Genomic DNA, 576,716 nt, shown 5'->3' with positions numbered 1-576,716 from the left:
CCATTGGAGCCAACAGATGTGTTTAGTTTAACTTCAGTGGGAGCATGATTGGGTTCATAGCTTCATAGATTTTTAAGGCCAGAAGGGGCCACTGTGATAATTTAGTCTGATTTACTGTGTATCAGACGTTGTGTGACCCCAGGACTGCAAACATTTGTGCATGTCAATAACTATACTTGAACTCAGCCACATTACTCATGTGTGTACATTTTTTCATCTGTAAACATTTGCAGGACTGTCTTCTGCAATTGTAGAATTCTAGAAGTTTCCAGTGGATGGTTTCAAAAACTAAAATTAGGTTATTGTGTATGTACATATACTAATTTGGTTCTCTCTTCTTAATATATTTACTTGGCAGTGAACATGTAAAATTTGGTTTGGCAATTGCATTTAGCAAAACATTGGAAACTCGATGGGAAATAAAAATATTGTCTGAGTGGGAGGTTCAAACTACATGCTGAAAAATTGGCGCTTGATCTGAACCTTGAATTCAACCTAGTGTTGCAGACTTGTTTACCCAGTCTCCTTCCACTGTTCATGAACAGACATAGATTTTTTTTTCTTTTATTAGTGAATGAAAAGCATAGTCAGAAATAGACATCAAGTCAGAATCCTGTGCAAAAGTTTCTCTTGTACTTTTGTTTCCTAATTGCTCTTGGATGATTTTTCTGCCTGAACTGATGCAGTCATGTGTGTGAGTTTCTTGGCAAATAAAGAAGATGACTGTGTCTGAAAGATATTTCAGAGTGTGAATTCATAGCCTGTCCATGTCTAATCAAGGAACATAAACCGTTAGCCACATGTTCTCCATTTCTATCACATTTCTTCACACTTAAATGAAAACATGTCCTTCCCCACTCTCAGAAGTGTCACATTTTTAAATGCTCTCAAATAAAAACCATAGGGGTCCATTAAATGTGGTGGCCATTTCCAGCATACAAATCAATTTTCCTTGTGGTAGTGAAGTGGTGAATAATGCTTGGTTTGTTTAAGGAGGCATGACTGATTTTTGGATGAAGGATCCGGTCATTTTGGTTTTTCCATGGTTCTATTTATTGCGCACATACATATAAAACTTGGTACCAGTCTAAGTGTCAAGCTTAAGCGTGGAAAGAGCTGAAAGAACCACATAACTACCGATGCAGCAAAGAGGCTTCTCCTTCTAAAAGACATTTTCTGGACTCTTGAGAAGCTGTTATTTTGAGTAACATGGCAGTGAAGGATTTCATCACCTGGTATCTGCTGGCTTTATTTTTAATTCCATTTTGCCTGTGTCAAGATGAATTCATGGAGGTGAGCAGAAGATCTAATAAAGCGGTGGCCAAAGTATTGCAAAGTCACCACCAGACTGGCCATAAAGGTTCCAGCAGCAGGGAAATATTGAAACAGCGGAGTCAACTTATAGAGTCGACTATTGATGATAATAGCACTTCTACAGACCAAAAAGCCCAGAGACCAGAGGTAGATGATGTAGCACAGACTACCTCAGACAGAGTCCAGGTACTCTGAATTAATCTTCTAAGGATAACTTTGAAATCTGATTTTTCTAAGATTATTAGTGATACATTTGAGAAGAAGTTTATTAATGCTGCTTATTGGTCTGTATGCTACTGGGTTGCTTCACAGAATCTTTTAATGAACTGGTAGAGCCAACAGTGGTGTGCGGGCAATGAGAACATAGCCAGCAGCCCACTGTTCTGGTGAAACTTTGATCTTATGCAGTCAGATATGGTGAGATACAGATTCTCAATTACTGCAGAATATTTTTTCTAGCAGACTAAAGGGTTTATAATATATTTGTTACATTGTTTGCATGTGAAGAAAAATGATGAAATTGGTAAATAGATGATGTTCTGAAGGATACTGTTCAACTGGCAGAAAAAATCCCAGTTTACTTGAAATTTATATATAGAAAAATATATCCTTTTGAGCTTGAAAAAATCATTTAATGAACGAGTGAATATTTGTGACTGTTATCTTTTAAGTAGGGTTTTGGTTTTGTTCTGTTTTTAAATTCTGGCAGTAATATTGAGTTTGAGACCTAAATAGGTATGATATAACATGCTATATGTCTATTTGCTGCCCTTTTTATTTTGGTGAAAAAAACCCTGGAATTAATGCTTCTTAAATTGACTGTAGAGTCTGCTTGTTATTAGGGATCTCTTATTATGCATTTTACATATCATTTTATATATTCTAGTCATTAGCTCCCTGAAAACGGAAAATTACCTCATGTAGTCATATGTAAAATACTGCAATCCAGATTATTTTTTAAAGGGAAAATGTTGAAGGGGATAAATTGAAGTTTTATTGAGCAGTAAACAATATGGAAAGTTTTACATATGCTATGGGCTGAAGCTTTTGTTGTCTACTCTGTTTTACAGCCAGTAAAAATTAGTTTTATTTCCCCTACTGAATGCAAATGACTGAGTCTTTACATTTCAGGTGATAGTATTATATAATTTTTTTTTCAGTCTCAACCCTGGATCCTGAATTCCCAAAGCAGAAAGAGACAGATATGGGATGGATAATAATTATTTCATGACAAGTAGAGATGAGTTTTGATTTTTAGGTAATTGTGATGGGCTTAAGGAACTGAAGCAGATTGAGATATAACAAAACATGACACTAAGTTCAAATGCTGCAACAACATTTCCTACAGTTAAATAGTTACACTGCGTAGCATATACACTTTCTTTGTTACGGAACTGTTCTCCCAGCAAAATCAGGAAAACATATTTCATTTAATTTACATTAAATTGAACTTCTATACATAAACACTGTACCAGTGAGGGTATATTATAATGAGCCTGCTAGTGTTTGTGCGTTCCACTTCCTGCTACTGAATGTAATACTGTGCAACTGTATAGCCTAGACCCAATGCTGCTAATAATTAAAGAAGATTCTCCTTTAGCTCAAGAGCTAGTGGCCTGTGCTTTAAGAATTGCCTTTTAATTTATTTTTTGTGATACATACTTTAATGCAGTTTTGTTACAGTTAACACAAAAGGCCAAATTCAGCCATCTGACATCTAGTGCAATGGAAGTCAATGGTGACTGCCTGTATACCCAATGATAAAATTTGGCACCAAGTATTTAGATGATGTTTACACTTACACCAATGGGACTATTTACTGGGCGAGAGGGACTCAGCCAACTGACACACAGTTGACTTTAGGTCAGTTACACCCACCATTCCTGTGTCTGGAAAAATAATCTCCCAGGGGAAGTGTTGCAAACCCAATTCTTGGCTCACTTAAAATGAGATGGACAATGGGGGTATTCCAGCATGGAATGGCTGATTTCACAGGTCTTTTCCATCACTAGTGTATGTGGATTCTCAGGTAGAGGGGCGCAACGGTGGTTTTAAGATGCTTTTGGGTCCACCCAATTTTGGACTGCTCCAAGGATCCTTGGGGCCCTCAATGTAAAGCAGAGCAGTCAGCAGCTATGTTCCTTTGAGTTGCTTTGCCATTTGCAACAGCTGAGAATCTCTGTAGCTGCATATGCATTGGGGATGTCTTGCCCCGAGAATGTCCCCATTGTCTCCAGCTGTTTTATGCAATGACTGTGCCAGGAGAATTCTTCCCCCAGCTGTTTAAGGAGCTTGTGAGATGACAAAGATGAGCCATAGGGAATGGGCAAATCTCTCCCTATGCTGAATTTTCCACACATATGAGCTGAGTAGCATGATTTCCACAAGCACTGTAGCTGACAATATGTGTGGGACAGATACAGATGCAATCTTCTTCAGAGCAGGACCCATTGTGGAAGGTGTTTGTTTAACTTCTTGTTTTGGACAAAGAAAATTAAACCTTAAAGAAAGCCAGCAGGAAATGGAAAATGTCTGTGTCTCCAGTTATGGTTGGTCCACAGGTTCGAATTAGAAAATATTTGTTGTCTATCTAGTATTAAGAGCTGCCTCCTAAACTGACAGATTTCCTAGCTGTTAATCTAAGAAAATCCAAATGTATAATGTTCAGAAACCTAGCAAGTATCTTCATTCTAATCTCCTGTCTGTCCCAGAAAATGTGTGTGCCAGATGCTTTTCACAAGCTACTGAATTCAATTCATGTTCAGGAAAACAATTACAGGTTTGCCATGGAATAAACTTTATAAGGACTTTGACAAATGGGTCTAAATGAATCTTCAGATCTCATTTCAAAGGTCAGGGTCGCACATTTCCCTACAGAGCCCCTTGTCTGTAAGCAGGGTCTGAGCCCTGACCCGCATCAAAATTAAAGTGACCACTTGCATTTTTACCATTTTAAGTACCCCACATCTCTCACTCTTCCTTTTCCCTCAGCCTCTTCTCTCTACTTCTGGCCTAAGACATGAGGCACCCATAGAATGCTGGAAATGTGACAGAAATTAGTCACACCAGTCCCTTTTTTCCTCTAATCCTGCTCCCTTTATCCACTTTTCTACTTTGCCTTGTTCTTCTTGGTTAATTTGCATATTTAGTGCTATTGATTAAAATTCTATGAATTAGCAAATGAGTCCGTAGTTGGTTTGTAGAATGGAAACAGGAAAACATACACACATAATTCCAAATGGCTCAGGAAGTTATATTTATCATAGAGAAACCTTTCACACTACTGAAATGCAGCCACCTCTCGCATGGGACATAGCAGAGATTTAACACTGCACAGCTACACATAACTGTTGTTGACAGGAAGTGAAAAATATCATCTCCAGCTGAAACTGCAGAGAGAATTTACGTCAACAGATGACAGTTAATCAACCTGAATTTCAGATACTGGCTCTAACACGACTAGTCTTACAAAAATTGCCATGGAATCCTTAATGACCTCAGGAGGTCAGAAGGTCTTCAGAATCATGTATCAGATAGCAGCTTGTTCCCTGGCTCAGTGATAAGGATTGGTTCTGAACTGGGCCAGAGAAAAGAGTTCTACCTACCAAAGTATCACTTCCTGAAGTACTTATTTTATCCTTCATGATCTCCAATCCATACAGGAAAAACTAAGGATTCTGGTGACATAAATTAACTGAGCCAAATTTGTGTCATTTGTCAATTTTGTAACTAGATGGAATTTCTTTCTTACCTCATTGCACATTCATTATTTTTTCCAATATAGGATTAGTCTGTTCGAAGCTATTTTTCAAAAATTCTGATAGACTAGAATAGGATTTGTGTGTTGAGATTGCAAATGAGTTTTGCACTATTTGGAACATCAGCATCAAGTGATAAAGGGAATTGCCAGCTTTTTCTGCAGGTGCTTTGAAATTCATATAATGCACCAAAGTCACCTATTTAAGAACCTGACATGAGCAGGTTGCCCAGTCCACCTATTATATAAGTGGACTTGGGCTGCTATTCTTTAAGTTGTGGATTGAGGGTTTGAGGCTTATTTTCCAGAAAGAAAGAGGAGAAGTTTGACTTCAACTAACTCATCACAATCCTTGCAATTTTACTGAATCAATATGAATGATTATTAGAAAACCACTTGCAATTATGAAATCTACCAGTGCGTGAATGTGAAGCTACCTGAGTAGGCATAACATAAATTGGGATTCCTTTGTGATGAAAAGCTCTATATAAATGTAAGATGTTATCAAGCTTTATTACTACAATAAATGTTACTGTATGTAACTCATGCTAAATATATTTTTGCTGATACATTGTTGCATTCATCATGTGAATAACATATTGTGTAAGATTCCATCATAACACACACAGAGTATAACCAAATGCCCCAAATGTTATCTTTCCATATGAGGTTTAGATTTTCAAATGTGCCTGAGTATTCTTGCACATGCCTGACTCACATCCTCACAACTCCTTCTTTACCCATGCACATCCACTTTTTGTGCATGAATTAGAGTTTGCACGTGTGCTTTCGCACACACGGTTTTGAAAATCTGCTCTCACATTGCTTCAGATTTAGCAGAGTAAGTTCTCCACGTTGAAGCCCAAGGCCCTGATCCTGCAGCTTTTTGCCTGCAGATTAGCATGCCAGCAACCAAGTGCCACTGAAGACAATGAGAATCTATGCAGGCACTGCGGTTTGCCTGCATATAGCAAAATGCATTATTGGGACCCATGTTTAAAAGTTCTGCCATTTTTTAGTTACTTGATCTTATTTATTTAAAAATATCTTTTCAAATGGGGAAACTAATATAAAATGATGTTGTAACTCAAAAACAATGGAAACATTTCAAAACCAACCTCTTTAGGGAGAGACCAGGCATGGAAGATTTCAGCCCCAAAGGAGAGATGTTCAGAAAATTTGTGAGCATGTACAAACAGGGGGCTATAATGAAGACCTTGCTATCAGGATGCATATGTATATATAGCAAATACACTCTATGAATGGTTTATTTAAAACCTATGTTTTTGCACTCAGCCCCCTCAAAGTGGACCTCAACATCCAGATTGCAGTAGCTGCTGCCGTGGAGAATTTGGATTTCGAGGGTATCAGGGGACACCAGGACCTCCAGGGCCTGCTGGGATGCCAGGTAAAACTGAAATTCCAAAGGATTTCAGATCAGTCTAACTGCAGTTTGTGATCTGTTAAAATCAGAGATTGGCCCAAGCAACAGAGCTTGGATCTGGATCAGGATCTGGATCTGGATCCAGATCCAAACTTTCCCATAACCTGAGTGGGGATATTTGAGTCAGGTTTCTATCTAATAAAAACCAATTGCTAATAAAATTAATATCTAATGGATCCACCATTAATGAAAGTGATGTATTTCTTATAGTTTATAAGCTAAATTCTGTTTTTTGTTGTATGAGTGAAACTTCCACTGAAATTAAGGGGATGCACCCTGCGGTGAATATTTGTTTTTTGTTTTCTTTGTTTTGCAAATAATTTGTAAATTTCCAAGACAAAAGCCATTTCTTCCCCAGATGTGCTGCAAACATTTACAGAGGAGGCACACCTACACAGCACTCTCTCATGGAAAACTCACTTTTGTTCTTTCTTTCTTGCCTTTCTTAATGTAAAATAAAAACAGGTTTGACAGACAGAATATGATTTCTCTTGTGCATAGAAAAACACAGCACACTAGTAGGGAGCAGAATTTGGTGCTGTGTTTGTGTGTGTGTGGGAATGAAAAGAGAGGGAGATGTGGAAGGTGAAAGGATGGTGAGGCAGTGGTTTAGGTTTAATTTAGCAATTCTCTTTATTAATTTGAAAATGATGATTTATAACACAATTCTGATAATGTAGGAGTGTGTCACAGTCTGGGTAGTTTGCCTCAGCAGCCTGGCTTTTTTTTTTAATTACTCATTCACTACTTTCTTTCTTTCTGTCTCTTTCTACATGTTGCTGACAGTAACTCTGATTCTGGTATCCTCATTAAAGTAGATCAGAAAATCTTTCTTTGAGCTGGTTGTTGATATTCTGGTGGTAGCAGTTTCCAGTAATGGTGAGGTGTGTGACATACTGTGCTGTATAAAATGTTTAAATAAGCAGCTTTGGCTGGCAAAAATGTAAAAAAAAAAAAAAAACCCAGCATGTTACTTTGACATTTTTTGGCATGAGCCTGTTGTAAATAAGATTTATTATGTGAATCAGCCATCAATCCTTTACTCTACATAAATACTACATAACTCTACAGACATGTACAGGGGAAATGTCGTGGTGAGACTTGTCATACAAAAATGTAACTTTTTATTTAGGGAAAGTAAAGTTGTAAGTATTTGGCAGCTTAGAAAATGGTATCATGTTTTGCATTACACCCTCCACACCACCCCGCTTAACAGTGCAAGTCAGTATACGGGAAATACATGAGATTGTATTTTGCCATATGGGGACCTATTTCTTTCCTTGTCCAATGTGAAGCTACAACTTGGCCAAATTCAGTGCTGATTTACAGACTATTTACACCAGTTAAATCAGTGTGGTAGCATGATAATAGCACAGAATTTGACCATTTGGCTCCTGCGGGGGCTGAACCTATATGACTAAAGGAAGACCCTATGGGGTCAGATTCAGTGCTGATCTACAACACATCCTATGCAATCCTAACTGGAGTAAATGGGTCTGTGCTGGTGGTTCACACAGCCTTAGCCACTGTTAGCACAGAACTTCAAGTGCAAATATTTGATTCATACATTAATTAAATTAATTGGAAAAGGATGGTCCAGTTGTTCAGGTGCTATAGTGGGACTTGGGAGACATAGGTTCAAATCTCTGTTCCATCAGGCTTCCTTTGTGACCTTGGGCAAATCAGTTATTTGCTCTGTGTTTCAGTTCCCCATATGTAGAATGGAGATAATAATATGTCCCTGCCTCACAGAGGTATTATGAGGATAATTATACTAAAGATTGTGATTTGCTCAGATATTACAGCAATAAGGCCACATAAGTACCTTACTGACATTAAAGGACAGTGCTCTATGCAGTGTTGTTGTAGCCATGTTGGTCCCCAGATATAAGAGAGGCAAGGTGGGTGAGGTAATATCTTTTACTAGACCAACTTCTGTTGGTGAGAGAGCCAAGTTTTCAAGCTCTTCTTCAGGTCTGGGAAACAAGTGTCACAGCTAAATAGAAAGTGGAACAAATTGTTTAGCATAAGTAATTGTCATATATTTTAAGGGACCATTCAAAACACCTTTCCAGTCTTAGAGGGGAAAGGAGAGGGGGAAAAAGCTGGTGTGTGTGTGTGTGTGTTTGTGTGTGGGGGGTGTTAGTGGGTCATAGCTTGTTGCAATAAACCATAAATCCGGTGTCTCTATTCAGTCCATGATTTTAATATATAACAAAGTTATGAATTTAAGCTCCCAGGGTCATCATTTGAAGGTGATGTGCAGATGTCATGAACCCTGGTCTACAGGGCTCTCAGGATCTAGTAAATGCCAACCTGCCAGCCAGTGATGTACTAATAGATGTCAGAATAGAAGCTGAACTCGGTCAGAAGACTCCAGTCCTGGGATCTGATTGGTGGAACACTGGCGGGTCCTGGTTGGTGCCTAGTTTTTATTTAAACCAATCACAGGAACAGGAAGTTGTCTGTACAACTGGATTTCCCCTGCTTTAGGACTGCTTCTCCAGCAATACCTGCTCCTGCAACTGACCTCCTGGTAACCTGCCTGACACTAGACTGTTGGTTTTGCCCTCTGGCCTGTCTGATCTCCTGATCTCTGATCTGGCCTGACTCCTGCTCTTACCATTAGGTTAGATTGCTCAATGTCCTGGTTGTGACAGCAGGTTTCTTTTTAGGATAAAAGACTGAGAGGTCAAATATATAGTGATTGTTTTGTGAAAAGTGTTCATTTGCAGGTGATAGGGCGCTTTTTGTCTTGCAGTTCTTGTTCAGTTGCCACAGATGGTTGCTCAGTATACCAGCAATTTCTCAAGCAAATGCTGGGAAGTGTAAGTAATATGACAAATACCGCAGTAGCTGCTTATGTAAGGAGGACTGTTATAATTTTCAAATTGAACCAGCAAAATTTCATCATGGATCCTTTGCCTTTTCCTACCCTTATATAAAGTAATATAAGCAGCTTCTTCAAACCAAACTAGTCACCCATAGCCTGAAACATAGACAGAATTGGCTGCACTAGCTGGCCTGTGGAAAAGCTCCCCAAAGACTAAGTCATTCTTTGCCCAAATCAGTTCTGATTGTGCAGATGCATTTGAAGGCGGCTAGTAAGCTGCTTTTCAGGGTTGCTTAGAGGAAAAACCCAACTGTTCAAACAGCAAGTCTTTATTCAAAGGGAAAATCAAAACAAATCTAAACTATTCAGTGTACTCAACTACCAAACCACCTTTACTTTTGAGAGCCCTGAAATGCTCTGTTCACTAGCTGTCTCCAGATCCTCTACTATTAAGAGCTACCATTAAAATCAGGCAATGGTCTGAGAAGTCTGCAGTTTTATAAACCAGCACCTAGGTCACATGATCTTTATTCCTCAAAGGTATTTGCACTTTTTTTTATAACGTTCCCCCCCACCAAAATCCGAAACCCTCTTAAATCCACCATCTTAGCCCCATTCTTTATTCCCTGGCATCTCAATATGAGTCTTCGTGTATTGAAAAGAGGTTTTGTTTTATAGAGTGGGCATGGGAAGGGAAGCACCCTATCACAGAAATGATTTTTTATATATAAGAGAGAGAGAAATTATTTGAACTGACCAGAAAGCTTTGATTATTTAAAGGAAACCATGGAAACAATGGAAATAATGGAGCACCTGGCAGTGAAGGAGCCAAAGGTGACAAAGGAGACAAAGGAGACCTGGGACCAAGGGGAGATCGTGGTCATCATGGACCAAAAGGAGAGAAAGGTTACCCTGGGATTCCACCAGAGCTTCAGGTACAAAGGCTTTAGCATGTGTTTTACAATGTAGTTTTCCCCTCTCAAAGACAGCACCCAATTACCCTAATACAGTTATATATCAAACCCACATATAATTGAACAACAAAAAATATGGTGTAATACACACACTATTTGTCATTATTGAGAAACATGTCCTGCAAGTATTGCCAGAGTCATCCTGAAAAAGAGTGTTGTCAGGTCAGAATAAAGATATATCTTTATTGTTAAAAGCTAGCAGAGAAATGTTTTCTTGGACAGAGGATAAACCCCTCAAACTGGAATACCTATTTATTGCCTGTTTTCAGGTAATTTGCACATGATAAAAGAACAATAAATGATACAATCACATTTTGTATAAACATGCATCCATATCGGTGCACTTTCTGGTTCATGTTAAAAAACAAACGAACAAACAAAAAAAACCCAAGAGGCACGAGGGCCCAGATTTTACAGTTCTTTAGATGGCTGCTCCAGTCAGTGTGGCAAGGCGTAAGGGAGAGCTATTTAAAGGTATTTAAATGCCTAAAGATGCAGTGTTACCCCTAATGGGATTATCAAAAGCATCTAGGCACTTCTGAAAATCCCACTAATCAACCTATCTGCATCTTTAGGCTTCTAAATAGTCCTAAAAATTTGGTCCTAGGTGACTTAGATGACTCAGTCCATTTTCAAAAGTAATTAGGAGCCTGAGTTCTTGTCTGTATGGAAAATTAGCACATGGCAAATTGGAGTGTAAATCTGCAGTGCACAAGATTTAGGGCTTATCTAAATAGTGAGTTAGTGCCCAGCAAGCTGGGGTGTAAATCTAGAATGAGTAGCGTGCCGTCTGTGTGGACTCTGTTGCTGCACACTAAAAGTTCTCTAGCACACCGTCCTACTTCTGGAGTAGATCAAAGTGCACTAGGGACTTTTAGCATGCAGTAGCAGAATCCACACACATAGTTAGTGGACGGCACGCTAGTCATTCTAGATTTACACCCCAGCTTGCTGTGCACTGACTCACCATCTAGACAAGCCCCAAGTCTTGTTGAAAGTCAATGGGACTTAGGAGCCTAAGAACCTAAATCACTTTTGAAAATTGGGCATCACTATCTAAATCACCTAGGCCTTGCAGCACTCAATGGAGCAATGTCTAAATTCCTTTAAAAAGCTGGGCCTAGGTGCCTTAAGAGCATCCAACATCTTTATGATCCAGTATCACCAGCACTGGGTCCTGCAGCATGGCCAGCACAAGCGCTGTGCACTACTGAAGGAGCTAAGTAGAACGTACAAATGGACCCAAACACTTCTTAACTTTGGGAAAAAAATGAATTTAGACCCAAACTTTGTAATTTGGGCTGTCTTTATTTCAAAGTTATGGTTCTACAACAACCATAACTCAATTACATTTTTGCATACACATAAAAGACATGAAAATTAACTGCAAATACACCCATACAAATTGCTACATATGTGCAGTGTGGTGGCAATAACTTTGAATTTCCTGATATTCTGTATAATTAAATTCTCAATTATAATGTGGCACCAAGATAGAGTTCTTGTATTGAATAAAATGCAGCTTGAAAGAGTTTTTTCAGAACTAATTGATATTTGTAATGCAGCAAAGTATCTGGAGAATGCTTATAAAAATCATTAGTTGGGAGGAATTTTATGGCTTGAAAAACATGCTTGTTACAATTATTTCCCTTACGGATATTTTTCTAACTTTGAAGTTAGCTATCAGATCCATTCCTAATGTATATGTTTGGGTGATAATTAAAAAAATTGCTGAATAATACAGGGTCATATCATGCTATCAGTTTTTAAGTAGAATTTTCCCATTGTTTATAACATAGTTTTGCTTGAAAAGTATCAACCCAATATAGGCTAAAAGTTTCTAAAACTAGATTCTGCTTTGGAATGTTAGAGGAGGTCTGGCGAGAAAGGAAGAATGTTCCTATGTATAATGCTTTTAAAACCAGGACTATTTTAAAAAAGAATGGATCCATTCTGATCTGTTAAGTTGAAATGAGATGAGGTGGAAGAAGCATATTTTTTACTTTTCTGGTTAACTCCAGAAGAACAGATTGGAGCTGACTAGAATTTCAAATGGTATTTGGACAAAAATTAATCCATTGCATAAAATTATCACTGCAACTACTTCACATCAATGCATCAGCTTAACTAAGTTCAATTTTATCAGCTTTCCTCTCTAACAAATGCGTGCAGGAAAAGGGAGATCAGCCCAGACTGGAACCTCAAGTCTGAACCTATTTGAATTTCTGGTGGGTGTCTTAGGATTTCAGTCACAGGATCTGAACCTACTTCTATGGTTTTGATTCTGAAGGGATCTTTTTTCTGGTTCTAGTTCAGCCAAAATCTCATTAAAATAGCCATTCCCATGAAACTTAATGATAATAATAAATACTTAACACTTATCTATAAATCTCAAAGCACTTCACAGAAACTGAGACACAGAAAGTAAGTGTTTTGCCCAGTCATACAGCAAGTTTGTGACCTTCTAGAACCCAGGTCTCCTGACACTCAGTCCTATGCCCAGTCCACTGTACCGAGCTGCCTTGAGATTAGAAGCTAAGAGATGGCCCATTTCCCTGCCTAGGCAAACTGGTTTTCTACAGGACATTTTCTAGTATTTTGTTCAGTGTAGTTTTACATTTCCTAAATGAGGGGACATTCACCACTTAGCTTGGAACGTTCTTCCACAGCCTAATATAGCTCACTGTCAAGAAGTTTCTCCTGATGGTCAATCTAATTTTTCCCATTCTTAGTTTCATCCTATTATGTCCATCCCAGCAGCCTGAGCTGGCATGTCAAAGAAATTTGGAGCAGATGGTAGAGAATGGGAAAGTTGAATCTTGGACATTGCAGCTTGAGAGGCCCTAATCACATGGCCTCAGAATTGTTTAAGCCATCTCTGATAGTAGCTGGAAAGACACGATAATGTGTACGGGGTTTACTAAGCCTTATTTACTGCTAACATTGAGTTAAAAGCAGTAACTGAATTAAATGGAGTTGAGGAACCTACTCAAGCCACTGTTGTCATTTTTATGCTAAAATACCATACATTACATTATAGCTTTTCTATCACATTGCTCTAAGATTTTAAAATAAAAGTTAAATCTAAAACTAAGACCCTAACCTGCAAACACTTATCCACATGTGCTTAACTTCACACACACAAACATGAATAGTTCCATTGAAGTTAAGGAGCCTAGTCCTCCTGCAATTTAATTCAATAGGAGTTTTGTTACTGGGACTTAATGGCAGTTGGATCAGACCCTAAAAGAACATCTTTGTAAGGAAAATAAATATACTGCAAATGTCAGAAAAAAGCCTGTAGCTCATGTTTTTATATTTTTCCTTTTCCTGCTCATTAACACTGGTTCAATAAGGCCTATATTTTTATAGATTGCATTCATGGCTTCTATGGCAACTCATTTCAGCAACCAGAACAGTGGGATAATCTTCAGTAGTGTTGAAACCAATGTTGGAAACTTCTTTGATGTTATGACTGGTAGATTTGGTGCCCCAGTGAACGGTGAGTATTTATGAAGCAAAGTAGTAAATGGCAATCAAATGTTGATTAAAGGACAAACCTGGTCCCATTAAAATGAAAGGAAGTTTAGCTATTGACTTCAATAGGACTAGGATTTAGCTCCCAGTACTCCTGGCTTCGCCATACTTTGGAGAAGTTAGAATTGAAGACAAAGTTGAGGGAACATTAAGTAGTTCTTTCTCAAATAAGACCAACTGTTCTTTGTCTTCAAGATTAGAATAACAATGAGGTGAGTTTTTAAAACATGACTTTGGAGTTCATATACTGCGAAAGAGTATAGCCTTAGAGACTGGAGCCTCTTTTTATCTACAGAACAAGTATAGCATAGGTGGGTGGCAGTGCAAATTTTAACACACTGTACTGGCAAAGTGTTCGCACCTGACGTGGAAGGACCATTTTTTAAGGATAAGCAGGTCATTTGATCTCTGTGCCTGGTTCTTCTTTACACTGAGGCCTTGTCTAAACACAAAAGTTGTACTGCTTTAATTATACTTTAAAGTGGGCGCAAATCACATTTCCACTCACTGTATGACTCCTTTACACTGCCAGAGCAGCAAAAAGTAGCTGTAGTGTCCATGAGAATCAGGCTCTCTGCCTGTTTTGGCTCTGATCCCACAGACACTTAAGCACATGTGTAACTTTACTCATAACAGGGTCCCTTAGAGGTTAATGGAGCTAGTTGTGTGAGTAAAGTTATGCACCTACTTAAGTGTTTGCAGGATCAAGTCCTTAATCCTTAACTTCTTTTCTAAGACTGTACCGTGATGTCAGTCGTGATGGTTCCTGTAAATACCTGTCTCCCTCACAAATGGTAGGAGATCATACATGCAAATCACAAAAATATGGGAATGATGATTCATGACTGATGATAGTGATTCAGGAATTATTTCTGATGAAGATATGATGAAGAATTTGAAAGTTCTTTGGGTCATTTTGCAACTTCCTTCAAATTGCTGAATGAAAACAAAATGTACACTACAGGACAGATGGAATCTACCATCCACACAGGCAGATGATAGCCTTGATTTGTGTGTGATCTAACTTTTCCAGGTCAGGCCCATGATTCTGCAGCCATCTCTGCACAGGCTCAGAGGTCAGCCCAAACAGCACTCATTGCAAGATCAGAGCCATAGTCTGTAAAGTGCCACATATAGTAATTTATCTTCCAGGCCATGTAGCTTATTATTGTTGTTGCTTATTTATATCAAAATCGCATCCACAATATAGCTAGGTACTTTCAAACACAGAAAAAAGATACAATTTTTGCCCAGAAGAGCTAAAATCTAAAAAAGACAAAGGGTGAGATAAAAGGGACACAGCACACAAAGTGATCAGGGTGATTTTTGCCATGTGTCATGTTTGTCTATATGCTTAAAAAGGATATTGTGGAGACTGAGTTGAGCAGAGGGGAAGGCAATGAGTTGATAGAAGCAAGAAAGTAGGAAAAGGAAAGGGGATGGGGAGGTCACTGGAATTAGCAATTTCCTTCTCCATCTGGGAGGGAAGACTTTTCCATTTTCAAGTGAATTTATTTATTTGGAACTTGAATTCAACGATCCTCTGTTCCTCAGGGGAAAATAACTTGATTTAATCAAATTTAGGTCTGGCTGAAGTCAAAGGGAAATCTCCCATTGACTTCACTGAGGCCCGGATTTGGCAAAATCTACTCTTTTCTAACTAACAAACACATCTATGGAATGTATCCTACTACCTACCTATATAAAACGCACATGCATGTTGCACATGATATCTTTTTCAGGGGTATATTTCTTCACCTTCAGTATGATGAAACATGAGGATGTGGAGGAAGTGTATGTATATCTCATGCACAATGGTAATACTGTCTTCAGCTTATATAGGTAAGTTGAGAGGTGTGTGATCTTTACCACAATAGACTGTTACATTAAAGAAAGATGACATTTCAGCTACTGTGCTGTGGGTTAGTAAGAAGGCTAAGTGCTGAACTTAATGTCATTGTATCACAGGGTGGCCCAGTCACTACCTGGTATGCCGCACTGGCTGGCCTGTTTTTTGGTCTCTTACCCAAACACATATCAGGTTGCTACAATTTCATCACGTGTGTATTTATTCTTCCCTTGCAAAGTAGAATAGAGCATATTGCAGGCTTATAGCAGGAGGAGATTTCCAGCCTTCTCTTCTCAGCCTAGGCTGGCTCTCTGAACTTCCCTTGGTTGCCTGTCCTCCCACTTATATCCTCCCAATTTCTGAGCCCATTGCCTTATTAGCCCAGCAATTGCCACCCAAGTGTCAGTAATCCTCAACAGAAACTGATTAATTGGCTTCAATTAAACCTTCACTCTTCCCAGTGCTGCAGCAACCTCAGGGACAGATTTTGAATTCTTTATTTTACTCATGTGATCAGGAATTGGAAGCCCTTGGCTGTATCTGAAAGAACAGACTTTGAACCCAGTCACTTGCTCATCATAGGGTTAGGAATTTGTAGATAGTTGGATGGGTGAGAAATGGAGGGATCCTTCTGTGATGCTTCCCAGGGTTATCCAGGTTTGTGAGTCACTTTGTTTCCCCTCTTCCTCCAGTGATGGGAAGATTTGCTTGTGCTGAATTGAATCATAGAATTGTAGGACTGGAAGGGACCTCAAGAAGTCTTCTAGTTCAGTCCCCTGAACTTATGGCAAGATCAAGCATTATCTAAACCATTCCTGACAGGTGTCTGTATAACCTGCTCTTAAAAATCTGCAATGATGGAGATTCCACAACCTCCCTAAGAAACCTATTCCAGTGCTTAATTACCCTGACAGTTAGGAAGTTTTTCTTAATGTCCATCCTAAATTGCCGTTGCTGCAGTTTAAGCCCATTGCTTCTTGTCCTATCCTGAGCAGTTAAGGAGAACAATTTTTCTCCTCTTCCTTGTAACAACCTGTTATGTACTTGAACACTGTTATCATGTCCCCTCTCAGTCTTCTATTCTCCAGACTAAACCAACCCAATTTTTTTCAATCTTTATTATAGGTCATGTTTTCTAAGCCTTTAATCATTTTTTTTTTTTGCTCTTCTCTGGACTTTCTCCAATTTGCCTACATCTTTCCTCACACAATACTCCAGTTGAGGCCTAATCAGTGCGGAGTAGAGTGGAAGAATTATTTCTCATGTCTTGCTTGCAACATTCCTGCTAATGCATCCTAGAATGTTTGCTCTTTTTTGCAAAAGTGTTACACTGTTGATTCATGTTTAGCTTGTAATACACTATGATCCCTAGATCCCTTTCTATGGTACTCTTTCCTATGGAGTCATTTCCCATTTTGTATGTGTGCAGCCCTTACTTTGCCTTTCAGGTAACAATAAATGCACCCCAATCCCTGAGCACCCTTTAAGCATTCCTTTGTAGTATCCAGTCCTTAACCACAGGACACTCACAGAAATTACCAGGTAAGCTGTCCTCAAAGGACAGTGCACACGTCATCTTGTTTAATTCAACTGAGAATCAGCTCCAATATAACATCACAGCACTGAGATAGGCTTATAGTGAAAGCAATACATTGTTTGTCATACGTTTATTATCAAAGGCTAAGATTTAAGAGTAATGATAATTGAAACAGAGAAGGTTACATATAAAACAAAAACATAAAACAAAAATCTGGGCCTACACTTATCAATGATTACCTTTCCTATTTAATGAATCCTTTGAGGGAAATCTACTTCAGTCTTTTGCAGAGCTAGCTGGTTTTTAGTCAAACCAGGATCCAAGCATTCATGAACCTCCCCTTCTTTTCAATGGCTTTTTTTAGGGAATGGTTACCAAAATGTCACCTTGTTGCTGTTACAGAACAGTGAATGCTTTGCTAGCTAATAATACTTGTGGCCTGAAAAACACATAGAAACAGGACATAATGAGAAATCCATTGGGGATGAGAAATGAGTTGAGGAGGAATGAGTGGGTTTCTATTTAAAATGATAAACTCCCTTGTCATGGGTGTCATAGGAAAATCCATAAGGAAAACTTTCAGAATTAAAAAAAAAAAGTATGCAGTTAAATATGTGGCAAAATTTGACTAGTAAATCAAACATGACTTGAAAAATTACTATGATTTTCAAGTCAAATCAAAGGAAACCAATACTGAGGCAGCAGCCTGTGATGAGATTTTATTCTGAACAAAACAATGTGTTTTCTAGGCTTAGCGTTTTATTTTAGGTGACTTGCTTGATCACTTTTGACAAAAGAAAAGTAACTGTTTGTAAAATATTCATTCTTAGCTATGAATCAAAAGGAAAAGCCGACACATCAGGAAACAGTGCAGTGCTCAAACTTGCCAAGGGAGATGAAGTCTGGCTGCGAATGGGGAATGGAGCACTCCATGGAGATCATCAGCGCTTCTCCACCTTTGCTGGGTTTCTTCTTTTTGAAACAAAGTAAAAAAAAGAAAAAAGAAAGAAAAAAGGTGCACTTTTAGGCGGCTTTTTTTTTAGAACCGGTATTTATTTTCTGGTCTGTGGCATAACATTACAACGTGTTAAGATCAGGAAGACTTGTCCTGATGAGTTATGTTGGTATTCATGTATCAAAGGTGCTGAATGCATTGGATAGGTGATAAAGATGTAGTTTGTCTGAAGGTACATTGTCACCTGGTTGCACGAAATGGACCATTAAATGTTGCCATTGGGGGAGCAAGAAAAAGGGGGGAGGGAAGGGGAGAAAGGGTTTTAAAGAAATGATTTAGAAAGGGATTTGGGCAGTTTGACCCAAATTTGGTGTATAGATAGATTTTGTTGAGTACATCAGGAACTGTACATTCCTTGATTCATAGTCCTTTATTCATTCATTTATTCAGTCCTCTGTGGAAACTGGTTGTGAATAACTAAGTCAGCTCAGCTTCAGATGAGAGGGGACTTAGCGGAACAGGCTTATACTGGATTAGGAAAACTTTACAAATAGAAAAAAAATGTGAAAAATAAACATATTTGGGATTCAGGTGATTGCACCACCCTCTTGAACCTTTTTAAGGTGAGCTTGGTGACTTTAGCACAGTTTTCTAGTACAGATTTACCTCCTTCAGAAAAAAACAATGCAATGGTAGCATTTCTTGGCTTAAGAGCAGCTCAAGGCAGAGGTTCTTTGGCCTGTGATTTGCAGGAGGCCAGACAAGATGCTCATAATGGTCCTTTCTGGCCTTCCAATCTATGAAACCTGTACATATGGCCAGAGAGGTTTGAAATGTTCAAATACCACAACCAGCTAGTGAAGCAGGTACCTCACAGAGCTCTTAAAAGGATGTACGTTTTAATACCCTCATGTTTACTTATTAGAGAAGTGGTGCCGTTTTCCTCATGGTCTTTCCTGGAAGTTATGCTTCAAGGATCCAGTATTTCAGGAAAGGCATTGCAGTATGGCAAACTAGTGGCAATAGCAGTACAATATTTAGCTGATAAAATAAACTTTAGCTGGTTCAGTAGATCTGGGCCACACTAAGCCCAGCTCTGGCCATTTTTGTTATTCCACAGTCTTCATAAACATTAACATTTGCCCTCTGTTCTTCAAGTTTATGTTACCGGAAATCCTGTGTTGCCAATATCTTTATATTTAAAAACTAACTTAGCAGTTCCAAACAGGCTAAAGTAATACTGATGTCTGAACACATGGGTCTTCTGCATATTCCAGCTCTTCACACACATTGATAAAAGGGTAAGCATCTTCACTGGTGGTTTGCAACAGACATGAGGCACCGCTAATGTATAGCAAGCAGGTGGGATTAGCATTAGTGTAAATTCTGAATCCTAGCAATATTTATTAGAATGTCTTTTACACAGGATAGTGATTACCATTACCAGAACAATAGATTAATGAATTTAAAATCTGACCTCTGCAATGGGCAAAATGTTGATACTTGATGAATATGATCTTCATGATTTTTATTTTTGTGCATCAAACACTGACAAAATATGGATTTTAATTAATTGTCATCTAATACGTTTAGGTTTTGTCTATGTAGTTACGGCAGTGTTGCACCAAGAAGAGTTTTCATAATCTTAAACCATATCCTTTTAACATAGTATTTTAGTAGTATTTTGGCATGCCTTGACATTTTAAAAAATCATACCAGGAAATCATACTAATCTTATTCTTTTGGAATAAGTACATTAGGCACATGTGATATACGGTAACAGCCATTAATTTTCATGGTATGAAAATCCTTTGTGTGTGTGTTAAATTCTATTTTTTGTTGTGTTAAGAATGTTTGCTTACTTTGTTACACATACATTTATCTAATAAAGACTAATAGTCACAAAACTATAATGGGTTATTTAAAACTATATCTACTATGTTACATGTACATTAACCCTTGGGAGACTATAAAGATATATTCTCAGTACATTCTCCTAAGCATTCATTTAGCTTATGGAATGCAGAAAGCCAGTGTTAAGGGTCAAAACACATTTAAAATACTTAAGGCCTGATTCTCCATTGACCTGCATCCGATATAGTTGTATTCACCTGTGCAAAGCAAGTTTAAAACTATGGGTCTGATTCTTATTTATATCAAGACAACTGATATTGCACTAGCAGTGTATAAGGATCTTAAAATGGGCATAAATTACATTTACAACATTTTAAGTCCCATTTACCTTGCCAAAGAGGTGTAAAGTAGCATTAGTGTAAATGAGAATCAGGCCCTACCATTCAGATTTGATATCATTTTACACCAACTTTGCATTTACACCCATGCAAAATGAACAGTGAATACAAGGTGCAGGGCAGCAGAGAATCAGATCCCCAAAAGTCTCTGGCAAACTGAAATATGGAGGCACCACTTGCAGTTTCATAGTCAAGGTAGAGATACATTTTGCACTTCACGCACGATTCAACCTTTTTGTTATGTATGAAATTATACATCATAGAAATTAACCTCTGAAGGTGCCTTCCAGACCTTATCTAGTCTATCCCACTGAAATGAGGCAGGACCAAGTATACTTAGATCATCTCTGACAGCTGTTTGTCTAACCTGTTCTTAAGAACCTCCAATGATGGGGATTCCACAACTTCCCCAGTATCCTGTTCCACTGCTTAACTATCCTTATAGCTAGAAGTTTTTTCTAATCTCTCCTAAAGCTCCTTTGCTGCAGATTAAGCCCATTATGTCTTGTCCTACCTTCAGTGGACAGAGAGAATAATTGAGCACAGTTCTCTTTATAACAGCTCTTAACATATTTGAAGACTGTTATCAGGCCTCCCTCAGTCTTCTTTTCTCTAGACTAAACATGTCCAGTTTTTTTCACCATTCCTCATAGGTCAAATCTTCTAAACCTTTGATCATTTTTGTTGCTCTCCTCTGGACTCTCTCTCCATTTTGCTCACCCTTTTCTTAAAGTGTGGTGCCCAAAACTGGATACAATACTCCAGCTGATTCCTTATGAAAGCCATGTAGAGCAGGACAATTGCCTCCCATGTCTTATATATGACACTCCTGTTTAATACTCCCAGAATGATATTAACCTTTTCCACAACTGCATCACATTGTTGGCTCATATTCAGTGTGAGTAGTAGTACAAAGAGTACACTGTCACTCAAGGGGCCACGTGACCGGAAGGTCCGCCTTACCTGCCTCAGTTTACCAGAATTTCCGCCTCAATTGGGCTCCCGACTTCCGGCCCCGCCCCACTGAGACCACACCCCTTGACCTTTAGGCCACGCCCCCTGACCTTTGGGCCACGCCCCCTCCCCCCAAGGCCCCACCCCACCTGGTCACCTGACATCCAGGCCCTCCTTGGGTTATGACGTCCTGGTCAAGATGGACCAATGGGAGAGGGTTATCCTCCAAGAGCGGGATTGGTCCCAGAGGGGGACCTGACCGGAAGCGGGCATTGTGCATTACACGCCAAGAGCGGGGATTGGGGTGTTTGAATTTGTGCCAAGAGCAGGGATTGGCCCAGAAAGGGCTGGGGGAGGAGCGTGGCGTCCCCATCCCCAAGGGGAGTGGGCTTAAGCCATCCCAGAAGGGAAAGGTGCACCAATGGAGATGTTCGGACGGCGGCGGCGCAGCCCCCGGAAGTTTTGGGGCCTTTAAAGCGTCTCGTTTTCGAGACAGCGTGGTTCACAGCTCGTGGAAAAAAACTCCGAGAGGAGAACATGGACGCCTTCACCACTCCCGTGCGGCCTTCGAAAATTGTTTTGGCTCCTCAGTTCTTGGCCCCCAGGCTTAGAAACCGCCACCTTAGCGACAGTTCCGAGGAGGAGAGCCCTGTGGCCCAGCCTTTGTTCGACACGCCGGAGACACCCGACGGCCTCACGCTGTCCGTGCCCCTGGAGGAAGGCCGGTTGCGGGAGGAGGCCGAAGGAAGAAACAAGCCGCAGGTAAAGGACCGAGCAGGGCTGGTGGGGGGGTTAGTAGCCGAGCCGGGTACTGTAAATCTAAAAAGCCAAAGCCAAGCCGTAGAGACTTACAGCTATTTCTTTTTTTGAAAAATCTCTCGACAGGTCAACGATGCCTTTTTACAGGCCTTTGAGAAGCTACACATCGATAGTCCTGAGGGAGTAAATCAACCATGCGTCAGCTGTTTTTGCACATGTGTGTTACACCAATCTGAGAGGGAAGCAGCTGTAAAAAGGGGGTGTGTTAAACCCGGCTGTTAATAAAGATTGTCAGCATAACTGTGTCTTTTCATACTTGTGTTATGCGCGACAACCATGTCAACGCAGGCGGCTCTTTTAAAGCAAATATATTACACCCCTGGGGAAATTGGGAGCTTTGGAGGGGTGAACTCTCTTTTTCAAGCGGCCAAAAAGCATAGTAAAACTTTGAGCAGAGGTGCGGTAAAAGCCTGGCTTTCGGACCAGGATGCTTACGCTTTACAAAAACCGGCCCGAATACGTTTTAAAAGAAACAAGACGGTCGTTTCCGACGTGGTCGCGCAATGGCAGGCAGATTTGGTGGATATGCAAAGGTTTGCCAAACACAACAGCAGTTTTAAGTACATCTTAACAGTGATAGACATTTTATCCAAATACGCATGGGCTTTAGGCCTCAAAAAGAAGACTGGTGGCGAAGTGGCCGGGGCCTTTAAAGCTATTTTTAGCCAAGGGCGTGTGCCTCAGAAATTACAAACCGATCAGGGAAAAGAATTTTTAAACAAACCTTTAAGCGGTTTGTTAAAGCGGCACGGCGTTTGCCATTTTGTTACTAATAACGAAGTCAAAGCTGGGGTTGTGGAGCGATTTAACAGAACTTTAAAATCTAGGATGTGGAGATATTTTACCTCCCACAACACCTTTCGCTACATCGAAGCGTTACCCGAGTTTATAAAGAGTTACAACGGGAGCTTTCACAGAACCATATGTGCCAGACCCATCGACGTGAACCCCTCAAATTCTCTGAAAGTGTGGAAAACGGTATACGGAGACGGTTTAGAAGTAAAACCGGTTGTTGCCCTTTTTAGAAAGGGTGATCACTTGAGACTATCTAAAACCAAAGGTGCTTTTGAAAAAGGTTATGAACAAACGTTTACCGATGAGATATTCATAGTGACTGAAACCTTAACGAGGGGACAGAGGCCTGTATATCTATTAAAAAATTACGCGGGCGAGGCAGTTGTTGGATCTTTTTACCCTGAAGAATTACAAAAAGTGAACCCCAAACGGGACAGGGTTTACAGGATTGAAAAAGTTCTAGCGGAGAAAGGAAAAGGGAGAAAAAAGCAGCTGTTGGTGAAATGGTTGGGGTGGCCCGCAAAGTTTAACAGCTGGGTGGAAGCTTCTCAACTCTGCGACGTTTAGACGCCTGTAAAAGAAAATGAGCGATGGAGGCTTTTACATTACTTTACCTAGCAACGCCAGCTCTGGGGTTTTTCCCCAAAACACCAACTCGAACTTTATTGTACAACTAATTAAATCCTTGGATCTCCCGGGGCCTGGGAGGTCGGGTTAGTGGAAATACAGTACCCACACAGCTGGAACAACATCAGCGATGCCACGCCTTTCGAAATCACCTATGGAGATAAAAAATGGAATTTCGTCCTACGACGAGTTTATTACTCGTCCCTGCCCGAATTACTGGAACATATGAACAGCACTGTGGCTAGTCAACCAGGGGCACCCGAGATGGTGCTGAACTATGACCCCGTGCGTAGAAAAGTTAGACTTAAGGCCTCTGATGAAGATTATATGTTTTCCACGGTCGGAGAGTTGGCTCATATTCTTGGTTTGCACCCCAAGAGCCGTGTTAATAAAATCCTTTTCACGGCAGACATCACAGGGGGTTTTAACTCTTTATATTTGTACACGGACATCGTGGAACACCAGTTTGTGGGGGACTTTTCCGTTCCACTGTTACGCTGCGTGCCCGTCCAAGGAACAAACAACGAGTTTGTCACCATCACCTACGATAAACCACACTACATTCCTGTCAGTAAACACCACATCGACACCATCACCATTGAAATAAAGACAGACCAGAACAAATACGTCTCATTTCGCTCTGGTAAGGTGATCGTCAAACTGCACCTGCGCCCCCGGAGAGAACGAGGCTTCTAAAAAACAAAACAAAACATTATGGTAATCCTAAAAAATTATGGCGACCCGGTCGTCTACAGCAACTATTACAAAGCCCAGGCTGGATACGCCCTTCCCGGTTATCACGGGTCCCCCGTGATGTACGGTGCAGGAGTGGGTGGAATATTCTGTAGCCTCTTCAGAAAAGCCGTACCGCTTTTGAGGAGGGGGCTAGAGATCATTAAACCCCACGTCAAAACCGCCGCTAAAAACATAGCTAGAGACGTGGTAGGCAACGTCACCCGGGCTGTTCTGGAGAAGATGGGGAACCCTCCCGAGCAGGAGGGGTCGGGATTGTTGTACATTAAAAGGAGAAAGAGGAGCACTTCACACCAACGATGCACGGGACCACCGAAGCCCTTTAAAAGAAAGGCCGTGACGCACGGGGGCCGTCATAAGCGAAATACCAAGGGTAAGCGTAGGAGACGCCCAGCACCTGGTAAAAAAGACATATTTTAATCACCATGGCTTTCATTCACTGTGGGTCTGATGAATGTGCCAAATCCGAACTAGACTTGTTCCAAATAGCCCCCACCCAGACCAGCATCAAGAAAAGCATCTACATCGAGGTGCCACCACTATCGGCCATTACGGAGGCATCCCCCCTCGACTTCTTTATAGCTGGGAACGGCATAGATTATATGGATTTAAACAACACGCTTCTGTACCTCTGTTGCAAGATCGTAAAAGGAGATGGAACCGCCCTCGCCCGGGACGCCGCTGTGGGGCTGGTGAATTATCCCGTGGCGTCTATTTTCAGCCAGCTGGATGTCACACTGGGAGACTGCCTCATAAGTCAAAGCAACAACTGTTACCCTTACAGGGCCTTTATAGAAGCCGTGCTCAATTACAGCGACGACACTCTCGCCACGCAATTTTCCGCCGGTCTGTTTTTCAAAGATACCCCCGGACAACACGAAGACGTGGCACGGGGGCGAGAATCTAGGGTTTGTCAAGAGGTCAAATTTGACAGCCCAGAGCAGGACAATAGAGCTGTTGGGCCATCTGCACAGCGACCTGTTTTTTCAAGAAAAACTTTTGTTGAACGGCGTGGACGTGAAAATTAAACTGACACGCTGTAAAGATGCCTTTTGCTTGATGGGGGATGCGGCTGAAGGCTATAAGCTGCGCATCATCTCAGCGTCCCTTTTTGTGAAGAAAGTACGGGTGGCCCCAGGCGTCCATTTGGGGCACGCTGAGGCCCTGCTTACCGCTAATGCTAAATACCCTGTGGACCGTGTGGGAATGAAAGTGTTTAGCATCCCCACAGGCAGCAGGGTCAGTAACCAGGAGAACCTGTTTTTGGGACAGCTGCCCAAAACGCTTGTTCTGGGGTTTGTGGATAACGACGCCTTCAGTGGTAATTACGCTAAAAACCCCTTTCACTTTAAACATTACGATATTAATTTCGTGGCGTTGTACGTGGATGGTGAACAGATACCCACCAAGCCCTTGCAACCGGACTTTGAGGCCGGGCGCTGCGTGAGGGAGTACATGAATCTGGTACAGACGGCCGGTAAACACATGAAAGATCGCGTGCTGCTCATCGACCGTGTGGAATTTGCACAGGGCTACACGCTGTTTGCCTTCGACCTGTCTCCCGACCAGGAGTGCGCTGACCACTATTCCCTGATTAAAACCGGGAACCTGAGAGCAGAAATACGTTTTGCGAAGGCTTTGACGGCCACCGTCAATATGATCGTGTATGGGGTTTTTGACAACGTCATAGAGATAAATCAGAGAAGAAACGTTCTGTTTGACTACATGTGAACATGGACACCGTGCAGCTCTTGCATGTCTTATCAGCGGACCCTGACACGAAAGAGGGTTTCTTAGATGTGTTCCCTAGCGATTGGCTCCCCGGCGGCAGGCTGTCTCGGAGACCCCTGGGTTTGGTGGTCAACATGCATCTGCACAACCAACCGGGTGAACACTGGCTCGCCTTGTACCTGGCGGAGGGCGACCGTGGAGAGTTTTTTGACTCATACGGACACCCCCCGGACAGCGTGTTGTTTCCTAGAAGCATCATGAAATTTTTAAACAAAAATGCCGCCGACATCGCGTTTCACACTAGACAATTACAAGACCCCCGCTCCGTCGCCTGTGGCTACCACTGCGTGTTTTTTTTACACCACCGTAGCAAGGGTTTACCTTTTGACCAGATTTTAAAATTATATTCTAACGACGTAGTGCAAAACGACCGGATGGTGGTGAATTTTGTAAGAAATATAAAAAGTAAACTCTTGGGCAAGCCCGGGCATGCCCAAAACATGTTTCAACATGCCCAGACATGTGTATCTTGTAATGACTTTTATAGTCGTGTTTCTTAATAAAGCGCCCCTAGCGAGGGGTTTTTAAAAAAACAAAATGATATTTGGTTTTTTTTAAAAAAGCACACACAGATATTAAATCGTAAAAAATACAGCCTTTTTATTTAAAGCAAAAATACACCATTTAGAGCATGAAAAAAAACATTACACACTGAGCCTAAAGGTCAGGGGGCGTGGCCTAAAGGTCAAGGGGGCGTGGTCTCGGTGGGGCGGGGCCGGAAGTCGGGAGCCCGATTGAGGCGGAAATTCCGGTAAACTGAGGCAGGTAAGGCGGACCTTCCGGTCACGTGGCCCCTTGAGTGACAGTGTACCCTTTTTCATGCAACTTTCTCGCGCTGTCTAACAATTCTGCATCTGTAGGTTTTTGCGGGTCAGACATGACGGCCAAGAGCCCACCCGCAAAACACAAATTGGTACCGGTGTAAGCCAGGTCCACTAAACACTGTCTCTTTTTATGGATGATTTGACTGTTGAGGATAGAATTTAAAACCCTATGGGCGCCCCCGCCCATGTTTCTCACAACCGTCACAACGAGGCGTAGAGTCCCGTCGACGTGAACCTCCCTGTTGCTCTGCAACAGTTTAGAGGCCTGATTTAAGAAATCCTCAGCAGACAGGCCATCCCTATTTCTTCTGACCGAAAACAAAGGATTGTTTAAAGTACAACCGTCTAAACGTAACTGAACGTAATCGTCCGGGCCTATCCTGACGTTAATATCATCAAGAACCATCTGTATCCCCCTGTGCACGGCTTCAATGACCTGCTCGGCTGAATTGATTCGCTCAAGATTGACAAAACGAAATTCCTCATTATACACCGTACCCCTAAATCTAGGTGATTCCCTTTGCCAGCTTCTCACCCGCTCCATATACACATCGGGGTTTGGGTCATTTGGTGGTTCCTCTACAGGGTCATCTTCTACGTCAGGCTCCAAGGGAGCAGCTGGGGACCCCCCTAGAGAGCCGGTTTCCACCTCCCCGTTCTCAGACGCTCCAGTTTGAAAATCTTCGCTAGGGGGCATTTCTTTTTTTTTTTTTTCTTCTCATCACCTTTATAGCCTTTTTTAAAATTTTTGCAATAACCCTGGACTGTAACTTTTTGGCAGCCGTCCGTCTACCCCTCAAATGGTGTCCCCCTTTTTGGTTACACTTTAACAGTCGGGTACCCCTTATCGTGGCCACCCGTGCGGCTTCAGAACCACCCTCTGGAAAACTAAAATATTTTTCAGTGTATTTATTAAGAGCTTTTGCATCATTTACAGGGTTTCTGGAAAATACTGCGCCCATCATCTCTCTGAACGAAGTGTGATATTCGCCCATGTCCTCTCTCATTGAAGTCAATTGCGCTCTGAATGAAGTGTCATGGGCGTCCAATTGCGCTCTGAATGAAGCGTCACGGGCGTCCAATTGCGCTCTGAATGAAGCGTCACGGGCGTCCAACTGCGCTCTGAATGAAGCGTCACGGGTGCCCAAGTGCGCTCTGAATGAAGCGTCATATTTTCCCCATAGTTCTTTAGAATAACTAAGAACTGCATCAGACATATCGAGGCAGGGGCCTGGTTTGCAATATTTCTCGTAGGAGCTTTCAGCCCTTGGTTTTTGATTCACAACCCCTAGAGCAAGTGCTCCAGGTTTGTGAATGCGTGTGTTTTCGCTCACAGCTGTCTCAGGGCTTGGTGTGGTGTCGTCCGCTGAGAAACTGGAGGTGTGGTGGTGTTTTTTACCAGAGTCCTTGGGCTTGACATATCTGAGCTCGGGACTTTCCTGTTGCTTCATCTGGGCGCCTTTGCTGTTTTGAGCCGGCCTTGGAGAAGATTTCTGGTTCTTTGGAACTTCAGCTACAACAGCGTCAGGAAAGCGGGCCTTGCCTAATTAGGAAAACAAAATGTTCCAATTTAGCATCAAATATAACATTTTATTAGAAAATGTAACTGTACCACACCGGCTACATAAAATTTAAAATATATATATATATTTACTGGACTTCATCTCTCTGTCAGGCTCTGACAGTGGTGAATCTTCCTCTTTTCTTTTTCTTTTAAGGCCTAAAGTTTTTTCAGGTTTTGACCGTACTATAAAGAAAAAAAGAAAAAATTATTATAAAATAGTTTAACCCTTTCATACTATTACCCTCCAAAATACTTTATCTCTAAACCCACAACTCAAAATACCTTAAAAATCCACAAGTATCTCTACCCCCACCCTGTGGTAAGACTAATTCCTGCAAGCAGCTTTAACCCCCAAAATACTTTTTTTTTCAAGAACAAGCCCTTGCACAAAATAAACCAACTTTTTTTAAAACACATTCCCCCCCTTAAGGTAGCTCGGTGGTAAAACACATGCTTTGTATGCATGAGATCCTGCGTTCAATCTCCAGTTTGTCCTGCTCTGAGCAGAGGAGGAGGGGGGGGGCTACATAATCTCCACGTGTTCACACTAAAAACCCTCTCAAATACCTTTCAAAAACACACTGCTTAACTTAGCTCACAAAATACATCAACTTTTTAAAACACATGCCCCCTTAAGGTAGCTCAGTGGTAAAACACATGCTTTGCATGCGTGAGATCCTGCGTTCAATCTCCAGTTTGTCCTGCTCTGAGCAGGGGGCTACATAATCTCCTGGGGTTCACACTAAAAACCCTCCCAAATACTTTTCAAAAAAACCCACACTGCTTAACTTAGCTCACAAAATAAACCAGCTTTTTAAAACACATTGCCATGTGATCAGACTAAACAACCTTTAGTCAAGAAACATAAATAAACAGCTTTTTTTTAAAAAACATCTCAAACTTAATAAACCAACTTTTTTTAAAAACACCACCACAATACCACGTGTTTAGAGTAAAAATCCTCCAGTCAAGAACTAGCCCTCAAGAAACATAAAATCAACCAACTTTTTAAAAATAAAGGACAATTTACCTTCTACCACAGGATTCAAGCAAGCTGGAACATTTGTATCTGCATCTTTTAAATGAAAGACAGGCATAATTTGAGTTAGTATGATACCCTGCAAACTATTAAATCCTCCCCACCAATTATATAGTTAAAATAGAGGGCTTTACCTCCCTCTGATGAAAGGGTGCTTGAAGGGCTGGATTCCATAATCAATAGATCACACTGCAATAAAGATACCTATCATTCTTAGTAAGACTAGCATGAACAACAAAAAAGCAACATTATATAATATATGTTAGAATAATCAAACATGTTACCTTTATTGCCTGCTCTTTCCACCTCCACGCCTGGGGGGTTTGCAAGGAAAAGAGGGTGGGGTTACTTTACACAACTTTTTATCCATAGCAGTATGTAAATGTACACATTACCATTAGCAACCCAGAGACCCTTATTTGGTTACAAAACACCTATAAAATGAATATTAATAAGTACAAATGCATACAATTATACCATTCCACTGACATCATTGTTTTTAACAACAAGACCTTCCAGTGGTGGGAAAATAGATAATACTTCCCCCTCCCCTTCAGAAGTTATCTGGAAGGAAAAGATAACAAACTCGAAGGACGATTCACAATAGCCCTTCCTGTTATTTAGGCCTGGCTACTTGTCCAGCAGTTTCAATAGCGGGAACTTGCACAGGAATGTCATAACCTATCCCCTCAGAGGTTATCTGGAGAAATTCACAAAAACAAAGCTTCCTGTTATTTAGGCAGGGCTACTTGTCCAGCCGTTTACATAGTGTCTGTTAGAAAAATTATTTTAAAAATCTAAGGTTGGGTTTTTTTTAATCATTCTGAGTCTTTCAAAGTCCAGTTAGCAAGGTGATTTAATCACTATATCCCTTTTTTGTAACATGCCCTGCTGGGGTCATTTTTAATTTTCTTGTAGGGGCCTTCTTATAGTATTAAACAATAATGGCCATACATAAAAGCCCTCCCCCCTTAATGTGACTGTCTAACCGCAGGACCCTGCAAATAGCAATGAATGGCTTGGGGTGTTTTTTAAATTAAAATGGTTGTACCACAGTCATAGCTTTTAAAATGTTATTACAACAATTGTTAATATACTATTTTTAAATCTGTCATGACCCACCAATTCCTGAGGCTTTTATTTTAAAATGCTCACTATCGTATGGGGTGGGATGGTAAATCAAACCCGTGCCTCAAACATTCCTGGTTTCTTTGGTTTTTTTCCCCTCCCCACAGGCTTCTACTACAAACATTACAGCTTTTCGCTGTCAATAGACAAAGACACAATAGCTGGTTCTCACAAAAACATTTTTTTATTAATTTTTAAAAACATGCTGCCACTTTGAAACATTTATTATGTACATATAAGGCCCACAAAGGTCATCTTACAGAAACACAGATAGTCACAAACCCCTTTTCAATACTTTTATTTACAGCTAGCAAGCCTGCTATTGTGTATAGAGCCCGTCACCATTCTCTAACTTAATCCTTTTGGATTTATTACAAAAAACCTGCCTCCTAAGTAAGACTCTGTAACTTTTTGTGCGGACCAAACGGTTCATATAACGCTCTAAACAGGCATCCTCCGGTTTGGTCATTTCTTTAAGAACACCGCATGGGTCTTGAGCAAATTGTACAGCCTTTACCAACTGCACCCCCTTATCTAAATGTTCTGCAGTTAAGCACAGACACTCTAGAATATAACTTATGCCTATAATAGAATTCAACAGACTTTCAAAACATAGTTCAGCACACAGGTCCCGAAGCTTGCAGTTTATATCCTCTGAAGCCCAAGTCACGCAGTCGTGGGCCCTTTGGCCTGGAGCGTCTATGACACAACCCTCACAATCTTCAAAAAGTTTTTCACTAAGACAGTAATTCAGGGTAACAGAAACAGCAACACGTACAATAGCCCGCATGACTTTTTTATGCTGACGCTGTGGCACAGGCTCAGCCAGTTCCATGCCGAGACTCCTCTTAAACGCCGTATACCCATCATCCCCTGCAACGGTTTCTTTCGGTGTTGAGCAGAAACAGGGCTGCTTCATCTGCGCTGTCTGATGCAATGTTGTTTGTGCTCACCTGTCGAGAGATTTTTCAGAAAAAAGACATAGCTGTAAGTCTCTACGGCTTGGCTTTGGCTTTTTAGATTTACAGTACCCGGCTCGGCTACTAACCCCCCCCACCACCAGCCCTGCTCGGTCCTTTACCTCCGGCTCGTTTCTTCCTTCGGCCTCCTCCCGCAATTCGCCTTCCTCCAGGGGCACGGACAGCGTGAGGCCTTCAGGCTCGTCGGGCGTCTCCGGCGTGTCGAACAAAGGCTGGGGCACAGGGTGTCCTCCTCGGAACTGTCTCTAAGGTAGCGCTTTCTACGCCTGGGTGCCAAAACCAGAGGAGCCAAAACAAAATCCGGAGGCCTCACGGGGGTGGTGAAGGCATCCACGTCCCCCTCCTTCCAGGCATCGTCTGGAGGTGGGGTAAATAGTGGCAGTGTAAATGCCAGTTAGACAAGTTTCATTTATTACTGTATACTATTTTTATTAATTGATTTATTCAACTGCCCCTGTGGATTTAAAATAATAGTGATGTTTAATTTCAGTCTGTTATGCCATATTTCTTTAACTTGTTAAGTAAAGGTGTGTTAACTTTAATTTAAGTATACTGGATGTTTAGTTTGCATAATTGCAATTGTTAAGTTAGACCTATGTCTCAGATTATTATTATTGTTATTAGACTAGGTTTAGTCCTGGAAGCGCCCAAGGCCTGCTATTGAGCGTGTGCAGGGGCCAGCCAGGTGGAGGCACTGCCAATTTTACATTCCTTTTAAAGTAAAGGCACTGCAGCAGAAGGGTGAATAGAGGATTCCCACCTATCCTACATCATCACTGGGATACTCAGGATCTCCTTTGTTGTTAACAAACTTAGGCGCCCTTGCACACAGGTGAGTGTTGCTGGCTCCCAAGTAACCCAGAAATAGAAGGGGGTTACATAAAGATTCTTCATCAGCAGAAGCTGAAGAATAATATGGTGATTATGAGAAACTCGTGAAGAACTTCCTTCTCTTTCAAAATGGCTTCCACTTCCCATTGTTCTCAATGGAATTTGGGCCACAGGCAGCCCTTTCCAAAAATGGACAATATCTCCATTAATGTACTCCTCACAGTGATCTTTTTTGCTTCTAGATAGCACAGGGGTGCACCATCTTCCCTGAAAGCACTTGGCTACACATCCATTGTCGCCAATGGGGGAAGTGGCCATCTTTGCTAAGGGCATCCTATGACCTCACTCCCACAGAAAGCAATGGGAGATTTGACGTGAGGACAGCTTTTAGACTCAATCCCAATGAGAAAAATTGGGTGATGGTGGCTATTTTGAAGAAGGACAATTCTTGGTGAGTCTTGAAGGAGATTTTGTGCACCCCATCCTGCTTTTTCAAGAGTCTTTCAGTTTGCAAAAATGGCTATTAACCTTATATGTATCTTTATAACATCTAATCACTGTGCTAAATCTACTCAACAGAGATGGCAGGAGGGGGAATTTGGACAAGAGGAGTGTACAGAGGAATATAGAGGACTGGAGGGAGAGGGAAATTGGATTGTGAATGCAGGAGAAGGTAGGGGGAAGCAGAAGAGGGAAAAACTGGGCTGTGCGTGCCTTGTGCTGCTCTGGCAAAACAAAGCAGCTGTAAATTCAATGTAACTGGCCAGTCTGCTCTAACTGCTTTGAGCAGCTCCAGAATGCCATAAAACAGCCAGCAGAAACAGGTGAATTTGTCCCTAAATGTTAAAATAAAATTGGAAAAAAACTTAGTTGATACTACATGTCCTCAGATCATTAGGAATAGTACATAGTAACTTCCTCTTTGGATTTCTTGTTTATTGTTCATGTCTGAAAATTGTACTTAAAAAATAACACAAAGAAATTTGAAGACAAAATACATATGAAAATGAAATTAAGATTGAGAGTACATAGAGTGATGTACACAGAAAAAAGTACAGGGATAGGGTAATTATTGCCAGTCAAGCACATATAAACACAATAAATTCAGAGTTAAAATTAAATTTACAAGATATCCAAACCTGTTAAGATGTGGAAATACACAATTAAGGCACCCAACAGTCTTAAAACTATGCCTTGTAGTAACACTATCAAGAGAACAGTATGAAATAATCTGTCTTTTAAAAAATCAGTTCATTTTGAACTGGGACCAAAGAGCTAATATGCATAAACCAGAATTGTAAGATTACTGCAGTGGACATTTTTAAATTCAGCACTTCATTGATTCTACAGAAATATTTGAAAAGCTGTGGGATTTCTTAAAAAAACAAATTTATTCTAGTTTATTACATAGCTTCAGGTAAAACAGCTTTAAAATCAAATTGAGCCAGTATTTTGTACGTAATCTTTCCCAATATTCATCTTTCCTTGACATTTCCTAAGAGAACTTTCAGTTCCACTCACTTATTTTCCGAATCTCCTCAAGAGGATGCTTTTATTTCAAAATGGTCATTGAAGGAGTGTGAAAAGATGCTCAATTTTTATTGTAATGAATCAATACAACGGTTGTGCAGTTAATTCTGCTTCAGCAACCAAGAGGAACAAAAACCAGGCAATGCTTCAGGTCAGATTTTAAAATTTGCTGTAGCAGGAAATCTGCAAACCAGTTTCAGTCGATAGCATTCTGACAAAATGCTCCATGCTGGGCTGTAATGCTGTGATACAAGACAAGAGAGACAGACTAACCTATAATAACTAGCTACATCACACAGGGAATTTTACAGAGTGTGTGTCAGCTTAACTTTATTTGTATTTATTTGGCTTTTGCATTGCACTCTGAAACAACTTTGGGTTCTGCTCTGCTCTCTCTTGCACTGAGCCATTTATAGTTTCCTTATTCTTTGGGCCAATCTACCTACTCAATAGGGCTGCAACATTACACTAGATGGGTAGGAACCCTAATGAGCCACATGGCAGCTGAGACTCAGCAGAACACAGCGGTAGTCCACACTCAACCACCTTTCCACTCAACACCCCACTTATGCTGAGTTGGCACAAGCAGTGCATACAAGAGATAACTAAAATGGCTATATGCCATCTGAAAGCTATTCCCTCTTGGCTCCTGATTTTGGCTGGCCAGACACAGTCAGATTGCAATGTCTACTATTTGAGTGGTACCACGTAGCTAGGTCAGAGGAGGCAAGATTGTGAAGGAGACAATGGAATGGGGTGAGTATTGTGAAGTTGCATTTGAAACAATGCAGGGAACCTTCAATACTTAAATCTGATCAATTAAAGTGTGCATTGAATGAGGCAGACCATACTGCGCAGGAGAGAGCTTTCCTCTGTTGGCTAGCAAGTAGTTCCACAGGATGGAATGTCTTTATTTTATCATTTCCCTCTTTATTACAAAATAATAATTAAAAAAGAACTAAAAAAATTCCATACAAAACTCTACGTCAAAAGAATATTAAGGTTACAAAGTGAAGTGCTCAGAAATCTGGAAAGGCCAAGGTTAAAGCTGCCCATGCGACTTTAACTCTGTCTCCTGGAACATATGCATTACAATACAATCTTTGTTACATGACAACATACTATCTTTCGCCGAGATTTCACTCAGTTGGATGGCGCTAAGTGAATGATTTAGGGGCACACGCATTGGATGGTGAGGACAGCATATAAATATTGAACAGCTGTCTCCTTCAATGTGCTCCATCCAGCTTGCACAAGGAATGAGGCAGAGGTCCTACAGAAAAAAATAAGGTCTTATGATGTAATTAAAGACTGTATTGTAATGCTTGTGCACAAAACAGCAGAGTTAAGGTTCTCATAGTTAGCTTGATGTTAACATTTTAGGCTTCTGAGGATTTCATTTTTCATTCTTAATATTCTTTAGAATGGAATTTACTTCAGGCCCTCTCCTGCAATGTGTTGGATGTGATCAATCTCCATGGAAGTCCAGGAGAATCAAGAGTGATCTGCACTTTGCAGGACTGGGTCCTCAGTCCATGAAGTGAAAATTCAGAGCTTGTATCATTCTGCCATGTGAAAAGCAGTTTTAACAACTGGATGAACAATAAAATAATTGTTCAGTTTTCAAGCTAGTGTACCATACACTAAAGACTAGAAATGTCATGGTTTTGAATAAAGTCTTTCAGTGAATGTCCTAGTTTAGATCAATGTTTTCTTCCTGCTCAGATTAGACACGACTTCTCCAAAAAGGTCAGTGTTTGCGTTGAAATTCATCAATGAGCCACAGAATCAACAATAATATGAATTAGTTATGCCACTTCTACAGCTGAGTTTCAGATGGATGGCTGACTTCCTATGTGACAGAAATCTGTTGTGAAGCAAAGTTAGAGTGTCCAGTTGAACTAGTAGTACTGGAATAATTGCCTAAGACTAAGTTGCAAAGGCAACAGTACTCGGGCGAACTGCTTGCTGGTGATAGTCTATGATTTCAGGACCAGCAACAGGATGAATGGATGAGGTCATTAGCCAGAGACAAATTCCCTGGTCTTCTTCACTTATGTGAAGGGTTCAGAATAAAGCTTTCACTCAGGACAATGCACCCAGAGAAAAGCAAAAATAAATAATAATCTCAGCTCAGCTCCTAGGGGAAACTTTCCACAGCACAAATAAACCATCACAACTAGAAGTAATTTGCATTTTTTTTCTTTCCTTCTTACCAGAACAATTGGGGTAAAATCCTGGTATCAGGCTGTCCTGCAGTGACTCAAGAGTGTGAGTACCGACCTCAGGACAAACTTTTAAGAACCACTACATAATTAGTTGTGAGTTCTGTACTTAATTTCACCAATCAGTTAACAAGTGTAAATTCCTCAGTCAATATAACAACTTTAACATGGAATCACAGACAGTCCCCTGGGGTACTCTGATCTGTTTTGGCATCCAGGTCAGTTTGCCTTGTGACAGATGGTCCCTTATACCACGAATCACAGCAATATTCAGGTTACTCCCATTCCCAACAGACCAGTCATTTTCCACAAATCAATTTCATTTTAGATCTCATACCAAAGACGCTTGTAGCCAATCCTATAATAAACTATATAAAGTTTTATTCTATAGGAAAATAAAAAGATTTGTTCACAAGGTTAGAGCAGGAAAACACAAATTAGTTCCAAGATGCTTCTATAAAAAGCAAGCTCTATACATCCTTTAGGGCTAATCCAGACCAAGCACTGGGGATCTTTTGCATATGCCTAGTGTAGTAATCCTTGCCCTGCAGAGTGCAAGCGGCCGATAGGCACACAGTTCCTCTTCGTTAGGGGTTGTTATTCCATTCCCCTCTTCTGATTTGAGCTGCAAACTCAGCCAGTGGTAGGAATTCACTTGCAGTACTCATCTTCATTGGGAGGGGGGAAAAGTCAACAACGAAATCTTTTGTCCTCTTTAATGTTCCACCCTAGTCTGTCTGATGTCAGTGGGCCTTCCTTGTCAGGCACGACATAACATGTTTTACTGGAGACCAGCATTTCACACTAGTTAATATCTCTCTCTGGCTGATGAGAGAGTTACAGTTATGAAGGCTTATGGTGCAAATGCTCAAATATTGCCTTACATTATGGGATACAGATGATATAAGTGAGCAATAGCTTACAAGTATTCAATAAAGTCTTAATGCTTACCGTTCTTATCATTCTAATACCTGTTTAAATAACACTAACCCAGGTAAGCCAGACTGATCCCCACTATTTACTTGTACGGATTCAATTGGGGTATGGGGAACTTGGCCTGGGTATTGGGGGGGGGGGGGGAAGAAATACACTTACAGTAAGGGTGTGTATGAGAATCTGTGTGTGAGAGAGAAAGAGGAGAAACACTGAGAATACACCTGTAATCTTAAAAACATACTGGGATTAAAGAGATCAAACTGCTTCATCCAGTGGGATTCTGTACAAAGGACACAGCATGAAGCAGGATATGTTAAGTAAAATCTGTGGTGTCAATCTAGGTGTTAAGAAGGGTAAGGACAGAACTCAAGATCTCTTCTGACATGGCGTAAATGCTGCCATCAAAGATACAGCATCCAAGTGTGCAATCTGCAATAAATACAGGAAACAGAATGCAAAAGAACTATTGAAAACCACATGAGATTCTTGATTGCTGACAAAACAAAAACCCACCACCAAACACAGTACAGTACTTTGTTTAAATGTAAATCACTAAAAAAAAAAAAGGGGGGGGGGATTTTAAAAATAAAGATTTAACAAGGTAAGGAAACTATTTCTGCGCTTGTTTCATTTAAATTAAGATGGTTAAAATCAGCGTTTTTCTTCTGCATAGTAAAGTTTCAAAGCTGTATTAAGTCAATGTTCAGTTGTAAACTTTTGAAAGAACAACCATAACGTTTTGTTCAGAGTTATGAACATTTCAGGGTTACAAACAACCTCCATTCCGGCGGTGTTTGTAACTCTGTTGTTTTACTGTATTACAATTATCTTAATCATCTTGCATGAAAAAATAGTAGTATATTTATTATATGTAAGTGTATCTAATGTGGCATAAAATGCATGATAATATGTTGTATAATTTGAGAAATAGTGTGTGCCAATATGTCTCATGTGCACACACTAATGTCCATTGCTACAAGATACTACAGATCTGTAGCTAAGGCTTTATTGATAGAAATGTACTATATTATATGGCATTACTCATGAACAGTATGTGACTATGTCATGAGAATAAACCATGAATAATGTACATGCAAAAGAGGGCAGAATTCAGTTGAACCTACAACCTTAGCTTAATTTTCTGACTTTTGAGTGCTTCACTTTGCAGCCTTCCTGTTCTTTGAATGCAGTGTGTGATATTAACTGAAGTCTATAAGGTGTATATGTTCTACAAGTTAATATAGATAGAGTCATTGAGTTCCACTGACTAACTGAAGTAATTGCCTAACCTCCCAAAGGAAGTCTGATACTGTCCCAAATAGAACCAAATCTCCTGACACATGGGCCAGTGCCTTCTTCCTCCTCTATTAGCCAGCTCTCTGATGGTGAACTTTACACCAGCAAGCCCTTTGAGGCCATAAGTTTAATGCAGGGATTGGTTGAAAGCACATTAAATTAGAATCTCTATCTACTTATGAACACTGCACTATTCTTATTCCAAGCATATGACACTGGATAAGCCACAGTTTCCTTGCTTTCATCATCTGTCCTCTACTGGACACTTTTGCTGCCGCGGGAGAGTTTGCTGGATTCACGCAACAACACTCTTAGCCACTAAGGGTATGTCTACTCTGCAACGAAACACCGTTGGCTGGCCCATGTCAGTGATCTGGGCTCACAGCTTTTGGGCTGTGGGACCGTAAAATTGAAATGTAGACGTTCAGGCTCTGGTTGGAGCCCAGGTGAGGGGGGAGGATCCCAGAAACCAAAGCTCCAGCCCAAGTCTGAACATTTATACCAGTTTTAGAGCCTGCAGCCTGAGCCCCATAAGCCTTGCCCCCCTGACTGGACCAAATTTGTGTGAATGGACTTGTGACCTGGCTCAGGGGGTTGCAGTGCCACTCACTCAGATTTGGCCTACCCGGACTGCCGTCGTCATGACAGCTGGGCCAAATCTGCATGGTGCTGGGACCCCAGAGGTTGCAGTGCTTGTAGCAGGGAGGCGAGCCCAGCCAGCCCCATGGGACAGGAGCCACAGGAGTTGCATACGACTCTTCGAAACATTCTGGTGACCTAATTTTGGGTCAGCTCTCAACCATGGGTTGAGAAACCCTGAACTAGAATTCCTTTCAGGAGAGCAGCATGCTAAAGAAACCTACTTCTTGCTTAAGGTACTGAAGAGGTGTCCAGTGACTGACAGCACTGAAAGCCGTATAGAATAAAAGAAATGGAGCTATGGTGAGAGGGAGAAAGCAGGCCATTCATCCAGGTAGTGTTGCTATCACAAAAGAATTATTGTTTGTATTGCGTAGCATTTTGAGTCCTTGGTCAAGAATGAGGCTCCATTGTGCTGGGCACTGTACGCTTACTAAGAGCCAGTCTCTGCCTCCAGGAGCTCTAAATAAACAAGACAGACAAAGGTTAGAGGACAGAATGGATTTGCTTTACATGTAGATAAATATAAAATTGTGCTGTACAGGATGTGAATTCTTGATAGAGCTCTTTTATTAATTTCTTTGAAGAATGTTAGTCATTGTTAAGACGTGATTCATCTGAGCCCTTTTGTGTAGTGAAGTCTATGGGTTTTGCCCAGGGGCTATACTGTGCACAATGCAACAAGCAGCAAAAATATTCCGTACAATGCAAAGACTGTACCATAGTACAGGGCTTTCTGGCTAGGGCTGAAGATGGCTGAACAGGGTACATTGGAGAAATGAGCCATGACCTGAATTTTAATAAAAATGTTTTCAGACTTGCCGAGTCCTGTGCTTTTCTTCATGTGAAAAATCAGTTCTTCGTCAGTCTAGAGTCTAACATTTTGTTATCCTGTAGCTTTGTAAAATGCAGCCCTATTGCCTTGTTCTGTGATTTCATCAGATCTTGCAAGTTAAGTAGGCTGGGCTGGATCAGTACTTGGATGGCAGATCTCCAAGGAACACTGCTGTGGCGTGTATGATTCCCAAGCTGTGCCAGGCATACCGGCTATGTCTACACTGTGATAAAACACCTGGGGCTGGCCCATGTCAGCTGCTTTGGGCTCGTGGGGCTTAGGGAGCAAAGCAATCAAATTTCACTGCAAACATTCAGGCTTGGGCTGGAGCCCAGACCATGGGACTCTCTCCTCTCACATTTTCCCAGAGCCCAGGCTCCAGCTTGAGCCTGAATCTCTACACTGCAATTTTATAGCCCACTGCCTAAGCCCAGCAAGCCTGAGGCAAGTGACATGGGCCAGCCACAGGTGTATTGCAGTGTAGAGGTACCCTCAAGGGTTAACAGGGAAGACCACCTGCCTCCTTAGTTGGAGCTGATTGGTAGCCAGGCAGCTGTTGGGGAGATAAGGCTGTAGTTCGGAAGCAGAGGGTGGCTGCAGAGAGATTGAAGAGTCACTGAGAGCAAGGGCCTTCAGCAATAGTCTGGTGGGAAGCCACCTGGTAGCTGGATCTCCAGAAGAAGAGGCCTGCAGAGTGTGAGTCTGGGAAACAGCCTATTAGGGAGGCAGGAAGCACTGGAAACTTTATACAGAATTCCTGGATTGGAACCTGGAGAAGCGGTGGGGACTGGGTTCCCCTGCCAACCCTACCAGAGGGGTTATTATTCCCTGCAGAGCAAAGGGACATGAATCCAAAGAGATCAGAGTCCGTTGACCCTTTGCTAGGATTACTGGCCTGCTGACCCACTAGACTTCCCCGCCCTGAGAAAGGAGAGACTATTAGTTTTGGTTAGAAGGCTGGAGTCATAGCAAGGAACAATCAGATGGGGTTAAATGTTGATTGGCTGAACAAAAAGGGGACACTGAGGTAAACTCTCCATAACACCTGCTCAGTTGTGTGTGTGTGCCAGTGTTTGAAAGCTGCCCTGGACAAACACCAAATAATGGTGCTGCAGAAAATTGGGTGGATAACTTACTAGGTGGCCCTCATCTTTCTGAGTTGTTACTGAAATAGTGCCCCAATCTGATGCTGGCTTTGGATTAGTTGTAAAATCAAGGTCCTGAGCACATTTCTTCAAGATCCCAATGATACTTTTCACAAGAGTAGCATCATCAGTCTGGCCAAATAGCAAGTCATGTAATTATATTCTGCCCTCCTAAATTCCCTGTTTCAGTTTTATGCATGCTCACCACTTAGGAGATAGATTTACATGTTAGGCACCACGCTGGATTTCTCTCTCAGCACTGAATCCCAGTATGCGGGCTATTACTGCTTCCATGTTCTCCAGAAAGACTGATTTTTTTCCCCCTTGAACATGACACTGCCTCAGTCACTAATGTCTTTATCCCCCCATGGCTCGATTATTGTATTTCACTCTAAATAAGGATACTATTTGATCACAGAGGTCTTGGATTCCCTGACTTTAACAGACCTCCGTGACTTCTTTGGCTGCAGCTTCCACCAGAGCGGTGGGACTGGAGCAGCTTTCTCACTCTGCCACAGGAGCCGTGGCAAGGGCTGGCGCAATGACCAGCACTGAGCTCCCGACTGTTAGTCCCATTACCGTCCCAAGTACTTTTATTAAAAGTCAGGAACAGGTTGTGGGCTTCTGTGAATTCTTGTTAATTGCCTGCGACCTGTCCCTGACTTTTACTAAAAATACTGGCAACAAAATTTTAACCTTAACTATAAATTGTGTCCTTTGAAACTGACCAAAAAGATTCAGTAGATTCAGAACATGGTTTCACAGCTGCTTTTGGTATGGGAGCAAAGGTATTGGCAACCTCTTTTGGGACCTCTATCTAGGTCCTCAGATCCAAGCTACATCTAAAACATGCTGATTCTTTCTGGGTAACATCTCTAAGTTACAGCCTTTCCTATCCATCTGCACAGCTATCACTCTCCTACAACCTGTAATCATCGCTCAGCTAGATTACTGCAACATCCTTTTTTCTGACCTTGAAAAAGGCTATCTTGCCCCAATTGTATGAATTGAGAATGCTGCTGCAAAGATCACTTCCCTAAACTGTTGCTTTGACAATATCATCCTCTCTCTGAATCCCTCCACTGGCTCCTACTTTATTGCATCAAACATAAGCTGCTTGTATTCACTTTCAAGACCTTCTACCCTACCTATTAAATCTCACTCACTGTCGATGCTCACCTCTGACTGGTCCACGACGCCGGCATCCCCTGCCCACTTGCTAAATTTTCAAACAAGACCCTTGGTGCTTTCTCCCATACTGCTGCTCATGCTTGGGCGGAGCTTCCCACAAACCTGCACAAAGCTACCTCATTATCCACCTTCAGATTCCTCCTCAGAACTCTCCTTTTTGTTGATGCCCACAAAAAGCTTTACAATGTTTAGGCTTTTGGTGTGCAGAGACCACTGTCTATCATGCTGACCAATATTGTCTCACTGAGGTCTTGTACTCTCCTGTCTGAATTAATCTCACTCATGTTTTACATTGTGTTTAGATTGTAAGCTCCTTAGGACAGGGGCTATCTTTTTGTTCTGTTTGTACAGCGCCTAGCACAATGGGGTTCTGGTCCATGATTAGAGTGCATAGATGATACAATAAGACTGCTACTAATAACAGGACAAAGTGTTTCACTTCAATGTCAAGACCATGACTGCCCACGGATGGCCTTTCAGTATTTAATTTATAGATTTCAAATTCTTTTCACTGAGTGCATTTGTTTGTTAAAATTGAATTCTTTGCCTTAAAAAAGTACTATTTTATAGCTGCACAGACACAGAATTGGACTTCACTGCAAAATCATTTCTGATGGTCAGAAATTTTCCTGGAGAATATTATGTGCTGTTTAATAAGCACTCAGGTGTTAGATTTGTTGGGAAAGAATGCACAGCACTTTTATTCATTTCACAAGTACTCAGCTCAGTCTGACCCTGCTCAGACTTCTGCAAGCATCCAGTTCACACCAGACATGCTTAGCAGCTTAACACACCATTAGAATAGAAACCACCATTCTTAAAGACTATCAGTTCTACTACAGTTTACAAGGTCCTCAGTGTATTTCTCTCTGCTTTAGGGGCTTCATGCCACCAGGGCTTTAGGGAAGAGAGCAACCACAGCTATGAGCAATCATAGATGTGATCCCTTCATGGGAAAGCAATAGCTCCTGTTGGAGAGTTATAGACTCCGAAAGACATTCTTCAATAACTTTGAGGGGGAAAAATCAAATTCTGTGTAACATGATCCCTGTGCCCAACTCTCCCAGAAGGGTTGTTCCTTCAAACCAATACAAAGTTACTCTGAGATATATTGGCTTCTGGCATAGTACCAGGAAGAAACTGAAAATCATGTATGACCATAGCATTAGTCCACAGCCTGGTTAGTGACAACAAAAGAGCTAATATTTTTAATTTTACAAAGGTTGGTACAAAAAGAATACAAAGAAGAATAGCTGTCATACAGATACAGTGAGAAGTATAAATCTGCGGGGGCTTCAATGGGAACAAGATCTGGCCCCAAATCTCTGTATTTTGAATTCTGATTGTCCATCATTTGTAGATTCCTATACATAGTTTGCCTAACTCTTTTTTGTGCTGAAGCGCCATCTGAAAACATGTTTTCTCTCCTCCTTCGTCTCCCCAGTGCGTCCCCTGAAAAGGGGCTAGTGCTTCAGTGTTTTCTTCTTTAAAACATCTTTGGCAAGAACAAATTATTTCCGTTTTGCATGCATTCTTAGACTTAAACATGGGAAGAACAAAACCAGTATGTTCATAGAATTCCATAGATTCCAAAGCCAGAAGGGCCAACTGTCAGACTAGATGATCACCACCTGTGTTACACAGACCACAGAACTTTCCCAAAATAATTCCTACAGCACATCCAATCTTGATTTAAAGTTGTCAGTGATGGAGAATCCACCATGACACTTGGTTTATTGTTCCAATTTTTAATTGCCCTCACTGTCAAATTCCGACCTTGGTTCCAGTCTAGCTTCAATTTTCAGCCATTCGATCATGTTATACCTTTCTCTGCTAAATTTAACAGCTCATTATTAAATACATGTAGATACTTACAGACTGTAATCAAGATACCCCTGAATTTTATTTACTAAATTAAGTAGCTAGACTCAAAGAGCTCAATCGCTGTTTTCTAATCCTTTAATTCAGGGGTGGGGAACCTTTTTGTTGTCAAGGGCCTGATGGTGGCCCTGGCGGCGGGGGAGAATTCGGCGGCGGGGGAGAATTCGGCGGCGGCGCTGTTTCACGGCGGTGGCGGGGTTCCGTGGGGGGCGTGGGGCAGTGCCCGCCGCCGAAGTCCCCCTGCTGCCAAAAAGGGGCAAACGGCGGCAGGGTTTCGGCGGCGGGCACTGCCCCCCCCCCACGGAACCCCGTCACCGCCGTGAAACCGTGCTGCCACCAAATTCCCCGCCGCCGCCGAATTTCCCCCCGCAGCCTGGGCCAGACAAAATGATTTTGCGGGCCTTATATGGCCCGCTGCGGGCCGGACCAAATGATTTACGGCCCGCGGGCCGGACGTTCCCCACCCGTTTTAATTATTCTCATGGCTCTTGTTCAAACCCTCTCCAATTTATTAACCTCTTTCTTGAATTGTTGGCACCAAAACTGGCCACAATATTCCAGCAGAGATCACACCGGTGCAATACAGAGGTAAAATAACCTCACTGCTCCTACTTGAGATTCCCCTGTTCATGCATCAGAGGATCACATTAGCTCTTCTGGACACAGGGTCAACACTGGGAGTCCTATGCAGCTGATTATCCACCGCAACCTCCAAATCTCTTTCAGAGTTATTGCTTCCCAGGAAAGAGTCCCCCATCATGTAAATATGACCTACATATATACATTTAGCCATACTAAAATACACATTCTATGCTTGCATCCAGTTTACCAAAAAATTCAGATTATTCTGAATTAGTGAGCTGTCCTCTTAATTATTGATCACTCTCCCAATTTTTGTATCATCTGCATATTTTATCAGTGATTTTATTTTCTTCCAGGTCAATGATAAAAATCTTAAATAGTGTGGGGCCAAGAACCAGTCCTGGCAGGACTGCACTGGAAACACACCTGCTTGATGACAATTCCCCATTTACAGTTACATTTTGAGACCTAGCAATTAGCAAGTTTCTAATCCATTTTATGTGTGCCATGTTCATTTTATATCATTCTAGTTTTTTTTAATCAAAATGTGATGTGGTACCAAGTCAAATCCTTTACAAACCCCTTACAGAAGTCTGAGTATGTTGTATCAACAATATTACCTTTATCAACCAAATTTATAATCTCATTAAGAAACAAAAGTAGGGAACAAATATGGATGGGTGATTGCTAGCAGCCAGCATGGGTTTACTAAGAACAAATCATAACAAACCAACTTCTTTGACAGGGTAACTGGTTTGGTGGATAGGGGAAATGAGGTGAACATAATATACCTGGACTTCAGCCAGGCTTTTGACATAGTGCCACATGACATCCTAATAAATGAGCTGGAGAAATGCGGGCTCAACAGAACTACCATTAAGTGGACACCTATTTGACAAACAAAGAGTAACTATTAATGGAATGATGTTGGATTCGAGGGAGGACTCAAGGATCTGTTCTGGGACCGTTGTTGTTTAATATCTTTATTAATGACCTGGACGTAGGAATAGAGAACATACTGATCAACTTTGCAGATGACACAAAGTTAGGAGAGGAGGGGTTGCCAACACTTTGGAGGATAGAACTAAAATTCAGATCTTGATAAATTGGAGAACAGGGCTATAGACAACAAAATGAAATTCAGCAAAGACAAACGTAAGTTCTGTTATGAAAATGGTATGAATTCCGGATTAGTCTACCTTGCATTAAAAACCAACCAAATAAAAACCTTCTAATATTGGAGATTCCTGGTACTGGAGATGGTTAGCAAGTTGGAGTTGGGGTTGGTCCTGCTTTGAGCAGGGGATTGGATTAGATGACCTTCTGAGATCCCTTCCAACTCTAATCTTCTATGATTCCTGTCTAAATATATACTTATCACCATATATGTCAACTGACTTACACTTTTGTTTGCATGTAAATACTCACCATATTATGGAGGCACAGGTCATGACCCCATATACCTAAGTTTAAGGCGGAAGTACCCAGAAAAACTGGAGGCTTAAACCTTTATTTTGTAAGACCCTCACTGAAATGGGGGGGAGAGGAAGAAATTAAACAGAAAATGTAAATGGTGAGTACTATTTGAATCTTTCATGATAGTTTGATGGAAATTAAGTTGATACAGAGAGAATAAGATTTCTAAAATCACCCCTTTATGAAGTTTTTCAAAACTTATTTCACTTCTTAAGAATATCTGTTCTGGGATCTGTGCTCTGCTCCACATTTTGCTCCCCAGGTACTGATTAATATAATATTCATTATAAATAGATAGTGTTTGCTGTGGTCTGATTTGTTACACTTTTTCCACAAGGGAAAAGAAATGCACCAAGATTGATGTGACCTAGTTGGCAAGAAATGTAACATTTGTCTGATGGATGGGACGAGAGGGGGAGGAGAAGGAAAGAAAACAATACATATTGCTGCTTTGTAAAACTCGCACTCTATTGCAAAGCCTTAACAATAATCTCACCAATATTAAGACTAACTTCCCAAATGTGTGACAGTCAGATGTGCCAATCTGTTGATCCAGAGCAGCTAAGGTCACAGTTAAGGTTTTGCACTGGACTGAGAGTTGATGAAGCTGGGGTATGACTTGCTGTTTGGTATCTGAAAATGGAAACATGACTTTGATAACAAACACTCCAACATTTCAATGTTGTAGGCAAAGTAAAAGTGGCAAGAAATGCATGAGACTTCCCCTCAGCTTTTATTTCCAGGTTTTTAAAGTTTGAAGTTGCAGGTGTGTATTGTTGCAACCTTAATTGCCATTAAATACATATATGTTTATAATATACTGCACTTCATCTGCAGCTTTTCCCCTCTTACTAAGTGGGGGGGAGGGGAGAATATTGCCTGACAGGTTATCTGCTCCCAGGAGATCTCTCTTCTTGCTCAGGCTGAAGCAGTATAGAATATACCTGCTCCATTAGCAAAGCAGAATGAGTGGAAGAATAGGAGGAAGCCTGAAAGTACTGCTGGGGACAAAACGTCTCCAGCTTTCCTGTACAATTTTGACTGAATTTATTTTTAAAGACTTCTACTGAGGAAACTGGGTTTTTTTCTTTTCTAATTCCATGTAATTTCTCTATAATAAACTCTATAAGATTTCTCTATAATAAAATTAATAAGCACTTAATAAGCACTTAAAGAGAATACCTTTCTCCGCAGAAGCCTGTCACCGAAAAGCGTGAGACGCCCAGAATTTTTCGGTGGCGGACATCGCTGCTAGAAATCCCTTAAAGCGGCAATGCAGCCACGGCCCACAGCGAAATCCCGCCGCCGAAAAGAGGAAAGTGATCTGAATTTTTCTGTGGAGGGCACTGCGAAGTGGAGTTTATGTGAATTTGGCCTGTCACCATCATTGAGTTTGACACCCCTGGTCCATCCCATCTACTCTGCAAAATGGAACAGTATTTTACTCAAACTCTATGCTGTCATGTTATGACTGAGTGGATAAGGTACAAGCCTGGGATGCAGCATGCAGAGAGACCTGAATTTAATTCTCTGCTCTGCTCCATACTTCTGGAGTGATCTTGGGCACTTTGCTCAAGGCTTGTCTATACCTCAAATTAGTGCATGGCAAACCGGCGTGTGAATCCATGTGCACTGGCCTGCTGTGCAGTAACAGCTGGCGTGGATGCTGCAACAGCACATGTAGATTTGTCGTGCACTTGGAGATATTCCTGTACTCTGACTTTGAATGCATTGTAGCAGGGTCCCCATGGCACGTTACTGTGCAACAACCTAGTGCACAGTAAATTCATATCCTGGCTCACTATGCGATACCTTGCCATGTAGACAAGCCTTCTGTTTCTCTGTATAAAATGGGGATGATACAGTATTGCCAACTCTTGTGATTAGTGAAGGACTTGCACTATTTGGTATATTTAAAACCACAGGTCTCAGAGTCAAGGGATAACAAGAGAATGTTGGCTTTTTTGTGTGTGGTTTCTAGTCCTTCTTGTTGCTAACAAGGTTGTCCAGTGCCTACCACAAAAGCTCAAACTAAAAAGACAGACATAAAGAACCCAACATTTATTATCTCTTTAAAAATCTCATGGGTTTGGATACGTAGAGCCCTGCAGTGGGACTGGGATCCCACAGGTACCACAGGACCTGCTGTCATAATAGCAGGAGTGGGTAAAATGTACTTTGTTGCAGGTAGGACTGGGTGACCAAAAAAACCAAACTGTGGTAATTTGTGGGAAAACACTAAATCTCTCATCAGTTTACCAAGAGTAGCCTATTTGGGAAATTGCTAATTATTTTGTTTGCATTTCTCTTTCCTATAGGTGTTTATCTCCCTCGCTACAAATCCGGTGTAGTACACTTGCTCAAGTCAGGTCAGAGAATCTCACTCCCAGGTTTTGTTGATCTGTGATGTAACATCTGTGTAGATTGTCACTGTTGTATCAGCTCGCTGGCCGTGCTGTGAGCAGTTTTTTTTTTTTCATTAAATGTTTTTCAAAAAGCAATAATATTCCTAACATATATAAATAACTTGAATGGTATGTTTCAAAGTTCCAAAAACTGATTAAATACTTTTTAAAATTCCTATTTTTTTAAACAACTTCCTTATTATAAGATAAGATTTTGTCACGGAGTCATGGATTCTGTGACTTTCAAAGACCTCCGTGACATTTTCTTCAGCTTCAACTCGGGGCAGCAGGGCCGGAGCTGTCAGCCACCAGGGCCTCTGCAGCTCTGAGCCACTGTGAGTGGCGGGGGCCCTGCAGCTTTGAGCCACTGACCCCACAACTCCAAGCTGTCACTGGTGGCAGGGACTGGAGTTGTCATTTTCTTCTCCCCTCCTTTGTTATTTTTAGTAAAAGTCAGAAAACCTTCCATTAGGGCAATATACCTGGCCAAATGGAAGAGGTTTTCCTGTTTAGGCCTCAGGCCGGAACCTTTCTCCTCACTTATAAGCCTCAATACAGTCCATATTGGACTATCTGTTACATCTCAAGCACCAGGGCCAAGACGTTCACCTGGCAGCTATTTCGGCCTTCCATCCCCTGGTCCAAGGTAGGTCAGTGTTTTTTCCCATGGAATGATGATCAAGTTCCTGAAAGATCTGGAGAGACTTTACCTGCAAGTTAGGGATCCTATCTCTCCTTGGGACCTGACCCTAGTTCTGTCAAGGCTCATGCCTCCTATTTCCCCCTTCGAACCACTAGCTTCCTCCTCCCTGATGCTCCTCTCCTGGAAGGTCGCCTTCCCGGTGGTGATTGCTTTGGCACAAAGGATCTCCAAGATGAGAGAGCTCACCTCGGAACCAATATATGGTGTTTTTTACAAGGACGAGGTGCAGCTGCTACTCCACCCAGCCTTACTACCAAAGGTGGTGTCACAGTTTCAAAATAACCAGGGCATATTCCTACCAGTGTTCTTTCTGAAACCACATGGATCCAGTGAGGAGCGTATGTTGAACACCCTGGATGTCAGATGGACTTTGGCCTTCTACATAGAGAGGACTAAACTCTTCTGGAAGTCAATGCAGTTCTTCATTGCAGTGGCAGACAGGATGAGAAGTCTGCTCATTTCCTCCCAAAGGATCTCCTTGTGGATAACTACAAACATCAAGTTCTGTTATGAACAAGTAACAGTGCCTCCACCAGCGATTGTATGAGCCCACTCTACCAGGGCGCAAGTCTCATTGGCAGCCTTCCTGGTGCAGGTGCCATTTCAGGACATCTGCAGAGCTGCTACCTGGTCTTCAATCCATTCCTTCACATCCCATTACGCTTCAAGCCAGCAGGTCCGGGACGACATCCGCTTTGGCAGAACAGTGCTGCAAGCAGCACATCAATGAACTCTGAGCCCACTTCCGGGGGTACTGCTTGTGTGCCACCTAGCACGGAATCGACATGAGCAAGCACTCGAAAAAGAAAAACCGGTTACTGACCTTCCCTAACTGTTGCTGTTCTTCAAAATGTGTTGCTCATGTCCCACCCTCCATCCCCACCGTTGCAGTTGATGGCAAGAAGGACCTGACAGGGTGCAGGGCTGGCAGTGCCACAGCTATGGCAATGAGCGCAGGGCACTAGAGGATGCCAGAGCCAGCCCTACAGAAACCACCCAGGCAATAACAATGGTTTTCAAAAACAAATAAACAAACAAACAAAAAACCAGTCGGGGAAGGTCAGGAACCAGTTTTTGGTTCTGGCAGGTGCCAGTGGGATAAATATGCACGAAACAAGGCAGGAGCAGGTATTGCAGGATGGGAGTAGAATTAAAAATAGAGTCCTGGGCAGGGGCTCTCAGGCCTCTCTCACAGGCCTGTGCTGAGCGAGGCTAGAGACACCAGAGATCAAGGGTGCTCAGGTGCAGTCCTACAATAATGGGGGGCACCACAGAAGTAGTTTCAGTAGAGCGGGGCAGGGTCAAGGGCCCTAGTGCCCCGCCCCCCGCGGAGTTTTGCCACGCCCCCTTCTTCTGTGTGTTCCTGCTCCCCCCACCCCCGAGCCCCTCCTCCTCCAGTCCTGCTCTGTGCGCTCTCGCTCTCCCCCCTCCCCGCCCATACCCCGAGGCGGAGGGGAGGAGGCGGGGCAGGCTCGATGTCTCGGCAGGAGGCCGCGCGCGCGGCCCAGGCCGCACAACGGCAGCAGGGACCGAGCCCGGCCGCCATGCCCCTGCGCGGGGTGCGAGTGGTGGAGCTGGCGGGCCTGGCGCCCGCCCCGCTCTGCGGCATGATCCTGGCCGACTTCGGGGCGCGGGTGGTGCGGGTGGACCGCTGCCCCCGCTCGGCCATGAACACCGACGTGCAGGGCCGGGGCAAGCGCTCCCTGGCGCTGGACCTGAAGCGGCCGCAGGGGGCGGCGGCGCTGAGGCGGCTCTGCCTGCGGGCGGACGTGCTGGTGGAGCCCTTCCGCCACGGTGAGGGGCCGCCGGGTCTGGGGGCGAGGCCGCTGAGGGGAGGCCGGCGCAGGGTTGGGGGGAGAGCTGGGGGTGCTAGGGTGCAAGGCTGGCTCGGGTCTGAGTTTCGCTGTGAGCTGGGGGCGCTGGGCCAGGGGAGGGATCCTGGGGACGCTCTGCAGGGGAGAAGAGGCAGGACGGGGGCTTGGGGCCAGGGGTAAAGTTGGGGAAGGCAGGGGAGTAGAGGGCAGTAGTCAGCGGTGCCCCAGATGGGAGCTGTGGGGATGACAGCACCTCCTTGGCTGGGTGAGAAACAGGGTGTGGGGATGCAAATGCCGTGGGGCAAACCCAGGTTTAGGGAACGCAGCAGCCCACAGGAGAAAGTTTACGGCTAAAGGATCCTACGGAACCAGCTTCAAACAACTCTGACGATTGTCTATGGATGACCTCAATGGATATATAATGGGGCAAATCGTGGCATGCTTGGACCTCGCTCCTGCAAAGAACATGCTTATGTTTTTCAATGGCTTAAACACTTGCACTCCGAGTGTGTAAAGTTTATCAAGCATGTAAGGCTTTGCATGTCAGGGTCTGAGTTTTTAATACGGAGGTGCAATTCCTGTGGAGACAACAGGTCCTGCATGCTCTGTTCTTTCCCAAGCCACATAAGCCCACACTTAGTCGAGCCACAATATGACAAGTTTTAGCATGAGGCTCAGCTTCAACTTGCACATCACATGCTGATGCCTGTTGTTCTCTTGGGGCTGCATTTCTATATTAAAGATTAAGGATTCATTGAAGTGCTGTGTTCTGGCCACCCCAGATTTAGGACTAAAAGGTCACTAAATCATCTTAAACATCAATCATTGTAAACAGTCACATTTTTCAGAGTTACTAATAATACCTGTGATTGTTAAAACTGGGAACTTCACAAATCTAGTGTGCTTTTTTTCTCTGTGTATTCCTCGGTTTTGGCATGTTGTGTGGGTTGTTTCTCTCTCCCCCCCCCCCCCACACACACACACACACACAGGCTGTACAGTGCAAATCAATAAAACCCATTTCATTTTAATTTGTAGTTTCACATTTTCTGTGTTGAAATGACTTTGGGTTGCCATGGGATTGTTTGGTTAGAAGCAACAAATTCCATTGGGGTTTTACAATTAATATAATGGACATTTCTATTGCCCTTTGGTTTTGTAAAAACCTTTCCTTTACAAAAGTGTAAATATGGGTGCAAGTATGAGTGGATACAACTGTCCCATTAAGGATAAAATTCCATATGCAGTGTCTCATAATTCTGTAGCTATATAATACATCTCATGGACCTGGTCCTGAAATTAGTTCTACACTGGTTCAGAGATCTTCCTGCATAGAACCATTTGCTGGATTGGGGCCCAAATGATAGATGGGAAGATTTTCAATGGCACAAAGAGCAGTTAGGCCCCCAAATCCCACTGGCTTTCAGTTAGTTACTTTGACATCAGTGAGGCTCTTGAAAATCTGCCCTATGGTGGTAAAGAGCAGGCAAATACATTTTTGTGCCTAGTCTAGTAAATTTTCATGACAGTTTTGTGAGGCTGTATTAGAATTTCTGTGGCAGTAAAGAGTATATTGTTGACTTCATATTCGGTCTGTTCATTTTGAAAGTGCTTTACAATATTGAGTTAATAGTGACAAAGCTAAAATTGGTTATTTCCATATTAAGATTCTTAGACTTTAATCCTGCAACTGCATCTATGCATATACAAAGCTTCATCAATAGGATTTCATAGGGGCTGGTGCAGTTTGTATTTATAATATATAGTCATGAAATCTTAAAATTGAATTTTTGCAGGAAGAGGATGGATTTTTTTTTCTAATTTAAGAACTTGCTGTTATTCAATTGGGTTCACCTTTCAGGGCAGGTGGAAATTTGATGATCCAGATCTGTAGAATTATATACATTATTAAATAGATACATACATATCAGCAAATCTCTCTGCTTCTCTGCCTAGCCATTATCAGTTGATATTTTCTAGTCAGTGTCATACTAGAATTGTGTCTTGAAGAAGTTGAAGAATGATAGGGTTGTTATTTTAAAGACTAGTTTGGGGAAGATGTGTTCTGTTCATAAAATGTGATGTGGAAGAAGGTGAGAAAGCGATTTTAAGAATCCTGTATTTGTCCTTTTCCCTCCCTTTCAGATTGTGTTGCTCTGCAATGTCAGCACTGTTTATCAGATGTAATTCTGACCAAAGTTTAGCTGTAGTTTGCTAAACACAGATAAGAGTCCATTTTACAAACTATATACAGCTTGAACATTTAGTCTATAAAAAAAAAATAAAAACACAATCCCCTATTTTTTGGGGGTGCGGTGCTAAAAAGGAGAGAATTCAAAATTTGAGTCTACACAGTTTTTAATTTCTGTAAATTAAAACTGACTATAACATTTCTTTAATTTTGCAAAAGTTTCTTGAGCTTCAAGCTACAGAAGAAATTCATTTGTACAGTTTCTGCAAATTATTTGCTGAGTGTACAATTGCCTTAGTCTGTTTTTACCTTCCATAAAAACAAGAGCAATGTGATAGTAGTAGAAGGCTAGGCTAATATAAGGATGAACTTATGCCAAAACTGAAGGTAAGAGGGGAACTTATATCGGGAAGGTAAGCAAGAAAAGAGTCAGAGGTTCAGCCTTACACTCCCCAATCTTTGCATTAGCTAAAAGTTGGCCTCTTTCCTTTTACTATAGTGCCTTACTCCCTGGGAGCTGTCTCTTTGGTTCAGCTATGTTCAGTGATCCACAGCAGAGGAATTTGGTCAGGATGGTTTTGAGGAATCTGAAACAGGAGAAACGAAGTGCATTTAAATTACTTTTACATTAAATGTGTTTGGTGCATTCAACTTATAAAATACATTTAGTACATTATTCATTTGTAAAATATTGACAGTTCATGTTTTAATATGCTACTGTACAAGGCTTTAACTGAATATGCATGTTAGTTATAATTCAAGCAAAAGTGTGGATTGGGATTCAACATTTTATCTTGCTATTAAGGTGTCATGGAAAAACTTGGTCTTGGTCCAGAAGTCCTCCTACAAGAGAATCAAAAACTCATCTATGCTAGACTTACTGGATTTGGCCAATCAGGAAAATATGCCAGATCTGCAGGTCATGACATCAATTATTTGGCTTTGTCAGGTAAACTGTAAAAATTCCTATTAGATTATCTTTGGTTTTGGTTAAATTAAGAATTAAAGTTGTATTATAAGATTTTTGTGGACATAGCTTAAATTACTCAAGCGTCTCGTTCTTTAGGTTTTTCTTTCTATACTCTTTTTACCTGGATACAGAATTTTTTTAATATACAAATAATTTTCTTGATAATCTTCATTTTTATCTTTTCATTTTGGGCCTGATCCCTCAACCTGTACTCACCTGTTAATCTTTTCATGGATAGTCCCATGAAACTACAAAATCAATAGGTCTAGTTGTGTGAAACTGAATTACTGAGCTAAGTGAAAGCTGCAGACCCTTTGTGAGCTCTTCTTTGCCTTAGTGCTGTACGTATCCTTATGTTGAATGCCAGCCCAGAGGAAAGTAGCTAATGAAGTGATGTTATTGACTTCAGTTCTGATGGACCTTAGAACAAATTCCACAATTCCTGTAAAGTAATTTTCTTCTTCCTAAATCTGGTTTAATCAGTACCATTGTGTGTACTTCTTGGAAGCTTTTACTTTAACTGGTACAGCCTATTGCAAGAAAACCTCAGCCAGAAATATCTGTATTTTATGCACTTTTTGGGGGGTTCTTTAAATTAGAAAATGAAAACCTTATCGGTGCACGAGTATACTCTTTTTTCAACAAATCAGATTTTATCAGTGTGTTTATAAAAGGTTCACATGAGTATATGGAGTGTTTACAGATCCTGCAGTATGTTTCCCATGTGATCCTGAGTTAGTCTTTTTCAAACGGCTTTTGCCAGGACATCCCATAGTAAATAATAAATCTAATTTTTGGCAAACTCAATTTTATTTTAGCGAACTAATCTGCCTGAAATTTCGCAGGCATGCCAGGTAGAATTTTTGTGCCAAAGGAAAATTAAACAAGGCATTTGGGAAATGTGAGTACTCAAGACATGAAATCATCTCATATTTTTGGAAATTCTCTTTATAGTTTTTGGTTTGCTGTAACACAAATGTCCTGGAAAAGTCCAAATTAGATTTAATCTATTCTCCTACTGGTGCCTATGACACCAGTTGGACTGTTGAATGGCAGGTTTTAGTTATTGAAAATTTTTCTGCATGCATCCTGAGCTCTGGAGTTCTTAACCCATATGTCAGCTTGTGTGCCCTTTAGGAAACACACATTGGTGTGTGGGCTACCGAAACAAAACATCAGTGCCAGCCAGTGCTTAGGATGCATTGAACTTGTGTGCTGCTTCAGCTTCAGGGCTCATATCCTAGGCTGCAGACTTAGGAGGAATGTGCCTTAGCTGCAGACCTGATTAACTCAACATTACCCCAGTGGCAGGATGCGGGGAATGAGTGGTTATGGGGGAACTAGGGAGCAAAATGAAGCTAAGGGGGCTGGTCAGGGGAACAAAGAGGGCAAGTATTTAGAAGCCCCTTCCCAAATAAAAACAATAGCCAGATCCTGGTCTCTGCATCAATCCTTTTTTTGTCACTCCTGTAGTGTAAAGGGACCGTAATGTTATCTTAAATCTCTAGCTGAGGATTCTCTTGGCATGTAGGGAATTCTGTAGTTGGCATAAAACTGACTTAGCTAGTTCTGTGCCACCCTTCTTGCAGCCACCACCCTAAGAGGATTTGTGTCTCAGGGAAAAGATGTGCCCAGAGCACTACTGTACTTTGACAATCCCTGAGGGCCATTGCAGTTAGACACAATTTAGAGTAGCCCTGAAACTTCTTTAAGTTTCACATTGGGCCAAATCATGATTGGGGAAATGCAAAGGTGCAATAAAGCCATTTCTCAATTTCTTTCAGATCTTGTGCTGAGCATAGGCCACTAAATCCATTTTATGTACCCTACCCTTTGAACCACCATTTTTCTCTTTTCCTGTGTTGGAGGGAGCATGGTTCTTCTCAGAGTTGCTTGCATGCTCCATAGTGTAATTTGTAGACATTTAAAAAAATCAAAGGGAATTCTCTGGCAACAAAAACTTTCTTAAACTGGAGTTAAGTTTGCAACTTTGCAGCACCTTACATTAAAAGAGAAAATAGAAATTATGGAAATGCACAATTAAAATCACCCAGCCACCAAAACCCTTAATTCTATGCATGTATTATTTCCCACAGAGCAAATGAAAAGGAAAAACCAGTGCACATCTTCTCATCAATGACTTCAAAAAATGGGAAGGGATCTACTGAACTATATTACTTTTGCTAAGAGACTCTTTATACTCTACTGCTACATTTAAGGGCCCAATTTTCAAACTTGGGTATCCCAAGTTAGGTATTGACATCTGTGTTTTATATCAAAATCCCAGTTCATGCATCTGGATTGATATTTGTGTGCTTAAAATGCCTTACAGGTGCCTAAATCTGAGAGATTTATAATAGTTCTTCAAAATTCTCAACTAGTGCTTTTAAATTTTCAACTGTAACATTGAGCAAACAAAGAAGCATCGACCTAGTGGCTAAAGAATTTGACTGGGGTTGAGGAGCTCTGGTTTTATTCTGACTGCTGCCTTAGACTTGCTGTGTGACCTTTGGCAAGTTAACCAACCTTTCTGTTCCAGTTCTACCTGTAAAATGGGAATAGTATACTTCCCTATCTCACTTTCCTTTTTCCCCTCCTCATTTTTAAGGCTTTTGAGGAGAGTGTGTGCTAATGTGGGTATATTTATGCATAGGCCTTTGTTCGAACTTTGAATTTATGGGGTAGGTACTCAGAGCACTGGATGAGTGCCTATTGCTATGTTTTAAAAGTGAAAACAAATATCACAGGTGTTGTGAGGCTTAATTCACATGAGTAAAGTCTGTTGAGATCTTTATTTGGAAGGTGTGGTACAGATACAAAGTATTACGATAATTTGTCTAAGCCAGTGGCACGATCTGGCTGGGGTGTCGCGACCCTTCCTCTGGCCCAGGCTCTGAGGAAGGCCACAGCGCCTTCCTACAGTGTCATTAATGTAACTTTTTACATTTAACTTTTTCTCAATTCATTAATAGAGAAACCACTGATCTTTTGACTATCAGGCCTTTATTAATTGTTTAAATAATAAAGTGTTAATGATCATGAATTCAGATATTGTAACATTTATGAATGAAGGAGCACTTGTTTACTCAAAATGTAAACTGGAATGTAAGAAGTTTATTTTATCTTTGGTTAAGGTATATAAGTTGAAGACACTTTAGTTTTCATTTTTCTAACATTAATGTTCAGACACTTTATGATTAAACTTGTGTGGGGTTTTTTTGTGCTGGTGTTCAGGTGTGCTGTCGAAACTTGGTAGAAGAGATGAAAATCCTTATGCACCATTGAATCTTCTGTGTGATTTTGCTGGTGGAGGTGTCATGTGTGCAATGGGTATTATTGTGGCCCTTTATGAACGTACAAAATCTGGCAAAGGGCAACTCATTGATGCAAGTATGGTAAGCTTTTGTTTTTTTAATTTATTTGTTTATTTTTAATTTTTTGTTTTTAAACTCTAACTCTACAAAAGGAAAGAAGGATGAAGTCGGTGGTAAGGCACAGCACTGGGTCTTAGGGAAATGAAAAGTTAAGTCACCTAACAGGACACCTTCTTACTCCTTCACCCACAGGCAAACCTCTTATCACACCTTGCTGCTGCCCTAACTCCTTTATACCACAGAAAATGGCCCACAGTGTTATTTCTGCCCCCTCTGGATGCCAGTGTTTGTTACACCCTATAACAAACTACCTCCTCTCAACACGATTATTTGAAGGTGTGTGATGTGGTAGTTGGATGTGTTGGCAGGAGGTATGTGATGAGAAGATTGTATGCGTCACACACACACAAAATGATGCATAAGGGCAAAACATGACCCTTAATCTTGAAAATTACTTTTTTAAAAAGTCTGGCTGCTGTACCAGATCTATCAAAGTTTCATCTGGCTGCCAATTTTTGTTTAGATGGACAATGTCTTTTGAAAAGATATCAGTTAACCAAAAAAAAAAAAAAAGAAAAAGAAAGAAATCAGACTGCATGGATGAATTTCAACAAAAGATCTGTTTCAAACACTTTGTATTAAAAATTTATGAAAATAAATCAAACAAAAGCTACATAGAAAATTCAAAGGACTTAAAAATGAACATTGAAATTTTTCATTGAAAGGTCACCTGTATGTAGAGAAAAACAAAAATGTAAGTCCCGCTTTAAACCGATTACAGAAGGTAACTTAACAGTGCATCCACAGTCAGTGCCTCTATACTAGCGTTCTCAAAATTATTTTAGCTTTTTTTAAAGGAACACTGTATGTCTCGTATTTGAGAATATTACCTTATCATCACTGTCTGTGCTTTTGTTCCTTAAAAAGAATTTCTTGATGTTACAAGGAGAGCTTGTAAAATTCACTGATGTCCTAAAGAAGTCCACAGCTAGTTGGGAATAAAACATTAAAAACACAAGAAAAGCCATGAACCCTTTCTCTCTCACTCCAAGTTTTATCTTATTGGAGTATTAACCGTGGAGCCCAATTACAGCACTTCACTTCCTAATGATGTTCTGGTGATTCCCATCAAATGTGCTTGTCCAGTGTCACTGGATGTACTTTTACCTGGTATTTCATTATGTTCCATTCCCTTGAACAGGCGTTACATAGGAAGGTGCTGATGGAACACACACATGCATGATCATCAGCAAAGACAGTTAAATAATAAGCTGAGACAGATGAGTCTGGTTCCACGTCCAATTCTGACTCATGGAATTTTTCTTTTTTAAACCTAACTAATACCACCACATATCAATATTTGAACTGTCACTTCATTTTAATCTTCTATTTTGGATTAATGGGCACATTACTTATGTTATTATCAGACATCTGCATCACATTAAGAACTCTTTCAAGTGGGTGGGATTTTCTTAGGGGGGGAAGAGGAAATAGTTTTATAACCTCCTCCCATGTCCCCACAATGACTTTTTGTAGTGTTTCACAATCTTCCATAGATTAGTTTGCCCTTTGTCACAACTATGCCAAAATAGCATTTTGTTGATGTGCCTCATGTCCTCAAATCCCTTACAAATAATTTTTGTATTTATAAGTGAGACTTGTGATTTCAGATTCAGAGAGAGAAATATTTTCAGGAACTGGAAAAATGACCTTTAAACTTGCCGAATATACAGCTAAAGAAGACAAGTTGGGCTTGAATCTGACCTTAATAATATTAGTATATTGGGAGTAACTTCATTGAAGTCAGTGGAGCTGCACTATGGTAAAAAGAGTGAGGAGAAAATCAGATCTTATGTCTTTTACTTGAGCGTTATAATTTTATGTAACTGTGAACAGTGCAGGACAAAGTGATCATTAGTAAAAGTAACACTAGTTTGGTGTTCCTGCAGTCATTTTGCAAATGGTTGGATGAAGGTACAGAATCCTTTTGGACAGGATGGTACTCTAATTTAACATATGACAAGAAGAACAAATGTTTTCCTCTCTCTGTGAGGGAAACTTCTAGACAAGATGTTGTATGAAGAGAGTGACAAACAAAGCACATAAAAGAGGAAATAGCATCTGAAATAACCCTGAATTTTTCAATCCTCATGGCACAGTATACTTTAAAAAATCCTAAAATTTTTTATTCATGCTTTAGAAAGGGAGAAACAAATAGATATTTCAGTAATAAAACACTAATATTTTGTTTAGGACACTTTCCATACCATATTAGATTCATAACTAAAAGTTTTGAAAACAAAACAACATGTATAACTAGGTATGAACAAATATACTCCAATATTAGGCTTGAAGATAGTGCGTCCCACATAAACTGAAGTGTTTCAAGTGACATTTTTTTTTTTTAGGCTCCAAATTTTAATAAACAGGAAAGACAAAGATTCACATTATCTCAGTGCTGATGAGAGAATCTTCATGAGAGAGCATTACTATGAATAAGTTGGATGTCGTGTTCTTAAAGCTAAGACGTGTCAAAACACCTATCATGAAAGAAGATGGGAGGTTGTAGCATCTATGGCAGAAAACATTCTAGTGGCTAAGGAGAGACTTGAGCTGTGCAATATATTCATTCAGTTTCCAGATGTGTTAGAAGAGCAGTCTCAGCAATGAGTTCTAACCTCTCCCAAAAAAAGAACCCAAATGAAGTCAGGCTTAGATTGAAAGTTGATTATGTTGGAGTACAAGACTGGAGGATGCATATAAAACCATAGGATTTCCCTGGAGGATGGGTGTCAACATGTTAACTATTGAAAGGCTAAACTGTCTTGAGTTTTTACCTGGTTTTACTTCTAGAAGCCTGAAACTTTAATGAGTTGAGCTGCAACAGAGGCTATCCCTGTGTCCCATTGCTATGCTCATCAGGGTCACTAGGCTACTTGGCTGTCCCTCTGTTGGAATGGGTGTGTTTTGGTTTATTAATCAAGAGATCAAATAGCCAAGCTGAACTCATAGACTATTAGGTCAGAAGAGACAATTATGATCATCAGACCTCCTGCACAACGCAGGCCACAGAACTTCACCCACCCACTCCTGTATTAGATTGAGTTATTGAAGTTCTCAAATAATGATTTAAAGACTTCAAGGTACAGAGAATCCACCAGCAAGTGACCCGTGCCCCATGCTACAGAGGAAGGTGAAAACCCCCATAGGGCCTATGCCAATCTGCCCTTGGGAAAAATTCCTTCTTGATCCCAAATATGGCGATCAGTTAAATCCTGAGCATGTGGGCAAGACTTGCCAGCCAGACACCCAGAAAAAATAACTCAGAACCCACCCCATCTAACAACTCATCAGAGGCCATTGGGCATATTTACCGCTAGTAATCTAAGATCAATCAGTTGCCAAATTAGGCTGTCCCATCACACCATCCTTTCCATAAACTTATCAAGCTCAGTCTTGAAGCCAGCTATGTTTCTTGCCCCACTGCTCCCCTTGGAAGACTGTTCCAGAACTTCACTCCCCTGATGGTTACAAACCTTTGTCTAATTTCAAGTCTAAACTTCTTGATGGCCAGTTGATATCCATTTGTTCTTGTGTCCACATTGGTGCTGAATTTAAATAACTCCTCTCCCTCCCTGGTATTTATCCCTCTGATGTATTTATAGACAGCAATCATATCTCCCCTCAGCTTCTTTTGATTAGGCTAAACAAGCCAAGCTCTGTGAGTCTCTTTTCATAAGGCAGGTTTTCCATTCCTCGGATCATCCTAGTAGCCCTTCTCTGCATCTGTTCCCGTTTGAATTCATCTTTCTTAAACGTGGGAAACCAGAACTGCACACAGAATTCCAGATGAGGTCTGACCAATGCCTTGTATAATGGTACTAACACCTCTCTATCTCTTTTGGAAATACCTCTCCTGATGCATCCTAGGACTGCATTTACTTTTTTCACAGCCTCATCACATTGGTGACTCATAATCATCCTGTGATCAACCAGTACACCCAGGTCCTTCTCTTCATCTGTCACTTCCAACTGATGCATCCCCAGCTTATAGCAAAAGTTTTTGTTATTAGTGTTAAGTGCATGACCTTGCACTTTCTGCTATTAAATTTCATCCTATTTCTATTACTCCAGTTTACCAGGTCATCCATATCTTGTTGTATGATATCCCGGTCTTTCTCTGTATTAGCAGTGTCTCCCAACTTTGTATCATCTGCAAACTTTATTAGCACACTCCCACTTTTTGTGCTATAGTCAATAATAAGAAGGTTAAATAAGATCGGTCCCAAGACCAATCCCTGAGGAACTCCACTTGTAACCTCCCTCCAGCCTGATAGTTCACCTTTCAGTATGACTCGTTGCAGACTCCTCTTTAACCAGTTCCTTATCCACCTTCCAGTTTTCTACAGTCTCCAGACTGCAGATGATCTCACCTAGTGGTGGCATGTAGATCAGTTGTTGCCACGTCATACATGTCCTGAGGACACATCTCTAGTTGAACTGCCTGACCTCACCATTACAGGTGAGATATCATTTAGTCAGGAGTCACCCGTTCCTGACTCCCCTTCTCCATCCACCTCTGCAGCAGATACAGCCCCCTCTCCTGTTTGAGCAGATACAACATCCTCATCTGTTTGAGCTATGAGTCCTGAGCCCATCGTTAGACTTGCACCGATAACATCTTGCAGTGCAAGAAAACCAGAAGTCTGCTGTAATCCACCTAGAGAGAGAAGGCCTCCTCAATGGCTGGATCTTTAACGAGGGCAAACCCATGTTACAGAGCAGAATAATTCCTGGGGTTTAGCTGGGAAATGAGGCACTCTACCCTCATTCCCTAGTTTAGTGATTGTTCTGTTAAATGGACATTTTCAATAAGGGAGGAAGAATATGTTGTGTGTGGAAAGCAATTATGCCCATCATTGCATATGACTAGCAGCCAATGGTGGAATGCCTGTGCATGGTCCAAAAATCGATGTTAGAGGTCGATGGTCAGTCAGAAGTGTGGATTTCTGTCCAAACAGGTACTGGTGAAATTTCTGAATTCCGAAAACAATTTCCAGGGCTTCACATTTAATTTGGGCATAGTTAGTTTCTGCTTTGCTTAAGGCGCATGAAGTAAAGGCAATGGATCTCTCCTTTCCCGAAGGCATAATGTGTGAAACAAATGCTCTCACTCCATAAGGAAGGCATCACAGGCCAACTGTAGAGGTAAGGACGGATCAGAATGCATCAGAACCTCTGAATTTAGCAATGCATGTTTTGCCTTATTAAATGCAACATCACAGACTTCAGTCCACTTCCAGACCTTGTTCTGGCCGAGGAGTTCATGTAATGGTTTTAGTAGTGTTGCTAACTGTGGAATAAAGTTTCCATAGTAGTTCAATAGCTTTAAATAGAGCAAAGTTGGCTTATGCTTTGAGGAGGTGGAGCTTCCACAGGAGCTTTATGAAGGCCAATAGCATCTATGATATGTCCCAGATATTCAATAGAGGGCTGGAAGAATTCACATTTGTCTTTGCGCACTCGTAGGCCATACTCTTCCAGTCTTTGTAGGGCAGCCTCCAAGTTCTTAAGGTGATCCTCATTCTTGTCAGTGACCAGGATGTCGTCAAGATCAATCTTGACTCAGATCAATCTTGCCGAACTTTTGTCCCCCAACCAAACCAGCGAAGAGGTCATCAACGCGGGGAAGAGGGTATTGCTCTGCACACAACACCAGGTTAACAGTGACCTTAAAATCCCCAGAAATCCAAATGAAGCCATCTTTCTTCATTCTTGGAATGAGTGGGGTTGCCCATTGGCTTTGGGTAACTGGTACTAGGACTCCATTTTTGACCACGTGCTCCAGGTCCACTTCAACCTTTGGCTTGATGGCATATGCCACAGTTCTGGCTTTCAGACATTTTGGTTGGCTATCAGGCTTAATGTTCAATTTTACAGTGATTCCCTTTATACTTGCCAGGCCCTGTCCAAAAACAGTAGCATGTTTCTTTAATACACCTGTCAGACCTGTTCCTTCTTTAGCCATCCTGTGCACTTCTGCCTAGTTCAGCTGGATCTTCCCAAGCCAGGACCTTTTCATTAAGGTTGATTAATTACCTTCTACCACAAACAGTGGCAATTTAGCAGACTGTCCATTGAGTTCCACCTTAACATCAGTAGTGCCCAATATGGGTACATTTCTCCAGTGTACATCTTCAGAACAGTTTTTGTTGGCTTAAGCGAGAGATGCTTTAGCTTCTCCTTATACACAATATCTGAGACTAGTGAAACTGCTGTGCCAGTGTCCAGTTCCATGTGTACAAATTTACCTTCCAACATCAGGGTTACCCAGTATTCATGTGAGCCAATTGCCAGGGACAAGACATGGAGTGGCACTTCTTCTGACTGGGTGTCACTTTGATCATCCTGAGCCTGCTCTACCATGTGCAGATTTTCCTTTTTGGTCCACCAGACAGCAGGTTTCTTTTTCTCTGGTTTGCCTGTTCTGTTTGACTCTTCTTTCTTTTGTTTGCAGGCACACTCAACGTGTTCCTTTTTGCCACATTGTCGATACACTAGGTCTTTACACCAGCATTCTGATGCATGGTGACCAGGCTTTCCACAGCGGTAACATTCCTGGCTCCCCACTGTCTTGTGGGTAGGTTCTTGTGACACCTTATGCACTCTGGTCGATGCACTGAGCTGTTGGGCTTCCTTTGTGGCCAGCTCTATAGAGCTTGCAATTTCAATGGCCCTTCTGCCAAGTGAGCTGGGCCTCTATCAATAGGCGCTTCTGTATTGCTTCATTGTGCAAACACATCATTAAATTTACAGTGCTCAGCAAGCTTCTTCAGAGCTGCTACAAATTGCACAATTGTTTCACCTTCTTCTTGATTCCTTTTGTGGAACCTAAATCTCTCTGCAATTACCAGCAGTTTTGGAGAAAAATGTGCCTCCAGGATTTTAACAATGTCACTGTAAGATTTTTGTCTCTGGCTTATCAGGGTGCACTAAGCTGTGCAATAAAGCATAGGTTTTGGCTCCTACAACACTTAAGAAAATGGGCACCTTCTTTGCATCTGCAGTTTCATTTGCAATGACAAAAGCTGAAAACACTCAGCATATGAGTTCCAATTCTCTAGAGCAGCGGTTCTCAACCGGTGGTACGCGTACCACCGGTGGTACTTCGAAGAAGGCTGGGTGGTACGCGAGCCGTACCGCGCCGCCGAATCCACTGCCGAAAGTCCCCCGTCCTCCCCTGTGAAACCCCGCCGCCGCCGCAAGTTCCCACCCACCCCTGCGAAACCCTGCTGCCGACAAGGGTCAAACGGTGGCAGGGTTTCGGCAGAGGGCATTGTTCCCCTCATGTAACCCTGCTGCCGCCGAAAGACCCCCCCGCGGTCGCTGAAAGTCCCCCCCTTTCCCCTTTTTTTTCCCCGAGTGGTACTCGGGGAAAAAAAGGTTGAGAACCGCTGCTCTAGAGTCTCATTAAAAAGTCCCAGGGGCCCCGTACATGTAGCCATTTCTCCCCTCTTACCCCCCCCCCCTTCTTTCTCGGCTTCTAGTGTCTTTTATTCATGTGTGTTGGGGTCATTCACACACAGTTGTTGGTGATTTCCATTTACTAGCACTGCTTTGTTTCTGTCTACTTCACTTTGGTCAGAACAAAGCAGAGTCTGTTTTAGTTTCAGTTTGAACTATCAGTGTAAACAGCCCAGCCCCCAAAACTGCAAAAAGGTTTTTTTCTTACTTTGCCTTTTATTTTTTTGCTGGTGCATCACAGGTCGATCCCATCCTCCTCTCCACTTTTGTTATGTTGAATTCCTTTTAATTGCTTGTGTTCAGAGAGAGAGAGAGAGAGAGAGATGAGCACAGGATCACAGAGAGATGCAATACAGGGAGCCTCTTTATTGAACTAACACTAAAACCAGCCAGGACTGGCTGAGCTACCCCTTAATAATTTAATTCTAGGCAATTAGGCAAGACACAAAATACACAACAGACAAGGCCTTAGAAAGCATCACACACAACTTTAAAGGTAAGGTTGCTCTTGTGAATGATATAATCCTTAAACCAACTACTTAACAAGAATATGACAATTAAAAATCTTAAGCAAGAGTAACATTAATTGTAAGTTTATGAATACTTGTTTGTGTGGAATTGCCAGCAATTTCACTGGTAACTCTAAAGTTGTTGGGTTGTTTTTTTTTTAATAAATCTTTAAGGTAGAAGGAACAGCGTATCTAAGTTCTTTCCTGTGGAAGTCTCAAAATTTAGGCCTTTGGAACAGATGTCGGGGGGAGAACTTGCTGGACAGTGGAGCACCTTTCTATGAGACCTACAAGACCTTAGATGGGAAATTCATGGCAGTTGGGGCTATTGAGCCCCAATTCTATGAACAGCTTGTAAAGGGTAAGTAGCTTTTAGAAGTTGGTTCATATAAGTGCCTTTCCTCAGTCAAGTGTGGTTGAATGAAATGAAGTCTTTATCATTTGATATCTTTGTTTTATGAAATTCCTTATGTTTGTTTTTTTGTACATGAAAAACACCTTTTGAAACCAATTTGCATAAACTGTATATTTTTGTAACATTTGAATGGGTAGGATTTTTTTAAATATATTTTAATTACAGATTTTCTTCTGAAGATGTAGTGCTACTGTGTTGTTTTGTGGCTGAACTACTGAACAATTTCTTTGTAAACCATTATTTTCAAAGGCTTATTAATCTGCTTTAAAAACTCATTGTGGGTGGAAATCAAGGTTTTAGGCTAGACTGCAAATTAAAAAAAAATCTTTTTACAATTTTTCAAAAAAATTAAACTATTTTAAAATGCACTTCCAGTGTGGATAGTTCATAAAAGCATTTAACTTTTTAAGTTAAATTGGATATTTTTAATACAAATTGACTAATGTAAAGTAACTCTTACTGCAAAATTTCATAAAGCTTTACTAAGTATGTAGTATTGACATCCAGTTGTCATTCTGTCTTGCAAATACTATATGCAAGTTTTTCTAAAGTCGATGATAGGTAAAGTAACACATTATATAACAAATGAAACAGCAGTCTTCCTTAGTCTTTCCTCTTGAACTTAAAACCTGATATGCTCCTGGCTTTCCACATTTTGCCTTCATTCACAGTGGTTCCTACTATTGCAAGATGGACCTTTTCCATTCTCTCCAGTCAGAAGACTGGGACTCCTTTATAAGAGAATTTATGTTCACTTTTAAAAAATGTACACAAGACGATTTGGGATTTATGTTCTGTTTCCAATATTCAGGTTATGAACTGTGTAAGACACTGCTTTCAGATGAATTTCAGTTTTGTTTTACGAGTCAAAGAAACACCAAGCTAGGAGGTGCATAAGGCAAATGTCTAAATATCTGTTACCAAGAGTATAATAAAACTGTGCTGTGTTATGCATAATGATAAATATTGGCCTTCTACTTGGACAGGACAAGAGCCTTCAGAAAGTCTCTGAGACACTTTCTCTGCATTGCAGATAGGTCAAAAGGTACACTGATTTTCAGCTTAGACTTTCTAAGTAGGCTTCAGGGTGTATTTTAAACTCTGTAACCAATTATATAATGTAACACCCCGCACATTTTTCAAGGTCAGTCTCCTCATCCATTGCCTTCTCCAAGGATATCTCTATAGCAGAAATCTACAGCAGCTACCTGGGCATCTGCACATACCTTTGCAGAACACTATGCAACCCTGGGGGATTCGGCTGCAGATGCCAAATTTGGTGCTACAGTACTATCATCTGTATCAGACTCCGAAGTCCCAGCCACCAGTGATGGGAATTGCTTGGGAGTTATCTATAGTGGAGCACCCATAGAGACACTACTGGAAGAAGAAGTTACCTTGTGCAGTAACGATGGTTCTTCAAGATGTATCCCCCTGTGGGTGCTTCATGATCTACTCTTCTCCCCTGTACTTCAGAGTTCTCATAGTTGACTCTGTAGTAGAGAAGGAACTGAGGAGGGATTGCCTTCAACCGCTGACTAGTCTAGTCTCGTGGCAGGCAGGGAGCAGTGCATGCACAGTCTGGATGGACTGCTAGCAAAGTTCTCTGATCAGCAGCTCAGGGACGCAAATACATCTACAGTGGAGCACCCATAGGGGGACACATCTCAAAGAACCATTGTTACTGCACAAGGTGAGTAACTTCTTCTTCCCAGCTCTGTGGTGGCTTCTTTTGTATAATTTACAGGACCTATCATGGACTCCAAATGTTTTGTCTCCCAACTCACAATGATTTGAGCAGCAGGAATAAATGGGACAAAGCTCTGGTTGGGATGATATAGCTGAGGTTAGTCCTGCTTTGAGCAGGGGGTTGGACTAGATGACCTCCTGAGGTCCCTTCCAACTCTAATATTCTATGATTCTATGTGCAAGAGGTACTTTACCTGTAGTGCTCCAGTAACTTCCACAGGTTCTGTAGTTTCTGTAGACAAAAGAGACTGGACCTAGAACAGGGGGCAGGACAGTATGTGAGAAATTGGAAACTCATTCATGAGTAGGCTTGGTGATAATTTAGATTTATATATATATATATATATTTTTTTTTTTCTGAATTTTGATGGAAAATACCCATTTTTATTTTAAAGCATTTTTTTTCTGTTATATATTTGAATTTTCACAGTTGTGGGAAATTAAGGGAGAGTCAGATAATTATTACTGACAGTAGATGTTAAGATGCAAAAAGTTAAAGCTTTATTTTTATAATAAGACTAATTCAGAAGTCTAAATCACAGAACTTTGCCCATGGTCTTTAGTTCCCACAGTTAGGAGGTTTGAGCAAAAACAAATAAATAATTTTGAGCCATTTGTTAAAGGCACTGGAATTCATCATAATTTTTTTTGCTAGAGTCAGCAGACAATACCAGATTTTGAAAGCTCTGCAAATTTCAGCTCATCATTATTGTAGTAAATATTAAGCCATCGAAGTCGGTCTTTGGAGAGGCACATGCAAGTGTTTGTCTTGAACTTTTCTGAACAGACTGAATAATTTTTCCGTAGACACTGAAGTTATTGGCACTGCAAATGCATGTAACGCCACACTAGACATGATACGCAGTGACTGGCTTTCACTTCTTCGGTATTCAAGTACTGCTATGCTGTCATCCCAAGGCACTTCACATGCCATGCACAAGTCAGAATTGTGCTTGAACTCTTCTGCCTTGCAAGGGAAAATATGCAGAATATTTTCGTAGTTGCTAAAATTGTATAGCATCTGAGCCTTGACAAATGGATCAGACACTTCACAGATGGGAAGAAGAGGTCATAATCCAGATAGTTCATTGGGTAGGTGGTGAGATATGATTGCCTTCATTTTATTTTGAGATTTGCATTGCAGATGAAAAGAATTTCTTTTAGGGGCACATTGACTTGAGATCCACTTCTTTTAAGGTCTTATGTACAACAGCAGCAAGTTGCAAATTGTAGTAAAGCGGCATATCAATGCAATGTATCAGAGGTACATTTGTTTCCATTTGCAAATGAACCCTGTGGATTTTTCCCAAATATACACAAAGAAAAGAGAACTTGCAATACAGTTCTCGCTGGTTTCCATCATCCTCGACCATTCATAGTTCCATTGCCTTCTTTGAGATGACTGCATCTTCTTTAATGAGAGAGTTTGTCACGTGTCCCAGTGAACATGAATTTTGCTCCCTCAAGCCAGGAAAATCAGCATGATGGCACAACATGAGGGGGCACACGCAAACTTGATGGGCTCATGCTGTTGGTTGTACAGACTTTAAAAAACACTCGCTTTTGTCTCTCAACGTGTTTAAATATCTCTGAAAAACGTACCACAGATTTGTTGACATTTTGGAACAAATTAATTTTGATTGCATGGTTAGTGGTGATATGCAAAAGATGAGCAATACATGGAATGTGCAGCAGATATGGATACATTTCTTTCATGTTCTTTACTGAGAGCTGGATGTACATTGTGGAGTTGCTGTTGAGCGACAACAGAGTTCCCACATTTGGCTGTACTCTTGCAACACATCTTGGATCCTCATTGAAATGAGCTCCACATTGCACATTTTTGTCTCTGTAGTACATTGCAAGGACGTTCATTGCTGGCTTTCCGAAAAGCCCCGTGGTTTCATCCGTTTCTAAAGACCATTTCTCACCTCACAAAAGATCCTTATTTGCAGATTGTTGGTGAGTGAAAACATTAGGCAGGTGTTTTTCTTCCAGCTGATGACGTACTTGGGTGAGTGCATGTTGGTGCATACTTGTGAAGCAGGGCTAACATAAAGCTGGAACCATGGACAGTATTCATTGGAATTGCCTCCAAACACAGCACGCAATCCAGATCATGTAGAAAATTTGCAGCTGCTTCCATATTTTCGCTCCTTCTTCCCAAACACACTTCTATTGAAGCCTGGCCTACCATTGCTTGCCTTTCTTTTAATTTCAAATGAGACATACTGTTCAAATGTTCAGCATTATGATTTGACTTTCCAGAGATTTCTGGTCTACAAACTTTGCAGAGCAAAATGTCCTCACATCCCTTTCCAGATGTTTTCACCATTTTGAATTTGGCATCAGGATATCTACTGCAATGTTCTGCTAGGGTTTTTCTTTTGTGACCCATTATGGACATAAAACAACAAACTTGCCCCTCCTTACTGTGCACATACAGTTGAACCCCAACAACAAATGTAATTGCCTTCATACTCTTCCTGAAATTTGACCCCAAAGCACTATTGTGTTAATTAATAAGAGCTGCAGCTCCACCATTGCTTGGCGGCCACTATATATAGCCCTTTGCCACATAATCGTTTGCTCCTTCTCGAGTGATCCTTGTCCGACCCCATGGGCAATCTCATCGGGCAGGTGTGTGAGGACCACAACGAGGAAGACAAGCCCCCTGCTGTGGAGGAGGTCACCAAATTGCTGAACAGCTCTTCCCTGGGGACTGCTTTCCCACACTCCTGGGCAGAAAGTGAGTGAACGGGGGCTGCAGAGGGCTCCATTTGTTGCTGCAGGTCTGATGACACCTGATCCTGCAGGCACCAGGTGTGGGGAAAGCTGCCATCCTAGCGGGGCAGGGCAGAGACCCCCCCAGCCAGGACTGTGAGGAGGAGGATGAGCCCCGTCCATAGGAGAGGCTATCCCATTGCTGAATGGCTCCAGGATGGGGGTGGCCCCTGGCCCTCCTGGTTGGTGAGTGAGGGAGTGGATCCTTGACTGTAGGGCTGTTGAGGGCTCCTTGTGCAGCTGCATGGCCGCTGACACCAGATCCCTGCACAAACAAGGTACAGGGGAAGCTGCACTCACTTCATCTGTTACTGTTGAATATTTTTTCCATTGATTTCAGTGTGACAGCTGAAATTATTTACTGATGTCTTTGGATTTAAACCTAATCCTGCCAAGCCTATTTATAAGAGAGAATCCTCCAGTCCCTCTAGCTGTGCAACTTCCTACTACAGAGGTGTGAGCATGAATAGATTAGCTCACTGGGTAGCTGGCATATGTGACCTTTCAGGGCTTGCAAGCTCCAAGAAACTATGTGTATTTTTTGATTAGATAAAGGGCCTATGAATAGTACGACAGCTTTGAATTTCCGGTATTGCCTTTGTTCTGAGGATCTCAAAGCACTTTTCAGCCATGTAATTAATGCTCACTTCTACCCTCTGAGGTAAATATTATACCGATTTTGCAGATGGGGAATCTCGGGCACAGAGAGATCACTGACATCTGGGACTAGAACTCAGGTTTCTGACTCTGACATTAAGCTGATGACTTCTTCCATTAGCAGTGAAAGAAAATAATTCCTGATGTTTCTAATTTTTTTTTTTTTTTAAGGAATGTTTCTTTTAATTGGTTCTTGCAATATGCTTTAAGGCAGGGTGCTGAAATTCTAACTTTCCCTGACTTTCAGAACAGTGGCTGTAGTTTTTGTACATTTTTTGGAATTGTGCAGGGATTGCGGAGTACCTCTGAAAATTAGGCCACTTAGGTCATTAAATATTAATTGAGATGCTTAATTTTAGGCACCCAAGTTTTATTCCACTATTCCAACTTCACAATTAACCATTTTTAGTTTACTTTGAACAAAATTTAACAGAGAGACTAGAACAAACCCCCTACTTTTCTGTTGCTTCCAAGAATTGTATAGGCCATGTCTACAATACAGTCTTTGGTTGACACAGGTTTTATTGGTGTACAGCCACCAAAGTTTGATTATTGCTCAGGCACTTGCGTACTTAACTACTTGTGTTGGCGCTATGCATACTTACCAGGAGTGCTTGTGTCAGTGCAAAGTGCGGTGCATCACAGGAGGTATCCCAGTGTGCCATGTGCCTCTGTCCGGTGCATTGCCTTCTGGGGAAGTTTTTGCAATGTGTTGTGGGGTTGAAATAACGATTGCAGAAATCTCTGGGAGCTGGGGGTCAAATTTCCAGCATACAACTTTCTCCATCTCATAATGTCATCCAACACGTAATTTTTGTGTCTTTTAAAAAAAAAAAAAAATTCTACAAACCTATGTGGCACTTTTCTCAGACAGATGCATGGAGCCTGCAGAATACTACTATATTGTCATGAACATTCTAAATACAGGAAACATGCTTCTCCTGTATTTGCAGACCTTCAGGATGTACCACAACTGCGGAGGATATGATGATTTCTACAAGGACAGTTTGCTAAGAGACAGCGAAAAGCAATTCAGGGTTGTTGGAGGCATTCACAGAGCTGCAGATGATGAAGTGCTGGACTCAAGAAATGAGCACTGACGAGTGGGATCAAATTGTAATGCAGATTTGGGATGACAAGCAGTGGCTGCAGAAGGCCATATTCCTTGATCTCTGTGCGAAGCTTGTCCCACACTTCCAGCACATGGACACCAGAATGATTGAGGCATTGACAGTCGAGAAGTGAGTGGCAATCACACTCCGGAAGCTCGAATTGCTGAATTGCTATTAGTACAAAGTCATTTTGGAGTTGGAAAATCCACAGTGGGGGCCAGTTGTCATGCAAGGATGTAGGGGCATTAATTGTCTCCTGTTTTGCAGGACTGTGACTCTTAGCAAAGTGCAAGACATAGAGGATGGATTTGCAGCAGAAGGGTTCTCAAACTGCATGGGGCAATATAGGGCATATGCACTTCCCTGTTTTAGCACCAGCTCACATTGCACACAGAGTACATCAAAGAGAGGACTAATTTGCTATTGTTGTGCCAGGGTTGGGGGGGGTCACTGGGAATGCTTCACCTGATATCAATGTGTGAGTTAGGGAAGGTGCATGCTGCTTGCATCTTTAAGAATATGGAACTGTTCAGAAAGCAGCAAGTAAGAGAGATTCTTTCCTGATCGGCAGATTATAATTAGTGTTCTTGAAATGCCCATAATGATTCTGGGGGACTCGACCTACCTCTTGCTCATGAAGCTTATTGATACTTCAGCTTTGGAACATCTTTGTACAGTATCATGCCCCAGCCCAGCCATGGGGAGCATGGCCCGTTAGGGTGAGGAAGGATTTTCTGTTGCATGAAACAATAAAATTTCAGTCCCTATTCTATGGTGGGCAGCGGCACTAAATATTGGAACTATTTTCCACAAGCGGTGGTTAATTCAGGATCTCATTCTTGAGGGTAACAAAGGCACTGAGAGCTCAGCTCTTACTGGTACCCGAGAGCTGCCTGTGCCCATATGCTGCTAGTTTGGTACCAGCTGTCTTCATCATGGAGTGGTGTGGAAAAGCGTCCTACAGTGGTGGAAGAAATAAGGCAGCCATCCCTTGAAACCTTCTGAAGAGGACTGCGGAGTATCTCCATGAAAGTTTCATTGAGATCTATCAAGAGGATAATAGGAACTATGTACATAAAGTGCTCTGCATGATCCCTCCTTCTAACCCTACAGGGGAATGAAAAGCAGATGCCAGCTCTGCCTCTATTTGTTGAACTGCTACCTCTTTTTGTATGAGTAAAACAATGAGAAGTCGATGACTGTGCCTGGTAACTAGGGGATGGGCCAGGCACCATCTTTAAATTTAAACATTTTAAGGAAAAATGTATGTACACACTTACCTGCAGTCCCTTCCCCTTCATAGGGCTTGTCTGTGCTCAGCTGGCAAGACTGGATTGTGGTGGAATCTCAGCGAGGTCCTGGTCCAGGGTATAGCTGGAACCCCCTACCGCATCTTCCCTCTCATCCTCTGTGTTCACAGCAGAAATCTTTGTCTTGGGTTCCTCCCGGGTATCCATGGTGGTCTGCGGGTATTGGTGAGATCGTCACCAAGATCCATTGTTGGCCTCCATAGCCTTGTGGAATGCCTGGCGCAGTTCCTTTTCTTTCACATGGTATTGTTGCTGATCCCCGTCATGTCTCATTGTCTGAATCCCATGTGCAATTTGTTCATAGATGTCCACATTTCTGTGGCTGGTCCATAGCTGTGGTTGCACAACCTCTTCTCCCCACAGGCACCAGGAGATCCAATATCTCTTGTCTACTCCAGGCAAGGGCATGTCTATTGCATTGGGCTGACATGTTCGGTTGGGCAGTTTTACACAATAGAGGAGAACTTGCCAATTTGGACAATCAAGGAAAGGCACTTCAGAAACCTGATAAGATTGTTTTATTAGATTCATTTTTAGTCTCATAGTTGGTCATAAAAAGAAGGCAGAATGTCTTGCAGGTGACCTGCGGACTGTTTTTGCAGATTTGTCAATTTTTGGCAACATGTATAATGTTCTGCAAGCTCTTGTTAGTCTGACTACCAGATTGCTAAATTCATTTCAGATTTAAAGGGGAGGGGGAAGGAAGAGGAATGAAGGGCCTGATTCTACTCACCTGTCGATTTTACATTGGTGTAACTCCCAATGATTAAATTAGAATTACTCTAGATGAGAAAGTTCTGTGGCCTGTATTATACAGGAAATCAGATAGATCATCACAATGGTCCCTGCTGGCCTTGGAGTCTATGAATCTAGATCAGTGGTTTTCAACCTTTTTAAAATTTGTGCATCCCTAAAAATTTCAAATGGAAGTGGTGAACCCCTACGTTAGACATAGTCTGCAGATCCCAGGGATCTGCGGTCCAGGGGTTGAGGTCACTGGTGAGAGAAAGCAGAAACAGGCTCTAAAGTTTTAAACATATAACGTGCTGCATGCCCTTCTCTGACTGTTTGACATAAGCAGCCCACACTGTGCATGAATTTTATAAAAACAATTTAGAAGGCACTTTAAAAACTTTATATGTATTGAGGATATCTATAATTATGTCTCATTTGGGATAATGAAAGCTACAATAGATTTATACATGCAGTTTAAAAGTTTTGATATACAGCATTAGTTGCAGGTTTGCTATATTTAAAAAATCTAGAAGTTGAGCTAATGGTTTTCTGATTATACGTTATACAGCTGAATTATATAGTGTTTCAGCTTTTATTTGAAGTCAAATATAAGATTTAGATGACAAATTAATTTGCCTTTTGCTAATGAAATGACCTTCCTTGTGACACTTTGTTTATGCTGAAAGTCTGAAGAGTAAGCTATGAAATTGGGGAGAATTGTTTGGATGGAAGGAACAGTTATTGTGAATGCGTAGAGTTTGAATTTCTGTTTTAACATTTGCATAATAAAAACGTTCTTCTGCCTCCCTATTAGAACCCCAAGGAGTCACGCTTTCACATCACCCGTATTTTTTTGTTATATGTAAACTGCAATTATTTGCAGATAAGAAGTTGGATGTATAGTTGCTTACATTCATGTGTAATCATTATAATTGAGTATACAAATTATGCATTCATTTGGGTGTTAATAGTTTTCTAGTGCAGTGGCTCTCAACTTTTCCAGACTACTGTACCCCTTTCAGGAGTCTGATTTGTCTTGTGTACCCCCCAAGTTTCACCTCACTTGCTTACAAAATCAAAAAATACAAGTGTCAACAGTGCATGATTACTGAAAATTGCTTACTTTCTAATTTTTAACATACAATTATAAAATAAATCAATTGGAATATAAATGCTGTACTTAATTTCATTGCATAGCATATAGAGCAGTATAAACAAGTCATTGTACGAAGTTTTTGTTTGTACTGACTTTGTTAGTACTTTTCATGTAGCCTGTCGTAAAACTAGGCAAATATCTAGAAGAGTTGATGTACCCCCCCCCCCCCCCCCCGAAAATCTCTGCATATCCACAGGTAGAAATCTCTGCACACCCCTGGTTGAGAATCACTGTTCTAGTGTAACAGAGCAGTAATTGAGTGCTGACAAGTCCGTGGGTTTTCATTGATTTTATCTTTGCTCAGTATTTATATTTTCATATGACTTTAAGTGGACTCCACTTTCAGTGTTGCTTTTTTATGAATCTCTAGAAATATTGTTTTTTGTGATTTATTGCAGCAATTCATTTTATTACAATACATATCTTTACAGCAAAAGTATACAGTGGAAATTATTTTTCTTTCTCTGGAGTGGAAGAAAACGATTTTGTTTAATGCTATTCTCCTGTAAATTACTGACCTTTACTAAGCAAATACCAGTAGATTAAAATCATAATAAACCAAAAACAATTCCTAATTGCTATACCAGATATGCTAATTTTGGTTATGTTCTGGTGGAATTGGACATTCTGTGATATCCTGAAGAGTGCTATATTGTTTCCATGCTGACTCCATTCCCCTGGTTATGATCCTGCCTGTCTGAACCACAAATAGTTAGTCCAGACTGGAAAATGAAAAGCTGCAGTACTTAAAGGCTATGAGTTCATATTTATTTAAAAGTTGAAGTCTGCAATGGTTATTGGAAAATGAATGTGTAATACTTAATTTTAGGATGTGTGTGCTATTGTATTTCACTAGGGTAAATTCTGGTAAATTTCCTTTAAACGTCATCTTTAAGTATAACTAATCAGAATGATATAGCTCTGTTCAGAATGGATTGACTGCATTAATATAATTTAACACACACAACTAAATACCTTAATGATAAAACAAGATTTCAAGTTCAGATTTCCTGTATTGAAACAGAATGACATAATATGTTATCATTTGACTTGTTTTATGGTGATATAGAATTGAAATCCTCTGCTAGCTCTTATAGAATTGAGTATTCATATGGTACAATATGTTTTGGTTTTAGAAATGTGTTTTAAGTAAGAATTAATAATAGGATTAATTTTGTAAGGATTGTATTATGTGTGGCTGATAGGCAGCTAGAAATTTTAATTTGACTGAGGATGTTAAACTAGTAGTTGGTTTGATCTTTACTTGGGATTGATTTAGGTATTATGAAGAGTAGGTATTATTAGCCCAATGATGAATTCAGTCAGTGGTTACATGTAAGCTTACAGAACAAGCCAAATGAAAGCTGTATTTCTGAGTTTGTAGATAGACAGCTGCAGTATGTTTGCCAAGTAGCAGCAGAGTGATACTAAGAAGATTTTATTCACTTTCACAGTTGCTATCAGAACCTTATGAGCAGGCGTGAAACATAAATGTTTCTGGGGAAGCTGTGAGGCACAACAGAGGCAGGCACTGCAATTATTCACAGGGGAGGAGGATCCCAAAATCATGTGGAGGGGCAGGATGGTGGAGACCTCTTCTTTTCCCATCCCCTCTGCCTTGCAACAGCCAGGAGATGCTGCAAAAGGGTAGGGTAAAAAAGGCTCTTTCACCTTTGCAGCAGCAGGAAGCTGTGGAGAAGATACAGGAAGTTCTTTCTGCAGCTAGGGAAGGTGCTGTCCATATAATCAGTTATCCAATAGCCTAGATCTGGTCTGAGGCTCCGTGACCCTATTTTTCCCATCTCACTCTATTCGATTTCATCCCTGACTAATAGGTGCAAATTTTCAAGTCCTGCTTATTTTGGTTAATTTGTCACAAATACTTCAGTGGTATTTTACTATTATATATCTTTTAAAGTAAACTTCTTAGGGAATCTCTTGAAGTATACATCAACAGGTTAAATTGGGTTGGAATACTACTCTAGCTCATGCCTGCCTACTTATTGCAGTTTGCCTATGCAGGGAAATCCTGTAGCATAATCATTTAGCTGAATTGTGCCCTTGTTCCTGCAAGAAAACACTTTCCCAGTGGTAAGTGTAGCAGCAGCTGGAGTATAGCTTGATCCTCATCTATTTCATGTCCTAACTGTTGAACCTGATCTAGCTAAGATAGTGGGAGACTTGGAGCATCCAGCAGAATGAAATGCACAAGCAACGGGCACCTCCTGAGTGGCATCTCGAACCATCATCCTTTCGATTAACAGCCGACAGGGCTGACCTATTGCACCACAGAGACACCAGGCTAAGATCGTGGGAGTGTGCTGAAGCACAGGCACGATTAAACAATGAACGATCAGTTTCCACAGCAGTAGAAGGGGAGAGATTGAAGAAAGAGCTTAGGTTAGGGGGAAGGAAGAGAAAAGTACTACTGGTAATTGGGAATGGAAGCTGAAAAAAAATCATATTTTCCCTTCTTTCCCTGTTTGAAAGCATATGGAAAAGAGATTCCTTAGCAGACTCAAATAAAATTGAAACCTTATTTGTTATTTATGGAAGTACATCTTTTGAATGTATTTTCCATCAATATTTGAATATATGATCATTCTCATATTTATACCTTTCTTGCGAGTGTATGTATATATTACCATGTTTGCTTAGTAGCTATAGTTGAGTAGCAAATATAGTTTCATTTATAGTGTGGTGTCACACATAACTTTCAAAAGATTTCTCTCCTTGTTCTGTAATTTTCCAGGCTTGGTCTCAGCTGAAAGGATATTTTATTTTTGTTTCTGTATTTTAAAAGAAGACAGATTTTCCTTAAAAGATTTCCATTTTACACATACATCACATAAATGGCAGGAATTTGAGAATTGGTGTGTAAATTATGCTTGTTTTGGAGTACATCCATCTCCATGTTTTGAGTGGAGGAAGTAGAGTGTTTGGATTATGGTTATAAGTAGATCTGGCTGAAAATTTTTCATCAGAATAATGTCTCAATAAAATTTTTGTTTTCAGTTTTGCTGAAAATTGAAAAGACTGCTTTCTGGCTGCCCACCTGGAAGACTCTTGTCAATTTCACTTTCCACCTGTGAAATTTACAAAAGTTTTTCTTGAGGGCACCAGAGACTGAGAGGCAGGGTGCCTGGGTGCTCTTCTTGCCTCCTCCTTCTGGGGTTTGAGAGTCAAAGAGCCAAGGCCCATGTGAAATTGACATGAGTGTTCCTGGCAGGAGGCTTCTGGTAAAACAGAATTTTTCTTTAAATCCCTTTCTGTGAAAAAAATTGTGATTTTTGACAAATTTTGGATGAATTGTTTTTTTAAATGCAGGGTTTGTTGTGGAAAGAGATTTTTTGTTGTTGTTATTGCTAGCTTTAGTTATAAATGATGGATAAGTCCTTTCTGAGCATGCTTAGTAGGCAAAGACTTCTGGCAAATCTTGGTGGTGCTTCTCCTTTGTTTTGACTTTCTCCTGGCTCTGCCTAACAGGAACGGGGGTGGCTGCTTATAAGCAGCCTTTGGGATTATTCATTGCTATAACATTAGATGCAGGGAAACATTATGGGCAAAAAACGGTTGGTGTGATTTTGTTATTTACATGGTGCAATTACAATTGTATAGTATCTGGTGCTTTTCAGACATGCAAGAAGACATGGAGCCTAGTGCTTGCAATTTAATGCCAGGTCTGCACTGAAAAGTTAGATTGATCCAGCTAAGTCACTCAGAGGTGTGAAGAATCCATACCCCTGAGCAGTGTAGTTAAACTGACCCTAACCCCCACAGTAGACAGCGCAAGGTCAATGGAAGAATTCTTCCATCTGCAGGAATGCTGTAGCTGTGCTGTTGTAGTCTTTCAAGAGTAGACAAGCCCTTAGTTAGTAGAAAAAATGGAGGCAAAAAATGGGAGAAAAAGATCTAGCATCAAAGTAAAGCGATCAGGGAGCTCCACATTTTTGCTGCATTTTACAATAAGGTTTCATTTTTTTAAAAGTTGTTTCTATTTCTTTTTTATAAGGTCACAGTACAAATGATAGAATCATAGAAGCTAAGGATCGGGAAGATCTTACAGGCATGAAGGTCTTCCATCCTTACCTTTTCTACATTATTTTTTCCTCTGCTTCAGAGCTATTAAGTCATTAAGTATATAGCTCTTAACTCTGTACCCAGTGTATACTGTTTTTATGAGCCTATATCTGATGCAGTTTAATCTAATGGCAAGAACCAGGGATGGTGGTTTTTCCTTTCCTTTTTTCAAATTATGTGCCCTGTAATAAATTTTGAAAACACTTGTAACTGAAGCCTAATGAGCTATGACCCTTACGCTGTATTAGGCTGCCTGCAATAAATCTGCATGAGAAGTAGGGTGAGTTGTGGGTGGCAGGAAAAGCATTTACTCTATTTTTATTAGCATACCTAAAGTACAATATATTTAAACTTTGTTTTTATCCTTTTAGGACTGGGACTAGATTCAGATAAGCTTCCCAGTCAGTTGAGTTTCTCTGACTGGCCTGAAATGAAGAAAATGTTTGCAGCTATATTTTCTGAAAAGACACAGGCAGATTGGTGCAGGATCTTCGATGGCACAGATGCCTGTGTGACGCCTGTTTTATCCTTTGATGAAGTTGCCTTAAACCAGCATAACAAAGAACGTGGTTCTTTTATCAAGAATGATCAGGAAGAGATAAGTCCTAGACCGTCTCCTCTTCTTTCAAGGACTCCAGCTGTTCCATCTCCCAGAAGGGATCCTTTTATAGGAGAACACACACAAGAGATACTTCTAGAATTTGGATTTAGCAAGGAAGAGATTGCTAAACTTCACTCTGATAAAATAATTGAATTAAATAAGCCAAAAGCTAATTTATAGTATCTAGCCATGCAAATCAGAAAAGTTTCAGACTGTCACAATAAGATTTTATGCATTAAGATTGGAATTACATGAGGAAATGTTCATGTATAATCACTTTTTTTGGTTGAGATGGTCACTGTTAAATTAACGCATTAATTGAGGGCTAAATGTACAAAGTGTATTCCTAATTGGATTAGAATGCCTACAGAATGTTACCATTAAAATTTTGCTGTGGGGATGATTGTTTTGAAAAGATCTACAGTATTTGCTTGTTAAAGATTTACATCATTTTAAAATTTCCTTCAATAAATATATTACAGGAAATGTCTGATTGTTTTAATTGTTGTGTTTGTAATATATGCTATAATTAGTTGAAGGCAATGTTTTTTATAAATTCTTGTTATACTTCATAAACAGGTTGCTATGTTCATTTATAAATTTAAGATACCTCTTTTTTGTCTGCATTTTCACAGTACTGATATAAAATTCATTTGCATTATCATCCCAGAATATACATTAAAATAACATTATTTTGGCATGATCTGGTTATAAGGGTACATGGCAGAGCAGCTATATTTAAAGGCTGGCTACATTTCCATAGTACAGTTAGTCCACTGACTGTACTACATTTAAAGTCTTAATTTGGCTAGAAAAACTGCACTGGGCTGAAACTTGATACTTTAATATCTGCCAATAAGCAACTCTTTTACCTTCCCATTCTGAAAAAAATGGAAAATAAGCTTAACTATGAGTAATAAACAATAGTTATTGCATGCAAGTTTCTTTCAAAGTTAAAGTAGCCATTTGAAACCTTCTGACACTTGAAACATTCTGAGGTGTCTTATTCTAAGTATAAACAAATCAAATGGTCAAAACAATAGTGTATTGCTGTTACAACCTCTTTCAAAGTTAAATAGGTAACTTTATGTATTTTTTCCAAAAGCAATTAGCTCACATGATACACTCATTCTCTCACTTTAAAAAACCCTATTCAAAACTATTTGCATTCTAGGGGCAGAGACCTTGTTTCAGTGCCTCTGCTCCTAGAATGCAAATGGTTTTGAATGTTTATTTTGTTTTAGAGCCACAGCCAGTGCATCAAGTGGTCTAATTGCTTTAACTTTAAAAAAGGCTGTGGCATCTATGCTTATTGTAACCATTTTCTTTATTTATACTTGGAGTCAGACATGTCAGAATGTTTTAATGAGACCTTAAGTGCTCATTGAGAGTGTTTACCTCATTTAGGATTACATTCAGTATTTACTAAAACAACCAAAGCTGAGGTATACCGTTACTCATCTAGCCTATGTATAGTCAACATTTCTGCTGTGAAATAACTTTTTTCTTATGGTACTTCATGGCAGCATGGGCTTGAGAAGATTTTACAAGCAGTGTTATGCTCCTGCTGTTGTGCCACCTGGAGCTGTTGTTGTGAGGCGATGGAGCAGCTGGGTCTGGTGGTGTTGCTGCTGCCTCACCTGCTGCTGCTGGATCTCTAGTAGCCACTTCAAAATCTTCTCCGCCGGCCACCTTGTTCAGATCCTTTTAGCTGGTCCTGGTTGTTGTTTGCATTCTCTACCAGTTGTCTGGGGCTTGATACCTCCTGTCAGGGGGGTGTCAGGTTGTCAGGGAATTAAAGTAGAACTGGGGCGGCCCCAGTGATCTAGTCTCCCACATTGCCATGGCAGCCCTAGCTCCTAGGGCAGCATAGCTCAATGGCCAGTCGGGCTACTCTTCATTGCTGGTCACTATGGCCTAGTGGCCAGAGTCAATAGGACAACCCTTTGCTGCAGGGCACTGTGGCCTAGTGGCTACAGTCAATAAGACTACTCTTCTAGGCAGGGCAGTGCAGCCTAATGGCCGGGGGGTGGTGGGTGGCGGCTGGGGGAAGAGGGGTATATGGGCCCTCCCTACTCCACCAGGTTGCAGCCCCCTGTCTGCAGTGGGGTACCCGCCACAGGCTCAGCGGGGATCCTTCCGAAACACGCTGAGTCTGTCCCCGGTTCCACAACCAGATCAATGCTTAGTCCCCCTGGGTTACCTCCTACCCGTCCTTCTGATGCTGATAGTCCTGAGATTTCCTCTGTCTCTCCTCCATCTGTGGTGCTGGGTGGCTGGGGGTCAGCTGGAGTCGCAGCCTGGTTGATCTCTGTGTCCTGGAGCTCCAGCTATTTCTTCGCAGAAGCCTGCAACATGTCTGCTCCCTTTGGCAGCCAGCCTATACTGAGCTAAGCTTTTTTATACCCTTGTTCCAGCTGGAGCATAACCAGCAGGAGTGAGGGGGCATGGCCTCCTCAACCCACACACAGATTAACCCCTGCTGAACCAGTGCGGGGTAGGTGCACCCCATTTCAGTTTTATATTAAAATTTTCCTAGCAACAAGTTCTTTGAGTGCTTGCTCATGTCCACTCCATTCTAGGTGTGTGCATGCCTCCGTGCACGGTTACCGGAACTTTTTTCCCCTTAGCAGATCCCGTAGGGCCGGCTCCAGTGCCCCCTGGAGCCCCGCGCACACGCCGTGGTATATGAGGTGCTGCCGGCCCTACACCCCCTCAGTTCCTTTTTTCTGCCTGTGACGGTTGCTGGAACTGCCTTTGCTTGCATTGCAGGTGGGGTCAAGCACCGAACCGCAGCAGGGTCGGACCACGAAGACCCACTCACCAGAGCCAGCATCTCCAGTCAGGGAGCCACCCCCGACTCCTGGGAGGGGAGGAGCTCCCCTGCACCTACCGGCACCATCGACACCGGAGGCATTTCAGGTAACAAGAGTCTTTCTGGCCTTGCCTCTGCCACCTCTGCCCCTACCTCCACCGAGAGAGAAGGGGCCCGTATGGAAGGAGAAGCATGCGCTGGGACCCCCTGAATGACTCAGGAGATCCCTGGTGCAGGGAGGATGATCTCTGGCAGGTTGGTCACCTACGAAGTCGTTCCAGGTCATAGTCGTCAGACTGACCTGCATCAAGGCAGGAAACAAAGTCACCCTCCTGACGTCGGTCTTCATCCCTGGCACTGGGAGAAATCAACTCCAGGAGAGGGCACTGATCATGGTTGTCTGCAGGTGCCGCTCCCCAGACGGAACTCGCTGTTCCTGGTCATCGGAGACAGAGTTGGCACCAAGGAGTTCACGCGCACCGAGGTGGCGCCGAACCCAGTCACCAAAGTCTGATTCGGCACTGAGAGGCAAGCAGCGCCGCGAGTCCTCGGTACCAAGACAACACTGCGGAAGATCCAGCTCTTCGGAACACAATTCAGCGCGCCGGCACTGGTTGTGACACTGATATTGGACCTCATCGGCATCCAGGTCGTTGGCGTCAAGAGGACACTCTCCGGAACAACAGAGCACCCGCGGATCAGGGCACCACTCCCCCCGCCCCGGCTCAGTACTGCACAGCAGGAGTCTCCGAGACAGCCCCACCGTGGTCTTCTGATGGTGCCTCAGTGTCATCCCACGGGGTGTAGTTACTGGGCGAGTCACCATCAACAAAAGATGCCAGAGCCCCCGGTGCAGGTAGCCCCTGGATGGCCTCAAGGGCAGTGGTCACCACAATGGCCGTATTGGGGCCCCTGGGGTTTCCCAGTAGGGCTGGGACCACAGTGCCACTGGTACTGGGAAAAGGCCACCATTCGCCCTTGGACAACGATTCAGACCCACAGAAAGGGACTTCTGTGGGGACCGCTCGTCGACGGGAAGGGGTGCCACCTCCCACTGCGCCCCTCCAATCCTCCTCCTCCTCACCGGATGAAGCAGACTCCCAGGGTCACTCAGTGCCTTTGGATGAGGAGCTGCTCAAGAGGATGGCCTCCAACTTGGAGTTAGAGGTGGAGGAGCTAAAAGAGGTGGCGGACAGTCTCTTTAACGTCCTAGCAGCGGCTGCCCCAGCTCAGGTAGCCTTCCCCGTCCATGAAGGGGTGCTCAAGATAGTGAAGGCCTCCTTCCTCCGTAGCCCCGCACGGTTCGGAGGAGGAGAGAAGGTGGCACTTGCTAGATGTAAGATGGTCCCTGGCTTTCTACATCGAGCGCACGAGACCGCTCCAGAGATCGACGCAGCTCTTCATCACGGTAGCTGACTGGATGAAAGGCTCATCTGTCTCCCCCCAGCACATTTCCTCATGGATAACTTCCTGCATCAAGTTCTGCTACGAGCAGGTGAAGGTGCCACTTCTGGGAACCATCACAGCCCACTCGATCAGAGCTTAAGCCTCGTCTACAGCCTTCCTAGTGAGACTTCCCGTGCAGGACATCTGGAGAGCCACCACCTGGTCATCAGTGCATACCTTCACGTCCCACTACACCATTGTCTATAGCAGGCGCGAGAAGATGCGAGCTTCAGCAAAGTGGTGCTGCAGGCAGCTCATTGATAACTCCAGCCCACCTCCAAGGTATTGCTTGTTAGTCACCTATAATGGAATGGACATGAGCAAGCACTCGAAGAAGAAAAGACGGTTACTTATCAGTAACTGCTGTTCTTTGAGATGTGTTGCTCATGTCCATTCGATGACCCACTCCCGTCCCCGCTGCCGGAGTTGGCGGAAAGAAGGGACTGAGGGAGTGTAGGGCCGGCAGCGCCTCATATACCACAGCATGTACGCAGGGCTCCAGAGGGCGCCGGAGCCAGCCCTCCAGGAGCTGCTAAGGGGGAAAAAAGTTCTGGAAACTGTGCCCGGAGGCGTGCATATACCTATAATGGAATGGATATGAGCAACACATCTTGAAGAACAGCAGTTATTGGTAAATAACCCTCTTTTTCCAACTATAGGAGTAGTTAAACTCTGGAATAGGCTTCCAAGGGAGGTTGTGGAATCCCCATGACTGGAGGCTTTTAAAAACAGGTTGGACAAACACCTGTCAGGAATGGTCTAGGTTCACTTGATCCTGCCTCGGTGCAGGGGGCTGGACTTGAGGACCTCTTGAGATCCCTTCCAGGCCTATATTTCTGTGATTACTTTATCCTCTACTTGGTAGCTCAAGCAGCTCTTTCACTTCTAGTGATCTCACTTGTAACAACAGTAAGTCCAAAATATTCAGATGGAGGTGTGATTCCCCCCTCCCTCCCAAATTGACAGAGTTCCTTTAAATTATTGAAGTACCCATCATGTACTTGGTACAAGAAGTGTGGTCTTTGCCCTAAATGGTTTCATTTATTTAAATGGAAAATGTAAGCAAACATGAGTGGTGGAATATCCCTTCAGTTTAATAATCTCTGATCGGTAACAGGGAAGGACGCTTTTGAAATGAGTTTTTTCCTTTAGAGAGCATGGCCTTGTGGTTACAAGACAGGACTTGGAGTCAAGGGATCTGGCACTTTGGCCAAGTCACTTAAGGCTGTCAGTGACTGAGTTATGAGGCAATGATAATACTGCACAGGCACATTGGGAGGGTTCATTCATAAATCTTTGTAGAGTGCTTTGAAATCCTACCACAAAAGGTGATTTCTGGGGCAAATCTTCCCCCCTTCTCTGCTGCCTGGGGGACCTCGACACCCACAAAATCTGTGTGGATCATCTAAAGCCAGGGGAGTTCAAGCTTTGGGGAGGACTGTGCAGGACATGAGCAATCCCTGTATGGCACAGAGCTCTGTTCTCTATCAGAGGAACAGGAAGTGGCTGGTATTCTGTCGTGGATCCTCCGCTCCATGGATAACTGGAGGGGGGCGTGCTAGGGCCGTAGTAGAGTAAGTGACCTTGCAGCTATTCAGCAGCCAGGGGAAGGATTTTTGCTTCCCATCACCATGGAGAATCAGCACCCAACTCCGTATTCGGGCTGTTTGCTGAATGGAAGAGTGTGGGCCTACATGCTTATAGCAATAAGAGTAGTTTTGTTTTCAAGCCAAGCGGATGCCTCAGCCCATGAGACACGGGCACCCGTTATCTCTTCTTTCCCCCTGAAAGATAATCCTTCACTCATGGATAGTTGGGAGCTCTCCAGATAGCCAGGAGCTCAGTCCTGCTAATCTTCACATACGCTTCCCCACCCCCACCCTTCCTAACTTGTGATCCAAGAGGCAGGAAAGTATGTGAGCCCCTCCTCCACCCCAGACCTTTCCCTCTCTGCATATGAGCCAGGCTCCAGGTCATCCAGAGCCAGAAGAACAAACGTTTTCTGAGCCACTTACAGGAACTTCAGGCTTAGCTAGTCCAATGACTTTAACAAAAGAGGATTTCAGTGAGGGACTTCCCCCACCATCCGAGCTGGGCATTGCTGGCACAGACAGCAGCAGAGGGAAGGAAAAAGCTATGTTGGAATCTTTGGCAGGAGGAGAGTCCTTTGGATCAGTGGAACCTGTCAAAAAGCCCATGGGCAGGTTGATTATGCACAGCATGGCCATGCTCGGCCGGGAGTTCTGCTATGCAGTGGAGGCTGCCTTTGTCACCCCGGTGCTGCTCAGTGTGGGGTTGCCCGAGAGTCTTTACAGCCTGGTTTGGCTCATCAGCCCCATCCTGGGCTTTGTGCTGCAGCCTGTGGTGGGATCAGCCAGTGACCACTGCACCTCCGGCTGGGGCAAGCGGCGCCCTTACATCCTGGCTCTGGGCATCGTGATGTTGCTGGGCATGGCTTTGTACCTCAATGGGGACATGGTGGTCTCAGGTGAGTAAGCTGCAGAGGCTAAGCTAGTAAACAAAGTCCAAACTGCTTCTTGGACTGGAAAGAAAAGAGGGCGTTGTTGTCTGTAAATAAAGGTGAGAACAGGGGCATTATGTTACCGGGTTTCATTGAAATGTCTGAGGAACCACGTGATCTTCTCCAGGTTCCACCCTAATATGCTGCCTGTTAGTTGCCAGGTTGTTCTGTACTGTGTGTGCAAATATAATCCCTTGTGTGTTGGCGTGATTGCTTCAAAGTTCATCGAAGTTCAGTAACATCCAGGCCCAGACTGGTTTAAAGAGCTAACACATGTCTTATTTAATTTGACAGTAAATTTTATTTGTATGGTTCAAATCTGATACCTGCGAACTGAGTAAATATTGATCTTCCCCATGCTCCTATCCCAAAACCTCTAAGCTAGTGTTGGTGTCCATAGCAAATAATATAATTATTCATGCATATGTTTAATTCAGGAAAGTGTAATGCTGGTGAATAATAGATAAGAAACAACCCCCTGGGATTATTTTGCATTGGAAATCTTGAGCAAAACTGAGTAAGAATAAAACCCTACAGGCCATTATGTTGCTGTTCAGGATGTACATTATTGAAGTTCAGCAGCCCAGGTGGAAAGCTACCTTTGCTATTATAATGGGTTATTCAGGAGAAGAGTACTTTAATCGAAATCAATGTCTGCTGTATTGTTAGCTTTCCTTTGAGCTCCGTTAACTGGGATTTGCATGCCCATATGAAGATGTTGTTTGCAGGCCCTGGGGGAGAAATAAAATATCACTGTCAGAGGCACAGCTCTGTTGCGTTTAGTCTGTACAGCAAACTACTGCAAAGCAGGAGGTTGTTGTAAGAATCAGTTTATTTTTCTTTTTGCAGCTTTGATCCCTGAGCAAGGCAAGCAGCGGACCTGGGCCATAGTTATAACTATGCTGGGCGTGGTGCTCTTTGATTTTGCAGCTGACTTTATCGATGGTCCCATCAAAGCGTATTTATTTGATGTTTGCTCTCATCAGGATAAAGAGAAGGGTCTTCATTACCATGCTCTCCTGACAGGTATGCAGGCCCCTTCTCTCACTCACTGTCTCTGGGGGCAGGGAGAAAGCAGTAGGATTTTTTCCTTTTACGGCACTTCTAATCTTCTTGAATGAACTGATCATCTGATCCTGTGCCTCAGTCACGAGTGTTTTGTTGCTAGGCTTTTATTCTGGAAAAGGTCAGTTTGTGACTACAGCTGCAGGGATTCTGCTGCAGAAAACTCCAGAGAAGACTGAAAAGTGACATTTGCAAAAATTCCTACTAGGGTTAAGAGTAATTGAACAAGGTCACTCAAAATTTCCCCTTCCCCTTTTAAAAAGATAAATATTGAGTTTTGCAGCTTGTTTTGATTCTTTTGCCCCCAAGGCAAAAATTAGTGAATATAATCTGGATTCAGTGTCCAAAGAAGGTAAAAGTAGAGAACAGCTTTTTAACCTGCCTTTATTAAAGAAAGAGAGAGAGATGCCTGAACTGCATCGATTGGACTCAAACTTTAGTGGTGTTCGGATTTAGCCAAACACATTTACCTGTGCTATCGATAACACTGTACACTATTAAAAAATAAGAGAATTTTAAATATTCAAGGACACTCCTGACCCTGTTGAAGTCAGCAATAGTTTTGCCATTGACTTCAATGGAGAGAGGATTTCAGTCTCAGGGTACCTTGCATTGCTTATGGTATTTATTTACCTTTTGCCTTCCTTTCCTCTGGGACAATAAAAATCATTGATTTCACTTTTTGTTCTCAATGCTAACTTGTTTGGATTGTGAGGAATGCAAAAGAATGTTTATTTGTTTAAAAACTACAGATTCCTTTGGGTTGTTGTTTTTTTTTTTAAATCAAGGCAATATTCCTATTGATCTTAGGTTTTTGTGAAAGCTTGAGTTACAAAAATCTAAATGGCAGGCAGCAGTAATATAAATCAAATAGTTCCATTCTGTGAGGCTTCTAATCTTCAGAGCACATTACAAACATTAACTGATTAATGGAGAATCACTCATTACTAGGTATTGTCTCAGGAAAAAATGGTCTTTTGGTTGAAATTGTTTAGCAGAAAACTAGAGGAAAAGAAAATTCTATTTGGGATTTTAGCAGCCACTAAAAGAAATACACTCACACTCTCAACACTCTACTCTGCGACGGTTACATGTTAATGTCACAGTACATGAATTTAAATGTTTATTCTGTAATTTTACACAGTTTCCTTGCGCAGCTGGTCTTTCATTTTTGGTGAAATCTATTGATTATTTTTTCTAGCTGGAGTAGAGCAGGAGAAATCCCATATATTACAGGATCTAGCATGCAGGAACATTATAATGGTTAATGAGCTGATTCGTATTGGTGTTTTTTCTCTCTTTGGTTCAGATTAGTTAATATATTGTAGAACTCAGGGTTACCACCCTTTACTCATACAGGCAGTCCTTGCTTATGCAAGGAGGCCTTGGAAGTCAATGGGATAATTCATGTTAGTAAGAAGTACCCACAAGAATGAGCTCTGTAGGAGTCAATTTTAGTATGAGAGCCAGACAGATTTCTAAGTCCTTAGTGGTGATTGGTTTGAGATATTACAGTATAAGATATATCACTAATATGAATACAGCCTCCCTTCTCCTATCCAGGGGTAGGAGAAAAATCAGTTAAGTCAAGATGACATTTGTTCTTAGTAAAGGAAATATGATGTGCCTAACATTGACTCCTTTTAACCGTGCATGGAATTGCTAACTAAAAAATAAAGGAGTGTTAATTAACGAATGGAAAAGTAGATCAGAATATCAAACACCCCTGCTGGGAGAGATGGTCATTAACACCAGGGAGATTTTGAATTTAACCTTTTCTGTTTCATACTTTTCTGTGGGTATGGAATTAAAATATCTTCTACTTTCCCTGTATATATGGCAAAGATTAGTGTGAATAATCCATGGACCAGCATTTTTTCCTTTAATGTTACTGTATCTCTAGACACACCGTTACATGCACTGTAGCAGGGCTGAATCCTTTCAAGACAGGGCAGTGGTACAAAAAAATATGAAGGCCATAAGCCTGTATTGGAATCTGCTTCAATCTGACTCCAGCTATGTGGAATCCCAGTACGCTCAGTAGGACTCTCAGACAGGCACAGGAGCCTATGACTGGATCCTGATGAAGGATCAGGCCCAGATGCATTGCAAAGAGGGTTTTTTTTCAAAGTGGGAAGAACTAAATTAAAATCATGTAGTGCGTTTAAATATCAAAGAAATGTATATATGTGAAAAGGGAATAGCAGATTCTCCGCACCCCATCCTGAGAAAAACTGAAGACAAATAATGCAAGAACTTGAAATCCATTAGCCATGGAGGACTTGTTTCTTACCAACCATGGATGAAGAGTGAGCTAGAGATTAGAACTGGGGCTTGGGAGGCAGGCATTCGATTCCCGGCGCTGGCACATGTTCCTTGGGCACATGCCTGTGCCTCAATTTCTCCATGTTTACCGACCTTACTAAAAAGGGGTTGTAGAGGCTAAATTCACTGATGTTTACAAATGCATTGAAATTCCCAGAAGGAGGGTTGGGCGAGAAGTGACAGTGTAACTCCTCTGCTTGTGGGTTTGAAGCTGACACGTTCAATGCTTAACATAAACCTCTACTGCTTGAAGTCAGTTTAATTTCTTGTTATTCCTACATGGTAGGTGACATGTTGGCCTTACTGAAGCCGATGGCAAAACTCCCACTGACGTCAGCAGGGCTGGGATTTCATTCAATGTGTCCATCCCAGTTAGTGTTACCACGTTAGCTCTCGGAGAGGAGGTTCTTGCTTTTAACTCTGAAGATCTTGGTTTCAGACGCTGCTGCTGGCCCAATTAAGTCTTTTTATTTATTTAAATAAAAATCAAAGACTGAAAGGGAGACTAAACCCACAGGCAGATCCATGTGCCTGCATGCCACAGCAGGCAGGAGCAGCTGCCAATTGCAGCCTTTATTTTAATGGGTGGTCTTTGTCTTCCCCTTTGGTCTCTGTGTGGGGTGGCTGCCTGTGCGGTAGCAAAACGCGGTGCAAGGAAGCAGCTGCTGGAGCAACAACTGATTATTAAAAACGTATCCTTGCATTTCCGCAACTAACTCACCATTTAGAAATGTGATGGATACAATGCTTGTGGTGGTGGAATTAGATTAAGTTTAGATCCTGGCACTCTCAGTCTAGAGGCCAGGGACTGAGTGGACCATAGGGAATGAACTCCCATCTCAGCCTCTTGAAATGGTCCCTCCAAATCAGGCTTGAAGAACGTTGGGTTGGGTGGGGGGAGCCTGCACTGCTGTTGTCCATGCTGTACGGCTTGTGAAGGACTTTGTACCCCAGGGCTGTCAATCCAGCATCTATGAACCTTACATTAAATCATTTGGTCATTTAAAAACAATGACAAGCTATTGTGTTGGCTCTTGTTCGTCTGGAAGATAGAAACACTAGAATTTGGGAAGCTATTTTGTATCATGACTCAGTAACTATCTATGCCAGGGTGCAAATGGGTCCAGAGTCTGCCACCTAGTGGTTGCAGTCTCTGGCAGTAACCCTGCTGCGGTTGTGCTGGGGGAAGTAGGGGAATTTGGGCCCTCCCAGTCCACCAGATTCTGACCCAAGGCCCTGCGAGGCCTGTCTCACGCCTCTCACTCTGGGACACCTCCAATCTCTGGGTCACTTCCTGGCTCCCCCTTCTCTGCGGCAGACTGCTGTTTGCCCTGGCAAAGACTACCTCACAGGTCTTCTACTCGTCTCCAGCCCATAAGAGCTGCCTCTCTCCGGCGCATCTCTCCTTGGGCTGGGTCTGGCTGCATCTGTCACACAGGGATTTGTTAAAAGCTCTAATTTCTTGTGCTGCTGAGAATTCCTTCAGAGATACGGTAGCATCTTAATAATGATTCTCCAATAATTTTATTGAGGGTTGGAGTATTTTTGTTTTGTGTTTAATAAATGCCAGTGGAGTTTTCTTTCTTTCTCTCTCCAGGTCTGGGTGGTGCCCTGGGTTACCTAACAGGTGCTATGGACTGGGGGCATTCTGTACTAGGAAGATATCTGGGATCAGAATTCCAGGTGATGTTCATCATTGCGGCTTTGGTTTTCCTGATCTGTCTTACTGTGCACCTGTGCAGCATTCCTGAAGCCCCGCTCAGAGACGACAATACAGAAACTAAGCTCTTGGTGACAATGGATGAACCCTACGAGTATGGTTCCATAGAGAAAGTCAAGAATAGTTATTTAAAACCAGGATATGCTGATATAAAGACTTTATCCGAGTTGGGGAAGTCCACTGAAACACCACATACACAGGTAATTACAGTAATTGTTTTCTAGCCTGTAACAATGCGTTTGAGGAAGATCACAGCCATACAGCAATCCTGGAGTCCATGATGCAATGGCAAGTGATATGATCAACTAGACAACTCCGGTCCTCTAATAAAGTAACATGGAAGTAGTAACGTTCTTCTAGTGATAGTTACTTTACTTCAGTTTGTCATCATCTGCCAGGTTTTTTAAAAGCTATGGGACAAACAGCATTGTCTAGTGCTTAGAGAAGGCAACTGAGGATCAGGAAATCTGTTTTCTATTCTAGACTCTCCCATGGACTCATTTTATAAGCTCAGGCAAGATTCTTAGCCATTGTTTCCCGGTATTTCCCCAGATGGTGTTAACAATATACCACTTTGTAATGAGCTTTAACTCCATATTGTGTAGAAAGAACTAGAAACCCCACTACCCTCTGATACATATGAGCAGCTCCCGTTGAAGTCAAAGGCACTTACACAGGTAAGCTCCGAAGGCAAAATGTTCACTGTTCTAATTAATATGCTGACTATGGTATTCAGATCTTGGAAAAGTAAATCATGGCAACGTTGTTTTAATTGCTTCTCAATCAGATGCTGCAACTGAGAGTCAGTGGCAAGTGGCTGGACACTGAGTTTCATTACTTATGGGCTTGATAGCTATAGCTTCTCCAAGGTTCCCAGGTAGGAGCGGGTGCTGAAGAGTTGTGAATTGGCACATGCATTTGTACATTCCACATTTCAGTCCAAGGCAACTTGGAAAATCACTGAGATGATTCTCTCTGAAAAACATTGGCACATTGTATCTCTAGACTAATGCTAGCAAAATGAAATAGGCAATCTTTTGTTTTTGCTGTTATGTTGCCTAGAAGGGTTCAGAATCCTCACTGCTCTTTTGTGGTATCCTAGGAAAATGAAATGCTAATGTATGTGTTTTGTTCCTCACCATGAGTAATGAGCTAGTGAGCGGCTTGTTTTGCTTCCACTATGTACAAGTGTCTGCGATTTAAATCTTTGGAAACTAGGTAAATCCTGTGGCCAAAATGTTCAGATTGGGTGCTTAAAGTTAGGCACCTAAATCCACATTTTGGCTCCTAAATAAAAGTGGCCTGATTTAAGGTGTATTGCTATTTATTCTTTGTATTCTGGTAGTACCTAAAGGCCCCGTTGTGCTAGGTACTGTACAAACTATAGTTTAGACTTCCCCTGCTTGGAGGGAAGACACAGAGAAAGAGACAAACAACAAATAAGCAATTTGTCAGAATTATGGAACTTATACGTTACAATGTCTCCCTGCTTTCCCCCTGCCATGCCCCCAGCAGCAGCCAACATCTTTTACCACCGTTGCTCACCAGGAGTGCCCTTCCTTGGATTGACGTCAGAGGTGCCAGAAACCCACTGCTGCCTTTGGCCACGGAAGTTCTAAGAAAGGGAGATTTTTTGAGGAGAGAGAAAGCAGGTCAGATAAGAACATAAGCGCTGCATAATACAGCTAGCCTACAAGCTAATGTCAATGAATCAACAACACATGATAATTCAGAAAACCAAACCTCTCTGTTCTTGCTGTTCTACTCTCCTCCGCCTTCTTTAACCTTTTGGTTCAGCAGCTTGGCAGAGACCCAGAGTCTGATATTGAATATCTTGTGTCTTGTGTCTCTGTGTCATCTTTCCTTCCTCCACATGAATTCTTATGCATTTCATGTTTCTTTGATGTGCCCGCCTTAGTAGTATCAGTCCAGATGCCCCGGCCCTGTCACAGATGTGTGTATCACTCCAGTTCCTCCCTAGAGACAAATCTTCTGTCTGTCTCATGCCATATCCACTGAATGTTTTCCAAGTTCATTCAATACTGTAATTGCTAAACCATTCAGGTTTCTATTTTTCTTATCCCTTTTATGTTTTACTTCCAAACAAGCATCCCTCCAGCTCAGGGTCATATTTTTTCTAGCCTACGGACCATGCTCTTGCATGTTAATTTCAAAGATGTCAACCTAAAGCCAGGGTGCCCTGCCTTTAAGGAGATAGGCTTGGATTATTTTGCTGTTCTCTCTTAAATTGATTTTTATTCTGTATCAAATATAAGTTGACATTGCTGGAAGCTTCTGTGAAAATTTGTGAAAGTTCAACATGACCCTTGAATGACAGTAACAAATAACATCTACATTCTTAATAAAATCAGAAATACATAGGAACTAACAAAACACCTGCAAATTGCTTTATCAAGCCCCTTCGCTAAAAGAGAAGAGGCTTTGTTGACATATCTTTTTCTATGATCATAGAATCATAGAGTATTAGGGTTGGAAGGGATCTCAGGAGGTCATCTAGTCCAACCCTCTGCTCAAAGTCGGACTAACCCCAACTAAATCATTCCAGCCAGGGTTTTGTCAAGCCACACCTTAAAAACCTCTAAGGATGGAGATTTCACCACCTCCTTAGGTAACCCTTCCAATGCTTCACCACCCTCCTAGTGAAAACGATTTTCCTAATATCCAACCACAACCTCCCCCACTGCAATTTGAGTCCATTGCTCCTTGTTCTCTCATCTGCCACCATTGAGAACAGCCTAGCTCCATCCTCCCTGGAACACCCTGTGACCCGTCCGTGCCTAGGGTAGCCACCTGAAAATGCCAAGGTCATTGAAGACTGTAAAAGGAGAGCAGATTCTCCCAGCACTGGTGGGTGACACTGATGTCAGACTTCCCAACCAGTCTCAAACAGTGTTTCTGATTCCCCACACTGGTTATCAAGAAGCCAAAATAAAAATATACACAGCCCCCTTTACTGCATTTCAGTCTCTAACTCCCAATCGGCCACTAGGTCCAGTAAAGAGACCAGTTATTTAAAACTCTATGCTCTTTACCAAAAAGGTTTCCCCTGACCCCAAAGAGTCAGCCACAGTACCAGATCAATATACGTTTAGATCTTACCCAAAATACCATGCTGCCAGCCAATCCTTTAGTAACTGAAACTAAAGGTTTATTATAAAAAGAAAGGAACAAACAATAAGAGAAATGTTAAAGGATTAAAGCAATCAGATACATATAATTGATTTGAAAGTCCATATATATCAGGTTTCTAGTAGAATTGTGGAGTTTGCAGGCTTGCATAGTCCCTCTGGTATACATCCAGTACCTGGATGGGTCTCAGTCCTTTGTTTCACAGCTTCAGTTCAGTTGTAGATGAGTTGATCCAGAGGTAGGCTGGAGACTAAAGACAGACTAAAGACAAAATGGATGTCATGCAGCTGCCTTTTATGTCCTTTGGTCTTGGCCATGCTGCTTGTGGAATTTTACAGGAATAAAATGGAGTCCAGAGTCAAATGAGTAAGTCCTGGTGACTCATCAGGTATATCCCCGGCTTCTCCCTCTGGGCCCCTTGTACCTGTGAATTTCCTTAATGGGCCATTATGCAGGCTAGTACTGCAGTCATCCTGTCTGGGGTGTCGCCCAGACATAGCACAATTTGAAATACAGATATATTAACCATATTCATAACTTCCATTACACATATAACACTCTTCTCTTTTGCAGACTAAACAAACGTAGTTCCCTCAACCTCTCCTCATAAGTCACATGCTCCAGCTCCCTAATCATTTTCGTTGTCGTCCGCTGGACTCTCTCCAATTTGTTCACGTCCTTTCTGTAGCGGGGGACCCAAAACTGGACAAATGTGGCCTCACCAATGCCGAATAGAGCAGAATAATCAGATGAGGATGATAATTCTTTCTCCCACCATTCGTCTGTCTTGTCTATTTAGGGCTAAAAGATGATACCTATGCAGAATAATATCTTTCTCCTTGGGTAGTTCCATTGATTTCAATGGGATTATTTGTGATGTGAGGCACTCCTCAACCTGAATAAATCTATCATAATCTGGCCCTTATGTTGTAGGCTCTTCAGGACAGGGGTTTTGTCTCATTGTGTAAATGTATAATGTCTAGCACAATGGATTCCTGATCTCAGCTGGGGTCTCTAGGTGCCACTGTAATACAAATAAATAAAGCTGTTCAGAAAAAAAAAAAAATTTCCTGAGGAAAATTTTGAGTTTTGGGGCAAATATTTTGGCCAAACTCCAAAATATTTAAATTTTGAACAGCCACCATGGAGTCTCATGGGCACTGTAATTCAGGTACCCTGTGCGCCCATCGTTTTCTATAAGCTAAGCTCCCTGGTTATACTACATCTCCCATAAGGCACGATGGTGTTCCCCTCTTGGTGAGGGGGGAGGTGGTGTATAATGGCAGTTATGTGGCAGCAATGTATGATGGGAGCTGAAGTCTGGGTGGGAGACTGGCCCACATAGGAGAATGGGAACATGAGGCACCTGAACTATGACTCCCGTGAGGCACCACAGTAGCATTTCACCATAGAAATATTTTGATTTTCAGATTGAACATTTCAATTTTCTGCTATTCAGTTTTTTCATGAAAAAATGAAATTCTGACACTTTGTGAAAAATTCCATTTAGTCAAAAACCCAATCTTCTGCTGAAAAACAATTTTGACAGAAAATTTAGAAATAAATAGTAATAATAATATCAAGAAAGACTTGATTCCCATCAAAGCCATTGTGAGTCTATCCATTGACTTCATTAAGTGCCAGCTAACCAATGCACTCATTCCACTGATATATCAAATAGAAAAGAAAGGTACAAATATATAGTTACTGAACATAACAAAGGGAAAGTCAAGACCACAGTGACCCTTCTTAGTGAAATAAACAGAAAAGCTCCAGAACTGAAAAAAAGCTGAGGCCTTCCCTGCCTGCTGTCAGCTGTTTTGTTAGCTTTCAAAGCAGCAACGCTTGTTATTGTTGTTAATTGCTTCCTTTCAGGTTCAGAGACGGATGACCATTAAAAGCCTCATGAAGGCTCTTTTAAGCATGCCTTCCCACTATCGCTGCCTGTGTGTGAGTCACCTCATCGGATGGACAGCTTTCCTTTCCAACATGCTCTTCTTCACTGATTTCATGGGACAGGTAATGTATGTGTATATGTCTCCTCACATACCCCCAAAGTAATCATCTCATGGGATGCTTTATGCACTTGCTTCTGCTGTGACCGTGATTTCAGGGTCAGTAACTGCTCGAAGAGCTGACAGAGTTTTGTAAAGTGCAGATGAATGCCCTCAGGCCTTCATTATAGAACTAGATCTGTCAGATAGCAAAGGAGGGGAAAACAGCCTCCTGCCTTTTGATGTACACTCTTCTGCAAAAGATGAAATGCTGATTTTTAATCATGCTCTCTGGAACTTGCAAGGACATCTATTCCCATTTAGCTATTTAGAACAAAGCACACAAATCTCTTGCAAACACCCCAGTTCTCTGCTTTGGCTGTGGGGCTTCTCAGTGAAGAGCAGGTGTTCTAATTAAAGTCCTGCTTGCTGCAGCTGCTTGGGAATAGGCTCTGCTGTGGCGTGCTGGAGTAGCAATCGCCACATGGACCCCTTCATCTGGAAGCACAACAGAAAAGCTCCCCTAGGGCAATACAACCCTCCGCAGCTCAGCCCTCTTGCCTCCTTCATGAACTGACTTCCCCTGTCACGTCCTCTAGACCGTGCTGTGGTGCCTTCTCTGGAGCATGACATCAGCGTCTTGCCATCAGTGATTTCTTCCATCAGGAACACTGAAGCTGTCCCTTCCTCCAAGCAGCTTCCAAACGAGGGGCTTCCCATGCTCTACCCCGCCCACGTGGCTCTCCCATCTTCTTACCTCTCTGGACCCAGCTGCCTCCCTTTTGTCAGAATCCTGACCACACCCCCAGGAGCCACTGCCCTTCTTACTGGTTATCCCAACACCTCCCACCCAGCAGCCCACTTTCTTCTGGCCCCCAGCCATTTGCTAGGTGTTGCTAGGCGAGTGGGAGTGTCTGTTTCCCAAGGAGTGTGTCTGTGAATGCATGGCAGCCTGGGAGTGAATGGGTAAGTGAGAGGATGAATAAAAGAATGAGTCTGACCGAGCGTGAATGGAAAGCAGAATATGTATGGGTGAGTGTAAGAATGAGCGAATGCATGACGGTAGCAGAGTGAGCGGGACTGAGAATGGCTGACTGTCGGCAAGGGGAGAGAAAGATTGGGAAGAGAAGAGGAGAGGAGGACAAGGGAGAAGGGACTCAAATGACAAAGTGAGAAAAAGGAGAAAACAAAGCCATAGAGATTAGATAATCCAGAGAGAAGAGGAGGGCAACAAGAAGGGTGGGACTTAAGGTAAATGTAAGAGGGACCGTTGGGAGCTAAACAGGGAAAAGCGAGAGGAACTAGAGGAGAAGAGGGAGAGAGATGGTTGGAATCTGGGAGGGAGGGAGAGTCCTAGTGGGTGGAAAGAGGCAAGCACGATTAAAAAATAATAAAAAGGGAGAGAAACAGAAACTGGAAGTGAGAGAGGAGAGCGCAAAAGTGCATGGTCATGCACAGCTCGAAGGCAATAGATAGTTGTTGTTATTGGTCTCTGGTTCTCTCCCCTCCTGATGGGCATTAGCGGGCTCAGGTCCCTTTGGATGTGAGGCATTATGTAAATGCAGAGTGTTATTATTTCCCTGCACTTTGTGGTGTATTTCAGATAGTATACCATGGTAATCCTTATGCACCACATAACTCCACAGTTTACCTTTCCTATGAAAGAGGAGTAGAGATTGGATGTTGGGGCATGTGCATCAATGCCATTTCTTCATCACTGTATTCCTGTAAGTACCCAGGAATGTATTCTGGCTCTGAGTTTTAGAATGGTTTTGATACTGTACATAATTTCCCATGTGTTTTAAAAAAAAAAAAAAAAAAAAAAAAAATCTACTGTAGGCAGTATTGTTGTAGCCATGTTGGTCCCCGGATATTAGAGACACAGTGTGGGTGAGATAATATCTTTTATTGGTCCAACTTCCGTCGGTGAGAGAGAATATCTACTGGTTTTTAATATTAAAAGCTTTCATAAATGTTACAAGGCCTGGATCCACAAAGGATGTTGCAATGCCTAACTTTTGGGCACTTAGCAAATCACAGGAACAAAAATGGGATCCACAAAGCCTGAATCTGATGTGCAACCTCACTGTACACTGGATGGGGAGAGAGAGATGCCGTAGACTGCCATTTCCAAGAGCCAGCACACGAGGTGGGGAGCCACCCTTAGCTAATGGGAGATGCTGATGGGAGGGGTGTGTCCTAAGCTGCGCTTATCACTCAGAGATAGGCACCTGGTGCATGAATGGGACCCTCCTCTCCTAAAGTCAGATGGCTTATGTTCCTAACTCCACAGAAGGAGGAATGGCCTTGCTGCTGCTGGCCACTTTATAGCGTTTAGCCCAGTGGTTAGGGATGTGGAAGACCCAGATTTAATTCCCCTCTCTGCCTGAGGTGGAGAAAGGAGAGATGTTCTAGCTACTGAGCTCTGAGATATTCTGATTTGGGGCACCCTCTTTCTCTCCTGTTTGAAGCTGTCCCACTTTGGATCAAGACTTCGAGTCATGTCTCCGTGTACAGTGGTGAGTAGAGTACAGACACTGCATGCCCTTCTAACATGGGTATAAATAGCAGTGTAGATGATGAGGCACTGCTTAGGTGAGCAGTGTGAAGACATGTCAGAACCTTGATGTGTGCCCTACATGGCACTCGACATGCCCAAGCACTGCCTCTGCCATCTACACTGCTATTTTTAGCAGTCTAGTGTCCTGCTGGTTCCTTTCCCCACCGCAGTGAAAGACTCCAGCGATAGGGAAAAGCTCTGGTAGTGGGGAAGAAGCAGGGAAAAGCTCCAGCAGCTCTCCACTGCTGGAGCTTTTACCCACTGTGTCATCCCCTCCTCCCACTGCCACAGCCTTTCACTGACCCATGTAGCTACATGCCACAGTGAGCATGAACACAGCCCGCTTTTCATTACAGCATGTAGCTACATATCTCCTGCATGCCACCACCAGAGAATGAGAATGACGCTAGACTGGTGGTTACGTCATCCACCTAGTCAGCGGTTGTCAACCTGTGGTCTGTCCGCAGACGATGTCTAAGGGGTCTGCAAAAGGGGACTGGAAATGAAGACATTCTGTTTTCCTGATCAATCAGAAGTATGTGAATACCCCACCTACAGGTCAAAGCCCATAGGTATTGTCAGTAACCATAGACGCCCACAGTTGTGCACCCTCTCTCATGTTGCATCAAATGCTATGCTGAGCAAATGCAGCATTTGTAGTTGAATTCGGTTCAGTCAGTTTTCAGTCTAAGACTTTTATGGGAGGGGTCCACGGACCACAGGTTGAATTTCCACAGGGGTCTACACCTCCATTTGAAATTTTTTAGAGGTCTGCAAATAAAAAAGGTTAAAAACCACTGACCTAAGAGGTGGGAGACCCAGGGACTCTTTAATTATTTATCGGCGCTTGCCTACGAGATTGGGTTCTGCAGGGAAGATAGACAGAGGAGCATCTGTCTTCCCACAGTTCATATATTGCACTGAAACTTAGGTCTGAGGGAGGAGTCCAGGCACTTAGAGTGAGGCAAGAGTGTGACGGTCCAGATGCAGAAACATGGGCTCCTAGGGAACTTTTACAGCAGAAATTTAGGTGCTGAGTGAGTTGAAGTGCCTCCAGGGTTAGAGGGCAGCTAAGCAAAGGTTTTGTGGATTGCAGTGGCACCTGAAATGGGGGTTTGGACACCTAAATTTGGGTTTTAGGTGCTTACCGCTTGTGGATCTCTGTGGCCCAAGTTTTCATTGGTAGAAAGGACCTGACTCATTCCATTGCAGTGGAATCACTCAGGAAGTGAGGTACTGTTCATCATGAGCATTGACCCATAAATATTAACAATTATCCCAAAGGTGAATTCTGGAGGTAGAATGGATTCGCTGGGGACAATTCTAATGTTCTGTTTCACCTAGCAATCCTGCAACTGTGTCCCATCTGCTAATGGCCTCTCCCCACCTTTGCTCTTCACAAGACAAATTCATCACAGTGTATTGCCAGACCTTGCCATTAAAATGAATCTTGCCCTGCAAAATCATTGTGTAAATATTAGTCTAGGGCCAAAAATCTACTCACTAGCCTTTGGCGTGGTGATAAGGGAATACTATATACCCCAAAAAAGTTAAAAAAAAAAAAAAAAACTTTAACTTCCTCTGTAGGCCAAGTGAGTAGACTTTTGGAGGGCTGAGTTATGCATCTAATAAAATGGCCTTATTATAATCCTGCGTGGATCCTTTCCTTTTGGCTCTCAATAGCAGATAGTTGTGAAATATCTCCTGCAACTCCAACAGGAATGCCTAAAACTGATGTCCAGTGCGCCTCCTGACAGTGGGTCTGTTTGTCTTCATCCCAGCTTGTCAAAAGGATTCTCTTATAATTAAGGTTAAGATTCTGTCACGGGTATTTTTAGTAAAAGTCAGGGACAGGTCAATGGCAATAAACAAAAATTCACAGAAGCCGCTACCTGCTTTTGACTGTTACTAAAAATACCTTGTGATGGGAGGGAGGAGGGAAACAGAGCTGTGGGGCTTGCAGTGGCTCCAGCCTGGCTGCTCCAGTGGGCTGACCAGCCAATCAGCTGTTTGGCGGCAGCCCCGGGGCTAACAGCTGCTCCAGCTCTGCCCTGCTCCAGAAGTCATGGAGGTCCCAGAATCCGTGACCTCCATGACCAAATCTTATCCTTTCTTATAACGGCGTGCTCAAAAGAAACAACATTGCAATGACCAAGTTGTTTTTTCAGTCTCAGCAATATTTTTTTCTCCTTTCTTTTCACAGACTTGCAGAAAGGTCTCCTGCCTTATATAGGATTAAAGGGACTTTATTTCATTGGCTACCTGCTTTTTGGGATAGGCACCGGGTTTATTGGACTGTTTCCCAACGTCTATTCTACTCTGGCTCTGTGCTCACTCTTTGGAGTCATGTCCAGCACGCTGTACACTGTCCCGTTCAACCTCATTGCAGAGTATCACAGGGAGGAAGAGGTGAGTTTAATGTCTAGGGAAAGAAGGAATTGCTTTGTTTTGTCGTGTTTGTTTTAGGAAAAATATTATGTAACTGGAGAAGGGGATTTATTTTCATTTCAAATTATTTGTGGCAGCACAGATGCCATGTGCGGAGTGGAGTGTCAAATGCACAGAGCTTCAAGAGTATGGTGATAAACAATACTAATATTACAGACCGTTTGCCATTATAAAACATTTGTCACCTGAGGCTGTCACAGCACCTCAGAAACGTACATTAAGCCTCCTCCCAACCCTGTGAGAGAGACAAGGGCTGAATCAATGTATGGATGGCGAAACTGCTGCACGGAGGCTAAAACCCCGATCGTGAAGTCACTCAATACAGGCAAACCCATGTGTCTGCATGGAGCCCCACTGAACTCAACGGGTTTCTGCAAAGGGTGGCTGTCATGTTGTGGGGTGCATTCCAGACTAGTGAGGGGTTGTGTCACTGCCTGCCCTGTAACCCTGGGTGCCTTGAATGCTCTGCTGCTGTGACTCACAGCCCCGACACCAGCAGCCAGGAGACAAGCATGCGCTGAGTCTCTGTGTGATAACCAGCTCTGGTTCAGCAACTCCGATTCCGGTGGCCTGCCATGCTCTGATCTCCACCAATCTTGGTCACTACTAGCCAAGTGACGCTCCAACATGGTCTCAGTCCCGATTTTTCTCCAAACCCTGCACTCTGCAATATCCAGCCCTTTCCTGAACCATTCAGAGGAACAGCAACGTTCATTTGCTCCTCTGAAGAGACAAACTGCATAGTTTATCACCTTAACTGGAGTTGACGGTCACTTGGATTCGCACACAGCAGTGGGTTGGTTTAGGTTAAAAGTAAAACAAGTTTATTAACCAAAGGAGATAGGATTTTAGGTCATTCCAAGTAGAAGGAATAAAGTTAGAAAGGGTTACAAATGAACAAAAGTAAAAATAAGCTTTCTAGTACCAAGTCTTGGTTCAAGGAAAGGTTCCTATCACACTTCCTTCCAGCAAGACAGCTGACTTCCCCCTCAGTCAGGATCTCCCACAAAACCCAACGTGCTTGGTTCCTTTGTCATCTTAGGTGAAAGATCACTTGAGGATCTTTGCCTTCCCCCCTTTTATAGGCTAGTGAATCTTTGAAATGGATTCTTCTGAAGGTTAACTCCCAAAATAAAGTTCATTCAAGCTGTGAGGATGGAGACATGGAGAGAGGTGGCGAAGGAAGTTCCATGTTGGTTTTTTCTCCCTCTGGTGTTTGCTATTACACAAATCAATCTGTTCCTTTCCCCTCCAATGCAAATGAATGGCCATTTGACATGTGATTGCCAATCAACTCTGATGACACCTGGTTGGAGGTGTTAGCTTATCTTTTGTCTGGAAGAAACATGTTTACCAACTCCCCTCAGACCTATCTGGTAAACACATCTTAGTCTCAAATTTTCTTCACCCTCATATAGTCCCTTGAGTGTTTACCATGCATATACCACACAAGAATATGAATCATAGAATCACAGAAGATAAGGGCTGGAAGGGATCTCAGGAAGTCATCTAGTCCAACCCCCAGCTCAAAGCAGGATCCACTCTACCTATCCAGCTAATGATCAGTGTTTTGTTAGTTTTCAAACAGTGCCTTACATGACACGCCTCAGATACAGTTTATGACATTAATGAATTGGAGTGCATTAAACTGGTCAAGCCAACTGAAACTCTCTACCAGATATCAGAGAGTCTCTGGCATTGGGATGCTTTTAGGTTACAGTGTCCACATGGAGCTCCTTGCAGGACTGGATTTTAAGGGCTTGTCCACACACAAAAGTCATTCTGGAATAAGGTAGGGTATGAATTTAGAGTGGAATAGCTGTTCCAGAATAACTCCATGTGTAGACAAGCCCTAAGTGACTAGCCTGAGGCCACATAGTTACTCAATGACAGAGTGGGAATATAACCTATGAGCTGTGGTTCCATCTTGTGCTTTAACCACTAGACTACACTACTTCATGGGAGGGAGGGGGAAACATTCAGCATTCATCCCTGCTCTGAGAAAGGCATTTGTTTAGCATGATATATTTTTAAACCCAGGTGTAGTACATTTGTACAGTGTTTAGCACAAAGGGACTGCAATTTCTGATTGGGGCTCCAGGAGCTGCTGTAATACAAATCAGTAACCATATACAGCATAGATAATCAGTTTTACACACCAGGTGAGTGCACAACTCTGTGCAACCAAATATGAGAGTCAGATCTTCATCTTGTATAAATCAGTGAGGCTCTATTTAATTCCGTGGGGCTGGGCCAGTGTACACCAGCTGAGGATGCAGCGGATTCCCTAAGGTATATAACTAAAATGTGTAAGGAAAAGTAAATAGCTTAGTTAACTACAAAGTATTATACAAATGATTTGTTAAAATACTATAACATGGAATTTTACGCAGTTCAGCATTAATGATCTGAATAAAAAAATAAGGTATTTGTTATGCTGTTATGCTAGGGATTTATAAGAAAATGAACCAGCCTATAGTGATATAATAATTGCCCTACCAGATCAGATATAGCCTAGCATCCTATCTCTGAGAATGGCCATCACCAAATGGTTTAGAGGAAGGTACACGAAATCCCATAGTGGACAATTATGGCATGACCTGCCATTGGTGACATTTCTTCCTGACCTTGTGGAGAGTTGTTGGCTCATGCCCTGAAGCATGTGTGTCATTCCTTTAAAAACTGCTTTTATCCTGTATAATATAAGGTTCTCATTATCCATACAAATGTTTTAATATATGTGTGAGCCTCCACAGTGTGAAATACAGCTCCAAAAGAAAACCTTGAAAGGGCTTCATTCCTCATGCTCAATTATATCATCTTACTGGGCACAGCAGGTCCTTCATGTTGTGTAAAATAAGTTAAGTTCTTTCAAGTGTCTTAAGTTGAGGAGAGAGTCTGAAACATGAAAAATAATAAAAATTTGGAGGACTTGATCTGCAGAAAAGTTTTCAGTCTATGCTGCAACTGGAAACTTTGGGGAGATGAATAAATGAAACGCGAGCAAAGCAGATCATAGTACAATATATATGGCAAGCAGTGCAAGGCTGGACTGAGTCAGTGTGAATACAGCTTGCTGCTCTGTATAACTATAAGAGCAACTGAAACTGCAAACCAACATTTAAAACATGAATACAGAAAGCTCTTATTCCAGTGAATCCTTAGAGCGTGTTTTCCATGTGGTGGAACATTTCACAGAATTGACTTTTAATTTTGCCAGTTAATTTCTCTGTTCTTGGCAGCCCAGATCAGTTGTCCCTAAGGATTTTAGAAATACTTAACAAGGGATGGGCTGAACCACAAAGCTAAAATGTGTGTGTTGGGGTAGGTGGGGGAATTGCACCTAAAGTTTCAGGTTACTCCCTTACAGTGATAGGAATGACATGCATAATCTAAATCTAAATCTAGGCAGGTTCAGGGATGCTGGATTCAGAGCCATCCATCACTAGATGTAACTGAATTGAATGTTGCCCAAGTAGAAATGTGAAATTCATATTTAATAAGCCAATGTCCTTAAAGAGATAATCAGAAGAGAACCAGTTGTTTCTTCTTTGATTTCTGCTGCTTGATTAGCTCTGTTGAGTGGTATGATTTCACCAGTTCTGACATTAACAAAGTTAGTTTTATCTCAAGCCTTCTAAAATATACAAGATAGAATAACAAAAAAAATCTCATAATTGACTCTATTTGTTCAAACATTGATGCACTTGTCTTTGGAACTTTAGGTACACCATGAGAATAAGCACAGTCCAGTAAAAGATTTACCATTTCAATAAAAATCTATGATTTAAGAATCCAAAGGACCCCAGATGAAATGCTTTTGCATTATGTAGTCAAAAATAAATGTGGTTGGATCGCATTATTCAAGAAAAGCATATAACAAAGAACAGACCTTTTTAATTAATGGGCTTTCTATCTGCACCAGGATTTAAACTATTGGCCTCTCAATTCCATTGTGTATTGTGCACAAAGCTCTCTTGCTCCCTATTATTTGAATATGGTTGTATGTAGCTGGTTTGGAAGATGCTAAGAGTCAGATCCAGGACGGGTCTTAGGTGGTGTAGTGCTGAGTGTCACAGCTGGTAACTTACATGGGACTGAATGAGGAAGAGGAGGAGGTGGGGCTGGTTCCTACCTTATTACTTTTAGCCCAATGATTAGAGCACTAGAGAATAATTCCCCCCGGCTCAACCAGCCTAATGTCTATTTAAATATTTATCCACAGTGGAACAGCCATTGGGCCAGAGAATGAACAAGAGAGGGAATGACTCAGTAGCCTGGTAGGTAGGAGACCCTTGGTCCTGCCCTCCTGCTCCAATCACTATTTAATCCAAAGTGGAACAGCTTCAACAAGAGAGACTGAGGGAGCCCCTCCTCAGACTCTCCCACAGCTCAGTGGTTTGAGCACCTGGTGAGAGACCCACTGTGCTCAAATCCCTTTTTCCCCTCAGGTCACGAGGGGAGGATAAATTGAAACTGGGTCTCCCATTTCACAGGGCAGCGCTTTATCCACTAGGCTAAAAGTTATAAGGTGCCTCCCTGCCCTCAATTTGGAATGGGACCTGATCTGGTAGGTATGCTCAGAGGCCACCTACAGGACTGGGCCCTGCACCGCACTGAGATGGCCAAATGTGCCCATCTTCCCCTGATTTGTGAATCGCTCTGGAGCTTAGGTGGGATATAGGTGTCCAGACACTTAGAGTGGGGCAGCAGTGCACATGCCCCGGAGTCTATAACTCAAGTGTCTAGGGAACTTTGACAGTGGAAAGTTAGGCACCAAATAAGCGTAGGCACTTACAGGGTTAGGCAGCAGCCAAGTGGGAAGGCCAAGTCACCTCTACAGTGGGAATAGGCCGAAGAGTGTTGTGGGGAAACGGAGGCTGGAGTGCCGCAATTCTGGCTCTCTCTACAAGGGGGCTCTCCCAGATGATGATGAGTCATGTAGCAGTTTTCCATAGTCTGTATTAAAATTGAGTCTGAGTAGCATTGTGAAATAGAACATGAAAAGCACTGAAAGAAATCAACAAGCATCCTTAGCAGCCCAAAGTACCCTTAGCTAGCTGCCCACCCACCACAAAGCACTGAAACTCTCCTTGACTCCTGCTCTCTGATCTTGCAGCGAGAGATTACCGCAAATCCTCTGTATTCATGAGTTTGCCACAGGGGCAAAGTGAATCTATAAATGATCACTTAATTTTAGTTTCACAAAGAGAATCAAGAACAATTCCTTCATGGCAAAGTCCACACATGAGAATTAAAACATAACCTTATGTTTTGCTACTTACCAAGGGATGGATTTTATGGTTTTGCATCAGCCGTTTTGACCCCGGTGTTGATAATAGAGTATTTGTTATGCAGAAGATTTCTAGTCTCTACATGGTTTTCAGCTATGAAGGGCTATACTCAGCCTTGTGCTATGTTGGTGCACAGCAGGGGAAAGGAGAATGGCTGTTGTTCATCATTAAGCACTAACTAGTGCACAGTGAGTTTGTGGTATGGACTGCTAAGAGGCATGCCCCAGCCTGGTGCCCCATCATGAGGGATCCTGGTGTGTGTGTGTAGGATTCCTGTTGCTTAGGATACCTCATCTGGGTTCAATTAAAACTGTGGCTTTGACATTGAACCTTTTAAATACGTTGGGGCCTAGATACCTCTCTCTCCCATATGTTTACTGCGGCTTCTCAGATCAACCCAGAAAGCTGGGCAGTCTTGGTGAATGGTCTTTTTTCTGTGGAATTCTCTTCTTGCCTGGGTTTGCCAGAGGCTGAATTTGCTGAACTTCAAGTCACGCTGCAGGGCTTCTTTTCCCCAGGCTGGGCGTGGCTGTAGAGGGAGATGTGTTGGGGGAAAGTAATGGGACAGTTGAAGGCTGTGTGGGGATTTGAAGAGTTTGTCATCATTTGGAAGGACTGTATTTGAATGATTGTTTTAATTCTGTAATGCCTAAACATGCACCCAGAGCATGGGATCATCTCATCTTAGACACCAGAAGAATTAAGAGAGAGCGAGCAAGCCAGCATCCCTTGTTGCATTAGCGGTCACTCTCTGGGCAGTGTTTATAAATGATCTGACAATAGCTGCATGTAATACAATGGTTTCCCTTCAGAACACTCTAGTCTGGTGGCTAGAGCACTGAAGTGGGACTCAAGAGCCATAAGTTCTACTCTTGAGTCTGCCACTAGCCTTCTGGGTGACCTTAGGCCAACCATTTCATTGCTCTGTGCCTCAGTGTCCCCACCTGTAAGATGACCTCCTTTGTAAAGCACTGTGAGATCTACTGATGAAAAATGCTGTGTTAGAGGTAGGTATTATTATGTATTAAACAATTGTCTTATTTGATTGGGTTTCGTTTTATGCTTATTTGCAGAATCAAAAGGAACAGAATGGAGGAGAAGCTGAAGCCAATGGAAGAGGGAAGGGAATTGACTGTGCTGCTCTTACTTGCATGGTGCAGCTGGCCCAGATCATTGTTGGGGTGGGTCTGGGGTTCTTGGTCAGTGCTGCGGGAAGTGTAATAGTAGTTGTGATTTGTGCATCTGCTGTGGCATTAACAGGCTGTTGCTTTGTTGCTTTTTTTGTTCAGTATGTGGAGTAGAACAATATATAGATGAAGGAAGAAATCGCCATGGGAACATTTTCATTCTTGATTTGTATCAATTTGGTGCAGTTTCCATACTGATATTTCTATAGCATTGTCTTCTTTCATTGGCTGGAGTGATTAAAATTCCAGGGCATTATTTCTCCACAAAGTGGAAATACTTGGTAAAATTGGTGCCTCACTTCTCAAGGTGGAAGCTTAGCTGTTCAGAACTCTCCATCTCTTTCCTTTCTCTGTGTTAATATGTAAACCGCTTTTCTACATGGCACCATAATGCTCTTCATGATTAGTGGTAAGATGTTTATCATTAGCCAAGCTGGAAAAGAGAAGAGATGAAATATGTGACAAAAAGAATGTACCTAGTAAGTATGAAAGCCGGAGTTATTGATCCCAAACTCCAAGAATGGACTTTTAAGGTGTTCTTAACCTGGGGTCATGGTCCTAAGGAGGTGTCAGGGAGTCACAACCACTGACCTTCTAATATTGCTAAATGGGACAGGGGTTCCAGCTAGATGAGGAACAGGCATGGTGTGAAAAAGTAGATTCTGGTGTGGAAAAGGTTGAAAAGCACTGTTTTAAGGCATATCCTACCCCTGGACAGATTTATACTGGATGTTGTTGCTTATATAAATGTGAAACAAAAACTTAGACCAAGATTTTCAAAAATAGGTGCCTAAAGATAGGCTTCTAAGTCCATATTTAGGCACCTAAATAGGAAGTCAATGGGAAGCTGCTGGGAGTTCAGCATCGTGATCAAATGCCTACATATGGATTTAGGAGCCTACGATTAGGCAGTGACACCCATTTTTAAAAAATCTTGGCCAAAAATGGTAAAATGTATGAGCCACCTAAAATGTTCAATATGGGTGCTACAGTACTTAACTGAATTAATTCAGATCTGTTTGCTCTCCTCTTTTACACATAAGGGTCTAACTTTGATCAAATTCTTGTTTGCTTCTTTCACAGCATTCTACAGAATATTATTGTGACTTAATTCAGTTCCACAAAGCATTATCATGAATTGTTCTATAGCCACACCTCAAACTAGCATATTAAATCCTGTAGGCAAACTAGTATACTTTTATTTAAGTACAGAGCTTTCATCTTTATTTTCATTGAAACATCAGAGTTTTTTACAGGGAGTTTAAACTGCCAGATATTTTTTTTTAAAGTACTATATGTTTCTGATCTGCATCATTCAATCAAACGTGTTTTTGACTTTATCATACAGCAAAGTACCAGCAACTGGCATGAAGGGACAACTTGTGAGTGTTGCTCGGTTTTGATTTGAGTGCTTGGGTGCCTCTGTATTGACAGGTTTTATGTTTTTAGACTCTGCCAAGCATTTTCCATAATGTTATAAATCTCTCTTTTACTCTCCCTGTCATTGCGATGAGGTGTCCACCCCACACAAAGCTGAGCAGGTTGTTAGGACAATTAACCTGATAGGCTAATTGATGATTGATCCCAGCTGGGCAGAGGTGGGGCAGCGGGCAGGCTGTGCTTGTATAAAGCCAAAAGCTTTAAAGCAGAAGAGGGCTGCAGAGGAAGTGGTCTATAGTCACTTCCTGGGAGTAGGGTAGTGTTTCCAGAGCTACAGAGTCTGATAGGAACCAAAGAAAGGAGTCTACAGTTACTCCTTAGGAGGAGGGGGCTAGAAGGTAGAGCAGCGAAGTAGCAACAGGGCTCGGGAGCAAACAGACTGGAATTACTTGAGAGAGGGTCTCTGAACTGGAACCTGGAGTAGGGGATGAGCCTAGGTTCCATGCTAGCAATTGGAGAAGTGAACCATAGGACCTGGTGTTGGAGCAGAAGACTGTCTAGAATGGTATGTGGGCAGCTGACCCATTGGGACTTTGATACTCTGGAAGAGGAAGCCTATACAGGGGCCTGGCCAGAGGGCTGAGACATGAAGAGGGAGCACGCTGTGATTTCTGGAGAGTAAGCAGGGCGATGTGATGTGAACTATTGTTGGAAGGGGGCATTGGACCTGAGTGGCGTTAATCCCCAGACCTAGCCACAAGGAGGCACCCAACAGTAAGTGAGCCCTGTGACAGTCATTTATAACAAGCCCTTGGAGGTCAAATATCAGCCATGTTTCTTTGCTGACATTTGGGACTTCAGTGAAGACTCCTACTGCAGTCCCTGGGCATCTGCATGGTGTACTTTCCCTTCCACATTGTCCTCATCCCCAGACCCACGGACAGGGGAGAGCAAAGGGGGCAATTGCCCAGGGGCCCAGTGATTTTAAAAGGGCCTGGGCCATGGCTGGGGGTAAAGCTTTCCCTTGGGGAGACTAGCTCTCCATCCTGCCTCTTCTACATGTAGTCCTGCTTACAGTCCACCCCTGCTCTGCCCAGGCCTTGACTCTGCCCTCTCCCCCACTTGCTGCCACGTCCCTCTCTCTTCCCCCTTCAGCCCCCCACTGTCACTCACCCGCTGGGGGTATGGAGGTGTGGCAGAGAGGAGGGGGAACTGAGTGGGGGAGGGATGCCACTCAGTGGGGAATGGGCAGTGCAGGGGAGGGAGTGGGGCCTGGGATGGAGGGGGTCAGCGCCACAGGCGGAAGAGGCAGGATAGGGAGCTAGCCTCCCGGAGGGGAAGCTTCACCCCACCACCTATGGTAGTAAACCTCAGCCATCCCTTTTTAGCGGGGTGGGGGCCATTGAGTGACTGTTCCACCAGGGGGCCCGGAATTGCTGTCCGCAGGCCTGCTTATCCCTCCTGACAGCGCGGCTCATGACGAATTCCCCCCCTGCATGACTGCCCATTAATCAGTCTCCTTTATTACCTCTGCTGTTTCTCTATGAAGAGAGAGGACTAAATATCAGTGGAATCAGGCGGCGGGGGGGAGGAAGGCTTAAAGCGTGACTTGTCAGCTCTGCAGCATGCTCTCCCCTCTCATCAGATCCTGCTGATGCCCATTTATGGATGCTGTGTTGCATTTGAGTTCCCCATAGCCAGGGATGGGATAGCAACTATAAAACACCCCCTACTTCTTTAAGACTTCAGAATAATATTACTGCGGAAGTGTCTCCTACAGAAAAAAAGGCATCCAACCAAAAATACAAATATCCTGATCAGAAAAATGGGAAAATTCCAGTTGTATGCCTTTTTAAGGAAAAATCTTTTAAATGACACCAGAACAAATGAAAATGAAACAAAGATTTGCTTCAGCACTTTGCAAATGTTAGAGATTAAATATGTTCACTATAGTGCCATCCATTTCAAAGGTTCCATCAATTCTGCCCTTTTTACTTCATTTCAATGCATGGACCAAATTATAAATAGCATCAGTTATTGCATTTAACAGCAGGCTGGGGGGTGCTTTTAACTGAATAACTTGGGCTATGAAGTCAAGAAGACACTGAGCTTGATACTGGTCATCCGGTTTTACCCTGGTATAAGTACGATCCAATAGATAAAGATCCAATGTGGAGTATAACTAAGTGTGTGTGTGTGTGTGTGTGTGTGTGTGTGTGTGTAATATGTCTCTCTAGAGAGAAAGAGAATCCTAGAAATGTAGGGCTGAAAATGACCTACATCTAATCCATCCATCTGTGCTGTGGCAGGACTAAGTATATGTAGGCATCCCTGATCAGGTGTTTGTCTAACCTCTGTAAACCTCTAATGATGGGAATTCTGTGATCTCCCTTGGCAACCTATTCCAGTACTTAACTATTCTTAGAGCTTTTCCTCACATCTAACCTAAATCTCCTGTGCTGCAAGCGAAGTTCGCTACTTCTTGTCCTACCTTCAGTAGACCTAGGGAATGACTGATCAGTGTCCTTTTTATAACCTATTTGAAGACCATTATCAGGTCCCTCCTCAGTCGTCTTTTCTCAAAGCTAAACATGCCCAGTCCTCTTTAAAATTTGTCTTCGTGATCATGTTTCCTAAATCTCTTTTTGTTGCTCTCCTCTGGACTCTCCAGTTTGTCCACCTTTCCTAAAGTGTGGCACTCAAAACTGGACACAGTACTTCCAGCTGAGGCCTTACTAGGGCCAACTAGAGTGGGACAATTCCCTCCCAGGTCTTAGATACTACTCTTCTGTTACGATGTGCTGGAATGGTATTTGCCTTTTTACAGCTGTAAAAAAAAAAAAAATGACTTATATTCAGTTTGTGATCCACTCTAACCTCCAGATCCTCTTCAGCAGTACTACACCTGGGCAGTTATTCCCCGCTTTGTATTTGTACACTTGATGTTTTTCTTTCCCAGATGAAGTAATTTGCACTTGTCTCTATTGAATTTCATCTTGTTGATTTTAGACCAGTTCTTCATATAGCATTGTGTATCTTTAGACCTCAAAGCACTTTACAAAGGCAGTTTGTATTATTATCTTCATTCCTCAGAGGGGGAAACTGAGGTATGGAAAGGGGAAGTGAGTTGCCCAAGGTCCCCCACACAGGCCACTGGCAGAGCCAGGAATAGAACCCAGGTCTTCTGAGTCGTGATTCCCTGCTTGATCCCTTAGAACACAATGCATTCTGTGATGAGCAAATATCCCAGCCTTCATGGAAATAGTCATGGCCTGAATGAATCAGTGCTGAAAACAAGAGTTAGCCTGGTTAACTTTCTACACTGACACTTTTCCTTTTTCTTTCCCTCAGGAAATACTATTTTCCTGTTTCACAAACTAGCATGGGACTTAAATAAAAAAATTCCATAACAATATATTTGCTTGCTTAAAAGTGCTTTACAGTATCAATATTATTCCAATTTACATCCTACATTTCATAATCCCATTTGGAAAACAAGCAACTCCAGCTGCTTGTGTGAAACACTATTTTCTTGATTGTTTGCTTCCTGAGCTGTATATTTAAAGTCTTAACTTTGGCAACACTCACAGAAATAGCACACTACCTCCCCAGCATTGATCTCTTCAGTCTTGTCAAAAGATGTTGGGGGATCAGTGGTTGTCAAAAAGGGATCTAGTGAGGTTATGCTTCATGTTCCTGAACTGTTGTAGATGGCTGGCTCCACGGAGGAAAAATATATTTGCTGTAAAACAAGTTTGAGTGGCCTCTCAGTTTAAAGCTATCAAATATCACACACTTTTTCTCTAAGTTTCTGGAAATATTCGTTTCTCAGTACCTAACTGGTGATGCTTCATGTATCTGTGGAGTGAAAATTTTGGATCACAGCCTAAACTATTAATCTTAACTCTGCTGCCTGCTACAATGTAACCAGTACAGTACATCACTTTTTATTTTTATATGGTTCGTCCTATTTTTTTTCTTTAGGGGAATTAAATCCTCCCCCTCTATATTAACACCTCCCTTGTATATTAACTATATTGATTCTACTTCCTTGTAGGGACACCAAAGCAAGGTAATATCTAGGAAGAAAGACACAGGTCTGCTCCCTGTGTGTATTCAGAGTAATCGATGCTGACTGTAGTGGGGAAAAGAAATGCTTAGTACTTTCCACTTTTGTTAAGCCTGGCAGAGCTGAAACAGATAAATCTGGTTTGTCACTTTCAAGATAGGAGTTCTTGTCTAAAAATTACCTGACTTTTGTGGGCACAATTGTTTGTGAACACAAGACTGTTCCTGTATGACGGGAGGCTGAGCTGTGACTTAAAAATCAGGCTAATTCCTCCCACCCCAAAGCCTGAAAGTTTGGTTGGTCTCCAGTGCTCAATGAGACAATATGTCTTAAGAATGTTGTGAGTAGCCTCCCTTATAGTTTCTAGCTTGATGAGTGGGGCAATCTTGTCTAATTCTGAAGGTTCATTATAAGGATACATCATCCTAGTCAGAACACCATGTGCAGCTTTCTGGTTTGAGTTCTTTGGCTAGTATCTCATAGTATAAAGCTGCATATATAGTCAAATCTCTTCTCCCATTAACCCATATGCTTGAGACTTCTGTTTTAACCTTAAAAGCTCAGTCACAAAGAGGGATTTTTGAGTTATCGGACACCAGAGATTTTTAAAGTAGTGCTTTTCCACTGGAAAGTAATAAATAACCTTCCTGGCTGGCATACTCTCTCCCTACTTAGCATCTGATGTCTCTTTCACCTTCTATCCCAGGAGTGGCCAAACTTACTGACTCTTTAAGCCGCATACAATAATCTTCAGGAGTTTGAGAATTGGGGCATGCCTGCCGGACATTAAGGCTTCAGAAGCCCCGGCAGGCACCTCCCATGGGGCAGAAGCCTTGAGATTCCCCTCCCTGCGATGCTGAAGCCCTGGCAGGCACGCTCCATGGGGCAGAAGCCCTGAGCCCTGGCAGGTGCCTTCAGTGGGACAGAAGCTCTGAGCCCCGCCCTAGTCTGGTAGGCAGAGAATGGGGGAGGATGTAGAGGGCTCTGCAAGCCATACTTTAACTGTAAAAGAGCCACATGTGGCTCCTGAGCCACAGTTTGGCCACCCCTGTTCTATCCCCTAGGTAACTTAAGATCCTCCTTTTCCTTCCTGATATTTTCCTTGGGTAGCAGCTACCTATCACATTGGTCCTGAGCCTGCAGTTGTTGCTCTGGCAAAAGAAATAGCTGGCTGCAGTTAGCATTGAGTACACAACAAGCTGAAAGTACTTCTAGCCACTGAATGTTACTGGTAAAGAAGTAGGCACCAAGCCCCATGCAGGGAGCCCCCTGAACCAGTGCAAAGCCCTGCTGAAGTCAATGGCATTCCAAATGGGTTCAGGGATCTGCATTGACTTCAGTGGGGTTCTGCATGAGCACAGGGAGCTCATTGCAGGATCAGGGCCTAAGTTTTGAATTTCAGAAAAACATTCAGGGTGTTGCCAACCTCAAGCATTCAAAAGTCTTGAATCAGGCCTTAAAAAAAATCAGGAGACTTGCTTAGAAATCACGATTTTTTTTAAAAAATGAATTGGGGGTTCTTTTCATCTTCTAGTTTCTCAGCCTTCAGGATGCTCTTGAGTCACATTTTCATACGTTAGTCCTGATGGTTGGGGAGAAATTTTGTGTGCCTGTGTCAGAGATTCTCATATAATCACTTGACTCTGGGAGTCGGAGCTTTAAGAAAAACACCAAATAATGTGAGACTTGCCATAAAATTGCAAGAATTGCAACATGTTCAGAAAAAACATAGTTGTGCCCAGGAGAAAGCACTTACTCTTTTCATAGTAGAACCACACTAAGTATCTATAAAATGGGGTTGTGGGATTAGATGTTTCTCTTTAATGATTCTGTGTCATATATGCTCAAATTCCAAGATCTGGTTTTCATAATGACAGTTCAGGAAACTCAAACCTAGGATCCAAGAGACTGACTGACTTCTTTTCTTCTTGCATCTAATCACCAGCCATAGAGGGGTAACAGAGAAAATTAGGGCCTTACTTTGAGACGTGGAACCCCTATTGCCTTCAGATTAGGAACTCACTGTCAGCTGTGCAACCCACATCTCCATCATCACTGGTATCGTGGATTGGCACTTACTAAACAATTTTCTTCATGATGCAGAAGGAATAAAATCCCTCTTAGCTTTCTCAGATGTGTCGGTCCTTATGTATAATTCCAATGATGAGGCAGCTTCTGTATTCAGTCTGAGAAATATGTGCATACATGTACATTTCTATGAATTTAAGAATCCAATTTTTTTCTTACCATATGTTCTAAGGAACACATCTTCCTGCAATTGAGACATTAGACAGGGTTTGGAGAAAAGCAACAAGATATTTTTTACATTTTTGCCAGTTATGCTGAGACAAAGGAACTATTTGACCTGCTATCCACTCTTTTCTCGTAGAACTTGTCTTACCAGCCACCTCTGACATGGTGTGTGATGGAATTCCACCGTACAATGGAATTTTCATTATAAAACAGATTGTCAATAATCCCCTTGATTTGGATTAATAACACATTCTCTCATTAAACTGGAGGGAAATAACTTCTAGCAAAAACTTGAAATCTAAGGTCCCAATCTAGCAAGTGATTCCTTGTGGGTAGGGTGACCAGATGTCCCAGTTTTTATAGAGATAGTCATGATATTTGGAGTTTTTTCTTATATAGGTGCTTATTACACCCCACCTTGTCCCGATTTTTCACACTTGCTATCTGGTCACCCCACGTGTGGGTCAACTCTGCACCCATTTGAATTCAGTTGGGCTCTATGTGACTGCAGCGGTTTCTGCACAGGGAATCACTTGTGAGATCAAGGCCTAAAGGAGACTATAACAATGCAAGGAGTGGGGAAAGAGGAACAATTAGATTTTTATTGCTGATGGAGAGAGTGCCAACACATAATTGTCTTTCTAATATCCTGGGACATGGCTACAACAACAACACTACTTAATTGTTTCCTAGTATGTACTGTATGCAATGTCACTGCGGGAGAAATACTTCAAAGGGAAGGTAGGAAATAAAATTTGAAGTCATGGCTACACTAAAAGTTTGGCTTGTTATGTGGGGTCAGACTTGTAAAGATATTTAGGTACTTAAAGATGCAGATATGTGCCTAGTGGGATTTCCAGAAGCACCTAGCTAACATTGAAATCAATGGGAGTTAGGCACCTTAGCATTTTTGAAAATCCTATTAGGTGCCTGTCTGTATCTTTAGCGCCGGGGTTTTAAAGGTATTTAGATCCTATGAAACTATACCCTGAATCTTTAATTAAACATGCAGGCTGCATGAGATCATCAAAAAACTGACAACATAAGAACAGCCATACTGGGTCAGACTAATGGTCCATCTAGCCCAGTATCCTGTCTTCCAATAGTGGCCAATGCCAGGTACTTCAGAGGGAATGAATAGACTAGGCAATCATTGAGTGATCCATCCTCTGTCATCCACTCACAGTTTCCCTAACCTCTGTTTGCCAGACATTCAGAGCATGGGGTTGCATCCCTGACCATCTTGGCTAAGAACCGTTGATGCACCTATCCTCCATGAACTTACCTAGTGCTTTTTTGAACCTGGTTATATTTTTGGCCTTCACAATGTCCACTGGCAATGAGTTCCACAGGTTGATTATTTGTTTTAAACTTGCTGCCTATTAATTTCATTGGGTGACCCCTACTTCTTGTATTATGAAGGAATAAATAATACCTCCTTATTCACTTTCTCAGCACTAGTCAAGATTTTATAGAGCTCAATCATATCCTCTTGGTCATCTCTTTTCCGAGCTGAAAAGTCCATCTCTTCAATCTCTTCTCATGCAGAAGCTGTTCCATACCGCTAATCATTTTTGTTGCCCTTCTCTGTACCTTTTCCAATTCTAATTATCTTTTTTGAGGGGGGGTGACCAGAATTGTGCACAGTATTTAAACTGGTGGGCGTACCATGGATTTATATAAAGGCATCACGGTATTTTTTGTCTTATCTATCCCTTTGCTAATGGATCCTAACATTCTATTAACTTTTTTTAACTGCTGCTGGACATAGAGCATGAATATTCATGAGACATGAATATTTTACTTTGATTCATGAGATTTTTGTTATAAATCCAAACGTGGGCAATTGGAGGAAACCAGTCAGCTCCGCATTCACACACTGTAGTTGAAGAATGTTGCCCAAATAACCTAAGAAAGATGATGTGCTGAGGATATTTTTTCATGTGTGTCATGGAAGTTAAAGATGGAAAGACTCTCCTGGATCCAGTCCCTTTCACTAAACATACAGGATGTTCTAATGTTTTGCCTAATCTACAGTCCTGGTGATTGCCCAAGGAAAGTGCCAGGAGTAGAAGTGTAATCTAGCTTGCTGCTTTAAACAAAAAACAGATTGTTCTGAGAAGCTTCTACCTCATACTTGCTGTTTCATTTACTTACAATAGTTGTAGATTACTAGGTCCCCACTCAATCTTCTCTTGACTCTTTCCTCATCAGTTTGTTCCTCCAAATAATGTTTGTTGCTTTCTGAATGCTGTCCCATGTCTCTGTTTCTCTACTGAGGCTGTCCTCATGGGTATAAGGATGTCACCGAATTAGTCTCCGCTGTCTTGAGACAAAATAATGGTGCTTCGGTTCAATTGATGATTACCTGTTCTATTCATTCCCTCTGAAGGGAATCGGCATTGGCCACTGTCAGAAGACCGGATACTGGGCTAGATGGACCATTGGTTTGACCCAGTATGGCTGTTCTTATATTCAAATGACAGAGCCAGCTGTAGCCTGAGTCTTAATTCTAGCATGAATTTTATTGGCATGTACAGCCTGGGGCCAAATCCTGAAGGACTTTGTTTATAGCTCTCTAAGGACTGAATGTAACTCCTGTTGAAGTCAATGCAAGTTTTCCTGGATGAAAACTGAAGGCCTCATGTCCATGACCAGGGGAAATTGCCTTCGCCTCCTCGCACAGAATGCAAGCTCAAGGACTACCCCTTGACCCCATAAAGATCTCTTCAGTGTGACAGGAATGAATTTCACAAATGGGGTTTGTCTAGACTAGACATTTTGCTCTTGTTGTAACTGGAGTTAATTGATCACCAGTTAACTAACAACTGTAGATGCAGATGCACATTCTCCACATGCCTTTTTTTTCCAGATCAGAACCATATCTTCCAAATCACAACCTTTTGTAGCTTGATATAGGCTGACTCCAAAAGTGAGCCACAAACACTTGGATCCTGGAATAAACTGCTGTGCAGTGTTTGGGATACCATTTACAATTATTAATTAACTCAAATTAATAACTATTAACAACTTGAGTTACAACAGGAGAAAAACCTCTAGTCTAGAATCCCTAGAGAGAAGGAAATTCTACCACTCTAATTTGCTTCTTCCCTTCCCTCTGTGGGCTCTCCCTGGACTTGTAATTCATGGAGTTGTAAAGGTCAGACCAGGTGCAGAAGGGGGCTCCTCCAGATTCTCTCCCCCAAATCCACAGCAGAAGGAAATGCAAATTAATACAGCCTGTCCTTGTGCATTAGTCTCTCCCCTTGCCCCTGTGGAATTCCTCCTCCTCCAGGTTCCAAGGGGTGCTGTGTAGGAGGAACATCTGGAAGCCCAGGTCCTACAGGAGCTGGTGTGGGGCCAAATACAAAATGGAGGCAACATCTGTACCATATCTAGTGTGAATCTCATTTGGTCGTGCTAGCACAATGGACCCCTCCATGCAGGAGAGGGACAAACCTGTTCTCCCAGATGAATGGATGAGTAGGAAACTACACAAGCTGAAACTCTGGGTGTTGGTCTTGTCCCATCACCAGCTATCCTGTCCCCATCATTCTCACAGGGGTTAGCCTGTAAGAATTTTGACAAGAGGCATGTAATAACCTCAAGTGGCAGAGAAGATAAGTCTTGTACACAGAGCCCAATGGAGGGAAGCATCTTTGGAGATCTAAAACCTGCAGCAACAGCTAGGAACAAAAGTGGACACATGGAAATTCTGCCAAGTCTCTCTCTATTCATGTTAGTCTATATTGGGGGGAAATGTTATTTTATGATCTCTTTCCATTCCACTAGTCTCTCTGGAAAATATTAAACACAAGCTAATAAAGTCAACATTTTGAAATCAGCAGGTCTAGATAACCTTCATCCTACAGTTTTAAAAGAACTACCTCAGGTTCTAGTTGCACCATTAATCTTGATTTTTTTTCAATAAGTCTTGGAGCCCTGGGGAAGCTCTAGACAAGTACAGGAAAGCTAATCTTGTGCCAACTTTAAAAAAGGGTAAAGGTAATGACTCAGATAATGCCCCCCTGATACTGATCGTGGGCAAGATAATGGAGCAGCTGGTATGGGACTCAATAACAAAGGAGAGTAAAGTAATTAATGCAAATCAAGAGGGCTTTATGGAAAATAGATCTTGACAAATTTGATTTTTTTTATTACAAGTTTGGCTGATAAAGGTAATAGCATTGACCTAATATACTTAGACTGCTGTACTACATTTGACTTGGTACTATATAACACTTTGCTTAAAAAACCAGAATGAGATAAAATTAACATAGCATTTTCAATCCATTTAATAGATGCAAACCACTAGATTTCAAAGTGTAACTGTGAATGGGGAATTGTCACAATGTAGCTGTGTTTCTACTGGGGTCAAACAGAGCTGTTCTTAGCCCTCTGCTAGTTCACATTTTTATCCCTGACCTGGAAGAAAACATAAAATCATGACTGATAAAGTTTTGCAACTGACCCAAAAATTGGGGAGGCAAGGGAGAGGACGGGTCACTCTTTGCATCCAGTTTATCCAAGTGCTCTTGATCACTCTCTGGAGCAAGGTGTTTTAATAGGGCCAAATGTAAATGTATACATCCAGAAACAAAGAATGTAGGCCCTACCTACAGAAGTGGGGACTCTATGCTGGGAAGCAGTGACTCTGAAAAAGATTTTGGAGTTGGGGTGGATAATTAGCTGCCTGTGAGCTGTGACCAAATGAGCAAATGCAATCCTGGGATGCCTAAACAAGAATCTTGAGTAGGAGAGGTTATGTGGCATTGGTGTGACTACTGCTGGAATATTGTCTAGTTCTGTTACCCACAATTCAAAAAGGATATTGATAAATGGGAGAGGAGTCAGAGAAGAGCCCTGAGAATGATTAAAGGATTAGAAAATGTGCCCTATAGGGATAGACTCAACCAGCTCAGTTTGTTTAGCTTAACAAAAGCGAAGGTTAAGTGGTGCCTTGGTTGTAGTCTATAAGTACCTACCTGGGGAACAACTCTTTGATAATGGGCTCTTCAGTCTATCAGAGAAAGTTATAACATGATCCAAAGGGGGGAAGTTTTGAAGCTACATTAATTCAGACTTTTTACCATGACCCATGGTTGATTCTTCATCACTGATGCTCTTTAAATCAAGACTGGATGTTTCTCTAAAAGATATGTTTTAGGAATGATGTTAGGGAAGTCCTCTACAGGAGGATGGTCATAGTGGTGCCTTCTCTAGGGTTGGACTCTGAATTATTCAGCTGCTTTCACCCAGGCAGTACTGTGGTTTAATTCCTTCTAAGTAAGGGTCAGCTGCACACCTCTTACCTCCATTAACCAGATATTATTCACAGCAGTGGTGGATGGTACCACATAACATTGCGCTACGAGGGCAAAGTTTATAGTTCCAGGTAATAAAATAGATTCCCCTTCGCAGCAGTGCGGAGCTCCCGAAGATCAGTTACGGTTGTTCTTATTTATCAACCTGAAGGGCGTTGCTGGGGCAGCAGGCTACGGGAGGATCAAATGCCCCATGAACGCCCCATGAACCCCCTTCTCCAGGGAGCTGTGCTAAAGCTCCAGCTGTGTTTACGGGGGGCGGGGGGCTCCCTCGATGCCTGTGGGGAGCGGTCAAACAAAACCACGGCAGGGGGAGGTGGACAGTCTTGGTTGACACCGTCCCCTTGCTTTCCACGCAGCCCAGCCACCTCCTGTGCCACCGGAGATCCTTGCACGGAGGAGGCAGGGGACGCCGCGAGGGTGTCCCACTGCTCAGCGATCCTCAAACTCAGTCCGCAAGTGCTCCCCAGGCGCCTCTGGCTGCTCCCCAGGGCCAGGCCACTCCCCGCAGCACTGATTCCACAGCCCAACTCCCCGGACCCGTCCCCTAGCACAGCCCCCCGCTCCACTGCCCCCCGGGGCTGGACCGGGACACCCCCTCCGCGCCCGCTCCCCGGCGGCTCAGCAGCGCTGCTCGGCGGAGCTGCTGGGCAGCAGGTCCCAGCGGCCGCTGCCCACCACCACGCCGGGCGGGTAGTAGAGGAGCTCGGGCGGCGGCGGCGGCGGCGGGCCGGTGGGGGGCGGCAGCGGGCTGGCGGGCAGCAGGGCGCGCAGGGCCTGCTCCTCGGGCTCGGGCTTGGTGGTGGCGGTGAAGGGGCGCGTGGCGGTGAGTGAGGGCGAGGCCAGGCGCCAGAGCAGGCGGCGCAGGGCGGCGCGGAACTCGCGGCGCAGCAGGCAGTAGAGCAGCGGGTTGAGGCAGCTGTTGCAGTGCGCCAGGCAGACGCTGACGGGGAAGAGGTAGGCCTGCGAGAGGAAGTAGTGCGGGCCGAAGGGCACCACGTTGAGCTTGACCAGGACGCCCCAGGCGGTGAGCGCCTGGTTGGGCAGCCAGCAGAGGAAGAAGGAGAGCACCACCACCGTCACCGAGCGGGTCACCTGGGCCCGCCGCGTGGGCCCGCCGGCGGCCGGGCGCTCGCCCAGGAAGCGCAGCAGCAGCAGGTAGCAGAGGCTGATGACGGCCAGCGGCCCCACGAAGCCCAGCAGCACTTTCTGGCTCTGGTAGAGGCCCAGCCAGAACTGGGCGCTCTTGCCCCGGCCCTCGGGGAACCTGACCAGGCAGAGCTCCTCGCCGAAGACGGTGGCGGTGGTGGAGAAGACGGCGTGGGGCAGGGAGGCCAGCATGGCCGCCCCCCAGATGAGCAGGCACAGCCACTTGGCCTGGCAGCAGCAGCCGCCGCCCCAGCCCCGGCCGGGCCGCCGGCTGCTCAGCGCCGAGGCCACCGAGTGGTAGCGCGCCACGCTCATGGCGGTGAGGAAGAAGACGCTGGCGTACATGTTGGTGGCCGTCACGTAGGCCACGATCTTGCACATGGCCTTGCCGAAGAGCCAGGTGAAGTCCAGCGCGTTCTCCACCGCCCAGAAGGGCAGCGTCAGCACGAACTGGAGGTCGGTGAGCGCCAGGCTGGTGACGAAGAGGTTGAGGGGCGATTTCTTCCAGCCCTGCTTGCTCTTCATCAGGTAGAGCACCAGCAGGTTGCCCACCAGCCCCAGGGCGCACACCACCGAGTAGACGCTGGAGATGGCGATGCGCAGGACGGCCGAGGTGTCCCCCGCCAGCCCGTCCGCCCGCTCCCGGCTGAGGCTCTGGAGCAGCGCCTGGAGGGACTCGTTGGTCCCGTTGCCCAGCTGCCTGGCCAGGAAGTCGCCCTCCCCGGCTTCCTTCATGCTGACGGCCAGCGAGCAGGAGCTGGGCTCGCAGGGGGCCTCCATCCCCTGGCACGGGTCTCCTTCCTCAGCAGCTGCGCTCGGCTGGCGGCTGGCCCGGGTCCCCCTCGCCAGCAAAGCACATGCTCAGCACGGAGCCCGAGCGGGATCCGGCCACTCAGCCCAGCGCCGCTGCGGCTCCCGGTGCCCAGCGCAGGCAGCAGCCGCTGGACGCCCCCGCAAGGAGCCGGCGGGACGCGCCTCTTCCCGGGCACATCAGGCTGGGCGGGACAAGTCCAGACCCCGAGGGAGCGGCCCGGCCGGCCGGCGCTCCCTCCGCTGGCCACGGAGACTCCGGCTGGGATGTGACCAGGAGCCACCTCTCGCCGGTGCAGTGAAGGTCCGGGTGCGTCCTGGAAGCGCCCACTTGTGCTCCGCTCTTGCGGCGCGGCTCGGTCCCTCCCAGCCCTCGCGGCCGGTGCGTCTCCCCTCGGTGCAGTCCGGTGCCGTCGGACTCGGCGCGCCGGGTTATATGCACCTTCCGAGCAGGCGGAGGGGCGTGCGCAGCGAGCGGAGCTCTCCGAGGTTCTTACCGGGTTCCGGCGAGCCCTGGCTGTGGTCAGTGCCCGCCACCTCCGCCGGCTCCCTCACCAGTGTCACAGCAGCGGCAGCTGAGTTCTGCGGGGCACCCGGAGACTTGAACAGCTCGCCCTGGCCGGCAGCGCACGTTTCTCCCCTCCTCTCTGAACTCCCGTTCCTGTACAGTCTCTGCCTTGGCTTCCTTTCCCCCCGTGCCGGAGCTGTCTGTGTTGGAATGAGCTGCATTTAAACTAGCATTTGAGATTCAGAAGAAAGAGACCATGTGAAATGCCGCCCCTCCCCACTTTAAAAGGCCAATCACATCTATTCCCCCAGATTTTAAAATGCACCGATCTTTTCAATTTATCCTGAAGTGGAAATGGGAAGCGGAAACCAACCCACGTTTCTTTTCTCTACAGAAAATGTAAATGGATAGTGAAATGTGTCTTGGTGTAATGAAACTTGTAAGCTGACCCTCCTGTGTGCACCGAAACTTTCTAAAATCTATAGTCCAGCTGCAAGTTTGCATTTAGTTTAAACAAGCACAGAGCTTGTTTATCATTCAGCTTATCTATGCCGCAAACTGATTTATATCTCTATTATTTGTTCTCTTGTGTAACAAATTCTGTTCCTAATGGGGTGCGAGATTTCTTTCCTATGTTTACACGATATTTTACAACCATCATAGACTGTGACATTTCAATCTACCAGAGCCCCAGTGGACTTAGTTTGTTGAATGTCAGCTTCAAAACAATGCGGTTTAATGAAAAGCTTTGCAAATGTTTTGTTATTATAAACAAAACCAACCTGCCATTATCCAATGTTCCCATAATACCTGGATTCCTTGGGGGGATGTAGTTTTACATTTGTTTGGCTACAGAATGAATCCAAAGTGTTTCATCTTTCTTCCCTTCTTCCTTCTTCGTGAGCAAGCAATAAAGCTCGAAAACATCTCAGAATTATTTTTCTATAATGAAAGGTAAATATGGTAAAACCATAGATCAATGTTAGATGAGTAAAAATATTTGCCTCCTTTACAAAATAGGCTGAAGGAATGGTGATCCTTATCTCTTAATTTGAAATGACTTACATGAAAACAGTAAAGGTGAACATTAGATATGGAAAGAATGTGGTAGAAGATTACAACGGGAAACTGAACAGTGTAGGTGGTCCTGGCTTTGGGTCCTATTATCCTCCTACTGAAGTCCCATCGGAGATTTGCCATTGATTTAAAAAAGCGCGGACCCTTTCATAGAAAATCCTTATGGAAATTTTAACATTGGCCACTAGAGGGCTCTGGTGTTTCAGGGGAGAAAATTCCTAACAAGGGTTTAGAGAAATTCAGCAGCTACAGACAACTCTTCTTACAGACACCCAAGAGTTGACAAGAGGTTTACATTTGACCAGAGCCCTTGAACTGAAAAAAAAACCCTTATGTACATGTTTCATTGTTGTAGCCCCTGGGAGGGTGAGGAAAAGTTTAAGAGGAACTAGCATCTGGTGTTATGCTTGAGCAGCCCTCCCTTTTTATTTCAAATTTTCTCTCCTCAAGACACACATCAACCCACATCTCCCTCCCTCGCTGCTGGCACTGCAGTCTCCCCCTGGTACTGGAAACCCAGCTCTGTTCTTTCTTTTTCATATGTCACCAGGAACAATAAAGATTCTGGAAAATAAGCAGGCCATTTTGTTTGTGATATTGCACAGGAGGCAAAATAAAATACAGCTTGTTCTGCTGCAGGGTACATTGTCTCTGTTGTTCTTGAGGTAGTAAAATACGTTTCTGTCAACGAACCAGGGAAAAGATACATTGAAAGTGTAGGGTGGGGGTTAGGAATGGAGTCTGAAAATGTTATTTTTCTGATCACAGTCCATTCTAAATCAAACATCTGTAGAACACAACAACAACTTAAACAACTCAAGTATTATCCCCATCATCTTTAAACTGATTTTATCTTATTTACTTTTCCACACAGACATCTCTATGTCTTCTTACACTCTGCTCCTTAGCCATGGAATGCCCTTCCCTAACTGAAGCCTACCTAATTAAGACCCACTTCTGTGCTGGTATTACAGCCAATTAATGAAGGGATATGAGGATAATTGGCACTGATTTTATAATATTATTTAACAAGTTTGCAAGTGGGCATACTTATAAAATAGTGGCATACATAAAAATGGCATATATTGTGTCTCTGGCCACTCTTGGTGTACTACTTTCCTTCTTAGGCCCTGACCCTGCGAGTGGTAGTCTGCAGACAGACTGCAGCACCGGCATAGAGTTCAGTGGGGCTCTCTGTAGGTATAGTGGTGTTCCTGTACACTCTGAGTAGAAGCATAGGGGCCTTAGCTTGCAAATTCTTGAAGGAGGGGGTGACAGTGTCATCAGCTTTGTGTACAGCACCTAGTACAATGTGGTTCCAACCTGTACTGGTGTGTCTGGGTACTACTGTAATGTAAATAATCAATAATAAGATGCATTGGTATATATGCTTTCCCATCATTTAGGAACATAGGAGTTGTTGCTCAGACAGTTCCTCTTGACGGCTTCCTGGTTTAAGTACTGGTACCAGCCAAGCAGTGGGCTGCCTGGGGCTGCCACTTAGGTCTTGCTGGGTGGTACTTCCTGCCAAGCCAAGTCTTGCAGGGTCCTCCTGTGAGAGCTTAGGCAAAGCCTCCTGTGGTGATGCAGAGGTGTCAGAATCCCCATGCTCCCAGTTTCCAGCCCTGCAGGTTCTAACATAGATGATTAGAACCTCTCCATAATGCACTTGGTCAATTGTGCACTGCTGTATATTGGGGGAAATTATTTCCTGACAGCTGTGGTCCTATTCTGACATCATCAAGCATGATGTTTTATTATCTTGAATTAGTATTGGCCAAACATTATTGACCACTAAATTATCCAACACCTTTTAAAACCCAGTTACAGCGTTTGACTCTTGGAGTAGAGAATTCCACAGGCTGAGGACATACTATGTAAAGAAGTACTTCCTTTAACTGTTTTTCCATCTCTTCACCCTATCCCGTGGTCAGCGGGATGGGGCTACATCCAGGTAATATTCTTTATTATTAAAGAATTAAATTAAAAACTGAATTTGCATCTTTTAGTCAGAAGAATCCCAAAGTATGTCAGCAACTAGGCACCACCAAAATTAAGCCACTTCTGGAGTAAAAGCCAGTAGGCATTTAACAATGTTTCATAGTATCATAGGGCAGAAAATGAAGAAGGAAACTACAGAAGAACATTATATAGGAAAGGTGGAAATGCCTAGATCTGAATATGGCCAAGGCAAGCCTGATCTTGTGAAAAGTCAAGGTCTCCTTTTCAGCAGTGCAGGATCCTTTAGTACTATATCCAGGGCATTGTTTCAGAGTTTACTCAAAATTAAGAGTACACCAAACAAGTCTCTTGATTTTCTTAAGGATTGCTCAGTTTTCCCTTTAGTTAATGCTTCCCCCACCCCTTTGCAAGTAGCAGTCACGATGTCATCTTTATTTGGGCCAATTAACTTTGTCCATAGCCAATATGAATTCCAGGAACTAGAAGGACACAGTATGCAAAACTGGATTTTTCACCATGCTCCCAGAAGATTAAAAGCTCTATTCTGAGCATATGGACCTTCTGTAAGTCCAATTTTCACAGTGGGAAAAAGACAGAACCTGTCTCTTGTGTGAAATTAGTTTTATTCCCCTTGAATATTTTCCTGCCCAACATATTTGGTTGGTACACTATAGAGACTAAACTGTAATGAAGTTCCAAAACAAAGAGGGGACATAGAATGCTGGGGGTGGGGAGGAGGGAGAAGGAGGGGATGGGAGAGAATCATTAAGCAGAAAGATGTAGGTATTCATAATGCTAGCCAGTCAAATAAGGCAGGTGGGAGTTGTTCAACTGAATATGAGTTAAAGCTTCTCTTGGCAGCAATGATGATTAATTTTGCATATAAAGATGGATGTCTTAACTGGTTGCACAGACTTTATGTTTGTCCCCAGTCCAGGGGTGAATTTCCCCACAACAGACTTCCTTTTAGCCTCAGGTATTTCTGTCTTCTTGTTTCATCTCTTTTTGACCTTGGAGAAGCATTTTTAGCGATAGCAAAAGGAACATGCTAGAGTTGGAAGAATAATTTAAAAAAACTGAATAATTTATTTGAAAGTAGTGTGATATTCAGTGACTGAATTATATGTCATATAATCAGCCCCTTTCTATAGCTGGGGAAAATTTTGTTAATATCATTACATTTAATTGAAAAAATATTGCAAAATTCATCAGATAAATTATTTTGTGATTATTATTCTACCATGTCAAGAAAACATTGTTCTTCATTTACTCTCCACATGCAGTAATGCAGTTCAGGACCTTTCGGAACATTTAACATTTGTTTGTAGTGCTTCTTTTTCATCAGAATATCAGTGTAGTTTGTAGCAACTTGTGTATATATACAGTCTAATCTATTTTGTACTTGTCCCGCTGGGTGAAGATCAGACATATGTAAACTTTTCTTTTAAATAATTAAGTCCCAATCCTGCAAACAAGCTTAATGGGGTACATGTAAGTAGTTCCAATAATGTTCCCGTGCATAAAAATGTGCAGAAATCTGGGCCAGAGTCTGAAACAGTTCAACCCATAAGGGAGAGAGTTGATGGAATTGAGGAAGGCAAGGAAGGTGAGGAATTCTTCAGCTAGTGAGGGAAGGTACACAGCGAGTTTTATTATTTAGCTCCATAACTTAAGTCCAAGATACTTAGAGTTTTAAGGAAGGAGCTTTTTGGTCCATATTTTAATCTAAATTAATTAAATAATATCTGGGCTAGCTTCATTCAGTGAGATCCTCAGTTGATGTCAATCAGCAAAGTTCCATTGAAGTCAATGGCGCTTACATTGATGTACACCAACTGAAAAATTTTGGCCCATTCATATCAATGGAATTACACCAGAGATGATTTTTCATCCAGAATATGCTTAAAAATTGGCTTTCAAATATGCTTTAACTATGTTTATTTAAAATAGTCACTTTCATGCTTTTTATCCTGAAGGATTACTACTGTTTTCCACTTCCTTTTGAACCTCCTCCAAAGAAAAGGCATTTATTGTTATAATTGCTTATAATTACTTGTCATTATATTTAAATACAAAGAGTTAACAGGCAAGGCCACCCAGAGACTGCTTATTGTGACATTTTTATAGCTGTGAAAGATAGCTTTTCTCCTCTCATTATTGAAAAAAAAAGTAATATAAGAAAAGGTCTTGAATGGACTTAATTAAAAAGAGTTAATTACCATACGTTGTTCAGATGGGATCTGCATTATTCAAAGTTCTATTTTCTCCATAGAATTCTGCTCTATGAATAACTCCTTTAATAGCAATTTCCCTACCATTTATTTATTTATTTATTTATTTAAAGGAAAGGGACATTTTATATTTATTTGACTTGCCACTTTCCCATCTTTAATCTCTTGGACCCATCTGATCTTTCTTTGGCTTCTTTGAGAAGCTTTGATCTCTCCTTCTTGGCTGTACTAAGGCAATATTTGTTAATGGCTGAGGTTTTACCACTCATCTGTATGTTAAAACTCCACTTTTCCCCTCCTCTCCCTATTGAGGGCCAGAAGTTTAAGTGGGACTTGATGCAATAAGTCTCAGCATGAGGGTGAATTTCACCCCCCAAAACATTTTTTCAGGTATAGAACAGAGATGTAAATAAGGTTTTCAATACAAAACCGCTCTCCAAGATGAGAAGGCAATCAGCATATGGAATCACCAGGAAATGGATTCTTGGTGAACTTTAAGGGATACTGGCAATAAAGTTCAGCAGAAAGTTTTATTTGAATATTTATTTTAATTTTTAAATTAATTTACTTTGGTCATGCTTATGCCTCTTTTGTCTCTGTTTTTTGGGAACGTTCATGTAAAGAAGTTAGTGTGAATCTTCATGGATAGCTCATTTCACAGCTACCTGTGGTAATATGAATTGGAAATATGAATTACATTTGCAAGTATGAATAATATTGTCAGATGAACTTCCCTATTCATCGAAGCAGAGAAAAGAAATAACACCATGTGATTTAGCTGACCATTTACAACTAACCAGCAATGCTCGAACAGTGATGGAGGAATAGCAGAGATCTGTTTGTGATCACTAAGTTACAGAAACTTACTGAATACTTTCTTTTTTTCATTTATTTGTGCTCACAGATATTCCATGAACAGAACATGAGACTAATTATTCTGCACATAAATTATTAATTGTAAATCATTTACTCAGCCCTAACTGAGAGTATTTAGAATCATCACAGATGAGCTACCAATGTCCTTCATGAACAGTACTGAACTAGAACATAGACAGGAAATAGATCCACCGAAGTCCATTCCCTGCAGTTGCCAGAAGTTGGTTGTGCTGAATAAGCAGTTGTGTCCCCAACTAAGAATAAGCAGACAATATTAAAAGATAATGTACCCACAAGTTTCTTTCTAAATCAGGCGTCTCAAAGTTATCTGGTCACAAGGGCCATTTAAGACAAAATTGTTCAAGTGGCAGGGTGCACTGTAAAAAAACAAACAAAAACAAAAAACAAAACCAACCAAACAAAAAAATTAAAGGGCATCACAATAGTGCAGCTTTCATTTACTTTCCATACCCACTTAATACTCTGGGGGCTAGGAGTGCTTAGGTTGGCAGCACTCTGGGGGCAGAGTGGACGGGCCAGCCTGGGGGCAGGGCAGACCGGTGCTCTGGTGGGCCGGCGCCGAGGTGCTGTGTGGCTGGCAGCGCACTGGGGGCTGGGAGCACTTGGCCGGTGACGCTTAGAGTGTGCGGGCCACAAAAACCGAGGGCTGCCTGTTTGACACCCCTGCTCTAAATGGATCTCAAGGAAGAACAAACAGATGCAGTTGATTCTCCAGCTAATCCGTTATATAGCCCTTGGGATGGAAAGGAGCCTTCTACGTCTATCCATCTCTTTAGTACAACTAGGGCCTGATCCAGCATTGAAGTAAATGGGAATCTTTCCATTGATTCAATGGACAGTAGTTTTGACCCTTACTTTATAGTAGCTCCTCCCTATTGAACAATAGAACTGACACTGATTCTTTGTCCAGTCTAATTTTAAATGTCTCCACAGATGGGGCTTCCCTTGGGACACTATCCCAGCCCTATAGATTTCACTGTCAGGAAGTTTGAACTGACAGTCAGCCTACATTTCCCTTCCTTGCTTTTGGACTGTTTCTTCTAGTTATATCACCCAGCACCATGATAAGCAATTCCTTTCCCTCCACGGCTTTTACTCCTTCCAAATTTGCAGATTATTCCCGATTCCCCTCCCCCCCACACCTTTAATTATCACTAAGTCAAGCTATCTATATTTAGCTGTTTTAATCTTTTCTCATAAACAGTCCACTCCACTCCCTTGATCACTTGTGTTGCTCTTTTCTGGACTTCCTCCAATATGTCTATTTAATTCTGAGTTTCCCACAACTGCAATTACTTTGTAGTAACCATACAATGTATCTCATGGATCCCAACATTTTCTCTCTTTTACAATTTCTGTTGGATTATAAAATTTGAAGGACTTTTTTCTAGTATGAAAGGATTTTCCTGCATTAGCAAAAACTCCAGGTTAGAGAAATTCTTAGGAATGGCTCTTCCAGAACAAGGGATCAGCCATTAACTCCAAATCACTGGACTTTGCATTTCTTTATGTGTGACTGACATTGTAAAATTTAGAATTTTTCTTTTACTGCTACCTCTTAGAAGTAACCTCTTAGAAAGTGCTTCTTATCACTTCACTTTCCAATTTCACTATGACAGCTCTTGTCTTGGCACTGGAAGGCACCATGTTGTCCTCTTCTCCTTGTCTGGGTTGTATTTCTCAGTTCATTTTCCCCATCACTGAAGTTCCACCTCTAAGTTCCACCTGCCAGTTCCTTTTATATCTCGTTTCAGCATCTGATGCTCCTTCTTGACTTCTGATTGTTCTTCCTTCTTGTCTCCTGGAAGTTCCTTACTCTTGACTCTGCAGGTTCATTGCCCCTTGATCATCATCCAGAATGCTATGCGGTATAGGCTTGTAAGCTCTGTGGCCTGAAGCCTAAGAGAGAAGGCAGGTAGCTCAAGGAGCTCTCTGCTGGCATCTACGGGAAAGCAAGGGGAATTGACTGAGTGAGGCAGTACCTCATTTAAATGTGATCTCAGCGGTACCCCATTTTCATATCAACTGTGTTATTTGTTGTCACACTTAGTACATTTATCCTTTGAAGAATTTCTGCGTTGGTAACTTCATCTTGCCATTTGATGTTGAGTATACAGCGTAAGGAGCATAAATGCAAATGGTTTAACCTTTTCTCATAATGAGTGTAAGTTGTCTGTTTCCTCACCATACACGAGAGATAAAGTTACCAATGCAGAGATTTTTCAAAGGGCAAATGTATCAAATGTGACATCCCTGCTCAAACAAAGACGACTGCGCTGGCTGGGCCATCTGAGCAGGTTGGAAGATGGACACGTACCTAAGGACATACTATATGGGGAGCTATCAGAGAGAACAAGAACAACAGCATGTCCCAAGCTTAGCTATAAATACACAATCGAGAGATATGAAGGAATTTGGAATTGATCCTGACTGATGGGCAACCTTGACAAGTGATGGTAACAAGTGGCACCATCATCTTCATCAGGGCCTCAGAATCCATTACAGGAGCTGGCTCCTACAGCTTGAAGAGAAAAGATCTTGTAGGAAGCAAGCAGCTCCCAACCAAGACACATATATTTGCAATAACTGCCAAAAATTATGCAAATCTTGGATTGGATTATTTAGTCACATGAGACATTGCAAACCATCTACATCATAGGCTGCAAATTCCACTGTCTCTCGCAGATGAAAGGATGCCAATCAATCATTTGCTGTCATCTACTGGAGTGCAAGGGGAGTCAAATGAGCAAGGCAGTACTCATTTACATATTAACTGTGGATAGGTTGCAGATATTGGGGTAGAATTTGACTAAGTTTTGTTCTTGGGGCTGATATTTTGGAGATTACTGTGTTAGGAACCACCTGGGCAAAGCCTGGACAATGACTGGGTTCGGGGTCACCCTGATGATGACTAGTTTTTGCTGAGCCTGGGTAAGAGGCTCTGGACCGAATGAGGGTTCAAGAAAAGAGAAATTGAATGTTCCTGATTACTTGCTCAGAATACCTTTCTGGGTGATAGGAGTCTGGTGGGTTCCTTATATCACTGATCACCTTGCACCTAAAAAACAGCTGAGCTGAGAACTAGTTGCCTTTTTTATACAGATCAGTAGTGATTCCAAACATCTGGTCAGTGGAAAGTAGTGGAGAGAGCCTAGTAGCAATTCCAGTCACCTGGCCAGCAGAGAGCAGTGCAAAAGCTCCAGCAGGATAGCAGCAGCCTGAAAGCAGTTGTGTTGACTCTGGTGAGAGTGTACAGAGAGATTTTGATAGACCAGTAAAAGAGCCAGGGACCACTTGATAGTGTAATATTGATGATCATACTTATTGCTAACAGAAGCCAAATTTGGTAGGCCTTTCTGCAGGCCTGTGCAGCCTTAGCATGACTAAGCCAGGAGGGGAGGGGAGCTTTTTTCTCAACTTTATCTGACAAGTCTCTGGTGGACATGCTGGGATCTGTGTTTTAGGAGAAAAGCAAGAAGCTTATCTATGCGTGCCCTCTGGGAGACATTTGTCAGGGGCTTCAAGACATGGGGATTCTGCACAAACACATCTGACTAATAAGTGATCTGAGTAAATCTCTTGATTAGATTTTGAAACTGCTTGCCCCAACAAGTTTTTTTTCTTGACGTGTTATTGTCTACTAACAAGGATAAATGGGGGAGGAGGAAAGGTTTGAACACTTCAGGAATCTCTTCTTGGACACAGTTTTGGGGTTTCTTAATGGCAGCTGGAAGACCAGCCAATCAGAAAGCCGCCACTGTACTGCTTGAGAGCCACACCAAACTTCGGTAATTATTGAGGCTTGGGGTGTTTTACTGACCTGTTGCGGACGTGTGTAAGTGCTTGAGACTAAGTAAAGTATAGCTATTAAGCGAGAGCACTCTTGTATTATACTGTTTCTCAGTCCATCTGCCAGCTGGACAGCCGCGTCTCCATTTGATTTGTTTCCTGATACCACCTCGCATAGAGTAAAGTTACCAAGAGCTTTGGGTTGAAAGAACCCAGATAACAGGAGCAGAGGAGTTTGCAGCATCTGTGTATACTGGCCTAAAGACTCTAGTGAGGTCTCCCTGCCCTAGCTGCCGAAATCATTCTATCAGGACAGGTGGCAAAGCCCCAGAGTTGCCTAAGAAACAGGGACCTTGATTTTCTTGGGACTCCTGGAGCCACAAACTGTGAGTGGGTGTCTGGGAGACTGAAAACCTGCTTCAGCCACTCAGGGTCCAATTGTTCAGGAAAGTGGCTCATGCACCCTGAGGTAGCAGGCGGTAGAAAGTGTTACATTGCAAAATTTGTCCAAGTTCACCTTGTCCTGTCCCTTTCCTTTCCCAATAAAGTTCTTTTGTTTAAACCTCTGTTGAATGTGCTAAGTGGGCATAGATGAGCCTGTCAAAGGCACCCAGACTGGATATAGGTTTCCAAATTACTGGGTGGGGGCTCAAGCCAAAGATAAGCAAATTGTAGAGAATCCCCTAGAAAGAAGGACCTGGCCCTTGTTGCTGCTGAATTCAATATTTACAGGCTGCATGAATTGGAATATGATCTTTGCTTCTGGTGCATGTTTTTCTACTTGCCACCCTCATGTTCAAAATCCTTACCACTTATTTCTTCCCAAGTCTCTGTTTGTCTTGCATCATATCCGTCTGGTATCTATGGTATTGTCTTAACTATGAATGACTGGTCTTCTCTAATATCAACATTTCTGTTTAGATTACCATTATCTTCTCTCTTCATTTACTGATATATAGCTGGTGCAGGTTTTGTCTATCTCTGCAACTTCTGTTTGCAAACAAAATTCCACAACTTTCATAGATAATCATAGTCTGAATGCTTTTAGTCAATAACAATAAAGCAAAGTATTTTTAAATGTGTGGCACTATACACATATGGTGTTATAGTATGATACATAAAGCCAAACCAAAAGAAGCCACACAGATAGTACACTCATCTACAGAGAGGTACAACAATATACAGAGGTACAAAATTAATCACAAGCACTACAACAGAAATACAATAAAAGACCATAGTCAGTCAAAAATCAACACAGGGTAGTAATACATGGAGAATAATGTAACTACTCTATCAAGGGCAAGGCCAAGAGTGTAGCCTTTTATTTTTCTTAAAGTTAATTTAGTAATGTTGTATTACACCGCCGTGGGGTTGGCTCTACAGTGGCTACAGTTTCTAGCTCAACAGCATGAAAGTCACCTCTGCTGCTTGCTTCAAATTTAGAGTCTCTAGGAACACATAAAGATCAAGGATTGTGACTGCACATACATTCACAAGTACAAGGTCTAGTCTGTTTTACAAGTTTGATTAAAGTCACAATGAAAGTTATGTTTAACCAAGCATATAAAATTGTATAAAGACCTATGCACAAGTTACAAATATAGTCATACTCCCTCCTTAGTAACATTTTTAAGGTCCGATGGCTGCCTTGCCAATTGATCATCAATAGAGGGATGGTTCCTGCTGGAGTTTTCCCATAGGGAACTCACTTTTCCAAATTTAGGCACCCTCTTTTTATAATGTGATTCTGACTACACTTCATTAGCATTTACGCACATAATGCACTCTGCGGTTACGGCATGTTTTAGAAAAATGTGACTACCAAGTATCTTGTAAGCAAAAAATTACTCTTACTGTTCATTTTTTGCAATACCACCCATTGGCACATCTTTTCCCATGATCTTGTGGCATCGGGTCATTCACTTATGTCAAGCATTTCTTAAGCCTATGGCGTAGTATGGCTGAGCTAACATCTTCAAGGCCTCAGCTTGTAGGCTTTGCGTTTCAGCCCTACTGACTTGGATACCTAATACATACTTATCCCTTCTAACTTCTGATCAGTCTTATCCTTCTCTAATCTGACAATTTAAACCTATTCCACATACAATGATTATATATAACATAGCACATGAGTTAATCATATCATGATACAATAAATGAATGATAAAATAAATTAATTGGCTACAAGTGATATATATGACTTCACATGGAGAAAGGGACTGAAGATTTAGAAATGTTCATATTGCCCATGGAGGTATCAGTCCTCTGTTTTCTCTGGGACAAGGGGCCAAACTTCTTGCAGGCCATCAAAAGCCTTCCTTCAGCGATGGGGCATCTCATAATTTGCTTCCAACTTCAGCCATGTCCTTGCTTTGATGGATGCTCCTTGGGATCTCAGGTCAGTGATATTTGTTGAGTGTTTAACCCAGTATCCTCTGTCATGTTTCATCCTTCAGTATGTGAGCAAATCTTTCTTGCCTGTAGGACTATCTCATGAATTTAGATATGCTTTTCCTTTTGCATTCTTCTGGCAGCTAAAGAATTTTCTCCTTTGAGACTAGCTCTCTCAGGCAAGCTCCAGTTGCTTCTTACTCATCCCTGTTTTCAAGCTAATGACTCACTTTTGACTGTCTCATTGCCAGCAGATTCTGAAACAAAACATGGTTTCTACCCCATGTTCAAAGACCATGCCTTTCCTACTGTTTCCTTTGACAATTCATGACTTCCCCCCTTCTCTCTTCCAAGTCAGAGCTTTTTAATTAAAATGAGAGAACCCTAAAAAGGCTGGTTTGCAGATTCAGGGCTCAAGTGGGAGATTTATATGTGTCTATAAGTGCACAATTGGGACAATGTTAACTAGCTAATTTGCAGAATCACCAAAATGTTCATCTCTCCCATCTCTTACTAACAAGCTAGTCTGTCGGAGTTACTTACCCTGACCCCCATTTCTAAGGTATTGGAGCACCTCATAATCTTTACTGTATTTATACTCACAGCATCCTGTGAGATAGGGAAGTGCTGTTTTTCCCATTTGACAGATGAGGAACTGAGACATTTGCCCAAGTCACACAGGAAATCTGTGGTGGAGCAGGGAGTTTTATCCTGTCTTCCAATTTCCACATTAGTGCTAGCATGTTAACCGCTGGACCATGCTTCCTCTGCTAGACCTTGCTTCTGCTCACTTTGCTGTCCTCTTTCACTTTAGATCATTTACTTTGATGCAGTCTTCTCTTTTCTCCAATCAAATAATTCTAGAATAATAATGGATATGTATTTAGTGTGTTTCATCCAACAATCTCTGTGTGCTGTCAGAACGTTAAGCACCGCGAATTTCGTCAGACCCCTATGAAGCAGGTAGGTATTAATAAATTCATTTTAGAGATGAGTAAATAATGGGATGGACTGGTTAAATGAATTTTTCAATGTTGCAAAGCACATTAGTGGCAGAGCTGCGAACAGAATCTTCAGTGATGTCTGACCCCCAGTCCCCTGTAGTAATTATTATACCACACAATATTTCATTACTATTATATTTTATTAATCATGTTTATTATGTTAATGCCCAAGGGCCAACCAAGAGCAGGGCCCCATTGTCCTAGGCACTGTACAAACGCACAGTAGTAGATGGTCTCTGCCCCCAAGGAGCTTACAATCTAAATATATTATATATAATAGAACAGGAGATATGTATTAAAATAAAGAAATCACGTTACAGTGAACAAACCTTCTCACAAAGAGTGTTGCTGATTATCAAATACTGTATAAGATTGCAGTTCTCTAATAGAGCCTCACTGTGTATTTCCATTAACTAGCAAAATACACATTAAGGCTCATTAATCAAATATCAGTTTTCCTTTGTAAACATGTCTTGTTTTCCACTGGTCTCATGACTGCAAGGAGCTGCATTTTCTACTGGCCTGAAAGCTTGTATTTTAACACTTTCCTAGGTTCTGATTCTCTAGAGCTTCATTAGACAGCTAAACGGAAGTGACTATTTTCCTCTCCGTTGGCTTGCCTGTTTCACACAGAATAAAATAAGTGATAATGAGACCTGAAGAAGAGTTCTGTGGAAGCTCTCTCTCGCCACCAGAAGCTGGTCCAATGAAAGCTATTCCCTCACCCACCTTGTCTCTCTAATAAGTGATAATAAGCATAAGTTGCCAGAAAATCATTAAGCGCCATATTGCACCATCAGCGTTCAAGAGAAGTGCCCATTAAAATTAATGAGGAGCTTTGCCTGGAAATTGATGGCACAGGATAGCCTCAAAACAGTGCCTGGTGTAAGTGTATGTACAGGCAGGAGGCAGCGTGGCTAAACTATAATCCAGGTAAAAACGAGATGAAATTGGAGTGAAGTTGGAGAGAAGGTATCAGTGAAGGGCAAAACAAACGACAGGCATGTTACAACTGTTCCGAAAACAAGCATTACAAATCCAGGACATTCAGAGTTAAGGTTAAAATGAAAAGAAATCCAAAGATGTTAAGGCATCCAAACAATCTTAGCTTTGCCCTCTGGTGACACTATGAGGATAGAACATGGGGGAAAGGCTATACAACCAGTTTAATCTAATCTGAGTTCATACACACAAAATATCTTAATAGTTGTATGGTTATTGCATGACATCCCGAGAGGGCAGAGGGAAGGAAACACTGCAAGGACTGCTAGGAATTATTGGTTTTGAGGACAGCCGAGAACTACAGGCCACTCCAGCAAGACACGCTGGGAAGAGGTCATATAAGAGCTCCCTTCCCTGCAGAAGCAGAGAGATTGTGGAGGGATCTATAGACAGGGAAGTATAAAGTGTCTGAGTCCTGTGACGTGGAAAACAACCCTGGGGAGGAGTACCTTATTTTACCTTGAATCTTGGTGCAAGGTGGGAAAAGTAACTTCTGGGAGGGGAAATTTTGTTTATTAAAAGGAACTTGGAGGCTTCCCCACCCACTTCTGCCCTACATTTCCAAAGGACCAGGAAAAGGCAAAGCCCTGGGAAAGGAAAATTGATGGTGTAAAGAGAAGGCAAGGTGTGGGCTACGGTATTTCTGTTGGTCAGCCTGCCCCACTGATGTGCAAACTATAGTGGGATCGTTTCACCCAGCAATGAAATGCTGCCACCTCTGGGGTGCAACAAGCACTTCTTTCACACAACACTGCCCAAAAGCTTCCACTGGGGAAGGTAAGACTACCCTTGCCGGGGGTGTAGACGCTTTACAGACGTGGGCCCTGCCCTGTGGAGTTTATAATCTGCCTGGGACACAAGCCCTGGAGGAAATACAAAAACGGAGGGAGGCGATGCAGGGACTGGGGTAGGGAGAACACGGGTTGCATTTAGAAGAGAATGAAATTGCTGCTGCTGCTGCAAACGCCTTCGTGTGATTTGTTTGCACAACGTGTGACTGTTCTGCTCCGGATTGCCGGCTGTGTGCTTGGAGCGAAGGAACCGGGGTGCAATCACCGCCGGTGTTAAAATTCAGCCGGGACCCCCTGCCCCTGCAACAACGGGACTGGGAATGGGCGCGGGGGGAGGGGCAGCACCGAGTGACTTTCAGAGGAGAGGGGAGGTGCGGCGGGGGCGCGGGGTAATTACAGCTCGGAGCTCCCCGGACAGAGCTCGGGCAGCCTGCCCCCACTGCACGTACGGCTTTGCACCTCCAGGGACAGAGCCAGGCAGCCCTTGGCCCAGATTACCTCCTTCGCCTCCCCTCGGGCAGCGGGGGGAGGTGGGGATCAGCTGCCGGAGGATTTGAAGGTCGAGCTGGGGTGCATGGGAACGGCCACTAACATTGCTGTGTGTGTGTGTGTGTGTGTGTGAACCAGGGATTCCCTGGAAGCCACTTCCCTGCTGAATCAATCCTCCTTCCTCCCCTTGCAGAAATCAGACACCAGGACTGCTAATCACTCCCCTCTTCAGGAAAAGCTTCTCTGCGAGGAAGCGCCCCCTCTCGCTGCATTCATGTCACTCGTCGGCCGGGCACCCTTAGTTTTCTTTCCAGCTAGGACTTTGTTGAGCACAGTCTGTTGATTTCCCCCAGCTAAAACATGCCCTGTGTGCAGAGAAACTGGATTGCAAACTTTTCCTTTTGGGTCCCGTTCCTTCACATGCAAGCGCTCTGCTATGGTAGAAATCCTCCACCGGGCAGATTTTTCTTTCCAGACAAGAGGCAAGGTCAGTGGCTTCTCTCATTTTAATTCTGTTTAATGGATGAAGACTCGGTGTCCTTTCTCCCCCCCACACTTCTGATCTAAATAGATCAGAGTCACCAAGATTTAAGTAAACAGGTCCAGTTTATTCCTTTGTATGAAGTGTCCCACGCCTGTGTTTACACAGTGGTTCACTACTTACAGTATCTAACTTGAATGCAGCTTTGTGACTGATTAACTTTCCCCCAGAGTTGCTGCTGCTTACCAGTTTCATTAACACACTAGAGACTACAAACCTTGCAGTGCTGTGCTAGTTACTTTCCCCCCCTTCAATACCTTTAGGAATCTGAACTTGCAGCTCTGGACTTGCCACGCTCCTGTGGCAGACAACTTGATTTTAAAGTTGATGTCAATGAAGCACAGTGCAGACTACTCAGACTGCCCTACTGTTGTCTTCTGGAAGCAATTAAGCTAGATTTCAGTTGAAATTTTCCTTGTTGAACTCTACTTTCATTATAAATTTACTCTTAATAGGCATCTGTGTAAATACCCACCTTGTTTCTTATTACAAAATGAAGTAAGTTCAGTGTCCTGGGAATAGACTATTTCTTCTTAGTAGCAACCTCTGTAATATTATGTTGTGAGACAGCAACATAAATGGCTTAAGGGCCACTGCCATTTGGAGCTCAGTTCTCTTCCCTTTAGGTACAAAATGAATTGGAATTATTCATAACCAGAGGGACTAAGAAATTAAGACAATTTTTTTTTTAAATCTTTCTCTCTCCTTCTCTGTTCCCACCCCCTAACTGAGCTGTATCATCAGCTGGTTTAAATTGATGTAGTTCCATTAACTGATTTACACCAGTTGAGGATCTGGCCTACTTTGTGCAATTGATTACTTTAATACTTTTTCAAGTTTTGGAGAAATCCTAAAAGAAAACACCCCTCTGTTCACTGGAAGAGACTCAGCAAAACTGGTTTAATAAACCCGCCAAGCAGTGAACAACAGCTAACTTGGAGTTTCTCTTTCCATTCACTTTAAACAAAATCAGCAGAAACCATTTTTGGTCTTTGTGACAATACAATAAAAGGAAGTTGGCCAGCAAGTGGTTAATCTTGATTTGGCAGGCCCTGAAAATGGATGTAGAATTAATTTCTCTTTATACTGGAGTCTAAAAATAGAGCTTTGAAGAAATTAGCACCTCAACCTACCTTCCTGTTAGTTACTGGGGAGATTCCTTGCCCTAGAAAAGGCAACGGGATTTTATGTATTTAGTGTATTGATGCAATGTTAAATATGAAATATTACTGCAATCAAAAAAGGTGGGCTTCAGAAAGAAACTGACCTGGTTTCTCATCAAGTTGAAATGGCTTTAAAAGTTCTGTTCAATAAGGGACTGGAGGGAAAGTGGTTTATTGGGCATGTGAAACTGACAGTTAAGAAGAGCCAGTGGTAAATTCTGAGAGTGTATTTAAATTAATATTCTCTTTGGGGGAAGCTTCTGATCCTGGGGATTCTCCCAAATACAGCCAGACCTGGGTTATTCTTTGGCCTAGAAGAGGTGCCCTCCAGAGGCTGAGAACGGCAATCTGTATACTATCCAGAGGGGTCTTTTGAAAGAAGGGCAAATGGCCTAGGAGGCAGATATAGGGAACCTGAAGCCAGGATGCAACAATGACAGATGACAGTGTCTCTTATTTTAAAGGGACGCCATCAATTTAGAAAACATATTTCTGTCTGTAAGTCTTTGATCATCTCTTGTTATAAGTGCCACTGCTCAGAGATGAAAGAGACTATTAGAGAAAACAAATATTTCTCTCTTTATTTTGGTTTGTTTATTGTGTGCAGTGGACTGATGTGTAGTCAATTTCTCTATAAGGTTTCCTTTTTTGTGGGGGTGGCTTTGAATCCACATAGGAATGAAAGAGACAAAAACATTTTTAAAAATAAGAAAATGTGGTTGTAAAACCACACAGTTGGCAGGGAGGCTCATCTGCAGATGTAGTACCTGGAGTGACTTAATCATATTTTAAAATGGCTTATGTAACCCCCATAGGATTTACCATTTGCTCATGACCTCTGCCAGTCTTGCAAAGCCAAAGGGATTCATGTGGATGCAGTGCCTCCAGGATATACATTGACCTCAGTGCCTGCTGAGGACTGGTTTTGGTTTTGGCTCTGGCTCTAGTTACCACAGCAACATGAGCCCATCTGTTCTGGAAGTAGTTAAGAATGGCTCCAAGCACCCTCAGAATCCCACGTGCATAAAGCTACCTCTGTCCTTCCTCTCCTGGCTTACACGTCCTGAGCGCTGACTTTTGATAGGGCCAGCTTAGAATTGGAGCCAGGAACTTTTCTCCTAAGGGAGGGTGGAGAGAGAGGCTGAGGAGAAGTTTGAGACTCAGGTGGAGAGTCTCCACCATAGCTCTCCAAGTCCAGTCTCTACTGCTGCTGACACAAGGGACTTAAGATCCTGAATGCTATCAGTGAGGACTTGGAAAATGCCACACCAAAGAACCTCACCAGGACAGCCCTTATCCAGCCCTCACCTTATCCAGCCCTCCGCAGTAACACCTAGGTCCCTGACTTCATCCAGGAGGAAAGAAACTGAGGTGATCTGGATAAAATCCTGCCAGGTTTTAGAGGAAGTGTCACAATCTTACACAGAGATTCAGTGGTTCCACCCCATCACTGGAGTCCTTTACCCATAGACCTCACAGTCAGCAGTCTGACCAACATGTGTGCGCTTACGTCTGAGCTTTATGTGAGTACTCAGTACTCATAGCTAACACAGAAAATATGTTGGGCCTTAGCCTTCTCGTGTTCATTCAGTGGGAGTGTTTAAAGGTAAAGCTGGATTGCAGTGTTTATATTATTAGTCTGTTTGCAATAGAGTTTACCCAGCTTGTGTTTTACATAGTTTTCTATTTTCAGTTTCCCACCTCCGTTAGTTTAAATAAAGCCATTCAGGTTAGAATTGCCCACCTGTTCTGCTTCAGAGGCCACTGATGCTGACTACTTAGGCTGTACGTGCTATAAGGCCATGGAACATGTATCATGGTAACACAGTACCTTTCATTCTGTATTAATGAAGCGTGCCATGCTACTTTGAACATAATGGCCACTAAGCTCACACAGTTTGCTAGAATGAAAAGGGATAAGGGGCTTTTACATTTGTATGGGAACCTTTAACATTTGTGTGTGGATCCATTAAATATTACCTAAGGAAAATTGGAAGGGTGATATTGAAGGATAATAGACTTATTTTCCTAGGGCAGTCTTGCCTGTATGTAGTTTTTAGAAGTGGTGTACGCCACTGTTTGTTCCCTAGCCTGACATTGTTAGAGAATTCATTAAGATTACTGTACTGAAGAACAACAGGATGCTATGATATTATGCCTCTTGTCTTTGTTTTAGATCTAATAATAACATGAGGGTTAACACAGAGCTGAAGAAAGTGTTCCAGTATTGATAGTGCCTCTGGTAACCCCCTTCTGGCAATCAAGCTATCAATATTTTAGTTGTACAGATTACTGGTGAGAAATACCTTTAACCCCCCTCTAGTTATATTTTGGGTCCTTTACATGATTTTTCAGCATTAATTTCTGCAGGTGTATTCCAGTATTTTCCATTGTTGCATACTGCCTCTTCACATTGGTTGGCACTCACAAATGAGTCCTTAAATAGCACCTGAGGGAGGTGTAAGTTTCTCTATTTTTATGACATGATTGACAACTGAGATATGAGAGTTATTTTCCTTCCTTCCTGAAGAAGAAAGTCCAAATGTTCACTTTGCTTTAATTCCCGAAACAGTCAAGTCAGAGTCGTTATTGAGAGAAGACCCCCCACTACAACAAGGATGTGGAGAAGTTAGAGAGAGTCCAGCGGAGGGCAACAAAAATGATTAGGGGGCTGGAGCACAAGACTTATGAGGAGAGGCTGAAGGAACTAGGCTTGTTTAGTCTACAGAAGAGAAGAATGAGGGGGATTTGATAGCAGCCTTTAACTACCTGAAAGGGGGTTCCAGGGAGGAGGGAGCTAGGCTGTTCTCAGTGGTGGCAGATGACAGGACTAGGAGCAATGGTCTCAAGTTACAGGGGGGGAGGTCTAGGTTGGACATTAGGAAAAAGTTTTTCACTAGGAGGGTGGTGAAGCACTGGAATGGGTTACCTAGGGAGGTGGTGGAATCTCCATCTTTAGAGGTTTTTAAGCTGCGGCTTGACAAAACCCTCGTTGGGATTGTTTAGCTGAGGTTAGTCCTGCTCTGAGCAGGGGGTTGGACTAGATGACCTCCTGAGGTCCCTTCCAATTCTATTATTCTAAGACTTCACTGAATCGTTTGAAATGTACAAACATAGGTCTTCAATCCTGTAAGGTGCCACGCAGCCCCTTAGAAATTTTGAGCCTGCTCAACTCTTGCAGCAATCAACAGGAGCTGAGGACATCCTGCACCTTGTAGGACAGGTAGATTCCCAACAGTTGTGTTAGTATGTGGTGATGATGATGAACAAAGGAGAAACAACAGGGTAGGCTAGGCCAAATAACAAAAGTGGGCAATGCTACTAAACAAGACAAAGCCATGACAATAAGTTGATAGAGACAGAACAGAATTCATAGAGCCATTGGGTTATCAAAGACAATATTTTCTTATAGTAAAGAGAATATAAACGCACAAAAGCATGGTAGGTTGGGGTCTAATCACTTCATGTGTAAGTATAGGTGTTTCTAGGATGGGAAATAGCTGAGGGGATCTCAAAATGACATCTATTTTGACAATGTCTTGGATTATGTACCTTTAGACTGTAAGAGTTTTAGGGCAAAATCTAATGTAAATCAGTTTAACGGCTTCATAGGCAATGTACACCACCTGAGGAGTTTGCCTGAAGTGTAGGGACTATATCGTATATGTTTGAATATGATTTGACTGGGGCCTGTGGCTGTTACGACTATTTGAGTAATAACTAATCCGTAGTAGCTGTTGTTTAGTATTGGATGCTAGTGAGAGGCAAGAATGCATGAGTTTCTTCCCCCTTCTAGAGTCTGATAATAGTGACAGTGGGCTCATTCTTGTTCCCACTGATGTACATGGAAGTTGTGCTCCTGAGGTCAGTGGGAGCAAGAGTGGGCTCATCTCCAAGTAATTTAGGCCATATTTTGATCACCTCAAGTTGCTATAATCGAATGGTGGGTGTCCTGTGAGTCCTAAGTCTCTGTTTGCTGAAATTAAATCCACCCATACAAATATGAAAACTTACAAAACTCCAGAACAGAGCACTTGGTTCTGTGTGTGTGTAGGGGTAGAGAATTGATGTTGTGTTTGAAATGTGAAAGGATGTGAATGGGAGAAATGTTTTTAAGCTTTTAAAATGGGTGTTAAGAATGGGGAGTGAAAAAAAGCCCAAACGAAAAGCTGTTAAAGTAGTCAAGCCTGATTTTTCCCCTGCACAGCATCACCCTTATGCCCGTGCAATGGTGTGGAGAATCAGCCCCTCCCCCAGAAGTTTCTCTTGAACATATATGAGTTCTGCAATGATAAAAGCTAAAATTTACCCTTTGCTTTTTTTCCAGAGCACTTTATCAGGACACTGCAAGAATACCATGTGGTTGGTCCGACAAAAGTAAATGCAAGTGGGCATTTTCTCTCTTACAGTTTACACCATCACACCTCAGATGCCAGGAGGAAAAGAGACTTCAGTAGAAAGGAAAACCTTGTGTATTATAAAATTAACCACAAGAAGAAGGATCTGTTTTTTAACTTGACTGTCCATCAAGGATTCCTTTCTGCTAGCTATGTACTGGAAAGGCGACACGGGAACCACACCGGTGCAAAGATTGTACCTCACTCAGGAACCTCATGTCACTTCATTGGTACAGTCTTCCAGCCAAATTCTGGGAATGGTCCAGCAGTGATCAGCACTTGCAATGGACTGGTAAGTGATGTGATCTTGCATGGTGATGATTTTGATCTCTTTAGAAGTGAGCCAGCGGTGTGAGTATGTGTGGTTAAAACACTAGATGAACTAGTCTGAGTAAAATAACTTGCATTTATGTATCACTTGCATAAGAGCCAGCCTGAATTTTCACACAAACCTGAACTAAATTTAAATATTTTTTGTGTGCGCGCGTGGTGGGAGAGGTACCAAAATCTGGAACTTTAAAAAAATTTTCATTTCTCTACGGTCTCTAGTTTTGACTAGGGATAGGAGGTGAAGTAATTATTCTTGTTGTACAATATTTTTAGCACTGCTAAAGCTTAGATGCGCTGGAAACTTAATGAGAGCTTATCATTGAGTTTCTAGTCTAATGTCCATACTGCAGATGTTCAGCTGAATTTTAGTTAAGCCAACAAGCTTTTGACTGCTTATTAGAAGAGCAAAGCAAGGGCTTGTGCTCATCTGGAAGGCATTTCTCTCTGTCTGTCTGTAATGTGATAACTTTTGAATGCCACATCCTATCAATTCCAAAATTTCAGGGAATGTTCTAGATATCAGTGGGAAGAATCCCACTGATTTTGGAGAAAATTGGAAAACCACAAGGAGGACATAGGGGGCATGTGGAGCCCTTGGATCTGGTTACCAGAGTCAGCAGCTTCCACCATCTCTGTACTTGTCTATAGATCACAGAGCCGGTTGACTCTGCTCTGATTTCTGCTCTGCCCATTGTTTCAATAGAGTTAACACCCTGAGAGGCTTCTCTCCCAGTCAGAAAATGAGACTGGCGAGGGGAAAGGGAGGAGTAGGGTGGGCTGAGGGGACACATAGATTACCTGGCATGGTAGAGGAGAAAGGAAATAGGGCAGGGTGTACAAAGAATCCCTGGCATCTGAGGAGAATGGAAGAAACGGGGGTACACAGAGTTCATGGTATGACTGGAGGGAGAAATAGGGGACACAGAGAGCCCTTGTCATGAAGGAAGGAGTGAGGGTTTCAGAGAGTCCCTGAAATAGAGGGGAATGGGAGGCTGGCATGCTGAGAGCTTGTGGGGGGAATGGAGTGATGCAAGGACTCCATGGTCTGTGCAATGAGCTTGGTCTATAGAAGTAACAAAGTGTGCAATCCTCTGGTACCTGTGAGCTTCTTGATCTTTCTGGGTAAAACATGAAAGCTTTTGAAAATGCACAAAGCAATCATTAGACTATTTCCATTCACTTCAGTGGCAGCTGAGTGTCTGTATCCAAGGGCAGAATTGAATCTGCAAGGGTCTAAATTATTTGAGAATGGGAAATCAAATGGGCAGCAGAGTACGGTTCCTCAGGACTGTTTGGTTTACTGAAAGACAACAATGGAAGCCAGAATTTTGTGCAGTGTGTCTCAGTGTGCAATGTCCTGCGGAACAAGAGTCGAGTTCACTCTGAAGCCTGAATTCTCTCGTGTCTGCCGAACGCAGTGTGCCAAGATAAACATCTGTGAAGAATTTCCTCCCCCGTTCCCAGTCTATCGATATGTAAAGAAATTCTGTGAGTTTCTAAAATATCTTGGACGCACATGAAAATTGGTCTGCTGCAGATGAGATTGGGGCCCTTCGAGTAGGATGACAGAGTACTGAAAAACAACAGCTGCACTCCCTTCTTAAATATATATTTTCCAGTGCTTTATATCTAAATAAGAGACAGAATATGACCAGTGAAAAGGCATTGATTGTTGCCTTTAGGATTGAAGCTTTGGAGTATCAAGGATTTGTTGACTAATTTTGCCAATCAAAACCAATTTGTCAAAGTCTCTTTGGAGCATTGTAGAAATATGAAGAGACAATTAGGTTATAGAGAAGAGTGTCTGATAGGAAAAGGTAGTCAAAAGTAATTAGTTTCTTTTGATGAATGATCTTTTGCCTCAATAGCAATTTTGTGTTAATTTCCATGAGATGTATAACTTGAGTGAAATGTTCATTCTTTTAGGGCTTGAATACCGATTTTCTTCCAAATATTATGTCTACAACAACATGCTAAGACATACTTTTGTGTGAATTTTTAAAACATTGAGCGTATAAATGTATGATAAATTTTCAAAAGTGTCTAAGTCATGGAAGAGACCAAGTCTCATTGAAACTCAATGGGATTTAGATGCTTCTGAAAAAAATGTATCCTAATGTATTGTTCTCTTGCGTATTGGGGGACTGAGTAAGGTTCTCAAGTTAATGCCATATTGCAAACACAGACTTCTTCTGTGTTCTGAATTCTGTGTCTGATTCTTTCATTCTTACACTGAATAGTAACCTCTTCACCAATAGTCCCACTGGGCAATACTAATTTCAGCGTGAGATAACGATGACAGCCTGAGGCCTTTAGTTTTGAGAGCTAAAGCAGCATGAACAAGTTTTAGGTTTTTGAGCTTTGAGGTTCACCATAGTTAGTTGCCATGGTTTCTAAATTTTTGATTGAATATGTTTTTGGTTCTGAAGCCTCCTGTTGGAATACATTTTCTGTTGTGCAGTGTTATGTTTTTTTTTTTGTTTGTTTGTTTTTTTGCTTACTGAATTATTCGTGGAACTTGTATTATACTGAGTTGAGTTTAGATAACATTTATAATTAACTAGGTTGCTTAGCACCACGTTGTACACATTACTGAACTGACACTTAATTTGTTTTAATTGTAGAATCAGTGGGAGTTCAGAAAAGGGTGGTGAGAATTATTTGGTTTATGGAAAAACTCTCATTTGAACAGAGATTGAAAGATTGTTTACCTTAGAAAGGAGACAGATAAGAGGCAACATGATAAAAAATGTATAAAATAAATGAATGATGCAGAGAAAGTAGGTTGGCAACCTTTTGCTATGAGATGGAAAGAACAAGGGATCGTTCAATGAAATTAAAAGGTGGAAAATTCAAAACTGATAGTTGGAAATATTTTTCCACACAACATATAATTAGACAGTGGAACTCATTGCCACAAGAACTTATCGAGGCCAAGAATTTAGCGAAATTAAAAAAAGTATTGGGCATTTATATGGTTATCAAAAATATCCAGAGTTGTCATAATTATAACACATTTCAGAAGGAATATTAAACCTCATGCACTGAGGCTTAAGCCAGTTGCAACTATTAGAAATCAGGATGAGACCTAACGTGGGGAGCAGATTATCTCAGATCCCCCTCCTGCAGGTTTTTTAACCTTTTCTTCTGAAGCGTTTGATGCTGGCCACTGTCAGATACTGGATACTAGTCCATGTGGATGTTGAGTCTGCTCCAGCCTGGCAATTTCTATGATCTTGATACTGAAAAGCTTCCCTAAACTTGTGTAGCAGGTCAGGGGAAGAATCTGCTTGCTTGGCTCTGCTGTTGTTGTCTCTCCTGAGCACCAGAGCCAGGGTTGTGTATGGGGAAAAGAGGGCAAGCGTGGAGCATCCCTATGTCCCAGAAAGTCTGCAAGTGAAATGGATAATGGGGTGTTGTCCTTGCACCCTCCGTTATAGTCTAGTAGTCCTTTCAAATGCATTCCCGGTGCGCTGGCGCCATGTTGAGATCATATTCCCCCCGCCCCCATCAACCTATTTTTCCTTTTGACTTTACATACAAGTGGGCTTGTTTTGTGTTGGCTTCACCTGCATCAGAGACAAGCCGGATAGGTGTTTACGCACCCTTTTGTCTGGCAAAACCTACTTGTCAACCCCTGCAATGATTAGGAGGATCAGTATGAGGTAAGCTTCCAGGGGACACCTCACATGATGGTTTTTGGGTAAATGCTATGAAAGCAGTGTGTTGGGTGTAGTGAGTGTGTTAGGCCTGATAGACGTTGCTGTTGCAGAATAGTGAACCCTTTGCCAGTTGGCATTGAGAGGTTCTTACGGTCACACTAGGTTTCAGCCTCTAGACATGGACACTACTGCCTCCCTCTAGGCATCCAGACACCTATCTCCCACCTAAGCCCCAGGGAAATCCACAAGCCGGGGGAGATGGGCACAAGAGCTCCTAGCTCGCGTTTTGGGCCTGTTCCAGTAGGTGTGTTCAGAGGTCACCTAGTGCCACACAAAACTGCCTGGTCAGGGTTGGAGGGAAAGGAGATGGCGATCTTCCTCGTAACCTTTAGCCCAGTGGGAGATCTGTAGTTCAAGTCCCCCATCTACCTGAGAGGGAGAAGGAATTTGAAGAGTGTGCTCCCACCTCTCAGGTGAGTACTCCAACCACTGGACAATGCGGGTCTCTATCAATCTCTTCTATTGAAATTGTTCTATGTTAATTGAATAACTAACTATCAATTGGGGCAGAAAAAGAGGGAGAATAATTCTGTAGCCAGGCTGGCCCTAGACCAAATGGCGCCCCCCCATTTGTTAAACTTTTGAATAACCTATTTTTCATTGCATTTGTAGCCCATTTTATGACTTCGATGCACAATTTGCATGCATGATTTATTCCTGTCATATAAGATGATAAATCTGCATGCTAGGATCTGTAAATCTGTATTTATTCATGCCCGTATAAACAAATAACAAAAAATTAGTTTTCTCAAAGCTTATAGAAACTTTTTAATTTTAAGAATAACTGAAATGTACTAAGATCGAGAAATTGAACTGTGCACCAACATTGCGTGGACCAATATTAAATAGTGTTACAGTAGCTGACAGCCTTAGAACGCTAACCCTAGTCCTTTAGTTCAAAGGGTCTCTTTTCTAGCCTTTGCCCTCACAAACTGTAGCACAGTGTCAGAGAGATCCAAAGACTGGCCAATGGCATTTTTAAGCAATAAAAATATCTTTTATATTGTTGCATAGATAGGGGTTTGATAGATCTCTCTGGTGTCTCATTAAATGTGTCCTTTATTTGTTGCTACTTACACTCGTCAAGTCTTAAAACTTAAGTGCACTTTCACAATTACACAATAAAACCAGGTTCACAATATCACAGCTGGGATCTCACTTCACTTCAGTTCGTTCTTATATTTCACTGGCTGACTGGTGACGCCCTGCCCTTTATATACCTGTGAGGGCGTGGCTGCTGACAACTTTCTAGGGCAGGGGTGTCAAACATACGGCCCCTGCCACTTTGCTTGGAGCTAGGCAAGTGCCTAACTCATTCTTGCCTGAAACAACTAAGCCGTCTGACACTGGGGAGAGGGGTTCCTGGGTGTGGATTGCTAGTAGAGAAAGCCACCTCCCTGCAGCATGGACTCTGGCCTTGTCTACACTAGAAAAATAAGACGACATATTTATGTCGACTTTTGATGTCCACACTGCTCTCCTTGAGTCAGTGGAGTGCGTCCTCACCAGGATCACTTCCACTGACCTAAGGGGTTGTGGGGGGGGGGGGGGCTGCCCCCCCACCATCCCCACTCCTGGTCCCAGCCAGGAGCTGGGGCAGCCATGTGGGGATTTCTCTGCTCCCCGGTCACAGCCAGGAGCCAGCTGCAGCCCCCCGTGTCCTTCCCGGTCCTGGCTCTGAGCCGGGGGCAGGCTGCAGCAGCCCGCTTCTGGGTTCACAGCTGGGTGGCAGCCACCTGCAGCTTGCTCAAGACCTGGGCTCACAGCGGGGCTGCAGCCTCCTGTGCCCCGGCTCACAGCCCTGTGCCCTGTGCCCTGTCCCTCCCGGTCCCAGCCTGCAGCCAGGAGCCAGGCAGCAGCCGCCTGCGTCTTGCCCGGTTCTGACTCACAGCTGGGAGTGGGTTTGCAAGAACCAACGGCTTGCCCGGTCCCGGCTTGCATATCAGCTGGCTGCGCTATTGAGAAGTATGACTGCCCCTCCACCACTCTAAGGGGACATAGTGTCTACACTGACACCGCATTGCCCTAGCTCTGCTGACAGAAGCCCTACTATGGCTCTCGTCAACATGCTTTAATTTTGTCGAAAAAGCGGCTGTTTTGTCGGCGGGGAGGTGGCTGTGTAGTGTGTACACCAGCACAACAAAGCTGACTTTTGTCGACAAAACCCTCTAGTGTAAACCAGGCCTGAGACACTGAACTGCGAGAGAGGAATGGGACTTAGCACGCACTCCTCTTGTCAGCATCTCCTCTTGCTAGCTTAGGCAGCTCCCTGCCTTTTGTGCATTGCATTCTTAGGAGCCTTCTCTCCCCCTGCATTGTAAAGGGAGTCCAGGTGCTGAACTTGGATGTTGTGATTTCAGTGTTGTTCCTGTGATCTTCTAGGTGCCCAAAAGTTAGGTATTGTAATGCCCAGTATTGAGTAACATTTTAGCTTTCAAATGAGCTGAACACTGAACAGCAACGCCAGTGGTACTCTTTGCCTGCCAATGTTTTGGGTGGCTTGGCAAGACAAATGAGAACGGAGGGTAAATAAACAACAAAAATAGATGCTTGCTGTCTAGTCAGGACAGTCTTTGTTAAATGGAGTAAGGCACCATTCTGCAATGCTGGGGCCACAAGGAAGCTCCTGACCTCAGACCGCTAACACCAGAATTTTGTCTCTAGAAGCACTTACTGTGTTACCAGGTGTTTTTAACTTTCAGTTCATTTTTGTAAGTTACTGGTTTTCTGGGTTTCAGATAACACTGTAATGTAAGTGCAAATCCTCACCACACCAAGCACTGATGTTCCTGGATTTATGTCCTGTCATAAAGATCACACAGATGCAGTATAGATGGAAATACAGAAACCGTAAGGAACAGATTTTCAGCTCCCTCGTGTTTTTTACTTCGAAGCTGATTTCTGCTTCCATTTAAAATGATGTATCCTATCACTCTTTCATGTAACAATGATGTTGCTATTACTATTCATTTTTATTCATTACATTTTGGGAGTCTTTTTATTGCTTCATAAAAAAAAGTGGATATAGACACAAAACATCTGCTGCTGGGAGATCAATTTTCTAGTAATTTTCAGAGGGCAACTTTTAAGTGAACCATATTAAGAGCCTTGATAAAGCTCTTTAATTACCTGTGTATGTGAAACAACTTTCTGCCTGAATGCTCGCAGCGTTCCTCCAGGATGACAATATATTGCTTGGTTTTTTTTTACCAAAATGCCATCATGCTTTCTATCTTTACATTACAAGATACACTAGACTGTCTATCTTTATACTTAGCAAGTCCTAAGAACTTTGTTACACTTTATATTACAATTTTCTTATATAGCATTTTTCGTACAGTCTGTATTCCAAAATGGCTTACAGAGTGGAATAACTCCTCCTCGGACTTAATTCCCTCACGTCTCCCTTTATTGTTTTAGGATGTATAAGCAGGGAAGAAAGTCTGCCGATGAAACTTACAGAGATGAAGAATTGATGAGGCAATATTTTTCCCAGGAAGACACTCCCAGATGATAGGAGTAAGTGAGGATAGAAAATTTTCTTACTAATTATGAGATGGGCCAGATGACTGGAGAGAGCAGGGAAGAGAGAGAGGTTTGTGACATAGTTGCAGTAAATCCACACAGGGACTTAAAAATTAGTCTGACAATTTTGAAGTGGACACTTTGGTGAAGGGAGAGACAGTGGAAGCGTCTGAGGGCAGGGGTGTATGACGTGGTCTTGTTTGAATAAGTGAATTGTTACGGTTTACACATCAGTGTATTTGGTATAATAATTTGACTTCCTTGATTTCTGAGCTTTTATAGTCAGCAAATGATTTCCTGAATTGTTGTGAATGGGAAGCAGGGACTACAAAACAATCCTAAATCTTCTTGCTTCACAATACAGAGGTTTGTACGAAGGGGAAAATACTTTTGAGTCAAAGCCCATGTGTTCTCATGAATTAATCATTCCAGAATGGTTTTTATATTTAACTGAAACTAGTGTTGCAACTGTTTTATGCCCCAACTTTAGCTTACCTATGGCCCTGGCAGATAATATCCTGGAAGTTTTAAAGAGCTGTAATTCTTTTCTAGAGATAGAGCAATGGATTTTCTCCAAAGTACTCCAGCCATGCAGGACCAGGTTCTGAACAACTAGAAAGAAATGTCACTGGAGACCCAAGTTACCTATCTTTTCCAGTCCTCTTCCCCCGGCCCCTGCCCCCAAGATCCCCAAACCTCTCACAGTTTTCTAATTTAGTTAAAGGGTTCTTGTTCAATCAACGTAACACAAGTCAGCGATGTCACTAGCACTCCTACGATGTAGCTTTACATTCGGTGAACTCTAGCAAACTAAACAACAGAAACAGATTCATTCTTTTGTCTCTGGAATGCTCTACAGTGGCTTCGGGTCAACAAACTGCTGCTGCTTCCTCTTCTGAGCCTAGCCCCACCCCTTTTAAGGTTGTGAGCCTCATAGGCACAGCAACACCTGGTAGCTTCAGCCCAGGGAGACAATCATAGCTAGAGCTGTGCAAATAATTGGTGGTTTTGGTTTGCCGGCTGGACTGAAAAATCGAAGAAAAATTTTGTTTTGGATCACCCGAAACAAACAATTGTTGGTTTTTGTGGCAAAACAAAAAAACCAAAAATGATTTTGGGTTGAATGGAATATTTTGTTTGACCCAAAACGAAGTGTTTTCTTTAAATGTTGAGCCCTTGAACTGCTGTTTAAATCAAAAGCAAAGGAAATTTGGAAACTTCATTCACAAAATCAGAGCAGAAGGAGGAGGTAGCGTTGCCACGTGGGTTGAGTTTACAGACCCTGTCACTAAGGCTAAAGGAGTGATGAAGCAGTACTGGGTCAAGAAGGCCCCGCCCCTCAGCAGCTGCAAAGCATGCTTCAAATGGCGGGCCTGCTTAAAAGGAGACACTGACCGGCAACCAGGGGGAGAGCGAAGGGGAGACTGATGGCAGCCAGGCAGCATCAGCATCTGGGACAGAGGGACCTACAGGGGAAGAGTCTGGACTGTGGGTAGGACTCAAGTGGGAGGCCCAAGGATCTAACCCATTTTTCTTTCTCCTGCTTCTCCCTGACAAAGGGAACAAGTGGGCACTGGAACGTGAGCTGGGAAGACCCAACTGACTGTTTTCTCCCACAGTTTCAATAGTTCAACCCTATGCTGGGAGGGAAGCTGAGGGCTGTTACAAAGATGACAGTGGTCAATTGTTCTCCATGTCCACTACAGTTAGGACAAGAAGTAATGGGCTTAATCTTCAGCAAAGGGGATTTAGGTTAGATATTGGGAAAAGCTTTCTAACTAAAGAGTAGTTGAGCTGTGGCATAGGTTTCTAAGAGGGTTGGGATTGTAGAATCCCCGTCACTGAAGGTTTTTAAGAACAGGATGGACAAACACCTGTCAGGGATTGTCTACGTTTACTTGGTCCTGCCTTAGCACAGGAGGCTGGATTTGATGACTTCTCAAGGTCCCTTCCAGCCCTACATTTCTAAGATTCTGTGTATGAGGGAGTGTGTAACTAGCTCCCTTATTCCTGTCCTTAACATAGAGATGATATTGCAGCCCATGCTCCTGTATAATTTCCTCAGTGACTTTATGCATGTATTGACTAGGAGAATGGAACTCTGCAGTACCCCATTTGGGAAATACCTCGTTGAAATGAGGGAGGATTATAACCTTCCCTCTTCCAGGAATGAGGGCAGCATCTCAAGAGCAGCCATTTTCATTCCTGACAAGATTCAAACCCTCATCTCCAGCATCTCATAGATCTTTCATTGGCCTTTGGAACTGTTGACTAATAGCAGCAGGAAGCACATTCCCTTATAGGACCTAAATTTGAGTGTATGAGGTTTAATACCCATTTAGTATCAAATGCTCAATAATAATTAATGCTTTTCACCTACAGATCGCCAAATATTTGTAAAATGGGAATCCTGCCTCTGTAGAAGGGAAACTGAGGCACAGAGAGTTTCTCATCTAAGGTCATTTGCCAATTTAGGGGCATAGTTGGAAACGGAACCCAGATATCTTGGCTTTCATTTTCATGCCCTAACCCCTGATGAATGGTGCTTTCTATAGTGTTCTACACTCTTTAAAATAGTGACCTAGCAGGTTGGTGTTCTTGTTTCGATATATTCAAATGCTGCATTGAGTAACTTTCTTTTTGCTCTTGGAAAAGACCAATCTCATTATCAACTGCAAAATCTGCATGGACACAATAACAGATAGGCTGTTTTGTGATGTGTTTTCCTAGTGTGACTGTAATTCACAATATATGCACATAGCATCTCTGTAGGTTAAAACACAATCAGTGTTTTAACCCTCAAGATCCTGTGAGGTAAAGAAGAGTTCTCAATTTTTTGGAACTGGGGACTGGTACACAGAGAAGTTAATGAGCTCATCGAGGTCACACAGGAAATCTGTGCAGAGTTGTGGGTAGAGTCCAGACTGAGTCCTTGTCCTTTGCATTCACCACAAGACCAAACTTCTTCCCACAGTAAATATATACCATCGCTGAAGCACTCCTTGGTGTAGTTGTTCATTTTTTGTTTGTTCTTCATTTTTGTATAATTATGGTAACTAGCTAATCAATTTAATAACTTACTAATACCATTTCTGTTCCAAATGTTAATTTATTGTTAAAGAGAATGTTTTACAATTTGCAACATAGTATGAAATGCAAAAATGTTATGTATCCTGGGGTAAAATAACTATGATGGAGTTGCCTTGGTAATAATTTATTTGACATTTCAGCAAGAATCTACACACACACACACACACGTAATATATACCATCTTTGATTGAGGTTTCTTTGTCTGTGAAGGTTCCTTTGCTATAAAATTTATGCTGATGGTAAATCTGTTTCTGTGAAATGCTAATCATTTCCTCTTTTCACAGATGGGCAGACATTTGACAGCAAATCATATACCAGGGTAGAGAGCCCATTGTCCTCTCCCCACAGAATGTTTGTTGCCCTTTTGACTACCTCAATTTGAATTCAGCCTTGCTCGCTGACATGGAACTTCACCGCTGTATCGGAACAAATAATTATTTTACAGACACTGTCAAACAGCCAAATCCTCTTCCCAGTGTCAGGCCTGAGTAAATGGACTGTGCTCTAGGGTCAAGCACACACATTTCCTTCCCTTGAGGCTTATCCCCTCTCCATTCTAGCTTTATCTGAAATAATACCAAATAACTTAGTGCCAAACCTTTCAAAAACGCTCTGCTCCCATTGAGACCAATGCCCCAGTTGTGGGTGCTGAGCACTTCTGAAAGACTTTATTCTGAAAGACTTAAACTTTATTATTTATTTATTTAAATATATCTCATTATTAGGGATCACACTGTGATCATCATAGTCTGTCCTCTTTCAGCCAGCGAGAACCACTTTTGCCAAGGCTATTTTTCTGCTTGACCATAAACACTTTCCTGTTCCCCTTGAGGGAACTGCTCCTTATATTTTTAAGAGTGGGCCAAAACCCGGAGAAACTCTTTTTGGCTTTTGTCCAAACTTTCCCATTCCATTAAAATGAAATTGATTTAAAGTGGGTCTCCCACCCCCTCATGTGACTTTCTTGTACCCTTTGTATTAACTGGTCGATCTTGATTGTCCATGGAAGGCTATTCTGTTTATGCACTATGCTTAAATTTCATTAGCATCTATGGGACAGCAGCAACCTTGATTTGCTGAATCCGGGAAGAGAGACCTCAGTGATTATCTGTGAGAGCCAGAATTTACTTGTAGAAAACCTGAAAAATGCTACCCAAGAAGGTGTGAGGGCCCCCTGCAAACTCTTCCTTTGTGGATGGGAATATTTCCAGGCCTGACCATATGAAGCCTCCAAAGTCTGAGTTTCATGCTGTCTTTTTTTAAACAAAGAAAGGGGACCACTTAGTGGTCTCCTCTGTATATCTGCAGTGTATTTTCTGTTTTCAATTAGACACGCTATATGCAGAAAAATATACTCTTAGAAAGAAATCCCATACAATGTGGAGTTGCCTGGACACCCATTCTTTTATCCTGCCTTACATGTTGCCACTTTTCTCCATATTGTAGTGGGTAGCTGTATATCCCGTTTGCTTGGTTTCTAGAAACATTTCTTTTACTGTGTTAATAGGTTTTACAGCTTGTTGTTCAGGACTGTATGACTAGTATTCCCTGCACGTTTTTTCTATTTAACATTGTCCTTGGGAGCTCATTTCTTTCCTTTGTGCCCAAACTCCAGCTATACTCTAACTCCAAGGGCTCCAACAATGTCTGTCTCCCATCTGTTTTCAGGAACATCTCATCTGACAGGCCAGATGAACCTCACTGGAGTTGTCAGTATGTGAGAGTCCAGCTGCTTTTGCACAAGTGTCAGCACAAGTTTTGCAATTTAGCATTTCAATAGAATTATTAGTGTGGGTGGATTAAAATAAATATCTTAGGAGTAAACAGCTAGTAGCTTGAATGAGTGTGGTAGAACAATTATACCTGGGTTCTTCAAAATAGCATCATTTTTTTCAAATGCTGAAATTGTATTTTTATATAGCTTGGAGAAATTCTGTCCTCTCTGTTTAAATCTACTCCTAATCACTCTTTAATTATCTTCTTGGTAACTTCCCAGTACATTTACCCAATACTGTTGCCGGTTCTCAGGATTTCATCATGAGTCTTGTGATATTTGTTTTGTTTTTTCTGTTAAAACGCCAGCTCCTGGAATCATGAGATTATATGAGAATCACATCTTTCATTTTTTAAAAAAAAGTAAATTTCTATTTTGATCTCTGGCTCCCATTTGCATAGCATCTGAGTACCTCACAATCGTTATGGTCGCTGGACTTTTCCTTCCAATAAAAACACACTGTGGCCATCATGGAAGAAGTGAGTTGTAAGGGTGATTTGAATGAAAACATGGGAGACCCTATGATGGGCCCATACCAGAAGGTGGTAAGAGACTTTTGCCAAATTGGGAGGAGGAGGAATGCAGCGTTTCAGTGATGGGGATGGGAGAGCTTTGTTCAAATGGAAATGGTTACAGGAAAAATAGGGCTTCAAGACTGGCCCTGGGAAGCAGACAGAGGGAATGACCAAAGTTGCTCTCCTGTGTAGACAGCTATGTCTAGCCATACTCTTCCTTGTCTCTACTGAAGGACCTTTAGATTTCCTAGGTATCAGAAGACAATATACCTTCAGATTAAGAGGATGGACCTTGAGTTTGCAAACTTGAAGGCACCCTAAAAACGTGTCAAGTATCACTTATCCTGGTCTTTTCCTGACCTCTTAAATTATGTTCTCTTCAGCATTGCCTAATAATGTATAAAGTAAACAGGCCTACTCCTTGGATTGTGAAACCAGACCTAATCCAATTTGCTTTGTGGGCCTTGTGAACCCCTACAATGTTAGATATGTTCCAAGACTGAAAGAAAATATTTATCTAACCCACACTAAGAAAATGTGGGTCTTTGTCCCCTTCAAGTGGCTGGTCCTCACTGAAGGATCTGGAGCCCCATCCAGCTGTGCTTTATTTCAAGACAGAGGCTCATGCTTTTAGCACTGAGGTTTGTGAGTTCAAATCCTGCTGTTGGTGTGAGAGAGGCAAGCTTTGAAGCTACCCAGAGATCTGTAGTTTGATAGCTTGTCTCTCTCACCAACAGAAGTTGGTCCAATAAAAATATTACCTCACCCACCTTGTGTCTCTAATCACATTTTAGTCATTTTGCAGCCCAGAATAGGTCAGCTGTATGGCTGGACTGTAACTGGAGTAATTTAATGACTGATTTATGATAATTTGTAGTCAGAAGTAATTTAAAAACAAGAACTAGATTCTATCTGCTAAAATTTATGTTAACTGGAATTTCCAAAGTGTTTTTTTCTGACAAACTTTTCTTACTGCAGTTCTTATCAAAGCTATTGGAGTCTCTGCTAGTAACTGGTTTTAAAGCAATCAAAAGTCCTCAATCTTTCAAGAAGCTGAAAATCCTCTTGACCCCACAGTCAATCAAGGTACCAGTTGTTTAAGGAGGATAGCACTGCCTGTATTTGATCTACTGCTAGATGTTAGTAACCTAAGATAACACTCTAAAATCTTAGACTTGGATAGGGGAAGCATATTAGAATTTAGGGGAGCAGGAGCCATTTATATTAATTAAAATAGATTTCCATTGACTCTGATTAACTAATCTCAGTGCTACATTGGCTCCAGCTCCTAACCAGCTTTCTGTCCTCACACAAGCAAGTTATATGAACAAAGATATTGAATATATGTTTGTAAAGTGCCTCATACAACGGGCCCCCTTGGCTAGGGCCTTATAGCCTGATGGAATACCAGTTTTGAATAATCTGAACAATCACATATAAATTTAGCCTGGACTATTAGGCATTAAAGGTCCTGTCCTATATTAATGAAGATGTAATTCCCCTTCCTATGCTTTCAGTGAGGTCTCTGGGTTGACCTCGGAGCAGGATGACGCAATCGTTTGGCCAATAACCATTCTTTGAATGGTTACTTCTACCACTAGTTTCAGAAAGGAGGAATAAATCCTCCTATATGGTTACATTTGGAGCGTAATGTCTGTGCATTTCTGAACATCTTAAAATGAGCACAGCGCCCTCAGGACAGGAGAAGAAAACCTCCACCACCAAGGAACAACTGTAGTCGTTCTGGGACGCAGGAGCATCAGCAAGCTGCTCTGGTTCTTGCAGTGCACTGTGTTATTAGAATCATTATATAGGGTCTAGAGTGGCCCATCCTGTGTGCTGGCACAAGATGTCCTTATTCCCTTGCAATGGTGCCCTAGACTACTGCTTCCTGCACATCGGAAATAACAGATGGGAAGGAAAGAGGAGAACCCTGTCTCCACCCCCCCCCCCCATACACCTGCACATCAGGAAGCATATAGTGCAGTAGACCTGTCAGAATTTATTCTCACCTAGAGCAATGGGGAGCGGGGAAAGAGACTGCAATTCAGAGTTACACTCTCCACTTGAAGACTGCATAGCAATGCATTGCCCCTCACCCTAGGTTAGACTGCCAGTTGGTACTGTCCCTCTATGGATAGAATATAAAGGAACATAATCCAAATGACACCCAGAAATTAGCATTGGTCTACATTTTCCAGTCTTCAGTAGAACAACTCTCTGTTGCCGTCCCTTACCTCGCCTCCACAGCGCAGTCCCAAACACTGTCATTGTAGCTCTTCTTACAAATTCAGAAATAAGCTCTTGGCATGATGAGCTCTACAGATGTTGCCAAATTTGGCAAGACACCTTGGGCAGGTAGCAGTGACCGACGCAATATATTACAGAAATGCTCAGTACTGTCTGAAGTTTCATCTCCTGACGCAGTTACACACAGGCTCTCACGATGTGGCAATATTTGCCTGTCCCGTAGATTAGGGCCCTTCATTTTTGGCTTTTACCAAAAGCCTCTGAAAAATTCCCCAGTATTGAAAAATCCAGTATTCAGATTTTTTCCAGTTTCTACCCAGATTTTATACCTGTTCAACCCCCCCCCTTTAGCCCCGCGCAGACTCCCTGCCGGATAGCACAGCATGCCTGCACGGGGGAGGGTAATTAATTGCTGGTTGGTGGCTGCTGCAGCTGCATAGTGGGGAATGAGACAGACAGGCAGCCTTGTTAGACTGTGAACTTTTGCAGTGTCAGGCTGCAGAGACTCCTGACCCCTGCCCTTCAGCATGGCCCCTGGGCACAGTGCCCTGCACACTTCCCACCAACCCCGTCTCCACTTCTGGGCCCCTCTGTGGGGGCCAGGCGCCCTCTTTCCCTGTGAGGTATGTGTTCCTGCGGATATGTCACCATGTGGAGAGGAGCCTCAGGCCATAGAGCCCTGTCTGCTTTGCCCAACAGACAGAGCCCTCTCATGGGAACAGGACCTGCTGCTGGCACATCTGGATCTCATTGACTGGGATTTGCTCTCTTCTGGCTCCCAGCCCCTGTATCCCTCCTCTGTGACAGGAAAGATGGTGAGTTTGTGATGAGAGTTCTGTTCAAGTACTCCTTTGTCTGTTGTCTCCTGTGTCCTTCAGGGGTTAGCAACCCATTTTTGGTTGCTGGAGGAAGCCTTTTCTGAGCCATAGTGAAACAAACCTTGGACATTTAGAAAAGACTGGTGCAAGCCTATGCTACCCAGGACTCTTGGAATTCACACTGAAGCACCTTATATCAAGTGTAACTGCACAAGTCACCAGCATGAAACAGTCTTTGTTTTAAAAAGTTTTATTATTCTAATGGGGATTAGAGAGAATGGTTTCATAAACAATTTACTTTTCTCTATTTGCTGGTGGGTTTTTTTTCCTTCTGTCCTCCCTTCCCCCCAGTATTAACCCTGATATTTACTTGGAAACTGTGAAGATAGTTTTTTTTTTTTGCACTGATTTTTCACCCATTTTTTAATTTTTGAAACAAACACTCATCAGTTTGGAATTTTGGAATCTGGATTTTGGAATTTTGGAATCTGGAAACAAACAAAACCACAGGGCCTTATCCACAGAGTCCTGCTGTTTTTCCTTGTCACTTAAAAACAAACTGGAAAATTTCTGATGATTGGGGGAAATATATTTCTTGCTCTCCCGTGTATTTTGGACTTCGGGATAAAAAGTGACTCACTCATCATTTCAATTTCTTCTCTGGCAAAGCAGTTGTTTCCCTCTGGGTTTGCATTGTGCTTTGTGTTCTAGTTTCCCCCTCTTGTTCATGGTCACTAATTCACATCTGTCCAGTACTGTCTCAGATTAGCATCTTGTTTCATACTTCCTAACTGAATGAAACACAGGGCTGGATCAGAAATCGCTCTTGGCTCGGCTGTTTTTATCGATAAGCCATGAAAACAAATGCAACAAGCAAAAGTAGGGTTGTTTCTGCCTTTTATTATGACACTTGTAAGATATGCAGGACTCTGAGCCTTGTTTTTCCATGTATGCTATTAGAAGAATTGTCATATAAAGCAGCACTTCTGACAAACTTCAATATGTCAGTAGTAAGGATGCTGATGAATATAATTGCAGTGTGCTGATGAAATACATCAGAGATTAAGATGATGTATGAAATTAATGGGCCCTGTCGGCCTGTCCTACAGGAAGGACACATGGAGATGTCCAGGAGGTGACTCATGCAGGCTTCCCAGCCATTGTGCCCTGATGGAAGGCAATATTTATCGGCTTTGAAGAAGTGGCTGAAGGCAAGGCCTCCTGATGCCATAAAGCATGTGGGTCCATGAGGAATCCTGGCCACAGTCCTGTGAATGTCAGGCCTGATGTGTAGTCCCAATTGACAGCCTGGTGCTTTGCTGCCATCACCTCTCAGTCCTTGACTGTGCGCTAACCCTCCCCGGGCAGAGGGCAGAATCACACATAGAATATTACATACCTAGGGAGGTGGTGGAATCTCCATTCTTAGAAGTTTTTAAGCCCTGGTTTGTTAAAGCCCTGGTTGGGATGATTTAGTTGGGGTTGATCCTGCTTTTACGTTGGACTAGATAACCTCCTGAGTTCCCTTCCAACCCTAATGTTCTCTGATTAGTGCGGTAAGGAGCAGTTTTAACTTGTAGGGTGTTTCTCCCCATATCAGGTTATATAACAACTACCCAATGAGGTCCACAGGAGTAGCCGTGTTAGTCTTTTTTTAGCAAAACAGCGAGAGTTCTGTGGCACCTTAAAGACTAACAAATTTATTTGGGCATAAGCTTTCGTGGGCAGAAACCCACTTCGTCGGGTTTCTCGCTGTTTTACCCAATGAGTCATTGTCATTATTTGTATTGCAGTAGTGCCCAGAGTATCAGGGCCCATTTGCACTAGACACTGTACAGACACATAGGAAGACAGGGTAGCTGCCTGAAAGAGTGAAGGTCCAGACCTTGAAGGTATTTAAGCTCCTAACTTCCACTGAAATCAATGGACATTAGGAGCCTAAATACCTTTGAGGATCTTGGCCTTACAGGCTACAGGCCTGATCCTGCAAACACGTACCCAGCTGAGTAACTTTTTATAATCATTGCGACTACTCAGGCAAGCATGGTTAGTCATATGCATAATTGTTGGCAAAATTAAGCTCTAAGAACACATCCTTTCTAGTCTTCATATTTTGTTAAATATGTAAAGTAATAAATAGGGAGCATAAAAGCCCTTGTGTTAACTATGTGCACCCATTTTTTTAATATAGTAGAGCAGTGTTATCGACCTTTTCTGTACTTCAACCCCTTTTACCACATAGGGATATCCCAGCCAGGACCCCATCCCTTGTAGCCCCACTCTCCCGGAACTGTTTGCCAACTTTCTGGGGGTTGTGGCCCCCCAGGCTGAGAATCCCTGTTGTAGACTAATATCCATACTTTGTTGTTAAGGTGAGGTATCATAAGTAACTCACTGCCCTCCAAAGAAACAAATAATTCTTATTAAACGGGACATAATGCATATTTCAGCACAAAGCAACACCTTACCTCTGACCCAGATTCTTTCATGAGTAATAAACACAACACAAAATCCCTCTGAAAAAGAAACAAAAATGTACACAGGGTACGTTACTTTATATGTGATAAGAATGTGTTTATTTTGTGGGCTGTGTAAGATTTAGGGAGTCTTTAACTATCGAGTTCTTGCTTTTGAATGCTTGGGTTTTGGAAATTATCTGGGAGGCAGGGTTGCCACTCAGTAACTTTATTTGTTTTGAAGAAGTAATTTTGGAATTTACTCTGATTTCCATCTGACATAGAATATTGACTGGTTGATATTTGAACTTCTCACTGGAAAACACAGTGAAAATCCAGAGGAAAGTTATAACCTATGCTGTTTGGGTCAAGGTCAATCTTCTGAGACTGTGTTGTACAGCACCTAGCACAGCAGGGTCCTGGTCCATGACTGCGGCTCCTACTTGCTGCTGCTGCAGTACAAATTATAATGAAATGCTGCAGTTGGCGGCCTTGTAGATCTAGCAGGAGAGGGTGGGAATCTTCTTCACTGACCCAGTTGATCTTTTGAGAACAGTATCAGAGGTTAGTGCTGGGTATCTGGTACCTTTTCCTGGGAGTCCCACAACGTTCCATCCCCTCTGCATTGCTTCTGGTGGAAGAGACAGGGCTCGCTCAGGTGTCATTACTACAAAGGAGTTTTGACTTGTTTTTAAGTAGTTCTCTCTACCTCTCTTGGTTCCAGACTAATTCATTATGTCCTGCGCTGTCTGTGTCCTCACACAAGGACTACCACGGTCCTGACTCGGACTAAGTAGCTTTGGCAAGGACTTCTGACTTTATACCACACCTTCAGATTGATGGGGGGGGGGAACTGATAGTTCTTCACATTTCAGAGCACTTTCAGACTCGTGACTTCAGCACATGAGGATTTTACTAAAGCCTTATCTTCTTCCTCCTTAGAACTCCTAACTGAAAAGAAAACACATGTTTCTGCCCTAGGCCTATTCTACAGCATAACCTCTGAGAGGTGCTTGCTGACTGGCTATTGCTGTGCCTATGTCTTGTTCAATTAGCCACAAGTGGAGTGGTTAGGGCATCATAGCAGCCAATTGTCAGGAGGCAGACAGATTTATTCTCTTTGAAATAAGCTGGAGAGATGAAACTGCAACTATTTCCTCTGTCAGATAAGAGTTGGAGGAGAAAAAAGACATTAATAAAATAAGACTCTGTATGCTGACAAATGCTAGTTTCTCCTCATAGCATCAACCAGGCTGATGACCCAACATGCCCCTCAATTATCCTGTTAACTCTGTTAAATGGGGATTTCTCTCTCTCTCTCTCTCTATTTTTTTAAATGAGGAAATTAATTCCATTCTACTCTGGGGAAGCTTTGGGAAGTCTGAGTACTGCAGCAATTTGGAGGAAAGAAAATAGGCCAACCACCTCTCTCTCTTTCTTACCCAGGAGAAGGAAATCTCAGTGAAGGAATATAAATTAAAGGGCAACAGCCCAGGGGTCTTTGAGAGAGGAGATATATCTTGTAGCCTATTCCTTAAGAACCTGGATCCTAGAGATTGCTACGTTCTCTGCCATGCAGGTCCCTGAGAGCGCTTTCTTCGTAGCCTGCAGCTGACACAGTAAACAGTCTTTCAAAAAGGCCATCCAGACATGCCTATATAAGTAGAATTATTATTAAAAATGGTTTCGTACGGTTCCCAGAGAGGGAGTGCAAATCTAAAAAGGAAATAGTACACTGAGTGGGGGAGTGTAAATTAAATGTTATGCACTGGCTGACCACAGAGCCATTACTTGGTGTAATTACTACTGTGCTGCATGCTAGGATTTTTGGGGGTGGATGCCACTAAAAGCAGTCTCCCTTTCCCGAACACATGGGGTCAGCTCTTTTCCTGGAGCTGCACTGATTTATCCCAACTGAGAAGCTGGCTCTCTGTGCCCAGTTTTGTAGGGCCTCCGGAGGAGTGGTAGGGAACATGTGCTGGATTAATTCCTCTTCTTCTTGGCTGTTTTCATATAACTAACATGTTTGCTTCCATCAGACAGAGTACCAAACATTTGTACTTTATGCCTGTGAATGTTTATTTTTGTGGTACTTTGCTGTTCCACCTGGGATTATTACAATGACACTTCTGATGCCAGCAAGACATTTCTTTTATAAAGAGCTGGAAAAATAGTGATTTATTTTGAAATATGAACCAGCTGAGTTTAATTCATGTTCAAGTATTCTTTGGAACAGGGAGCCTGACGCATTTAAGGGCATTATTCTTTCTTTGACAAGTGCTTAGCACTTCCCATTGCTAAGAATCCCTGTTCTTTAAACCACAAAGTAACATCAAAAGTGGTTAGATATATTTGAAGGTGGGGGGTGGGAAGGGAGAATACACATCAGTTGAGAGACTACATTGCAAAGCTAAGATAGTTCTAGCATCATCCAAGTGTACACACTGCTTCACAAAGCATATGAACAGATGAGGTCCTAGAGGAGTTTACAATCCAAATGAGAAAAATACATGGAATAACAATCCAGGCACAATAGATAAGGTATGGGATAAGCTTCTCTGTAAAGTGTAGGAGAGGGAGGTGGGAAAGCTGCCTTTCTGTCCTGGCAGAGACTATCTTTATGAGCATAGAAAAATCACATCATGCCCATCTGCATTATAACAATAACCAAGTCTAAAGCGACCGTAGTTTGATTTAACTTAATCCTCCTTCAAGGGGGACAAAGGGCTAAAGCAAACTAAGACCACTTTACTTGTGAGTGTGTCCAAACGGGTTTAATGTGCTTTAATGTCTCACCTTTAGTTAATTTGTCTTAAATTTCCTGTGTCCCCCCATAGGGACGCGCCCTCCCGGATAGGATCACCGCGGTTCTCTAGCACACAAGGGCCTTAGCAGTACGGTATTTCACTGTAGCGTCAGTATTTGGTATGAGTCCAACTCCTGGAACTTTAATTGATGATCTTCTGCCCCAGAGGTGAGACAGCTACCAAGTAAGCTGAATTAACATCCTAAAAGGTAACAGGAGGAGCAGAAACTGGGAGAGAGAACTCAAATAAGGAAAAACAAAACAAAACATGCAGCTGTCTTGATCCACACAGCGATGGCCTTGTTGGCAGCCAAAAAGTTCAAGAGTCTGGAATCTATCACTCACAACCCCTGAGTGAGCTCTCTGTGGTGTTTTGAGTGAAAGAAGGTAAGCATGGCACACTCACGGCAGGCTAAGCCTAGTTGGAGGATTACTGAGCCAGGGCATACAAAGCAGACTCCCTTGCCATTGGCTTGTATTCGGCAATGCACCAACTTAGGATCCTTGCAGAAGAATTTCAGAAGTCCTGTAAGAGCCCCCAGAGTGTCCTGACAGGGCTCTGCTGTCCAGGAGTTCCCATGGTTCCCCCTCAGTCTAATGTAGGGGCTTTGTGGAGGATTCCACAACTTTGCAGTTATGGAATTTGCCACTCACTAAACCTTTTTTCCCTCCAGTTCCCTCAGAAAATGTTGTTCTGGCCACACAAATCCCTTAATTTCTGATCATTTTCTGCCAGCCTGTCCTTTCTGCTGCTCAGCCTCTGTTTCCTATGCAAGAAGAGTTAAATGTTTGCACTGAACAGGAGGTAAGGAAACATCTGTTGGTGAGGAGTGAGACTGCTCTCAATAAGACCCATTTGCCAAAATCTTCTCCCAGACCTCCTGAGACTTAATCACTGCTTTCTCCCAACCCATACCAGACTCCTCTCCTAGGGCAGACCCAGGCAAAAGGGTATGGAGTGTCTAGCAGAGGACAAGGGGGTGTAAGGAGGATCAGAGCAGTGGCTGGTGAAGGATGGATAGTCAGAACGTGGATGGGGTGCAGGTGTGTGGGGAACTGGAGCAGAAAAAAGTAAAGGGCAATAAGCATTGGAGGGGTTTATTGGCAGAACTAGAATAGCAAACACAAGATTCAGGGAGCATGTGGCGACGCTATTTCTGGTAAGCTTTTCAACAGTTTAATTGTTTAAAGCCTGGTCTGTTCTGAGATGAGACCTCCATGTGACCAGCCTCATGCAAGCGCCTCTTTATTGGCCTATTTTAGATAGTTAGCAATTGAGAACTGAGACGTATCTTCCACTCTGTGGCCGTCAGCACCAAGAACAAATGTTTTCAAGTATTGATTATTACATCGTCACGACAGGGGGCACTCTTTAGAATTGCTGGATGTAAGAACAATTCATGAAAATCATATGGTGTTGGGTAATCTTGCAATCCAAGCAATGGTATTGCAGAAATCATCATGGCTTTGCTGGAGAATCCAGCTCTGGTGTGCTGCAGAAAAATATACAGAGCCCTGCTCGCACAGTAACATTTGATACATTTTAAAAAATAAATATTAACCCCTTCTTGGCTTGTTTGTTAGATTTGTTGTTATTCTGCAAATGCTCTATTTGTTGAGATGCACTGTAGCTTCCAGCCAGCACTCCTTTTTACCTTTACCCTAGCATTCATAGTGTCTAATGGTAATAACTACTATCTCCCTGACAGGAGTATAATGTTGACTTTGTCATCAGACTCTTTTCTTTTTTGCTGAAATGGGGCAGTGGATCTTTCACTCATTGTTTTTTAGTGCTGTCATTGTGCACAGGGTTGTAGAGAGGAAAACTTAGTCCCACTTCCAAGAAAAGTACATACTAAATTAAGCAATGTCAGTAGTTACCTATTTAGAGCTCTATTAGATTCTATTAGGCCTGGAAAAGGGTCTCACAATTAACTTCCTCCTGAGAAGTTTCTGGGAAAATATGTCCTGTGACAAACTGATTGTTTTCTGGATCAAATTCCATGCGGTGTCAACTCACACTGTTTTTAGTCACATAGCATAGCAAATGCATATTACGTGGCACCTCTTCTTTTTCCTTCCAAAGGCTGATTCTTTCTTTAAGGGCTGAAGAGAAGAGGGAGAGGTAAACAGTATGATTACAACTCTTTCTATCAGCATTCACTGTGTGTGTCTGACAAAGTCACAGAAAATGACAGAAAATGTGACAGAAATCTTGAAGTAGATCTAAATCTGTCTTTCACAGACAGCTCTGTGGAAAGAGCACCGATTTTCTTCCGCAGCAAGTGTAAATTTAATGAATGGCTTGTAACACAGTGCATGTAGCATTTCTATTAGTGTTTTATTACATGTTATAGGAACAAGGCTAGATCAGAGGGATAGTTTCATCCAATAGTTAGAGTAGAAAACCAGGAGTTTTCTTGGGTTATTTTCCCAGCTGTTACTGACTCTAACTGGGCAAGCCAGTTAATTTGTGCCTCAGTTTCTTTATCTGTAAAATGGGTATAATAGCTCCCTGTGTTACAGGGATGTTGTAAAGCTAGTTTAATGTTGGTAAGTAATTTGAGAAATGTTGATTGGCAGTGCAAAATGTTTGGTTTTACATCTTTTTCAAGCCGATGTTACTCTTTACAAACACTGATAAACAGTAGCCCATCAACTGTTCTGCAGTATGTCCCCCTAGGGATCCAGGATATGGTGAGAATGGAGATTTTGTCAAAGATGAAGAAAAATAAACCCATCTGAGCAATAAGTCTTTCAACAAATGTCTGAAAACAAGCAGTGGAAAATTTCACAAAGGGCCGGATTCTGCCACCTTCGCTCAGAATGGGTAGTTCTGTACTACTAGAGTGAGTCACAAGTTCTTTAGTGGAACATTTTTCTCTGAGAATGATGGGTCGTCAAAACTGAATGTTTCGCAGAGACTGTTAGACTTTGCTGAAGTTGCAACGGGAGCTGGGCTGCCATGGAGCAGGTCTTTCAGACTCCCAACCCCTCCACAGCTTGCCAGGCAGGCTGTCACGGAACCGGAAGCACCAGCTCAAGCCAGGTCGTGCAGACTCCCAGCTCCCCTTCAGACCACCAGATGGGCAGTCGTGAACCTGGAAAGGTTGGGAGAGCCAGGTTCCAGGCTCTCAGCACCTCAGCAGTATGAGCTCCCAGGGTCCATGGCTGCAGGGCAGCCTGCCTCGAAACGTGGGCTCCATTCCTTTTTTGCAGAGTAGTTCCAAATCAGAATGAAACCAAACTTCAAACTATCAAAATGCTTTAGGAAGCAGAATTACCATTCTCCGTATAGTACCACTGAAGTCAGTTTGATCTCTTAGGAAGTAAGGTGTGCTTTGGTGAGACTACGGGGAGACAGAATCTGGCCCCAGAAGCGTACCACCAAATTCCTTTCACATACTATAGGATCCCAAGGATCTATCTGATGGTAACAATTTTAAGTCACTGGGCTAAATTTGAACTAGTAAGCTACAGGTGGAAGACTATTATTTTTAGGCACTGTATGGTTCCCATTACTGTTGTACCTGAGCACCTCACAATACTCCTGTGTGGTAGGAAAGTGCTATTATCCCCATTTTACAGATAGGGAACTGAGGCACAGAGAGATGAAATGACTTGGCTAGAGTCACACATGAAGTCTGAGAAGGAGCAGCCAGGAAATTGAAGCCAGGTCTCCCAAGTGTCAGGCCAGCATCCCAACCACTGACCTATCCTCCTCCTCCCTTTCTTCAGCTATTGAGTCCATGTGCCTGACACATGATGAAGATTACAAGGCTAGAATTACAACACCATAAGTCAGTTCCCTTCTCCCTGACTGACGGAAGACACAACAGGAAACAAACGGGCCTGTAGCACAACATAATATGACATATTATGAAAAATACCTACTTAACTTTATGGTGGTTGTAGAAAGATCAATAGTATATGGTAATTTCTGCTATCTTGTGTTTAAAAGTCTGAATTGAATTACATTTAACTTTTTGTGTGGCAGATGTTTGCATCTAAATAATCCAGACAAAAATATTAAAAGTTCAGTGTATTTTCAGATGCACCATCTGACCAGGTGCTCAAAGGCGGCAGTTCTGGGCTTGCCATCAGTAGGGAAGGGAGACAGAGGGAAATCACTATTCTTCTGAAAGCAGCCTTTCTTTCTGTATTCCTCTTTCTGTCTGTGATGGTTTGAGGGACAGGACATATTTCAAAAAGGCATTTTTACCTTGAGAGTCATTCCTGGAAAATAAATACATGACCATTTTAGATTTAATTATTGTAAAAAATAGATAATGGCAATTCCAAAACCCAAACAGTTAGATCCAAAGAGATTCATGACTGGAACAGTGCATGCTTTTAGTCATGTCATTATCAGTACTTAGACGGGGCTTGCAGTATCAGACATACACTCTGACTTTTCACAGGAGTGACACAGATGTTCTCGAGTGCCCATTGGAAAGCAAATGAATATCAGGCATAACTAAAGTAAAACAGGAAAATGAAGTGGATCTTTGGTACAATAAAATACGGGTCTATTTTTATGCAGCTAGTCAGTGCTCAACAAACAACGTAAGTAGCTAGGTGCCTGGCATTCTCTCATTTGTGGGAACAGGGGTAATGGTTTGCATTTCACATCTAACTCCATACTGCAAGTAGAGAAAATATTAACTTTTTTCTCTTCTCCTCCCCCTCTTACATATTTTCATTGTCTTTGGCACACCTATGTGTGGCTGCAGAATGCTACATTTTTTATTGTTGTGTTTTTATAGAATGAAAATTGTCAGGTTTATAAGCATCTCTATAATAAAAACCCAGGGAATGATCACCAAGGGGAACCTCTGTGCAGGAGTCTGGTGAGGGCTGAAGTCTTGCGTGGGTCATGATGAGTGAACTCTGTTTACAGGTCCCATTTGAGTTTCTTATAACCATTTGAACAACTCAGAGAACCACCACACAAAGTGTCACAGTTAAACCTGAGGTTCAGGACAGAAGTAAGGTGCATTCGAAGAGCTGTATGGAGGAGCGACTACAGTGCTTACATGCACTATTGCCAGTGCTCTTAGTTCCTATTTATGTGAGCATCAGAGCTAAGGGGTCCAAACGGTGATGAAACTACTACAATCAACTCCTTCCATCTTTTATATTGTCCCATTCTGCTTTTAGATTATGCTAGGATCCACTTTCTTAGTATGGACCAGTTCCAGAGGTCCTTACTTACTTTTCGCTCAATCCCTAGGCACACACAGAACTCTCATTGACTTAATGGGAGGCTTTGACCAAATTAGGACAACAGAATTTAGTCCCTTCACTTGAAAGTTTGTGGCCCTTCAGCATATGATATGATACTTGAATTACCTCTTTCTCTCCAACTCGGAGAGAAAAACAATTTCTTTCCCCCCAGATACCTGGGACTAGTGATTGTGACCAGCAGTGCATGTTTCCTGCACAATACTATAAAGCAAGCAGGCTCTGAAGTGATTCCTAATGTTTCCTGAAAATCTTCACTGTGTATGTCTGCATCAGTGCTAAATTCATACTGTCTAAAATGAGAGCCTGAGTATATATTTGTAACATGATAATTATTTATTTATTTACTACTGTTTATTTTGTTTTGTAAGTGGTCATAGCTCAAAGTGAAAATTGCCATGTGATTAAAAACATGTGATCTTGAATGACTCTTTCTGGAAGTTTAACCACTGGATTGTTTTTTTGTTTTGTTTCTGGCTGTTCTCCAGTTCATCTCAACCTTACTAGTACTCTTTAACAATCAAGTTCTGCCATAGCTAATTTATGTAACAGTGTGATTTTATTATGGTACATTGTTGTCTCATATTTATCCCCACTGCTTTCCTATTTAATTAATAGAATCATAGGGTTAGAAAGGACCGCAAAGGTCATCTAGTTTAGTTCAGACCCTTGTTATAAGAATTTGCTGAGCCTTGTCTTAAACAATTTGGGCCAGGTACTGTATCTTCCTTTTGTTTCTGGATCTGCCTGCAGTACACCTGAACATTATTTTGACAGGAGTTTTAAGAAGTGAAAACAAATGTACAGACGCATGTTAAAATGAAGTGTGTGTGATCTGTATCTTTATATGGATGGTTGAGAATGGGCATAGGTTGAAAATAAGTGTATAAAAGTATTAAATGAATGGTGGTGTATTGTTACCCTTCCCCACCTCTTCCAATTTAGTATCGGGTTTTATTTCCTGGAAGCTCTTTAGACCCCTTTTTAACTTCATAAAACATGTAGCATTTTTTAAAAGAAAGTGAATTTGCATGGGAATGGGTGGGAAGGGGTATTATTAATCTATTGAGATAGGGCCAAATTCTGCTCTTAGTTTAAGTAGTGTGAATCTGAAATAATCACATTGGAGGCAATGACCCAGGTCCTCATCTGGTAAGGGTAAGGTACAATCACATAACATACAGTTGCTATCATCTGATAACTTTCCCATTGCGAGAATGATGCCTGAGAGTCTGATTTTCATAGGTGCTGAGTGCTAACAATTCCATCTGAAGTGTGCTCAGCAGCTCTGAAAAACTGAGCCAGAAAAAGGACTCTTCGGCACTAATAGACATCATCTTTATGAATTTAAGGAACAAAATCCAGCACCCTCCATGCATTCTGAAATAACACAGATAACATGTCAAGCAACTTGGGCGCGCCAGCATTGTTTCCTGGAAAATGAATGGCTTCTTAAACCCATCTCTGAGCAATAGGATTTGTCAGAACAGAGGATGTTGTCTGCAATGCTTGTAGTCAAACCTATCTGAGTACGTCACTAGTGTTTTTGTAGGAGAATGGGCAAGAAAAGCAGCAATGGGTATAATCGAAACAATTAGTCTTCATGCATATGATGCAGAGGCAGGCCACTTACACTACGCTGCTGTTCCTGTTGCCTGGGGAACTTTAAAAATGGGTAAAAATGAAGCTGGAAAAATGCTCATCTCCTAACCCCCCTCACAAATGATGCTGCTAGGAGTCGTTTTTTTTTTTTTTCCCCTGTCACAGTCTGCTTAAAAGGATGTTGTTTGTGTTAAGCTTGGCCTAGTTCTTCTGAGACACACTTTTTAACTTAACTGGAGATTTATGTAAACCTACATGAAAGAGGTGGGCTTTGCAGCTGAAACCTACTTGGAGGTCATTTCAATTCTTCATTAAAAAATCACCATAACCTGTCAAATCAGCCTGTCCCTATCGTTGTCTGTAATTACACTGCCCAATGGGCCTGAAACAACCTCACAAAATAGTCGATGCCCAGATCCTTCTCTTTTCTCTTGCAAAAAGACATACCTAAAAGACCTAGCTATTGCATGATACATGTCACTCCATACTTGTTCTGTTTCATACTCTGCACAATACCCACTCTCACTCTCAGACAAGTACTCTGGGCTAGGGACTTTATTGCTTCCCCAGCATTTTTCATTTGGTGCATGGTGCTATATGTAATTATAGCGCTGCACCAATGACAAACTAAAGGCCGTATCCCAGATTCCTCCAAAAAGTGAGGTGAAAGCTGAGAGTGCTTATTAGTCATTTGAGTGAAAAAGTCCTTACACATTTGTAACTATAAAAACAGCCTTTAAAAGCCAGGAAATTCTGGTAAAGTTAAAAGAAAGCCAAACACTATAACTCCCTTGCAGCTTTCAGAAATGAAGACAAGGAGAAACATCTGGTCAGTTGTCCAAGATCTCATCGGAAGGGTTGGATCATGCAGTCTTTTTCCTAGTGTAGGTAATTTTACTCTCAACTACATTTCTGTACATGACATTGTGTTGGGTATTTTGAAAGAAAAATCTCCATGTATCATGAGTATTAAAAATAAGTTATTAATGGCCCAGAGATGGAAGCACCTGCTTTGATGTCGTACTGCTCCAGTTTTACAGTGGAGTAACTAATGGACTCCATTGAGCTATTAGGGTGACCGGCTTGGGTGGGACAGTCCCGAAATGCAGAGTTCAAGTCCTGGGCAGAATGACTCTGGGACACCATTTGTCCCAGATTCCTTGAGGTGCTACTCTGTGCCTGCCCGAGGCTCAGGGGGATCGCCCTCCCCTTCCTGGTGTTCGTTGAGATGTGAAAAGGAGGCCGAGCCATTGTTCCCTTAATGGACATGCTTAAAAAGATTAGCTGAGCTTGTCTGGACTGAGAACATAGATTGTGTTAGAAACACATGGTCACTAAACATGATGTTAATGTTCGCAGTATGCTGTTGTATTTAAAATCATGACAGTGCGTCATCCACAACCAGCTGTTGTGATTTTAAACATAATGTCTCAGAGGAGATTTCCAAAAGCACAAATAGCAATTAGGCGTGTAACTCCCATTGACTTGTAGGGTGTTTGCTTTCCATAGGAGTTAGGCACCTAACTGCCATTTGTGCTTTTGAAAATCTGCCCCACCTACACTGAGGGCTGAGTCATGCTTCCCATCCTGTTAGCTGACATGTTATAAAACTCACTTCCACATTTTGACTTTTTCTGGTATAGACAAGCTTGCTCTGTGCACAATTAGCTGGTTTGGATCAAAGCAAGTTTTCTTTTTTTGCTTGTTTGTTTCTTCATTTTTTTTAAAGATATAAATACTGATATCAGTAATTCCTGAGTACAATTGGAGTGAAAGAGGTCTTGTTTGTCCGTATTTTTGCTTGAGTTCTATTAGATAAGCTAGAGTTGATTTTATCTTCCTGTTTCATTTAAACTTCAATCAGTTTGCATGTCTGAGAGTATGTCTACATTGACCGCGTCAAAGTCGCCCGTCAGATCGATCTTTCTGGATCAATTGAGCGGTCAGTGTAGACCCGTTCAATAGATCAGGAAGCCAACGTACTAAAACCATCTCCTTAAGTGAAGACACACATAGAACAGAAGTACAGCAGTCGATGGGAGTTACGCAAGCTATGTAACTCTGCGTAGCTTGCGTAACTCCCATTGACTGCTGCCGAATCTCCAGGTAAGTGTAGTTATGGATTGTTTTCATTCTTTCTAAACAAGTTTAATCTGTGTAGCTTTCTAAATGAATATTAAAGAATTACTCGAGCAGTTTGTTAAACTGACTCATTGTTTTTCTGGGTTTTATTGTTGTTGTGAGCACATTCTGCGTGTATTTACAAAACACATAATGCCATATTAGAGGATTGGCTATATTTTTTGTTGGATTTGCCAGCAGGTGTGTAACGTAGTTTATATAGTCATGAAAGGGAACAATCTCCCATGTATCTCCTTCAAGATGAAGTCAGCCTGCAATAACCCAACAAATAAAGCTTAAAAATCCAAAACTGATTGTAGGGATTAGATAGATGAATTCAACAAGCCATTTCTGATCCACTGGTTTAGCAATCTCAATGTATTACTTTTAAGTCCTTGCATAAAAGATGCTACAAACTGATTTATGCAACTGTAATACCCCAGAAGATTTCTCCCACGAAGATGTTGCCAGTTAACCAACAAATCCTAAAAAACAGGAAACAAACCCTCAAATGTAATTGAAGGAAAATCTCAAAACGTGCATTAGTTAATCCATGAAAATGACAAATTGTGTGTGTTACTTCATCCCTCCTGGTCCTTTTTTCTCCTGTGTGAACACAGTTATGCATTCTTTCAGATTTAGACTGTAAGGAAATTGGGTCAGGACAGGCAGTCTTATTTTGTGTTTATACAGTGCCTAGCACAATGGGGCACTGCCAGTAATCCAGTGCCATGAAGAGCTGGGAATTCCTGTAATTGACCAATTGAGTTCTTGAGCTTCCAACTCAGAGAGACAGAGTCTTTACACCATATTGTATATTAAGCCCAATATACTTCATAGATTCATAGATTTTAAGAGCAGAAGGAACTTTTAGTCTGACTTCCTGTACATCACAGCTCAGAACATTTCACCCAGTTAACCCTATATCGAGCCCAACAACTTGGATTTGGCTAAAACATCTCTCTGAGAAAAGGCATCCAGTTTTGATTTGAAGATATCAAGAGATGGGCAGTCCATCTCTTTCCTTGGTGGTTTGTTCAAGTGGTTAACCAGTTTCATTGGTAAAACATTTGTGCCTAATTTCTAATTTGAATTTGTTTTACTTCAGCTTCCAGACATTTGTTCTTATTATACCTTGCTCTGCTAGATTAAAGCGTCTTCTAGGACTTCGCATTTCCTTCTTGTAAAACTACATAGGCTTGGTCTACACTTACCCGGCGATTCGGCGGCAGTCGACGAGAGTTAGGCAAGCTACACAGAGTAGCTTGCATAACTCCTGTTGACTGCTGTGCTTCCCTTCTGTGCACCGTCTTCACTGCACTATGCCGACGGAAACTGTGTTCCTGTCAACACAGCGCTACGCCACTTGAAGGGGTGGATTAACAGCGTCGACTTCTGGATCGATTTAGTGGGTCTTCACTGACTGCTCAATCGATCCAAATAGGTCAATCTGATAGCGGCGACTTTGCTGCGGTCAGTGTAGATGTACCCTTAAACATTGTAATCAAGTCAGCTCTCAGTCTTCTTTTGGATAAATTAAGAGATTAAGCCTCTCACCATAAGGCATTTTCTCCAGTGCGTGAATAATTTTTGTGGCTGTTTTCTACATTCTGTCTAATTTTTCAATATCCTTTTAAAAATGTGGACACTAGAGCAGTACGTAGTATTCCAGTATCAGTCTCACCAATGCTGTATACAGAGGGGAAAAATCACCTCCTCACTCCTACTTGATACTCTCCTATTTATTCATCACAGGATTGCATTCGCCCTTTTGCACATCATTGCACTGTGAGCTCATGTTCAGTTTGTTAGGATATAGTATATAATGTAAGTTCATATAAGTATTTAGCTCTGTGTATCTGCCTGAGATGAGATTCTGGGCCTCTGGGCCTGCCTGAAAGTTAAAGTTTCTGACCTACACATGTTAGCAAAGAACAAAGACATAATGTGTTCCTCTTGCCTGTCAGCAATTAGATGGGATTTTCTTTATTATTGTGAAAAGATAAGGCAGGGATGCAGATAAAATGTTTCAAGGCATAGTGAATGTGAGATATATGAATGCACAAATGAGGGAAAGCTCTGACTCCTCTTCAAGACAGATGCCACAGCAAGGCCAAGCAAGCGGCTGGGAAAGCGAAGGAGGTGAAGGGAGTTGTTAAAAAGAAACATAAACATAGGGCCATAAACTGATCATGGCCAAGATGTGACACTGCTCCCTGCCCGTCCCATGGAGCACAAAAGGGGTTGTATTAAATTCCCCAGACCCTCCCAAAATGGAACATGACCATATATTGGAAGGGGTGGTACTGGGGGGAGGTGGTGGCCGACAGGTATAATTAAGGCTATCAAGAAGAAGGAGGGAGAGGGAGTTTCGTCGGTGTGTGGATCCGTGGTCAGGGAAAGAGGGAGTTCTATGGGCATATTGAACTAGGATTGGGGGGCAGGGGAAGGAAACTATTGGCGTATAGAGAAATAAGCCCGACTGGTGTGAAGGGCTTGGATATGGTTATGATATTAAGCTTGTCAGTGGAACCTTCAATAAACCCTTCACAGAGTGCCTGCAGATTGGACTCTGGACTGTTGCTTCCCGGCGAACTGTGTCTAGGAACGGAGAGGGAACAGGGCAGAGTGTCCTAACACAGTTGTGTGTCCAGATGGAGTTTAAGTCACTTCTTTCCAGGATACTCTCCTCCATTCTGTAGGTGTGCCCTACATTCCTTTTTCTTAGATGTATAACTTTGCATTTGGCTGTATTAAAATGCATTTTGTTTGAATGGACTCACTTTACTAAGTGATCCAGATTATTCTATATGATTGCCCCAACCTCATCACTCACCACTCCTCCAATTTTTGTGTCATCTGCAAAGTTCATCAGCAGTCATTTTATATTTATTTCCAGATTACTGATGAAAATGTTGAATAATGTTGGGCCCAGTACTGTTCCCTGCAGACCCTCACTAGAAACCATTCAGTGAAAGTTCCCCACTGATAACTACCTTTTGGGTATATCAGTAAGTCAACTTTTAATCCATTTAATGTGTGCTTTGTTGATATTCGATAGTGCTGTTTTTTAAAAAATCAGTGTAAAGCCTTACAAAAGTTTAGGAATATAACATCTACACAGTAACTTTTATCAACCAAACTTGTAATCTTCTCCAAGAACGAAATCAAGATTGTTTGACAAGAGTTATTTTCCATAAAACCATGGTGACTGGCATTAATCATATTGCTCTCCTTTAATTCTTTTTCCGTTCAGTCCCATACCACTTCTACATAAACACTCTGCGTACAGCCCAGAATACATACATAATTCACAATATAAATGGAGCTTGGATGTTCTTGGTCACAGGACCAGCCTGTTCTGGTAAGACTGAGGGATCCACATGGGTGGGTCCCCTGGCCAGTCCTGTGGCTGGTTAGTGGGACAAAATCCATTTCTCTTTCCTCCACACCATTAGGACTGGGGAGAAATATCCAGGAAGCCAGAATAGGATTTCCTCCCTATTAGCCCCTTTCAACTTTTGCTAATACTTCACATCTTCAAAGGTTAATTTGTTAATCAATTTGTTAATTAACCTATGTGCACTATAGCAGTTTGTGCAAATAGTCTATTCTTTGGTAGTGTCTATGTCTAAGTAAATGACCCATGTGAATTTGTAGCCCTGATTTTTGATGTTACAGTTTAGGGTTCATTTAGTGAAGAAAGCAAATCTCAGTTGAACCCAGTTTCCCTCGACTTGCTCCAAAGCTGTGTGAAATTAAGAATTTCATGGTTATGTAAAACTATAAACTTAATCTGTGTTCAAAATTGAGTCTAGATTCACTTGTATTTTGGACCATTATCTGTGACTATAAGCAAATACTGTGACCCTGTTCTGAGTTTAGAGTTTGTAATGAAACCTGAAACCATGGGAAACTCACCCAGTTTATTGCTTCATTGAGGACACTTCACATGGCCTCACCAATTACTTCTCTTAATACACCTGTAGGGTACAGTATGGAAGTGCTATCCCCATTTTACATGCAGGGAAACTTGCACTGAGTTAGCTTGCCCAAGCCACACAGAAAGTCATCTGCAGAACTGGCACTAGAATGTATGTGTTTCCATACCAAGACCATGCTGCATAGCACATAGGTCCCAGTACTGTATTCTTACTTGGCAGGAAATACAGCCTGTAATATAAAAGGTAAAGTCCACTTTCTGGTATGCCTACTGTACTCTATAAGAAAAAGAGACAGAGAAAATTAAGGAGAAGGCCTGGAAGCATCCAACAATCACCAGAAGATGCTAAACCTCTCAACAGAATGTACTTATTTTCAAAACACTTAATACTTAGTGCAGAATATTTGAAAGCAATTTAAAAGAAAGAAAGTTGATCATAATAAGCATAAGAGACCAGCTTCCTTTTATTTACCATCAGGAGGGATCTATCACAGTTTTTAAGTACTTTATGTGAATATGATCTTCTCAGACTCTAGGAAGAGAGACATTGAAGTCAATTAAAAAAAAATTAAAAGGACAGATTTAGGCTAGCAAACAACAAAAGTAAGTGTCCCTCTCCATCCTCAAAAAGTTACTGGGATTTTGAAGCCGGTTCAAGGACAAAGTGGCAAGAGGAATAGTAGAACTAACATTGATGTTGACCCAACAGCTAGTATAGCCAGCTGCTGCTGTTTAAAATAGGGTTCACCTGCTAGCAAGCAGCAAGATGGACTCTATCTTCTTTTGCTTTTTACAATGTTACTGATTTTTTTTAAGTGGCATATACATCATCACAGGAAAAAACCACCCCAAAATCTTGCTACCTGTATATACAGAATCTTCCCTTATTCTCCTGCAGTCTTATAACACTGAGCATTGACAGCGTTCACCATTGAAGAGTCAGCATTTATCAACAGTAACCACCCAAGGCACCTGAGATATCACAATCTTGTTTACTTCAAGTATAGGGAAAAACAGATGTCAGTGTAATGGGGTGTACTGGCCCTTTAAGAGTAGAGAGGGCCTGAAGACCCCCTTCCAGGAAGTTGAAATGAACAAAGGTCCAGATAATGCTTAGGTAGTGGAAAAGCTCCCAAGGAATTAGGAGCTGACTAGGGGGAAAGCTCCAGGATACTGTTCCTTTAAGGACCTGAGATCAGGAGTCTTGTAGTGTAGGGTGGGGGCAGGGCTCCCCTCTCTTCCAGCCAATTGGGAGGAGCTCTCTGGAGTAGGGCAGTATATAGGCTGCCTTCTCTGTCAGAACCAGGGAGACAGTGACAAGAGAAGGAAGCTAGAGTTAGAACGCTAAACTTCAGGGAGAGAGAGAGCTATGAGAGATGTCCCTGTGAAGTGCGGGCTGTGGCAGGGGAAGAGCTCTCTGGGGATGACAGAAGAGCCAGAGATAAGCGTGAACCTTTGGAATGCAGAGATGGACTTTATTGATGAGTCTGTTCCGGTCAGATCTTACCGTGTGCTAACTATTCTGAATGGTGATCCCTCTTCGTGTATTCTGAGGATATAAAAGGTGGTACAGATATTAATTAATTCTAATATCACTCCTGTGAGAAGCAGCCAAATATGGGAAATACTGTACACTACCATAAAGCTTGGTGAATTATTGCTACCTATTATACATTACTTATGAAAACCTACAATAAAAACCATACTGCTGTGAAGTAAAGCACTGAAAAGTTAGGAAATGCCTAAATTAAAGGTGCCTGCACAACCTTAATTGGGTCTCTGTGTGCATATGCATTATGGACAGGCAAACTTAATTCTGATGTTTCTTAACTTTTCAGTGCTTGACTGTGCAATGTAAGGAATGTTCTTTTAATGTAGGTTTTTGTGTGTGTTTTCCTGGGTTTTCAAAAAAGAAAACTACCCCCTCGCCCCCGAAATTCCATCACGTGGCATCATATTGACACCTGCATAGTTAATCAGCGGGGCTGGAACCATTAGATTCACCTCCTAGACCTCTGTCACTTGAGTTAACAGAGTAACTGATAGCAATAATAAGTTGTCAGCCTCTGTGATTGAGTCACTGGTGGTGGTGGTAGGGAGTGAGACATTTTTGTCACTGGGTTTCACAAATTTGCTGACTGAAGAGGAATGGTGAGATTCAGGAACCTTTTATTCCACGCCAGGCTCTGGAGTAGAGTGTTCCCCTAGTGGGTACAAACCCTTCTGCCCCTGTTCTCCCTCCCCCACCCCCCAAGCCTCAGCCATTTTGTCCCTGACCCAGTCTGTTCTCTTCCTCTCCTTCCCCACCCAGCTCCTTGGCCCAGTCATCTTGCACAGCCAGTCCCAGTGTTCCCCTTCAAACGCCATGTCCAAATCCCAGATGTTTTCCCCAGACATATAAAAGCAGGGTCTGAATGGACTCTCCCCTGCCGAGCAGGTATTTGCATGAGCACACCAACCCTACGTGGGTGCTCAGCATGATGGGACTGCTTTGCCCAAATGATCCCTTTGGTATGTCTTCACTGCCGTGACAGCAGGGATCAATGCAGCAGGATTGATTGAGCGGGTTGTGGAGACCTGCTCAATTGATGCCGGAAGTGCTCTCTGGTCAACGCCATTAATCCATGTCCCCGAAAGGAGTAAGGCTGCCTTGATCGGAGGGCGGCTCCCGTCGACGCAGAGCAGTGATGATGCCGTGGTACGGCAGGCTAAGTAAGTTGACATTATGTAGCTTGCGTATCTTCCGTCGACCGCCGGTGGCAGTGTAGATCAGGCCTTTGGCTGGTGTTGGGTTACAAATCAATTTAGAGTTAAATGCAGGGGTTACAGGATGTTGTTATGTATAAGCAAAGGGTAGCAGAATGGTGTTTCTGATGGCCTATTCTGATGGAAGGGTCACTATCATTTGAACCAAACTGGCTAAGCAAGGGGCTCAGGCCTGGTTTAACTTCCCCCTCCCGCTGTTCAAAGATAGCGCTAGTTAAGATTCTATTAGGAGCCTTTTGTTTTGTTAAGTGCTCACTAGAGCTGAAAACATCTACTGTGGGGCAGCGCTTCTGCTCAGCTTCAGCACTGAGGTTCAGCCACTAAGAGCTGACAATCACTAAGAGCTGAGAATCAGAGATCTGGATGGAATCTGAAGAGACCAATCCACAGAGGTCCTAGTGGAGAAGCAGGTGGTAGCAGAAGGTGGTGGTGTGCAGGCAAACGGCTGGCAGATCGGCAAGCAGAATGGCTGGCAGGGCAGCTAGTAGGCAACTGGCAGCTGGCCCGACGGTGGAGAAGGCAAGATGCCTTCTTTCCCCCTCCCCACCCAATCAGGGTGGGAGGTGAACTCCGCAGCTGCATCTCTAGACTCTGGGTCAGCCCTGACTAAAGACAACGCCTATGAGTGGGGTGCTGTGAAGGGAGGGGCACATTAAAGGAACTTCTTGTTGCTGGACTTAAGAACCTGAAGCAAAAGGAAACTGCCCCGGGTACTCTGGGATGTGTGTTTTGTTCATGGTTTTATGTGTGTGAATCCTATTAGCACTATTAGCATTTCAACATCATCAATGGTTATTTTGTGATCTGGAAAGAAAGTCCCTGATTGCAGCTTTCTGAACAGACCTGTGTTCATAAAGATGGGCGTGTGTAACAGATTGGGACCAATCTGGGGTTTTGGCCATGGAGGGAGACTGCATCGCTTCGCTACACAGTGCTTTGGGGTTCCAGGAGCCCAGACCCTCTGGTAGGGCGGGGCAGCAACTGGTCCATCGCCTAAGCCCTAGGCGAATAAATAGTCTCTAGCCCTGGCCCTCGGGCAGGGCAGGCAAAGAGTTGGTAGCCCTGGCCCTTAGTCAGGGCGGGGTAGGGAAAGCAAGCTGGCTACCACCTATTGAGGCTTCGCAGGCTGAAGGGTGGTCGCCTCAGGGTTGGGGTGGCCAGGCGGGGAGGGGGACTTAGGACCACCCGTTTCCACTATGTCCCAGCTCAGGGCCCAAGCAGTGGCAGGGTATCCAGCCACTGGATCAACAAGGCTCCAGCCGAAATGCGATGAATATTGCATGGGCTTGAGCACAGCTGGACTGAGGTTGGCTATCCCTGGGCTACTTCCTCCACCCCTGTGCCCATGTGCCTGTGCTTCAGGCCGTAGTCCACTTCCTAAGGGTAGATTGCGAGGGGCAGTCCCAGCAGGCCCTCAGGGTCGCTAGTGTCAGGCAGCTCCTCCAAGTCATTGGTGGCAGGCTGCTCTGGCAAATCACAGGTGGCAGGCAGCTCTTTCAAATCATTGGCAGCGGGCAGCCCTTCCCAGTCACCGGGGCCCGGTAGCTCTGGCAGGTCCACAAAGCTCCAACCAGTTTGTAGCTCAGGCAGTCCTTTAGCGGGCCCATGGTCCGGCTCAAGTCCCAATCCTGGGGGAGAGACATCCTTCTCCTCCAGCAGCTTCCCCCCTGACTGAGCTGCAAGGCTTGGCTTTTATACGTCCCCTTCCTGTCTCATCCCTGCACTTCTGGCTTGCAATGGGGCATACCTGGGCCTGTCCACGAGGTGGCGTGCATTGGCCCCATGGTGTCAGCCTCAGAGGGAGGCCACACCACTTCGCTATAGTGCATCATGCACCTTTTCTGACCATCCCACATTGATGTTGGTGAAATACCCCCTATGATCCACCAGCACTTGCAACACCACTGAAAAGTATCTCTTTTGGTTTATGTACTCTTTGGCAAGGTGGTCTGGCGCCAAGATAGGGATATGCATGCCATCTAACACCCCACTGCATTTAGGGAACCCAATCACGGCAAAGCCATCCATTACGTCTTGCACATTGACCAGAGTCACTACCCTTCTTAGCAGAAGTCAATTCATGTCCCTGCACACTTGGATCACAACAGCACCCACGGTGGATTTACCAACTCTGAATTGATTCTCCACTGACCGGTAGCAGTCTGGTGTTGCAAGCTTCCACAGAGCGATCACCCCTCACTTCTCCACTCTCAGAGTAGGTCTCATTTTTAGTGTTGCTGCACTTCAGGGCTGGGGAAAGCATTGCACAAAGTTCCCGGAAAGTGGCCTTCTGCATTCGAAAGTTCTGCAGCCGCTGCTTGTCATCCCATAGCTGCATAATGAGGTGATCCCACCAGTTAGTGTTTGTTTCCCGGGACCAGAAATGATGCTCCACCGTGTTCAGCTGCTGCGCGACTGCCAGCAGCAACTGGGAATTGTTTCGTTCTATGCCTTGCAGCAGGGCTGCTTGAAAGACATTGTGCTGTTCCATGCACCGGCTGCTGTCTCAGCTCTGGAAATACTGCAAGTTAAGATGCGAGGTATTTATAATGCTCACAAGAGTGCACAGCTGAGCAGGGTCCATGCTTCTCAGGCTATGGCCTACGTGCAGCTGAGTCAGGCTTTCAAAAAAAGGTGTGAAAAAGTATGGGTTGTTTGCCGTTGATATCAGGGTAGGGAGGATGGAGGGAGGAAACCATCATGGGAGGCCGAAGCCATGTTCCCATTCCTCCCTGCAACAATGATTTGATCTCATGAGGCTTTGCAAGCTCTTCCCAAAACCCCCTTCAGTTAGTTGCACTGTGGGATAGCTACCCACGGTGCACTGCTCTCTGCATCCATGCATGTGCTGCTAGTGAGGACACAGTCCACCGACACAATGACCGTGGTGGGGACACAACTGACAGACTTAATGACTTAATGACTGCAGCGGCTGGATGTCGACTGAATTTAATTCGATTTAATTTTATAGTGTAGACACGCCCTATGGTTCCGGAGCTGCAGGTGGCTCTTTCATGTGTCTCCTGCGGCTCCTTGCAGCACATAATATTAAAACACGGTGTGATTTAATTATTAACCAATCAGGATGCTTTTACTATGTTATTAACCAATTGTAGTTGATAAAATAACAATACTTGGTCAGTCATTTTGCTGTGAGCATAATATATATATTTATATATATAAATAGTAAATGAAACAATGAATTCACACTACGGTGGCTCTTTTGGGTAATGTTGATCATTAATTTGGCTCCTGAACCACTGCGGTCTGAGTATCACTGAGTTAGAGCAATCAACAGGTTACTCTAACTTATGTTTATGGAGGATAGGTGTCAATAAGTGGAGGTCTACCATTTACTCTCTTTCCTCTTGCATTGGAGGGCAAAGCAGCACAAATGGACTGGGCAATCTAGTTCTATGCATCATCCTATGGTTAAAACCCTGAACATGAAAGGAAGAAAAATCCGCCAACAGTTATTTATACTGTGGTAGTTCCTAGAAGCTCCAGTTAAGGACCAGGATCCCAGTGTGCTAGATGCTGTACCAACACAGAACAAAAAGATGGCCTCTGTCCTAAAAAGCTCACAAGGTAGCTAGTTTTCCATGTATTATCAATAAATCTTATATATAGTATTTAAAATATATATAAATGTGTTAATATATGTTTGAGAATTGCTGAGTAATTGAATTACTCTAGATAATCAGGGTGAAAATATAATTCTTACACAATCTAAATGGAACAAATGCTAATTCTTGTTATTAGTTTTAAAACTTGGCTGAATAAGCAAAATGTAATACAGAAATAGCCGTCAACAGAGTTCCACGAAGCAGATCCTCGCTCTCAGTGCCATATTAGGTATAACTGTAATCATTAAAATGTTTGTGGAATGATTACACATGAAGACAGGAATCTGTAGCAGAAGCATGGTTAGAAGTGTGTAGCTGCAATGCAAACAGTCAGTCAACATTTAACTCTTTGGGCAGTGCAGCTTTAATTTTCATTCGAATCTGGATATCCTTGCTTGGGTATACATCACTGCACAAGTAGTCCCATTTGTAGAAAAAGATGCTACTCAGTCTGAGCAAGGGGATTTGAATTGGGAGGAAAATTAATGCAAACATTGACTAATTGTTTGCCTTAATGAATGTATTTGAATTAAGGGGAAGGGTTTGGGTACTATCATAATAATAAAGCCTATGGCATGTACATGGCAGAAAATCCTCTTTATTCTGGTTATAGAGGTGAATACCACCCATACACCCCTTGGAGGTAATGCTATGGACATATCTTGGCTTTGGGTTGTCTTTGTTCTAGTTCACCAAGTCTCATTAGCTCTTCAACACAGGAGATAATCAGAAATTCAAGGCAGGCTCTAGTAGCATGTCAGACCTTGGGATTATGCCCATATTGGCATTGATGATATAGAATAGTAGGCATAATGTATGTGAACAAAGTTCAGTTTGTAATTAATGTCACTGAGATGATTAGGGCAGGATGAGGACAGCTTAGCTGTCATATGCTGTATAGTGGCATTTCCCAAACTTCCTTGGAAAGTGAAACCAATCCTACTCTCTTTATAATCCCCAATGCATTGTAAAAGGCCTACTGTGACCCAGCAACCTCAACTAGCAGGGGGCACAGGAGCACATAAGGGTTACAGGGATCCCCTGGGTCTGGTATCTGCATACCAGCTCACCAGAGAGTGTCATGTAAAGTCTTTACTGAAAGCCTGTGTCACACTGGTCATCATAATCATTGTGAAATATATGTGCAGATAATATGTGAGGAGTTACGTACATAGGCTGAAAATTATGTTCTTAAGGTGGGTGACTTGGGGCTGGTTACCAGAAGATAAGTTTCATTCAAGTAGAAGATGCTATCTACCTGTCTGGCTATATATAAATTGAGTATTGTATACTTTACAATGAACGCCCATTTACAGTCTGAGCAAAATGCTAATCAAAATGCTAATCAGATTGCAAAGGCATGTCTACACCACAAACTTAAGTTGACTTACGTTAGGCCCGGCTCCCCTCCCCGCCAGGCTCCTCTCTCCCCTGGGCTCTCAGCTCCCCACTCCTGGAGCCTCTGTGCAGCTGGGCTCTCAGTGGAAGCCAGGAAGTGGGCGCCCCCCACCTGCCCCAGCTATCCTGTCAAGCACGGAGCCGTGAAATTGGTAAGAATGACAGCCAGCAGCCGATGTAAGTAACCCGCAGTGTCTACATGGATGCTGCGTCACCCTAACCATACCGACATAAGCCCTATGTCTCTCATGGAATTACTATGTCGGTGTAGTAGGGCACTTAACATCGGTGAGACTAAGGCGATAGTGGGTGCATTGACCTAATTAGGTCATCGTAAGCTGCCTTATGTTGACCTAACTCTGTAGTGTAGACCAAGCCAAAGTCTCCAGGGGAGATTCTAGACTGGAAAAGGATCAAGCAACAGGCGTTACCCTTTTTACAAGTGATAACAATAGATTGTTGGAAATATATCTGTGGATACAAAGGCACATCCAGTTATCCTTCACCAAGGGGACAAGCCGCCAGATGGCTTGTCTTGTGAACAGGTGATCAGTCTGGCTGTTTGAGGCTGAGAGAGAAACTTTAGGTGAGCTAACCTTATGAGACAGGAGAATGTCTTGTTAGTTAAGTTTAGGCTACAGAAAGCATGTTGTGAATTTATTTTATATGTAACCTTTTGTTTCCATTAATTCTACTTGCTTCTTCTTATAAGGGACCGGGCATAGTGGTCTGGCCTAGCAGTCACAGCTGGGCTGAGGTCTGCCCACCAGGGACAGGAATCACTGGGCCAGAGTTGGAGGAATTGTCAGACCAGGTCCCATAAACAAGAGTCAGGGTCAGTCAGTCCAGGTTTGGATACCGCAGATCAGAGGTAATGCCAGGTTAGAATCAAGAGGCAGGAATCAGGGTCAAAGTCAGCTGAAGTCAGAGACTGGAGATCAGGCCATGAGGCAAAGTCTGGCATTGCAGCAGGCCCGAGTCTGTGTGGTTGCCCAGAAAGCTTCCTGGGGCAACCCCTTGGGTTAAATAGGGGCACTTAGCCAATCAGAGGGCCTCAGGATACTGTCACTCTGGGTCTCTTGGGTGGTACTTCCTGTGGCGCCTACTCTCCACAATGCTCCCTTGCTGTGCCTCTGCATGTCCTCACTGTGGGAATATCAGCTGCCCCAGGCTCTTCAGACCTGGGTTCTGGTCCTTATGCTTCTCAAATCTGTTCTTTTGTTAAATAAACATCTTGCTTTTATTACAGACACATCTAAGTGTTGTGTATTAAGTGGAGCTGTGATCTAAGATGTACCTGGTAAGCTGGGATGTACTTTTTTTATTGCCAACCAGTGAAGAGAGAGCAGGGCCTGCACAAACCAGGAGTGCTGTGCTTGTGTTGCCAGAGGCTGGTGGAGTTGGAGAACTGACCCAAAGAAGGCATAGAAAAGGCTTCCTCTTGCAAAGGGCATGTGGTAGCGAGATGGCTCACAACTCTGTGTACCCCCAGGAAGCATCACACCTACCCATCTTAATCTAATCATGTTGAGCCCTCGCCCCTTCAGCTAGTCCTTTATACACCACCAGGGGCATGTTCACACTTTGGGAAACACTGGTATAGATCTTTATATCAGCATAGTCCCTCTTCTTTTTTACATGCTTTTATGAGCAGTGAAATTGTTAACAAGGCTGGCATTTAATGTTTCGTCCTCAGCATTTGAGTTAGCACCCATTGAAATGAATAGGAAAGATCACACCTCGGAGCTATTGTTCCAGGCTCTCTGCAAACTCAGGCAAATGTTGCTGCATTGGTCACACACTGAGGATTTCCTTCACAACCTAAACAGCTAAAGACTATCTTTATAAAACAATGAAAGCCTTTGCAGAGTAATTGAGAGGAGGGGTCTGCACCTTTGACTAATTCTTCATGTGTCTCAGGGGGATGCACCCACACTTTGGGAACTGATACTGTATGGAATCTGTACCATCATCTGCTGTAAATCAAGCTGTCTGTCACTGGGTACAGTAGAAAGAACTGAGTGGGTTTATAATGAGCATTGTCTGTTCCAGTTAGTACAAATAACAGTAGCTAGCAGAAATTATTTCTGGGGTAACTTCCTTTAGTGTTTACTAACTTGCCATGAACATTAATTTTATTAAATGATTCAAGATTGTTCATTTGATCACATTTTTATTTTGTTGTCTTCTGTTGCACTTTGGTCATTAGCATTAGCAAAGCAAGTCATCTTGGCTTTCTTTCGGAGTGGAATGGCAGAACAGAGGCTCTTGCGCGTTGACTGCAGCAGATATGGTGGGGTGTGAGAATGGGGATCAGGAGGTAGCACTTTCCAGATAAATGATATTTTCATCAGAAAATATTTACATAGAAACATAAGAAATGCTGTAGTGGATCAGACGCATGGTCCATCTTTAGTCCAGTATGCTGTGTTCAGAGTTGGACAGCACCACTTTATTGCTATGGAACAATATATCAGAGCTTGACTGTCCTTCTCTTTTGTCCCTGGGCAGCAATATCTGTGTTATGTGCTCTGAGTTCTGCATTCTCTATAAATGGAGACTCTCTAGTATGGGTTTCAAAACTTTGCAATAAAATAGAGGAGGTCATTTAAAATCATCCTGCAGTACTCCCAAGTTTTATAAATGACAATATGGATATAACAGAGTCATCTGTGTTTGGTGACAAGATCTGATGTAAGTGGAACCCAGATGAATCTAAGGGTTGTCTACATGGCACCAGCAAACTGCACTAGAGGAGTGTGATTTATAAAGTACTCTAATGTGTTGCTGAAACAAAACTATGTTAGCGCAAACCAGGTACCTTTTAGAATGAACCAGCAAGGTCTGCACGAGGTAGTTAGAATGCAGCATGTTAGAAAGATTGGCAAATCACACCCCTCAGGCATACGCTGCGCTGTGTAGACAAGCCCTAAGATTATCCTTAGTCATCCATAGCTGACTTGGGTCATTGAAGATGGAACTCATTGGTATAATGGAACTCATTGAGCCAAACTCTACTCTGTATTGGTAAAGAGATGGGTTGGATAACCTGATAAGTTATTTCCATCGGAAATGTCTATGATTCTACTACAAAGGAGAATTTGGCCCTTAATATAGACAAAAACAAGATTCTTCTTTACACAATTTTGCCAGTTGTTTGAGCCCAAATTATAAACTTCAGAAAATAAAAAAATAAAACGAATAGGGAGAAAAACCAAAATATAAAGTCTTCTTAAGGATGAGCCAATATAAGAGATCTCCCTCACATCTGGCTAGAGTAAGCATAGCTTATGTGGTTAAACTAACAGATGACTGAAACACTGTTAGTTGGTGGCAGACCAGTCCATTCTGTAGCAATTCATATGTAGCCACAAAATATTTCACTGTTTGTAGGATCCACTGAATAGTGTTTGTGTCAGGGGATCAGGTCTGAGCAGGAGACAGGCTTAGTGGTCGGAGTCCGAATGCCAGTGTTAAGGGTCTAAACAGTGTCAAAACCAGGAACCAGACCCACGGCTCAGAACCAGATTACCTGGAGTCAGAAAAGGCAAGAGCAGGGCTTGTTCTAAGGCAGGAGCAAAGCTGGGCTAGGGACTGGAACAAGGCTGGGTGCAGAGCGAAGTCTAAGTTGGAGCGAGGCTGAGTGCAGTCTAGGCTGGAGCAAAGCAGGAGCCGGTCTTGGTGTGATATGAGCAGTGTGAGGCAGAGAGCCCGTGGGTGTGTGCAACGAGCAGCTGGGGAGGAGCTGCTGCTGCTGCTGGGCTTAAGAACTGACCTGCTAGTTTCCTCAGCCAATCAGGCCGGGCAGTCCATCTGGCAGCCTAGCTGACTTGCTAGGCAATCAGGAGACTGAGCGAGCACAGCTGCAAGGTCTGACCCCTGAAGTAAACCAGCCTCTCCTTCTGGGTACCCCTAGGCCTGATTTCTGTAAAAGGCCCGCAACAGATCCAGGGCATGGATGTGATTTGCCAGTTCCAAGATAGTTCACCTGGGCCGTAACCTTCCCAGTCCACTAACTATTGGAGTTGTCCTGTAACTCATCAGCAGTCGAGGATTTGCTGAGCTATGTACTCAGAGCACCCTGGGACTGTTGCAAGTGGAGACAGAGGGCGGGAGTGATCAGAGAAGAGGTTTTCTGCGTACAGCTTTAGAAGGGAGACGTGCAATTTGGGATGGATCTTCAGGGACTCGTGTATCTGCAATTTGCATATTACCAGGTTGATCTGTGCCTCAATCTTGAAAGGGCCCAGATATTGGTACTCCAGTCTGGCTGAGGTGCAAATTGATTGTGGGTGGACAGCCAGACCTTGCCTCCTATGGCAAGGACCAGGATGGCCTGGCGGTCCCAGTCAGAGTGATGTTTATATGCTTCCTTAGCTGATTGTAAGTGCTCTTTGAGTTCCTGGTGTACTTAGTGGAGGTGGGTAGCTAGATCTGTGACAGCAGCTACTGGGGAGTTTGTGGGGATGACTGAATGAAAGCATGGATGAAAACTGTAGGGGTTTTTGTTGTTGTTGTTTTTAAAAGGGCATTGCTGGGTGGAGGCATGTGTGGCATTACTGTAAGCAAATTTGGCATATGGGAGCAGAGACAACCAGTTGTCCTAATGATAGTTCAGGAAGCAGTGCAGGTGTTGTTTGAAAATCTGTTTGACTCATTCCATCTGTCCATTAGAGTGTGGATGGTAGTTAGATGAGAGGAGGGGCTCAGTCTCTAGAAGTTTTAGAAATTCCTGCCAGAACTGGGAAACAGAATGAGAATCACAGTCTGACATGATGCCTGAGGGCAATCAGTGGAGACCAAAGATGTTCTCCAGGAAGAGGTGAGCCGTTTCCTGGCTAGTAGGGATGGTGCGGCAGGGGACGAAGTGTACCGTTTTGGTTAAGAAGTTGACCGTGACTGGGATCATTGTATGTCCCTGGGAAGGCGGCAGATCCTCAATAAAGTTGAGGAATATGGTAGCTATGGTTGAGGTGGGATGGGTATGGGCAGGAGAAGGCAGAGTGATTTTGAGCGGGGGAACTTGGTCTGGGCACACAGACTGACTGAGATGTGCAAGCCTGGCCACCAGAAATTCCTTGCAATTAGGCTCTAGGTCTTGAGGTGGCTGAAGTGCCTTGCAAGGGGTGCTTTGTGACGTAACTTAGAAACTCGCAACTTTCGTTGTTCCTCTGGGATGTAGATATGGTCCTCATGGTAGAGAAGCCTACCTTGGAACCTGAACCCAGAGGCTGGTGTGGAATTGGTGTTCTCCAGAATCTGGTGGAGCTGAGCAGCAAAGGGGTCGGTTAGTAACAAGGCACGAATTGACTCCATTTGGCTGTGGTCTTCTGTGCCATTAATGAGTTCCAGAGGGGTAGCCGTGTTAGTCTGTTTTTAGCAAAACAGCGAGAGTCCTATGGCACCTTAAAGACTAACACATTTATTGGGCATAAGCTTTTGTGGGCAGAAACCCACTTTGTCAGCATCAAAGTGGGTTTCTGCCCACGAAAGCATATGCCCAAATAAATGTATTAGTCTTTAAGGTGCCACAGGACTCTCGCTGTCATGTCATTAATGAAATTGGATGCCTTTAAAATCACAGACGGAGTTTTCTCATCTCGTTCCTAGTACTTGGCCTTATGGGACAGGGTGTCAACTCCTGGGTAGGAGATGACTATGAAATCAATCCAGGCAAAGACGAGGGACCTGAAAATCAGCTATTGGTTGAGGTGTCTGGCTGTTTGAAGATTCTCCTGATTCCTGTGATCTGTGAGCACTTGGACAAGGAACCTGGCCCCTTTCCAGTAGAGGATGCCATTCCTCAAATGCTGCCTTGATAGCTTAGAGTTCCTTGTCCTGTATACAGAATCGTAATTCTTTTCTGCCAGGGCTAGCTTGTGAGAGTAATAGACATAGGGATGAACTGAACATCAGTACCTATCAGGCAGCCAAACTGACTTGTTAGGCTGTGAGGAGACTGAGCTGGCACAGCTGAGGGCCTTACTCCTGACAGTTGCTGAGCATAGTCACCTTTGGAGACTGTGGCAGTCTTATTGCTGTCATACAGCAGGTTTCTGTGATGATTGCAGCAGCATAGTTTCTTTTCTTTTGTACTCAATAATCTGATGGCATTTGCTCTCTCTCACTTTTTAAACTTTACATACAGTAGCAGGATGCCTTGCTAATTAACTAGTGTCTCTAAGGTTGAGAGCGTTTTTGACAGCACCTGTGTGACTTCATTTTAATTTATGATGATCAGTGAACCTTTGGATCTGTTCAAGAACTAATCCTATCATCACTGCAATCAACCATTGTAAATTTCCCGCTGACATGATTTTTGCACTAAACTAGATTTAGATAGAATCTCCAGGAAGCATCTCATGAAATATGGCTTGTACAGAGTTTAAATCACAGCATAAACAAGACCATTACAATGCAATAAAAAACATTTCAAGGGTTATCAGTCAGGGAATAAACTGATGGCCAGCTGGGGCTGGGAAATAAATCTCTACCGTGATTTGGCATTGCACAGTTTGCATTTGCACACTGCACTGGAGGTTTTCAGATCCCTCTGAAGTATCCCATATGTTACAGGCCATTACCAGAGGCAGGGATACTGTGGGCCATTGATTAGTTCTGTTCATTATATTGTTATTCATCATTGCATATATTTATATGCACCCAGACACGGTGCATTTTATAAATCACGATAAAGTGATTTGCATGGTTTTGATTAAAAGCAAACAGCATATTCCCCAAAACAGAGATAACATATGCTTGCAACCCACACAATAACAAACTAGCTAACTTTGAAGGACAGAGGTGGGGAAACCTAACCAGTAGGCTAAATACCAGGAGATTCCAGATCTGTATTTGAGCCATCCAGGGGCAGACTGGCTAAGTATCAAGGCTGGGTCATGGGCAGCCAGACCTAGTGGTCAGAGCCCACAGTCAGGAGTCGAGAGTCAGGCCAGATCAGGATACCAGGGGGTCAGAGGCAGGAGACAAATTGGAGATCAGAACCACGAGTCACAGGTCAGGAGCCAAGCCAGGTCAGGTGCTGGGAAGTCAAGTCGGGGGAGCAGGAAGCACAAGATATGCAGTCCAGACAGGGTGGATCCCAGTGGTTCAGACAGCTTCTTATTCGTGTTGCTGCTTAAGTAGGATCAGGGGGCCATTCAGCTGCTCTGGGACTTTACCAATAAGATGTTGGGGTGGAGCTTCAGACTGGGGCTGGGATTCATTGGTCCTGGGTCAGCAGTTTGCCAGGAGGCTGCCAAGTGGAGGGTTGAAGCATGGCTGCTCCTATGGACCCGGGTTTGAGGCTTGTGGGTCATGACACTGGTCACTGGTATATCTTGATCAGTGGAACTGGAATCAGAGGAGCCATGTTCCCTGGAGGGACTGTTATTGAGAGGACACCAGTGGAACAGGAAATGTGGCTTAGGCTGGAAGCAACTGCCAGTGGACACAGCAGTGCACAGAGTTTAATAAAGTTTTCCTTGTTCAGGCTACATTGCATTCAGCTTCATGCTTTGTGAGTGAAACATGGCGGCAGTGTCTGAGCTGTGCGTTCTCTGCAGTGCAGCAGCTAGCGACGTGAGCCAGGAAATGTGGTGTGAAGCCCCCTGAGGCCCTGGATTTTGCAGGCACAAACCTAGTCCAGTGATGGACCTGGTGGATGGAGAAGTGCGACCTGTACCCAGACCTGGTCATGCAGGAAGACAATATCAGGAAAGCAAAACTGCTGTTTTGCCTTACTGGGGAACAAGGCAGAAAGATCTGCATCACTCTGAAACTCACCACTTTCTCAAACCTCACAGCAGAACTAGGATTCCTGGGGACCTATTGCTCCCTAAAGCAAAAAGAAACTGGAGCCACACAGATTTTTCACTAGAGACCAATCTGAAGGGGAGCAGATAGAGTATGTTACTGCCTTATGCACACTGGCTGATGCATGTAATTTGGGGGACTTGACAGACTCCTTGATTCATAACAGGATAGTTTGCGGCTCTTGGGCTCAGCTCCTGCAGGAGTGGCTGCTCTTGGAATGCATCTTAGAGTGGACAGATGCTTAGACATTGGGCATGTAGTGGAAGCCTTAAGATAAAGAATGAAAGCCCCAAGAGATACAACACCTCCAGAAGTACATGCAGAGAGACAACAGCAAAGGAGAGCAGGTAGCCAGGGTTCCATGCCCATAGTGAGGCTTGTGGGTCATGACACTAAGTCACAGGTGTCTTAGTGTCCCACAGGTGGGAGACAGCATACACGAATAAAGGAGAAGTGCCCCACACTAGAACAGCACTGCAAGGAATGTGGCAAGTTGAGCCATTTTAGCAGTGTGTGCCAGAGCAGAGGAAGGTCTCAGAAAGATTGTCAGACTGAGTACAAAAGGGGGAGGGCACATCAGTCAGCGCTGATGACATCATGACTCTTTCCTTGAGTCAGAGAGCATATCAGGTTCAGGCTGTCAGGATAGGAAAGCAAGAGAGGATAATAACCATTGTGCATGCAACAATGGCAATAGGGAAACACTATGCGTGACTTCAGCTGGACAGTGGGGATTCCTGCTGTGTGATTCCTAATCTAATAATGTACAATGAGAGCAAAATGCAGCCTTTAGGCAAATATGACCTTATATAACTAACTATATTTCTAACCTGAAAAGTAACAGATAGTACCAAATGAAGTTTGTTTTGGTGGGTGGTCAGTACCACAGACCCCTCTTGGGAATACTACCATACAAGCCAGGGATCTGATCAGAGTGTAGTGACAGAATTTTGTAGCTGCAGTGCGAGGGGAAAAAAGGAGATCCTTTGGTAATGGAGACAATTTTAAAAGCAATTTTAAAAATGGGATGGGTACCTCGAAGGAAAGCTGCAATTAGACGTAGACCCCACAGTGGAACTTGTGTGCCCACCATGACAGCAAATTCCAGTGGCTCTATGTAATCCAGTATGGAAGGATCTTGAAAGTCTGCAGTGCAGGGGTATCATAATACCTGAAGTGGCCTCTACAGCCTGGGTAAGGAACATGCTGATGGAAGAAAACTATGAAGCAAATTACACATCCGCATAGACCTATAGCCACTGAACCAGATATTGGAAAATATGCCACGATCCACTGTGCACAATTGATGACGACTTGCCAGAACTTTCCAAAGCCAGAATCTTTACAGTCTGTGATGTGAGGAATACATTTTGGCACATAAGCCTGGAAGGACTGCCTGGGGTGAAAATAATTGTAGATATCCTCATTGTAGATGAAGGGAGCAAAGATACAGAAGATGAATGAGACAATGACAGAAAACTGCAAGCTTTTGTACAGCTATGCAAAGACAAGAACATAAAATTAAATTCAGAAGAAATGTGACTCAAACAGCATGAGGACATCCACTCACGATAGAGAGACTGAAAACGGATCTCAACAAGATCAAGGCAGTCAGAGATGTTAAAGGGATAAATTGCACCAAGGGAGATTTATGTTAAACATTAGGAAAAGCTTCCTAACTGTAAGGGTAGTTAATCACTGGAACAAATTACTAAGGGAGGTTTTTGGGAATAGGTTAGACAAACACCGGTCTAAGGGATGCTCTGTGTAATATTTAGTCCTGCCTAAGTGCAGGGGACTGGACTAGATGACCTATTGAGGCCACTTCCAGTCATACATCTATGATTGTTTCATTGGAATGATAAATTTTATGTCCAAGTTCGGTCCACACTTGGCTGCACTAACAGAACCCATATGTCTGCTTATGAGGCAGGACGTTGAGTGGGACTGTGTGGGTCCCCAACAGCAAGCATTTGACATGCTGAAACAAAGCATGATGGATGCCTTGGGTGCCCAGCCCAGAGAGCCACTGACACTCCAGTATGGTGTGTTAGAGAAAGGACGGAGTGTAGCTTTTTTGCAGGAGCAGTCGTTCACTTATGCCAAACAAAAAGAGACTGAACATGGGTACACCCAAATAGAAAAAAAGCTTCTGTCTGGGGTATTTGGAGTGGAAGCAAGTCAGTGACTGGCAACTTGAAGGCCCACTTTGTGAGAAATGGTGTTCCAGATACTATTTACTGTCAATGGACCCCAATTGGCCTCAGAAGAGTTCATGGAATTGGCACACAAATGGGAGTTTGATCACCACACCTCCTCCCCAGCATACCCACAGAGTAATGGTAAGGTGAAAGCAGCTGTGAAAGCAGCTAAGAAGGCTGTTTCTTCTGCTTCAGACTCCTTGTTAGCATTTTTGGCACACAGGCATACCCATCACAGGTGTCAAAACTGTCAGCACAAGCTCTGATGGGATTAAGGACTAAAACCCTGTGACCAGTGAGGGGAGACTTGTCACAGCCAGAAGGATGGAGATACTGCTGGGAGGGGATGATTAACAATCAGAGAAAGCAGGCACTAGGCACTGTCCCTGCAGACAGGCACTGCTGTGAGGATCCAGCCATTAGAGAAACACTAGAAGTGGAGCCAAGGAGTCATGAGAGGTGCAGTGGCACCTAGGTCATACCAGGTGACTACGCAAGAGGGGCAAGTTATCTGCAGGAACAGGAGGCACTTACGAGCTAGCAGACACAGCACCCAGAGACTACCTACAGAGATACAGCAATCACCACAGAACAGAGAGACAGAGAAGCATCCAGAGGCCAACCCCATAGGGAGAGAGGAGATTCCCTGAAAGATAGTTTACTAGACTTGGGGACAGGTGACAGGGAGACAGAGAGGTCACTCCTGGTGTGGTTGCCTGTTGAGGAGATCAAACTATCTCAAAGGCTATGTAACCAGCTGAGTCTGGTATAGATGAGACCCAAACTCACCTATGTGCTAGCAACCTCTGGCCAAAGGGCCCTGGGGTGGGGTCTGGGTGTCCATTATTTGTTTTTAATGTTTATATTAAAATGTTTGCAAAATAGGGAATATGTATCATGTTCAATGGAGCTGGAGCCTGACGGGATACTGGGCTAGAGGGACCATTAGTCTGATCCAGTATGGCCATTCTTATGTTATTGGTGGGATGTCAGGAAAACAGGGAATGCGGGGAGTTAGGCTGGAAGCACACGGACAGAGCCGTGCACAAGGTTTAATAAAGTTTCATTTTGTTCAACTTGAACTGCTTTCAGCTTCACTCATTTTGAATGAAACAGCAGGTAGTTGGGGGAGTAGTGCATGCAGAAACAAACTGTCCTTTTCCTCTCCCGCACCTTCAGTCCTGCTCCTCAATGCAGTTGACTGGGTGCTGATGGGAATTGCTGCTGAAAAAGTTTCTTTCTGATTACTGCCCCCAAACTGCTGCTTAGAAGAAATTACTAGCCCTGAAAGCCTTTATACTGGCCCACTAAGTTGTGTTTCTGCCGTGGCAAGTCATGAAACATTAGGCTTTTTAATGTGTGGATGTCTCCTAAATTTTTTCCCCCAATCCCTTTGAGTTTTAAGTGTTAACTTTGTAAAGCTTCAGGAGTTTCACAAAATTAAAATTATGTAGTTGATCCTTTGGTGTGTCAGACAAAGTCTGAGACCTGTTTGAGTCCTCAGCTAACATCACTAGCAGTACCCATCTCCACGTTCAAGAGGAGTTGAAGTAATTCTTTCGGAATGTGATAATAGGAAAGATTGTGATAACAGCAGCAGCCTGGGGCTCAATTGGCCTTTCATACTGTGTTGAGAAAGGGAATCATAGTCTGAAGTACAAATATAAAAATGCTTTTTAAGTTTTGTGAAACACCTGTGAAGTTAGTATTCAATAACACATGGAAATATAACCCTCTGGTTAATAAATTAGATGACTGAAACTTTAATATGGTTCTTGCTGGCTACTGTCTTCGGTTCTTGTGTGTTAGCAGTCTGTACTATTCTCTTGCATTCCTAGGATAATAGATTTGTGTTTGGCACCATTTAACAGCTGACATTAGAAGGTTTTGGATAGGAAAGGTTATCAGGGTAGCTCAAAATCAGGCTGGAAATGAAGAGAGTGAAGGCAGGCGAGATGGCAATCATAATGTTGTGATTTTAAGTGTACATCAAGAACTATGAGGGCTAATAGTAGCAAAATCGGTGATGCATCATTGGCAGGATGGAATTTTTGGATGAAATCCTGGCTGCCCTGAAATTAATGGCAGAATTCATATTGATTTAAATGGTGTCAAGCTCTTCCCTCTTCCCTTTACAATGCTGTATATATGGTATTAGTTTCTGTTCCTGGAGACTAATAAGATACCTTACCTCAAGGCAAAAATGCAGTTCATTTATCAATCAGGCCAGGATGCTTTCAGCTTCCAAAGCCTTCTGGGACAGTCTGCCTTGAGACCTAAAAGTTGCATCTAAATTCTGTGCTCTATACATTGGCTAGATTTTAACTCAGACATGTCTGGGAGGAGTGAATTCAAGGGCACCTCTCACATATTTACAGATCAGCATATTTACACAATCTATCTGCACTGCACTTTTCAATCTTGCAGAATTCTGTTGTCATCTGTGCTTTCCTGCCATTGACTGTTCCATAGCAGCAGGGGACGCCTATGAAATTCTTATCTTTTTGTCTCTTCACAGAGAAGCCTGTTTTTAAATTAGCAGGAAAATTAGCAGTTGGTACACACTAATGGGCATAACTGAACCCGTCAGGAAATGTAAAAATACTGTAGTGGATGGTATTGCAAAAGAAAATATTGTAAGTGATAAATGTTTCCTTAAAAGAACTGCTACATTTTTAAAACATGGAAGGACTAATAAGCTGGTTGTTTGGAGAAGGAGTACTTGAAAACAAGTGGTGGACTCAATCCATATCCTAGTAGACAGGTGTCTATACCTACCACAGACTGTTTTCCGTGATGCCTCAATCTCCAGTCCATCCAGCATGTGACTCAGTGCAGACTGAAGCTCTGCCAGACACAACATTTCACTTCAATGACAGAGCTAGTCCTAGGCATGTGGAAGTAGTATGGTTGTGTGATGGTCGCTATCTTGGCTGATACACCAGGGATTGAATGGGGAACCTCTAGAGCCAAAAACATAAGCTGCTACATGTTGAGCTAAAGAGCTAGCCCTCCATAGCTAGCGTAGTAACAGAGTCATATCTTCTGTGGATCAGACACAGAGGGGAATCTGTAACACACACCCATCAGTGGGTTACAATTGCATGTGGCACTTCTTGCTTGTGGCCAGAGTGCTTGGGTTGAGAGCATTGGTGTCACAACCCTAGTTAAGTCCCCCTACTGAACACTCACCAGACTGCTATGTTTGGACCCACATACTGGGCCCATGTGCTTTTAAGCTCCCCTTTGTCTAGGCAGATTTCAGTCACCATCTCTTTCTTTGGATTCTCTTGAATACTCCCTGGGCAAAGATTCCATCTGGTTCCCCATCTGGAAATGGAACTCTGTGGCCCAGCTGCCCCAGGATCAGTTCTGACCCTCTCCCCTCTTACCCCCACCCCTCACATCTCCCAAAGACACCCAGGAGGTTAAACACATCCTTTCTCAGAGCTCCACTTTGTGGACACTCTGATTTACAGTTTAACCCTTCAGAGACCCATGATCATAGAAATGTAGGGCTGGAAGAGACCTTGAGAGGTCATCTAGTTCAGCCCCCTGTGCTGGGGCAGGATCAAGTAAACCTAGATCATCCCTAGCAGGTGTGTCCAACCTGTTCTTAAAAGCTTCCAGTGACAGGGATTCCACCGCCTTTCTTGGAAACCTATTCCAGAGTTTCAGTTTTTATAGCTATTTTTTTCCTAAAATCTAACTTCAATCTCTCTTGCTGCAGATTAAGCCCATTACTTCTCATCCTACTTTCAGTGGACACGGAGAACAACTAATCACCATCCTGTTTATAACAGCCCTTCTTCACATATATGAAGACTGTAATCAGGTTCCCCCTTCACCCCCCAAGTCTTCTTTTTTCAAGACTCAACATGGTCAGTATTTTTCCCTTTCTTCACAGGTCAGGTTTTCTAAACTTTTGATAATTTTTGTTGCTCTTCTCTGGACTCTCTCCAATTTGTCCAGCATCTTTTCTAAAATGTGGTACCCAGAACTGGACACAGTACTCCAGCTGAGGCCTCACCAGTGCCAGGTAGAGTGGGACAATTACCTCCTGTGTCTTACATATGATGAGTCTTACGCTCCTGTTAATACACCCTGGAATGATACCAGCTTTTTTTGGCAACTGAATCGTATTGTTGGTTCATATTCAATTTGTGTTCCACTATAATCTCCGGATCCTTTTCAGCAATATTAATGCCTTGCCACTTATTCCCAATTTTGTAATTGTGCATTTGATTTTTCCTTCCTAAGTGTAGTACTTTGCACTTGTCTTTATTGACTTTCATATTGTTGATTTCAGATGAATACTCCAATTTGTCAAGGTCTTTTTGAATTCAACTCTTGTCCTCCAAAGTGCTAGCAACCCTCCCAGCTTGGTGTTATCCACTAATTTAAAAGCATCCTCTGCAATCCATTATCCAAGTCATTAATGCAAATATTGAATAGTTCCAGACACAGGACAGTCCCCTGTTGGACCCCACTAGATAGGTTCCACTGGTTTGACAGCGAACCCCTGGTAACTACTGTTTGAGTACAGTCTTTCAGCCAGTTTTGCAGCCATCTTATAGTAATTTCATATAGACCACATTCCCATAGTTAGCTTATGAGAATGGGTCAAAAGTCTTACTAAAGTCAAGATATATCACATCTACAGTTTCTCCCCCCATCCACTAGGCCAGTAACCCTGTCAAAGAAGGAAATTAGATTAGTTTGGCAAGATTTGTTCTTGACAAATACATGCTGGCTATTACTTACAATCCTATTATTCTGTAGGTGCCCACAAACTGATGGTTTAATAACTTGTTCCAGTATCTTTCTACATATCTAAGTTAGGCTGACTGGTCTTTAATTGTCTGGGTCCTTTTGTTCCTCTTTTGAAAGATAGGCACTATGTTTGCCCTTCTGGGGACCCCACCTGTCCTCCATGGGTTCTCAAAGATAGCTTCTAACGGTTCTGAGATTGCTTTAGCTAGTTCCTTAATGTGCATAGGGTGATAGACCCTGCTGACTTGAATACATCTCACTTATCTAAATATTGTTTAACCTGTTCTTTCCCTATTTTGATTTGTGTTCCTTCCTTCTTGTTGTTAATATTAATTGTGTTAAATATTTGGTCACAATTAATTTTTTTAGTGAAGACTGAAGCAAAACACCTCAGTCTTCTTGGTGGTAGTTGAAGCAAAAATGCAGATTTTGCAAAAGAAATTCTGAAACAATCACACTTCAGTCATGGGCAGCACAAGAGATCTACAGATCTGTTGGAAAACAACAAAACCTGCAAGCAAATCCCTGCCTCAGGTTCCTCATCACTTCCAGAGTCCCTTGGGATTTGGTCAGTGTCTGTTCAGGGAGTCCAGGATTCTGTTGAAACCCATCTCTTCCATTTTTCATTCTGTTCTCCTCTGCCTTCGGGTCTCTTTTCTCCCTCTCTAAAATGGTAGTTGAGAGCACCTTCCTTTCAAAGACTTCCAGTCCCCACTGTCAGGTGAGTTATCTGGTCAAAACCCCCATCAGATGATCAGATGCTTAGTTACCCTGCCTGGGTAGACTACCTCTTCTGGTGGTAGCCAGCTCACTGACCTAGGATGCCTTCATTTGAATAGAAGCCCATCAAGATTTGGTGACCCTCCATTGTGATCTCTGTGTCAATACCCCTTGGAATTTCAGTCCAAGATGGAGGTAAAAAGAAGGCACAGATCAACCTCACAATCAAAATGGAGTTTGATATAGATATAGATACCTGTAGAGAATTCATAATGGGAAACAGAATTAATAAAGTTACGTAGACAGATTCCCCAAAGCGTCACCCCAGGAAATAAAGCAGGTATTTCTCCTTTTAAGTAGCAGGAAAATGGAAAGAACGAGAATGATGAGATCCTTTGTGGGGTGGGGGAAGAGGGAGGCAGAGCCACCATGTTAGGCAGGAGCTATGATGGAGGAGATGTATGGCTGGTGCCTCCTGGTATGGTTAGCTGAGAAGGGGCATTTAAGAAACTGGTGGTTTCAGGTAATTCTCATACTTCCTCTAAAAATATGTAAATGAGCATGCTGCATTGTACCAGCTTCCTGAGTGGTGGTGGAGTGAGAATGATTTCAGTGTGCCCTGGAGGTTCCTTATTAATATGCTTCCCTGCTGGAGCTTGTTTTGCCCCATTAGCTGAGCATAGGAACAGCTATCTCCACCATATGTATTGGTTCTCTTTCAGGACAATTTGCCTCTGGGAGATGCTCTGAGGGGGATACATCCTTAAAGTATGATGCAGTCAAAGAGTATTGCATTTATAGCATTAATGAACAGTTAATGGCCAAAATCATACAACACATAAGACATAACATAAAAATGGAATGTGCAGAAAAATTCATCGCTAGAAGCTGCCCAGTAGACTTGATCAAGCTAATGTAAAACTGAGAGAGAGTATTAAGAAGACTTGCATGCAGCCATGCTTAGAAATTGTTGTAGCTGGACTGCTGTCTCAGGTTCTGTCCTGCCAGCGCTCACTCACAGCGGAGACCTCAGATGGAACAATCTAAAAACCCATTATTCTCACAAAAAGCTAGTCTGGTATCATTCAGGACTCAATATAGAGGCCAAGGATCAGAAAGGGCTTGGAGACTGAAGCACCTTCTCTTCCATAGATGTGGTACTTCCGGGACAGGATTGAGGTACGTTGCAACTTCTTCCAGACGGCTCAGTCAATGTCACTATCCAGGTGGCACCTATTCTGTGGATACAAAAAACCAAACACACAACACAAAAATAAATAAATAAAAACCCTAACACCAATTCTAAGAACAACTAACTCACCCTAAGCCCCTCCTTCATTTCCAAGACTGTCAATCTCGTACTGTAATTAGCTTTAGATTTACTAAGCAAGAAGGCAGGCTAACTAGTGTATGTCTCTCTAAAGATAAAAGGGCAGAGCAATCCAAGAACAGTGTTGTGATGCTTTTTGCTTCCAGATTTCCAGACACTATGGGCCAAAGTCATTCCTTGTGTAGCTGTTTTTAAGTCAGTGAAATTAAACCATGCATCAGTGTCACATTTCCTGCCTGGATCTGCCCATCTTAAGCCTGTGGAAATAAAGCAAACCCAGTCACTGTCTACATGGGGACTTGATGGGCTGGCTTTCAGGCAGAACATAAATGTGTTATACTTGACATTTTGATCAGCTGTACACCGCTAAGCCTTGGCTATTGTGAATTTGCAGCTCCTGGGAAAAATGGAGTAATTGAATAGTGTCAAACACTTGATCACAAACATTAAGGCTGATAATTCTGTGCTGTTGGCCAATTTGAAGCTTAGAAATACAGTTTGGTGCATGTAACTTTTCCTGACCATAGGGTAGGCAGTGCTTTATTTCTGTTTTTTGTTGCATTTTGGTTACAGTGGAATCCAAACGTTATGAAGGAAAAATGTAAATGAACAACCCAAAATGCAAATTAGGAAATGGCATGGAACCGACACCCTCTCATTTAAAAACCCACCTATCTTTTCCCACTCAGGGTTCAGTTAATTAAGCCCTAAGCACTAAGGCCTCGTCCACACTTAAAGTACTATGACAGCAAAGCTGCACTACTGCAGCACTTCAGTGTAGACACTACCTACGCCAACAGGAGTGATTCTCACATCGATATAGGTAATCCACCTCCCTGAGAGGTGATAGTTGGTCAATGGAAGAATTCTTTCATTAACATAGTGCTGTCTACATGGGGACTTGGGTTGGTTTAACTATGCCACTCAGGAGTGTGGATTTTTCACACTTCTGACCAACATAATTAAACTGACATAATATTCTAGTGTACACCAGGCCTAAGAAAGCTCTGAATGGAGATTTTCAAAGGCACAAAGGTGTGCAGCTGTGCTACTGTAGTGCTTCAGTGTAGACACGACCTACACCGATGGGAAGAGGTTCTATCAGTGTCAGTAAGCTACCTCCCTGAGAAGCAGTAGCTAGGTCAACGGAACCCCGTCTACACTGGGGATTCAATTGGTATAGCTACATCTCTCAGGGGTGTGGCCTTTTAATATTCCTGAGAGATGCAGCTATGCCAAGTTAAGTTCCCAGTGTAGACCAGCCCTTAGGCATCCAACTGCCAATGGGTTTCTGATCTTTCCTACGCTTTGCCCAACCCACATGCTGTCTCTGTGGAATTTCCTCTAATCTTAATTGCACTGGAGGAGAGGGGAATCCCACACACACTGCTCAGAATCTGTTCCACAGTACTGATTACTCAGAGGAAATCATTCCAAGCTGTAGGAAGGTGCAGTGGCCTTCCTCCGAGCCTGGGCCTGAGGAAGGGCCACAACGCCCAGAGCAGGCAGAAAAAGGGCCGGCCGTCCAGTCTGCCTGGCAACCGGGGAGCTGGCCAGTGATAGGTCCCGCCGGCCGGCCAATCCAACAACGGAGGGGCGGAGCCTCCGCCGGGGCTGAGAGTATAAAACGCAAGCCCCACAGCTGAGTGAGGGACAGGCTGCCGCTGGAGACAGACGTGCCGTCTTGTGGGCTGCAGCTAAGGCCGGAACCCAGCCGGGCTGCTACCCCAAGCAAGCGCCTCACAAAGCCTTGGACCCGGGGACGGCCCCAGCAACCAAGCCCCAAGGGTTGGATAGGGCCTCCGGGCCCCCTAGATTGGCCTAGGCCTACCGGCCCCCAGGACTGGGCCAGGCCCCTGGGCCCCAGTAATTGGATTGAGTTCCCTGAGCCTGTGGGCTGGGGGATCCTCCCCGAGGCCGGACCTGACCTGGAGGAGCTGCCGGAGACCGAGCCATTCCCCAAGACGGGTCAGGACCTGGAGGAGCTGCTGGAGGCTAAGCCATCCCCCGAACTAGGCAACCTGGAGGAGCTGCCCCTCGCCGAGGAGCTCCCCGCCCTGCCGCCAGTGGACGCAGAGGGACTGACGAGCCTGCCGTGGGCTGTGTACCCCTGCGATGCCAAAGATCCCACTGGTACATGTACCTGGGGATACGGGGAGGAAGTGGCCCAGGGACAGCAATAGGCGTGGCTGTACAAGGGGCAAACCCCGTCGGCATGTTGCAGCGGGAGCCCCCGCTGACTTAGTGGCAACCCCTTTGCCACTATAAGGGCCCTGGGCTGGGATGCAGTGGAGTTGAGTGGGCCTGCGTCCCCCTTCTCTCCCCCCTTATCCTTGCAACCCAGTGAAGGAGTACCGTCCCCGGCTCTCCTGACTCCAGGAAACTGCTTGCTCGCCCGCCCTGCCTGAGGGCCGGGGCGATAGACTGACTGGCAGTCCGCCCTGCCTGAGGACCTGGACGGCAAAGTATCCAGGCACTAACGTTCCCCTTTTTGGAAGGTGCAGTGGCCTTCCTCCCAGCCTGGGCCTGAGGAAGGACCACACCGACGGGGCCCAACGAGTCCCCATGCTACACAAGTCAAATTCTACTCAGTTGCATCTGAGTAACTCCATTTACTTCTGTGGGATTTCATGGTGTCTTTATCTCTTTTGGAGAATAGACATCGTTAGCGAAAGTCCTCAGTTTAGCATTGTATCGAAGATCATTTGAAATAAATGCATTCTCTTCCTCAGCATTAGCAATATAAATGGAGTGATAATAGACAGATGTCAAAGATAGTCCAGTAAGATAGACAAAAAGTAGTGAAAGCTACTTGGAAAATAGAAGGGTTTTCATCTGTGCTGCCATTCTGCAGTAGTTTCAGGGAATTCAAAGTTATTTGCTGTTTTCAAATAGAAGAGTCTGAAGTCCACCTGAAACCATGTTTTGGCACCTAAATAAGAAAGGTCTGATTCCTCTGAGGCTCAAAGCCCCAGCAGTGCCTGTTAATTTTACCATAGCTGTGAACCTCAACACCTCTGAAAATCAGGTTGCTTTTATAAAGGTGGCTGAGTTTAGAAAACATAGCCAAACATTTCCCTGACCCAATGGTTGGGTTATGTCCTGAAGGAACATGGATAGATTTCTTTGTTAGTTATCCTTATCTGCTAGACCAGCAAAGGAACAAAAGAATTTCAGCTGCATGAAGCTTTGTCATTTGAATACAATGATATTAGCCTAAGGGTTTTTTTTAATTTAATTTTGTTTTAGATAATTTGAGATGATTGATTTCTCTTTCCTACAAATAGTAGAAACCCTCAAGTTAAATACAATACAAACTTCACAGGGAGTTTGATAAGCTTCAAATGAGAATATACTCTTTTATTGTTATTGACTTTAATTTATGTTAGTCAGTTGATTGACATAAGAGCTAAGCACTGATATTATTTACCATCTTTTTCAGGTTTGTTGTCTCTTTGCACTTCAGGAAAGTGATTCTTATTTTACTCCACAGTTTTCACTTTCCTCATAATCAAAATCCCAATTTGTTAACTCATGGGTAGAGCTGGTTAAAATGTTTCTGACAAAAAGTTTTTCATCAGAATATAGTTTCATTGAAAATGAATTTGCATGAACATTTTTTTCAGTTATTGAAATTTTTCATTTTAGAAATTTCATTACCTCCCCCCAAAAACGTGTTTCTGTTTCAAAACTCTGGGTTTTTTCCCTCTATTTTCCAATACATTGTGTTCCAACTGACAGAATTAAGACAACAGCTGGAAAGTGGGGGACAAAGAAACCACTTTTCACACCTTTCACAATTACAATGAACAAGTAAAAGGTAAAAAAAAAAAAATGGTGTTTTCCTGTTCTTCGGCATTCTCCCTTCTTTTCTTCTTTTCCCTATAGAAAATGGGGGGAGGGCAGTGAAAAGGAAGTGAGGGACCCAAAAAAAATTTTTTTTAAAGAAATATTTGTTTAAAAGCATAAAAAAATTTTATTTGAAGTCAACACAAAAAGAACATTTTCATTTCAAAATTTATCTTCAAAATGAAACGGCAAATTTGTCATTTCAGTTAGAAATCTTCCAAAGGGAATAAATGTATTTTGACCAGTGTTTCAGTAGAGATTTTTCCTGCAGAAGATTCTGTGGAGGGAAAATAATTCATTTTTCAACCAGCTCTATTTAAGGTATCCTCCTATCTTCACCTCTTCCCTCCAGGGGGGGGGGGAAAACCCCAAACACCCAAAGTGCCTTAGTATGATTTCAATCTCTTCCAGATGTGCATCGGCTTTGTAACTCCTCTTATCTATGCAAAGCTGAGTTTCTGTGTTGTTTCTTGAGATCTCATCTAAATTACATGCAAGTTAGTCTCTGTGAAAGTTGGCCTGAACAAATGCAAGCGTTAGCGGATTTTGGCTCAAGTCAGTGAAAGCAGAAACAAAGCTATTGTTATGTTCTTAGTCACTGCTATTTGTGCAGCGTGTTACCAAGATTCCCTCTGTGTCTTGGTGGTATTCCACCTCTTGGATATCAGATTTTGTTGAGGTTTTTCTTTTCTTTTCTTTTCTTTTCTTTTCTTTTCTTTTCTTTTCTTTTTAAAAAAGACTCCCCACCAAACAATAAAAGAGTGAAAATAACAGCCATGGTATTTTCTTATCTAACTTTATGTTCTTGGTTTTATAGACAGGAAACAGGATCAAATTCTTGTGCTTGTGTCAGTTACGTTTTGGCCCCAATTCTGCTAGCTGCTTGGCACTTTTGGATCCCTGCCGCTTTTCAGTACTCCTCTGTGCAGAGGCAGGGGTTTATGTTCATTGATGGTTTACACCTTCAGAATCAGACAGAAAAGTCTGGACAGGGGAATCACACCCATATTAACTAAAGCAAGAGCCTGAGTTCAGACAGCAGGGTGGGTAAATCATTGCTGTATGGATAGAACAGGAAATATGCACCAAGACTATACACAGCTTTTGACTGATTTTTCTGTGTCTGGTTGTTTGGACAGTAGTTTCTTCAATACTTTACTCCCTAAAATAACTCATTAAAGCTAAAAATGTCTGATATTTTTGGTGTCTTATAGTAATTATAAATTCAAATAATGTTAGCTTCCTCTAGTCTGAGTCTGGAACCTGCCAAATTTAACAAAACGGTTAACGTACTACCCATGTATTTTTGTCTTCAGAGAGCTAGCAAAAGTTCATCCAGTATATTTGTTCTTGGACACTATGGTAAATATTTACTGGCAGGAAAAGGCAGATCTCAGAATTTGTGGAATCTCCCTGTACATACAGAAGTATAGAAACGTGATCCCTAATGGCATGCTATTTGTTATTGAAAGCAAAGCATGTCAGCTCTGGCTTGCTTCATCTGTTACACACTATGCCAAAGCATCCATGCTGCGAAGCTGATCACCAAACCGATAAACAACGTTATTATAGCAGAAATGCGTATGGCAGCACCCCAACAACATTTATTTTAAAGCTCTCAGAGCTTGAAACAAACTAGTTACTCTCTGAACACACACTTAAAACTTCATACTCATTACTAGAGACAGTCAGAAAATGTCAAAATCTTGAGAAGTGAGAAAAAAAATCTGCAGAATTTTTCCATTTTTCAACCAGCTTCTTGCACTTTAACTTTTTCTTCTGTGTCTTTTTGAGAATTTTTCTGCTTTTTTTTTCTCCTCCAAAACTAAATGTTCAATCACTTTTTACATGGCTAGCATTTTTTTTTCTTTAAAATTCTCTCTCACTTTTTCTTCTTCTGCTTGTTCTTTTTCCCCTGTAGAAATAGTTTGTGCTTAGCACATTGCACGCTACCAGAATGTGAATAATGATATATCTGGAGAAGATAACATTGTAAAATTGACTATCATTATAGGAAGAGGTGAATATAATGGATTTTCCTGGCAAGGGGTGTTAATGGAAAGAATTTTCCTTTCTTAAATTTTCTAACTGTTAAAAAAAAAAACAACAACAACCTTGAATATGATATAGGGAAAGCCTTTAATTTAGAATATTTTATATAGTGGTGACTTTATAAAAGTATGTAAAATATCATATTTAGGTTCTGATCCTGCAAACACATAAGCAAGTATATGACTTCGGTGAACTTCACTGAAGTGAAGTTATGGTTGGACGTCAGTGTTTGCAGGATGTGGGCCTTAGAAAAGAAAAACAATCTGCATTTGAAACTTGAATACACTTTATTAACTTTACACAAGTTTATGCAATTCTACAAACAAATTAGTGCTCCACAGCAGGCAGTGGGATTATTTATTGTTATTGATTAATCAAATGAGATGTATTGCAGGTGTGTGTAGGGGTATTCTACAGATATTTTAGAGCAAGCTCTTCTCAAGTAATACAGTTTGAGTTAAATGCTACATGCCCGTCTGATAATCCATATTTATAAACTACCAATAGAAAGAGGCCACAGCTGTTAGTCTAAAACCACACATGTTGAACTTCAACAATTAATGTAAAATTGCCAGTTTTTAAGAATTCTGTTTTGGATTCTAGTCTCTATGTCCATCATTTGTAGTAGCTCAGTCCGTGTATCCCTGGTTTTAAAGGAGCTGACTCACTCCTTTATTTCAAGACCTAATTTGTATCTCTAATTCTGGGAAATCAGCTCTGGTTCCTGTGTTTCAGGTGGCCATGGCCAAGAGTTACACAAACATTTAAGATGAGGGACCAATAGTAATTCCATTTCACCCCTGTGGCCTCATGAAAGTCGTCACTGTCATCATCATCATCATCATAGTCAAATAAATCTCCCCACTTGCTGAAAGTTTTGGAAAATAATTGGTACAGTTTGAGGCTGAGTTTTAGGAACAATCCTCCAACAACGCACAGCCAACAAGAATGTGGCCTAGCTACTAAGTATACATAGCTGATGTTTACAAGTATTTCTGAGTGCTTCTTAATCCAAAGATGTTTAAAGGCAGCATTGAACTAAAATCAATCAAATCAAATGTGATTGGCAAAAGACTCAGCTTTTCCCCAGTTTGGAAGCTGGTCCCATAACAAAGTGTAAAGGCAGAAGTTACGTTTAGAAATTGGACCTGCTGTCACCATAAAATGTCAGCTGTTCTGATGCTGTGTCAGGAGGATTCTGCTCTATTGTGCTGTTGCAGTGATGACAAAGCAGGAGTCGGTATATCTTAAAAGGAAAAATTAAAGTGCCTTTGTGTTTTAAAGGAAATCATTATTTTAGAGGACAGAATCTACCACCTTCATCCAGGTTCTTCCAAATGTCATAATGTTCTCACAGAAAAAATTGTCAGGCAGCTTTAACGTGTGTGGGTAGAAGCCCTAGAGTAAAAGCAGGCATATAATAATGTAGCACAAAAGGAAGGCAAGTGGCCAAAGCCTGTATTTTCCATATGAGTCTACAGGAGATTGCTCACTGCAGCTTGAATCTGTCAGTAGCACACAGGTTGTCAAATGTGTCATTATAAATCAACCTATTTAAGCCAAGAGCAGGGATTAATTTGATTCAGTGTTTTCCCATATTTTCCTTAGTAGTAGTAGGAGGAGGAAGGAAGGCAGGAGGGCGGGCAGGCGCTGTGGTTATATAGATTGGAAGTAGACCTGCTTGAAAATTTTCCATAGAAACATTTTTTGAACAAAAAATGGCATTTTGATTAAATGGAAGCTTCTGCCAAATGTTTCCCCATTTTCTTCAAGAATTTTTATGATTTTGTTGAAACACAAAATGTAAAAAATGTTGCAGTTTTCAATGACTGAAAAATTTTGCTTTACAACAGAAAAAACAATTAGTTTTTGGTTTTTGAAAAAAAAATTGATGCAAAATGCAAACTTTTTTGTTTTCATCACAATTTTTCACAGAAAAAAACCCCATTGCCTTGACCAGTTCTAGTCAGGAAACTTGGGTTCTGTTCCCAGTCCTTCTACGGACTTCCTGTGCAATCTTACTTTGTCTCAGTTCTCCTATCTGTAAAATAGGGATAAAACCTACTTACAGGGACAGAGTGAGGCTAAATGACTGTTTGGGAAGTATACATAGAGCCTCAGATGTTAAGCAAGAGGATGTGTGAAATATCACTGATTTCTGAATGCCCTGCCTTGCTTGCAGAACCCAAAAGGGAAGCTGCTGTGATTTGTTTTTAAACTAGTGTTGTGTCTTTATTAGATCTTCTTGGTTTTTATGGAAAGAGGGAGCAGAGGAATCGCCTTCTGAATCATAGCGGCCTTGTGTTTTCAGGAAGGAAATGCCCCCTGTGCACATGTTGTAGAGTTGGTAGTGGTATTGCCCACCAGTAATCAGATACCCAAGTGTTGTAAGATGTGATGCCATTTTGGCTCTGTGGACTTCTTTTAAGGTCCTCACCAGATCTAAAGCAAATAAAGTTGGGCACAGCTCAGTAATGTTACAGCATTGTTAAAAACTAAAAGATTCCAAAGTTTAATGGCAACATTCGGCTCTGTCTTGGTGCAGTGTAATTCTCTGATGGAATCCCTGTTTTTAAAAATGAGTCAGCTGTCAATAAATCACACTTTCTCCTCCCAGTTTACAGTTCGGAAACTTTTATTTCTTAGGCAAACCTCCGCGCCTTTAACAATAGCTAGCACTGGATGAATTATTTATTGCAAATAATGTGTGTGTGTGTGTGTCCTGAGTTTTATAGATTAGCCATTTGAAAAAAATTCCTCTGCCACAAGTGCCCACTTAGTGGCAGAATTGAAGTGAACAGAATGTGTCTTGTGCTTGTCCTATGTTACATTCAGCACACTGTATTATTTTCTCATCTAGACAATGATGCATACTATAGAAAAATCATTGGATCTGAGATGTTATTATTCTCTCTATGTAATTGGAGTTCATGCTTTACAAGTAGTACTTGTCATTTTTGCCCCGCAGGCCAGCACGCCCACATAATCTCATCTTCTGCCATGTGGCTGGTGACTCAAGAGGAATTAAATTTACTCTGCGACACCTTGTAGAATTTGGCCCATGTTCTGAGCATTGAAGGCATTCCGCACCTCACAGGGAGAACTCAGTATTTCAGCGGATCAGCCTGTAGTTTAGCAGAAAGGGGTTTGGAATAATGATCAGTGGTAGGTCTATTATGCTAATCTTAGCAAAACGAGGTTATTTAGTACATGGCATTTGTGCCATCCTTTCATTTATTTCAATTTTTGTGTATTTACTCCCTCAAATCTTTGAGGCGAGTTTTGAGTTTGAATGGACTGAGTTTTTTGTGACTTTGATGAAAAAGTATAAATCATCTCAGGGTCGGTTGAGAGGTTTGTGATCATTTTGGTGCCCCTCAGTTCCCACAAATCCAGATGAGTTTGGCATCTTTCCAGGATGTGTAATGAAGTTTCTCACAGCTCTCAAAACAAAAGGAATGGATCAGCACCAAAATGCTCAATCTAAGTATACCCAACCGTTGTGGGTGCTCGAAATCCCTGGCCTGAACTAGCTCCAGACTTTTCAAGCAGTCTGTATCTTTAAACTGACTCAAGCCCAAATGCTGGATCTGAACAGCCCTGATCTTCGGGGTGTTTGTGACTGGAATATGTATTTTTTGGTTGAAGATAGCTTTGCAAAATTGTCATGAGACTCTCAGCCAGACCATATCATCTGTTCATCCACTCTCACCATGAGGGGAATAATAAAGGGGAAAATAAAATGAGTGACATTTTACTTGCCCGAGGCAAGTAGAAGTTTACCTAAAGCCCATCTCCACTGATGTTGTTTATTATTTGTATTGTGTTAGTGCCTAGAGTGCCATTGTGCTAAGTGCTGTACACTCCAATGAAAAGACAGTACGTGCCCCAAAGATCTTACAAGTTTTATGTCCTGTCATCTTTTTCTTTGTTCTCAAAATTTTGTTACTACATTTTATTCTGTCTCTCGTGATTTTTTTTTTTTTGCTCATTCCTCCCATTCATATTTTATTCTCAATCTTTTAAAAATATATCGGCAAATGATACAAAAGAAGATGTGCTGTATGTTGTACTGTTTGTTTTACACCCTCTTTGGTTTATATCTAAAACCTTAACACTCTGCAGCTGGCTTGGTGGAATGCATCTGGGGAATGTATTCTCCAGTTTTGTAAGTTATTTGTTCACTTTTTTTTCCCCACCACTTGCGCCCTCCTCCCCCTCTCTCGGCAAACAGTGCATCAAACTGCGATTCCAGCATGACTCTGTCAGCATGCCAGGGACACACAGTGCAGAGGGAATAGAGCAGCTGTTTCTTTGCAGCAGCAGGGGAATCAAGTAAAGTATCTTGCATCTACGATGACTAAGCAGAAGGAATCATTTTTCTCGTTTACACTGAGCAGAAATTGTCACTGGCACAATGATAACAAGGCTGTGATGGATGTTTTTGCTGGAATTACCATTTACCCTGTCATTAGCCTTCAGGATGTAGCAAGAGCTAAGAACGTCCCTTCTGCAAAAATGTTGGGCTTGTGATAAACTAACAACAGACTGAATACACTACTGCTGGGGCTGGATGGAAGACCATTCTGATATGGCAGTTTTATAGTAGGCAATCAGTGGCACACCCCCTTCGAAGTGATGATCTTCATTAGTGAGCAAGTCTCATTCCCTGTGGAAAACTAGGGACTTGAGGGGTTGAGAGGAAGAAGGAAAGAAATTTTGCCCCCAGGCCGGAGACTTAGAGTGCACTGGCTCAAAAACTACCACTGCAGCCTAAAGCAGATCTTGCAGTGCTGTTTACTCCTCTCTATCTGTATGTGTTGTGGAGGTGAAGATGGCGGGGGTTAACTGATGGATCTGCGTACGCCAGTATGGATCTGCCCTGCCTCTGAAATCCTGCATTTTAGAGCTGATCAAGCTCTTGCAGAGTGAAGAAGCTCAGGGTGTGATGATTTCTCTCTCTTTGCTGTGCTCTTCCAAGAGAGGATGGGGAGACAGGTCTTCCTTTAGAAAGAGGGTGGATAAGGGACTCTCTGATGGGGAATTCCTTTTCTCATGAGGGCAGCTGTACCTCTGGGAGCCCCAGAAACTCCTCAACTTCTCCTGTTGCTCAGACCCATTGTGGGTCCTAGCCTCATGTGCCAGTAAGGAGAGGGAACTCTGGGGCGTCTGTGCTTCCCTGAGCCAGGGAGAGGAGTGGAGTGCTCTCTCTGCCTATACAGAGGAAGCTGTGATTCCTTGCGCTCTTTCATTTACACTTAAAATATGCATTTATGTAGAAAGCGAGAAATAAGATGAGCTGGCCCTTTCAGGGGGTTGGGGCTCGTTCTGATGTGTGGTCATCTAACCTACCTCCCCAGGTGAAGGGACGGGACTAGGAACCACAATGGCCTGCTGGAAGATGTCAGGGCAGCCTGTGACTAGACCTGGAAGTAAGTGGCCTATTAATGATCAGAGGGCCAGCAAGGGGGGTAGGCTGATCACATAGGAAGGAGTGCCAGGAAAGAAAGACAGGGCAGTTTGTGTGACAGGGGCTGAGAGCCCGACTCTGAGGGGTCCCATGGGTAGGAACTGACAGAAGGATGTGTATAGGTTCCTCATATTCTGCCTCTTCATGTGGTGATACAGATATCGCTGTACCAGTGGATGGAGAAGGGACTGATTGGAAACCTGGAGAGCTGGAAGTTGGAGTCAACAAAAAGACTAAAGAACGTTGGAGACAGGGATAGACTCTTAGATGAGGAATCTGCCTGCCAAGGTGCAGGGGGCAGAGGACCGACTTTGGTGTTTTTGTGACTTCTGCAATCAAATGTACAATAAGAAATAGGGTCTTGCTTTTCATGAGTATTCATGAATATTCACAAGGTCGTGAATATTCACAAGGTCATGAATACTGACTAGATGTTAGTTTTAGAATTCGAATAAACAATAATTTAAAATATTCTTACTACACTCTCATCTCTAGGATTAAAAATCCATACTCCATTCAGTGTATGTTCTGTTTTGTTATATTTCTATTTTCACATGTGCCTTTAGACAGTAAACTCTTTCAGGAAAGGACCTATTATCTCTCTGGCATTTATCTCTACACTGTTCAGTACCATATTCATTTTTAGAGTTGCTTTTAGAATCAAAACTTGATCTACTTTGCAAACTGCAAGTCTGTCTGCCAATTCAAAGCTCTAGAACTCCTCATGTTATTAGTGATCTTGCAGGTAATTTCTCATGCAGGCAAATAAGAATATTAAAGGGAGTGATGCATGAAATTGCAAGTATAATAGCAAGGATTTTTAATAAATCTGTAAATTGAGTTGTACCCAGTGACTAGAGAATTGAAAATATAGCACTTATATTTAAGAAAGGGGAAAAAAATGATCCATGAAACTACCTTTTAGTTTGACTTTATTTGTATACAATATCTTAGAACAATTTTTTAAAGAGAGAATAATTAAAAATATAGAAGTACTTATTGGGATAAAATACAACATGCTTTTATGAAAGGTAGATCATGCCAGACCAACCTTGTCTCTTCTTTTGAGAAGATAACTTATTTTTTAGGAAAGGAAATGCAGTAGGTCTATTCTACTTGGATTTTAGTAAAGCTTTTGATACAGTTCCAAATGGGAAATTATTAGTTAAATTGGGGACAGTGGCGATTAATACAAGAATTGAAAAGGGCGTGAGGAGCTGGCTAAAGAGGAGACTATAGTGGGTCATACTAAAAGGTGAACTGTCAGGCTAGAGGGAGGTTACTAGTGGAGTTCCTCAAGATTCAGTCTTGGAACCAATCTTATTTAACAGTTTCATCAATGACCTTGGCTCAAAAAGTGGGAGTGTGCTAAGAAAATTTTCAGGTGACACAAAGTTGGGAGGTAATGTCAATATAGAGGAGGACCAGAATATCAGGGCTTGTACACACTACCACTTGTGGTATAACGTAATGTCGCTCAGGGGTGTGAATAAGCCACCCCCCGAGTGACGTAAGTTACACCGACCTAAGGGCTGGTGTGGACAGTACTATATTGATGGGAGAGCTTCTCTTGCCAACATAGCTACTGCCTCTCATGGAGCATTTTCACCAGATGCACTACAGCAGGGCAGCTTCACCGATGCAGCTGTGCTGCTGTGACACTTCTAGTGTAGACTAGCCTTCATACAAAAAGATCTGGACGACCTTGAAAACTGGAATGATAAAAATGGGATGAAATTTAGCAGTGCAAAGTCATGCATTTAAGGACTAACAAATCCCCAGTTTATAGCAAAAATTCTGCTGATCAGTTGGAAGCGACAGAGGAAGAGAAAGACCTGGGTGTATTGGTCGATCATAGGTTAACTGTGAGCCAGCAATGTGATGTGGCGGTGAAAAGAGCATATGTGATCCTAGGATGCATTAGGTGAGATATTTCCAAGTGTTATTACCATTGTACAGGGCACTGGTGTGACCTCATCTGGAATACTGTGTGCAATTCTGGTCTCCCATGTTTAAAAAAGATTACTTTGAACTGAAACAGGTGTGGAAAAGGGCTACTAGGGCCATCACCAGAATGGAGAACCTTCCTTATGAGAAGAAATTTAAGGAGTTTGCCTTGTTTAGCCTAACAAAGTGAAGGCTGAGGGGAGATTACAGTTGCTCTCTATAAATATATCAGAGGGATAAACCCGAGGGAGAGAGAGGAGTTATTTAAGTTAAGGGCCAATGCGGACAAGAACAAATGGATATAAACTGGCCATCAACAGGTTTAGACTTGAAATTAGACAAAGGTTTCTAACTATCAGAGGAATGAAGTTCTGGAACAGCCTTCCAAGTGGAGTAGTGGTGGCAAAAAACTTTACTTGTGTCAAGACTGCACTTGATAAGTTTATGGAGGAGATGGTATGATGAGGTTGTATAAAATGGCATATAGCCCATCTGTGACTGCTATTAGCAAATATCTCCAATGGCTGGTGATGGGACACAAGATGGGGAGGGTTCTGAGTTACTACAGAAAATTCTTACCCAAGTGTCTGGCTGGTGGTTCTCACCCACTTGTTCAGAGTCTAACTGACTGCCATATTTGGGGCTGGCAAGGAATTTTCCCTCAGGTCAGATTGGCAAAGACCCTGGAGTTTTTTTGCTTTTCTCTGTATCATAGAGCATGGGTCACTTGCTGGTTTGAATTAAATTAAATGGTGGATTCTTTGTAACTTGAAGTCTTTAAATCAAGATTTAAATTAGCCAGATGTTATGGGCCTTTTGCAGGAGTCGGTGGGTGAGGTTCTGTGGCCTGCAATGTGCAGCAGGTCAGACTAAATAATGATGATGGTTCCTGCAGGCCTCAACGTCTATGAATCTAAGTACAGAACCCTTTTTATCACATTTATTCCATTTGCACTTGAGACAGTTTTTGGAATTCAGTGGAAAAAAAATAATTAGGATAAGCGAGCCGCCTCAGTTTATAGGCTTTTCTGAGCAGTCCTAATTAAAAGATATAAACTGGATGTTTTAACAGGATTTTCCTAGAATGGAGCAGCTGCTGTACCCTTCTACCTTTCTAACCTGAGAGGGTTTTTTTTGGAGGGGGTGGGGAGGGAAACAATTTTTGTTTACAGAAATATGATTGCTAAGTTATTTTGGAATTTCAAATGTATGCAAAGTTTGGAAGAATTGAGCACTCTCAGTACTTTAGTGAAAGCAAACATCCCTCGTCTGCTTTTTTGTGGAGCTAATTGGCATCAGCAGTTCCAGGTCTTCTGATCCACAAACTGTGTGAACTGAGTGGAGGGAGGAAGAAAAGAGAAATCCTCAAAGGATTGCAGAATAGTAGCAATTATTGCATGGGAGAAACAGCATCCAATGCAAAGAGGGCTCTGTTCTGCATGCTAGATAGAATTAATGCATCTAAAAGCTAGGCTTATGGTAGCTGAGCAGTGATAAAGAGATTAGACAAAACAAGGGGTGATCAGGGTCTTATTAGTGTCTGATAGTTCTGGCTCAAGTGAAGAAGGATTAACAACAGCTTTCGAAGAGTGAAAAGAGCAAATGAGGAAAGTGGAGGGGAGGAGCAGTGGATATGTGACACCAGAATAACACACAGCTGGGGCTGTCTGTGGTCCCAGGTGTGGTGTCTGAAAGGGACCACACTGTGGAGCAGCTATTTCAAATGGCATGTGCCCCTTAAAATCCTGTGGCTTTTCTAGCAGAAGTCCATGCAGAAATTAATGTGACTTCAAGCAGCTCCACAGCCAAATGACAATTATCTGCCTCTAATTTGGATAGCTTCAAAACAGTCAGACAATGTTTTTGTGAGACGGATACAGATCTTGAAGCAGCGACTTGTAGGGCAATCATAACCACATAGATAAGGGATTATTATATGGAACAGCTCCCACGATGGAACAGTAATATTCCCTGCATTTAAAGGATGATGACGGCACTGGCACTAGACAGACACGTCAAAACTAATAGAAGGGGAAGCCATGGCTTCAGTAGCGAGCAAGGGTCATTTGTTTTTAAAAAGAACTTGTTCAAAGTGAGGTTTTTAAAAAAAAACAAAGTATAATTTTGCTTTCAGGGGTATGCGCAGGAATTTAAATTTGATCCCTTTTGGAGGGGCATGTTCTGTCTCCTTCCCCCCCAGCCCCAACAGGAACTCACTCTTCTCTCTCCCCTGGGACCGGAGAAGTTCTGTGCCCCTGACGCTTACTTGGGGGGGAAAGAGGGGACGGGGACGGGACGACAGTGCCCCTGCTTGCCCCTCCTTGTGCACACCTTTGTTTGCTTTTCACTCTTTGTGATGCCCATCATAACGTTTCTTGGTGGGTTAGAACAGACGACATCCAAATAATGCTGGCCATCATATTATGAGTGTGTAATAGCTGTGCATTGCCTGGGCATCAGTCAGGATGGGACTTGGTTCTGTCTGCTTCTATTTTCCTCTTCCATTTTCTCATATGTATTTTAATGCAGATAAACTAGATTATGATTGTTTTGATCAGTTTTAGTAGTTTAAACTATCCAACTTTCATCCAGTACTCTCTGTCTATCTATGCCAGCCACTGGAAGAGAAGGGAAGCTCTTCTGTCCAGGCTTGATGAAAAGAAGAAACAGAATTGAGTGCAGTTATTGACATGCTAATACTATACCTGGAGTTGACCTAGTTATTGTTCCGCTTCTCCTCCCCTGCCCTTTTCCCAGTAGGGAAGATTTTACTTCAGTTTCCCATTTTGGGCCAGTAAAAAATCTTCTGTCAAAGCTATTTTTCGATGGAAAATTGGGTCTTCGACTAAGAGAAATTTTTCATGAAAGGTCTGCTCTCCATGGAAAATCTGTGGGTTGTTTTTGTTTTGTCTTTTTTGTTGTCAAAAACTATAAACCTGAAAAACTTTAGCCGAAAACATTGATTTAGATATGCCGTAGCAGTGCCTCATGGCAGCTATTGTTTTGATGGCTCATGCTCCCATGCTCCTCTATATGCCGGGCTCACCAGCTGGACTTCAGTTTTCAATTTTTTTGCTGAAAAGTCAAAAGCTTTCCAAATTTTCCTTGCGTGGGGTGGGGGAGGAGAAGGCAGAAAGCATTTTCCAACCAGCTCTCTTCCAGTCACGTACTGTAGCTTTTCACAAAGAAGTTTAAGGTAAATGAAGCCAGTTTTATTGCAGTATCGTTTTTTCTTGGGAAAAGATTGAGACAGATATTTGGCAATGGACACAAATAGGCCACCTTCAGCTGAATGCATTTCAGATATCAGAATTCATCATCCTGTCATCCAAATGGTGTGGTTTAAGCAGTAGACCATATGTTTTCGTGCCATGAAGTTTCCCTTGCCAATTTGAGCTCTGCTGGGCTTCTAGATTAAATTTCTTCACCTTTGTTTGTTAGTTGCTTTTATGTTCATGAGTCAGAAGACAGCAAAAGGTATGAAATAACAAACCTACAAGAACACTAGATGAAGGCTCATTTAATAGCAAAGAAAATTTTTCTCAATGCTGACTACCAAAAGGTAACAAACTAAAGCTTAAGTGGAAGAATAATTAAAACTTTCTTCTGTTCAGTGCAGATTGTTACCTTTCATGACTTATATACCATACATATCCCATAGTATATTACATTAACGAATGAATGTATTATGGGAACTGTATAGGCCATCAGCAGATATTTCTAAGCTTCAAATTTGTTTATACAATCATTTCTATACAAACAGCATTAGTGAACACTGAAAACAACATTTCACTGAAAGGAAATTAACAGGAAATTGAGAACACTCTACTTTTTTCCTATTGTTAATTTGGCTAGGAAATTACTTACAATATCCGCCCCTCCCCCCTTTAGTACTGAAATAACACTTTTATCTGATGGATACACCTGAGGGTAACCCTGAACATCAGCAAAACAGAAGTTCTCCACCAGCCTACTCCTTTTTTTTTTTTTTTGCCTATCTTGGCAGCCATCTCTCAGGAACAGGCAATTAAAGAATCTGCCCAGCCTTTACAATATCAGAACACACTCTAGATTTTTAGTTCCCCCAACGCTCCTCTATAGCTGCGAGACTTGGGTGACTTACAGAAAACATTTGAAAAACTTGGAACGCCAGCACCAGCAATTTCTCGAGGAGAATCATACATGTCTTCACAGAGGTCAACATTTTCAGTGTTGAGGCCCTGATTACCCAGCACCCAGATGAGGTGAAACAGGCACTGTGTGTGCATGCCTGATGCACGCCTACCAAAACAGTTGCTGTATGCCCAACTCACCAAAGGAGATACAAGTTTTGTTGTCTAGGGCAAAGAAAAACAAAAGAAAACTATTCTACTGAATGTAGAATTTTGACTGATTAACTTAAGTTACAAAAAAAAAAAAGTAGTAAAAAACCTCCTATTGTTTTCAGATAAAACTGTTAAACATGGCTAATTTATCAGAAAAGCCCAAATCTGATGTTGTGAAGGAGCATTCAGACTCATTTCTATTTGAATTACAGTGCTGGACAGATACAGTTGAAATTAACATTTCTATACTTATTTTCAGACTGGATATTTCCGTCTGCCCAATGGGGACTACTTCATTGAGCCTGTTAAAAAGCATCTGCTGGAAGAGAGAACACCACAGCCACACATAATCTACCGGGCAAATGTCCTTCAAAATGCTTTAAGGCAACGGCGGGAGACAACTTCAGGCAAGAAACAAGCTTGTGGATTGAACGGTATGAATTTTGGTGGAGCTTATTGGTTGCTGAATTTTTTTTAACTCAACCTTTCCTTCCCAAATATTTACACCCTTCTTTTTCAAGTGGCAGTTTTCTACAAATATAGAATTCAGGAATTAGCAGTACGGTGCATTAAACTGAAAGTAGCATCATAAGAATAGTTTTGAGGCTGCTGAGTTTGAGCAATTTTCATGGTTTCCTGTATGTTTTTTTTAACCTTAGTATAATTTCAACTTTATATTTCCTTAGAGATAAAGCTTGTGAGTGTCCATCTGATTCATTCTATGCAGAGCCCTGCAGCCCTTTGCCGGTCACACCCAGACAATACTCAAATAGGTCCAGGTGCTTGGGGCCGAATCTTCAGCTGATGTAAATCGATAGAATTGATTTCACTGGAGCTATGTACATATGTACTAGCTGAGGATCTGTCTCTCTGCCTTTAATGATACCAACTTCCCATTCACATTATCAGAAAAATCAATCAAAATCTTACCATACCATGTTTTCGTTATATCAGTTCTAGGTATCATCTCTGTGGTTAAGTCTCAATATTTCAGATTTCCGTGTGACTATTACAAACTATCTAAAGCCCTGTACCTGGTTGTATCAATGTCCCCCCAGTGCATTGTCCTATTCAAAGAGGTAACAACTTTTGAGATATTGTTTGTGATAATATGAGTTATCTGAGGAGCTACTTAGATTATCTGAATTTTACTACACTAATGTGAGTCTTTGGAGAACAATTCTTGTTGTTGGTTAGAAGAGCCTCAAATAAAGAAACATATCTGTAAGGTGCTCTTGCTCCTCCCTAATTACAGTATTTAATACATTGCTGATTAGGATGTTGACTGTCCTACTTTCACCTCCTGCATTTGTTCCTTGCCACTTGGAAAATTTTAAATCTATCCTGGACAAAACATACTCTAGGAAAAAATAACCTCTTCATTGGCAGGAAGTCTGTTTAGGGGACTGTATCTAGGTTAATCACAAATTTCTAGAAAGGGAGTTGCAGTGTATTCAGGTTGAGAATATGTTTGAAATTGTAGTGGTTAAAAAGCCTAATTTTTTCTTTTCCAGGGATGAAAACAGATTAATAATTGGGTTCCTGTCTTTTTGAGCCATGACTGCTGCTGAAGTTTTAATTAAATGTACTGCAGATTGTTGAGGAAAAGGAGCAGACGGTCTCTCCCTCATCTCTCAGCCCCCACACATGCCTCTATAGCTGTAAATCTTGAGTAATATTTGCTATTTGCTGACATGAGCAATCAGTCAATGGGAGCTGTGCTTGCATATATAAAATGCTCTAAAATGCTAAGTACTCTGAAAAATCAGGGCCCAGGTATTTCAAATAGGGTACCCAAAATTAGTGGATACTTTGGACCTTAATTTCCCTGGGCCTCAGCTGCTCATACGTAATATGGGGATAATATCCCCTTGTCTCACACCAATTTTATGAAGCTTAATTAATGTTTGTGAAGCACTTGGATAGTATAGTGATGAGCACGGTAGAAAAGCCCTTGAGGAAATGTAATAATTCTGTCTACAGAGCAGAGATTAAATAGTGTGCAGTAAATATGGCCTAGGGCTATCCTGGAACGATGAGAAAAATACAAAATATTGAATAGCTCTTATTAAGTGAGCATTATTCATTCTGTGCACTGAATGAGGCAGGGTCCTGTGGAAAAAGTAGTATGTGATCATGTTATTAAAGACTGTCTCATAATGGATACACTGAAAGGGGCCAAATTAAGGCTGTGCAGACAACCTTAATTCTGGCATTTACCAGCTTTTGAGTTCTTGACTTTGCAACCTTAATGTTCTTTTAATATAGTTTTTTGTGTGAAACATTAAGTAAAAGCATAGTCTTAATGTGTTAGAATACTGCTGAAAAATCCTCTCTCTACCACCCCTCCCTTCCTAGCCAATTTCCACTTAGGCTAGTTTCACATCAAAATAAGATTTAGGAATTGCATGCTGAGTTCACTATATTATAGCACCAGGAGCCTGAAGCCACCTATGTATTTTTTCTTCTATTCCAAGGGATGGAATGTACAGAGGGAGTGTATTTTGTTTATCTTACTCTGTTCAAAACTCTCCTTCAAACTAGTTAGACCTTGGTTTGGACTTCAGCCATCTCTACTGCAGAGAGGAAAAAATAATTCCTCCACTAAGCTTCCCAATCTCTTCTATCTCAGATTCTTACTGAACTTAGTCAGTATGAGGACTCAGAAGCACCAGCTGTTTCTTTCTAACTGACTGTAGAAATGGAAGCTGCTTTTTTCTACTTGTGATTTGGCTGAGCAAGATTTTCTTACACTGGCAGATTGCTCACTAGATGTGTTACCCAGGGTCCTTTCATCCCAAAGCCTTGGTAATTTTACTCTGTGTGAGGTGGTGTCAGAAAATAAATCAATGGAGACACGGCCATCTGACCGATAGATGACTGGCACAAACAGTACAATACAAGACTGCTTTCACTTAAAGCTATATTTTATTTAGTCTCAAGCACTTACACATGTCTGCAACAGGTCAGTAAAACACCTCAATAATTACCTAAGTTTGGTAAGAGTCTCGAGTGGTACACCAGCAGCCTTCCTATGGCCAATCTTCTGTCTGCCGGTGGAGACACTAAGATGCATCCATGAAGAGATCCAGCTAGTCCCAACCTCTCCTCCCCCTATTTATCTTTGATAGTAGATAATAACATGTCAATCAAAAAACTTGCTCGGCAAGCACTTTCAAAAGCTAAGCAAGAGGATTCCTCTGATTACTAATTAGCAGACACCATATGCCTTGAGGCCCTGACAGACACATCCCAGAGTGTAAATACAGATAAGCTTCAACACACAGACCCCAGCACGTTCAACAGAGACTTCATCAGGGCGGGTGCAGGGTCTGACAAAGGTTGAGTGGGCTTCCCTCCCCACCTGGATAAGTCATACTAAGACTAGGGCTGCTACACAGGCCTGCAAAAAGACCTACTAGTTTTGGCTATGATAATATATGATAATCAATATTACACTATCAGTAGTGGTCCCTGTCCTTTTACTGGTCCATCAATATCTCCCTGTACAGTTGCACACTTTTCAAAGAGCATGAGTTAGTTTGCAGTGAACGTGAAGTCTCTCTCAAGAGGAAATGTAATATTTATAATCTCTTAGGCACAGAGAGCAGTTACTATAGAAGCCAACATCTAGGGCCTGATCCAACTCCTATGGGAATCTATTGGTATCTTTCCACTGACAGCAATGGGAATTGGTTCAATCCCCTACAACACTAATATTTCAGAATGTCCAGTAGCCTTCCTATAGAAGAAGGCTCCCTGCTTGTCTGTACAGATTTGAGAAAGAAATAATCATGGAGACACTTGCGTGTGGAGAGAAATATTTAATGCTGAACCATTTTAAGCTGGGCTAACTTTCATGTAGTAAATCTCAAGAACAATATATTTCTAGAGAAACTTTTTGTGTGTTAAAAAGTTATACATTTCTAGAAGACTTTAAAAAAAACCAACCTCTCAGAAACAGAGTTCAAATTACCTATGGTGGTTCTTTAGAAGAATTAACATGGAAATATATTGGGACACTAATTGGATTTCCTGATTATGATGCATTAGTGTATGCCTCTATCTATGACTATGTCTACACTTACAGCAGTGGGCAGAGTACAGACACTGCACACCTGTCTAGCACAGGTATAAATAGCAGTGAGACATGTCTTAGGTGAGTAGAGTAAGTAGAGGGCCCTACATGACTGAACCTCCAGGGTATACACCCTACATGGTTCTGTACATGCCCAAGCAGTGCCTCCCATGTCTACACTGCTATTTTTAGCAGCATAGTGTCCCACTGCCTCCCTACTACTGAAGCCTTTCACTGCAGCATATAGCTGCACATATAGTGCCTGTACTCTACACGCCACCATAAGTGTAGACATAACCTATATCAAACTACACACTCCATTTTGTTTTGGGAACATCCTTTTGACAGTAACAGTATAGTAGTGTGCCTTCACTGTTGTCTCTTCATCTCCATCCTGGACTGGGAATCCAAGAGGTGTTACCAGAGGCTGAAAAATGCAGAGCAATCTAGGGCTGTTAGCCTGCAGGATCTCCTATTCAAATGGAAGCTCCCTTGGACAATGACTTGGCTACTGCCCAGAGAAACCCGTTCTCCCCAGTGGCCTTGCAGTCAAACAATAGGTCTCCTGAGGAGGGACTTGAAGTCACTGGGAAGGGATTATAACTTTATAAAAGGAGTGTTCTTTCATCAGTCATTTTTTAGAGAGGGAGAGAAGGAAGCAGACCAGAACCAGAAGACAAAGCTGAGCAAAAGGAGAGGAGAGTCCTGGGCTCCCAAAACAGACACTAACCAAATCCCAAGGGGCTCTTGGAGTGTTGAGGAAACAACAACAACAATATGCTTAGATAGCGAAGGTCCAAGACACCGAATGTATGGCTTTATTTCAGGTGTCTAAGAGCTCCACAGAATTATTATTGATCTGGTGCAGCCAGGCTAATTGTGTGTGACTGCTGACAGTCCATGACCGGTCAGTGACCTGACCTCTCCTGACTTCAAGTCTGATCATCAGAGCTCAATGTTCAGGGATTTTGTTTCTGAGGCGGACAGTGTGACCAAAAAGAGCTAGCCAGTGGTGACCAGTGATGATGTTACTCTCAAGGCCTGTTCTGAATGATACATCCTAATTACTGATAAAGTCAAGCCATCTCCTACACAGTAGTCACCTTTGGCAGTGCGTATGAAGTGCCTCCAGCCTCCTGACATTTGTTTAAGCAATATCCATGTTTCAGTTCCATATAAAGGGATTAGAAGTACAGAGGTTTGATAAATCTGTACTTCTGTATATAGTTTCACTTCCTTTTGGCTCCAGAGGACACTGAGGCAGGGATTTGTTTGCAAATTTTTGTTGTTTTCCATAGATGTGTACATCTCTTGTGCTCTCCATATGTGAAGTGTGTGTGAATGTAGAAATTCTCTTTTGTGTATTATCTACTTACATTGTCTATGTTCCCCAAGAGGGAAACAGTAAGCTAAAGGGTCCGCAGCTTCTCTGAAAATGTTCACTGGCTACTGGGGAGGCTTTGGAGAGCTGGTACTAGTTTCAGGGCCTAGGCAATTGAACTGTGGGTCTCCCCTGCCAAGAAGGGTGTCAGACACAGGATCTGCAGCTGGAAAGTGTGCCAGGTGGCCCACAGTCAGACAGACAGTACCTAAACTCTGCCCAGCCCCGGCAAGCTAAGAGCATATGGAACACAAGGTTTGTATCCAGCACAGCAGCCTGGTGGGTGCTTCTCAGTCCATTGCGGAAGCCCACCTAAGTGCAAAAGGACCACTTGTGAAATTCACCATCCGTTTATCTTAGGTAATTTTACAGGCCCTATTACTGTAGTAGCTCAGCACTGCACAGTCTTTTTTTAAATGTGTCTATCTTTACAACACTGCTGTGATGTAGAGACAGAGGCACCTCCTCCTACTTCCTTGTATGTTGAGGTGCCGTGCTTCACTACAGAACACAGGTCTGTGGAACTGTAACGGAGTGGATTAGGACCAAAGGCCACCTGCCCTGCTGGAGGCTTCCGGGTCCTGCCACACCCCTCCCAGAAGGGAGCAGAAGAGAAGTCCTCTAAGTGGCCTACAGTGGTTACGGGGAAGCAGCCAATGAGAGAGGCTTTAGGGAGCAGCCAGTCAGGGCCCAGCAGACTCACATAAAAGGAGCTGCCAGCCAGAGTCAGTCAGTTGCTGCCTCAAACTGGAGGAGTGAGGACTGTGTTCCTGGCTCACTGAAAGAGCAGCAGGACCACGGACAGATCTGGCTGGGATCGGGGGAGCGAGAGAGCGCTCCTCGCTGGCTGCTGGGACTGATTAAGGACTGAGCCCAGGGAGGACTGCAGGAAGACAGTGCCTCCAGGGCTTCCTCCCCATGGCCCCATACCAAGGCCAGGACTACGTAAAGACTGCAAACATATCCGACCAGAAGGGGGATGCTCACGAGAGGTGGGCGCCACCCTATTACAGGCACACTCAGGGTTTTCCTCCACCCTCCTTATAGTGGATTTGCTTCCCAGAATGGATATATTGGGAAAGATGGTTGAAAGATCAATGAGTGTTTTCAGTCCCTCCTTATATTCTATGCACTAAAAAAATGCTACAATCACTTATACGTTGGCATCGAACTCATTCCTGTGCTCTGGCAATAATTGTATAAATTAATTTATGATTTGCAACATCCTCCATATTCTCACATACTCTGACAAAATCCAACATGCTGCCAGAAGTGAAGAATGTGATAGTGTTATAAAAATTAGAAATTTGAGCATGTGATGTACATTTTCATTACTGCTGCTTCTGAGCAAACTGTGAGCTGACTCATTTTTAATAGCTGAGTGCTATTCCTGAAAACTCCATTTTGATTGCTATATTGTACCCTGGTACACTGCAAGTAGCTGACTTCCTATATCATTTCAAACCTGCATGAGAAATGACAAATATGACTGTGACACTGACTGGATTGCGGGTGGGGGGGGAGGGGAGAGAGTGTGTATTTATTATGTTATTTAACATCAATACGTCGGAATCATAATAATTCATATGAGATATTCCATGTCAGGTACCGTTAAAAAGGCTATAATGTGCTAAATAAGATGATGATGTTTATGTTCATGTGTTATGTTTGTAATGGAAGTTATGGATATGTTTGATATATCTGTATTTCAAATTGTGCTGTGTCTGGGCGACACCCCAGACAAGATGGCTCCAGCACTAGCCTTCTTAATGGGCCATTAAGGAAATTCGCAGGTACAATGGGCCCAGGGGGAAAAGCCAGGGATATACCTGATGAGTCAACAGTCACTCATGTGACCCTGGACTCCATCTTATTCCTGTAAATTTCTACAAGCAGCATGGCAAAGGCCAAAGGACATAAAAGGCAGCTGCAACTGATCCATTTGTCTTCAGTCACCAGTCTTCAGTCAGTCTTCACCTACCTCTGGATCAACTCATCTACAACTGAACTGAAGCTGTGAAACAAAGGACTGAGACCCATCCAGGTACTGGATGTACACCAGAGGGACTATACAAGCCTGCAAACTTCACAATTCTACTAGAAACATGATATATGTGCACTTTCAAATCATTTGTATGTATCTGATTGCTTTAATCCTTTAACATTTCTCTTAAGGTTTCTTTCTTTCTTTTTATAATAAACCTTTAGTTTTAGTTACTAAAGGATTGGCTGGCAGGGTGGTATTTTGGGTAAGATCCAAACTTATATTGATCTGGTACTGTGGCTGACCCTTTGGGGTCAGGAGGAACCTTTTTAGTAAAGAGCATAGAGTTTTAAATAACTGATCTCTTTACTGGACCTAGTGGCCGATTGGGAGCCAGAGACTGAAATGTACTAAAGGGGGCTGTGTATATTTTTATTTTGGCTTCTTGATAACCAGTGTGGGGAATCAGAAGCACTGTTTGTGGCTGGTTGGGAAGTCTGACTTCAGTGTCACCCACCAGTGCTGGGAGAATTTGCTCTCTTTTACAGCCTGTCCTGACCTTGGCATTTTCAGGTGGCTACCCTAGGCATGGATGGGTCACAATGAAAAATGAAGTGGCCTAAACATATGAATAAAATTGTTCTGATAATTTGTGCTCACATGTAAGCATGGCAGGAAAATGCCCAGAAGAGAATTGTTTTTATGATAGTTGCCCTTACAAACTTTCCTGTAGTCTGAGGTAAATATATAACTTTGAGAGATTGGCACTGGCCTTCAGAAAAGTAAATATGAGTCCTTCAAAATGAATTATTATTAATTATTTGTATTACTATAGAACCTAGGGCCCTTGTCATGTAGCAGCATCCCATTTTGCCAGGTACTATGTGCTGAACTTTCTGAAATTCTCTGAACAAAAAACAAATGTTCTTCGAGTGCTTGCTCATGTCAATTCCAAGCAGGTGTGCATGTGCTGTGTGCACAGTCGTCAGATTGTTTGTCCCCAGCGGTATCTGTCAGGTTGGTGTAGGTGCCCCCTGGAGTGGCACCTCCATGGCGCTGCATATAGGGGTCCGCTGACCTGCCGCCTCTCCAGTTCCTTCTTACCGCCCGTGATGGTCATTGGAGTCTGTCTTTTTGCTTCTGAAAGCGTTCCCCGTGTAGTTTTTTGCAGTTCCTATAAATAGCTAGATAGTTAGTTAGTCACTGTTTTTTCTAGTTACAAAGTTATATAGATAAGTGTTAAGTATTAGTTAAGGGTTTCCCCCGTCTCTGGGACTTCCCTCCCCGGGGCGCCAGGGCATGTCTTGGGCCCAAGGCTTCAAGTCCTGCAGATCCTTCCATAAGTCTATGCCAAAGGGCGACCCACACGACTCTTGCTTAAAGTGTTTAGGAGAGTCGCACCTGACAGACCGTTGCAGAATCTGTAAAAGATTTTGCCCGAGGAGCCAAAAGGTGAAAAGTGTGTGCCTCAAACACATCTTCATGGAGGCAGCTCTTCGGCCGCAACCTCCGGACCCAGCACCTGGTATGTCAGTGCGCAGTGCCCTGATGTCCCTCAGAGACGTGGCGCTGAAGAAGGCCTCGGCGCAGAGGGAGCCTCAGTACTGATACTCGCCGGTGCCAAACCCTGTTCGGCACTTCTCCCATTCGCCAGTGCCCCGTAAAAAGTACAGGTCTGACAGAGGGCGTTCGCCTGTGGTGCGGCCTATGGGAAAGGACACTGGTCCCTTGTGTCCCCAGATACACTCGACACAAGGGTCTCCAGGACTGTTAACTGCAGCTCCGCAGAGGGCAGCTGTGAGTCCGGTGAGTGTGGGATCCCTGGTGAAGGAGAGTGAGGTGGAAGAGCTGGACCTCCCCTCCACACCAGATACATTTGAGGTGGCATGGGACCTGATTGCCATGATGGCACAGCAGCCCCCCGTCGCAGGAGTGAGGGTGCCAGACCCAAGACCTCCAGCATCACAAGTCATGGCGCCATCTAAAGGCAAGCCCCCAATGATGCAGCGCCGGTTGCCTTTGCCCAGGCACCGGTCACATACCCCTCACCACTATTTACCAATGCCACAGCACCGATCACCTGCGCTTTGGCACCAGTCACCCATGCCTTGGCGCCGATCGCCCTCTCCTTGGCACCAGTCCCCTGTGCCCTGGCACCATTCGGCAGTCACATCTAACTCGGCACCACCATGGTCTCCGCGATCAGAGTCCAGATCATCGGACTTGGAGGCAGACTCTGACACCTCAAAGCAGAGTAGGCACAGATCGGGGAGGTGGCACTACAAGGAGGATAAGGGGCAAGCGCCCCACCTTGTACCTTGGCCCATGCAATGGCAGGTGCCTCAGCAATGGCTCTTCTGGACCCTGTGGGTGTACTACCAAGCCCGAGGGCCTCAGTCTAAAGGTCCCTATTTGATATCCTCGGAGACCCAAGCAGCTGGCACCCCGGAGCATAGAACCCTGCCACGCAGCACTGAGATCAGCAGGCGCAAGGAGACAGTGCCGTCGGGGGAAGCTGGTGTGGTGCACGGTGCCGAAGAAGAACCGGCACTGAGGCAGGTCTTGATGCCAGTAGAGAGGTCCCAGGCAGGGAGAGCTCTACTGACCAGGATATCCCCGAGACTGAGATTGGACCCAAGACCTCATCTTCTTCCTCCCCTGTTGAGGTGGTAGCAGGGACATCAACCATCCAAAACCCGATCGTCCTGCCGCTGCTTCCGGACCTGATCATGCAGAACCACCATCAGCTGTCACCCCAGCCTAGTGTCAGTTCATCTCCTGGTGCGGAAGCTGCGTGGTTGAACCCTAGGGAGGCAGAGTGCTCAGAGTAAGTGAGAAGGTTCTCCTTGGTAGTAGAAAGCCATACACCAGGGCAGCATACTTAGCCAAATGGAAAAGGTTCTCTGTGTGGTGGGTCCAGAAGGGCACTTCTCCAATGAAGGCTCCGCTGCCTCTTATAGTGGACTACCTACTGCATTTAAAGCAACTAGGTTTGGCGGCTGCATCTGTGATGGTGCACTTGGCGGCAATCTCCGCTTTCCACTTGGGAGAAGCGGGTCGTTCGATATTTGCCATCCCTATGGTGTCCTGCTTCCTCAAGGGCTTAGAAAGTCTTTACCCTCTGGTATGTTGTCCAATCCCAGCATGGGATCTTAACCTGGTACTCAGTAAATTGATGGGCCCCCCATTTGAGCCCTTAGATGTGTGTTCACTATTGTACCTCTCATGGAAGGTAGCCTTCCTCGTTGCTATTACCTCGGCAAGGAGAGTACCTGAACTCAAGGCATTGACCTCAGACCCCTCATATACAGTATTGCATAAGGATAAGGTGCAGATGTGTCCGCACCCAGCCTTCCTTCCCAAAGTGGTTTCTCATTTTCACACTAGTCAGGAAATTTTCTTGCCAGTGTTCTTTCCAAAGCCTCATGCCAGCAGCAGGGAATGTAGTCTCCACTCCTTGGATGTCAGATGGGCACTGACATTCTATATAGAGCAAACTAAGCCTTTTCGTAAATTGAACCAGCTTTTCGTCATTATAGCAGATAAGGTGAGAGGCCTCTTGGTGTCCTCTCAGAGGATATCATCGTGGATCACCTCTTATATTGGGACCTTCTGTGAACTAGCCAAGGTGCCAGTCCCGGCTCTGACAGCGCATTCCACGAGGGCTCAGGCTTCATCAGCAGCATTCCTGGCACATATTCCCACACAGGAAATTTGTAGGGCTGCAACATGGTCGTCCATACACAGGTTCACTTCGCATTATGCCACTACCCAGTATGCCAGGGATGATGTGGCATTTGGTATAGCAGTGTTCCAGTCAGCAATTTCGTGAGCTCCGACCCCTCCTCTGTTGGTCTGCTTGGGAGTCACCTGCTTGGAATTGACATGAGCAAGCACTCAAAGAAGAAAAACCGGTTACTTACCTTCTGTAACTATTGTTCTTCGAGATGTGTTGCTCATGTCCATTCCAAGACCCACCCGCCTACCCCTCTTGTCGGAGCCGATTGGCAAGAAGGAACTGGAGAAGTGGTGGGTCAGCGGGCCCCTCTATACAGCACCATGGAGGCGCCACTCCAGGGGGCACCTAAACTGACCTGACGGGTACCGCTGGGATAAAAACTTTCCAACAATTGTGACGCAGTATGCGCATACCTGCTTGGAATGGACAGGAGCAACACATCTCAGAGAACAACAGTTACGGAAGGTAAGTAACCATTTTTTGATGTATAAGAGCCACCTTCCTGCTCGACACCATGGAGAAGACAGATCTGGGAAAGACTTCTGGATTCTTGCTTTTTGGGCTACAGGGGCTGGTAGCATAGTGGAGTTGCTGTGAAAGTAGACGGAGGCCAGCATTGCTCAGTATCTGTTGTACTAAGTCTACTAGTCAGGTTATATTTACACTGCAATTAAACACCCTTGGCTGGTCATGTCAGCTGATTTGGGCTCACAGGACTGTCTAATTGCTGAGTAGACATTTGGGCTCGGACTAGAGCCCAGGATTTGGGGCACCACAATGGAGGAGGGTCCCAGAGCCCATGCTCCAGCTCGAACCTGAACGTCTACACTACAATTAAACAGCCTGTAATCTGAGCCCCATGAGTCTGAGTCAGGTGACATGGGCCAGCCGCTGGTATTTAATTGCAGTGTAGATATACACCCAGTGACTGCAGAAACCTACTGTATTTTAGAGCTAAGGCAAAAGGATTTAAGATCCTAAAACAGACAACTGTGTTCAGAGGAACAGAGGGAAGCAAAAATAGTCTGTCCTGTGCCCTTATTTTGGCTTTGAAATCAGTGATTGAAGAACTCCAAACATTTCAGAGTTTGCAGTTAGTTTGGATAAGCATCTAAAAACAGACGCTTATTCGGAAAGATCCACCTCTCTTATCTGCATATGTAGGTTGGAAACTTCACAAGAAGAAACTCTTTCACAAGATCTTAGATATTCGTGTCTGTTCCTGGAAGCACTTGCGGGGACAACAGCAAGGAGAGATCCTTTTGGGGCACTGGCTTGGGAGCTGTCATATGCCTGGATGCAGTGGGGGTGGTGGGCACACAGGCTACGGCCTTTGCCCAGGCAGAGCAACATCTTCTGCAGAAAGAACTTCTGCAGAACTTAAAAAAAAAATGTCTTCAGTGCTCACCTCTCAGAATAACTGTTATAGCATGGGATGAAAAAGCTCTAAAATGCAGTGGTTAAATGACCTCTGTGCTTCCTAAAGGATAACTCTGAGGGTAAGATTTTACTGAATAATGGGGACTCTTTTTGAAGATTAACTTGTTACCATCAGAAGACTCTCTTCAATTTCTCTCTCTTTAAATGTGTGGCATGAATTGTTTGTTTTGGCTTTTTGGCAATGCAGTTCTTTGTTTAAGTCCTTGGAAATGAAAGAAATCAGGTGGCTCATTTATTCTCAAAAGATGGCCTTTCTTTTTTGAAAGAATATTAAAGGCATAGCCAATATAAACAGTCTTACTGGCCAGCAGCTTATCTGCTAAAGGAATTGCACCAGCATATTTCCAGCACTTGTATATTCTGTGTTTAACTATATCAAGTCAGTCAGTCCCACTTTTTCTTTAGCTTCTCCAAAACACCAAGCCCATTCTTTCTTAGGACAAACTCCCAATAGAAAAGTTCAGGTATACGAATTGCATTGCAGTGATTAAGTGGGATGTGATACATGTAGCGGAAGGAGCATCTTTCTCCCTGTTATTTTGCTTTATGTCAGAGTTCTTTAATAAGAGGTATTATGTATTTGCCATACACAGAGATAAAATGGGTACTTTCAGTCAGATTGACCTTTATTTTAAACTAAGAACAATAGTGTGCAAAAAAAAAAAAATAACTTCCATGAACACACGCAACCTCTCTTTGGAACAGTTTGCACTGAAATGAACATAAAATGAGTGGTACCAGATGTAATGTCTTTATCAGTCCATAATTTTGTCCATTTCTGTGCAGCACTTGTGACTAACGCACATCTCCTTTTAACCTCATCCTTGATGGAATCCTTGGCACTGAACAAGCTTCCTAGGAGCACATAAAATTCAGTTTGTTCTACTTGTTCACTGCTGCTGCATTTCAACACTTTATCTATTGTTCCCTTTTCAAGATGCAACCACTTCATCATCTTGGCATTTATTGTAAGTCCAAGTTGACTACAATAATTTTCCAAGGTAGTGAAGGGTATACCTTTAACTCAAATATGTCTGCCAATTGTACAATGTCATCTACATAAACTAAGGAGCTTAACTCTAGAGTCTAGATGATCCAATGTCATGCCTTCCAATTCGTCGAACATTCTTAATGTCCAGTTTAAGTACAGGACAAAAGAGAAGGTGAATGCCCGCTTGTCTTACACCAAATCTTGACTTCAACGAGTTGCTTAATTTTCTTATGGTATTGCAGGAGGCTTTGTAAATAGCTTTTATAATTGCAATTACCTTGTCTAGAACTCTGTATGATTTTGATACTTTTCATAATGCTTCCCTCCAAACCAAATCAAATACCTTTATGAAATTGATGAAAACAGCAAACGTCTTTAATCCCCGCTCTCACTTTTTTCCCATTGACTGTCAGAGTGTGAATATCTGATCAACACAGCTTTGGCCTGGTCTGAGACTGCACTGTTCTTCTCCTACTACTTCCTCTAAAACTGGCCTGAATCTGTTGACATATACTTTCATCATGATTTTTCCCAGTACTGACAATAAGGTTATACCTCTATAATTATTCAGGTCATCAGATCTCCTTTCTTCAGGATTGGTACAACAATTGCCTTTAGCCTATTATCTTCTACCTCTTCTTGCTCCCATACCACCTTCTATATATTTTTTTCTAATACTTTGATAGCACTTATCCCATCATCTTTTAGCAGCTCAGCTATTATATGATTGTCATACTGTCTGCAGTGGCTCACAACTGAGGGTGCCAACCTCAGGGCAGATTGTCAAAAGCAGAGCAGACACCTCAAAGTGGTGGTATGTTTTATAATTAAATGTCACCAGCACAGTAACAAATGTGAATTCCTAGATCACTGTAACAGTCTTACCCTGGTGTCATTAGACTCTTGAGCTCTCCAGCCTGTCTTGCAATCTAGGCAAGCTGCACTTAGTGATTAATGGACACTTCTACCAAAATCACAAAATATTCAGGTTGCTTCCAGTCCCAAGAGATCAGTCACTTACCCCAGATCTATTTGTACCTTAGATCTCACAGGAAAGACAATCCCTGTAGCCAAGCCTTAACTAAAGGTTTATTAAGTAGAGAAAAGAAATAGAGTTGTTTACAGGTTAAAGTAAGCAAGCATATATACACAAGTGAGTTTCCGTTTGTGATTCATAAGGTGACAGCATTGTATAATCTGTCAATTCAAAATGTCTTTCAAGACTAACCCATGCCATGTGGCATGGGGATCTCTTTGCTTATGTTTAGGAATCTTTTGTCTCTGAGTCCAGACATCATGAAAGAGATTCAGTTTCTCCTTGTCAATGATTTTTATCCCCTCCACTCCAGAGTCCAAACTGATGGGTTGAGTTCATGCTCAGGTCTCTCCTTTCTGGAGGGAGTTAGGAATGCAGTCAACAAAATCTCTGTCCTTTGATGGTACACAATATTTCATTTGCCCTCAATGGGTCATGGACAAGCACTTTATCTTAATTGATGCTGCTTTTCTTGTTTGGTGAGTCACACAGTTACAGAGGTTTGCAATGCAAACACTCAATATAATTTCATACGATGGGCTATAGAAATTATAAGTGAGATCAATATATTCAGCATCCTACCAGCATTTAATAAAGTCTAAACACGAAATACATTCATATCAATTTAACATCTAATATGTAATATTTTGATAATGCTAACACCCAGGTAAGCAAGACTAGTTTCCAGCTATGCATTTGTAAGTGTTCAGTAAGGCCTGGGGCCTTGGTATAAGCTGGCGCCTAATCTGCCAGCATCACAATGGTCTATTCCTGCTGCTTTCCTGTTTTTTAACTGCTTTACAGCGCTTTCTATTTTTTCTTCTGACAGTGATTCAGTGCTGATATGCATGCTACCTTACAAACCTCCCTGTTCATCTAGCATGCCTGCAATGCTTGCATCTGGATGAACTGCACGGTTCAGTGCTGTGTCAGAATGCTCCTTCCATACTTCCAACATCTCTTGGGCATTTGTTGTCAGTTCATCAGTACCACTTTTTTACCGCTTGCATCATCCTGATTGTGTTTCCATACTACTTAGCCTTTTTGTATATTGTTTCCATATCTTGATTTCTTGATGCCTTCTCTAGTTGTTTGACCCTCTTCTTTCCAAAACTTTTAATTTTTTTGTTTCTGGTCAATCGAAATATTTAATTTTGATTTAAACTTTTTTAAACCTTTTTTTCAATCTAATTAGCTTACATTTTGAACCAAAATGTAGTTTGAATGGGAAAAGTGTAATCATTTGGTTTCAGAAGTGTTGAAATTAAATATTTTGACAACCTCTAAACCTTTTTTTCAGCACTTTTTTTTCCAATTGAGAAATTCATCAAGCCCAACTCTGTGAATAGTTTCAGTTTCAAGAAATTGGCATTTTTTTTTAATGAAAATAATGATTTCTCCAAAAAATTCTCTACTAACTCTAGTCCCAACTTGATTTATGTTCTTTGATTTTCTTCTTTCCCCTTCTCTGTAATACATTGATTTCAGCTTGGCTGTCAAAAGTTACATGCTAAAAGTGAAAGTCACAGTTTTCCAACAGGCCAAAATGTGATGTTAAATCCTCAGTGATAAGCAAGGGAAAAGACTGCAACTTTTGTTAATATATTAACTTTTCCACAGACCTGTGGTTCAGAATTGTTGCTAAACTGTAACTGCTCTAATGGTATGTCCACACTGCACACTCCTTCTGGAGGCATGTAGAATACAGACACCGCATTGCCTTCCAGCACAGGTATAAATAGCAGTGTAGATGGTGAGGCATTGCTTGGTGAGTAGAGTGAAGACACACCTGAATCCTTAGGTGATGGCTCTTTACATGCCCAAGCTGTGCCTCCCCTGCCTACTCTATTTTTAGCAGTGTAGTGTTCCACTGCCAAAGCCTTTTCTCACTGCCTCCCCTGCCAGAGCCTTTCATTGCTGCAGTGTGGATGCAGCCTGCCTTTCACCGAGGTGTGTAGCTACACATACCCTACCCGCTGCTGCCAGTGGTGTGCAGTGTAGACATACCTTAAGATTAAACTTTTAAATATGAGCCATGACTCTGATTTCACAGTGCAGCTCTCAGATCTGGCTGATCAGAGCCCTGCTGTTAGCCGGAAAATGTTAGGAACCTGAAATGTTAGACATCCCTGACAGCCAGTTTAAGAAGCCACACTCTTCTTTCATTTGTGAACAAAGAATTTTGTTAAAAGACAGAAAGAAATGGCAGTGGAGTCCCCATAAGAACCCCAAACAATGTTACTTTCTTAGTCTGACACCTCTTAAAATAACCCCAACATTCTAAGACATAAACAGTTATGGGAACAAGCCTTTTCCCCACTTCATCACTCGATCTTGCCCCACCAGACTTGCCCCAAATACCCACTCCACTTTGCCTCCACTTTGGCCCCAAACAATCAAAATAACTGATTGGATGGGAGATTATTGAAAGAGTATCGCTAGAATAGGTTTTTATAGTATATTTTTGTGGTTTTCTCTAGCACCTATCATTGTAATACCTAGGGGTCAAGTATCTCAGATCCTTCCACCTGGTCTATGTCTGTCCCAGTCCATTATCTGCCTCCCTTTCAGACTCTGGCCCTATCACATCCCTCCCTCCCTTTTCAGACCTTCCCTGAAGTCATTATCAGGCCGATTCACAAACATTTCAACATAATTTTAAGCTTTGCTCTGTGTGCACATGGCAACAGTTGTGTACAAGTGGGGTCTAGGCTGTAGGTGATAGAAAAGGGAAATGGGAGGCAGTGAGGGACAAAATATTGCATCCCGCCACATCAGGCACACATACCACTGTACGGAGCATTTCTGTGACCGCCGGTCCAATGTGCAGGGAGTCAGAACCAAGGCTTTCTCCAGCCAGGTCCAAAAATCCCCAGCAAGCAACAGGTAGGTTCAGTTTGCTTCAGCTGAGGAGGAAGGTGGATGTGTTATAAGGCCTCTTAAACATGATATAATTCTTTTAGTTTCCCAGGCCCTACTTGCTTCCTCACTCCATAGCCAGGCAACGACTTCCTCTTCCCCTTCCTCAGTATTTCATTGGCTTTTCTTTGTAACCCTGCTATAACGAGCTCTTAGATAATCCCTTTCCTACCTATTTCCAGTGTCAGGCATCATAGACTGTTTTTATGATAATTTGTTAATTCCCTGCTACCCACCCCAAAATAACCAAGCAAACCTATAAAGCACTTCCCCTTCATTAAGGCAGATGATACAAAATCCATTTGGAGTTTCCTGGCCAAGCCGTTTTGGAAAAAACTGAGCTAAACAAAATGTTGGGGAAAAAAATAAAAAATAATCAGCGAACTCCTCTTGGCTAAGCACAAGGACTATGGTGAAAGTAAACTGTGTGTGGTGGAGAAGATGTAGCATGCATGTAGTCCGGGGGGAGATGTTTGCTACAGTGAATTTATCTTTCGTCTGTGTAAGGCCTAGGTTGTGAGCCCCTGAATTACACTACTGAGTGGTTAATCAAATGAAGAGCCCAATGGCTTCATTGAAACTGCTTTGCTACAACTCACCAATGTGAGGGGTCACAGTCTGGACCTATATTTGGGCTTACTTCTTTCTAGCATTTCAGAACGTCAGGAAAGCTTGCTCTATGACATCCTCAGGGAAGCATGCTGACCTTGATCTATGTCTGCACTTTCCATTGGCAATTAATGTGTAGTCCCAACATGCCAATTTTGCTTCTTAAATATTTCAAGCTGTTTATTTGAAAACAAATTCTCCTCATGAAGTTGTGGAGTATCTATTGGGAATGGGGGCACTTCATCTAAAGTCAGGCTGTTGCACACTTTCACAAATCTACTCAGTCTACAGCTGTTCTGTAGAAGAACGTAAGACCCCACGCAATTCCAATTTCCATTCCCCAGGCCGAGTCAAAAATAAAAGTGCCTGTATCTGAGAAGCACTTTTGGTGAAGTATTTTGAAAATGTGCTTGAAACACTGGCAGGACTCTTTAACACAGTGTGCTTAATGCCAGATTTCTCAGCCATCCTGAACTCTCTGTGAACCTTATGAAAAGCACTGCAACTATTTTATTATTCCTTGGCATATCACAGGAAGGATCCTATCACCTCTGAGCAGAGCTGGTCCTGGGTAGTGGCCCCATGTGCCACTATGTGTTCATATCCATGATGAGCCTCTGGCAACCTCCTGTCATTTGTGATCCACTCAAAGCTGTAACAAATCCACACCCTGCAGACACCTATTTATTTTGCACAGATCACACTGCCCTGGCAGCCTTGTCACACCCTTTTTGGGTTTGCATTCCTCAGTCCACACTCTCGGCAGCTGCCTGAACCTAGATGCCTTTTACTCTACTGTACCCCTGGAAGGATTAGGGCTGAAAATGAGATAGATGCTCTCTCTGGGCTCCATTATAAATATACAGTCTGCTTTGAGTGAGGAGCAGCACCTAGCTGGGGGAGGGGCGGGTCACAGTATTTCCCCTCTTCGACCATGGGTATGAGGACAGGAAGGAGTAAGTTATTTCATTCCCCACCCTCGCACTTATGTGGAGCAACCTACTCCATCACGTTCACTTGGTGCAGGTGGGAAATGAGCCTGAGCCAGGACTTCTCCTTCTCCATACCCATTTGATCTTAGGGCAGAGTATGCAGGGTGTAGTCAATTCCCTCCCATAACAGCTGGACCTAACCTTGCTGTGTGGTCATGTAAGAGCTTGACTAGATAACCCTCTGAGTTGAGTAACTGCTGGTTGTGTCACCAAGGCAGCTCATCACTTCTCTCAGAAGAATTGCTGCATGTGAGGCGCTTTCAGTTGTTTTGTTAGGTGGGAACAGAAGCTGATTAGAAAACGATGAAGGGAAAATTCACCTCCTTTGGAAGAACCCAGCACTTCTGTCACTCACATCACTGCTGATCCAGCAGAGAATATTAATTGCATTGTATTTGTTTTTCAGTTCAAAGCTCTTAGTGCATGTACACAACTACTGAAAACCACAGAGATGAAAACATCACTGAATTGACAGTGTCGCTGAACAAAACACAAAGCCCTCACAGCAAAAACATCATAACTCTCACCCCTCAGGCAAAAGCCTGGTGAGTAAATCCTGCCTTACTCTCCACTGCTTCAGAAAGCCCTAAGCACAGGAGAACAGCAGCAGTTCCATTGCTTTAGCGTGTGACTGAGACTTTTCAAAGGGCCTGCATATCTCCTGTGGTTTGGAGTACAAGACATTATTTTTGATATGCCTCTTTAGCAGTGAACAGTTTAGACAGGAAATAATAGAAAAAAATGAACTGGCTAAACCCCGACTCTTGGAAAATTATTATTTAACTTGTTAATGGGGTTTGATTGGTCGTGAAAGTCTCTGTATAGGTTAATGTTTGTTTCCTCTTGCCCACATGTGTATAATTGTTTGCAGAAATTACTGTTTGCAAGGAAATGCCATAACAGATATTTTTTCAGTGCATTCTACTCCTGTGAAAGAGACTGTCTTGAGTAAACGACATACAAGTGAAAATAGAAACAAATTTAAATCACACCAATTACTTAAAAATAACACAGAGTCAGTCGACGTCATCCTCATCAAACACGCATGGTATATGGAAGACTTTGCACCAGCCAGAGTACCAATTTGATGACATTGCACAAGGCACACAATCAGTAACGCATAATCAATTAAAAACAAAAACAAAATAATTGTCCAAGACAAGTGAGTATCCACTCTGATGCAAATGTACTGGCCAAAACATTGCTACCATATGTTCCATAGCTTTTCCATTGCTTACCTCAGATAATCCCAAAGGCCAGAAAACTGCTGACGTATCATCTATAATGAGTTACTGGATGCATTTATTCCATGTCCCATGCGTATAGGGAGGCAACTGTTTTGTTTCAGTGGCTTTGTGAAAGGGTGTGTGAACTTAGCCATTTTCTCTTCCATGCTTATTTTCCACTTCCAGTTTTCTGTGGCCTTTCAACTGAAACTTGTTATCTCAACAAACAGTACATAACAAGATAAGTTCCGTAAGCTAAAACAAATACATTACTCTGTGTTTTTTAGAGATATACCGAGTGATGAGATCTCCATTCATAATATTGCACACACACATCAATTACTATGTAATGAGAGACAGTAATTTCAGGAAGATAACTATCTTCTAAGTTAGTCTTTTTCAAACAGTCTAAAAGGAAGAGTCTACCAAAAATATTTTTAAAAAACCCCCAAGTCCTTTGTACAAATCTGAAAATCCCCCAGCTTGAAATGTTTTATTCTTCAGAAACCTCTCATTACTTGCTGTCTTTATTGTGTTTTAATTTTAATTTAATTTTAGCTTGTCATCAAGTTTTAGCTGTTGGGAAATGGCTATTTAAAAAAAAAAAATTAAACAAATAAGATATAGCCTGCTCCAAAACACTGACTCTACTCACTAGGGAAGTGTAGATCTAGAGTCAAGCTTTGCGCCTGACCATTCTCTAACAGGTGAAATCAAGGGTCCAGTCCTTCTCCCATTGGTTTGACTAGTGAAGGATTGAGCCCCAGGTCTACCCAGCCATAAACTCTCTAGAAGTTCAGATAAGTATCCAAGTTTATAGAGATGCACTGCCAAAATTCTGACAAAAGGCTACTTCATACATGTTCTGCCTCAGTTGGTATTATGTATGACATTCCCGAGATAAAATGCTCACCGAATCCCTCCAGATATTCACCAATTCCATAGTTTTTCCTCAACTCCCACCCTCAATCTATCAATCTTTCCATTCCCCACCCTGTAACCCATTACCTTAGCACCTCACTGAGACTCTTCTACATAGTTTCTGTATCTGACAACTGTTCCTCAGAGCAACAGCAGTGGAAGCAGGCTGGTTGGATGGATGGGGAACTAGGTGTCATCTGCCAGTGGCCTAGGTAGTCAGCTGGAGAATGGTCTCCTTTGGTTCTTGAGGTCAGCATGTGTCCCTTGAATGCTGGAGGTCTCAGATGTTGTGCGGGAACATCTCTCTTGGCTGGTAGATAGGGGAACAAGGTTCCAGGCTGTTTCCCAGTATCAGTTTTTCAGACTGGGGTTGAGTGGATGTTGGCCAGTAGAGAGAATGACTGTACTGGCTCCAGGACTCCCACTTAGTGAAACCAGTTTGGCCCCACCTCTTCCCTTTCCCCCTTCTTTCTCATGAGTTACTGGAACTGGAGACACTGAATGACTACATGCTATGTCCCCCACACCCTTGGATGCATGGGGGCGAGAGGAGACAAGAAGGGAGTTATCCTATGAGTAGCTGCTGTAGGTGTGCAATGTAATAGAATTCTAAACTGTATTATACTGTTCAGCCACTAGGTGACAGTGTGTGTAAAATACCTTATTTAAACGAACCGCAACCATACCTGGCAGAGCTGTAAAGGATCTGATGATGTAATACATCTGGTGTGTACAAATGAGCTCTGTAGCTAGTTCATATCTGGTACAGAAGAACATGACACACAATAGCAGAGGCACCCATGGAGAGCTGAAAACTTCACCAAGCAGAGAGACCCTCCACATTATTGGAAGAAATTTCTTCCTTCCCCAACGAATGTCACCAATTTCTATCCATCATTACTGCCAGCCCCAGATTCCAGGGAAAGTGAGTGAAATGCTTCTCTGGGATGCACCCCGTCTAACGATACAGACTCATTCTACATTAAAAGGCTGTGTGGGCAGGATCATCAGGTTTCCCAAGCCTCCTTCCACAAAAGTGGGGTTCAGCTGCATATTCCTTTTAGGCTTGGCCCTCCATTTACATAGCCTTGACAACTTAACTGATCTTAGCGAGAAAAAGAGCTAGGCACTTGATCATCATCATCATCTACTCCTCCTCCCCCCCAAAATGAAATCTCCCTTTACAATGGAACAAAGGCTGGTTGTCAGTAAGGGGGCACATGTAATTTCCCTCCCAAATTTCATATCTTGGACCCACTTTTAAATAAATACTTTTAAACTCACCATCCTCTTACCAATAAAAGCCCAACAATGACCAGGAATGACGCTAAAGTAATTTTCTTATGCTGCTGTAACACAGAACCATACAGCCAAGCCAATCATCAAAGAGAGCCTGATTTAACTTCAGCCCTGTCCCTTGTGCTGTGCTGGTGTTACTGATGACATTACAGTCCTGATGGCAGCAATCATGGAAGTAACTAAGCAGATCCGTGTGAGCCAAAGTGCTCTGACAATCAACCTCTAGCAAGGGAGAGGAATTGGTAAGGAAATGTTAGTTGAAATGGTAGTGTCAAGACTCACACATAACCCTCTCCTCATAACAAAAACACGGTTTATGTGTGTGTGTGTGTGCGTATCTGTATTAATTAAGATTTATAAATGGAAACCATCACCTCAGCCCCTCGGTGCCTTAAATTAACTAACATCTTCAATAGCTTTTTGCTGGTGCCTTGGTTGCCCATGTAGATTTTCTAGAGCTAATGGCAGTGGTACTAGACTCTTCACTCCTCGCACTCAGGCTTTGTCTACTACATCCTCACTGACTTCACTTACATTTTGTCTCCACTGAGTCATTCCAACAGTTTACAAAGGTCCTTGGTCACTTCCTTCCAGTTACAAAATTGTGTTATCTACTCACTGTTCCTGCTTCTAGAGCTGCCCTTTCATTTCAACCTCCAATTTATGTCCATCTGTGAACTTCTACCTCAAAGGGTTTATACAGGCAAAATTAAGAGCACTCTGAGATCAGAGTTAGAGAAATTAAGACTTTAATGAAGTCTTTGGACTCTCTTTTTCTGAATGTCATGGAACTGAAACCTTCAGTAGGCAATACCTGTTTTTGAGCACAGAGAACATTAAAAACAGGATGTGCCAACTGTGCCAGGGACTTCCAATATGTTGAATTAGCATAATTCATTTTAGTAACTCCATTTGGTCTCATAATGCTAACCTGTTTCAGGTCCAGGTTTAGTCTCAGGTTGGCTCTAAATTGGTGGTGTAATTCAGCAGCATCACAGCTAGGATGCCACCAACCTCCAGCTTTGTGTTTCTCGCCAATACCCTTATCTGAGATGCACAATGGTTAGACCCAAAGCATTAGTCTGTAGTTCTCTTCCTGAGTGTGCTAGCACAGCTGGTTAACTTTAAATCTGACATTCTCCTAGCTGAAAGCCTCATGGAAAATTGGAAAGGGGAAAGACACTTGTTGGTTATGCAAAGGGCTGAACAAATACTGCTTTATAAACGCAGAGGGTGGAACACTATTGCATGCACAACATTCCTTAAAAGGTAAAATGTCAGGCTATGGAATAACTGTTGCTTATTTCAAGGGTGATTCCAACCCCTGCCCCTCTTCTCCTCCTCCTCCATGATTTAAACCAATCTGAGCAGAAGGCAAATTACCACTGTAAAGTCCTATTTGGTGAGTATCCTATTTCTCATTCATAAGCGGGACATCACAAAATAATGTAATCTTGGTAATTTACAACACAGTTCCCAAAGATATGTCTGAAAGATACTGGGATTTAAAAGATTTCAAATTTCAGTGATTATTTATGAGCTTTTGGAGCTACACCACATAGAACATATATTGCCATGCTGGTTTAATGATACTCGACTATCATACAACCCTTTCTATCTGTAGATCTCAAAGCACTTTGCAAAGTTGGGCAAGTATCTCCTTTTTATTGGTGAAGACACTGAGGCACAGAATGTAAATGGCTTGCTCAAGGTCTACCTGCAAGTCAGTGGCATAGCTGGGAGCAACACCTCCTTCCTTGAAAGAATTCCGTGATGAACTATGGCCCATCCTGCCTTCAATCCTATACAGAAGGTGGTTGCCAGAAAGACTCATGATGGCCAAAATGCAAGATTCTAAGCTGTTTAACTAGTTTGAAGAGCGAGCTGGACAAATGTAGGATTGTGATTGTAGGACAGAGTTGCTTGTGATGGTGTTGGGCAGGGTTCAGCGTCCCTGGGGCTTGCTTCTGGTTTGTGTCTTGCATACCTAAAAGCTCATGATTCATGGCTTCAGTTGGCCACCTGCAGGGGTCAGGAAGAGATTTACCCCCTCCACCAAGGTATTGTGGGTTTTTTAAATCTCCTTCCTCTGAAATATCAGAGATGGCCATGGCTGGAGATGGGTCACTGGATGGGGTGGGCCAGGGCTCGGAGGTGTCACTGAACCTTCCGTCTCTCAGTGCTTGGCTGGCTGGTTCTTGTTCACATGCTCAGGGTCTAACTGATTGATTGCCATATGTGGGGTCAGGAAGGAATTTCCCCCCAGGTCAGATTGGCAGTGAGCTTGGGGTTTTTTTGCTTCCTCTGTGACATGTGAGTATTATTAGTCACTTGCCAGGATTATCTGGGCATCTCTCACCTAATCATTTCCCTGCCACTGCAGGGGCCACAGGCACTGATGCACCTCCATCCCTCCTATTCTTTGCCTGTGGCACATAATAATCTAGTCTCCTGTGGAATGTAACACTTTAGTCTAATTTCTAATTGTGTTTAGTGTGTGGGTGCTGCGGGCCTGTGATATACAGGAGGCCAGACTAGATGATCTGGTGGTCTCTTCTGGCCTTAAACTCTATGTTTCTGTATGTATCTATTTCTAGATCACTGAGGTAGTAAAGGCCAAGGGAATGGGACGAACTGAGATAAACTGGGTTTTTCTAGCCAATTTAATTTTTTTATAGGCTTATCTAGTCACGCTCCCCTTGTAACTACCTATTCACTCCTCTGCTCTACTATCATCCATTCTCAGTTCCCATACTTGCTCATGGTCCTCTCTCCTCAAAATGGAAATCTAGTTACAACAACTTTGAGAACTACGTGGAAAAAATTACTTTTTTTCCATAATACTTGAAACCTGAGCAAGGAAGCGGACATTTAATTGAAGTTTAAAACACCAGGAGAAAACAGAAGACAAACAGCAGGATTTGGGTGATCCAGTCTGCTGGGGCATTAGCTCTGTTACAAACTTAATGTAACTTGCTGCAGTCATTTGGATACTAGATAAACACCTTCAGAGCATCATTCTCTACTAGAGTTTCCAACTGATACTTGGCTGTAGTGCCCCATTTAGTAAATATAATATCAGTAATGAAAGAAACACATATAATGAACAGAAATGCTTCAGGATGTTTTCAGTGGGCTTGTATTCCTGTGGAAAGTAATCCTTTGACACTTTCATATTTCCAGTGTGTCTGATGGCCTTGGACACATGACAGGGCCCAGAACCTGAATTATCTTCTTGGTGTGGCAATCAGGACTTCATGACAGTTAAGTGCCAATTTAAAAAACATTAGCTATAATAGCAGGAAATCCCCACTATCAATGCCAGATAGTTACAGTGAATAATCCCCTTATCTAGTTCATTTGACACTGTTCATTAGTTTATATGGGCTTGTCTACACAGCAGTCCAGAGTATGGGGGGGGGAGGGGGTTGAGAATTGCAGAGCTCCCTAGGGTGTTGTTCTCCAACTGCCCCATGTACATCCTGCTGGTGCAAGTGAAAAGGTGCCTAATTAACGTGAACACAACCTAGGTACCTTTTAGTTAGCATTCCAATGGGGCAGTTAGAGTCTGGCCTGAAGTGCTGTGTTTACAAGCTTATAAGTAAATGGATACAAGTAAATGATTTGTTACTTGTTTAGGGTATGGATAGCAAATTATTTCTTGTGACAATCATTGTGGCAGTGGCTAGTCCTCCGATTGGCTAGAGCCAAAGGTTTTGAGGAAGTTCGGAGTTTTTGCAGTCTCTTTTCAGTCTTGGATATGAGTTTATTCGTTTCTTCCTACTGCTTTTTACTGTGGCTGTTATGTCTCAGCTGGAGAGCGCTACAAAACCCAAGCTTGAAAAACTGTTTTGTTAGGCGTTTTTCAAATATATATATTTTTAAATCGAAAAGAGTTGATCCAGGTGAATCTGTTCAACTGTGATCCAGCTATGGTTTTGTAGGAAAGCAAAGGGAGTTCTGGTGCACTGGAAATGAGAGAGAGAATAGGGACACCCCAAGCACTCATCATTTGGTTAGTGATTTCAGCAGAGTAGCCAAAAAGGCTTATTCCATGCCTGCTGAAGCTGCATATGTGGTGTCTGATACCCAGTCTATTAATATCTTGAAAAAAGACAACTCAAGCCTTTCAAAAACCAGACAAGCAATTGAACCGTTTTCAAAGCTGACCCTTGAAATTGCATATTTTTAAAAAATGTGAAAACACTTTTATCAAGTATCTAAATGATAAAAACAAATGGAAAGTAACTATTGCCAGGTCAGTACCAAGCTACCAATTTTCCTTGCAATGCAGCACCGTAGATAACAGGGCTAACTGCTCTTGTTGGGCTACATAAGTTCAGATCCTGTTGGGCTCAAGATTTTATTTTATTGCATTTGGTTAGTTGAATAGGAGTGAAGTTGGGAGGGGTGAGTGCCCGTCCCTGGCAGGGAGTTAGGAGAATGGTGTTATACTGTTCCACATACACAGAGCAATGAAGGAGTTATTTTAAATGAAAGGAAAAGAAATGAGAGCACAGTGTGTCCTCAGTGCCGTTAGAATCAGTTCTCTGGGAACAAAAGGGTTGCTGATCTCTGTACACAGAGATACTTCTCAATGTGCCACACATAGAAAGCCAAAGGCAACACAGTTTAATGGGTTGGAATATGAAAGCTAGGTCAGTGTGTGACAGGTGCCACCACACCCTTTTATATGGGAAGCAAGAGGCAGTGGGAGCCGTTGAGACGGAGGATCAAAAGACACAAGAGGACCGTTCCTCTAGTACTGAGAACTAGCTTGGTCCTACAGTGATGAAAGAGGCATCAGTTACATTAAATGACCAAATTAATGACAAATGAAAACATTTGAGTAGCATATTTTGATGAATAATTTGTCATGAACTGTTTGTGGTAGTTTACAAAGGATGAAGAGTGCCAGACATTTCTAAGCGTTCATGCTATAGAAGACTCCGGGGGGTGACTTGACTGAGGCTAATCAACTTTAATAATGAAAATCCGTGAATTCATTTTCTTAAAGTCATACATGGCCTGTGGTTTAATGGGATTTGCACATGTACTTCCTGTGCATCACACTGAATGCTGTTTAATATTAAAGCAACTCATTTTGACAAAGGTTGCGGGATTATATTTGTGGTTGGCAGAGTGGCTGCTTCAGACAGCAAGAAGTAATCTATGTGCTGTGGAGTGGTGCCTGGTGGGTAATACCTTCTATTAGTAATTTTGCCTCAAGGAAGTCATGTTGCAGGATGTAATTGTACGAAAATCTGGAGTTGTTTATGCTGTGGAGCCAAACTTAGAATTGCTGTAAATGGTGGTGTGTTACACAACAGTGAGTCAATGACAGTGTAATGTACATGCTGGGTGGGGGAGGGGGAAGCAGAAAGGAGGGGGTGAACTAGATCTCACAACTTCCTCCTTTCCCTTGCTTCTCCTTTACAATTCTGCCCTTCTCTATCCTTTGTGTGTAAGTTACTGATTTCCTTAGGAAAGCTTATATCATCATTTACATCACCTCAGAAAGTGGCTTCCTACTCCTGGATCTGAGGTAGTGAAAGGGTGCAGAGCAGTTTTCATGTTAAAAGATTGTTGGAAATGTGGTTATTTCCCCTTATGAAATAGGCTTTTATGCAATGGAAAGGGAAGGCGGTTGTTTGTTTTCTCCTGAGATGACGACACTGCATATTTGTTTCCTGTTTACATAACATTGTCCTTTTCTCTGCTCACTTGAAGGAAATATGACTGTGGAGCAAACATCTTGAATGAAAAAAGTGTGCAGCTATAGATGAAACCTGGGCTGCTAACTCCTTTTTAGATCAGGTGACTTTTTCATTACTACAGTACAAAGAGCTGGGAAATTTCAAATCAGAAGTGCATCACAACTACATTAAACAGTAATGGTGTCTTCACATGTGTTTTGGAAAGTGCCTAGCACACTGTGTGAGCAGTAGTCCATTTAAATACCAGTAATAACGAAACAGCGAGAGTTCTGTGGCACCTTGAAGACTAACAAATTTATTTGGGCATAAGCTTTTGAGGGCAGAAACCCACTTCATCAGATGAAGTGGAAACTTCAGTTTGGTAGGTATATATCCACTTCATGCATCCGACAAAGTGGGTTTCTGCCCACGAAAGCTTATGCCCAAATAAATTTGTTAGTCTTTAAGGTGCCACAGAACTCTCACTGTTTGCTAAAAACAGACTAACACGGCTACCTCTCTGGAACTCAGTAATAACAAAGCTGGCTCTTAATGTGCTTGTCATCTCTAGATCTCAAAGCTCTTTACAAAGGAGGTCAGTATCATTATCCCCATTTCAGAGATGGGGAAACTGAGACACAGAGATGAAGTGACTTGTCCAAGGTCATCCAGCAGGCCACTAATATATCTTCTCAACAATTGGAGGTAAATATGAGAGAAGGACATAGGTGCCAAAGTTCAGATTGCATTTGGATCCAAACATCCCTAAAGTTCTGTGTTTCTTCACATCAAAGTTTTTTTTGATAAGCTCATTATAAGAGAGATAGTTGGTGGAATCCAGGGTTCAGTCTGAGCTTGTGTCTAGTAATTATACAAAGAGAAATAGACACTTGATTTGGTAGCCAATCAATTTATTTTATCATTTGATTGTTTATCTATTGTGCTTAACTCATATTTTATTCCATAGGTAATTAATGTGTGAAGAATAGATTTAAGTTGTAGGTGTAAGTAGTATTCAGGAGTGATGAGTGTGTATTAGGAATGTGAGTAAAGCAAGGCTGTAATGCAAGGTCTACAGGCTGAGGTCTGTAAGATTTCAGCTTAGTCATATAAGGCCTCAGGCTTAAAGAGGCTTGACATAAGTAGGTGACCTAGGAATAAATCTTTGCCAGTAAAGTTACAAGATTACTGTAAAGAATGTGCCAATAGGTGATGTTCAGGAAAATATGACCAAGGTATGGCTGCCCGTTATGAACCAGAGAGAGCAAAGAGTAGAGGAAGCCCCTTCTTAGCCCATTCCCATCCAATACACCAGTGCAGGGGAGTAATAGTTGGGAGAAAGCTGGCCAGTGCGACCTTCATGTCTGAGCATGGTAATGTTGTGGTTATGGCCCTGGTCACAACCCCACAAACCTAAATGTTGGCTATTGAATGCATAGAAGTGCTGAGGGATCACATGCAGAATCTATAGCACACATGTGCCGGGAAAGCATTCTTCCAATTGCAGCCCTGCAGACATTAGACCACTTCCTGTCTTTAGCAAGCGTAATGACTCCAGGTGCACCAATGTAAGCAGTTCCTTTTTCCCTGTCACAACGTGAATGAAGCTTGTAGAGCATTATTAGAAATATGTGGGCCTGATCCAACAGCCTTCTGAAGTCAATAGGCGTCTCTTCGCTGACTTTGTTGGGCGTCCGATCAGGCCCTAAGAATGCAAAGACATAAAACACCTGAAAATCACTTTTACTCATTTGTCCTCCGATTCATGAAAGGGGATTTTCATACAGCTGCATAAAAATAAAAAAAGAATTCTCGATACAGACCATATATTTAAAAACTTATTCTCAGTGCATTAGCTGGGAAAGACTGCAGTGTTGTTTTTGTGCTAAGACAAACATGTTTTTCATGGTTTAGTTATACAGATAAAGTAGTATGCAAATATAATTTTAATGGGGATTTTTAATTTTCAGGCTAATTTACATAAGAACATTATTTTATAGAATGTACTTCTTTCAAGTAGAAACAGAAACACTGTATTGCAAATTAGGGTTTTAAAAAATGTTTACTAATGTTTTATATATATTTTGGAGTAAAAAATTTGTCTTGTTTGTCCAGTCCACCTCTTTACTGTTATCAGCAAGGTTAATAAAGGTCACTCATTAAACTTGCTAAGTAGATGCAAATGCAAATCACATTGAATGATATATTCCTAGAACTTTATGTTTATCATCTAAAGCTCTTCAGTACAACCAAATCCTTGCAGCCATGTGCAAACATGCCAGAAATAGCTTTTGATAGTCTCCCAGAGTATTCTTATCAGCAAGTCAAAGAAGTATGAGTTGGATAAATGGACTGTAAGATGGATAGAAAGCTGGCTAAATCATTGGGCTCAATCGGTAGTGATCAACAGCTCAATGACTAGTTGGTAGCCGGTAACAAGCAAAGTGTCCCGGGGGTCAGTGCTGGGGCTGGTTTTGTTCAACATCTTCATTAATGATCTGGAGAATGGGGTGGATTGCACCCTTAGCAAGTTTGCAGATGACACAAAGCTGGGGGGAGTGGTAGATACACTGGAGGGTAGGGACAGGATACAGAGTGAGCTAGACAAATTGGAGGATTGGGCCAAAAAAAAAGCCGATGAGGTTCAACAAGGACAAGTTCTGTGTACAGTGCCTGGCACAGTGGGATCCTAGGCCATGACCGGGTCTCTCTCCAGTACTACTAATAATACATTAATAATATGCCTTTCTAGGAGCTTATGACCACTAACACCCACAAAGGCATTGTATTGTGCCCTGTGCTGGCAGAGTGCCTTCAGTCACTGTCACTTGGTCATCTCACAATTCCTCCACAGATCATTTCCCTGCTAAGGCAGCTCTGGCGTTCAAAGCCAGCAGTCTGTCAGGAGAAGTTGCCATGATTTAATTGTTAGCAACACTAAAAAAAAAAGAAAAAAGAAAAAGAAAAAGCTTCCTTGAGTGAGTAAGAAACAAAAATCACAAAGCTATAGCTGCAGTGCAGAGTTTGTCACCCATCAATCAGACAAGTTACGCTGACAACGGATTGTAGTGGTGCTGTAGCCGTGTTGGTGACAGGATATTAGAGAAACAGGGTGGGTGAAGTAATATCTTTTATTGGACCATCTTCTTTTGGTGGGAGAGACAAGCTTTCGAGCCGCATAGAAGTGCTTTGTGTAGCTTGAAAGCTCGAGTTTATCACCAACGGAAGTTGGTCCAATAAAAGATATTACCTCACCCACTTTGGGTCTCTAGCTGACAGTTGAGGCAGTTAGTGGCCATTATGCACCACTGGAGTATAGATGCCACCTGCTTCAGAGTTCTAACTGGGGATCTTTTTTAGTCTCTTCATGGACAGGACAGACCACATTCCCCTGAGGGACTAGATCCAATTTGCCAACCTGATGGGAATTGAACATATATGGAGAATATAGGGAGTTATAGGGAGAATATGCACTGTAATTAGACATGGCCTTGAACCCACTGAGAGACCCCAAAATCCTTTGAATGTTGGAAAGGTTCATACGCAGACCTGAACTTTGCAGCTGGCCTCTATCCCTATGATGGGTACAATCAGTACCTGTGATCCAAACTCTTCTGACTTTTTGGTAAAGTTTGGATCAGTTTGATTTGGATCCAAGCTGTAGAGTTCTGACTTATCTCTAAGTATTACAATGATGCACTTAAAAATGTAAAAACAACGGCAGTCCTGTAGCACCTTAAAGACTAACAAATTTCTGGGGGCATAAGCTTTCGTGGGCTGCAACCCACTTCGTCAGATGCATGAAATGGAAATTACAGATAGAAGGGGTATATATATATCCAAGGGTAAGAAACATAAGAGTGGGGAGGGAACTCTGGAACTTTTAAAAATGTAAAGTGATCCTGAAACGTAGTGAAAATATGTCCATATAAAATGAAATCAATGCCCTTCAACATTCCAGATACCTTCAGCTTTTTCAAACAACAAGAGCATCGGAGGGAGAAGTGGGAAGGAAATCACAGGGCAGCCAAAACGATTTCTCGGCGTTCTGTCAGCAAAGAACGATGGGTGGAGACGCTGGTTGTTGCAGACAATAAGATGATTGAATATCATGGAAGTGACAATGTGGAATCCTACATCCTCACTATAATAAATATGGTATGTGATGTACTTAATTATTTTTCAGTTAGAGAAATTTAAAAATATATGCATACTTGATTACATTGTTAATCGCCATGAAAACTCTCATTATGGTCCTTCATTTAAAGAAGTGGAATAATTTTTATATGTGTTTGTCTAAAGTCTTCTCCATTATTTTATGCAGGATGGGCTTTTCCTCTACAGTTTTTAAGTAAGGGTGATTTCTGGCCACAGAGCTTAATCATGACATCTGTACTACGTAGCTCTGCATGTGCATTGTACAGTAACTTTCATTCCACTGATGTTACTGGTTCTGAATCTCACGCAACTTCTCCAATTTACTTATTGCTGATGTTCCTAGGCAGCAGTATCAACATAATGTGACAGAGCAGTTAGATGCAGCAGAAGATGAAAGATTTAGACTATCAATGGTATGGATTCCCTTCCCCATCTGTGTATGAGATGGGAGAGGAGGAAAATTTTCAGGGATTCCCCTGATTCAACTGGACATAATTCCCTTATCTAAAAAGTAAAAATCTTGGTGTGCCCCAGTGCATGCTCATCAATTTCTTAGATATTGGATCTCATTCTGATCCCCTTTACATTGGTGAACCTCTGTTGAGAGAAATGGGGTTACTCCTGATTTACACTGCTGATACTGTGAAAGTGGTGTAGTGTAGAGATTTGTGCGGTTTTCCTAGCTTTTATTAAGACTCAGTCGAAACAATGAGCTTTGTGGGTTTTGCACTCAGAGGAATGCTTCAAGCAGTTGTATTATAGAGGCTTGTATTACTGGAGCTGATTTTCCTCCTCTATCATATCTGTTTCTAATGTGGACAATTGATTTTTTCAGATACCTTTTGCGTTTTTTCATGTATAATGAAATCTAAATTAAAAATGTAAAATGTGTCTTAGTTCAAATAAATCTTCAAATGAGCAAATTTCAAAATGTTGTTTGACTTAAGAAGAGTAATAATGTCCTATGATATTTGTTATGCTGTCTGGAGTGGCTCATGACCATGAGTGCCAGCCTCAGGGCAGACTGTCAAGAAGCAGGGCAAAAACCCTAAACTGGTGGTATGTTCTAGAATTAGATTTCACCGACCCACTAACAAGTATGAACTCCTATAGCCCTATAACAGTCTTACCATGGAGTCACAGACAGTTCTCTTAGGCACTCCAGTCTATCTTGCCACCTAGGGAAGCTGGCCTATGTGATAGATGGTCACTTTACACCAAAAATCACAACAATATTCAGGTTACTCCCAGTCCCAAAGGACCGGTCCCTTACCTCATGTCGTTTGTACTCAGATCTGAAACCAAAGACAATGCCTGTAGCCAATCCTGTCATAAACTAACTAAAGATTTATTAACTAAGAAAAGAAATGAGAGTAATTTACAAGGTTAAAACAGGAAACATACACAAAAAATGAGTTACAGTCTTAGATTTAAAAAGGTAATATAAGCTTCTGTAATAAGCAGCTCTATATGTTTTTAGGTCTGACCCATGCCAAGCAGCATGGGAATATCTTGCTTGTGTTTAGGAATCTTTGCCCCTCATTGTCCAGAGAGCATAAAGATCCCAATTTCTCCTTGTCAGGGATTTTTCTCCCCTTTGCCCCAGAATCCAAGCTGATGGGATGAGTTCATGCGCACACCTTTACTTTGTGGAGGGAGCAAGAAATGCAATCAACAAGATCTCCGTCCTATCATGCTACACAATGCCTCATTTGCCTTCAAAGGGCCATCTTGTGTGCAAGATGAGCACTTCACTTTAATTAATGCTTTCTTTCCTGTTTGGTGAGTTACACAATTGCAGAGGTTTACAATGCTAACACTCAATATAACTTTATACCAGGGGATACAGATATTGTCAGTAGGATTAATCCATGCAGCGCCCTACAAGCATTCCATAAAGTCTAAACCTTAAATACATTCTTATAACACAAATATCTCTTTTAACTCTACTCTCTCCCAGGCAAGCCAGGCTGGTTTCCAGTTATGCATTTGTCGATGTTTAGTGAGGCCTGGGGCCTTGGCGTGAGCTGACATCTGGTCTGCCAGCAGCACAATATTGCCTCTGGGTCTTTAGGCATTGACCTTGTGTAGCTATTTGAGATTATCTTCTTCCTTCTTCTCCACTCATTCAATGCATAAACAAAACCACAGGTATCAGACTCCCAGATCCATCCCTCTTAATGTATTAATCTAACCCTCTGACTGATTCAGTGTCTGCTGCATCTAAGTTTTCCCTTGGGGGAAAAAGGGTGTCTAGCCCTTATAATTGTGAAGAAAATCTTCTGGACATGAACCTCCTGTGGTATCAGCTTACTATGTCAACAGCGAGGTAGCCAGTTCCAGCCAGACTACTCCTGAAGCTACAATGTAGTAGGATTTAAAACCTAGACAGTAAAATACAATTAAAGCACAGGGTCTTATAATAGCAAACACTTATCCACATTGGCCCAGCGGACAAGGTACTGGAGTGGAAGACAAAGTCCTATTCCTAATCTGCCAGTGATCTGCTGTGTGACCTTAGACAAGTCACATCATCTCTGCATGCATCTGTTTTTCCTCCCACTTTTTGTCTCTTATTTAGATTGTAATGTCCTTGGAGCAGGGACTGCTTCTTAACATGTTCCTATACAGTGTGTGAAACAACAGGGTCTTGAAGTTGGATCAGGACTCGAGCTGCTACTGTAATGAAAATGATGTATTGGATTGACCTAGTGCATATGATCATGATCATGATTCCCTCTAGTTGCTGGTCCAAGTGACTCTATAGTCTGCTGCTTTATCACAGCTAAATAAGTTCTCCTTTAGCTCCCGTGGTGAAGTGGCTAACCTGGTACATGTGAACTTTAATAATTAATGTGTCCAATGTCATTAAATTAATGTGGTTATAAATACCTTAACTCTTGCATTTCCTGACTTTCATTTTAGATTTACAACCATAGGGATAGATTCTGATACCTTTACTCATGCTATTGTTACAATTAGGTCCATTGATTTCTGTGGGACAACTTGAGGAGTAAGGTACTACTCATTATGCATAAAGGTATTAGAATCTGGCCCTTAGTTTCATTACTGTAGGTAGGTTTTTACAGGTAATATACAGGTGAATGATAGATATGTATAAAGTTATGAGACTTCTTCAGTTTCGTTGCCTCCTTTCCTACCAAACTGTATTTAGGTGGTAGCCATAAGAGTAAATAGCATATTACACAGTATTTGAGGAAGGAAAACTGGGGAGGTGGTTTATGGACACTGTTCATCACTGGTTTTTGACAGAGTCAAAAGAAATTACCCATGTCTCTTGTCACAGTTACAGGACTCCTCTCTGGTCTCTCTGACTGCATTCCCACAGGTGTTGGGGATGCATCCCTTTACCTGTCTGAAGGTGGAATCCCACAATTCATCCAGTCCCTGAGCTACTGCACCTTGTCTACCAGGATGTCTCCGGCCCCACTGGGACCGGCAAGTCTCCCTTTGGGGAGCTGTGACCAGGCAGCTTTCTTAAAACGAAGTGTTTTTTTTAAACTTACCAGTAAAAGCAACAGGAAAAAAAAAAGAGTTTAAAAGAAGACGAGGCCTATACACATGCCTGTACAAGTGCTGGTAAATGGTAGCTATCTGAAGTGGTTTTCTTTTCTACACAATGCAGCCCGCTTCTGCTTGAATTAACCCCCTGTAGTCAGACCGTACCCCCTTACAACAGTCAGACAAACAGGACATTTATTGTTCCTGAATTAATACAGAACAGCTCTAAAGCTGTCACATCATTCATGCAGAGTGAGGCAGCCAACATATAGAAACTGGTGTAGCCCAGAGTTAGGGATGAGACATGAGAAAAGACCTATGCTTCCATTCCTTGTAAGCAAGGTACAAGCTCTCTTTTAGGGCTTGTCTACCCTTAAAATGCTAGAGCGACACAGCTGCTCCACTGTAGCACTTCAGTGTTGACACTACCTACACCAACGGGAGCGGTTCTCCCATCGACATAGGTAATCCATCTCCCCAAGAGGTGGTAGATAGGTCAACAGAAGAATTCTTCTGTCAACCTAGTGCTGTCTACATGGGGATTTAGGTCATTTTAACAATGCCACTCAGGGGCGTGGATTTTTCTTGCCCATGACTGATGTAGTTAAACTGACCTAATTTTCTAGGGTAGACTAAGCCTAAATCTCAATTTCAGTTCTTAATGCTTCCCCGTGTCAGTTTCTGTCATCAGATGTTCATGTCCTGATCTCATCAAAATCATCAGGAGCCTTAGTAATTGTTAGAAAAAGCAGTTTGAGAGGAAGATAGAGCTGGACTGAGCCTCAAAAGTCATATCGGATCCAGATGTCAGAGTTGTTTAGATCCAAAATTTTGATTTGGACCATTATAGCAGCCAGTTGCAAAATGTGGATGTGGGGTTTGACTCTGGATTTCCTCAAAGCTGGGATGATTGAGCTGAGGTTTTGATTTTTAATTACAGTAATACTTCAAAATAAATAATAAAATCTCTCCTTCCTCCCCTTCTCTCCCTTAAGATCCTTCTGTTTCAAGAATGTTTGTGTACTGATTTGTATTAATAGCCACAGAAAAACATGTGAAATGCACTGAGAAAACCATAAATACAATAATATTTCAATATTCCTTTGTGTAACTGAAACTTTATTAGACTAACCAGTCCACACTAGGAAGGGCCTTTTTTGGCAACTTCTAATGACCACAAAATATTAAAACAATTATCTTTCAGTTGAAAGATTTTTGATTAATTAAGAGACAGCACAGTATTTCCATCCCACAGTATTCAGTGAATGTAATTCAGATGTCTCCTAGGTTTTTGTTTATGTAATTTGCAGTAATGGGACACATCTGGAATGGGTTCACACAAAAGTCTTGAAATTCTTTCATTGTAGCCATCAATGCTGTATTGTTTTGGAGTAACTATTTATAGAGCACAATGTAACTGATCAATTTTTGTACTCCCAGTGAAGATTATTTCAAACAACAGATGCAACCCTTTCTAGTTGAGGGAGAAAAACGACTGCCTCTGACAGATTATTGTGACTAAGGGCATGTCTATATATTACAGCCATTATGGCATTGCTGCAGTACTGTAGGGTATATGCTTCCTAGATTGATGGAAGGAGTTTTCCTATTGATGTAGATAATCCACCTCCCCAGCCAGTGGTAGCTAGGTAGACAGAATAATTCTTCCATCGACCTAGCTACATCTACACTGGGGCTTAGGTCAGTCAAACTCTGGTGCTCAGGGTGTGAAATTTTCCACAGCCCTGCGTGATGTAGTGAGGTCAACCTAAATTTTAGGTGTAGACCAGGCTTAAGTGTAATTCTTGTTTCTACTGCTCCCCCATCTCTTCCTTTTACTAGTAAGGCTCTTGAGAAGTAGCCTTCTCTCATCATTTCTCACACAATAATATCCTTGACCAACCTTACTCTAGGTTTAGTTCTAGCTAAGCATAACTTTTCTCTCAGTTATGGCTTTTTTCCCCTTCTCATTCTGTTTGGTCTCAATGAAACACTGATTCCACTTTATTCTATTAGGTTCTGTCCACACTTATTGTATGCATGCATTTCTAGTTCCTTCTTGTCTGGAGCTGGGCAAAAAAATTGTCAGCAAATAGTAAATTCACAGAATAATGCAATTTAGGGACACCAAAACTATTTGTGAATTTGGGTCAAATTCTGCAAATAGTTTCAGCAAAAAAAAAAAAAACCAGGAAAAAAAATTAGAAAGAATTGAAATGGTTCATTTCAGCCATTTCTAAATGAATGTTTCAACGTTTTGTTTCAAAAGAGTATTCAATTTTGAAATTTAGCTAATTGATTAAAAAAAAAACAAAAAAACCAGACACCAATAAACAGAGAAGGGTGAAAATACCCCTAAAATGACCTCAAACTGATCGCAAAACAAAATAAAAATTCATTTCTGGTACAGCAAAACATTTTTTCTTATCCCAAATAAATTATTTTCTTTTGTTCTTGTTTCATCAAAAAAAAATGGTAACAATTCAGTTTCAACTCAGATAGACCCAGTTTTGTTTTCAGATTTTTCAGTTCAGCCCCCAACTCGAAAAATCAATATTTCACTAATTTCTTCCCCTCTCCTGGTTCTATTTGTACCTGTCTAATCACACACACTGACACTGTCATTTGGGCCAAGAGGAGTCAGAGTTCAATGCTGGGCCCTTTGCTATTTTTTTGTCTAACTGCTCCATCTGTTGTTTTATCCTTAGTCTTAGTTTCCACTTTTATGCTGATGATATTCCCTATTACATATGTTTCAACTCCCTATTTGCCTAATTTCCTCTTTTTCCTTTGTGCAGCAGAATCCTAATGGAGTTTCTGTAGCACCCAAAAAGTAAGGCCTTTTCCCTGTTACCCTGCACCTTTGGTCATCATTTACACCAGTATAAGGAAGATATAAAGTGCTACTATTCTGTACAGGCAATGTTTTACACCTATTTTGCACAGGTGTAAATGACTACGCAGGGTGCAGCACAACAGTGGATTGGCCCCTAACTGAGAAAAATGAATTTAAAATATTTTTTCTAATGGGTTGTATGTTTTGCTGCTTAATAATGTCTGTTGATCACTGAATTTTGTATTTGTTTGACTGGGCTGCCCTCTGCAGTGGTTCATGGTGGTTATTACATTTCAGAATATAAAGTGAACCTTCTGTGAATAACATGTAGGAGGGGGGGAAAAACAAAGGGGGAAATCTGATTGAAATAACCTGCATATTTTTCTCTCTAAAGTTCTGTCTTGCTGTAGAGCAATCAATTAATTTCATATCTCCTGGCTCTGGCACAGGTCACAGGATTGTTCCATGATCCAAGCGTTGGCAACGCAATCCACATCGTGCTTGTCCGCCTTATTCTTCTTGAAGAGGAAGAGGTGAGATTTTGTTTTCCCCGAGATTACAATGAAGAAAGTTGGGAACACAATGCATTGAAGAGAGATTTTGGTAGGCTATTTAGATTAACATTGAAAGAGAGTAATGAGTGCATCCACGGTATGATAAATAGTGGCATGGAAAAAGGATTGCTTGTTTAAAATATTTTGTTCATTTTACTCCTCTGCTAATCTATTGACGCTGGCACAGCTGTTTTAAGGCTAACTGCTGCTCTAGGTGGCACACAATTTAGCTCACAACTTCAGGTGTTTGTGCATAAACTCCCAAAAGAAAATTCAGTTAAAACTCTTCAGCACCAGAAGAAGATCTATGAAGACTGAGGAGGTTTGCTGTGGAGCCGAGATTCAAATGTACAAGATGCTCAAATGAATCATCCACAGTCTAATCACATAGCAGATTCCTAAAGCACAGTGCAGCTGCCTGTGGATCTCTCTGAAGAAGCAGATCTACTATTGTACACCAATTCAGATTATTTTCCCCATAAACTCCTTTTCAAAATGCAGAGAAACAGTGACAGATGAAGTGTTCATTGTTGTGAACTAACCACACATAGGTGATTGCATGTTCCCACATTGCATAAACGCTGTAGCAACCCTTTAAATGAATGCTGATTATTATAACATTGGTGGTTATTTTCATAGCACTATAATTGTGCAAAACCTTCTGTGGACATAGCCTTAAAATAAGGTCTCTGTCCCAAGGGGCTTATGATCAAAGGCCCTAAACCAGGTGGATGCCTGTGCTGTTGAAGTCAGTTGGTCTCCACATGAGATCTGGGGCCTGTACAGGTAAAAATAATTGCAGGATAGGAGGCTAATTTATCCAGCTAACCCTATGGGTAAGGATATCAAGGGTAAAATTTTCAAAAGCCCATTTAAGAGTTTACGTGCTCATTGACTTTCAATGAGACTTCAGTTCCTAAGTGCCTAGTGCACCTTTGAAAATAGGACTCAGGTGCTTACAACAGATCAGTGCTTTGGAAAACTTTACCTTAAATAATAATATACTGGGGGTGAGGCACAGTAGATGGCAAAACCAAGGAAAAGGGAAACATGTTTTAGGTAACGCGTATTTGGCATATTTTGCACTGCAAAATTTTTTTTTTCTTCTTCAACTTGTGTTTGTCTTGTCGGCTCATAAGATGTCTATTGTGCATTTTTCTCAGCTTTAGAAAAAATGGTGTGAAGGAAATGTACCCATGAAAGTATAAAATGTTACTTAATCATGAGATTGTTCATGTTGCATTAAAGGTAATAGATATGATGGAAGATAGCTTTCTCCAAGTTACTTGCTAATTAACCTTAATCTTCTTTGTGTCAGGAGGAATGCTAGCTTCCAAGAGGAAAATAAAATGTGGTTTGAAAAATGCACTTGTCAGTTTTGTTTTAGGATGGCTATGTCCCAAAATTGCTAATTTCCTCCTTTGATATACTTTTTCTCTAGTTACACTAGCTGCAAAAATGACAAAGTTTAAACATAATATTTGGGGCATTAGATAAATAGCTGTCATTGCCTTTAATGATGTTTCTAGCTTTGGAAGCATAACCAGTTACATTTCAATGGCTTTAGTAAGCCTGATAATTAATGTTGCTGCTGTGCTCCGGCAATATAATGCAGTCTTTATAATAATTCTTTTTCTTTAGCAAGGCTTGAAAATAGTTCATCATGCAGATAAGACATTAGCCAGCTTCTGTAAATGGCAGAAAAGCATCAATCCCAAAAACGATGTCAACCCTATACATCATGATGTAGCTGTACTTCTAACCAGGTATGGAGAGGAGCTGCCAAATATTGTTTTATTCATATTTCTTTCACTGAGAACATATCTATAGACTAATAGCTTCCTTTAGTTCCTTCTCCCTCATAACACACACACACTTTCCTATGTACTGACATGCCTGATGAAGACGTCATTTCTGAAGGACAGTTTTAGTAAATACAGGTGGTTTATGCTATTTTATAAAAGCACACTGTCAAGGTTGAATATGCAAAAAAGGTTGCTTCCATCTTTTTGCAAAGCCTATATAATTTTTTATTCATGTCTTGTAGGTGTTTTATTAGATATGGTTCATAGCCAAGAAATTTCAAATCTGTATTCAAATCCTAATCTAAACATCCTCAAAGATCAATGGTTGGGAGGCTGAGATTAATATTCAGTTCAGGCCCATCTCTTGTTTATGGCTTAAATCAGGTATTTTCTCAAGGAAAAAATACTAGTGCCAAAAGCCCAGCAATGTAGATTAGCAGCCCCATAATTACAAAACCCTAAAATAACAAATGACTACACTTCACAATAGCAGAATATTTTGTTGTTAAGGTAATTCAGTTCACTTTTAGATTTCTAGGTAAATGGTTTATAAACATGGACAAATATCTTGATAATATCTTTTCAATCATATTTTATAGTAGTGGGTCTCAGCCACTATGTATAGAAAGAGAGGTAAGCAGACATTTCCAATGGGCCACTATAGCTGTGCAAATAATTCACAGAATAGTTATTGTGTCTGATAGATTTAGCCTCTCTCTCTCTATTTTGCTGAATATCCATCAGAAGATCATGATTGCCTCAAATATATTGGTCGTTCACAAGTATTCAACAATTTTCTTCCACAGTTCATAAAGAAAATATATTTCTCAATCAGTTATCTGTGGGTATTCACTATTTGAGCTGTATTGCTTAGTTGCAATTGGTCAGATAAGGCCCATGTCATGCTGGGTAGATGGGGAGGGAGAGCATTTGTTTTATTGTTTGACATCAGTATGTCAAAATCATAATAATCCATGTGGGATATGCCATGTCAGGTATTGTTAGAATGGTTATAAAGCGCTAAGTAAGATGATGGTGTTTATATTCGTGTGTTATGTGGGTAGGAGAAGTTTATGAACATATTTGATGTACCCGTATTTCAAATTGTGCTGCCTGGGCAACACCCCAGATAGGATGGCGGTGGGACAATAGCCCGCTTAATGGCCCATCAAAACCTTTACAGAAGCAAAGGGCCCAGGAGGAAACTAAAGGCATACCTGAAGAGTTACCAGGATTGGCCCATGTGACTCTGGACTCCATTTTAGTTCTTGTAACATTCCACAACGCGCATGGCTAAGGACAGAGGGTATATAAGAGCAAACCACATAAACCATTTTGCCTTATATCCTGAGCTTCAGCCACCTACCTACCTCTCTCTGGATCAAGTCATCTGCAACTGCAGCTGTATAACAAAGGACTGAGACCATCCAGGTACTGGATGTATACCAGAGGGAACTGTACAAACCTGCAACTCCACATTTCTTCTAGAAACCTGATGTATATGGACTTTCTATCATTTGTATGTATCTGATTTGCTTTGACCCTTTAACATTTCTCTCCTGGTTTATTTCTTTCTTTTTACAATAAACCTTTAGTTTTAGTTACTAAAGGATTGGCTGGCAGCGTGGTATTTTAGGTAAGATCCAAACTTACATTGAACTGGTACGGTGGCTGACCCCTTGGGGTCAGAGGGAACCTTTTTAGTAAAGAGCATAGAGTTTAAACAACTGGTCTCTTTGCTAGACCTAGTGCAGATTTGGGAGCCAGGAACTGGAATGCAATAAAGGGGCCTGTGGGCATTTGTGGACTGGCTTCTTGATAACCAGTGTGGGGAATCAGAAGCAGTTCATTGCTGGTTGGGAAGTTGGGCTTCAGTGTCACCCACCAGCGCTGTGAGAATCTGGTCTCCTTTTGCAGCCTGCCCTGATCTTGGCATTCTCAGGTGGCTACCCTGGGCATGGACGGGTCACAGTGGCATAGTCGTAGCAGGTTCCACAGAACCAGAACATTTGGGTTTTGGATTAGAACCTGACGCTATTCCAAATTTTGAGATTTGATATTGAGAGCGTTAAAGATTAAAGCTAGTCAGAATGAGTGATTCACGATCCAACACAGCGATCGAGCTGCAAGCCTTGAGAGAGAGAGAGAGAGAGAGAGAGAGAGAGCGTCTGCAGCATGAGGAGGAACTCAGAAGGCTGAGACCAGAAGCTGAGGAAAGACTTTCCAAATATAAATGTGAACTCCAAAAAATAGATGAAATGAGAGAAAAAGCCCATCAAGAATGGATGAAAAAGGTCAGACTCCAACTCCAGATCCTGGAAAAGCAGAAACTGTATCCTGGAAGCCCTGCTTCTCTTAGCAGTGATTGGGAGGAAATCTCTCCAGTTTATAACGATTTTGATTTGTTTAATACTGATGTGGTAAATATACATAGCCAGGTTAATGTCACCCAGTCCCAGAGGGAGTATAAATGTAAGTCTCCTGTGTTATCAGTAAGCAATAGGAAAATGTGTAAAGGGGCGGGGGGGAGTGCATGAATGTAAGCAGTTGTCTGTGTCTAGCCAAGTATGCTGTGACAAGGAGAATGTCTCTAGCCTTGGGATGGTGGAGAATGGCATCTTGTATGTTCAGAATAGCAGTTTATCTGCTGGGGGAGAAAAAAGCTCCAGGTTGACAAGGACAGTGCTGTGCTCCTGGTGAAATTGTCTTGCCCAGATTAATGAGGCTATGTGAACACTTTTCTTAAAACTATAGCAGGAATCCAGGCAATAAGAGGCCTGGGGAAAATTCTAAGCAGAAGGGCTAAGCGGAGTGATGAGAGAGTCAGAGAGTAGCGTTAGGGATGCACTGTTTGTCTTATTCTAAGAAATATCCCTGTTCAGTATTAGAGGAAAATGACTCTTCCTGTGATGCTTTACCAGGGATGAACCCTTCAAACGTCAAATAATCAACATGAAGATCCACAGACCCATGCACAGAATGCCATCATAGGCTGAAGATTTAAAGATTTCTTCCAGGCATGGGCCTAGAATAAACAGATCAGTGGATCCTGGATGTTACAGCAGACGGTATTCCATAGAGTGTTCCCAACACCTTTATTTTTCAGTTCTTATGGTCTCCTGCCTGTCCAAAAAGTACGACTTATTGGAAAAAAATGGTATTGTCCTTGTTTAAGAGGAGACTGGGATAATACTCCCTTTACTTCATAATGGCCAGCCAATGCCCACTTCCATTTAGGGAATGTCTACACTGGAGCTGGAAGGTATAATTTCCAGTTTGAGTAGATATACTCATGCCAGCTTAATCAGAGCGAGTCTACTAAAAATAGGTGAGCCGTAGTGGTGGGAAGTGCTAGCTGCCCAAGTGCATGCCTAGAATCGCACTGGGAGTGGCTAGCCCCTTCTGCCGTTTGCACCTTCCAGCTCCAGTGTAGACACACCCATAGAGGGTGGGAGATAATATCATCAAAGGACTTAGTTGTGCACTCTTCATCTGTTAATTGGGAGGAACTCTACCCAAACCTTTAGACTCGTATTGAAGAGCTCAAGGATATGGAAAATAAACAGAGATTTACCTTCACTGTTCTGAATCTCAAATGTGCACATTCTAATCTTTTTCTCAGCATCAGATGGAAGACTGCTCCACAGTATGTTAATTTCTTGAGCCAAGAGCGGGGATTTGCACACCACTTGCCTGGAAAAATTGGTGTAATTAATCAAGTCTTTACATTTAAGACCTTTTTATAATTTTGCTTTCTGCTACCAAGCTTACAATGACATCAACTCCCACGTCACTCTGGTGGCATTTCCTGCCTTTGCTACCACCAATCAGCTTCTCAAACACCACCGTGCTGCGTCTGATGCTGCCTGCCCTTTATGCACTGGAAAACTGTGAAAAAATCTGAACAACCACTACCTTATCCTCCTTCAGATCCCTTCTTAAGATCAACTCTGCAAGCTAGGCCATACTCTGAGCCCTACAAATCCCAGCCTGATGATCATAGCTAGGCAGATGACAAGCTACAGCTATTTTTCTTCCCCTGATTTCCTTTTCCTACTCCCTTCTATATTTTTATACCCAGTTAAAACCTAACCAAGCAGCCACAATCCATGTAACTAATTAAGCAGTGCTGATTCTTTACCATATTCATTTGCCCTTTGTCTGTGTCCTGAGATTATGAGGCTTTTGGTACAAGGATTGTCTCTTTTCTTTATTTGTACAGTGTCCAGCACAAGTGGGCCCCAATGTTGACTGAGTTATGTGGTCACTACCATAACATTAATATTTACTACTAAATAATAAGTCCAATATACTGGTACAAATGTTAGATATGTTGTCTTTTGCTTAAAATTCAAATGGATACCAGTACACGATGAGATGGAGATTTACTCTGCATCATAAGCAGCACTACATGCATTTTTAAACTCTTTTACTTACAAGTCTTCACTGTGCTTACAGAAAGGACATTTGTGCTGGCATGAATCATCCCTGTGAAACCTTAGGTTTGTCTCATCTATCTGGTATGTGTCAACCTCACCGGAGCTGCAATATTAATGAAGATTCTGGGCTGCCTTTGGCATTCACTATTGCACATGAGCTTGGACACAGGTATAGTTGGATGTAAAATTCAGAGTCTAGCCAGGTCTAATTCAGTGTTTATATGTTTATCTTAACTGTATCTTCCTCATAGATTCCAAGGCCAAATGGGACCATTGTGATCATCTGGTATGACCTCCTGTATAGCACAGGCCATAGTACTTTGATTTGATTTTGTTTTTGTTTTTTTGGTTGTCACAATGGAAAATTGAAATAAATTGGCCAAACCTAATTATCCCATGAAAAATTTAAGTTTTGAAAATTTCAATTTCTGCATTTTCTGTTGAAAAGTCATTCAGATGGAAACCTGACTAGCTCTAGCTATCTGTCCTTATGTTACCCAAATAACAAATATTACAGGATCTTATTAGGGGATAAGGCAACAAGCCACGTTTATTGTGAACACAGAAACTTCTGTAGATAGTATTAAAGAAAAGAAAAGTATCAACACTGTAATAACATTAATATTGTGCTTTACTTAGTGAAATAGCATTAATAATAATGTAAACACTAGGAAAACAGTGTTAACATTATATCAATACTACAATTACAGAGACACATGTTTCAATTGATGCTTTCATTCACACTCACACAGACTGACAGGCATACACAGACAGGGAGACAGACAAACATACATAGGGATCTTCCAGATGTCATAGTTACCAGCCTCTTGGTGCTCATGATAGTCACTGGCCAGGTGACTAGAGCATGAGGATGAGGAGCAAGGTTCTGCCAATGTGCATCGGTACTCCTGGCTGATGTGATGTTGTAGACCCGAACCTCCAGCCTTCATCTTCTTGTCCCATTTTATAGGGAAAGGACCCCATGTCAGTCTATGGGTTTTGCATTGTCATGCTGCAACTGCATTCTTGGTGTGATCTTTAATCACCCACATTGTTGCAAGCCTGATCAGATTTTGTCCTTTGAAATGTGCTGGCTCCAAAGTTATCAGGGTGGGTTCCTCTTCGGCCATTTGATCATCTTTGCTTCTTTCTTCTTCCCTCAAGCGTTTTAGGTGAGACTGGTGTTTTCTTCATGTCTGTTTCGATATCCCTTACTCAGACCAATTGTTCAATCACTCTTTTTGTCTACACCCAACTCAATTGCTCGGCCATTCACACTTCAATCACTCAGGGCCAACTCCTAGCTGAAGAACTTACATATTATTTTTAGAGCAAACCTTATTTCATTTTTGACAGTGGCCAGTGGATATGGTACAGACGTTTACAAACAATCTTAAAATTATACAAAATGCAGACAGACTTGAATTAACATTTAAAAGGGTAGAACAGTAAGAGTCAGTTTGAGGTTTTAGCTTTTGATTCAGACTGATGTGCCTTTTGGTAGGAAGGGGGGGTGTTTGTGGCTCTGTTCTTACATATATTTCAAAAACAAGATTTTGGCCAACACTGACAGTCATAGTCATTTTTTGATACCCTATGCATGTTATTTTAGGCAGAGCTTTTCAACTTTTGTATATACACTGGAGATGGGGTGAGGAGGCGACTCTTGTATAAATCTAAAAATAAGTAAGAAAAAGAAACTTGTGGCAGAGGGAAAGAGCCACCCAAGCTTTTGAAATACTGGGATGATTTAATGATTCAAATTTAATGATTTAATGATTTAATTTAAATTGATGATTTAATGATTCAAAATAGAGCTGTGAAAGCTGTTGGGGATTTCGATTCCTTGGCTGGTCATGGTGTGTGGTACTATATTGCGCTACAGTGACAATTTGGTCACGTTGGTCTTTCAGTAGGGTGCTTGATTATTATTTTTAAAAGTTATTGAGTAGTAAATCGCTTACAGGCATTCACAAAAGCCTTGCAGAGGTTAGACAAAACTGAGTTATGAGCAGTCTTGGGAGGACCTGCTGTAGGGATGGGCCATTACAACGCACAGTATTATTAACTGGGAGAGAGATGGGGAGGAGATTGGAGGCCAGTTCACCTATCCATTCATGACCATGTGGGAAGCAGTGCCTCTGTCTAAATCAATCAAAAGTGACAACCTTGATTTTAAAAAGAAAGTATTGTAAGAAGAGAAATTAATAGGAGATGAAGAGAGCTAATGGGTCAAATTCTGCTCTGAGTCTGATATAACTATACTGAAGTGAATGGAATTATGTTGATTTACAACACCATAATCAAGAGCAAAATTTGGCCTGCAATTTTTGTGAGATATTTGTTTTCAGTATTGTCCCAGACTCCCAGCACTTGCAGTCTACTTTGAAAATCCTTCATTCCCACCCCAAACCTGTAGCCATGCTGCTCAGTACTGTGATCTCATCCAATTTCATAGGCCAAGCTGGGTTTTGGCCTAAAGCTCAAGGTGCTGCAGGAAGTGCTATGAGTGTTCTCCACCTTCCCTCTGAATCATTACCAAATTAACTTCACAGCAGGGTGCTAAAGCACACTGCCTTGTGGATGAGGCAGAAAGCCTGAGTGCCTATGATTATTAAAAAACTCCTAGAACTTTGTGAATGAGTAGGAGTGAGCTATGGGACCTTGGCAAAAGTCAAATTGGATACTTATGTTCTGACTTCCTAAAATTGTCCCAGAGTCTGAACTAAGGAAGTTTAATTCTTCACTTTCTGCCTGGGGGCATTGCTGTGTGCCTGATCTGAAGCCCACTGAAGTCAACAAGAGTCTTGACTTCTGTTGGCTTTTTCCACTTTTAGCTGATGGCTGAAGTGATACCTATGTGTTTTCCTGAGCATTTTGAGGTATTTGGAGGAAGAGTGCTATGTAAATATCAGCTATAATGATTATTTCCTGTGCTTGGTAATATGTCTTTTAGTTTTGGTATCCAGCATGATGGAAAAGGGAACGATTGTGAGCCTGTTGGAAGGCATCCATACATTATGTCCCGGCACTTACAGTATGATCCTTCTCCACTCACCTGGTCACCGTGCAGCAAGGAATACATCACACATTTCCTAGAGTGAGTGATTAGAATACAATGTCCACCTGGAATAAAGGAATGCTGTCTGTGGTGACACAGAGTTGAGGAGATATTCTTAATTATTTTTTCCTTTGAAGCTCCTTGAGGTATGTTGTTGGTTCCCATGTCATGGCGCACTCAGAGCTGACTAAATAGAATACAGTGGATAGTGGAAGAATCGTTACATTGTGCATTGTTCAAATTAGACAACAATCTTAGTCCAAAACGTGGTGTGACCTTCAGCTATTATATGGTTATTGGGAGAAAAGATGGCCTTATGGCTAAGGTATATGATAGGGCATTAGAAAGCCTATAACAGATCTCCTATGAGATCTTGGACAAATCACTTAGGCTCACATTTTCAAAAGTGACCTCTTATTAGAAGGGGCCTTGAAATTTGGGTGCCCAACTTCAGATGCCTATGGTCTGACTTTCAGTGCTGTTGAGAGTAGCTGCAACTCTCACTGAAGTCTTTCTAATGACTGAAGCTATTTCATGGTATTTCCTAATTAGCAAACTACATTTTGCCTCCATAAAATTCCTCTGCAAGGTGGAATGGGGAGAACTGCTGCAGAGCCCTTCTTCATAATTCACAAGAGAAGGAAAGAGCTGTTGAAAAGGCCACACAGGAGCCATAATACACCGCAAAGGAGAACCACACCTGTTCAGCTGCCTTTGCAGACCTCAGTGTCCCTTCTACATGCATTGGGTGGGTAAAGATACCAGATCTTAATACCTAGGCTGCTCCTGAATGGCAGGTACTCCCAGATATTTTGAAGTACTTTGTTCTTATCTGAGGTTCCTAAAACATTATTGGCAATAAGCAGTTATTTGCAAAATTCCCCTGCCTGGAATCTGGAAGTGTTGTTTTCTAAAGACTATAGAGGAAAGTGCCATCAATTATTAGAAATTTAATCTTAAATTACTAAAAGAAATTCAAAGTTAAAATTAAAAGCGCGTTTGTTTTTTTAATTTCCAATTTTCATTTTTAGCCGAGGATGGGGATTCTGTCTCGATGATATCCCAAAAAAGAAAGATGTAAAATTACCACTCATCGCCCCGGGAGTGATCTATGATGTACATCACCAGTGCCAGCTGCAGTTCGGCCTCAATGCTACTTTCTGTGAAGAGGTTGATGTGAGTGCTGTTTGATTTCATCTATTCTACTAACAAGACTTTAAGCTTTTAGTTCTTATTGTGTCCTGACCAAATTCCAGTTTGGAGAAATTATATTCTGCCTACCTAAAATTCTTCTCCATTTTAAATGAATATGGTTGTCCTAAATTGTTTTGTAGTGGCCTAGTGAATTGTTACTATATTTCATGCAGAGGTGACTGCATTTCAGTGGTGAAGTGATTTCATTTTTAAACATACATTATAGATCTTGGGTAAAATTATGAACAGTGTCTTTAGAAGCTTAAGTCCCATTTCCAATAGTAATTTAAGGACTTTGGAGCTTCCATCCCATTGGCTGTCCTTTGACCAAATTCTTCAATTGGATACACTTGCTCAACTTTTTCACTAGGAGGGTGGTGAAGCACTGGAATGGGTTACCTAGGGAGGTGGTGGAATCTCCATCTTTAGAGGTTTTAAACTGTGGCTTGACAAAGCCCTGGCTGGGATGATTTAGCTGAGGTTAGCCCTGCTTTGTGCAGGGGATTGGACTAAATGACCTCCTGAGGTCCCTTCCAACTCTAATATTCTATGATTCTAACTTCTGTGAGAGTCATCTGAACAAATCTCAGGGTAGTATTTAGTCCTGTATGTCTTACTTTTGCCCACTTTTGTTGTGGGACAAATAGTTAAGGGTGGAGGAGGTGCATCAGTCCCTACTGATGTAGAAACAGTGGTTTGCAAGGATCATTCTGATTGCTTTTTTCATTATGATCATTATGCATATCCTCATCTGTCATTGGTGGTATTGTACGTTTCTGATTAATTTTCTCAGTCATAATGAGCAGTATGGGTAGCAATGTTGAATTGCACCAATTGAAGCTGAAACGTATTGAAATAATGCATTCATTACACGTATCACAGCTGTTCTTTGCATCTGCAATTTGTCTTTTGGTACAGATAGGAAATTAAAGCATCACTTTTCATTATTGGTTTCTGTTTCTACTTGAATCTTCTAGGCTTTTGCATTTGGCATTTCCTGACTAGTTAATTTATAGCTAAATATATGTCAGTAAATTAATTTGTAGTTTTTTTACTTCAAGGCCTATATTGTGCAGGTAATAATGCACTAGCAAAGAATTGAGTATTCTGTTTAATCCTACAGTGAAAGCAACGAAAAGTGAGATATTTTACATGGATTATTTTTTAAATGGTCTTTGGATGTCCTTGTTAATTTTATTTGATGCCAGCCTATATGAAAGTATAGTTTACTCGGCATATTGGCACAGATTGAAGAGTCAAGGTGTGCAAAATTAACTTAGGCTATGTCTACATTACACAGCATTATCGGCAGCATGCACGGTATGTGTAGGCTACATGCCACAGTGAAAAGCTGGTGACGTTCACACTGTGGTATGTAGCTACTTGTGTCAGTGAAAGGCTCTGGAAGGGGGCAGGAAGTGGGGAAAGGCTCCAGCAGCTCCCAGGGAAAGGTTTCAGAAACAGGAAGGTAATGGGGACACTATGCTGCTAAAAACAGCAGTGTAGTCAGGAGGCATAACTTGGGCTGGCAGAGAGGGCAGGGACTCAGGTATATACACACACCCTTACTCTATTCACCTAAGCCATGCCTCATGGTCTACTCTGCTATTTATACCCATGCTGGGAGGGCTATTTGTATATGTACTCTGCACGCCACTGAAAGAAGCATGCAGTGTAGATATACCCTAAGTGTATTCTCTGAGAGGGCTGGCTGACATTTACACTGCCTTGCCACTTTCTACTTAACGCCCACTTTCTGACTAACTTACACTCAATGAGTAATTTACCCCACTGTTCACAAGTCTAGTAAATTCCCATGATAGATATGTCAGCTTACACTTAGCTGCATTTACCTGAATTTGGCCAAGGGTTTTCTATATTGAAATGGTCACTCTGAGCAAAGTTTATACTAGGCATCCTGTGAAATAGGTAAATAGTATCCCTGTTAGACTGAGCAAGAAATTGAAACAGATTAATGGGCTGATTTTTCCAAGAAATAGAGCACCCACAGCTCCCTTTGATACAATGAGAGCTGCAGGTGATCTGCACATTTGAAAATCTGGTCATGAATGCCTTGTGACTGAATCCTTACCTCCAAATCTCCCACTGATTTTAATAAGATCGGAATTTTGTTCTTCATCTCTGAGGTTAGAGATGTAGAAGTCATTTAGATTGCAAGCTCTGCAAGGCAGAGACCCTGTGTATAAAGTACCTACAACAATGCTGATAATAAAACAAATGACTTGTCATGAAGTGAGTCAATTTCAGAGCCATGAGTTCCTGACTGTCAGTCCCACTTTTGCCCATTGAACAATGCTATTTCTTCTGTGATATGTGCAGTATCCTTTTTTAACCTAGCTTTATAAATGATGGGGGGAAAGTCATACATATGGGGATTTATGTGGATAACTTCTATTAAAGCTAATGGTTTTCCTGCATGAATCATTCACTTTTTCAATGGAAGAAAACATTTGGTTATAAAATCTATGGATATTTGTCTAGCGTGAAAATGCAACTGTAATAGCAGTATGCACTCAATTTAAAGCCATATTCTGATGATGAAAAAGGCTATTCTAGTGGATGAAAGCTAAAAGTACATTTTTCAACTATGTATTTCTTCTTAAGTATTTGAAATACAGTGGTGAGTACCCACCACACAGTGAAAAAAGAACAAAACGTACTCCATATATAATAGATAAAGAACAAATCATTCCTAACACAGTGGAAGAAAACAGCTCAGCCAGAACAGATTTTAACTCCGTGACTACATCCTGAAAATGTAATGTCCCAAACAGCCCTCTAAACGACGGGGCTGTCAGACTTTTTTCTCTGAGGCCTACCTGTGCAGTGGCAATAGGCACTGCATCCCACTATTCACACTTCTTGAATAAAATTATTCATTTTAATTATTACGTACATATAAACTATAACACTGTAAATAAACAATATACAGTTCCTTTTCATTTTAATATAAACAATTGTAATGATAGAAATTCCTAGCAATATGCACTCAAAGAAATTCTTCAAGATCTTTGAGTCCAAATAGTTTTAGTAAAACTACACTTTAAAAAAATGTTAAGAGCAAAATGTGGTGTTCACACAGGGAAAACACAATGTATAAATGTATAAAACTGAACAATAAGCAATACAAAATGTTAACTCAATTGTTAAAAAAAAACTTGTGGTGTTGTATGTTGATTTTAAAACAAATTCTTGTCCAACTTTGGACGCTCTATTGTGCTTTCACTTTTTTATTGTAAAATTTGAATTTCTGTGCTGTGTAAGTAAAGATACAACCTGACTCTCTACCACTTAGAAAATAATTGAATATTGTAAATAAAAATAACAATTCTATTATAACACACTGAGGCAACTGGTATGCATTTGATCTGGTAAAGGAGAATCCAAACGTATGTGTCGTCATATTTTCTTACCACTTTCTTTATGTTTTTGGCTGTCCCATTTTGCACAGCAGTAGATGGTCTGGGACTGTCGTTATCTTCTCACCAGGGCACCCTTCTCGTTTTCAAAAAATAGATCGATCTATGTCAAATTGAAATGCTGCTTGCCGTTTTTTACAGTTGTAAATGGCAAACTGTGTGTACATTGCTAGGGTGCCTCATAGTGAAACGCACCATTGTACTCACGAGAAATGAACTTGACTTCCTGCAGCTTGTTTTTAAAAAAATAAATACATTTTTTTTCTATGCTCTGTCCAACTTGCACAGCTCAAAATATTACTTGTATATAGTTTTTAATTAGATTACATGAGTCATGTGGAGTTAAAGATTTACTAAGAGCTTGACTGGTGGTTGTGAGCTATGTCAGTTCACAGACAATCTGCACAGCCAATAGGGATACCTTTTAAATTCTCAAGAGAACTTGAATTCAGTCAGCTGGACACAATATGTTCACAGTTTTGTATTCGTCTACAGATCTATGTTAATACACTAATGAGAAGTAAATTTAAACTTGTTCTGTGGCTAAAATTTTAGGCAGTGACTAGAGATTTGGAGTATCTGATTTTGAGACAACTTTAAAGGGGCCTACCTATCAAAAAATTCTAAGCATCTTGACCTCTAAAAATCAAGCCTCTTAAAGGTATCACAAATTGAGATACCCAAAAATCATTAGTGACTTTTGAAAATCTTGGCCTGGGAGTTTCAACTCTTCTGAAGGCAGCTGCAGTTTGCTCTCTGTTTTACAGAATATTTGCCAGACACTCTGGTGCTCAGTGAAAGGTTCCTGCCGCTCAAAACTGGATGCTGCTGCAGATGGAACTAGATGCGGAGAAAACAAGGTGATTATGGCCTTCTCGTGTATGAAAAGGAAGATGAGAAAATATGGATTGTTATATAACAAGTTCTGTCATTGTTCCAGATTGAACTAAGTGGCATCCTGAGAGATGTTTCATGTCTTTGTTTTGTTGAGTTTTTCAGCCTTCAGCTTTTCATATTTTCTATTGCTTAATGGAGTATATTCAGTCACATTCTTCTCTTATATTAGTCTTAAATCCTGATCTTTCTCCACTTACTTTTATTATCATTACTTGACTGTTTTTCTTCCAACTGAGAGGACTACCAAATAGATTTCTTTTCAATCAATGCCCATTGCTAGCCAGCAGGAGCTCAACTTCCTAGTTCATAGGGACTGCAAGATATGACTGCAGTACTTCTTAATGTCATCCACAGACCCTGCTCGCTAAGTGAGTCAGGCACCTGAGTCTTGTTCTGAATTTGTCTCATTACTGGAATCCAAAGCATCCCTTCAGACTGCATACTGGTGAAATTTTCCTAGTTTTGTTGTTATTGTGCTAGCTATCTTGTAAAGGAAGATGTGAAATGCGTATCTATTAAATGATTTGTGGGTTCAATGCTAAAATATGACAATCACTTCAGTGGGAGTCATGAGTGCTCAGATCCTCTCAGGATTATGCCCTTAATCAGGATTTCATGAGATAACTCTGATTCATCTCCATTACTAAAGTCTCATTAACTGAACAGGTCTTTGTGCTGTAATTCTGTGGCAAAGTGGATCATTCCCCTGTCTGCTCCCCCACTCCTCCAACTGCCCCGGAGGGATTGTCTACACAGTTATTCCCAAATAGTTATTCCTCTTTAAATTTACAACCTACCTTATTCTGGAATAACTTTCATGAGTGTACAAGCCCTCTGAGATGCTACAGTCCCCCTGCTCATAACACATTCCATGAAAGATGTTCAGTTTTCACCCCTCGGTGTTACTGTTCAGACAGGTCAAGGGTATTGATGAAGTGGCACCTTGCCAAGGCACCACAGTCTAGCTCGCAATATGGGTTCAACAGGAAAGCTTTGTTGAGAGGTTCAATAATATGATGCAGAGAATGAAACTATAGTTTAACTAAGAGGAGTGGAATGAAATGAAGGAAAGGAAAAGTTTAAAAGCAGAATATCAGGAATGTTTTCCTGACAGTGATTTGCTGATCAGCTATTTAACTACAGGATAGTTTCCCAGAGGAAGTGGTGAACATTGTAGCAGGATATTTACATCTCAACTGATCAAAGCACTAGTAAATGCCTCGTAGGGCAAAACCCTCCATTAGCATGGATGAAATAAGTAAATGCTGACTCAGCTCCTTGGTGCTGCATGGTGATTTGCTGTGGTAAAATTCATTCTAGAATGCCTCTGAGTCAGGGCAACACAGCAGCATGGATCTGTTCAGGGCTAATGATTCCAGGAAGTAGTGGATTGAGCAGGTGGCCACAGGAGAGAGCGTTTTCTTCAAAAGTAGAGATTTGGAAAGGATCTAGGGAAAAGAAGGGAAGGTTGGGGGAATAGTGGGTTCATGCAGATAGAGGACTAGGGATCTAGTCTAAATGGATGGGAAGCACTGCTGAGGAGAGGGGAGGAGAAAATATATAAAAATGGCCCAGGACTATTGTTTATTGTGATGGGGATAAGGGAGGAGAAAATATATAAAAATGGCCCAGGACTATTGTTTATTGTGATGGGGATAATCTGAGGTGGACAGGAGGGGAAATTTTTCAGATTCTTATAGAACCTAGAATTCATTGAATTATTTAAATCAAAGTATAGTAGACACCTGGAACAAATTGTCAACTAGATTTAATAGAGTACAAACTAGAAACTAAGGCCATCAGAATAAATACGGAATCTGAACTAGCTAGCCATCTTAACAGAGAGAGAGACAGGTATTGAAAGATACAGCGACAGTACTTTCTGTTGCTTAAATACTTATGTAAAGTATCTACAGAAGCTGTACGTTTGCCATAATTTAATTAAACAGAAATCATGAGTACTTCATTTCAAGTCAGTTTAGTTGCACAGCTTCTCTCCTCAGACACCACTAAGGGGCCAGACCTCCCACCTGTGGAATTTTCAGGGGCTCCAAAGTTGTTGCTGGAGGCTGCAGGACTAAGCCGCACTCTTCAGCACAGGCCATCAGATTTTCTGCCTCCAGTGGAGGAAGAAGGCAGTTATTTGCTTCCGACCATTTTGTTGTATAACTTTAATTTTAATTCATTTTCACACACCAATGACTTTTCATTTCCTCCTCCTCCTCTCTCCTGGAGTGGGTGTTGGGTGGCTTCTTGGTTTCAACCACTTGGACCCACCACTGTAATGCCTCCTCTCTGAGAGTATGTCTTCACTAACGGTGGCAAATTCACCACCGTAAGGTCGATTCTTTGGGATCGATGAGCAGAAGTGGAGACCCCCTCAATCGATCCAGAAATCGACTTAATAAATCTACCCCCAGAAAAAGAGTAACGCTGCGTCAATGGGAAGGCATTTCCCGTCAGCGCATCATAGTGGGAATGCTATGCACATTACAATTTAGGAAGTCGACAGGAGATATCCAAGCTACACTATGTAGCTTGTGTATCTCCTGTTGACTGGTGCTGAATTTCGCAATAAGTGTAGACCAAGCCTGAGACTCCTCTGACCCCCTCAGGCACAGCAGAGATGGCCGGGACATGCTGGGCTAAAGCGGTGTTCCCTACATGTGAAAATACATACAGGCTTGACAAAGGGTGAATTATGCCCTGCCTGTTTCCAGCCAGCCGACCCTCATATTGTCAGGCAACCTTTCAGGTTCCGAGGGGTGTTGGAAAAAGATTCCAAGTGAAGATCGTTACCCTGCACCGATAAGAGACCCACACAGGATTTCAGTCAGGACAGTCTCCAACAGCGTTTATTCTGCAGAAGGTCAATCCCCAAGCCCACAAGTGGACAGTGGAAAAAGACCCTGAATTCAGAGTTACAGACAGTTTTATACCTTATTACTATCTAAACACAAATGACAAAAACATACATATCCCCCTTACAAGGGCAAAAACCTATTTTCCCTATAACTATTGGTCTATATTATTTGGCTTACATTATTCATAAGATAGTTTTACAGATGTTTTGCAGCTAACTACAGCTATCTATCAAGGTTGCATAGCTTGCTGAATCCAGCCGAGGCTTATCTCCTTCTGCATTCCTAAGAACTTTCCATGATCTGTGCACAGAGTGGAATGGCCTTGCCTGTCTTTAAAAACAAAGGGGCTAGCTAAAATGGAGTAACTGTGGTCAAGCAACTAAAAATCAGCTTACAGGGGAAGCTAGCAACCTGAAGTATGTGTACCTGAACCCTTCTTTGGCTGAGTGTCCCTAGGCCAGAATGAACAGTGTTCTATCTGCCGCTGAACCATATAGCCACTACTAAAAGAGTGATGGGGAAAACCTCACAGGACTCTTACAGGACAGGATGGCAGTGGCTTACAAAGAACTCATTAATATTAATAAAATATTTAAACATTATTAGACACTGGGTTCCTCTTTGAGGGCATCATAAAATCCAAATGAAGACTTCTGAATAGAATCAAATGTTAATAAATGTCTTCATTTTTATATAAGTTTTGGAAACCTAAGATTGGTGCAGCAGTAATTCTACCAGTGAAAAACAGTCACACTTTCAGAAGAGGGCTTCCTTATAAAAGGCCCCATACACCCTAAAAGGAAGGGCATAACTGCACAGCAATTTTAAAGCCTCAACTACAGCCATTCAGACCAAAGGTTTTTCATATATTTAGTAAGGACAGTCTACTTGGTGGCAAGCAAGTGACTCATCATCTAGGGGTATGACCCTTGCTTGCAGTGAGATGTCTCAGTTTCTGTCCTGCTCCAAACTCTCGATGTGATTTATGACTTGGTGGCTACAAAGAAGCCATGTTACACCCATGAATAGCCATCAATCATCCTAAACAGAACGTGTGCATCCAAACTTAAAGGTGAGGAGGTGTTTGGGGAAACACTAGAGAAATTAGTAGCTGAGCTAGCAGAGAGGCCTCAGTCCTCATTATCAAAGCCAGCATAGCAATCCACTTGTCGCTACCAACACCAAGGGTACTACCTTGGCAGATGGAAAAATCTGGAACAAAAGCTTCCAAGGAAGCCTAGATTACTTTGCATCCAAACCAACAAAATTCTCAGCATGGCAAAGACAAAAAGAGCATTTTTGTGTGAGAGCTAACAAATTCCTGCACAAGACTCTTCCTTCTGCTCTGCATCTACCATTGTGCCACCCTAAATGCACCTGGTTTCAAAAACTAAGCAGGGTTGGGTCTGGTTAAAACTTGGATGGGAGACTGCCTGACAATACCAGCTGCTCCTCTGCACTCGGGTTCTTAGGAAACATCTGGTGTTATTCATAGTAAGGCTCAAATTATGCACCTATACCCATTCACAGGCAACATAGACATAGCATCCGTGCCCTCTGTAGAGTAACAGGCCTTTTCATAACATGACAGCTTCTGGAAAGGATTCATACTCACCAGTGGTTCAAAATCAAGACAAATATTTTGAATCCAACACAGAGAATTGCTCACCCAGTGCTCAAAACAGACCTGGCTCTGACCATAATGGTTTACCACCATGGTACAAACTTGCAAGATCCAAAACTTCATTGAGTCACTCATTACCTGGAAGTGGTCACCCATAACCAGTTATCTCCAGTGACTAATATTGCTGGTGCCATGCATCTATTTCATCCCCTGATTAAGTTTCTCAAAATGCATCTGTAGAAACCAGGAAGAAACCAGGGATCAAAACTTCTCCACAGCAATGGAAATATTATCCTGGGGAGGGAAGAATCAACTACCTTTATCGACAGTTCACATAAAAGTTACAGAAAAGAGGAAAAGGGGGAGTTGAAGTCCTTTGGACTTGCTAGACAGCCACATTGCACTTACAAAAAAGACTAGACCTCCTGAAGTAGAGACTCCTCCTTCATCCAGACCTGGAACACCTACAGGGAACAAACACCCAGGGCATTAGAATAGGAGAATAGTTCATTAAAGAGTAGTTTATCAGTTCTTCATTCACCTCTGATACATTTTTTTTATATCCAGACAGACATCAACCAGGAAATTCATTCGTTGTTCCAGCCAAATTAAGTTTCTGATACAAGAGGAAACAGGAAGCTCTTTAAGGTCCGGGCTATCTCTTTGTACAGTGCTCAATGCAATGGGGCCCTGACCTCTAGATGCTGCTGTGTTACAATTACAGTCATAAAGTTTTGGTGATCTCAGATGCATTAGAGTTTCTCCAGGATAGCTCAGGATTGGAGTCCTACAACCAAGCACCATACGCATGGGTATCAGCTGTAGTGGGGTTCTGCACATAGGCATGTTGAACTTTCCATTTGAGCATCATCAAATGCCAAGATTAATCAGAATGACAGATTAGACAAGCCTGTGGCTGGCCTTTCTAGTTGCCGTTACCTCTGAAAGGCAGGTTTTGGAATTATTTCCCCTATCTATAGAAGGACCACACTGTTGTGAGGAAAAGGTTATTATTATTATAGCTCCAGAAATCTTCCTGTTCAGGTTCTGTTCAAGTACTCATTTTTAAGGACAAGTGATTAAATATGTATTAGGGAACAAGTGAAGGGAATGTGTTGATATGTTTGTCGTCTTCAATTCAAATTCTGTTCAACTTCCCAGAGCTCCTGGGAAAGTTTTCCCATCATTTTGTTATAAACCTTTAGCAGCACTTTGGACAACTGTGGCATAAATGGGCATTCCTAATGTTTTAAAGAGCTCTCTGAAGCATATGGCAGACACACATCAGTTGTCCATAACTCAGCTTTTCCTATCCAAAAATGGCAAAGACTTAGGTCTTACTGAAGGAAAGATGTTAAAATCCTGCACCAGTTGGCATGCTAGGCATCTGGGAAAATATTCAATGAAGTCCTTTGAAGTATTGAGGAAAAAGTGCATGAGCCTCATCTGATGAAGATTTGCAAAGTAAGTTTTCATTCCTCTGCAGAGGCATCCTTTGATAGAAAGGTGCTACTGAGTTGGTTCCCACATAATTCCTTAGTTTACTCTTGCTCTGTATTTCAACTCTTGCTCTGTATTTCAAGAAAGTCCATGATTACCTATTATTCTACTATAATAATAATAAAAACAATGCGTATCCTTCCCCATACTTCTGTGATTCACATTTCACTACTTCCCATTAGTGACGACAGAGAAGAGAAATTGTACTGTGAAATGAGAAATTTCTTACCCGATAAGTTTTCTTTCTATTAGCAGTTTCTCTCCTCATTCAACCCATCCTGGGAATCTGCTAAATGACCAGAATACCAAAGGAAGTTGTACAGAATTCAGTAGACGTTGGTCCAATAAAAGATATTACCTCACCCAACTTGTCTCTCCAGAATACAAACTGAAATGTTCCTATAAAGGGAGACTTAGACATAGAATTATCTTAAGGTTGATTAATGGGGAGGATGGATGGCCCAGTGGTTGGGAACATGGGAGATGGACTTCCTGTGTCACCTTGGGCAAGTCACTTAGTCTCTCTGTGCCTTGATTGTAAAATGGAGATAATTCTTCCCTCCTCAGAGGGATTCTGTAGAGGAGGTGTGCACCACCAGGATACAAGCTGGTGCCCCTGTGACTGAGTTGGATATGGGATACGTAGATAAATAGAAGGTTGATCAGAAGGGCAGGGCTTAGTCCTGAAGCCTCCAAATTACATACTTAGGGACATTAATCCATTAGTGATGAATGAGGAGAAGAGCTGCCAAGAGAAAATGATCAGGTAAGAAATTTTTCATTTCATATTACCACATGAGTCTTTGTATCACATTGCCATATTACCAAGGAGCTTACTTTTTAAGGACAAATAATTTACATAGAGAACTAGTGAAGGGAATGTGTTGATCTCTTTGTCTTCTTCAGTTCATAGTAATTTATATACTACAGCAGTATGTATATATTACCTTCTAACTCAACTGTCAATTAGAGTAATAATTGAAACTTCTTCAGATGTTCTCTTCTCCTCAATGGAGAGAGGATAGACATCCATTCTCATCCTCTTGGATCTCTCTGTAGCATATGACACTGTTGACTATGAAATACTGCTGTCTTGGCTAAGAGAGGTGGATATCCAGGGGTCCAGGAAAATGGACTAAAATGGTTTGAACCTTTCCTGCGGGTATGCACCCAATGAGTAGTGATGGGAAAGTGTACCTGCTCCACTAGATCCCTCAGTTGTGGAGTCTCACAAGGATCAATTCTTTCTCTGATCTACTTGTGGTCACTAGATGAACTGGGCAGATAACGCTGACTCAAGTGCCAACAATAAGCAGATGAGACACAGCAATACATATCTGTGAAGGAAAGTACTACCCCTTTACAGGACAAGCTGGAGCCTACAGCTGGGGCAGCCTACAGCTGGTGTAATCAAGGAGGCTCTGCCTGCCCTCAGGCTGGGTTATATTAAAAAGGAAGAGGGAGGGGAGTAGAAGACGTGCAAGCTGCAGTGTGTGGTGATGGTTTTCCCTCAGGCTCTAGGAGACTGTCTTTGATTTGTGGACTTTAGGAGCTGAACCAGGGGTCTGCAGTGAGGATCTTATGAATTGCTTATTGTAACTACTTCTTTCCTGAAGTCTTATTAAAAGAGGACTAGCTATATTGCTAGTGTCTGTTGACTCTCCTTTCCCTAGGGCAGTTAGAGCAAATCTATTGCTGCCCCAAGCACGGGAAATTAAGGTGATACACATCTGTCAGGCCACAAGAGGGCATGCAAGGACTGCCAACACCTTTGCACTATTCTTCACCATAGATGACCGCGTCACTACTACCAAGGTGGCCCAACGTTTGGAGAAGATCAGCTCACAGATGAAGAACAGCTGGCTGAAGCGGAACCCAAGGAAGACACAGGTGATGCTGATGAGTGAGGAAGGTATTCTGAAGAACTTGCAGCAATGGTGTAGTCTCTTTTGTTTGAAAGTTTGCATCCACAATTCATCAATTCAGACTATAACTTAGGAGTGCTCCTGGATTCCTCCCTAACATTAAACTTTGATGTAGCAGCACCCATAAGTTACATTTTCTATCATCTCTGATTACTAGGAGGCTCTGACTCAAATCTGGCAGATGATGCCTTGGCTTCAGTTATTTTCACCTTTATCACCTCTTGGTTGGACTACAGCAATGTGAGATACCTGGGCATGAAGCCTTTAGAACTTAGGAAACTCCAAAGAGTACATATCAGTGCAGTGGATCTCCTCAGCAATGCAGGCTACTGTGATCACCTCAGACCTGTCCTCCAATCTCTACACTACCTTCCCAGACAATACTAAATGAAATTCAAGGTCCTGGGTAGTCGCTGACCATCAGCCTGAGCTCAACTGTAGTGTCTTTGAGTCTTTTGTCCCTGGGTCCCCTACAGGAGCACCCAATCCTGGGCAATCTCACTGGTCCTGGGAGTTCAGCTCACTCCTGGGTCCCTTCTCCTACAGTTCACTTGCCTCCAGACCTTGGTGGCATTCCTCAGGTCCCACCAGGGGACACTGGATGCAGGGAGCCCTCCAGGGCCCCTTGTCTGTAATCAGGCTCATAGAGGCAGTCTGCCCTAAACAAGGGGGGAAGGAAAGGCTAGCAACTGCTTCAGATTGAGCTCACCTTGTAGTGGAGCTTACTAGCGGTCCCTGGCAGCTTCCCTACTCCTGGAAAAACAACTCCTCCTCTCCATTGTGCAGCCAGTCTCACTCTTTCCAGCTCCATTTCTCCAGGTGGAGCATGATCTGCAGGCATGCCTAATTGGCACTGCCTGAGTGCAGGAATACTAGTTAGCCTTTCTGTCAGTGGTATGGGGGCATGTCCCATCATATCTCAGTCCTTATATTCAAGGCTCTACATGGACTGGGCCTAGGATATCTAAAAGATCATCTAGAACTCCAGGATGAAGACTCTGGTTGACAGCAATGCTCTTCTGGAACAGTGGAACTCTCAGCAATAAGGGGAGAGCTCGTCTGCATGGGAAACAGAACTTTCTCAGGGGCTGGTCCACGACTGTGGAATGAGTTAGGGACCATGACTAACCTCACCACTTTGTTCCAAGTGCAAGGCGAATTTCTTTGCCTTGCTTTTTCTAACATTATCACACAGAAATATGTATATTAAAAAAACAAAAACAAACACGAAAGCTCTACCCAAAACAAGACAGTCCACTGCACATACTTCTTTCCCTGGGGAGAGGGTGAAAAAATAAACATGTGACAAGTGTCAGTCACATCGCTTATGCACTACCAGAAGGTGCTCCATTAGTACAGTGATGAGCAAATTATGAGAACCTGAATAAATAGAAAAACGAAGACTGAGATCCTAAGTGTTTGTGGTCATTAAAGTTAAAATGGCACTTTTTGTAAGAACAGTTGTGTTAACCACAATGTTATGGCCAAATTCCAGCTCAGGTAATTGCCCTGTAGCCATCTAAATTTCCCCGGAGATTTCATTTGGATATGGTACAATGTTTCCGTGTCACCTCAGAGGTGATTGCCTATCAGTGGAAGATGAAATTATCCCAGGATAAGACTAAATGCTTTTGGAGGAAAAATATGTTTGGTACATACTAGTTTTACTTCCAAAGGGTAATTAACTACTGATCTATATATGTCATTCCTACACTCAGACTAAGAATACCTGCGTAAGATCATTTCTGTCCTTAAAAAAGACAGTTCAGCCTTTTGCTTTTGTGCTTATGCATTGTGATACAGTGGATTAGATCTTCAGCTGGTGTAAACTGGTTTAGCTCTGTTAAAATCAGTGGAATTATGCTGATTTACATTGGCTGAGAATGTGAATCACAGACTTTAAATACATGATCATTAACTATTTCTTAAATAATGCAGTATAATATCATACACTTTTTTCTTAGCCATTAAATACACAACTTATTCTACTACTTATTATTTTGTGTATGCCAAAATCCATGACAGCTATTTATATGCAGGAAGTACAGTGGATGAAGCAGAATTTAAGTGAGAGTACTCTGGATTTACACTAGTTTAATTTAGATCAGAATTTGACCTTGTGTGTAGGAAGAGAGGATCTGCTTTATTTTACACTTTCTACATTCTCTTTTGGTTTCTTTTCCTACTACCTCATCTGTCGATCAGCTGCATCCTCTTACATTTACTTATACCATTTGTAGCTTACATCACTATTTATGTCTCCTCTGAATTTGAACCCATCTCATCGCACACCTCCTTTCAGTGACCTGTCACCAAGAGCTTCTAACTGAATGGCATTTCATTGTCCCTCCAATAGAAGATAGATGGAAGATGCCTACATTTTTGGTACTAAATACATACAAAATATGAATGACACTGAGAGTCATAGAGTTTGTCAGAAGGGACCACCAAATCATGACCAACAGTTGTCAATAGAATATTGCTGAGGAAATGTCACATGACATGGTCTATGACTGTATGAGGGGGTTTTACCTCTTCCAGGTCATTTTTAGACCAACAAAACTGGTTAAATGGTTTTCAGCACACACAGCTGTCTAGATTTTTATTTAAGCATTCACCAGTCTGCATTATTTTTGCATCGATAATTTTCTGACCCTTTGTATTTGCTGTTTCTTTATTATTCAGTGGTGCTTCAACGCAGAGTGCATTATGGTGGGAAAGAACCCAGAAGCAATAAATGGTGGATGGGGCACCTGGTCCTCCTGGTCCCATTGCACACGGACGTGTGGGGCAGGAGTGCAGAGCGCAGAAAGACACTGCAATAACCCGGAGTAAGTTGTGTGGGGCAAGCATTCAGAATGCAGAGGGCCACTGCAATAACCTGGAGTAAATTGAATGGGGCAGGAGGTCAGATCTGAGAAAGACACTGAAATAATCCAGATTAAATTGTGTGCACAGTTCATCACCAATCCTTTTGATGCTTTTTGCGTATAGTGCAAGATGTTTGAGATGTCTGATGGGTATTTGTGAGGAGAGGGACACTTTTGTTTCTCACCATATTATCAACAGCCTCTACACCAAGTCAATCATTCAAACCATTCCTCTTCATAGAAACATCCCTGTCTAGCATTCACCAGCCTTGCCCTTTACAATCTTCATCTTGCTTCTCAGTCTCCCTTACCTTCCATGGAAATTACTTCCACCAGAGAAAGACGCAATCCTCACCTGCAGGATTAGTACAAACATCAGAAGCGTTGTTTAAATGATACTACTTTGGATAATTTGCAATATTCTCAGTAACTATGTGGAGGTAAAGATTAGTAGCCTATTCCTGAGATCTGCTGAGCACCAGCAACTCATATTTGACCCTAAATCAGCTACATTTGAAGTCTCAGAGATCCTGGTGATGGATTCTAAGAACCTAGATAACTAGGGATGTATAGGACAATTTTAAAAAAAACACCTGTCTCATTTTCAGAAAGGACTTGAACACTCTAGGACCCAGATCCTCAAAGGTAGCTAGGCACGTTACTCCAAGGCGTGATCATGCTTGAGCTCATGATGAACTATCTGTCTCTGTCTTAAACAAATAACACTGTATGTAACATTTTCCAACATTTCCTAAGGTCTGGTCTAACTGGATTAACTATGCCGACTGGAGAGAGCTCTCCCATTGGTGCAGAGCATCTTCATTAAAGCACTACAGCAGCACAGCTGCACCAATGCCTCTGCACTGATGCAGCATTTAAGTGTAGACTTGCCCTAAGTGACTGAGAAGCCAAATTCCCATTGACTTCGGTGGTCAGCACTTAGTTATGAATGTACTATTTAAAATAAAACACACCTAACTTTCATACAGACCCTAAAACCCCAAAATTCATACTTCACTTCCAGACCACAGTTTGGAGGAAAGTATTGTACTGGAGAAAGGAAACGCTATCGCATGTGTAACATTCTCCCATGTCGCAGAGATACACCAACCTTTCGTCAGATGCAATGCAGTGAATTTGACACAGTTCCCTACAAGAATGAATTCTACCAATGGATTCCAGTTTATAGCACAGGTAAGAAGTAACACAGTCAAATTCAGAGCATTTATAGATAATTAATGTGTGAAAGAGAAGTAAATGAACATGAGTCTTTGATTTGCCTAAGAAAAATACCACTTTGAAGACCACATGTATCCTGGTTGAAGTTTCAGATTCTATAAATAAGGCCCTTCATTTCCATTTCTTTCTTTCTTTCTTTCTTTCTTTTTCTTTCTTTCTTTCTTTCATCAGTGTTTATCTAAAAAATTTAAAAACGGATGAAAATCAGTGCCAAAAATTAGCTTCATTGTTTTCTGGATAAATATCAGAGTTAGTATTCAGAGTTAGGAGCACAGAAAAAAACTAACAAATGGAGACAAATAGGAGTGTATTGTTTTTGAAACCATTATCTCCAATTCCCATTATAAAAATATAACTTCTTTCTAAAAACTTTACTGCTGGTGACTTGCACAGTTACACTTAATATATCTCACTTAACTGTTTCCCTGCCATTGTGGGGCCATGAGCACTGCTGCACCTCCTATCCTCTGCCAGTGGCATGTAGCAGTGTAGTCTCCTGGGGCTGTAATACTTTGGTCTAATTGTGGTTGTTGGGTTGAGTGTGCAGGTGTTGGGTGGTGCTGGTGGCCTGTGCTCTACAGGAGATCAGGCTAGTTGATCTGATGGTCCATTCTGACCTTAAGCTCTGTGACTCTGTAAAGGACTTCAGTGGGAATTCCAAAAGTTCTGGGTGGTGTAGGCTCACAGCGGTTTTTTTCAAAGTACAGTATCTTTTTTGTACTCACGGCAGGGAGGGGGCACCCAGCACTCATGGGTGAATGAGGCAAGGAGAGGAGGGGCACCCGGCACTCACAGGGAAGAGCGGGCGAGGAGGTACCCAGCACTCAGGGAGGGAGGAGGATGGGGAGAAGAAGGGGTGCCTGATACTCACAGGGGGAACGGGTCAGGAAGGGGCCAGTACTCTGAGATGCAGCCTCCCATTCCTAGCAGTCTGTCACTAGAGCAGTCCATGGTCTTGGCAGGCTTCCTCCCCATCTCACTCCACCAGCTACAGCAGCCCTCAAGTGCAGTTACCCTCTGCTACACAGTGATGTCTGGCAGGGAGTCTGCAAGTGGGGAGCTGGGACTGTGAAGTTCGAACAGGCAAAAAATCTAGGTAGAAATTGTAAAAATCCGAATATTGGATTTTTCAAAGCCCAAGAATTTTCAGAGGTTGTTGATAAAAACTGAAAATGAAGGGCTCTTTCTATAATGTGGCACACTCTATGTGGCTGATACTCATTAATATTGAGGTCCCTTTACATCATCCTGTTAGTGTAAATGGGGCTTACAGTGGGTGTAAATGTAATAAGCCCAACTCCAGGAGCAGGGACTCCCCTAATTAAAGCAACTATACCTCTCCCAGATGACTGGTCTTTAAGAAAATCACACCATTTTTAGATCCTGTCTGTAGCTGTTATTACAATTAAGCTTGCTTTTTTAATTAATGATCAGGAACTATCTCTAATGCTGGCGGTGGACTTCAGGAGCCTATCCAGCAGAAATTACCAACATTAATTATTCCTTCACCTAAGAAAAATAAACTGTTTAGAGAAGTTAAGCTCAAAGACTGCCACTTTGCTTTGACTTTAGATGTACTTTCTGTCAGTAGCATGTCATCAAATTTACTGTGTGTTTAATGCTTGACAGCTCTGAGTAAACCTCTTAAATATCACTCATTGAATAAATATACTACTGAAGATAAGCATAGAAGAGGCAACAGTCCAGGAAAGCATTATCAAAGTGGCTTCCTCAGTTTGAAAAAAGAAAATAAGGGTGATTAGATATCTTATGAAAGAGTTTGTCAATAAAAGCAAACCACAGTAAATCCAAAGCACTTAGGGCCTGACACAAAGACCGCATACATTCACAGGTAAACATTATGCAATTTCCTATTTAAGAAAATGGAAATTCCATTCCATTTTGTTATGCACATGTGTATGTCCAATGGCATCTAGAGATATCATCTGCCCAGTGAAAATGGCCCCACAGGGTCAGTGTTTGTGGAATTTTGGGAGAGCATTATTGGTTACCATTTAAAATAATCCAGTGTATGTGCATGAAATATGTTTTTTAAAAACCCTTATTCATTTGAATCAAATTCTGTTTTTCATGGAACAATGAAAGGCACATTTATGACTATATCCCTGCCAAATTCCAAGTTTCTATCATGTTTCTCTGGGGCACTAGAGATGTTTTATATAAAAAGTCACCAAAATTTTCTCTTATCAGAAAAACTGTCTTTTTTCACTCCTTCTTTACTTGCAAATGGCTCAATCATTTCAGATGGAAGTATCAGGAAAAAAGGTGTTCCCTGATTGAGAGCAAGAATTCTTAAATGTAGCTAAAAAGGTAAAACTTTGAGAAAGTTACAAGCAACAACCTTTCTGTACTAGAAATACGCAGTAAACTTTAACTACATGCATTGCTGTGTGCATTGCTTAAACAAGAGTGTTTGTCAGCTCTCCTGTGGCTTATAATACAATTCTTTGGGTAATTTCATATATTTCTTTCATGACCTGTGTGCAAAATGAGATGAGAGGAAGAATCCCCGCTGTCTGTATGTGATGAGACAGTTTGCTAATTACTTATCTTCCAAATCACTACATGGCCCAGAACAAAACAAAATTCCAAACAATAGAATAGCAACCCCCTTGATTAAACCTTTCATAATGAGGTGCTGATATTTACAAAGCTTCTTGAACCAGATCCTCAGCTGGTGTAAATTGGTGTAGCAATCCACTGAAGCCTGAGGAACTGTCTGACACAAGCTGTGTGTCTGGTCCTTTATCTTTCCCTTGCAGAACTATGAGACTAATCCAGTTCAGTTTGTCTTTTCATTTCAAAGAAATTTCAGCCTCAGATTAGCTTGCTGCCAAGAGCATTGTCCTAAAGAATTTGGTTTATTGTTTTCTCAACAGGTATTTTCAAAGCGCACAGGAAAACGTCCCCATTTCCCATCATAAACTTTCCCAAATACTAAAAGATGCAGCCAACTGCTTTTCTGTGGAAACCCTTTGTCAGTGAGATGAAATCCAGAGCCAGAATCTTTGTGAATTTCAGTGTCATCTTTTTTTTCTCTCCACCCTAAAGGAAGCATTGTAAATGTTGGAGGGAGACGAGGTGATCCTAATGGTTCCTTCTGGTCTTTAATCCATGAAAGAATCAAACTGTTTAATGCTTCTAGACTCCTGTGCTGATTATTATTATTATTTATTTATTATTCATTGTAGTGCCCAGAGGTTCTAATTAGGTTTGAGGCACCAAATTCAGAGGAAGGCACAGACTATACCTTAAAGAGTTTGCAATCTAATTTAAGATAACAGATGGACATAAATAGTAAGAGGGAAAAGAGGAGGAGAGGAATTGTAATGAGATCCCATGGTTACAAAGGCTACTATGCATAACTTGATTATTCCAAATCATTTTGCTTCCCTCTCCCCTCAACACACACACATTTTAAAGGGAATCATGGAGCTAGACATGGGATGTGTGGGGAATAGCAGGAAGGGAGGGGAGTTAACATGAGGAAGGAAATAGGAAAAAAAAAGGAAGGGGCAGAGGGACATTTAGGAGAGAGGGAAGAAGGGGAGCTGACAGGAGGATGGATGGATGACAAAATGCAAATTCCAGCTGCTAACTTCATGAGCCAGGAAGGAAGTTAGGGAATGTAGTCGTGCTGGGTTTATGGAGTTTTCCTGCCTCATATTACCAGGGCAGGGCAAGAAGGGGCAGGCATGGTGGGACGCACCTTGCTGCTGCTCCAAAAGCAACACCTGCTGCGGAATGAAATATAGAAACTGGCAGACTGGTGCCGCTGTGACTAAGGCAGTTCCTTGCTCCTATGTCTAGCCCACCTGCAGTGTCCCTGTGCAACAGAGGGGAGGATTTTGCCTAAAATGTTTACAGATTGAACTGATCAGAACTAAAATATCTATTGGCTGTAAATGTATATATATAAGATCTGCTGTAAAAGGAGAGACTGAACAATAAGAAGCTCACTTCATAGATTTCTTCAGGTCTGAACAGTAATGGGGAAAATAATGCAATGATGTATTTTTGAATTGCATTTTTAAACTAAATGCATCAGGCTAAATTCCAATCTATCAGTGCCAACCCAGGTACAGTATGTACTGTATGATACAGGTTAATTTTTTGACAATAGCCTCTTTAGCTGGGCTTTGGCAGAAGTGAGAAAAGATATAATGGATACATTTCAGGAAGAATAACTGAGCATGGAGCAATTGAACAGCCTTTGAGAAAGGATTTTAGGTCAAAATTTTCCAATTTGGATGCCTAAAATTTGGTCCCCAAATCCATATTTACATGGAGAAGGGAGGGGTATGACCTAAAAAGTTTGGGGAATACTGGAATAAAGGCTAGAGAGAGAAATAATCTTATATGGCTACATTATGTTTAATCAGTCAGTGACAGTGATGGGCTAACCTGTCTGTTTATCCTCCTTTCACACACTAGATGATAAGGGTTACATAACTAAACTCTGACAGATCTCATATTTCTTCAGAAGGCAGTATGCCTGTGTTTCATATCAGCTCTCTGGAGCTGATCTGTCAGCACCTTCTATTGCCATTAGTTTGAAATCAGGCAGAAACTAAAGTTGCAAGGATTGCTTGATGTTATGAAGCAGCTGCTCACGTTCTTAATCTCCCCCTTTTGGCCCCCTTCTGATGACTAAGGTGTTTTGGGGTGAAAGGAAGGTTGGTTTGCTTTGTTTGTTTGTGGGATGGATAGATTTTTCTGCTACAACCTTCCCTTAGCAAAATCCTGGCCCTATTGAACTCAACCGGACCAGGATTTCAACAGGAACACAGAGTCATTCCTTGTGTAGTAGAAAAAAATATTGCAATCCTGTCTTTAGGCTGCAGTAAACATTGGTCAAACTCCATCTTAATCAGGTGAGGGTGGACCTTTTTTAAGGTTATGTCTCCGCTGGAGGTGTAATTTCCTGTTTAGGTAGACATACACAAACTAGTGCACTAAAGATAGAAGTGTTGCCATCACAACGAGCATTGGATGAGCAGTGGAATAAGCTAGCTGCCCTGAGTAACATCACATCTGCAACCGCAGGTAATCACTCAGGTAGCTAGTCTGTCCCAGTGATTGTGCCCCTGCGGCTACATTGTTATTTTTAAGTGCACTGATCTGATCAAAACTAGCATGTGTATGTCTTCCCAAGTTGGAAATTACGCCTCCAGCTCAAAAGCATAGATCTACTCTGATGTAAGTTAATGGAAGTAAACTCTGAAGGAAGTAATTTAAACCTCTTTATTAATATTTCTGCTATTGAAAAAGAATGTGTTCCCATTTGATTAGCTTTATGTAGTTCAATTTACACTTCCTGAGTTTGGATTCACTGGAAAAAAAACCCACACAGGGCCAAATATTGAGATCCTTACTCAGTTTTTGCCTAGTCCTTATGTAACAAACCATGGTTACTTACAGAGAACCCCAGTGCTGTCACTGGGTACCAATTGGAGACAAGCTGCTGAGGAGATGAGGTGGGTTATGCAGTGTCCCACCGCTGGAGTGAAAGCAGAACCTCCCTGCAGAAAGCTCATTCTTTCTGCGAAACCCCAGAGACTCTAAGACCCTTAGAGACACAGACTCTAAGGATGGAAAGTCCTATCTCCCTTAATCTGATTTGGAGAAAACTTTATAAAGTTTTCCTCCCACAGGGCCTCCTCTTTAGGTTTTTCCATAGGAAAGAGGTAATCAGACCCTCTGATTTTTTTTATGACCTGAAATTGGAATATTGGCTGGATGGTACCCCTGGGTATCTGCTGCTTCTCTTTTGCTTATTGTCTTATTATTTTGAAAGCCCTTTTCTTTTCATTCATTGTTAACCAGCTGCAGTAAAATAGATACTTTCTTTAATAGACTCCATTACTTGGAATTCCATTGTATCCATTCTGCCTCTGTATTAAGGACCCAGTCTTGTTCCTGTTGAAGTCAGTAGTATAATCTCCATTCAGTTTGAGGGAATACATTTAAGGCCTGATCCTTTTAGTTTTTTCTCAGGAAAAACTCCTACAGAAAGTCAAAGGAAGGGTATTTTGCAAAATCAGGCCCTATGTTTCAGGATCAGATCTGTTGTTTTATGAATATTTTGGATTACAAGAATCTCTGTATATACTGGCCTATCAGTACTTATGATGGCAGCTTCTTTGGTAAAGTGTCATTACTAATTAGTGAAATTCACGAATGCTGGAAATTGCTTTAAATAAAAACGATCTTTTGAACAATGCTCATGTTTTTTATCGAGCGAAAAGATGATCTTGTGCCTAAATCACAGGACTGAGCCTTGAGAAATGTGGTTTAATATCTGTCTTTTCTGTGCATTTCCTGTGTGACCTGGTCAGTCTCTTAATGTCCTTGTGCCTCAGTTCCCCCATCTAAAAATGGGTATAATAGTACTTCCTTTCTTTTATCCTTTCTATTTGAAATATAAGATCTTTTGGGACTGTGACTATCTTTTAAGAGGTCTGTGTACAGAGCCTAGCATAATGGGGCCCTGATCTTGGTTAGGGCCTCTGGACACTGCAATAATACACATAATAATCTGGAAAACAAATGGCTAATAAGGTGGCTGGGACAAGAGACAATTTCCTCAGTGGCTGTAACAGTCCGTCCCATAATCAAAGCCCTACTACTTGCGTCATTCTGGAGTTAATGTGCCTGTCTGTCAAATAATGAATTGAAACTATGAGGAAGGAGCAGGAATTTCAGTGAAGTTCTCTGTTGAGAAGTCAAACTTCTGCTCTGCACATTAGGAACTGCTTGAAAGTATAAAAAGATTTTGCACAATTTCCGTGTCAGACAAGATCAGTTTAGAGCAGGAGACCAAGACTAGGTGGAATTCCGGAATCCTTGTTTCCTAGAAAAGCTAGTGCTTTTTATTGAAAATTGATGCATTTGGTGTGGCAGAAGTAGGTCAGGTGATGGATCACTTGATGATTACCTGTACTGTCCATTCCCTCTGAAGCACCTGTCATTGGCAACTGTTAGAAGACAAGATACTAGGCTAGTTGGACCATTGGTCTGATCTTGTATGGCTGTTCTCATGTTCTTATGTTAAATACTAAATTAATCTTAGCATCAGATACTGAAAATAATCACAGCAGGCAGAAAGTTCCTACATGAATTTAAATAACATGAAATAAAAATCATACCTCTTTTGTGTATCACAAAAAACACTATCAAAGTGAAGACTGATTGCTGCCCCATTTAGCAATCTTCACACAGAGGACAAGGATTGAATGGGGATTAAGTTTTTCATCCTAACCTTCAAAGCTTTTATAATTCACATGTCTACATCTCAGACCTCCTACCATTTACCTCCTTGAATGATGCCAGTTTCAAAGCCCAGTTCCATTTACCCTCTCCACACTCCTATCTCTGTGCTTCCCATTATAAGATGCTCCTTTGTCCCAGTTTGCCAAATCACCTCCTTCTTGTCATTCAAGTCTGTCTTAAAAACCAACTTTTACTTTGTGTAAAGTTAGCCAAAAACCAGCTAAGTTTCTGGTTTTCCCAGAACTTCCATCTTCTGTTTTTGTCTTTGAGACCCCAATTCTCCAAAGACTGTATTGACTTGAGTGGGACTTCTCACTTGTTCAAAGTTGAGTCTTTGCTAGATTAAGGCCTTGCAGCTCCTTGGGGACAGGGAAAGCTTTTATTTTGTGTGCTACACAGAGCAGAACATATTGCCCACACTGCTCACAAAACAATAGAGTCTTTAGTACCCTCTAGGTCTTTTATTATTTATAAGTATAATTTTGTTTTTGCTTTTTTTATAATCCCAAAAATGGAACTGCTTACATTACATGTAAATGCACAAGGACCCTGCCATGCCATATTTGACTATAGCTGCACATATGACACAATGAAGGTGCAACAAAACAGTGAGATGGGGAAGAAAGACAGCGGTAATAACAATAAAATTATGTGGGTAGGGCCTGACTCAATTCCCCATTGAAGTAAAAGGAAGGATTGTCATTGACTTCATTAGGCATTGGGTCAGGCCCTCACTCAGCATAGATGGGTGTACAGCACAGTAGAGTATTTCTTAAAATATTTAATAACTACATACATAAAATACATAAATGCCTTGCTGTTTACTGACTTCTTATGAGTCTGTGGGTAGCAGATTTAAACCCCAGTCCAGCAAAGGTCCTACTGCAACACTGTTGCCAAAACAGCTAATGTGATCCTTGTATGAATAAACAGGGGAATCTCAAGTAGGAATAGAGAGATTATTTTACCTCTGTATTTGGCAGTGGTGCGACCAGAGCTGAAATTCTGTGTCTCATTCTGAAGTCCGCAGTATAAGAAATGTTATAAATTTCAGAGGGTTCCCAAAAGAGCCATGAGAATGACTGAAGGCTTAGAAAACATGCCTTATAGTGATAGACTCAAAGAGCTCAATCTAGTTAGCTTAATAAAGAGAAGGTTAATGGGTGACTGAATCACAGTCTATAAGTATCTACCTGGAGAACAAATATTTGCTAATGGGCTTTTCAATCAAGCAGAGGAAGGTATAACACGATCCAGTGGTTGGAAGTTGAAGTTTTCTTGATTGGGGCCTTAGATCATATTTGAAGTACATTAGCCTCTGTTGTTCAGCAGTGGGACTGTCAATTTGATATTTTTCATGACTACTAAATTCATCTTAAATGTTTTCAATCATGTCTGTGACTCTAATACATTTTTTTTAGATATGAGATATTCTCCATATGTTTTGTCTTGCAAATTCCTTGATGTTCCAGAGATTATTAGAGTTCTGTATATTTACTTAAGAACATGGTTACTGAATATTACAATTGCTATAGTGAGAAAGTATCTGTTTTTTTCCCTTCAGCTAATCCTTGTGAGCTCCATTGCCGCCCTGTAGATGGCCAATTTTCAGAGAAAATGCTGGATGCAGTTAGCGACGGTACTCCATGCTTTGAAGGAAGCAACTTCCGAGATATCTGTATTAATGGCATGTGTAAGGTATTGGGTATGTTTGTATGGTTTCTTCTCTAAAATTTCATGGGACTATATTATCAGGGGAAACTGTTTTCCAACTTAAGAGGATGTCAGCCCAGAGCATTTGATTTCATTTATTTTAAATTTTAGCAGAAACAAGTTAATGGGGAACTGCTTTTCTAAATGGACATTAGAGTAACCTTGACCCTTTCTACAGAAAGGATTGGTCAGTTTGTTGTTTCTTTTGTTATCAGAATCAATTTAAGAATGTCCGTTTGCTCTGTTCCTATGGAGATATTTTCACAGAGGATTATACAGTTTTGGGGCTATAATTAGTTTCACCAGTTCATGCAGTTACATTTTGAAAATGTCATCCTAGGAACATAAGAACAGCCATTCTGGGTTGGACCAATGGTCCATCTAGCCCAGTATCCTGTCTTCTGACAGTGGCCAATGGCAAGTTATTCAGAGGGAATGAATAGAACGGGTAATCCTCAAGTGATTCATCCCGTTGGCCATTCCCAGCCTCTGGCAATTGTATGAAACCATGCATTATTCATCATCTTAGAATTAAAGGCATTGTGCTTCTAATATTTAATCATGGACTGAAGGACATTCATGCTTAGAAGCAGTGAAATTTCATGAAATTTACAATATGTTTGTATAGAATAAGGTAGCTGGCAGAGCACTGAGCATGTGCTTTTGTGGTGTACTAATACTGACCTCTTTACAAAGATAGCCAAAGGAAACAAACGAGAACACATATAACTGTGGTTTTTTAATTGTAGCAACATGACTCTTTTGACATGATTCTCCACTACACCTAGGCTTCTGCCCAACATCCACAACATTCTTCTGGTGTATTCTGAAAATACATGCAGTTCCGGCAATATTGGGTTATAGTTACATAGTTATAAGAAAAGGAAATTCCATAGTCATAGTCGATGGATTGTTTTTCAGTGGGATGGTAATAAACTGGAATATGTTTTTTTCTGGCATGGAGTAGGTTTGTTTGTAGTTTATTTTCTGGAAAATATGAAGTGGAGAACTGTTCCCATTGAAGCCCAATGGACATTTAGTCATTGACATCATTGAGAGCAAAAGCAGGACAATGGTTCCTAGAAAACATTCAGTTAGTTGCTGGTGAAAATTAATTTATCATCTTCCTAGAGGGACATTTGATAGCCATATGCCTTAACCAAATGAATACTGAGTCATGAACTTGCTATGTGTCCACTCTGAAGATTTAACATTCCAGTGGAATTGTTGGCACTTCAAAGACAGCAACGAAAGGGTTAATTCCTAATTTTTCATACAATACTTACACTTGTACTCGTGAATTCTTTGAACAAAATGGAGTTCCTGATCCAACTCCCATTGAAGCCAGTGAAAAGATTCCCCTTGACTTCAGTGGGACCTGAGATGGGATTTATGTTGAAAGAACTGGTTCAAATACAGGAGGAACTGCTATGAACATTCATGCTTGAAGTTATACCGAAACAAAACTTTTTTAAGATCTGAAAATGTTTGGTCAATTTTTCAAACATATATTTTTGCTCACCTCTATGATTCTTGGCTCTAGGAAGGACTGATCAGAGAGAGAAAATTTACTAAACTAAGAGGGCTATTTTCATAGTATATTTGACCTAGCTCCGGTAGTATCTGAAATTTTATAAGAGCACTCATCTCATGAGATTTTCACTCTGATTTCTAAGCCAAAGAGATTGAGAGCTGCATGACTAAGCTTCATGCTTCCAAATATTTATTCATATTGAATCCCATACGTTTTGACAGTTCACACATTACTATTAATGATGCCTATTTTATACAAAGCAAGGGTGTTTCTTTAGAATTCATTTGAATCAGTGAGGCTCAGCTGAAGCATCTCTGTTGAAAGCAGGCTCTAACATATAGATCAGAGGTTCCCAAACTGTGGTATGTGAGCATGTTAGAAGTGGTCTACTGCAAAAGGTTGGTCTGTCCCCTTAAAGGGGCAATGGGGCCTGGGGCCAGCCAACCCCTATTCCATTATAAGGACCTTAAAAAAAACAACAACAGAGGAGCAGCAAATTAGCTGAGGAATGGGGTCCAGATGTTAATCAGGTAGCTACCTCCTTAAAATGATAAGAGCCAGCTGTTAGGTAACTTACAGGAAGAGTAAAAGGGAGAGAACAGAGAGCCAAGAAGGCAGAATTGGAGGGGAACATTGAGTCAGAAGAGAGGCTTCCTGAAATGAGAACCAGAAGGGAGACAGTGGGCTGGGGAGCCTGCCTGAATTACCACCCAGCCCCAAGAAGGAGGACTGTGGAGTTAACCAAGAGGAAGGAGTTGTGAGTCCAGCGACCAAGGAGGCTCAGTGCAATGGGACTGGAACCCAGATTGTGGTGGGCCAGGGAAGCCTGCCTAAATCACATCACAGCCCATGGAGGAGGGCTATGGAATTCCTTAACCATGAGGAAGGAGTTGTGAGTCTGGGGACCAGGGCAAGAGTTCTCCTGGCCTTTCTCCTCCACCCCCACACCACCAGAGCCCTTCCTTCCCTTCTACTACACCCACTACAACACCAGAGCCCTCCCTGCCCTACTCTACCCACACCACACACCACCAGAGCCCTCCCAGCCCTTCTTCCTCCCTGTACCACAAGACCTTCCCTGCCTCCCCCCCCCCCCCCACCCTGACAGGCGTCCCTGCCATTCTCCCTCCCTCCTTCCTTCCTTTTTTTATACTTACACTCATGGAGACACCACAGAAATCCCCCCTACACTCCATCCAGAATCCCTACTCTCAATCTAACTTCATTAGTGCTGAGATGGAAACTGTTTTCCCATCTTGTGAAATTTTGTAAAATTTCCCTTTATGCATCAAGATGAAAGGGAGACCATTAAGAGTTTTCACCAAAAAAACAGCAAAAGAGAGAGAGACCCACCCCACCATCCCAGAGTAGTCAATATCCATCTGGTCAGCACAGTCACCTGAATCAGGCAGAGCAGGGACTTGAATGACAGACATGATGGGTGAGGTAATATCTTTTATTGGACCAACTTCTGCTGGTGAGAGAAACAAGCTTTCAATCTACGCAGAGCTCTTCTTCAGGGATTTCCAGCATCTCAGGTGAGTGCCCTGACCACCAGACTATTCTGGTGTCTCTGGTTTTGATCAGAAATTCCCTCCTGCACCTAAGAAACATTTCCTAACAAAAGTTTCATCAACACCAGCAGGGTCACGCACAATTTCAATTTTGACAAATTGGCGTTTTCTGATGAAAACCCCCCTTTTTTTAAAAATTCCCAATCAGCTCTTAACTTCATGTTCTCCAACTCTCCCACCCAGACTCCCCCTCCAAACTCCTGTCTCTTCTAATTTCCCACAGGCAGGTCTCCACTTGCCAAATTCAAAACTTAAGTCTATTAAGGCCTAAAATAAACACGCATAAACAGTAGAAATTTGCATATGGTACTTCAAACATCATTTTTTTCAGAAGATGGCACACGAACCTATGAGGTTTTGAATTGCTCATGTATATAATAGTTTTCAAGAGTCATTTTATAGGTATTCAACATGTATTATCATAAAAAATTCAGGAGAATCAAGGCTGTTTTTGAATCAGTGTACTTGTGCTATTGTGAATAAAACTGGCAGCCCATTCTCATACAAGCTATAATTTCAGTTCTCCCAACAAATAGAATAATTGAAGTCAGGATCATGTGATGAACAATGTAATCTGGCAACTTCCAAGGACTGGGACAAATGATTAATAGGTAACTAAAGTAGTCCTCTTCTCTGAATGGTAGTACACTTTTTTATAAAATGTATACACAGCACACCACTTGAGAAGAAACACTTTCAGACATGTCCCAGAATACTTGAGCACAGTATTAGTTAAGGCCAGTTGAATGCAATACACATTTTATGGATCATGGAAAGTGAATTTGAAAATACTCTTAATTATTTGTGCACAGCTAATTCTGGTACTGTAATAATAAATGAATATTGTGGTTGATAAACTGAAAAAGGAGTCCTTAAACATTAAATGTAAATGACAAGCCCTGATCAAGTGTTATTCAAGACATTTTAGGTACAGTAGTTTATCTCACAGAAACGCTTCTGATTTGTTTTGTGTTGGCCAAAATAATGTTTCATGCTGGCCTGAAGTTAAATAAGAGGTAACAGTGGCAAGACACAGCAAGATGTTTTAGCTGCTACCCACATATATTTGGTGTGGAGTGAGGCACAAGGCTAAAGACCAAGGCCAATACTTCCAAACTGAGGGACCTAAGGCCAGACACTTTGTAATAGGGTAACTGTTTCACTCCAGGTGTGCCTGAGTTTTGGTGTAATGAGGAGGCTGGGGCAGCCCCAGGGAGTTATAAATGAGAAACAGCCCAAAGACAAGAGAGAGAGAGAGTCTAGAGAGCTCAGAAGATGAGCAGAACTGGGCTGAGAGCTTCAAGGAGAGGATGCCCTTGAAGGAGGGAGCAGTAGAGCCAGATCAGACTGGTAAAAGTGGAAGGTGGGGGAGAGGAGAGGCCACAACTTCCCCAGGCCAAAGAACCACAGCCAGATAGGGCTGAAGACGGGATGCCCGTTGGCTTTCTGAGACGGGGAGCTGAAGCTGGAGGGCCAGAGAGGGCTGAAAGCAGGAGAATAATGGAGGGAGTGAGTCCACTGATACCTTCAGGCAAGAACTAGAACCCTCACAACACTCCTGTGAAATAGGGAAGTATGGTGTTATTAACGTGTATTGCAATGAGCTGTGATCCTTATTGGAAAATCTGGGTGCTACCATAACATAAATATTTATTACTTCTAATAATAAGGTATTGCCACAATAGCAGACCTATATGAGAGGGTATAAATGTATGAGCTTTCTGGATTTGGGTAAGACACGGATTCTAGTTTAAGCTGATCTGAGTCATTATCTGTAACTGAGAGTTTGGTTGGCATACGTTTGTGGTAATCCACTACAAAAGCTGACCGGTGGGGATTTTGCCTCTGTCCTTACAGGAGATTAGATTTTGTCCACATAGGCTCAGCTAAAATGTTCTATTGCTTCCTTCAAACCATCTTCAATCAACAGGGAGAATAGGCTTTCTATTGTATAACAATAAGTTAGAATCATTAAAAAGAATTATTAATATCATCATTTTGGAGGATAATAATACTGTGTGGAGAGGAAAAGGAAAGTAGGCTGGCTTCTTTTTTTGGGGGGGGGGCGGGGGGGAGGGGTCGTCTGTTTTTGGTTTTAACCTGTCAGAGATCAGGTTGCATGTTTCAATTTTACTATAGCAGCACAGCTTTCTAATGCTACTGCTTCCATTTTACCCTTCCACTGCTGGTCCAATAAGACATCAGCTCAACCCAGGCTAAGCATGTGTGGACAGGAAAAGGAAAGTAGGCTTGCTTTTTTGTTTGTTTGTTTGTTTGTTATATTTTGGTTTGTTTTTGGTTTTAACTTGTCAGAGATCAGGTTGCATGTTTTAATCTTACTGTAGCAGCGCAGCTCTTTAATGCTATTGCTTCCATTTTAGCCTTCCACTGCCAGTCCAACAGGACGTCAGTTCAGCCCAAGATAAATAGACACATCAGAATACGTCCCTCTCCCCATTCAGGACAGTACTGTAGTCAGGATGACTGGATCATGAACTCCCCGTTGGAGTAGCAGAGGGAGACACAAGTGAAAGGAGAAGCTTTAAAGACACAGAGTATCGTACCACTCTAGCAATTTTGAAATTCAGTTAGTTTTGGTGACCACATCTCACGGCTGAAGGAGGGACTTTTCATTTTGGCCTCCTGCTGCCAGTCTGACATGTAGGTCTCACCCTGTGGAAGTGGCAGCAGGAGAAAAAGGAAAATACTCCAGGCTGTTTTCCTTTTAGACACTGAGCAGCAGGAAATAAATTGATTTTCCTTCCTGTAGAAAGGCTTTCAGATTACAGTCACATATACATGTGATTACAGACATTTTATGCCAGGTGGTGAGGCAAATAATAAAACAGTGAAATTAAACACCAAGAGCTCAACACTGAGGTGTGTCAAAGTAGCACTTACCACAGTGGAACAAGGGGGAGGAACTTCATACAATTTTTTGTCCCCATTGCCTTTGCTGGGACTGGCTAAGAACTAGTTCGCCCAGCCATGTAATTTAGATCAACTTCAGAGCTGCTTGGAATTATGCCCGTTTGTAATGGCCCTCTAAGGGGCTGCTATGCCAGATGAGGGGTTGTTGGCACGCAGTGCCTTCTGGCCATGCCCCTGCTCATCTTTGCCCATACCTGGTATACCACTTACACTGGGTGGATAGAGCCAGTCAAGGACTCCACTATGGTGGGAAAACTCTTAAATAGCTGCTTAGAGCAGTTTTAAGGCCCCTTTACACGGCCAGAGTACTGCAAAGGGGGGGCGGGGAGGCAAGAATGTGCCAAGATCTGAATCCAATTTCTACTATGTTGGGTTTTTTTAAAAAAAATAACCTGAGTTTGACCTCAAAATCTGCTTCCACATTCAATTGTGGGCACAACATTTCAGGTACCAAATTAAGCTATTTTAGAAAATTTGGCTTTTATATGTTTTGGATTGAAAACATGAGGACGGCAGCTAAAAGACAGGATGAAGGATTTAGAAATAAAGATTAATGACAAAAATAAAAGGAAGTGCTGTGATACTCATTGGGGAAAGTAAAAGATGGCCTGGGAACTGCTAATTTACTTGGTCTAATATATTGTACTGTCTAAATGGAATGTCTGTTAACAGGCTTTTTGGTGCTTGCACTTCCTCTTATTCTGATGAATGTGGTATGCTGCGTATGTGTAAAGACATGGCACCGGCTGAACTCACTGTAGTTGTAACATAGCAGCCTAGTGGCAGATATAATGGAAGCTGTACCTTCAATAGCTGTAATTTCAAAAGCCATCATCAAGATGTGAGTCTGGCAGAATTTGAGGGGTGGAGGAGAAGAGAATAAAATGAAGGTTTTATTTAGTGCGAGACACAAGATTGGCTAATTTGGAGTAACTGTCTGGAGCTATAAACTGCATTTTCAGTTATGGGGAGGGAACTGTAATGTGGATTCCTAGGATGATAACTGAGAAGGCACAGGGACTCCACTGATGTTATAATGCTGACAGTGATGTTTGATTTCAAACCACTGATTAAAAAGCAAGAGTTCTATAATCGTTTCTGGCAGCAGCTGCTAAAACAACAAAATAAGAAACATGTTCCCATTAGAGGTACAGTGAATAGCAATTAGGGCTGCTTGGAAATTTTTTAGTGGAATATTTTTCCATCAGAAAATACTGCTTCATGGAAAGTGAAACATTTCATGGAAATATGAAGCTTTTTTTAAAACAAAACATTCCAATTATCCTGAAATGATCATTTAAAAAATGGTTTAGCAGGAAATCTCAAATTTGTTTGCTTTTGTTCAGTTTTGGAACAATAAATAAAACTTTGAACTCGTGGCATTCTCTGCAAAATGAAAAATCTGTTTCTAGCTTAGTTTGACTGGTAAACTTGGTAACTTCGATTTAGCTAACCTTGAGCAGATATTTATTCAAAGTGCTTAGAGTGTAATAAATATGACCATATGATGTATCTGATCTCTGTGAGATTTAAAGTCATACCATGCACCTATCTGTTTAAGTATTTAAGATCTGCTACATATGAAGTTCTGAGCATCCTCTACTCCCTTTGCTTCCAACTGTAGTAACAAGTGCTCAGCACCTTTCAGGATAAGGACAATACTGGGTTTATCATTTTGGTATCTAAGTGCCTCGTGCTACTTATTAGCTCTACCTTTGACAGAACAACTGTAATGGAGGGAGGCAAGGCGGGGGGTCGTGCATTTGCTTATCTCTTTGCAACACACTGTACTGCTCAGACACTTGAGCCTGGCACTTTGAATGCTAAGGTACCTCTGTGTTAAAAAGACCTTAAATAGCAGTGAAGAGAATTTTTACATTTTTTTTTAAATTTAACCTTCTTCAAAGACAGAGAGAGAGAAGCCAAGGTTACTGCAGAGATTCTTGACACAAACCTTGTGTTGTACAGAGTAAATTAAAGTTGCCTGCTGGTACCTTTAATGTCAAAGTATCAAAGACGTAGTTTAATATAGTTGTTTACCTTGTTAGAGTAGCTGTGTTGGTCCCACAATATTAGAGAGACAAGGTGGATGAAGTAATATCTTTTATTGCATCGGCTTCTGTTGGTGAAAGGGAGAAGCTTTTGAGCTAAACAGAGCTCTTCAGCTCTGGGAAAAGGCACTCGGTGTCACAGCTAAGTACGAGGTGGAACAGATTGTTTAGCTTAAGTAGTTAGCATGTGTTCTAAGAGACCTTCAAACAACGCCCCCAGCCTTGCCAGCCTCAGCAGTGGCAGTAGGTTCCCCACAGATCATTACACACCAGCCCAAAGTGGGATCAGACCCTGGCATAACAACAGATGCAGACACATCTCTCCTGCTACAGTGATCAATACCCCACACAGCACACCTTTTGAGATCCATGGGTCCTACTCCTGCCTATCACAACATGTGGTGTTCCTCACCCAGTGCAATAAATGCCTCAATAACAATTATGTGGGTGAAATGAGACAATTACTATGCTCTTGAATGAACTCACATAGAAAAAAGGATCAAAGACAAAAGCACTCTGGCACCCGTGGGCAAACCTTTTCACAAAGCCATCACTCGATATCTGACCACTCATGCCCCATAACACCTTCCAAAGACAAGCTTGGGATCTGAAATTCATAACTTTTGCTTGACGCTAAAAATCATGGTTTTAAGAAAGACACTGGACCATCGATAGAAGTTGGTCCAATAAAAGATATTCCCTCACCCACCTTGTCAATCTAATAGTTTAAAGAAATTATTCATTCTGGGGCCCCACACTGCCAAGACGTAACTACTGCAGATATTGTCTTGGTCCCAGTTTCTTGGATCTACGGTGAGTGTCCTGTCTCCCAGACCACAGCTGCCTCTTTATACAGTTTCCTGTTCTTTGTCTGAGAGACTTCTTGAATCAGATCAAACTAATCTATGCTGTTTCCCCCAGGGGATGAACATTTCACAGATTTGTTACTCCTAGTGACTTTAGTTTCTGCAGGAAATAGCCTTTAAACATCTTTTGAGCCAGGGCACAATCACTAGCCAACCTAGAAATTTACACAAAAAAAGCCTTTGAATATTCCATAGGTCCACAGCATCTGTCATATCTCAGCATAAAGTGTTGGAATATTCCATGTTTCCAAAGCATTGCATCTCTTGCATATTATATTATTTAGTTTTATTTAGTACTAATTTCTTTCCTCTGTTTCTGAGATGGTCTATTTTAAATAATTTAAAATGAATTAAATATATTTTAGGATCCTTTTCCTATGGCCATTTGGGGCACTTAGGGTCAGATTTTCCCCTGCATCTGAGCTCTGCTCAGTGCAAGACAAAGAAGTTCCAGCTCCCTGAACCTGTGAGCTGGCCTGCACTACCCCCAAGCTGATCAAAAGCCAACTGGGTTGTTCTGCCTTCTGTCAAAAGAATATGGTCCTAAGGAACCATATGTGCATGGATGACTGGCTGAGCGTAGTTCCACCACACCTCACGCCCAGGCCCTCTGACATGTTCTCCTGCGCTGGGGAGTGCCAGAAGCTGGCTTCACTGGTGTAAAGCTTTATGTCAGCAGAGAATTCCTTTCCACCAGGGATTTCTCTGCTGGGCAGCTACAGCTGGAATTCAGTCCCTTTGTACCACTTGAGTAGCACAAAAAGGCTGAAGCAGAAACCAGAATCTGACCTCTTTTCTAGAGCTGGTCTGAGGCCATGATTACATAAACTCAGCATATTCTACAACTGAATCCCCAAAATGCACTTGACTGCCACTGGGTACCAATGTTAATACAAGTTCCAAGCATTGATTATTACGAGTGTGTCTTTCAGGTCTGTCAAAAATGTTCATGTCAGTGATAATACTTTCAAAAATTAGTAGATAAAATATTAGTCTACTAACATTTCTTAGTTCAATTAGCAAAGCACTTGCTTGGAAAACGTGGGATACCTGTATGCCATACAAAAGTAGATAAACATTCAGGATATGCTGGACAATTCAGGTCAGTTGAGCGGTGTGTTTCTGTTAAAATAATGGCTTCTGGTTACCATTGCATGGTTCATAACATGTACTGTGCAAATAATGGCTGTCACTTTTGTACAATATGCATGATTTTAAACTTAAACTAGATGTGACAGCCTCTGGTATTAAGTGTCTGCACATAAAATATGTTGTAATCTGTGAAATCTGTTCATTTCCCCTTTTGAAGCAGCTGATTGAAAGCTGGCACTGGAGTCAATGTTACATTGGTCCTGGAGCAATTCATTACAGATAGAATATTTATACTGAAAATGTCTTTCCCTTTAGACCGTTGGCTGTGATTATGAGATAAACTCCAATGCCACTGAAGATCGATGTGGAGTTTGCCTCGGAGATGGATCTGCTTGTCAGACAGTGAAGATGATGTTCAATCAAAGCGAAGGAATAGGTAAAGAGGGGCTGTTTTTCCTGCTCGTGCTGAGACTGTTTCAGCAAATAATGAGGCTTGAAAATTTCTTCTCATTTCAAATTGGTGAGAAATCTGAATGGCAAATTACCACTGGAGACTCCTCACTGAAGGCTGTGCATAGCCTATTTTGAATCAGAGACAATTGTTTAGCGTGTACTGTGAAATGACTGAGTGCTCCTTGACCAATTAAATGCCAATTTGGCCTCCTTGCTGTTGGATGTCAACAGTCTCCTCTATAAATTACCTAGATAATAAATAGCCAGCAAACTCATTTGCAAAATTAACCTCCTTGAAAAACTGGGCTAAATCATTAGGTAGTACAAAGTACCCAGAAAGCTCCCCAGGCGGGCAACTTGGGGATTTGTTCCCTGGGTGACCATAGATCCAGTTATATCAGTTTTATCTACCCACTTGCAGCCCGTTCCCCCATGTACGTAGCAGGAAGGGGTGTGGCTGGGGTGATCTCTGGGTAATGTAATGGGGTAATGGTCCATAGAGGATGCCTCAGCAGATCCCTGGATATTCTTAGGATTGGGGGAAAAGAAAGGTAGCTTCATACCACTTTCCTCCTCCTCTCCTCCCTTGAATCCTGCACCAAGAACAGCTTGACTGGGCCAGATCTTTACATTTGCTCTTATTAAAACACTTTCTGTCTTGGTGTGCAAATCAGTGAGATGCATTATTGTTGCATTTACTTCTGATAAAAAAGTTCTATGAATCTGATTATTTCCCAAATACATCTGAGCATTAGATAGAAGTATAGCAGATTTCACTCTAAACACACAAATCCACTGATACTTTTGGCAGTGTTCTTTGTTTGTTAACCTACTTTGCTATTTATTATTAAAAGATCTTATAAATTTAGCTCTTACAAATTGTAAGGGAATTGAATATTCCTGAAAGATAGTGGATTGCAGACTGAAGTCTCATTAGCTGCAGGACAGGTACAGCATGGGTATCAGTAAAGAAATCTTCATTAACCATCCCCATCATGTGCTTAGACTCTGACCTGGTGAGAAGTAATCACCTTTAAAAGCGAGAGGATAGCTCACTTCCTAACCTCATTTAATCCCTTGCCCTCATCTGAGATTACCAAAAGTTTATTATTATGAAGTAAGGTCATCAATTAGTAGTTTACATAGAAACATCATTAGGAACTGGACTGAGACCATCAGTTCATTTCACACTAGTCCCCCAAGAAGCTAATGGAAAATAGTGGTGAGATTTTAAAAAAGCGCTTAATTTGGATCTGACTCTGCTCCCTATTGAAGTTAAAGATAAAACTCTCTATTGATTTAAATGGGAGCAGAATTAGGTCAGTCCTGAGGGTCTTTTGAATATCCCAGGCCAGGTTTTTGGACACTACTGACCAGGGCTAATTTTGATCCAGAGACCTAGAAGTGAAAGATTCTTTGTCAGAGGCGTCTGAAACTTCTTGCTCAAACCTCAAAGGCACTCAAATCAGCTTTGACTGAGCTTGACTTACCTTCACAAACAACCGGTGGTTTGCACAATTTTTGTTCATTTCTAAGAACCTTCTGTGCAAACTGGATGAAAACGTTCTGAAAGGGTATCTGTGATTTTTTGTGTGGACTGTTTGGAGTGAGGCAGTGTGATCTAGTGGCTAGCACACTAGCCTGTGCCTCTGGAGATGGGGGTGCTGTTCCTTGTTGGGCACTGGCCTACGGAGTGAGACCTTGAGCAACCTTGAGACCACTTCACCTCTCTGCACCTTAATTTCCCCGTTTGTAACAAGGGGTTAATGTTACTGATCTTTGTAAAATGCTTTGAGATCGCCCGATGAAAAACAATGTATCTGAGTTAGGTATTGCTACTAGTGAGGCAAGCAAGCACACTTCCTGTTGATACCTTGACGTGTTTTGTTTCTAATGCTCAGATAGCAAACACCAGTGATGAGTTCTGAACCGATTTCTGAGACACTGTGTAAACTTTTGATTGGCTTTATATATGGAATTAAAATAAAACCTGAAGCAAGGGAAAGTTTTTATTTATTTATTTGTTTATTTATTTGGGGGATGGCCATGTTCTAAATTCAGGAAAGTACCATTTTTTGTTTGTTTGACCTGCCATGTTCTGAGAGTCAGTGGTGTGATTCATTTACCCTAATGTGCATGTGGATCCTATAAGGGTTAAAGCAGGTTGCTGTGGTGTGATGCAGCACTTCAGAGTTCCTGGGAGGACTAATAAACTCTATTCAGAAGAGTTGCAACAATGTAATAAATTCGATAGGCATACTGACTGACTTGGCTTCCAGGTTTGTTTATTCCCATATGTATAACAATCAGTTACTGCTGTTAAACCTGAGACAGGTTTAACAGGTTTAAAGAGGTGAGCAGCAGGGGCTGGTGGTGCTGTGTGTTAACGCCCACGCAGCAACCAGCCTAACCCTAATCCCTTAAGATTGTTTTTTGTGCGGGGCTACAGTGGGGAGGGGGGGGAAGCATGGCTTGAGAGTTGGGTCCCTGCCCCCCTCTCTGGCTAGATGCCACTCAGAGGCTGGAGCAGAGGCCCCAGGGCCTGGGATCAGAATGACTCATCCCTGCCCTGCTGGAGCAAGGAGTGTGGCCAGGGAAAACAACAATTCACAGCTGATTGATTTAACCTGATTAAATCAAACAGCTAATTGGCAGCAGGTGGGGCAAGACAAACTGCAGTTACAGTCTGTGGGTGAAATAGCAGATGGGCAGACTTTACCAACAGCTAATCACCCTGACTGTCCCAGTGGGTGCTGAGCACCCCCTATTTTTTTCCTGTGGATGCTGGAGCTCTGGGTCCCCCAAAGTTGGTGCCTATGCACAAGGAGCCCAGCAACATCCCTCATTGTACTTGTACTTGTACTTGTACTTGTACCTCCAGTGTGGGAGAGCAAAGCCCAAGTCGCCCAGAGAGCATGCATGGACTGTGGGCAGCAGATTGTTTGGGTGGAGCTTATTTTATGGAAGGTGCTTGAAAGGGTATCACTATCTTTGCCTTGCCCTTCCTTGCCCCCCACCTCTGGCCAAATCTAACTCCTGATTAGAATACAGATCAAGGTTAATAGTAACACGAGGGAGCGTGCTGTACCAGTTTGTTTAGAAACAGCAGTGAAAGATGGTATATAAGTATTCTGAAGGTAAATTTTTAAAACAGATACAAGGGAACAATTGCCAGATTAACCTATACACTTTGGAAAGTCTCTCTCCTTTTTTAGAAAAAGCTGAATATTGTATGCATCCCAATGAATGGGGAACTCGATGCTTTGCAACTGCAGACTTGGGAGCATCATACTGTTTAAATGCTATATGATTAAAATCCTTTCATTTCTCATTTTTAAGTACCACTCACGTGTCCTGCCACTAAGGCAAATTGATATCCAGTAAATGTATAATGTTTGTCTATTTTACCTTCCTTCTCAAATCAGATTACCTATTAACCCTCATATACAGTGTCATTCACTTTACTGAATGTATACAAAGCCCTACCTCCAACAGAAGGAGCTCTTACTTAATTGGGTATTACAATCTGATGTAAAATGGCAAATTAGTGTTGTATTTGCATTTAGAGGTCATGTGATCAATGAGCTGCTGCACAAACAGAGATCCATTATTAGTTTGTTTAGTATGGGGTACAAGGCAGCTCATACACCTCTTGGTCATTTCTTTTATTGAACTATTCAGGAAAACAAGAGTCTAAAAAATTAAGGAGAGGGGAGGGGAGGGGAAGGAAGGGAAAGTTGCCCAGAACTTAATGCTGACCAGCCATATTGAAGGAGATTTTGGATGAAATCCTGGCTCCACTAAGGTCAGTGGAAGTTTTGTCGTTTACTTTCATGGGGCCAAGATTTGACATTTCTGTGTATTTCTTTTAAGCTTGATCAGGTTTTTAAGATTTAATTAGTTGTACAGTTGGAAAATAATATTCTCTTACATAATATAGTTTCCTTTTCTGTAGTATATTTTCCATTGTTCAAGTTTGTTGAAGGAAACAGGGTTTGTTCTAGAAAATGAACCATAATGCTGGATGTGCTGGTAAAATATCATCTGCTACTGGTGATCAAGATGGCAAAACGTGTTCCACCTGTTTTTTCCTGCTTAAAAATTGCAGATGTTCTTGTTTGCATCATGTAAATGAAGTTTGGAATCTAACCTGATTCTTCCTGTATGTCATGCTAGATCAGAATCAAATTTCAGTAACACATTCTGGTTCTAACACAATATCTCATATATGGATTTGGATCAGAGTTCCAAATTAAATGCTTTTCTTGCTTATCTTACTATATAAATAATGAGTGGTACAATGATATTTGTTTCTATTCAGAGACAGCTGAAATCAACTAAAAGATGTGTGAGAAAAAAAGTCAAACTTTTTTTTTTTTTTTTTTTCCAATCATGAACTGTTTATTCATAATTTTATTTTGCACCCTTTGATAACTTAGCAAAACAGACATCTGGGACCTGAGTAGCAGCCACACATGCTGAACAGAGTAAATTTTACCTCTCCAGTTATTCTGCACCCACTCACAAAGCACCCCAATATCTGGCCCTTCTGCAGGTAAACTAGATTCCGTGCATAGAGATGAAGGGCCGCATTCTGTCACCCTTCTCACATGGAATGCTACCTTCTTCCATTAGTAGTCCCGGTGATTTCTCAGGGTAAGCTACTACTCAACATGTGTGGCAGAATCTGGCTCTAAATAACTTGCTCAAGGTCACACAGGTAGTATGTGGCAAATCAGAAATAGAAATAAGATTTCCTGTGTCCCAGGCGCAGGCCTTAATCATCGGACCACCCTTCTCAGTAAAAATGTATTTCAAATTGAGATGTGTCTCAGAACCAAAGCAAGAGAAAGATATAAGGCAGGGGTGGCCAAACTTATTCACCCACTGAGACCACCCTCCTCACTGGGCAGAATCCTCTAGCCTCACCACCCTGCCACAGGAAGATACTCCAAGCTCCCCACCCCAGTCTGGTAGGCAGAGAATAGGGTGGGCATAGGGGCTTTGCGAATTGCATTTTAACCACAAAAGATCCGGACACAGCTCATGAGCCATGGTTTGGCCCCATATTTAAGGTAACAGGCAATTTTTTTCCATTTCTACCCAATGATGTTGGCTAATATTTTCTAGCCAAAAAAAAGAAGTTATAAATTGATTTGCACCATTGTCTTTAGATTTCATTATAAAAAGATCCTTATGTGCAGATACTTCCTATTCCAGAGAAACTGAGTAACACTGCTGCAGAAAGAATGAAAAAAAAGTTGTGTAGGTAATCTAATTTTCAAAGATTGTGTAGGCTAGTGTTGATTCTGAACTCTCATTAAAAAGAAAACAGGAAAATAATTATTTGAATTTCCAATACTATCCAGGTCTTTGTTTAACCAAAGATTATGTCTGCTTTAAAGCTCTATTAATCCTTTTTATAGTAAGAAATTATATAGGGCTGATAATTAAACAGCATGTGTAAAGTGTAAAGACCTTTAGCTCGTCAGTTCAGTATATTTAACAAAACTGGGTCAAAAGCAAGGTGTACATGCTGCCATCAGTTCCAAAAGTAAGTTTGAAGAGGTTATTCTGCTTTTAATGGAACAGAGTAACAGAAAAGGAAAGTTAATATAATTTTGATCTAAAACTGTCATCAAAGTCAAGTCAAGCTGGGCTTCTGAGATAATTCTTTCAGTTATGCTGTTGTAGCAGTACATTTTCAAATCTACCAAGAGACCAGATGTGCACCCATTGAATCATGCAGTGAAGAGCTTCATATTCCCTTTAAATAATCAGTTGAGTCTTTCAGATGGACTGTAGTGCAAGGAAATCAATTTCACCTGAAATAATGCTCTCCATTTGCTCACGTCCCAGAGAGCTTCTCATGATTGAAATGCTGACTTTAACTGAATTCCTGCTGCTAACACTTATTTTGTTAATTACCTTTTTATATGCATCATACTACTGCATGTACTTTTTTCTACCCAAGCAGGTGGTACATTAACAGATAGTGTACTATTATGAGATGGACCCAAACTTTAACCATAGAACATCTGCCAAATGTGGGAAGGATTCATTTCTGAAAATTGAGTTGGATTTTACAAATGGATTTTGCTTCTTTATACTGGGCCAAAGAGCAGGTGGAAACAGACAAAGAGGAGGGTGCATAGGGTAACAGTGAGCTGACTGAGTTTGGTATGATGAGTAGATGTGAATGGGCCTAATTCTATTCTCATTTAGGGAGGTGGAACTATTTATTTCAGTGGCGTTACACCAATATGAAAATATGTCAGTCCCAGGATATTAGAGAGACAAGGTGGGTGAGGTAATATCTTTTATTGGACCAACTTCTGTTGGTGAGAGACAAGCTTTCGAGCTGACAGAAAGCTCTTCTTACACAGAGAAGGGTTGTGAGTAAACTCAAAGCTTGTGTCTCTTGCACCAACAGAAGTTGGTCGAATAAAAGATATTACCTCACCCACCATGTCCCTCTAATATGGAAGGACATTTGAGACTTTAGACTCCAATGGGAGTTTTGGCTGCACAAGGGCTGCAGGTTCAGACTTTTGACATATATATAGAGCATATATATATATAAATGTAGAGCATACATTTCTTCATATCCTACTTATGACATTTCTGTTCCCTTCCATGGCAATGAATATGTACATTGAACTTTCTTTTAAAAAGAGTAAGGGGGGGAAGGTTAATAGCCTCTGTGAGTTGCTCATTTCAAAGGTGTGTTATAATGCCATCAACATTAATACTGTAGGATTAAACAAGTCCAATGTGTGGGCCATTTTGACTGTGATGTTGAGTCTCAATCAAATCTCCAGATCCTTGTCAGACTGAGCTGTGTAATCTGGATGGCTACGTGAAAACAGTTCATGGCATCTTAAAGCGGGAGCTTATTGTGCCAGGTGAATAACCTACAGCTGATTCATTTTGCTTTCAAAAGCAGCACAATATTAATTGGGAATTAGTGTAGGCTTCTGGGAAATCCAGAGATAATTCAGCTGGTCAAAAGCAAATGAACGTAATACAAAGACCAGAATGCAAAAATCTATTATCAAGCTGCCTCAGTATATTTTAAAACCAAGTGTTTGAGCTACAGTAGATGATCCATGTCAAAATAATTGTATCTGTTGATTTGTTGCTTAACTGATTTTTGTTAAACTTGTATTTTTTACACTAATTTTAACAAACAGTATTCTAAAGATGCTTGAATCCAGACTTACTGTGTAATGATGTAATTACATACAAAAACTGGAATAATAGCACTTCAGTACCTCACAAGGGTGTTGTGAGGTTAAATACATTGACAACTCAGGTGCTCAGATACCATGGTAATAGGTCAGATAAGTACCTAAGACAGATATTAAAAATTACTCAGTATGGCTAAGAGCCAAATACTACTTGCCTTACTCACATGAGTGACCTATTGAAGCCATTAAGACTATTTGTGTGAGTAAGGCAAGCAGAATTTAATTCTAAGTCCTGGTCTACACTAGGAAGTTTTACCAGTAAAACTTGCTTTATTTCTGCACACAACCACACTCAATTTTGAGTCCTGTCAGTAAAATCTAGATTTTCTGTCCAGGGCTGAAAACATATCCCTTTATTTGACCCCCATCGCTGCAGTATCTGAGCAGCTCAGTCTTTCATCGATTTACCTTCACAACACCCCTGTGAGGCAGGAAAGTGTTGTTACCCCTATTTGACAGATGGAGAACTAAGGGACAGAGAGGATAAGTGACTTTCACAAGGTTACACAAGAAGTCTGTGGCGCAACAGGGACTTGAATCCAGATCTCACAAGTTGCAGGCTAGTCCCCAAATCACTGTATTCTTCCTCTCATACATTGGTGACAGCTGACAACATTCTCGCAAGTTTCAAAATCCTTCCCCATAGGAGGCATCATAATTTAATGAATGAAACTGTTCTAGATTTTTTCTAGACCAATTAAATACTGAAATTTACAGTAACCCTTTTCAGATGTCATAGTATATATAGTAGATGTTGCCACCTATTCCTTCCTCAGTGGAGTTCCAACTGATTTACTCTGGTTTACCTCAGAGAAGAATTAATCTCCTATATATCTTCTAATAGCCTAAATAACATGCATATTCGTATCCTCTAATTGATACTTGAAACCCAGGGAAAATTTGTCTTGAAAGTTAATTTAAAAGGAGACACTGAAACTTAAACTTTGTGGTAGTACGCTCACCCTTACATATTTGCAAGTGAGGCTGACGTTTATATTTATAAAGATAAATAATGTATAATCACTTTCTGTTGTAATGAAGATCACCTAAATGAACCAGTCTTGTCTCCTTAGGTTATGTTGACATCGGGCTGATTCCAAAAGGAGCAAGGGACATAAGAGTAGTAGAAGTGGGAGAAGCAGGAAATTTCCTTGCAGTGCGGAGCGAAGACCCAGAAAAGTCTTACCTAAATGGGGGATTTATTATTCAGTGGAATGGAGAATACAAATTGGCTGGAACAACATTTCAATATGAGAGAAAAGGAGATCTAGAAAATCTGACAGCATCTGGACCCACCAATGAGTCAGTGTGGATACAGGTACATAAAAGATCAACAGCAGAAATTGGTAATTCTGCGACTGGAAGCCGAATAATCTGGAGTTTTGAAAGCAAGGCAGGGGGAAATAAATCAACTTTTGTAACTCTCTCCATTAATAGTCCATCAAAAATTCCTTCATTAACCTGGTTTGGCTTTGAATGTAGTCATGCAGCCGAAGGTCTTGATTCAACAGCGTTGCTTAAGCACCTTTAAGAACCTGAGTAATCCCATTGACTCTGTTTAAAATTAGAAATGTGCTTGAGTACCTTGATGAACTGTGGCCAAAAAATCCAGAGCGGGAAAGACCTATTTGCTCATTTAGTGCCCACTGCCTAAAAGTGTTCCCTACAATATATGTTCTATTGATTTCTCCAGTCTAGTTTTAAATATATCAAACTAATATTTACCTTAGGGAAGGTACTTGAACATTGCCCCTTGCTATCTGTCTGGATGTATCTATCCTACCCCTTTTTTTTTCCTGTTTATTTAGTATGCTATAGATATATATTAAACATAGAAAAAGAAGGTGGGAAGGAATGTGACCTACTAGTGCACAGTTCCCACATCTTGAATTTATGGGAAGGATGTATTCAAGTCAATTGAATGGATGATCCATGTTCAGTGCTCCAGCATAGGGGTCTTAAAGCAAGGAAATAAGATTTCTGTCAGTGTTCATTGTTACCTGGCTAGGTGGGAGTAAATCATTTTATGGAATTGTTTCATTATTTTATTCCCTAAAGATTATCTCCTTACCCGCTTCTGTAATCTACCAATGAATAATTTGTCTGACTTGTTCACTGCCTGTTTCTGCCAAGAATTTTCCTCTTCATTTAAGGATACATGTTAGAAAATAATGTTTAAGCAATGTTTTGGTAAATATGCTGCTATCTGCTGAACTACTAGATGGAACAGCTGATTCAGATGGTTGGGACACTGTCATTTAACAGCTATATTTATATGAAAATTTTATATTAAAATGTCCATTTTCAGTTATCTCAGTTTGGTTATTTGGCATAGCCTTGTCATTTAGTTGATAGAATACCATATGCTCTGACTCAAATTTTCACAAGCGTGCTTGCAAAAGTACAAGCTTGCTTTGGTGCACCCCATGTTTAAATGCACCTTTTTTCCCCCAATACCTGTGCACAAGTGAGGATCTGGTATACACATTTGTTAAGGACAGACATACTTCAAGAGTTAGGTTGTATACTTGTAAATATCTGCAGACACTTTGGACTATACTCTTGAAGATATCAGCCAATGTGTTATGATCACAGACAGTATGTAATTTAATCATGTTTTTTTTTTTAAGCTACTTTTTCAGGAGAATAACCCCGGAATAAAGTATGAATACACTATACGTAAAGAAGAAAGCCTTGAGAATGAAGTAGGGGACCCAGAATATTTTTGGCAATATGGAGGCTGGACGGATTGCAGTGTAACCTGTGGAAGAGGTTATTTTTTTAAAAAGCACCCTTTTTTCTATTATTCTTTTCATTCACTGGCATCTGATTTACTCTGTTTATTATAGATTAATAGATTATGAATCCAGAAGGGACCACTGTGATCATCTAGTCTGACTGCTAGCACAGCTAGACTCGACAGGATTTGACATATTAATTTTTTAAAACAATTTTGACAGATAATATTAATGTGTTTAAGCATTTTGCCCCCTATTTTTATGGAGTTAATTTTCACAGTTGTGGAAAATTACTGGGAGGGGGAAAGGTGTCACAAATAGGTATTTAATGACCATAAATTTGAGATTAAAAAAAGATTTGTAAACCGTATGTTTTAGCAGAGCTGTAAATCTGTTTTATGCAGTACTCATTACACGTTTTATATACATTATGATGAGACTGTAAGAAGGTCACACGTAAGATTTTCTTATTTTGCCTATGCATAAATTTCAATGATCATGAATGGAAATATTTTTTCGTAGGTTTGTGTGTGTATGGTGAAGTCGATGTTTACCAGTACAATTCTAATCCTAATCTAACACAGGCCATAGAGTTTCCTTGAATTAATTCCTGTTGAACTAGAACATATGTTAAAAAAAAAAATCATTGGAACAACCTACAAAGGGTTACGATGGATTCTCCATCACTGGCAATTTTTAAAATCAACATTAGATTTTAACAGTCAGGGTAATCAATGTTGCACCTTATTTCCCGTCTGAATTTGTCTAGCTTCAACTTTGAGCCATTCTGTCTTGTTAGTCCTGTCTCTGCTAGACTGATGAGCCCATTATCAAATTTTTGTTCCCAGTGTAGGTACCTAGAAACTGTGATCAAGTCACCCCTTCACCTCCTATAAATTGAGGAGTTCCATCTGTTTAGTTTGAATCTATCCTTATAAAATGAATTTTCTAATCCTTTAATCATTCTCATGGCTCTTCTCTGAACCCTCTCCAATGTACCAACATTCTTTTTGAATTGTGAGCCGCAGAGCTGGACACAGTATTCCAGCAGCAGTCACATCAGTGCCAAATACAGAGGTAATATAACCGCCCTACTCCTATCTGTTCTCCTGTTTACATCCAAGGATCACAAAAGCCTTGCACAAGCGCTCATGTCCAGCTGATTATGAACCGGCCCCAATTTTTATTCAGAGTTACTGCTTCGCAGGATAGAGTCCTACATCTTGTAATTATGACCCACATTCTTTGCTCCTAGATGTATAACTTTACATTTGGCCATATCAAATGTATTACACTCAGTTTACCAAGAAATCCAGATTGCTCTACATTACTGATGTATCATCTGCATTATATATCCCTCCACCAGTCTTTGAGTCATCTGCAAACTTTATCAGTGATTTTATTTTTTCTTCCAAGTCATTGATAAAAACTTAAAATAGCATAGGGCCAAAAACTGATCTCTGCAGGACTTCACTAGAATCACACTGGGTGAATGATGGGTTCCTATTCACAATTACAGTTTGAGACCTATCAGTTAGCCAGTTTTTAATACATTTAACGTGTGCCATCATGTTAATCTTGTATCATTCTAGCTTGTAAATCAAAATATCATGTTGTACCAAATCAAATGTCTTAAGAAGTCTAGGCATATTAATCATCCCTATTATTTTTATGAATTAAACTTGTAATATCATCAAAAAAGATACCAAGTTAATTTGACAGGATCTGTTTTCCATAAATCCATGTTGATTGGCATTTAATTATATTATCTTCCTTTAGTTCTTTACTGAATACTGTGTCACTCATTCAACTTTGGTTTTTGCCTGGATCAAAGTCAGGCTGACAGACCGATAAATACCCAGGTCATTCTGTTTATCCTTTTTAAATATTGACAAAACAGTAGCTTTCTTCCAGACTTCTGGAATTTCCCCAGTGTTTCAAGAGTTCTTGAAAATCAACATTACGAGTCCAGCAAGCTCCTCAAGCAGCTCTTCTAAGATTCTTAGATGCAAGTTATCAGGATCTGCTTTTTTAAAAATGTCTAACTTAGGTAGCTGCTGTTTAACACCCTCCTGCTTTACTATTAGAACAGAAGGTGTTTCATCTTCATATGATACGACTACATCATTTGTTTTTTTCACCAAGTGCAGAACAGAAATATTTATTGAACACGTCTGCCTTTTCTATTTATTATTGACAGTTCTACCAGTTGTATATAGTAATGAACCAATACCATTGTTAATATTCTATTTGTTCCTAATATACTTTAAAAATCACTCCTTATTATCCTTAACTCTGGTAGCCATAGAATTCTCCTTCTGGCCCTTTTCTTCCCTTATCTATTTACAACTATTCCTAACTTCTGATTTATATTCATTACTACCTCTTTCCCCTTTCTTTCATTTGTTATATACATTTATAGTTGCTTTTACTTCCCCTCTATGCCAGGCTGCTAGTTTTACTTTTCTAATTAGTGTGGCCTTCTTTCTTGATTGTGGCTTTTGGGGTATCTTGCAAAATGTTCATACAAAATTTCCAACTATCATTCATATTTTTTGTTTAAATTCTTTCACTTGGCTGATTTGGCTTATAATTGTTTTCATCTTTGTGAAATAGGTCCATTTTAAAGCTCTGTGCGTGTGCGTGTGTGTGTGAGAGAGAGAGAGAGAGAGATTTGGACTTTATTCTGTTGCATCTCACAAATATGATCAAACCATGATCATGTGTACCTAAGCTACCATTAATTTTTAGGTCTGTGATCAGTTCCTTTTACCCTGTTGAGATGAGGTCTAATATAGAATTTCCTTGTATTGGAATGTGATTAAAGTAACCAATACTTATCATACTGCACTCATAAAACCATAACAAGTAGAAATAGAAAAGGCTGATGTCACTTTAGCCACCCCCTGGCTGGTGCAAGTTTGTTTCCCCCCTAGTTTATATAGTCTAGTTATAAATGACTCAAGCAATCAGACTTCTGTCAGACTTCCCTTGAACTTTTGTACTGTTAGGAAATTGTCATCTATAATATTTAGAAATTCCAAGGATGTTATCCTAACAGCATTCTAATTATCGAAGAGCCAAATTGAGGTGAGATTCTTTAGTCTCTGTTATATAGGAGGTCAGAGTAGGTGATAAAATTTATTAACATTATGTAGGGAATAGCAAATGGGTTTGTATAACACCTAGCCTGAATTTCATCTTTGTCTACAAACCAAGCTGAAAAATGCATTATTACGGTGTTTTCCACTGGAGTAGTTGCTAGCACTTGTAGTGATCATGTAGACCGCCAATCGAGGTTATTAATGGTGTAAAGATTTTTTTGTTTTTGTATTACCAGTTTTTTAATACATTTAAATAAATTTTTTGTCTTCAGTTTTGTACTGCACTAATAGGAAACAATGTTTTCCCAACCATTTCTCAGTAATCAGCTGATGTAAAATATTGTGGAGAAGTTGTATATGTTTAATTTGTTCTACATTGTGATTATTTTAAAAAATCAAAGTGTTATGGCAGTTCATTATAGAATCATAAATCAGACAACAAAAATTGGTTGTTGTAGAAAGTAGAATAAGAAACATAAGGTGGAATCCAACAACAGGTGCAGAAATTTGTCTTTGATAATAAAAGTAATGTGTTAGGAATATCGTCTTAAAACAGATGGATGAATAAAGTGAAGTCAGTGATAACTGAAAGCAAGCATAAAATAATGCATAGCCGGGTGGGGGGGGGGGAGGGGTCTGCAAAACAGAGGCTTCAAGCCATCTCTTTGAAACATAAAATACTTTTTGGAGAAAAATGCTGTGAATGGTAAAAAGTCAGTTGATTTTTCAGTAGATTTGTAACTTTCAGCTGTTAGTCAGTTTGGACTTTAAAGAAAATTGTATTTGTAAATTTCAATAAGATCTATTAGACAGTAGAAAAGTCTAAGCGATGTGGTAGGAATCCCATTGGCTGAGTCATTTATAACTAGACTACATAGAGTAATGGGGGAACAAACTTGCATCTGCAAAGGGATTCTTAAGAGGATATTGGCCTTTTCCATTTCTAATTATGTTTTTGTGAGTGCTGTGAGATTATTATTGATTACTTTTATTGCATTCCATAAGATTTTAGTATTAAAGGAAAAAATAAAAAATCTTGTAACAAATTTAGTATGTAGTGAAGTCAAGTGTATTAAGGCAGAAAAGACAAACATTAATACTAGTATTTACATTTTCCCTATGAGGAAAATAGCTATGGTTATTTGTTCTCTGTAGTTTGAAGAACTGGCTTGTTACAGCTTTCATTTTAGGAAATTAACTGCTGGGGTCAATGTGATTTTTTTTTTCACGCTTGTTATGTGTTCCTACATTTCTCAGAACACTGATGTATTGTCAGTCAGTAAAACACAGTATGCTTTTCCTGTTAGCGGGGAAAAAAAAACCCTCTAATTTAATTAGGTATCTAAAACAATTAAAACCCTTGGATTGAATGTTATGCAGAATATTTTTATCTAGATAATAACTCCTCAATCCCCATAGTATCTAAGTGCTGATTAAATGAGATTAATGTTATATTGAACTGCATGTTTTGTTTTCTTTAACATTAGCAGAACTATTTTCTTATTCGCTAAAATAATTATAATCCTGGAAAATACCTTCTGGTTGAACGGCCGGTTGAATAACCCCTGTGCTCTTTGGCTCTGTTTTTTGGATTACCAGTTGAATCACTTAAATAGATGATCCCCGGGTACTTTTGTTTATTGATTTCTAACAAATAAATGGCATCCCCACTTATTACTTACCGTTTTCCAAGTACTAGAGTTCACTTCTAGTTCTCTGCAAAGGTGGAAACTGAAATATAGCATGGGTTCTGCTGCTACCTGGCAGCTCAGGGAAATCAAGGGGTGAATCATAACGGGTCATGATATGTGGGGAAAGAAACTTGGGCAGGTCCACTAATTTTGTCATATGTAGGTGGGCAGCCAAGGGCAGTGGAGCCTTGGCACAAAGGGGTAAGTAAACTGCTGCTGATCTATACCAGTAGCAAATAGTTCCTACTATCCCGTCCCTGTAGCAAGGGGGAAACCAGAATCACAATTCCCATCCTTGCCCGTTCTTGTGGTGGCAATACTCTGTACAGCCCCCTTATTTGGGGGCGGATTGTGATGTTGTTTTCTAGAGTTAGATAGCAGCATCATTGTTGGTGTATTTGAGAAGTTCCATCAGTGTAGAAAACAGAAAGTTGTTATTCTAAACACGTATTACGTATAATGAGGAATAGGAATTGTATTAATTGTTGACCTTCTAGAACCAGAAAGTATTGACCTATTACATGCTATGTTAACGTGACACTCTTCTTTTCCCTGTCAGTGGATTCATTACAAGAGGTCAATATGAAATATTATTTCCAAACTGTATTAAATACCACAATTATCTGAGCTTCCATAAAACTAGCTTCTTGATTTAGACAATGATTATTTTTTAGTGCAATGCAGGGTATTTTAGACTCAGAATTGAATGTCATTGACAGTAATGGAGCTGTTGTGCTAAATCCAAGCCATCTTACTAATAAACATGTTATATAACAAGTGATGCTGAAAATAAGTTCAAAATGGAGTCAAAGAAATTATTAAAATTGCGTTCGTTTAGACTAAAAAGTGATGGTAAAATGACTCCAAGGATTTTGTGGTCACAGTTTCCTTTAATGAAGGACTAGTTGTTTTGTTAAATAAGAAGTGCCAGTTATTTATATAGGCACTATCAGATTAGCTGACTGGCATATCCAGCAGGACAAGGTTGCCACCATTTATGGATATTTTCTTTTCTGGGAGCAATTTGTTACTCAGGGCCTGATCCAAAGCCCATGTGAAGTTAGTGGGAAGACTCCAGTGGGCCTTGGAGCAGACCCCTAATAATAATCATTATCACAATCGATCAACATCAAGTGGCCTTACTCTGTTCTGCCTCCTACAGCTTGGTTACAGGGAGATGTTTTCTGGAGGTAAGGAAATGAAGCTGGGGTTCAAGAATGGCTAAACACGTCTTATGCTTTGGTTTTCCAGCAACAAAACTACTAAGTAGGAACAAAAGCTGCATTTTCATGTATTGTTCTAGTTATTTCTCTTCTCTCCTATGCATGGATTTAGCTTGTTTAATCTAAAAAAGAGACTGGATCAGATTAGACTGCAACAACAGAACCTGAGAGATACGAGCTGTCACCTGATATTGACTTTTTTCCCCCCAGTAAGCACACTTGATTCCATTTGAGAGACTTCCGTGCAGGGTTTACCCCTTTTGGAAACCTCTATACAAATTGAGTGTGAGATGGGATAATGGATTGTGTTTAAAATGAAGGTTTACTTGTACTTCAGAGATGCAAAGTTTATCTACTCTTTTTTTCTTTTCTTTTTAAATGTGTATAATAAATGTATTATCTAATGTAATATGAAATAATTTAATAATTTAAAAAAGTAAAACCAAATCCCCCACACACAAGCCCTGAAAAGTTGTGGCTGCAAGAAAAATAACAAAGGGTCACTTACTGTAAAAATCATAATGTTCCGTAACCTCTATCTCATCCTAACAGCGTAGTAAGCTATTACATTTTCTAAGTGCTGCAAAACAAAAAGATGACAGCTTTGCAATCGAGATTGTGTGGACCAATATGTTGCTTGCAGAGAGCAACACTAAAATGCTCTAGCTAGCCATATTCCTCTAGACACTAATTGTCAGGATTGCATATTAAACAATACATCATTTGACCTATATGGATGCATACAACCTTTACTATGCTTTTTCTTGAATATCATTCTTTAAATAATTGTTGATTAAAAAATTGCAAATACAATCAGTCTTTTCTAAAGGCTGTAATCATGTCTCTGAGAATTAGATTAAAGTGGCATTAAGCCACTATTGGTGTAATAAAGGATAACCTCTTCGTTGAAAGATAGCATTAAGCAGAATGCAAAAGCTTCTCTCTCCATAGAAATAACAAGCAAGTGGTACATTTTCAAAGCTTGTAAAGGGATTTAGCCATAAATTCCTATTGGGGTTAATTGGTGTACATCCACTAAATCCCTTTCAGCTTCAGCATTGCAAATTTACCTCCATGTGTACTTGTTTAGCCCAGAGGTGAAGTTCAATCCAAAAGTTGTGGTTTTGATTTTACAAACCAGTGGTCAGTGTGTTTTCTTTATGGACATAGGTACTGATTTTCAAAAAGTTAGGAATATAAGGCTGCTTTCATAATTGTGTATATAATTTGTGCATACAATTAGAGTGATTATTTGTGCATTCAAAGAGCAAGGTAAAACACTGTGCGTGTGTGCGTATGCACGCACATGCTCATGTACAAAATCAATTTAATGTCAGTTGCAATTAGGCACACAATCACACACATACTTTTACACATCTCAGTTTTTCCAATACAGACCCTTTATGTCTACATTTTCATTTTTTAGTTTTGATGAATAAAGATGGCACTTCAAAGGAAGTGTTCAGGGTCTGAGTGAACATCAGAAAAAGCCTAACCCAACCATGCTGTAACCAGCATTTTTATTGGTAAACTTAGCCGATGAATTAAGAACTGAATGGGCATGGAAAGTGAACTGGGCTCTCCCATCAAAAATAGTCCTTCCAGCTCAGGGTTGATCTGATATGGGCAAAGAATGGGGAAAATTGTTGTGAACAAATCACTGTTTGATCTGACCATGTTGATACTGCTTGCTTGCTTTTTCACGAACATTTGTGCAAACTCATTCTGTTTGCACAAATGTTGGCTATGCATATCCCTAGGAGTGTACTTGCATGCAAAAAAGCACATTTGCACTGGAATTGCTAGCTCAGCCACTTCTGTATATAGTGGTTTTGGGTATTTGCGAGTGAGACTGTGAGGCACAGAAGGTTTGGGAGAACAAGAAAGTGAATGATTTTCAAGCAACTGAGGGCAGGTCTACACTTAAAATGCTGCAGATACACCACTGTAGCGCTTCAGTAACGCTACCTATGCCGATGGGAGGGCTTCTGCCGATGGCTTACGTAATCCACCTCTACAAGAAGCGGTAGCTATGTTGACGGGAGAATTCTCCCATTGACTTAGTGCTGTATACACAGGTGATTAAGTTGGTTTAACTGTGTCGCTCGTAGGTGTGGATTTGTCACATCCCTGAGCGAATTAGTTATAACGAGCTAATTTCCTGGTGTAGACCTGACCTAAGTGATCACTCAGTGTGGGGTTGGGTGTAGAAGGGAGGCTGCTTCACCAACAGAAAGGTCTCTTTCCTTTGAGACACTGCACATGTCCTAGCTTCTGAACATAGAGCAAGATCTCTGCAGTGGCAATCAAACCCCTTGGACTTTTCGCCACACACACACATACAGTTCTGCAACTATGCTGGTGTCCACCAGTGCCACATCAAATCGTTGCTAAGATGGAGCAGGGCCACAACACTGTGATCACGGAGAAATAGATGGGGGGTGGGCAGTAGCACCACTATAGAGAAATTACATTAGGGACCTCGGTTCAATGAAGCATTTAAGTATGTTGTTATGTCTGATTTAGTGGGACTTGTATTTTAAATTACTGATGTGCTTACGTTGGAATAGGTTAGGGCCAGAGTGAGGTTGCTTCATACAGAACATTTGATATTTAAAGTTACCAAATACAGTAATTGTTTGTTTGTTTTGCTTAATTTAATCTATTTTATTTCATTTAATCTATTTGCACCTTGATGTGCACATGGTAGGCCCTCTGGCTTTGAAGTGCATTATGCACATCCATAATGGAAAGATTAGAGACCTATATCCACCTTTAATTTCTACACAACCCCAGAACTTTCTGAGATTCTGCAATTACTGTATAATGTGAATCCACTTAAGGCTCCTATTAAGAATGGTATTTGTGTGATTACAGCTTGAAATAACTGACAAGACTCAAATAGATGAGCTTCCTGATGTCAGTGGTTAGGGCAGCAATAAGAACACACACACTGTAAACAAAGCTTCTGTACATGTTTGAAGAGACTACTTTATCAACAGACTTCTGCTTTAAAATGCATTACAGCAGCTCAAACTATGCTAAATAATGCAGCATCTGGGAAATAATTCATGTCTGTCTTATTTGAAAATGTTAACATAAACAATCTGAGTTTGAAAAGGGGAAGAGAAGCATTTCTGATAACGTCCTCATTTTATAACTGACAGTGACATTTGCCAAACTCTCTGATTATATTTCCAAAACAAAGAGCAAACATCTTTATGGAAAAGTCCCATAGAACGGAATAAGGATGAAGACAAGAGGGTTCAATAGAAACTTGTCTAAAAAAATTATCGAATTTAATAGTGTTGCCATAGGCTTTATTTAACCATCCTATAGAATTCTATTTAAAAGAATTATAATTGTTCATTAAATACTATAGAATAACACAAATATTGATGGAAAGTTTATCATTTTCTGTTAAATTCTCTTGGCATTTTTCAGTAATGATCAACCCACCGCTACCACTCCACTGCCACCGTCAAAAACTACTTTAATTTCCTCCTTTGGATTTTTCCATTTGCATCCTATCTTCTCCATGTTCATCTTGTAAGCCATTTTGCTGAACTTCATGATAAGTGAAATTGGAGTGCTGTGATATTCCATGAAAAAAAAATAACCACAATTCTTGTGTGAAATATTAGGAAACAAATATTTAAAGTTTGTTTATATATGCAATGGCTATATTGGGGATAGTCTGAAATACTGGGAAAAATTCATTAGTCTTTCAAAGCTTATGGGTTGCTTATTATGTATTATTAGAAGGTTTCTATTTAAATTTATTTTCTTGAAACCTGCTAAAGAATCTATGCAAACTTGACACCTCTTTATCTAAAATACAACACTTGTCCCTGACCACACAGTAGCATATTTTGTTCTGACCCTTCAACAGACCTACATAAGGGAGGATAAAAGTAACAGTGGTACAATATTATTGCCATTTTGTCCCAAGAGGTTAGCAATACTGTTTGTTTACACAACGTTGTGTGTTCCTGAATACAGTAGAAACAAATTCACAGGAGATAGTTTCTTTGCTCACAATTTCCAAGTCTGCCTCTCCTGTCAGTTATGTTCCAAGGAACTTTGTCTCTCTGTTCCCTCTGAAGACCATGATCATCCTGGCATCTTTTGCTGTCTGCTCATTTTTGCCACTGACTTTGGCTTTCTGCCTCTCACGGCTTATCAAACAATTCCCTAGCCCAGCTTTTGCAATCAGAAAACTCTTCAAGTTTTGCAGAAATTTGGCCAAACATTTCAATTTGTCTTCTTTTTGTGTTATGTCTAATTGACTTTCCAGAAGCAGGATGAATAGTCCAGTTTTGAATTGATAGCCTTGTTATAGATAGCTTAGTCTGATCTGCATTGCCTTTTACTTGGGAATATGAAATTATTCTTAGGCCTTTTTATTGATATGCCGCGATACAGACTTTTTTGATCCTTAGAAACTACGTCCATGTCTACACTATAAAATTATGGCAACCTAACTTATGTCGGTATACAACCACCCCTGTTATTAAATCGCTTCTGTGTGTGCACACTTGGCTTCTTGTCTCAGCAGTGTCTCACTAGAAGTGCTTGTATCTATTGTAATGTCAGTGTGGGACAGCTCCTGAAAGCTGGTAAGTGTCTATGTAAGCAATGCAGTGTCTTCATTGACCTAATTACATTGACTGTGACTATGCTACTCAGGGAAGAGGTGTTACTAAGTTGACGTAGAGACTCTTACATCAGCGGGAGCCAAATTTATGTGAAGACACTTTCACAGTTAGGTTGATGCAAGGCAGTTTATGTTAACCTAACCATGTAATGTAGACCAGGCCTATGTGCTTTCGCTTCTCATGGTGATTTCAGGATCCACGGAAGTCAGTTAAGAGGTTAATGACTTAACTGCACTAAAGGAAATTGCTTATAAACGTGTTAGTTGAAAATGAATTACGAGGAGTTCTGCATCATCTTCTTTCAGTTGGATTAAAGGCCTGATGTAATTCACAAAATCAGCAATTTTTCTGATGAAAGTGCCAGATGTTTGGCTACTGCTCTTGGTGCCCATGCTTTCTTGAATGTTTATACTTCTGTGAGCTCATCAGATTGACTGATATGTAGACGGTTTCCACAGGGAGTGTGGACATGATTCCAAATTTTGACAACTGATGATGTTGGTGCGTAAGATTTCCACACAGCTATTATTGCAGCATTGGCTGCACTAGTAGTAAGAGCTTCTGTGTAATACCCATGTATGCAGTGTTGCTGTGGCTGTGTTGGTTTCAGGATATCAGTGAGACAAGGTGGGTGGGTGAGGTAATATCTTTTATTTGACCAACCTCTGGGAACAGTACTAAGGCCTGGTCTAGGTTAGACTAGAGGACCTCCTGAGGTCTCTTCCAACCCTAATCTTTGATGATTCTATGATGATTCTATGGTCTGCACTAGAGAGTTTTGTCAACAAAGGTCAGCTTTTCTCAACAAAATACTGCTGGTGTACACACTGCAATCAGCCCCCCTCCCTCACCAATAAAACTGCCCTGTTTTTTTGACAAAATAAAACTACCTCAACCAGCACCTTTCGTCAGCATAGCTAGGACGACACAGTGTCAGTGTAGACACTGCATCCCCTTACAGCGGTGGAAGGGCTGTCATTCTTGTCAATTTAATTGCTCCAATTGACAAGAAAGTCAGGGCGGCTGGTTCCCGCTCCTGGCTGGGAGCAAGGAGACAAGCCCTGGCTGCTGCAAGCCTGGGGCAACTGGTTCCCGGCTCCTGGGTGCGAGCCAGGACCTAGCAAGCTCCCCACACTGCCCCATACTGCCCCTCAGGTTGGTAGAAGTGCTCCTGGTGAGGATGCACTCCACCGACCCAAGGAGAGCAGTGTGGATATCAGCCACTGCTGTAATTATAGTGGTAGCTGAAAGTCGATATAGTTTATGTCGACTTATTTTTCTAGTGTAGACACGGCCTAAGAATATCACAGTTAAATATAAGATTGAACAGATAGTTTAGCATAAATAGTTAACACATATTCTAAGGGACCATTCAAGGTGAAATAGCCAGTTAACACCACTGTAGTCCTAGGAAAAAAGGGGGGTTAGTGGGTTAGAAATTGTTGTAATAAGCTATAAATCCTCAAACAAAGGAATCCAGGCAAATCGATAATATCTGGCCATAGCACTCTTACTGAAGGAATATTGGGACTCTTAGAAACCATCCTCAAACCACTCACCATACAAGGGACCACCTCCCTCCAGGACACAACCGACTTCCTCCAAAAACTCCACAACATTAACAACCTCCCTCAAAGCACCATCTTTACCACCATGTATGTCACTTCCCTACAACATCCCTCACAATGACAGCATAGCTGCCTGCCTCCAATATTTACAAGACAATGAGACAAGACAATGGAGAACCCTCAGATATGTGCCCCAAACACATCGCCAAAGTCATCCATTTCATCCTCACTCATAATAATTTTACATTCATCAACAAACAGTATGTCCAAACCATGGGAAGAGCCCTTGGTATTAGGATGACTCCCCAATATGCCATCCTCTTAATGGGGCATCTTGAAGAATTTCTGGACAAATGCACCATGAAACCAATGATATACCTGAGATACATCAATGATATTTTCATCCTCTGGACAGATGACTTAAACTCCATTATAGATTTCCACCACAACTTGAATTACCACCATCTGTCCATTAAACTCTCTCTGGAACATTCCCACACTAGCATCAACTTCCTGGACACCACAATCAGCTTTAACAATGAATCCTACAGACAACTATATACGAGAAACCCACTGGTCACCACACCTACCTGCACAGATTGAGTAACCACCCCAAACACACCAAGAAATCTATTATCTACAGAAGGCACTCAGATACCACAGAATATGCACCAGGGAGAAAGTCTGGGTTATACACATTAACACACTCAAAACTGCCTTCCCCAAACAAGGACACTCCACCAGAGAGGTAGATCATGTCATGAAATGAGCTACCAAATACCCCAAGAGAACCTGCTTTTAGAAATAACACTCCCTCTGCCCTCACACACACAATGTCACCTACCACCCCACACTGGAACCCATATGGGGTATCATGAAGCAACTATAACTCATACTCGATGGGGTCCCGATCCTGAAAAAAATCTTTCCCTCTTCTGGACTTCAAGCAACCTCCCCACACTCTCCAAGCTCATCATCAGAAGCAAGTTCCCCACAAACCAGGACACACCAACTCAAAGTGACACCAGACCCTACCATAACAACAGATGCAAAACCTGCAGACATATCTGCACTACTACAGTGATCAACATCCCCCCACAACACACCTTTCAAGATCCCTGGGTCCTGCACATGCCTATCACAGCATGTGGTGTACCTCATGCAGTGCACTAAATGCCCCAATAACAACTATGTGGGTGAAACCAAACAATCACTATGCTCTTAAATGAACTCACACTGGAAAATGATAAAAGACAAATCACCACATCTGTGAGTGAACACTTTTCACAAAGAAATCACTCTACATCTGACCTATCAGTCCTCATCCTCAAAGGAAACCTGCACAGCACTTTCAAAAGATGAGCCTGGGAACTTAAATTCATAACTTTGTTAGCCACTAAAAATCTTGGTCCTAGTAAAGACACTGGATTTATGACTTACTAGAACAATCTGTAACCCACTACCCACCTTTTTGTCCTATGACTTCATGGGTATTAACAGGCCACTTCAACTTGAATGGTCCCTTAGAATACGTGCTAACTACTTATGCTAAACTATCTGTTCAATCTGATATTTAGCTGTGACACTCTTAGGCCAAGTCTATATGTGACACATTGATATAACTACGTCACTCAGGGGTGTGAAAAATCCACAGCCCTGAGTGATGTAGTTATACTAACTTAACTCCTGGTGTGAACAGCGCTGTGTTGATGGGACAGCTTCTCCCATTGACATAGCTACTGCCTCTCATGGTGGTGGAATACCTACACTAGTGGTTCCCAACCTTTTTGGTTCGAAGGCCACAGATATCATTTTTACAACCCTGAAGGGCCACCAGTCTCTACCAGCAGCCTCCCCTCGCCCCACTGCAACCAGACAGAAGGAGTTCAGCGAGGAAGCTGCATCCTCGCTGATCTCCCATCCCCCTGGCTGCAGCAGGGAAACTGCATGCCTCCTCTAGCTCCATGAACTCCACCTAGGTCCTTAGGCAGTGGCTCCCTTCTGCAGCCAGCGGGAGAGGAATGCCGGGCCACTTTTGGCCACAGGCCAGGGGTTGGGAACCACTGACCTACACTGATGGGAGAAGCCCTCTCATCAGCGTAGGTAGCGGCTGCTTTAGCATTTACGTGTAGACCTGCCCTTAGTACCTTTCCCAGACCTGTAGAAGACCTCTGTGTGGTGCAAAAGCTTGTCTCTCTCTCCAACAGAAGGTGGTCCAATAAAATTACCTAACCCACTTTTTCTCTCTAATCCACATGTAGGCATTTATGCCAATGGATCTATGCAGTTCATCCCCACATCACAAAACTTTCATGTCCTCTGTGGGGCAAGGTGGGTGAGGTAATATATTTTATTAAACCAGCTTCTGTTCGTGAGAGAAACAAGCTTTCCAGTGCACAAAGAGCTCTTCTTCAGGTCTGAGAAATGTACTCACAGTGTCACAGCTAAATGCAAGATGGGCCAGGTTGTTTAGCATAAGTAGTTAATACATATTTCAAAAGACCATTCAAGGTGAAATGGTCTGTTAACACCCCTCCAATCATAGGAGGGAAAAAGGGGCGGGAAAGGCAACTGGGGTAGGGATGGGGAGTTATTAGTGTGTTAAAAAGCATGGTAATAAGCTATAAATCCAGTGTTTCTCTAATATCCTGGGAATGACACATATATTACTGCACTGCATTTCCTCTGTGGGTCAATGGAGAGAGAGCATCTTGTGTTTGTTCATTCTGAATCCCATTCCACCACAGAGGAATGGAGTGAAAGTAACAAATGCACAGCACGCAATCTAAAAAATAACAGAGTTTATCTCCTCAATGGGTTTTTTGAGCCTTTGGTATCTGGTTTAGCTGTATCTCTCTTTTAAAGGGACAAATATTTTTTCCAACTTTCTGAGAAGTGGCCCATTGTGTATTGGCTAATATATTTCAAGTGCTCTGATATGCTTTTTATTCTTCAAATATGACCAAGAACATAATACATTAGGAGGGAATATGCCTCCCCTTTTGAAAACAAAATGAGTACAGAACAAGCATTCTTTTATGATTAAGTTGGGGTTGGCCCTGTTTTGAGCAAGGGGTTGGACGAGATGACCTCCTGAGGTTCCTTTCACCCCAATCTTCTAAGATTCTATGATTCAAACAGTCTCTTCTGCTGTTTCCTTTTTGTTCTGAAAACCACAGACACTGCCACTTACTGGGATGGGCTTGATAAGCCAACATAGTCACTGTCCATTTGGAACTGAGCACAAAGGTTTAAGAATTTAATATGCATGGGGAAATTATTATTCACGCAGGTGTTCAGCGACAGACAGCCCAATGTGTGAAAAAGGGGGGCAGTATGATGAAAAACTCCTTCTGTGACCCAGAAATGCAGCCAAATGGACGACAAAAGAAATGCAATGAAAAGGATTGTCTACCCAGGTAACAAATGCTGTGAATACTAAGAGAATACTCTATGGGAGCACGTCTATTCAGTGTGTTGTATTCTGATTGAAACATAGTATTCAGAGGAGGCAAAGAACACAGGAATTGCAATACCAGCTCAGACCAATAGTCCATCAGTGGTCTCCAACAGTGGCCACTACCAAGTGTTTTAGGGGAAAGTAAAAGAAGGAGAAAGAAAGTAAGAAAAAAAAGTAAAGGAGAATTTTGGAATTAGGGGAAGTTTCTTACTATCAGTCTATACCAGTGATATTCAGACTGAGGCTCGGGAGCCGCAAGTGGCTCTTTATTGTGTTTCCTGTGGCTCTTTGCAGCACAGGATATTAAAACACTGTGTAATTTAATTATTAACCAATCAGAATGCTTTTACTATGTTATTAGCCAATGTAGTTGATAAAATAATAATACTTGGTTAGTCATTATATATATATATAGAGAGAGAGAGAGAGAGAGAGAGGGAGAGGGAGAGAGCGCGCGCGCAAATGGAACAATGAATTCACACCACTGTGGCTTTTTTGGGAAATGTTGATCGCTAATTTCAGTCCTGAACCACTGAGGTCTGAGTATCAGTGGTCAATGGGATGAAGTATGATTATGTATATCACTCAGAAATATTTTATCCTATCTAATAAAGCTGTGGATGTACGTTACCCACATAAATATCTAAGCATTTTTGAAATCTTGCTAATCTTTTAGCCTTGGTGATATCTTGTGATAAAGGTTAATTACTCAGTGTGTGCTTAAAACAAGTATTTCTTTTCAACAATTTTAAATCTTCTGCTTCTCAATTATATTGGATGTTCCCTTGTTCTGGTATTATGAGGGAGGGTAAAAGAGGACACCCAATTTACCTTCTCTGTATCATTTATTATTTAATATCGCTATCATGTCCATACTTATATGTCTATGCTTTCTAAACTAAACAATCCCAATCTTTTCATTCTCTCCTCATATGGAAGTTTTCCCATGCCCCTATTGCATTATGTTATGTTATTGTTGTCTGTCTCTGAACCCATTTCTGCCACATCTTTTTGTGGGATAGGGCAACCAGAATTGAACACTGTATTCTAGGTGAGAGCATCCTATTGAGTTATATATGATGTACTATTTTTAGTACTGTTTTCTGTCTCACTGTTTACATACTCAACTATTTTTTGCTTTATTTATTTTTGACAGCTGTCTGTCTAAGCAGATGTTTTCATTGAGCTGTCCATAATGTTACTAGAGGTTTTTTCCATAGTGGTTCCAATGAATTTAGAACCCAGCAATGGTTGGAATAGTTAAAATTATTCCTTTCACTGAGTATAACTTTGGATTTGTGAGACTTTGGATTTGCATGATGGATATTGCTGCTTTTACATAGTAAATAATGTACAGACGTTAGGGGGATTAATGGTTTTATTACTTGTTTCTGCAGCAGTTTACAATTATGTATGATATCTCTTTGGGGAAATAGGCTGTGGCAGCATTCCTAGCTATGTAAATCATTTTAAAAGTATAAAGCACACAGCTTGGTAGTAAATCTATGCAAATTGCTGAGGAAGTCAGTTGACAGTAGTATCAAACTTGTTAACTAATGACTTCCATAACAGCTGATGCTACACTGAACACACAGGAGGATTTTATATTTATAAAAAATATAAATTAAGCTCTTTATTCTAAAATCCCAAAGAGAAATGACTGGTATATTTAGAAGTCAAAAGATCCTTAAGTACCATATTATCTAGCTTCTACTGCTTATTTTGGAAATTACTGTTTCTCTTCAATAGCAGTCAGAGCCTGCTGCAGGAAATTAGATTGCTCTAAGTCATCTCTTAGTGATTATAGAATTATGTTAAACATGCCTTGTGCCTAGTTTTCTGCGCTCTGTTGAAAAGATGTCCTAAGTGAATCCCAGTCTGACTGACAGTTCTAAAACCTTGCACAATTCTTTCTCTCACTTTTGGTAAATGTATATAGCGTACTAGTGGAAACCAACATGCGGGCGCTGGCGCGGGTGGTGGGCCCACGGCCATGTGGCACCCTCGAAGATGTATGGGAAGGCAGTCTTCTTCCTGACATCTGAGGCTGCCACCCAGGAGGCAGTGGAGACGGGCCTGGCGGTGGGGAGTGTCCACATCCCCGTGGAGCCCCTGAAGGACCTGGACATACGGGTGGTCCTCTCCTCTGTCCCACCCTTCCTCCCCGATGCCACACTTCTGCCTCTCCTCTCCATCCTGGGGAAGCCCCTCTCCACTGTCGGCCCACTTCCCCTCGGCTGTAAGGACCCCACCCTCCGCCACGTCCTCTCGTTCCGCTGGCAGCTGCAGCCGGCGGCACATGGCGAAGAGGCGCTCGATGGGTCGTTCCTGGTGCCCTATCAAGGGGCCCAGTACTGGGTCCATTATTCAACAGGGGAGGCCCGTGCTACCTCTGCCGAGTGACAGGGCACTGCCCCCTGGCCCAGCAAGGAGGGGAAAGGGACCAGGTGGCAGGACACTGCAGCCTACCATCAGGTCTGCGGCTTCCGTGATATCCTGATGGCCTTCAGGACTGGCCATGGGTTGCTGCGGAGCCCAATGGGGATCACTAGCGCTCCTGCCCATGAGGATCCCCCCAGCTCTCCTCATAATGCCTGTCACCTTTGCAACCTTAAACACCAGGGACTGCAGGACGGGTCTCTGCAGGAGCCAGGTGTTCTCCTTCCTTTGGAGGAGGGGTATTCTGTGGCTTTCCTGCAGGAGACCCATATGGATCCAGCCACTGAGGCCAGCTGGCGGCGGCAGTGGGGGGACTGGATGTTCCTTAGTCACCTCACACCCTTCACTTCCTCACCCTCATCCCTGACACCAAATGGCGGGACTTGCTACCATCTGCAGAGGGCGAGGACCCCCGGTGGACCACCTTGATCCCACGGCCCGCCAGGGACATCAGTTGGCAGCTCCTTCACGGAGCCAAAGGCACGGGCGTGTTATTGGCGCAGTTCACCCCTCGCCCTGACATCTGTCCCTTTTGCAGCATGAGGGAGATCCTGGTGCACATTTATCTCGAGTGCACGGGGCTGCAGCCCCTGTTCCGGCTTCTCCAGAATCTCCTGCTGAGGTTCTGGCTGCGCCTCTCCCCACACTTGTTTTTATATGCACACCCCATCCGTGGCCCCACAAAGTCACGGGACCTCCTCATCAGCCTCCTCCTAGCCCTGGCCAAAATGGCCATCTACAAGACCAGGGAGAGGAGGTTGGCTGAGGGGGCGGTCTGCAACTGTGGGGCCTACTTCCGTTCCTCCGTCCATTCATGCATCCGAGCAGAGTTCCTCTGGGCAGCATCTGCTGGCTCCCTTGACACCTTCCGCGAGCAGTGGGCGCTGTCCGGGGTTCTCTGCTTGGTGTCCCATTCTGGTTTTCTTCATTTGACCTTGTGACCCCCACGCCCCTTCCTGGTTTTTTCATTAGTTGTCCCCCATAATCAGTTGTATCCTGGGCTCAGTGACTCCTCCTTTTAAGGGGAGGGGCCTTTGCAGCTTACCTATAATAACATATACGTAATCACCAGCCTGGTTGCAAGTCGCTCATGTTCATGTCTTGCCTTCCTCCTTCTCAGCTAATAGACTCCAGGAAGTTAGTTTGAAACTGGTTAAACCACAGGTTTCTGAGAAGTCAGAGTCCTAGCTTTCATGTTTCTTAGGTGATTGGGGCAAAGGAGAAAACTATTTTGCTCATTCTCTAGTTAAATAATCTGGGCTACATAAATAAAATATTTTAGAAATATCTTAGCACAAACCTGCAAAGTGTCTATTCAGAGTAGAACAGAAATGGTTGATTCCTACCATTGGGAACCTGGAGTTTGATGGAAATGTGGACATGACAGACCCATTAACTAGAGTATTGATAGACAGCAGCACAGAAAGATGTTGGTATGAACCAATGTCACTTACAATTACATCTTTTGGTTGGTAAGCAGGTGCTTATCATTTTAGATGCTCAATATAAAATTCATTGTATTATCCTGGAAGGAAAGAGTGGTGTATTTTCATTACTAATACTTTTCTGTACCTAATGAATAAAAATTTTCTTTCTTCCCTCTGAAGAAAAGTGCCCTGGCCTTTTTTTTACATGAATACCCACTCTAACAGAATGTCCCTAAATAGCTAATTTGAAAAGTCCTCAATCTCCTGCCATTTCAGAGGTGTTCTGCCGTTCTCACGTAGGCTTGCTGATGTTTCTAACAGGAAAACCTTTTTAACCACCTCTAACATTTTTCTGAGTAAATTCCAGCAATCCTGTAAGGACAGAAAGTATTGTTATTATTTGTATTACAGTAATACCTAGAGCCGTGTTTCTCAACCTTTTAAGTAGCAAGTACCCCCTAACTTCCAAAAATTTTAATAAGTACTCCAACACTCAATTTTCCACTCTGAGAAATACAATCTTTTTCCCCTTTATTGCTGGACGACTGTATTTCTCGTAAAGCAGGAGAGTTCTGCGTTCTGCAGTGCTGTGCAGCTGTGGCAGATCATAAAACCCCCTGCTGTTTCTCCCCTCCTTCCTCCTCCCCTTCCTCCATATAGGAACAAAGGTCAATGCTAGCCAATCACTATTGCCTGATGGCAGGGTCACATGGTGTTCTCCTCACACACAGGTGGGAACTTGTGAGGTATGAGCAGGCACAAGCGGCCCACCAGAGTGAATAGTAGCGCTCCCCATGGCCATCCCTAGGGGGGGTGCGGGCCTGGGGCAAATCACACTGTGTGGGCTGCCTGCCTCCCAGCTGGGAGCTGAGACCGGGCGGGAAGCAGGTGGCTGCCACCTGGCTTCCCCAGAAGTCGGCAGCTACCACTCACTTCCCTTCACTGGGTTTTTCGCCGTGTACCCCTGCCTGTGTACCCCAGGGGTACGCGTACCACAGGTTGAGAAACTATGATCTAGAGGTCCCAGACAAGATTGGGGCCCTATTGTACTGAGTGCTGTATATAATAATAATGCCTAGCCCTTTTCATCACTCGATCGCAAAATGCTTTACAAAGGAGAGCAGTATCATCACCCCCATTTTACAGAAACTGAGGCACAGGAAGGGAGTGACTTGTGTGTGCTATCCATTGCACAATCCCTCCCACAAAGTGCTTATGATCTAAACACGTGAGACAGAGAAATGATTAAAGAAAAGAAGCAGCATTACTATTTCCAATATTTGTATTGAGGAAGGTATGAGGCACAGAGAAATTAAGTGATTTTGCAGGGTCACACAAGAATGGAACTCAGATCTCCCAAGTCTTTGTGTAGTGTCTAAACAAGGCCATCACTATTGTGTTTGTGGAAGCAGAAAATTGCCTGTGCAAGATTAATTCGGCCCTATTGTGCATATGCATTCAGATACATTAGATATAGTCTTTAATTACCCATGACCAAATACTATTGTTCCACAGTACCCATGCCTCATTTAGAGCACAGGCTGGAGCTGCTCTGGGGATGAATCAGAGTTGTGTAATGAATGACACTGTTGTTGCTGGGACCCCTGTCTCATTTCTTGCAAAAGTTGGAAGGTGTGTAGTGAATGAGGCAGGGGATTGCAGCAAAAGAAAGGATGGTCTCAAAGCTAAGGCAGTTGAATGTTGCCTGAGAACTAGATTCTATCCATGCCCCTGCCACAGAGTTCCTCTGTGATGGTAGGAAAGTCATTTAAACCAATGCAGAGGAGGGATGATGCACAGGAAAAAATAGAATACAATCAAACAACAACTTAATTAGTTCTAAGAGACAGCTGGACAGATTTATGAGTGTGATTGTGATGGGGGAGGGGCAGGGCTCAGCAGTCCTGGGGCTTCCTTCTGCTTTATGTTTTATGTTCCTCAAAGCTTGTGCTTCAAGACTTCAGCTGGCCACCTTCAGGTCAGGAAGCGAACTCCTGCCCCTCCCCCATTATTCTGGGATTTTTATTTTCTTCTTCTAAAGCATCTGGGATAGCCAGGGGTGGAGATGGGCCATTGGGCAGGGTGGGCCAGAGCTTTGAGGTGGCACTGAGTGTTCACTCTTTCAGATGTTTGGCTGGCTGGTTCTTGCTCAGATGCTCAGGGTCTAACTGATTGTCATATGTCAGACTGGCAGTGACTTTGAGAGGCAGTTTCGCCTTCCTCTGCAGCATGTGTGTGCGCATGACTTGCCAGGATTATCTGGGTATATCTCATTTAATCATTTCTCTGCCATTGCAGGGCCTCAGGCACTGGGGCACCTTGGTCCCTCCTCTTTTCTGCCTGTAATACAAAATAATCTAGTCTCCTGTGGTCTGTAAGGCTTCGGCCTAATTTTCGTTGTTAGGTTCAGTGTGTGGATGCTAGGTGGTGTTGGTGGTCTGTGATATACTGGAGGTTAGACTGATCATCTAGTGGTCCCTTCTATTTTTAAATTCTATGACTGTATGACTCAAAGACTGTGTTGTCATGCATATGCACAAGGGAGCCAAACTGAGGATGCACAGGCAACCTTCGCTATGACATTTCCTAACTGGAGTGATTGATTTTGCAACCTTAATATTCTTTTGTGTGTAACAACTTATTACTTACACGTTATTAGTCCAGGTCTAGCTATGTACTTTGACAGTTTATGGAATATGGGCTCCAGTTTTTGCTTTAACCTGATAAGCTGATAACCTGTGGTAGCAAGAGCCACTCAGTAAAGAAAATGTCTCAGCGATAGAATGTGTGCATGTGAGAGGGGAAAGGTGAAGACTAAGAATTTAGGGCTTGATCCTGCAAGCTCCTTTAAGGTGCGGAACACTGCTGTGGGAATGAAGGGCACTCAGCACTTCACATATGCAACATGAAGCACGTGAGACGTTCCATTCAAGTCAATAGAGCTACTCCTATGGTGCTCAAGTTACACAGGTGCTGAAGTACCTAGCTGGATCAGGGCTTTACAGAACAGTAGATGTTACAAAAAAGATCTGGGAAGAAGATCTGGGGGGTGAGAGCTTCGTATGAAGTGAGCTGGTTCAGGCTGCCAACGTATTTTTCTTCTACTTTACTGCTGTGCTCCACTGAGAAGATTTGGCAGTGTCTTCTCAACAACTTGTCGGTTTCACTTGACTCTTTGTACCTGCACGGAGGGGAAAGGAAATTCCTGGAGACAAGATGCAGGTCGACTGAAATAGTTTATTTTATTACAAGATCCAGAGACCTCCGTCAGGATGGGGGCCCAGTGTACTATGCAAACAGGTAGGAAAAGAGTTCCTTCCCAAAGGCCTTACAATCTAATTAAAGAGAAGAGGCACCAAGTGTAACTAAACAATAGATGGGAATGGGAAATGGAGCATAAGAGAGACCACTGATGAGACCAGATGGGTACACAAACTAGCAGTGTCATTGTGCACAGCTTGATGGCTCTGGGTCTTTTTTTTTTTTAGTGTATGATTATAAATGAATAGACATCAGCAACCTTCATATGAGCGACAGTTTTTTGCAATTGAGGAGTGAAGCTACAGAGAACAGACGAAGGGAGTGGAAACTGAAGAGCTAAATGTGAGAAACCTGAATGGGGAGGAAAAGATTAGGATGTGGAGGTCAAACAGCAAGTCTAAAGAGTAATGTATTGCAGAATAGAATGCATGGCAGAAAACCGAATTAAACCTGACACCATAATAATTTATTATGTATTTATTATCATGGAAGTATTTATTTTACCTTTATTCTGCTTTTGTATTAAGCAATATTTTGCCCACAGTGATGTCGAAAATAATAGGCTAACTTCCCAGAGGTAATACAAATATTTGTCCTGGGACTAACAGAAGGAATGGTAAGAAGTGACAGCAAAGAGGCACATTATCGCTTTTTGGTGACACAGCTGAAATCCTCTGAGCAGGTAATTGAATAAGTCAGATGTTCAGTCAGCATGAATTGAAGTGCTTTCAGAATGACATTTAATAGAGTCAGCCGTTTGTACAGAAAATATCAAAGGTAGAATACAGTAATTCAATTAGCATAGTAGACATTGGTTCTGTTTCAGATCACACACTAGAATCCAAAATATTAATTCTTCTTTGAGTGCTTGCTCATATCCATTCCACTATAGTGTGCGCACGCCTCAGTGCACGGTTACCTGGAACTTTTTTCCCCTTAGCAGATCCCATAGGGCCAGCTCTGGCGCCCCCGGAGCCCTGCGCACATGCCACAGTATATGAGGCACTGCCGGCCCTACTCCCCCTCAGTTCCTTCTTTCCACCCATGACAGTTGCTGGAACTAGCCTTGCTCACAGCAAGTACTATTCCCCTTCTTCAGACTTGTTTGTTCTGTGCTTAGTTTTAGTTAGTTAAGTAGTTGTTAAGTGTAGTGAGAGATAAGGCAGTCCCAGCTGGGACTTCGTGCGGCCGGGGCATGCCCTGGTCACTGGGCTTCAAGCCGTGCGCCTCCTGCTCAGTGACCCCCACGACAGCTGTCTTAAGTGCTCGGGGAAGGCCACAGAAAGGGTAAGTGCAAGATCTGCAAGGCTTTTGAACCAAGGACTCCAAAAGACAGAGAAATCCAGTTGAAAGCCCTGCTGATGGAGGCAGCGCTCTGCCTTGCGTCCAAGCTGACCTGCTCCACCTCGGTACCGAGTGTGGCATCAGTACAGAGAGCGCCATCGGCACCATCCGCGACTCTGCACCGTGCAGCTTCACCAGTACTGAAGGGAAGAAGAAGCTGTGCACTGAGCGTGGACACTTCCCGCGCCGTTGGTACGGGCGGGGTCGAGTATTGAGATGCACCAAACTCGGCCCATCGAGACCCTTTCTCTGGTGCCTGCTTCTCTGGTTAGGGAGCCTCCCCCGACTCCTGGGAGTGGGAGAGTGCCCCTGCTGACGCCGTCGACGCTGGAGGCTTTTCAGGCGGCAAGAACTTTGTTGGCCTTGCCTACACCGCCTCCACTCCACCCTCTGCCGAGGGAGAAGGGGCTGGTGTCACAGGGGAAACCCGCCTTGGGTCCCTCTGAATGGCAGAGGAGATCCCCGGTATGGGGAGGAAGATCTCCTGCCGGACGGTTTCTGAGGGTAGAGCAGAACTACTCCCCTAGTAGTTGCTCCACGTCAGCATCATCAAGCTGACCTGCACCAACACGGGACATGGAGTCTCCCTCTTGGCGCCGACATTGCTCCCCAGCACCGGAGGCAGCACAAGCCAGGAGGCAGCACCAGTTGAGATCTACCAGGCGGCGCTTGGACAACTCCTATTCCTGCTCTCTGGCAGCGAGGGGTTCACCTGCACCCAGCTGGCACAGAACCCTGTCGGAGGAGGAGGAGGACCGGGCACCGATGAGTTCACCCGCACTGAGGCAGCGCAGAACCTGGTCAGAGGAGGAAGACCCGGCATCACAGAGTTCGCCCGCGCAGAGGCGTGCAGAACCCGATCGCCAGAGTCTGCTCAATACCGAGGAGTTCGGGACGGTGCCGACCTCGGTCACCGAAGGCTGCTATAGAGCCGCAAGGCAAGTGGTGCCGGAAATCATCAGTACCGAGGCGACACTCTGGTACTTCGAGCTCTTTGGAGCGTGACCTCGCTCGTCAGCACCATTTGTGGTGACAGAGGCAGTCCTCATCGTCCTCCAGGTCGGAGGCGTCGATGGGGCGTTCCCTGGCACGGAGAGGTTCCTCTGACCCGGGACAGACACGGTACCGCAGGTCCAGGGCCTCTGACTCCGATGCTGCTTCAGGGTCTCCCGGGGGGACAGTCGTCGGGCGAGTCGACGCCCTCATAAGGTGCCAGAGCCCATGGCGCAGGTCCCCAGTTGGCCCCAAGGACAGTGGCCACCCCAATAGCCTTATTGGGTCCCATGGGGTCTCCAGGTGAGACCTGGACCCCAATCCATTACATCTTTGGGGGTGCAGTCTGTGCCCCTGGTGCCAGAAAAGGCCCATCAGCACCACTCCTTGGATGAGGAGTCAGACCCCTAGGAGGGAACCTCAGCGGGTGCAGCTTTTCACCAGGAGGGGCCACACCTGCAGGCTGCACCACTGCAATCCTCCTCCTCCTCACCTGATGAGGCAGTCTCCCAGGACCACTCTGTGCCACTGGATGATTTTAGGGCGCAGCAGGAGCTGCTCAAGAGGGTTGCCTCCAACTTGGGGCTGAAGATGGAGGAGCTAAAAGAGGCCGCAGATAGCCTCTTTAATGTGCTGGCGGCAGCTGCCGCAGCTCAAGTGACCCTCCCAGTCCACGAAGGGGTCCTTAAGATTGTGAAGGCCCTGTGCAAACCCCTACCTCGGTCGCCCCAAGTCAAAGGCGGACAAGAAGAAATATTACATCCCGGCCAAGGGGTTTGAGTGTTTGTTCACCCACCCTGCCCCAGGAACCCTGGTAGTAGACACTGCGAATAAGCGGGATAGGCAGGGTCAACCAGGGTTGACTCCCAAGAACAAGGACAATAAGAAGCTAGACTTGTTTGGAAGAAAGATTTATTCAATGGAAAGCCTTCAGTTTAGGATTGCCATCCAGGGCAGTATAATTTCAACCTGTGGGACTCTCTCAGATGGTTCGCTGAGGCCCTGCCCCAGGATCAGGCCTCAAACTTTAATACTATTGTGGAGGAGGGTACTGCGGTAGCTAGAGCAGCTCTCCAGATGTCCTTGGACGCGGCTGATTCGGTGGGCAGGGCCATAGCCTCCGCCATTTCTATGCGAAGATCCCCATGGCTGCAATCCTCATGGCTGTCCAGGAGGTGCAGCAATCCATCTAGGACCTCCCCTTTGATGGGTCGGCCTTATTTTCAGACCAGACTGATGCGAAGTAGCATGGTCTGAAGTACTCCAGGGCCATGCTTCACTCCCTGGGCCTTTACACACCCCAGTTTTCTAGGCAGCAGTCACATCCCCAGGTGCAGTGGCAGCCAAGGTCTCAGGCCAGACCTTTCCAACCCTATAGACAACAGGACAGAAATAGGGGGTTTAGAAGAAGGAATAACCCTTGTTTCTTTCTTTGCATTTCTTGTGTAGTAGTGTCAGTTTAACAAGTAATAGATCAAATTCTTGATTAAACCAGTGTAACTCCAAATGCATTAACTTCATTGGAGTTACTCCAGATATACATTGATGTGATCTAGAACAAAATTTGGTTCCTTGGTTTATGTTCTGAGCTGTACTTTTATTTTGTTCTGTCTTTTAATTTGACTCAGAAAGCAAACAATTAGAAAGGGGTGTGTAGCAAGGCGCTGTGGCCTTCCTCAGAGCCTGGGCTCAAGGAAGGGTCACGACGCCCCTGCCGGGCAGACCAGGGCCCTACAGGCCAAACTGCCTGGAAACAGAGGGGTGGAGCCAATGAGGGGAAGGGGACTATAAAAAGCCAGCCTAGCAGCTTAGTAGAGGGGAAGCTGCTGCTGGAGGCAGACGTGTCTTCCTGGAGGCTGCAGCCTAGGCCTGACCCAGGCCCAGCAGCTGTTTGGAGCAACCACCCCACCAAGCGGAGCATCCAAAACCTGCCCAGATTGCCAGGCCCTAGCGACTGGAGAGGGTCACCAAGCCCTGGCAACTGGAGAGGGCTGCTGAGCTCTAGTGATTGGGTGGGGCCACCAGGCCCTAGTAGCTGGAACGAACCACCCAAGACTCCCGGGTGGGAAATACCCCCTGAGGCCAGCCCTGACCTGGAGGAGCTGCCTGATGCTTGGACCCCTGGGAGCTGACTGAACCCTGTGTACCGGAGGGAACCCCTGGGACCTGAAGGAGCTGCCCTCCGCTAATGATGCAGAGGAGTTCCTGGACCTGCCGCCGGTCAATGGGGAGGAACTGGTGGGCCTGCTGCTCGCAGTGTACCCCAGTGACCCAGAGGGAGACTAATGCCTGCAGGTACCCAGGGACAGGATGGGAGGAAGTGGCCCAGGGACAGCTGACTAGCAAGTGGCTGAGGCAGGGGCTAAACCCTGTCAGTGTGTTGCAGCTGGAGTCCCACTGACTCAGTGACAAACAGCTTTGCCACTGATAGGGCCCTGGGTTGGGACGCAGTGGACTCGGGTGGGTCTGCGTTCCCCTCCCCTCTTCCCTAACCACCCTAGGAGTGCTTGGCATCCTCTGCGTTTGGCTAGCAGAGGATACCGAGCTCTACTGGCCCCACCTGCCTGCAAGGCCGGGGGCTCCAGACTATTTTGCTAGCCCTGCCTGTGGGAAGGTCGGGGGCTATTGACTGCCCCATCAGCGCTTCCTGGCTTGCAGGCCAGGGACCATAAACTACTTGCCTGTCCCACCTTGCCTGAGGGCCAGGACTACTAGACTGTTTTACCAGCCCCGCCTGTAGGAAGGCCGGGGGCTATAGACTGCTTACCTGCCCCACCCTGCCTGAGGGCAGGGGGCACCAGACTGCTTGCTAGCCCGCCTGTTGGAAGGCCAGGACTACGGACCCCATATCAGCCCTGCCCTATGGGAGGGCCGGAGGGCTACCGACTGGGAAGGAAGCCTGCCCCGCTGGAGGCCGGGGCTAAAGACTTGTAAATGGTCACTGTTTATTCCCCTAAAGGAAGGCTCTGTGGCCTTCCTCGGAGCCTGGGCCCAAGAAAGAGTTGCAATGCCCTGGCCAGACCATGCCACTGACTTACAGGTGTCTAGGGTGAAGGAAGAAGATATGGTAATGTAATGGGTAGAGCTGGGCAATTTTTTTTCACTGAATAGTTGACTCATCAAATAATGAAGTCCTGGTCAACCCAAACCTATTAATAAATTCCTGTTGCGTGTTAGGTCATGTTGAATTTGCCAAATAGTTTCAACCAAACAGAAAAATCAAAATGTTTTGTGTCAACATTGCCAAAACTTTTCAATTAGTTTTGGATAGAGTCACAAAACAGCTGGGGGGGTGTCCTCCTTACAACCTTGAGTCCAGCCACTGGGAAATCTGGGTTCAGTTCCCATCTCTGTTTGATGTGGAGAAGGGAATTGAATTGCAGTCTCCTATGCTGCAAGAGAGCACTCTGGGATAGCCTGGTGTGGGACTCTCTCAATAGCTCCTGTTGAAAGTGTTCCATTTTATATAAATAATTAAATAGTCATTGGAGCAGGGATTGTACGTGGAACAAATGAGATGACATGATCGGTCTTTTCCAGTTCTAATTATGTGGCATAACCATATACCTAGTTTGTTCTCATTTGCTTTCAGTACTAAGATCATAATGAGCAAGTGTACAGTAGAATGAATGAACTGCCTGGACAGCACAGATATGAGTCGTAGTTAGGTTTGGAAGAATGCTTTGAATATGGTTTATATTCTTAGGCATTCTAGAAATGTAATCTTCATCATCTACTGCTGACACAGGAACAGCATCTGAACTGCCCATCAGATACTGGGCACAGAACAGAGGGGGAAAGTTAGGGGCTTAATATTTTCTGTGAAGAACTTAAATACAAGCCCAGAACTCTTCATTATGTTACTTCTGTATTCTCGGCGCCTCCCCAAAGTTACCTTTATCTAGTGTCCCTGCAATGGATTAATGATTTGCTCCTTCTGATGTGCTGCATTTCCTTTGACTTGGATTGCAGGTGGTGGGCAGGAGAATGGCAGAAGTGTTCGACCACCTGCGGCCCAACAGGAGAGAAGAAACGAACTGTCCTTTGCATCCAGACAGTGGGATCTGATGAGCAGGCATTGGCAGCTAAAGACTGCCAGCATCTGCTTAAACCAAAGACACACCTTTCATGCAACAGAGATGTCCTATGCCCATCAGACTGGACAGTGAGCAACTGGACTGAGGTAAACGCCTGGCAATCAATAGAACTAACGCTTCTGTTCGGTCTCCAAATCTCAAGGTGGAAAGTCTCTGCAGAAAGAGTCATGGGGAGATGTAAGAAAGAGAAGCAAGTTACCAGTGCTCCCATCTCTCCAGAATTGAGAAGGAACCTATATAAGCAGCTATCCACCTAAACCAAAGCCCTGAGCTATACCAGGTTCAATTACTAGTTCTCCCTTCAAATCTGTCTCTACTATGGGCCAAATCCTAACTCAGAATCTGAACATTTTAATCTTGGAGAAAAATTTGGAATTTGAATTTCAAGTTGGGCAGTAATAGGATGGGGGAGGGGAGGAGGTTGGTCCAGTGAAAAGATACAAAGCTAGATCCAGAGTCATTCTGGACATTTGTTTCAGGCCCTTCTCTACAATAATGATGGATAAAAGCAGTGATAATGACGCCCCTTCTTTTGACACCAGGTTCCCATTCAGACGCTAGTACCACCCCTGTGCTGAGCAGTAGCAGAAATCTCTAGGGTCTCGCAGACTGGCTTCTCAGTGAAGGAAAAATCAGCGATGCACAGTCTGGATATATTCTATATGTAACTTCCATTACTTATACACGTACACCAATCCTGGAACACAGATGGTTACACAGCATACAGGCAACCTCTTCCTCCCAGAATCTCACCCCAATGCCCTGTTCCCAGAGAGCAACTCTGCCTCAAGAATTGTGTCCAATCAGAGACCAACTCGCCCACTGCTCTCTCAGATCCCTCTCTCCAAGGACTAATGCCTCTCCATAGAAACTTGCAGAGAAAAACCAACCACCACCACCACAGCATGCCCTCCTAAGACTAAGCGGACTCGGGCTGTGGGGTTTTTAATTGCAATGTAGATTCTGTGCTTGGGCTGGAGCCCGGGCTCTAAGATCTTATGAGGGTCCTAGACTTGGGATGCAGCCTGAGCTCTGGGACCCTCCCACCTCAAAGGGAGCCCGGAACATAAGAATGGCCATACTGGGTCAGACCAATGATCCAACTAGCCCCGTATCCTGTCTTCCGACAGTGGCCAATGGTGGGTGCTTCAGAAGGAATGAGTAGAACAGGTATCATCAAGTGATCCATCCCCTGTCACCCATTCCCAGCTTCTTGCCAACTTGAAGACTGTGGGGACGTCTACCCTGCAATTAAACAGCCCTGCAGCTGGAGCCTCACAAGCCCAAGTCAGCTGGTAGGAGTCAGCTATCCAAATCCAGTTCTGAACTTTGAGGCTTGCCCCCATTTCCACTTTAGGATTTATGAAGTGCTTTTCATATTTACCACACTTAACAGACATTGACTAGCTAAATAGCAAGAGCCTTCCAAGGGTCTGGCTTGCAGAGCATGTGATGCTGTAGGAAAGAGCTGCTTGCGTGTTCACATCTTTTAGAGTCCAGACAGCAGCACAGCTATGGAACAGATCTGGGAGATTTTACAGCATTTTATATTGGCACACAAAGGATCTCCAAGGCCCCCATTCTACTTTGTAAGCTTTATCTCTGTATTGCAACAACATATGAACTTATTATGTTTCCCTTGACTACAATAGTCTGGAGTTCTGACAAACAATCTGCACATCCTTAAAGTGGTCAATAAATAATGTGCAGTTATTTTAGTGGCAACCAGTGAACTACAGAATGAGGTCATCAAAAATATTTCTATATCAAATTTGTTTTAAAATAGTAGAGCATATCTGATGTGTGTGACTCTATTAAACTCATTTGATATCTACGTTATTACAGCCTTTCATCTATAGAAGGACTTCATGCTCCTTAGAACTCTGTGGATCACAGGCCTGATCCTGCAAAGTGTTCAACACCTTTCCATCCTACTGTAATCAATGGGAGCACTTTAATTTTAATACAGGACTAGATCATTCAAAGATGCACTCAGAAATATGGAGGGCTACAGTTTCATTCTAAAATCTCTTTTGGGGTGTCAACCACAGTTTAAGGGTGAGATCTGCAAAGCCACTAATGCTATATTGAGTTTCATTTCCCATTAAAATCATTGCATTTGGAATGTCCAATTCCCATTAAAAACTAATGAAAATTAGGATCCAACTAATCTGAAACTTTGAAAATCACAACCAAAATGTTTGGGTCAAAATGGCATTAAAGTGTAGGAAAGCTAGGATGAGATTGGTTAGTTTCTTCAGAAGCAAGGAACACAGTTGTCATCAATAGTTGTCATCTTCATCCTTAATCAAAATCCTGTGCTAGCCATGTACATTACTTCAGAGGGACAGAACCTCATCCAAAGTAAATTAGCATAGCTCAGGATATGATCCCCAACATAATCTTCAAAGTTATTTAAATAAAGAGCCATAGATTAAATGTGTTGCTGCAGCTGTGACCTACAGAGAAAACATGACGACATTTATCTTCATGGTAAATGAAGGTCACTGGCCTTATTTGCTCAGGAATTTTGGAAATTTTCCCACCAATGCTGCAGTTTTGGTATAGTTCTGCAGGTGCTAGCAATGGTAAGAGAGCTTGCATAGAGTGGGGGAATCTGCTCAACATCTTAGATGTCTTTAAACAAATGCAAGGAATGTGGATAATGAATAGCAGAAGTGAAGCATCAGTACATACGCTAAATTATGGCTTAATTGGTGTAGAGGGGTATAGCTTGTTCAGGAAGGTCAGGCAAGAACAAAAAGGGAGGTTTTGCATTATACATCAGGAATGTATATACAGGTTCTGAGACCCAGAGGGAGGTGAGATGCAGACCAATTGAAAGTCACTGGGTAAAGATAGTAGGGAGGAAAATAGGGGTGGCATCATGGTAGGGGTCTACTATAGTCCACCAAATCAGAAAGAGGAGGTGGATGAGACATTTCTAGAACAAATAACAGAATTATCCAAAACACAAGACCTAGTAGTAACTGGGTGACTTTAACTACCAAGATATCTGTTGGGAAAGTAATATGGCAAAAAACAAAATTTCCATTGAGCTATTGGAATGTATTGGGAACAACCTTTTTGTTTCAGAAAGTGAATGAAGTAACCAGAGGAACAGTCATATTAGACTTGATTTTGACCAACAGGGAGGAATTGATTGTGAATCTGAAGGTGGAAGACAATTTGGTTGAAAGTGATCATGAAATAATAAATTTTAGGATTTTAAGGAAAGGAAGAAGTCACAGAAGCAGAATAAGGACAATAGACTTCAAAAAAGAAGAATAACAAACTCAGAGAACTGGTAGATGAGGTTCCACAGAAAAAACGATTAAATTTGTTCAGGAGATCTGACAGTTTCTCAGGGAGATAATATTAAAGGTACAACTGCAAACTACCCCAATGTGAAGGAAAGTTAGGAATAGTAAGGGCCCGTATGGCTCCATCAGGCCATCTACATAATGTGGAAGAGGAACTAATAAAGGATAAAATCAGGAAGGCTGAGATATTAATGCCTATTTTGCTTTAGCCTTCACTAAAAAGGTTAAAGTTGACCAGATACTCAACACAATTAATACTAACAACAAGGGGGAAAGAATTCAAGCCAAAATATGGGAAGAACAGGTTAAATATTTAGATAAGTTAGATATATTCAAGTCAGCAGGATTTACATGAAATGACTATAAAATGGATGCATAACTGGTTGAAAGACTACTCAAAGAATAGTTATCGATTCTAATCCTGTCCTCCAAAGTGCTATTTGTTATCAAGAGTTTGCTGTCAAAGGCGTATCTAGTGGGTTCCTGTGGAGGTCAGTCCTGGGACTGGTATTAGTCAATATTTTCCTTAATGACTTGAATGATAGAGTGGAGAAGGTGCTTATAAAATTTGTGTACATGCACCCACTTTATAAGAATTTCATCTAGACCACCTTTCCCTAGTTTGCCTATGAGAATGTCATGTAGGAAGGAAAAATCAAAGGCACAACTACAAAATGAGGAATAACTGTTTAGGTGGTAGTACTGCTGAAAAGGATCTGTGGGTTATAGTGGAGCACAAACTGAATGAGTCAACAATGTGATGCAGTTGCCCAAATAGCATTCTAGAGTATATTAACAGGTGTGTCATATGTAAGACAGAGGAGGTAATTGTCCTGCTCTGCTCTGCACTGGTGAGGCCTCAGTTGGAGTACAGCATCCAATTCCGAGTACCACAGTTTAGGGAAAATGTGGACAAACTGGAGAGAGTCCAGAGAAGAGCAACAAAAATGATAAAAGATTTAGAAAAACTGATCTATAAGGAAAAGTTAAGTCTTTTTTGTTTAGTTTTGATAAAAGACGACTTGAAGGGGACCCAACAATAGTCTTCAAATATGTTAAGGGGTATTATAAAGAGGATAGTGATCAATTGTTTTCTGTGTCCGCTGAAAGTAGGACAAGAAGCAATGGGCTTAATCCGCAGCAGGAGTCACTTAAGTTAGATATTAGGAAAATCCTCCGAACTGTAAGGGTAATTAAGCTCTGGAATAGATTACCTAGGGAAGTTGTTGGGTCCCCATCACTAGAGGTTTCTAAGGACAGGTTAGACAGTCACCTGTCAAGGTTGGTCTAGTTTTACTTGGTCCTGCCTCAGCGCATGGGGCTGGTCTTGATGACTTTTCAAGGTACCTTTCAGTTCTATATTTCTATGATTCTGTAACCTGGCCATTGTTGTTTCTACCAGCATGTCATCTGGACCTGCTTTGAGCAGGGTTAGAGGACCCAGTAGTTAAAGTGCCAGCTGTCAGTCTGCACTAGTACTATTTGCTAACACCTGTAGAGCTACAGAAATGTGGGGAAATTTCAGAAAAACCTCAGCCACTGAGGACCAGATTGTGCCGGTGAGTGTGGGAGGAAGGAGCATTCTTCTCCTCTTGCAAAAGGGCCAGGGACAGTTGCAGACCCTGAACTCATTAGAACACAGGGACTGTTCTCCTTGTAATCTGCTGGGGTGGAATGGCACAGAGTATCCAATGGATTGGGAGGGTCAAAGAGGATGCAGGCCCATGACCTTTCCATGGATCTTTCTGTACTAGGCCAGAGAGTGTGCTTTTCAACTGGTATATTGGACTGATAAAGGAAAATAAATTACAACCTACACAGGCTTCCTCGTAAAATATTAACAAAGTATTCGTGCAATTCCATTAATTTAGCATCAGTTTTTCATGAATCCGTGCTATAGAAAACAGAGTAAGAGGGCTACCTCAGTGCTGTAGTGGGACATTTACTGGCAAATTGAGAGAATGCAGTTTTGGCTCCATTTTCTATTCAGCAGGTTTTAGGGAACTCTTCACACTCCTCCTTTCCCTTCTAGTTCCCTTCATAGAGCGGAAGGGACAGAAGAATCTAGGAAACTAAGAATAAGGTAGAGACTTGGGCAGAACTTTTACACACACATGCTGAGTGACAGCAACTGAAGAAAAGAGTATGTAGGGGAGTTTGAAACACAGGTTAGCTTCTGGAGATGGAGGAGGCTGAAGGACATTACATGAAAATTCAGCTCTGGGAGACTGACACCAACCAAAATTGAGCAGGCGAAGCATTTTTTGGGTCGTGGCTTTTTATGTCTCTAACATTTCTTAATCTTTGTGTGGGGAAGGGATTGTGCAAACAGGACTTGAAAATAGTGTGCTCTAAGACTCTGTGCAATGGAATGATCCCACTTTGAGATGCTGCCTTCACCATTTAATCTGTGTTATTTCTATCCACCTTGGGTGACATTCACTATGTACAATATGTGGGAATGTATTACAAATCTCCCTTCTGTGAAGAACTCCATCCTACTAAAAATCAAAATGTTTGTTTCTATGGGAAAACTTTGTTACAATTTTGATAGGAATATTGATTTTTACAGATAGATGCAGGTTTCGTGATGATGTGTATGAATGTGTGCAGGAGAATCAAGAGATAGGGACTGAAAATTGACTATTTATTTTGCAGTGCACAGTTACGTGTGGCGGTGGGGTACGGACTCGTAAAATCACTTGCACCAAAAACAATGATGAATCATGTGATATGTCCAAGAAACCAAATTCTAAAGCTTTGTGTGGCCTCCAGCAGTGTCCTTCCACCAAACAACTATTGATACCCCCATTGAAACCCAACAGAGGAAAGATCATAATCAGGAAGACAGCAATTAATCCCAAAAGAGGCCTGCCAGGCAGAATGCCCATCCCTAAGCAAGGCCAAAGATACCTGACAACAACAAAAATACCCAAGTTCCAAATCACAACTGCTTTGGCATCTACTTCCTCCAGTCTTGTCCACTCTTCCAAAAAGGACAACGTGGGAAAAAAACCATTACCAAATAATTCTACCAGATTAAATAATGATTATAATTATCCCTTTGTGTTTAATGGAAACAGGTCACACCAAAATAGTACTTCGTGTCCTGTAAGTAATAGTTCAAGTATTGAAAATATAAGAAATGTCCGAAATGTCTCTAACATAGATCCAGACTCTGCTTCAGAAGAGGGCCTTGTTCGGACGGGAGGATCTAATCACTCCTTCTCATTAAACAGAAGTCCAGAAGTAACTCCTGGCTATGATTATTTAACTGAAGAATCTGTTAATACTGATTGGCCAGTAGGAGGCAATGAAAAACCTACTGATGTCCCTTATAAAGTCGAAAGCACCCTTGCAATCAAAACCAGGAGCAAAAGTCCAAACATTAGGTCTCATGTCATTAAGACTCCCAAAATCTCACCAACATTCTATCAACATGAATCTTCTACACCGTCTACTAGCACAGCAGCAGAAAGACTGTCATCTTCAAGAACTGAGAACCCAAAAAGTATCAGTGTACAAATAACTACACCTGTCACAGAAAAGACCACCACAAAAGGATCTGTTAAAATAAAGCCAGCAATGTTTGGTAACATATCAAGAGCCCAGTTTGAAAATAGAACAGAAATGGAACCCTCCAACAATATAGATTATATCCAGAGCACAAAATCTCCAAGTCTTGAAGTTGCTCCAAAGAACCACAGTACAGTTTCTGAGAGAAAATTACTAAATGCCACAGAACTGGACTATGCCAGAATGTCCAGTAGTTTGCATGATGATGTGCACGGGATAGTGGGGAACTGGAGTGAGGTAAGTGATTTGTAACTCATAAGCTATGGAGACTTAACTCATCGGTCTGATACTATGTGCAATTCTGGTCTCTCATGTTTAAGAAAGATTAATTGAAACTGGAACAGGGCTATTAGGATGATCAGAGGACTGGAGAACCTACCCTACAAGAGGAGGCTTGAGCTTAGCTTGTTTGGCCTAACCAAATGAAGGATGAGGGGAGATATGATTGCTCTCTATAAATGCATCAGAAGGATAAATAGTAGGGAGGGAGAGGAGATATTTAAGTTAAGACCCAGGGCTGGCACAAGAACAAATGGATATAAATTGGCCATCAATAAGTTTTAGGCTTGAAATTAGATGAAGGTTTTGAACCATCAGAGAAGTGAAGTTCTGGAACAGCCTGCCAAGGGGAGTAGTGGAACAAAAAACCTAACTTGTTTCAGGACTTGATAAGTTTATGGAGGGGATGGTATGATAAGGTTGCCTGTAATGGCATATGGCTCTTATGTGACTGCAAATATCTTCAATGACCAAAGAATGGACACTAGATGTGGAGGGTTCTGAATTACTACAGAAAATTCTTTCCTAGATGTCTGGCTGATGGGTCGACCCACATGCTCAGGGTGTAACTGATTGCCATATTTGGGGTCGGGAAGGAATTTTCCCCTATGTCAGATTGGCAAAGACCCTGGGGGGTTTTCACCTTCTCCTGCAGTATGGGGGCACGGGTCACTTGCTGGTTTGAACTAGAGCACATGGTAGATTCTCTGTAACTTGAAGTCTTTAAATTAAGATGTGAGGTCTTCAATAACTCAGCTAGATATTATGGGTCTATTATAGGAGTGCATGGGTGAGGTTCTGTGTCCAGTGATGTGCAGGAGGTCAGACTAGGTGGTCATGATAGTCCCTTCTGGCCTTAAAGTATATGCGTCTGAAGAATGGACAAGGATATATGGATTCTTGGTTTAATTTAGAATTATCTGAAATGTGCATCATAAATCTGAATAAAATATTAGAAAATGAGAAAAGATGGAAAACCAAACAAAAGTGGCTGAAATAAGATAGAATTGCTCTGGCTATTTGTTTAGACAATTGGGTACATATCTAATAATAGGATTCTTATGTGAAATGTATTCACATCTCTTGGATCTGCAAAATTATGATGTAAATCTCACCAAAATATAACATTTCTTATATGGCTTTTTGGTTTGATTAGAACCAGAAATACCAGAACATTTTGTTTTTTCAGCACACAGGGAAAATATGCTTTTAGATTAATCCTGAATAAATTAATGTTTTCCAAGAAATGTTGAAGAAACATGGAAAAATTTCAGTGTCTGATGAACCAATGCCACCCCACTGAAGTGATTTGTTTGTATTTCTGTCTTACACTTACAGTGAGCTATCTGTAGATTTGCCATAATATTTTAGTCCATGCTTTTAAATTAAAGGTTTTCTCCTTGAATATTTCTTTTTTCCAACCCATTTTCTGACCAGGTTCATTCAGCTATTTTAACTTTTATTGGATGAAGCACAGTGTATTACTCAAACACATTTTTCAGTCAACTGTTGACACTGTAGATTATTGTGATGTTATTGCATTTCACCATCAGAAATCATATCCACCACTGAGGATGCATCCTGATTGTGAGCCACATCCTGCTTTATTATGCTGATTGTAAATTCATAACATCAGTGAGTTGGTCCATATTTATACTGGTTTAACTGGGAACAGAACTTGGCCCATAAAGGGAATGACAGTGTGGAGTTCTTTGTTGCCTGTTGAAGTATTTTTAGTTGCTCATATTTTGGAACTGGGTAGAAATAGAAAAGGTTTAGAGGTGGGGCAACGAGTTGTATGTTGCCTGCTTGTCATAAAAGATAGTTGTGTCTGCTCAGCTACCAGTATGAAACATTCAATTACCGTACCTCTGAACATGGAGAAGAGTGATCGGGTAGCCATAATTATGTCATTAACTTATTTGTCCTGTTATTAACCCTCGTCTTCAAAGATAGAAAGGAGCCAGAGGTATTTTTTACCTGCATTAATGCTTTCACTAAAACTAAGAATTTTATCTCTACATAGTTTTTTAAAAATGGGGGGGAGGGAATATCTTGTTATAGTCATGTGTTACAAAAAGTGATGGCTTACTTTTTGAGTCTACCAACAGTTCTTTTGTGGTTTATGTGAAATAGTCTAGAATTACTGTATGAAAACAGTTATGACTCAGTGAGTTTGAAAACTCATTTCAGAAAATAATAACATCATTTTGAAGGCACTTAAGAAGGAAGATGATGATTGGCCCATATTTCACAACTTGTCATAAAAAATGTATAGAGACCAGATATTGTACCACAGAGACTTGTAATATAATGGAATAACTCTATACAGCCACTGCTTATCTCACAAGGATTCAACATGCTGAATAGAATCGATAAGGAGCACACTTCTGTGAATGGACATTCAGGTTTTTTGAGTTTCCTGGTCATTACTGAATGCGTAGTTCTAATGGATAATTTCTGCTTATTGTACTACCAAACCAGCATGTTTGAATATTCTACTTAAACATAAACAACATACAGCAGCAATGCAGCGTGCTGTGTCAGTCAAAATTTTCTGAAATGTTGACCTCTGAAATAGTTCAATATTTTGATGTTGCTGTTGGTTTCCTTCCCCATTTCTAAGGGAAGTTGTTTTGTTCAACAAATAGGTCTCAACATTGTCATCTCGCTGAGTTCTATGATAGTAATTATCCAAGAAGTCAGGATTGAGGCACAACCACCACATTCAAGCAAATGTAATAAAAGAATATAATCAACAAGATCCCACATAAAGGCCATGCTCTTTAATTTAGTCCCTTTTTCATCATTTTGCCATAATATTTGGCTTGTATGTAAACAGAAACAGGCATCAGGGTTCTTTGCATTAGTTGATGTCAACATTTTCAAACCATGGTGCCTGAAGTTAGTCACCTACATTAAGATTTAGGCACCTGAACAAAAATTGCTGAACCCACCTCTCTCACTGACTGTTTTTAGCACATATCAGGTACAGTTCAGGCAGCAACAATGGAAACTTCCTCATGTTGGCCTGCCATTGTGCTTCAGCCTTGATGCAGACGGAGCACTTCTAGCACTGAGAAAGTAATTCTGTCTTCCTGTCAACTCAGTCTTGAAACTCTCTGCAAGGTGCAAACTTTGGCTTTTTGGTGGAGGATGTGGATTCATCCCTTGGAAACTGGCTGATCAAATGTATTTCATGTAGGATACCAAAGAGCTGAAAGTTGATGGAGAATTTTGGTCACTATTGGAATCCGTCTTCTTTATAAACAGCCTCCTCTTCCTGTGTGGTTATTCAGTAGTGTTAAAAATACATTCCAATTTTTCAACATCGTACAATCAATGCTAATTGTTGATTATCTCCTTTCAGTCACCAGCAGTATTGGCAATAGAGAGGTGAAATAGAGTGGAGGGATAGGTATGTTGACAGCTTACCCTAGAAAAATGGAAGTTGAAGGACCAATTAAGGGCTGAATGATTACAAGAGAAATGCAGGGCTGCCATTACAGATTTGGAATGGCTCCTTAAGTGGCCGAAGTTTGCCAGAGAAGAACAGTGTATGCTATAAAACAGAAGATTGTTCCTTTTCACTTTTGTAGACAAGCAGAACTGCACTTAATGGTAAGTGGGACAGCTTGGGTAACTTGAAATCTGCCTCCTGAATATCCTGACATTTTGGAAGACAGCCCAATCATTGTGGAATCAGGACTAGGGCAGTCATCCACACGAGGATCTTTGTTTTAAATAATATGAAAAAGTTGGAAAACCACTGCACTGTTTTCCATGCCCAAAAATTTAATGGTGCTTATGGGTGGGTAGTAGGTACTTCAATCCAAGCCATCTCTGAGCATTACCTTTTGTTAATTGCTCTCTGCACTGAATATGACTGATGTTTCAAATCTACAACTTCTGGTTTCATTCATTTCCTGCTTTCATAATTATCAAATGATTTATTAACTGCAACTGACATCTACCTTTCATCTCTCACTTGTGCAGTGTTCTACCACCTGTGGTGTGGGGGCTTTTTGGAGACATGTGGAATGTAGCAGTAAGAATGAATCTGACTGTCAGCACATTAGAAAACCTGAGCCTGCAAGAAGATGTCATCTCCGTTCATGTGCTAACTGGAAAACAGGATACTGGAGCAAGGTAACATCATTCAGCACTATGTATGTGAGCAGCAAATTCACTAATTTCAGAAACCATGCAGTTTTATATTTAGATTTAAAATGGCTCACTATTTAAAATAATAATTTACTGATTGAATGCACACATGATTTCCAATTGATCTTTCAGCATTAATTTGGTAATTTCCTTGCTAACTTATTTACAGTTAATTTAATTTTGGGTGTGTGGTCTGTGCAATCTTTGCTAAATCTCTGTTACTAATTCTGTGCTCTCTTAATTGCATAACTTGTGGCTCATGTTTGTTACATTTTGCATGTAGAAATATAGCAATGATCACTCTTTGTATTTTGTAAAGTATTTTATAGGGATCCCATTAGGCAAAACTTCCACATGCTGTATGCATACTTTCTCTTAGTTTTCTTGTGTCTGCAGTGGCATTCCCCAACTACCTAATCTCGTTATCACCTTGCTATAAACTTTACTATGGGCCTGAACCAATGTCCATCAAAGTCAGGGGAGTAGTTTAAAGTGGATGTAGGAATAGGCCCTGGAATACCTGTAACCTTGTGTCACAGAGTGCAAACCTAGGATGCAGCCTGAGTGCTGTGGAACCGCTGAGCACCCTTATCTTTTCACCCAACATGAAAGCAGGGGGAGCCACACACCCAACTGAGTTACCTGGAATGCTCTTCCTCAATAAACATGGGCACCAGCACTAGCCAGTTCACCCCAGCTCTCCAAGCCTAACCCTATGGGAATACACCATCTTGCACTGAACAGAAGTCTGTACAATGCAAGCTTATTAATTAGTCCGCTTCCCCCTCAATGAGGAGAAGGCATACACTAGTTTTTGTTAAGCTAAGATACTCTGAACATTTCAACCAAGACACACTGTTTTAGGTGAAATTATAAAACAGATTTATTAACTACAGAAATATAGATTTTAAGCGATTATAAGTGGTAAGTGTAAAGAGACCAGAAGCAGTTACCAAAGAAATAAAAATAAATCCGCTGTCTAAATTCTATAATGCTGAACAGGATTTATATTAGCAATATCTCACCCTTTCTAATGTCACAAGCAGGCTTATAGCTCCTTATTTCACAGGTACCATCTGCCTTGGTGAAGTCTTCAGTGATGGGGGTTGGGAGAGTGGATCCTCCTTAATGGGACATTAGCACATCTAGCCACTTCATTGTTATACCTGAAAAGCTGGTTTCTCGGTGTTTCCCAGCCCACAACAAGTTCTAGTAGCATATCCAATAATATTTTATAACTTCTCATACAATGATAGCACATACAATTCACCAGGATATTACTGTTTCCCAGATCAAAACCTTTAAAATAATACCTCACAAAGCATGTTTTGTACAGAACATATCATAATTATATGACAGTAGTGAATATGGGGTTTTGAGTGTTACCGTTAGACACACACCTTGCTGCCTGAGCTTCAGAGAAATCATTGCCTTATTTCAAGAACTGAAGGAAAATGTAGCTGGGACAATGGTTATCCATTGTTTTTATAGAGTCATAGCTTGTCCCCATTATACACATTGTCCCTTGTCAGGTTACATATGACTCTTAAAGGAAATATGCACATAAAAATGATTGGGATGTATCCCTTTTTGCTGTTTTAAGATGTGTGACGAGGGCCTGAAAGGTTTTGGTGGTGTTTTATAAGTTCATTATTTTATGTTTCAGGTCACTTAAAAAATGGCACTGTAACTTCCATGCCATTCCCTAAACCCCTAACAATATGTTGAATCACAATATGCAATAATACCAATTTAACAAAAGAGAAGAAAGCCAGTTCCCAAACTCTTTCTCTTGGTTCCATTCTGTAGGAAATGTCATTGCCATTGGAGCAAGGATAGGTCCATGGGCAGGAAGTTCTCCTGAAAGATTGAATCCCTGTTGTTAATGCAATGTGAAAATTGTATCATATCAGTGAGCACCTTAACTGATAAGTGATTTGTGTATGAAATTCAGCCAGTGCAGAAGCCTATATAAGGCCTATACACCACTTAGTGTTACTAGAGTAGTGGTTCCCAAACTGCGAAACGTGCCCCTGAGCAACACTGGGGGAGCGCGAGGTAGGGCCTGGGCCAGCCCCACATGGGGTGGGAAGGGAGTGCCACCCATCTTCGCTCCGCCCCCAGCCCAGCTCCATTCTTAAGAGCCCTGCAAATCTGCAGATATCCACAGACCATCTTTGCAAATCGCAGATCAGATGCAAATACAAATTTTGTATCTGCGCAGGGCTCTACTCATTCCATCTCTGTCCCCAGGCCAGCTCTGTCTCTAGCTTCAGCTTCTCCCCCAGCCTCAGGTCAGCCCCCAGCTCTGCCTTCAGCCCAAGCTCCTCTGCTGAGTCAACTGTGCAGTAATGGAGGGGAAGCATGGACAGATTCCGTAACTGGTAAGAGGGGGGTGTGGCAGGAAAAGTTTGGGCACCACCATATTAGAGCCTTTGTAATAAGTTTAAGTACTGCAGAGGCCTACCAAGCCCTCTCTGCAGGGGTGAATTTCACCCTTTCTTTTCTCTGTAAATGTCATTACTTCTGCAACACGTGAATGATGTTTTATCACAGAAAGCAATTAAAAATCAAAGCTAATGATAAAGTACTGTAAGCAAGAGACATTTTAGGGATTATAAGTCTAGTTATATGACTAATTTGAAGTAAAAATCTTTTTGTAATAAAACTTCCTGCCATATTAGCCAGTCTGTTATTTTCCTGGAATCTATTGCTACAAGCCAAATTACTCTCTCATATATAAAATATGTTTTGAGGATTTTATTTGTTTGTTATGTGAATTTTTAATAGTGGCAGTTATTGTTCTCATTACTCATTGTTGTCATTATTATTATTACAAACATTTATAAAGCACCCATCACAGTAATATTGCTGCAGTCCACTGCAGGGCAGTATAAAGGAGACTAGATTAAATCAGTTGTTTTTTAAAGGTGTATGCTTCGTTGTTTTGGGACTTGATCCTCCAAGTTGCTAGGAGTTTAATATAAGGTACCAGATGCATTCAATGCCCACTGAGGGAACACAAGAATGCAGAGCAGTGGTCCATCCTGCCTCCAGCATACCAGTGTTACCAGATGATTCAGAGGGCCGTAAAATCCCCACAATGCTCTTGTTTTTCATTACATGATGGTGGGAATTTCCTTTAAACTCTGAATGATGATTGGCTATATTTCTTATTTGACACACAAAGCCGTTTGGAATCTATAGTATGTTTAATTGTGGGGGATTTTTTTATTATGCGTTATTACTATGATATTTTTTGGAACAAGTTGTCAGGACTTCCTAATTAAAAAGGCATTTGTATTATTGGTAGATGTTCCAAACATTCCAGTGATGGGAGGGAAATAATTTTGGCACATTCAAATCTACTGTGATTAGAAACAATTTTTCATCCTCATGATATATTGCTCCTAAGAAGAACAGGAAATTCCAGTCACATTTAAATGAAGCAAACATTTGCATTGATCCCCCTGAATGTAGAAATGTTAGCCTGTCAGAAAACTGTGGTTTAAAGATGTGCTTCTTTCTGTTCTATGTACAGTGCTCTACAAACTGTGGTGGTGGTTTCAAGACCCGTGATGTTCATTGTATTGATCGTGATAAGCGAGTTCTACGGCCTTTTCACTGCCAATTATTAAAACATAAACCACAACTGAGCATTAGCTGTAATACAGAGCCCTGCTTGGAATGGCGTGTGGAGCCCTGGAATGAGGTATTAGCCTATAAAACAAACAATTAGGGTGAGCCATTAACTGTCAATTACTAACATGACTATTATGGCTCATCTTATTATGTGAATTTACTCTCAAAGGAAGAAATGCAGCTATTACTAATCACAGGATCTGCAGCTCCTGTTTATGATCTCAGACTACTTATAATAAATATAAATAACATCTGAGACACGCATAAGTCTGCATACAATATACAGCCAGGTCCTGTAAGGGTATGTCTGCACTGCATAGTAAACCCTGGCTCAGATTCAGGTTTAAACACAAGTCCCCCGGCCAACCACACCCAAGGCCTTCTGACACACAGCAGAAACCTCTCAGGATGCAGGCCTGTGGATTCATCTAGGGTAGTGGGCCTGAGCCCATGTTCCACTGTGGCACTGGTCCAAACCCACTCACTTTACAACCTGAATGTAGGGGAAGTTCAGGTCACCAAGCTCATGTTTGGAGAGTCTGCCAATGTTATCCCATAATTCTCTAGACGTGTGATCCAGCCCCTCTACACCAAAACTTCTCTACCTAAATTATACCACCCCCCCTTGGCTTGAAGTAGTAATAACAAACATCAAATACATGGTTTCCATCAGCAGCACCCCTACAATAAAAATTGTTCCAGCATCCTTGACTTCCTACTCTGTTCCCAGGAATGGGAAGCAACCTCCTGGTTCAAATACAGCAGTTTGGCATTTAAACCTTCCTTTCCACATGGACTGCTCAACTGTAAACACAGTGTTAGCTTGTGTTAGTTGTGCCATTCACTAAGAAGAAGCCCCACATCCAGCGTGCTTCTAGCTGGCCAGAGGAACACAACGGGATTTGGGTAAATCTGTGTGGGGAGAGCATGATCAATGACTTCTGGAAGAGCACAAGAAATGAGCAGATGTACGCAAGACTCTCTAAGGCAGTGTTTCTTAACCTGGAGTTTTAGAGGGGTCGCAAGTGCAGAGCTGGTATTGGGGGTGGCAAGAAAGGTAATTGCCTGGAGCCACAGGGGCGCCATGAAACTAAGTTACATGCCTCAGCCCCGTGGGGGTGGGACTCAGGCTTCAGGGGTACAGTAGTTTGGAAAGGTTAAGAACCACTGCTAAGGGTATGTCTACATTGCACACTTAGCCTCGGTCTGTGGAACTGGGTTTGGGGGCTCAGTTTTTCCAAGCCCATGCTTGAGTGTCCACACTGCGTGGTAACCTGGGTTCACCATTGCTGGATTCGGGTCTCACAGCCATGCCAATGAGTGCATGCTGCACTGCAAAGACTTTCTGTCTCAGGTTTGTGGTTTGACCTGCATCCACACTGCAAAATGATTAGGCTTGGCCCTCAGTCATAGCAGGACTCTGGCTATGACCCACCCCATAGCAGGTTCCTAGGACCAGGGTCCAGAGTACTTGTTCACCCAAATCAGACTGATTTTTGTGTGTCTGGAAATGGGGCTTGGGTTCAAACACGAGTCAGAGCCCAGGTTTGGTGTGCAGTATAGACATACCCTGACTGGCTGGTAGTATTGGAGATCCAGCAGGTCAACAATCAATGCTGGGAGCAATTCTCTCAACACTGCCTAATGAGACAAGGATGAGAACCACACCTCAGAGAGCTCTCTGTCTACTTGTTTTCTGAGAGGAGTGTGAATAGGTGCTGGGAATCATGCCAAATACACAGCCCCCACTGGTTCATGCCGATCTCCTGAGTGGGAATGGCAGGTTTATAACCCCAGAAGCAGAGGCAGCACCAGAGGAGAACTCGCAACTACCAGATCAAAACCCCAAAGAAATAGTGTTGCTGAGGCCATTCTCAGATCAGACTATGCCGCCAGAGCAGCTACATCACATCCTGGGTCCATATTCAGAGGATCTGTCTGGGGACTGCCCTGGGGAGCAGCCCACGGTTGACGCAGCAGCACAACAAGCTCTGGAGCTGGAAGCTGGTATGTTTCAGCTGCTGTTTTTTGTTATTAATATTAAGAATGGAAGGGACTTCAGGATTACTCTCTATAAAATTCTTTATTTCAAGCAGGGCATAGTAGTGTGCACCCATTGAGGACATAAACCGCATAATTTCTTTAGCTCCCCACCTCCTCAACACCATGTGGGATTCAAAATGGATCACAGGAAATGGAGAAAAAAAATTAAACAAGCAATTAGCAATAATATTTTACTAGGTGCATGCTTACTGTTAAAACAATGGGCTGGGGTGTGAAACTTATGGAGCTTGCATTTCTTTTCCTGTAGGTACAGCACAGCTTATAACTCAACCACATCGAACCATCTCCCTTGCAGAAGTGTCCTGGGCTGCCTGTATTGTTAGCCCAAATGGTAGCTGAGGATGTATTTAGCACACGGCTACCTGTATTATGACTCCAAATGGGAGTGGTGGACGTACTTGTTCCCAGACTGCCAGTCTGGTCAGTGCAGGAATGCAGGATGCTTGTAAAGAAACTATATATAAAGAGTCTCCATTGTAAATCAGTATCTGAGCAATTTTTTTCCATGAATTTTCACCCATTTCTGGCTGGTGATGCATGCGAACTTCCCACAGAGTAGGAATTCCAGACGGTTAAATTCAGGAGGGTCCCCTTTGCAGTTCATGAGCCCTCTCCACTTGTAGATATGATGATCATTCATCAGATGCTAAAAAAATCACCTTCCCCTAGCACTTCAGCCACTTTGTCTCATGATTTGTTATTGACAAATCCATGTTGACTGTTACTTATAACCTTATTATCTTTTAGGTGCTTATACATTGATTGTTTGATTATTTGCTTCTTATCTTTTCTGGTATCAAAGTTAAGCTGACTGGTCTATAATTCCCTGGCTCGTCCTTATTCCCCTTATTATAGATCGGTAATATATTTGTCCTTTTCTATTCCTCTAGGGTCTCTCTCTCATCCTCCATGATATTTGCTAATGGCTCAGTGATTCTTCAATAGTTCTTGTATTATTCTAGAATGGATTTCATCAGGCACTGTCAACTTGAAGACATCTAACTTGCCTAAATAATTCTTAACTTGTTCTTCACTAGTCTAGCCTCAGATCCTACCACATTTACACTGATGTTCACTATGTTAGCTGTCTGATCACTGCTAACCTTTTTGGTGAAAACCGAAACAAAAAAGGCATTTAACATTTCGGCCATTGCTATGTTTTCTGTCATTCTTTCCCTCCTCGTTGAGTAATGAGCCTACTCTGTCCTTGGGTCTTTCTCTTACTTCTAATGTATTTGTAAAATGTTTTCTTGTTACCCTTTATGTCCTAGCTAGTTTAATCTCATTTTGTGCCTTGGCCTTTCTAATTTTGTCTCCGCATGCCTGTGTTGTTTTTTATATTAATCCTTCGTAATTTGACTTAGTTTTCACTTTTTGTGTGACTCTTTTTTGATTTTAGGTAATTGAAGATCTCCTGGTTAAGCCATGGTGATATCTTACAACACTTTGTATCTTTCCTTCTCATTGAGATAATTTGCTTTTGTGCCCTTAATAATGTCACCTTAAAAAACTGCCAACTCTCCTGAACTCTTTTCCCTTAGACTTGTTTCCCATGAGATTTTAACTACCAATTCTCTGAGTTTGTTGAAGTCTGCCATCTTGAAGTCCATTGTCTTTATTCTGCTCTTTTCCCTCCTACCATTCCCTAGAATCACAAGCGCTATCATTTCATGATCACTTTCACCCACCTTCAGTCTTCCACTTTCAAATTCTCAACCAGTTCCTACCTATTTGTCAGAATCAAATCTAAAACAGCCTCTCCCCAGTTGCTTTCTCCACCTTCTGTAATAAAATGTTGTCTCCAGTGCAGTCCAAAACTTGTTGGATAATCTGTGCCCTGCTGTGTTGTTTTCCCAACAAACATCTGGGTAGTTGAAGTCCCCCATCAGCACCAAGTCCTGTGCTTTGTATCAGTTTGTTAGTAGTTTTAAAAAAGCCTCATCCACCTCTTCTTCCTAGTTAGGTGATCTACAGTAGACACCTACCATGACCTCCCCCTTGTTTTTGTCCTTTGTATCTTTACCCAGAAACTTTCAACAGGTCTATCTCTGACGTCTGTCTCAACCTTAGTGCAAGTGTATATATGTGTGATATACAAGGCATCACCTTCTCACTTTTTTCCCTTGCCGGTCCTTCGTGAACAAGATATATCTGTCTATATCAATATTCCAGTCATGTGAATTATCCCATCAAGTTCTGTGATGCCAATTATTTCATAATTGTGATTATTCATGAGCATTTCTAGTTCTTCCTCTTTATTCCCCATACTTACATTAATATACAGACATCTAAGACATTCATTAGATTTCTCCTCTGTATTCCCTTTGTTTCTTCTGTTTCTCTGCTATGATTGCCCATATTCGCCCCAGACCTCCATCCAGGTCTCCATGTTCTGGGCTTACCTTTGGGATTTTGTCTCCTGACACCATCAATCTTAGTTTAAAGCCACCTCACTAGGTTAGACAATCTGTATCCAAAGATACTCTTCCCCTTCTTTCATATGTGGACCCCATTTCTTCTCAGAAGATCTTCTTCTCAGAACATCATCCCATTGTTGAGGAAGCTGAAATCCTCCTGGTGGTGCCATTCATGCAGCTATGCATTCACCTCCAGGATGTGTCTCTCTGCCTGGGCCTACTTCAACGAGAACACAACCTGTACCCCAAACTCCTTTGCCTTCACTCCCACACGCTGTAGTCACTTCTGATCTATGCAGGGTCATATCTTGCTGTATCATTAGTGCCCATTTGGATGAGCAGGATGTAGTAGTCATCAGAGGGCAAGATGATCCTCAGCAATAATCTGCACTGTCCCGGATGTGGGCCCCTGGCAGGCAGCATACCTTCCGGGATGTTAGGTCAGGTCAGCAGAGGGATGCCTCCCTCCCCCTTAGAAGGAAGTCATGTCATCAAGTACCACCACCCTTTTTTCTTCTTGGCAGTGATACATGGCTTCTCCTCCTCCACCTTTGGGGGAGATTCCTCATCCCTTGTTGCCAGGGCATCTCACTGTTTTTTTTAAATCTCTATAGATAGTGTTTTGGGAGCAGGGGTGGAATGGTAGAAATAGCCAGCAGCCAGCTTCCTCCCTGTTAAGGAGCCATTTCCTCCTCCCCGATGGTGCTACTGCAGTCCTCTTCAGCTGGATTGCTTCGTCAGTCTTGGAGGTCTCCATATACAAGTTTTCAGCTAATCCCTCGTGTGTTTAGATGCTCCTCAGCCTAGCCACCTCCTCCTGTAGCTCTCCCACCTGCTTCCTGAGAGATTCTACCAGTAGGCACCTCTCACACTGGATGGTCTCCCCAGCCTGGCTTTCTATAACTAGAAAATGCAGGCCACAGACTCTGCAAATCCACATCAGGACCTGGGTAGAGGCATCCATGATTGGGTTCTCTGTCTGGACACAGTACAGGTGGAGAAACTAGAAGCAGCGTTGGCACTGGCAATGCAAATTTTCTGAACCATGTCGGTTTTATTTTTTCCCTCCTACAAACTCCCTCTCAGACGCCCCTGTTCGCTAGGTCCCCTTTGTCACTTAATGTTTGTTTTTTAAGGCCTTCACTCCTAGGTCAACACAGGGAAGGGTGATCAAGAATCGAAGGACAGGAGGCTAGGGCCTTGCTAGTGCACATTCAGCTAGCAGCTAGCAGGCTTCTGGCCTCCACTCAGACACAATCCCCAGGCACACAATCCCCAACAGGTCACACTGTAAACTTTAAACAAGCCAAAAGAAAAACTAGACAGACAAACAAGATGACTCACTCCAAGAATTAGCGTTTGCTCCTTCTTCAGCAGAGGATCTTCCTTTCTCCCTCTCATACTACTATGTGCTGCCCCCTATTTACTAGCTGCCTTTCTCACTCCACTCAGGCACCTCCAAGACATCAATGACCTCCAGAGCGTGACCTCACTGAAAGGTTTGTGAAGTCATAGATAGCAACAGGGCTGTTCATAGGAACCACCCACTTGGGGAAAAAATTGTGGGGATTTATAAATTATTTTAATTGACTTGGGTATGTGCATTTTACCAATATGTGTGTAGGCTTGAAGCATAGCTTGCAGGAATTTCTGAACAGGGTGGTGAACTGTGTGTGAATAAAATAAAATTGAATGATAAAAATTATCCTCCTTTGACCTAGAAGGGATGGGGTCTCTGAAAAAGGATAGAAATCTCTCCCCCGCACCGTAGCCCCCTGCCCCTAATGATCAGACAATCTGCTGTTTTGATTTCCTGGGCAGGTATTTCCACCGCTGGTGGACAGAAACAAGGAACCAGGACCCTCAGGGAGCAGACTGTCAACCACCATGAGAGTTAGAAGAGAGTGAGGGGTGAAATGATGCAGGACATTTTGACCAAGTCTGATGGACAATTTGGTCATCAGAGAGAGAAGAAAGACAGGAGGCTAGAAAGAGAGGGAGCCCAGCATGAGAAGAGATTGGCAGTGCAGTTCCTGGTGCATGACTGGAGATATAGGCTGGTTTACGCCTAAAACTTCGATCCACCTAGCTACTTCACTCAGTGCTGTGAAAAATGTCACGCCCTGTGCTACGTAGTTAGGTTGACCTAATGCCCACTGTAGAGGCTGCTAGGACAATGGAAGAATTCTTCCATCAGTCTACCTACCGCCTCTCAAAAAGGATACAACAACAGAAGAATGCCTTCCCTTGCTGAAGTAAGTGTCTACACTACAGGACTAGAGTGGCATAGTTGCAGCTGTGCTGCTGTAGCACTTGTAGTGTAGACCTACCCCAAGAGAGGAGGACAGAGCACAGCAAAAGGAGCTTTTTAGGAGGTTGCTCATTCTCATGGCCACCAGGCTGAAGGCTTCTGCATCTGTTTCAGTTCCATATACTGAGTCCCCTCCACACTACTATATCCTGCAGCCTATGTAGGCTTTGGACAGTTCTAGGGTTGGCTGGTCCGTGGTTCAAGCAATGAGCACCACATGGGCCAGTCATTTGTACCCTGTACATTCCTCCATGTTTGTTCAACCCTGGCCCCCACATGTGAAATACACCAGAAGAGCCAAAGAACAGAAACACTGGGGTGGGGACATAGTTACAGAAACAGTGAAACTGTGATGATGGCAACCTATATAGTTTGGCCATTTTCACACTTTTGTTCACTGGAGTTCTTAAATGCACTGTTTTTGTTTATGTCTTCATGCTAGCTGGTCTGCCTGTCAGGTTTTTACATTATTGTTTACAGGTATGTTTAAAATAAAGTGTACAAGTTGCCTGGCCCATGTGGATCCTGCGCCCCTAATGACAGGTGCACTTTCTGGTTGTGTGTATCATTCCAGAAATCCATCAGTGTCTTGAGGCCACTCCTGGTGTCATGGCTCACCTTTGCTCTCACAGACATTGTGACATGTTGATGCTATTGACAGCGTTGGCATTGAAAGGGTTCTGAAGCAGTGCCATCTGGATTTCATCTGCCAACACACATTCCATCCCCATCCCACAGCTACTGAGCATTTAGTTGAACTTTCATGTGCCAAGCCCTCTGAAATCAGAGTATGGTTTCCTAAGCCATGGAAGAAGGGGGTACACAGAGTAATCCCAATCTCTGGAAAACCCTGGCATCATGCACTTTGTCAGTATATCCATGAACCAACCTCTGTGGTCAGCCAGGGCCTGTGTAATGATGGAGTAGAACCCTTTGCAGTTTATGTAACTCATGTGCCTCTTGCAGAGAACCATGAGAGTCCCATGAATAGCCCTCAGCACAGTTTGGAAAGCCCATTCTCTTAAATATGACAGTTATTTCAGGACATTGTTTATGCCCACTACCTTTGGGTAAACCTCAGTCCTGATCACCTCACAAACCTCCGCCATCACCACAACTCCCACAGTTGACTTTCAAACTGGTGAGCCATAGACGTGTAGTGTTGGGGGTAGCCAGCTTCTGGATGGCTACAGAGACCTGTATCCAGACCGGCATAGCCTTCCCCTTGCGTGTGTCCTGATGCTGGAGGCCTGGGGCAAGCTGCTCACAAAGCTCCAGGAACCTTTCCTTCTTCCTGTGAAAGTTCTGGGCCCACTGCTAGGCATCCTAGGTCTGCATCCTAGGTGATCCCACCCAGCTGTGCTTGTGGCCCTCTCGAGAAGTAACGGTCTACCTCCAGGGAATATGCAGCTATGGCAACTGGCATGAAGAGCATCAACTGGGTTGCGGCTGCCATGTCAGTACCCCACTCTGATAGGTGGCTATGACTGACAATAGCCTGTAATATCCTGAACAAACCTTATGATATAAAGATAAACTTTACTGAATTAAGTTAGACCTTACTGAATTAGGGTTAACACCTTTGGGGTACATTGTATTAAAAATGAAATTGTGTATGTGCTATTCTGGAGCTGTATGTACCGTCTCTAGTAGGGAAAGGGGATGCTAATGAACTTCCTCTGTTATCAGTCATTGAATCCCCCTGGAGAGATGCATATACTAGTTCAAGTGGGATGCTCCAAAGTCCAGAAGACAAAGGAAAAGACTTTTGGATAAAAAGCCTGTGATTTGGCTGATTTAGGGCCTTCTTCCTGATCCATCAAATGGACAGGATCCCTAGTCCATGGAGGGACCCAATCCTTAAGGGAGTATTGGAAGGACTTGGACCACTAAGGCCTCATAAGATGGTGTGCTTGTTCTGAGCTGAAGAACTTGTAACCACAACCTAGGATGAGGTATTAAAAGACTGCACTTGCCTGAGCCCGTGTGAGAGATGGGATGAATTCTGGTGAGCTTATCAGCATGTGCGTGGGCTCTTTCATGGTTTTTAATTTGTTTTCTCTGTAATGCTTTGTATCTTAAAAATAAAGTTAGCTTGCTTAGAAAGAGCTATGTGGTAATTTATATCTGTAGCAATTACACCGTTGTTCGTCTCTGAAGAGAAAGCAAGCAGGTGTCCGAGGATAATCTGATTGAGATGGGAAGGCACAGTGAAGGCAAGGAAACTGTCCAGCCTCGGAATACCCCTGTCAGAAGGGAGAGAGATGTACATCTCCATTCAAGAGAGGCAACAGCTGGGGAGCTGGAAGCCAAGAGTGGATGCCCTTGCTGCCACTGAAGAGAAATACAAGTGCAGTTGCCTTCGACAGTGCTTTTGATAGGACAAATACTGTCACCAAAATGTCCACTAGTATCTCACATATGCTCTGCCTGATTCCCAAAACAGCAGTGAAAGCACAAGCAGGAAAAGGTCTTACACCAGTGTTGGATCCATGTTGCTAACTCTAGTTGCAAGAGCCTACTGACCCCCAAAATGGCACAGCTGGATGTGTTGGTGGGCTAAGAGCACTTCTGGTCAAATGATATGACAGACACGTTCTCCACCAATACATCATGACCAAGCAAACCTTAGAGCAGCTACAGCTAGCAAGACTGCCAAGAGCCCTGGGACACACCCCTAGAAGCTACAGCATCTGACTTGGGTCTGTGTAGTGTGGTATGGACACATTGGCACAGATATGAAGCTCACAGAGCACTGCAGTGTGAACACTCAGGAATGAGCATGGAAATAACAGGTGTGCAGGCATGGGTCACACAAGACCTGCATTTACTGTGCAATGCAGAATACCATACATTTCCATACTCTGATGCAGAGCTTCTTCTGCCTCAGAAGGGTTTGTTTTAGTACCATAGTGGACCAGGAAATTACCAGGTACCATATTGGGCCAGTTTGTTACCTCCTGCTGCAATTCGGTGTTGTCTTCCTGCTACAACCAGTTTAAAATTTTCCTTCAAGCTTTAAAGCTAGAATTTTCAAACATTCTTATGGGGCTTACTTGCCAAAATTCCATGAAATTCAATGAGACAAGGTGGATGAGGTGTAATATCTTTTATTGGATCAACTTCTGTCGGAGAAAGAGACACGCTTTCGAGCTTACACTCTTTGAAAGCTTGTCTCTTTCACCAACGGAAGTTGCTCCAATAAAAAACATTACCTCATCTACCTTGTCTCTCTAATATCCTGGGATTAACATAGCTACACTAACATTGCAAACAACATTGAAATTCAATGGAGGAGACTACCTAACTTGCTTAGGGTCTCTTGAAAATCCCAGCCTAAAATAAGAGATGGGCTGCACAGGTTTGGTTTTAGCTTTGTAAAAATCTCATTTGCTGGACTTCAGTTTTGTTCAATTTTATTTATACCATCAAAATTGTATGTTCTGTGTTGTTTTGGGGGAAGGAAGGGTTGGCCAAAAGTTTTCAACATTGGCTTATCTAATATGTCTACTAAAACCTTTTGTTCATCCATGGCTTTTCTTTTCATGCTGAGGATATTGCGATACATCATTCCAAACTGTGATTTAAAGATCAAATTCTGATATCAGACCTGCAAGTTGGTCCTCAGATCTGATATTCTGCTTCCCCTGTAAGGAGAGAGCAGCTCCATTTATAGAAAGCAGACCATCAGATACAGGAAATTTCATGTAAGTCCAAGAACAAAATTTTAGCTTTAATATTTTTGGCCTCTTATATTCCCAGCTGCATATTAAGCCTTTGGCACATTTCAAGATGCCCCCAAACACAACCATGATCATTTTTTAAAGCAGATTTGGAAAAAGTTTTAAAAATAACCTCAGTCCATGTTTCTATCTGGTGCTTGTTTGTTGCCATTTTGTAGCTGATGTTTAGTATGTGCTGTGTGGATTTTCAGTATTCCCAAGCAGCTTTGTAAAAGTGAGCGGTTGCATCTTGTAAACTTGTCTTAGGGTATGTCTATACTGATGGCGGCAAAATCACCGCCGCTAGATCGATCTTTCTGGATCGATTGAGCGGTCAGTGTAGACCCGCTCAATCAATCAGGAAGTCGACTGAGTAAAACCACCCCCTCAAGTAGTGTAGCACAGTTCCCGTCGGCGCAGTGCAGTGAAGACAGCAGGCAGAAGGGAAGCACAGCAGTCGACAGGAGTTACGCAAGCTACTCTGCCTAGCTTGCGTAACTCTCGTCGACTGCCGCCGAATCGCCAGGTGAGTATAGACCAGGGCTTAGTGAGCAAAAGCCTTACATTAATACTGCAGATTGAGCTGCAGAAATGTGACTTGTTTTCTGACATTATTATTCGAGTCAGTGTCCCTAAACTAATTGAGAAATCTTATATCACTTTCATTATGAACATTAGGCATCAGCTTGTTAAATAAATTCTGCTTAGTACTCCAGTTTGATAACAGTCCCTTCCCTGTCTGTGTCATTATAAAAGATCAAATAAAAACACTACTGCAGTAGTTATCTTCATCTTTGGGTCATCGGACCTGATGTCTGTGCTAAACTATTTTTGAAAATGTCATATAAATTATTTCAGATGTTTCTTGCTACCTGTTCAATGATCATGCATTTCTAAAATAAGTGCGTTTTCTGCTTTCTTTGCAGCCTGTTTATATTTTTGTTGACCGCCCAAAATTGCTTTTCTCTCTACTCTTTTCTTGTGTGCTGTTTATTTTAGTGTTCGAGAACATGTGGTGGTGGTCTGCAAGAAAGATACGTCTACTGCCCAGAAGAGGACTATTGTGACTGGACAAAAAGGCCTAACTCCACTGCCCGCTGCAATGAGCAGCCTTGTAGTCAGTGGATGATCGGGACGTGGAATTCGGTAGGATTCAACCCTTGTTCTTTTTGGCTTTTGAGAAATGCACAATAAAATGTCCTGGCATCCATCACACCTAAAAAAAATCATCCGCTTCAGACACAGAACCTGATTTGGCTAATTCAGCTCCAATTCTCAAACTTCAACAGTTTAAAATGAATTAACAAGAATCTATTCATAAATTAAAGCCTGCTACCCTTGTTCACATTAAAATCAGCGGAGTAAAGGACTAGTCAATGAAAATAAGGGTAACAGAATTGGGCCCTTTAATAATGTTGCACAGTGTTTGTGAGGTACAGTATACATGACAAGCCTTAGAGCATAGTAAGTGATAGGACTAGAATAGGGTTCTTCTAAAAAAGTACTACTCAATATCTCACCTGAAAGGCCAGCTCAGCTGCTTCCACCATGCAGATATATTTATATTTTTGGTTGCTGTGTTAGAGAGAATATTTTCTACAGTTGTGATACTGTAATTGTATCTGTTTGAAGATTTATCATTTTCTGCCTATTCTCATCCACATTACATTTGTTGTAAAATCACTGCAGATTAACTGTATAGGGAAGCTACATGGGCAGTAGAAACAGCAAATTGAGACATCGATTCAGTTGGTCTCAAGAGAGGAGCAAAGCAGGAAAGAAAAAAAGAGCTGTTTCTCTGGGTAAAGCACACTCTCTGTTACAGACCTAGCTGAGTCCTTGGTGGACCATCAGTAGTCTGTTATAATTGAACCCAACCTTTGGATCCCATGTTTTTCCAAGCCATCTGGGCCTGGGCAGGATCTGGTCACTGTTTCTAGCGCTGGGCCAGTTGACACACTCATGGGTGCAGATACCCTGTCTAGCCCCTTTCCTTGGGATGTGGGATTCTGCCATCCAACTCCTTAGGCCAGTGGTTCAGACCTCCCAAGTCTCCCCAGTCACTTATGCGTACTGCCCAAGAGCACCATATCCATGGATGGTCTGGTTTATAATTTAACTCCTCGAGGACCATGTGGCAGTTAAAGTAAGGAGCACAAACCTGTGCACAGGAGTTTCTAAAACCACTGTAACTTTTACTCTCAGAGCATACACAAGTTATCCATCTTTGGGCAAAACAATTAAAAGCCTTATATGCTCCCTCCCCTAAGTCTATGCTCACCCCTTCTTGGGAGTATGTCAGTCCTTCAGTCTTCACTGCAGAGGGTGGGAGGGAGATCTCACACCTCAGCCACTCTTTTTAGGTGACAGATCTTAGGAACTGATGCAGATTGAGGTGTCAATAGAGGAGGTTTTGAAACAAATTGATAAATTAAATAGTAATAAGTCACCAGGACCAAATGGTATTCACCCAAGAGTTCTTTAGAAACTCAGATATGAAATTGTAGAACTAATAACTGTGGTATGTAACCTATCACTTAAATCAGTTTCTGTATCAGATTACTGGAGGATAGCTAATATAACAGCTATTTTAAAAAAGGCTCCAGAGGCAATCCTGGCAATTGTAGGCCAGTAAATCTAACTTAAGTACCAGGAAAATTGGCCGAAACTATAGTAAAGAATAGAATTATCAGACACATAGATGAAAACGATATGTTGGGCAAGAGTCAACACAATTTTTGTAAAGGGAATGTTTCACCAATCTATTGTAATTCTTTGAGGGTATAAATAAGCATATATGGACAAGGGTGATCCAGTTGATATAGTGTACTTGGAATTTCAGAAAGCCTTTGACAAGGTCCCACACCAAAGGCTCTTAAGCAAAGTAAGGAGTCATGAGATAAGAGGGAAGGTCCTCTCATGGATCAGTAACTGGTAAAAAAGACAGGAAACAAAGGGTAGAAATAAATAGTTAGTTTTCACATGGGGAGAGGTAAATAACGGGGTCTTCCAGGGATCTGTACTGGAACCTGTGCTGTTCAACATATTCATATATAATCTGGAAAAGGGGGTGAACAAAAATTTGCAGACAATACAAAATTACTCAACATAGTTAAGCCTAAAAGTGACTGTGAAGAGTTACAAAGGGATCTCGCAAAACTGGGTGACTGGCAACAAAATAGCAGATGATATTCAATGATGATAAATGCAAAGTAATGCACATTGGAAAAAATAATCCCAACTATACATACAAAATTAGGAGGTCTAAATTAGCTGTTACCACTCAAGAGAAAGATCTTGGAGTCATTGTGGTTAGTTCTCTGAAAACATCTGCTCAATGTGCAGTGACAGTCAAAAAAGTAATAGAATATTTGAAACCATTAGGAAAGGGATAGATAATAAAACAGAAAATATCATAATGTCAGAATATAAATCCATGGTACATCCATACCTTGAATACTGAGTATAGTACTAGTCACCCCATCTCAAAAAGGATATATTAGAATTAGAAACGGTACAGAGAAGTGCAACAAAAACAACTGAGGGTATGGATCAACTTCCATATGAAGGGAGATTAAAAAGCCTGGGACTGTTCAGGTTAGAAACAACTAAGGGGAATATGATAGAGGTCTATAAAATCATGAATGGTGTGGAGAAACTGAATAGGGAAGTGTTATTTACCCTTTCACATAATATTAGAACCAGGGATCACCCAATGAAATTAATAAGCAGCAGGAGAGAAAACTAACATAAGGAAGTACTTCTTCACACAACGCACAGTCAACCTGTGACACTTGATGTTGTGAAGGCCAAATGTCTAAGTGGGTTCTAAAAATAATTAGATAAATTCATGGGGCATATGTTCATTGATGACTGTTAGCCAAGATGATCAGGACACAACGTTATGTTCTGAGTATCGCTAAACCTCTAACTATTAGAAGCTGGGATTGGATCACAGGGGATGGATCACGAAATAATTGCATTATTCTATTCATTCCCTCTGAAGCATCTGGCAGGGTCCACTGTTGGGAGAGAACATAGATGGACCATTGGTGTGAGCCAGTATGGTCATTCTTATGTTGTGTTGTCTGGTGATTATTGGCCAATGAGAAAGAGGGCGTCTGGAGCAGATTGTGACCTTCAATAAGATTTCTGACCCCCTGTCAGGTGACCAGCCGCTCAGCTTCAAAACTTTCATCAGGTGGTTAGCTGGGAAGTCCAAGCCCCATTGGAGTCCAAACCAGGAAAATCAGTTTCCTTCAACCAAGCACTCCTTTAGCAAAATCTTTGTTCTGGGGTGGATCCTTTTGATTAGAAAACAATTGCACTTGATGATCCTTTAGCTTTTTGGGGAGGTGTCAGGCATTACAATAAGCTGTATTTGTCCTAATGTATCCTAGAGTATCACTACATACTCAAAATGTAAGTCACCTTCTTCAAATGGTGGCTATGTCCAGTGAAGTTTACAATTTGAAACAAACTTGTATAGGCATATACAAATCCATCACAGTCCCTCCTTGGAATAAAGTGAGAGAGCAAGAGAGAGAACAAGGAAAATAGGGCAGGTGTCTAAAGGAACAGCCATGAAGAAGGAGGTCAAAGAATGATTGTTTGATGACACATGACATTGACTATCAATTTATATTTTTAATGACTCTGAATCAGGAAAGCATTAAAACTATATGTGTTTATGTGCTGTTTTGCGTAAAAGGGTAAAATCCTGGCCCCACTGAAGTTAATGGGAGTTTTGGAGACAGGATTTCAACCAGGGTCTTCCAGCTGAGCTTTGGGTAGTCTTCGATCAGATGAGAAATAATAAATGCAGTTTATCATGTTTATCCTCTCTCACTCTTAAATAATGCTTTTGTACGAATGCCACCATAATTTGGGGATAATTATGCAATGTATCCATCTGCTATGAAAATAATTTGTAAAGTAGTAGAAGGATCAGAGAAAACAGGATTATTTTATAAACACTTTTTTTTCAGCATAGTGAAGTAGTCTTACTTTTTTTCTAACCGACTTCAGTGTGTGACTGATAAATGCTGGGTAAAAGCTTGTTGGTTCAAGATCTAACTTGGCTTTCTTTAATCTGTCTGTTTAGAGGTGTTATGTATGTGTGGATATGCATCTTTTATTATATGTGCAATCCTGAAGAAAGCGTCTATACACTCACTTTTTCCTCCTATATTTTCATATCCTAATACTACTTTATAAATATTTTTCCTAGTAGAAGGTATGTTGCATAAACACCCCCACAACTGTTTTAAGAGTTTTTTAAACAGAATCTTAAAAATAAATTACAATAGTAAATTGCAAGCCATGACAGGCAGTGTGTAATACAATTCTCCAACTGAAGTTTCATTGATACTAGGAGAAGAAAAGCAATTGACACATTAATTTTTTGGCTGAAGAAGGCCATAAAATGAAACCTGAATATTCTACGAGTCTTGTATATTGGTAGGTTTTTCCATTAACATTGTTCCAGGCATCTAATTCATGTAACAGAAAGTAATTGGTTTATTAAAGTAAACTCATATGGTACATTCTGTTTTCATTCCACTGTAACTTTTCTGCTACATGACTATGAAATAATTCTTCCAAAGCTGACATGCAGCACTCTTGATATGGGAGAAGATATCATACAAAGCAGTCAACCAACTAGATCTTTTGTTTTCAAAATGTATAGTAATTTAGATTTTTATGACAGAACCTAAAAAGTAATATTGCTGTGGCTCTGATTTTTTTAATTGTTCATTACAAGATCAGTCAAGCAAATATTGCCTTAAATTTTTCAATCTAGTTTTAGATAAGTCTGGTTTTAAACAAATCTGATAAATGGGAATTTCACAAAAAAATAACAGGAAAAGCGATATAAAAGACTTCATCTAAAAAAAAAACTAAAATAAAATAAGGCTTGACATTGGAATAAAGGTTAGCTGTAGTATAGTACTTCTGCAGTGAAATCTTACAATGTAGAATGGGGCACCACTTAAGAATTTCGAACATTTAGAAAAATTCTAGCAATCCAAGTGATGTTTCCTAGTTTTAAAATAGAGACTTCTGCTGGAAATGTCAGACTCCTTCAAGCTGGTACACATTTTTAAATGATGACCAGAATAGAGGTTAATTTTTGTATAAAACAGAAACCTTCACAGATTCCTAAAAAATTAGAGATGGAGAATGTCGCGTAGGTTGTCTTTTCAGTGAGGAGGTGTTCGCTGCAGCATCTAGACTGTTTTCACATATTGCATGATTTTGTTGTCAGTAAACTCATCCCTTGCTGCAGAATTGGGATCCAGAACCTCAGCTTTCATATTCTATATTTCTAGCCCCCATGATTGAGAACATAACAGAGGCCTGGTCACACTAGAAAATTAGATTGGTATAACTACATCTCTCAACGGTGTGAAAAATCCACACCCCTGAGTGATTCTGTTAAACTGTCCTAACCCCCTTGTAAACAACACTAGGTCAACGAGAATTCGCTACCACCTCTCGGGGAGGTTGATTACCTATGCCAACAGGAGGACCCCTCCCATCAACATAGGCAACGTCTTCACTGAAGTGCTACAGCACAGTTGTAGCGTTTTAAGTGTAGACAAAGCCTTAGTGTAATAGATCTAGTGTTATCTTCCTGAGTTTGCAGACCACCTTTTCATCTTAATGAGTTTAACACTAAAATGTAAAGATGACATCTGAGCTCTACTGAAAAATGTGGAAAACAGGATAAAATAAACTGAATTTAATATCAAAATAAGTAGGCTAATGTACTGATTATATTATTCAATTTCATTTTATGTAATTCAATAAAAAACTCAATTTTTAAATTTTTTGGAAACTATACTGAATATCTAGTGCCTCGTTTATATACTGCATACTAAGTACAACAAAATCCTTTATGGATAGAAGGATAGACTAGAAAGAGAATACTTTGCAGAACTGAATAAAGGTACAAATCCCACTTTTAATAATTGTATAGCCCTGGCAGACATTCTATAGCTTTGTAAGTTTTAAGGAAAAGAGATGTGGTAGTAATTTTCAAGATTTAAGATTTATCTTCCTAGCTAGTGCATGTTCAAAGAGACGAGAGGGGAAAACACCTCTAAAATTGCCCAAAATGCACACAAAACCCCTTGGTGGATGAACAGTTGTAGGTTCTTTTATACCCCACTTACATGGAAAATTATATCTTGAAGACATTTTTCTATATTGGCATCTGGATAAGCAGAAGCAGCTGGGCTGTAGTTGTCCTGGAGCAAAGAAGGCTAGCGGCAACGTAAATATCTTCAAAGAAGCCTCTCATTGAACTTTTCTAAAATTTTAAGCCTAGTCCTTTCCTTAGTGGTGTCATCATAATGGACTTAGTTATATTTAGTATAGCTGGTTGGAGAATGGTTATTTTTTCCCCTCTGAAAATGTTGTCGTTTCATTAAAAAATTGAAACTGAAAACTTTTAGCTAAAACCCAAAAATATTGATTCAGAAATGCCACCACCATGCTTCATGGGAGTTGTAGTTCAGATCCTCCTGGATTCTCCTCTAGGGCCCGGGTTCCCCAGTGAGACTACATCACCCATGATGCACCACAATCCCCCCTGTTGTTGAGCATGTGGTACATCATGGAAGTTCTTGGCCATAGTGCAATGTGGGAGATGTAGGGCAGATCTACACTGATGCAGCTGCACCATTGTAGAATTTAACTGAAGCTCTCCCATTGACATATTGCTGTCTACACAAGGGGGTCAGGTCATTATAACTATGTCGTGGATTTTTCACACTCCTGAGTGATGTAGTTATACTGATATAGGTCTGTAGTGCAGACCTGGCCATAGACTGGCTGGGAAATTTGACCCATAAAGAATGGGGGCATGAGGCATCTGCACTACAACTCCCATAAAGCACTGTAGTGGTATTTCTGAACCAAAAACTCTCCAGTTTTCAATCAAAAGTCAAAACTTTCCACAGAGAGCAGAGACTTTTTACAAAAAAAAGAAAAAGAAAAATATCTCATTTGTGTCAAAACTCCCATTTTCCCTCAAAAACAGTTTAGACAGAAAATTTTCATCCAACACTAATTTTTAGGGAAGAACCCCTAGAAAATTATTTCACTGGTCCACTCCAAAATGCTACAGCAGCCAGACTGCCTAACATGTTCAAGGATTTACACATTTTTGTGTGATGATGTAGCTATCATAGTGTAGTTTCTCCTTAAACTCACTAGCTGCAGTAAGCTAGTGGTGCCCCTGCTCGTGTACATATACCCACCCTAACTCTCATCGAGAATAATATAAATAACATAAATAGCTGTGTAGCCCCAGCAGCAGAGGCACGGCTGAACCCCCCACGGGTTTGTACTCAGCATGGCTCCACTGTGCCTTAACTGTGGCTACACTCCTATTTATACTCACAGTAGCTCAATCAGAGCTAGCGGGAGTATATGTACATGAGCAGGGGAATCACACCCCTAGCTCATACTGTAAGTGTAGCCTTAGATGTCTCTGTGTTTGGAGCTGAAATTTGCTTAATATATTTGGTTTAGCTAATTCCTTGTATTAATATGTCTACGGATTGTTACAGCCTGTTAGAGATTTTGTTCTGTTTTTTTACTGGCTGTAAGATCAAGTATAGTGTATTATTCTTGAGGTTCTAAAGGTTTTCTTTGTAAATTTACATGGCGCTGTACTATGCCATAAAAGTGATCTTTAATAATAAATAGTGAATATGGCAAGAGCAAGATATCAGAGGTTTATTTTGATTTGAAACCTGTACCATTTTACCATAAGTACACAGCAAGGCAACTGTAATACCAGTCCCAGTGATGTCGTGGATTTTGTTAGACAACAGTATATCTTGAACATCTAGTTAAATAGGAAGTTGGCATTTTGGGCATGCAGTTCACAAATCTATTACTAGGAAATTTCAAAGGGAAGAAATTAGGTGAAAAGATCTGGGTATGTAGGTAGAGTATAAAAAAAAATTCCTTTGCCTTGTTTTCCTTTCATCTGAACTTAATGTCATTATTGCTCTTCTATAATACAACGAGTAGAAAATATTAGCAAATCCTTGGGAATCCTGGAAAGGTATGTAGTGCTTTAGATCTTGATCATGCATTCTTTGCTTAGCAACTCAAAGGTTGGAGCTGCTTTGCACTGATTAATGGACATGCTAAAAGCATTCTACACCATCCCCATTCAGAAGGCTTTTGTATAAGTTAATTATATTTCTTTCAGTGCACTGCTTCCTGTGGAGGAGGCATTCAGCAAAGAACAGTAAAGTGTATCAATACAGAAGACAATAAAGCCGAAGATCAAACTATGTGTGAGCATGAGCCGAAGCCTCCAGAATCTCAGAAATGCAATATGCAAGTGTGCAGGAAAAGTACAGGTAAATGAATACACTTGGGGTGAGGTTTTTCAAAAGAGCTCAGCACCCAACATGCATCCAATATGCTGAGCTCTCTTGAAAATCTGTCCCCATTTGCAAGTGCGGAACTTTGTTGAAAACTATGCCTTTAAGGGTGCTATACAGAAGCGTGCGCCCTGCCTTTCAGAGTTGGGCCATGTCTTCAATGCATGCTAATCAAGGGTGAGGCAGTCCCGGGTTAATCAATGCACAGTAGCCTGTCCTGCCATGGTGTGATGATATTGTCACATAAGCATGCCGCTGTCACGTCTTGTGTCCATACTGGCTTTGTTCTGGCCATGACAAGGAATGCAGTTATCTGGGCATGTATCCTGAGATTCCTCTGGAGTGATTGTCCGCACAGATCCCACTCAGTGTGCCTGTGGCCCGGGTGCACGAGACCAAATTCTTTTGAATAACAGTGTCCATTGGGGCCACGCCGGCACCCTGGATGCCTTCTTGTACACCATAGCCAAGGGCATAAAGGACAGGGAGGCTGCAAACCGCACTCAGTTCCTTCCTATTGCCTGCTTTTAGTGAATACCTAGCTTCACTATTTACAGTTTGTCATTTAGCTTAGTGTTCATAGGTTTTCTTTGCCAATTGGCTTAGTTGCTTATTTTTAGATAAGAGTAATGGTAGCTTTCCCTCTGTTTGTGGATGTTTTCCCCGGTACAGACCCTCCTGTAGAAGGATAAAAAAACCCTGTACAAAACCTAAAATGGCTGATCCGAAGTATCTGGGCTTTAAGACTTGCCCATCCTCCAATGCAACTATGCTGACCAATGATGGGCACTCCTGATAGCTGCTGTGCCTTGCTGAGGGCCATGCCCTGGCATGCTGCTCTGTCTGCAAGTCCTTCTCCCAAGGGACCCGGAAGGTGAGGAAGGTGAAGCTGATGCTCTTCCTCTTGGAAAGATCCCTGAGGGTAGCATCAGTTCTGAACAGACCTTCATAGAAGTTTCAGGTACTGCTTTTGTCTCACAAGACCTGTGCCTTTGTAAGCTGAGTTTGCCACCCTGAGCTCCTGGGCTGCTTTGTATAAGCCCCGCTTGCCAGCCACACCAGTGACAAAGCTATACAGGAGCCGCAAGGATCCTGCTCCAGGGACCAGAGTCAGCACTGATTCCCCTACGCAGTACGAATGAAAAGTCTCTCCTAAGACTCTCTCCTCCCACAGTCTTAAATTGGAGAGACGCTACAGTACCAAAATCCAAGTCAGCACCGATGGTCTCTTCTAGACACAAGGACCATGCTGCCACTGACACAGAGAGGGGGCAGAGTGGGGTCTAAACTGCTGCACTCCTACCTTATCCGGAAGCTACCATCAGCTCCTCCTAGGCAACCCGGCCTCTTAGAGAAGTAAGTTCCCACAGCTTCCGGACTCCCCTCTCCTAGCTAGCTAGTGATACCTGGATCCGTGGCACATCACTGAGTCCGTAGTGCCGTGGGACAAGGAGGCCATGCACATCTGTAACTGCAGTAACTCTGAGAGTGGTGTGACACTGTGGTTTGGGCTTTGTTCATCAAAGGTCCTTGGTGCATGTGCTGCCTTGGCGCTCTGTTACTCCGCGTCTGTCCTGTTCTGTCCATGCATTCACACAGATCGAGACACAGATATAGGTTACCCTCATCTGTACCCACAGAAACTAACTAACTTTCATCGTGTTTTTCACCATAGGGCTGCCGTGCAGCAAGGACAAGCTGTCAGTTAATTTCTGCCAGAGACTGAAATGGATTGGCAAATGTTTGGTGCCCTCAGTACAGACTCAGTGCTGCTTCACATGTAACAGGCCCCGAATCCCTAACGAAACAAGATCTGGAAATCAACAACACCTCAAAGGACAAAATTACTCCAAACCCAGAAGAAAATTGCCTCAGATCAAAAAAAACAACAGCCAACCTGGGCACTAGGTGTTTTGCAATCTGATTAATTTAATCGAGAGTTCCATTTACAGGGTTTTTTCTCTTTTTTATTGAGCCATTCAATATAGATGGAAACCTAAAGAACTGCTCAAAATTGGGAAAATACATCCTTTAGGGTAATCAGTCCCAATATGCTCCTCCAGCCTTCTCTTTATGACAGCCACAAATAGGTCATTGTGATTTGCAATGTCCGTTTGTCCTAGTGCTTGTTATGCATGCATAGAATACAGGTTAGGGGCATGCGTAAGGGATTTTTTTGGTCTTTAAATGAATTTTGTGCTTTTTGTTTTTCTCCATTTACAAGTAGAAGAAAAAACTGTGGTTGCCACAAAACAGTATTAAAATAGTAACTGGCACTTGTACATAGCACCGTTTAGCCCACGATCCCAAAGTGCAAAATGATTCTCTTCTGTCTATTGTAATTACTGGGGCTGCTCCGTACACAACCTCTTAGGATGCCAGTAGCATGCCAGGTGTACTACAACTCAGCAGCAAGCACTGTCGGTGTTTCAGCAGGTAGGCCTTATAGGCGCTAGCTCTGGGTTGGCCTAAGTAACTACTCAGACACGTGGCTAAGTGAAAGTGATTTTATCAGGGATGGCAGAAAAGGGGAAGTTTGCAAATATCCTGGGTACAGAGGCTTAAACTGTTACAATTCAAAGTCAGCACTCGTAGTTCTTGTTTGGGTCCCTGGGGCAGCCCAATCAAGAGTTAGGGCTAGTCAGGCCTTGTGCCTGGGGTGCTGTCTCCAGTTCAATCTCTATTCAAGCAAAAGGCAGTTGTAGATTTCCAGGCCAGGATCAGTTAGTGTCTCTCATTGGGGCCAGTGGTGCTGCAAATAGGGCTGTGGGGGTGCTCTCGCACCCCCTGGCCTGAAGTGGTTTCCATCATATATGGAGTTTACAGTTTGGCTCAATGACCCCCACTATTAAAATTGTTCCAGTGCCCCTGATTGGGGCCTCTTTACTCTGGCTCCCTGCCCAGCCACTGCTGCTCCCCCATAAGCCCTATCGAGACCTACGATCCAGCTGTATCATCTGGCACACAAAGCCTGTTCCATGTGCAGTTCTGCATCTGGTTCCTGGGGATTTCACTCTGAAATCAGCTTCCCTGCAGCAACTTGCTCGCCAAGCAGCCACTGTTTCCAAACGGAGTCTGGCCACTTCCTGATTCAGGAACTTTTCCCTTACCTGGCCAGAAGAAGGGGATGTACAGTGGGGAGGGATCTAATGGGAGTTGTGGCCGTGCTATAATACAGAACTTTACTGCATGTTTTGAGCCAGATCCTTCTTTGTATTAGTCAGTTCACACTGCCAGAGTGGTACAAAGTGACTGTAAAGCTGCCAAAGTATATTTTATGCTCTCATGATACAGTATTCAACCTTTTTTAAACCCAAGCTTTCAGCACCTACTGGGCCCAGTTAAACAGTTTACTTTTCAGTGATAATCTAAATCAAACACTTTATCAAATATCTGCTAAGGGAGCCTAGTCAAGAGTGGAGCATTTCCCATGTATGGTATCAGATAATAGGCTTGATCCCCTACTGCCTTTAAAGCCAACAACATAACTACCCTTAAAGGGAGTTGGATTGGCCTTTAAAACATGCAAGGATTTAGGATGGGAATTTTAAAGGAGTTGAAAGGCATTTGGTGCCCAAGTTCCACTGAAATTCAATGGCGGTTGGATGCAAAGGCCACTCCAGACAATCTGCCACCTGAAGCAAAATGTTAGTGTTCTGCCCCCTCCCCATAGGCCTAGAGTGGTAGATTTGGCTCAGCTGCCCCTCTGCCAAAGGGGCGGCTGGGCCATATTTGAGTAGCATTGCGACCTGGCAACACCACTTATAATTGGCCTAGCTGCCCATGACGGAGGGTCGGCTGGGCCAAATGTGTTGCTCTAGGCAGTGCCTAGTTCACCTATAACTAGAGTGGCCTCGTTTTGGGTGCTTCACTCAACCCGCTAGTTTATGCCAGCTTTGTCCTTGGTTCCTCCCTATACTTTCCTAGACCTTGTTTAGAATACTACATTCCAAATGTGGATGGGTCATGAAAGTTCTCCTTACCTGCACTTGGTGCAAAGTATTCATGCATCTTTGCTTTAACAAATGTACTGTTTTCTAATGCCAAAGTTAACTTCAGCGTTGCAAAGTGTTGTGGGATGCTTGACATGGATGAACAGAATTGTGGGAAGAGCATAATACATTCTGTTAACATAACTTCCCAACACTCATATATATCCTGTATATTATATTAATACCATCCACCTAATACCTATTAATGTGGTGTATAGTATGCCTAACTTTTATGTATTGGCTAACATTTGAAAATCCTTGCCATACCCCCACAACTTCCTAACTGTTCTAAGGATGTATTACATACAGTCTTCTTGGTTTTATACAGTATGAAAAGGAGTACACAGTCCTAAATGTGTTGCAGTGGCTAAATGTGATTGTAAATAGTCACATTTCCAGACTGACATCATAAAACATACTAGAAATATTTTTAGTCCTGACTATAACAAGTTAATTAAGGCCACGATTAGGCAATTGTAGCCATGCAGGTGAGCATAGCGGTGCGTCCCACGCGCACACACACCTTGGCATGGCAGCATTTGCAAGATCTGTGCCTAACAGCTCAGTTCTTCACTTGAAGTTATTGGGAGTTCTGCAGGTGAAGCATTGCAATATCAGGCCTCTTAACGTGTGTGGGACAACAATTTAATCGCGATTACAGCTGCTTCATATGCTGCTTTAAACCAGCTGTTAAAGATATGGTGCTACTATAATATGATGCTAATATTTGGATGCTGACTAAAATGATGTATTGTATGTGTGTGAGTGCATGCATGCATCGTCTATGTGCACATACACTCTCTAAAATTACACGTATCTATGGTGTTGCTGGTCAGTACCAGTTCTATTGCCTTTTAAACATTACGATATGCTTAAAAATATTTGCTGTTTATTTTTTGAAATCCTGAATGCTTAATCGTCCTGATAAGGAACAAAAATCAGACCATTTTTATACAGTTTGCATATAAAGTTATTGACTAAAATGAAAAGATAGAAGTGTTCCATCTCTGAAGCAGCGAAAAGGTTGCAAAGGATTTGGTCATTGAGCTCCATTGTCTCGTGCAGAGATTGTGTTGAGGGCCAAGCACTGACCCACCTAACTCAAAGGAACTCGTTAGTGCTCTTGAGGTGCATGACACCCCTCAGAATTTGGGTTTGATAGATGAAGGGCTCTACTTTATTGTTACAATCGCCTAGGACACATCCACACTGGAGCTGGAGGTATAACTTCCAGCACATGTAGATGTATGGGTACTAGCTTTGATCGAGCTAGCACACTAAACATAGAAGCTTCAGCAGCAGGAGAGTCTGGCCAACCTAAGGATAATCCTACCATGGTATTTACTAAGTCAGCTAGACCGTCCTGCCACCCATCCCACCATGGCCACGCTTCTATTTTTAACATGCTGGCTAGATCAAAGCTAGTGCATGTACATCCACCCAAGCTGGAAATTACCTGACGTACCCCCAGACTCAGCAGGATCTAGGCCTTTATGCCCACATGGGCATAAAGTGAGCTAGGGCTAGCAGGCATCTGGGGCGGTGACATGGCAGATTGACCAAGTGGGTCTGGTAAAAGTGGAAGGGAACTCACACAGCTGAGTGTCTCTTTCTATGCTCATTACAGCCAGCATGTAGCAAAAGCATTTCTGGATTCATTATTTTCTTCCAGGAGTTGTGATTTATTTAAAGTTGAGGAAGGTGAAGATGGTGGGCATGAAACAAATGATTTTATTCCCTGGGGCCAAAGGGAAGTACTGCCACATTTGGTGCTAAGCTTACAACTTTAGGGGAAAAGACTGTGACAGCATTATGAGCCTTTACAATACAGTTGTGCTAGTATTCTATTCTGTGTAGGTGCTCATACCGCTCTTCTCACCTTACTACCTACCATGTGCTGACTGCATTTGTAATAGACTCCATTGATCAGTTTAACAAGTTTCCATTTTTTAAAAATGTATCTTTTAAGGAAAGATGGTTTTATGGTCATAATTCTGATGGTTGCTAGTCTCACAAATGAACTAAATAACCATTCTGCCTAGATGCATGTTAGGCAAGCCCATTTTATTATTCCTAGACACTTCAGCAGCCTTCACGTTGCTCTATAGAACCATTGTACACAGCATATGCACAGGCTGTTCTAGAACTTAAAGCATTTAAGAAACAACCTATAACAATTTATTTTTGTAGCTTCATAAATGGCATTGCTTATGTGTGATGTGTCAGGTATTTGATATGGTTCCAGTAAAAGAGTAATCTCAAAGAGGAACAGTTAGAAGAAATGCTAAGAAAAATACCATCCTAGGGTTCTCCTCTAATTGGAGATTTGGTATAGCAGAATCCTCTTACCTGGTATATACAAAGTCCCCTGTTGCAATATAACAGAGTAGCTCATTAAAAAGAAAGTGGGGGAAAGCTCTGAAAATACTTTAATTGAAATAAAACACTGTACTGAATAAACAATAAGAAGTGATATTCACTGTTTCTCATCTTTATTTTCTCTTTCTGTCTTGATTTAGCAATTTCCATATTAATGGACTATAATATATCTTGGAATTTCGCAATAAGTTACTACGCTACTCAACTCCTTGGCATTGACTAAATTCATCCCTGTTAAGCAGAAATAGTGTATTTATTTTAGATTTATACAAAGTATAATAAAAGCACACCCAGTCAATGCTCTGGGCATCCCTCATCATTTTTTCTTAAATATTCTATGTTGCTAACTCTGGATTGATTTAAGCAGCAGTAACTGGTAAATCAGTTCCCTAAGAGGTGTCCCACGAAAGCAGTTATCCCAGTTAAGCCTGTCTATTTATATGGCCCTTCTCACTGGGCACCTCACAAACACTGGTGAATTTTTCTTCACAGTACCCTGGTGAGATAGGGAAGTATTTTATCCCCATTTCACAAAAGGGGAATTGAGGGAGAGGAAGAACTAATGACCTGCCCGTGGTCACATAGGAAGTCTGCAGCTGAGGCAGGAATTGCACACAGATCTCTGGAGTCCCATTCCAATGCCCCAACCAAAGACTGCACTCCCCTGTAAAACTACTTCCTGCCCAGATTAGCTTTCCTCCATTTCTGCCGAAGCACACTCACAAACTGGTCTCCCTTTGTTCACCTCTGGTTTTATTCCTTTTCTCTCTCTCACTCATTTCGGCAGCATTTCAAACTTGCTAAGTTCCTGAGGGCTGAGTGTCATTTCCATAGTCTCTAGCTCCTAGGCAGGCTCTTTTCCTCAGAGGGCAAAGACCTCTTCAGTGGAATAAAGCCATGGGCCATTCTTGCTTCTGTCGAAGTTGATCGCAAAACTCTCAGTGACATCAGTGGAAGGAGGATGGGGCAAGTAATCAGAGAGAGGGAGAAAGGAAAGGATTTCTGAGTGTGCTTGCACCGGGCAACCCACATTTTGTTCTTCGCAACCAGAATTTGAAATTAATCCCATTTATTTTTAATAATAGACGCTGCCTTATGATTGTTTTTAAAGTCTCCTACCTTTCTTGGGCATTTAGATGCTAAAATGCATTTCCTGTTTCACGAGACTAGAAACCCTGCTGGGAATGATCAGTGAAATGGCAGCTATTGCTGAGAATGGCACTGGCACCGATCAGTTACAGAGATAATGAACAAATAAGAGTCATTACCAAAGCTGACTAATATTATTTGTTTGTGTTTATTCAGTAAATAACTAGCTAGCTATTGTAGCTGTGTCTGTATCACTGCAAGGAAAAGGAGGTAACTCTAGACAACTCTAGCTTCCCTCTTCATTGGTGCCCGTAAGTGACCTAAATCCTCTTCAGCTATCCTTTCCTACTGGATCCATTCCTGCATTTGGCTTGCCTATGTCTCAGCAAGTATCATCTGGCCAAATCCAGCTGAAAGCCCATTCTGTCAGAGCAATGATCCCTCCTGTCCAGAAGGGACCATTTTGATTGTATAGTCTGTCCTCCTGCATAAGACAGGCCATAGGACTTCCCTGGTTTGAACTAGAGCACATCTTTTAGAAAAAGCATCCAATCTTGATTTTAAAATTGCCAGTAATGGAGAATCCACCGCAAATCTTCGTAAATTGTTTCAATGGTTTAATACCACCACTGTTAAAAACTTGTATCTTATTTCCAATCTGAATTTGTCTAGCTGCAACTTCCAGCCATTGGAGCTTCTTACACCTTTGACTGCTAGACTGAAGAGCCCATTATCAAATTTTTGTTCCCAATGTAGGTACTTAGAAACTGTAATATTCTTTTTGTTAAATTAAACAGATTGAACTCCTTGGCTCTATCATTATAAGGCATTATTTTCCAATCCTTTAATCAGTCTTGTGCCTCTTCTCTGAACCCGCTCCAATTTATCAACATCCTCCTTGAATTATGAACATCAGAACTGGACACAGGATTCCAGCAGTGGTCACATCAGTGCCAAATACAGAAGTAACATAACCTCTCTAATCCTACTCAATATTTCCCCTGTTTTGCATCCCAGGATTGCATTAGTCCTTCTGGCCACAGCACTGCCCTAGCAGTTGTTGTTTAACTGATTATTCACCATGACCCCCAAATCTTTTCAGCATCTCTGCTTCCCAGGATAAAGTCCTCCATCCTGTAAGTATGGCCTGCAGTCTTTGTTCCTAGATGAATACATTTTTACATTTGGCTGTATTAAAGTGCATGTTGTTTGCTTGCACGCAACTTACCAACTGATCCAGACCGCTCTGTATCACTGACCTGTCCTCTTCATTATTTACAACTCCCTGAACTTTTGTGTGAGAGGCCTCTGTGGATGAGCTCGGTGGGACCCCACCCCTACCATGAGCTCCATCCCCCACCAAGCAATACCATCTGGATCTGCTTACAGCAGAGGAAAGCTGATTTAGTGGTTAGGGAACTAGTTTGGGGGTAAGGAGACCTATGTTAAATTCCCTGCACTGCCGCAGACTTCCTGTTCAAGTCAGATTAGGGTGACCAGATGTCCCAAAAGGGACAGTCCTGATATTTGGGCCTTTTTCTTATAAATATTATTATTATAGTATATAAATATATAATTATTATAGTATTATATTATTAATATAAATATATATATTATTCCATTCCTTCCCCCCCACTGCTGTCCTGATTTTTCTCACTTGCTATCTGGTCACCCAAAGTCAGATAGGTCCAGATTTTAGAAGATTTTTAGGTGCTTAACTGCCATTGATTTAAATCGTTTCACTTTGACATTTCATTTAGAAAATGTCATTTAAAATCAAGAGACCAGGCGGATGAGGTCATATCTTTTTACTGGACCAACTTCTGGTGGTGAGAGAGACAAGCTGTCGAGCTGCACAGAGCTCTTCTTCTGTGTAATCTCGGAAGCTGGTCTCTCTCTCTCTCTCACCATCCGAAGTTGGTTCAATAAAAGATATAACCTTGCCCACCTGGTCTCGCTGATATCCCGGGGCTGACACGGCTGCAAGAACACTGCACACATTTAAAATCAAAATGTATGATTATTTCTAAATGAAATTTCAACATTTCTGAAATTTCTTTTCTTTTTTTTTTTTTCAGCTGAAACTATTCAAATTAACGAATAGGTGCAGTGCCTATAAAAATGCCTTTTCCAGCACATTTACTGTTAGCTCAAAAAAATTCACCCAACTCTAGCCCCACTGGGCAGGGCTCTCACCTGGGTTTTCCATCATTGTAGGAACTCCACCTCCTCGAGCATTCTTCCATTGACCTAGCTGTGTCTACACCAGGGATAAGGTTGGCATACTTACAGCACTCAGAGGTGTGGATTTTTTCCCAATACTGAGCACCATAGCTAGGTGCTTAAGGCATGGTCTACACTTAAAACTTAAGTCAATGTGGCTCCACGAGAGGAGTGGAGTTTTCCAAACACCCCTCTCAACACCATCAGCATCGCCATCTTCTTAGGCATCTCCCCATCTAGCTTGCTGGGTTTTTTTGGATCACATTCTAAGGCACTTATCTCTTCCCATGCATTATAAGAGAGTCTAGGTGCCTAACTCAAGCTTTGTGGACAGCACTCTTGTTTTTGTTTTAAGTGCCTAAAACCCTTTGTGGAGTTGGGCCTAATTAATTAACCACTCACAAAAGCATATTCTGTGTTTCTGTGTCTGACCCATTTGTCTCAATGGAGGTGACCAAGCAAATGCCACCAGCTGTCGGGAAACTGCAAAGAATGAAGAGCTTGCAGGTATTGCTGAATGTTGTCAAGTAGTTGGAGGCTGTTTTAGCAAACATGGGAGCTGCAAGGAGACAGAAAACTGAAACACAGCAGATGTACCTGAAGAATGGGCCAGCTGGTCACAGGAAACTGAGATGTGAGTTGACTTGTTTGATCCAGAAGGAATCTGTGACACAGTGGAAATTGCTAGACTTGAATAAGTGCTTTTTGCAAAGCATCGTTATTCAGAAGGCCACGGATCTCTCAGATAGACTTCCTTTTTAGCCCCAAATCAGCCCCTGTACCATATGGAGTTTGTAATAGTGTGGCTCACTCTCATTAGTGCAACTTACTGATTACTAAAAATTGGCACCAACATACAATAATTGATGCCATATAAATACCTAACACGGATAAACAGAAATGTTGAATTTACAGACATTATTTATAGACTCATGGAAAGGTTGTGCCGGAAGGGACCATGAGAGTTCTTTTAGTCTAGCCCTCTGCACTGAAGCAGGACCCAGAAAAACCTAGAGCATGCCGGACAGGTGCTTGTCTAATCTGTTATTTAAAACCTCCAATGATGGGGATTCCACAACCTCCCTTGAAAGCCTATGCCAGTGCTTAACTCCCTTATCATCAGAAAGTTTTTCCTAATATTTAACCTAAATCTCCCTTGCTGCAGAACAGCCCTTAGCATATTTGAAGGTTGTTATCAAGTCCTCCCTCAGTGTTCTTTCTCCAATTTATTCACGTTGTCTCTAAAGTGCGGCACCCAGAATTAGACACGGTTTTCCAGCTGAGGCCTTACCACTGCTGAGTACAGCAGAAGTTACTTCCCACATCCTACATATGACACTCCTGTTAATACATCCCAGCATATTAGCCTTTTTTGCAACTGCATCACATTATTGCTTCCTATTCAATTTGTGATCCACTATAACACCCACCCCCAGATCCTTTTCACCAGTACTACCACCTAGACAGTTTTTCCCAATTTTGTAGTTGTGCATTTGATTTTTCCTTCCTAACTGAATTACTTTGCACTTCATTGCATTTCATCTTGTTGCTTTCAGACCAATTTTCCAATGTATCAAGGTAATTTTGAATTCTAATCCTATCCTCCCCAGTATTTGCAGCCCCTCGCATCTTGGTGTGATCCACAAATTTTATAAGCATACTCTCCAATCCATTATCCAAGTCATTACTGAAAATATTTGAATAGTACCAGACCCAGGACTGACCTCTGTCGGATCCCAGTTTGACAGTGAACCACTGAAAACTACTCTTTGAATAAGGTCTTTAAACCAGTTGTTCTCCCACCTTATAGTAATTTCATCTAGATGACATTTCACTTATGAGAATGTCATGTGGGACAGTGTTAAAAGCCTTCATAAAATCAAGATATATCACATCTAGTGCTTTCCCCCTAGCAACCTTGTCAAAGAAGGAAATTGGGTTGGTTTGGCATGATTTATTCTTGACGAAGTCATCGTATTATCCTCTAGGTGCTTACAAATAGACTGTTTCATAAGTTGTTAAGCTAATTTGGCTATAATTTTCCGGTTTCTTTGTTCCCCTTTTGAAAGATGGGTACTATATTTATGCTTACTGAAACTAATCCCATCTCACTAAGGCTTTTTGTACTATTTTTTCCCACACCCCTAATTTGTGGTCTTTGTCCTGCCTTGTACTTTGGCAGATTGAGAGATGCAAGTGAAAATTCATTTCTGATGTACAGAATGACAGCTCAGCAACCACATCTCTGGCTCAGGAATTTCAGAGAGCATGTAGTGCTGTAAATGGCTGAGATAAAAGATTCTCTGGGGAGATAGGGTTAGAGACTGCTAATTCCAACACATCTCTTAGGACAAAAAACAAATTATGCCGTGCAACTTTTTTCTTACCTGATTGAAATGCCAGATGTGCTGTGAGCAGACAGACCCATGAAAGTAGGGAACATGTTAAACAGCTAGGTCATCATCAGATGCCTATTTGAAAGGAGTGATCAAAGGGAAAGTTTGTCAAGGTTTCAAAGGGCTATTATTGGTTCAGTAGTATCATTTTGTGTTATTAGATGTAGCTATTTCTAAATCAAAGTAAGCAACACTTTTGCACAGGATGTAAATGGTTATTGGGGGTGATTACAGAGAGGCAGTCACCTGTTCCTGGAGTCCGTGTTTACTTTTTTCTTTATCAAAGATAAAAGCTGCTCGGGAGGATCCTTGAGTTGCAGTCACATCTCAGCATGGAGACTAAGGCCATGTCTGTACTACAAGCTCTGACAGATGCAAGTTACAAGAGTGTACAGCTGCCAATGTTTGTATATCAGTTGGCTGCTTGTGTCAGCGCTGCAGCTACTCACCAGGAGTGGTCGTGACAATGTAAAGTGCGGTGCCCTACTTCACCATGCACAGTCTTTTGGCACAATGCCTTTTTGGGACATAGAAATGACCTGTGGGACCCATGGGTCAAGAGACCGATATGCAACACTCTCCATCCCATAATGCCATACAGAAGTATGGGTTGGATGAATGGACGATAAGAAGAATGGGTTGGATGAATGGACTATAGGATGGATAGAAAGCTGATTAGATCATCAGGCTCAATGGGTAGTGATCAATGGCTCAATGTCTAATTGGCAGTTGGTAACAGGAGCAGAGTGCCCCAGGGGTCGGTGCTAGGGCCGGTTTTGTTCAGCATCTTCATTAATGATCTGGAGGATGGGGTGGATTGCACCCTCAGCAAGTTTGCAGTTGATGGTGGGAGTGGTAGATACACTGGAGGGTAGGGATAGGATACAGACAAATTAGAGGCTTGGGCCAAAAGAAATCTGATGAGATTCAACAAGGACAAATGCAGAGTCCAGCACTTAGGACAGAAGAATCCCATGCATTGCTACAGACTGGGGACTGGCTGGCTAGGCAGCAGTTCTGCAGAAAAGGACCTGGGAGTCACAGTGGGCAAAAAGCTGGATATGAGTCAGCAGTGTGCCCTTATTCCCAAGAAAGCTAACAGCATATTGGACTGCATTAGTAGGAGCATTGCCAGCAGATTGAGGGAAGTGATCATTCGGCCTCATTTGGAGTACTGTGTCCAGTTTTGCCTCCCCCCCCCCACTACAGAAAGGATGTGGACAAATTGGAGAGAGTCCAGTGGAGGGTAACAAAAATGATTAGGGGGCTGGAGCACATGACTTATGAGGAGCGACTGAGGGAAGTAGGCTTGTTTAGTCTGCAGAAGAGATGAATGAGGGGAGATTTGATAGCAGCCTTTAACTACCTGAAAGGGGGTTCCGGGGAGGATAGAACTAGGGTGTTTTCAGTGGTAGCAGATGACAGAACTAAGAGCAATGGTCTCAAGTTGCAGTGGGGGAGGTCTAGGTTGGATATTAAGAAAAAGTTTTTCACTTGGAGGGTGGTGAAACACTGGAATGGGTTACCTGGGGAGGTGGTAGCATCTCCATCTTTAGAGGTGTTTAAGCTGTGGCTTACCAAAGCTCTGCCTGGTATGATTTAGTTGTGGTTGGTCCTGCTTTGAACAGGGGGCTGGACTCGATGACCTCCTGAGGTCCCTTCCAACCCTAATCTTCTATGATCCACAGCCCATCATTTTCGTGCCTTTTAAAAAAAAATCCCACAAACCCATGCTGCATTCTTCGATTGCTGCCATCGCTCCACTGAGGCACAGCTAGAAGGTGCTGTGGCCCAAAAGCTTCTGGGTGCAGTGAGATGCTGGTACAGCTAGGGAATGCTGCAGACCACAACTCTGCTGGGAGCCAGGAAGACTCAGGATGGTAAGAACCAGTTTCACGCCTTTAGGGATGACAGAATCCTTTAGTGGCATGGGTGACTCAGATGGGTGTAAAGCAACTGCTGGAAGAAGTACAGATGTTAAAGAGGGGGAAGCAGCCCCTTAATCTATGGATTTAGGACAGTCGTTTCAGATGTAACTAAACATATGGAGGCATTGGAAACAAGGTAGCTGATTCCCTATCTAGAAAAGAGTGAGGCAGCGATGAAGCTCATGTCATAGCCAATGGCCAAAATTCCAGCAGCAAAATCTCCAGGGGGCTCAGATACCCTGGTGGGGGGGGAATAGGTGTTTGAACCACAAAGAATAAGCAATTGAACCTACTGATTGTATATAATATTTTTGTAATACAGAAGTCCATAGAGTAAGGTCTTCTATGAAAGCTGATGGCACACTGGTCTTGAATAGCATTACCTGATATATGTATTGGTGGTGTATAAAAAGTTTTGTGTGTGTGTGCAGGACATATGTTCCTAAAATACGTTGTGGCGCGCGCTGATAATACAACCTGCCTTAGACAAAGGAATGTCATTTGCCTGTCTGGGTCAAGCTTGATAAACTAGAGGACAATAAAAGTACATTTATATATAAGGTAAACAAAGTGATCACACTAACAACCAACAGCTTGGTGAGCATACGAGAGGACAGAATTTGCACACACCCAGAAACCTTCCTGACTCTTGAGGCAGCAACAACAGACTTTGGGAAATATAAGGGGAGCAAAACGATCTTTTAGTCATCCATCACTAAACGTAGGGGACATAGGGCACAGCACCCTCTGTGAAGCCTATGGAAGCTGGATCCCCTAGTCTGATGTATGTAAGAAAACTGCTTAAGGCAAAGATTGTAACTTGCTAAGATTAAGTTTTAGTCACTAGAAAGTGTGTTTTATTTTGTTTTGTTCGTAACCATACCTGTCTCCTTTTCTCCTGGTTAGTATCACCCAAGACTATTCTTTATTATTACATTTATTTTTGTTTTATTACAAAACCATCTTAGTTCTGGGTAGTAAAGTGAAGGGTGAGTCTTCAGCTAACCCAATAGGCTGATGTGTGCTCTATCTTGTTGGAGGCAGCGAATTTAATCATTCCTGTGTGTGTCCAGTGAGAAGGACTGGATGCTGCAGGTAGCCATCTCTGGGGAACTCAGGAACAGGGGTTCACTGACCGTTACCGGCAAGGCAAGGCAAAGTTTCGACTGGCAGCATCCTGAAGGGTTTGCTGGCTAGGCAGACAGGCTGCTGCTTCAGGAAGCTGACACATAGTTTAGCAGCCGCAAATCTCCCACATTCTGAGGCAGAGGGATAACACTGATCTGGGTGTTCTGAGCACAGTGTCACCCCTGTGTTTGTAGGCCAACAGGAAGTACCACCAAGTATGGCATGCACCTTGTTGTAGAAGTGGCAGGTCTATGGTGCAGCACGAGATCAATTGTTGCACTTCCTGGTCTTGTGGTATCCCTAGCGAAACTCCTTCACTTCCATGTGGCATTGCTGCTAATCCCTGTCCTATCCCTTTGTTTACATTCCCTGGCCAATCTATATGTAGATATCCACATTTCTACTGCTGGTCTGTAGCTGTGCTTGCAGAGCCTCTTCACCTCACAGTCCCAGGAGATCCAATACTTCCTGTCTGCTCCAGGTAGGAGCTCATCCACTGTGTGAAGCTGGCATGGTCAGCTGGGCAGTTGCACACGACAAGAGAACACTGCTAGGGGGCGCTTTCCCTGGGAGGCATTTCACAAACGTGGGGATTTTATAGGGTGCAAGGTGGCTTCTGGAGTCTGTAACCCCTGGGCAATGGAGTATAACTGTGACCAGAATTGTCACTGTCGCAGGGACTGGGATGTTGTGGGACAGCTGCTGGAAGACTGTTAGTTGACACAGGTCATGCAATATTTACATTCGCAGTATGTTGACTTCAGTAGGTCGACTTTGGCTCTACACCATTTGAGGAGGTGATTTTACTGCATCACTGTAATGAGGATCTTATTATCAGCCAGATACAAATTTGCATGTAGATGCATGCACAAATAGGTCAACATAAGGTGACATACATCAACTTAATTTTGTAGTGTAGACCAGGCCTGGGGGCTTGATTCTCTCCTGCCTTGAATGGCTAGAATGGCAGCCTTTTACACCTTCATAGCATAGGCATTAGTGACTACTGTGGAAAGGATCTCAGCCCTTCCTTATTCAGTTCCTGTCTGGCTTTCTGGAAAGCCATCTACATAGAAGGAGCTCACATAGACAATCTATTCAGAGAACTTCGGTTACCGGTAAGCAACCTACTTACAGTGGGACTGCAGGGCTGATTTGGAAGGATGGCATTGGAAAATGAAATTTTCTCTCTCTAGAGCAAATTCTTCTACCTTTGTTCTATCACTGTGCTCCAGATTCTATGCTGCATAGCATAATATTGTTTAGAAAGGAAAGGAGAATACTAAGCAAAGAAAAAGGTGTTGGACACCCATAACATACCCTCAGCTAGAGTAGGAGAGGAAGATTCAACCAGTAATTGCCAGTTTAACTACATAGCTATTATTGACATTAAAGCAATCAGAAAAGTCAAATAAGCCTAGTCTGCAAAATTGAATTATTTTACATCTTCAAACAAAACAAAAAAAAAAAGCCTAAGCAGTGGGAGAACATATCTAAATACACAATCATTTAGTGCTAACAGAAAAGCTATCTATACTGAAACAGATTAACCTATTATGCAGAAAGTTATAATATCCTCAATAAAAGTTGTGTCCAAATCTGCAAGGGTTTAACTTGGAATGAAAAAAGAAACGTTTTGGCTTTATCAGAGTCAGAGCAAAGGTATTTAATCCATTTGAAAATCACATAGAGCTTTGCTGGAAAAGAAGACAGTTGTTTAGGCAGTGATTTGAGAGGATTCAGAATGAAGAAAATATAATCTTGTCATCTTCTTTGGGTCAGAGAAATTTTATTCAAAACCTTGCACTCACTGCTTCAGATAAAAGATCCGGTTCTTTCCCCTCTTTAATGTTAGTTATTAAACAGTGAGTTAGTGTTGACATGTGATAATACCTGAGCTTCCATGCCAGAAATATATGTGGAGTTCTTCATAACGTTTTGAGAGGATGCCAGTGACTTTGATCTTGGGGTTGCAGTTGGGAGTTTACCAGAACCAGACACTTCATTGCTACGTATAAAGGGCCACTGCACTTAGAAAACAAATCCGGGCCAAACAAAGGCTGCCTCCCACAGAGGCAACGTATGGTGTGGAAGGGGCATGTGGGGTCACGTGCCCCCCCCCCAGGTTTCTGTGAGTGCCGAGCTACCCTTGCAGGACGGAGCGAACTGACCCCGCAGCCCCGCAAAGAACTCATGGCCTCAATGGCCGAGTGCTGTGTGGCACATTGCGTGGGCCTAGTTTGCCCAGTTCTGCTCCTCCTTCGGATCCTGGCCCTTCACCGCAACTCATTGGGCCGCTCCTGCTCTGCTTGGCTGCCAAAGGGGGGGGGGGGGCTCTGTCCTTCTCCCATTGCACCCCCCCCCAGACCCATTTCCAGCTTGCTCAGCTCCTCTCCCCAGCAGCCAGGCCTAGGCGAGGGGCGGAGGGGGTGGGACGGAGTCACTTCTCCTACGGGGTGAGGGTGGGTGCGAGAGCCCGGTGAGGGAGGTGGTGGCATGGCAGCAGCCCGCACAGCAGGTAACCCTGGCAGTTTGGGGAGAGCACAGCAGCCCCGGGGATGGACACAGGGCAGAAGGTCTCTGGGAAAAGCACAAGGAGCGGGTTTGCTGCGCTCAACCCAAGTTAGGGGCATTGCCCAAGGCCCCCACCCTCTGCTGAGGTGTCCACGCGGGCATGGGAGCCCTGGGGAGAAACTTTGTTGCTGTGAATTCCCCACCCACCCACAGCTTGGGCTCGCCCGGCAGCACGTGCTTCCTGTTCCTGCAGCCCCAGCCCCCCCCCCAGGGATTGCCCTGGCCAGGAAGGTGGGGCTGGAAGGTTCCTGCACCCAGAGGCAATGTGTCGGGCAGTTATGTGCCTCCCAGAACTTTAAATTAGGCCCCCCCCCCGCCATCAGGTACATGTCACTTCTGGCCTCTCATGTGCTGTTTCGCTAGCAGACACTTCTTTTTTCACACCAAGTACCATGAGGATTTTATTTTGGTTTGATTTTCCAGCGTCTAAGCTACACAGCAACTGGCAACTGCATGGTCCTTTCAACGTCATTTGTCATCTCCAGAAATCTTTTAATTTATGCTTGCTCTGAGATGTTCAAAAAATCTCATCATCCATCTTGGAAAACGAAGTGGATGGTCCAGTAGATGGGGGACTAGTCTGGGACCAGGGTTCAAGTGCTTGCTCCACCTCAGACTTCTTGTGTGACCTTGGGTAAGTCACTTATTTAAAAGTATTAAAGTACCTAGATATTAGGGTTGCCGACTTTCTAATTCCCCCTGAGGCCCCACCCCCGGTTGGTCCTCTCCTTCCTCTCTCCATCAATCCCCCACCAATCACTGAATCCCCTGTCCCAGGACTCACCTGCCTCCTGCAGAGCAGGGCTGGGAGGAGCTGACATGGAGCCTGCCTACCCAATTAGGGCACAAGGGGAGGGGGGTCAGGCCCCGGAGTGAAGAGCTGGAGAAATCGGGGCACAGCAGGATAGGGGGTTGGTCCCCGGGGCGAGGGGCCAGGGCAGGGGCAATTGGGGCATAATGTGACAGGGGAGTCAGTCCCCAGAGTGAAGGGCTGGGGCAGGGAAATCGGAGCACAGTGTGGGGGCAGACCAGATTTCCTCCTGTGTCCCCCAGCGGCCAGCACCAGTACCTACCTCTCTTCCAGAGAGGCTGGATCCGGGTTCTTTCTGTCCACAGCTGCTGCTCTTCCAGGTCCCCCAGTGGCAGGGGCTTGTTACTGTGGGTAACCGGACTTTTAGAGTCCGATCAGCAGTGCTGACCAGATACTGCCAGATCCCCTTTATGACTGGAATTTCAAGTCGAAAACTAGACACCTGGCAACCCTACTACATATGCAGACAGACCTCAGTGGGATCGGTTGGCATTTGTCACTGAGGTGCTTTTGAAAATGCCATTAGGGGCCTAGCTACATTTTTGGGCACCTAAATACCTTTAAAAATCTGGGCCTTACTCTCTCTGTGCTTCAGTTCCCCATCTGTAAAATGGAGATGATAGCATGTCCCTGCCTTGCTGGAGTGTTCTGAGGCTAAACGTATCAAAGACTGTGAGGCACAGAGAGGGGCCAGCAGGGAATTTTTCCCTGGGTTAGATTGGCGGAGACCCTGGAGGGGTTTTGCCTTCCTCTGCAGCACGGTGCGTGGGTCACTTCATCTTAAACTAGTGTAAATGGTGAGTGGGTGAGGTAGACTTTGTGGCCTGCGTTGTGCGGGAGGTCAGACTAGATGATCCTGATGGTCCCTTCTGACCTTAAAGTCTATGCGTCTATGAGATAGTGCACATGCCCCAAATCTGGCATCAGTTTTCTCTTCAGATGCCTTAATTTTATGTGCAAGGAAACATCTCAGGGCAAGCTCCTATTAAACACCAAAGTGGGTTGCAATACAGCCCTTAGTGGGCTCTGAGATAGCAGGAGAGCTAAGGTGAGTCAGCTCCTCCCTTGAGGCACCAGCAGCAGAACTCAGAGATTTTCTCCAGGATTTTGGCAGCTGTTAACTTAATTTTAATTCCTTCGCCACCACCCTCTGGAGCTGCCTGGATGTTCTGGAGCCAAGGCAGTGAAGCAGTGAATGAAATCCACCCAGGTACCACCAGGTCTAACAAACTGGTCATTTGATTTAGGCTAGCACAGCAAGTGCTTGAAAGAAAGGACAGATCACCTCTTCTGGCAGAGCAATGCTAGTGCTGCTTGCTTCTGTCTGCCGTCTTTCTCTGGGAGACAGAAGGGGTGGGGGGGGGGGCGGAGAGAGGGAGAGCATACTAAGGGGAACTGTGGGAAAGAGAGAGGAGAAGAGGGTTAATAGTACTAATGAAAATGTAGCACTAATTGTAGCTTTACCCATAGATTTCTGTCGTCAGTTTTACAAGGGGTGGTAAGTAGCATCATCACTATGTTCAAGATGTGGAAACAGAGGGATCAAGATCTTAAGGTCAAAACCTGAAAAATCTGTTTTTTATTTAGGTGCCTAATTTTGAGCATCCAAACGTGAAGATTTTAGTCCAGGTGACTTGATGAAGGTGACACAATGAATCGGTGGCAGATCCAGAAATAGAATCCAGGTCTTCTGACTCCTCTCCAGGGGTTTTTGCAGAAAATGAGAGAGAGAGAGATCAGAAAAGAGAAAGTGAGCTGAAAAAAGAATAGGCTGCAACTGCCTTGGGGCATGATTAGATGGGAAACTGGATGATGGGGAGGAGTAGGGAATGGAACTGACAGCTCATCACAGATGCACTTGCAAGGTATACAGAATCTTCAGAGTGTTTGAAATATTATTTAGTGCAGATGGTGAAAAGTCCGGTGTAACTTAGTGTAAATGAGAAAGCCTGTGGTATGAACTGAAAAATTGGGCTGCTTTATTACAATCCTTGTCTTCATTTCACAATCTGAAGTACAAGTGCCATCTGTGCCAAAGCCTGTTTTCCACAGACAATGCCACCACTCAGTGAGGTTGGCAAATTATGGAACTACCTGCTCTAACTATGTCAGTGGAATATTTAATTGGGAGGAACAGAACTTCAGCCCTACTCTGTGGCTCAGCCAATCTGGCATTGCCCTGCGTACGAAAGCAACAGGAAATTGTGCCATTCAAGGGCGAATACCATAAAGACGACTTCAGTATGATGGGAACGGATTACACTCCTCAGCTAGCAAGGCAGCAATGCTTTTTAATAATAAAATAATGAATTTCTGTAGACTTTATTGTGTAGTTGTGACAGGCTGGAATGACGCAAACTCAGCCTTTAGATACAGATACAAATGGTAATCAGAGCCTTTCCTAGTAGATAGTTAGCCAAGCCATGTTAAGTAAACTCAAATGTTTGAAATGCAAGTCTGTATTGTTAGGAATTGGAGTAACTACTAATTATATTTGTGTTTACCGGTTAGAAGTTTCACAATATGGTTTTATTAGCTGAGAGATAAACTGCTTTTCTTTTCTATTAATGTGTTCTGTTGATTCAGCGATCAAAAGGGAATATTAACATGCAGATAGAACTTGAATGTAATAATGCAATTGTCTTTGTTTCCCTTTGAAGTTTTATTAAACTGCTTGATACCTTATGCTAATGTAGTGTGTATAGGAAATAGAAGATGTTACTTCAAAGCTAAAAGTAATTACCTACTATGCACCCAAGGATTACCTGCTGTGTTACCTCCTGTCAAGAAGATATCAATAACCTGCCAAGGATCTAAAAAGACTCCAGGGGCCTAATCCTTTTTATTTTAGGACTGCTTAAAACTTTGACAGAGGAGGTCTGGGTCGCAAGTCTAAGCTCCCAGCACCAAGTCTGGATTTACCCTGATAATTCTCATGGGAGAATTTGAACAGACTCTGTACATGGACTATTTGGCCTATAACCTGTGACACTGATCCTGAAAGAACTTTTGCAACTCAGTTTATCATCTCTACCACAAAACTGACCTATGGATTTTTATTCTCATCTGTATGTATAATGATCTTTTAACCAATATATTCTCTTTTTCTAATAAATAATAGTTTAGTTAATAAGTATTGGCTGTAGCCGTGTATTCGGGTGAGATCTGAAATATTCATTGACCTGGTTGGTAATGTGCCTGATCCTTTGGGATTGGTAGAACGTTTTTACATTGATGGACAAAGATTTTCAGTAATCTCCATTATATGTGACTTGGCTGTGTGGATGGAAGCCAGAGGGCTGGGTGGCTCCAAGGGAATTGTTGTTTTAGCTTCTGGATACCCAGTCGGGAAATTAGAGGCTATGTGTTGCTGGCTTGGTAAATCTAATTTTTAGAAATAGCCATCAGTATTTGGGGTTTGTCTTCCCCGTTCTTTGCAGTTTACCCTAATCGAGCAATCTTAGGGTGGCTCTCCTAGAGGCCAATGTCACAATAGTAAAGTTACAACTCCCCTCCCTCCCATCCTCCACACACACATATTTATTTAAACAGATGGCCAGAAACAAAAGATCATGTTCTGTCTATTCTCATGCATCTGTTTCATAAAATGGATGAACTAATGAAGCCTGAGATTAAATTATCTCTTATCCACTGTGTTCACTTAGAAATGTATTATTTGGTTTCTTGGCTGTGGGTGTAAAATTACTTTGTCATTTTATAATACATGGAAGCCTGAATCAGACTCATCGTAAAACAATAATTGTTAATCTTACTGACATTTACTGCTACTGACACTACTTGAATGCTAATTGAATGGCACAAAAGGTGCAAAATAAAAACTCACAAAGAGCATTCGTCTTTGCAGGGAAAGTCTGCAGACTGATCACAGTGTTTCTTCCCACCTGCTTGCATTTCACTGGAGACAGAATCAGACCTGCCATTCAAAACAGGCCGGTGGAGTGACTTCACCACTGAAGACCCAGCCAGTTCATGCTGCCTTCAACAGCAGGCAGGCTATGCCCAGGGAAACAACAAATCCAAACCTATTCCTAATACCCAACTGGTTGGGATCTGAACTTCCTTGAGCTGTGGTTTTAAGTTCTGAGCACTGCAGCAAGCATATCTTTGGAGGTACACAATTGTTTTATAGCTAAAAGTGCCTACTACTGGGTTGTGAGCAGACAGGAAGCTATGATCAGTGCCACCCAGACTTAGTATACTCCAGAGAGGAAATATTGGACCAAAATGTTCAAATTCAAGCGTGATTAGAACAGATGCTCCATCACATGATTTATCCAGGGCAGCCCCCTTGTTATCAATTCAGTGCTCCATGCATAGTATCTTGAAAACCTTTATGATGGATGCAGTATAAAAATCTAAACAAGATATTAGTCAACAACGCAGTAGTAATGGAGGAAGGGGGGACACATTTTCACTGTGCCTGTTCCACTGGTGTGTGTTTGGACAAGTGCACAAATGGCTGTTGCCCTGGTGACACAACCTGGCCCATGTTGATCCAGTGAGCGCAGAATGGGATGTGGCAAACAATGCATTTGCGACTTCCGTTAGCCAAATCGTGCCTGAAGATGCCAGTGGAGCACCACCTGCTTATTGTCCCCCTCTGTGGTGACAGATAGAATACTGATGGGATGTGGCTATCAGACGGCAGGGGGAATAAAATAGAATAAAACCAAAATGAAATACCAGTTCTGTTCCGTGTGGGCTAGTTTGTGCTTTTACGGCAAAGGCTGCTCTGGCGAAGGGGTGGATGAGGCTTTAAATAACAATCATACCAGGGAGTGCACTTTGCAGTGGCAGGGCCATCACCCTGTCAAAGGTTATGGGGAGTGCTTCCTGGGCACTCAAGCTTCTCCCAAAGTGAAGTAGGTTGTGCCAGGATGGAGCTCTGCACAGGGAGACAAGCTTGAGGAGGCTCTCTGTGCACTCGTCCTCCTCCCCTTTAGAGCTCACGCAAGGCCAGCCACAATCTGCTTTTGACCCTTTCAAGAAGGGGAAAGGGAATTGGCTTGTGACTGGAGTATGATCATTATACTTACCTATAAGCCTGACAGACAAAACAAAAGTCTCTCTCAAAGTGTCACAGCATTAGGATGCATCAGTAACCGCTGCATGCAACGTTCATTAAGTGGCTTTTACAGAAAGTGTCCATTCAGGTGAAGAAAGCTTTTGCATTTGGGAACTTGTAGCCACTACCCTGCCATTGTGATTATTAGGATTTAACACTGATATACAGCATTGCAGCGGTGCATGGTGCTTTAGCCAGAGAATAAAAACACAAGGTGAAAGCCAGGCCTCACTGAGGTCAATGGAAGTCTTGCCTTTGACTGCAGTCGGGCCATGATTTCACCCATGCCCTAAGCTCCAAGGACCTCACAGTTTAGAGACTGGAAGGAGATATGCTGCATTATTACATTTGTGTTAAGCCTGGACAACTGCTTGGAAAGGCCTCTTATTTTTATGGCTAGTAAAATAGTTTTGCTGATTTTACAGGGGCCATCTGCTGAGGCACAATCAAAAACTGTTTTCAGCGCAAAGATTACATGCTATTAGCTCACTGCCACAGCAAGTTTGTGAGGTGTCTTGGCCAGACTAAACAGTCAATAATGATATCAATTTTATAGACAGTCCCCACAATTTTTTAGAGAATTTCTGCCTGGCTCTGTTATTTTTCCATACGCAAAGTGCAACCATATATTTTCAGTCTGAATATCTTTTCTTGTAGATTACGTAGATTTCCATATGTCAGAGAAAGAGAGAGCAAGCACTGTGTATCCTGTATAACCTACTGTATCACCTCTGCCTCACAGAATGGCAATTGTCTTCTATGAAATTTAAAGGTGTGTTACACAGAAAAAAAATCTGTTAGTTACCATAGCTACAGGCACCACTATTTCTCTTTCTTCTCTTGCTTTATGCACTGAGTTCCTTTCCATTCTCTGGACTAATTTTAAATATGTTTCTGCTTGACTAATAAAGTGAGTTTGTTGACTATAGACCTTCTAAGCTTTGTCTTAATTGGGAAAAAGGTGTGTTCTTAATCTGAATAATTTAATTCAGAGTCAAATCCTAGTGAAGACAAGATGGTTTGCAGTTTTCTGAGGAATTAGCAGGTCAAATTAAAGACTAGACTCCCTCAGACTTTACTTTGTCCAATAATTAATTATCCTCACTGTTTAAAATGTGCCCCTTATTTCTGGTCTCACTCTGTCAAGCTTCATCTTTGGACCACTAGATATGACATGGTCTGCTAGATTAAAGACCCATGTTCTATAAGACCACCTCTGTTGCTGGTGTTCCACTGCCGAGGAACACCCAGGAGACGGAGATCGGGAATGCCCACTCGGAGACCAGTGCTGCAACGACAGCTCCCTGCACAGTGACCTGGTCCTCAGGAATGAATGCCTCTGTTCAGGGGAGCAATGCAACCATTGCGGGGGAACCCATCGTAGGCTTCCCCCTGGAAACCAGAGCCTTCTCCGTCGACGGCACTGGGGACCTAGGCAAAGGGGGCAAAGGCAGGGCCATCAGGTTCCTCACTACCTGGAATGCCTCTGGTGTCGATGGCACCACAATCTGAAGAGGCCCCCTTCTGCTCCCAGGAGTCAGGGGTGGCTCTCTTGTCAGGCTAGCACTTCTGGGCAGTGGTTTTCTCTCCTGCTGACTCTCCTGTATGGGTCCCCTACTCGACCCCACTTCCCTGGACTTTTTCAGTGCATGGCAGCGGTCTAGCTGAACGCTGCTCCCTCTGTTTATTCCTTGATAGGGAAGAGGAAGAGGTCTGGTGCCGTGGCAGAGCTGACTGGGTGCTTTGCCCTGATGTGATGCTTGGCACCTAGATTCTGCTGGCTCGGAGGCTGGTCTCAGCGCTGCCTCCATCAGCAGGGCCTTCAGGCAGATTTCACTCTCATTTTGGGTCCATGGCCTGAAAGCCTTACAGATCTTGCACTTCTCCTTCCTGTGAGCTTCCCCCAGGGACTTTAGACAACTGTCGTGGGGGTCACTAAGAGGGAAGGGTTTGCTGCAGGAGACGCAAGGCTTGAAACCCAGAGACCAGGGCATGCCCCACTCCTGGGTGAAGGTCCCAGCAGGGACTACTCCTAACTTAACTATCAACTATTTAACTAACAAAGAACATATCATGATAAACAAACTAGCTAACACTGCGTTAGGGTATTAACAGCGCACTTGCGAAAGCAAGCAGAACAGTTCCAGCAACCATCATGGATGGAAAGAAGGAACTGAGGGAGTGTAGGGCCGGCGTCGCCTGTTATACTGTGGCATGAGCGCAGGGCTCCAGGGGGCGCCGGAGCTGGCCCTACGGATACCGCTAAGGGGAAAAAAATTCCGGTAACCGTGCACAGAGGCGTGCACACACCTGGAATGGAATTGACATGAACAAGCACTCGAAGAAGAATGATGGTTCCTCTTCGTGGCAATTTTCAGGGGAGGTTGAAATTTGTTTTCATTCTGCATTGTGTGTGGGTAGCCAGGGCACCAGCCAGGGATGATGGAGACCCAGGTTCAAGTCTCTGCTCTGCCTGTTTCACAGCAGAGGTTTTCAACCCAGATCATGCTGAAGCAGGCAGAGCAGGGAAAATGTCTGACCAGCTCTACTGTCACTGATGTGGTTGACTGCTTGGGGAGGGAGCTGTTCAGACCACTGCTCTCTAAGGGCTGCAGGAAGGTTTGGAAGCTGGGAAGAGGGTCAGAGATTCCGTTAAAGAGGGTGTGTTTGGCAGCTGGAAGAGGTGTTCATCCCATGCGTCTGGCCTCTCTCCCCACAACCCTTCCCACTAACCCTCACGCTAGCGCTGCTGCCTGTTTACCAGAAAGCTGTGGGGTCTAGTGAGGTCCCACCACAATGAGCTGCTGCTGGTTTGGGGTGCGGTGGAGTTAGGGATGAGACAAATCCTAGAGTGTCCATGACCAGAGTTTGGAGCACTCTGAATCTATGTCTACACTTGCAGCTAGGGATGTGAGTCCCAGCTTATGTAACTATACACTCACTAGCTCTCATTCAGTTAGCTTGCTAAAAACAGTAGTGTAGCCGTGGTAATATGGGCAGCAATATGTGGCAGCTCAGGTTAGCCACACTGAGTGTGTACCCCCAAGATTCAGACAGATTTGTTCTCAGAATGGGTAAGCCATGTCGCCACTTCCCAGGCTACCACAGCTCACGCTTGCCCTCCTCTGCGACTCACACCCCTAGCTCAGAGTAAAGCTATAGCCTAAGGGTACATCTATACTGGAAATGGAGGTGTGAGTATACCATGGGTAGGCATACCCTCGCTCGTGTTAATGTAGCTAGTCTGGTAGCAATAAGTGTAGACATGGTGGCGTGGGCTAGCAACTGGAGTAGCAGCCTTTCGGGGCGTCTAGTTGCGTAGCTGTGACAGCACATCTATGCTACTCTTGCTACCTGTACTAGTTTAGATTACACTTTCACATGCAGCATAGACAGACCGTACTATTCCCCTGAGCAGCACAGCGCGAAGACACTGAACTCCAAGTGCATATTTAAGGAAGGGAGGGTTCGTAGCAGATGGTGGGGGAGGGGCTGCATTGCAGAACCTTGCACTACTTAGGGGCACAAAAACTCACCCATGGGCTGCACAAACGTTTGTGTGAGTCACCAGCTGGCTATTGCTCATACAAAGTAAGTCGAAAAAGATAGTGACACTGCATTTGCATATCACTATGTTTTGCTACTAATGGTGCCTTCATCCACCTTCCAAGTAAGTAATCCTAGAGTGTTTTTAGGCTGAGTTAGGAAAAATGCTGCTTTCAATCTTTCTATGGACACGCCTGTCCTTAGTAAAGAAACACATGCTGCATTACAATTAGATTTCACTTATTTCTAGTTTGAGACGCAGTAAAAAAAGCTGTAGATTATAAAGTGTGTAAAGTAGTAGGGATCTACAATAGGAAGCAGATGCCAATGACCAAGGGAAATTTAATCATGAACCTTATAGATCCTGAATCACCTTGGGCTGTGACTGTGTCAGATCTCATCAGAGAAGCAGAACTAGGTCTGGTCAGTACTTAAATAGGGAATATCCAAGGATAACACCAAGGATGGAGGAAGTGGTGGAAATCATCTCTCTGAGAATACCAAGCCAATGCCCATCATGATACTAAAGGACAGGCATTTATTATTATCATTTATTTCTATTATAGTAGGATCTAGTTGCTCCAATTAAAGATCAGCTTGTGGCAGAGGCTCTACAAACATGTAAATAAGAGAGTTCTTGTCTCAGAGAGCTTGTGATCTAGCAAAATGAACATGTTATGCCATCTTTTGTGTGAGAAGTAAAAAAATTTCCCAACTATAGATGGGGGTCCAGCCACAAAATACAAATTTGGATTTTGAATCCCTTGAAAGTTAGGGGGTATAACTGCTCAGGAAACTTACATTTTTCCTGTGAATAATTTAGCCAGCTTTATCCAGGGCATTTGGCTTCTGGGTATCAGTTTGATCTGACATCTAGTCCTGGCAATTAATCAGAGATGCCATTTAACATATCCCCGAAGTAAAAATGTCAATTCTAGTAGCCTGTCTAATTTCCAGGCTGAGTAACTACATCCTTTCCATCTAAATTTCCCTTCCAGTATTCTTCCCTGCTTTCTGTACGATGCTATTTTTCAGTATTGTGGTACCCCATAGTATTATATATCTGGAATAAATGCAGTTAAGCCATTATTGCGTATTTACAGAGATGTAACTGAGGTCTGGTCAACACCTAAAATTTAGGTTAATTTAGCTACATCGCTCAAGGCTATGAAAAATTTAAAACTCTGTGTGACATAGTTAGGTTGTCATAACCCCCATGGGAAGAATTCTGTCAATCTAGTTCCCACCTCTTCGAGAGGTAGATTACCTATATTGATTGAAAAACCCCTTTGTCAATGTAGGAAGTGTCTATAGCTGCAGTGCTGTAGCTGAAGGCAGAATCTGGCTCACTGATATGCCGCTAAGATGGAAGAAAACAAAAGGCTTGTTGCCCTATTTCCCATAGTTGTGGGTAGTAAATGAAAATTAGTGAATTGCAGTTCATTAACAAGTCATGACCCTATGAAGGGCCAATGTACTTCACGTAGCATTCCACATACCCTCTGCTACCCTCATTCCCACTTAACACACAACATCCACTCATGCTTCCCTCTCCTGACATGAAAAGGTTCTTGCCAACTGTAATCACACCAGGCAGAAGGCTGAGCTGTAAAACCTTGGTATACATTCATTTCTCACTAGAATTAAGCCTGATCATGGATATACGATGAAAAATGAATGATGCCTTCAGTGAGTAGAAGATTTGAAAGCTCTTTATGAAGAATGATGATGCTATAGTTGGATGCCGCGGGTGAGTGGATTCTTTCTGGGTTTTTTAGACATTGTTTCTTTCTAAACCGTCACTGTCAACATTGTCCTGAGAGGAACAGGTATTAACAGCTTCAGAGGACGTTGTGATATTTTATTGAGTGCTAAATCAATCGAATGTCTCAAACTCTGAAAGTGTCTCGTGTAACCATCCCAAAATTGACCTAAAAGAAGGATTGATCATTTTTTTCTCAGCCGTTTGTGAAGCTGCTTTGGTTTAGGTCTTTTGGAGATTCTGTTCTCTTTGCCTTCAAAAGCTATTCACTGCCATTGGCTGGCAGAGTGTTCTCTTTTCTGCACGTTGCACGATTTGGGCAAATGGAAGTAGCCTATTTGAGTGAGCAGCTGTGCTGCTGCAAGAATGCGAGTAGGTCCTGGCTTCTGTCCTTGACTGGGAGAAGGAAGCTGCTGCTTAGGGCCCTAGTACAGACATGTGCAGACAGGGCCACTCCTACTGGAGTGATTCTGTTGTGCGATCCTTGCGGTGGACGGGCTTAAGAAGTTGATCCTGCAGTCATTGGGAGTGCAGAGTACTCAGCACTCCCTGGAGGTGCTGAGACCTTGCGTGATTGGGCCACAAAAGGCATAAAGTCCATTATGAATAAATGGCAAGGACAAACTGGCCCAAGGAGCCTGAATAGATCTGATGTGAGCAGCTAGTCATGAGGTTGGGAAGGTCTCGCATGAATTATGGGTGGGTGTCCCCTACCATAAAACAACTCGTCCCATTTGGCTGTTAACCCTCAATCTGAGATCAAACCAAAGGGAAATGTTAACACAGGGCAGTGACTTGGAACGATTCAATGCAAGGCATTTGACAGCTGTAATGAAACAGCTAGAAAGTACAATCTTTTCTCAACATCGAAAAATTGAAAGTGGCCAACATTTTTTTCCTCTTGTATGATTGTTAGCAAAGAGCAGAAGTTATCCTATTGTGTTGGCTTGTGACCTTTTTTGGTCATTTAGCACCAGCAGTCAAGTAGAAGCAATTTATCAGTGCAATGAAGTGCACATTGTGCCCTTTCACATCACATTAATTTTTTAAAGCATGCAGAGGGAATAATACACATACACCTACACACACCCCAGTGAAAAATGTTCTCATTAAAGTCACTAGGTATAAACATCATCATTGACAAGGCAGTGTGGACTAGTGAGTAGAGCACATGCTTGTGAGCCAGGAGATGTGGGTTCTGTTCAAAGTTTTTGCACACACCTGCTGTGTGGCCTTTGGTAAGTTACCTCTCCTCTCATCACCGTTGACCTCTTGTTTAATCAGAATATAGGGTCTGTCTGGCCAGTGCCCAGAACAATGGGATCTTGAGCTCATTTGAGCGCACTGGGTGCAGCATAACACAAACCATAATTTTGTGACAAAGACAGATTTAGGCAGGATGAATTTGTGATTAAAGCATAGCACTGGGAGAAAGGAGTCAGGGGATTGGGACACAGACGAGGCAAGTCATTCAACTGAATTGGCTCAACTTTCAAATGGTACAAATGTGTGGATCTCATGGAGTGCTGTTGGTCTTAACATAAATTAAGATTTGTAAAGATGTCTTTAGATCCTTGCTTATTATTCAGTTTGACTCTGCATGTGACACTGGTAACATTGCAGCATCAGCTAAAAGGGATTCAAAATGAATAAACACGAAATAAGATACGTGAGAAATAATCAGTCGTAATCAAACGTCGTTTTTGCAAAGGTTTATTTCTGAGCAATGGGCTGGCTGACTCACTGCCCCAAAGAAAGGAACGTGAAGAAGAGAGAAAAAACATCTCTTCCCAAAATAATGCCTAGCAGTTTTTTGTGGGGTGGCACAATAGAAGTTTTAGTGCCCACATTTAATGTTGCAGTGTAGTCCAGATTAAAATAAATTGTGCTAGCAAAATGGCCACCTAACGAATTTAGAGGCACTGGCAGACACCTGCACCATCATGGCATTACCCATGGCACCTCAAATAAATACAGGCCTAAATAAACTTGAGTAAACCTGGAGGCCTGATTCACCATTGCCATGGGACGCCTGGGCAGGGTGGAGCTGCCTCAAATTAATTCACTCAGCTGCATAATGCTACCTGGTGTTATGTTGAATTCCTTTTAATTGCTTGTATTCAGCGAGAGAAATCAGTAAAGGGTCACAGAGAGATGCAACACAGGGAGTGTCTTATTGAACTAACACTAAAACTCGCCAGGACTAATAGTCTAATTCTATTGCTCTGGCAACAAGCTAAGCTCTGTTGCTATGGCAAGCTAGGCAATTAGGCAAGACACAAAATACACCGCCATCCTGGTCCATAGGGTGAGGGCAGTCAAAGGCAATGCTAGCCACAGCACTCCTTTGTGTACCATTAGCTATGGAAAGTGACATGACTTAGTCTGCAGTTGCCCCATCTCTGTCTTGGGGCAGACTGTGACATGGAGACAGATAGATGCTGTATTGCTGTGTTTTCCCAAATTAATGCCATGCTCCTTTTCCTCTTAATACAGTTTTCCTTGTTCCATACACAGCCTCAGTGTTTGCGAGGGGAAGCATTTCCTGGTAAGGGTGGCCAGGGGAGGTAGGTAGTGTCTCTTCGGTTTCTGGTGGGGACTTGCATCGGTATGTTTGTTAATTTTAAGAGGAGTCCCTAGGTGTTTGAACTGGGCCCTTGTTGCTGTCGCCAACACCTGGCAAAAGAGTTATATACATATATATGAGGAGGATTGAAGTTGGACCATACCTCCTCAAATACAACCATTTTTCATCCACAGCTCACTCTGTTTTTATAGGGTTCAGATTCGAGGCAGGTGCTCAATGACTGGAGATGAAAGAGGTTCTGTGAGGACTGTAGAAATTCTATAGAGAGATTTTAAACATCAGAAGGAAGATCTTAGCGTGGAGTCTGAAATGAAATCCTACCCATCCCTTGGTGTGACAGGTGAGGAGAAGGGTTTGGCACAAGCTGGACTTTGCAGAGGTAGGCCTTAGGCAGCCTGCCGGGGTAGGGAGTTGTGTAGAGTCAGAACAAGGGGAGATGAAGGCAAAGATGGGGGTTTCAGCAGATGCGTAGTTAAGGAGGTTTCATACATGGGCATTGCTGTGAGGATGGTGATGGGCATATTTGCAGACAGATGCAGAAAAAAATTTTCAGGCTTAGCATAATGTTAAGTTTATGGCAAAAGTGCAGAATATAACATGGTCTGTGCATGTCAGTGGGCTTGTTCATTAAAAATAGCTCAAAAAAATCCCTTGTATGTGTTTTAGCACACAGAAATGTAAGTATCTTGCTGACTGCCCCCCAAAGGTAAAATAAATGCATTCAACAGGGCATCTTTGGGCAAATGCTTTGAGCAGCCAGCTGCTGCTGCTGCTGCTGCTGCTGGGCTGACGAACCACGCTGCTGACTCTTCCAACCAATCAGGCAGTTAAGTCAATCAAGCAGCTTACTACAGGCCAGCAGTGCATTAGGTGCTCCCCCCCAGCAGATCTGCGGCAAGCCCTGATGCCTGACACCAGTATATGTGACTGGTTTTTTTTTCCATATCCTAGGTGGGGCATTTATTCATACTGAGGTTATGTGGTCATTATCTCTAAGCTGGTCATGAGTGCTTCCAAGTGTAGGCTGGTGGTGTCATAATTAGCATCGTTAGTTTAGCTGATTTAAATTCAGTAAAGGAAGCCTTTCCCACCAGCATAAAAATGTCTTTCCTTAATTAATTTATTTATGCAAAGCTGTTCTCTTTGCAGATGCTCACACCTGGAAATTTCATTCTCTGCTGTGCATTTATCCCCTGGACCAAACAAACAAAACCTAGCTCTACTAACAAGGCAGACTACACTGCTAGCTCTTCCATGTAGGATGGAGACTTCCCATATTAAACTAATTACACTTTGCAGTTTAATTATACATTTAAGCCCCTTGCTGAATGTTAAACTATTTAGTCACCGCATTGGCAAACAGGTTAAATGCATGTGCACTGGTCAGTGGTGAGGGTTCTTTGAATGAGGCTATATATTAGGTGTAATAAACCACAATGCTGTTTTACTTTCTGCAATTTGCTGTGACCTATTCGTGTATAAGATGAAAGAAGTTTTAAATATCAGATCAAAATAGTCACATAACGACCATGGTCTTTTTGACTTCTTGGAATCTGGTGCTAGGCATGTCAGAAGACCAGCTGCTTGAAACAGGAAGAAGCTGACTTTTCCCATCTTTATTTTGTTCATCCCACACATCTGTGTAGTGCTAGCCTTGTCTGGTCGCCACTGCCCCTATTTGATTATTACATCTTCTGTGGCGGCCCTAGTCTCTTTATCTTCCCTTTCAAACATACCTGCTCTGTGTGTCTAACCAGAAAAGCCAAAAACACCTACTCATGCTGACTTTACACCCGTATGAGAGTATCAAACCAGACGTGCCCATTTTACTGGTGATTTTGTTGTTAAACTCTGTCTCTGTCTCTCCTTATCTAACGTTCCTAACACAAAGATGGCTGGACACCAAATACAAGAATTAGTAAAGCATTATTAACATTGATTGAGGCAAGCTGCGTGCAAAAGAGTCAGTCTTACATTGTGCTCTGAACATGGCAAGAGTTGCACTGGCTCTGGTAGCAGGGCATTCCATAGTCAGTGGCCTTCCACGCAGAACACCCAACTCTTTGTCAGCTGCAGGGGCTGTGTTCTTTGAGTCGTTGGAAAGAGCACAGCGAGAGGTGATTCCAGAGGATCGAGGCCTGTGTGTATGCAGCTGTTGGATTGTCATCATTCATGTTGTATATTACCTCATCCTTTAATGCAGCCAGCCACACACAAGCCAATTGTCTGTGAAAGCTAGTGCATATTTGATAGAAAGGAAATAATGCCAGACACTCAGCCTCTTACTTTCTCCTTTTAGTGTTCATGGGTTCACACTGGCACATTTCAAAGGTCCTTCACTAATTTCACAAGAGCGCTTCAGACCTATCAAAGGGCTGAGCTGGCCAGAGGGATATGGAAATCTCATGCATTCAAGCTAATTATGTACTCAGAGGATTTAACTTTAACACACCTTCTAGCCTTTGATAGGTCTCTAGCGTCTTTGTGAAGCTGAGAACACAACCGCTTTGGAGCAGTTTCTGGTAGTATGTTACAAGATACTTCACCCCAAAGGCTCTCCTATTCGGCCTGAACACTGTCTGGAAAATTCACATTGACCAAAAATATAAATACAAAATATATTGTCCCTGAAGGTGCTTTTGGACTGGATAACAGGCCATCAAACGACACTCTGTAGACGAACAAAGGCTTATTATTGTCTACAGCAGATGGAAAATACTAGTGTGTATAAAGGTCAGGCCCGCTCAGCAATGTTCGCTGGGTCAATTATTATGGTGGCCTCCTGGCTGTATGCAGTGCTGCATCCTGAGTAGCAGGGTAGCGTGTGAACTATTGGCAGCTACTTACTTGTTCTGTTCAAGCTATAGTACCGTGTCTGCATCTGTAGCACCTTTTCCTATGTAACTATTGTACTGTGGTAGAAAGATGGTCTTCAGGGGTGGCAAAGGAATTTAAATTTAATCACTTTGGGGGGAAGGGGGAGGCCTCCCCACTCATGCATACCCCTGATGGTCTTGTAGTTCACATGTAGTACTGGGCACAAGTAAGGACTGGGTTCAATGCTTGGCTCTAGTATAGACTTCCTTCGTGACTGGTCAAATCATTTACCCAAGCTATGCCTCAGTTCCTCGGTGTAAAATGGGAATAGCATCAGTGTACTAAGCATTCATTTGTTTGGCAAACACAGCGGGGAGAGGCGAAAATGCTGGTGTTGCACTGCTTGATTTGTTTGGCAAGAGCTTTATGAGATAGAAAGCACTAAAAATGTATTTACAGCCAGCTCCTCAGCTGGCAGAAAATGGCAAAGCTCCACTGGAGTAAGTGAAATGACATTAATTTACACCAGCTCAGGGTCTGATGCATAAAGTAGTAGCATTAAAAAAACAACTAATGTGCTGCAAAACTATATACGTCCCAAGAGTGTGAAGTGCTCCACTGACACTTAGAGTGGAATTATCCTCAGTACCTGCAATTTCAAGAGCTTCTGGGGCTTCTCTTTTCTTGCTAGAAGCAGCTAACAAAAACCAGAGGAGCCCTTTTAACATTACACAGATGCAGGGCTCCAGAGAGGCTGAGCAATTAGTACAGTGATTTAGTTGCATAGCCAAACACAGAACTTTCCCTTGGCTTCTGTTTTATGGACGCGTGCTGTGTAAGTGGAAGATCTAATGGCTATTTTCCTCACTGTGATCTGTTTCCATCCTCCATCTTAAATGCTATGACAGTGATATGAGAAATTAAATTAACCTAAACCACTTTTTTCTTTTGAGGAAAAAATATTGGTAATTATCCTCTCGTTGCTAGATTACTGTAAGTAGAAAAACATCTGAGCGGTCCTACTGAGCTAGCTCCTTTTATTATACATTAGCATAGCCTACCTCTTTAAATCCTTTTTTTTTTTTTTTTTAAATGTTGGGTGATTGACATTCAGGATTGGTATTTTACTAACAGATTTTTTCCAATGATTTCTAACTTTAAAGTGTCCTCCTTGTGGCTGTGTTATGTATGTATCTATATCTATACATAAAAGCATAACATTTAAATAAGTCAGATTTCCATAAGTCTGACTTATGCAAGACTGACATCTACTGTTAGAAAATGAAATAGCCGGTGGCATTTTCTAACTCTGGTATGACTTGGGACTGCATCTGCCTCCACTGCATTTCAAAGTACCTTTTTTGGGAGGTTATGGTAACTTTATTCTCCTGCTGCTTAAATATAAATAGGGATCTTTGTGATATAAATCAACGGTAAGACAAGAAACGGGCTGTGGTGGGAAACCCCCTACAGCACATGAGTTAAACAGGATATTTCCCGAGAACTAAACTGAGCCTAGTGATTCTTAATGACCCTGCGTAACAGTCTGTTTCCTTATGTTCACCCTTTTCAACACAGCTATCATGGATTTTGTACAAAATATGTCTTGTGAGGTATCATTTGAAAACTCGTAATTTGCTGATTATTGTCATGGTAAAATATGTGTGGCAACCTTGTATGTAAAGTTATAAGATTCTACTGTATGACATTGCTGAGACATATTCCAAGTTTAGAAAAGCAGGCACAAACCAGTTCCCCAGAGACAAAAGGCAAACTGATGTCTCAGCCAGGTGTCAACAAAATTCAAAGGACAATCATCTGGGTAAGCAGCCATTTTTTGGTAGGAAAAAAGGCATGAGGGAGAAATCTACATTTTGGCAAAGAAGCAGCTGGAGTTTCCTGTCCCCACAGACGTTCTGTCTCCTGAACCTCAGCCACTCATGTTATGCTTTTCTCTGCTAAAGAGCCCCTATGTAGCCCATATTTTCTCCCCATTGGTACTGACATATTGCAATCAAGTCACCACTCAGTCTTTTTGATAAATTTAACAGATTGAGCTCCTTAAGTCTCTTACTGTAGGGCATTTTCTCCAGCCCTACTCCTTACTATTTCTGCTCATACAGCCAATGAGTGCATTGGCAGTTTGCCAGAGCATGATACCAGGAGCTGACGTTCAGTTGCCTGTCTGCTATGCCAGTCCCTAAGTCCTTTTCAGAGTCTCTGCTTTCCAGGATACAGTCCCCTATTCTGTAGGTGCAGCCTGCTTTCTTTGTTGCTAGATGTACAACTGTGCCTGTGGCTGTATTAAAATCCATTTTGGTTGAATAGGCCCAGTTTACCACGAGATCCAGATTGCTGTGTGACTGCTCTGTCCTCATCGGCATTTACCACACCACCAGTCTTTGTCATTCTCTCCCTCTTCATGCTGATGGCATCTATCCAGCTCCCCACCATCAGCCTTTTTCTGATTTCACCTGCTGGCTTGCTCACTCTTCCTCTTCTCACAATCTCCCCCACTCCCCTCTCTGTTACTTCAACTTCCACACTGATGACTCATCCAACCTCTTAGCGGCACATTTCTTCACCCATATCTCTTTATTCGACCTGCAGCCCTACTTCAATTCCCCTGCTGCCCAAAAGGGCTGTTTACTTGACTTGATCTTCACCAAGCACTGCTCTCTATGCTGAGCTCCCCACTCTAGTGGAACGAGGCATGGGGGTGATAGCTTGACGGAGTCCATCAGCATTGCAGGCTTCTTGGCTGCTCTGACCTCTCCTCCCTGCTCCCTCTTCTATTGACAGGGTTGTTGACTCTCTTTATGCTTCTCTTCTCTCCCCTTCTCTTCTCTCCCCTCTTCACTTTCAAGGCCCTTTAAAATCTATCCACAACCTACCTATCCTCTTTCATTCACTATTGAGATCAGTTCCTGCCTCCGATGAGACCAGCCTCCGTCACCCAATTGCTACATTTTCAAACAAGCACCTTCAGGCTTTCTCCCATGCTGCCTCATGTGCTTGGGAGAAGCTCCCTATAAATGTACACAAAGCTACCTCATCCTCCTTCAAATCCATCCTCAACTCTCCTTTGCCATAATGCCTTCAAAAAACTTAACAGCCAGCCTGCTAGCATACGGAGACCACAGCCCTTTATGCTGCCCAATACTGTCTCACTGGGTTCCTGTACTCCCTCTCAGTCTCTCTCTAGCTATTATCTGTCTTTGAGCATAAGCTATTTGAAGCACGAAAGTATTTTTGGTCTGTGTTTGTACAGGGCCTAGTACATCGGGGTCCTGGTCCAGGACCAGAGCTTCTCACTTCTACAATACAAATACATTTATATTTTATTTTCCAATCACTGATGAAATTGTTCAATAGCATCAGGCCTAGCACCAATTCCCATGGAACCCCACTAGAAACATCACCTGCCCCATTATTTTTTTTTCTAAAAATTGTTTTTGCAATTGCTTAAACATCAAGGTTGTGAACTAAACTCCATAAATTCAGATTGAAGCACAATAGATTGGGCTACTACAAGGTCAATTTTCTGTAACTCATGCAATATGAAGCAGAGGAAAATTCTTCCCACTTACTCCTTGATTCTCTACCATGGGAGCCTGTTGGCAGATGCAAGTTCCACAGTTCAGCTTTAGCATTTAAAATGCTACATGAACTGGATCCAGCAACTCTAATAATATTGGCACTGTTCTCAGTCTCCTGACAATCTAAGCAGTGGAGGCTTTTGGTTCTACAGCATATGGGACAACCATGGTGTTAGCTCTCTTTAGTTTTGGCTTTGCAGCATCAGGAACAGCCTCTTTTAAAAAAGGGCTCATTTTTAAAGTTCCAAGCCTTTAGGTTCAGTTGTATTGAGAAGTAAAATGAACACTACTGATGTGGGTCACTCTGTTATACTCTACAATCCATCACATGCCCATGCTGAACCTTATGAAAGAGACATTGGTTACCAAAATTTATTATTTTTCTTAGTCTTAGTCTTTTTAGAACAAAATTAAACTTCTACAATATTTTAATCCTTCATTAACAATTCCATTTTCCCTTAATTCATATTAAGCCTTATTCACCTGGCTTCATTTTTTGTGATCAGATACCAAGAAGCTTTGTTGCATTGTTTGTGTAAAATGGTATTCCATAGACTCATGTAACATCTGAATAATACAGAAAGGTGTTTCATGGTTGATTTTTGTTGGCTCATTTGAAGATCTATTTCAAAATCAACTCAGTACGAATAAGAAGTTACATATGATTTAACTGCTTCATAGTGTAGTCCTTTTTAAACTAAACAAGGTAGGGGAATAAAATATGTTAGAATTCTTCTTCAGCATGTTTGCATCGAGAGCGTTTCAACTGTAGGAGCCTCTCCACAGTATCAGCAACTGTTCGTTCACCATGCACTTTGTTATCTCGGGTACGGATATTAACTGTCCCACTCGCCTTCTCCTTTTCACCAACAACTAAACAAAGCCAAAACCCACAGATTAGTATCACTTTTGCTCAAGGCTTGATTTTAAAAAGAACCCAAAAAAAACCAAAAACACCCCAGACTTTTCTTAAATATATAAGAATTATGAATAAGAACATACTAAAGCTTGACAAGACAACTAAATCCTTTGTCCCATCGCCACAGTTAAAGCTACCTTATAGTACTTCCAGCAGAGAATCTGAATAATGAAAACTCCATGACTGACACTGCTTCTGTTAACTATACTTCTAGGGCCAGATTCTCATCTTTGCTGCACAACAGCAAGACTCAGCTCTTGGGCACGTGTGCATAGACTCAATAATGCACCGAGATATCTTGGAAGGCAGCCTGAATCAGAGATTAGAATGTGGCATTCCTCTTCTAATATGCACTTGATATGGGAACTATCAAGCTATTGCAAATCATTTAATGTGATCTTTGACTGAAACAGTCTCTTGCCCTGTTGACTGAAAGGCACCAAGATATTTCTCCTGATGCAGCATCTATGTATTGAGTCACTAAATAGCAATCTCTTCAGCTAACAAAGCAGCAGAGATAGTCTCCATAGTGTTTACTGTCCAGTCATGCCCAGCTGGAAGGATGCTGGCTGTGAAAGAAACTTGAGATTTAAAAAGGAATTTACAGGTATAACTGCTGCCTCTGCCTCACTCACTGGGAAACTGGGTTAGACCAAGTTGCATACAAGAAAAACAAGTCAGCCACTTGTTTTACATGACCACCACATTCTATTGCTTTACCTAGGATAAAGTTATACTGTGCAAGCTGAGCATTTCTGATCTTCTTGTTCAGCGTACACCCAGGATCCACATCTACATCGGACATTAATCCAGCATCATGGAACTGCTGTCTGACCTAAGTAATAAAAGGACAAAATATTATTTAAATCCTCAACCACGAGAGAGTATGTAGACTTTAACTGAAAGGGACCATTTGAGGTTTGAGAGGCAAAAATTAAAATCTGATCACTGCTTTGCTTTCGTTTAGAGGCAGACACATTTTGACACTATCCCTTGGCTAGGGCATCAAAAAAAGTGTGCAGGCACTGAAATATGGAAGAATAGCTCAGACATGACAATATCCTTGCACACACTAAATCACTAAGCAATTTAGTACCTAGCTCCTTTAGGGTGAATAATCTGACATTTTAGCAATGCTGCAGTCAGAAGGGCTATAGGTCTTTGTGATCAGAAGATCCTTTAAAAGTTTGCTTTTTATATAATATTTTAGTTTAGGCCTGATCAGTTTGAAAGAGATATACATAGGAATATTTGTGTTGTAGATTGTTTGCAGTATTAAACAAATACAAAGGCCAGTCTTTTCCTCCCCCGTCATCATTACTCAAAATGCACGTGGGGATTGAGGGTCTGCTTGACTGCAGTCAGTTGTAGGAATAGCAAACAAACGTTAAGATATTTTCTCTATGGGTTTTCCCCTCTAGCTACAGAGCTGAGCAATTTCCTTTGTGTCTGGTAGTGAAGGCATTCTCTCTAGCATTCTGGGTATTTGTTGCTTAATATCAGAATCCACACTTCATGCTTCCAATGAGTAAGATCCATTTATAAATTTAGGTACTTTAATGTATAATTTAAATAAAATACAACATACTTACAACAGGAATTTATATACATTCCTTAATAAAAACAGAACTCAATGACAATTAAGCAACTCAGCTAAGTCACAGATTAACCTTGGAACAAATGAATTCACCTTTTGTGCATATTCGTCACATGTTGGTCCCACTGGTACCACCATCACTTGCTGAGGAGACAGCCAGAGAGGCCTTCAGAAGAAAAATAATTATGTAGTATTTAGTATTCTTTAACTTTTAGACATGCTTAATGCCATCTTCTACCACCCAGACTGCTCACTCCCTGACTGGACAACACTGAAAGTACGTTTATTTTTCAACTTTACCATTTTCCTGCATAGTTTTCAGTCAGGATAGCGATCATTCTTTCCACAGATCCTAAGATGGCCCGGTGAATAATAACTGGCCTTTTCTTGTCATCACCATCATGGCTGGAAATTAAAAAAATATCAGAAACTTATTTAATATGCCTCTAAGTGATAGGAAAGTTAGATTTTGTAACTACTGTACACTCTAGCATTTTTAGTTGTACTCACCTCACAAAGGTAAGGTTAAATCTGACTGGGAGCTGGAAATCTAGCTGGATTGTAGCACACTGGTGGTATCGGCCAATGGCATCTTTAATCTTAATGTCAATCTTAGAAACAAATCAAGCTTTTAGTAGGGTCTTTACAATACAGCGATGCTTTCTTATAGCAAAGAGATTTTCAAACAGTCGTCACACTAAGTGAAATCTATCCCAGTGCAGATGAACCATTTAAACCTCTATACAACATTATCTATGCCTCTCTTCAGCCCAAGGAGGAACGTAAATGGCTATAGGGCCTGATGTTGAGCCCTCTGACAGAAATGAATACAGTAAGAGGTTCACTAATTCAAATGAAATGTGCACATTGATTCAAAGCACTGAACCAATGTGGGGCTTTCTACTCCACTTTCCATGGAGTTCTTATTGAATCTATTCAGTTGTACATGGGAATAACTTCAAAAAGTCAAATTGAAATTTATCATCAAAACCAAGGTTTCTGCAACCCGTAGCTGAAAAAATCTCAAGCCTATTTATGTAATATTTTAAGTTAATCAAATGTGTCATCTTTACAGCTTACACTACATGCTAAAGGGCATATCTCCATAAGTGAGAGCTATCTATAGCACTTAAGGAAAAGAGACCCCAAGTAATAAAGATCATACTCCTTTCCTTCGATTGCTCACTTTCCTCAATGTAACTTGACTCCCAGATCTGAATGCGTGCATATTATGGCTTTTTTTTTTTTTTCTCCATTTGCATTGTGTAGATTTAGGCAGCAATCCTGAAAACAGTTGTACTGAAAGTTAGGCATGTAAGTATTTGCAAGATATGGGCCTTAATCACTTGGTGAACTGTCCCTATTATTTTACCACTCTACCACTGGGGGCGGGGGGAACCCCGTTATGCTTACTTTATACAAAGCCAAACTATAAAATTCATGTAAGCTGTTTTATTGAACAAAGTTCTCAGTGACCTTCTGAATCAGCTGGTCAAAACAAAAAGTGATTTTTATTTTTATTTTTTGCAAATAAACATGGTGCCACTTGTTGTCCAAGTATTTGGATGGCAGTCAGCTTATCTGTTAAAGTGCTCAAAAATCCAGAGAGTTTATCAATTTGTATAGTTGTTCATCAAAATTCTTAACAAAGGTATGCTGTTTGCTATTCCCATTAGTTCAGTCACCCAATTATGAAGTAAAAAAAAAATCCCACTTAGTTTAGGGCTTGTCTATGTGCAGAGCTGCACCAATTTAACTTAAGGTGTGCTTTTTAATGGTTCTAGTTAAACCAGAGCAAAAGGCTACATGAATAATTATTTCAATTTAGCTTTAGTCTATTGGGAACAGGTTTAACCTAAACCGACGTATTCACACAGGTGTATGCACCAGTCTAAATTGATTTAATTATGTGGATGCAAGCTTGTGTGTAGACAAGATCTATGGTGAACAATTAACAGTTGTACGCAACAATAGTTTGCTAACAGACCATAAGATGAAAGTTATTCAAATTATTTGAGGAATATTTACAACTAACATATATTCGTAGAATTCAAAATCAGTTTGCTAGTGATCCGTGAACAAAGAAATAGGCTACGTTTATTGGATAGCTTATTCACAAGTAATTTGACAATTTCTACTCAGGTGCCTGTAAAGGGCTTATTTTTCCTTGCAAGAGATGTCAATACTATTCTAACAATTCCTACTCCACTTTCCCAGATTGTTTTTTAATACAATGTGCACATGAAATTATTCATACAAGAATACATGCAAACTATAATAGTTACAAAATTACAAATACTAGAAGCGATATTTTACTTAAGGTAAAATTGTCCATGGCTAGTGTATAACTAAAACTTGAATATAAGAAACCAAAATAAACTGCTCCTTTTTTAAAAACAAACAAACAAAAAAAACCCATAAGTGAGAAATTACTGATCTCTAAATAGAATATTCCCAATACACCTAAAACTGTCAAATACCAGGCCTGATAGTTCCCACCTTCTGTTCATGCTTCCTAATAAGTTATCTACTTGCTTATTACAATGATAAAATTAATCCTGATGGTTTTATCTGTGTAAATTGGGTTGATCTGATGAAATAGAAAAATATTAAGTACACAACAAGTTCTTGGAAGCAATGTAGCATCTTACATGAAAAAACAACAACAAAGAACCTTACCTCACTACTTTAGAGAATAAACATTTGAAGTAAATTCCTTTGTCTTTATGCTGTCTCAAGATACTCAGTCTGGAGTTACATGCCTTCCCAGGATATAATTTTTTCCCTTTTGATATGTAGCTTCATGCCTAACTCTAGAGATATACTTTGATATACATGACTTGGCAACTCCCTCAGGAATACATTTTATTGTATATTCTCCGTCCAGCACTGACCAGTGCAGGATGCTTTAATGAAAAATTAAAACTATACAGTGCACCTGGCTGAGGGTACAAAGCTATATCATGAAGGACTTTGTAGGATGAGGGAGATGGAAGGGAAAAACAAGACTGCCAGGGGGGAGAATGGAAATCACCACCACATTATTTACTCCCTCTTGCTGATAACTAATATAAAATGAAGAATGTTGTTGTCTGCCATTAATACCAATTATACATTTAGTTAATATAACAAGTGGGTGACTGGATGAAATACTACTTCTGTTAGTCACACTGAGAATTGTTTTGCCTGTTTTTTTACTATCATTTTGGGAACCTCAGAAAACTTTGGGTTTGGAGTATTACATTTTTTGAAGTTCTGTAAGTATTGTTTCTAATGCTATTTCATGGTCTATCCCAGCAAATGATGTTCAAATACTATGGTGATAGTCATGGTATTATGCCTCAATAGTTGTTGAGACATTTACTTAGGAAAGATGTAACTTTACATTTTAATTTACTAACCTTAGGTCCATAGAAAGCTCCATCCCCAGGGTTCAAGTCCCACTTCTCGCCAAATTCATTGAGGCTGTTTTCAAGTTGCTGGAGAAAGGATACATATGTTTAGTGTTTCACTTAGTATAGATTTCGTTTGCCATATTTTTTCTTCCATGTAGTACAGCATCTGATCATGCAGAGAGACAGCTGATACTAGATCAATCACTACCTAATTGTCAATAATGCTCAGTTATAACAGGGGACCTAATCCTGCTTCCCTTACTTGTGCAGGGGAAGTCAGCAGTACAACTATCATGACTAAGGTGAATACAGCTGGGATCTTGGATGGTTGCTCAAAATTCTGATCACACTCACGCTTGAGAAAAAAAACTTATCTTGCTTTCTTCTTTTTAAGTAAACATCTTTTGGTCCTTTCTTTAAAATGAATCCAAAGTTCTTGTTATATAAAGTAATCATCCACCATGGTCTCCATACACTGAAAACTATTAGCAATGGCAGATAGAATTAAAAAATAGCTCTATGGACTGAATTTTTTACAGCCACAGTTGTCAGTAGTCCATCTGGAGGACTATTCCCCCCCCCCCCCCCGACATTCTAGTTTCCTACTATTTGAAGATACAGCTAAAAACTATACACCAGACCATTAAAGTTATCAATTACCTTTTCAGCTTGATTCCACACTTCAATATCTCCCAGGAATTTTTCAGGACGAGTGGAGAGCTCCAGTTTGAAGGAAAATCCAAACACACCGTACACAGCTTGCAAGAACTCCAGACAGCTCTTTATCTCCCCTTCAATCTTTTCATGAAGACAAATCATATTTGAGGCTTTATGTTGTTTGCATTTTAATACATAATATCTTATTGATCAATATGCTTTACCTGCTCCATTGCACAGAATATGTGAGCATCATCCTGCTGGAACCTTCGTACTCTAGTAAGTCCTGTAAGTGCTCCTGACAGCTCATTACGATGAAGAACTCCAAAATCAGCCAGCCGCAGCGGCAACTCACGCCAGGATCTTGGTCGATGGTCAAACATTAGGCTGAAGGAAAAGATTCGTTATTTGAAATTAATTCAGGATTAAACTATTAAAGAACACCAGTGTATATTCTGATAAGCCAGATGCTAGCAATTTCAGTAATTCTGACAATTTGTAATAGAGCACACAGTAAAACCCAGAGAAAGCTTTCAGGGAAACAATTTCAGGGCAGTTTGGAAGAATGATAAAGAGATATGATAAATGTTAAGAGCCATACAATATCTGAGTCAAATATTAAAAGCTGGCTTCCTAAACTTCACCTATAAAACGGCAATTTACATCCATTCTTTATTTTTTTTCCTCTAGCCTCCCATACACTCAGGTGCATAGTGCATTCACCAGTTTCTGCCATTTATTTTGGTCTTGTGCTGGTCTGGTCAGACTTCTGAGCATCACATTAATGGATCTGGTTTTTCTCTACATTCTGCACAATGTTTCTCTAGGTTGCCCTCTTTTTTCCTCTCTAGATGGTGTCCATATTGTCACTTTTGATGGAAGTAATGTTGGTGGCATTCTTAAAGCATCTCCTCAATATGTCCATCATCATCTTCTTATCATATTTGGTGCTTTAGATTGGTTTGTCTACTTAGAATTTCCGATGCAGCAAGAAATTGTTTTCAATGGACTCTGAAGACCTTCCATGGGCATTTATTTTGGAATGCAGTCTTCTTTTAACCTTCTTCATCCTCTTTAACTTGAACTTTAATTTAGCGATACAAAAGTTATGGTCATTGCCCACATCTGCTCCCCTGTAAATACCTTTTTGAACAGCTGCAAAACATTCCTGAAATGCAGAAGTGATCTATATGGGGAGTTCCATGTCACTTTATGAGGAAATATCATAGAATTATAGAACAGGGTTGGAAGGGACCTCAGGAGATCATCTAGTCCCTCCCCCTGCTCAAAGCAGGACCAACCCCAACTAAATCATCCCAGCCAGGGCTTTGTCAAGCTGCACCTTAAAAACCTCTAAGGATGGAGAATTCCAACATCTCCCTAGGTAACCCATTCCAGTGCTTCACCACCCTCCTCGTGAAAAAGTTTTTCCTAAAATTCAACCTAGACATCCTCCACTGCAACTTGAGACCATTGCTCCTAATTCTCTCATCTATTACCACTGAGAACAGCCTAGTTCCATCCTCCCTGGAACCCCCTTTCAAGTAGTTAAAGCCTGCTATCAAATTCCCCCTCGTTCTTCTCTTCCGCAGGCTAAACAAGCCTAGTTCCTTAAGCTTATCCTCATAAGTCATGTGGCCCCCTAATCATTTTTGTTGCCCTCCTGTGGATTCTCTCCAATTTGTCCACATCCTTTCTGTAGTGGGGGGCCCAAACTGGACACAATACTCCAAATGTGGCCTCACTAGTGCCGAATAGAGGGGAATAATTACTTCCCTCGATCTGCTGGCAATGCTCCTACTAATGCAGACCAATATGCTGTTAGCCTTCTTGGCAACAAGGGCACACTGTTGACTCAGATCCAGTTTCTTGTTCACTGTAACCCCCAGGTCCTTTTCTGCAGAACTGCTGCCTAGCCAGTCGGTACCCAGTCTGTAGCTGTGCATGGGATTCTTCCATCCTCCATGTAGGATTCTGCACTTGTCCTTGTTGAACCTCATCGGATTTTTTTTGGCCCAATCCACCAATTTGTCTAGGTCACTCTGTATCCTATCCCTGCCCGCCAGGGTATCTACCACTCCCCCCACCCAGCTTAGTGTCGTCTGTAAACTTGCTGAGAGTGCAATCCACCTCATCCTCCAGATCATTAACGAAGATGTTGAACAAAACCAGCCCCACCACCGACCCCTGGGGGACTCTCCTTGTTAGCAGCTAACAACTAGACATCGAGCTGTTGATCACTATCTGTTGAGCCCAATGATCTAGCCAGCTATATATCCATCTTACAGTCCATTCATCCAACCAATAACCTGCTGGCAAGAATACTGTGGTAGACTTAAGCTTTGCTAAAGTCAAGGTATATCACATCCATTGCTTTCCCCACATCCCCAGAGCCAGTCATCTCATCGTAGAAGGCAATCAGGTTGGTCAGGCATGACTTGCCCTTGGTGAATCCATGCTGACTGTTCCTGATCACCTTCCTTTCTTCCAAGTGCCTCAAAATGAATTCCTTGAGGACCTGTTCCATGATTTTTCTGGGGACTGAGGTGAGGCTGACTAGTCTGTAGTTCCCCAGTTCCTCCTCCTCCTCTTTTTTTTTTTTTTTTTTTTTTTTGGAAGATGGGCACTATATTTGCCTTTTTCCAATCATCCAGGACCTCCCCCAATCGCCACGAGTTTTCAAAGATATTGGCCAATGGCTCTGCAGTCACATCAGCCAACTCCCTCAGCGCCCTCGGATGCATTGCATCCAGCCCCATGGACTTGTGTATGTCCAGCCTTTCTAAATAATCCTGAACCTGTTATTTCAGCACTCAGGGCTGCTCACCTCCTTCCCATTCTGTGCTGCCCAGTGCAGCAGACTGGGAGCTGACCTTGTTTGAGAAGACAGAGGAAAAAAAAAACTGATTACTTCAGTTTTTTCCACATCATATCATTCTACCTATCACGAGATTGTTCATGCTGAAAACTTCTACCAATTGTTCAGCATTCTAGTTCATGTTCAAAAACCCTCCTGCACTTGTCCATAATTCTATCCAACCTATCGTTATTACTTCCAATCTTTGTGTTAAAATTACCGATAGTCACTATGATGTCATGTTCTGGAACCTTGCTTAACACATTCTGTAACAAATCATAAAAAAGCACTTTTTTCCTCATCTGGCTTTTCATCGGTTGGTTCATAGCATTGTATGACTTAAAGAATTTAGTCTGAAAGCCAATTGGGATAATTCTTTCACTGATTGATTCCCACTCAGTTGTGCCTACTCTACTTCATTTGACGTTACGATTACGATGTCAGCGTCATGTCTACTATTCACATTCCTGAAGTAGATGATGGCCATTTTGTTTCTCTAAAGTGTAGTTTGTTCAACCTGTCCATCTACACTCACTGATTCCAAAGACATCAAGATGTTATCTATTCATTTCTTTAGCTACTTGAGCAGTTTTAGCAGCTTCTTACACTGTTCTCATTTTCCAAATATCCAATTTTTATCATTGATCTGGTCTTCAGCAAGGGACTTCTCAGGACATGGGCTTCCTTACAGGTTTGACCTATGCACATCATATTTTTCACATGAAGTTCACCCATTGCATACACTAAAAATTGGCATTGCACCTATGCACAATTACCTATTTCAGGCATACAATTTTTTTGGGATCAAAAGAGGCAGCCGGTTTTGACAATCTAGCCCTTGAAATTATTAGTTAATAGCATTCATAACTGTATTTCTCTGAACCTAGGCATTGTAGGCTATATAGTTCTTAATCATCAGATTATATTACCCTTGATAGTGTTTCAAATTTGAGTGCCTAAAGTTGGGCACCTAAATAAAAGGCCTGTATGTCAGAAGTGCAGACTACTCAAAACCTGTGAAGCAGAAATGTGTACATCTTGGCCTCAGCTAAAATCGGCCAGAGCTTTAACTCCACAAGAAACCTTCAGTTCAACTCCGTAGCTATCAATTAAGAACGTGTCTCCACATTGGAGACTTGTGAACAACAGCTAGAAAAATTCATGGATGATGATCTTGCATCACCAAATGAAGTGATAGTATTAAAATAAATTATATTAAAAAAATATCAGAGTGCACCTGGCTTGGAATTTTTCACAAATTGGGAGGGAAAAAAATGAATGGTAGAACTAATGCAAACAAATTGGCAATATTTAATTAAACAGATGATATATAAATACCAGTGTCCTGGGCAGTTCATGGGCTTCAGAGCAAAGATTTCCTTCTCCACCTCAAATGAAAACATGTTTTCACTGTAATGCTGCCAGTGCCCTGATGTAACCCAGAGTTTGCTGTTGTAGATGTTTGGAGTGACAACCTCCTGGAATCCTCGTTTTCGATACTCACTCTGAAAGAAGAGACACAAGAAACAGAAGAGTTAATAAGGCAGGCTAGAATAGCAATGCTCAACCTGCGTCTTAAAGCCACTTTTGTCTCTTTAGCACAGCATTTGCAGAACTTGTAAAGTATATGACTCAATAAAACAAGCAGAGTTGCCCTCCTGAAACATGCAAGGCAATAATGAGTTAAACAGAGGCAGGGGTTGCCAAGATCCTTTCCCATTCTTTGCAGCAGCTGGAGAGACTGAGGAATAAGAAAGCGAGAAGAAACATTTTCTCCATCCCAGCAACCATAAAGCAATCAAGAATTAGGTCTCCATTTGTCACAGAGTCACAAAATAACTGGAGATGCCTCGTGATATTGCACTGCGATGTTTGCATTGTAGTGTAGCACAAATACATAATATGGTGCAGTGACAATGCAAATATCACAGAAGAGTATCAGAACACTTTTCCCATCTCTTTTGCTTCCTTACATGCCATGCTCTAAAAAGTAGCTCTCCAGCTCTGCCAGGCTAAATTCAATAACCTATTCAACAAACATGCATTAAACCACCCGGGTACTGTATATTATGGTGTGTCTTTCTTTTTTTTCTTTTTTTTTTAAACAGGACACAAACATTTTAAATTAATTACAATTTTATTGTTATATAGTCTTCTAAAACCTTTTTAGCTCTTTGTCTTGAAATCTTATTATAAAACACATGAGAAAGAATCTGAAGATATTACTTACCCTGATGAATTCAATTAAACCGTTATAGATGTAAGCTCCCTTTGGCAAGAAAAAACAACTGCCAGGACTAAGTTCATGGAAGAAATATAGTTCTTGATCCTGAAGGAAAACATTAGCGTGTCTTAGTTTTATGTGGTAGGTTTAGATTCTGATCATACCCTTTTCCTCTCCCAATATTACAGTTACTGTCAGGTCTAAAAGGTTAGTTTTTACTACACATCACTAACCAGACTAAAGTTAAAAAAAACTCAACAGAACTGAACATACTGTAAAATAGCGAGCTGCAGATCAGAAATGCTTCCCTGTGTAAATACCTCCATCATGGATAGCTTACGGTTAGTGTTCAGTTTCCTATTTTAATATTGATTTTCCTGCATACACTTGTCATTTCACGTCTTGCATGTAAGGTTTTGTTAACTATCCTCCCATCCCAAGGTTCATCTGATCTGCTTTTACTACTAACAATAACTAGTGCTGCTGTGACATTTTACACTTCCAATGAACTGTGCAAACGATATATCAGTAAGCTGATACTTTGCTAGATTTTGTTCCTGCTTTAGGGCAGGAGATATTTTAGTGAGTTGCAGTCTCCTTTCTTGAAATAAAAAGAAAAGACAGTGTAACAAACTATTAATCACCTTGACTAACACAATGCATTTTCATTAATATGATCTTATTTTATTGGAGGACAAAGAATAAAAAAATGCAGCGCAATTGTGAACTCTAGAAATACGTCAGCAATAATCAAAAAGAAAAAAGTAAGAGTATATAATGGATTCTAGAGATGTACAAAGAAAAAGCTCTAAGCAATGACAAGCTGTAAGAACCCTCTCTAGGAATGAGCTTCCTCTCAGGCTTCAATATAGCAATAAAATAAATCCCATCGCAGGTTATAGACCTACTACTTTTCCCAAGATCGGAATTTTCATATTTTGGGCACAGTTACTCTGTCTAGGACAGTTACTATTCTGTTTAGGTTTTTGATTGATTGTAGTTAAATAGCCAAAAGCTCTCTAGAAAAATGCTTGTTTGTCTACAGTCCCTTGTAGTGGTTTTGATGCTCAGTTCTAAAGAGGATAATTATTTAATTTTGTACCTTGTTACTGTATTTTCTGTGAATTACCTGCTGATACTTCAGAATACAGATGTGATGTTAGTGCTGTCTTTCACATGCCCTTTTAAATCACTGCGTAGTTTCTGAGCAGAATTTAAAAAATACACTAACAGAAAGAATGTCTTACCCGTCCAATCTTTCTGTGATCTCGATTTTTAGCCTCCTCCTGGAACTTCTCCCATTCCTTTAACATTTTTACATCTGGGAATGAAATTCCATAAAGTCTTTGGAGAGTTTCCATATCAGACTTGCCTTCCCAATATGTTGAGGAATTCTGAAGACAAGTGAAATGGTACAGTATAACAACAAGAACAAACAGCACCCTCCATTATGACTGCCACTGTACAAGCTCTGTGATATGTTTTTTAAAGCCATGCAATAATCAATAACTGAACAGCCATAGTTAAAAAATGAAACTGATAAAGGCACTATGTAAAAAGAATACAAGCATGAATACAGAGCTCTTAGATTTTGAATCAAGATGAAAGCTAAATATACACATTAAAAAATAAAGGGCCAGATTGTTGACTGTAGCAAAAATGCACAAAGCACAAGTTGGCTGGCTGTGAGAAAAGATGGTTTAAAGATCTCCTTTGCCACCTTCTGCTAGTGGTGCTGCTCTGTGCATGCTCAATTCCTTCTGACTGCTCCTATTTACAATAAACTGCAAGGGGCAAAAATTACAAGCCAGGACCGGTATAGCATAGGGTATACACCCCTTTTTTTGAGTCATGTCTCCTGTCCTGCTATGCTATCAGCAGTCAGTGTGGGCTTAGGCCCCCATAATTTGAATCTACACTACTGAAAGATCACACTTACATCAGGATGATCCTCTCTCAGATGGGCTAAATGAAATTTATGATCAGATTATACCAGTAGTGTGGGACAAAGTGCCAGACTCCTACCCCAGAGATCTGGCCCAAGATAGCTACAAATAAATATCTTTGTTTAAAATTAAGCATAGAGTCTCAATGCATACCTTATGGATTTTTAATGCCTTTATCTTGCCAGTATGTCTGACATGAGGGCCCCTGCACAGATCTATCAAGGGACCACATCTGTAAAAATGCAAACAAAGACAATACTCAGCTAGCCCACATTACGTTAGTAAATATTACAGCCATTGGAATTATAGTGCGTGTGTGTATATATCTTTTTTTTTTTTTTTTTTTTTTTACCTGTACACTGTAGTAGTTGGAGTATTGACTTTTTCATTCAAGATCCGACACTTGAACTTATTATACTGGGAGGGAATATAATGGTAAAGTCCATGTTAATTCTTCACAACTTGAAACTGCAATTCAAATCTCAAGTATCTGCAATGTGCTATTGCCACTGTATGAAAGAATCTATTCTACTAATTTAAAAAAAATCCTTGAATGCATGTTCATGAACAAACTAATTCCCCTCCTCCTACCCCACAGATGGGAGAGCATCCTATAGGATGGGCTAGATATAGATGTCAAAGGATAGGGAACAGCTTTTTGTGGCACTTGAGTGTGCACGTATGGCCTCCTATTCAGGGCAGACCTCCACAAAGAGATGCAATTTTCATTTATCAGCATCAGTTTTGGATGGACACACTTCTCAAGAGTAGCAAAGTTCAGTCAAAACATTTGGAATTTAACAAGTTGTACATATACCATAAGTATTTAGACAAAACACTCAGGATTATATTCACAAGGGGGATTTATTTTAAAAATAGGGCAACCGATTATATTTATGTTGTTTCCGTTGAAGGTTATTTCCCCCCACATCCTTGTGCGTGCACCAGTATTATTACTGATCTCTGCACAGTTCAAAGAAAGCAAAATAATTCAGTTGACTAGCAAGTAACTCAAGAGCCAATAGAAGTGTACACATTCTTGGGCAGACTGCGACAGTTAAGTCTATATTTTGTTTTTTAACAACGGAACAGGAGACTTCTAAAAGAAATGAAGATTTAGAAACAAGAACATTCCCTAAATTATACCATATATCTATATATGTATCATATATATCTAAGTAAGATCACACTTTAGGACCAATGACAAACACTCTTCTAACAATGGTGGCTTGATACTAAATTTCCATAGGAGAAGACACATTTTGTCTGTGCCAAATAAAATTGTGTAGATTCTCAAGGCAGAACTGGGATTTTACGACATTTTCATTTCTTTTAAGGTCTGTTCACTTTGTTAATACTGAGCAAGTAGAGTTCAAGCAAAAATGCTATAAAATTGGAAAATGCCCATGTCTCCTTCACCAATCTGCTTCACCAGCCCTTTTTGTTTAAGGTAGTACAGAAATCATTTCATATTCAGACTTAGTCCTGTCCTCATCATTCTAAAAATTGATTTGAAGAACTCACTGAACACAGCTTCAGATATCTGCAAAGCCAGCTGCTTACTATCACTAGTGTTTTACGTTCACAAAGAGTTATACATACTACCATCCAATTCATTCTCTCAACATCCATGTAAGCTATTACTCCCATTTTGCAGACAGGAAAACTAAGTAACAGAAAGACAACTTGCCCAGGGCCACAATGTGAGTCAGTGGAAGGATCAGATTAGAACTCTGGTGTTTTGGGAACACAGTCCTGTGATTAACCCTCATTCCCTTCATTTAAAAAGCTAAAAATTGGTATATGTGCTCACCTTTAACTAATAAATATCCTAAGTAAACCCACACATTTGGAGATATATTGTCAATATGCTGCACACAACATCAGTGGTGTATCTTCCCACTAACGCTAACAGGAGACGCACAGCTAACATTCCATACAGAGTTACTGTGTAGCTACAGTAAACATGACACAATAGTTTAGAACAACCCACCTTAAACATTTCAAGTAAAGTTTCCTTCTTAATTTCCAATCTTTCAAATTGTTGTTTTTCCTTCATGATCTTCTTGCATAAGGTCTCCAAAGCAGAGAAATCGTTACTGGACACACCTCTACAACAGACAAAAGTAAGTTTGCATTGTCTTTTACTAGTAATCTCTACTGTGGTTTCACCCCCACAACGTATCAGCTTGTGCACTAGAGTCACCACAAAGAAGGAAATAACCTTCATCAGAAAAAGGGCTGGTCAGAATACTTTGCCCCTGGAGCAAGAGGCAAGCAGGAACTAGACTGTGACTCAGATTCCCCAGATTGTGACTCCACTCCTGCTGCAGTGGCAGGACAGCTATGCACTGTGTAGGTCAGCACTGTGATGTAGGCCTGAACCACAGCAGGCCCGGACCATGGATACTTATTTAACGCTTAAGGGTTAATTCTCACACTAAAAAAGAACAAAACTAGGCATTATAGATAGGGATGTTTCAGACACGTTGATTGTTCATGCCACTCCAGGCTCCACTATGATAATGGACTGCTTGAACATATAAGCGGGAACACCCTGCTTAAACATTTTGTGATTTAACATTTATGACACATTGGGGCCATGTTTGTGAAGATCTACGTATGAATGTTTGGAAACATCCTGAAATCTAATTGTAATAATTTACAAGTAAAGTAAAATGCCCAATGTATATCAGGAATGTGGTTAATGTGCAAATCATGGGGCAATGAGAGGGCAAATAAGATTTCTTTTATTTCCTTTTAGTAAAATTGGCATTAATAGAATTGGTGTAGGTATAAGAATTTTATTATGTTAATAAGTATAAAATAATGTACCAATGTAATGAAATAAGAACGTAATAATTTTAATAAGTCTGAATGAGGAGTGAATGCAGTTTGAGTCTGCTGAAATAAGACGGCGAGGAAGTAATTGCTGAGATAATGGTTCTTAGCCTACAAGGGCAGGAGGGAGAGAAGATGCTTTTGTTTAAAGAACTTTTACAACCCAGATGGCTGAAGATCAAGATAACCACGGAAAACAGAGGAGTTAACACACAAGGACAGGGACAAGACAAAGTGTGAAACAGAAATGAAAGAATAATGGGAAAGCTGTCACACTTGCGATATCAAACATAATTGATGATTACATCAAACAAGGAGACTATCTGACATGACAAAATCCATAGACCCGAATGGGGATGGATAAGTATAAAAATGGGGTGAAGAAACCTGGACTTTGGGCTCATTCTGCAAACCCCAAGGAGCATCGTGTTGTGACTGACAAAGACTGGCTCCATCCTCGTGTCTAAGTCACCTGGCCAGTGATTCAGCTCGAGAAACACAGAGGCTGGTAATTATATCCCTCCTGCAGAACCGTGTGCATGTGTGTGTGTGTGTGTGAAAGTGTGTTTTAGGCAATTGCTTTTTCAAATATTTTCTGTATTCATAATAAACGTGGCATACTGCCTTGTCCCCTGAATAAGATCCTGCTGTTTATTTCGTAAGTGTAACAACTGCCCCTTTTTTGGTCTGTATTGTAGGGTTACAATCCAGCTTTCCGGAAGTGATAAGAAAGAACCTACCCATCCTTGAGGTACATGTCATAATAAAATCCATTTTCTATTGGCGGGCCATAGCACAAACATCCACCATAGATTCGCTCCATAGCTTCACCCATTATGTGAGCACTTGAGTGCCAGTAGACCTAATGAGAGGAATGAAAAGGGGATCACAGTTTGAGTATTTATGTACAATGCATTTCAGGATCTTCTGAAATCCATACAGAAGTCTTTTGATGATTTATTTGTATAGATACTTGAACCAGCAGATCTAATATTAGAGCTGGTTGCACAATGGGAAATGATTCACATATCCATTTGCCAATTTACCCAAAAAACACAAGTAATTATCAGATAAATTGTACTTGATCATCTTTACAGCTGGTTAAGTACTGGAAAAAAATTATTTCATTATAGTTCTCTCACGTGGTTGGCAGCAGGAGAGAAAATTAACTGAATAAGTTGCACAAATGTTAATTGACTAGCCTCATTTACTATATTCATGTATCATGAATGGTACTACAGGCTGGGATCCATGAAGGGACTCAGGTGTTGGAATGTTGAGTATCACAACACCTAACTTCTAGGAGCCTAGAAAAATCACAGGAACTACACTGTGATCCACATAGCCAAGTTATGTACCGAGGCTCCTATACAATGAATGGGGAGAGTGATCCACACATTTCAGCACACCTGGTGCTGAGCCACCCAAGCTAACCAACAGAAGATGCTGATGACAGAGATGTGTGCTAAGTCCTGCCCCTCTCTCAGAGATAGGCACCTAAATCCCTGCTGCCTGTCTCTGCTTGCCATCCACACACGGTAACCTGCCGCCTGGAGTGTCAGGCACTCTAGGCACCTATGCTGCTGCTTGCAGGAATGAATTGGGAGCCTGCTTCGCTCTACACAAAATGGCTGGAGGAGGAGATGCCGTTACCTGTCCTATACCTTTTAGACCAGTGATTAGAGCACTCACCTGGGATATGGGAGACAGCTTCAATTCCCCACTCTCTGCCTGAAGGGGAAAAAGGATTTGACCAGGGGTCTCCCACACCTCTCAGGAGTGTGCTGCAACCACTGAGCTATGGGAGATTCTAACGTGGGGCTCCTCCAGTGTCTCCTATTGAAGCTGTTCCACTGAAGATAAATACTGAAAGTGTGAGTGAGCGAGACACACACCCTGTAGTCTGGTAGTTAGGGCACCCATCTGGGATGTGGGGACCCTGAGTAAAGTCTCCCTGCTCCAATCCCTCTCATTATTCTCTCTCTCCCCCCGCCCTCCCCAATTTTGAATGGGACCCAATCTAGTAGGCATGCTAATGAGGCACCTACTGAATTGGACCCCGCAAGTGACTTAGATGGCCAAACACCAAGTAATGCTCACCAAGGACTAAATTCAATGTAGTTTGAAGTCTGTCATCCAAGAGAGGGAAGAACTAGTTTAGTGGAAGATACTTACTGCTTGAGCTTCTTCATCATCAAATTTGAGCAGTTCCAGGGTACAGTCTTCCTCCAAGGGGCGGTCTAGATCCCAAACCACTTTGTTCACTTTGGCAATAACAGTGTTGTCAGCCAAGCCTTGACTATAAAATAAATAATTTGTATGTCAGCTATTCAACAATCAACAAATGGGAACATTCCCCCATAACCTTTCCCATAAACAACTAGGGTGGGATTTTCAAGAGTGCTTAGTGCAGACTTAACTTTGTTTCCACTGAAGTCAGTGGCAGAACACCCAGTGACTGCAAGGAGAGCAAAGTTAGACCCACGCTAAGAAAATCCCACACACAATGTTTTATTTGTGAAGAGCAGGAAGAAACTAAATGTAGTTTACTCAGCAAATTTCCCACTGTGGAGCACACTTAACATATTTGACTTAGGGCAGTACTTATAGACTGTGATCCTTCTGCAATAAGAGATGCTTTTAAGCAAGTAGCTGAATGAGAACAGATTTTTCTTTTTGAAAACTTCAAGTAGGTACTATTACTTTTACATTTTGTCTCCACTAACCAAAAAAGACACAACAATTCTTAAAGATGATATATTTGGCAGTCATTTGAAACTGAAACTATTAAATGTTTAAGCAAATCAGTAGTTCAGATGGATTGACTGCAAGAGAGAAAGCACATGAGTGTTTCTAAAGCACTTCCATTTAGAGCTGAACAAGTCTCCAGGAAAGACTTAATCTTTCCTTAGTTTATTTCACCTCAACCTAGAAGAAATCAGCTCTACTGGGAATTACTTGATATCTATGAACCATATGAATATTGTTCAAAAACATCCACTGATACCCAAGTCACCATGACCTTAACACTAAATGAACATAGGCACGATCTTTATTTTTATGATCAAGGGCACTAAATTAAAGTAAAGTTTGAGGCCAAATTTTGAGAGACCATCTGAGTTGACAGATGAATGAGCATGCAATCAGCATGTGCATGAACTGCCAGCTTTAAACATATGTACCAAGAAAGCGAAGAGAGGAGCTTAAGTACAATGAATAACCTAGCCACAATAAGGTTAGTGTTTCACAAAGTTTAAAGTCTCCTCATTTTCATGATTTTAAACTTTGAGCATCATAAACTGTAAACACCAAGTTTTCCAATATGCCAACTACATTGCCCAAAAACTACAATAAAAGGTTTAACCATTTGATATACATCCAAAGTTAGGGTAGTGCTCTTTTTGATGTTTGCCACACATATGTAATAAAATGGTAAAATTAAAGTATTTGTATGAGTTACTCTCACTGAAATTAACAGGAGTGTCACTCACCAGTCCTCCACATGTCAATGCAGACTAGATTAAATTATGTGATGCACCAACATCCAATTCTACAAACACTTCAAGTGTGAGAGTAATGTTACTCACATGCTTGATTAGATTCCAATTCAACAGGAGTACTCACTTAGTAAAAGTTATTGACATGATTATGCATTTTCAGGATCCAGCCCATAAATGTCTTAATTTTAGAAACAGCATCTTCATAAGGCAAAGAATTGCTATGAAATTAGAAAGCTGTTGAGTTTGAATTTATAATAAAAGCAAGGCTGCTACAAATCATGATTTGAAGAAAACTAAGTTGGGCTAAGAAATAAATAACCCATCATGCTAAGGACTATAAAAGATCACAGATGCAGTTTGTAGAAGTAGCTGTGTCTGAAAGTGATAGCATAGGCCACAGAAGTCAGTTATACCTAATTCCACAAGCAACTTGATAAGGCGTGGTCTTCCAGGATTCAGCATCAACCTGCTTGCCATCAGGTAATGTGACTTTAATAGGTTTGCTGTCTTTTGCAGCTCTTTCTGCTAGAAGCGCATCATGTTCTGCTTTAAGTTTATGATACATCTCTAGACGCTCATTGATATATTCAGGCCAGGGATTCAGCTACATGTAAAATAATGGAAGGAAGAAGTATTTAGCAAAGACTTCCAGTTCTAATAACAAGTAACTTTAAAAACTAAGAAAATGTTACCTCCTTTACTTAAGTGTCTAAGTGGCTTAGGAATCTGAATCTCATTGATTTTCAATGGGAGCCAGGAGTCTAAGTCACTTGGGTCCTTATGAAATTTTTAGCCAGTATCTTTTTTCAAAACAGAGAGGGGTCAGGCTAGTTTCTTAGCAAAAAAGTGGCTATTAATGCAACAGGAGTTTGAAATGCACAAATTCTACTGTAGCTTAAAATACACTGGAAAAAGCAAGCTGCTGACATTATCATCACAATAATAAATGGGAAAGGGGAAAAAGTCTAACAGCACACTGTTTCAATTAAAGCAAAAATGATTACATTTTATGTACCTCAAAATTTCCTACTTTATCTCCTAGAGGTATGCAAACTCTGATTCAACCTTATTATAATAAATCAAATCCTACTAACATCTCAGCTAACTTGCAGTGATGCTCTACCTTCCCTTCCCTATCCATTTTCACTTCCTTCCTTTTTCCTTTTCCACACTTTAATCTGTTACCTTATCATCTCTACTCTTCCTCTTCTTCCCATTTATTCCTTTAACAGTCTGCCTCCAGAAGTGTTGCTAAAGCAATTTAAACTACATTAATACTAAAAAAAACTATATTTAATTTCTAAATTAAAGACAAAAAGCTTTGGCTAAATTAAGATTATTACTTCAAATTAAATAATGGTTTATACCTGTTTTATAAGAAGTTTCTTAAAATCTAATATACCAAATAAAAATGTCAAAAAGTTCATGGTTAAGAAAAAACATGCTTTTCATGTCTATACTGTGTATTCTCATTTACTCAAAGTTAGAAAACTTCACCACTAGAAAGACAATGATTACATCATCACTTACAAAAACATCCCTCTTCTTGGTGCAAACCACAGGACAAATCCTAAAAAGGGAATTGCTACAGACTGCTCTACAAATCCAATATAACCTGTTGTAATAGCATCAAAGAAACAAAAACTATTTTTTAACTATTTCACTGCTGCATGTCATTACTATAAAACATCAACAGACATAAGAGCATCCACAACAGCAGGTGTCATGCACTGATGTCCTTTGAATCTTATTCAACAATGAAATTAAACTGTTTAAAAGCATATAAATGAACTGGAAATTTACCTCAGTGCAACCGCCATCACCAGACCCTTCTTTGGTTTTCTTCTTCCCCCCTTCCTTCTTTTCTTCCCCAGCACCAATCTAAAAAGAAAATAAACTGAACTTACTTTACTCTCCTTTCTTGACATGTTTATAGCTGTATCTAACACTATAGGTGAGGGAGAAAGTGTCCACTGGTTTAAGTACAGCACAGGATTCAAGGACTTCCTGAAGACCTAACACCAGGTCTGATCAGATCTCATATCCTTAGATAAGTCACTTTATCTTATTACCTCGGTTTCCCCCATTCTAATTGGCAATATAAAACTTACCAGCTTGTTGTGAAGAACATTCAGTAACTCCCCAATTCTAAGGCTCACACTTCCTGCTCTGTATACTTTCTTGTGCTTTGCTTTGTCCTTTACTAAATATACAAGATGACACTATAATGGACAGCAAGTTCCCAAGGGCAGGGCCTTCCTTTTTCTACACATCTGTAAAACACTTTGCACGCTTATGGTTCTATACATTTTTAAAAGTTAGTGCTATCCAGGACTTAAAGTCCAAACTGGAGACTCCCATCACATCACTTTTAAATCACTGGTTAAGGGATGACAATTTAAAGCGGAAAGGGAAATAAGGTTAGAGGGGATGGAAATAGACATGACAGTCACTTGGTGGTTTCTCTATCTGCTGGCCATTCCCCATACTGGTTTTTTTTTCTCCAGTGTTTCAGTTTGCTTTTGGGTTTTCTGTGGCCGGGTCCTGTATCGGATCACCGTAGAAGACAGACGCTGCTGTGCCCGCACAGAGCCCCACTGACTTTCCCGGGGATCCACGCTGGAGCCAGGGTCCATGGGGCTGCCAGCTGTGCGGGAGAGGAGCAGCATCGGGCTGCATGCGGGCGGCACCTGCCCCGCTGGCGCTGCCGGAACTTACCGAAACCCGGCTCAAGCTGGAGGGAAAACGACCACAGGGCCGGGGGAGGGAGCAAGCAGCCGGAGTGAGCCTTCCCCAAGGGGCGGGCTGGGGCCGGGGCCAGGGCCGGGGGAGAAGGGGCTTTTCGGCCCCCGGTTCAAACCCAGCCCGGGCCGCATGCGGCGCTGCTGGGAGGCTGATGTGCCACGAGCGGGGATCGAGGGGGGCCGCGGGGACGGACGAACGGACAGAGTCAGGAGATGAGACCCACCCGGTAGGTGGCCCCTGAGGCGGGCGCAGCCCTCACCTGGCTCCCTGCCCCCGCCATCGCTCGCCGCTGGCTGCAGCACCGGCTGCCGGGACAAGGCCGCGCTCAGGCCCACCCGGCCGGCTCCGACAGCTGATGCAACTCAAGGGCCGGGAGCCGGAGGAGGGAGGCGCGGCTCGCCCCGCCCCCGGCAGCACCAGGCGGGCGGAGCCAGGCGCCGGCGGAGCAAGGTCAGCGGCTGCCGGTGCCGCCAACCCAGGGGCCCCCTCGGCCCGTCGGATCCGGGCTCCACCCACCAGTCCTGGGCCTTGCTTCTGGCTCGGCCCTGAGGGGGAGGCGGAGGCTGCTAGGGGACAGCGTGGGCTGGGGCTGCCGGGCACGAGCTGCGGGAGGGCGGCCGCAGCAGCAAGGGCAGCGCCCGGCCCTCCTGCAGCTTCCGGCTGAGGGTCCGGCCCCTGGGAGCTCTCTGCCTGGTCCCACCCGTGACAGGTGACTGAGCCAGGCGCGGGCTGCTCCGCCATGGGTGGCCCCGGGTCTCCTCTCCGGCATCTGCCCAGCACCGCTGGGGAACAGGCCTGTGCTTCCCAGCAGGCCGGTCACTGCCTCGTGGTGCTGCTGTGCTGACCTGTGGTGCGTGGAGACCAAGGAGCGATCGGGGTGACCCGGCGGCTAGGGCTGGAGATGATAAACTGTAAGGAGCCGGCCTGCGCTGAGCGGGGAGGGGACGGGATTGACTGGGCCACGTCGCAGGCTCCATATTCAGTGTCTGCTACCCAGAGATCCTTCCTGAGCTCTGCTTGCCAAGGCTGCTGCTTAAAGATTTCCCTGCCTTTCCCTTGTTCCCACCCCAGCAGGCGATGGTGGGATTTCAGAGCTGATCTCTCCAAGCCAAACTCACTTTACTCAAAGATCTGTATTGGCATGGCCTTTGTTGGACCCTCTTGTGCAGGGAGATGGACACTATTGTTCTAGAGAGACAAGGTAGGGGAGGGAATAGTTTTATTGGACCAGTTTCTGTGGGTGAGAGAGAGAAGCTTTTGAGCCGCACAGACAGAGCTGTTCTTCAGGTCAGGTCTAGGTCTATTCACAACCTGCCTCCCTCCTTGTGGCTCGCCTGGACTGGAGCAGCCACACCTTCATTGCATCAGCTGCGGGAGCTGCCTGGGCATGTGTGCTGCCTCCTCCTGGAATCTGGCTCGATGTTGAAGAACTGAAGAAAAGCTCTGTGGCTCGAAAGCTTGGCTCTCTCACCTGCAGAAGTTGGTTCAATAAAAGATATTGATGACCTCACCCACTTTGACTTTCTCATATCCGGGGACCAACATGGCTACCAGTGTACTAGGACTGTTCCATTTTGAACTCCCATGATCATGAGCTGCTTACAGGGTATGGACAAGCATTTGTGACACACGTTCATGCCAAGTGCAAGTTTGGCCTTTTCAGTGATTTTCCACAGTCTAGTGCTACAAGGCCCTGCTCCCTCTGGCACTCAGGCTCACCAAACTTGGCAATTGTGATACTATATACTGATTCAGCACCGTCCCAACAGATGGCAATGCTGCGGGATGCCTGGGACAAAGGGATGCCTTTCACAATGCTGCGGGATGCCTGGGACAAAGGGGCACCTAGCTAAACTTGCAAGGAAGGAATGATTTAGGTAAAATACTATCTATATATAGACCCTTAGTTTTTTTTAATACTTCTGTTCACTGTTGACTATGTTCCTATGGATACATAAATTTTGGTCACTACATTTTCATATTGGTCATAGACTCATGGAGAGAAGTCTATAGTAGGGGCCAAACTGAGCTGGACCTGCTGAGAACATGGTTGGTAAACAGGAGTATTATAAACTGATATCTGGTGAATAGCTCCAACACTGAATGTGAATTGCAGGATTCTACTCTTAAGATAAGTACAGATGCAGGCCTTTCACTTGGGCAGACTGCTCACGGAGATACACTATAAATCTTAGTCAACAAGTTACATTGGCCTACAGCAGCCAAAGTATGTGTATTGTATAGATGTGTGCACACATGGCTGCTTGCATCAGCCTTACATGTACTCAACAGGAATGCTTGTGTTGATGCAAACTGCAGTGCACCATGAGTAGGTATCCCAGTGTACCATACACCGCCATCTGCTGCAGTGCCTTCTGGGAATTTTTTGCAGTTTGCTGTGGGATAGAAATGTCTTGCCCCAGGGATCTCTAGAACCTAGGGGTCAGATTCCCAGCATGGAACTTTCTCCATCCCATAATGACATCCATATCCCATAATTTATGTGATTTAAAAAAAAAAATCCCACAAACCTATGTGGCACTTTTTGCTGGCGACCAGCTCTGACAGAAGCATGGAGCCTGCAGAGTACAGCACTATTGTCATGACATGAACATTGCAAATATAAGATGCACGATTCCACCAACAGTGCCATGAGAATGGGGGACATGATTTCTTCCAGGAGTTTGCTGAGGGCATAGCAAAAAACAATTCAAGCTTGTTAGTGGCATTCACAGAGCAGCTGCAGACAGTAGAGTGCTGCTTTTGGGCCTGAGAAACAAGCACTAGCCCGTGGGATTGCAAAGTAATGCAGGTTTGGGACAACAAGTACTGGCTGCAGAGCTTTCAGATGTAAAAGGCCATATTCCTGAATCTTTGTGCCAAGCTTGACCCAGTCCTCCGGTGCAGGGAAAATGGAATGAGAGCTGCATTGACAGTGAAGAAGCAAGTGGTGATTACACTCTGAAAGCTTGCAGTGCCAGATTGTTACCAGTCTGTGGGAAATTATTTTGGAGGTGGAAAATCCACAGGGGTGGCCATTTTCATGCAAGTTTGCAGGGCCATTAATCATCTCCTGCTATGCAGGAGTGTGACTCTCAAAAATGTGCAGGACATAATGGATGGATTTGCAGCAATAGGGTTCCTGAACAGCATGAGGTGACAGAGGGCATGCATCCTATTTTGGCATCAACCCACCTTACCACAGAATACCTTAACAGAAAGGGCTACTTTTCTATGGTTATGCTTGCATTGGTGGGATTAGGGGGGACACTTCACTGATATTAAAGGGGGCTGGTCAGGGAAAGTGCATGACAATCACATCTTTAAGAACACAGGACTGTTCAGAACGCTCCAAGCAGGCACATCTTTTGTGAACATTTACCACTATCGAAATTGAAAAGCCCCTATTTATTCTGGGAGGCCCAGCCTACCCGTTGCTCCCCTAGTACCTGCAGCCCTACACTGGTTCAATTACTGGCTCTGCAGGTGCAGATGGAGAATAGATGTGGAGCAGCTGTCTGCTGACATTGAACAAACCAACTCAAGGGATCCATGGGGAGTTATGCAGTTGAGGGAAGCTTTGAAAGAGCACCATAACTGCCAGCCCTAGGAGTGTTGTGTACTGGACTATTAGTGTGTGTTTTAGTGAAGCTATACATTATGCAGTGTTGTCTTTATGTTTATAGATATGACAGGGTCTTTTCCCTGAACCTTTGCTTTCTATGGTTCTGTACAAGAACTGTATGCTTTGAGTACAGCGATGCATCTGGCGGTGGGGTGTGAGCTAGTAAAATTAATTTCATTATCAAAAACACTAGAAATGTATTGAGTGGCAAAAACAGTGCAGAAGAACACTGTGCAAAAAACCCAAGAGGTAATACAATACACACTTTTAACACAGATTTACAGAACTTTAAAATTGGAAAAGCATCAAACATTTCTGTCCATTTCAGTCCACAAAGGTAGTCCCTTGTAGCTACATGTACACCTACTGTGATTCTCACAGGTCAGTGTATGTGAAGCTGTGGTTTTCCTTACTGTCCCTTGGTGTGGAGTGGTAGGGGTACTTATGTGCACAGTGATGTCATGTAATACGTTGTGTGGGGTAGGAAGCTGCTACCATGGAGTTCTCCAAGAACTGCAAAAGGTGGAGAGTCTGATGTTTAAACCAATAGGTTAGCCAGGATCTGCAGCATTGGAGGTTGCTGCCTGAGAAGACCCATTATGTCTTGGTACATCTCTGTCCTTTTCCTGCTGGGACTCCTGAACTAGTCTCCTGTCTGCTCTTTCCTTCTGCTTGCTCTTGGTCATATTGGTCCTCCAGGCCCTTCATTCAAGGTCTGATACATCACTAGCTTACAGGATCGCCCACAACATGTCCTCCCATGTCCTCTTCTTTCTCTGCTTCATCAGGGTCTGGCATTCTGTAGGTGTGGAGGAGGCATCTTTCCAGACTGCAAAGGCAGCAGTTGCTGATAAATAAACAGATTATCATTGGATTTACAGTCCCAATGGAAAGGGAAAGAACTCCCTTGCCTTATTCCCATAAAAGTTTCTAATAAGACATGCTTGTTGACACTTCAACTTTAGAGCACAGCATTGCTTTCCAGTCCCAGCCATGGTACATATTGCCTGCCAGGGATGAGGGGGTGGAAAGAAATTTTTCTCGCATGAAACAATAAAACTGCAGTCCCTATTTCATGGGTGCAGATAGGGCAGCAGCACTGAATACTCAAAATATTTTCCACAGGCAGGGCTAGTTTTAGCTGATATCTTACTCTGGAGGATAATAAAGATCCAGAGAGCATAGCTGCTACTGGGATCCTGAAGTCATCTGTGCCCACATGCCACTGCACTGGTGCTTGCCAAAGATATCATAAAGTGGTATGGGAAAGTGTCCTACGGCAGAGGAAGAAATAAGACAACCATCCCTAGGAACCTTTGGGAGAGATTGCAGAATACCTCCATGAAAGTTTCAGTGAGTTGTCTCAGGAAGATAAAAGGGAAGTCACTATATACATAAACAAACTGCTCCATATGCTCCTTCTCCCTGCCTAACCCAATGGGCATGGGAAGTCTACCTCTGTTTGTTGTACCACTAGCTCTTCTCATCTGAGCAAAAGAATTACAAGTGGATACCTGTACTTGTTAGCTTGGGGATGGGGTGGGCGCCATCTTTAACTTTTGTAAGAAAAATTGTATGTACACACCTACCAAAAGTCCCTTCCCCTTCATCAGTCTCATCCATGCTTGGCTAGCTAGACTGTTGAAGATGCACAGATCCTGGCTCATGGCATGGCTGGATTCCCCAGGGGTCTCTGTCTTGGGGTCCTCCCCAGAAGTTTGTGGGGTGCTGGTGTGGTCTCTGCCAAGACTAGTACACAGCTCATTGTAGAAGTAGTAGATCTGTGGCTCAGGCTCATATCAGTCGTTGGCCTCCCTGGCCTTGTGGAATGCCTGCTGCAGTTCCTTCACTTTCATGTGGCACTGCTGCTGATCCCTGTTGTATCCCTTTACATGCATCTTCTGTTCAATCTTTTCAGAGATGTCCACCCTTCTTATGGCTGGTCCATTGCTGTGCTTGCACAGCCCCTGTTCCCACAGGCCAATATTACCGGTCTTCTCCGGGCAGCAGCATTGCTAGTGCACATAGCCAGCACAGTCAGTTAGGCAGTTGTACACAACAAGGTAAAGCTTCTAGGTGTGCTCGCCAAGATGGGCAATCAAGAAAAGGCATTTCAAAAATACATGGGAAGTTTTAAAGGAGCATGGCTTCTAATTTCCATGGGCCCTGGGCAGCAGCATTTATAACTGTGGCCAGAGCAGTCACTGTCACAGGGAATGGGGCATAGTGGGACAACTGCTGGAGGACTGTTAGACTGATGGACCTGGGTCAACCCTATACATTTGCTTTGACCTCACTAGGTTGACTATGACTCTACCCCCTCTAGAAGGTAGTTTTACTGCTTTGTCTCACCTATTGGCAGCAGTCTCCTCTATCAGTGGGGCCTGCGGTAACTCCGCCCCCAGCCTGAACAAGTCTTTTGTGCCTTCCCCTCCACATACCCCCAAGGAGGTACCTTGCTGTAGCTCCCTCCTGCTGGCTGGGGCTGAGAGTTTTCTCCTTCTCGGCTCCTCTGGCTGCAGAGCAGCACTCTCCTCCAGCTAAACCTTCTGGTAGTTTCCTCCTCTTTTACTTCCCCCCCACTTTTGGGAAGGCAGGGTTTAAGTACACCTGGAGTAGCCCTTCATTGGGTCCAGGTGTCTCTAATTGCCCTGCAGTAATTTCTCCTCTGCCTGCAGGAAAAAGGGCCTTTGGCATTCTTGGGCTCGCATACTGGCTCTGGTATATCCTTTTGTGACCATCTGGCCTGACTTTACCACAATAGACAAAAAGAAAAGGCAATTAAATAAGATTATGATCAGATAGTTTAGTCACAAATGTAGGAACCTGAGTATAATACAAATATTTCTGTAATTTTTTTCATTAAAAATGGAGTGGGGGGAGTTGGTTTGGATTTAAATGTTCTCTTGCAGTGTTTGCAACCCCAAAATTCTTTCACTGAATAGAACATGTGAACAAAAAAAAAAAAAAAAAAAGGAGAAAAAAACTCATTTTATTACTGTCCAAATGTCAGATGAATAGCATAAATGGTAAAAAGAAATTAAATTTTTAAAATGTTACTGTTTTGTTTGATGGTATCCTTTAAAGATAGTTCTTTCTGACTAAAGACAATCACTACAGTTGGCTAAAAGATTAAGCAAATTTTAGTGTAACACCTTGAAAAATATTGACAAGTAATGAAAAGAAAAATTGCAACAGTCAGAAAATGGACAAAGATGATTAAATGTTAATAAAAGGAGATGTGTAACAAAAATTTTTACTTTTTGTCAGAAGATGGCAGCAAAGAAGCAAGTTTCTTCTGTGTGTAAAACTAGTTCTGCGGGGGCATCCTGTTTATGATATTTGGATTCAGAGGATGCTATTCTGAGAGAAAAAAATCCAAAAAACTATAAAGATCTTGTATGATTATGTTCCTCACCTCATGCTCAGGCAGTTTAACTAGGGATGGGAGAATTAATTGGGCCAGGACCTCAGTTGGTGTAAATTGTTGTAACTATTGATTTCAATGGAGCTATGATGATTATTACCAGCTGAGTATCTGGCCTGTTTTGCCTAATTTCAAACTTCACTTGAAAGTTGTGGTTGGAAAGACTGACTGGAATTAGAATGTTATTGGGTTCACATTCTGCTTGGGAGAGACTGAAAAAGGGAGCCAAGAAAAAAAAAAGCCAGTGAAATAATAGGGTGAAAAATTGCAATGAGACTGTAAAACAGAGAGGCTGGGGCACAGGAAGTGGAAGTGAAGAAATGGGGAAGAGGTAAACAGTTTAATAAAACACTGATACTGCATACACAGGCCACCCACTTGTATCAGCCTCTTTTGGGGATCCTCTTAGCCTAACTGCATAGCACAGCTTCCCTGTAGGTAGAAAAACATGTTTGGACTTTTTCATGTTTGATTTAAACTGAAGCACCCTTGTAGGGGGAATATGGATTCAAGAAATAAATGGTCCACAAACTCTCACTTTGCAAACAAAAACATATTCTGAAAAGTTTGCAAAAAGAGCTAAACTCCATGAAATACACACATCCCTACCCAGTGTTAACAGTACATAACTTCAAGCTGGGCTTGGTATTTTCCATGAGCCCATCACTCCATGATTGGCTGCAGAATCCACCCTGCCATTTAATTTAGCATCAGACTTTAGGCTTTCATCTTTAAAAACAGAGTTTTTAAATATGGTTCTTGCCTTTATGGTATGTATCTTCTTAATGGGACCTTATGCAGTATTGTGCTCTGGAGTCTGCAAATAGACTAGCACTATAGACAAATGAACCGTCTGCTTCATATCCTAAGTCTCACTCTGTTATTTATTTTCATTGCTCTATTCTGTAAAATGGCATCTATAATGTATGCTCTTTCACTCCCCTTGAGACAACTGACAAATGCCATATATGAAAGAGCAGAGTCCAAGTCAGGAGTGAACTGATCCAAAGGGACTGTTGCTTTTGTCCAGTTTTTGGTGTATTAACTTTGGTTGGGCTGGGCTGGTAAGGCGAAAAAGGTCTCTGAATACCAGTAAGGCAAAAATGAAAGAATAAACATAGAAGGAACTTTAACAACACATGAAGTACAAAAAAACCCAGAACAAAACTAAAGAAAACTGATTCTTAAGCACCTGTTTGAAAATAACTTTGTGTGTAGTTTAAACTGGCATACATTAGGAATACCGAGAGATTAAGTCTAATCTTTTGTTCTTCATTCAGCTTTTTGGGTCTGTTGTATTTTTAATGCAGTGATCTCTTGGCGCATTAGAAAAATAGCTCATCTTGTATATTAGTAAAGGTTCCAATTTTGTTTTTATGTCAATGGCAACTTCATGGGCAGGGTGACTACAGAATCCAGTCCTAAGGTATTGCAACAAATTACTACATTTTTCTATTAAGATTTACACCCAGAAACACCAGATGGAGATTTTATTTCTGTTTCTCATTAAAAAAATTACTTTTTGGAGATTGGTCTCAGAAATAAATTCCCTATTTGTGGCTGTCATGGTGTTGCCAATATGCACTTTGAATCTTATGTTTAGATTATGGGCAGTGAGATTTAAGACTCCTGGATTCCATCCCCTGTATTTTCACTGACTTGTGTGACCCAGACCAAATCACTTATAATGACCCTGTCAATTAAAAAGTTGGTATCTTTTTTTTAAAAAAAAGTCTTTAACTATGTAATTAATCATGTTTGAGTATTACAATAAAAGAATTTGAAAAATGTAATTTACCTCATGTCTTCTTATCCCTCCACCCCCAACTTCTTTCTCTTGGACACACCCTAATATTTCTCACCTCACTTAAACCTGCCTAGCTTACAGTGCAAACTGTGCACTTTTCAACACCACTAGTCATCCTACAAAACAAGCTTCCCTGCACATAAATAGGGTGCAGCCAATTTACTTTATAATTTAGTATATTCCCCAAACAGTGAGATTTTTTTCCTGACAACAGTATTTGTCTCTTTATGCTTCTTCGTACTGTTTAAAGTTAAGAAGTGTGGTTTTATTACTGATTTTGTACTAATGGAACTTTGTAGATTTTTTATGACCATTTTTTCTGATGACCATCCTTGAAATCCTTGTTCGAGAAAGGACTGTAAACAGCTCTCTTTTCTCAGCCCCACAAAAGGACCAAAGTTGAAATGTTTAGCTAACACTAACAAAAAGGAAATCCTTGTTCCATAAGGAAATAGGGGCTCACATTTAATCCACATCTAATTCTTTATTATCAGCCCTGTACTGAAAGCATTGCCATTCGGTGGGGCTTATTAATCCTTTGATTTTCATGCATGGCTTTGCTGCTCGACAATGTATGCTAAACAAACAGACCATTACCTCATTTGAATGGTCAAATGTAGAACCTACAGGGAGTGTCAGATAGGTTAATGGGAATTGTGCTCACAGATTGAGGAAAGAATAGGAGAAACTCTTGTATGTAAAGTTCTTTTAACTCTCGAACTCTTACACTTCTACACCTTTTTAGCTAGCTATAGTGAAGTAGACTATGAGTTATAACCCATGGAAGATTCAAAAGTTTAACTCTAGACACCCCTAAAAGAATAAGATAATATCCATGTCCACCGTTTCCACTTCTCAACATTTGTTTAAAACAGTTTGGTGGGTGTGGCCTATCTGATAGCAAGTTTGTGGCCTCAGTCCAGTTCCAAGTGGACAAGTGTTCACATCATAAAACCCTCATCACAAGGAGCACTAGCTGACAGCCTTCGTCAGTCTTAACAGAAAGACAGGTGATTAATGTGCCATGGATTCACACATTCCAAAGCCAGAAGGAACCATTGTGATAATCTCGTCTGACCTGTATAACACAGGCCATAGAACTTCCCTTGCACATGACTTCCTTTCAAGGAAATCCTTCCATATCAGGGTTGAGACACAGTGGCATGGTAATATAGGGAAGCTGCACACATTATGTGGATAAATACAGACTTCAGTCTCCAGCACTGTCACTTTGGCACCTTCCATGTGCACGACTTTACCAAAATTCTCTGTCTTATACTCGCTAGAATTAGAAATGAATTCCAGGCACTGAGAACAAAGAATTCTCTTTCTCCCTCTCTGATGTGCATACGCACTTGAGTATTTTCATGAAAAACAATACTTTAAACAACAAAAGAAGATTTTGCATTCTAAGTTTTTGGTTCTTTTAATCATTTTTTAATTTGTATTCATGTTTTTGTTGTTCCCGACGTTTACAATGAAATATATTTAATTTGCAATGCATGTTCTTGGATTATTTATTAGCCGTGACTCAAATGTTCTGGTGATCATCTTATGAAGAAGCTTGTTTATAATGTTTCATGGAAGTATTCAAATAATGCTTTTGCAAAGGGGGGGGAAAAAAAAAAAAGGAGAAAGCTGTAGCTGGGCAAACAACTGGACCACAACAATATATAAAAGTTTGCTCAGTGAATGTTGGCTAAGTGCTCACTGCTAGTTATGTAAAAGTTTTATTTTTATTTGTATCCTCTTTATGTGGAAATATTTGGCCTATGATTTAAAAAATACTGAAGTTGAAAGTTATTGCAAGGTCCTATAGTTACATTTGTAATGGTAAAGGAAAGTAATTTGCCTGTAGCTAGTTGCAGAGCGCCCTAAAATGGGATTTTGAGTAACCCACTATTAGCTACTAGATGGAGAAGGTAGAAGGATTCTGGAAGGAGCTGTGTCCAACCTTCTCTAGCCACTAAAAGGATTACCATGATTCAAAGCCTGTAATGAGTCAGATGGAGTATGACATTCCCCTCTGCAATCTGGACTAGTATGTTGCTGTGTCACCCCAATCCCTCACTCCTGGAGCCCATCTTGCACTTGTCCTGTTGTGTGAATCATCCACTCCTGGGTCAGTTCACTCTCAGCCTCCTGCAGATAAGCAGCTCCTATTTTGGTGAGTGAGTGCTTTTGGCTAGCTACTTGTGGGATTCTACAATAGAATGATCCCTAGCCGATATCCCCAGTCTCAGATGCAACCCTAGGAACTGCCATTTTACAGAGGTCAGTGCTTCTTATTGAACGCTGCAAGCTCATAGGTTAGTCAATTTATCAATGAAATTGATATGCAACAGCTCTGTCACTCTAAACAAAGTCTTTGTACACACAAGCCACATGCACTGATTTAGATAAAAAACAAATACGTTAATTAAGTACAGAAAGATTTTAAGTGATTATAAACCAGAATAATATGAGCCAGATTTGATCATGAAGAAAATAAAGCAAATCACATTCTAAACTAAACTTAACACCTCAAGTAGCCTTAAAGTCTCTGACAGTTAATCTTCCCCCAGGCTGGTTGGTAGGCCCCCACCCAGACTCCTCCCCATGGGCAGTTTGTTTTGATATTGTCGTGTAGGTGGATTGCAAAAGAAAGAGAGCTCCCGAGACAAAAACCCGTCTGCCTTTAACATGTTTTCTCGTCACCCTTGGGGTCAGGTGATCAGCCATGTCCAGCAATGGGCCTGGTTTCCTCCACTAGAGTCAAATAAGCATCGCCTTATCAGGTGCTCAGGACACTCCATCGTTCCTGTCTGCATGCCTCAGCAAGGTGTGAACTCTCACTTTGCTTTGTGTTTGCCTGGATCTATTCAAGCCCTGTGACACACATTTGGGAATATTACATAGTTTCATAACTATGCATGTGACACTGCAAGAAGCACACTATCATAACAATAATGTTCAGCATGTCATGAGCATTTCAAAAAACACCTTACATGACATACTTTGCATTAAACATTACAGTTGCACTATAAGGATGAACATGGGGTACAGAGTATCACATGGATGGACTCCCTCTTTCTTGTTTTGAAAAAAATACTGAATTGTTCACAATCACTCATTCCTCAACTCTTTCACAGTCATATGGGAAATTTGGTCATCTTTAATCTTCCTCTTCACCTCCCCTTCCAAGTGGCTTATGTAACTTACACACACTTCTCCCTAGGTGCGTGTGTGCATCTTCCACAGGTCTCCCTCTTTCCTTCTTCCTGTTTTAAAAAAAGGAGGAAAAAACTCACTTTATTGTCATCCCTTCCAGCCTCAGAACTTTGGCCTGCAAGAAGCTGCAATTTGCACCCTCACTATTAAGTCCCAAGGACTATATTGTAAGGAAGGGACACTAATTACTAAAGTAAATAGAAGAGGGGTGCACTCAACTTCATTCCCTGAACAATTAATCCTGTGCACAATTGGTCCGCCCTGATTGCCGTATCTATCACCGGGTGGTTTGACTGAGTGACAAATAGTAAGGTACAAACAAGGAACAGAATTTATTTAGGGACAGTAACACATGGGAAGGGATAGGAAAACAATAAGATCCCACAACTCCCAATGACACTGTCCCTACTAAAATAATGGAACCCTAGTATGAAACACTGGAGTTGAGATCAAATGGGGGCATGAACCAGAAGCCTACTACCAGAACACAACCCCTCAGGTTCCCCCAGTCTGTGATGTTATTTACAGTTTCTCTTCTCCCCCTCCTGGGAGTGCTGGTCACGATTCTTGGACACTGGATCTCTACAAGTTAGTCTCTTTACTTGTCCTCTCCTGGTGGAGAAGGTATACTTGTCTGCTTCTTGTCCTGGAACTCATCTGCTTGATTCATCGCCATGCAATTAAACAGTCTCTAGCCATGCTACCACTGGAATAGGCAGCCCCTAACTCTGGGCCTCACTGCCTTATATAAGTTTCCAGGGACTGATCTTAGCCAACCAGAATACTGGGATTTTCTGCCTTTTGCACACTGCACTAATTTAAGCTTCCTGCCTTTCACAGTTACTAGGCAGATTTCGCTGGTTGGCAACCTGCCAAGCATCAGCACCTTGCTTGTCTGAGCCTCCAACACAATATGGATTCCAATCCAAAATGGAGTCCTCCTCCTATTTATATAACCTGTTGACATACGTGGAAGGGCTATACATAACAAACTATTACTTTTAACCCAACAATATCTGCCTGCAAGATCCTCACATGTCCTTCTGACAATGAGGCCTGACTAACTATTTTAATGCTTCCATCTGGCCTCAAGTAAGAGGCTGTAGCCTAGTTTGAAGAAAAAATGCTTTGCTTTCTGACTTTTTATTCTTGCTACAGTTCTCCTTCCTGCCTATCATGCAAATAAGAAAATACTATCCCCATTTTACTAAAGGGGAAACTGAGAAAGAGAAATTAAGTGACTTGTTCAAGACCATCTAGTGAGGCAGTGGCAAAGCAGGATCAAAACTCAGAAGTTTCTGCCTTCTTGTCTGCTCAGCAGACCACTAAGTCAAGCTGCTTCACATACATTGGTGCCATTCCCCATGTTCAGAACAAATACAGAGACAGTTCTTTAACTTCAAATATATGCTCTCTGAGGAAGGGGGTTTAATTGTTTCTGTGCAGTACCCAGCATACTTAGTTCACTCAAACAGTAATATAGAGTAATTGACAGTGCATGAATGGTTCTTGGGAATATTTTTGTGCTTTCCTATTTGCTTTTGTCAGGACTGCAGGTATTGTACTAAGTACAACCTTCTTATTGGAAAAAAGAATAAGCAGCCCCATGCTGGACCCAGATTTGCTTGTTGGTTGACTGCTCTGTTCAGTACTACATCCTTCTCCCCAGAATGGCAGGAGGATGAGGGTAAGCAGCAGCAGTGAACTCTGCCCCTTATGGGAAATGCTACAATGCTTTTTTGTGTGCATGTGGACTAGCTACTGCCTGTCTTTAAAAGCAAAGGTGATTGAACTCACCCTCTTCTAAGCAGATTTAATTGATTAAAAACTGCTTGACTTGCAACCCTCTTCCCCTCCCCCTCACACCAATAATCCTGATGCCCTTATCCTCTTTACTTGAAAAGTCAGGAAAGTTTATAGCAATAACTGTAAAAAGGAGTAGTAAGTAAACAAGATGCTTATTCACTCAAAGCGCCTTAGCTCTCATTTACCTTGCTGTGGTAGCACGTGCTTAATCTGTCTGTTTTGGCACCAGATTTAATAATAATAAAAAAAAAAAAAAAAGGATTTTTCCTTTTGACCTTCGTCTGTAAGCGCACATACAGGAAAAGTGATAACCTCTTAAAGCAATAAATTTTATTTGCTGTAAAAGCATTTACTCTTGCTAGCAGCAGAAATGAAATTTACTACTAAAGGAAAGACTAAAAAGTGAAGTGTGCTCTAAGCAAGGGCAAAGCAAGCTGCATGTGAACAAGACCTCCCCTGCTAACGGCCTTTATTTCTTTGATATGTAAATAAAGCCACACCCCCAAAGGCATCTATCTTTGATGTATAAATGAGGCCACCCTATTCCCCCCCCTCCACTTTGTGCTTTTAAACTGCTTGAGCAAGTATTGTTTCTGTACCTGGAAAATCCTGCCTTCCAGCTTTATGAAACTCTGTCACTTTTGTCTTTTCGCTCACCACACTCTGCAAAAAATGGTTTTATTAAAGTATCAAATGGCCTCCTTCTAATCAAATCTAAGGGCCTCTTCTCATCTTTTCAGATCACTGTGGTGCCTTGGACATTGCTGACCACTGCCTTTTCATTCATTGCTCTCTGGACTTTATTGCTGTCTTGGTTCTCCTCCTTACAATGTTTCCTTTGGAGTCTACAGTTCCCCCTCCCTGTTGGTGTTCCTGAGAGGTCAGTCCTCAGCTCCCTTTTTGCCTCCCTCAATGCACTCTCTCTAGGTAATCTTATTCATTCCCATCTCACTGTTACAATGATGAAATCAATCACAAATGTATTTTTTCACCTAGTGTCTCATCCTCAGTGTAGTCCTTCATTTCCCTCTCCTCTATTCCTATCTGCCAATATTTCAGCCCAAACTCTTCTCTTCTTACTCTTTGGGGTCCTGGTCCCCCTTTTTCTAAGCCATTCAGAATGCTGCAAAGATCAACTTCTTTTCCCATTATTCTACAATATGTCTTGCCCCTTAAGTCTCTGCATTTGCTTCCATTTTTCTCCTAAAACTGGCTTAACATCTTAGCCTTCAGAGCACTAACTATCAAAGTGTACTCCAACCTATACCCCTTCTCTTGTCCTCAAGTCCACCCAAGTCTCTTTCCCTCTCTCATGTCTTTGTAACTTTTCTCATCACATTCTTACTACAATACATCTTGAATAGTTTTCCAGTTATTACAGGACAGGACCTCTGCCTCAAGTTCCTACAAACATACCTATTTTGGGAAGCCTTCAAATTACCTCTATGATTAATTATTTGGCATTATTTGTATTGCTTTGTACCACCCCTGCCACCCACAAAACAGGAATTACATTTTTTGCATTGTCTATATATAAAACGCTGTTAGGCTTTTAGGATTTATTTATCATTGCTATAGCACCAAAAAGTCAATCTGTCTTCTTTTTGTAAAAGAGAACACCTCCTAAATGCCTGTCTCCTCCCATTTGGTAAGGCTAGTGCTTGAAATCTTACTCAAGCACATTGTTCAGAAGCTGTGGTAAAGTACAGAAGAGTCAAAGTGTCAGGTCAATGACCTTTAATTTTAGGAGCCAGACATTATTCAGACCTTGGGCCCTGTCCTCTATTGTACGTTGTTATAATGGTGTGAATGCAGCAGCTGATACTTTCCTGCATTCCTATAGCGAAAGTCTGCTTAGTGTCAGGGTCGCAACTTCCACCTTCAGTTCTTTATAAAAAAGGAAGGGGTGTGAAAAGGGGATCTTGGCTTGAGATTCCCTTGTCTTTATATTGCTGATGTAACACCTGCCTGCTCTCTTAATATAATCAGACAATTGTCTTCTGTATGTGAAATTATCTGATGGGCCAAAATTTGAGACCCACAGGCAGGGTCAAACAGGACAAACATATCTTTGGGAGGTGGGACAACCACAAGAAAATCCAGACTGTTTCACCCACAGCAGGACTGGTGACAGCTCCATCAGCAAAAGACCACAGCCCTCTTGCAAGAGTACCAGCTGCAACTTCTTACCCTCACTTCCTTCCACCTTAAAATATTCCCTGCCACTACATTTTTCTTTTATTATATTTTTTGTTCCAACAAAAACAGGAACATTCATAACATGTTTTCCAAAATGCTTAAAATTAAAAAATGAATAAATACAAATTGTAAGACCTCCTTAAAACATTATACAGGAGTTTGTCACCTAACCACTTCTAAAAATACAATTGATATTAGTTCTGTACAATTTTCTATTAGCATACATGATATTAGGCATTCCATAGTAAATAGAGCAACTGTTTCTTTCCATGGCAAATACAGCAACTATTTCTTTTTAACTTTGTTTTTTTTCCAGTGACCTGAATTGAAACAAAAAAGAAATAAAATGTTTAAATTTTTTATTAAAAATGATATTTCTGTTCAGGCTAAGGACAAGTTGTTCGATAAATGCCTACTTTTTCAGACATGGGAATTCTTAAGCAAGTGGGATGCTAGGTATGTTCATTTGCATGCCAATACCTAGCATGCTCTTCCAGCTCATAGCTATTTGATATCTGTTTCTAAGCTGTGGGAACAAAAAAGGTTTTGACGGGCTTGTGTTGTGTGGGCACTGAATTCTTAGTACAGCGTAGGGGTATTATTGTGCACATTAAAGTTTTTTTTCCTCCTCCAGTCAATACAGGATTTTTGGTTTATTTTTTTGTCTTATTTGACTTGTTCATTGTAAGGCAAATGTGATGCCGACAAGGAAAGCAAATGTTGATTGGACACTCCCTGTCATTAGACCCTGCTGAGTTAAAAAATGTAACTATTATTGTTGAGATTATTTTGTAAGTGCTGCACAAAACATCTAGTTAACCTCTCCTTCCCCCCCCCCCCCCGGCCCCATCACTGAAATAGCCATTATGGTAACCTGACAAATGTATTTGCAAATCAGACTTGCTGCTTAATGTATGTAACTTTGGCAGAATATAAAAATAGCTCCTGTTTAGAAAAGGGGGGGAAAAAATCTTCTCTGAAGTGAACACAATGCATTCATTTCTCAGAAAATAACTGAATCACTTGGAAGGAATCAATCAAGTGGCAATTGAATTTGGGGTGTACAATGCATTTTGTTTGTTTAAATTGTCTTCAAATAAAAGCAAATACCTCTGTCTTTTTCACATGCTGTTGTTGATGTAGTGTATAAAGTATTACATTACCAATTCTTCTATAATGCCAAAGACACTGGTATAGGAGATTTACCCAAGTAGAGTCTGCAGGACTGGAGGCATAAGAAGTAGTATTGAAGAAAGTGGGAGATGTACGTCATTAGGGACAACAAGATTGAGCTGCATATTTTCACCCCTGTACCCTTTAGGTAATTTTTTTTTTTTTTTTTTTTAAACCAGAGGTTAGGTTATATATTTACTATGTCCTCGGACATGGGTGGTAAACAAAAAAACCAAAAACCCCAAAACACTTTTTACATAAACGTGAGGAAACAGGAATTCCCACGGGTCACACAAGTAAAATTAAGATTGGGTTTTTTTGGTTGTTTAAGGAAAACAATCACTGGAATATGAGCTTACCCTCTTCATCCAGCTACTCATTCCAGAACAATGACCAAATTAATGGCTTTATAAACAGACTAGACCAACTTTCCAACCTCTGTCTAGACTTCCATTCTCTCTCATTATATACTCCAACAGTGAACTGCATTAGCAGTGGAGTCATCTTTGGGTCCGTTTCCCCACTTATGGTGCCCTCCTCCCTGTGACTGACTTTTGGCTGTGAGGAAAACCTTTAGGCTTCTACCACTAGCACATGGATTACTGTGAATGAGCGGCAGCTGAGTAGGCTCCTCCTGAGTTGTCAATGGAACCTCCATCCACAACATGGGGGGGAGGGGGGTCAGCTTAATGAATAGCTGGCTCAGCTGAAAAAATGTTGACACATGGAGAGCCAAGGTAAAGGTGACCTGAGATCCAACACATCTCTCAATGGTTGTGGCAACAGCCACAGAGAGAGGAGGCAACACTGGGCAAAAGGAGGGTGTCAGAGGAAGGCAGAGCCCTAACAGTAGCCTGACTCAGAAATGAGAGTTAGAGGAAAGGGTGAACCCCTTTGAGAAGAGAGAAAAAGGAGGCATGGAAGATGACCTCCTAGTGAGGGGGAGGAAGAGGGCATGGACATTTGGTGCAGAAAGGGAAAGAAATGGCATGACTGTGGGACAATTGAATACAGGGAGAAGCACAGTAGATAAAGGGATTAGCCTATGAGGATAGATAGGCTCATAGACTTTAAGGTCAGAAGGGACTATTATGATCATCTAGTTCAGTTTCCTCAACCTTTTTGATACCAGGGACCAGCTTCCTATACTGTGTCAGGGACATCTCAGGGACCCATGCCGGTCCATGGATTGGTCATTGAGAAAGGCTGATCTAGTCTGACCTCCTGCACAATGCAGGCCACAGAACCTCACCCACTCACTCCTGTAATAGACCCCTAACCTATGACTGAGTTACTGAAGTCCTCAAATATTTTAAATACTTCAAGGTACAGAGAACCCACCACCAAGTGACCTGTGCCCATGCTGCAGAAGGTGGCGAAAACCCTCCAGGGCCTATGCTAATGTGCCTTGGGGGAAAATTCCTTCCAAATATGGCAATCAGCTAAATCCTGAGCACGTGGGCAAGACACACCAGCCTGACACCCAGAAAGAACTCTTTGTTGTAAATCAGAACCCACCCCATCTAACATATCAGCACAGGCCATTGGGCATATTTACTGCTAGTAATCAAAGATCAGTTAATTGCCAAATTAGGTTGTTCCATTGTACCATCCCCTCCATAAACTTATCAAGCTCGGTTTTTTGTCCTCACTGCTCCCCTTGAAAGGCTGTTCTAGAACTTCACTCTTCTGATTTCAAGTCTAAATTTCCTGATGGCCAGTTTATCTTCATTAGTCCTTGCAACAAAACCACAGTCCGTTCTGAAAGGAGCGCGCCCCTCCTTTATTATTCAGCAGTATATATTTCCTATCCCGGCCGAAAGAATCCCTCCCTTCGTCCACATTGGGGCTGAACTTAAATAATTCTTCTAGGTGTAGTTTAGCTAAGGAATATGATAGCTTTAAATTATATTGAGATGTGAACACCAGGAAGAGAGAAGTTATTTTAGAGTTATATGCAGGGATTGAAGTAATGGGATGGAATTAAAAATAAAATTCAGGCTGAACAAGAAAAATCTTCCAGTGCAAGATCATCGATTCATATAATATTAGTGTTGGAAGGGACCTCAGGAAGTCATTTAGTCCAACCCCCTGCTCAAAGCAAGATCAACTCCAACTCTGGTCTTTTCCCCACCTAGGAAAGTAGCAGAAGCCCCATTGCTAAGGTCTTTCAAAACTAGACTGAACACTAAAAAGTGCCCTGTAGAGAGCCAGCCGGCAGTGGCAGGCAGAGTATCTGGAATGGCCTAATAGGTCTTTTCCATTTCCAATTTCTCTGATTCTATTAGTTCCTCCTACGTTATGACCTTTGCACAAGCAGCTGGGCTCTGCTTCTGAACCAAAGGAGGCTTGATGGTGGCCTGAAGAACCCTACACTAAAAGTCATTTCACTAAAATTTCTGAAAGTCATTGATTTGCAGTACAAACCCTGGACATGAGTGAGAGAGCTGGGACATACGGCCATTCCTTAGACTAACTCTCCCTAAAAATAAAAATAGAGCCTAGATAGATATATCTAGAATGTGAATTAATGATGAAGGAAGAAGATGAAAAAATACTATGGATATTTTTACAGAATTTAGTCAGAAACTCAAAATTTTCCATGGTCTTTATAAAGTACAAGCACATAAATGAACATTTTGCACTAGAAAAATCTGAGGCTAACCTATAGCCTTCAATTTTGAGTTAGTGGCTTGCTCAGGTAATAAGTTAAAGTGGGAGTTAGATTAGAAAGCAATGTCCTGGACAGGGAACATGGTTATTAAATTTGCACTTTTATAAACTGAAAATAGCAGAACTCCTAAAGCACACAATTGTATTTAATTGAATTATATGAATAAGTACCTGCTGTTTTGGAATAAAACCTGGTTTCCTACACTAAAACCTGGCTTCCTACACTACAAGCTATTTTATTTCATATTTCAGTACACAGGTAATGATAGATGTGCTTCAAACGTTTCTCAATTAGGATTTGGTTTGGCTAAATTATCCAAGCCTCATACAGCTGCCAAACTGAGCCTCGATCCTGCAGTGTGCTGCTATTGCAGTAGTATTTGCAGGATCAGGACCTTGAGTTGGAAGTCTGTGAGACTAGGCCTTTTACATGAGACTTTCACTTACATCATGGCTGGAAATAACAGAGCATCTTTTTCTGTAGAACCTCAGCTCTTCCAGATCTAGGCCTAGCTACAAACTGGAATCTGAACATTTCAGAAAGGCATGGTGCTAAACATGGGGTAGGTACAGGGAGATCCGGTTTACCATGAATTTGTTTAGTCTCAGTTTAATCTACCTCTGAGTGTTTACAGATTGAAAAGAAAAAAAACAAAAAACAAAAAACAAGAACCTCAACAACCTTAATTTAAGTACATTTAAGGCTATTCATTCCTGTACCTGGATTTGCATCTAAGTCAATCACATGTTGCATTTCGTTAGGAATTAACTGGATGAAAATCCATTATTCCCCTTTAAACTGAAGTACATCTTTTTTTTTTTTTTTTTTGCTTCTTTATGAAAATACAAAGGCAGCCTTTAAGAATTTGTTTTAAAACATAGTCCTCTCTCTTTTTACATTGGGAAGACTGATGGCTGGAGAACTAGTAAAATGTTGACATCACAAGAGCCAAGAAAGTGAAAGTTGAGTAATTGAAATAAAGGATGTTTAGTCAGGGTTTTAGAAAAACCCCGTTTTAATTTGTTTTGTCAATATCTATTCAGATGTATTGGTGGACTAACCTCTCAGAGTAGTATTGACTGTTAGGCAAATGCTTTTTCTTGCTGGGAGCCCCAAGAGGGCCTCCATCAACACCAGGAAATAGAATTGACATTCCTGATACTGCTACAGCAAATTAAGACCACCAAACCCTTTCAAATGATCTTTACACATCATAAAAAAAAAAAAGCAAAAAAAAAAAAAAAAAGGAGGGCAGAATCCCAACTTCTAAAAAAAATCCTTTTTACATCTTTACAGACCCAATCCAATGCTGTGAGTGCCTCCTGTGAGTTTCTTAAACATCCATTAACAGCAATGAACAAAGAAAGTGTCTCCCTACTGAAAGAACAAATATAGGCCATACTTATAGGAATGAGGATTATCTTGGGAAGCAGTGACACTGGAAAAGATTTGGGGGTCATGGTGGATAATCAGCTGAACATGAGCTCCAAGTACAACACTGCGGCCAAAGGGCTAATGCAATCCTGGGACACAGAGGGGAATCTTGTGCAGGAGAGATTATTTTACCTTTATTTTTGGCAATGGCGCAACAGCTGCAGGAATAGCATCCAGTTCTGGTGCTCACAATTCAAAAAGATACTGATAAACTAGAGTTCAGAGACGAGCCCCAAGAATGATTCAAGGATAGAACACATCTTATAATTGAGCTCCTTGAGTCTAGCCTAATGAAGAGAAGGTTAGGGGTGATTTGATTACAGTCTAAGTAGCAACATGGGGAACAAATATTTAACAGTGGGCTCCTTAGTCTAGCAGGCAAAGATATGACATGAGCCAATGGCTGGAGATTGAAGCTAGACAAATTCAGACTGGAAATAAGGCATAACTTTTTAATGGTGAGTAATTATCCACTGGAACAATTTACCAAGGGATGTGGTAAATTCTCCATTACGACAATTTTGAAATCAAGAGTGGGTGTTTTTCTTAAAGCTCTGCTCTAGGAATTATTCTGGGGAAGTTCTGTGGCCTGCGTTATACAGGTCAGATTATGATCACAGTGGTCCCTTCTGGCCTTCCAAGCTATAAAGGAGAGAAGACTGGCAGTGGTGAGAACATCTCCCTCGGCTGTTACTCCTACTGCACAGCAGGAAGGAGCACCTTTATTTTTGCAGAGTACATGTGCCTATTTTGAGGCCTGTAACAGAGTCCACTCACCCCTGTGTTGGTTTCTTTGCCAGGTAACTTTACTCTCCGGCCAGGTCTCAGTCTTTTAGCCCACTCCTTCTGGGATCACCACTCTCCAAACCGGTCTTTCACAGAAACAAAGCTTCCACTCTTTGGGGTTCTTCTTTAGCCAGTCTTTCTGCCACTTCTTCAGGGTCACTCCCCAAGCCTCCACACCTAGAGAGCTTTCCTCCCTGCTCACTCAGGACCCAGTAGGCATCATCTTGCTCCCTGTAGTTTCTTCACTCCAGCCTTTCCCTAGCTGGGCCCTCAGTTCTTAAACCTGGCTTCTTTCATACAAGAATCACCTGATTCCTCTCAGGTGAGGCCTATCCTGCAATCAGCATTGGCATAGGCCCAGGCTATCCAGCTCACAGGGCAAGTCACCCCAGCTGTATACTCCCCTCCTTAGAACCCACATCCACCCCTGGGCAAGTTCTATTCCTGTATCAGCCACATTCTCCCTGGCCCCAGACAGCATTTCTCTGTCTGCAATATCAGCTCCCCCTTCTAACTTTACTAGACTGCTCCAGTAATCCCTTTCTTCTAGGGCCTGCTGCCAGACTTCTTTTGAAGCAGCCAATTCCTAGGGGTTCTTCAGAATCATTGTGACTAGGCCTTCAATATCCCCACTCCTCATTTCAGTGTTCATGCCCACTGCACTAGTTTGCTTGACAACTGTAACTGGTGCTGCCATGACCACAACAGACACTGTTATTGCAGCCTCAATGGTCATACTTTTCTTCTGCATGCTGAATGGATCCTGCCATTCCCTGGGAATCCCCATATTTTGGTCACTCAGAGGGGTGAGGATGGCTAACACCATGGACCAGATAGTCCCAGGGCTCTGTGACCTAGCGCCTGACACTTCTGCAAAAAACAAAAACAAAACTCTTGCCAGTCATCCTACTTTGCTTTATAGCTCTGGGGGCCATTTCCCTTCATCTGCAGGGCTTTTCCCTTACCATATGCCATTTCTCTTGGACCTTCACCAAAGCTCACCTTTGTTTTTCAATGGTCTCTATTTTTCAAGGGGCAGAACCTCCTCATGTGCCCCTCCTGTGCACCTATGAAGCACTTAGGTGGGCCCTTGCCCTTCCAAGTCTGTCACCAGGGTCTGTTTCTCACTGGACCATCTGCTATGCTACCTCCCGCAGGCACTTAGCTCTCCAGTGACCAAGCCTTCTGCACCAGGCATTCCTCCCCTGCAAATGGCAGTCTCTTTGCTCATGCTGCCAGGCCACAAAGCCCACCATCTGTACATTTGGCTGCATGGCCCATCATGCCTGCTGCTCCTGCAGAAAGATGGCGTATGGATGGTTGCTGCTCAGCCAACACACCAACAGCTTCCTCCACACACTGCATCCCACAACTTCAGTTTCCCTCCTTGACAGAAGAGGGTCTGCAGATCCTGCTGAATGCACCGGTTTGTAAGAGTCCATTCACTACTATGCACCCCCTCACGGCTAGGCATCGCAGGGGGACTAGTTCCCCCAGTCAACAGTCACTCCAGCACTGGGGTGGTTGCTCTGTCAGGTGATTCAGCCCTCCAGCCCGGTCACAGTCTTTTTGCCTACCCCTTCTGGGGTCACAACTGCCCAAACTAAATTTAAAATAACAGCAAAGAAACTGCCACCCTCTCTGGGCTTCTTCTTCAGCCAGTCTCTCCCTCAGTTATTCAGGGGCTCTCCCTGGCTGGCTTGGGCCCTGTAGATACCATCTTGCTCCCTGAAGTCTCTTCCCTCCAGCCATTCCCCAGCTAGTCCTTCTCACTACTTTAACCTGGATCCTTTTATACAGGATTCACCTGATTCCTCTCAGGTCAGGCCCATCCTGTAATCAGCCTTGGCTTAGCTCCAGGCCCTGAAGTAAGCCACCCTGTTACAGGTAGGCTTGTCAACACTGTAAAAAATAAGACAGTTTTTTAACTCCCTCTTATTATTATCATCAATAAGTACAGTCCTGCACAGATACAAAAATGTGCATCTAAGAGCACCAACATTTATCCAACTTGCAACCTGCACTCCCTGCTTTATATCTACCGTCATCCATACTGCACCCACAGCCCAAGGCCAGCAAGCAGCTGTTTAGTGACACGCCCAGCACCCCAGCTCCAGTCAGCTGTTACACTGCCAGCAGGCCACTCAACAGCTGGTGGGCAGCCAGCTCCAGGCCCCCCCCCCAAGGGCTCCACAAACAGCTGATTGAGCTGCCTGGGAGAATAGAGGGGAAAGGGGCCAGGCTGCCTGGGGGTGTGTGGGGTGGGGTGGGGTGGAGGAAAGGGGGCCAGGCTGCTGGGGGATGAAGAGAAAAGTGAAGGAGAGGGATGAGGGGAATGGGAGGTGGGCCTGTGGGGCTGGGCAAATTGGGGGCTCTCTTCTCAGCCTCCTGTGGTCCTGGGGCCAGGATCTTGCTTGCAGCTGCCCCCGCTAAGGGGGAGCCAGCTCTGGACTCCAGCACTCGCTCTCCATTCCCTTGGCTTGCCCCCACTGTGAACTCATCCCGTCGGAGGTGGGGTAGCTCTTCTTGGGGTATCCCAGCCCCTCCTGCAGAGATGTAGCGAATCTAGGCTCCAGGGGGATTAGGGCCTGCTCTGCTCCAGGGGACTGTCTTCCCCCAAGGCTGCTGGCTGGGATAGGCGCCTGTGGTCACCAGCCCAGGGGCCCCACCAAACAGCTGATCAGCAGGGGGTTCCTGGGTCCTCCTCCCAACAACTGCTCAGCCAGCCCCCACCCCGGATCTTGAAGGCAGGGAAGCAGCCTCAAAGGCAGCTGTAGACAGCTTCCCCACCTTCCAGATCCACATTCAATCCACACTCCGTGGATATCCACCTCCACAGATATAAAGTGGATATCCACGGATTTGCAGGGCTCTATCAATCAGTAGTATTCACCTACAATTGCCAGGGGTATTTCTTGCTGCTTTTTGCAGCATTGAGCAATTCCCAACCTTGTCGTACAGAGATGAAAAAAATAAAGGACATCCCTTGTAATAAGGGACTGTTGGCAACCCTAGCTACATGGCCATTGAATGTTGATCCAGCCATTACACCATAAGTGCACATGTATCTGACACGATCAGTCATCTGTTTATAATTATTGTAATATGGGACAGGCACTGTAGATGTTTGTATTTCAGTACTGGGTGTCCCAGCTAGGTCATGAGTGGCCAGGCCTAGTAGTCATAGCCAGAGTCCACAGCCACAAAACAAGAATCAGATGGATTAGGATAGCAGGAAGTCAGATGTAGGAGACAGACTGGAGAACAAAACCATAAGTCATGAACCAGAGTGAGGATACCAGGAGGTCAGACTCAGGAGACAAACTAGAGATCAGAACCACAAATCAGATGTCAGGGGAGCAGGAAGCATAATGCACATAACCTAGAACAGGGTGGGGCCCAGTTGCTCAGACAGCTTGCTGTTCCTGCTGCTGGCTTAAGTAGAGTCAACAGGCCAATCAGCTGCTCCAGGACTCCACCAATAGGACTGCAGGGGTGGCAGCTCAGACTGGGACTTGTCTTCATGGGTCCCAGGTAACTAAACCTCAGCAAGCTGCCAGGTGATGGGTTGGTGGGTGGCTGCCCCAATAAACCCTGCAGCCCCACGTTTGAGACCTGTGGGTCATGATGTTGGCTCTCCTTCAGGGAAGCAGCTACTTATGTCAAAGTATGGAGTGGTTTTGTGATGCAGTCAAATGCATATTAAGAACTAGATGAAAACTGTCACATGCATTTCCTGGGTGACCATCCAAAGCAGACTTGAACCTTACAAGTTGATGTATCTTGCTATTATATTTATGATTATGTGCAAGTGTTTTGCATATGCAATTCCCAGTGGTGTTTCCATTCACAGAGAAACAAAAAATGTGTCCCCCTACAAGCTCAAGTAATTGATCACATGAAATATGGCCACATGATTCTAACAGAGGTGATCCCTCTTCCTATCTTAGTTCAGCACTGATAATAAAAAACAAGCTCCTTTGTCTCCAAATGTGATCTATGGTGCATAAAACCTTGGTCATCTAAAGAGTGAAAATATTAATCACTAACTGGCTCCTTCTGTGATAATCTCAGTGACAGCAACACAGCCAGCACAGTTGTCTCTGGTTCCAAACATGTTAGCTCTTGTTGCCAGATCTTTTACAGTTGGCTTTGACTCCACTGACTGTCATGCAGAAGAGAAGTATGCTGGGAGGAGATACCATGGGGAAAATGGTATTGCATAATGTTACATTTTTAGGTAATTAAAATAAGCTTGTTTTCTAAATATTTCTCTGATGGCAGCACATACTTGGAAAATAAATAACAAAGAAGCACGGGAGTACTTTTTTTAAATTGAAAAAATGTTTAGAAATATATTACTCAAAAATAAATGTGTCTGTCACATTCAATTGTTCACTTATGCGTGCTACTCTCTGCTGTAGTGTATGGTGTAACCACATGTATCCTGTCAAATAATAATATGAATTAGAGCTACCCTTGTTAAAGGCTAGATCTTGTGCCATGCTGCATGTTGTGTTGGTGGCAGGAAGAGGGTAGGAAGCTGCTGTTCCTCCCATTCTATATACCATCAGTACAGCAAGATTTCACTCTAGTGCTTGAGAATGATGGTAGGGGATGATAGCTCCTGCACTCCATCGGCCAGATCTTCAGGAGGGGTACATCAGCATAACTCGAATGAAGTCAATGGAGCTATGCTGGTTTGTGTCAGCTGGCAATCCTGTTTCCAAAGAGGAACAGTTTTCTGGCTTGATGCATCTCCAGTCCTCCAGCAGGCTAGCATAGCAATGCATTGCATAGTGCACTTGCCTGTACAGTGCACTTGTCTTTAGAGTGCTGTAGGCTGGAAAGACTTTTAGATCAAAAGACATACCAGACAATCCTTGCTTCCCTTAGTAATGTTAGCTAGGGCAGAATTTTGTCCTAAGTGTAAGGTGGTCAATAATTATTAACATTATTTTGTATTATTGCTCCTAGAGGCCTCAATCAGGGATCCACATTTTACACACACATAATAAAAAAGCAGTCCCTTTCCCAAAGAGTTTCCAATGTATAGCATTTGTCAAGTTTGTATATTTTAAAAGGGGTATCTCCGGATTTTTCAATATTTCAGTATCCAAAGCAGGCAAACACTGTTTTCAACCTGCTATATACAGCAGAATTTGCTTGTATCGCTCTCTTTGGGAAGCATTCTACTGGATCCTTATAATCAAACTGATAACAAGTTACACATGGTAGGAGACACTACATTTCTTTTCAGTGGCAACAGTACAAATGAATTTAAATATTTTCAAGAGATGAAACCAATATCCTGGATCCAAACCCACCTGAACTTTGGTGTGATTGAAAGTTGAACCTAGATTAGCATCAGAATTTTGCAAACAGCCTGTCTTTACAATGAATCAAACAAAATCCTAGAGCCAAACAACCAAAGTTTGGAATGGATTCATAACTGAGATCCCAGTTTTGCAGCCCATGTTAACTATTTTCACAGAAAATGCAAAACAACTTTCACAGTAGAGCACTGTTTTACTCAAATTCATAATAAACAGAAAGAGCACTGACCTTTGTTTATATTTGGTACAGAAATGATAGCTGCATTGTATCAGCAACCGGGCTACATAGTAAGTGCACTTTTTGTTTTTTTAATATCTGAGTAAAACAATACTCCATTACCCTTGAACCTTTACCACACCATTTGTGCTTGTGAGCTAGGTTATGATCAGTCAATGTCCTTGTCTTTCTATGAAGCTTTAAAGCACTGAACAATTCCTAAATATTTGTCCGCACTGTCTAACTGTCTCTTTGACGTTGATTCAATAGGCTGTAAAATCTTTACTTTATTGCATTTGAAGGCGTAGGATTCACATGCCACATTTTTGTTAGTTTGTTTAGAATGTGGAGAGTCACATTTGTACAGTACAGCCTCTACTTACCTACAAAGTTCATCTTTATAACTGAAACTCAGCTGGTTCTTTTAATAAGGCCATGTTAACAAATGAGGTCACATTTTCAAGTTGGCAAGAGCCAGCCTGTTGTTTTCCAGGCTGCATATAAAAAAGTAGGTAGTAGTTCCTGCTGGCGAGGTTATTTTTTTTTTCCTGTGGAGCATATGGAGTGCCCCATGGGGAAGATATTGCTGGAACAGAAAAATTGGCATACTGGATCAGATCAGAGTCCAGCTACTTGGATACCGTCTCTAACAGCGGCCAGCACCAGATGCTTCAGAAGAAGATATAAGAACCCTACAGTAGACTGATACAGGATAATCTGCTTTCACATATTAGGTTTCATCCTGATCTCTAATAGTTAGAAATTCATTTTAATTCCTGAAGCATGAGGTTTAATTTCTCTTCTTTCATTATTAATCATTGTTGCTGGATAGTGTAGTTGTGAAAAAGAAGCAAGTCAGGAACTATTACTTCAAATTTTTAAATTCTTACCTTTTTCTTTCTCTTATGTTACAGTAGAATCTCAGAGTTATGAACACCAGTCAACCACACACCTCATTTGGAACCGGAACTACGCAACCAGGCAGCAGCAGAGACCAAAATTAAAAAAAAAACTAACCCCCACACCTAACTACAGCACAGTACTGTATTAAACGTAAGCTACCAAACAAGTATAAAGGGAAAGTTTAAAAAAAAGATTTGACAAGGTAAGGACACTGTTTCTGTGCTTGTTTCATTTAAATTAAGATGGTTAAATGCAGCATTTTATTTCTGCATAGTAAAGTTTCAAAGCTGTATTAAGTTAACATTCAGTTGTAAACTTTGGAAAGAACAACCATCACATTTTGTTCAGAGTTACGAACGTTTCAGAGTTACGAACAACCTCCATTCCTGAGGGTTCCACTGTATCTTGATCTTGTTTAACTCAGTTAAATGAAACTGTAAAATAATGAACTGGAGGAGATCCTTAATTCTGGTATTTCCTAACTTCTGAATGTGGGACTTTTCAACCTTAATAATGGTCTTTTAAGATAGATTTTTGTGTGTAATATCCTAGATTTTTTGGGGTGGAAATCCTGAAAAAAAACCAGAAATTCCATCATGTGGCATTCTGTTGACACCTACATAGCTCACTGCAGCATTGAAATCTTTAGATTCCACACACAGACCTCAGCCACTTGAGTTAACGGAGTAACTGACAGCAACAGTAGGCTGTCATTGTCTGCGTGGACCAGCTCTAGAGAGGGATGAGACACACATTTATATATTTGACGACAGAAGAAGAATGGTGAGACTTAGGGATCTCAGGTTCCAGGTTCTAAAGAGGAGCATTCTTTAGTGGTCACAGACTCCTCTACTCACCTCACCAAGCTTGTCCCCTTCTTCCCCAACTCCTTCAACTTGTCCCTGGTCCCAGTTCAGTCTCTTCTATATCCTGGCTCCTTGTCCTATTATTCTTGCCTACTCAGTCTCACTCTCCACTCCTCAGGCTTCCAAGGGTCACGACCAATGCTTAGGCAGACAGCCCAGTGGTCCGAGCAGCAGCGGTCAGACGCCAGAAACAGCACCGTAAGTCAAAGCCAGAGTCAGGAACCACAGCCCAGGGTCAGGGATTGAGTCAAGAGTCAGGAGTCCAAAAGCAAGCTGAAAGACAAGTCCATGGCTACAACTGGCAGGGGAATTCACCTTGTTGCACAGACACTTCCTGGAACTCCTCTTGGGCTTAAACAGGGTGCCTGGACCAATTAGGGGCCATAAGGGACACTTTCAGAATGGTCTTCTAAAGTGGTATGTCTGTGGTGTTTATCTCCACAGAGTTTATATGGTAATGCACACAGTCCTATCACAGCTGCGGGGGCGACACTGGCCATCCCTAAGACCCAGGTTCTAGTCCCTGCAGAACCTCACATCTGCGCCACCACCCCATGCCACTTAGGGGTGCTGCTGTACTGTGCTCATCAGTGTGATTTTTGTGGAAGGTGTCCACAAGTTCAGGTGAATGGATATGGTCAGCGGGTTCCCAGGATTGTTCTTCAGGGCCATAGCCTTCCCAGGCAATGTGGTACAATAGCTTGCCCTGCTTTAGCTTGGAGTCAAGCACATCATGGACCACATATTCTTTGTGGTCCTGGATACATACCACCAAAGGTGGTGGTTATTTTTGGTGGGGGAATGGATTTTCCATGTAGGGTGTAACTTGAGGGATCTAGTCAGTCAGAGTTTGAAGGTAACAGAGATGATTTGTTGACAGATATGGTAAGAGCCAAGGAACTGATGACCTAGTTTGCAGAAAGACTGGTTAGTTCAGAGGTTTTTCATGGATAGGCACCCTTTTTGGCCTACTGAAAATGTTGGTCTCTCTCATTGTTGATGGTCTGTATATTACTTGTAGGCTTTCTTTACTTCCTTGAGGTGGCTTCTTAATCCCTCTTGGACCTGGTGAATCTGTTGAATCCAGTTGGTAGCTGCCAGATTTGAGGAGGCCATAGGTGATGCCAGGTAATAATGGGGGTGGAACCTGTAATTGACAAAGAAAGGACTCTGTACAGGAAAGACATGATAAGTGTTGTTATATGCAAATTCAGGGTACGGCAGAAGTGTAGGTAATGTTCTACTATGTAGTTTACCCTCTCTGTCTGGCCATCTGTCTGGGGGTGGTATGCTGAAGAAATGTAAGCATGGACCCCTTGAAGGGCCTCACATCAGAAGCACAAGATGAACTGCAGGCCTCAATCTGAAGTGACACAATCCAGAAGCTGTGGAGGCAGATGACATGCTCCGCTAGAAGCTGGACTATTTCTTGGGAGGAGGTAGGTGGGTGGGTGCAGGGGACAAAGTGTGCCATCTTTAGTAAATTGGTCCATGACAGTCAGGACTACCATATGGCTGCTGAAGTCAGAGAGTTTGACAATAAAATCCATGGTGGTAACAGCCCAGGGACTGAACCAGGCCTCCATGGGCAAGAGAAGTTCAAAGGTTTGTTGCACAGTGTCTTAGTGCTGGTGCACAAGACACAGGAGTCAATGTAAGTCTGTGCATGGCTCGCATCCATGGCTACCAGAAAAAAACGGGAGGCTATGTGATAGGTTTTAAGATGACCAAAATGGCTCACTAGTGGAGAGTCATGGCACAGACACAGCACCTCTATTCAAGGGCATCCCAAAGGCACGGTATATTTGTGTTGCTGCGTGTAGTGTTGTCCCTTGTTCTCTGTCCCTGGCTCTTTGGGAGAGACCCCCATTCCTGAGTCTGAAAATAATTAGAGCTTAGTGGATGGCAGCATTAAGAAAGTTACAGGGCTTGAGGATTCAGGACAACTTCCTGCTTCCCTGGCTTTGCTTGGCCTAAGAATATTCCACTTTTCTAGATAATGAGTCCACCTTCTCATTCTGGGCCTCCAGCCAATAAGTGATGGTATAGTCGAAGAGAGAGAAGAACACTGCCCATCTGACTTGCCTCTGGTTCACTGCTTTGGATATTAACAGTTTTTAAGGTCCATAAAGACCTATACTGGATACTGGGCTCCTTCAAGGTGCGACACCATTCTTCATAAGCAGCTTTGGTTGCCAGAAGTTCCTTATCAAAGATCTCAAAATTTTGTTCTGTGTGGGTGGGTTTCCTGGAGCAGTAGACGCATGGGTCTGAGACCATATCTCTGAGAGAGCGCGGCCCCTATTGCTATGTTGGATGCATTAGTTTCCACAATAAAGGCCTGCCTTGGGTCCAGCTACACCAGGAGGGGGCAGTGGTGAAAGTGAGCTTGAGTCGTTCAAGCACATTTTGGGCTTTGTGGGACCAAATAAACCTGGCATATTTGCAGAGGAGGGTAATCATGGGCACCATGTGCCTTGAGAAGTCTGAAATAAAACACTGATAGAAAATGGTGAAGTCTAAAAAGCATTGTAGATTGTGGGTGCACAGGGGCGTTCAGATTTGGCGTCAGGCATAAGCAATTGTTTAGGGCTCCCGGCAGCTCAAGGGAGCTCCTTATTAATTATTAGTATGTGTTTTGTATGTGTCTGTGTGTGGAAATATTCCGGTTTAGGGCCCGGAACTGGAGGTGCAACCCACTCATGAATGGCCTCCTGCTTTTTTGGGTCCATCTTGATCCCTTCTGGGGATAGAATAAATAGGATTTTCATATACGTTTGGTCAGATAAGGCATTTCTCCAACTTCGCATACAGAATGTTTTAATGTGGTCTCTCCCAAATGGTTCTAACTTGATGGACTGCTGCTTGTGAGTTTCTGAGAAGACAAATATATCATCAAGACAAATGATTACATACTGGTCCAAGATGTCCCAGAACACATTAACAAGGGGCTGGAAGATTGCAGAGGCGTTCGTCAGACCAAACAGCATTACTAAATACTCAAAGTGATCATAACATGTCCAGAAGATAGTCTTCCATTCATCCCCGGCCTGGAAGTGCACCAGGTTATATACCCTCCTCAAAGTCCAGTTTCATAAATACCAGAGCGGATCTTATGCAGTCCAATAGTTCAGGAATCAAAAGTAAGGGGTACTGGTTTCTGATCGTTACGTGAGTCAAGGCTCAATAGTCTACACAAAAGTGTAGAGTGGGGTCCCATTCTTCTTGATGAAAAGGACAGGAGCCCCAGCAGAGGATGCAGATTGACAGATAAATCCTTTAGCCAGGTTTTCTTGGAGGTACTATGCAGGGCAGCTAACTCTGGTTCAGACATTGTGTGGAGTCAACCATAAGGGGCTTTTGCCCCCAGTTGCAAATCTATGGGACAGTTGTAGCCCCGATGTGGGGTAGGGTGTCTGCATTCTTTTTCTTGAAAATGGCCTTGGTACTCTTGATATTTGACAGGGAGGCTGGGGAGTTAACCCTGAGGGCAGCCTCATCTGACCCACCACCAGAGCCCAGGGTACCCTTGAGGTTCACATTGCTGTACACTGGAAGGGTCTACCCAGCTCTGAAGAACCATTATCAACTGTGCACAGACAGACCTGCTGGCAGAATCTGGAGGAGAAGCTGATTTTTGGTTCCTACCAAAGGATGTGGGGGTTGTGGAGAGCCAGCCATTCTCAGAGAATGAGGGTGAAATGCAGGTAATGGATTGTACCAAACTGCAGTGTCTCTCAGTGTCCTTACATGGTGACTTCCAGGGGTGCGGTCTCTTCTGCTACTGAGGACAGGAAGGACCCATCTGTCGTCTCCACAAGGTCCGGAGTAGGTTTGCACTGTACAGGGATTTGCAGGTCTTAGCCATACGGGCACCTATAAAGTTATTAGCAGCACTGGAATCAATAAGAGTCCATAGAGGTATCGATAGGGTCTCGACCAGAATGCATAGTTGTATCACATGGCGAGGACCCATGTAGCCCAGGGTGCATCCCAGTCAGGACCAGGGATGAGGGCATCCCAGGCTATAACCCCTTGGTTACACCCATGCCAGGCCCCTCTATCAGGCCTGTTGTTGGTCATTTCCTGCATCTTTCTGGGTTCACAAATGGCTGGCAGCAAGAGCGTGACTTGGCTCAGAGCAATAAAAACAGGTTATTTTGCCAGTGTTGCTCCTTCTCCTCGGTGGTCAGATGTTGGCAAGCCAGATCAACCTGCATGGGTTCAGGGGTCTGGTCTGTGGATGACAGTGGGGGTGTGTGAGTAGGACAACTGCAACACCCCCTTTTTCTTCTCTTTTCGCTCATGCAACCCAATGTCAGTACAAATAGCTAAGTCAATGAAGGCATCCAAGCTCATAGGGGTCTCTCTCCAGGCCAGTTCATCCTTGATCTCATTCTGGGGCCCCCATTGAAATTGATATAGCTGAGGCAACACATTCCATTCCACGTCAGCAGCAAGCCATCAAAAATGAGTGACGTACGATAGCCAGGCCCTCTTCCTGTCAGAGCTTCCGTACGGCAGCATCAGCTGAGGGGGTGCGGGTCGTCGAAGATTGTTGAGAATGCTTGGAGGAAAGCATTCCCATCCAATAGCACTGGCCTGTTTTGCTCTAATTAGGGGGAGGGTCACCAACTCCCAGTCTGCTTGCCCAGTCAGTTTCAGCCTGTCCCTTCCTATCCTATCTGCCAGTGCCAGCCTCCCTGCCCAGTCAGTCCCAGCTTCCCTCCCCTCCTTCAGTCCCAACCTCTCTAGACTCCTTATCCCAATCTACTACTTTCCCTCCCCCTGGTCTGACTCTTGTCCCCCCTTCATTTGAGGTGGCACTGCTAAAGAGGAATGAACTTCAAATAGAATAATAATTATATGTACACAACATTCTCCTATTTTGAAACATTAAAAAAGATGCTTTGGCTCATTCCCTTTAGGATTCACAGTCCTCCTTCATAAGTCTTAGCATTCCTGTAGCTGGTGATGAACGACTAGAAACTGAAAATACTATAAACAAAATTTGACAATTTTAGTATCATCATAAAAATGAAAAACTATTCCTCCATATTTTCCCAGTGACATCTGAGTAAGGTAGATAGAGTTCAATGTTCATTCAGCATACAGTATAAATTGGAAAAGGACCAAGAAATATAATTCAGACATATTGTCCTGATGGAATACTACTGCACAATAACATTATTCTCAAAACTTCAGCAACCACAAATGATCGATAGCATATTTTCAGGATTCTCTAATAAGATATACTGGGCCAGTTATATCCCTGCCATAATTCTGTTGAGAAAAAAGGGAAGAAAAGAAAAGGCCCTGCTACATCAGGGAAGGGCTAATGAGGAATCCCTGGTTCCAGTTGCTCCCAGCAGACAGTAAAGAGGAGCCAGTCATGCTACAGGTATTCCCTGATGGAAATGAAGATATGAATCCAGGTCCCTAACTACAAATGCAGAGGGCACATAAGTAAGGAGGACATGTGCAAAGGTTGCTTGAAGAAATATTTACTCTGCTTTGCTGTATTCCAAGCCAATATCAAGGCATACATTGGAGCAGCCTTCAAACTGCTCTAAATTGTACTGGCTGCCAGCAACAGCCAGAAATAAGCGCACCACAAAGGGGAATTTATATTGTTCAAAGTAGTTAGTGTTATATTCTTCCAATCCTCTAGAGGGATTTACCGGTTTATTTTTTCCCACCTATGCTCACTTTGTCAATATTACCTTGTAGTTCTGTAGAAAAGAGTGCATAACATATCCGGGGTTTGATATACATACAGATATTTAAAGCATTATACATATTTAACTTGCTCAAAAAGAGACTGCCTGGGACAAAATATTTGCTCTGGACATTCAAGAAACTGCTAAAATAGAAGCTCTGAGAATACCAAATAGACCGGATCAGTGGTTCTCTCAACCTTCTCCATACTGGGATGCCCTTTTAAATACCCCTAGAAGCCCTCTCCCATGTAACTGAGACTCCTCCATCCCCATTTAGCAAATAAGTGAGGAGTAGGGTGGTTGCAAACCTCTGACACCTGTTTGTGACTGCCTGGCTGAGAACTCATGACTTAAATGGACATATAAGAAAAATGTACAAAAATATGCATATAGAAAAATAGGCATATGCATATTCAAAAATATGCAAAAAAAAAGATATACCAAGATACACAATGAACCAATGACACATTCATAATGTATGCTATCCAAATACAAACAAACAAAATAAAATAAATACTGTATAAGAAAACAGGGAATTAATGTAAAAATCCCAAAAGTAGGAATTTATTTGCACTGCAGACAATATTAAGTTCTTTCATCGTTTCAGCCTCTAGGGGGAACCGTGTTTTCAGCAAACCCTCCCCCAAAAAGAATTTTCTTAATCTAGAGCAGGCTTCACAAACTGTTCTTAATATTATCTGGAGCTTAATTTAGGAATTAAGCCTTCCAGAATAAAAAGCACAATTCACTGTAATGCTTTGTGTTGGAACAGTGACTCTAATCTTGATTTGTATGCATGCTATTCTGGGAGGAAAATACCGTTTCCATAATGACCTTAATCCTAAAGGAGCAGATTCCGAAATCCTCATTCTTATTGTAGCCAATGGGCATTTTGCCTGCCCAAAGATTCAGAACTGTAGGTTTTGGTCCTATTAAAAAACATGTATGTAGTTGAAAAAACTGTCTGCTCACTGGAAAATAATCTTAGATTTACAGCCCTGGAAAATATTTACAGCCATTCTTTGTACTCATGACAAGGTGGATTAAATGATAGATGTAATTTGGAGCAGCAAATAAATTGCTATACATAAACTTTTGGCTCCAAAAGCTCCTGGTGCTTTAAGGGCCTGATTCAGAAATGTTTACTAAAGGCAGGCTCCCAATAGCTTGAAATGGTGGCGCGCATGTGTGTAAGGGCTGCAGGTTGGGACCTAAATCCAAGTGTGTATCTATGTATGAAAACTGGCCTTCAAACTTCTATTAGCACTTCATATTTTCCAGTTTTCCTTGTTATCACTTTTGTCCTGTATGCTGAGTAGTACCTTACTCCCTGAGTAGTCAAAATGAATAAGGATGGCAGACTTGTGATTTGTTTGCTTCTTATCTCTTCCTTGTTATTGACACAGCTTACACGCTTTGAAAGAAGATTGCTCTCAGGCAATATGCAGCACACGCAAATGAAAAAGAAAGATAAATTTTGGGGGAAAAAATCTAAGCGAAGTTGCCAGGTTGCAGTGTCATAAACGGACATATAGGGTCAATGGAAAGCAGTGGCTGCAAGGGAACATACAAAATGATCTTCCTTAGGGTCGATGTATTTGTAAACTTCAAAATCATTCTGAAACAAAATTAAGTAATCAAATAATATTACTTTAAATGCACATTTTTCGAGTAAGTTACTGTTTTTGAATTTCTACATCTTATTTTTTTAGTGATCTCTACTAGATAAATATTCCTGGAAAATATTCTGGTGAATTTTTGGTTAGTTGCTGTACACATGAAAGAAAATAGTATTAGTGAGCCTTTTAAAATCCATTGCTTAGTTTAATTGCATTAAAAGCACTTGCAGTTTTCTCTTGTGTTTAAGTCAGACTTCATGTGCTCTTAAAGATGAATAGCTGGGTTCCACTAGGAACTAAGGTCTCCAATTCACCCTCTGTACAGTAAAGGCAGCAACAATATGTTTATATCCATTGCTCTGACAGTGACCTCAACCCTGAGTTAAACAGACCCTCTTCTGTAAGGTGAGGAGCAGTTCACTCACCCTACCAGTTCAACTCTGGGCCTCTCATAATAAGCATAAAACGTCAAACTGTGCAGAATTACTCTGCGTATGTGGATGTGGACCACTGACCATTATGGGACACGCAGAAATCCACAGAGATCTCACAATTGAAAGTAATGAATGCTGTTAGTCTCCCTCTCTATTCTACCTGTAACTTCCCTCACTGTATCATTTTTAACTCCAATATTTAATTTTGAGACTAGTTTCCTCAGAATATGATCATCCATTTTCAAGTGGCACTTCCAAAAACAATGAAGTTATAGTTGCTTTGTTAGCAATACATATCAAAACCAGTGGGATTTTTTACCGTGGGCAATAGCTAAGTAAATTAGTCAGACAGTGGTGCTGAGATTACTGAGAAAGTGAATTTTTCACACCAAAATTCAGTGTTACATAACCACAATTCTCTGAATACAAGCTTTCAAATGAAATAATACAACTGAAAAAACATGTTTTGTTTTGCTTTTAATTAGACACTTTATTTACTGGGGTACACAAAGTCTTCTGTAGAATTAAAGTGAGCCTATTCAGCCCAGCTTGTAATAAGGGGCAGTTGCAGAGCTGCTGTTCTAGGGGTCACACCAGGGGGCATTGAGTGACACGTCTCCCAGAGCTCCCCAGATGCATTGGGAGGGGCGGGGGGCAGGATTTGGAGAGTGTAATATGCTACATACCTTTAAAGGATGCATGCAACATGCTTCTCAGAGGCGGCCACCCAGCTCTGTTGGACAATTTATGGAGGGCACAGCCAAAGTCCTATCTATTCCCTGTCCCCAGGGAGCTCCTTGGAAGTATCTTCTAGGCATCCCTGAGTGCTAGTGTTTCAGTTATGCCCCTCCACATGCAGGCTATGCAAACTAGAAGAGTTCATTACTCCCTCACACAGCAGTGGAAGGCAGGGGCACAATTAGCCCATATTAATTTAGGGACAGATTCTGCTAGCTTTATCCACATTGGCAGTCCACTGATTTCCATGAGACTGCCTAATAAGAATCCCACCGTTAGCTGGGAGCCCATCACCCATTCTCAGGCCGAGTTGCACTTTACACCAGAAGGTGTTCCATTCGTGTGAACGCGTCTGCTCTTGCACGAAAGTACCAGTGAGCCGGAGTCCATGTGGCACGCTCAGCACAGTAACAACCTGCCAAAGAGAATTCAACTGCTGGCTTGTCTGGGACTCTGCGGGGGGAGAGGGAACAGCTACGATGTCCGCTCCCTTCCAGTCCCTATGCTGATACTAGCCTGAGCGCTACCGTCCTTTGCTGTGGAATAGCTGCATGGTGCTTTTGCCTAGAGGGGAGCTACGAACGCTTTCTTTTCGCCAGCAGCCACTTACAGCAGGGGCAGCGCAGCGATAAAGCGGCGACCAAGCCGCTGTTGCATGAAAGGGCCGTTTCACGTAGGGCTGGAGGGGCAGCTCCCAGTCCTGCCAGCAGGGCTTTTAAACCTCGGTGCTTTCGCTCCGGAACGCGCTCTGTCTCTACCCCTGCGCCAGCCGCTCTGAGTCCAGAGAGCTAGCATCAGACGAGTCAGCTTCATGTGTGTGACTCGCTGCTGCAGCCCCAGCTCCTGATTTTTACTCTTGTGCGCGCCCTGATGGGACACGTGCAGGGTGAAAAAACAAACAAAACATCTCAACTAGGGAATTTTCCAAGTCCGGACTGCAAGCGTGAGAGCGACTTCTCAGGCAAGCAGCGCACGCAGCCGAGCGGTGCCTTTTTATCTCCTACCCACCTCTCGCCCCTCGCTCCAGGTTTGCAGCGCCCTTTGCAAGCCTTGCTGCTCATCTGAGCGCCGCTGGGCGGGATGCGCATGGGTTACAGCGTCAGGAAGAGGGGCAGTGGGGTGGGCCGGGGGTTTTGTTGGGGGGGGGGCGGAGGGGCGGATCAGCCTGCTACAGGAATGGTAATGAGCGACTCCTCCCCAAACACAAACCCGGCCTCGCAGCGCCATGTGTGGCAACAGGCGCGTTGGCTCCCACACTATTTAAACAGAGGGCTATGCTATAGACCGGGAGGAACAAGGGAGGATCAATAAGATCAAGCAGGAGGCGCAGAGCGTGGGGGAGGGAGGGGAAGATGCCCCACCAATAACCAGTTGCTGGGACAGTTGGTTAACCTGCAAAACACCCTTAAAAAGAAGCCACCCAACAGCAGCTCCCTCTAACCCTATAGAGCCCTGTATTAAAGTTCGCAGGGGGAGGAGGTTGGTAGCACTTTTTTGTTCTGTGCAGGGCACACAGGGGACTGACTCCTCGGCAGCAGCGAGAGGGGGGAGGGAGCTCACTGCAATTGAAACAATGCCATCCTTCTTCTTACTTAGTGTCTCCTGCATCCTGCGGGCTGGGATGCTCCTTGCAAGCAGCAGCAGCAGCAGCAGCCCCGGCGAGGAGAAGCTGATCACGGTCCTGGTGCTGCTGCCCAAGGACAACAACTACCTGTTCTCCCTGGCCAGGGTCAAGCCAGCCATCGAGTACGCCGTGTGGAGCCTGCGGGAGAACGGGACCTGCCTGCCGGGCTACAGCTTCGAGGTCATCTACGAGGACTCCGAGTGCGGCAACCGGGCGCTCTTCAGCCTGGTGGACCTGGTGGCCCTGAAGCAGCAGAAACCGGACCTGCTGCTGGGGCCGGTCTGCGAGTACGCGGCCGCCCCGGTGGCCCGCCTGGCCTCCCACTGGAACCTGCCCATGATCTCGGCCGGGGCGCTGGCCTCCGGCTTCAGCACCAAGACGGGCGAGTACTCGCACCTGACCCGCGTCTCGCCCTCCTACTCCAAGATGGGCGAGATGTTCCTGGCCCTGTTCCGGCACCACAAGTGGAGCCGGGCCACCCTGCTCTACAGCGACAACCACGAGGAGCGCAACTGCTTCTTCACCATGGAGGGGGTGCATGTGGCCTTCCAGGAGGAGGCCTTCCACATGGCCGTGCACAGCTTCGACGAGCGCGGCCGCTACTTGGACCTGGAGGAGATCGTGCGCTCCATCCAGGCGGGGGAGCGAGGTGAGTGAGGCGGGGCCGGGGTGGAGGGCGGCCGGGAGCAGCAACGGCACCTGCTGGGGGAGGGGGGGATGATTTTCCCTTCCTGCCCCCGCTGGAGCAGCTTCGCCCGGGTCACCGGACACCCGCCCGACCCTCCCCTGCCCTCGGGCTGGAGCAGCTTCGCCCCACGCATCCCGCCCCTGCCCACCCCAGCTGAAGCCCCGTGGCTCTCATCGCCCCCCGCGCGTGCCTCCTGGGAGAGCGGTGTGCGAGCCAGCTCCCCGACCGCCGCGGCCGGAGTCTAGTGACATCACCCCGGCCATCTGCCCGCCAAAAAAACGTGGCCCACGCGCTCCCTGCCCGCAGCTCCGGTGCAGTCTCACAAACGCGCCTCGTGGAGAAGCTGAGCGCGCGGCAAAGCCCCCTGTGGGCTGGCTGCAGCGACAGAGCAGCCGCCTCCCGTCCTCTCCCGTCCCGCTCCGCTCCGGTGCCGAGTGGGCGTGAGACGCGCGCGATCCGGTCGGAGAGTCTGCAAAGCAGCAGCACCTCGACTGGTGTAAACGGCTGCACACGGTGCCAGGCGACAGAGAGCCCGCCTCAGTCACGGTGCCTGGTGGGGCGGATTCGCCCGGGCAGACGGTCAGTCATTCCCATAGTCATCTCGAAAATTTACCCTAAGCCTCCCCTTTAAAGGAAAGATACACCATTGTGTTAGTGCTGGAGCCGGTCTGATAAAGCCCCGTCTATCTGCTGCAGCTTGTGAAATGCGGGGACCGGGCGTGGGGCGGCGGGGAGAGGAGGTGGAAAGGGGGTGTTCTTAAAATCACCTTTTTTTGGTGGCAAGTCATTGCAATAGGGTTCCTATGCCCAGATGCCACCGTGGCTCATTCCCACGTTGACTGCATGGCATAGGAAACAATGAGGGGAGCCCTGGCTTTCAAAACGTGACGCTCCTAGAGAAGTCAGTCCAGCCAGTGGTTTGGTGGATGCATTCAGATTAGTGCTGCCGTCTCCCGTCCACGCTGTGCGTGCTCCGGAGTGCTCGCCAGTGGGACGGGTGTGCGGCGAGCTAGCCGTGTTCCACCGTGCGCTCGTTCTAGTCCTGGGTACCTGAACTGGGGGAGATGCCGGGCGTAGGTGCCTGGAAGCGTTGTCACAAGTAGCCGGCAGCTTGTCTGAGCTGTAACACAGCTGAGAAACAGCCTTTGATTGTCGCTGCCTTCAGCTGTGTTGCCGCTGGTAGCTGTCGGAAAGTGAAGTAAACTCATGGCGGAAGATACGGTGAAAGGCAAGTGCTTGATAAAGCAGATTTGGGTAGCAAGGCTCGGAAGCGGTGTGAAATCCAGAGCCGTATGCGCAAGAAATGATGAATAAACATGAATCCGATTAGAAAAACGCTCAGGATGAGAGAACACCTTTGGTCCAGGAGGAGTTAACCCTTCTGGCCTTGCTTTCACGCCTGCTGGATGGAGCTAAATCCTCGCCTATCTTTTCTTCAGCTAGCTCCTTACATGTCTTTGCATTTTCAGTTTTAGAAAGGGTATTAGTTATGTTTCCTCAGGTATACAATAGCAAACAGCATGCCAGGTTCTTTGTTCTAGTGCTTCCCCTAAAAGGTGACACATTACAAATGTGTTACTTGCGCATCGAGATAAGTAAGGGAGATTTTCTAGGCTATTTGATTGTATTACTGTGCTGCAAATATTTCATTCTCTGTTCTTTAAAGTGACCACTCACAGTATCGGCAGGGTAGATCTTTTGTGCCGTTTCCTGTTTTTATTCAGATGGGGAAGTTTTTCTCCCTTCAGGTCACACACTGATGGCTGTTAGGCTGCTTTAGTTCAGCACTGTGGTAGCTATCAAAGGAGCCAGTTATGCAAGTGGTTGGGGGTGGGATATACACTGCAGAAGCTTTACACTGGCTCTGCTGTGTTACTCATTGCATATGTATGTCATCTGTTATGCAGAGACACCTCAAGGGGCAGATTTCTCTGTTGGTCTGGGGCACTTGCTAAAGACTCAGTAATTCTTATTACGGATCTCTCTCTCTCTCTTTCTTTCTCTCTCTCTCACACACACACACAGGACAGAGTAATAGACAATGCAAGAATAAAAGAAACATAGAATGCTTTTGTGGTGTATTTGAGTATAAAAATTACTTAGAAAATTACATGTGGTTGCTGAGTAACTTTCTTAGAACGTGCAGGGAATTCTCCCTGAAATAGTTAACATGGACATATAGTTCCTTTAAGATGTATTTAAATATTAAAACATAGTGAGCCTTGCATCTCCTTACATCACGCTGAATTTGGCCCAGCATCTGAGCTGTATGGTACTCATTAGAGGGATTAATGCACATAAGGGTAGTTTAGACTTGTCCCTGGTGGTATTGGGAGAGGGATGACACTTGAAAGAGTTATGTTTTGCCCAGCTGCCTTGAAAAGATTGGTCATGAGTCTGTTCTCTATGAACCCACTGGCACCTCCAACTGAGTTAAAGGAGAGCAGAACCAGCCCGTTTGGGTGAAATCTTGGCTCTGCTGACATTAATTTGAATTTTGCCATTTACTTCAGTGGGGCTAGGATTTCACCCTTTTGTATTATGATGGTCTTTATTTTATAGTAGAAATCAGCTTTATTTCAATGAACTGCATTGCTAATAGGAGAGAAAATACATGTATCTGCCAAAAAGCAGATTTTCGATTGGACAGCAGATCTGTTTCTTATTCTGAAAGGTTTTTTTTTTTTTTTAGTGACTCTGCATATGTTCAAAGGCTGGGCAAAGAAGTTTTCCTCTTATCCTGCTGAATCTTACCAAGGAGATTCCCTTCCCCCTCACATATAGAAGCCCCATGGAGTATTGCATAAATAACAAAAGTATTTTGTGGAAGCAGCTAGTGGGGAACTTGTGAATTCCTAACTCTTGCATGTGTATAGTAATATTGCCACCAACTGTTAGCAAAATAACAGGGAGATAAGTGTCTTGTAAAACATCTTGAAAAAAATCACTCTTAGACTGAATGAATTGATTATGTATCATATATTAGCAAAAAGCTTGAAACATAATAGAACAAGTAATATATTTAGAATACACTGGATTAATTGCAAACCTGAATTAATTACTTATTAATTTATGCATTTGGTACACCGGCACATCAAATGACATTTTTCTGCTATAGGCAATGCTAATCTTGGATTTTTTTAAAAAAATTGTTTGTTAAAAGAAAAAAACAACAAAAAAGCAGAAACGTCAAAATATTCCAAGCTTGCACTATGCACTAATTGATAGTGGATCAAGTTAAAGAAACTCCCTCCCTAAAACTGACTGGAGATTTAAATTTTAAAATATGCACTTAAAACTATTTTTTAAAATCCCCAGTTAAATAGAATCTTATTGAGTGATTTTTTTTTCAAAACAAATACAAATCATGCTCCATATAACTAAGATGCATTAACCACACTGTATATTTGTATTGATGAAGTGTGTCTACTGGTGCACTGGTGATATAGTTACATTGATATGAATTTCCTGAACTCACTGGGCCTATGAGTTAATTGGTACCAACTGATGGATTCAGTTTCATTCCTGCTTACGAGAGGAATTTCTATAATTTCTCAGACGATTATACTTGCAACTGATTGTTTAATTTTTCATATATTTTCATTTTTTATTGAATGAGAGTGACAGTAACTGAAATCTTGATATAGATTCAAATTCTACTCATTTTACTCATGCAGACAGCCCCACTCACTTTGATAGCTATATGATTGACCTCAATGGGGCTTATGCACATGTTTTAAGTTAAGAACATGCCTATGGCTTTACTGAGTTGGGGTCACAGTATTAGTCTCCTTCTGTCATTCAGAAATGTCTGCATTAAAGAACTAATGGATATTAATGTTCCGAATACACTATATTCACACTATGGTGAAATGTTGAAATTGTTAAAATAAGGAAACCAAAATTCCAGTACCTTCAATGTCCTGGATTGCACATCCATAACAACACAGAGCACACCCTCCTGTCCTTTGCACACTCCTGGAGAGTCTGGGTGCTTGTGGACTGCCTCTGCTGCATAGTGGCCTTGTGTGTCTAGCTCTCTGCACCTGGCATACCTGGAGAGCTGCACCAGCAGGGTTGCCATGCTGTGCTCAGTGTTGTTTTGGATCCCATCCATGTGGTAGTGTTATCCCACGCGCCATGGGCAGAATCAAGGCCTAATATAGAAGTACAATACATTTTAAATGCTTCACCATGGTTGAGAAAGGAAGACAGCTTGGCAAATATGAATCTAAGCCTTTGAAAATGGTTCTTTCAAATCTTAAAGTCACAAAAAATTACAATGAAAAGTGAGTGCTTATTACAAAGATTGGCCTTTTTATTTTTAATGATTTTCAAGATCTATTTAACTGGCTAAATCTTTCAGTTCAGCAATAATTAGTTTAACAAATCTCAGTTGTGAAGAATGTAGTAGGCCTTTGTTAACAATGCTGGCTAAAACCCAGATACTACAAACAGTTAAGCACATGCTTAATTTAAGAATGTGAGTAGTCCCATTAATTTCAGTAAGACTACTCATGTCCATAGAGTTAAGCACTGTGTAAGTGTTTGCAGGATCAGGGCCTTAATCAAATACTAATATAGGAATTTCTTTGGTGTGTATATTTTAAACTGAAGAAAGTAGAAGAATTTTGTTATATGTTCTAGTAATTTATAGATATACACCAAATAAATCTAGTTACATTTTTACTTCATTTACATTTTTAAAAGCTTGCAAAAAAGACACACACACACACACACAACTTGTCTTTGGATTTTAGGGGTGTATTTCCTGTACATTCTTAAAAAAATGTAATCTTTGATATAGTCCTGCTGTGCTAAAACCACCTCCAAATAGTTAACATTAGTCCCCTCACATTCCTTTATCAGCACTCAAACTATGACCTATCAACACATTTTAAAGCAGAAATGTTTCCACTCTTCATTCCTGTTAGTCAAGATCATTAACTGGGGCAAGGGGAATAACTTTGATTTCACTTACGGGATGGGGATTTTATGGTAGATGTGAATTATGAAGGCAAAAGTCAAGAAACGATTGGAAGGGCAATTAGAAAGTGTTTAAAAGAAAAACAGCTCATCTTTCCACTAGGAACAGTGGGCCAAATTCATTTGTGATGTAAATCCAGAAATAATTTTATTCCATACTCCTATACCAAAGTTTATATCAAACATGATTTCCTTTTCTTTCCCTCTTCATGTAAGTGAATCACAATACTCATAAGTTATAGCTTGCTCTGGAAATTATTATAATAATTGACTATAGACATTAGGACAGATCTGTACCTGGTGGAACTTCTCTGAAGTGTAGGGGGTTACTCCAGGGATGAATTTGGATCATTATGCTTATAATGGAATAAACCCAGAACAGAGAGGGAAGAAGATGGATTGTGTGAGTAAAGATTTGGCTTGTTCGCAACTTTATTTTTTGAGCACAATTTGACAAGAAAAGTTGAATATGATTTTGATTGAGCTTTATTGTTTGTTTGAAAATAGCTGCTTCCATTGTTGGAGCTTTACCAAGCACATCAGTACTTCTTGGGAATGTAGGTTATATTTATTTTTAGTCAGTGCCGCTAACAACTTTTATTTTGATTTTTCTGATCAAATCTCATGGACCAAGCCATTAAACAAGCATACCTATATCATACCTGACTACCTTCTTTGGTTGGTGCATGTGTCATCCTAGGAATGGAAACAGAAAGCTATGCCTATACACCAACATGCCAAATATTTAATAGTTTAGCTAGTTTCACGTGTACTGTGAAATTATATGGCAGTTTATGATATCAACTGTTTACTATGAGAAAAGTACACTCTTGATGGAGGGGGAGGGGAAAGCAGGTTAGCCTTCCACAACTTGTATGCTGGGGAACTGACCTATGTGCCAGCATCATTAAGCTAGTACACAGGGAGAAACAGGGGAAGGATTATTAGATGTGTCCTTACACAGATGAAGTGGCTAGAAAAAGGGGACATGAAGGAACAATATACTATGTTCCCATTCCTATAGGCTGGAATAGCAGCTGCAATCTGACAGTGGCAGGTTGGGGAGCAGATTCTATCCCTGTAGTTTCCACTTAGCTCCCTGCACAAAGTCTCTTTACTCAGCTCTTGAATGGGAAGGGGGTGAATTTCATGCCATGCCTATTTACATGCCATGGGAGTATTTGACCAGGCTTGTCTCAAGATCATTGAACATTCCAGTAGGTTGTCCTTCTGCAAATCACTCGCACCAATTCTGACATATGGTAACAATATAGTATATCCCCTTCCTCTCCAGCACACAGTGCAAAACAGAATGCCAAGTGACCAGCTGCATCCTTCTATTTAGAATTTTGAAGTAATGTAAAATGTTGCTTGCCTCTTGGGTCTGATCTTCTAATCTTCTAGCATGGACTCTTGCATCTGGATGGAGTACCACTGAATAATAGCAGATTATATTTTAGGATCAGAACCTTTATCTGGCTTTTGGATAATTGATAAATGAGACATTGAGTCTTTTAACATTGTAACTGTTTTCCCTCAACACCATCAAAATAGTCAAAATGAAATTTTAAATATCATTTTATCATCTTTTTTCTTTATCCTGGAGTTATTTCATATTCACATGGAAACAGTAACAAGGGAGAGGCTAGAGCACTGGCCTGGGAGCCAGGATACATGCATTATTTTCCTGGCTCTGCCACTGGGCTGGTGGATGACCTTGGGCAAGTTGCACATCTGGAGAAGTCTCAGTTTCCCAATCCATAAAATGGAGATAATGATGCTCCTCTGTAAAGCGCTTTAAGATCTACTGATGAAAAGTGCTATAAAAGTGTTGTAATAAAAATTAAATGCACAATTAAACAAAAACCTCACCACATTACATGAATCAAGAGTAAGATAATATTCGAGCATAATTTTTTGCCTACTGAAGTCAGTAGGATTTTTGGCATTGACTTTAATGGGTATAGGATTGGCCTTTGGTTTATGTATTAGAGTCTCAATGAAAGCTGGACGCCTAACTCCTGTAGGCTCCTTTGGAAAGCCCAGATTTAATTGTTAGCCCAGTTCTCATGATTTTTAAACTGGTGGGAGGACAGTTCAGGTCACTGTCTCTGGCAATGCACAAGCTTCACAATCTGTTCCCAAAGGTTTCAAGAACAGCTTCTTATCTCTGTTTTCCATTTTCCTCCACCAGTTGTAATAATGTGTGCCAGCAGTGACACAATAAGGAACATCATGCTAGCTGTTCATCGACAAGGAATGACCAATGGGGACTACGCTTTCTTCAATATTGAACTCTTCAACAGCTCGTCATATGGTAATTTATTCTCTTCCTCCTCCAGTATGTTGCAAAACTTTCTGTAAACATGATAACATTTTTAGATTCATTAGTCTTAAAATATACCACTATTAGTCTTAAAATACACCATTATCTCTCCCTGACCCTGAGGTTACCCACCACTTGAATTATATTAGCAAGAAGGAAACCAGAAGTTCTGGATTTAACTACTTCTGGACTGATCTGTGGGAAGAAATTATGTGATTAAATGGTAGATTTAATATAGAAATTCCCTTACATTGAGGGAAAACTGCATCCAACAAAGACCTTTGTTATATCAGCCTGTTCTCGCTACCTTCTATTCTATTGTGTGTATTCTAATTCACAGTAGGTTGCTCCAAATTCCAGTCTTGTGATTGCAAGTATTGTGCCTGGAACAGCTCAACTCCTGTTGTGGGCTAGAGTGCATGTGACTGACTGGGAGGTAGGCAGCGGTGACACTGTGAATCCTAGCACAGAGAGTCATTGTTAAGGTAGTGAGGGGTTGCCTAGATCACCAGCCAGAAAAGCTTGAAGTCATAGGGTGAAATCCTAGCCCAACTGAAGTCAGTGGGAGTTTTACAGATTTGTACACTTGCCGGTGGCTGGAAACCATTGATCTAATAAATGGTCAAGTTTTTGATTGCACGTAATTTTTGCAGAGACACTACTATATTTAGTCTTGTAGTATCACCTGGGTGCACAGAAGCACAGTCTTGTTCACCCCAGTATAATGTAATCACATAACATGATGTGCTTAAATTTTTCAGTTGGTTCAGATTTCTGTGCCCCACACATAAATATACCAAAAAGGTATCCTGAGGTGTTAAGGTAAATATTTCACAAAGGATTTAGCACCGCAATCCCAGAATTAAGAGAACACTATCTGATTTCTTTGCCACTCACCATTTTTGTTTGTTTGTTTTTGTTTTTAAATTCTAACTTCTGATACAGCATTGTTTAAACAGCATTTTCTGAATTTTTTTATAAGTAATTCTTTTGGGAAAAAACATTTAAAGGATCTTTTGCTCTTTTTTTTTTTTTAAATGAGGGGCAAACTAACTATGAAGAGGAATCAATGAAATGGATGGTACACAAATTGCTATCAAATGCATAAAATAAACAAAATGAATACAGAATTTCTATTCCTCCTTTTACAAAGTTCTAGTAAACTATGTGTTACTGGAACTATAAAAAAGGTACAGAACTGTAAGACAGAATATGATTTACAAGTAGCTATTGCCCCATAAGGTCACACAATCACACTGCTCTTTTTTGTCCTTTGTCCTTAACATTTTTTATTTTAATTTGCAAAAAGGCACATTCATTGTTAAGGCTGCAGCAGTTGTGCTGCTTCATCAGAAAGAATTTTAAGTGCTGCTCCCAGACTCCATCCCCAAACCAATCTTTGAAAAGAATTTGAAAGTGTGTAAATTAATTTAGAAACTCTGTTAAGTAAAGTAGCTTCTCTCTTTCCACTTACAGCAGCTTTTCAAGTGAACATGTTTAGGTTAGACTGAGGTACAATCTTGTTCACATTTAGGACCAATATTACCTGAAGCCCCGCTTTCTATTGGAAAGCCAGGATCCCACATGTGTCATATATGTGGGATTGGGGAACTATGTTGCTTAGGGCATACCTTAACCATATTTCGTGGCTGTCAGCTGTTGTCATGCACTTTTCAGGGGTCTTCTGTGTGGACCTCATGGTAGAACAAAGCTTTTGTGCTTGATTGGTTACAATCTAGAATTGTGATCCCTGACTCAAGAGTAACTGTAGCTGAGAACCTCACAAGGAGATATTAGACAAAGAATGGATTGAAAAAGAGAAGATAGATGGTCAATAAAAATTAAAGAATTAAAAAATGTATGAACATTGCTAAGATCATAATCCACAAGGGCTACAGAAATGCAGCGCTTTCGCAGCATTCTGCTTTGGTAAACAAGCAACAGAGGCCTTTTTTGGGAAAGGAGAGAGAATGGAAGGGAGCTACCATTTAGTTTGGATCTCACTGCGGGCTAGACTGTGGGATCTTTATCCCTCATCTGTCCCTGTGCAGGCACATAGTCCCAAGTCAAGGCTGATAGAATGTTTGATACTTGGCTGCTGCCATCTCTGGCATTCACTCCATCTCATCCATCTCCATTCCCTTCCCTTTGTCTCAATTGACCTGCTTTCTGCCTGCTATAAATCAACAAGTTCCCTTAACCAGGCTGAGTGACCACATCCTCCCTCCTCTCAGGGTCCTATGTGTCTCCATATTCCAAGCCTCAACAGCTACTCACGTTCTGCAGTTTTAGTCTTTGTACTTTAACCACAACTGGCTTTTAGTTCCAAAAATAAAAATGGCTGTCTGGCTTTTAATTATTTTTAAGCATTTAAAAGCAAGTTGTTTAAGGACACTGTCATTCCTTCGAGGTTTCATTATTTATCAGTTCCACAGAACAGCCTTAGAACCTGATCCAAGGCGATGGGAGTCTTTCCAATGACCTCAGTGGGCTTTGGATCAGGTCCTTAGGGTTCAGCCAATGCACAGGAAGTACTCAGGACATGACAGGATCAGGCCCAGGTAGGCAAAGGCATTTTTCTGCTAATTAAAAACAAATAAGCTCTAAATTAAATTTAAAAATCTCTGGTTACTGTATAGGTTTACACTGAGTTCAGTCTCCCGCTTGCTGTGTCTTTGGGCAGATGCAAGTACAATGTATGCAATGGCACATTTGGAGTTGGGTGTTTGTTTTCTGCTAAGAGAAACTGGGCCTATCCTGCAGCCACTGTGCACATGGCATTCCCAATAATTTCAGTGGGAGAGCTGGGCGACAAGTGGCTACAAGATCAGGCCCTGTGTGACATCATTCCAGGGAATTACTTTACTCTTCTTAGAATGCTCGAAGTTAAAAAGGGAGTCAGTGGCACATTGACTGGGAACGTAACCCTTTAGTCTCCCTCTCCCCAGTATTTGAAGATGTTTTGTTCATATCTAGACTTGACTCCAGATGTTAAAAATAAGCATGCAAATCATGGGAATAAAACCTTATTGCTGACTGTTCAGTTAGGCTGGGCTTTTGACTAGGGAACATAATCTGTATAATTATTTCCAGGGCAGTGTGCCAGTCCCCCTTCCTATCTTGTTTCCCTAGCATCAAGGGGCATGTTTAATTCTCTTACATTAGCCTCACAGCACGTATGTCATAAATGTGACAATATCTTGTACATTGCTGTCTACCCCAAGCAATGTATAGGGGATATTTAAGCAGAAAGGGAGAGTGAGCCCTTTTTGCAAACTAGCCTGGAATTGTAAATATTTTTATTTCTCCCTTAGGAAATGGTTCGTGGAAGAGAGGAGACAAACACGACCTTGAAGCAAAGCAAGCATACTCATCCCTCCGAACAGTCACTCTACTGAGGACAGTGAAACCTGAGTTTGAGAGGTTTTCCATGGAAGTGAAAAGTTCTGTTCAGAAACAAGGTCTGAATGAGGATGATTACGTAAGTACTTGCTTATGAGCCTAGAGCTTTTAGCACCCTCAGAAACAGGCTCCTAATTAAATCAAAGGTGACAAAGTGTCCTAGTCTGCATCAGTCAAAAACACCTGGTTCAGTTGTGAAACTCACTGTTACCTTTGTGAACTCTCTCTGGTAAGATTTTTTTTGCCTGGCTAAAGAAAATTTCTTTGTGTTTGTCCAGTCATCAGGGAGTACAAAGGGGGAGAGGCAGGAGAAACAGGGGCTCTGCACCTCTCTAGTACTTCCATCTTTCATCACACTTCTTTTATTGGTAAAATATTTTCTTCTTTCTTGATTTCTGTATTCTCCATCTCATGCCATCCCTCCCATGTGCTTTTGCACTCCAGGGATATGAGGTCTCAGCAGCTTGTGCTATCCTGTTGTATCTGGTAAATTGAATTTTTCTTATTCTTAAGGGGAGTTGTGCCTTACTTCTCAGCTTATCATGCAAAAATTGTCTGTGTGGTTTTAACTGTCCAGATATCCATTGGAGGTATTCCACCAATCCTGTCAAGTAGTTTAAACCTAGAAGTACAACAGTGCTCCAAAGGGGGAGGTAAAATACTATATTTCTTGTTACCATTCACTTCAAAAGGAAGATGCTTCTGGGAATTAGCACAGAGTATCAGACACACCAAACGTCTAATGATCTAAGATCATTCCTAGATGTGTTACCTTCTTTCTCTCACACACACACGTTTCCTGCATGCACGCTCCCTGTGAAGGGGGAAACTTTTCATGGCCACTAAAAACACCCTGATGTGGCTAGAAGAGAATGTGGCCACATTAGAGCTGAAGTCTGGGGAACATGGTGAGGATGTGAATCCATTGCAGCAACAGTGCTCTGCAAGAACTTTCCCACCATCACTGTTACTGGAACTAAGAGTACCACATTTACACAGGAGTTCAATGAATTGGTAAAGTCAGGAGAAGCTTCTTGTTTGATGCATTCATGCACTATTTTATGTTCTTTTAATATTAATTAGAGGATTGGCATTATTTGACTTCTCAAAAAAGAAAAAAAAAACAAGGAAAGCAGCCACAGTAAATATATATTGTTTGAAAACTGAGATTATGGGCAGAAACATGAGATATGAAACAAAAGCTGCACGAATGTGCATGCTGAGTTAACAAACAGGAAATCTTTCCTGCAACGTATTGTACAATGTCAGTTTTCTTCAGAAAATCTACACTCAACATAAACCATAGAGTAGTTCTCACTGAAAATCTATCACCTATTTGTGGTTTTAGATACTGGGAAGGGTTATTTGAAATGGAAAACCTTTTACAGTCACAGATTGGATCATAATTCCAGCCACCTGAAAACATGCAACATGAAATAGCTAGGCTGTGAATCCTGGAAAGCCTGGTTCAGGCCTTCCTGCTACAATGAGATGGAAAGCATGACTTAGTTCCAATAGTGCTCCAACGATGGACACTGGAGTCTATGGGGCCCATTCGGACTTGCACATCTTTTTGCAGATGAAGTTGTAAGACAGCACATCTCCCACAGGATACGGGGATGATGGTGCCTTTCAAGGAGCTTTGAAGACTGTTAAGGAGAGCGACAAACCGTCACTCCCACGAGCAGGAACTGAAGACTTGCCCTGGTAGCCCCACCAGTCAAGCAGCCAGCCTACTGTTCAGGGAGCAAGAGCAGCCAAATGGCTAGGAAAGCCTGGTAGCCCAGCAGCTAGTGAAGCCAGCAGCAGGGATGTTATCAACCTGGTAGGAAGCCCATCTGCCCAGCTCTCAGGCTGAGATGGGTGGGGTAGGAAGGACAGTTTGGAGTAGGATGGAGAGGCACTCTGTGGTTCTGTAGGACATAGAGCCTGCTTAGATGTTATGTTTGGAGGACCATGCATATATCAATTCCGCATTGTGTTAATGCCTGGCTACAATGACGTTGCCAGCAAAATATGAGCTCTGTTATGACGTTGCAGAATTAGCACAATGTGTGTGAGAGATCAGCAAGCTCCCTCATGCTGGCAAACTGAAAAGTTTTTTGTTGGCTAACTTCCTTCTTCTCCAAATAGGAGATTCCCTGCAAATACATCCATGTTGCCAACAGTTCTTTGTTCACTTTTATCAGACCTTAGCTGCTTGAGCAGTCAGATCCCAGCACTGATAACATTCATTGGTTACGCTCCACAGTACAGAGTCAGGTGACCCCAAAGCGCTCTTGTATTTTGCTCAGAGCAGGGGCTCAGAGCTACAGGGAAAAGGGGATTGGCTACAAACACAAGTTCAGTGTGTACTGAAATTGTACTATTACTTATCTGTGCTATACAGATCTACTCAAAAACCTCACGTCAGTTTATCCTCCTGATTTAAAAAAAAAACAAAAACCCACTGTTTTAAAGGGATGCTTCTAGGTTAAAAACCATTGTGTGTCACTAATACCTGAGAGCATTAAAAATGAACATATTTCAGTAATCTAATATACTACTATTTGTGATGTTTATTTTTTGCAGTTACTCAGCTTGGACAATGAAAATAGACTAGTCAGTTTCCCCTCACTGAATCTCATGCACCAGCACACCACTGCCATGAGTGGTCTGCAGCCACTGCATTCCGACAGACACTGCAATCAGTTGCAGACGCTGTTAGAATCCAAACAGTTTAAAATGTAAATTAAGAAAAGTTACATTTTGTGAAACCGTGTGGAAGAAAAAAAAGCAAAACAAACACTAAGGGCCCAACACCCTACCCCCTACCTACCCTGGAAAGCTATGGCAGAGGCCTCATCACCCAGCCTCTTCTGACCTGAATAGAAGGGAAAGAGGATGCCAGCTCCACTTATCCTGATACTTGCTACTTCAAGAGAGTTTCCCTCTGTAGAGACTTCCCAGCATTCAGGCTCTATGGGCTGGGAGGAGATGAGGATGTCTCCACTCTACTGGATTCTTCTGCACACAAAATTTGTTGGGGAAGGTGGGATATGTTACTGCAGGTGGAATCTTGCCTGCAGTGGATTACAGGGGTGATCAACGGGTTTTGAGTGCAATCCTCAGTTTCTTCTGCATGTGGCAAATTATGTCCCCCAGTGTAAATATCCAGGGAAACTCTGAATTGTAAAACTGAATTTCCACTTCTCTGTGCTGGGTTTTCCAGCATATGGGAGAATGAAGCTCTAAATGTGTGGCTTAATTTACCTGACAGCAACCCTGACAAAAAACAGATTAGTTAATACAGCCATCTTGTCCTAAACTCTTGCCATTGTAAACTCCAAGGGCATTATTACACTACACAGAAAGAGCATAATAAAAATGGAGAAAATGGAGAAAACATAAGAAAATAGAAAGAACAGGAGGAGCAAAGCTCTAACGCAGCAGTTCTCAAGTTGGTGGATTGCATAGTACATGTTGGTCGCCTGTGGAGAGCTAGCAGGTCACATGACACTGGCCTACCTCCTTGTTTCTAGCTGTTACATTGCACAGAAAGAAGCTAACAATACATGAAACATTTTTCATGTTGCTTTTCCATGTAAGCAGTTGTGGTCATTGCTAAGTAACATCCCTATAATCAAGGATTGGAGGGGAGCAGGTCCAGGCCAATCTGACTGGGTGGGGAAGTGTCCAGGAAACGATTGCTCTGTTCGGATGAAGTCCACACTGTTAAATGGGGCTTGCCTTGGATGAATTTTTTTAACCAGCCTTTCACTGAACACTGGTGACAATCAGAGTAGCAAGTGCTAGAGAGAGTTTCTAAGAAGGCAGTAGGCCAGTGGGTCCCAAACTTTTCCAGCTGCATTGTGTCTTTTTTTGTGACCCAGATCCCAGCAATACCACCCTAATTGCAGCCCAGCGCCAAGGGGAGGCCTTTGGAGAGTAAACCCAGCCTACGGCAGAGGCTCCTATCCCATGGGGCTGGGCCTGGCTCAGCATTCCAGTGCTGGGACCTGGCACAGAGGTGCCCAGCTTATGTTTATGTACCTAAATAACGAAGATTCTTCCACAAGAATCCAGCACCCAACATGCTGCCCTTTAGAAAATATGGCCAATTACTTTGGTGTCTAAATGGGATCTGAGCTCTTCTGATAATCTGGTCTTCAATCTCAATCCTGGTACCCATTGGTAAACTCCAAGTGACTTCAATAGGTGTAGGATTAGCCCCTACATCGGGTTTAACTCCTGTAGAAGTCTATATGGACTTGCTTGCATATGGACTTTGGAATCAGGCACTTAGTAGTTGAAACATCTCAATAATCCATTTGGGATGGATATTCAGAACTAGGGACAGTAAAACAGCCTAATGTTACTAGCTAAGAGACTGCCTTTGTTGCCCTCTGGGATATAAACAAGGTATTAAACAGCTACTCACAACATGCTTTGAACACTTGTAGAGTGATTTGAGATCCTTGGATTAAAGGCATAACATAAAGAGCAAAATACTAACACAAAGGACCAAATTCAGCTCTGAGACAAGTGTGTCAGAGACAGCGAATGGTTTGCATTTACCTGAGATCAGCAGTTGCAACTGCCTCTGTACTGGGGTGAGAATAATTCCAGACAGACATATTGGTTAAAAAAATGTGTAGCAATAAACAGTGTTTCAGTTAAAGTATATGCACAGTCCATTTTTATTAAATAACACTGAGCACTTAATGCATTGGCTTAAGGCTTCAGTTTGAAACTTCTTAATGCTACCTCTGTTCCTGGCTTGGGGGTAGAATTCAATAAATGCTGTTTTTATATCTAATCCAGTATTCTGAGCTGGGATGATTTTATTACTTTGGATATTTGCTCTTTTGAGGTTAGCAGGCCACCCATGGCTTGTTTTTTCTTCTTATTTAAAAGCTGAAAATTTAACTAATTAAATAAATATTCCAACTGTGTTAACTGCACAGCAGCATTGTTTGTTGGGAAAGATGTGTAGATTTTTTTCTTATCCACTGTCCTCATCCCAACACTGAAAATGAGCACCAGGAAAAGGAAATTGAACTTCAGTTTGCCTGTAAAGCTATCTCACCCAAAGAATGTGAACAAAGTCAAAGCTAAATACATTATTTAGATCAGCTAGACACTACCTTTTAGAAAGTGCCGATCTGCTATTTTCAAGGTTTTAAATCTTCTAAATGAGAAATGGCCCAGAAGGGAAGCCTCTAATCTAAAGCAACTCTTTAGTGCTTCACCAGTTATCTACAAAAGCTATGTGGGAGGTAGCAGTAGTCATAAAATTTATCACCTCATCCATAACATGCGTGCCAGACTCTTTCCTCATCTGTATTGCCTTACATCATCCTTTAATTAGGATTGTACACTCACAAAGATTAGGGGGGGAAGTAAGCAATTCAGTAAAGTCACTGAGAGACAGGAAAAATATAACATATTCAATGGTGTATGTCCCATTTGTCTTTCTCAGACCCAGCCAGGCAGGATAAATGCACAGGCAGGCTTTTGTGTCTCTTTTGACTGTATCAGAATAGGAGAGGGTTGGGGGGGGTTATGTCTCTGCCAGGGAATAATTTGTTCAAATGAATAGGTTTATTCAGCGACTGGAGTGCTTTGCTAATTGTGTTTGAAAGAATAAAAGCTAACCTCATGTTGCTTTTAGTAGCAAGAAAAAAAAATGAGTTCACATGCCATCTTATTAATAAGAAGATTCATTCTATAAGCAAAACATTTTGGAGCCCAATTCTGCATCCATTGAAGTCAATGGGACTTTTCCCACTTATTTTAATAGGAGCAAAGTTGGACTCCTAATTGCTAAATTTTCTGGGTCTGGTAGCCACTCCAGGGTTTGGGTTTTTTTTTTAATTAGGACATTGTCTTTCTCACTTCCTCAGCAACAGGAAAGACTAGTCTCCTGAATATTTTTAGTTCTTAAACAAAAAATATTGAATATTGGTAAGTTGTTTGCAATTGACCATAAAAGATAGGAAAGGAAATAAATTAGTCTCCCCTCTGACTGTTGATGTCTGTTCAGTTTTTCTGCGGATGGGGGAGAACAGAGTGTCTCAGGATATTTTTGAAGTTGTCAAACCATGAACCAGTTAGTATAAAATTTTAAGTTATGGTTTAAAATGAGAACATTGGACTCACTGGAATGTACAAGTTTGGAATTGATATTCTTATATACCTGTATGTTTTCCATGTGTCTCCAGTCTTTTTACTTTGGTTTTCCAGATATTCATATTTCATTTTAGTAAACAGACATATGCATTTACCTCTTTGAAATATGAGAATGCAGGCAGGATACTCTTTCTTTAAAATACTTGCCATATATATATATATATATATTATATTCCACTAACAAGGAGAGAAGTTATATTTTCCCATTGAGAGTTGCAGGTGCTTTTTAAGGTCTTTGTGTGTATGATGCTTATTGCATTACCGAAAGCTAATATTGGGCCAGATCCTGCTCCCATTTAAAGTCACAGGAATATTGCCATTGATTTAAAGGAGCGCAGGATTGGATCTGTTCTGTTTGAACTAGAGCTGCCCAAGCACGTATAGCTCATTTTGCACAAACTGACATTAAAAAAACCCAGGGCATTCACTAACTGACTTTTCTAGAAGCCAGTACATCCAGTACATTTCATAGTCCCAAAGTAGCTCATGAAAAATAACATTCAACTGGAAGTTCTTTCTTTAACTGCACAAAAATCTAAGCCCACCAAAGATGAGGTCATTTGAACAAAAAGCTTTAGGGGATTTAGGTGATAAAGACCGCAGCAGCAGGAAGTATGGTAGCAAATAGCAATCCACTGCCAAAAAAAGAAGCACAAGGTGGCCCTATGATCCTTTTATCCCCCAGGACAGAAGTGCTTGTCTCAATCGGGAGTCAGGGATGTTACATCCCTGGGGGCTCACATTCCAGCTACTGGAGAGGGTTGCTTTTATGAGCAGAGCTGCAGTCAACTCTGTTGGATTAAGATTTCAGCATGAGACAATTTACTGGAGTCAAATAGTTTGAGGTTGTTTTTGTTTGTTTTATTACAGAAGCAACAGAAAATGTTCAGTTGCAAATGATGGCCCTGCCCTTCAATCTGTCCATGTGGCCATGATGAGTCCCAAATGGAGACAAGAGGCTGTGCCGAGCCTTTAGGCATGCTGGGCTAGGACCTCAGCTAGCAAATAATCAGTGTCACTCCACTGATTTCAGTGAAGCTAGTCTAAATTACACCAGTTGTGGATCTGACTCCCTGACAGAAAGGGGAAGGGAGGCTGCAGTGGGGTCAGCCACCTCCCATGCACTCCCTCATGACCTTGGGTTATACTGCAGTCAGCCTGCCTCAGTTTCCCCCTCAAGGGGCTTCTTAAGCTCCACACAGGCTTTTCTCACCCATTCACCACCCTTTCTCAGGGGTCTGAGTTTATTCACATAAATAGAGCTTCAAAATAAAACTCAAAGTTCCAAAACACAGTCCATCAGTTTTACCCTCTCAAGTCACTTCCATGCTTTTCCTGCCTGTAATCTCATTAGGGAAAACCACACCACAAGTCTTTTTTCTAGTATCTGCTCTAGGGTGACCAGATAGCAAGTGTGAAAAATTGGGACAGAGGGTAATATGTGCCTATATAAGAAAAATCCCCTAATATTGGGACTGTCCCTATAAAGTTGGGACATCTGGTCACTCTAACCTGCTCCATCCCAGAAGTCTCCAACCCACCCTACTCCCTAGGCCTTCCTAGCTGAGGCATTTCCTGCTTTGGCAGCCGATCACAGGCCCTGCCTGGTGGGAGCCTCAGGTTTCTGGCTTTGACTTCCAACTCCAAGCCCCTTGATATCAGGGTCTTCTCCACAGAAGCCTTTCTTACTTCCTATAATGTCGCGAACTTCCACCTCCGCAGCAGCAGTTTGCTACCCTTTGTAGGGAATTACCTGATCCAGTCCAGGGGTGTCTTTTCAGTAGTCAGGGTTGGCTAGCCCTAAACTCTTCAGCCTTTAGGGGCAAGTCATCTGTCACAGGGGCTCTCTAAAAATAAACCGATTGCTGTATTTGTGATGTTATACCACATGAACATTTTTATTGGCCAAGCGCTGACAGGGTGCTCAGTGCTGCACAAATCACACAAAAAAAGATGCAGTCCCTGTCTCAGAGTTTATTATCCAAGTCCCTGATTCTGCTAACACTTCCATAAATAGTCCCATTTAATTCAATAGAACTATTCACAGGTGTAAAATTGCTCACATGCATGATTGGGACCTAAGTGGACAGGTGGAACAATATAAACATGGCCAGCCCTGAGTGAAGAAGATTAACATAGAAGGATGCAGGCTTTGATTTTTATTTATTTATTTATTTATTTTTAATCGATAGGTAACAAGCCTACTGACTTAGAGTAAACATGGTTAGCTTGGTAGAAGCAATATATTTTTAGTATGGATTGTGTGAATAAAGAGAGAGTTCTCATGCACACAAGGAATGGAGGGAGAGGTAGGAATCCCAGTAAAGGATTCCCCCCCACCATTTTACCTCCTCCCTGGAGCAGAATTAGAGGAGTAATAACCTTGGAGGAGGAGTCCAAAAGAGAAACAAAAGGCTCAGTTCATTCCAAGAGGAAAACCTAACAGATGAAGAGAGATTTATTGAAAAGACTGGGATTGTTTGTGTCAGAGAGGAGATGAATAAAATGGGAGATGGGTTGGATATTTCTATTTAGCCTTCCACACGCTACTAGAATAAGGGGACAGTCAATGGAAGTGATAGGCAGAACATTCAAAACTGATAAAAGGAAATATTTCTTTCACCAATCTTTTGATTATCTAATTGCCACACGATACCATTGAGGCAAGGATTTAGCAGAAATCCAAAGAGGACTGGACATTTACAGTGACAGTGGCAACATGTGGGGGTGAGAGGGCATGCTGGGTCAGGTGGACCCCAGATTTATATGCCCTCCTCTGAGCCCTGCTGCATATCACCAGAACCTTTAAATTGTGCTCCTCACTATCAACAGTTATGTGTCGTCTCTGCATAGTGATAACAAGACTATCCAGAGTTGTTATAATAAAGTGTAAAAAAAAAAAATCTAAAAGTTTTGGAAAGGATTTGAATCCTCAGTCTTCAGGTCATAAGCCAATCTCTAGCTAATGTGGATTGAAAAGAAACTTTCCTTGTGGACAGGTTATCCATATCTGTCTATGGCAGTGTTTCTTGCCCCCTCCTATGAGGCAGCTGATACTGTTCATTGTTAGAGAGAAGATATTGAACGATCAGTCTGATCCTGTATAGCACTTTCTATGTCTCTAAGTTATCAGTATGTTTTGCAATATTTTACATATGTGGAAAAGTGTGAAACAAGGATTGCTATATTCAAAGAGTTGTTGTCATATGAAGATGAGTTGCCATTGCCGGGATGCTGAGTGCATAGAATTGTTTGTTGCATTGCTTCCACTTGCAATCATTTAGTGCACCCAGAGATTTTGATAGAACTGTTTTGGTGTATGCACACACACCTTACAATTGCAGTTGCACCAATGCATTCAGTAGGATTGCCAACTATGTATCCCATTGTGCACAGCACATTTTTGGGGAACAGGGGCTTCTGGGAACTTTACCCAACTAGGAGGCACCTTTTTTAGAGATGGGATTGGGAGGGCCTGCTGAACAAGTGCAATGTTTATGGCTTGCATTCCTCCTTGGTGGGAAGTCATTGTAGACTTGCACCAATTCAGCCAGACCACAGCTTAAAGGCTTTTGTGTTTTTCAACCAAAGCTTGCAAAATGCCTGCCATGAGTGGGATTCAAGTCATTGTACAAGTGGTGCAAATTCAAATCGCGGTAAGCAATGATTTCTTTCAGTGTTTTCTTGCTCAATATAAACAGAGCCAAAGAGAACTGATCCCGGAGTCATGAAACCCCATTTCTTTTTGCACATTAGTGGACCTGCTCAGTTTATGAGTCTGTGACTTATACAGTTAAAGAGACAGCAGTCAACCAAATAAAACATCTTAATTGATATCCAGCAATTAAAAAAATCTTTTAAAAATAATTGAAAATGGAAACATAAATAACAGCAACCTGAAGATTTGCATTAGCTACCTGCCATCAGGTTTTACAAGTTATGCCCATTAACACTGGTGTTTAATAAAAAGATTATTCACCTTGGCAACCCCAGCCTTAGATGAGCTGTTCAGATTCAACCAGCATTCTTAAAGCAAGACACATACCAATATAGCTAAAGAGTCTTCTAATAGCAGTGAGATTTGAGCACATGCTGCAATATTTTAAATAATCAAACCCAAGGCTTGTTAGTTTTTCCCCCTTCTGAAATAGTGAGAGTGGCCATACCAAGGACAAACCTCAGTACAGTGAAACCGTCCAGTGACTATATTTGCAGAGCATAATATGAAGCTAACTATTTTTTCATTATTATGTGAATTCATAGAAAATTCCTATAGATTTCATAGAGAATGGTAAACTCTCTATAGAATATTTTAACCAACCTATAGAAAGCAATAGCAGGGATTAAATTCTCCATAAAATTCTATAGATTAATTAAACCAGTAGGGCATTATGGAAACTGAAGAGAGTTCCACAGAAATTTCCTGGGGAAATTTGATAGGAAGTTTCCATAAAGAAAGGTTAGACTGGACTGAAAACAAGTTCTCTTCTGGGTAGCCTTTCCTAAGCTATTAGGATTCAGAAACACTATGATCTTTACACACTGCTGTAATGTAAAGGGTAAAGTGACTCTAGTTATATATGTGTCAGGTTTTGCCTATCCACTTTCAGATGTATGGAACAAATGTCCTGTACTTATTCAGAGGCTTAGCATAATAGAGTTGACTTCAGTATGAACATTCCTACACCTCCCCAATGGTGATCTTTCTCCAAATTTGGAGAGTTTACTCATTCTGGCATGAGAACTAGTTAGAAACAACCCAAGATGTATGTAAAAATAAAGTATTTCAAATGATGTGAACTGGTTTTGTATTAAAGTCAGCAGTCCAGAACCCAAGTCCCCAACATATGTTACATGTTGTGTACAAGGTTTGAATGGTAAACATTTAACAAAAAGTGCCCTATTTGTCCTGTCCCTGCATTGAACCAGTTAACTTATCTTAACAAGTGGAACTCAGTCTTTTAAATTTTCAGGTTAATTATTATTCTAAAGAACTGACATTCATTCATCCTTGCAAAACTGGTCTGCTCTTGCAGTTTTGAATTTTTACTTAAAATCTAATAAAAGCACTATTCTTTGGGTTACTAGATGATCTTACTTTTTATGTGTAGCCAAAATGTACTAATGGTCACATTATAAGCCATTCTAACCTCTTACCATTAAAATGTAGGCATTCACACAGCCAGTATTATATGCTGCCTTTGTACACTGTCAGTAAGGTATTAGACTAATGTGTCTGAAACAAAAGAATTTCTTTAGCTGGATTTGCATTCATCTGAAAAGAATATTCCTCTTAATCTTTTCCCGTAGGGCTTTGCCACTGTGGGTATAAATATGACATCTAAATATAATCTTGCGCTCAATGTCTCATTACAAGAGTCAGTAAAGATTTTGTTAAAAGAAGAGCTGAAAGTTTAAGCTATGAAGAATGGTTCATGTTTTAAGTCAGAAACACACTTTTTGTAGTTACAAATCCTTTCAATAGTCAAAGTAATGTTATACTTTGCACTTGGGTTCAAAAAACTTTTATAGACACTCATTTATAGAGTTGGTCAAATATTATTCACTGAATAAATGGTTGGGTGAATTTCACCATATTTACAGGAAAACATTATTTGACCTGTAATATTTTCCAGTATTTGGCCTATATCTATATCTAGTTTAATTATATTAATGCATAATTTGATGAGTAAAAAGGCAAAATTCATCTAATAATTTATTCAATTAATACTTTGTTTCCAGTGTCAAAAAGTGCTACTGATTAGTTAAGCCTGACAACATCCCTGAGATAAATAAACACCATACTATAATATTATGATAACTAAGCACAGAGAGGGAGCTGCACATGATTACCCCATAAGTCAGTAAGAGAGCTAGAGCGAGCTGGGTGAAATCCTGGTCCCATCAAAGTTAATGACAAAATTGCTATTGATTTCAGTGGGGCCAGGATTTCCCCCCTGATTCCCAGTCCCCTGACATTCTTGACAGTTCTGGAGGATAATGAGACCTGTGACTTATAAAGTTTGCAGATGATACGAAGCTGGGAGGGGTTGAAAGTGCTTTGGAGGATAGGATTAAAATTCAAAATGATCTGGATAAACTGGAGAAATGGTCTGAAGTAAACAGGATGGACAAATACAAAGTACACCACTTAGGAAGGAACAATCAGTTGCACACATACAAAATGGGAAATGACTGCCTAGGAAGGAGTACTGCAGAAAGCGATCTTGGGGGGGGGCGTCGTAGTGGATCACAAGCTAAATATGAGTCAACAGTGTCACACTGTTGCAAAAAAAAGCAAACATCCTTCTGTGATGTATTAGCAGGAGTGTTGTAAGCAAGACACGAGAAGGAATTCTTCCGCTCTACTCTGCACTGAGCAGGCCTCAGCTGGAATATCGAGTCCAGTTCTGGGTGCCACATTTCAGGAAAAATGTGGACAAATTGGAGAAAGTCCAGAGCAGAGCAACAAAAATGATTAAAGGTCTAGAAAACATGACCTGTGAGGGAAGATTGAAAAAAATTGATTTCTTTAGTCTGGAGAAGAGAAGACTGAGGGGAGACATGATAACAGTTTTCAAGTACATAAAAGATTGTTACAAGGAGGAAGGAGAAAAATTGTTCTCCTTAGCCTCTGAGAATAGGACAAAAAGTAATGGGCTTAAATTGCAGGAAGAGCAGTTTAAGTTGGAAAAACTTCCTAACTGTCAGGGTAGTTAAGCACTGAATAAATTGCCTAGGGAGATTGTGGAATCTCCATCATTGGAGATTTTTAAGATCAGGTTGGACAAACACCTGTCAGGGATGGTCTACATAATGTTTGGTCCTGCCATAAGCGAAGGGGACTAGACTAAATGACCTCTCAAGGTCCCTTCCATTCCTATGATTCTATGTGTAGCCAAGGGATTTACCTCCTTCCCCAAGGGCTCCATCTGGAAAACACTGAAGTCAGTGGTAAGACTCCCATTGACTTCAGTGGGCTTGGGATCAGGCCCCAAATCTGCTGAAGCAGGGAGTCTTATTGCCATTATGTATTTAGTAATCTTAATTCAAAGGAATAGTTTTAGGTTATATTTATGATGCCTGCTGTTTGGTATGTTGGCAGCAGGCAGTTAATGGAAATTTAAGGCTATTTTTCAGATCATCAGACCAAAGGAATGCACTAAGAAAAGGTAGAGTAAGCAGTAAATAAATAAAACAATGGGGAACCATTATAATTATGTGCTTGAGGGATTCTTTCTTGTACCTCATTTTCCATTCTGCCATACTCTGTGCTGTTCTGCATTTTACTGTGTAGCTATTCTGTAGCTTAGAACTGAAATGGGTTTATACTTGAATTCACAACTGTGACAACAGAGCAACTTATGGCTGTGCCAGCTGGATGATGAGTAAATTAACCACTTAATGATTATGAATGAAAAATGAGGAAGAAATAATCATAGAGCCATAGAAATGTACGGTGGAAGGGACCTCAAGAGGTCATTCCTCCAACACTGAGGCAGGAGCAAATAAACTTAAACCAATCCCTGACAGGTATCCTTGTCAAACCTGGTCTTTAAAATCTCCAGTGATGGGGATTCCATAGCCTCCCTTGGAAGCTTATTCAAGTACTTAACTATCCTTATAGTTTGAAAGTATTTCCTACTATCTAACCTAAATCTTCCTTGCTACGGATAAAGTAGATTACTTCTTGTCCTACCTTCAATGGACATGGAGAACAATTGATCAGAGTTCCCTTCATAACACCCTTAACATATTTGAAGACTTATCAGGTCCCCTTATCAGTCTTCTTTTCTCAAGAGTAAACATGCCCTTTTAAAAAAAACTTTTCCTAATAGCTCAGGTTTTCTACGCCTTTTGTCATTTCTGTAGCTCTTCTCTGGACTCTCTTCAGTTTGCCTTCGTCTTTCTTGAAGCATGGGGTCCAAAACTAGACAGAGTACTCCAGTGGAGGCCTGACAAGTGCCAAGTAGACTGGTGCTGTTGCAGGCCCTGATTCTTGACACTTTCATCTAGACCACATTTCCCTACTTTGCTTATGAGAATCATGTGGGACTGTGTCAAGAGACTTACTAAAAAAAAATCTAGAAATAGCATCTCTACTGCTTCCGCTTACCACCTAGGCCAGTAACCCCATCAAAAAAAAATTTAGGTTGGTTTGGCATGATTTGTTCTTGACAAATCCACGTTGGGTATTCTTTATCACCCTCTTATACTCTAGATGCTTTACACATTGATTGTTTAATAATTTGTTCCAGTATCTTTCCCTGTATCGAAGTTAGGCAGACTGGTCTATAATTTTCTGGGTCCTCTTTGTTCCCCTTTTAAAAAATAGATACTGTGTTTGCCCTTCTCCCATGCTCTGGGACCTCAGTTGTCCTCTCTCAGTTTTCAAGGATAAATACTAATGGTTCTGAGATTCCACTTCAGCAAATTCCTTAAATACCGTAGGGTTAATTTCATCAGGCCCTGCCAACTTGAATGCATCTAACTTATCTAGTTATTCTTTAATTGGTTCTTTTCCTTTTCTGCCTTCTGTTCCTCCCCCCTTGTTGTTAATATTAATTGTGTTAAGCATCTGGTCACTATTCACCTTTTTAGGGAAGGCTGAAGCAAAATAGGCATTAAACACCTCAGCCTGCTTGATGTCATCCATTATTAGCTCTCCTTCCCTCCAAATGGTGGACCTATATTTTCCTCATCTTTCTCTGGTTCCTAATGTAGTTATAGAACCTCCTCTTGTTGCTTTTTATGTCCCTTGCTAGTTGTAACTCATTTTGTTCCTTAGCCTTTCTGATTTTTCCCTGCCTGGTTATGCTATTCTTTTGTACTCATCTTTAGCAATTTGTCCAATTTTCCACTTTTTTGTAGGATTCCATTTTGATTTTCAGATCATTAAAAAACTCCTGATGGAACCATATCAGCCTCCTACTGTTCTGCCTGACTTTTCTTTGGATCAGGATAGTTTGCTGTTCTGCTTTTAGTACCATGCTTTGAGAAGCTGCCAGCTCTCCAGAATTCCTTTTTTCCCCTTATATTTTCTTCCTATGGGACCCTTCCTACCAGTTCTCTGAGTTTAATGAAATCTGACTAATGAGGCAGAGATACATGAATAGTGATGTGGGCTTTATGCTATATTTTTTCCCTATTAAATGACAGTGTCATTCAAGTTTTAATTTTTTCCACTTGGCATGTAATTGATGTACTATCAGTATAACGGCTAATTGGTCTATTCAACAAATGTTTTCAATAAATTTACAATACCACTTATGAATCTGATCACTGTTAAACCAATGAATACGCTTCCTGTTTATAAATATGCAACTTGAGCATGGTAATTATTTCTTCACTCATGACAATTGCAGCTCCGATGCAAGACCTGTGCATTATAGGAAGCTGACATAAAATAGAATGTTGATACTGGCTAAGTGAAATATGTTATACACCCCAGAGAAATTCAACATGGATGCTTTTCTCTGAAAAGTTTCTGCTTCGGGCTCAAGCAGTAAAATTAATGACAAAGATGATACCGGGAACCAAAATGAATGCAAGACACAAAAGAGTAAGTTTGACAAATCCTTCATGGAATTTGGATTTACAAGAATGGAGGTGAAAGGGGAAGAAAGGCCACAATGTGTTTTGTGCCAGGCTGTTTTGTCTGCAGAGAGCATGAAATCAGATAAACTTAAACATCACCTGAGTTCACAACATGGTGAACATGAAGGAAAGCCAAGGTCATTTTTTGAAAAATATGAAAAGGAATGGTCTTCCCAGAAATTAATATTCAAGACTGCTTTGCCCGTGTCGGTGCAGTCTCAGAGAGCCTTGTTTGAAGTGAATTATCGCATTACTCGGTGCAAGAAACCTCACACAATAAGAGAAACATTAGAGTAACCCACTGTAATTGACAAGGTCAGAATTATGCTTGGGAAAATGCAGCAAATAAACTTAAAACAATACTGCTCTCTAATAATACGGTCAAGCGCAGGTTAGAAGCAGTTGCTGCGAATCAAGAAGAAAATCTGACGAAATGCATGCAGCAAACAGAGGCATTTGCTCTTCAGGTCGACATAAGCACTGAGAGACACGATGCACATTTTGCAGCGTACGTGCACTACATCTGGGAAAGACATTTTTTGAGGATATACTTTTTTGCAAGCTTCTCCCCAAAAAACAAAATGGCACAAGAAATGTTTGATGTACTCCAGGATTACATGCAGGAGAAAAAAAAATCCCTTGGAATAAATTGGTGGGATTTTGCACTCATGGAGCACTTAGTGTGGCTGGGTGCAAAGCAGCCTTGCGTGTCATGGTAAAGAATTTTGCACCGGCTGCAGTATGGACACACTGCCTCATCTACAGAGAACATTTGGCATCAAAGGAACTGAGTAAGGAATTGAGCAATGTTTTACAAAATGTCATTTCAATCGTGAATTTCCTTAAGACTCGACCACTATTCACTTGTCTCTTTGCCCATTTGTGTGATGAAATGGGGTCCCAGCATGATGCTCTGCTGTTCCATACTGAGGTTTGATGGCTGTCACGAGGAAAAATCCTTGAACAATTTTTTGAACTCAAAGCTGAGATACGTGCATACACGGTTGAATGAAACAAACAAGAATTTGTGAACTTTCTTTTTGATAACAACCAGATGTGTCTGCTGGCATACCTGAGTGACATCTTTATAAATGCCAGTCTTCAGGGCAAAAAAAACCCACATTCTCATGCTGAGTGACTGTATCAATGGATTTGTGGGGAAAAAAAAATCGCTTTCTGGGGACAAAACCTCATCAAGAGAAACTACGAGTCATTCCCTTTGCTGTCCGCTTTCCTGGCTGAGAACAACAGAATTGAGACTCCTCCACAGATGATGACTGCCCATCTTAAACGACTTGAGGAGTGGTTTGGGACATTCTTTGCAGACATCCCAGACACATCTGTAATGGACGGGGTGCGTAGCCCATTTTTGTGTCAGCCTGATGTGATGAATCTGCCATCAAATGAAATCAAACAACTCATCAAACTGTCCTGCGATCGGATTCTATGATCTTTATTTTCTCAACTAGCCATAGTTGACTTCTGGTTCAGTGTTAAAACAAACTATCCTGCTCTGTCGACACATGTCCTCAAGATACTTGTGCCCTTTGCCACAACTTACTTGTGTGAAGCAGGATTCAGTGCCCTAGTTTCCATAAAGACGTGTTATCACTCTACATTGGACATTAATTCAGAGCTGCGTTGTGCAATCTCTACCACTAAGCCAGACTTTGACAAATTGTGTCGGGACTCTCAGGCCCAGGTGTCACACTACTTCAGGTATTTAATAGGAAAGCTTTTAAATATGACCTGGCATAGAAAAATTAAAACGACATGTTAATCTTCTAAATATTCCTACGCTAGGTAGTGAGTTTAACGTTCTGAGCGTCTTCTGTTGTTTGTCATTTAAGACTATAATCAGAATTAGTTATTTGCATTGATAAACTAATGCACATATAGGTTATATTTATTTTCTCTGACATGTTGAAAATGGAATGGCACTTACTGATTTTCTTCTTAAAAGAAAATGTTACAATATTATAATTTCTTTTTGCTTCATTTTTAGTGGCAGTTTAGAAGCAGTTGTATTAAGCAAGCATAGCAATAACTGTAATGGCTAGTTTCCTTTATAATTTCTGAGGATTACACACTTTTAAGTCTCAATTTAATCTAGGGTTGTTTAACACTATGACCACACAGTAAATATAATCCACAGTTAAAGCAAAAGTAATAAATGTCAGATAAATGGATTTAATAGCTATTTTAGGCTTTGTATTCAATGTTGTATTTTTTATTTAAAAACATTAAAATGATTTCAAATGTTTTAAATGAAAAATATAAATATCATAAGCATTGCAATGCCATGACTTGTCTACTGGGGTCACCAAAAATTTGTAGTGTTTAAATGGGATCACGCTGAGTAAGAGATTGAGAACCCCTGACTTAGATTGTAAACCTTTTGATCGGCTTTTCATTATGTATGTGTACAGTGACTTGCACAAGGGGCCCTGACCCATCATTGGGGTTTCTAGGTGTTACCACAACACAAATAATTGTAAAAGGGTGGAGAGAAAAGATAGGATACTCTTCCCCTACCCCAAGCATAAAAACAAGCTGTCCAAGGGTTAAAAGAAAGCTGTACCTTCAGAGTTTGCTGTGTTAATGATCTGGGCTTTGTTTCTCTGACAAGTCTGAAATGTTACAATAAATGTTTTAATCCACAGTATTAGCTTTAATTCTGATGATGACTAAAAGCTACACACACAATATAGGATGCCTTTTATTACAATCCACAGATAGTGTTGCTCATGGTGAAATAAAAAGCTGATGTTTCATCAATGTTAAAAAAGTATAACTGTTCATGAATGAATGTTTCTAACACTGTATAGGTTTTTACAGTTATATAAGCCCCAAAGGGCCTGATCCTGCAACTTTACTCAGGTGAGGAGCCCTAATGACTTCAGTGGGCACTACTCACCTGAGTAAAGGTTGCAGAATGCAGCCCTAAGTCACTACATAACATCTAGTGAGGCTTGGAACGCTGTTCATCCTTTAGAAAGCAATTGCCTAGTTCAAGTGTGTGCTTGGGCAGGTGCCAGTTTATTTCTGTATTTCATTCTTTCAACACACAGTGGGCTAAATGCTGTCCTTCGTTCCAGCCGTGATGCCCTGAACTATGTTCTTTTTCAAAGGTGAACTGAATATTATGGAAATGGCCTTTTCTGGACAAGGCCAGTTTTTCTATTATTTTTCTCTTTCCCTTAGCAGGGGCTGCTTTTCTTCCTGTTTCTTTGAACCACTAAGTTCCAGTTCCATTAGGGAAACACTCTTGCTGCCTGAGAGAATGGGATATATTTTTAGCATGTGTGGATTTAAACACACAGCTCCTATTAACTGCTTTGCGGCTGTTCCTCCCATCTCAACTGCTGTGTTGCCCTCACAATCTTTTGATCTTCCAGGATCCCACTGACCTCACTGCAGGTGCAGGTTCAAGCATCTGGCTGTGTTCCCACCCATTTAGACAGTGTCAAGTCACATGACAGTAGTGACAGCTTTATGGCTGAATCCCAGTGCTTTTCTCCAAACACACGTAATCTTTGAGGGGGCTTGCAATCCAGATTTGGAGCTGGAGCCCAGCTCTGTTTTAATGGACACTCCCCTTCCCTGATATCTCCTGTATGCATGAGTGGTTACTTTGTTCATCATCATCATAGTTTTTGCCCACACATTAGGCACTTAAGTTTGAAAATGTTAGCCATTTCACATAGTTTCAATGAGGCTGATGCTTAGACCCTTCCCCATCACTAAAACGCTCTGTAGCTTTAATATATAATAGGGAGGCTCAGTATTGGGCATTCTCATTGCAAAGCACTTAGCTATACATACAGGAATCATGATCTGGAGAGTTATGGGTCCCCAGTAGCTGTAACTTGGCAGTCTTCCACATAGGTGAGATTTTGTACTGCTCTATATGCTGTTAACATTCATGCCTTAGTATGTATGTACAATGGGATCACACTACAGCTGTTTGGGAATCCATAACTTTTATTTGCCTGACCTGTGAGCATGTAAAAATCACAACCATAGTGTAGCCCTGATGTAGTTTTTGGCATTTAAATTCCTTGGAGGGTTATTTTTGTAATGAAAGATGACTACAAAGGATAGAAAGATGGTGACTAAAGGTGGAAGATGGGAAAATGAAAGGAAGTGTGTGCATTTGACTATGACTCTTGGCTATGCGACTAGACCGTATTTTGCACACTCTTGGACCTTACACACTACAATGGATGTGAAAGCTGAAGTTGGCAGTGCAGAAGTCTCAGCAGAAAGGTTCTCCTCTCTTTATGACAGTCACCAAAGGGGCACAGCAAATCTTGCAGCCTTTTCTGCTCATCATTCATGTCATCCATGTGACATAGTGGTGAGGCATAAAGAGAACCTGGAGCAGCCAAGATTAAGATAAACACATCTTGCTCGCATATATACAGTAGTTGGAGCTTCTCTCTTTCACTTGTTATTTATAAAGATAGCAGAAAATAGTTTGCACAACATTCTTCAGTGCTTCTAACTTTTAAATCTTAGGTAGCAGAATTATTTATTACTGCAAGATTAGAGAATCTTATTAAAGCTTTTAGCAAATATGGGGCTCTTCCTTGAGTACTGTCTAATGCTGAACTGCACAATTAGTTACTGTGGAGATCCAGGATTTGCCTTTAAGCATCCTATAAAGAACTTCTCAGAAGTGTAGTATTTCCCACTGGATAATTTAATTGAATGTCCATTTATTCCATCATTTTCTATCCCCTTCTCACAGTAGCGTTTTCTCGTATCGTACAAAAAAGGAATGTGTGTTATGTTATGTTAGTGAATTTTGCTTTTATTATTGTATGGTCTAACCTCTGAATAAACACATTGGCCAAGAAATTTGCACATTGCATTGTAAAGTTCAATGTCATTCTAAATGGTCATTTTTGATATACCAATGACCAAGATTTTCAAAAGAAATTAGTGATTTTTGAGTGTTTCAAGTTTTGGATGCACAATTTGAGACACCATAAAGGGGCTTAAAGTGACGAGTACCCACTATCTGAAAAATCAGGTCATTTTAAAGTTGGGCTCCCAAAAATCTTGGCTACCGTTTCTTTTTTTTTCAATAAAAATATTGCACGTGCAGATATCTCAGACATTGCCAGATATAATGATATCAAACTTTCCAAAGAAATTCAGGTGTGGGCTAAGAACTAACATGAGATATTTTGGACCAATGGTCTGTACTTCAAAAAGTTGTATGTTTGAAAATAGGGGATATGTAACAAAGTGCCTTCTTAGCCATAACTAGTGTGCCTAGTATGACAGATGGTATATTAAAACTATTTTGAATTTACAGGATTCCCCACCTCCCCCAAACAGCTCTAGTTACAGCTATAGACCTACAAAGTGAAACTGAATGTGTTTTATCAAAGACAAATGGAACAGTACCCAATAACAGGAACAGAAGTCTCATCAGGACAGTCTGTGAAATTATCTCAAAGCCATTAAATAGCAAAATAATGAATTAATGTTCATCTTATCGCTATGTCCTCTCCCTTGCAGGATACCTTTTAGCTGCAATAGTGCAACAGTTAAAGAGGAAGAGCCTCAGAGGGCTCTTAGATATACATCCTGTGACACCACCCTTGTGAGAAAGGAAAAAGATAAAAATCACAGCAATAAGGATTTCCAGATGCTCCTGCAGAATGATAGGCAGGTAAACTGTAAGTGCTTTATGACATCCCATATTCCCTTTTAAGGATTTGTGCTTGAAAGTGCTACGTGACCAATGCACAGTGTATGTACTGTGTAGCGTGGGGTGCCTCTTCTACGAGAAATAGGAGTAATAATTTTTTTAAACTTGGAAACGTGAAAAAAGGCAGAATTTCCTGTGTTTTGTTAGGTTTGCCAGGCCTAAAACAGAAATCACTAAAAAATATTAATCTTTAGTCCCTTGAGACTGGCTGCTTTCAGGAACTCAGGCTGTTTGGATTAAGCCCAGAGTGATAAAGAGGCACCCTGTAAGTGTTCTTAGTGGACACTCTGAATGAAAAGCCCTTTGTAGTCTTCTCACATACAAAATTGCACTTGTATCAGAAGAACATATTTTAGAAGACAGGTCTCATGCTAAAACCAGCTGCCAGGACAGAAATAAGGAGAGCACAGCAATAAAAGCTAGAAACCATCAAATAACTGGAGCCAAATGAAACTAGAAGCCAAGGTCCAAAATTCAGATGAGAAATCCTGGTGGCATTGAAGTCAATGGCAAAACTCCCATTGACTTCAGTGGGGCCAGGATTTATAGAGAGAATCAAGTCGATATGTTCTATCTCATGTGATTTAACCATATCCAGAATCAGACAAATTTCACTTTTCACAGTGTGAAACTCCAGTGCAAAAGACCAAAAACAAACCTACATCCCCAATGTGATTCTAATGTAGAGGACTTTAAAGTCGAAGCTGTGAAATTTCCACAATATTTAAGTTATTGTGCAGACAAGTTAGTTCCAAGTTTTCTCGCTGTACTTTTCTATGTTTTTAAGAGGCAAAATTTACTTATTTTCAGTCTTAGGAGAGAAGGTAGGTAGATAATATTCCTCCTGCAAGGAGATCGGGAGGGGGGGGGAAGGCGCGGGAAATTACTGTCATGGTGGGATTCATACAAAGAATCTCCTTGCCCAGACATCCACACACCCAGCACCAACAACCTCTATTCTTTACAACAAACGAGCTAGGACATAAAGACAAGCAATAATTGGCTTCTCTAACAGAGCAGCTAAAGCAAATTATTAAAAGTGGTACAGTTCACTGAAATGAGTCACAATGAAGAACCCAAATCGGAAAAACCATGCCAAGGGCAGCCTATTATACAATGCTTTTATTGCCTCCTTTCAGTGTACACAGTGTGCCCATAGACTTCTTTCTTTCTTTTAATTTTCTGGGGTGAACTTGCTTCTTGTGAAAATGAAGGGCTGTGTCATGTGGGCAGATGCTATGCAAACCTCCTTGCAGAGCTCTGCCGGTACACCTCCTTTCCTTGTAGAACTGGGCTGGAGCCATAAATCTTAGATCCAGGCTTCTTGAAAACTCAGGAGTGTTTGGATCAGCCCCATAAAATAGTAGGACAACTCAGCAGGACACAAAAAACATTACAGCAAGCAAGGACTCCCCTCCCCCCCAAGGAATAGTGTAGAGTAACAAAGTAAAACAAATTAACACAATTAGAAAATTCCCCAATCTGGGATTTTAGGTGTGTGGAGACTCACCTTTCCCGAGGCATTTTCTCCAGGACATCTCCCACCCAGCCAAATTATCAGCCCTTATCCTGAGCATTGTATAAGTAGAGAGGTAACAGCTGAGTTCAACTCTTGTTTATGGAGGAGTAGGTTGTGCCCCTTCAGCCCAGAATCAAGGCCGCACCAATCACAAAGCAGAGATGGAAATTGAGACTGCTGAGAAGTCTGGGGATGTGTGGAGCTGTGTGTTTGTTTTGTCCCATCTTGAAGCCTTACCTTTAAGGGTCATGCCATTTCACTGCAGAAGAAACCATTAGTCAGCTGACCCAGGCCAGACAACCAGAAAGAGTAAAATAAGCCCACCTCACTACTTTTCAGCTCGTGGGATAAAGACTGGTTCAGAGCTTGGTCTGCAAAGTTGAATGACCACCAGACCATGCCCATCGAAATCTGAGTTCTGAACATGAAACTATTGCTTCACTTAGTTTCTACAGAAGGGGTCCCCAAACTTTCAGCTGTGAGAGCCACACCGCTCAGTCTTGCTTTTCTGGTGGGCCGGAGTGGCTGGGCCCACGTCACGTGGGAGAGGGGCGGGGCTGGGAGGGGGGAGCAGGCCAGTCAAAATGTGTCGAAGAGCCAGATGCGGCCCATGGACCGTAGTTTGGGGACCCATGTTCTACAGCAATGGTTTCAAGTTGATTGTGTGAGTAAAATTGGGATTGAGCAATTAGTTGACTAACTGGGTTTTGATGGCTGAAGACAATTAGCAAAGTTAACATGTTACATTGGGACAGCTCCACCAGGTACAAAAGAAGAGACAAATAGCTCTCCTCAAAGTTTGATGCCAATCTCAAACTATAAGTCAGCCAGCAGGGCTGTAGAGTGACCAGAGAGACTCATTCCTTCTCAGAAAAGAATGAGTATCACTTCCATAAAATCCTACATTTTGATCACCCAAAGCTCCAGAGTCCAAGCTTAGCTCACAAAGCAGTTGCCTAGCTCTGTCTTTTGTTTGTTTTTAAAAAGACATGAAAAACCAAGCCCTCTATATCCATATCAAGACAAAGTATCATAGCGTGAGCTTTTCCACATACAGATGCCACAGTCCCATGCAAACAGCTGCTGGAGAGAGTCTACTTTCTCTCAAGATAAAAATAATTTTGTCTTGCTGATCTTTAGTCCATAGCTTTTTTTTAGCCTTTGCATTTATTTTTTCTGAAGTTCATGTACATGAACTGTTTGCTTCTTCTATGGCATTGGCTCCTTTTTCTAAATGTTTGCTGGATCTTTTTAAATGAAATACAGGTGAGAATTAGAAACATCTGCAGTCACAATTAAGATGTCAGAGAAATTTTAACTTTGATTCTATGAGCTTCAGAGCCAGGATGAACTTATGCTTATTGCAAACCGCTGTCTTAAGGGTGAAAGCATGTCTTCTGTGTAATTACAGAACTAGGAGCTTGATTATCTTAACACAGCCAAGCAACTATGTAATTCTTTATTATCTAGGTAACAGCTATTTACTTAACTGGCTACACATTGTTATCTTTTGGCATTCATATGTCCAGCTACCATTACAAGAGGTTTAATAGCACTTTATCTGGATTTTGGAGGTGTTCAAAAGCAATTAACTTAATGGTAAACTAAATATTGTTTCTAAACAGTAGTATATTTGTGTGTGGGGAGAGAGAGGTGTTCATCAGGAATGTCAAGAACAGACCCACAATGGGGTGAAATCTTTGCTTACTCATTGGCTATTTGTAGCCCAGGCAGGTACTTTTCCAATATAACTAAACTATGGGTGAATGGGACCACCCTCCTTGTGGCTGAAAAGATAATCCACTGTGAATTATTGTGCACCAGGCCAGGATGCGTTGTGGTTTTGAGAGGTGAGCAGTTGCTTACAGGAGAGGAACACATGTACAGTTTAAGCCTTATTGCCTTACAATAGATCCATATTTGAATCCAGGCTCTGAATATAATTCACTGCATCATCTAGTGTTATTTTTTATTATGTAGTCATTTGCTAAGTACTGGCAAAGCTAAGTTCCTTGCTGCAGAACAGAAACGTAAAGGCAGTCCCTGCTTCCTGGAGCTTACAGTCTAAAGATTTAGACACCTCTAAGGTAAGAAGCACTGAGAGAGACAGGGAAGAGTGCAAGCTTAGGGTTGCACTGTGCAAGCTTTATTCACATTGGTGAGCACTTACTCACACACGTGATCCCACTGAGGTCAAAGTCATCTTCCTTTCACTTTCTATTACATTTGTTTTTGTTTAATTTGTTTATATTGAACACAAAAATTGGCAGCCAGATTGCAGGTTGAGTTTAATCCTGGCATGAGTGCACATGGGTGTCTCCTCTATACCCATGCAGTGGCTAGCCCCAGGACTCTTGCACAGGGAGCTATCAAGATGTACATCTATGGCTACATATCTCACTGGCCAGCAGAGCTAGTCAGATACAGGGGTGAGCACACAGCCCTCTTCTAAGAGGGGTAGTGCAATGAGCACGTGTACTCTGCACGCAGGGATGCTCAGGCACGTATTAGAAGTCAAATTCTTGTTGGTGTTGCTGCTGGGCATTGCAATTCTGCTCCATGCCTTAATGGTAAAATTGGGCCCTTTATATTTAGGCAAATTGCTGCAACAGCTTCCGCATAGAGAAAAGTGCTGGGGCTCAGCCGAGGGTGCAGGAGTTCCACTTCAGCACTGAATTTGCTAACATTATTATTGATTTGTAGGGCTGTAGCACCTAGAGGCCCCATGGTACTGGCACTTTATACACAGAAATAGGATGAGACAGACTAGGCCCTGAAGAACTTCCAATCTAAACAAATAAAGGTTGGAAGAAAAGCAGCATCTCTCACTTACGTGAATTGAGCCTTGTGCTGCACTCAGTTACATACATGAAACTCCCATTGAACTCAGTGAGAGTTGTGCCCATGCTCTCGAGGGCATGATTGGCATACTGCATATACAGTGTACAGCCTCACTCGTCTTCTTTCCTCATCATTTCTTAATGGGTGCATCGAGTAACTGCCATGTATTTAAACCACTTCTACGAAAGCAAGCAAAATTGACTCAGGTGTGGGTTCAGTTGATATTTTGGAGCCTGATCCTATTGAAGTCACGGGCAACACATTGATTTCAGTGGGAGCCAGGATCAGGCCACATCCTTTCAGGTTCAGTAAAAATGTTCACTGAGGATCAAACTTGGGTGAACTTTTTTCAGATTCTGGGGGACATTTTTCAGCAAACCTCTTCCTTCTCCACAGATGAAAGGTACGAATTCATGGTTTAGGTTCAACACCATATGAAAAGTGGATGCTTTGCATTGTTTTACACAGTGTGGGAACCAAAACCTGAGAACTGAACACCCCGTATTTTGTGGGGAAATGAACCCAAATGTGAGTTTCACGTGTGGCCCCTTTCCCTACAAGGAGCTGAACCAAAATCCCCAGGTCCAACCTCCCTGAATTTTGAGGAAGCTTGGATCCAGCACTGCACTTTGTCACCCACTCTCACTGTCTAGGTTTTGATCCCAAATCAGGCAAACATGTCTAGCTTCAACTGAGTTTGAATTTTCAGTTTGAACCCAAAACTTGAACACAACATTTCAGATGTAGCACCCAAAAGGATTTATTTTAAGTTTGCCACCCCCTGTGAACCAAGCCTAATAGTTTTTGCACTGCTCAGGTCATACGTGTTCTTGAGAGCAGTGGGAGTTCCATGTAAGTGTGAAATTACACTTGCTCTCATTGAAGGGTAGTGCTGGTTTACAATACAGTATTTGCTTTCTTTGGATTTGTACTGGAAAATAACATTTCATTTAGCTCATGCCATTTACTGAAACAGACGTAAAAGGTGGGAAACTATTTTTCTGGCAACTCCAGAGTACGTTACGTAGTACAGGGTAAACAGCTTGCTCTGCTGTTCATTCGCTAGTAGAGAGATGGTCTGTTGAGCAAGATCCAGAGTCAGCAGAAGTGGAGGGGAGTAATCATTAAACAAACAAATCTGTCAGCAAAGTCAGAAAAACTTCCTCTCTCCATAAACATAATGGGGAGAGGATATTTTCATATTCAGTGAAGTGTGCTGTGTAAAACAGACAATTAACCATATGTGCTCTACTGGGGTTTTGGAACTGGTGCATGTATACATTAAATTATTGATCCAGTTCTACTAGTCCAGTAAGTCTATGAACGATGGGTATACATGCTACCCAGCCAAGGGCTGCAGAATCTGGCCTGAATACAGAAGATGATGTAAGAGAACAGTCGTGCAAGGTGATGAGGGGCCTCAGTACCTTGTACAAGGTACTCAGCATATCAAAGGATTTGTTGCAGTTTATAAACAGATTGGCACATGAACTGTGGTACGGTGAGTTTCTCCTCCGTTTACAGCAGCGGCTCCCAAACTTTACCGCATTGCATACCACCAACATAAAACGTCACCACCTGTAGGGGTGGAGAGAAGGGGCGGGACTGGCATGGGAGTGGCTCCTGACCAGCCCCCCAGCAGCAGGTGGACATGTACCGTTGGGAGGTGGCCTGCGTACCACCGTTTGGGAACCACTGGTTTACAGCACTGTTTATATGTGATAATGAAGCACTGTTTGAATGCCAGATTTGTAGAGGTTAACATAAAACAAACAAATGAGCAGTTAATGTTTTTCTGTTAAGTGCTACAAGTTGCAAATTTCTCTGTTTTTCTTTGAAACACTGATTCAGAACCAGAAAATGGGTTCTTTCGATTATTCTGTAGATGTTCTCTAATATTAATCAGTTTGGGCCTAGGCTGGTCTCCCTGATCCAGGGTTTGATCCTTTGTAAAGATAATTTTTCATAGATGGCTTAAAGATGAATGTTGTCATCTTGTTCTTAGGTTAACATGTTTGTGGAAGGGTTCCATGATGCCATTCTCCTCTATGCCCTGGCTTTGCGTGAAGTTCTGAAATATGGCTTGAGCAAGAAGGATGGGGATAAAATTGTTCATCAGACATGGAACAGGACATATGAAGGTAGGTCTCTGTTAGTTGAATTCCTGGATTGAACCAGTATTACAACTCAGGCTATTACTGTGTGTGTCGCTTAAGGACCAGGGCATATCAGGTTAAAAAATAGTCAGAATATGTGCTCTTCTTCAAATATACACAGTGCTTTTTTAAAGATCAAATAATACACCACTTTGAATGTTTTTCAGAACATCCCTTTAGGTATTATTCTGCTCAGAGGAACTCCTAATAATTTAATGACCCTCATTAGGGTTGTAAAGAAATGCCAATAACTTTCTCAGGCTCCTTTGTTTTTGAAAAGATTACAGCAGCTTGCCTTCCTTCATGTGCATCTATTAGCTCTTGAGCTTGCTTCATTTTTTCCATTTAGCGTCTTTATCTTAAGAGGCTGGATTTGATAAAAGCACACGGGTGCCAATTTTCTCTTTGTCGTTGATGCTGTTTTGAGCATTGGAAGGTTTTTATTCCCATCCTTTTAAGAGCTTTGTTTGCGATCTCAGATACAGTAACCAAACAGGACTGTGGCTTTCTGGGTCTAATCCCTTAGGCTCTCTTTCTACAGAGGTTTAACCACATGCGTAACATGTGAGTAATCCCTCCTGTTGATGTAGTTATGCATGTAGTTTTTGCAGAGTAGGGGCCTCAATAAAGAAACAGAGCAGTGTGACATCACCATTTACACGTATCGTTTCTTACATTAATCTTTCAGTGTTAGATTACCAAGATTTCCAGTGGAAGTACTCAAAAAAGAAAATATTTGTCTTATATAAGAAACCAACAATTAACTCAGAAATATAACAGCAGTGAAAGACATACTAGGCCAGATTCTCAGTTGAAATGAGTATACACTGGGCACAGCTGAGGAGAACTGAAGGGGCAGGTGGCACCACCCGATCCTGGGTTGACCACAGGCCTATATCCCCAGTGTAATTTAAAGCATCCTGGTGACTACTCTGAATGATGTGGCTGAAGCAGTCCCACAGGCACCACTGAGCTAGCTGAGGATCAGGTATAGCCCTATATAACCTACTCCACTCCCTCCAAATCCTGGCAAACCACAGCACTCTACACCCAGAGGAGTCTAGCCACCTGAGGATTCCCCTCGGTCATGAGGCTCCTTTTACAGCAGCCTCTCTGAACAGATAATCCAGCCTGAAATGTCCATTTTATTTTCCATAATTTTATGCTAGGGTCCTCCACGAACATACCAAGTTATGATGTGTTCTTGCAAGTTTCGTATAGAGATATGTACTCCAAATAGCGGGAATGCAAAGCTACACCATAGCATCCTGAGCTGCTTGACTCATAAAACCAGCCAAGAGAAAAGAATGTTCTCTTTCCTCACTGGTGAAAACCAGTTACTTGTTGCTGAGTAACCTCTCTGCTATCATAGCTATTTTGAAAATTCAGGCTTAACGTTGAGCTGTCAGGAGGATACACCTGCAAGGTCAAGACCCCTCACTCCTCATCATCCCAATACTTCACTGGACAAATATTTATTAATTATGGGCCTCATGTTTAAAGGGGTATTCAACCTAGCCCCTTATGAGTCAATCCTACAAGGAGAACCATGTAAGAAGACCTCTGCCTTGTGGGAAGCCCTAACATAGTCAGTGGGGCTGTGTGTGGGAGCCAGGGGACCTTCCAGCATAGTCCATTGCAGGATTGGGGCCTTATATTGCACCTGAAATTTTGCACACAGATAACTGAAAACATAGCTGCTGCCATTTAGATTTCTAACTGCCTGGGCACCTTTTCTCCATGGTACTTTCCCTCCACACCAGGTGGGTGTGCAGTCAGGAATCCAACTGGATATTAATACCAACTGAAGAAACACTGATACATATCCTCCCCTTTGCGTAGCTTGGGGAGGGACAGCGCCAGTCAGTGGCTGCACATATGCTTCAGGAGAGGAATAGGGACTAGAACAGTCAAAAGTTTTCCCATGAAAAACAGTTTTCCATTAGAAAATGCTGTTGATCAAATTTTTGATTAAAAAAAAAAAAAACTATGAAAACAGTAATAGAAAGTCAAAATGAAGCAGGTCAGTGAAGTTGTTTCAATATTTCCAGATCAAAATTTCAGAAATTTTGTTCTGCAGGAAATTTTGAATGTTCAACTTTTCATTCCAATTCGGGATGAAAGGAAATTTCAGGGTTTGCCTTGGAACAGAAATTCCTAGTTTTGATTAGCTCTGGGAATGATTTCAGACTAGATGGTCTCGGCTTCCTTGAGCCGGTAAGTTTATCTGTTCCAGTAAACACTTCCTTTCAATTCTGGGAGCCAGTCTTACCATGCTACACAGGTTGGTAGTGGCCTCTGAGTATTGCTGTTGCCATTTGGTGGTGCTCACTCTAATCCTTCAGTCCAGTCTAGTAATCTTAATCAAATCTGTGATTGTTTGGCTACTGTACCGCTCACTCATGCCAACCCTACTCACTTACTCAGTCAGGGAAAACTCCCAGTGGGCCCGAGTCTGCTCTCGCCTATACTGGTGTAACTCCAGAGTAATTTCAAGCCCCTTGACTTTAGTGGAATTGTTCCCAGAGTTAAACCAGAAATAAAAACTCATTAAGAATCATTAATAAGAATAAATAGCCTAAAGGCAGTTATTTGGTAGTAAACAGTTTGGTTAATACTTAGTAGGCTGAAAATTAAACTTTCCTGAAGTCATTCCATTTTAATAGGAGAAGAGCAAAGGTAAGTAGAGGCATGTTAGTTTTTGTCGAGATTAGGACTGTTGAGGGAGATTTATATTCTGGTACTGAGTAGCTGAAGTCTCTCTCCTGGTTTGTAATTGCATGCTGGGACCACATTCTCCATTGCCCTGCACTTTGTGTAGTCATCTCTTGTGAGATTGATGTCAAGTGCTATCATTCTGATTTGCATTCCTTTTGCACAATGTACCACAGAATCAGGCCCATAGTCTTCATTCCCTGAATGAAGAACAGTTCAATAGAACCTTGCTAAACTGTGCCCTTTGTCTTATTCTTGTCCTATTCTCTTCCCACCCCTCGGCAAAGAATTGGTGCTGTAGAGAGGTCTTGTGTTTGATTTCATTATTTTCACAAACTCTGCCACATTAGCATAATCATTAAACTACATGAAAGTTGATAAAATAAACAATCACAATACTCACAATAAAGCATTATCCTGCTTTATTACTGGGTTTGGTGACTTCCAGCCTGATTCTGCCAGCTTTATTCATGGTGAATAGTACCTTACTCCACAAGAAGGTCCCTTGATTTCAGCAGGACTACTCAACATGAGTAAAAAAATCTGCCAAAGTTGCTAAATTCAGTCACTCACCAGGGTCAAATCATGACAACTTTGCTCACTTTTTACTCAGTTTGGGAAAACTCCCAGTGGGATTCTGCTCTCGTTTATACCACTAACTCAGGAGTAAGTGCAAGCCTCCTAACTTTAGTGGAGTTGTTCACCGAGTTAAACCTGAATTAAAAACTCATTAAGACTTTCAGTCTACAGTATCTTCGGCAGAAGTATGTGGGCTGTTACTGTATACATTCTGAGCCAGATCCTCGGGGGGTAAAACTGGAATCGTTTGGCCTTCAGTAGAGCTACATCCGTTTACACCAGTGGGATGAACTGATCCTACATTTTACTGGAGATTAGTCATGGAGGGCAGATGCCATGCTGAAGACTTGAGAAACTGACGAGTGTTTAATTTGTCTTTCTTAAAGTTGTAAACAAAAATATTGAAATGAATATGATTTGAACCAGAGCCTTGATCTTAAGAAAGGTTGATTACCCCAAACTCTGATTTAAGTCAATATGAGCTGTTGATGTGTCAAACCCATACAGTATATTCTTCGGGGGGAGGAGGGGGGGTTCATAATTTAGTGCCATTGATTTCTATGGAAAGGATCTCATTGACTTCAGTGAATGTTGAATAATGCCCTTGATCTCTCCCTGTAACCTGGAAAAGAAAGGCAATATGGTCCCAATTCTGCAAAGCACTTAACACACATTTAAGCTTGTCAGTGGGGCTTAAGCGTGTGCATTAAGTGCTTTACTGAATTGAAGCTTGTAAGATTACTGCTCTCCATCCCCAGGGTCAAATTTTGAAGTGTGAAATGAATGGAATCTAAGTGAGGGCAGGATTTAGCCCAGAGTAGAGCAGCTATATCCATTATACCCCCCCCCCCCACCCCACATCATATCCAGTGAGAACTGCAGTGGCCCACCTGCACAGGTGCACCACTATGTTGGAGCTGCTGACTCTTGCCTTGGACTCGGTTTCATTTGTTCTCAGCTTCACATGAGCACATCAGTTTTTACTCGGGCTTTGCTATTTATTTCAGGACAGGGCCCTATGTAAATGAATTTGCATTAAATGCATTTTATTTTGATTCCAGTACTCTGAGTTTCAGGATTACATTTTTTTCCCACATATTCCCCAAACAGGCTCACATATTTTATATTTTAAAAGGAGAAATGTTAAGAATTTAGGAATGCAGACGCTGAGATGAAATTACAATTTCTTTTGGAATGCCAATAAAAATGCTGTGAGACTGATGAGATTTCCTGTCATGTATCAGTCTGTAAAAATCTGTCCACTCATTTTTTTGTTTTCTTTGGAAGAGTCCAGTATTTTAACTAATTAATTTTCTAATTCCTTACATGCCATTCACTAGGCATTGCTGGGCAGGTGTCCATCGATGCCAATGGAGACAGATATGGGGATTTCTCAGTGATTGCAATGACCGACCCAGAAGCAGGCACACAGGAGGTAAGGAAATAAACAATTTCAAATGCCTACTGATGAGATGTCCCAGCAAGTGTCAGTGTAATGTACTACCATCTTGTCTGCTTACTCAGCAGACAGCTAGTTATTTAACGATGTGTATTAAAATGTCATAACATAATCCTGCAAATCCTAAGTGTAAATCCTGCTTGTAAAAGTAATCTTAAAGCATAGACCCAGTTCTACACATCCATTCTCACTCAAAGGATTACTTGTGTAAGAGCTTACAGTATGAGGCTGTATGTCGTAACTGGTCCTGAGATATAGTTTGAAAAAGAGAATGCCCAGTAAAATGACTAAGTCCCTGTCTTCACTGGTAAAAAAAAAAAAAAGTGTGTTTTTCCCTCAGCGCTAAACCACTGCCTGTGGTTGATTCACCACAGAGACCTACTAGCTAGAGTTTAAAGCACCACTTAACTCAAGCTAGAGATTTTTGTGTGTGGGTGAGAGTTGGGTTAAAGGCAACGCTCAAGTTATACCTCGAGCTAACAGTGCAGTGTACACAAGCCCTTGGTAACTCAGCTAGTTCTAGTGACCTCATTTGGATAGTCCCAATAAGTAAGGCCTAGTCATCTGGGCTGGGCCGGGCCGCAAATAAATTGTGATAGATACAAATGACTGTGACCCTAACCTGCAGATACTTACATGAGTAGTCATGCCTTCTTGAAATCTGATTATGTGGGAAAGATCTAGTGTGATCAGCCCCTCTTTGCATTTTTTTAGTCATTTCATTCGCCCTTGCTTTGTTTCTGCCTGCCTTTCATTTCCAGTTGAACCTCTCTTGCCTCCCTTTGATGTTGCAGTTCTATTTCTCTTCAAAAGTATGTCTCATGTTAATTTCTTCCTTTCATTTTTGTAATCTATTAGTTGTTAATTGTGTCTGTTTTGCTCAGGTTTTTCCTCTGGTCCCTGCTCTGATTTATAACCTTGCCTCTTTCTTTGATGCCATTGTTTTGTGTATTTATTTCACTGGTTCCTTCCATCTGGTCATGAAAATTTTAGTTCCTCAATGGAACTGAGCCAGATGAGTGCATGCATTGGCCAGAACCCTGCTCATAGCTTCATACATAGACTAAGACCAGAAGGGACCATTAGATCATCTAGTCTGACCACCACAGCCATTAAATTTCACCCAGTTACTCATGTAATGACCCCAGTAATTGGTGTTTGACTCAAACGTATCTTTCAGAAAGGCAACCATCTTAATTTGAAGACATCACAAGATGGAGAATCCACCGCTTCCCTGGGTAGTTCGTTCCAGTGGTTAATTACCCACGCTGTAAAAAAAAATTGTGCCCCATTTCTAATGTGAATTTGTTTGATTTCTGGTTCCAGCCATTCATTCTTGTTATGCCTTTTTCCCCTTCATTAAAGAGGCCTTTCCTACCCAGCATTCCCCCTGCACACCACCATGAAGGTCCTTATGCACTGTAACCAAGTTGCCTGTCAAGTTTATTTTTGATATGCTAAACAAATAGAGCTTTTTGGGTCTCACTGTAGGGCATTTTCTCCAGCCCTTGAATAATATTTGTGGCTCTTTTCTGCACCTTCTCCAATTTGCTGCACCTGCAGTCCCATATCTGAGCAATTGTTATTTGGAATATGAATAAAAGTGTTTCCCGTAAAGAGTCAAATTAGAGTTGCACTAATGGCAGAGAAATGCAGACTCATTTAGTGTGAAATTCGCTCATGCATATAACCAGTGTATTCCATTTAATCTTACTTAAGCCCTCAAAACACCTGGCTTGGACAGGACCTCTGTACAGTGGTGAATTTCACCTATCAATATACCTCAGTGGCTCAAATAAGGAAAAAAACATTTACTTTAAGCCCAGAGTTAATTGAAAATTCAGGTCTGTGTTCAGACTATTATACCTTCTGGTGCATATGCACCACTCACATTAACTTCCCTGGCAGCTGTGCATATTACCTGGAGGCAGAATTTGGCCCTTTTTTTAAAACTTTCTTCATTAATGTATATACATTTTAAGGAATATTTTCAGAATGGGTGGCAGCCATTCCCCTTTTGCAGCCAGAATTTGCTCCTGCATTTTTGCACCTGTGTTCAGTTGCTAACACATATCTGGATATTTGTCCCTCTAACTGCAGTACTTGAGGCGAGGCACAAATCAGGTAGCAATGCAGATACTCAGATTTATTCTTGCATTTTATTTTGTGGGGGGAAAATGAACCCACAAATAAGCAGCTAAAATATTTTCCTTTATGAATTTCATTAAATAGACAGAAGCAGCCTCTTTTACTCTGCTAGGTGTATAGACAATTCGGGCTAGAATCATTGTTGTATTACTGCATCCGAATGATGTTATAGGTCTGTTTCTCCATTGGAGTTATACTGGTGAAGTAAAACTGGAGTGATGCAGTAGTAAACTATATCCTATAGGTTTTATTTGGATGCAACATGAATATTCCTCTCGGGCGTCTAATATTAAGGCAGGAACCAACTCAACCTTGATTACATACAGCCTGGAATTTTAAGGAAGTTCAGAATCCTAATCTAGATTTTGCAATTCTCACATCTGTACCCAAAATCCTGAACAGAAAATAGAAATGCATGTAGGCCTCTCAGAATGTTACAGAATGGAACCCAAAATCAGGCAAAGCTCTCCTGCTTTTAAGTTTCTTTACAATCCCAAGACCCGTGGGCCTGGTTTATTGAGGTTCATGAACTTGTTGGAGTTGATCTCCATGCAAGAAAGTCAAGATCTGAGTCCAGATTTCAAAGGCCAAAAAGTTTGTGGGAAGTTAAATTAAAGGGTTTTTGTTTGGGCCTGTAACAGGGCATTCACTTCTTGAGCGCTTGCATGCAGTACTGCAGGCCTTTCCCACTCCTGGCACCCCCGATAGGTTGTCCACCTTACTTGGCAGCCCTCCAGCCTGGTCACAGTGAAAATGAACCCCTTCCAAGGTAGCAAGAGAAAGAGTCCATACTAGGGCCTTCAGTCCTGGCTTTGGGATCCTTAAATTCAGCCGTTGACTGAGGCTCCCAAACAAGCCTTGTCCCCTTCTCAGGGTTCACACCACTTTGACTGGTAGGGGAGTCTGGGCCAGCCCACTACTCCAGATTCCAGCCCAGAGACCCTATACACAGTAGCCATATACCACTCACTTCAGTTCATTGCTGCTATTTACCTAGACCTGTTCTCTCCTGGCCCCTTTATTTTCATCCCTTACTTTAGGATTACAGTTCTCAGGTCCTCTCTCCCCCCAGCTTAACTAATTGTAATCAGAACCAATCTCCAGCTGTTCGTCAAGTTCCCTTGTCCAGAGAGGCGCACCCTTCCTCATCCCTTGGTCCCAGTCAGAAACTGACCCACTAAGACCCTGCAGTTCCTTTTATCTGAGCCTCCTGGGCTCTGATTGGCTACTTCTGTGCAGACTCTCTAGGCAGACCTGAAGGACCACCTTCACTGTTTCTTCCCTGGGGCAGGATGTAGGAAGACTGTGGGGCCTCCAGCAGTGGGCCACAAAAGACTTGGGTACACCCCATCACAGGAAACATCTCAAGAACCATCACAAAGTTTTAAGCACGCTGACTCCAAATTTTCTCTGAACCCTGACAATTTATTGTTGGAGACAGAAAACTAGTAAAATTGGTTCACCTTAAAACTAGGCAGAACATAGTGGTTTTGGCTGGATTTTCCTTTGAATTTTAAATTTATTCACACCTGAAGCTGAGGGGTACAAAGCCACGTGAACAGTACAACGACAACGTTTGCACAGATTTTAACAAACCAAAATCACCTAGCACTAGCTGCATGTTTTATCCAACACAATACAAATTCAAACAGGAGTCTCCAGCTCTATGCAGAGAAACGTATTAGCGTGAATTATAAACAGCAATGAGTGAAGTGGAGCAGGGTATGGAAACTCCTAGGTTTATAATCTAGAATTCTGTCCACGGCCATAAATGCTGCTAATTAATGATCTGGTTGGTGGGATTCTGACAGGGCAACTCATTCAAGTCCTGTGGATAATCAGAACGTATAGCTCGTGTAGCGTGTGTAGCTCGCCAGTTTGTCTCTTTTCTCTAGGAAACAAATTCACTAGAAAAGCATGGTCATTTCTTGTTTTTACACAGGTGATTGGGGACTACTATGGAAAGCAGGGGCATTTTGAAATTCGATCAAACATGAAGCATCTTTGGGCTCCTGGCATGCTGAGAATAGATGAAAACAGAGTTTTAGAGCACACGAACAATACACCTTGTAAATCATGTAAGTTTAGTGACTTAATGTTTCCTTCCAAGCTGTAAGAGTGAGAGAGAGGAAGCAGCCCAAGCTGTGATACAGCATCCCCTTGTTTACACTCACATTCCTTAATGGAATGCTGTCAAGGTTGCTGGGCCTGAAAATGCCACAGTACCTTGACAGCTGTGCTGTATTGAAACAGGTCCATCTATAACAGTAGGGACAGATCTTTATTTCCAGACGTTGCATGCTGCTACTGGGAACAAAAAGCTCAAGCAGATATGCAACTTCTAGACTCCCAGTCATTAAGCTGGCGCTTGTCCATTATGCTACAGATACCTCTGTGGACAGAGGAGAGCTAATATAGGGGAAATTGAGGCAGTGTGTTCAGAAGTCAGGGGGGGGGGGGAAACAGATGTTTTGCTCCACGATGGCCCTAAGCCCATGGAAGTCCCCTTCCGGGAAAATAAAAGGAGCAAACACAGTGAATAGCTGGAATATGCATGCTTCTCCCCCTAGACAAGGAGTAATCACACCCCCTTGACAGATACTTGTCAGAATAGCATTAACTCTCCTGGTACAGCTGTAATTTCTTATGGAGAATGGGGGATGCTATGAGCAAGCACAGTAGGGGAGCCAAAGGCAGCATGGCTAGAGAGCAAGCACAGTTACCGGGGCAAAGGTTGGTGGCAGGCTGCATGGAAAGGCAATCTCTGCTCCATGGTTGTGGCTGGAGGATCCACAAGGTTTGGGGCTGTGCTCTCCAACGAGTCTCAACCTGAGCATCCCCATCTCTTTCCAGTTCCCTGAGTTCACAGATCATGCCTCATAGAGGAAAGGTAACTGGAAAAAAAATACTTGCAATATTTCTGGAGCAGGTTTCCTCCTGCCATGGACATTAACATCAGAAGGATGATCTTAGCTCTCCTTTCATAAGGAGGGTTTTTCAGGAAATGAATCGCCAGCTTGACAATATTATTTCCCTCTTTTCTATTAAGATTTAAAACACTAGCTGCATTCTGTACTTTTCTGTATCCATTAAATCTGACTCAGACTGTCCCTGACTAGCGCAGCTCGAGACGGTGCATTTGTGCCCCCTTGTTATCTCCCTACGTCCCTGGGGTGGGGAGCAGCAACTCCCTTTCAAGGGTCAAGGAAGAGTGAAGAGGAGGTGGGTCCATGGGTTCCCCATTCCTCTGCACCAGCTCATGGAGTGGACCAGGCGTGGCAAGAGGAGCAGGCTATGCATCCTAAAGACTGGTGCAGCTAGCCTGCTCCTTTTGTGCTCCCTAGAGGGACTTCCCTCCTTGAGCTCCCCCTGGATCACTGCATCTGTACCCTGCCCCCTGCTCAGGACTGTGGCAAAATGCTGCATGCTCACCTTTCAGTTGAATATTTTGCTCTGATTACGTTCACATAGTCATCTGTTGACTGTAACTTCCTGCGCAAAGTTTTCAGCACAGAACTCAAAATCACATGAATTTAACTTGAAACTCAGCCCAGGTTCATCAAAAGGTTTGCTAAGGCCCGGGAGGCTGTTGAGCAAAAATGAGGCCATCCTTGAGTAAACCTGGATTGGTTTATGGTTTTGATGTTAACCCAGGTGAAACTTGGTTGTTTCTGTAATAGTAGCTGCTGCAGTCATTAGACCCTGACCCCTGCCATGTGATCTACTGTAATCCTAGCCCATGTCATGAGGGGCAGGCCATACACACCCATATCTTACCAGCATTCCTCTCTATCACTCCTTTATTACAATTGTGATTGTGTGTCACTGATTGATGTGGGGGTGTTTTGACCACCAAACTCAGAGTAAAGCAGAGAGGAAAGTCACATGAGTTGAACCAAGAAAGAGGTTCCTGAAAGCCCTCTGAGCTGGCTTCTGAACAGCTCTAGTTATTTTCTTGTGTTGGTCATTTCTTTAATATGTCTTTTCCAAAATGTGAACACAAACAGTTCTGGGAATGAATGCTGATAATTTATTTATGTTTTCTTTTTCAAGCAGGTGGCCTAGGAGAGTCAGCAGTTACAGGGATCGTAGTGGGTGCCTTACTTGGGGCAGGATTACTAATGGCTTTCTACTTTTTCAGGTTAGTCCCAGTTACTAAAAGCTCCTTACCTACCTACAGAGAACAAAGTTCTCCACACCTTGCAAGCATGTCTCTGGTATGAGGAGCGGAGGCAGGTGATAAAATAAGGACCTACTTTTCTGTGGCAAAACTCCCACTGAAACCAGTTCATTCACTTTTACCACCTCGATAGCGGTTTTATATGCTTAAGTCAGCTTTACTGTGTTAGGCCCAAATCCTTCAACCCTTTATGCTTGCTTGGATCAGTATCACCAGTGAATCCATGGCTAATTTAATAAAGCTCATAGGTGTGGAGTGCTTTCCTACTGCAATTGGGCAACATTTGCCTAGTAGAACAGAGTAATGTCTCATTAAAAGCAGGACCAAAGGCTTTGTTACTGGGCTGTTTATGTATTTTTAAATCTTGTACTGTCCACCAACAAATCTACAGTATTCAGAGCTGTCCAACATCTCTGGCAAAACTCCCATTGACTTAACTGTTCCGTATATTATGTGTTGTGCTGTATTTCCTTATGCATGGAAGAGAATAAGCAAAGAAGAGAATACAGTTGATTCCTTGCATATTACAACTAAATGATGTTTTTATTCAACAGTAACAAGGCAACTGCCCCTTTTTTTCTTTGTTTCTGAAATACAGGTTAACAAAATAACCTGCTCTGCTGAGGTACAACCCCATCTTAAGCAACCATTCTGAAATATCTCCAATATTCTTTAGTTTTGCTCAGAAGTTAGGTAAAGTCCAAATTCTACTAGGCAACTGATGTTGGTTAATTATAGTCAATGAATACACAGTACTGCTCTAAGAAGGTTTCCTTCCCTCGCCATATTATTAAGTCAGCCATATATGCCCATAAAGAAAACTTGCTGTTGTCCCTCAGTGCATGTACAACATATCTTGTGGGTCTCAAACAAGCCATCCATTTATCAAATGAACAGGATTGATTGAAGACCCCGTTTAGATTTTGTAAAAGAAAAAACATGGTACAAATATGCCTTTATAGTGTACTTTGTACATTGTCACAGCCAGACCTTTGCATCTTTTAGAACTCTCCCAATCTGAAAGTAAAGAATGTAAAGGTGGTATTTTTTTAACCTTTACACACACCAGGGGGCAGATCCATGGGTGGTGTAGATGACCGTACGCACCAACAGAGGACCTACCCTTAAAAGCTTCTGACATTTGGGAACTGATTCTGCACCCATTGAAGCTAGAGGGAGGAGGATCAGGCCCTTCATTTATCCATTAGAACGAATTATAAGAATTAAGTATCACACTTGGCATGCAGTTACTGGATATGTAGGGCCAGATTTTCAAAAGCGTGCATATGGGATTGTGTGCATGAAAACTATTTGTATGCACAGTTACCACTGTTGTGCACCAGTTACACTAATGTGCATGCAAATATAGTTACACAACTATCTGGTCATCTGTATGTCTATAACAATTAGACATACAAATTCTTGCATATCTTTGAGTGAGCAACTGCACTTTATGGTTCAGATCTTCAACAGTTCTTCTGATATATTGTCTTGAAAATAATTAAACTGCAAGGGTTACATTTCCAAAAATGGACTGGTTTTGTGCCTGAGCAACTTCCATGCATATTGTTATTTGCACAAAGTATTAATAGAATATACATACATTAAGAGCCTGGTTTTTAAAGGCATTTAGTCACCTAAAGATTCAGATAGATGCCTAGTGGGCTTTTCCATTGATTTCAATGGGAGTTAGGCACTTAACCTACTAAGGCACTCTTGAAAATGCTAATAAGTGTCTATCTGCATCTTCAGAAACCTAACTTTAAAACTCCTGGACTTAAATCCCACTTGTTCATGACAACTGAATGCAAATTTCCTTGTATGTGAACATTCTGTCATTTGTGTGCAAAAGCAATATTGTGCAAAAACTCCATGTATAAAGGGGGCTGGTTTGCGATCCCCTTGAATAATTAGCCCTGAAACCCAGTGGGATTGTAGGTGTAATGTTAAAAATATTAGACCCATGGAGTTTCTAAAACTTCATTGTGGAGGTTTATGGGTGGAAGTGGGTTTAGTATCTTCCTTTGATGCATGAATAATATAAAGGAGCTCTTGATAAGGGGCTTCAGGTAGACATACACAGAAAACCATGGTTGATGCATCAGCAATGTAAAAGACCCCTTAGATATTCTTTAAATCTCTTTTCTAAAAGATCCTTAGGGATGGATCCAGTGCTAATTACACAGAGAATTCTTCCAGTGCCATCATAAACACACTAATCTACCGCACACAGATGTTGTGTGCGGTTAATTAGATAGTGTCTGGCTTCAGTGAGAGTTTTGCCTGCATGAAGAGTCAGATCCATTGTGCAGATCCCACAGTAAGTGGCCCCCACATCTGGTATAAGAAAGTAATTTGGCTCTGATCAATACAGAAAGAGCAATCTGGCATAGTTCCCATAACACTATACAAAAATGTCCTGATCGTTTAGTTCACAAATTGTCAAAGAAGGAAATGTTTGTGTCTCAGTACTTTGAGAATGCCTGTTAACTTTTACACAGAATTCTTGGGCTAGGGTATAATGCTTCAAGGCAAACTACTTTAATCTTTTACCAGGGTTTCACATTCTGTCACTTCTCATTTCTCAACAGAAACTCAGTTGTCCCCTGTAGGCATTCTTTGAAAGAGAAGTCCTATTTTGTTATGGAGGGAGGATTTCTTACTCTGTTCCTCTCCTTTTATGCAGAAAGAAATACAGAATAACTATTGAGAGACGAAGTCAACAGGAAGAGTGTAATATGGGCAAGCATCGGCAGTTACGTGAAGACTCCATTAGATCGCATTTTTCTGCCGCGTAAAGAAAAAAATCCTTTTCTTCCTGAAAAACACTTTAAGGAAATGGACAAAACCAAAGACATCAGTGTAAAAAAAGAGGCTCTTGAAGAACTCCTTCTTTAAGTAGAATCATTTTGTCTTAATTTTTTCAGAAACTCAGGAATGATTTACTAATCACATTATGCCACATGGCCTTTCATCTCGCGGGAGAAAAAAAGGACAGTTTCACATTTTAGGATGTTCTTAGTGTTTTGAGAGGGTATTTTCTAAGACATTTATTGAGGGCAGCAGCTTTGTGCTTAGGGCTGGGGATGCCTCTTCCTGACCCCTTCTTTTTAACTCCTAGTGCCTCCTTCCTGCATCACAAGCAAGGATATCAAGATGTGGTTTCAATGACACAGATGCTGCTTTGTCATTAAAAAAAAAATCTCTTCATTATGGGCTTGATCCTGCATTATTGAAACCAATGGGCCACCTTGCCATGGATCTCAGTGAGTGCAGGATTAGACCCTAGAGTTTAATCTCAGGAGGGAATTGGCACTCAAGACGTAAATAACTATTGAGAAAGTGAAGAGGGTGGAAATACTCAAGTCATTTTTTCACTGCATGTACAATATCAAAATCAAGACAGGGAACACAGAGACTGCATCATTTCTCGCTTATACTAGTGTAAGTCAAGAGTAGCATCATTGTAGTCAGTGGAGTTTCACTAGTATAAGACATAAGTGAGGGGAGAAACAGGACCCTAGAATGGACTGTTTTTTCCGTCAGCCTTACATATGCTTCTATATTATAACAAAGCATCCCAGAAGAGTCATCATCCTTCTCTCTCCACCATCATCACCTCTTAGAAAGGCTAGTGCAGTACCTAAAAGGCTAGCTTCCGCTCCCATTGAAGTCAATGGCAGAAGACCCCTTGATTTCAGTGAGAGCAGGGTCCAATCCAGACTCTGTAAATATCAATATGGGAGTGTTTGTACAGTAACGGTAATTCAAAAGATTTTTTTTTGTATAAAAATGACATTCCATGCTAACATTTTATTTTTAGGTATTTTTATCTTGTATTTTTCTATTAGCAAATGTCTATTTTTGCTTTGGTAAGATTAAAAGTCAAGGTGAGAGGGTTTGAAGAAATATTTTTACAAGAATGAATAATGTGCACAGGAAGTCATCGATGTAAATAAGTTATTTTGGTTTATAAATATTAACCAGATTTTCCCCCCTCCCTCTTCCCCAGGCATGTGCAGATTGCAAATAATTAATTAGCTAAAGTAAAATGCAATTAATTAATTAGTTGTAAAATTGCCAAAAATTATTCAGATTGCAAATTTAGGCCCTAATCCTGCAGACACTTAGCTTTACACATACGTATAGTCCTATTTAAATCACTGAGAGTGACTACTCACATGGGTAAAGTAAAGTGTCTGCAGCATTGGGGCTTTAAGATGCTGCTGTGGGGCCTGATCCAGATCCTGCTGCCATTGATCTCTCTGCTAATTATATCATTAATTTTATCATTAACTTCCATTGGAGCAGGACTGGCTCTGTGATGAATTAGCTATTAAAAGTAAGTTATTTTATATTGTATATAGAAAAGTTCTTAACACTTTCTAGTCAAGAAATGCAAATGCAATAGTAGGTATTGTTTATAAAGCTGATTTGGAGAGTAAGAGTATTGTCTGAGGGACAGAAAAATTACTGACATTGTGAATGCTTTGGTTTATCCTGGCAATTTTTCATATTAAGGAAACTTTCCTTTCACAGAGCCCTCAAAATAGTCCCTAAGGGCCAGATTCTGCCATCATTTACACTAGTATAAATCCAGAGTAACTGCACCCAAGTAGCTTACAGTAAACAGAGTGGAATTTGGCCTTCTTTTTCTCATTTCAGCTTTCTATTTTTTTCAAGGAGTGGGCAGATTTTACTGGTGTGTTTCATCTTACTACCTTTGCCTAAAACACATTGTAGCTGGGCATGGGGTTTACTGCCTGCATTTGTGAAGTACTGTCGGATTTCTTAAGCACTGAAGCAGCGTGCTCCTTCTTGGAGCTGCTTCAGAGTAAATCAAAGCAGCTGGCAATTGGGCGTATTTGAGATCTTAAGGATTCCCTCTCATTGGGTGGTACAGACTAAGGACAATGGCTGTCTATCACTCCATTTCCCAGGCCTGGCCTAGCTGGGCATAGCTGTTGAAAAGTAACACGGCCAAAGCAGCACTACAGCCCCATGAACCTTGGTCGCTAGAGGGGCCCCCACGACCCCTGGACCATCGGGCATGGCCTAGGCTAGAGCAGAAGTCACATTGCTGTAGTGAGGGCTGAAAAAAGTTGATGCATTTTTGTGAAAATTTCTAAAATGTTTTAGTTGATCCTGATTTCGAAAAGGTCAGCTAAAATTTTTACTGGTTTCAAAAGCATTTTGATTTATTTTTCAGTTTTGAAATGTTCAGTTTGTTTTTTCCTCCTTTTATCTCTTTTTCTGTTTTGCTACTGAAAAAAAAGGGAAAGGAAACAGCAAAATCAAAATGTTTTTGTCGTAAACCAAGGACATTTTAAAATATACTTTTTTTTCCACAAAAAATGTTTTGTTTGCTTTGACTTACATTGGAGGCTGGTCTTCCCACCCCCAGCTGCCCCACAGATCAGGAACACAAAGGTGGGCTAAAGGTGCATTCCTCCTCATCACCTGGTCCTGTGCCAAGCACAATTAAGTCAAAACAGAGGATCTGGGATAACTGTCAGGACAATTTTTGATCACATGACCTTGTTTCAGCTAAATGGAATTGAAGAGAAAACAGAAAAGTGTAATTAAAGTCACTGTGAGGCTAAAAAAAAAAAAAAAAAAAATCATGCAGCCCTGAATTATCTGCAGTCTTTTAATCATAACCATAGGTAGCATTGCCCAGGAGGTCTCACTAGCTGGGGCCCCTATGGAGGACTGGATGCAACTTAAAGCGTCAGAACTCACTTTATTCATTTCCAGATGAGGCACCATAACATTGGCTGCATAGCAGACTGCTGTTGGAGGAATGCATTGAGCCTGTGTAGGTATGTTTTAAAATCTCTGGCCTGTCTTTGTAATAACATCTTAGATTATTAAAAGTGAACAATTTTTTTTAATTAAGTTACTTTTTAACCATTGACATGGTTTGCTTACTTTTTACATTTTCCTTAATTAGGACAAGGAAACCTGACTAGTCGGTCTCCCTCTCTGGTTCTCCTGCAGTAGCTCAATGCTTAGGTTTCAGATACTGCAGGGGAATGTTTAAATTCAAACAAAAGAAATCCATTGATTTTTCAAAAAAGTTTGTAAAGAATTCTTTGGATCAGAAGGTCTATAAAAGTAAATAAAGTGTATTGTAAAATGTGAGGTTTGCAGAAGCTTGTTTAGCCACAAACATAGGTTTTGGTTATCTGTATTTCACATACATCCATTAAATAAATAATAAAACACAAACAAACATATAAAGGCCCCAAATGAGCCCAGCACACAAACTTCAAGGTTAAGCACATCTGTATGTGTTAAAGTGAGATGGGTAGTAAACAGAGGGCTCAATCCAGAAAGGTTGCTGAACTCTCAACCCTCACTAAAGGATGATAAGATTTGAAGGCACTTTGCATCTGGCAGATTGCATGCATAGTTTGTAGCAATTTGACTAAAAAGTGTTGGATTCATTTACTTTTGCGAATAACTGAAAATTTTAATTATCTATTTTAATACAATTAAGAAATACTTTACTGCCTTTTTGTAAAGTGATTTACTTTTTTAATTTTACTTTTTTTTTTCCAATTGAGAAAGTTACTGAAATGTTGCTAGCTCTTTGAGAACACTGGAGAGCTTGAGAGTTGTATAGGGCAAAATTAGGCCTGTTTCTTCACTGGGACTTTTACTGTCCTTAGTGGCACAATTAGGGAACCCCACTCCAATTAAGTCAGTGGTAAAAGTCCCATTGACTGGATGGGAGCAGGCTCAGGCCCTCAGAAAATGTGTTTAGGGTTTCAGGATCAGCATCTTGAAGCACTTTACAGCTTGGGTGTCTCAGTTTTGGAATTTAAACTTTTGCTGCATCAACCACAATTGACCTCTGCTCACTAGTAATTTCCACCTCATGAATGCCATGCTGCTACTGAAAATGCCAAAAGTAGACATCAAAGACAGAAAGGTAGTCTTTCTAAACTCTTTGGCAAGTTAGGTCACCTTTTCTAGAGTCCTAGATACCATTCCATATCCCCCAATACTATTTTTTACATGTCAGAGTAACAGTTCTAGTATTTTTATTTTAAAATAAAGCATAAGAGTTTATTTTTCATTCCCTAAATTAGACGGATATACTATTGAATTCCTCATTGCCGCAGTATTTTATCTTTCTCCAAACCTTATTAGCCCTCAGATTAAATTTAGTTCAGTGAGAACTCCTCACCTCTTTTTGCTCCCTCTTTTATACAGCAATTTTCTCTATTCACTGAAAAAAGTAGAATTGAACATCTGTATGATTTCACCCATTGCTCGTTACTGTTAGGTCAGAAATTAGGCTTCAGATCCGAACACCTCCAATCTGTCGACTAGTTGGGATCTAAATTCAAATATGGCAGATGAGCCTTATCTTTATAATGAACCAAACCAAGGCCAAAAGTTCAGAACAGGCCCAAATTTTGTGGAGTTCGGTCTGAATGTTGCAGTTTGGGCCCTTCTGTAGTTTCAAGAATACACCTCACATGATACTGCAACCCATGATTACAAGTATCGTCTCATTGGGAGACTTTGGGACTAGTTGGTGAATATGGCTTTTTAGGCCTGGGCTCGCTGGGAACAGTAGTCAGAAACATATGACAGAATGAACTTCAAATGTGTGTGTGTATACACACCTTAATGTCACCTTAATTTAGGAGTTAATTAATAGTAAAATGAACTCCAAAGAAGTAGGATAATATGGTAATAGCATTTTTTTTTAAATGGTACATTACTTGTCTTATATTTCTCAGGAACATGGTAAACTGGCAACTTGATCTTTGACAGCAAACAACAAAGTGGCCCAAATTTTAACAGCAGTCTGACATTACACATGTTTCACACCAAGGAGGTTTAGCAATGATAAGTACATAATTTTTTTTTTTTTTTTTTTTTTTTTTTAGCAGTTAAAGGTGTTGGGGAAAGCTCTGCCTTCAGATAAGTGTCTAACTCCCATGAGCAGTCTGGATATCTGAAGGCAGAGTTTATGAGTACAGGAGCTTTTGTTTAAATGAAACGTTTCACATGAGAAAGTTGAAGTATTTGCACTGTGCACATCTTTGTTTATAGAAATATTAAGCAGAAAAGAGTTTAAATCATGTGTGGTCTTTTTTATTTTCAGACGGTTTTTAGAATAGGGAATGAGAATGAACCTGTAGACCCTATGCAGGTCAAACTTCTATTGAAGTCAATGGAAATGTTGCCAGTGGAGGATTTCAGGACTGGACCATCTGAACGGGTTAACAAGTAGTGTGATGGGCTACGATGGTATCCTCTCCTCTTGCGAATCACAAGAAACCTATGCACTTCTTTTTGCCCTTGATTCAGTCTTAAATCTAGCATGTATCTGAAATGGAGACCATCCCTTTATATGTTACCCATCTTGGTAAAAGGGAAGGCTTTGGTATTTTACAAGATTATTGCTGACTTGTTATCAGGAAAATACTACTACTAGGACTTGGAGATTTCTTGGATTAGTGTTCAATTATGAAATTACTATGTAGATTTTTTTTTAAATACAGAATTGCTTCTTCCAGAACATACATTTCAAAATGCCTCTTAACTGGTGTATACTACATTTAGACTTTACAGAAATTACTTTTAAAAGGTGCTGAACTAGAGTTAATTCAAAATTTCTCATTAACCACTAATGTTAACGTCCCTGTATGGATGGCAAAATACTCTGACACTGTTAAAGTTTGTGCGTCAAGCTACAGCACACCAGATATCTTGCATGGATTCATTAGATATTAAAATTTCAGAAGGTTAAACATCCTGACTCCATGTAAACTCTTGCTTGGTGTTTCAGTTGTGTGAATGTTCCCACGAGACACTTGAGCAAGCAGAGGAAATATACCTAATAGGGCATTTTAAAGAAAATCTTGTTTTGTTTCTTTCTTAATCTAAACTGGTATGCATAAGGAATAATTGCATAATTCTCTCACACCAAAGCCTGTTATGAAGGGTTTTACAAATATTAGGCCAGATCATCAGCTGACATTTATCAGCACAGCAACATTGATTTCAGTAGAGTTGCACTGATATATACCAGCTGAGGATCTGGTTCATATCTTTGACACCTTATCCCTCTATGAACCACATGCATGGTTGTTTTTCCACATGGTAAAGGAGTCACCATTAAAAAAAAAAAAAAAAAAGCCAATGTAACAGTTACCACACAGTGATACATGAGATAATCAAATTTTTTCCTTGTATTTAGTACATTACTATGGTGACTGTGGAGTAATGATTGGCAAGTGTTGACTGTTTAATGGCTTCTGTTGTAGCAAAGAATTCCAGGGGTGGAAAGGTCTGTTGGGAATAGAGAATGAATACCTGCGCAGTTCAGTTGAAGGAGAAAGGAAAGAAAAGCTCAGGACTGATTGTACTCCCATTGATGTGCTATTGACTTCAATGAGAGCAGGATCAAGCTCTTACTTTCTGCACAGGATGCAGTCCATATTATTTTACATTTAAAGCTCAGAGGACCAGCCCAAGGTCTATTCACCAATTAAATCCTAATTAAGCCCTCAAAATATGATTTAAATTGAATTTAAGTGACATCTAGGATTTGGGTTGACCCCCTGCACAGGGATGAATGTCACCTCTAAAACTAAGTGCTTACCTAAATAAAAGTGTTTATTTCATTAAGCATGTCTAAAAGTAAAGGGAAGCCCATGCCCCGGGGCAGAATGCTGAGAGGAAGGTGAAGGGATGGATTTGCTTTGTTCCTTGTGCTTAGTGTATAATTATCATGAAACCAAGAGGACTCAGGATTGAGATTGTGGAAGTTAACTTTGTCCCCGTTTTTGGGTGATGCTATTCATTACAATATAAAAATACTAGACAACACAAACATAGTATCAGTCTAGTAGAAAATGAATGGAAATCTGCACAGTATATTGTACTGATGTAAGTAGAACTATATGCATATAATGTGGTTTTATTTATTTTTGTGTAAAGGAGAATGTGTATTGGACTGTGGATATAACCCGTTTGTGTAATGTATTTTTTTCTTTTACAAGTTGGTCATTTAAAATATCTATATTCATCAGTGCCCGCTGACTTTTAATTGTGTACATTTTCTTGTAAACATGTCAAGGAGGCAAGAATGTTACATATCCAGATTATAACAAAATGTTCCCATTAAAGAAACAGAAATCGGATAGTGTACATTGTCCTGTTCTGTTCTCATCACCCATCGATTTTATTCTTCATCTCAAACGTTTGGTGCCATCAGAGTATAGCGTGTTAATGATAAAAAGATTCTTGTGGTTTTAACACACCTAATATAACTCTGAATTTAATAATGACTACGACATATCAAAGGTGAAATGTTAAATAAATTCAGTAATTGATAACACTGGGAGTCATTTTAATTGTTTCAGAAGAAAGATACCACAACTGTTTCCAACTCCAAAAAAAGGCTTTGATAAATAAATTAAATTTAAAATGTTTAGTATGTTTTTTGGATTCTTCAACAAGATATAAAATAGAGACATGATTATTTAAAAACAACTGGCTACTAAACCTCTAAGTGTAAATTCTTGCAGTCAGGAAAAACTTGTATTGAAAAATTTCTCTGAAGTATGAACTACAGGATGTGTGTCAAATCTCATATTACTTTAAAGACTAACAAATGTAATTTTAGTCTAATTTGTTAGTCTTTAAAGTGCCACAGAACTCTCATTGTTTTTGCTGTATACAGACTAACACAGCTACCCCTCTGGATCTCTTATATTAGTGACTATCACTGTGCCCCATTTCTGGGACTTGAAAATTCAGTCATTGGGAATATCCCGTCACACCTAGTCTACAGCCTTCTTATAAACATACATTTGTATGTTGTATCAATGTTACCGTGCAATCCAAATTTAAGGCCAGTTCTTGAAACTACCGACTTTGATAACCTTAAACAACTTGAAGACAAATATGAGGGAGACAAGATCTGATCTATGTACACATCAAAATAAGAGATCTTGACAATTCGCAGGAGAGAAGATTTAGATATGTAACAGCCAACAGAGTTACTAGGGCCGTAACCAGAGTGGGGCAGCTGCCCAGGGCGCAAAGCTGCAGGGGTGGAAAAATGGCAAAAAATGGTAGGGGGTGCAAATATACTTGCTCACCCTGGGCACTAAAATTCCTAGTTCTTTGAGTGCTTGGTCATGTCCGTTCCCAATTTAGGTGTGTGTGTGCGCCACATGCACTGGTACCAGAAAACTTTTTCCCCTAGTGCTGTCTGTAGGAGCCAGCTCCAGCACTCCCTGTAGCGGCACGCACATGCACTGGCATATAGGTGCTGCCGGCTCTCCCTCTCTCTCAGTTCCTTCATGCCGCCAGTGACAGTACTGGAATGTCTCTTGCCTTCATAAGTTTTCTTCACTAAACCTAGTAGTTTATTCATCGTTCTAGTGTACATAGTTACTCGTTTGGTTACAGTTAGTTCTAGTTTCTTAGTTGTTCGCATCCCAGGGTCAGGGCATGCCCCATTTCCCAAGGTTTAAACCCTGCACTTCGTGTAAGAAGCCTATGCCGAGGAGTGACCCTCATCAAAGTTGTTTAAAGTGTCTGAGGGAAGCACACATTGGTGAGAGGTTCCTCAGGGATGGTGATGCGCCGAAGCTCTTGGCTGCAAGCTTCAGGCATTCCCCACGAGAGCCAACAAATGATCCAGGACCTCCCTTTTGAAGGGCCAGCCTTGTTCACAGAACAAATGGACTCAAAGTTGCATAGTCTCAAGGACTCTCGGGCCACACTCAAATCCCCAGGCCTTCACACCTCAGCGCCACAAAGGAGGCACTTTAAATCCCAGACCCTTCCTCAATTCTACCAACCTCAACAGAGACAGGACTTCATCCACAAGAGAGGCAGAAATTATAGAAGAAAACTTCCTCAGCCCTCCACCAGTCATGGGGCAGGAAAACCCTCTGGGCCCAAACAAAACTTTTGAGGGTGTGCCTGAGGACGGTGTACCAACCCAAGTCTTGAATCCTCCACATCGTTTATTTTTAAACTGGTTATCCCACCTCTACAAGGCATGGGCCCAGATCACATTAGACTGGAGGGCACTACGCATGGTAGAATTTGGATATTCCCTCCAATTCAGCTTCCTGCCCCCCTCACAATCCCTACCCTCCCTGGCCCTCTTCAAGGACCCCTCTTACAAGCAACTTCTGGTTCAAGAGGGGCAAGAGCTCCTGGACGTAGAAGCAGTGGAAAAGGTTCCTTGGGAACTAAGGGGCACAGGGTTCTATTCCCAGAACTTCATAACCCCAAAAGCCAAAGGTGGTCTCAGACCCATTCTGGATTTACAAAACATCAACAAATTCATGAAGAAGTTGAGGTTCTGCATGGTCTCTTTGGTCTCAATTATTTCCTCCCTGGATCTGGGGGATTGGTATGCCACCCTCGACTTGAAGGATGCATACTTCCATGTGTCAATCATCCCAAGACACAGAATGTTTCTTTGCTTCATAGTCAACAGGTCTCATGATCAATTCATGGCCTCCCGGCAGTGCCAAGAGTGTTCACAAAGTTCGCATTCCTCAGAAAGCGGAGAGTACAAGTTTATCCATACCTGGACAATTGGCTAATCAAAGGCCAGTCCAGAGAACAGATGGAAGTGGATGTAAAGGTCATAAGATAAACTTTCACTTTAGGCCCTCTGGTCAATGTGCCGAAATCAACTCTGACTCCTACTCAGAGGATAGATTTCATAGGAGCAGTGCTGAATTTAAACCAGGCCAGGGCTTACCTCCCGGACTCTCGATTCTGAGCCATATGTTCCATCATAGGAGAATGGAAACGGTACCCCACCACAGCCCTGAACTGCATGAAACTACTGGTACACCTAATGGCATGAATGTATATTGTTCAGCATGCCAGACTGTGGCGGAGACCTTTACAGGCATGACTGGCCTCAAACTACCACCCTTCCACAGAGACCACATTGACAGAGTAGTCTCAATGCCCCCGTCGATGTTGAAAACGCTCCACTGGTGGCTTGACCCGCAGCCAGCCTGTGCAGCAGTCCTCTTCTCAGCACTGTCCTCCTCTTCGATCCTAGTCACCATAGCCTTGGCTATGGGTTGGGGGGCTTTCCTAGGGGGCTCAGGACCCAGGGCCTTTGGTCCCAGGAAGAGCTATCAACCCACATCAACGTGAGAGAGCTGTACGGCTAGCCTGTCAAGCTTTCAGGACTCACCTGATGGGAAAGTGCGTATCGGTAAGAATAGATAATACAACAGCAATGTTCTATATAAACAGACAGGGTGAAACACGCTCTTCTCCCCTATACCAAGAAGCCCTCCAACTGTAGCACTTTTGAATAGCCCACACAATTCACCTAGAGGCAGCTTACCTGCCGGGATTGCATAACGTGTTGGTGGACCACCTCAGCAGGTCTATCTCCACAAATGGTCTTTCCATCTGGATGTGGTGAATGGCATCTTCCGGAGGTGCGGAATTCCCCACATAGACTTATTCATGACAAAGTTCAACAGGAAGTGCACACAGTTCTGCTCCTTACAGAATCACAGCCCGGGATCAGTTGTGGATGTATTCCTCATCCTTTGGACAAGTCACCTGTTCTATGTATTTTTGCTGATCCCGTTAATCCACAAGACCCTTCTGAAGATCAGGAGAGAAAGGTCCTCCATAATCCTGGTAGCTCCAGCTTGGCCATGCCAACACTGGTATACCACACTTCTCAACCTCTCGGTGGAAACTCCTATCAATCTACCGCTGGTGCCAGACTTAATCATTCAGGATCATGGCCACCTTCACCACCCCAACGTAAAATCTTTCCGCCTCATGGCATGGAAGCTCTATGGCTAAACCCTCTGGAGCTGGAATGTTCAGAACAGGTCTGAAAGGTCCTGCTTGGCAGCAGGAAATCTTCCACTAGGACCACCTACCTGGCCAAATAGAAGAGATTCTCCATCTGGTCCACGCAGAAATACATACCACCCGAAGTATCATCCATACCTCCTTTCTTGGACTACCTGTTACATCTCAAGCATCAGAGACTTTCAGTATCGTCAATTATGATCCACTTGGCCACAATCTTGGTCTTTTATCCTTGGTTGGCAGGCCTCTCAGTCTTTGTCAATCACACAGTGGGGCACTTCCTCAAGGGTCTCGACAGGTTATACTCTTAGACACATCAGCAAATTCCCCAATGGGATCTTAACCTAGTGCTATCAACACTGACGAAACCACCGTTAGAACCAGTAGCAACATGTTCACTCCCCTACTTATCATGGAAGATAGCCTTTCTGGTTGCCATCACTTCGGCTAGAAGAGTTTCAGAACTTAAGGCTATCACATCTGAGCCTCCTTATACAGCCTTCTTCAAAGACAAGATTCGCCTACGTCCACCCCCAGCCTTTCTTTCTATGGTATTGTCACAGTTTCACTCAAAAAAAGGACATATTTCTCCCGGTCTTCTACCCACAACCACATGCCAACAGCTGAGAGCAGAGGCTTCATTCAGAGAATGTTAGATGAGCTTTGGCCTTCTATATTGAAAGCACTAAAACATTTAGAAAATGACTCAATTCTTCATAGCAATGGCAGACAGGATGAAGGCCTTCTAGTTTCATCTCAAAGAATCTTTTCATGGATCACGTCATGCATCAGGACCTGTTATGATCTGGTGAAAATACTGGCCCCAGCAGTGACAGCTCACACCACAAAAGCACAGGCATCTTCAGCAGCATTCCTAGCTCTGGTCTTGATCCATGACAGCTGTAGGGCAGCAACATGGTCGTCCATCCACACCTTCGTAGCACACTACACCATTACTCTGCAAGCCAGAGATGATGCAGCTGTTGGTAGAGCGGTGCTACAATCTGCTGTGCATTGAACTCCAACCACTCCTCCTACGGGGTTGCTTGGGAGTCACCTACTTGGAATGACATGAGCAAGCACTCAAAGAAGAAAATAAGGTTATTAACCTTCTGTAACTGTTCTTCGAGATATGTTGCTCACGTCTATTTCAAAACCCACCCTCTGTTGGAGTATGCCGGCAAGAAGAAACTGAAGGCCCTCATATAGGGCACCATGAAGGCATGACTCCAGAAAGCTCCAGAGCCTACCCTACAGACACCACCAAGGGAAAAACCTTCTGGCGACTATGCATGCGATGTGCACACATCCACTTGGAATGGACATGAGCAAGACATCTCGAAGAACAATATTTACAGAAGGTTAGTAACTGTCTTTTTTGAATCCCTGACTTGCCAGTATATAACCATAAAATGTCATTATCTAGTTCTTCTAAGAGCTCCAGTGCAGAACTGTTTAAAAACAGCTTGATTGTTTTTGACTTTACGCACCTTGAGACTGGGACTGTCTTTCAATGTGTGTGTACAGTATCTAGCACAATGTGGTCCTAATCCAGCAGAATCCTCTAGGTGTTATGGTAACAAACAACAACAACAACAATATATGATAAAACTAGAGGCAATACTGACATGGACTCCATCCCCTCCATCTTCCTATGACATGTCACCATGAAAGAGAACAGGAACAATGGCTGAAATCGTGGCCTTATTGACATCAATGGCAAAACTCCTGTTGACTTCAGTAGGGTTGAGATTTCACTCCGTAGTGAAAATATGGCATGGAAGTTTCTTTATTAATAAGATTTATATTCAGCATATGACACCTAACCATATATTGCCTCCCCAGAATGCATAGTTATCTCCCCTCATTGATTTTATTTAACAATATACTCTTAAAAGAACACATGAGGTTCTGATGGGTTGTGCCTGAATTCATGACAATATATAAAAATATCAAATCCTCTATGTTTATTATTGTCAGAGAATATTGGCCATCTGATAAGGTGTCTGTTTCATTTGGTGAAATTACCCATTGCAATTAATCTTCACTGATAGCAATTTTAGGATATCATTCTTCTAGATATCCTGTAATCTGATTAGAAACATTTTTGTGGTTGGCTTAGGAAACTATTTCTTGAGAAATCATATTTTTGAAAAATTATGATAGCAGTTGGTCTTGAACTTCCGCCAGGACTTGGTCTTGACTTAAAAAGTGCACTGCCAATAAAAAATAATTGTTCAGATGACAGAACTGCTCATTACCTCTTAAGGATAACCATAATTGACAGCCTGCACTGCCAAAGTGTTCTCTCTGTGTACATTCAGCTACTCTAGGTAAATTATTTGAGAGTCATCATAGGGCTGGTTAGTCAGCTTTCCATTATCTGTGTCAGAAAAATATTTAATGTTTCCCTTTCCATAGGTAATTCATTTGACTGATATGGCTGTTTGTTTTTGCTGAGCAGCTGTCCTACAATTACTCTCCACTACTCCATGATGCTCACCTCCCCATTCAGTTTTCACAAGAGGTCATCCTATTTAGCGCGAAATATGTATAGCTTAGCTACATGATGATTATGAAAACTTTTAGTAAGATTTGGATATATACACACATCAAGGGGCCAAAGCAGTTGGATAGGATCATTCGAGCAATTATAAATAGAAATTTAAACAAACTGACTTGTTTAAAGTAGTATTACACCCAAAACACCATCCCTCAAAATGATGCCAAACCTACATCCTTCAGATAGGCCTGCTCATCTAATAGCTTTAAATTGTAGACACACTCTTATGCATTACACAGCAAAGTGAAGGTGGAAGAATCAGAAGATAATATTCTGGACCCTCACTCATTCCCTTCCTGTGAGGTTAGCACCCTCAGGGGAAGGCTACTGCCTTTTAATTGCCCATAGTGCAATCTGGGACATAAATTGTAGGAAAGCACCAAAGGACCTTTAAATGTTATAGTCATCACATCACGAGGCCCAGTGCAAAAGTATCATTAGCCCCTGGGATCTTGATTAGCATGGAGAAAGTGAATCACTTGGCAGGCCCCTGAAATTGATAGGACAGTAGATCAGGGCACATCATCGATTGAGGGGAGCAGGAATTCACCTGAAGAGATTTACCAGAGCAGGGAAACTGGCCAGTACCCAACCACATAGACACAACATAGAGACACGACATACACAGGAAGCAGGGCCTATTGCAGGGAGATGGGCAGCGTGGGGAATGTGGAAACTAGGCCTGCCTGTAAGACTACCACCGGATTTAGGGAATTCAGATAAGCATATGCATTTTTGGATGCCTAGCTGAAATAAAGCTCTGAACCTTTTGAGATTCATCCAGCACCAGTTATAAATAGGAATAGTTATCATGACATTGAACAGAGAAAAATTTAGGCTGGTATCAGGAAAAATTGCATAACAGTGTAGTTTACTAATCTTGGTGTGTAGAATTTTTGTTGCTTCAGGCACTTAAAACAAAAGCCTTTGAGAGTATGCAGTAGGGAACAATCCTGCACCAGCAGGAGGAAATGAAAGATGATCTGATTGGTGATCATTTCCATCTCCGATTCCTTTTTATTTATGGATGCATTCAGAGGAAAGCTCCAAATCTGTGCTGGAGCTGAAAGCAACCTGGATACAGACAGACAGAGTGGAGGAAGCAGACAGGAAAAGGGAGACAGGAGAAAGGGGACTACTTTAACTAAAGCAAGCCACACCGTATAAAAGTTTCCAGTTCCATTCTGGAAGAGAGTTGAGGCTCAAGTTCAGGAGGATTGGTTCACAAATCTCAGTCCAGAAATCCATCATGCCTTGAATATTTATAGGTGTGTGTCACTAGGCAATAGCAAATATCTTAAAGGCTTCATTAATTCCCTCTATAGTCAAAGCCTGGGAGATTAAAGACACTAGGAGCTACTGACACTTCCAGGGCTCCATGTGCTGCTATGTATTCTCATCACCTGAGCCATGATTAGCCTGAAAATTCCTTCTCCTCTCCCTAGCTGCAACTGGATCAACAGATTTCATCAACATCAGCACCAGCTAACACTGAGTTTCCCTCTCCTAAAGCTCCCCTTTCTGGGCCAAGGAAATAAAGGATAAATAACATTTCCCAACTTTGAAAATCTGTGTGTGAGCAAGAAGATCTGGATTTCCCTCATTCTCTCTATTTTTCATTGCTCATTTTCACCTTCAGATCATCTTCTATTTAGCCTTCCTTCCCTCTCCTCTTCCAGGGTCCTCCCAAGCTTTTCTCCCTTCCTGCCCTTCCTTCTAATTTTCCTCAGCTCTCTCTCTTTCTTAAAGTTATTTTTGATTTTCAAAAGGGTCAATCTGGGTGCTGTAGAATCCAGAAAGAAGTCCACACAGTACCTGCAGCCAAAGACAACCAAAATGCAAGCTCTAAAGGCTTCTCCTGTGTTTGGATTCACTGGAGTGGGAGTCAGGAAACCTGGATTCTCTATTCATGGCTCTGCCACTGACATGCTGTGTATTTCACTTCACCTCGATGTTCCTTCTCCCTTTCTGTCTGTCTTGTCTATTGCAATTGCAAGCTATTTGGAGGTAGATGGTGTCTTTCACTATGGCTTTGTAAATGCCTAGTACAATATGGCCCTAGGATACTAGTGTAACTAACTACAAATGATCTCTAATCCTTTTCAATGACAAGGTATCTTAACTTTACTCCAGATGGAAGAGACCTCAAGAGGTCATCTAATTCATCCCCCCGCACTGAGGCAGGACCCAGCAAAGCTAGACCACCCCTGACAGATGTTTGTCCAACCTGTTTTTAAAAACCTCCAATGATGTGGATTCCACAACCTCCCTTGGAAGCCTATTCCAGTGCTTAACTGTCCTCCTTATAGTTAAAAGAAACTGTCTAATATCTAACAGACTTCCTTTGCTGCAGATTAAGCCCATTACTTCTTATCCTACCTTTAGTAGACATGGAAAACAATTGATCACTGTCCTCTTTATAACAGCCCTTAACATATTTGAATATTTATCAGGTCCCCACTCAACCTTCTTTTCTCAAAACTAAACATGCCCAGGTTTTTTAACCTTTCCTCCTAGGTCAGTGTGGCACTCTTTACCTCAAAGCAGCACCCAAGAAACCCCATATTCACCACTGTCATATAATTATGTTTTTTACAAAGTATGCCTTGTATAGGTATCAGTTTAAAAGTCTTGATCTGTTAAACACTAATGTCCTGTTGGATTGTATGTGCTATCATTGTATGTAAAGTTCTGAAGTTTTGCTGTGTGTGTGACTGAAATATGTTGTGAGGTAGGAACACCCACAACCAGCCTTTCGGGTACAACAATGGAGGAGCCAGACAGCGTTAATGGCTCATCAATACCCATCAAGGAAAGAATCCACTATCTCAGGAACTGTATACAATGGAGACTTCTCAGACAGAGCACGTAGACAATGGAGGCTGCTTGACCAATGGGGGTGGACCCCCACATCACAAGCATAGACCTTTTCAGCACCTGGAAGAAACTATAAAAGAGGGGAAGTGACATCACTTGGACTCTTTCTCCTGCCCCCCAACTCAATACTTGGAAGAAATATCTGTAGAACAAAGGCTTTGAACTGGGAAAGGTGGTCCCGGGCTGGAAGGCAGTTCTAGTCTGTGTACTGAGGAACAGAAACGTGTTTGTGCCGTCTGTCAGGGTGAGATATTGCTTGGTTCAAATCCTGTTTAGTTTGTAGAACTTAGACTGTAAATTTATTTTTGTTTCCTAAGTAACCAACGCTGATCTGTATGCCTGCTACATATAAATCACTTGAAATCTAGCTGTCTGTAGTTAATAAATCTGTTTTATATTTTACCTAAAACAGTGTATTTTGGTTGAAATGCTTGGGAAATCTCAGGTCAGTTTACAAACACTGGTGTGTGTCCTCTCCACATTAATGGAGAGGTGGACTGGATGATAAACATACACTGGCCAGGTTTCTGGCCAGGTCAAAACAGTACAATTCTGGGAGTACAAGGCTGAGTGGAATTGGCTAGTGCCTCTCTCTGTGTGATTCATGAATGGCTCAGGGAGCATTCATGCAATTTAGCTGGGTGTGGTGCTCCACATGCTGTTGTGCAAGGTGATAACAGTGCCTGGAGGGATCTGCTGCTTGTCACTAGCAAAGCATTGTGAGAGACAGCCCAGGTTAGAGTGTTAAGGGGACACAGTGGTACCCCAGTTCCAGGTTGCACCCCAGGATAACCCAGCATAGTCAGGTCTCCTAAACCTTTTATCTTTTTTGTTGTTGTCTTCTGGACTTTCCAGTTTGTCCACATCTTTCTTAATGTTTGGCACTCAAAACTGGACACAATACTCCAGCTGAGGTCTCCCCAGTGCAGAGTAGAATGAAACAGTTACCTCCCGTGTCTTGCATAGAACACTTTTGTTAACACACTCCAGAATGATATTTGCTTTTTCTGGAACTGCATCACGTTGTTGACTCATATTCAGTCTGTGATCCACTATAATGTGTTAGCATATTGATTATTTTCATGTACTCTTACTAGGAAGGTAAAATAAGCCTCATATGGGTATTCTAAACATTCCCCGCCCCCCCCCCCCCCCCAGGATATTGTTGGCTTCTCTCTGAACTTCCAGTCTTGAGGAAAAATGAAAATCTTGCAGCCTTCAACCAGGCCCAGGCCACCCATTGACAACTTGACCTTAAATGAAATGTATTGTGAAACAAATGCTGTTATGAGTTCATTTCCAGCTAGAACATATTGTACCTAACTCAGCAACCTACACTATCAACAAGACCGTGGAGGGAGGAGGCAAAGACACACCTTCACATACCTCATGATATCTGTGCAATTCTTCTAATTGCCATATAGTTGTAAAGATAATAAAAGAAACATACAGCATATGATTTCCAGTTTTACAACGGCACCTCTATGCACAACGAGCAAGGAAAGGTACATGGCAGATGAAAAAATGTAAAAAGCATGGTAATGGCTCCCTCTTTGTAAACGTAGAAGGTCCTGCACAAACACTAACAAACCAACACATCACTGCAGTGACAATGAACAGCACCGCCTGCCAGAGAATGTTATAACATTTCTCACTGAATGCCAGCTCAATTTGCCTTACAGAATAAGTTCTTAGACTGAAAGGTAGTGTAACTAGATAGGTCCCATGAGAGTTCAGGTATTTGACAAAGCCCTTTCTTTTCTTTTGTTGATTTAGTTAAATATTCAGTCTGAGTCACCATAAGTGATGGAAGTGGGGCAACGTCCAGCTCTGGCTGAGGTTTTGAGAAGTGATGAGTTAGTGTTTGTGCAGCACTTTTTACAAGTACATTGGATGGCTCTGTTTCTGGTTGCCCAATTTGGTACACCTTAAAAGTACTTGATTTTCAGAACAGGCTGAGCCACCCGCACTCTGAAAATCGGGCTCCTTAAAGTGCCTCTGATTAAGGCATCCAGAAATCACTAGTCACTTTTGAAGAACTTAACCTTTGTCTCCTCTCTATGGTAGTTTCATTAACTCAAACTATTTCCATAAATACTAAATACTGAGAGGTATGAACCACCGAAAAGGAGCTGTGTGTAAATCTTTAAGGAAAAAAAGGGCAGAAAATGCTTTTTTACTCAAGTAAATAGTAACATATAAACCTCGGACTCCCCCTTTTTAATAAGCTAATAGTGACTAATTTATTCTCTCTACTCTGTTGTTGCATTGATATTGTTAGCTATTGACTTCCAAAAGCGCATTAACCCTTTTGTGGGCATTGCAAATGCAACATTATTGTCTGTCTTGACCTCATATTCAGAAAGAGCTTCTAATACAGTCCTCTGTCAGAAAATCACATCTCAGCTCTGCAGCTGGAAGGGTGGGATGCTACACATGCAAAATCTGCCTGATGGGGCACACAGTTCCCTGAAATTCTAGTTACAAATCTAAACTAAGAAGGCAATGCTATGCCAGCTGAATGCATAATTTAAGAAGAAAATCAAATCCAGTTATACTAGAGTTAAACCAAAAGGCAGAAGGAAAACAAACACGTGATCAATATAGTCAATAGCTTGGGAGTAATCTTGGGTTCCTCATTGATGCCAAGCTCTTACATAGCATCATCTGAGAGTAATACTCTCCATCAACTCCAGTTACTAAGGGACTCCCTCTCAATGTGGTAGACAATTACTTGGCCTCACTTATTCTCGACTGGATCGCAGCTATGCAATATACCTAGGCACAAAGCCTTCTGTGCATGGAAACTTCAACTAGTACAGAACATTATAGTGCATCTCCTCAGCAACACAGGTAAGGTGAGCACGTCACACCTGTCCTCCACTCCACACTGGCTTCCCATAGAATTTTTAATCAAATTCAAGGTCCCAATCCTTATCTTGAATGCACTTCATGGCCTTTGTCCAGGATATCTAAAAGACCAGCTAGAGCTAAAGCTGTGGGATGAAGACCATGGCTGACAGCTCCATTCTTCTGGCACAATGGAACGCTTTATAATAAGGATAAAGCTTGTCTGTGCAAGAGACAGGAATTTAATTGTGGGCAGTCCCATACTCTGGAATGAACTCCCCAGGGAATTAAGGGACCATCACAAACCCCACCGTTTTATGCTCCAAGTGTAAGGCACATTCCTTTGATCTTGCCTTCTCTAACATAAATATGCACCACATTTATATTTTAAAAATCCCTAAAACTGTACCAAAACAAGACACTCTACTGCACAGGCTTCCCCCTCTGGGGAGAAGATGAAAGAACAAACAACACGTGACAGATGTTAGTCACGTTGCTTAATGCACTACTGGAAAGTGCTCAGATACTATGGTGAAGAGTGAGATAGATACAAGGATCTCTACATAACAGAATAGAAGAAATGTCAATGTTATGCATTAATTATATGCTGGACACAGTGCTAGGTTATGCACCAGTTGTGCTTCAATATTACACACCCCGCTTTTGGGTATAAATTATTCTTCAATGCTATTGGAAGCTTGTCCCCTTTGTGGACTTACTGATTTGCAGTTATTTCCACTGTTTGGAGAGGAAGCCAAATTGAAAAGCAACGTTTATCATAGAAATTTGTTTTTTGGGGGTTTTTTTGGTTTGGTTTTGAGTTTTTTAGCAAGTCTAATACTCAGGAAAAGCAAAAAGGTAATTTAAAGTAGGCTCTGAAATTCAGAAATTGTTCAAGATATGCTCCTCAATGGAGCTATCATTACCGACACCAGGGTTGAATCTGGCCCATAAGATAAAATACATGCATAAGAAATTTCTCATAAACTGTTATAGAAGATTCATCTGATACTATCAAAACCAAAACCCCATTTTTGTAACTTTGGGGATACAGAATTTGGCAAAAAGACATCTTCTAAGGTATATATTCCAGGTTTTGAAGGATCTTGATATGTATCAGATTCTTCTCCATTTTTCCCCAGTTGGGTAACCCCAAAGAAAAACCTTTACATAGAGCTACTTGAAAAATTTTCATCAAAATTACTTTAGAGGAAAATTGGGTTTTCAACTAATCTACATTTTTCCACAAAAAGTGTCTGCTTTCCAGTGAAAATTGATATTTCACCAAAAAATGAAAACAAATATTTCAGTTGAAAACTAAAATATTTGAATTCATAATGACACCACAGTGCCTTATGGGAGTTGTAGTTCCCTTGCCTTCTAGTCACATTTCCTCCAGGCTCTGGACTCTCTGGCTGTACTACATCTCCCATTATGCATGACAGCCAGGGATTCCTATGATACATCCTCTCCCTTCTCCAAAATGGGAAAAATAGTACAATGTGGGAAATACAGTTTAGTTAGAGAATCCAGTCAATGGAAGAGAATAGGACCATAGCACTCTAGAACTACAACTTCTGTGAGGAACCATAGCACCATTTTGAATTGAAATATTTCAGTTTCTGCAGAAATATTTCACTGAAAAAAAAATCAACATTTTCTCTAGGGAAAAACCCTTTTTCTGACCAGCTGTACTTTTAAGCATACAATCCTAACAAGGTAATTAAGGCAACCTAGATGTATGATACAGTACTGCCTTCAAAAGGCAGGCAATGAAAAGGCAGTAAACAAACAGTAAATTTTACTTCCCTGGTAAACTCAAAGGAGAATGTCTAATAACTAAGGGCCCAATTCTGCCTACTTTATGTTGAGTAGTAACTTACTCCACCGTGGACCTCATGCAAAGTCCATGGAAGTCAATGGAAGATTCCCATTGAGTTCAGTGGCTTTTGGATCAGACACTCTGTTACTTTTCAGAGTGAGGAATGGCAGCAGATTCAGGCCCTGCTTTTAAATTGGCTCAGGCTCTGACAGGAATTCGTATCAGCCGAGCTGTATACACTGCACAATAACAATTCTGAATGGTATTACAGATTTGAGTCATTGCTTTCCTTTGGCACTGAAGCAAGCAGAGGATAAAGACAAGAAAACAGAGAAATAAATATTTTTCCAAAATAAATTCAAAACAATGAACATTAAATCATTTTTCCAGGAATTTTCACAGTAAAAAGGACACAAAAGAAAACTGTCACAAGTTTCTTAAATTGAGAATTGCTCCATTTAATTTTTACATTCACACTATATTCTAAAATCTCTCTTCCTGAAGTCAGCAACTATTAACTTGCGTTTAAATCTACATTAAGTGTGATTTAACACAAAGGATAAAAAAAGCCAGATAGGTCTGGATTTTTGGAATCAGAGATGTCTTTGTTGTGGAAAGATGTCAGTTCCCAAATGTTCACTACATTACACAGATCTGTGTACCTAGGACAGGTTTACAGTTCAAAATCCATCGCCCCAGGGATTTACAGCAACTTGTAAATCCATGAGGAATTTTTCAGTAAAGTTACATGTCTTAATTTATTTAGGTATGAGAGCAGATTCATTCTAATGTTCTTTAAAAGACGCTGTTTTAAACTACAGCTTTCTCTTTTTTTTTTTTCCACCCTTGAATTTATGACAATTTAATAAATTCAGAGTGATATTTTAGCTACTTTGTTAGATTAGAAATGTTCACTCAGGGTTCTATGAGGAATTTCTATGACATTTGTTTTCTTATATGACATGAGAAACTGGAGACACAGAAAACCATTGAGTATTCACTGTAGGTTCTTTTCTCAGATTTGTTTCTGAACTTATTTTTCACCTTATAGCACAAAAGCCTGTGTCAGCAGTTTAAGTGGTTGAAATAATTGATAACTAGGGATTCAATAACATTATTTTCCACATAAAAGTACTCCTGAATAGCTCAAAGTTCCTATTTTTCAGAAAACAAATCTGATTTTATTTCATTGGAAATTACATAGGAATCCACAATACAATAAAATGTGTATTTCCTAGTTCAGTAGATATGACTTCAAATTTTGTCACACGTTAAAATAAACTGTAAGCCTTTGGTGTTTTCACAGCCTCTTTGACTGGATGGGTTACATAGCAGTCTAACCCGAAGTAAGGATCTTTAGCCTCCCCTCCCTTTCAGTGCTCCTATTCTGCCCTTCGGGCCTTGTCTCTCTTTCACCTTCACTTTCTTTGTCTTTCCATCCTTAGTAATCTTTTCTTTCTATTAAAATCACAGACAATGCTTTGTTGAAACACCTTCCACGTTCTGAATACCAGAAGCATACTGAAAATGATTTCATCCTTCATACCATGCTTTCCACCACAACATTAGCCTCCTGGAAAGACCAAGAATGGTGTAGATGTAGTTATGGTGAGGAGGTAAATGATATAGCTAGAACCAGGTTTGCAGAAACTGTGCTTGTAGCCTTGGTATAGGGAGTGTTTCGGGGTCATGAGAAAGTGGCCAAAGCCCTGCCGTGCTCTGGCAATCCCAGGCTGAGGAAATGGCCATTGGAGGCTGTGGTAGTTGAGAGTGATTTGGAACAATTTTGAGGTGCTCTAAATTACACCAGGGATGCAAATGGTTCCCTTCAGTCAGCCTCAGGATTAGGGAAGATTAAAGCGTTTTAATTACATGATTGCACCCCTCTCTTTTCAGAAGCACTGAGCAGAGCCCTAACACCCCTGAAGAACTGGTCCAATGGGACCACACATGAAATTTAGACCTTTCAAGATTAGGCCCTAAATGATTCAAACAGTACTTTGTTAGATCAGGCTTTTGACAAACTATTTTTGTAAGCCCTTCTTTCTTTCCTTCTGTTCTGGTTCTTATACCACTTCCATTACCATGGTGTGCAAATGTGTTCAGAACAGGGGATGTGATTACATTGTTTTAGCACAGGATGCTAGGCAGTTGTGACCGGCAATTAAAATTACATTAAATTATGTTGCTTTCTCCCCTCTTTGTAATAATTGATTACAAATGAACCAAAAATTATTTTAACTGTCTGTTAATATTAGTTTGGGTTAAGGGATCCTTAAAATGTTTTTAATAGTAGTGATAAATGTTTTCAAGCAAATTTATTTCTAAAGACATAGGAAATCTATTTCCATGCAGAATTCTTGACTACAGTTTGTTTGCAAGAGGATTTTTCTGATGTTCTCTACAGGCTTGGAAATGCTGCTAGCTTCACAGCAAAGTGAGCAAGTTCAAGAATGGAAAGGCATCCTTTCTGAGATTTGAAAAAATAATTATCTGGGATCATCTTGCGGTAAGATCTATACTGCCAAGGGGAAAATATATCCAAATATCTTTTTCCCCATAACTCATGAAATCCAGATGCAGTTAAACCACACAGAAGCCAGAGTGTGTTGTAGTTGTGATAAATGATATCCTATCATTCTCAGTTAGCCATCAAGGCTTCCCAACGAGTTTTTTTTTTAAATCTGTGTTGACATAAATAAAGCTAACCTACTATACAGCATTTGCAAATCATTTGGCATTTACCCAAGAAGATAGGAGTGTAAAAAAAAAAAAGAAAGAAAGGAAGGAAGTCACACAAGCCATCAAATTGCTATTTACATAGGAATAAATTTAAATTTGATCTCCAGGATGCGGGTTTTTTTAAAACAAACTTTGAACTGGATACTGACTTACCCAGAAGTAAATCAGGAGCAAGTCTGTGAAGTTAATGAAGTAATGCAGCTGTAAAGGTGGCATGCTCTCCTAATCAGGACCTTTATTTTTATTTATTTAATCACCACCTATCTAGGAACAGGAACAATCAATGGATTTAAAAACAATCGGAATCTCTGGCACCAAGACAGCAAAGCATTTTAAGCACATAAATAGTCCCAATGTATTTGCTGGATTGGGGCCTAAATGCAAAAGGGCCTGGTACTTCTGGAAGAGACAAGAAGTCATGAAACCACTAAATTTTGTTCCTTCAGTTTCTGCAGCAGTCCTGGACAGTGGCTTTTTTCGGTATCTGGTGGATGTTCCTTGTTGGACAGCACATTCTGACAGGGAGACCCTAGTTAGTTTGTTTTCCTCTCTCCTGTGTGAGGCAACCTTATTTTACCAGTTAGCTTGATAAGATATTTTAAAGCTTTTTAAAAATTATGAGGAAAGCCTGCTGCTGTTGGGGGCGGCACTGCTTTCAGAGCTGGGCACTGGCCAGTGGCTCTTTGGCCACCCAGCTCTAAAGGGCTTGGTCTGTTAGCCCCGCGCATTTCTGACAGGCAGAACCCGGGCATGTGTGGGAGCTAACAGTTTGAGACCCCCCCATAATAACCTGGCAACCCAGAATGGTCACGACTCCCACTTTAAGAATCCCTGCGCTCATCTCATGGATAAAGAATTTGTGCAAGTCTTTCTATAACAAGTTAGCAATTAATCTTATTCCAAAGAAAGGCGTGTTCTGCTATTGAGATGCTGTATTGCTTCCACCGTATCTAATCAGAAATGTATGCACTCATCAAGAAGTCAAACCGAGGAAAGGAATAGTTTGTTTGTTGTGACTTTTGCTCATGAAATGTATTAGGAACACAGGTGCGGTCATGGTGAATCAGACCAATGGTCCATCTAACCCACAATCCTGGGTTCTACAATGGCTACAGATTTCAGAGGAATCTGTAAAAACCCTCCATACTGGATGATTATGGAATAAAATTCCCTTATGGGTAAGGTATTCTTAGCTCTATATCAGTTAATGGGTGGCCTCTGCCCTGAAGCAGGAGCGTTTGTACTCTTCATGCATTTTGTAATCCTGTCTAATTTACCTGTTGATTGTTGCATTACCCATATAAACGTCATCTCCTTTTTGAACCCACAGGTTCATTATGTTTGTGTCAAAGTTTTTCCTTTGTGCCACCCAGGGATTAACTGACAATGGGGTAGCCTAAGGAGGCTGACTAAGCCAACTGCAATGCTGAGCCAGCATAAAAGGGGTTGTAACATAGCCAAGGATCTGGCCTTCGGTATTTCATTAGTACACAAAAAAGCTGCAACATTGTGTGTAAATTAAGGTTGCTTTATACATAACACATTAAATGATTCCTGGAGATCTATAGAGGCCTAAAGTATTACTGTATTTGAAATAAGTTAGGTTACCTATTTGAGCTGCTTGTATAAAAGTTAACAAAATCTTTACTTTTATATAGTATAAAGTGAACAGGTTAATCCAAATTAATTACATACTATTTTACTTTGAATTTAAAAAAAAAAAAAATCAGATTATTGAAGTGATGGTGCCCACATCCTATGTACCAATTGTTCAAAGGATGATATTTATATTGCACTTATAAAATTAGTACATGCATCATTTGGGCATACAAATTCCCGCATTGGTTCCTACCAATGGGCATTACCACACATAAATGCCTATTTCTATGCAAGAGAGACAAGGTGGGTGCAGTAAATACCTTTTATTGGAACAACTCCCATTGGTAAGAGAGAAGCTTTTGAGTGACAAACAGGTCTTCTTCAGCAAGAGCTATGCAGAAAATATGGGTTTTTCCATGTCCAGTTGATGTGCGTGCAAATCATCCAGGCACCAGTTAGGTGTTTGGCCTTTTATGTTTGGTTATTTCTTAAATCTTTTGCATACTCATGCATCAGGATTTAAATTACATTCTATGGGGATTAGGCAAACCTGCCTGTGTGTGGTAGCGGAGGTATAAATCAACCCTGGACTAGCAGTGAACCAAGTTTAAATCTGCAGAAAATCCAGATCCCTCTCCTCAGTCAATGAATTATTGGCTACTCTCCAGATGGCATCCTACTCTGCAAATATAACCCTCACTTCCAAAATCCAGGAATTCACCCCGAAATCTGCATGTTTACAAGTGTCAGTTTCTATCTGAATTAAAAAAATTAGAGATTGATTGTCAAACACTGAGGGTATGTCTATATTGACAGCAGCAAAGTCACTGCCGTCAGATCGATCTTTCTGGATCGATTGAGCGGTCAGTGTAGACCCGCTCAATCTATCAGGAAGTCAACACAGTAATCCACCCCCTCAAGTGGCATAGCACTGCGTCAACGGGAACGTGGGAATGCACAGAAGGGAAGCACAGCAGTCAACGGGAGTTACGCAAGCTACGCACAGTAGCTTGCGTAACTCCCGTCAACTGCCGCCAAATTTCCAGGTAAATGTAGACCAAGACTTAGATATGAGATGTATGTAAAATAGCTTGGTTAGTTTGTATACAGTGATCAACATTGGCTACACAAATTAGGAACAAAGTTTCATAAATGACTAGTGACTTTGGGTACCTCAATTTCCAGGTGCCCAACCCCTTAAAGGGATCAGAGGGGAGGTCCTCAGAACTTTCTGAAAATCAGGTCTCTTTACAGTGCTCAGTTAGGCCTCCCCAAATCACTAGTCACTTTTGAAAATTAAGGTCTACGAATTTGTAAGTGTAGATGCCCAGTTTGTATTCACAAATCACAGTAACCTTAAACGAACATTCCTGGGTTCTCAGCTTTTAAAAATCAATCCCTAAATATGTAACTAATGATTAAATAACCTTATGGAGATTTGTAACAATACCTCAGTTTTCAGTAAATCAAATACCGCACTACACATCTGATCATATAAATCTCTTACATTACATAGCACATTCAATCTTAAAGCTCTTCACAATTTGTGGCTCAATCCTTCTCTGGACAACACTGCTACGTGGAAGAGAGATACTAGCAGGTACTTGCTATAGGAATCTGGTTGGCCAAAACTGTATTGCAAGGTGGAATAGAATTAACTTTACTGCTACTTCAACAAGGGTCACTGTACAGCTCTGGATAGCATATGCCAATGAATGCAGTTTGCATAACCCTCAGATCAGATGCCCAGAAAAGCTCTCATCTGCCTCATAATATCTTTTTGGGGCCCTGGGATCAGTACAATGCACGCTCTAGTATCCTCTACTAGTACTCTTGAATGTTTAGGGGAGATGAATCCCTGTCCCTTGTAGGAGAGAAACAGCTTCTTGCACCTTTTATCTCCAGGTGTACCAGTGAACCATGGGGCAGGATCTAGGCTCTTGTAAATGGCTTAGTGCAAAAAAATCTACTAAAAAAAAAATATCACAGAACTGCAAGCTGGGAACTTGCAGTTTTATTTAACTGCATCAGTGTGTTTGCACATGCACACAAGCATGGAGGGGGAAGGAGGATGACTCCTACTAACTAAACAGGAAGTAAGGGAGGGGTGGAGTATTCTTCCGACACAATACTCTAAGTAACCCAGTTAACCTCTTGATGATCATTTTACCACATAGATCTTAACATCTTTAGGGAAGGGATCACCTGATGGTGCCTTTACACACAGTCTTACCAGTATGTTCATTTTGTTTTAGCGTATGAGCAAGTTGGGTCAGAGTTTCTCCCCGGGAACCAGACATTGATGTTTGAGCTGCGATCTCCAAAAGAGAAGGGCCTACATGCCTGTTCAAGGACTATTGAATATACGTAAATACAACAAGCTGCACTAAGAATATAACCAGATTCCTCATCACTGATTACTCCTACAACAAGAGGCCAACAAGCAAGGCCCTGGACATTTTCCACTGCTTGGCAGAGGGGTGACAATATACAGAAATCATGTTACTCATCGGTGAAGTACAGCCGTGTCTATGTTGAAATGTGATAGATACCTAGCAGTGCACTATAATACTACACTTCTATTTAAAATAAGAAGTGAAAAATTGCACTGTGTCCCACTGAGAGCTGTAAGGAAAATGTAGGTAGGCATAAGGTCATGTCCAAATTCAGATGTGACCAGGACCCCAAGGTTAATACACTTTTTTCAAGATTAGGAATAATAGCCAACACTAGACTGGGTTACACTTGGAAGTTTTGGGTCACAGGGTGTCATGTGAACCTAGAGGATAGCCAGCATGTAAATAGCCAGCATAGATTTGTCAATAACCAAACCACGGCTAACCTACTGTTCTTTGACAGTTACTGGCCTAGTAGTTGCGAGGGAAGAGGGGAAGGGAGCTGTAGACAGAGCTGGTGCTAGACATAAGTAGACTAAGCAATTGCTTAGGGCCTCCAGCAGCTCAAAAGGGACCTCCTATTAATCATTAGTATATGTTTGGGGTGGGGTGGGGTGGGGTGCAAAAATATTGCTGCTCAGAACAGCCAATCGGCTAGTGCAGGGATTGACTGCAGATGTGATATGTCTTGATTTTTAGTAAGACTTTGGACACAGTCCCACATGACAGTTTCATAAGCAAACTGGGGAAATGTGCTCTAGATTAAATTACTATAAGGAGGGTGTACCACTGGTTGAAAACTGTATTCAAAGAGTAGTGATTAACAGTTTGCTGTCAAACTGGGGAGGATTTATTTAATGGAAGGGTTCAAGGTTTTTGTCCAGAGCCCAGAACTATTTAATATTTTCATTAGTGACTTGGATAATTGAGTCCAGAGTATCCTTATAAAAATTTGCAGATGACAAGCTGAGGGTGGGGTGCAAGCACTTTAGAAAACAGCATTAGAATTTAAAATGACCTTTTGAATGTCCAATTAGAGTATTGGTCTGAAATCAACCAAATGAAATTCAGCACAAACGAGTACTACACTTAAGGAAAAAAAAAATCAAATGCACAACTACAAAGTGGGGAATAACAGGCTAGGCAGTAGTACTGCTGAAGAAGATTTGGGGATTATAGTGAATCACAAACTGAATGAGTCAATAATGTGAGGCAATTGCAAAAAAGGCTACTATTCTGCAGTGTATTAACAGGACTGTCTTATGTAAGACATGGAAGGTAATTTTCCAGCTGTACTCCATGCTGGTGAAGCCTCAGATGTGTCCAGTTCTGGGCACCTCTAGGAAAGATGTGGACAAATTGGAGGGGGTGTCCAGAGAACAAACACAAAAATAAGGTTTAGAAAACATGACCTATAAGACAATATTAAAAGAAAAAACAAACACAATAGGGCACACTCAGTCTTGAGAAAAGACCAGGGAATTGGGTGGGGGTGAAGGGAGAAGATCTGATGAGCCTTCAAATGTGTTCAGGGCTGATATAAAGAGGACAGTGATCAATTGTTACCCATTTCCACTGAAGGTAGGACAAAAAGTATTGGGCTTAATGTGCACCAAGGGAGATTTAGGTTAAATATTAGAAAAAACTTTCTAACTATCGGGATAGTTAAGTACTTGAATTGGCTTCCAAGGGAAGATGTGGAATCTCCATTATTGGAGCTTTTAAGAACAGGTTAAGACACCTGACAGGGATGGTGTAGGTGTACTTGGTCCTGCTTCAGTGGTGGTGGTGGGGACACTGCCTAGATGGCCTTTCAAGGTTCCTTCCAATCTTACATTTATATGATTCTAATATTTCCTTCACATTCAGTGTGCATAAGCACAAATGAGGGCAGTTCATTAAGGGGTTTGAAGTGAAACCTGTAGTTGGGTTTGGAAAGGGATGGAAAATTTGCCAGTTTGAGCTGCACAGAATCTCATCTGCACTGGACAGTCACAAGTGTGAGCAGAAGTTCACATATACATAAAACCTTGATGCATTTGTAATCATCAGCTGTCTAGAAATGGTCCCCAAGATTAAGTCAAATGCACACCAATTTAACCTTTAATTATAATAAAATATTGAGTCAAGGTGTTATAGATTCATAGATTTTAAGGCCAGAATCATTATGATAATCTAATCAGATGTCCTGCACAACCAAAACCAATCTGATTAGACTGATTGACATGTTGACTATAATACTAAGGTCCATTCACCATTATGAAAGCCTACATTTTCAGTAGATATGGCATTTAGCTACAGTATTATTTTTTACATTTAAATGATCTTCTTAGCTCAAGGAAGATCCATTCCCTGTTCATGAGCTCTTGAATATCCAAAAGTTATAAACAAAAGTCCAGCTTTGATAAAGCATATGATATACTCTTCTTCTGTGTTTCTAAAAAACATTCTTAGGACTTCGAAATGATATTTTGCCTTGTGTTCATTTAGTTTTATAAGCAAAATATTTAAGAACAAAGAATATTTTGTTATCTTTCAGGAAGGAAAGCCAGGCAGCCTCCTCTCCAATGTACCAGGTATCTCATTTTCACTTCTCCTTGGCCTTATATAAAGTAAGAGGAGGGCAAGTGCTCACTCCCCCAGCCAAAGAGGAAGGGGAATCCCTTTAATTTAACCTCTGGTACTGCCTATTGCATAACTTATTGAATAAAATTATACCAACCACACACTCTTTGATTTAAATACATGTATATTTTACAGTGGAATATTTCTTCCATGTGAGTGCACGCATTTATTGAACACTGTGAAATCCTGGCCCCCTGGGAGTTTTGTCACTGATGTAAATGGGACCAAGATTTCACCCATAGTATTCTGAAAAACAGTATCAGTGATATTTCCATATATACTTAAAATTACTGTTTAGCCCATAAAATGTATTTTAAAAAGTTATTTTCCCTTGTGAAAAATGCATCTCTAGAGACAAAACAAGTTTTGAAAATAGTTGGGGCTATATGCTGGAAGCAAAGTCTGATTTCCGTGGCACGCTGCCATGTTTCTTTTGATTAGGAAGCTAAAGGCTGGATAATTTCTGAAAACAGGAAGGTATGGCAGCAAAACTTTCTTTCAATTAAATAGCTCTCACATAAACACAGGAATTCCACTCTCATCTCAGCTTCTGATTCTCAGCAGGCTCTGCAAGGGCAGATTGGCTGGGTAAAAGGCCCAGATGCCAAGTTACTAGTGCAGGTCACAGCAGACCTGACAGCAGTTAAACTGATGGTATGCTGAGGCCATTGCCTGTCCTGGTGACCAATACTATCTGATTGTTTCCTTGTACGTGTCTGTCTCACTTTATCCACCTGTCTTACATGTAGATTGTAGATTTTTGGGGGGAGGGACCATCTTTTTCGCCAATGTTCATAAAGTATCTAGCACAATGTTCCCAACCTGGGGTGCGGGACCCCCTTGGGGGGCATCAAAGATTACACAGGTTCATGAGGCTTCAGTAATATTGAGGTCATTTAGCCCCCCAAGCTCCATGCCAGGCGCAGCAGCCTCGAGCTCCGCGCTGTCCAGAGTGGAGCAGCAGCCCCACCCCAAGCTCTGCACCGGCCGGAGCAGAGGAGCAGCCTTGAACTCCATGCTGGCTGAAGCAAAGAAGCAGCCCCCCACCACAGCCAGAGAGGAGCAGCCCTATGCTGGTGCGGGCCCTGGAACAGCCCCAGCCAACCCACCAGGGCCCACCTCCAATACCCTCAGTCCATGAGGGCTGGGAAGAGGCAGGGCTACACGGGGTGTGAAGTGGCGGCTGTGCCAGGGAGGCTTAGCTTCTTACTCAGGTAAAAGTAATTTATTATTATTATTATTGATGTAATTTAAATGTTATCATATTATGTGTGCTTATAAGGGTTCTATGAGTTTATGGCTGGTGAGGGGTGGGTGTTTTACCTAGTGTTAACTAGTGGGGCTTTAACTAAAAAAGGTTGGGAACCACCTGCATTCTAGCAGAATGGGTTCTAGTTCTTGACCAGGGCTCCTAGGCGCTACTAGAATACAAAGAACAAAAATAAGTAGCCTCGGTTGATTCAGGCAAGCAACCTATTTCTTCTTGTTGGTCCCAGTCCACGTAGATTCTGCCCTTTAGGGCTGGTTGTAGATGAATAATAGTGCTGGAAAATGTGACAGAGTGCAGAAGAATGGTGCTGGTTCATGGTCCAAGGACTGAAGATGTTGGATCATTAGCACTGATACCCAAGCTCAGAAAAGCTATTTGCTCCTTTAAGCATTAATGCTGATTTGTCAAAGCATTTCTTTGTTTTGGCCAGGAACAAAACAGTGCACAGTATACTGGGGCATCAGCTGATTGGTTAAGAGTGCTTTTGCAATAATCAATATTCTGAAGTGATATGAAAAAATTCAAATAGCTTTAAAATAAACTGTAAAGATCTTCTTCTATGTGACAGTGAACAACTGTCAGGAATTTCACCCCCTCTCCAGTGAACAACAGGATCATGGTGAAGGGGCTCAGCTGGCTTGGGACAGTGAGGGGTGCTGGGTGGGGCAGGTGAACAGGGTTCTCACAGGAAAGTGGGAGGGTACAAAGGAGGAGGGCCCTGAGGGAGGCTGAAGGGGAGACAGACGAGGCAAGGGATTCATGTTCCTGGTGTGTGGCTCCTGAGGAGAGACTGGTGTAGGAATGGTTTGGAAGTGCGATGAGGGGAATGGAGCTGGGGGAGCAACTGCTGGGAGATAGGGGAAGATGAGGGGGTGAAGCTGGGAGTGTACGAAGGCAGAGTTGAAGACTACATGGTAGGGGCTTGAGGTATCAGGGCAGCACTTGTTGCCTAAAGATTCTGTCAGCTAAGCCAGCTGACAAGTGAGGCAGTAAGTATGTGGGAGAGGCTGTGCCTCTACCGCCTACCTATAGTTATTGGCTTGAGACCACCTCCTGCCCCGTGGAGCACTGGAGAAGTACCTACACTCCTTGAGGGAACCACATTGAGAGATGGCTGCACTTGGGGGTGAGGGGAGGCCTGGTACCTCAGACAGAGGTATGGAGCCAAAACAACATCCTGTTTGTGCATCTAACAAGAACACTTAACATGTGCACAGCTCAGGCCACTAGAATTGAAGTATGCAAATTTGCAATCATTGTTTGAGTTATCTTGGACACAATGACACTATTTAAGAATGACCTGAGCTGAACTGGCACTGATGGTTATTAAAATGGTCAAGAACAACACCTGTGAATAGCTTTGCTTAATTGTTACCTACGTTTCTTCACATAGGTCTATCCCAGAGTTTTCATAAAGTTTAATCATAGGGAAAATTTGAAGAGCTAATAAGCATTTGTTAGCTAGGGGGGCCCCCCAAAAAACTAAACAAATGTGATTTCTTAAATTCTTTTAAAAGGTCTAATTTATTTTAATGTAAACTAAATTAACAGATGTACTTAAATCCTCAAAGTTCAGTGTTTATTCACCAAATAAGTGTAAATTTGACACATTGCATTCTTCTTATGAAACAAAGGTTTAATTTAATCCCTGCTTTAAAGTGAAAAAAAAAAACAACATCATCATCAACCATAGAGTCATTATCAGAACTTCTAACAGAACTGAATCTAGCTCTTACAGGTCATTTAATAGTGGCTAATTCAGCTAGGTCATAATTAGATGGGAAAAGCAAAAGTATAAATCAGGATTATTTTAATAGCGAATATCTCTTGTACAACCAGGACTACAAAAAATACCATTCATCACTGGGAAGCTGGAATTCCATCTTTTTCAGTGGTATATTTTAGCTCTTTTCTATATGGTTCGTAAATTAACAGATCAAATTGAGTTGGTTACTAGTGCTTCTGACAAAGCAAGCCATTAAATGGAGGCCGACCACTTACCAAAAAAACCAGAATGTTTTTGGTAACTCAAGCATGCTCATGCAATCCACGCATAAGCCTCTGATCAATACTGAAAGGTACCTCACATTGATAAATTAAGTCAGTAACTTATTCATGATTTTTCTTGTATTAAACCTCCATTCTCAAGGCCTCCTTTAATTGTCATAGATTATTTTAACTGCAAACTGCCTACGTTTCTTTATAAACAGTGGCAAGTAGGATTGGAATATGATTAATTAGTTGAAATGGCTTCCTCTGCTTCAACTTTGATGTAGTGAAAATGCTAGTACTAGCTCTTCCTTTGATGGAATAAACAAGCACATCTGATATGCATGCTAATATAATTTCCCTATTTACATAATTGAAAATCCTGTTAGCTCTAAAACAATTTTTAATTTAAAAGAGAGCCAAAAGAACAAAGGAAAAAGAGTGACCTCACTGGTAGTGTGCTGATGTATCTTCAGCACCAGAACTGGCATGGGAAACCTGAATGACACATCGCTACCACCAAGTGTACTCAGATCATAAATAATCTATCAGAAGTTCACTTTTACCTGCATCTTGATTAGGCTTTCTGGGTAAAATTTACCCCCTGTTCAGAGGCCCTGCACATAACCTATACAGCCACTTACGTTCCATCAACCCCTCTAAATATGGTTTTCAAAAGAGCTCAGTGTCAGATTTTTAAGTGCTCAAAAGAACTCAGCACCCAGCTGCTTCCATTGTGACAACTCTGGCCAGATTTTCAAAGATCACCCTCATGTGCTAAGCTGTTTTGAAAATCAGGGCATTTATTTAGGTGCCTAAAAGAGAACTGAAATCTTTTGAAAATGTGAGGCCAACTGCAGGTACTGATCTCTTCTGAAAATTCTGGGGGCATATGGCCACATTTTAAAAAGGCATTCAGCTGCCTAAAGATGCATAGGCACCCCATGGGATTTTCAAAAGCACCTATGTGTCTAACTTCCATGAGTTAGATATCTAAAAACTCTTTAAAATTCCTACACGGGATCTACGGATGCAAATAAGCACCTAAATCTCTTTAAAAATCCAACCCACAAATCTTATGCTGGCTCTTTGTGCAAGAATGAATTTCACCATCCAAGTTTAGTACACTAAAGTCAAATCTGGGCTGGCGGTCCATCACCTCCTGTGATGTACTTGGAAACATTCTGAAGTTCTGTTCTGGCTTTCATCATGGCACCTACTCAAGAATGAATTTATATATAGTTAAAATTGATGGGCATTTAACATACTTAGCCTATCTCAGCATACCTTTCGGTTACATTCCCCATTTCATTGTCTACAAGATTTGTTGTAAAAAGATTACTAAATCCTGACCCCACAAAATCTTGACCCCACAGAAGTCAATTGCAAAACTCCCATTAGCTTCAATGGAGCCAGGATTTCACTCCATTTCTCTGCCAGAGAACAGCTCAGGGAAACGCTTATGTCCTTTCCTTCTAAGGTGCTGGGTTGGCCTCACCACTAATTTGTTTCAGGACAAGGCCCCACATACATCTCCATCAAGGTTTAATTTAAATGCATTTTTCTGTATTAGCCTACACTTTACAGCAGCTGTGCTACATTACTTTAGAATGTTGCATAGTTGTGTAATAGTAGAGGTGTGGTAAAATGAAAGTACCTCTAACTACATACAAACAACCAAATCATTGGTTACAGCTAACTTACAATTATTTAACTCAGGATATCCTTGCAGTTTATTGGACAGGTCATAAATAGCCTTGCGCCTAGTTATAAAGATTCCTTAAAGGAATGTTGAGTTATGCTTCAGCTGCCTGGGACTTAGGGCTGATCTACAGTTTTTGTACCAGTTCAACTATTGCTGTGTGATTTTTCTGACAAAATAGTTAAATTGGTACAAGCCCTAGTGTGGATGAAGTTATCCTGAGATAAAGGTGCCTTACATCAGTACAGCTTATTCCCCATCCCTAATGGGGACAAGCTATACCAGCATAAACACCTTTATGATATGACTATCTCCAGACTGAGAGGGACCAGAAAGTTAAAGACATATAATTCTTGTGTGTGGACAAAGGCCACAGAGAGTCACATCCTTTTGTCTAGTGAGGCTCCACAGTCTGTGGGGTTAGATGTTTTAGAAACTGATGATAGGGTTTTTTATTATTATTATTATTGCTGGGCTCCACTCTAGATCAACATTTTGGGAAAAATTCAATCCATAATTTCACCTACCAGCTCGGTCCAGATGCTTGAAGTACTAACTTGGTATTGTAATTCCAGAACAGAAACAGATGCACTCAGCTTTATGCATGTGAACATGTATGGTTATAGACTAGGGAGGGGAAGGGAACAATCTACAAGGAGCTCAGGAAATAAACATTTTAAATAATTTGATCTGTTTTTAAATCAGTTTTCCCTTTCCTTTATTTAAATTCCTAAGGCAAAATGGTACTGTTAGACCCACACTGTGAGTTTTCATTATTTGGCTTGATTTATGCTTTTCGGGTCAAATCATCTCCACACTACCTAGCCTATGTAACTATAAAGGGCAGTGAGTTGGAAGAATCCTCTCCCAGGCAGCAGAGCAGTAGTGGAATCTAGTAATGTTTAGTCTGATCTTTTTACTTTACAATCAGCTTTTGCCTTTGTGTATTTCATTTATCATAAATTGCACTGCACCTCTAGCTGTTTAGCCTATGCATTCCCATTCACTTGTTGAAATCTTGGTGATATGTATTAAGTACTTCCATTTACATTTTCTGTATTACATGAATGCAGATTTATGGGGCTAACCTCCCCATGGAGTAAGCTGAACGAAAGCTGAGTGCACTTGTGTTGACAGTGAATTCAACCTAGTGATCCAATAAGATCATTTATTTTAAATACCCACAAGAAAGAAAAATTCCTGTTTCCTCTGCTCAGGAAAAGAAAACCCTGATTTCTCGATCTCCTTTCATTATTCTTTGTCAGTAGAATAAATCTGGTTCAGATATTGCCAAGAAAAGAAAATGTCTCAGGTGCTCATCTTGAGCTTTTTCCAAAAACTGGAGAGGTAGTTACATATTTAAGAGGTATCATTTTATTTAGTGTAGTAACTATTACTCTAACTTAAAAAAATTGTGAAATTCCAACATACCAAAACTACGTGGCAGCTGGGACATGCTAAGAGTAGGAGTTGGGCAGTGGAGCAGTAGGTAGAGTCTTGAAGGTAAAAAGCCCCAGGTGGATGGCAGGTTTAGTTTTAAAAACAAAACAATTGTCTGACAGAGGTTCACATAGCTTGGACATCATAAAATGTGACCCATTGTGTCTAGATCAGCTGTGAACACTCTCCTTCAGTGCTGTAAACTTCTACAGTTTGTACAGGAAATGTTAAAAAATACATTTCCTGGCTATTTAATTGTTAAAATGGTCAGGAAGCCCTTACTTTAAGCAAAAGACCCAAAACAATTTAAATATTGAGAAACTAACTTGAAGATGAGCCTTACTAGATAACATGCTGTTTAAAAAACCAAAAAAAAAAAAACCAACCCCCCCCCCCCCCCCCCCCAAAAAATAGAAGAATTATATTCAGTATATCAAGGTATGCCTTCATTAAAAGCCTGACTCCCTTAGGCAAGCTATTTTTGCTGGTCCCTTTCAGTGTCACTTGGCATAGGTTGCTCTGCTAATACAAGCAAAATGTTACATGACTCATTTGCTAACATGTCTCAGAAATGGAGGTGTTAAGTTAAGGCCACTAATGGTAAAGCAGTAAAATTCCACCGGTTCTGCATGCCCTGAATAATAGGGGGTTCACACAGGACAGTTGGAACTGTAAAATTCCAGATCTCTATACTCAGACCAAGAAGCAAGAGAAGCACAATATTAAAGTTGAAACATATATATCAGCTAAGGGGTTACTAACGAGCTTTAAAACAGAAACATCGTTGTTCAAAACAGCATGTTCCGTTTCACAGGCAGAGCTGTTTCACGGGCAGACCAGACATTTCTTACAGCAGTAAATTCTTTTGAGATGCTCAGGAAGAATTTACAATATGAAATGGATAGTTTCACGTGGTATATTATATATGCAAAACTTGTTTTTTCTCATACCATGCACATATTTCATTTTAATATCCCACTTTTTTTTAATCAGATGATAAATTGCCCTCCTGAACAACGGGATTTAAGAGAACTTTTCAAAAACACCACTCTGCTGATCTAGAGGTATGTCTATATTGATGGTGACACCGTTGGCGCCACTGGATCGATTCTTCAAGAGCGAGCGGCAGAGGAGACCCGCTCTATCAATCTGGAAGTCAACAGCTTTAATCCACCCCCACAAAAAGATTAACGCTGCGTCAACGAGAGAACATTTTCTGTCGGTGCAGCGTACTGGGGACACTGTAGTAAGTAGAAGTTAGGAAGTCGATGGGAGATATGCAAGCTACATAGAGTAGCTTGTGTTTCGACTGCCAACGAATTTCGCCAGCAGTGTAGACCAAGCTGAAGGGTCAATAGCAGCCTCTCATGCTACCGTGTGTACTAGTGGATTAGACAGAGCACTGGTAATCAGGACACTTTGGTCCTATTCTCAGCATTTCTATTGACTCGCTGTACGACCTAGGACAAGCTAGTTAATATTGGTGCTTCAGTTTCTACCTGTAAATTTCTCTATTTCACAATGGTGATGTCAGGCTAAGTTAATGGTCACTTTGTCCCCGCCCCTAGTAAGGTGTTGGAGACAAAAGGTTGGATGCTGCACCATTCAGGAAAAGTCACTCTGTTTAATCGAAAAGAAGGATAGTTGTGTGGATAAGGCACTAGACAGGAAATCAAGGTTCGATTCCTGACTCTGCCACAGACCACCTATGTGATGTTCAGGAAGGCAGTGTATCTTACTGTGACTCAGTTTCCCCATGTGTAAGATGCATATAAGGCTGTTTGCTTCCTCTCCTCCTGTTTGTGTTTTGTTTATTTAGATTGTAAGCTCTTTGGGGCAGAGACGGTCTCTTACTAAATGCAAATACAGCAGCTAGCCACCCAGTTGCACTCTCTGTTGTTGCCTCCAGCCAGAACTTTAAACAATGCTCTAATAATGGACTCAGCTTTATCAAAGAAGTGACACATTTTAGTCTCAACAAAAGCGTGCGTGAGCAACTATGCTATATATGCAAAATTGCTGGATAATCTAGGTTGTGAGACTGAACAAACGTTGCCACAGCTTCACGCCTCTCTTTACCAGGGAGAGGGGGTTGAAGAAGGGGGGAAGCATCTTAGTGGTTTCTATTAGAGAGATGAAAGTAAAAAAAAAAATCCTTTTAATACGAAACCTGTTGAAAAAAAGAAGAGGAACCTAATGCTAATGAGTGTGAATTTAATGGTGTCTCCCCCAAGAGTCCTATTCCTAAACCCACATGCACCTAATGGACAAAGTTCAAAAGGTTCAAGTTCTGTTCAGACAAAACATCTAACCTTTTGAGGGGCTCTTTCAGCAGGCACTACACACAACTGTGATACAAGGACTATGTAGCAACAACAGGCTACAGATCTCTCTTATCTGGTAGTCTGTCTTTTTGTAGTTTTTTCAGTCTGTCACCCTACCTAACACTGGGCCTTGTCTTCAGCAATGGTTCACTCCACCCTCAGGTATCTTTAGGTACAAACCAGGTGCACTGCTCTAACAGTGTAAAGGGACTGTAAAGTGGGTGTACTTTTACATCCAATTTACAGTCCCTCTGCACTGCCAGTGCAATGTAGTAGACTGAGGCCCCTCTCGTGAGAATTGGGCCAGTGGCCTTAATTTTTTTAAATTGTTGGTACAACAACAGGAATTGTTTAACTTGGCGCAAAGCATTTTGGGTCTTTAGAAAAGAAAGGCACTATATAGATGTAAAATAGTTTCATTGCTATTCAAAATTTCGGTTGTCTCAAACAAAGGGTTGAAATCAGTGGAAATTAGCATTCAGTGAAGGCCCTTAAAAAGTCAACATGTGCTCTGGTGAGATATAATGCTTACCTCAGTATCATCATTCACTAAGCATAGGAAACAGTGGGAGAGCAAATTATAAGGTATGGTAAATGTTTACTTTTTCCCCTGGGCCCCACTGTACTTGAAAGCTGGAGACAGGCAGCTTCATGTGTGAAATAGAAGGCTTAAGACTGAGCTGTATATGAACGAATTGTATTCCTGGGTGATGTCAGGAACTTAGGTTGACAGATCATTTCACATCTTTTAGCTGGACAGTTCTAAACCGTTTCTTTACACATATTTCTCCACTCCATAAACTATTTTAAATGATAGCTGGATTGCACTGTGTCACATTCCTGTAAAGATGCCGGTGGCTGAGGCTAGTTGTTCACTTCAGAGCAAACATTACTATTTAAGGAATATTATTCGTCTCTTTGCAGCTGCTGCATCCATCGTCACATCTTACCTAGGCCCTACGACCACTTCACTCACCCTTGATTCATAACGTTCTTTTCTCCATGGTGTCAATAGAAACACTAATTTTGGAAATCTGTATGATTGGCATCGGACCAGTAGGACCTGATTCTGAGAGCTGCTGAGCACCCTTAAGCCTGATTCCACAAAATTGAACATGGACTATTTTGCCTAGCAAATGGTTGGATTCAGACAGCCCTTTGAAAAACCATCTCTAGTTCATACATCTACTAATGACATCAGAAAGCTGGGGAAAAGGGACATGCCACCTATACACTCCTATAACTGTGTTCATGGCAATGATTTGGCTCTTCGTACATAAGATCATGGGAAAAGGGTGCAGATCCAGCTTCTACACCGATCGAGCTAGGTGACATTAAACACTCCAACCCCTGCAACCATTTTTCATTAATCAATGGGTGCTTTTCATGGAGAAAAGATTGGATGTGGGGGAAAACTCCCAGTGTGTTATTCCCTTTTTCCTTCCAACCTCTTCTCCTTCCATATT

At 42.0% G+C, this 576,716-nt stretch overlaps 8 protein-coding genes and 2 long non-coding RNA genes across 15 annotated transcripts; 5 read left to right on the top strand and 5 right to left on the bottom strand.

Annotated features, from left to right (window-relative positions):
• The first annotated feature begins 1,209 nt into the window (after positions 1-1,209).
• On the top strand, positions 1,210-18,250 carry C1QTNF3 (C1q and TNF related 3). The gene is made up of 6 exons (XM_067545493.1): positions 1,210-1,500; positions 6,368-6,479; positions 10,129-10,283; positions 13,695-13,824; positions 15,602-15,701; positions 18,076-18,250. Exons 1-6 carry the CDS (start codon positions 1,210-1,212, stop codon positions 18,233-18,235), a joined length of 948 nt encoding a protein of 315 aa, XP_067401594.1. The 3' UTR covers positions 18,236-18,250.
• A 9,355-nt stretch (positions 18,251-27,605) lies between these two features.
• LOC137151129 (uncharacterized) lies at positions 27,606-31,665 on the bottom strand. Its single transcript, XM_067545350.1, has 4 exons — positions 31,464-31,665; positions 29,610-29,654; positions 28,670-28,762; positions 27,606-28,558 (listed from the first exon to the last, which is right to left on the bottom strand). Exons 1-4 carry the CDS (start codon positions 31,663-31,665, stop codon positions 27,702-27,704), a joined length of 1,197 nt encoding a protein of 398 aa, XP_067401451.1. The 3' UTR covers positions 27,606-27,701.
• A 19,193-nt stretch (positions 31,666-50,858) lies between these two features.
• On the top strand, positions 50,859-80,866 carry AMACR (alpha-methylacyl-CoA racemase). Its single transcript, XM_067545491.1, has 5 exons — positions 50,859-51,195; positions 54,212-54,355; positions 57,611-57,771; positions 65,958-66,144; positions 80,153-80,866. The coding sequence occupies exons 1-5, from the start codon at positions 50,877-50,879 to the stop codon at positions 80,560-80,562; spliced, it is 1,221 nt and encodes a 406-aa protein (XP_067401592.1). The 5' UTR covers positions 50,859-50,876; the 3' UTR covers positions 80,563-80,866.
• Positions 80,867-86,683: 5,817 nt separating this feature from the next.
• Positions 86,684-109,033, top strand: SLC45A2 (solute carrier family 45 member 2). Its single transcript, XM_067545664.1, has 7 exons — positions 86,684-87,131; positions 88,014-88,190; positions 92,152-92,474; positions 97,300-97,443; positions 99,022-99,145; positions 102,182-102,387; positions 108,794-109,033. The coding sequence occupies exons 1-7, from the start codon at positions 86,684-86,686 to the stop codon at positions 109,019-109,021; spliced, it is 1,650 nt and encodes a 549-aa protein (XP_067401765.1). The 3' UTR covers positions 109,022-109,033.
• A 13,285-nt stretch (positions 109,034-122,318) lies between these two features.
• RXFP3 (relaxin family peptide receptor 3) lies at positions 122,319-124,487 on the bottom strand. Its single transcript, XM_067545663.1, has one exon. The coding sequence runs from the start codon at positions 123,860-123,862 to the stop codon at positions 122,555-122,557; it is 1,308 nt and encodes a 435-aa protein (XP_067401764.1). The 5' UTR covers positions 123,863-124,487; the 3' UTR covers positions 122,319-122,554.
• A 15,870-nt stretch (positions 124,488-140,357) lies between these two features.
• On the top strand, positions 140,358-384,867 carry ADAMTS12 (ADAM metallopeptidase with thrombospondin type 1 motif 12). The gene is made up of 24 exons (XM_067545490.1): positions 140,358-140,520; positions 146,065-146,426; positions 222,862-223,036; positions 254,875-255,071; positions 261,879-261,962; positions 263,625-263,749; positions 268,247-268,396; positions 271,184-271,327; positions 272,320-272,464; positions 276,690-276,782; positions 287,418-287,563; positions 288,627-288,796; positions 297,699-297,832; positions 308,211-308,331; positions 316,672-316,916; positions 318,229-318,370; positions 333,873-333,999; positions 347,477-347,687; positions 353,583-354,737; positions 358,776-358,928; positions 362,485-362,655; positions 374,099-374,245; positions 382,332-382,485; positions 384,185-384,867. The coding sequence occupies exons 1-24, from the start codon at positions 140,394-140,396 to the stop codon at positions 384,415-384,417; spliced, it is 4,911 nt and encodes a 1,636-aa protein (XP_067401591.1). The 5' UTR covers positions 140,358-140,393; the 3' UTR covers positions 384,418-384,867.
• A 35,917-nt stretch (positions 384,868-420,784) lies between these two features.
• TARS1 (threonyl-tRNA synthetase 1) lies at positions 420,785-443,503 on the bottom strand. Of its 4 annotated transcripts, none has more exons than XM_067545487.1 (20): positions 443,367-443,503; positions 442,166-442,243; positions 441,548-441,613; positions 440,776-440,966; positions 439,038-439,161; positions 437,603-437,724; positions 436,015-436,132; positions 434,374-434,438; positions 434,175-434,253; positions 433,323-433,469; positions 432,082-432,180; positions 431,190-431,356; positions 427,219-427,381; positions 426,998-427,135; positions 426,344-426,421; positions 423,453-423,553; positions 423,243-423,347; positions 423,036-423,108; positions 422,066-422,180; positions 420,785-421,299 (listed from the first exon to the last, which is right to left on the bottom strand). In XM_067545487.1, the coding sequence occupies exons 1-20, from the start codon at positions 443,385-443,387 to the stop codon at positions 421,151-421,153; spliced, it is 2,199 nt and encodes a 732-aa protein (XP_067401588.1). In that variant the 5' UTR covers positions 443,388-443,503; the 3' UTR covers positions 420,785-421,150. The 4 variants fall into 4 exon arrangements, with proteins under 4 accessions (XP_067401588.1, XP_067401587.1, XP_067401590.1 ...); XM_067545486.1 differs by having other exon boundaries at positions 443,331-443,481; XM_067545489.1 differs by lacking the exon at positions 441,548-441,613 and having other exon boundaries at positions 443,367-443,502.
• A 3,003-nt stretch (positions 443,504-446,506) lies between these two features.
• LOC137151299 (uncharacterized) lies at positions 446,507-449,298 on the bottom strand. The gene is made up of 3 exons (XR_010919239.1): positions 449,188-449,298; positions 448,322-448,747; positions 446,507-447,579 (listed from the first exon to the last, which is right to left on the bottom strand). It is a non-coding gene; the product is annotated as an uncharacterized lncRNA (long non-coding RNA).
• Positions 449,299-455,190: 5,892 nt separating this feature from the next.
• LOC137151297 (uncharacterized) lies at positions 455,191-466,943 on the bottom strand. Its single transcript, XR_010919238.1, has 2 exons — positions 465,240-466,943; positions 455,191-455,226 (listed from the first exon to the last, which is right to left on the bottom strand). It is a non-coding gene; the product is annotated as an uncharacterized lncRNA (long non-coding RNA).
• Positions 466,944-482,372: 15,429 nt separating this feature from the next.
• On the top strand, positions 482,373-543,622 carry NPR3 (natriuretic peptide receptor 3). Of its 3 annotated transcripts, XM_067545485.1 has the most exons (9): positions 482,373-482,560; positions 482,678-483,354; positions 490,574-490,696; positions 494,020-494,186; positions 521,966-522,101; positions 526,751-526,845; positions 530,960-531,095; positions 533,071-533,158; positions 535,884-543,622. In XM_067545485.1, the coding sequence occupies exons 2-9, from the start codon at positions 482,703-482,705 to the stop codon at positions 535,993-535,995; spliced, it is 1,509 nt and encodes a 502-aa protein (XP_067401586.1). In that variant the 5' UTR covers positions 482,373-482,560; positions 482,678-482,702; the 3' UTR covers positions 535,996-543,622. The 3 variants fall into 3 exon arrangements, with proteins under 3 accessions (XP_067401586.1, XP_067401585.1, XP_067401584.1); XM_067545484.1 differs by having other exon boundaries at positions 482,373-483,354; positions 533,074-533,158; XM_067545483.1 differs by having other exon boundaries at positions 482,373-483,354.
• Positions 543,623-576,716: the final 33,094 nt, after the last annotated feature.

Source organism: Emydura macquarii, unplaced genomic scaffold (assembly GCF_026122565.2).
Source record: "Emydura macquarii macquarii isolate MOO-44397 ecotype Brisbane River unplaced genomic scaffold, CSIRO-AGI_Emac_v2 contig_1045, whole genome shotgun sequence".
NCBI classification, from domain to species: domain Eukaryota; kingdom Metazoa; phylum Chordata; order Testudines; family Chelidae; genus Emydura; species Emydura macquarii.
Note: the sequence above shows the minus strand (reverse complement) of the source record. Positions and strands in the feature narration are given on the sequence as shown.

Coding starts and splice junctions, on each gene's coding strand:
- C1QTNF3 (XM_067545493.1), top strand. CDS start 1,210: ATGGCAGTGAAGGATTTCATCACCTGGTATCTGCTGGCTTTATTTTTA. Junction 6,480..10,128: donor AGGGCCTGCTGGGATGCCAG/GTAAAACTGAAA, acceptor GATTATTTAAAG/GAAACCATGGAAACAATGGA. Junction 10,284..13,694: donor GGATTCCACCAGAGCTTCAG/GTACAAAGGCTT, acceptor ATATTTTTATAG/ATTGCATTCATGGCTTCTAT.
- LOC137151129 (XM_067545350.1), bottom strand. CDS start 31,665: ATGAAGCAGCCCTGTTTCTGCTCAACACCGAAAGAAACCGTTGCAGGG. Junction 28,763..29,609: donor CTTGAATCCTGTGGTAGAAG/GTAAATTGTCCT, acceptor TTTTCTTTATAG/TACGGTCAAAACCTGAAAAA. Junction 28,559..28,669: donor TGACAGAGAGATGAAGTCCA/GTAAATATATAT, acceptor TTTCCTAATTAG/GCAAGGCCCGCTTTCCTGAC.
- AMACR (XM_067545491.1), top strand. CDS start 50,877: ATGTCTCGGCAGGAGGCCGCGCGCGCGGCCCAGGCCGCACAACGGCAG. Junction 51,196..54,211: donor GGTGGAGCCCTTCCGCCACG/GTGAGGGGCCGC, acceptor CTTGCTATTAAG/GTGTCATGGAAAAACTTGGT. Junction 57,772..65,957: donor AACTCATTGATGCAAGTATG/GTAAGCTTTTGT, acceptor TAAATCTTTAAG/GTAGAAGGAACAGCGTATCT.
- SLC45A2 (XM_067545664.1), top strand. CDS start 86,684: ATGACTTTAACAAAAGAGGATTTCAGTGAGGGACTTCCCCCACCATCC. Junction 88,191..92,151: donor TTACCATGCTCTCCTGACAG/GTATGCAGGCCC, acceptor TTCTCTCTCCAG/GTCTGGGTGGTGCCCTGGGT. Junction 102,388..108,793: donor AGTATCACAGGGAGGAAGAG/GTGAGTTTAATG, acceptor GCTTATTTGCAG/AATCAAAAGGAACAGAATGG.
- RXFP3 (XM_067545663.1), bottom strand. CDS start 123,862: ATGGAGGCCCCCTGCGAGCCCAGCTCCTGCTCGCTGGCCGTCAGCATG.
- ADAMTS12 (XM_067545490.1), top strand. CDS start 140,394: ATGCCCTGTGTGCAGAGAAACTGGATTGCAAACTTTTCCTTTTGGGTC. Junction 140,521..146,064: donor CTTTCCAGACAAGAGGCAAG/GTCAGTGGCTTC, acceptor CTTTTTTTCCAG/AGCACTTTATCAGGACACTG. Junction 272,465..276,689: donor CTTTCTGTGAAGAGGTTGAT/GTGAGTGCTGTT, acceptor TCTGTTTTACAG/AATATTTGCCAGACACTCTG.
- TARS1 (XM_067545486.1), bottom strand. CDS start 443,387: ATGGCGGGGGCAGGGAGCCAGGTGAGGGCTGCGCCCGCCTCAGGGGCC. Junction 434,254..434,373: donor CCAACTACTACAGTGTACAG/GTAAAAAAAAAA, acceptor GCATTTTTACAG/ATGTGGTCCCTTGATAGATC. Junction 423,109..423,242: donor GAAAACTATGCAGGAAAATG/GTAAAGTTGAAA, acceptor TTTCTTCTGAAG/GCCTCTCTGGCTGTCTCCTC.
- NPR3 (XM_067545483.1), top strand. CDS start 482,655: ATGCCATCCTTCTTCTTACTTAGTGTCTCCTGCATCCTGCGGGCTGGG. Junction 526,846..530,959: donor CAGAAGCAGGCACACAGGAG/GTAAGGAAATAA, acceptor GTTTTTACACAG/GTGATTGGGGACTACTATGG. Junction 531,096..533,070: donor CAATACACCTTGTAAATCAT/GTAAGTTTAGTG, acceptor TTCTTTTTCAAG/CAGGTGGCCTAGGAGAGTCA.